We start from the raw sequence: 576,716 nt of genomic DNA, 5'->3' as shown, positions 1-576,716 counted from the left end.
AACACTTCTGAGAGGCAGGACTCAAATCCGGGTCTCTCTCTGTGACTCCCAGGATCATGTGGGTTGGCTTTGTGGCCACAGCCCCTGCAGAGGCAGACTCTAGCAGCCAGGCTGTGCCCCTCTTAAGCACACTGCCTCAGACAGGGTGTGTGTATGTTGAGGTGGGGGGGGGTGGAGCTGGCTTTTGAGGGACAGTGTGCCTTCAGGATGGCAGCTTTGAGATGGAGCCTGTCGGCTTGTGAGGCTGATAAAGCAAAGGCTGTGAAGGCAGCTACAGAAATGCCTCAGGCCCTTCTTCTAAGAAGAAAGGCTGTCCCTGTTGGTCTGGGCATAGCTCTCCTCCAGCTTAGCCCCAAATGGCCTCAGGCTGCTCATTCATTATCCTCACAGTGCCCTGCCCCAGTTGGTGGACCAGACAGCAGGAGAAGGAGGCTGACAGGGGGCAGCCGCTCAGACCCACCCTCCTCCTCCAAGGACAAAGAGCAGGGCTTCTTCCCTCCTCTGAAAGCTTCCCCCCCTCTGCAGGCTGAAGCCTGTGAAGGAAAGGCCGCCCAGCACCGGGCTTGGTGCTCAGTACCTGCAATTTGCACAGAGGGAGTTCAGCTATTTCAGAGCAGAGGCACTAGAAATACCTGAGTAGAGGGGAACACGATGCCTCCTCCCACACCACCCTCAGAATCCAGGGTGGCACGGGGTGAACTTGTCATCAAGGTGACATTGATATTTTAAAAAGATAGAAAAAGAAAAAAGAAAGAAAAAGAAAAAGGCACCGATCTTTCTAAATGCTGGACAAAGGAAGGCTGAGACCAAAGGACAAATCGACCTGCAAGAATCTAGCCTCTCCCTCGATCAGGACACATCTCCTTCCAGTCCAAGGCTCCCCAGGCTCCAACACACGTGCATTTCTGGGACTCTATCAAGGTGTAGCCTCTCCTCTGTCCTTCTGAGAAAGGGAAGGAGGCTGGAGTTCTGCATCTATCTCAAGTTTTCCAGAAACCCCAATGTTTGTCCCTTGAGCCACAATGGGTCACAAAGAAGTCACCTTCTCCAGGGCACTTCCTCTCTGCACAGCTGTGGTCAGCCATCCTGTATACTCCCCAGGGAGGAAGCTGTCTTCTCTGACTGAGATCCCAGTTGGGCAGTACTGAATAGCCTGACAGCTTGAGTTTGCCTGTCCTTCCCGGGGAAGAAGTCTTCTCAGGAGAAGAGCCACAACATGGCAACTCCTGGGACTAGGTCATTGGACAGACCACACCCTTCCCTTGGGAGCAAGCCTCCAAGGACCACTAAGGTTAGTGACAGGGCTTGCTTCACGAGTACTGTACATGTTCCTGTGGCGTGATTACTGGAGATGCAGTTCCTTCTCCAGACAAGCCATTTGGAATTAGCACTTTGATTTTCTTCCGCGTTAATGAAGACTCTGGGCAGATCACTAGGCCAGCCGTGGTGCAGGGTCATGACTTTACAGGATGAGGTCACTGCTGACCCTGTGGCTGTAGCCCAGACACACAGGACTTCTAATTATTTTTCCAATAAATTTCAGGAAGATGCTGCCCAGAGTCGGTTTGATAACGGCTGTCACAGTGAGTGTGTGTTTCCAGGAATCCCATGGGCACCGCAGTTCCTCAGTAAAGGAAGTATGCTGCCATTTTTTATTTCCTTTCTGAAATATTTCTGTTTGGGGCTCTTGAAAGAGGAGATGGAAGAAAATATTAGTTCCCAGATGGAAGAAACACATATCTTCAGGTTGTGATCCTGGTGCCTTGCGATGCCTGCGACCTATCCTTTTCTGAAGTACTGGGCTGGAATCTATCAGGCTACATTCACATTTACACACAGAGGCACTCAGATCTGAGTCCCTTACACACATGCACGGCAGCCTGCAGGCATATGAAAAACCTTGGCTGGAGCACCAGAAGTTCAGGTGCTGGTCCCTTGTGGTGTGTAAATGGCGATTCACGGTTGAGGTGAATTCTTTTCCTTAGGTCCTTATATATGGTTATGGAAATGCCACAGGGGGATGTGAGGTGCCAAACAGGGTTAGGGATGTGGCTCTTGCCAGCCCTCAGCTGGCTCCTTCCCTGCTGGCGTCCTGCCTCACCTCTATAAGGCATGCAGAGAATGATAGCAACTACACATGACATCATCTCAAACTAGAAAATCAGAGTCTCTAAATGGACATAAGGGTACTTTACAAGCACCAGGTCAAACGTGGGTACTAACATGTTGTAACAGCACACAAAGTTCACTTCGCCTCTAGAGGCAGAAGTCCTTCTGTATAAACATTCAGGGCCACATTAGTTAATAAGTGATTAGTGCAAACATTAACTGCCAGACAAGACACAGCAAGGAGGCTCTGCAGGACTGTGTCTCTGTATCAGAGCTACAGAAGTATCTGAGCCCAGTGTCCAGTTTGTGCCAACCTGACAACAGAGCTCCCATCTAAGGATCCAATTTCCAAGTCTTTCCTAGAAACTGTGTCAATGGTATGTGAAGGGGGACTCCCTGGTTCTGATCCAAAGTCTGTCTTTTCTATCCTCACTTTCATGTCTGCTATGGGGACATGGATGTGATAACCAGATTCCCAGAGCCATCCCAGAACTAAAAGAATCAAAATTCCCCTCTCATCTTGGGGATACCAACCCTGAGCTCCCATCTAACCGCAGACCCTTCTGAGCGCACACACATACGGGTATTATTAAGAGATGCACATTTTAGTAGCTTGGGGCAAAGTCTCAAGCCCATATGCATTGTGACTCCAGATGGAGCTCAGTTTGGTTGGCAACGATCAAAGAAGATAAGATATCTCAAAGCACTCAAAGGGCAGAGTCACTTCATTTTCCTGGAAATAGGTATTACCCATCCCAGGGCCCAGTGCAGCAGGACAGAGCAATTACCACTAGCAGGAAAGTCACTGTGCAACAAAGGGAGGTCTAAGCTAGTGGGGGAATTGGGGTACTCCAATAAGTTAGCAGGGGAGTCCCCACTCCAGAAACTTCTGGAACATGAGTGAAGGTTGAGTGAATAGGTTTAATTAAAGTCTTAGTACAATGATGGTAGTCAGGTGGCCCTCCACCCCGGAACACTGGCTATCCCAATAGGTGAACAGGAGAGGAGAGACACCCAAATGGGTCAGGGCAGGCATCACTGACATTCTCCTAAGTGAGGATTCTTCAGTCTTGTCTCTGTAACTTGGGCTTCCTAATTCTTTCCAAGGTCAGGGAAAGGGTAGGGCATGGATATGTCAATCACTGGAAGAATGGATGTCTGAGCTGAGTGACTTGCAGCTAGTGAGCATGACTTTAGTTTTTTTGTATGCAGGTACTTGTGTAGACTACTCCTGTTTCTGGGCCTCACTTCTTAATTCATATAATGGGGCTATTTTCCTTCTCTGGAACATATAACTTTTAGGATACAAGAGATAGAGGGAGAAGGAGAAGTTAAAAATTCCCTTGTGCTACGGGAACACAAGGTATTAGGTTTTACACTGGCATCTTACAGGAAGAGAAAAGTGATGTCCGACCTACAGGAGGGAGAAGCAGGTTCTTGTAGAGACCATCTTGGGGTCAGCAAAGGTCAGAGCCTTAAAGTGGAAGTGATTCAGTGTGGTGAGTTTATTCTACAGCTGGAGGGAGGGGTGGCATCAGAGGATTCATGGGTGTACTGGGTAGGTTTCAGTCAGCTTGACACAAGCTAGAGTCACTTGGTAAGAGGGATCATCAACAGAGGAATTGCCTCCACCAGACTGTCCTGTCAGTAAATCTGTGGAATATTTTCTTGATTGATATAAGAGGGTTCAGCTTACCATGGGCAGTGCCTCCCATGAGCAGGCAGGCAGCCCTGGAGAGACTAACAATGCTGATGAGGAAACAGTATTCTTCTGTGGTGCTGCTTCAGGCCCTTTCTCCAAGTTTTTGCCCCGACTTCCTTCTCTGATTTTCCCCAGGGATGGACGATACACTGTTCGATAAAGTCAATCCTTTTCTCCCCAGGTTGCTTCTGGTTGGAGTTTTATCACAGCAACAGGAAACAAAGCAGGACAAGAAGACTCTCCTTGCCTCTCTCTGCAGGCCCTCTTCTCCTAGGCCTGGATAGTGTGCTTGATAACTGCAGAAGTTAAGGTAGTCAGCTGTGGAGCATGCAGCAAGTGTGTGTGTGTGTGTGTGTGTGTGTGTGTGTGTGTGCAGGATCCACCCAAACCTGAATCTTAAATTTTTATGCCTCTTCATCCTCAAGTAGAAGGGGGGGGCTTCATGAGAACTCACCTACTACTTCTAAGGATAGGCTCTTTGTGCCCACATTTAAGAATTACTTTAATTGGTTAACATGTCCAGACTATGCTATTAAGTTGGTTAATGTGTACAGATCATCTTAATTTTCAAAGACCAGGGGCTAACGGGCAGACGTGGAGCACCCAAGCCTGCAGGAGAGGAATATAAGTCAACCGAATGCATGGCCTATTTTGATGTGGTAAAGGAAGATGCTGTGTAGGAAGGAGCCTCGAGGGACACATGGAGGTGAGCTAATCAGGTCAGCACGGCCGGGGGTGGCCCTGGACCAAATGCCCGCCAGTATGATAGAGGGCTCTGACCTAATTTGGGGAGGACCTAGATTGAGGGCAACTTAGGACAAGAGGTTGACTGAGATATCTGTGCTATGAACCGAAGCAGAGCCACCCGTGCAGTCTGGAGTGGTAGGTAGCCCAGAGAGAGGACAGCAGGTCTGGCACTGAGAGGACAGTTACAGCTGTCCATGGCTGGGACAGCCTCATTTAAAAGAAATTCATTAAGACAGGATTCCTAGACTATAATGCTCCTCATAGACTTCCAAATTGTATATTATTTATCTCTGGGTGTTTCCACCTATACTCAGCAACTGATTAGTGAACTCGCATATTTTACCCAATATGGCAAATAGAAGGAACTCTAGTCATGGCTTCAAAATGTTGTGGGCTCAATTTCCCCACTTGTCTGCCAGTATGTATTTTCATACCTGCTGCACAAAGACAGTAGCCCCACATACTTAGAGGACATATTCATAATTATTGTATATTTGTTAAAATAACTAGAGAAAAATAGATTTTAAAAAAGTACCAGTAAACTAAGGATGTACCTATGGACATAGAAAAAATTATTCTGGAGTTAAGATGGTGATAACCTGAAAGAGAGGAGAGAGAGAGAGAGAGAGAGAGAGAGAGAGAGAGAGAGAGAGAGAGAGAGAGAGAGAGAGAGAGAGAGAGAGAGAGAGAGTGAAAGAGAGAGGAAGCCCATTAGTAGTAGGATAGGTAAAGATGGAACTTTTTCAGGCATGGCTAAATTTCATCACTGCAGACACCAGATTCTGAAACACAATAGTCATTTGTTGAGTGAAGGAAATCAATCAGTAGTTACCTCATGTGGGTTGATCTATGGTGCGAGGCCATCCAAGGTATGACTCTGTAATTAGCTGAGTGACAGCATGTAGTAGTGGCCTCATAATTCTTCTCATAGAGGTTCTGTGTCTCTCGCCTCCCTAAAAAGTAGGCAGCCACTTTTGGAAGCTTTCAGGGATAATCACAGTTGAGAATCATGTGCAGATGTTGACAGCTTGTCTCACTAGCCACTCTTCCAAACGTAAGAGGTCGTCCACATACATGTTTTTCTGGTTAGCTTTAACTGTCAACTTGACACACAGCCTAGAGTCAGCTAAGAAGAGAGTCTCAAATGAGAAATTGCCCAGCCCAGATTGTTCTGAGGTCATGTTTGTGAGAGATTGTCTTGATTGTTAGCTGTAGGAGGAACTCCTCCCCAGCACCATTCCCTGGGACGATGGTTCTGGGCTGTTAAAGAAAGCTAGATGAGCATGAGTCCATAAACCACTCAGCAGTATCTATCCATAGTTTTTGCTTCAAGCTTTTGTTTGAGTGTCTGACCTAACTATCCTCAGTGATGGGCTGCGACCTGGATGTGCAAGCCAATACATTCTTCCTTCTCTAAGTTGTTTTTGGTCCACGTGTTTTATCACAGTAACAGAAAGAAAATTAGAATACATATGTTCCTTTCTATGATTATTTATATATCCATTTACTTATCCATGCATTCAACCATCTTGCCGATATTTACGGGATTCCTACATGTCTAAGCTACCTCTTGGTTGCTGGGAGATGTGAACATCTTGGCTTTCTGCAATCCCCAAGTTGCTAGACAGGAAATGTTAAAAAGCAACACACCTAGTCCTTGCCTAATGAAGAAGTAAATTTTCATGGCCTCTTTAATGATGGCAGTGACTTGGATCCCCAATAATTCAAACATTGTGAAGCCATAGTTTTACCTAGGTAGCATTAATTTTTGTAATTGTTGCTCCCTGCGTTCAGGCCGAGAGGTGTTTATAACACTGTCCTTGTTTGAGGACTTTTCACCAATTCTTAATTGCTGGCTGATGACTCTATCCTTCTTTCTCAGAGTACTTCCTTGGAGGCACCTTTAGTTATAAAGCTTGCATTTTATCATGTGGGTTAATAATCTTTCTTCATTTCATTTTGGCACATTCCAGAAAATCATTTTTTTCAGCCATTATGGATCAAAAACCGCTCGTGCTAATGTAAAATAAATGAGGAGAGTGGAGACAGAATGTGGTTGCAGGAGGCTCTCAATTTGTGGCATAATTGAGAGCATGGAGAAAATGTGTGCAGGTACCAGGATGACACACATTCCAGCCACGATTTGTATCTTAAATGCTCTGCAGCCCTGTGATCACAGGCGAAGCTCTGAGACTGCAGGGAGGGATGGTTTCGGTGATAAGGAAAATGGGAGCCAAGGGAGCACCAAGCTCAGCCTTCTTCTGCTAGCTTCTTGATACAGGGAAGGCCTGCTGAGACCCCAGGAAACAAGGAGAGTACAGTGGTCCTGACTGAGGACCTAATCTAGTGTCACAAAATGGGTTTTCTGGGAATGGACTTTGAGATGAAGGGAGTATTTCAGGGTAAAATCAGCAAGCCTTAAACAGTATGCCTTAATACCCCACTCAACAGAGAAGCAACTGTTATGGGAGAAGTGGTCTCATGGTTCTCTATAATGATGGCTGTCATTTTTGAATCCCAACAATACAAAAGTCAGGAGGCTGTAGTTCTATCTAGACAGCATTGATTAGCTGCCACTCAGAACTTCCAGGATAAAGGGTGTTTAGGAAGCTCTTCTCCATGAGGCATGAAATCAGAAAGAGAGTCAGGGAAACTGAGTTCAAGCGCTCCAGGATGAACCACAGCTCCATGGAGTTCCCAGAGTCCTCAGAATACTCTTTGTGGAATTGAGAAGGCTAGGTCTTAGAGTCTCTGCAGTGAGCAGTTACTCATGAGCATGGCCATCTTCTAGGGGTATGAGGTAGGTCATAGCATTGTTCTGAAGTCCAGGGAAATAGCTGGAGAAAGTCTCAGGATGACCTTTAGCTAAAGCACCGCCATGCTAGATGATGGTATTGAACCTTTATGGGCTGTGGGAGAAGAGAATGGGTATGATTCTACTAAAGTCCAATCCCAAAGCAAGTGAGAGGTAGAGAAAGTCCTCGCTTGGCCCCACGCCCATGTCCTGCTGGATTGCCCTCCTTGGTGCTGCTCCAAAGCTTCATGTCTTAAAAGAGATTTCTACTTTCCCTCCTGTCCTTCAGTTCATTAGCTAGTCCCTGACATGCCAGTGGGGTGTTTGGATGAGGAGGTATTCCCCATAGTCCTGGGTGCTCTTGAGGTAGGTTTAGGAGGTGTGGCTTTATTTAGGGATGGACTTGGAGAGTTCAAAGACTCCCTCCACATCCAGCTGGGGCTTTTTGCTTCTTGTCCGCTGTTTAAGATGTGAGCTCTCAGTTTGCTGCTCTAACCGCTTCCACACTGTGAAGGACTCTTATTCCCCTGGAACCACAAGCCCAAATAAACCCTTCTATACACCGCCTAGGTCATGATGTTTTCTCACAGCAATAGAAGATAACTATTACACTCACCAACTCTTCTTCCTAGGTCAAGATGCCGTTTTGTTTCTGTGGCTAAGATGGCCCACAGGTGCTAACCACAGCAGAGAGCTTCCTTCTAGTCTCCTGAAGACAGTACCAGTCACACTTGTTTTGGGGTTATCCATGACCCCTGTGACACAGCTGTGCTGTCACCATCTTTTTGGTGTCTCATCTTTTGCTGGGGATCCTTGGAGTAGTGTGTTTCTTGGGCTCAAACCTTGTTGCCAGCATGCAATATCTAGGTGACATCTCTTCTCTAGACCCAGACCCTATTCCGTGGCATTCAGCCTTGCTGTGCCCTTCAGGGTGTCTCAAGCACACCTTGATCCTTCGTCCAGACTCTCCAGTAACAGGGTGGTTCACCCTAAAAACACACTCTATTTGCTTGAGGACAAGGCAATGAGTGATCTACTATTCAGCATGAAAACTGGTGTCATCTGCTACCAATTAAAACCCTTTATAAAATAGCTACACTCACCGTATTTTTTTATTTTTTTATTTTTACAGTGCCTGATGTGGCCAGGTCCCTTTGCTCCTGCTGTCCCTTTTCAGACTAATCCTCTCATGGTGCCAAACTTGTATACACACTATCAATAGAATCAATACCACTTCCTCTCCTCCGGGCCCTGTCCACTAACCTTATCTCTTCTTGCTGGCCTATGTCACACCCTCTGGACATTGTCTCTTTCCACTGTGACCTGGCCATATTTCCCTGGCACACATTCTTAATCTCTGCAGGTTTCTCTAAATTCTAGTGCTTGCTGTACATGAAAAATCCCACTGGTTCATGAAATTATTTCATTAAACCCTGACATTCTGATTTCCCTGTGAGCTCTGTGGATGTAAAGACAGTTCAGACATAGCACTCAATAAATATTTTCGGATGGATAGGTGGGTGGGTGGATGAATATATAACTGGATTCACTGAGATCATAACACAGAATAAAAAACAGATTTATATTTTGGGAGTACAGATGTTCACTGTTGAAAACAGGCTTTCTGACATCCTGGGACATCCATCTATACACCCGTTATGTCCTGGAACTTGAGGCCATGAAATCAAGAAACAGGCCAAAGCCCCTAAGGGTGGTCTTGGCAGAGAAGAGAGCACATGACAGGACCCTGAACCCCCCAGGCAGAGGAATAGAGGCTTAGAGCTGAGATATGCCTGGCTGAGCTGTGTTCATCCTAAGCTCTTATAGTCCACAGGACCTGGGGAGGTGACTGTATCTTAGGCCATCAGGCTAAAATGCTCTGGGAGAAGGGGGGCAGGATCAGGTATGGGAGGAGATGGGGGTGATACCCAGAGGGCCAGGAATTTGAACAGAGGTGGTGTGTAGCTATGGGGGATGGAGAATCGGGGACAGCCACCAGCAAGTTCCAGATGCCAGGAAAGCAAGAGGCTCCCAGGACCCAACAGGGATGACATTAGCTGAAATGCCCAACAAAGGGGAGGGAGCACCTATCCAGACCATATCCAGAGGTTAGGCAAGGCCCCTGTTTGGGGGATGGGACAACCCACCCTTCTCAAAATTTTAACCCAGAATTGCTCCTTTCTAAAGGGAATACAGGGACAAAGTGTGGAGCAGATACTGAAGGAGAGGCCATCCAGAGCCTGCCCCATCTGGGGATCCATCTCATATACAGACACTGAACCCAGACACTATTGTGGATGCCAAGAAGTGCTAGCTGACAGAAGCCTGATATGGCTGTCTCCTGAGAGGCTCTGCCAGAACCTGACAAATACAGAGGTGGATGCTTACAGTCAACCATTGGACTGAGCCTCAGGACCCCGATGGAGGAGTTAGAGAAGGAACTGAAGGAGCTGAAGGGGTTTGCAACCCCATAGGAAGAACAATATTAACCAACCAGACCCGCCAGAGACTAAACAACCAACCAAAGAGTACACATGGAGGGACCCATGGCTCCAAACACATATATGGCAGAGGATGGCCTTGTCTGGCATCAGTGGGAGGAGAGGCCCTCGGTCCTGTGAAGGCTCAATGCCCCAGTGTAGGGGAAGGGGAATGCCAGGGTGGTGAGGTGGGAGTGGGTGAGTGGGAGAGCACCATTATGGAAGCAGGGAGGGTGGATTGTGTAGGGGGTCTCTGGAGGAGAAACCGGGAAAGGGGATAACATTCGAAATGTAAATAAATAAAATATCCAATAAAAAAAGATGTGTCCCTATAGTTGAAATAGTCAATTCTCCCTCAGTTCCAGGCCCCGTGTCGCTGGCCTTGGTCCTGCCTGCTCCTGTATCAGTGCTGTTGGTTCAGCTTTCTGGCTCTAAGAAGAATCCTGCCTCACCTCGGAAAGGAAAACAGAATTGAACAACCTGAGTACCCATCAGTCCTTAAGGACCAGTTAAACCATAGCAACTGCGCCCACCGCAGCCGCTTCTGCTTCCCGGGATGCATTGGGCTCTTAGTTTGTATTTCTCAGGGACTCCTATTGCTGCTTCTCTGCCTCCCTATGTAGCCCTGGTCCTGCGACTTGCAGGCCCTGGTTAGCACTGCTTCTTTGCCAGCTGGATTCGCCCGCCCTCCTTGCTCTGAAAATGTCTGCCGGGAAAGCGGGGCCACGGACATGCTCTCTGCTCCAGAAAGCTCCTGACTCAGCGTTTTCCCTCTGGTACTAGCCGAGCCCTCCGGGACAAGAAGGGCACGAGCGGGGCCAGCGCTGCGTGGTAGCCAGTGACCTGCAGAGCTGTTTGCCTCTGTTCCCTTTGGCCTGCAGACTGATGAACAGGGTACAGCCTGCACTCTGAGCCCTTAAAGAGGATGTTGAGCGGGCCTCGGGAACTAGTCACCCAATGGAGATCAAGCTGCCGTTCCCATGGTGATTCCACACTGAGCCCCGTGCCCTGGGAACTCACCTCCTCCCATTCACTGTAACCTCCATTAAGCAGAAACAAAAGATTAATACGGCAGAAGCCATTTAATGAACTCAGAGCTGGCAGCGGCTTGCAGCTTTTTTCCAGAGCAGATTCCTGGAACAGCAATGCAGAGGCTTCCCCGCCTCTTCCAGGACAGCGAGGGCATTCAGCTGTCTGATCTCTCTGGGCTGTCAGACAGCCATGCAGCAAATGGGCCCAGGCAATCTTGTGGGTGTGGGGAAGACCCCTTACCTCTTTGTCTTTGTTCAGGTCGTTCACTCACCTCACCAGAAAGGGAGGAGAACAGGGTCTCAGGTACGTGAAGAAAGGATGCAGGCTTCCTCGCCACAACTCGGGCCAGGGTGGGGGTGGGGTGCTGGTGGGGATGTAAGGAAGCCAGTGCTCTGAGGAGACTGGAGGCAGCAGTCAGAGTGTCTGGAGACCGAGTGTCTAGACTTGGTTTGTGGCAGATGCTTTGCAGCCCATCATATCAGAGGTCTGAGCTCACTGAGCTGGTGAGAGAGCTGAGGGGTCTCTGCACCCCCCCCCAGGCCAGATTTTATGCACACTGGAGGCTCAGCAGGTCAGGACATGCCTTGTCCGTTTTCCAGGTGCAGGCCACTCTGTCAGGGCCTCTGCTTGTGCATGTATCCCTGTCTTTTACCACACATCCTGATGGATGGCTGGTGGGACACAGATCCTGGGACCTAGGGAGGGTCTCTTGCTCTTCTAGGAGTTGATGTCAAACCTTAGGTCCATGGTTTGGACAGAAGCTTGAATTTTACAGGCCCTTGAGGACACAAGCAGAGAACCCTCTTTCCAGAACAAAGGGAGGTCTTCCGAAGGCTATTCTCAGTTGTGCATACCACCTGGGCGTTGGATAAGCATTCGTTATTACAAAGGTGAGATTAGACACAAGCAGCACAGCCATGAGAGTGGGAGTTCCCTAGCTCCAACATAAGGAGTTTCCAGAGGCAATTCCACAAAGATGGCCTCTCTTAGAATCCGGTTCCTAGCAACTGCCCTGACAGTGCAACCTGTGCTGCCTGCAGAATTCAGGGAGGATGTAAGCTCTCAGTTTCATTCATCCTCATCCGGGGTACCGTTTGGGGTGCAGGGCTCATTGGGGTCAGTATTCCAATGACCACCCTGTCCCTAATTTTGGCCTAGAAAGCCATCATGCCTTGCCAGCCCTTCCTTTCCTGCTCTTTAGAAACACTGGCTGACAGCAGGATGAGAAGGCTCGGCGCTGTTTTGTCAAACTAGTTCTTCTAGCACTGAAGACAGAAATTTCCAAAGTGATGTTCATCAACAATGGCAGAGCTAAGGGTGGAGGTCAGAGACAGAAATGAAGGTGAGGCTGGGAGGAGAGGTGTCTGGACTCCTATTATTATTTTTAGACTTGGTTTGTGGGAGCTGCAAGCCTCCCTGTGGCCCATTGTACCAGAGGTCTCTAAGGTCACTGAGCTGGTCAGACAGCTGGGGAGAAAGGCCAGCTAAACTGGGTGGTGTGGCTTTGAACCCACAGTCACTCTCAGAGCTGCTAGGTCAGCCTAGAGTTCTCCGTTTGCTCCTAGGGTGCAGTAGTAGGTGGGGAAGCTGCTGGGAATCTATCTCAGGGCCGCTTCACCCTGATTCCTAGATTCTCTGCCCAGAGGAACCAGCTCAGTGGTAGCGGTGGCTGGCTGTTTCTAGTTCAAACTCAACTCCTATTATTATTTTTAATAATAAGATATTTTTGCATGTTGTACATCTTAATTAGTAGTAAATATTCACAGATTGTATTTAATAGCAACATATCCCCACATGTGAGTTGAATATGGTAATTTGTAATTTGTTGAGTCAAGAATGTTGTGACTAAGAGAAAGTTGGTTTGGGTTCCGTTGCAGGTGGAGGGAGGGCTGCGGTTCCCAGCCACTACCACAGCATGAGGCAGGAGGAACCCAGGACCTCTTTAGGGAGTGTCACACAGGGAGGTGCTCTGCAGTCTGGAAGCCGCCCAAGAATGATGACTGAGAACATCCTCCTGGCAATGTACAGGGCTCTAAAATCAGGGCAGCACACACAAGCCAGTTCTTTTAAAACCCACTTCCTGTTCATGTGGAACGCTCAGCATCTCTCCATGGAAAATGCTCAGTTGTGGACCCTTTCTCCTCACTGTGCCATAGGGGGGCCCTGCAGCCCACCCAGGGTCTCCTCAGCCCACTTCGTTTACTCCTTTACGTCCTAGGCATGGTGACATTGCTTTGTCCATACTGACCGCTTAGCAGAACAGACACAGGGAGGTCTATACAGTGCAGAACACAAACCAAGAGTGCTGTTACATATTCCAGTATGCAGCTGACCCAGTGCTTATGATATCAGCAAGATTTGCCCCTGACCCCCCTGTGACCATGCCTGCCCCCACTCCAGGCTATGCTGAGCCCTCAATTTTGATAATGTGCTTTCTGTCCCTTCTGCCAAAATCATGTTGCTAGGATCTGAGAAGGGACAAGTTATGAGTCTTGAGAGTTGCAAGTGCTACCCATTAACCTGACTTTCAAAGTCTCTGGGAACAGGGCCAGTATGTGGTTTTCAAGCAAGGGGTGGGGGGTGATTTCTGGAAGACCAAGCATACCTTTCCAAAATGTATAGGATTTGGGGTCTGATTCCTCATTCTGAACCACAGACCCATGGTCTCCAATTGTATTACCGACCTGCTGAAAGACCTGCTAGTTTTCCCACAATGGGATTCATACATTAAAATTAATCAATAGAACAGATTAAGGCTGAAACTAAGCTGAGCATAAATTATTTTCTTGGCCGAGTGGGGCTTAGGGTGGAGCAGGAGTGCCGTCTGTGAGGTCATGATATCTAATCAGCTTCAGCATTAACCTCAGATCAGTCATGTCCAGGTCGTGGTAGCTTTCTACCCTCTGCACTTTGCCTACCTGTATGATGGGGCTGTTCTCTCCTAGTTGTTGTTAGATGTTGTACTTGATTTCTGGTAGGTATCCAGAATCAACTTTTATTGCTGCAGAGGTGTTTGATCCTCCTCTACATCCCAGAGATAAACTGAATGAATAATAACCCCCCACCATAGAGTACTCTCTAACTGTTCCCAGTAGGTAGAAATGAAATGTACACACGAGTGTGGCAGTGTCCCTTGATGGGTACAGAGCCCGTGGGTGAGTCAGATATAAATGGGATTGAGTGATGCCTCTCTTGTCACCCTGGAGAGGGAAGATAGCCTTTCTCCAGGAATTGGTTATTGTTTATCGTGAGGTTTCCCTGAGCTGGTGTGTGAAAACATTTATCAGAAAGCATGCTATATTTAGTGACATAGGGAGGTGCCACATGCTCAATTCATGGCTCTTCCGTGAGGCCACAGAAAGTGGGGAGGTGGTGTGGAGGGGGTCCTGTGTATTCTTCTCCAGAATTCCCATGCTAAGAGAAGAATGGCATTGCCTTCTGGGAATGATTTTGCATATGGGGATCCTGATGAGCCCATGTGAGTGTGTGTGTGTGTGTGTGTGATTTTATATGGGGATCCCAAAGAGCCCATGTGACTGCATTTGGAACAACAGCTAACACATTTTGTGTGTGTGTGTGTGATTTTGCAAGGGGATCCTACACTTGATCTTAGCCAAAAGGCTGAGAAGCGATTGCAAGGGGATCCTGATGAACCCATGTGACTGCATTTTGAAGATAGCTACCATGTGGGAGAGCATACCATCAGGGGCGGGTCACCAAGCTAACAGTGTATACACCCGAAGAGTCTCTGTTTTGTTTTCTCCCACTTCCTCCGACACGTAGCCAAATCTTCCAGTTTGTCACTCAAGCTCCTCTTGAAAGTTTACGTCACCGTTAGCAAGTCCTGTCTCCTGAAACACACACAGCTCACAAAGGCAGTCTTCCTGTAATGACCTGAATAGGCCCAAATCTCTGCTCCAGTGGAAGAATGATCTCCAGAAAACAGCACCCATTAGGACCACAGAGCTCACACCCTGGAAGGGGTGAATGACTATCCCTGCTGTGCTTCCTGAGCAAGCCAGGAAGAGGTCTGTGTCAGGATATACCACACAGGATCCATCTTCAACCTCCCTTCACATTGTCTCCTGCTGTGACAGATGGGACTGACAGCTGATCCCGTCACCCATGCCCAGCATGCATGACATCCCCTGGCCCTGGGCTGTGTCCTCCCTTACCTCCAATCCATTTTTTATGGGGCAACTTAGCAGCTTGTTCAGCCTTTACTCTGATTCTCTCCATCCTACTACTGCCAGATCTCAACACTGACCAGGTCAGGAGGCATCTCACAGCCAGGATCCAGGCAGCCAGGTGATCATTTGCAAAGACATATGTGTGCATGTTGTTTGTGTGTATATGTGCAGATACACACATGTGCTATGATGTTCATTTGTATGAGTGCACATGCATATAACATATATATACTCACATATACACAGCTATCCTTGTAACACCATCACCTCTGTGCACGTTTGACCTTCTTATTTTATTCTGCACTTGGCATTAAAATTGTTGAGCTTCAGGGACGGGGGAATGACTTGGTGATTAAAGGCATTTGCCATTAAGCTTGACAACTTGAGGTCAAACACTGGAGCCCATGTAGTAGACTGACTCAAAGAAAGCTGATTCTATCTTTCTTATGGTATGCACACACCAAATAAATAAACACTAATAAATAAAAGTGAATTTTTTTAAAAAAAATTTCATAATGCTATTTCCTTCTTAAATGCTACCCCTGAAGTCACTGTGGTCAATGCTTAGCTTGGCATGGCCTCTGACCCCCTTTGCTCCTGGTGGTCATGCAGACACAGAACTCATGTTGCATGTGTCCTTGTTTGTCCATTGTTTGACTGCAGAGGGCTTCAAAGACAGAGACTAGATCTGAGTCACTTTTCCCTCTGCAGCAATTTGCCATATCTGGGCCACAAGTAGACTCACATAATGAATAAAATAATGAATAAGTGAAGTTAATAAAATTACTGTATAAATAATATATAGGAAAAAGAACATTGCCGGTAAACCATTAACTTGTGCATGGGCATAATTAACCCAAAGAGGTAATTACTGTATGTTAACACAAGTGCAGTGCAAGTCAGAGAGTGATGAGGCTCAATGTCAGACTGGGCACAGGTTCCTGCCACACAGAAAAGGTACCAGAAATGTTTTCAGAATCAGTGGTGTTACTGATATGCAGTGAAACAACAAACCTTGGTTGACTGGGACTTATATGTGTGTCTGCGGACGCACAGCCAGTGAGATATGGAATGTAGAACAACTTTCCTTGGGTTCTATTCAAGAGATAGGGTACTGGTTCGCTTTAATCATGAACTTGATGCAAACTAGAATCACCTTGAAGAGTATCTATGAAGAGCATTCTAGATCAGGTTGACCTGTGGGCATGTCTTGGGGAGAGAATTTTTCTGTTCTATCAAAATAGAAGATCTGCCCACTGTGGTGGCACTCGTCCTAAACAGGAGATGCTGGACCATTTAAAAAGGGAGGAAGTGAACTGAATAGTGGGGATGTATGCCTTCCCATCCATGCTCCTGATTCTGAACGTAACGTGACTAGCAATTTTACGTTTCTGTTGCTTCTCCCATGATGGATTGTAACCCCAAATTAGGAGCTAAAATAAACCCCTTTTCTCCTATGTGGCCATCCCCCCTTTAAAGGATATATTTATGTGTATAATGTAAGTACACTAACACTATCTTCAGATACACCAGAAGGGGGCATTGAATTCCATTACAGATGGTTGTGAGACACCATCTGATTGCTGGTAATTGAACTCAGGACCTGTGGAAAAGCCATCAGTGCTCTTACCTGCTGAGTCATTTCTTCAGCCCCTAAGTTTCTTTTTTATTATAGCAAAGTAAAATTAGGATGGGTAGCCACCCAGAGGGATACAGCCAGTACTGGAGGTCCATGACTCGGTGGTCCTGGAGAGTAGGGGAGACCAATGGTACTCTACTCTGCTTCCTTCAGTGCCTGTGGACAGTACAGGCACCTGCAATGGATGGGGTTGTATTCTCTAGCAATAGACTTTTAAGTCCTAACCCCTGTACCTGGGAAAGAGACCCTATTTGACAGCTATATGCAGTTGCAGTAAATGTGAAGGAAGAATATTAGAGTGAGCTACAACTCTCAATTACTGGTGTCCTTGAAGAAACCACAAAGTCATAGAGAATCCATGAGTTATGGCAGTCAAAGGTGAAGTGGTGACCCAGCCATGAGGCCAGGTAAAAGTTTCAGGGCACTCTGTAAAAAATCAACTTGGCTGACATACTGACCTTGGACTCTGACCTCCACACCTGGGGAAGGGAAGGTTTTGTTATTGTAGTTCTAGGTTTCTTGACATCCTTGATCAGGTATGGAGCAGCAGTCATGTGTTCTTTAAGGACCGTATTTCAAATTCCCATCTTTCTCCAACAACCATGAACCTCAGAACTCAGGATGTCTCACATGGCCAGTTAGACCTGGAACAGGAGGTCTATTTTCTGCTGCTGTGTCAGTACCCAGACATTGTAATAAGAACGGGGGAATTCCACACATTGTCTTCACTAGTCTCTGTAAAGAGAAGAAGACTGAAGAAAAGCATGAACTTCCTGTAGAAAGGCTATGTTCCCAGACCCTAATCCTCTCCACTTGAATCTTACCATCTTCATTAGGGGGACTCACAAACCAGTCACTCCACAAGGCCTGGTGACGTTGTTCATTCTCCCTTCAAGCATATTCTCCTAAACTCATTGGCCATGTACATTTTGGGATTTACATTATTACATTGACTTAGCAAATATAGATTATTTACCAAGACCCTCAAACCTACATGTTGAGCTATGTATAGAAGAATACCATGATGTCCCTGTGAACTCTGCTCTTGGAAACTGCATAGTCAAATAGGCACAAATAAAGCAAATATGGAGGGAAATTTTAAACAAAAACCTCTAGAATTTTCTTTGGACCCTAATCTCATTTTTGAAGTACTCTTCCTACTTACAAAGGCTTATTTAGTTTGAAATACATTTTCTCTGTGGAAAAGAAATCCCTACTGCAAATTTCCATTGCTCACTGGAAGAAGAACTTCACCAAGTAGGTATCATTGTTGACTGAAGGATGTGGCTCAGACTGTTCTTTGGAGTTCCAGCAGTCACCATAGACTATTATATACATCAGTCAGATCCCATGCTACTAAGACTCCACATAGATTTACATCCATCTCAGCCTGCGTACAGTGACTCACACAGAGGAGCAGAGAATTTAAGTATCAAACAAACTGTTCAGAGCCTCCTTTGAGAGACTGACAAAGAAGCTCTTGTTCTTAAGAATCAAGACACCCCATAACCTCCTCTGCAACTACCAGACCTGATAGTCTACCGGTCACAGTCCTGCCAGTCCTAGACCTCTCCCCCGCCCCCACCCCCTGCATTGCTCAGAGCATAATCACCAGGTAAGATATTTTGATCAGCACTAGTTTCAAATTCTCCTTCACATGAATCAGAATTTCACCTAACTGTAGAACCCACACCAGGCATCGTATATTGTAATAGGTGAGCCGGGCTATCTAAATGACTCTAATGGTTTATAAATTGTCTGAGTTGAGATTACCTTGTAGGGGGATAGATGGTATTTTAGAAGACAAGTAGGATCCAGCACGCATAGCAAGAGTGAACACTAGAATTTTTCACCTGGAAGTATCAAATAGAATTAAATTCACTTTCCTAGAATTTACATGGAAGGAGGTAGAGCAATAAAGTAATCTAATCTCATTTAAGAAAAAATGAATGTTTTCCATGGGAATTCAGAAAGTCTTCTGTAACTGTAGGAAATGCCCTAGACAAACACACTGCTTGGGTAAGGCTGTGACATGCTACCTGTTCTACGTGCAGGGATGGATGTCTCTCCTGCAGAATGTCTGAAGAACACCTGAACACTTGTCCCGAGTGCTTTGCCCCTCTTGTGTTCTCACTCTTTCCCTTGCACTTTCTTCTCTTGTGATACCTGGTCACATCTTTCATATCCACTGTTTTCCTTTGGTCTCTAAGTATTATCAGTACAGAAACTGTGTCTCAGGGATGTGCTATGGCTGGCAATGCCATCAGTGATAGCATCTAGCATGATAGGAACATGTCTATACTGACTAATCGAGTGAAGAATACACGAGTGGACTGTAAGTTCTCTGAAACCATCAACAGAGAACCAGCAAGAGCAAACACTGTCTTCTGTTCTTTTTTCTACCTGCAGTAATCCCTATTCTGTATAAGTCACATTTTCTTTATCTGAGGTCACAGTATATGTGGAACAAAATGTCATTTTCTCCTTCTACCATTTTAATCCATTGTTACTATGTCCATGGTCATGTGACAGGAAGAATTGTCTGGACTTCCAGTTAAAACTAGGCATCCCTGCCCTTGTTTCAAGGTTTGTATATCCCTTTACATCCTCTGAAGAGCAAACCAATGTCTGGATAGGTTCTACACACTCAGTAATTGGTTCATAGAATTTACAGAGCAGACAGACTATTTTCTCTGGGTCTTACTCCAAACTGCTCTCTCTTCAGTCAGCTTTTCGCCAAGGATGAGACTCCCAAAAGTCAGCTCTACCCAGACATTTTCCTGTGGCACTCAGCTCAGGAGAGCAGTGACACTCCACAGGGCTGGGATTTGCTCGAATTTTAAAAGGTTTCTTTTAGTTCTAAGAGCAGTTGTTCTTATAGTCAGCCAAGCACCACCCAGAACAAAAGAATGGCATATGAGAACTGTGTCCAATGGTTCCTTAGAACTGACATAGGAAGATATCTACTTATGCTTCCATTGAGTAACAACTAAGAGAAAACTGTGCCCCAAAGAGTCATCTAGCAATGTTTTAATTCTTTTCCCAACTTGGAAAGATACTGTGTGAATCAGTGGATCCCATGGTTCTAGGGATTTCATTTCTCTTGGTACTTATGGTGAAGCTGGATCTGGGGGTTTCCTTGGTTAATAAAATATACATGAAACCCTTAGGAACCCCATCTGCATTCTCTGCCTTTGAGAGCCACCAAGCAAGTCATTCTGTCTGGGGAGTTCTAATCAGAAATACCTCAGGGTCTCTGAGCCTAATCAGATCAGAATCAGTACTTCCTCCTCAGCTGTCCTTCAGATGATAAGAATAACAATATCTAGAAGGTTGAGGAAAATACTGGATTTTTAAGTTTCAGAAAATTATGAAGGAGATTATATAGATAAAATACATAACACCAGACCCCAAATTGTCCATCATTACTCAACCACAATTCTTCATATGTGGACCCCAAGGACATTCTATTTCATATATTCAGTAATGACAGGGAATCATTCTTGGGGGTGATGAAAACATTTAGCATTGTTAAGTGTGAAGGATTAGAAGTCTTCCAGTCCTGGAAGAAGTTAGGAATGAGTGATGGTATCAGCCCCTTATATTGACTAATCAAAATCATGTATCAAAGCATCTTCAAGTACCCAGTTCAGTCTGCACAGATTTGTCCCATCCTGTGCGACTTCTCTACCAACTGAATAAGGTTCCAAACACTTAGGGCTCGTATTTCCCTCCAGGTCATAATTCAAGAAAAAAATAAGTCATGTGTGTGCTTCAAGTGATAATCAAATCAGTTACTGCATGCTATAGATCATTCTAGATTACAGCACTACTTTATTAGTTGTAAACTGTGCACATACCAAAAAATATTAAGCTGTACAGAGATAAATCAGACAAGACTCTCTCCTGCAAGAACTTGGTTTTTTTTTGATTAAGTCCGATTCTCTCTGCTGAATGCTCACTAGATTCAGAGCACTATGCTGGGTGGACCAATAAAGCCAATAACTTATAAACTAGTTAGAGAGCATGGAAGTGCATCAGTGTAGACATATTCAAGGCTTGGAGGAGTCAGGGTAGGGATAAGGGCCTGAGGTTTCATAAAAGAGAGCGAATACCCTGAACCTCATTCAGGGCCATCTGGGGCACAGGTAGGTGGTATACAGGAGAGAAGCCATGGAGAATCTCCAGGAAGCTACTTACAGCGTGATAGGGCTACTCAGAGAAGGCTGAGTGAAGTGCCAGGGGATAAGTCTGGGAATTCTTCAGTGGAGGAGTGTGTGAGTATGTGCATGTGTGTACGTGTTCATGTGTACATGCATGTATGTGAGCATGTGTGCTCACATGTGCATGTCCATCTGTGTGTGTGTGTGTATGTGTGTGTGTGTGTGTGTGTGTGTGAGTGTGTGTGTGAGAGAGACATACATAGTCATTATAAAACAGGAACATGTTATGCAGATTTGTCTCTCATGATTTTGAGGGCTGACATGCAATATAAAAAACTCAGGACAGGAAGACATTTCAGTTCAATTCCAGTACAGACTGGAAATTTGTGCCCTAGTCTGAAAGCTGCCAGACAGGAAGAATTCTCTTACTGAAGGGTCAGTTTTTATACTCTGTTCACTCCTAAAGCTGATTTGATATGCCCTCACTGTACTGAAGAGGGAAAATCATTTGAATGCACAGAGAGATTCAAATGTTAAACTCATGCAAAGACACATTGTGAAAGGGAAACACAAAATAATGTTTGAACAAATATCTGATCACCCCATGGCCCAATTTATCTGTCACATTGACACATGCGGTTGACTATAGCAGGGACTGAGTCAGGATAAGTCTCTAGTACTTGATCCCCTCTATGATAGGAGTTTTCAAAGGTTTTTTCTTTAAACAAGAGAACAATGTGTTCTTTGCATGTGAACAAGCTGATTTGGCTACTTGATGATTGAACGAGAAGACAAAACTGCACAATGGAGCAAGAAGAAGGCAGGAAGCCAGCAAGATGCCACAGTCTGGTAAGAAGCAGACACACACCTCTGGTACCTTATGAGAAACTTTTAGCTTACTAATGTCAAGAACTTTTATTTGGTGGAAACTGTCTGCAAGATTAAAAAGTCAAAATTACCTAGTTTTCAAAGAATTGTAACCTACAAAATGATGTAAAGAAAGATGAACCAGTTAAAAAACAATGTGTATGCATGTGTGTAGACACAACATATGTTTGTGCAGAAATACATGTAAATACATAATATGTATTCATATGAACATAGAGATGGGTGTACACAGACATGTGTGTGCATTGTAATAGTAAATTTTGGCTGGTCTTGTCACCTTTATTGAACTGGGGAGCGCTTCAGTTAGTTCAGTGCTCATCTAGACCCTTGAGAGATTTCCATGGAAGGTTATATAAACAGGGAAGACCGTGAATGGAGACAGCACATCTTGTAAGGGGAGAGAGCAGAAGGAGTAAAAGGAAAAAGGGGGCTGGTGACGTAACTTGGTAAATGAAAGCCCTGGATTCACAGGTCTGGTGACCTGAGTTTGATCTCTCTAAACCATACTAAAATAGGTGGAAAGAACTGACCTCACAAAGTTGCTTTCTGCACATGACTGCCATAGAGTATGTGTGCATGTGCACATGCCCACATATGCATGTGAATGCACAGATACACACACACACATACACACAGAGAGAGAAAGAGAGAGAGACAGAGAGAGAGAGACAAATACAGAGAGAGAGACAGAAAGAGACAGAGAGAAAGACAGAAAGACAGAGAGAGAGACAGAGAGAGAAGCAAAGTTTAAGAAGGGAGGTAAGGCTTTTGAAATACTGTATCTGTATTACATAAGGGGTAAGAAAACAAAAAGCTTTGACCACAGCAGCTAAGAATCAAAGTCAAGTGTCCTCTGAGACACCTTAGCAGATGTAGTTGTTTGTTGTTCTTTCACAGGAGCATTGGCAACTTTGGAAAATTGGACCTTTTACTATCTGGTCCCAAGTGTCCCTTGCCAGAGCACTCTTGACTTACAAGCAAAAGAGCAAATACTCCAAAACAATCATGAACGTTGACCCACACTGCCTTGGAGCTCTATGGACTAGCTGGGAATTGGGATATATACATATACACATACACATACACACACACACACACACACACACACACACACACACACACACACATATATATATATATATATGGTTGTATATTTATAATGTTTTTTTCATAGAGAGATACAGACACATTCCATCATATTTTAAGAAAATGTTCTCAAAGGTAGTAATAAATACCAATGTACCCATGTCAATATAGTCTTTGATGGGAAAATATGTGTGGTTTTCTACATTGATAGCTTTGACAATCAAGTTGATTCCTAACTGCAGAGTAAGCACACTAATGGCCAAGCCATCAAGGAAGGTGTCCTGAAGAGGTTCTATGTGCAGGACATGAATCCCACCCGAGGCGTCCCAGCACATCACCTGGACTCTCACTGTAGAGAAACCTGAGACTTGCCTATTCCAGTTCCTGTTTTGTGCTTGGAGCTTCATAGTAGCCACATGTACCTGGACGCTCCTCTATTCTAAGGTTCCTCATGGCCAGTCGGGAGAGCTTTGAGCAGCACAGCACCCTTGTTTGAGGTACATGCTGGCATGCTATACTCTCCCCTTTATGGCGTGGAATAGCAAATATCTCTTAAATAAGAAAAAAATTTTGACCAAAAGAAGCTGAAATATTTCTGTTTACCAAAAGATGCTATTACATGGAAGGGCAAAGGATTCATCAGTCCCCACCCATAACTGAGTTATGGGCTTTGATGGCTTCTAGGTGATAGTCAGTTTTCTTTAAGGGTGTGGCCTTTGATACTGCAGTGTTTCAGTGGATGGTCCCATACAGTATATGGACAGTAAAATTGGATTTAACAGATTATTAAAAACAAAACAAAAATACAAAAAGCATAGTAGTTATGAAGGTAGGATGAATTGGAAAGAAGTTAGTGGAGAAATAGGGGTGAATATGATCAAATACCTTATATAAAATTCTCCAAAAATTATTAAAACATTCTTTAAAAAGATAGAGATAGCTTAAGGGTACACCTGGGGGAAAAGACAGAGATGCTGTGACCAGAGAAGAGTTACACACAGAATAAGTGAAGGATTTCAATAACTTCACATTTTGAAACAGGAAAGCAATTTAAACAGATAGCTCACAAAACATGCTAAAATTGCCAGTGAATAGTTTACAAAATGCTCAACTTCCTTCATGCTCAGGAATGTGACGTTAGAATTTCAATGTGACACTACCATGAATGTTAGAAGAGCTAAAAGAAAACCACAAACTTCCAGTGTCAAGGAGGTGTAACGGCCAGCTTTCTCCTTTGCTTCCGGTGGAATAAACTGGACTAGCTCTGGGAAGCAGATGGGCAGGCAGCTAGATTAAACAGTGCTGTAGCATCGTTCCTAATGACTCAGATGTGGAAACTTACCAGAAGCCCAGTAGTGCTAGGAGTGTGACTCCAGGAGTTGAGATGGAGTCACATGCAGAGCCGTGAGGGTTGGGGATGATTCCACCAGAGCCTCTTGCTGTAATCTGATAGATCTTCTGAGCAAAGCCTGGCATGAGAGACTTCATCCTACCTGACCCTGTTATGTAAGTTCTAGAAATACAAAAGCAATATGTGTCAGTGTGAGTCAGAAGAATTACCCTTGAAGTAGGGCTACAGCCAAAGGAACTCAGGAGGTTAGACTGTTGGTGAACAACCCCCCATTGTACTGAATGTTATGCTCCCATGCTTTTATACTTTTACTCATGGATGCTATATGTGTTAGATAGGGTTTTACTGCTGTGAACAGACACCATGATCAGGGAAACTCTTATAAGAACAACATTTAACTGGGGCTGGCTTAGAAGTTCAGAGGTTCAGTCCATTATCATCAAGGCGGGAACGTGGCAACATCCAGGCAGGCATGATGCAGGAGAAGCTGAGATTCTACATTGTCATCTGAAGACTGCTAGCAGAATACTAGCAGTCCCAGGAATCGAGGATGAGGGTCTTAAAGTCTACACCCACAGTGACACACCTACTCCAACAAGATCACAACTCTTCTAACAGGGCCACACCTAATAAAAGTGCCACTCCCTGAACCCAGCATATACCAACCATCGCACTATATTTTACTGAGACACCTTCTAGCTTAAATTTCTTCATAGAGAGCCATGTACCTTAATGGATTTCATTCATGATATTCCAAATCTTTATTTTCTCCCTCTGATCTTTGTGGTTCGCTGGAGATTAGAATTCTTAAGGGTGCAAGTTGACCTTGTTCATATTAGTAGATTCAACTCAGCCATATTAATCTGATTCCTAGAAAGTCATCAATATAAGCTTCACACATTTACACAAACTTTTTTACACTCTGTCTTCAAGGTCTCAGTAGAATTTGGCACATCTGATGCTCTAATAAGAGGTGTTTCCATGTGAAATATTTTATCAATGTTATTTTTCTGAGCATGTGTGGAGGTGTGGTTATTGGAGTTCTTGTAGGCTTGTTGTATGAACACCTATGAAAGAAGTCCACTTGTGCCATTTCGCAGCGAGGTGGAATAAAATAAAGGTTGTTTCTAACTCTGTGACCCCGTCATGCCCATAGACAAAATTTCATTTTTCCATGTGGTGTCTTAGAGTTATTCTTGCTGTAATGAAACACCATGATCAAAGCAACCCAGGGAAGAAAGGGTTTATCCAGTTTATGCTCCACTTCACAATTCATCATCAAAGAAAATCAGGACAGAATTCAAGCAGGACAGGCACCCAGAGGCAGGAGCTGATGCAGAGGCCATGGAAGGGTATTGCTTACTGGCTTGCTCCCCCTGGCTTGCTCAGCCTGCTTTCTTATAGAGTCCAGGGTCACCTGCCCATGGGTGATACTGTGGGCTGGGGCCCCCATCAATCACTAATTTCTATAGCTAGATCTTGTGGAGGCATTTTCCTTTTCTTTCTTTTTCTTTTTTCTTTTTTTTCTTTTCTATATTCTTTGTTTACATTCCAAATGCTTTCCCCTTTCCTGGTTTCCCCCTCCCCATAAGTCCCATAAGCCCTCTTCCCTCTGCCTATTCCCCAATCAACCCCCTCCCACTTCTCTGTTCACTTCCCTACAATGCTGTATCAAGCCTTTCCAGGACCAGGGCCCTCTCCTTCCTTCTTCTTGGGAATCATTTGATATATGTGAGTTGTGTCTTGGGTATTCCGAGCTTCTGGGCTAATATCCACTCTTCAGTGACTGCATTCCATGTGTGTTCTTTTGTGATTGGGTTACCTCACTTAGGATGATATTTTCAAGTTCCAACTATTTGCCTAAGAATTTCATGAATTCGTTGTTTATAATTGCTGAGTAGTATTCCATTGTGTAAATATACCACATTTTCTGTATCCATTCCTCCATTGAGGGACATCTGGGTTCTTTCTAGCTTCTGGCTATTATAAATAAGGCTGCTATGAACATAGTGGAGCATGTGCCCTTATTGCATGCTGGGCAATCCTCTGGGTATATGCCCAGCATTTTCTTTATTGAGGATCCCTCCTCTCAGATGACTACATTGTGTCAAGTTGACGTAAAGCTAGCTAGCACACAGGGACAAAGATCACACATGCTATTTCTGTTTGTATCTGTCTTTGGCCTCACAAGTAGGGGCTTTCCTTAACTGAGAGCTCTGCTGATTGACAGCTGTTCCTTCAGTGAGGATTACTGGAATAGGACACAGAGCCTGGCCTTGTGTAGGCATCCCTGTCCCCAGGCAGTGGAGACTTCCTTATAGTCACAAGTGTGATGGGTGCCTGGATATATGCTACTAACTCTTTACACAACCATCTTCTCAATCTCTTCTCTTTTTTCCCCTCTTTTGAAATAAACTCTAAGATTTTTAAGAAAATGCAAATTCTTCTCACCAACAGTTTTAAAGAGTTCCATGGTCTTGGTTCATCATGACCTTGTTATCTGTGAATCTTTTTTTTTTTATTTTATTTTTTTTATTCGATATAATTTATTTACATTTCAAATGATTTCCCTTTTCTAGCCCCCCCACTCCCCGAAAGTCCCGTAAGCCCCCTTCTCTTCCCCTGTCCTCCCACCCACCCCTTCCCACTTCCCCGTTCTGGTTTTGCCGAATACTGTTTCACTGAGTCTCAGTACATACTCTCTTTTAATTCTAATCATGCATGAGAAGAATTAGGGCAAGCCTGTAGATGTTGTCTTTTTTCTTTCCTTCCTACAATACAATTTGATTGTGACACTATTTTAGCCACATCCTCTAAAAGCTTTGGTGTCTTAATGTTGTATACCTACTACCCCACGTGCACATATGAGAGTGCTCCTGAGTATGTACTGACCATGTACACACATATATACACTCATGCACAAGCATACACACATGCCCATGTATACACACATATACACATACACAAGCACACACACACAAGCACTGACATACCCATGTATGCACACATACACACACACATATACACATTTACTCAGCTTCCTCTACAAGTCATTTTACAAATGCCTCTATTTGTGTGACCTTTGCTGGTGCTTGCATTAGGCAGGGCGCCGGTCTGCCTTGCTGTTCTGTTCTCTGCACATGGGCTGTTCCTGATATAGCACACAGGCCTTAGTAAAGGGGCACAGCCTTGAGGCACAGCCACAGATAGCCTTCCGTGCTGGGAATTCACACTGCTCTAGTGCCAGCACTGTGATTATGTGAACTTGAGGCAGTACTTGGGTCTGAGAAATTGTCCTTGAGTGTATTCTACAATAAATTATTTAAGTGAGCTGAGGAAGAACTAATTGGTTAATAACCATAATTGGGATTAAAGAGTAATTTTGATTTTTAAAAGATGTTTAAAAGGATAAATATTCAGTTGTGTCATTTTGCTATTAAAAAGAAATAAGCTCCCTTAAGCGGCTCCACATAATGGAATGTATAGGTGGTTAAATACTGTCCTCCACATGGTGGTGACAGGCCATCTTCAGGGCCCCTGCTGGTGGCAGGCTACTGGAAGCAAGCTGCTGGCTTGCGCATCGCCTCAGGACTCCGACTATTATTATTTATGTTTTGTGCTGCTCAGTAAATGTACATTGTACAGAACAATAGATTAAATTGTACTGAACAAAGAGTGCGATTCTGGCCCCCGGGGGAGGACTTAAATTTTAGATACTTAGGTGACACAGTACAGGGCTTGCCTAGGGTAGAAGCATACGGGGCACCAGTGCCCAGCAAGCTGTGGGGGAGGGGAGGCTAAAGCTTTCCCAAGGAGAGCAGAATAGCAGGGTCAGGCCTGAGCAAAGTGGTGCATCACACAAAGAAACAGAATCCTGGGTTTATCGGGTGGGGGTGGGGAAACCAAACCAAATCAAGTTAAAAGGAGAAGATGCAAACGCTAAAGAGAGTTTGCTTTATGCATATCAGTCCACCTGGGCTGCTGCCTGTGTGCCCGAACCTGTGGAGTTGCCATGCGCAGTCTGTTCCACTCCCTTGCCTGTGGTTTAGGGAACCTTGAGTCAGTGACACATGCTCAGGTGTCTGTGCAACTGCTTAGCTTTACATCTTCTTAATTCCAAGACAGCACTTCCATTGTTGCCGTCAGTGCTGAAGGAGAGAGAACTCATGTGCTTCTCCACAGTAGAATCCCCCTATTGGATCACACAGGGAAGTCAAGGTGTGCTTTATGTTCAAAGGTTTCAGGTGTTTGGTTTGAACAGTTTAGAGGCCAGGCTTTCCAGGCCACAAGTTATGGGCCAATGAGCACATGACCAAGGACTGAAGGTATGAAACACTTCATTCATGGGTAGATTTCAAACTAGGTTGCATCGCAGAAATTCTGGGACTTGTCAATCACATGTGCACGTCTTGACCCACAGCTGCTGTTTGCCTGCTTACTGCTTTTTATAAACCAAGTTGTACTTCCCAAATGTTATTCTTCCAAGAAATTTCTAATCTGAAAGGAAGTCTGGATTGGCACGGAGAAAGCGGCTTTCTTGGCACCGTGACTAACTAGAAAGCAGTACCCTGGTGCTCAGAGGAAAGAGGGCTAAGTCTTGCTCACAGCTGATTGCAAAGATAGAGCTCCGCTGTCACTAAGAGCCGGGGATATGCCACCAACTCTCTTCATTCAGTCCCTCAGCATCGGATTCTCAATTGTCTCTGTCCCTCTCCTCAAGACATTTCATCTACTTAAAAAAATCATCAATTCTTAACTCCAAGAAAGCCCACCAAACTGAGTAACTGGACAGGTTGCTAAAAGGCTTTGGAGTATTTCCTGACTCCTGGACACAACTTCCAAGTTTCTGTCCTTCCACAGCAATGGTTCTTAGACTGTTTTCTTTCTCCAAGAGCTGAACAAATATAACATTAAGTAAGCTCTAAGGATCTCAGAGAAATAAGTTTTAATCCTTAATAAGCTTTATAGGAAGAAAACAATGTCTGAAGACAATATCACCAAGCTTAATTATTGGTAGACTTTTTTTCAACTACTAAAACATGTACAATACCAGAACATTAAAGATTACTGTGGGCTTTGGAGGTGATTCAATGGTGAAAATTATGTCTCATTGTAGAGGACCTGAGTTTGGTTCCCAGCACCCACACCGGGCTGCTCCCAGCCTCCTGTATACCCCAGCTCCAGGGAATGTAGCTCTCTGGCCTCCTAAGACACCTGCACTCACGTGAACACATATCACCCCAAGAAATTAAAATTGAAAATATGAAATTAAAAATAAAAATGAATAATAACCTATGTTATTGTATTATTCAGAGTTTTCTGGAAGACCAGAACCAAACTGACCTGATAAGATGAAAGCCTGCACACACACACACACACACACACACACACACATGCACACACACACATTTGCACATGCACACACACATCGATACACACGCACACATTCACATACATATGTTTCACACACACACATGCACATGCACACACATTCAAACATATACATACACATATACACATTCACATGCATACACATACATTCTCACACACACACACACACACACACACACAATTTACTAGGTGGTCCTTGTATTTGAGGCTGGGTACTTCAGCAATTGTAGTTCCACAGTATTGTTTCATGCTGGAGAAGCTAAGAATCCTGTAATTCTCAGCCCACATGCCAAGGTGTTCCAGTAGTTCCAATTTGGTCCCCTAAACCTGGAAGGCTCCTCTAGAGTTTGTGGTCTTCAATCAAGTTACAGAAAATGCTGATTCTTGTATCTGCAGCAAAGAAATCAGCAATAGAAGCAAAAGGACAGATTAACTTGGTGGCAATAGGGACATCCAAGGGTAAGCATGTGAATAATCTTCCTTCCGCCAGGCCTTTTTATCTGGGTGGTTACCAAGACTTTTAAAGGTGCAAGCCACGTCTGGGGTAGGTCTTCCCACAAAAATTAAGGCAATTAATGTAATTCCTTAATTGAGATTCCCTTCTTAGGTGAATCTAATTTGTGGCAAGTTGATGTACCAACAATCACAGCTATCATCTGGTCAGTGTGTGTGTGTGTGTGTGTGTGTGTGTGTGTGCACTCATGCATATGTTTATGGGAATGTGTATGTGCCTGTGTGTTTATATATTGAAGGCCAGAGGAGGGTGTCGACTGTCCTGTTCTAACTGTGGATGCCTCATTCCCTTGACAAAGGCTCTCATTGAACCTGGCTTGGTGTCCACCAAGCCCTAGTGATACTGTCTCTGTCCACACAGTGCTGGCGTTTCAGTCTTTTTTGGGTGCCAGGATCCCAGCTCATTTTTTTCCTGTTCTCACAGTAAGCACATTCATTGCTGATTCTATTTTTTCCTGTTTCCCCCTAGTCCTTATGTGAATACAGCTACTTTAAAAATAGAGATTTAATGCTTTTCATTACTTTCATATGTTTTGTAGTACTCTGTAGGTATTCTAATCTTATCAGTATATTTGAGTCTATTTCAATAGCCGAGGTAGGGTATTTGGTTTGAATGGCAGACTAGCTAGAGTCTGATGCGGGTGGGTTCACAGGGCAGGTGTCTGGGGAAGGCATAGAAGCATAAGTTTCCATACTGTTTTGGCTGATAGTTAAACTGTGGTATTGTGTAGAAGATTCCAGAGAAGCTGAGGAAATCCCCAGATAACCAGAGAATCTACAGAATTCTAAAATGTATCTATAGCCAGAGATGGCTTTTGAGCAGAGGTCTGGCTGGTTTGGGAAACAAGCACTCTGCCTCAAAGTCACAGACTGAGTGCACAAGTCCCCCAAAACCCAAATAAGCAGGGACATGTCTACAGAGAGACAGGAAGATTGTAAACTCTCCTCAGAGATAGTGTCTATAGACTAAGAAAGGAAACATTAGTTTGTGTACAAGCACATTAAATATCTACAAACAACTCATTCTATAAAGAACCAATGAAATCTAGACTTTCTACAACATATTATCAGTGATGTGCAATTGTAAACTAACTTCTCAGCAATGATTTGTAGTAGAATGCATGACAAACAGGGAAAAAAAGTCCTGGAGTAGACCTTGAGGTTTTAGTTAGTCGATAGCTTAAAAGCTGTTATGATACAAACTTTCAATCAGTTAATAAAATAGAGGATTTAGCAATGGAATGAAAATATACTATTAATGAACAAACTGACAGAAAATCTCAATAGTCATGAGAAAACCACAAAGAGAAGAGACAGCTGGAAATTCTGTAGTTAAAGAAACATAGTATCTGCGATAGCAAATCACTAAATATCCCAGTTAATGGCATGGATATAGAAGAAGAAAGAATTGACTTTTAAAAGAATAGATCTTTGACAATGATCTTAGAGTATAAGACAATAAAACAGAACAGATTAAGGAGGGAACTCTGGCAGGTTACCACGCATTTCAACATATCTGTAATCAGAGATCCAGAAAAAGAAAGAAAACACCAGAATAATCATGCCTGGTTTCACTTATAAATAATTTTAAATATGAAGCTCTAGAATAATGATTTCCAACCTGTGGGTTATGACCCCTGTGGGGAAGGTCACATATCAGATATCCCGCATATCAAATATTTACATTATATTTCATAACTGGTTAAAAATTACAGTGAGGAAGTAGCAATGAAATAACTTTATGTTTGGGGGCTTGCTACAGCAGGAGGAACTGTATGTATTTGAGGGTCACAGCTTTAGGAAGGTTGAGAGCTACTGTTCTAGAATGTCTCAGTAGGGTCTGTGTGACATGTAGACATATCAAATATTCAGTCACAGAAAAATATCTAAAGCAGTGAGACAAGGCCATCAGTCAGATACACAAAAGAGCAATGCAATATACAGTTGACTCTTCATTGTGAACAATGGAATCTATAGGAATTTGTTGAATTCAAATGTTAGAAGTATTGAAAGATATTTTCTATAGCTATTGAAGCTACCCTGTAAACATGAAGGTAGGATAAAGGATTTTTGATAAGCAAATGCTGATGGAATTTTTTTTCTGCTAGCAGAATTGCACTATAAAATATATCAAGAGATGCCATTCAGGTTAATATTTCATAAAAAAAAACCAAAAAAACATAGCCATGAAAGTGGTGAAGGATACAGCAAATGAAAAGCATGCAGTGGGTGCGAGAGACTGCATTTCTGTTACTGTAAAATAAAGCATCGCCTTACTATATGCTTAAGTCTGTGGTTAGCTTGACTTGATTAAAAGGCCTGTGGATGCTGAACGCAGAACTTCTAGCACATTCAAGGTGAGCCGTGCATATCAATACATTGGAAATTAAAAGAGTAAGAATAGGAAACAGAGACATTTTGATGTGGAGATGTCTGTCATTTGAGCCCTTGGTTTGTTTGCTTTAGGTTTGATACCAAGTCTTGCTTCAGAGCACAGGCTAGCCTAGAACTCATGATCCTCCTATCTCAGCCTCCCAGCTGATGCAACCGTTTTTAAGTCTATTGACTGTATGCAGTAGTAGTTTGGAGTTAAAACAGTATATGTATAACCTACACAGCAAAACACAAGGAAAAATAGCTAGCTGTTTAATGTAAAATTAAAATGATACAAGAAAATACTTAATAAGCACAAAATAAAACAGTCACTGAGTACAAGGAACAAGTTGGCATGAGATCAGCCCAAAGCAAAGAGCAGGTCAGAACTCTGCCTAGCTACGTGAGTGACAGCTGTTTTCACTAGTGGAGACTAACTTTAAACCAGTCACCAGTCTGGGCCCAGTGGGAAATATAGCTTCAGTTTGTTTGCAAATGCTCTGTGAACTAAGAGTGATTTATCTATTGTAAATATTGGAAGGGGAAGTTGAGCATGAAGACAGCGACGACGATGACGATGATGGTGACAATGGTGATGATGATGATGGTGGTGGTGGTGATGATGATGATGGAATAGAACAATAAAGAAAGGAGGTTCAGCTGGAGTTGTAGATGGCCTGTAAAACAGAAATATCTTCTAAGAGGTGTATAAAACATGTTTTCTGGTCCCTTTACTAGTAGAAATCAAAGGGTTTCAGACAATCTTAAAAGAGAAAATTACATTATATCAGACATTAGAATAAGTCATATGGACATTAAAAAAATAAACTATTAAATAATAATGGCTACAAATTTTTAAAGTTCTTTGAAAATTATAAATTTCAGGGGCTGGGCAAATAGCTAGTGAAGTGCTTGCTTTGTATGCGTAAGGGCCTAAATTCAATCTCCAGAACTGGGGATATATATATGTGTGTGTGAGTGTGTGTGTATGTGTGTGTATGTGTATGTGTGTGTATGTGTGTGTGTATGTATGTGTGTGTGTATGTGTGTATATATATATGTGTGTGTGTATGTATGTGTGTGTGTATGTATGTGTGTGTATGTGCGTGTGTATGTGTGTGTGTATGTATGTGTGTGTATGTGTGTATGTGTGTGTATGTATGTGTGTATGTGTGTGTATGTGTATGTGTGTGTATGTGTATTTGTGTGTGTATGTGTGTGTATGTGTGTGTGTCTGTGTGTGTGTCTGTGTCTGTGTGTGTATATGTGTGTGTGTGTGTGTATGTGTGTGTGTGTGTGTGTGTGTGTATGTGTGTGTGTGTGTGTGTGTGAGTGTGTGAATACCCTGCACTGGTAATCTTTCACTACAGAGGCAGAGACAGGCAGCTTTGTGGAGCTCACTGACCAGCTGTGCTATCCTAATTGATAAGTTCTAGGCTACTGAGAAATATTGTCTCTAAAAATCAGTGTGTGAAGCCTAAGGAACAGCTCCCAAGGCTGTTCTCCAGCCTACACACACACACACACACACACACACACACACACTTTTTAGGCCTAAATGGGGCAACTGGTGGGTTTTTCTCATGCAATAAGGAAACACCACATGAACACAGAAAAATCAAGAAACACTTTCCAGTATATTTTGGAGGCCAGTGTTACCTCGGTGACACAGGGGAAGATAAGCGCTGAGGGGACTGCAGACTGGTGTGCCTCCAAACCATGTCTGTGAATATCTTTATCAAACCACGTGCAAACCAGAGTGACATGCAGAAAAGACGTGTGACCATGAGGCTGAGCCTATGGCACAGCGCAGGACTCGGTTACTGTCTGGAGATCAGTGAAATGGGTGCTATATGTCAACAATGAAACATCAAGCTGTCTCCACAGATCCAGAGACAGTGCTCGATGAAAAGAGGCGCTGAGTCTCCTTTATATAATGTCTTTATTCATTCTTTGGGAGATCCATGTGGATACAATGTAATTTGCTCATATTCTCTCTACCTCCCCCCCTTAACTTCTCCAGGATCTATGCTCTGCCCCTCCACTCTCCTCTCAGCTTCATGTCCTCTTCAATTTGGCTTATAACCCACTGGGTCTGATTTGTGCTGCTCATTCATACATGGGACTGGAGCTGTCTCCTGGACCACAGCCAACCTCCAAGGCTCCACACCCTAAAGAAAACCGGTCCTTTCCCCTAGAAGCTACCAACTGTCCAGTCATGGCTGGGACTCATGACCCTCTTCCCCTCGATGCTAGAATGTTGTCTGGATGGATAATGTACAGGCCACAGGGCAGTTGTGAGGTCCGACCTCTGCCCGACCACACCAGAAGACACCATTTCTCTCTAGTCATCCCCGAGCTCTGGTTCTTACAGTCTTTCTGTCCCTCACTTGGAGCTTCGGAGGAGGAAGCGTGTGATATAGATATATCTCATTTAGGGATGAACAACCCCAGAGAGCATACTATCTGTACTTTGGCCAGTTCTGAGTTTTGGGGCTATCCACTGTCCACAATGGCGGTTCTCTGAAAAGGAGTGAGGGGTGTGCTAATAGCCTGTCAGTCAAGAGAAACAAATTTTTTTTCCGATGTATTCTTTATTTACATTTCAAATGATTTCCCTTTTTCTGGGTCCCCACTCCCTACAAGTCCCATAAGCCCTCTTCCCTCCCCCTGTTCCTCCATCAACTCTTTCCCACTTCCCTGTTCTGGAATTCCCCTATACTGTTGCATTGAGTCTTTCCAGAACCAGGGGCCACTCCTCCATTCTTTTTGGACATCATTTAATATGTGGATTATTTCTTTGGTATTCCAAGTTTCTAGGTTAATATCCACTTATCAGTGAGTGCATACCATGATTGATCTTTTGAGACTGGGTTACCTCACTTAGTATGATGTTCTCCAGCTCCATCCATGTGTCTAAAAATTTTATGAATTCATTGTTTCTAATGGCTGAATAGTACTCCATTGTGTATATATACCACATTTTTTGCATCCATTCCTCCGTTGAGGGACACCTGGGTTCTTTCCAGCTTCTAGCTACTACAAATAGGGCTGCTATGAACATAGTGGAGCATGTGCCCTTATTACATGCTAGGGAATCCTCTGGGTATATGCCCAGAAGTGGTATAGCAGGGTCCTCCAGAAGTGCCATGCCCAGAAGAGAAACAAATTAGAAAGCAGTTTGATACTGTGTCTATTCAGAAAAACTGAGGTATTGATGCTTGTTACACAGGAATTAGTCTCTTTCTCCAGACACAAGGGACCAGAAACCTACCCGGTACCTTGGAAACAGTGAAGAGCAGCAGCAGGTTGCCTGTTTACCAACAAGAACATGGTAAATTGTCATCATTGCCTTTGTGTGCCAGTTCATAATGTAAATATGACCTGGAAATCTAAAAAGCTAAAAATGAAAAGACTATTATAGGTGATATAAAAGAGTACAGAGAAAATCCAAAGCAAAACACAAAATATATATTGTGATATGTATGTGAATTTTCAAGTTTTCAGGACATTTCATGAATATACAAAAATCTATTTTATATTTGTATATTAATAGTAAACTATTTGTAACAGCATTAAAATTTCCTAATAAATAGTCCTACAAAATATCTAATAAAATATATACCCTGTATTATATTAAACAAAGGAACAGAAGAATGACAAAAAAAGATACATTGTGGAACAACAGTTGGAAGACTCATTGTTATACAATGAAAATATCCCCCATAAACTGATAAGTTTAAAGATACTCTCTATTTTTTGAAAAAATTAAAAATATGAAATTATTCTAAAGTGTATATGACAATGAAAAATAGGAATAACAATTACTTAAAAGTGACCATAGAGCTTGCACTATCTGAATCTAAGGCATCAATATTCTGTTTTGCATGGGCAGGTGTCACAGGAGGACAGATTCAAGTTCAACAGAAAATAAACAGGATCTAGAAATGAGTCAGACTTATGACTTCTGTTTAATTTTTAAAAAACAGACTGCTTGGTTATTTTTAAAGAAAATGATTATCTTTTTAATAAATGGTACTAAAATATCTGGATTTCAGAGAGAGAGGGGGGGAAGGGAGAGGGAGAGAGAGAGGGAGAGAGAGAGAGAGAGAGAGAGAGAGAGAACCCTGATCCTCTCCTTATACAGCTCACAGAAGTTGCTTTGAATGGATCAAAGGTCTTAACTTCATAGCTATAACTACTAATATTATAGCAGATAATGTGAGAACAAGTCTGTAGTGTGGTAGGCAAACCGTTTCTTAAATAAGACACACAAAGCTAAAGTCACCAAAGAAAAAACCTTGTCTGACTGGACTGTCTTTCAACGAACTCTACCAGGAAGTGAAAATGCAATCCGCTGCCTAAAAGAAATTATTTGCAGTCGAATATATGAATATTTTCCCCAATTCACACAATACAAATAAATTAAAATAAGAAACTTTCAAATTCCAAGATGGATGGGAGAGGGGCTCCTGAGGAGCCCTCCATATCTGAGGAGCTATGGCCTGTTGATGACCACTGAGGGAGGCAGAGTCACCCTCATCAAGGGAGATGGCTGCTGGGAGGTTACCCATGCCCTGCTGAATGGCCACACCCATGTGTGCATATGAGCACCACTGACTGGACTCATGGGTGTATGAAACAAGTTATAAAAATGGACATGTCTTCTTCTTTCCCCTTTTCCCCTCTCTACATGTACCGCTCTCTTTCTCTCCCTTTTCCCCTCTGTCTCCTTCCCCATGGACACTTCTCTGGCCTAGGGGCCAGTGATCTTGCTCACCTGAAAGCAGCTTCCCAATAAACATGCACATATACATACACATAAACATACACTTACACATACACATACACATACAATACACATACACATACTCATACATACACACATATATGTATATACAGAGAGAGAGACAGGGAGAAAGAGGGAGGACATGAAGTTTGGAGAGATATGGAGCAAGAGTATGTGGGGGCATTGGAGGGAATTAGTGGTGGATGGATGTGATAAATATAATATCGTATATATATAAGAAATGTTCAAAGAACAATAGTGTTATTAATAAGAAGTAGCTACAAAAGTGGAACATACACTTGAACCTCCTTTCAGAAGACAACAACACCAAAGCAACACAAAAGCCAAGTAGGCTAGGGACAGTGTACTCAGGTATCTGGTCAGGAAGTCAATTCCAGCTGTAAGCAAAGACTCGAAGAATCAGAATATGTGCATTTCTAGTGAGGAGGCAAAGATACAAGGATGGCTTCCCAGCAAAGAAGTCTACAGTACCTTCCATGTTCAGTACACACCTACCGAATGTCCACCCAGGAGTGAGGAAAGCATGCCTCAGAAAACCCAGAATGCCAGCATTCATATTGACTTCATAGCCGAGTATCCGTAAGTCAAGAATACATGAATAAAATGTAGCATACTCACTCAGCGACACTGCATTTAGTCCTGAAGAAGAGTTGGCTGTTGATTCACACAAGTATGTGAATGCATCTTAGGTCACCATTCTTCATCAGGCACAAAAGATTTTCCAACCTGTAATTCCACATCTGTGGAATTCTAGAAAACTCATACAAAAGCAGTGGAATGCCAGTAGTGGCCTTTCTGAGCCATAAGCAGGTGTGGAAACTGGCCCAGGGTGGGTAAAAGGGAACTCCGTGGTAGGTGGATGCATTGGGGAACTCTGATAGAGTGATGTCCCCATGATTGCATATATTTGCCAAATTGTATTAAACTGTTCACACACATGGGTGAATTTTACTTGATTTATACAATTTATGTGTCAAATTGGACAAAAAGAAATTTTACTATTGAAAGGACTTACACCCCCACCGTTGTAGAACAGACTTCCATTTTATTCGGGCTATATCTCCGGGGACAAACAGACCCATCCATCTGCCTCATGGTAGCTCATAGCAGGACCAGACTCAGGTCACTCCTATATCCAAGGCTCAGCGTCTCTGTCCCAACAGTTCCAACAAAACCCACAGAGCAGTAGAGAGCACCATGCAGGATGGAAGCAGGTTACAAGACAATTCCTGAGCAAGTCATTATGAGTAGTAGGAAAGAAGTCTCTAATTACACAGGGTGGGATCGCCAGCAAACCCCTACCTTCACCTGGGTAGTAAGATCTATTAGTCTTCTAGACCACAGGCCTGCTAGTCTGTGTGGATGTGAATATGGCGGAGGTGGAAGGTATTCTTAGCATAAACCCTGCCCAGATGAGATCTTCCTGTATGCACCTGCTGGCTACACTGTTAAGTGCATACTAAATGATTTTGATCTTGAATATTATAAACCTTTAATTTTTTTCTAGAATTTGCTGACTTTCACTTCAAACATTCAAACTGTAAAGCAAGCCAGGCTTGGTCACCTTTCCTGAGGATTCTCTCCAGATCTGGGAAACAGTGATCAATGATGAGAAACCTCAAACACACAGCCGTCAGGGGGAGGAGCACATGGGACTCAGTGTGTGCTCAGGTCAAGCAGGTGCACAAAGTGCACAAAGAAACCTAAGACAGCCTAACCCCGAGGAGGAAGTACCTTGAACCATACATACTAGGGTATTTGTGGATCACAGAGATGTTCATTGCTTATTCCAGGAATGAGAATGAATCTCCTGATGCTTTCAGACCATGATTATACCTTCTATTTGCTTCCATGGGCTTCCTCCTCCCCCAGCACCTCCCTTTCCCCTCCCACTCCCCCTCTCTCTCCACAATCCTGTTTCTTTTTGTGTGCATGTGTGTGCATGTGTGTGTGTGCATGTGTGTGTGTGTGTGTGTGTGTGTGTGTGTGTGTGTGTGTGTGTAAAAGCAGTGGGATCCTATGTAACTACTTGAGAAGACAAGCCTGGGCCCCTTCCTTGCTCCAACACCTACAGGGAATTCAAAACTCCAAGGCACTTCTGCAGGCAGTCAACAGACTTTCCACAGCTCTGCATTTAGACCAAGATCATAAACATTAGGATTCTTTTTCCTAAGGCCTAACAGAGGAGCAACCATAGATGATAATGAACAATTAATTCATTAATTACAAATAATAACAATGTGATCACATAAAATAAACACTTCATAAAAGTGTCCTTTTGACTCTTTGCCCCGAGTTTATGACTGGGAAGATAGGATCCCTTTGGGAAATAGTTCCTCTTGGACACAGAACCTGAGCTGAGTCTCAAAAGACAGAATTTACAAAGAGAGAATGAGCAGTGTGGAAGTTGGTCCTGATTGCCAACTTCATGGGACTGGCTCACCTAGGAATACACTGTGTGTGTCTATCAGGGTTTTACCTCAAGAGTACTAACGGGGAAAGGCTTTTTCTTAAAATTGGTAGCACCTTTCTGGCATATGGCCCAAATATAAAGAAGTCTAAGGAAATGCAATGTTGTCTGTCTGCCTTCACTTCTTCCTGAGTGTGTGTCTACTGCTGGTGCCAGCTTCTTTGATCTTCCAACATGGACTGAGTGACTATCCAGTACCAGTGACTATATAGACAGCTTTCTGAAGAGACATCGAGTTTAGCAGACTGAGCAGCTTACAGGGTTCTCGGCCTCTGGATTGCAGTTATTTGATATCATACAAGCGCCTATCATACAAGACAATCCAGTAAGCCCATTTATAATACTATCTATCTATCTATCTATCTATCTATCTATCTATCTATCTATCTATCTATATTCCATCTATAAGTCTGTCCTGTCTGCTCTGTTCTTCTAGAGAAACCAGCCTAGTGGCTGGCAGCTTTTGACCTATTAGTACCTGAATGAAGGTTCTGAGCCCATATTGAGTTCATACTGAGTGAGATATACTGGGATGGGTAAACTGAGTGGGACTGAAGAAGAAGGTATTCTCTGAAAATTGAGTGAAATGGGAGGACCCTCACTTAGACTTCACAAAACATCAAGGAAAAAACCTGAAGTTATCTTGAAAGCCATTGTAGAAGCCAGGCAAAGAAAACCGAGCCTCATGAAGATTAGTCTGATAACCATGATGGTAACATGTCAGCATGAGAGGTAGAAGTTGAGCAATGATTCAGACCCAACCAGGAATAAAGGGCAAATGCCTCAAGATTCATACCTAGAGAACCAGAGACAGATAGACATGAGTGGGTTGAGCTTGGGAGGTGGGCTGAAGTGGAGGGGCTGTCTTCCCCAAGCACACTGATGTGTGTGGTGCTATGCAGCTGGAAAATTTAGTGAAATATAGGACATGGGTGCTGAGAATTCCAGAAGACAATGAATTTTCTCAGGTGGCCAATATAGAATTATTCTTAGAGCCAAGAGGGGCTGGGGTTTCTGAGAAGAAACTACTCTGAAGGACTTCGAGTCACTGACAGCTACCTGTCTATACTAAGCAGAATAAACTTGTCCTTGATCCCAACCTTGCAGACAGGCTTTGCACACTCCACTTGTTTTCAACTCTGCCATCAGTAGCAGCTTGGAGTGCCTGCAAGCCACAGGAACCTTTGGGCTCTGGGTATAGCTTCTTGGTGCGCTTGCAAATCTGAAGGCTCGCCTCGGCTACCTACTTGCATTCTTTTCACTCCACATCTGCAACACACTTGATGTTACATCCTTTAAGTATCCTTGACCTGCCTGCTGGGAAGAGGCTAAGCCAGCGATTATGTGCACTAACTCTACCAAATAAATGAGGCCTAGCGCATGCTTGTAAGTCACTTGGTAAAGCCCACATGGGCAGCCGGCCATAATGGATTATGAAATGAAGGCACTAAATGCAAGGCAGATCAATACAGTGTGGGTGGAGGATGATGGAGGGAGGGCTGTACACAGGAAGGGTGTCTATTTGACCCTGGGCCTTGTGGGAAAAGAGAGCGCCGCAGCAAAGAACAGGAGGGGGGAAAGCCCACTTACCATTGCTCTTGACATCCATGTTGATGTCTCTGGTTTGGCTGTGCGCAGGCAGCACACCTGCCAGCCTGAAAGTCTGTGTGATACATAGGTGCTTAGTGGCTACTCTAAGTGCTTGGCAGAGGAGTCACATGACTCCTGTAGCTTGTAAGGAGATTGCTGCAAGCCCTTCTTGGTGCTTGTGCCATTTCTGGGAATCAACCCAGAAATGTTCCAGGTGTAGACATGCACGGCCAGTCTGATGAAAGATACCAGATCCTTCCTGTTCTCCACACCATTAGGAACCTTGGCTGTCTAAGCAGGCGGGACCTGGGCCTGAGGCTCCAGGAAACTCAAGGAACCAAGTAACTGGGAGGATACGTGTGTGCACTGGCACAGTAATTTGTGCAACGGAGTGAATGTTACATAGCCCCTTGTACTCTTGACTCGTCTATGTTTCCAGTTCAATTCAAACATGTAACCGAGGCTCTTGAGCCCCAGTCACTGGGCTCTTATTCCAAGATGGCGACTCTCTGGACAGGAAATCCATCTGTCTTTCTTGACTTCATTTCGGGTGCTCCACGTATAAGATGAAGGTAATTTGGGAGCTGCAGCTGCCAGCCTGTTGTTTGAACTCCTGGCCCATGTGACCCCTTCCGGAATGCACAGAAGATGGGCCCGTGCTTCAGCCAGCAGCACGGCTCTGTGCTGTGACATCTGGCTGGATTCCTGCTCAATTTAAAGCAGCTGCCGTCATTCCCCTGTTCTAACGACTTTCCTTATTACCTGACAATCTATCTGAACTATCGACTCATTTCCGACCTGCCAGTTCTCTCAAAAGTTATGGAAATGGTCTTCAAACTGCAGCTTCAGCATCTCCTCCTCCCACAGGCTGTCTGCACATCGATAGATCCTATCACTGACAGGCAGGGAGGCCAATCGAGCATTCTGTGTGCTCGCAGGTGCTGATGATGGAGGGGAATGCTGCTGTCACAGGCTGACCCCGGAGCACCCCAACCTCCAAGGCCAAGCCAAAGAGCATCTATCAGATGCTAGCTTTTGGCTTCTTTGCAGTGCTCCACCTTCCTTTCTGCAGTTGTAGACACCACTTGTTTTGGAAGAGGCTGCCCTGATGCTCTGCAGTTTCTTATAGTTCCTGTCCCCCGTTCAGGAGGAATTCGTCTGTGCTCTGTGCACAACCAGCTCAATCCAGGATGAACATAGTAACTTCCCAAGCCTAGACCTCTACAAAGGAGGTGCAGAGAGAGGGGGTAATATACCCTGTGATTTGGCAGGAGATCCAGCCCTCTCTGTCAATCATTCTTACTGGGCAAACCTAGAGGTCACTGACATTTCTACCTCTATGTCTGTGATAAAACATATTCAGCGTCCCACTCCTGTCTGTCTTCTGATTTAGAAGCAACTGTACCAAGGCAAGTAAGTGTGTTGAGAATTCTAAAAGGGGCTGGGAAGATGGCTCAGATGGAAAAGGTGTGCCTCACAAGGACCTAAGCTCAATCCTCAGCATCCACCTAAAAAGCTGGCAGTGGTGACATGTATTTGTAAGCCCAGTGCTGGAGAGGTGGAGGGACAGGCAGAGTTCTAGGGAATTAGAGAGTGCAAGTTCCCAGTGAGATACTCTGTCTCAAACAAACAGCACAGCTCCCGAGGAATGATGCACACTTGACCTCTAGCTCTCACCACCCACATGCACACATGTGTGCCCACGCCCACACGCCCTTTCATGCACACATACACAGAAATATCTAATATTACACTACATACCTATTGCCTGAATTACGGTGTACTTTGTGAAGGGTTTGCTCTTCACTGAGAAGTGCATCTACTTAATAACAAAAAAGCAAACCGAACACAAACAATTTTAGTAAGATTGAGTTTGGTTGATGTAGAAGAGAGACTAACGTTTATCTCCTAAATATGCATGTGTAGGGTGCATTTGTATATGTGTTTGTGTGTGCATATGCGTGTGGGTACACATTCATGTCCACATAAACAGAGGCCTGAGACTGACTCACCTGGGAGTCTTTCAAGGTCACTTTCCACTTTAGTCAGTGAGGCAGGGACTCTCAATGGAACCCTAACTTACCTGTTAGAGCTAGTCTGGCTAGCCTGCTTGCTCTTGGGATTCCTCTGTCTTTTTTTCTAATTACAGGCACCAGCTATGCCCACATGCCTTATACAGGCAATATATGGCAAGCCCTTCAACTGCTGAGCCATTTCTCCAGCCCGTGTTCACCTTTCCTTAGGTCTGGGTTGTGCTTAGGTCGCTACGCCATGTAAGGCAATGATAAGTAGTGGAAGAGACAATACAGACGGAGCAGTTTAGCATGGGTCGGTAGCCTCCAGCTCAAGACACAGTGGCTTTCCTTTGTGTTACATCATATTTTGTATTTCTCTGCTAGGCATTAATCATGTTCACTATGGTCATTTTTCTACAATACTACCTGCCATCCAGAATCTACAGGACTTGTGCATTTTAAAAAATATTGTGTGATGCAATGCATTAGAGTGGATTTTGTACATTATAAACAATTGCTGGAAAGAGGGGGAGAGAAATGTAGAAAGAAAGGAATCTAATGCAAATGAGGAAATTATGAACCAAGGAGCAAGTAATGAGATAGGAAATAGCTCAGGCTGAAAGAATGGCAATTAGCAGGGATACTGAGGAGAACTCAGTGTGGTCTATTCCCCGCTTTAAAAATTAATTTTTAACATTCATCTTGAAGTTGTATAAGGCTTAATATAAATGTTGCAAAATTATTACATGGTAGAAATTGTAAATTAAGCAAATCCACCCTCGATTTTAAGAATAATGGGCTTGAATTTTTTTAAACATGAGCCCAATTTAACAGACTTAAGTTAAGTTTTAATTATTTATTTCTGAAATTAAACACAAGGCTGTGACCAGATTATTATTATTTATCAGTAACTAGTAATTTTTTGCTATCACCTAACCAATAAAAATGTACAAAAGTTATTTGGGCTCATTTTTAAAACTAAAATATTGTCCCTTTTTTTTGATCAGAGAGATGGAAATAAACAATACCCACCACTTCATTATCCTGCCATCAGGATGCCCTCCAAGCTAACATGATCCACTCCTTCCCTGACCTAACAAGAAGGAGACATGGTTGCTCCTACTGTTTGGAAGGCAAGGCAGGGGATCCTCAGAGCAAGGCATCTAGGCAGACTACAGAAATCAGTGAACTCTAGGTTCAGAGAAAGGCTCTGCCTCAATAACTAGAGTGATACAGGAAGGCTCCAGACATCAACTTCTGGTCTCCACACTCTGCTCCCACACATGAAGACTAACATACATATGCAGAGAGACACGGACATACATACAAATACACACATATATGCACATGTATGTACAAATATGCAAAGATAAAAGAAGAAAAAACTATAACCACTTTGAGTTTTGCTAAGGCCATTTTCTTCAGTGCTTTCTCTGAGGGCCTTCTTAAATATTCCTGATAGCTTCTGCTTTTGCCACACAAACCAAATGTATGACGAACTCTTCCTTAGCTTCCAACCTGATTCCCTAATTTCATAGGGTACAAACTATCAGGAGGTAGTGGCAGAAAAAGATGTGAGACACACCCACTTCCACTCCCAACACCAGGGAGCAAATGTTGTAAAGGTGTGGAGTAACTGTGCTTTAATGCCCATCTTAGCTACTGTTCCCCTGCGGTGATAAAGACACTCTGATCAAGACAACTTATACAAGAAAGTATTTAATTGCCATACATTTTCAAGGGATTAGAGTCCATCATAGATAGAACAATGTTATGGTGCCTGAAACAACAAAGAGCTCCTATCTTGATCCATAAGTTGGAGGGAGAGGAGACACTAGGGATGGCACAAGTCTTTTGAGATCCCCCCAAAACCCACCCCAGTGACACATCTACTACAATAAAAGCCACACCTACGCATCTTTCCTAAATAGTTACACCAACTGGGCACCAAGTATTCAAACATATGAACCTTGGGAACCATTCTCATTCAAATTTCCACTGTTCCCTTTTTAGGATTCCCCAGAAGATCCCAGGAACTGTTCAGACAGTGCACTTTGCCCCACCTGTCTAACATGGAACGATACACAATGCTTATGCTGTGCTTGCTTTAAAGGAAAAGTAGCCATTAGCTGTGGGATCAAGAGAGGAGTGAAGAGGAGTTTGATGTCCTAAGCGTGATGAGAAGTGGGGCACAGAGAGCAGACACGGCCTGGCACAGTCAAGGCTTTATGTTCACGTGCAAGGGTCAAACCATTTGCCAGGTGTGTTGAGCTGTGTTCCACTCCCACCATCATAGAGGTCAGATGGCAGCCACATCACAGAGGCTTTGCGTGGGTCAGCATTTGCTGCGTGGAGCCATTGTGTTATGGAACTAGGGGGGAATCTCAGTGTGATTTGCACTGCACTTGCCCAGTCATCCAAGTTGCTGAACGCCATCTATGGCTTCGTTTGCTGATGTGTGGCTTTCAGATGGTTTCCTGACTGGACAGCTATTGTCACTTCCTGGTGGGTGTCTGATTCTCCATCTATTAGTGCACTCTCTATCAAGCTACATGAGTGATCCTTGGTCACCCTGAGATTCTGCTGCTTGCTCTGGAATGCTTCCATTGTTTCTTTTAGGATGAAGACTAGTCAGCATGTAGAACTAGTCACACCCATCTTCTAACCTGAGGAGGCACTGGTAACACCTAGTCATGTACAGTCTGCCAAGAGGGCCCTGCCTTTTGGTAGTTGTTACTTCCCTAGACCCAGGTTCCACATATTGGTCTCTTTATATGTTACCTCTGTCCTGACTTCTTTCGCATACTTTCTAGACCATTGGCTTTCAAACTTTTTAATGCTATTTCCCTTTAATACAGTTCCTCATGTTGTGGTGACCCCCAACCATAAAATTATTTTTGTTGCTACATCATAACTGTACTTTTGCTATTGTTATGAATCACAGTACAAATACCTGTGGTTTTTGATGGTCTTGGGCAACCCCAGTAAGTGGGCCATTTGACCTCCAAAGGGGTTGTGACCCACAGATTGGATCTGCTGCTTTAGACCTTGGCACATATCATTAACACACTCTTATGGAAGTCTTTCCTGGCAAACAATCCTGTTGTATTCACACATACCTTTCACATGCCAAACAAGTGGAGTTTTTTGACTCAGAGGCTCTACTCTCTTGTAGCTATTCTGTCTGCCGTGTGTGTGTGTGTGTGTGTGTGTGTGTGTGTGTGTGTGTGTGTGTGTGTGTGTTAGAGGGGGGGATGACTGCTCTTGCTGATCCTTATGTCAGTGGTTGCCAATGAGTAGAATGGACCTTCACTGTGCAATGAATCCTATATCAAAGAGAAATCTAGAACTACATTTTATTGATCTCAGAGATAGCAGAAATGCTTGTTAATGAACAGAGGGTACTGTGGAATTGTTGGGGGTGGGAAATGGAATTAGTGTAGAGAAAGCTGAAGCATCAGGGGCTGTACCAGAAGCTGGTAATGGGTCAACAGTCAGCAGACTTCAGACACTGAACCACCCATGTGCTTAAATATGTACTGCCACCACAGTTATCTTTCTGAACTTTTATTGAAACATATATGGTGCCAAGCTTGATGGGATTGGTGATACATGAATTCATGTTGGCCTAATATCAGTGTAAGTATTCTATTGTGTTTGTGTATAAGTGTGTTCATAAAACCAGGAAATAATCACATGAAGCAGGAAGAGTCCAGTTAAGGCAGAAAAATGGCCAGGATAAAAAGGAAATGCTGGGTCTTCCTGCTATGAGACATGCAGAAGCACTGACAAGGACTGGGATTTCCTTAATGAAATGAACCTGAACTCTGGCATGCATAAGATGCCAAAGCCAGCAGATCGCTGATGACAGCTCCATCCCTGTGGTTGGTGGACTCTGGGGAGCAGCAGGCCTTCTCTTACGTATATTTGCCTCATTCCCCACACCAGGCACAAACTTTACATAGAAACACATCCAACCCAATAGAAATGTTTAAATTTCCTCCTTATAGTATGGATCAAGGATCTCTGGTAGTTTCTTTCCCCCAAAGATGGAAATAAGAGAGTTATGAGTATTACTTTTTGATTAGTTTTCTGTGGGGAAAAAAATGCAAGATTTTATTTTAAAATTGCCACAGGCAAACTTCCCCCAAAAGAAAGCAGTTTGCCTGTAGTACAAAAGAATTGCAGCTTTATCCCACGTGGCCAGATCAACAGGGTCAATGAAAACAAGCCTGTTAGCTTCTGCTACTGGCTTTCCTTTAGTTAGGTCACCTCTTGACTCATTGTGGTCCTTTGACATAAATGGTATTTATTTCATATATGGGAGGCTGTCACATCTCTGCCACTTTCAACTCTAAAGATAATATTGGAGGAGCAGCGGACAACCTGTATCCATGAGCAGGATGGAAACATGGTAGAGCCTGAGCATGGGATGCATGGTGAGCCACACCCAGTGGGATGCCTGGTGAGCCATACCATACCATAGCAGGCCTGGGTTTTTCTCTTACAGAAGTCAGCCTGTATGGTGGCTGGGCTCCTGTGGTTCCAATCTTTAAATATACAGACGAAAGAAAATCTAAATGAAAACTAAAGATTCCAAGATTTGATTCATGTAACCCTCTTGTATAACCCAGAGCTAAGGACAGTTCCCTACACCTGACATAAGCCCTGATCCGCCCCATACTGCCATGCTTCTGCCTATCACATCATAGAACATATGTAATACTGCCTTAGGATTTTACTGCTGTGAACAGACACCATGACCAATGAAAGTCTTATAAAGGGCAACATTTAATTGGGGCTGACTTATAGGTTCAGAGGTTGGGTCCGTTATCACCAAGGCAGGAACATGGCAGCATCCAGGCAGACATGGTACAGGAGGAGCTGAGAGTTCAATATCTTCATCTGAAGGCTGCTAGCAGAATACTGACTTCCAGTCAGCTACGATGAGGGTCTTAAAGATCACACCTACAGTGACACACCTAATCCAACAAGGGTACACCTACTCCAACAGGACCATACCTTCTAATAGCGCTGCTCCCTAGGCTGAGCATAAATCAACTATCTTAGGTACCAACTATGTATCCCAGGATGGTTGAGACTTTGCATAGACTATTCTCTTTTCCAGTTGAGCAGGATGCAGGAATCCTTGTCACTGGCCTTGTGGTGTATCCTTACGAGGACTGCAGATTGGTGCTGTGGAGATGGAACAGAAGGCACCCATGGAGATGTCAAGATGTCAGTTAAACCAATTTCTATTTGTAAGTTCTTAACTGTGTGGTGTTGTAAATTCCCAACTGTGTGGTATGATAGGGAAAATTTTTGATGGATTTCATATCAAGTGTGACATATGTACTTGGTAAATGTGAAATCTTGGTGTTAGCTTCAACATTCTGATTCAAAACCTTCCCTTCAAAGCTCCTCCAGAACATCTGATACGGTGCTCAGTGATTAAAGGGATTGGCCATTAGTGAGTATAAGGAGGATGACCAAGACTCAATAGTCTTAGTTCTAAAGTCACTGAAGAGGTTTTCAGGCAAAAACAAAACAAAATAAAAAACAACAACAACAACAAAAAACCCACACATGGTTCCACTGCCTGTTGTGTAGGCATCTGGAATGGAAGGGGGAGGAACTTTCAACAGCAGACATATGTCAGCTTCAACTGAAAGGGAGATGCAGTTCACTGACTGGGACTGGGAAGGAAGTGCTGAGACTGGTGGGCCTGTGTAGAGTTGGTGGAAAGCAAGCCAGTGAGTGAAAACATACCTGGAGACTAGGAAAGGAGATGAAGGCTTGAATCTAAGAGCATTGCATCTCATTCCACAGAATATAGTGGTGCCTCTGCCTTGAACCTTTTCAGTGAGATGCCATGGGAGATGGGATGACTCATATTCTCTGTCATCTCTACTGTTGACTGCTTCAGTGGAAGGTTGCAGGCAACATAACCCATATGTTCTGTCTTCTTTGTTAACACTCCTTTAGTTGGTGTACCTGGGGCCTGGGCTCCCTCAGGAACTGTCCTCTGAAGGCATCATTTATATGCTTTCCACAGAACATATTACTAATCCTCCAGTCTTGTTTTGATGCTCTGGATGTCTGGCCTGAGGGCTCAACACCTCCTGTAAATCCTTAGGTATCTATTTGTTTTTGATGGTCTTCTTCATGTCATAGCCAATGTAGGCTAAAGGCTGACCATTCTTAAAAGGTAAGTTTCTCTTCCAATGTGGCAAGTAATTCAGGGTGGGTGTATATTATTATATCATCATCATTCCATGATGTCTGACATGTCCCTGAACACTGGACCTCAGAGTCAGCTGCAGATCTCTGGCCCATTTTCATGACTCAGTCAGTTTCTAAAGGGTCTTATTTGTATTTGGTGTGTGCTGCCTATTTAAATTTCATCTATCCAGAGAGGTCACACAGACAGGCAGAAAGTGAGCCATGGAAAGGTTAGGATAATTTTCTAAAGTAGTTAGAATATATCCTGGAGGTAGAGAGGAGCCAGTAAGCATTTAAAGGGAGAAATTCATAGGATGATATGTGTATGGTAATGCGATGTGGGGAGCAGAGATGAAGAGCCAAGGCTAATGTACAGAGATTGGTGGACACTTGTACATCTATCTGAGGGTTGCGGAGCCATGAATCAGGTAGTCATAGGTAAATTCAGGAGATAACAACTACTACCAATTACCTGGAAATACCATGAGGGGCAGAAATGGAAGCATTCTTCTAGGAAACTTATTATGGCAATGAAGGTGCTTCTCAGTTTCTGATGAGGTCATACTCTGAGAAAGCCAAGGCAAGTAAAACATCAACAGCATAAATAGGTATGATATACTTGAGGCACTAACCTTCCCAGAACTTTGTAGTGTCAGGTGTTCACACCCATGAACAGAGGACTGACTGGGAGCCCCAGTTTATTGCTGTTGTGAGCAACCACAGAGAGGGTGGTTGCTGCATTTCCCAGCCCAGAAAAACATTGAAGTTCAAATTTCATAGTGTGGTTTCTGATGAATATGTACGGTTTTTGTATCATCTTAACCCCCAAAAGTTATAGGTTGGAAAGGCATAAGTCAGGACTGTCTAGAACTGCAAGAATGATTGCAACTTAGCAAGCATAGCAAGCTTCAGGTGTTCAGAGTAGCCTTAGGATGATCTTGGACAAGATGGTAGAGTGTGCTGTCTATGGGTCTCAGTAGGTGCTGAGAGGAACCTCTGCTGAAGGAGCTGGGAACAGGACTAAAGAATCAAGATTCTAGGGAAGGGTGAATGGAGGTCCAGATCACACAAGGAGATTACTATCATTCCCTCCAGTGAAAAGGAACACAATCACGGGAGGATAAAGAAAGGCAGGAACTCTCAGGTTCTGGGTAAACCATAGCAGAGGGCAAAGGTGAGAATTAGTGTTCACCAGAGGAGGATGCAAGATTCGTGTTCAAACAAACCTTTGGGGCACAGGAATTTCTCTGGAGGGTGGAGAAACAACAAGTGAACTTGGAGAACTGTGTGACCCCCCAAACATGCAGTAAGAGCATGTGATAGGAGAAGGCAGGAGGAGGCAGAGCAGAAGCTTCCAGAAATAGCAGTCCTAAGGACCACTTTGCAGATGGTGGTAGAAGACTCTCTTTAGGTATCGTTTGTCAAAGGATGGGGGTGGGGCTTTCCTTAAACCCATAATATGTCTGTTCTTCATACAGCCACCATCAAAATCATGTCCTGTATGAAATTGTCAGCAAAGTCATTCCTACCCTTGACATACGATAAAGTCATTAAACCTTTGGAGAGCAATGTCTTTGTTACTTTTTTCTTTTGTGTTGTGTGCAAGAGTATCAGAGGATTAGAAAGCTGTGGTGTGATTTTGAAACATTGCCTCTAACTCTAATATTCTGGTATGTGAGGAAATTAATAGGGTCGTTTTGACATCCTGAATGTGCTATTTATTTTTAATTAATAACTTTATTTTTAGAGCAGTTTTAGATTTAAAGAAAAATTGAGTAGAAAGTGAAGTTGTCACTCCCCCCCCCCATTCCATTCCATAGTCCCACTATTATTAACATGAATTAGTGTGGTGCATTATTCCAGCTGAGAAACTAACACTGTAATATTATTAAGTCCATAGCTTGTATTAGAGTCTAATCTTTGTGTTTTAATGTCTATAGCTTTCGGCAAATATCTACTGCCCTAAAACCCTACCATGCCCCACCCACTCATCTCTCCTGATTCCATTTCTTGATAATCACTGAATTTTTTTTTTTTTACTGACCCCGGTTTTGTCTTTTACATTATGTTGTTGAGGGGCAACATACACACAGTCTGGAGTCCTTTCAGATAGATTTTTTTCCTCCTATCAATATACTCATACTGTTCCCCATTCATCTCCAAATTAGCTTTATCTGTCACCTGAGAAGGAAATCCCAATGGAGGAATCACCCAGATTAGATTGGCTTGTGGGCATGTCTGTGGAAGATTGTCTTGATTGTTAATTGATGTGGGCGGGGCCAGCCCACTGCGGGCAGCAGCATTGACTGGTGTAGGTAGTCTTGGGCTGTATAAAACAGATAGCTGAACACTGCTCTGTGAGATAACCAGTAACATTATTCCACAGTTTCTGCTTCAAATTCCTGCTTGAGTTTCTGCTCTGACTTCCTTTAATGATGGACTGTAGCTTGTAAGTTGAAATATACCCTTTGCTCCTTTAGTTGCTTTTGGTCAGAATGCTTCTCACAACAACAGAATACAATAATAATGGTGTCTGTTCCTTGACTTAATAGCTCATTTCTCTCTAGCGCCACTGTCAGCTTTAACCGTCATATCTTGATCCATTTACTCACAGAAGGGTATCCTAGATGCTGCCAAGCCTGGGCAACTGTAGCAAAGCCGATATAAACACACATACATATACTTTGCTGTGGATCTATGTTTTCAGTTCACATGGGGAATACCAGGAAAAATGGTTCCTTTTGGATCTTGGAGTGAGAATACATATTGTATGATGACAAAATAACAACTCTTCCAAAGTGGTTGTAGCATTGTGTGTTCCCACCAGCCTGAGTGAGAGTAGTGGCTGTTCCACGCTTGGGACAGAGTTCTGGATCCCAACCAGTCTTACAGGTGTTCTATAGCATCTCACTACTGCTCTGGTCTGAAATTATCCAACACGATGTCTATTTCTGCATGTTTTCACCATCTGTGCATATTCTCTAGTCAGGCATCTGTTTAGACATTGGGGATACTTTTTTATTAGATTGGTATGCATTCTGTCTGTTGACTTGTATGTGCTATTTGTATACTTTGGGTACTAGTATATTATCATATAGATTTTCGCTAAGATTCCCTCCCTAGGCAGGTTAGTTTTTGCTAACAAACAGAAGTCACCAGGGACAAGGAATCTTCAATTGAGGGATTGCCTCCATCATATTTGTCTGTGGAGTATTTTCTTGATTGCTAATTGATATAGGAAGGCCCAGCTAATCATGGGCAGTACTACCACCCTAGAGCAGGTGGGCCTTGTCCATATAAAAAAGGTAGCTGATCAAGCTAGAGGAAGCAAACCAGTAAGCAGTACCCTCCCAAGGACTCTGCATCAGCCTCTGGCTCCAGGTTACTGCTTTCAGATCCCACCCTGGCTTCCTTTGGTCATGGACTGTGACGTATAACCCAAATGAACACTTACCATCCCTAAGCTGCATGGTCAGTGTTTGATCACAGCAACAGAGTAGCATTCGAGGACATTCTCCAAGTGTAACTTATATTTCCGTGTTTCTCGTAAGATTTTTTTTTAGAGCAGAAGTTTTCATTTTAATGAAACTCAATTTATTTTTATATTTTCCATGGATCATACTTTTATGTCATCACTGCCTCTAAAAGAATTTCTTAAGTAGTTTGGTTTGAAAAGAGTCTTATTCAGGCCATTGTCTTCATTTGACAAGATTGAAAAGTCAATGCTTGTGGGTATAATTTTTGAAAATGACAAAGTTGACACTAGTTATGTATATATGCTCTTTTATTCTTTTGTTAAGGTTATATCACATTGTTTGTCTGATAATGTTGTTGATGATTTGGTTGACTACACTGTTTTATGGCTGATGATGTTGGTTGTTGATCATATTGATGCTGACTGTTGTGTTGGTGATGCACTGCTTTGTTATGATGATCTGAGATTGATTTCATTGCTTTGTTGATGACCAAGTTATTCATCCTATTGGTGGTTGTGGTTGATCATGCTCATGATATTGGTGGTGATGATGTTGGTGACATTAACATTGCTGGTGATGATGTAGGTTGTGCTAACATTTGTGTTGATGACACCGGAGATGAAGGCCTTATTGAGAGTAATGATGGTAGTGGTGACGTTAGGTGAATATGACATTGGTGTTAATGACATTTGCAGTGATGCAATTGATGAGGTTGTTGTTGGTGGCAATGATGATGATGTTGGATGCTGTCGATGGTCTGATTTTCTTTCTTGTTGCTGTGATAAAATACCTGAGAAAAGCAACTCAAGAGAGAAACTCTTAGTGGGAAAAAGGGCACTCAGGAGGTAGAGGCAGGCAGATCCCTGTATTTAAGTCTAGCCTGGTATACATAGAAAGTCCCATGAAATCCAGAACTATAAAAAGAAACCTGCAGCATGGGTGGTTGGAAGACACCCAGAGGCCCATCTATATGGCCTGCCCACTTTGGATGCTATTACTGTGTGTAAGTATATGGTGAAGAGATGAGAGAGAAAGGGACACAGAATGGTTTGAGTAGTATGAGTAGAGGCAGACTGGAGATGAGAGGGTGGTGAGGAACAGCCTGGAGTGAGTATCCCACACTTCCCTGAGGCCATAGCAAGATCTAGACCCATGCTACTAATGAAGACCCCTGGGTCTGTCACCCTACCAGAGGTCTGTTTTGATATCCTTGGCCCACGTTACCATCAAAGGTCATGCAGACATCCCTGGTCTGGGCTGCCACCTGGGACCAGGCTGACATTCAAGGGTTGTGTAGAGCTAGCCACTTGTTAGCTGCAGCACTCTGGTGTGTGGGTCCTGCACCTCACCTGGGTAACATAGTAGAGCTAACCCTGGTGTCAGGGCAATGGGTGAACTGAGCCCGAGGTGCTAGAGGTTGTTGACAATGCTCCATATGCTTAAGCTGACTTTGTTGATGATGGTGCTGATAATAGTAAGTTTGGTTGTCATTTTTATTGTGTTACATGGTGGTGATAGTCTTTTTGGTGGTGACGATGGTGGCATTGCTGCTGGTGATTTGGTTGATGCTCTCAATAGCAAGTGGATCTTTAAGCAGATATTCTATCCAGTACCTTAAATCCTATAAGCTAAAAGGAAATTATTTAAATTAAAATGTTGATTCACATGAGTTTTCTGCCTTACTTCAGTCCCTTCATTTGGGGGGCATTGTTAATGATAATATGTTACCAGTAAAGCCATTACAAAAACAAATTTTTTTCAGTTTTGTGTTTGAAGCTGAACTTCATTTGACTTTCTCTTGCCTATGATTTTAGTGTTGGATACTTGGACACTACTTGGTCTTGGCACATGTGAATTTGTATGACTCTTTTCTTGGAGCTGTGGGATTGACTCTCAACATCTTAGAGACTCAGAAAATATGAATTCTTCATTTGGTATTCCCTGAGAAGTCATATAAGAGTCTCTTATTCCATCACTCTCATCTCTTTCTCTTCATGTTTCCTCCCATGGGCCACTACTAAGAATCATGCTGCTTTCTGTCTTCTTGATTGTATTCCTCTGTTCACCACATACACTTGCTAAGAGGTCAAGGATGTTTCTACTCAATGCAATTACTGCACTGGTGAGAATCTACCACATCTGGTTGGCCTAAGGACCTGGGGATAAGCACTTCAAATTCCTTTACTAACTTAGAAATGCACTGATGGCACAGGTTGCTTGCAAATTTTATCTTGGAGATTTTAATACCACTAAGACTATTTAAGTATCCCGCTTGGTTATACTGTGAACTTTGAACCAGGGTATGCGTTTGTACTTTGTGTGTTTCATGTGAATGAAGGGAGGTCTCAGAAGGGCTTCTTTTGATTTGAGATTATCTCCTGATACCATGCAGCCTCTATTTAAGCTAGTGTGAATTTGGGAAGCAGATAGAAAGATCTATACCATTGTTTCCCAAAGTATGTCCATAACAATGACCAGTGTTTCTGTCACCAATAAAAGTTTAAAATTTCTTGAAATAATGTCTGTTGATGGATTTTCAACCTATCAGGTATGATAAAGGTTCTGCAATGCCCACAATAGAAAAACAAACACAGAAAAGAATAGTTCAACTTGTTTCACGCAAGCCTTTCACCAATTCATAGTTCTATATTCTTCTTTAAAAAATTCTTTAAATCTAATGCTCCAAAGATGTACTCTTAAGAAAATGTAGGATCTTACTATTTTATGAATTTGTTTGGAGAGGAAACAGAAGTTAGCATTAGTTCAGAGTTTCTCAGGTTCGTTTCAATGAAAGAAAACTATGTTAGTTATTTGACATTGGTAGGAAGACTTTATTATATCTTTATTGGTTATAACTCATGGTACACAGACTTTCTTTATTAATATATTAAGCAAAACAAGCACATTATTGCATAAGCTAAATTATTATTTCTTGTGATTTCTCCTTATTCCAAATACGATTTGAAGTCAATCTTAATTAGCCTCAGCATTAATCAGGACTCCTTCCCACACAGCAATCAGAATTCCTTTCCCTGTCAGCATAAAAAAGGCCTTTCACCAGGAGCAATCCTGTATCTTCAGAGAGGCCACTCAATTCCCCAGCCTTAAGTAACACCCTCCACCCCACTGCCCAACATTCTATGAACACTTGTCTTATTTTTAAATATAAGAACCTCCTCCTCTTTAGATATTTTACTTTTAGTTTTTAATGATGTATATATCTGTAGTCCTGTGCATGTAGGTAAAGACACTATAGAGTCCAGAAGAACATGTTGGATCCTTAGGAGCAGGGAATTAGAGGTGGTTGTGAGTCTCCTGACATAGATGCTGAGAACCGCATCAGAGAGATCAGCAAGCATCCTTCAACCACTGAACCATCTCTCAGTGGTTTTGCCCTTTTGTTTTCCTATTCATGATACAAGACACTTGTTCACTCTCTGAGCCCATTAGTAGTAAACTCATATGAAAAGTGAGGTCTCTTTGATGTATTCAGCCTGGGGAAAGGAGTCCAAAGAGTGACAGGTGCTGAGGAAAGACACTTGCTGTGGGCACAACATGACACCACAATGACATCAAGTCACCCCACAGTACATAAGAACATCCTCACACTGAGCAGTCTAAGGTGAGCATTCTGTGCACACCATCAGGACCACTAAGACCGGTGCTCTTGTTGCTGAGAAGTGTTTACAGGAAACACAAAATAACACATTAACAATCAACCTTGAAAAGTCTGGGTATATGTTATGTTTTGATGGTTTTTTTTTTTTTTGTCTTTGAATTCATCATCCATCACCCCGATAACCATAACCTACGTTATACATGCCAATGCCATCAGCACTGAATGGTTCATCTAGGGGATTTCAGGTCCCATGACAATGGACTATAGAATTAGTACCTGGTTCAAGTTGACTCATTGAAAACTACAAATAAATATCTCTAATCTAGGCTGCCTTTTTAAATGAAAGGTTTCATTTTTTTTCAAAAATTGTTTTGGTTTAGTCAGTTCAAAACACATCAATCAGACTGTTCAAATTGTGTCTCCTTTTAATCAGTCAGAGATGACAATGATCAGGAAGAAATCCCCTCTCATTTAAAATGGGAAACAGCTGACAAGGTATGGGAAGGCCCTTAAATTATGTCATTCTTTGAGATGGGTTTAGTGTGTGAGTACACCCATGTAAATGGGGTATGTAGGGGAAGTGTGTTTGCAGTGTATATGAGTGTATGTTTATAAGGTATCTTCATGGGATGGAAGGAGCTGAGGGTCCATGAGTGTCTATGAGTTGTCTGTATGGAGGAAAGTATATATATTGGGTATACATTACAGGGTAGTTGGAGTGTTTATTCAGTATGGTAGTTTGATTGAAAATAGCCCCATAGGCACATAGGTTTAAACACTTGCTCATTGGTTGTTAGAACTGTTAAGGAAGGATTAAGAACTGTGGCCTTATTAAAGAAAGGTTGTCACTAGGGCAGCCTTTGAGGTTTCAAAAGACTCACAAATTCTAAATCTCTCTCTCTCTCTCTCTCTCTCTCTCTCTCTCTTTCTCTCTCCCTGCCTCCAACTTTCTGATTAAGATTTAAGTTCTCCCTTGTTTCTTTTGCTTTGCCACCACGAACACTAACCCTTTGAAACCATAATCAATGCTTCTGAAAACAAAAGCAACTAAGGCGTGTGGTGTATGTATGGGGAATATGTTGGGAATATGGGGCAGGGAATATGCATGTGAGATGGGTACCTATGAGGGTGTGTATGTGGAGTATGTATAGATGTGTCAATGTGGTGTTCCCTTAGGGGTGTATATTAGAGTCTGACTTATGGTTAGAGTATATTCTTTACATTCTATTCCTCATGACTGAATCTACTTCCTCTTATCCAAAAGTTTACATCTGAGAAGACTACAGGAGTAGAAGATCAAAGAATGGAGTAAAGCCTGTTGCCATTCCAGTGACAGATTGTGAGACATCTTAGAAAATCAGAAGCTGGAAAATTTTGAAGGGTTTTGAACTCTTCACTTATAAGGCCTCGTTGGTCATGAATGATAAAGCCTTGAGTTGCACAGATATGTCCCTGTGAACCTTAATTCAAAGGTCAAGGCTAGAAAGGCTTTCTCTGGAATTTAGAGGATTTCTTCACCAAGTCCCCAAAGCCACAGAAAATAGTCACTCAAGAGTGCAGAGAGGGGCATCTGCAAAGCAACACAAGGGCACAGCAAGACCATGATTAGAGGTGGGGCCATGTGTGTATGGTTATTGCATCTCTTGCTTAAATTAGAATATCAGGAAGCTTTTGTTTTAAAGCTATTATAAGTGCTGTTTAAAAAATAACAATATTTCCAGTTAGAAATTAGAACTTTCTCCTTGAGTAATTAAGACTCTTTAATATTTTGACATTCTGCTCCTTTGGCAAAATTTTGGGTCAACTAAAGCACTCATACTCTGCTGGTAAGCATGTAGGCAACCCTGAAAAGCAGTTAATCCTTATGCAATCACATCATGAAGATGTATGTATGCACCATATCCCATCGCTTTACTTTTACATGCATGTCTAGATGAAATGCACTGAAAGACACCGGAAAGGTCATAGCTCTAGAATTTTAAACTCAGAACATTGAAGTGACCAGTCTTGATCTATGTGCTTCTTTTTCCATGGTATGATGCCTTATTATAGACCTCAGTGCAGTGGGGCCAATAGGTTATGAATTAGAATCAATAGAGTGTATGGCAAAGTGAGCCTTTGTTCTATATATGTTGACTAGCAACTGTGAGCATATCCTTATAGAGAAAAAGGAGGCTTAGTCAACTAGATAGCAATGCAGTGTCATTTTTGATCTCAGAAAATAATGGCTTATTGAGATGTAGAATCAATGTCTAGAAGAAAGTAGGCAGTCAGCAATGTGCATGGTTAGATTAGTTTTGGTTCACAGAGGCCTTTGCCCTTGGGTGTGGAAGAGTACACATTTATCACTACCTATCACACCATCTTCAGAAGCTTTTGTGGAGGATGGACAGTGATTTTTTTCCTACTTGATGGTGTTTCATGCTTTATTTATTTCTTTATTTATCTATCTATCTATTTATTTATTTATTTTCTATATTCTTTGTTTACAATCCATATGGTTTTCCTTTTCCTGGTTCCCCCCTCCCCGTAAGTCCCATAAGCCCTCTTCCTTCCTCCTGTTCCCCAATCAACCTCCTCCTACTTCTCTGTCCTTGTAATCCCCTATATTGATGCATCAAGTCGTTCCAGGACCAGGGCCCTCTCCTTCCTTCTTGGGAATCATTTGATATGTGAGTTATGTCTTGGGTATTCTGAGCTTCTGGGCTAATATCCACTTATCAGTGACTGCATTCCATGTGTGTTCTTTTGTGAATGAGTTATCTCACTTAGGATCATATTTTCCAGTTCCAACCATTTGTCTAGGAATCTCATAAATTCATTGTTTTTAATTGCTGAGTAGTATTCCATTCTGTAAATATACCACGTTTTCTGTATCCATTCCTCCACTGAGGGACATCTGGGTTCTTTCCAGCTTCTGGCTATTATAAATAAGGCTGCTATGAACATAGTGGAGCATGTGTCCTTATGCTCTAAGATCAAGAATTGACAAATGGGACCTCATACAATTGCAAAGTTTCTGTAAGGCAAAGGACACTGTCAAAAGGACAAAATAGCAACCAACAAATTGGGAAAAGATCTTCACCAACCCTACATCCGACAGAGGGCTAATATCCAATATATACAAAGAACTCAAGAAGTTAGACTCCAGAGAACCAAATAACCCTATTAAAAATGGGGTACAGAGCTAAACAAAGAATTTTCACCTGAAGAACTTCAAATGGCTGAGAAGCACCTTAAGAAACGTTCAGCATCATTAGTCATTAGGGAAATGCAAATCAAAACAACCCTGAGATTTCACCTCACACCAGTCAGAATGACTAAGATTAAAAACTTAAGACAGCAGGTGTTGGTGAGGATGTGGAGAAAGAAGAACCCTCCTCTAGTGCTGGTGGGATTTCAATTTGGTAAAACCATTATGGAAATCAGTCTGGCAGTTCCTCAGAAAACTGGGTATGACACTTCTGGAGGACCCTGTTATACCACTCCTGGGCATATACCCAGAGGATTCCCCGGCATGCAATAAGGGCACATGCTCCACTGTCATGCTTCTTTCTCAGTGGATATTAGACTGTATATTTGTCTTTGGTGTATATTAGACTGTAACACAATTGAGAAATACTTGCCCAGACTGGAGAATACCACCTATTCTGTACAGTCTGGGGGGGTCTAATCATAGCCACACTTCCCATTTTGATTGAGAGAATCTATTAATTAAGTATAAGGAAAATTAACTTTGAGCTCAAATAGCACATGACAGTTTGCCAATGCAATGTACATTACACCATGTCAGCCATTATACAAAGAAATATGAAAGGATTCTAGCTCTGAGAGAATCCTAAGCAGGAAATGGGACTGCAGAAGCTTCAGGGTGCCATGCACTCAAGACTTGAATTACCAGATTCTTCTAAAGATACAGTCAAGAGATGAGCAATGATGCTGTGGGCTGGAAGCTCTCATCTTGTGGGCTTCCCTGCCACTGTCCACTGACATGCCAAATAAGATATAAGACCTGAAGGTGAGTGTCATTGAGTATGGGCCAGGATCATTATCACCTCAGAAGGCTACACACACACAGTTTTGTGATGCGGTTGCATTCATTTCCTCTTGCTCCCACAGTGCACAGGCATTCATCTATGTGTCACATTGGGACTCTTCTTTCTCTTTCTCTGTCATCTACTATAAATATTAGTAGATGATGTGGGATCAAGGACACACACCCATACAACTTAATGTATCCGAAGCCCTACTTGCAGTCCATCATTTGGAGAAAGCCATGCCACCATATCAAGGCCATCCTGTTCATAAGGTATCTTAACTACGATAGGAAGCAGACCGTGTTCATTTGTGGTCATGAGACTCTATACACTGTCTTTGTTGCATGGCAGGAATTATCTTTCTAAAGGTGACAATTCTCTGAACTGCAGAAGAAATGGCCTCACATCAGACCTCTAGTGCTGCTGGCAATGCAGCCCACAGGATGAGAGCTTTCGTCCCACAGCTTCATTGCTAATTATTTGACTCTATCTTCAGGCAGACCTGGCAATTCAAGCCTTCAGTTCATTGCAGCCTGGAGCCTCTGCACTTTGATTTCTTGCTTAGGGTTATCTCAGAGCTAGAATTCTTCCAGACTTCCAGGGATAATATGCAATATGGTGTAATGTACATTGCATTGGCAAACCATCATATGCTATTGAACTTGAAGCTAATTTACCATATATGTATGTAACAGACTTTCTCAATCAGAATGGAAGGCGTGGCTATGGTTAGACCCTCCAGACTACAGAACAGGTGATATTGTCTAGTACAGGCAAGCACTTCCCAAACAGGATATTCTGCCAAGCGCTGTGCATAATAAGAAGCAGCAGACTCCCAATCTTGCAGAGCATATCTACTGTGTTCTGGAGTATGGATTGATGACAATTGTGTCTCTTGCTAGCCCTGTGAACATCAGCACAGGGAGTTGATAGATATGATGTCAACAACCTGGATCTATTCACATCATTTCCTGACAGAAGGTAGAAAACACAACATAGCTCAAGGAAAATTTAAATGTCTGCTACTACCCACCACCTTTGTAAACATTCTTTCTTACTGCTGTGGTTTAAATATCATTCTCCATCCAACACTGAAATGTCACGCTTTTGTGGCAGTTTCGAGAGGTAAGATATGAAAGAGGCAATTTGGTTATGAGTGCTCTGTCTTCATGGGTGGAATGGGAAACTTCATCTTTTCATGACATTCTGCTTGCTATCCAGTGACCTTTGCCGAATGCTGACCCCCCCCCCAAGTCATGAACTCAGAACTATGAGCAGATGCATTTCTGTTTATCATATATTTCCCTGCCTCAAGTGTTTTGTTATAGCAGGATGATGTAAAATGATACATCAATCTACTTCCTGATAGCTGACTCAGTGGCCTTTTTATTTTTTCTGAATTTTTATTTTATGTGTATGAGTTTTCCCGTGTCTTGTGCTGCATGTGCATGCAGTGTCTGTAGAAGCCAGAAGAGGGTATCAGATTCCCTGCAAATGGAGTTCTAGATAGTTTTGAGCTACCATATGGGTGCTGGGAATTAAGCCCAGATCCTCTACAAGAGTAGCCATTGCTTATAACCCCTGAGGGGTATAATGATGAGGTCACAGTTGGATTACTCTGTTCTATTGTTGCCTCTACAGATGCTCTTATTATTCTTTGGCCTTGAGAGTCTGAGAAACACAGTAGGATCACCCAACAGTTGTAGCAGCTGTTGGACTGCAGTGATGTTACTAACATCTTGGGATGAGACACTGTTTATTTATTATGGTGTTAAGATGTGGCAGGGTAGATTTTCAGGGTCTGCATATGCTCCTCTCTTCTAATACCACATACCAGCATGGAGGTAGGCATCGTGCTAGCTGCTCTGTGTCTTCCTACAGTGGAGGACATAAAACAATGATATTTTGGAGCATTTTCAGACATACTGGCTCACTTGTAGGCTGGCCATGGATTGAGTGTTTATGTGACACCTGATCTCTTCTGCTTTAAAACTCTTACCAGAAAAGAGAGAATTATTCAAAAATCCAAGTAGTGCTGAAACAACTCAGTAATGTTGGGTCATCCTCCCCCTTTTCTAATATAGATCGATGTAAGCAAGTGACTGACATGCTTACCTTTGAAAAATGTGGGGAATTACTGCCATATAGCCTTGCTTTGGTGTTTCTCGAATCTTCCTCTTGAGAACATGTCCTCTTCTTCGATCAATAGACCTTGAATCCAAAACTTAGCTCATTTCTGCCAGCTGTCTAAGGGGGACTATTGCTCTCAGCTTCCAGATCTTGCATGTTCAGTTTCTTCTTGTGATGTGTGCAGGTGAGAAGTGGCTTGATAGTCTTCTATCTATTTTATTCCCTGGAGGCCTATGTTCTATTCCCCATCTTCATAATACTGAAGGTCAGGCCTGTTGGCTGCCACTCCAACCTTCCTAGTCTTGATGATAATTGCATCCACCTGGGTTCTGATCTTGATGCTCTGACATCTGGCCTCTATTTTTGCAGAGCTCTGTCATCTGCACGGTTTTAGTGAGCCTAATTCTGTAATCACGCCGCCCATATTCAGTCTGGTCTGAAGAGAGCAACAATTCTGGAGAGCATTTGTGAGGCTAGTGCCCTGCTTCCACAGGTCCCTTATTTCTTGGTAAACAGTGACTGTGCCCGGCCTTCCTGGTAGCCCAAACCATTTATGCCATGGGTTCTCTGGCCTTGCAATAACACATCCATCCTTCTGTGTCCACTTCTGAGTCACTCAGTCTTTTCATTTACTATTGACATTCTACCTCATTTAGCACAAACTACTGATTTGTCCTTTTTTTTAAAGGGATGTTCTCATAATTGTATCTCATTTCAACTCCTGAGGCTTGGTCTTGTATCTCAAACTCTTTCCAAATTATTTAACTTGCCTCTGTGTAGATCTTAACCTGGCCCCCTTTATCAAGCATCCTTAGAATGCAGTCACTCACACTCTGCTCTGGCTCCCCCAGCATCAGTGCATTCTGGGTATTCACCAGGCTCCAGCCATGCAGGCTAGAGCATGCTCTACCTTATTTCTAATGGACCAGGGGATAGTATTAGAAAACTCAGACACACAGTGTTGTTGGGTAGGATTGTAGTCTGCATTTTAAGTAGGATTGAGTGCTCACTCTTAACAAGAAGGGTTGGAACAGTTTTTCAGCTCCAAACATTCTTAGGGACCATGAGAACTCAAGTGGCATAGACATCAACCCTATGACTTCCTCTCATGTATCAGGCTTTTACTTTCCTCTAACCTTAAAAGTGATGGAGCTTTTACACCCACCATCAATGCAGCAGCTCTGAAGCATCTCACCACTGGGGGCATTGTCTGTCGTGGTGATACTTTTTCCCTCGAGAACTTGTAAGATACATAGACATCTTTCAGAAGGCTTATACAGAAGTCTTTTTTCTGACCCAGAATCCAAAAATCATATTTGTGAACACAATGAAAGAGTATTTTCAAAACACCCCATGTAACTATCTGCTATAATCTTTTACAAGTAAGTAGGCACTTAGGATTGTTTCACATTAACACAGGTTGTACTTAAGAACACGCTTTCCAAGGAAGACATTTTTGTTACAATGAATGAATGAAGCACAAAGGGCCATAAAGAACAAACAAGCAAACCAAGACTGAATATTTTAAATTATAAGATCTCCATGTTAAGACAGTCACTCTGGGTAAACAGCTTAACATACCATTCACCTTGCATTGCTACCTTCTGTTGTGGTAAAAGCTGCTAAAATCCTGTGGTAGAGATGTATTAACTAACCCATCTCCACAAATAAGATATAGTCACCATCTGATCCAAGGGACCTAAATATCTACCTATAACTTAACTCATATCTCCTAATCTCCTCTCCACATCCCCCTGAAGGTTCCTTCTTGACCAATATGCATTCAACATTTACTGTTAGAGATCATATAAAGTGAATCATACAGAACATTTCTTTTTCTAACTGGATTATCTCACTTGGCCTAATGCCCTCCGCTTCATCCATGTCCTTCTTTCCACTGCCAAGTTATGTCCCCATGCATGCATACATATCATGTCTTCTCTACCCATTCCTTCACTGATGGTCACTTAAAGGATTTCTACATCTTTGTTACTGCACCAAATTCTGCCATGAATATAGGTATGCAGATTTTACTACAGGATACTTTGTTCCTGCTGTATAACCAGAAGAAACATATCCAATATCTCTAAGGGTGGTTTTTTTTTGGTTGTTGTTTTGTTTTGTTTTGTTTTGAGAATCTTCCACGCTGCTTTCCCTACCAGGTAAACCAACTTTTCACTCTCAAAATAGCCCTTCACCCATGCCTTTTATGTCTCTGACCTGAGACACAGGAGATCATACCCTATCATTATTGAACTTTACCTTTTTCTTTTTTTTTCTCTTTTTAGTGTTTTATATGTTTTGCTTCACTGTTTTTGTTTTGTTGTTTGTTTCTTAGATCAGATCTTGGTATTTAGCTCAGGCAGTACTTAAACTCATGACCTTCTTGCTTTAGCCTCCTGAGTGCTGGGCTCAAAGGTATGCAGTATTATGCCAAGATAATTAGTGATTCTGAGCTCACTTTCCTATATGTGTTGACCCATGTCCTCATTTGGGAAATGTCTGTTGAGGAACATGGACTGCTTTTAAATCATATTATTTATCAATGCTGTTGCTTTTGAGTCATGAAGTCCCTTTATGTTTTTAGTTGAGACAAAGGCATAGTTTGTAATCATTTAAGTGTTCACCTGCAAGTTGTCCCCTGTGCTGTAGAGAAGTCGCTTGTCTTTCTTCTACCCACTTGTATATTTCTGCTTTTGTTGCCTGAGCCTTTACATTAGAAGACAGCAACTTCTTGCCAAGGTCAGGGTTAATCTTTTCAGATATTGTACTAAAATCTTGCATCCATTGTGTATGTGTGTGTGTGTGTGTGTGTGCATGCGTTGTGAGATAGTGTCTACTCTCATCTTTTATAAATATTAAATGATTCAGAAGAAAAGACATACATTGAGAGTCTGAAAATACCCATGGAAAGAATGAGTAAATGTAATATGGACAGAGTGAAGGAACAGAATTGGTGTTGGCCAGTTTAAAAGTACTCTTCATCCCTGATAAGGAATAGGAAAACTGATTGGAATTTTCTTCTGCTAAATGGGAGATTGATAATTAATGGAAATAACAAGCCTGAGAATACAGTGTTTGTTAAACAATTGAAATTTAACTCAGAGACTAGAGAGTTGACTCAGAAGTTAAGAGCCATTGCGGATACAGTTCTGGCAAAGGACCTGAGTTCATTTCCAAGCACTGACATTAGGTGGTTCAAATCTCCCTGTACTTCCAGCTACAGAAACTCTGAGGCTGTTTTAGGGCCTCCACAGGCACTGTGAACACACACACACACACACACACACACACACACACACACACACTTTAATAAAAATATCTTATAAAGTTAAATATCTTACAAAATTAAAATCTCTGTTGGTATACAATAAAGCCAAGGAGAAAAGAAAGAAAATATGTGTTAAAGAAAAAAATAAAGAGTAATGATGAGCTACAGTATGTCCAGAGGACTACAAATATAAACATTTTGAAGTTTTATGGCAATTGAAGGGTCCAAGAAGTGAAATGTGAAAAATAAGAATTAATATATATTTCATAGGAGATTATCAAAAACAGAATAGAAACATTAAAAGTGACACAAAGTGTCAAAAATAAAAAAATAGGCAACATATTCATGAGTCATAAAAAAGCTTAAACTGAAAAAATTAACACTATAATCTCAGAAAATTTAAAGAAAAATACGTACATAAATGTGGGGGTACTAGAGAATGAGCTCGATGCTTTTTATTATAATGTTCTTGATGTTAAATACATTGGACAAACTAAAAATAAAATGTGTTCTGTCCAATTAACAAAGTTTATCTGACATTGATCCAATGGCTCCTTGGTGGTGGTGGTTTGACTAGAAATGGTACCCATAGACTCATGAATTTAAATACTTGGTCATTATAAAGTGGCACCACCTGAGAAGGATTAGGAGGCATGGCCTTGTTAGAGTAGGTGTGGTCTTGTTGGAAGAATGTGTCACTGAGTGTGTGCTTTGGTTTTCAAAGACTCAAGCCAGGACCAGTGAGTCTCTTTCTGCTGCCTGTAGATCTGGATATAGAACTCTCAGCTCCTCCTCTAACAGGACAGCAGCTTGTATGCATCCATGCTTACTACTATGCTGATAATGAACTAAACCTTTGAAACTATAAGTAAGCCAAAATTAGATGATTTCTTTTATAAGAGTTGCCGTGGTCATGGTATCTCTTCACAGCAGTAGAAACCCTAAGACATTGATCTAACTCATTAATAAAAGGACATGTATTCAATCTGTCTGTCTGTCTGTCTGTCTGTCTGTCTATCTATATACCTATCTATCTATCTATTTATGGCTTCAGAAATGAGGTGTTTACTGTTACTGTTTTATGATTTTGAGATAGGGTAGCCCTGGTTGGTGTATAACTTGATATGATGATCAAAATGGCCTGAAACACATGGAGATCTACCTGCTCCTGCCTCTCAACTGCTGGCATTAAAAGTGTGTGCCACCATTCACAGCTCAGAAATTACCTTTGTTAGGAGAAAGTCTGATGACTGCAGGGGCCATGGCTGGTTCTTGAGTGTGGGGACCATGACTGATATCATGAGACTATAAGAGACAATTTAAAGTGAAAGAGTAAGACAGACAGATAACTGCCACATACGGCACGGCAGGTTCCAGGCTTCCAGAGGTGTCTCCATTGGTATCCTGTCTAAACACTAAAGAAAACTCAGCTATATATCTTTACCATAAATAAATTTCAACAAGTGCCCTAGAAGTGTGTATGGTTCAGATCACACACTTGGACCAAAATTCAGTCAAGTTAAAAAAAAAAAACCCTCATCATTAAGAAGTGATTAACAAGTCTTCCAATATGTTTATATGTTTTACAATGTGCATGAATGTGCCCATAAATCAGAGAGGAAAGTACGGTGATGAGAAGACAATGCGGAGCCCCCCCCCCCCAGCTTCCTGCTTCCTGCTAAGCACTGTGTGCAGTGTGGGTGGGAACCTCTGAGTTCCACATTTCTGTGCCAGCTCCTGAGACAACCCTTTTCAAAGAGCCCGGGCACAGACAATATTCTGCCATTTAACTGCCCCTGAGGAATGTCTGTTTTCACCTTGCATAACTTCACTAATGCTCTCTCAGTCCCACTGGCTCAGTTGGTGTCCCCAGAAGGTCACCTCCCTCCTTCATTCTCCAACAGTAGCATTCTCTTGTGTCTCTGCCTACACAGACAACCCCAGTGCTTTTTAGGCCCTCTTGTTCTCTGGGAGCCTTTTTCTCTCCATCTGCAGATAGGGTTCCTCCTTAGTGACTCCAGGGGTCTTCTTCTCCACACTGAGTGCTTTGTTGCTGCCACTTACTCTGTTTTCCATGGTTTGTGATATAATCCACTGTCTGCTTCAGATACCCCAAACACAGTGTGGTTTGGACTTGTGGAAATCCACTGGAGAGTGCTGGCTGGATACATGAGCCATAAAGTAGCTATGACGATCAGTATTAATATCAACTTGATGGAATTAGAATCTAGAATTGCTCCGGAGAAGGAACTTGTGAGGAATGGTATTGATTATATTGATCGATGTGAAAAGGCTCATCTTGATGGTGGACAAGACCACACCCACTGCAGGTAATCCTAGACTATATAAAGTGAGCTGAGTGCTTTGGACATCTATCCTTTTATTTTCTATGTGATATAATGTGATCAGCTGCTTCGAGCTCCTGCTGTCTTAACCTCCCCACCATGATAAACTGTATATTGAATATAATAAACCCTTCTCCCCTTAAGCTGCCTTTGTCAGTATTTTATCACGGCTATAGGAATAAACTTAAAGCAGGGGTGGAGATGGATGAAAGGAGTCACAAGGAATGACTGAAGCAGACTGACTGTATCGTGATAGGTAGACAGAAGCCTGCAGGTCCCCTTCTGGGTTTGAACTATACATTTGCCTGATAAAGTGTTACAGAACACTCATCTGGCATGCCTGGCCCTGGGATGAGCTTCAGACCCTGAGATATAAGACCAGTGGACCCTCAAAGTTAGAGCAGCCATCAAGGTTATTCTAGAAGAAGCAGCGCTTTCCAGCCTTTGGTCATCACTGTCAATCATGGGCACTTGGAATGACATCATGAGACTGGGGAATAGCTTCTGTGTCCCAAGCTTGAAGTTGCATGAAAGTACCTATAGTCCTGAGTCTCTGTTGCTCTCTACCCAGCCAGCATGGGGACTTAAATGTCCAATTCCCAGAAAAATGTCTATTTTAGCCGGGTGTGTGGGTGGCACAAGCCTTTAATCCCAGCACTTGGGAGGCAGAGGCAGGCGGATTTCTGAGTTCGAGGCCAGCCTAGTCTACAAAGTGAGTTCCAGGACAGCCAGGGCTACACAGAGAAACCCTGTCTCAAAAGAACAAACAAACAAACAAAAAAAAAAAAACAACAAAGAAAAATGCCTATCTAACCCACCTAAAAATGTCAGGCATAGTGGTGTGTGCTTCCAGTTGGTTTTGGGGAGGCAGATAAGGACAAATCACAGGCTTTCTGGGGAGCAAGCTTAGCTTCTTTGGTGAGCTCAGGCCAGAAAGAGACCCCGACACATAAAACAAGGGAGATGACACCTGAGGAACGCCACTGTAGATTGATCTCTGTCCTCCACACATGTAACTGACATTGGATATGCATTCACACAAGCACGTGTACACACACAGGGACACACACATACACACATTCTCACACACCACATGCATATAAACACACAAAAAGCAATGACTGACACCATGAATACTTGTGTTTGAATCAGGGCTTACACCGGAGCTGGCTCTAATGTCTGGAAACCAATTAGCACGCTTCAAAATGACTATTTTACCCTCTGTTTGACAAGTTTTTTTCCCCCATTGGTTGAGGAAGGGAGGCCTTAAGCAAGGTGACCAGGAGAAAGACTAAAAATAAACGGAATCATATGGCACTCCTGAAGGAGTCTGCAGTAAGCAGGATGCAGCGACAGATGAAGGCACAGGCTGGTCTGCCGCTTTCGCAGACAGTAGCTTCCTTCGATGGCAGAGACAGAGACAACACTGTGGCTGGTAGGAGCACCTGGTGGGTGTGGCACTGGCAGTAGCAGAGAGCAGCACAGGCTCAGGGCTCTAGCTGTGCTCATGCAACTTCAAGCTTGGGACACTGGGGGCTGTGGTCTCTCTGCAGTCACACCTGGACCCATATGGTGCCAGGCTCCAAAGTGAAGGGTGAGCTGAGAGAAGGTGAGGGGATTAGCTCCTGTCGCCCGCCCTTGCTAGATGCTGTGTGGGGGAGGAATGCTGGGCAGTGCCTGCTGCTGCCGGCGCTCTCCTGTTCTTTGCACAATAGCACTTTCTGGTAATTATTTCCTTTCAATTCTCTGCACGATAATAGCCTGCAGGGACTTGAAATCTTTACACTTCGATGTTCATATCTAACACCATGGGATCTTGCTTCATTTCTCTTAGCAAGGCTACCTTGAGTGGCTGTTTTTCCCACTCTCCTACAGAGGTCCGTACTCCTGGCTTCGTTGAAAGGTGTTTTTTTAATTTTTATTTATTTATTTATTTATTTTTGGTACCATTACATTTTCTCTTTTCCAAGCTTATCTTTTATTAAATCAAAATAATAGTTCTCCATTTGTTTTTAGCAATGATGACCATTGTTTACCAGAAGGCATACATGCTACATAGCTCACATTGTGCTCAATCTCTTGAGTCACACTTCCGCAGTGAGCACCATCTAAGTCCCTCACATGCATGTGTTACAGGCTTCCCAGTAGTCCTTTTTAGTCTCCTCTCCACCCTTCTGAAGGCATGCTGTGAACATGGCTAAGGTATCATGAGCCCACTGGCCTGGAGGCCTGCATCCTATTCTGTAAGCCATTACAAATGGTGTGCTCCACATACAATAGAGGACTGCCGGGTCTGTGTTTATTCAGAGATGATGCACCTAACCCTCAAGAGCCTGGAGGCCCCAGGGAATTTAGAGGTCAGATGGGATATGTGTGGTGGCGGTAGGGGCATCCACGTGGAGACAGGATGTATGGGATGTGAAACAGCTGGAGGGTAGACAGGAGTTGGTAGAGTAGGGAATAAAACATGGAGTGTATAAAAATAATAAAAAAAAAAATGGTGTGCTCTCCAGAAATACTTGAGAGTTCATTTGCGCATGCAACAGCTGATGACAGAAAATTGGCAGTTTAGATTTGTAAGTGAGCTGAAGAATCATTTAAACAACGTATTTAAAGATAGCTACGGACTTAGGAATATGAAGGAAGGCAGACAGAGATTCCTGGTCTCCAAATCCAATTGTCATTGGTTTTAGGTTGAACCTATACTGTCTACCTGAGAGAGCACACATGGGAGTCCCCGGATCTGTACCTGGGACATGGACATTTAGAAATAGGATTGCTGCTGATTAAATAGATTGAGACGGAGGCTATTCTGGAAGGATGTTTCTAGCCTAATGTGACTGCTAGTTTTTATGAAGAGGAGTCACACCCACAGAAGAAGTGGTAGAAGTGGCCCTGGAGGCAGATAATAGTACAAAGCTGCAGCCTAGGGAGATCAAGGAGGTCATACACCTCTAGACACAGAATGATCAGACCTTTCCTCACAGACATCAGAGGAAGTATGACTGTTCCTATGTCAGACAACCTATGTTTCTTAAGCCACATGCATCCCAGGATAACTATGAAAGCATACCAACACATGCCTAGATGACAATGTCATATAGCATCATCAAAGGGGTTGATTCCCCCAGTCTAGACCTCAGGTTCTGATCATCCTCTGGAACTTTGGAGCAATTCCTGTTACAGTAAGTTGCCCATTTCTGGAACCTTTTTGCACCTGACCTAGGCTCTCCTAAGCCTCCCACACACCCAGTACAGATTTCAGTCTGTACTGAGTATAAGCAGTGACCTCCTCATTTCTGAAAAGGTGAGTGCAGCTATGTGCCTCTTTCTCTATAGCTCCCCTGGCTTTGTGGGAGTTCTTTCTTGATGCTTAGTCAGCCCCAGCACCTCTTGGTCTCTCTTACCTGAGATGGAAGGACCTGCCTTGCCTGTGGCTACCAAGCATTTCAATTTGACCCTTCATTCCCCCACTCCTCTGCCCCACTGTATATCAACTTATGGACATCTATCTGGGACTTTCGAAAGTTGTTTTCTTTCAATGAGTTACACAAGAACATCAGCTAGTGATGGCATTTTGTAGAGGAAGCTAATTTCAACTGTTTTTCATTTAACTAGATAATGTTGGTGTGCTAAATCACATCGGGCATGTTAAGAGCCACTGCTGGCCCTGAATGTGCCTGTCATCTTTTAGGTTTGCCTATAATGGGAGTTTAGTAGATACAAATTCTGAATCTCTATGGTTGCCTAATATCAATCAGCCTGTGCCTAGGAGGCTGGACCTGCTAAGTTATGTCACTGAAACCAAGGCCTAGTCAGCAGCCAAGCTTAAAGCAATGCATCTGTCACCATTGTGGCCGAATAGTGCCTAATAAGGCAGAAGCTACATGATGCGTGTAAGCTTGACTCAGGTAGTGAACAGTTCTTGAAGATGGGCTGACCTGCCTTTGACTTAGGTGCCTGTCACAGACAACATGCAAAAAAGGCCTGGAGACTAGGATGAGTTTCACAGGCATTGCTCTGAAAGATGAGATGTCTGGATTCTAGCCTTCAACCCCCAGGCCTTGAGTGTCACACTCCAGCAGAAGAAGTCTTCTCTTTTCATCAGACAGCAAATATATTTAAAAAAATGCATCTAGTTTTATGTTTACTGTTGATTTTAAGAGCAGACCCCTTGCATGTTAACCACATGGCCACATCCTGGTTTCATTGCTGAGTAGCACTAACTTTGGAAACTTGGGGCAGGAGGTGGGAGGGGGCGCAGGGGGCAATTACAGTACTTTACAGCTCATTTAAAGAAATATAAAGTAGTAGTTCGGGGAATTAAAAGCAATTTGATTTTCATTCAAAATGGCACCAACTATAATATTTTCTGTATTATTGTGGAAAATATAGCTGAAAAAGGCAACTCAAAAAGGAAACATTTATTTTGTCTCACAGTTTTAGGTGGTCTGGTCTGTCACCACAGAAGCCATGGAGCCGGAGTCTGAGGCAGCTGCTTGCACTGCATACACTCGGGGATTAAAGAACAGCAAAGGCTGGTGCTCAGTTGCTTCTGCCTTTTTATTCAGTGGTCAATACTAGCCCATGGAATGGTGCCATGGATGTGTGGGATGGTGCTTTTCCCCTCAGCTAACTCTGTCCAGAAACACCTTCACAGACACACCTGTATGTGTGTTTCATGGTGATATTAAATCTGGCCATGTTTACAATAAAGATTAACCATCAGGAAATGTTCTAGGAGGATATTCTGCTATCTGAAAATATTTCAACTTAGAAAAAAAATGTTTAAACTATAGACTGGTGCTGTTCTAGAGGCCGTGGGATGTGGGAGAATGGAGCCTGAAGTGAGGCAGCCTACAGTCTCATGCAATAGCCAACTTTATTCAGAGCCCCAAACTATGTATACTCTGAGGGTTAAGAAAGGTGACAGGAGCAAAGTTCCTGTAAGTTCAAGCTGTGATCACAAGGAATAGCCACTCGTGACAAAAGTATGTTTTCCCACAGAGGCGTGAAAATAGCAATAGCCAATTGCAATGAGTACTCTGAAATCTACTCACTGCTATCTGCTATACTCAGAAAGGGCACAGAAACTTATTCCAAGAACAGTTGCCAATTACCTGTTCTGAAGAAACCGAGGCTATATGGTTCTTGTTTTAATTTGGCAGAATTTTCTTTACCCCATTCTTGAACCTGGACTGTGTTCTGACAAAAGGAGGCCTTGCTAACAAACGGTTAAATAAAATAACACATATGTACTCTTTGGAGGAACCCAGGGCTCCGGCCTCTTATGTGGCCTTGTTGGATATCAGTGGGAGGGGCGGCCCTTGGGCCTGAGAGGGCTTGATGCCTCAGTGAAGGGGAATGTCAGGGCAGGAAGGTGAAGGTGGGAGTGGGTAGGTGGGTGGGGAGCACTCTCACAGAGGCAGGGGAAGGGGGATGGGATAGAGGTTTTCATAGGGGAGACCTGGAAAGGGGAAAACATTTGAAATATAAATAAATAAAATATCCAATAAAAAGAGAAAAAAAAGAAAAAAGAAGCCATATGTATTAACACACACACACACACACACACACACACACACGCGCGCGCGCGCGCGCGCGCGCGATTCCATATCATAGCAATACATTCTTTTGTGATAAAACAATAAATTTATAATTTTTTAAAAATCTTAAGGGTTGACCCTGAAGATTAAGTTAGATAAAGGACATTTTACCCTAGGCTGTTGATCTTTTTAAGCGTGTGACTTAATGAGTTTTTCCCCCTCTGATAAACATAAACCCAACCCTTTCCCTCCATCCTTGGCATCCTTACAATTCCTGATCTTATAATTCAAGATCCCTTTATCAGAGGACAAAGGTGAGGATTACTCTTCACTTGCTCCCTCATGCTCCAGAAATTGTCAAAGCACTTGGTCCAGGATGCTGAAACAAGGAAGCTCTCCTCCACTGCAGCCTATTTCTCTGGCTCTTCACTTCCGGAGACACTGGACAATGAAACCAGACAGAAGCAGGGAGCTGTCCGCACCCTCTAAACACACAGACGAGGATTTCCAGGTTTCTGAAGCAAAACTGTGGCATGAAAGAAACTGAACAAAACCCACATGTGGAGGAAGTTCCCTGGCGACAGTATGGAAGCCATCCTCCTAGGGACAAAGGAGACACTGCACTTGTGACTTGAGAATGGGATATGAGGAAAACTGAGAGTTTGGGGGAAGCTACAAATGTGGCCATCCCATTAGACCATCTTCAGAAAAATGTGAAGTGAATGCAGCAGTGGATGAAACCGAACAGTGATTTACTGTGTCATTGTCAAAATCCAACCATATCTTAGACCAGAGGTCAGAGAATAAAGCTAAAGAGCTGACAAGAAATATGTAATGAATTATATAATGATGTATAAGCAGTATCAAGTAGGAACCACCCCAGCACAACTGCTTAGTTATGGTGGCTTCGTCCTTTGTTCTAGAATTGGGAACTGTGGCGTTTTTGGCTTTTGTTCTTTTTCTCACAAGACTTCTTTTTCTTTGGATATTTTGGATCTTCTGTGGTCACAAGGCAATGTTAAGAGGATGCCTCTACTTCTGTGAAAAGTACAACTGAGATATTGATAATCTATCTCATCCAAATCTTTAAGATGCCCAGGGAAGCCTGGGTTTTAGGGCAGCAATAAGTCTTCATTTGCATAAATGTGGAATCTCTTTCAATTTATTTGGGGATACTTTAAGTTTTTTAGATTGTTACTGTATCCACTCATTGCATGTGGTTCTTTGTTACACACAGACGTGAGCACACACACACACACGTGTGTTTATTATGTGTTACTTCAACTCCTCTGCATGCCACCGCCCTCAGCATTCCTTCCTCTTCCCCACTCGTCTCCTTGTTCCATTACACAGTTCCCAGTCTACTTTCATGTCATAGATACATGATTTTATGTATCTATATAAAATCTAGGAAACACAAATGAGAGAAAATAGATCCTATTTTGTCTTTCTGAGACGGAGTTAATTTGCATAACATGATTATCTCCGGTTACATCCTACAAATGACACATTTCCATTCTTTATGCCTGAAAAAAAAAAAAACCCTTTCCTTGTGTATGTATCCCACATTTTTATTCCTTCTTGAGAGGACACCTGAATGGATTCTGTAGCTTAGCTGTTGTATACAGGGCTATGGTGGGAGCCTAGCTGTGGCCTAGCATTGCTTCTGGGTTTTTATGCTTCAATAACTGAGATTGCTTTTATAATGTTTTTTTCCATTTTTCAATGTGCTTATCCAAACAATATTTAAGATTTATTTTTACTTATATTTATGTATATGTGTGCCTGTGTAACTGTATGATGTATGTGCAGGTTCCTGAAGAAGCCTGAAGTGGGAGGGTCCCAGATCCCCTAGAACTGACTTATAGGTGCTTTATGACTTAGAGTATCATGTGGGCAGTAGGAGCTTACTTCCTATTTACCCTCTCCCTGGCTTTCCAAAGTCTGCTTTAATGAGTTGGGGTTTTTTTTTGTATTGTGCAACTTCGCTGAACTGAACCCATTCTTTACTTCTTAGGTTCTGAGATGATTATTCCCTTCTCCACCCAAGATTCTGTCCTTACAAAAGGCTCATTTAACTTCTCTAACTCGGACAGGGGTTAGTTTTGAGCTGCCCGCTCCCTCTGGCTGGGCCTTTCAGTGTTGTGTTCATTAGGAGTGGTAAAGGTAGCCTCCTTGCCTGAGTCTGAGGCTCATTGAGTGTGATGTAGCCATGAACTTTTCATCCGTGACCTTTATTAGGTGAGACAATTTCCTTCCATTCCTAGTTTTCTGAGCATTTTTACCATGAACATGCGCTTAATTGTGTCAAGTATTTTTTTCCTCATTGATTGGAATGATTGTGTGCTTTTACCCCTTCATTATATTAATATTCTTTTATTATATATTGAACCATGTGCATCCCAGCAATAAATCTGGTTTGATCCTGGCATATGATCCTTTCAAAATATATATTTTTAGAATTATGGTGTTTCTTCTTTTAAATACTATTCTATATGTTACGTTTGTTCTTGGAGCATTTGGTAAATACATATATTGAATTTTGATCATTTTCACTACTACTAAAACCTTTTCCAGTAAACTCTCTCTCTCTCTCTCTCTCTCTCTCTCTCTCTCTCTCTCTCTCTCTCTCTATCTCTATCTATCTATCTATCTTTCTCTCTCTCTCCTCTCTCCCTCTCTCTTTTGACCTACTAAATTTAATTAGTTTTGTTTTCATGAGCATGAGTTGGGGTTATTTACTGGAACATGAACAACTTATTAGTGTCTATGCCACTGGGAAAAACAGATCCCCTCTCCCAGGAGTCATTAATTCTTCATTGTCTATCAATGAGGAACAGCCCCTTCCCCAGGCATGGTGAAATACTGAGAAACCCAGCTCTTATGGGTTCATGGTTCTGTCACACCCAGGAAGTGCTCCTTCCAAAAGACTTACTTCTTTCTCCCCAACTATTGGCTCTTCCATTCTTTTGAGCCCCTTTTCCTCAATGTTTCTTCGGCCTGGGAGGGTGTGGTATTGATGCCCCATTTGTGGGTGAGCACTCACAGTGCTTATTCTCAACACTTCTACCACTTGGCTGTGAGTTTCTGCATATTATCTAAGTGAGAAGAACCAGGGCCCTATAGACAAATGCCACATGTTCTCCCTCTTATGCTGAATATAGCTTCTAATCCTTAAACTAGTGTGTTTATTTTGGACTCCCCATAAAGGTCAGGAAGCTAGAAAGGTGTTGTTTGAGAGACATTGAGAGGAGAGGCCTCAAGGAAAAAGGCAAAGGCAGAATGCATGTGATACAAAAGTAGAAAGGAAAATGTCATATGTATGAAGGTTAGTCAGGTATGGGACTAGGGTTTAGAAGAGAGAAGAGGGTGGAAGGAAGGGCTAACTAAACCTTAAGGATATATGTAAAAGCCTTGTAGAAACCTTTCATTTTATAAGTTTATTCATATTTAAGTTTCAGTGGAGGTACCCTTATGAGCAGATAATGCTCCTCACTGAAGCCTAAAGTTAGTAAACAAAAACTCTAGTACCTGTTGTGGGAAACCCTCCTATAAACCATTGGACAAGGATGCCCCAGAGGCCCCAACACATCACTGGCTACTGCCAATTCCATTGTTTTCCAACCAGCACTAGCTCATAGGCTCTATAGTTGAAGACAACATGCATGTGGGTTGCAGGACACTGGAATTAAGCCAAGTCTGGCGGGGATTTCTCCTCCAATGGCTAGCTTTCATAGCTAACACATTTTATCCCTACCACAGGCTCTCTGTAGTTTATGACAGAGTCTGCCATTTGGATTACTCTTTATTATGACATTTTGAGGAAATGAAGACTTACAGGATGTATTTTGAGTTCATTTTGGGGGAAATATACTATAAAGTCATTCTTACTCATTTATTAATTCACTTAAATATTTTTAGTATCTGTTATATCCTAGGCCTTAGATCATTCACGGAGAATCCCATGGTAAGAGCAATGTGATTAATCATTGGGAATATGCTACTAGCAAACCATTTACAAGTACTGTCCGAAGAGAGGGGTCCCCTTCCTTCCTCTTTATCATTGTATTCATCCATCAGTCTGGTGGCAATTACTTTTCTTAGTGATGGCTTGCGTAACTTTAGTATCACCACATTTAACTATTCAAGGGTGGGCTTTCTTGGCTCACCTCTCTGAACTTCTCAAAGTCCTCTGGGGGATGAAGACTCTAGATATCTTCCCCATCTTCTGATACCAACATCTCTAGGATAGCTTGTTTCCAACTATCTGGTTTGTAATATTCTCACTAGCTTTTCTTCTGTCCTCAAACATATATCTTAAATTAGGCAGCATTAAATCTAGATTCCATCTGTAGGGTTGTAGGTCCCATGTGCTCTGCCACAGGGCACAGCTGCTTGGGGAGGTGGGATACAAGGAGTTTGACTGTGCTCACCCCATGCTGGGTAGGTGTTGGGCCACAGAGAAGCCCCCTGGGACATGACTCAGGGGTGGGAAAGCACAGTTGAGGCATGGGACAGCCAGAGCTGGTTCGGGGGTCCACCGGCCTGAGACGAGGCTGGGGCCCTCTAGTTCTCAAGCTCCTAGACATCGGGACTGCAGAAGAGCTGGGAGCAGCAGAAGAGCTGAGAACAGAGTAGGGGTCGGCTGGCTGTATCTAGCCCGGGCTGGGGAGAAAATGGAGAGCTTCAGTTGCTCCCACAGCAGTTGTCCTTGGCTTGACAGCAGCAGGCTTGGTGGCGGTTGTGGCTGGGAGCACAGAGAGGCCTTCAATAGGAGATTAGACTTTGGCTCCATAGGCAAAAGCCTTCCTCATGGCTCCCCACTGCAGATCCTGATGAAAAAGCGCTGTCCATGGTTTTAAGGCATTTATTGTCATGGCAGAAAGTGGGTGTATAAAACCGTACCCCCCTTCTCAGGGTAGGCCTGTTTGCAGGGCAGAATACCTTTTTGCAGGGTGGGATGTCTGGGAAGGAAGCTTATTGGCTATGCCTTCCAGGCTTCTATATACCTCTTTAGCATGGAGATCTCTGTCTTGAACTTATGTGACCATAGGTCATGTCTCTTTTCCTATTGTCTTGGTCTGAAATGTCAGGGATGCCTCATCTACATGTGGAGGGAGGGGCTTGGGACATTGCCCCTGTGTGGCTGATGGTCACAAATCTATGGAGGGCTATAGCTAGTGACAGATGCTTCGTGCCCGGGAGCAGGTAAAGCTCCTACCACCCATTCGGGGTCTCTGGGGCTTCAAAGCCTTTAGCTCACCTAAGGACCAGGCTACCTCTCATGGTCCACTGTTCCACATACCCCGATGTATACTCTAAGACATTTGTGAGGGCTAATATCCATTGCCAGTTTGCATGGGTTTTAAATCACCTATGAGACTTGAGACATATGAGTGTCAGACGTGCTTGACATACAGGTGTATGACATAAGGGTGCCTCAGAGGATTAACTGAGAGGGAAAAGATATACAGCAAATAAGGGTGGCTTCATCTACAGATGGAGCTTAGATGGGATCAAAGCAAGGTGGGCTGTGGTATTCATTTCTCTCTGCTTCCTGAACACTGAATCACAAACCCCACGCTTCTACCCATGTGCTCTCTGCCATGATGGAGTCTTCCTTTTTTAAGCTTCTTTTTGTCAGATACTTGGTAACAGGGATGAAAATAGTAATGAGCATGGTGCTGTATCTGCTCCAGTAACTCTGTGGTGCTGTTTTTATGCTGATGGTTTTTAGATCCATTTGCCCACCCAGACATCTCCTCTAAAAGCAGCATTTACATGCACCCAACTGCTTACCTGACATTTCTATTCCCCACATGTATCTCAATTTAAACATGCTCAGAGCACTGTCCTAATGTTCTTTCACTGGCTTCTCCTTAGTATTACCCTCTACCAGGAGTTGAGGGAAGACTGCTGTATTCCACCTGCAAATGCCATTGGTTAGCAGGGTTTGTAGTGTTTCCGAGAGTCTTCACTGTCTTTCCATTTCAGACTGCCTTAATCTCTTGCCCATATGTCTACAGCAGGCTTTTCATAAGTGGAAAGCTTACAAAAATTGTGTGGTATGTCAACAGTTTTGATCTCATAACCCTAATACAAAGCCTTCTGTTTCTAGTACTGGAACATATGCCCAAGTATCTCTCCCTCAACTTTGTATCTGTCCCAGGTCCATGGAACAATTATCACAAATTATCTATCTAAAGTTTTTAAAGAAATATTTTAAGATGTATTTTTATTTTATGTGAATGAAAGTCCCACCCCTTGTATGTATATATGTGCACCATGGGTGTGCCTGTTTCCTGTGGAGACCAGAAAAATATCTTGGTTCCCCAGAATATGGAGGTACAGACAAGCTACCAAGTGGGTGTTGGGAACTATAGCTGGGTACTTTGAAAGAACAGTGAATGTTCCTAACTGCTAAGCTGTAGCTTCAGACCCCTATGCTTTGATTTTTAAGGCATAGTTTTAGCAACATAGAAAACACCCTAAATTACCTCTGTATATGGTTTACCATTAATATATTTTATAGATGGTTTATTAAACTATAACAATCTGTGAGAAGGGAGTTTTAAATCCTAAGTAATCACCATGGATATAAGGGTAGAGCTCAGTACAGCTGACAAATGTGTATCTAGCTAAGACCATGATGAGGTCAGCTGCCCAGGTCTTGCCCATCTTCTCCAAAGTAACCAACACCTGGACCACATAGCACTTAGATCGGCTTCCAATGCTGAATATGTTCCCTGTGCCTTGGTCATGTCACTGTGCATGCTGTATGTTTATCCATGTTATTCTATGCAGTTGAAACTCATGTACCTTGTTGCTGTGTGGGATTGCACTGTGGGCATGTGCCACCCTTGGATTAACCGTTCATTCTATTGTTCATTGGAGTTGACTAGAGGCCCCAGGAACTGTTAAGAAGGTCACTCTCTGAATACATTTGGTTCCTGCCATTTGGGAGCACACGTGCACATCACTCTTGGGTGTAACAAAGGCAAAGAATTCTGGAATGGGAATTTCTGGGAAATGAACATTTATTTCAAGTGAACACCGCTGGCATGCAGCCATTCCATCCAGCCTCTTGTGTTGGATGAATGCTGATTCCCCACCCCACCCCACCCCCAATTGTCCTCAGTGTATCTCCCTCCATCTCTTTATGTCTCTTGTTTCAGCCCATTTTGGGGAAGAATGTGCACATTGTGCATATGTGTGTCTGCATGTGTACATTATGTGATTTAATGGTCAGAAGTTTTATAGTAAGAATTGATCCTTTTTCTATTATGATAAGTACTTGTGGATTTGTCTGTTTTTTCTTCATATATTTTACTTCTTCTTGTACTTGTTTTACTATTTTGACGCTCATCCAGATATGGTCTCAGCCAGTTTAGACTGCTCTGACACATGGTGCTGCCTAATTACAGCCCCAGTTGAGAAAATGTCTCTATAATATTGGAAGCCTGTGCAGCAATTTCTTAATTAATGATTGATGTGAGAGTCCCCATCCCACTGTGAGTGGGGCTATCCTTGGTCTGAAAGTCCTGGGGTCTATAAATAAGTAGTCTAAGCAAGCCTGAAGGAGTAAGCCGATAAGTAACACTCCTCCATGGCCTCTGCATCGGCTCCTGTCTCCAAGTTCCTGCCCTGTTCCAGTTCCTGTCCTCACTTTCTTCAATGATGGGCTAAGGTATGAAAGTGTAAGACAAATAAATCCTTCCCTTCGCAACTTGCTGTTTGGTCATGGCATTTCATAACAGTAATAGAAACCCCAACTCAGACACTCACCATGAGAAATTTCACAAATTTGCTTCTGGAAATTTCTGGACTGCAAGTTGTGCAAGGCTCAGGTGTTGCTCTCCGTGTTCACTGAAGGTCTTCTAGGCCATCAGGGCTTGTCTGTACTCTTCACCCAGTGACACACAGCGGGGATCTCTCTGGGGCTTTGCAAAAGGGGTATTAATCCCATTCCAAGGGACCCATCCTCTTGACCCAGTCACTAACTATATGTCTCCACCTTTAATAGCATAACATCCAGGGCTAAGATTTTGATATACAAGCTTTACAGAGACATCAACACTTAGTTCTTGGTAGATATAGTCACATGCCATTTAATTCTCTCATTTAAAATATGCATCTAGGGGTCTGTGTAGGGTTTTGTAAAGCCTGACCTGTGTGACCATCGCAATTCACTTTAATTCCTTCCATTGACATCTCAGAAACTTAGTATTTGGTAGTCACTATACCTTTCCTTCAGTCCCACAGCCCTAGTCAACCACTGGCTTGTAGGCTTTTGTGACGGGTTCCTTTCATTTTGCCTAACATTTTCAAGGTAGATCTACACTCTAGGTTCTATCAGTATTTCATTTTCCCTTTATTACCAAATTATATTCTATTTGAAGTGGAATGGATATAGGTACAGTTCCTTTATTTATTAAACTGTGTCTGAACCTTTAGGTTGCTTTATTTCTTCTTATGGCTAAGACTATGATGGACACCCATGGGCAGCCTTCTGTGTGGAGCTGTTTACAGTTCTTTGAGGCAGGAGACGCTGATGGTACTTTGGAGGGTCCCTTGGCTATGCTGTGTTTAGGGGACAGGATGACTGAATTGCATCAGACTGCATGAGAGTTCACATCTTGGTACTTCACCAACTTCACATTTGGTACTTCTCATTTACAGTCATTTTGGTGGAGGTGACAACTTCATCTTACTCAGACATTTACATTTCTCCAGTGAGTGATCCATGGTACATTTGTCTTGTACTTTTTGATTGTTTGCACTTCTGCTCTGGAAAAATGCCCGCTTCAGCAGAGCTGTCTTTATTACTGTGCTCCTTATAAAATACATGATTTGCTAATATTTACATTCGGAGCATTGGTCATCTTTCATTTTTAAAATTCAATCTGCTAAAACACAAAGGGTTTTTAACATGAATGAAAAGTCCATTTTATTATTAATTTTATATTGTTGTTTGTATTTTTGATGTCACATCAAGCAAATTATTGCCTGCTTTAAAGTAAAAATGATATATAACCACATTCTGAAAAGAGTTTTATAGCTTTAACTCTTTTAATAAGGTCTTTGGCCTATTTTTACTTAATTTTTATATATGATTTGAGGTGGATATCCAATTATCTCAGGACAGCTCGTTGAGAAGACTATTTCTTCCCCATTTAATTGTTCTGGTGCTATGTCTGAAAATCAATCGACAATAAACATGTGGATTTATTTCTGGGCCCTCGGCTGTATCCATTGATCTGGGTGTCTGTCCTTAGGCCAGGGCTGAATGCCAGCATCTGCTGTCTTGATGACTGCAGCTCCATAGTTTGTTTGCAATTGATAGGTGTGAGTCCAGCAAGTCTGTACCTTTAAACAGTGTTTTGGTCCATTTGGATTTCATGTGAGTTCTTTCGGTCACGGTGTTTCATACAATAATAGAAACCCTAACTAAGACATGTACCATAAGAAGTGATTAATTTGGCAGAAATGGTAACTGGTATTCTGACAGATCCTGTATGAATCCACAGGGCAAGGTGGGAGATGGTGTCACCCTGGTAATGCATTATATGATCCCTATTTAAACAATACTATTAATTTACTGGGAGGTTGATGTCTTTCAACAATTTTTATAGTTTTCAGAATATAAGTTTTTGTTTTATTTCTAATTATTATATTTTTCAGTGCTATTTTAAAACAACTTGCTTGCTTAACTCAATATTTAGAAATTTCAGTGGCAGTGAGTTGGATGCTGATGCTGTTGACAGCATTTGGCTGTTGCCTTAGATTCTCATTCAGACCAGCTCATATCTACAATGAGAGGTAGTTCTATTTCTTCCTTTCCAAACTGGATGTTTCTTATTTCGGTTCTACATAATGACCCTGGTTAAACATCAAGTGAGATAGTAAGTCGAGCTGTCAAGAACTTCATGATAGGATCTAAAGCTATAAACCTCTTGTCAAATAGCAGGTATACCTTTGTTCACCAAAACACAGAATATATAGCACTTGAGTTAAATTCAGTGTATATTCCTGTTGAGTTATTTGTAGATATTTGTAGTTATTTGCTGATACCCTTTGCCAGGTGAACAACTTCCCCTCTGCTCATAGTTTTGAGGTCTTCATGTCAGGTGTAGTTTGTCAGGGTTCCCATCTATTTTGATATTCACGGCTCTTGTCCCTAATCTTATTAATTTGATAAATGGCACCACTAATGGCCTACATATTAAACAATATTCTGGAATAAACTCTATTTGGCCATTGAACCCATTTTTATATATGTTTTAATATTTAGCATACTTTTATTTTGTTTGTATTTATATTTGTACAGATGAAACTTGTTTTCATTTAATCCAGGAGGGATTCAATGAAATCTTCATTGGTGTTTCTATTTTGTGATCGTACACCATGACCATGAGCGACTTGGAGAGCAAAAGGTTTATTTTTCTTACTATATCAAGATCCATCATTATAGATAGTCATGGCAAGAAATTTTAAAAGGGCAGGAACCTGGAGGCAGAAACTTAAATAGAAAGCATGGAAGGTGCTGTGCATGGGCTTGTTTGTCATAGCTTGCTGTTTTCTTATAACACACAGGGCCACAAGCCCAGGGCTGGTCCCACCCACAATGGGCTGGGCTCTCCCACCTCAATCAACAATATGTCTCACAGGCTTTCTTATAGGCTAATCCTGCAGGGGCATTTTCTCAATTGAGGATCCCACATGACTTTTGCTAGTGTCAAGTTGGCATAAATGAACCAACACCAGAAGGTAGAGCACTAGACACCCAGGACACTTTCTGAACTCACAGAGCTGCAAAGCACATGAGAGTAAATCAGAAGTCCAGCACACTATGAATGCAGCTGACATATGTGGCTACAAAACCACAAATTCTGAGTGAGACCAAGTTTATTGACTGTGACCATGACCTCACAAGAGCCCACGACCTTCTCAGAAAGGGCATTTACTCAACAGAGTTAATCTCAAAAAATTGTGTCAGGTTATTTAGAGAAAGCTTCACGATACCAAAAATATTAATCAAGTGTCCTTCTTTGCTGCCCAAAGGCAATCATCTCACAAAGTAAGCAGAGAGCAAAACCTCCACACCTTAAAAATGTATAATTTTGGATTGTCATTATGACTCAGTACGGGGATGAAGAAAGTGTGTTGGGAATGGCTGTCGGGTTTTACTTCTCTGTTACGGGTGTTAGGCTAGCATTTCACCAGTGCCTGGGATATGACTCAAAGCTGCTGCCAACTGCCTTTACATAAAACTTTTCATTATAACTTTTATTTGGCTGTATTTTAGTTACTCCAGTTTCTTTTACTTTCCACTCCCCTTGGTGTCTGGAACAGTGTTGGGTATTTGTTAATGTCATTTGCTAAATACATGCAAAATTAGCTTATTATCATTTCCAAACACTATACAAATATGAAATGCCAATAATGATGGAAAGTGCATTAGACTTTTAGTGAATGCGTAACATTTAATGACTCATCATAGTTTTTTTTTTTTCAAGTCTCCATCTTTAATCATCCTTCTCTCCCAAGAAACAAAGGCAGACCAAGCCCCTCCCCTGAAGGCTGGAAACCAGTTCTTCTTGTTCTTCAGGAGGTGGGTGGTCAGGTTGCTGGCTGCTATTCTTTTTTTTTTTTTTTTTTTATTCGATATAATTTATTTACATTTCAAATGATTTCCCCTTTTCTAGCCCCCCCACTCCCCGAAAGTCCCGTAAGCCCCCTTCTCTTCCCCTGTCCTCCCATCCACCCCTTCCCACTTCCCCGTTCTGGTTTTGCTGAATACTGTTTCACTGAGTCTTTCCAGAACCAGGGGCCACTCCTCCTTTCTTCTTGTACCTCATTTGATATGTGGATTATGTTTTGGGTATTCCAGTTCTCTAGGTTAATATCCACTTATTAGTGAGTGCATACCATGATTCACCTTTTGAGACCGGGTTACCTCACTGAGTATGATATTCTCTAGCTCCATCCATTTGCCTAAGAATTTCATGAATTCATTGTTTCTAATGGCTGAATAGTACTCCATTGTGTAGATATACCACATTTTTTGCATCCACTCTTCTGTTGAGGGATACCTGGGTTCTTTCCAGCATCTGGCAATTATAAATAGGGCTGCTATGAACATAGTAGAACATGTATCCTTATTACATGGTGGGGAGTCTTCTGGGTATATGCCCAGGAGTGGTATAGCAGGATCTTCTGGAAGTGAGGTGCCCAGTTTTCGGAGGAACCGCCAGACTGATTTCCAGAGTGGTTGTACCAATTTGCAACCCCAGCAGCAGTGGAGGAGTGTTCCTCTTTCTCCACACCCTCTCCAACACCTGCTGTCTCCTGAATTTTTAATCTTAGCCATTCTGACTGGTGTAAGATGAAATCTTAGGGTTGTTTTGATTTGCATTTCCCTAATGACTAATGAAGTTGAGCATTTTTTAAGATGCTTCTCCGCCATCCGAAGTTCTTCAGGTGAGAATTCTTTGTTTAACTCTGTACCCCATTTTTTAATAGGGTTGTTTGGTTTTCTGGAGTCTAACTTCTTGAGTTCTTTATATATATTGGATATTAGCCCTCTATCTGATGTAGGATTGGTGAAGATCTTTTCCCAATTTGTTGGTTGCTGATTTGTCCTCTTGATGGTGTCCTTTGCCTTACAGAAACTTTGTAATTTTATGAGGTCCCATTTGTCAATTCTTGCTCTTAGAGCATATGCTATTGGTGTTCTGTTCAGAAACTTTCTCCCTGTACCGATGTCCTCAAGGGTCTTCCCCAGTTTCTTTTCTATTAGCTTCAGAGTGTCTGGCTTTATGTGGAGGTCCTTGATCCATTTGGATTTGAGCTTAGTACATGGAGACAAGGATGGATCAATTCGCATTCTTCTGCATGCTGACCTCCAGTTGAACCAGCACCATTTGTTGAAAAGGCTATCTTTTTTCCATTGGATGTTTTCAGCCTCTTTGTCGAGGATCAAGTGGCCATAGGTGTGTGGGTTCATTTCTGGATCTTCAATCCTGTTCCATTGATCCTCCTGTCTGTCACTGTACCAATACCATGCAGTTTTTAACACTATTGCTCTGTAGTATTGCTTGAGGTCAGGGATACTGATTCCCCCAGATTTTCTTTTGTTGCTGAGAATAGTTTTAGCTATCCTGGGTTTTTTGTTGTTCCAGATGAATTTGATAATTGCTCTTTCTAACTCTGTGAAGAATTGAGTTGGGATTTTGATGGGTATTGCATTGAATCTGTATAGTGCTTTAGGCAAAATGGCCATTTTAACTATATTGATTCTACCGATCCATGAGCATGGGAGGTTTTTCCATTTTTTGAGGTCTTCTTCCATTTCCTTCTTCAGAGACTTGAAGTTCTTGTCATACAAATCTTTCACATGTTTGGTAAGAGTCACCCCAAGATACTTTAGTTTTGTTTTATTTATTTATTTATTTATTTATTTATTTATTTATTTTTGCCAGTTCACTAATGGTCAGGTTTGTATGCAAATTAAAATACCCAGTTAGGTCCTTAATCATTTATTATGGACCACAGTGATGTTTAGACACGAGGCTAGCTTTGGAAATTCATACAAGATCTGTGAGTACAAGCCAAGCGGGAGAGTAACATGGGTATGGAGGGATGTTGATACATATAATCTGAACCCTGAACCTGACCAGGACACCTTTGAGATGGAGAAAGAATCAAGTAAGCAAGTGAGACAAGCTCCTCCCAGACAGTCACCTAGCTCAAGGACACACCCATAGTCAGTGCTGAATGTGGAACCAGGTGGAATGCTTCTTCTAGAACAGTGAGGAATGGTGGCTTCTTTCTGACTTACTGAAGCACAGTGGCAAAGGCTAGCATTTCTTTTGGAAAGTAAAAATGGGACTCCTTTTATGAATCCAGTTCTTTCATTTACTTTGTTTGGAGAAAACAGGTGAACAGAAACCTCAATTCAAAGCAACTACAAAGCAATCTTCACAGGTCAGAATTTCAGCAGGGTGATGGCTCCTTCAGCTTGGGGCTTCCAGTGTTCCCAACATACTCTGGAGAATCCAAACTTCTAAGGTTCTATTGGGGTTTCCTGAGTCTGGGAAGTGACCATGTGGTTTACCAGTCTCCATAGCTACAGAAAGCTATCATTAAAGACACTACAAATGGACAGTCTGGAGTTCTTAGGAAGATTAAGAGCCCATGATCCCAGGATCTTTTGGCTAAAAGAGGCTAGGTCTTCTTCAGAGATCTCTTTCCACATCTCAGTTCTGATAGGTCAAGACCGTACTAGATGCTCCATTACAGGCAAAAGGACTGTGGCCATCATCATAAGTGGCTTAAACTGATAAGACAGATACACACCTCATAACACTGGAGACATTACAGCCAGGAAGTAGACATGAAGATGGATGGAGAGTCAGCATAAGTACTGTAGCCTTCCCCTTAAAAGTACACAGTGCCATACAATAAAGATTATGTGCCCTCTGCAAATAAATACTAATATAATACATTGAATGTATTTCCTTGCTACATGGAAGTTTGGAATAGAGTTTTCTTGATCCTCAGAAACAAAGATAAGACTTAATAATAATGAAAGCATGTACCATAACAAACAGAATCATCTTAGGCACACCATCTGAAATCAACACTGATAGTCTCACACAGTGATGGAGTTCATCTGCACAGGACATAAGCTCCCAGAATCTAGAAGTTACCTTGGGGAGTACGATCACCGGGGTACTGTTAACTTTTTTTTTAAATGCTGTCATTTTTTAAAATGCTGTCATACATTTAAAATGCATGATGGGTAATATTCTTCAGTGGCTTCAGGAAGTGTACCCCAGGAACATCATGGAGACTCAGTGAGACTAGCCTCATTTACCATTCACTATTCACAAGTAGGAGAAGCTTACACAAGGAAGCCAGAAGTAGGGGTGCTATGAGTAACTCCACAAATGACCTGGATCTTCCCTAATGTCTGTCTCAATACAACCCAAAGAAGGCTGCCTCCAACTTCAAGGGAACTTGAAGAGCAGCATGATTTCCCTATAGGGTTGTCAGGGACAGCAACATTGACAAGTAAGAAGTTTAGATTTTCCCAGACCCTTTCACGGACTTAAACCTCTGCAGACCTACACAGTTCCTGGACTCCTTCTCAAAGCTGACAGATCTCTCATTTTTCTTTTCCAGACCTGCTGGCCCATGGTTAGGACATCTCATGCTGGCTATGCATGGTTTCAGGTTGTCCAAGGTTGCTTCATCATTGAGGGCTGGTCACCATCATCTGTAGCCTCCACCTGCTAGATGCCAGTAGCTGTCACCTTCCTGCACTGCCACTGAGCAGCAACATAACCAAGGATTCTATTGGACAATGTGATTTGACCTTTGATGAAGGAGCACAGCTATAGGTAGGTGTCGCTTGTCTTCTCTTGGTTTCTGGATCTTTCCTTTCCTATAAGTCACTCTATTTCTATTAAACAAACAAACAAACAAACAAAAAGCAGGAAAGCAAAAAACACACGTAGAAATAGCCAAAGAATAACAAACTAAAGCAAAATAAGTAATCAGGGTTCATCCTGCTTAGAAATTATCCATGAGGGTGTGCCCTCCAACCATGCCACATGAAGGATGAGTCAGGAATCCAGACAAGCATAGAGTTCGAGGAGAGAGTCCCTGATTCCCAGAGTGAGCTGTCAGAGAAAGAGCATGATGTGCACAGTAAGAATTAGAAATGAAGATGGGAAGCATTGAGAAAGAAACCCACAGAGCTGTGGCTTCTCCTTGTGAAGCTGTGCCAGCCGCCAGGGACAGTGGCATCTTTGAGGGAGACCTGTGGAAGGAGCAAAGGGAGGGGCTTACATGTTCAGTTCCAGGAGGAGTAGTGGGGAGAAATTCATCTGGTTAAAATTCATTGGACACTCTAAGAAAGGTATTTGTTAAATGTTGCCAAAGTATAACGAATGTGTGTGCTCATAACTCTGCTTCCAGGGTATGCTAATCATGAAAAGTATCATAGGAAAAATTGCTACTATTAATCTAATTTTGGAGAGAAAGAAGTGTGGGCTCACAGGAGCAGGATAGGTCTAGCCTTCTGAAGACTAACAGCTAATTTTGCTGGTAAACAACACAGTTCATTAGCATTTTTTTAAAAAAAGAAAATTAAGTCAAATAAATAAGAATTTGGGTCACCAAGTGGTTGATAATTAAAGAATGAGGTGTGTCACTTTCAATGACACTTTTTTTAATTTAATTTTTACTTGCTATTTAATGTGTGCACTGGTTTGTGAGGTACAGTATTATAAGTTAATGCCTGTCTGTACTCCACAATGGTTGAAAGAGGCAGCAGCATCACCACCTCCTAAAACGTTATTTCTACTAGACTCTTCAGACTCTGCGCTAGTTACTATTACACACACAGTGAATGGGTAGTCAGCTTAGTTCCTCAATTACAGCTTGGGATTGTCACAAAGAGAAAGCATTTCCTTCAGGGGAGATGGTCGTCTGCACAGTGCAGGGCATGTGGGCCTCAGGAAGAAGACAGGTCCTCAGTGAGCAATGCAGGCTGCTTGGATCTGGCTAGAAGTGTAAACCTTATACCTTGAACAATACTCACAAAAGCCTTGAGAGGTCTTACACACCCCTTCGCCCAGATCCCTGGATGTCTTTATCCCTGTTTTGGGGGACACTCTCTGCCATTAGCCATGCTACTGACTCCCAAAGGTTTCTTGTTGAAGTGTATTTCTTTACAACATATACTCCACTTTAGAGGAGAGTTTGCTAATACCTCTATAAGATCCATTTATAGAAAGTACAGGAATCATTTACATACCTTCTTGGAGGTAATGTATTCCTTCTTACTGCTCTATACCCTCACTTATTGTCTTGAATCAATCTGCTGGAATAGTTGCCAGCATAAACTGGTTATGATGAATCTGGGTTTTTTCTATATGTAGTCATTTATTTAGTTTTTAAAAAGCAATTGCCTAGGGTTTTTTTATATGAAAAATATAAACAATAGCAGAAATAACTTCAAATAATTCTGGTGTGATGGAATACACCTCTAATCCCAGTTTATGGGAAACTGAGGCAGGAGACTTGCAAATGTTGGGCCAGTCTGGGCTACAGAGTAAGGCTAGCCTGGACAACTTTGAACCCTATCTCAAAAAAATGAAATGAAATGAAATGAAATGAAATAAAATAAAATAAAATAAAATAAAATAAAATAATAGAATAAAAACCTTCACTGAGTTATTCAACAAATGATTTGATACATAAAACATTTATGATATTGCTGAGCATATAACAAGTTACCCACTAGTTATGAAAGCAACTGTCATTATTCTGGCATGTTTCTACATAATATAAAGCATTTTACATACCAGATACACTAGTACATAGATATTTCTTGACAAATTAAGTCTTCGTGTATATATTGATTTGATAAGAAGGAAACAGTTTTATGCCCCAAGTTCTATATGCTTCTGCTAACAAGGTTGTAACAAAGACTACTTAGATTCCTAAATACTGATTATTCTGTATGACCACTTCTTGGGACTGTGGAAAAAACATGCCACAAATTGTGTGATGACACTATTAATAGACACAAAGTCTAAATTTGCAGGTTAGGTGTCCAAGGTTAAGGTTTCCCTCTGACACCTGTGGGAGACTTCAGCCCCCTGGGTGTGTCTGGAGGCTGGCTGATTGTGGCACATCCTGGCATGGAGTATAGGATGGCAAGAGCTGCTGTTGCCACTCAGTATACACTTGGCAATGTGTATACTGTTTTCTGTTTTCTCCTCACTCTGTGAGGATGTGATTTACACTGGATGATGAGCTCATCTTAACATGACGGGTTCTTAAGGTGTAGCTGTTTCCTCTAATTAAATCGTTACCTCCTGGGGTGGGGAAAGTTCACAAGGACCCAGAAAGTAAGTAAAACTCAGGAAGCTCAGGAAGTCATAAGGTAAAAGATTCACGAAGATCCTCCCTGGATCTTATATAAACACAGTTTCTGGGGAAGGAAACTCTACCTAGCTGCACAGCCAGCAAGTCCTGGAGCTCTAGAGCAACTTTCACACGTGCTCCCATACTGGGGTGACCTTCATGTGACATAGCTACTTCTGACCCATCTGTGCTTGTGACTGATGCCCTACCTATGGTCCTGAAAGCAATCCCAGGATACTATAGATTCTTTAAGCTAGATTTGAATTGTTTTATTTAGATGAGCAGATGTTTGTTTGTCCATATCTCCTTTGAATAGTCCCATAACATATCTCCAAAGGCCATATTTAAGAGGGATCCCTTCAGCCATGCTGTCAGGGCTAAGGCCTTTTCGTGCTCTTTGAGAGGATGCAACTTGACTCATAGTTGTATAAACACTCTGTGTCCCACTTTCAGCAGAACCGTCCTACATCAGTCCTGGGAATTTCACTGGTCATTCTCCCAGGTGTCCATCTACTATGCTGCTCTTGTCATCACTTACCAAATGATATAGAAACAGTTGCCTCCTGTCCTGTCCTCTCTCTCTGCTCAGAACAGGTCCCCCTCCCACGTCCCCCCAATTTAACCTTCACACAGCTATCACATAGAAACCTAGCATTCACACTTTTTCTGAGCTAGGGTCACTGTCTCCTACATTTTTTCCATTCTCATTTTCCAACTAATTCTCATTTTTCTTTGCTGCATGTTCCCTGTTGTCTTTTTGGTTGGTTGTTTTTGAGGTAGTGTTTCATTATGCAGTCTTGGCTCGCCCAGCTCTCCCTATGTAGACCAGACTGACTTCCATTTCATAGGGAACTGCCTGTCTTTGCCTCTAGAAGGCTGGGTTAATGGTGTGTGCTACCATTGTATCTTTATGGAAGAAAGACATGTTGGCCAATGTTTGGGAATTTTTGAGTTGTTTTTAAAGTTTTTTTATTCTGTTTGCACAATCATTTGACAACTTGTCTAGGCACAGAATTCTACAGAAATAGTTTCCCTTCCAAATTTAAAGGCAGGCCCTTTGTTACTATGTAGCATAAAGGCCTTTGTTCTTCAGGTTTTGATCTCTCATAAGGAACTGACTTTTTTCATGTCCATCTCTGAGAAAGTTTAATAAATTCTCTTATGCTTTGCCCACCAGGAGACAGATCTGTAGAACACACTTAGTTTGACTTTTACTAATTCAATGTCTCCCCAGTCTTCTTGTCCCCATCCTTGGCATTCTTTTACATGTGACATCTTTTCTTGTTCTAAGTGCTTTAAGGAATTTATGTTTTCATTCTCCATGTTGTGTCATTTCTGCTTACTCCATAAGGAACAATTGTATTTGTTTCCACTGAACTCTCCTTTTGTGTTGGAAGCTGATTTTATAACCAAGAAAGACCTAACATATCTTCCAGTAATGAGTTATCAGGCTGACAGAGGCTTGGAAAGCATGGGTGGGACGGGACGGCTCCTTTGTACTGTTGTAGGTTGGTTCACCTAAGGCGCTCTCAGTCATTCATCTCAGGGCCCTGAATGCACTTGGACGAAGCTAGGGCCAGACAGTTGCAACAGAGAAGGATCCTCCAGTCTCCTGCTTTGTGCATATATCTGCATGGTACATTCCAGTGACTAAGCAGCTAATTATCAGAAGTGCCTTCACTGTCATAGTTAAAAGACCATCCTCCTTTTACTCTCTTGTTTTACTTCTTCACATAATAAACCTGTGTCCTGGTTAAGAGAAGCTAATGAACTGATGGGGATGTAAGGATGGTGATCAGGAGACGGTGATAAGGGAAGGGTCTATTCAGATGCTCAGACAACGGCTCAGCTGTTACAGACTGACACAGAGCATCCCACTTTCCTGTTCTCGTAGTGAGACCTGCAAGGTGACTTCAGGTGACTTCTATGGATACTTCAATGGACATCTCATTGATGTCACCCTATGCAGGTATTTTCTTTAAGGCTTTGGTGCCTACCTACCTACACCCACCCCACATCCTCCTCTCTTCTTCTACCACCCCTTCTGAGACCCTTCCACCCTACCCCTTCTCTACACACATATTATCTTCATCAGTTAAGTGTCTGTGAATTTAGAGAATTATTTTTTGTTTGTTTCTTTAAATTTCCCACTATATAGAAAGAAGAATGTTTATAGCCATGTGGTCATTCAGCCTCCATCAGTAAGAAGACAATGAGGGTTATTTTAAATTTTGCCTTTTTTTCTTTTTAGAAACTGGAGATGTGAACCCATGACAACCACATGTTCTTCCACTGAGCTGTACACCCCCTCCTACAGATAGTCATGGCTTACTTTCTTGTTTGTGGTATCTAACATAACTGGAGTATGTTCCCAACCAGAGGAAAGTCTCTGTGTTTTATTTTTGTTGTTTTTGTTTATTTTTATGTTTGTTTATTTGTTTGTTGCTTCAAGTAACTCTAAATTGACCAGCAGAACTATTAAAGTTTTCCTCTCCCCGTGACAGGTAAGACCTCTCTTAATCTTAAAAATGTGTATGTTGGCTTTAGCTCCATAGCTTCCTACTTATTCTTCTGAAATAGCATTGCTCTCAGTTTGGTTGTCAAAACTACAGCAATATGCCTGGTAAAACCACAAAATGAAAAAGTACAACCCCTAATATAAGAACTATGTTTTTTTTCCCTACTGCAATGAGCTTTGCTTCCCACAACCTACAGTGCATAGCTGAACAACTGAAAGACCCAGTATATATTACTGAGCCATCTTCCTCCATCTCCACATTATATAGTGAGCACTTTGCCACATTAATTTTTCCTTTACTATGTGATTTGTAATTGCTCGTGGGGATTTAATCTTACAGATATGCCATAATTCATTTCTTTAAATACTTTGCCAACATTGAGTATTATGTAAATTTTAACTTGTCTATTTCCCATGCAAAAACAATTCCTCCATCTAATTTGTGAGTCTTGGCTGGCTGTGAATTAACTTTCCCTTGCTCCCCGTTTACTGGTTGTATTATTGTTGCTATGATGATTTTTCTTCTAGGCTGTGGAGTCTTCTCAAATAATTGACCAGTAGATTCTGTGTCAGAGGTGTGCTGACTTGCATCTAGACTGGTGGGCCATGCCTGCCAGCACACACCAAGCTGCTTCCCACAGTGGTCCCTTGGGTGTTTAGAAAGCCTGACCCATATGTCCAGCCTTTTTCTGCCTCCACAGGATGATGCTCCTTTGGAATGCTTCTCCCTTGGCCAGCTCAGTGGACACCCAGGCTCATCTCCTAGGACATGGCCTTCTCAATGAGTTCCGCCCTGAGTGTCTGTGTTTTCCTTTCTCTTCCCACTCTTGATCCCCTTTGTTTCTCTGGCTAGCATGCTTTTTTAAAGGAAATGATAACTTTAGGTTATTTGATCACTCCTTTGTCACAGTCCTCATCTCTGAAGATCGAAGTCTTGGGCCGAGGGACAGTAACTTCATAGTATCGGAGACATCAAGATTGCTTGCTGGGTCTCTCAAATAAATGAAACACACTGCTCTTATTCTAAATTACATTTTATTTTGATTTTTAATCAGTCGGGCACAAACTGACTTCATATCAGGCTGTAGGCAGGGGATGAATCGATGCTTGCTGCCAAGGGTTCGCCAGCTGTGTTAGCAGATAAAAAAGGCAGAAGCCACCTTGGTGCATGTGCTGTGTTTGCTTCCTGGCTTTCAGGACACCAAGGGCTATGGGAGGGGCTCAGAGAAGGACACACACAGAGGGAGTACTCACAGGCACTCCTCATGTGGCCAGTCCAGGTGGAGTGGACTCCTTAATGAGATGGAGGCAGGGCAGGGATCCCACCCCTGACCACAGTAAGCATCCATGAGAAGTCTCCTCTTTTCTAGAAAAACTTGGGAAAAGTTTGGGCCCTACAAAGGTAATTAAACAGACAGAGATGGAAGAATGCCTTATAAGTATTGCCATCATGGATGTAGGAAGTACTGAGATCTAAGGACAGTTTTCAATGTAAAGGAAGTAATTTTTCACAGCAGTTCCCAGTGTGATCCTCTAGGCTTCAGAATCAGGGGGCAGAGAAACCAGTGTAGAAAGAGGGGAAAAATGTCCAGGATGTTTCTGGAGCTCTGAGTCCATAGATCACTTAACTCAATAGAGTTAAAAATTTAGCATGTTGCATAGAATATGCAAAACCCAGAGTTAATCTCCAGTACTGCAAGAGGCAATAAATAAACAAATAAATACATTTTAATATGACAATTGTAGAAAAATAGATGTTTTAGGTTTACAGTTTTAGATGACCGTTGAAGGTATGCATGAATAGAATTATCCAAGACAAACTGTGAGAATATAATGAAAATGAGAAGAAATTATGAAAATGACAGTTTCCGGGTGAGCGGACTGAGAAACGGGGGCCTCATGAGAAAGGGACTAACTAGAAAGGAAACTGATGGGGATGAGAGCATGGGGGGTTACCTGAAGGGAGGCAAGTTATCCAGAAACAATACTCTGGGAAATTGTGTGTGCGGAAGGAGGTGAAGAGAGACTGGAGACCTTATCAAGACTAAAGAAAGAAGCCAGGAAGCAGAGAGTCCTTTCCCACATGGACTTTACACAGCAAAAACATCCCACGGGGCAGGCAGGTAGTTCCCAGAGAAATGAGAAACCCTTCCTCACCAGGCTTCATATAAGGACTAGAATTTTCACCAGAAAAGGCAAGGTACACAAATATATGCAAATGTCCAGCAAAGGATTCCACACATTGCGTGTGACCTGCAGTCTTGTGGGCTTTTTCTTCAGCTCTCTGCCAGTTCCCACTCTTGGGAGTGCCTTTGTGCGTCTTAATACGCTGATTATATTTCTATTTGCAACCTTGTGTCCCTGATCTGATTCTTCGCCCTCTGACACTAGAACCTCTGTATTTCAATAGATACCCCTGCGATTCAGATCTGCACCTATTAAAGAAGGTGCGTGTCCTCTGACATGTCAAGTCAGTAGGTCACAGAGACCTTGGAAAGGCAATTTCTGTGGCATAGCAGAGAGAAAGCAGCCATCATGGGCCTCATTCCCTTTTAAGTTTCCTGACTTTTCTTCTTTTCTTCTTGTTTCACTGAGATGGTGTTTCCTATAGCTCAGCCTGGCTTGAACTTGTTATGTAGCTGAGGATGACATTTACCTGATCCTCCTCCACCTCCCAATGGCTACAATTACAGGTGTATTCCACCACACTACCTCAGGTATTAATGACTAAGAAAGGCCAGTACAGGGAGAAATCCGGAGCGGAGTTGAAGCTTCTTGTCCCATCTGTTGTTTTAATTTCAAGGCTTTTTCTTTCTTTCTTTTTTTTTTAAGTAGAGTCCTAGCTGACATGTATTTAGGTGTGTGCACATCCAGAGTGTTTTGTGGGTACACCTGTGAGAGTCAGAAGATAACCTCTAGTGTTGGCCTTTATTCAAGGAAGGTCTTTTGGTTGGTTTTGGCTGTCTACCTGACCCGGAGCTTCTGGGAATTATATTGTCTCCACCTCCCATCTCCTCATGGGAATGCTAGGACTAAAGATGCTTCAGTGCATGGAAGGCTCTTACACAGTTCCTGGGGATTCAAACTCAGGCCCTCTAGCTTGTGAGGCAATCATTTTAACCACCATCTTCCAAACCCTAATATACTGTTAAAGATCGGCATTTCAAGGCACCTCTATATTTTGATCACATTTACCTTTTCGTTTATTACCTTCTCTTGTCTCCTGATTCTCCCTTCCACTAGGACCCACCTGCTTTCCAAATCACCCCTCATCTATGCTGTAGGAGTGAGTGCACATACATGAATATATATTTAAATATAAATTCTATTGTAAAGGAAAGGACAGGTTCCGCAATGTGACATTTTGTGTCTAAGGCCACTGAGAAGAATGCTCAGCTCCATGCTGCCCTCTTGTCTGTCCAGTATTAGAATTATCATGGGTAGTTCTGTAGTAACTGAATGGCTAAAGATGGGGAGCTGCTGCTACTAAGTTCCTGGAGGTTCACATATAATCCCTCATTTAGTTACTCTCTATAGACAAACTGCCTGAAGAGATGGGCTTTGTCTGGTTCACTTGCACCAGGCTGACATCAGAGCCAAGGTGCAGGAACACTTTCCATGCAAGGAAAAGTGTGCAAATGGTGGGTCAGCATGGTTTCATGGCTGCTGCCACATGTGACCTAAATCCAGTTTCCGCAAGTTTCAAAGAAGGAGCCTCTCTGGAATTCTTGATGAGCTGGAGTGGTTCTCGGCAGCTCCTTCCTGACAGATCCTTTGATGGTGTTGGCTCTCTGAAAAGGCAGTACTGGATCAAGTCCTGCGGTGGCTCTGCTGAGGGAATAGGGTGCCTCCACCTCTTCCAGCTCAAGTTCAATTAGTCACCAGTGTGTGGCCAGGTCTCTGCCAATCTTCCTGCTGTTCCTCGTGCAGCCATGTTGGGTGCTGGTTCACTAGCACATACTGTCAGTGGACACCAGGACTGCCAGGGGAATCTTTATGAAACAGAACGTGGTCTGGGCCGTAAGAGTCAGGATAGAGACTGGGAAGCAAGGTGCCTGACAAGTATTTAACTAATGCTAGGCTTCTGTAGTGCTTAAGGACTATCAGCTCCTCTAGTCCTCCCAGAGGTCAAGTGCTCTCACATATGCTTATACAAGAGGAAAGCAGGACAGGGGCAGAGGAGCCATTCCATGGTGGGAGCTGAGTAGAGAGACTGAACGTGTCATACCAGGCAGCCTGGGCCACACCTGCAGAAGTGACACCAGTGCTCACGGTTACGTGCCATGTCTGGATTTGGCTAGCAGCACTGTTACCACATCACCATTTGGGCAGGTGATTCTTTGTATCTGACCTTCTGATAAAACCCAAGGCATTTCTATACTATAGAACTGATTAAAATTACCCCTCCCCTTCACACCCCGACCAGTTTAATCATAGAGGATGTCTCTTTAAGACTCGCCCACAGGACTGCACATTACTAATACTTCAGTGATGGATCTGGACCATTATTAAGAAAGTGGCAGTGTCTCTGCACTCAGAACAATACAGAAGGGCTGAGCTCTCAGAATTCACCGTGACAAAACATCCCATGTGCTCCTGTGCTCTGAGCTCTCCCCGCATGAATGGAATGTCAAAACCCCAGCTTTCAGCTTGAATATTAATTAGCATTTAAGACTCATTAAGCTGGTTTTAGTGATTTATTTCATTCTGTAATTAGATATTATAATTAGATTATATCTATCAGATTTTCAACTTTCCTTTAATAAGAAACTGTTCGATACATAGAGATATAAATTTATCAAATTATAACACCCCATTTGAACTAGATTGTAAATCTTGTTTTGAAATACTTGAATGATAGCCTAACGGTGGTTCTGCACTTCTCTGTGAGTGGGCATTTCCTAGGTGGTCAGTGTGCCCCAGTGGAATGTTAGAATCCTTGGTGTATGATGTAACTATCCCCTTCTATTAAATTTTGACCTTCGGAATGCAAAGAGATATATGATACTATATATATTGCTATGCCATCCTTTGTAGTATTTCTAAACCATACTTCCTTCCTTATGAAAACAGAATAGAGGGAAACAAGACAATCTGGAAGCTGTGCTAGGGAGTTCCATGAACCAAGGCTAAAAGCAGAAGATTAAAAAACAAACCAACAAAGAAACAGCACCCACAGTTTTATAGGACGTGTGAAGATAAGTCCTATAAAACTGTGATGAAAGGATAAGGCTCCATTGCAAGCTGAGAAAAGCTGGAGTTGGTAGCATGACTCACACGCACACACATATACTTGCACGTACACATATTCACATGCACACTTATGCATACACACAATTGTGTTTGCACACACTCACATGCACAAGCACAGTCTTCCCCTTTAGAAATGGAGACAGTGTAGCGCTGCTCTACTCTGGCTTTCCAGTGCACAGTGCAGCCATTGTTCCTATCCAGTGCTAATGTGGTGCCTGGTTAGCCTAGTGGTTGGTGTCTAGTTCATGCTTCCTTTGGGGAGGAGAGTATCTGCCTCTGGGATCCATGCTGGGGAAAAGGGCCCCAAGGTTCAGGAGTGGCTCTTTCAGCGCCAGGCCTATTTTCCTGTAAAGACATGGTTACAGTATTTCCTTAAACATAAATGTGGACATATGGTCTGAAGCATTTGTGAAAATGAGACAGAATATTTGATATAGGTCTGTCCCAGACAGTTCGGGACATATGGGAATTGTGAAGAGTGAATGAATTGTTTATTCCTCTTTTGGTGCCCAGAGGCAGCCATAGGAAAGCTCCAGTTCCAGATTCGGGCTGCGTGGAGCTGGCCAAGGTCCTGAAATCCTCCTCTTCCCTCCCCACCCCCAACCCCGTGTGTCTGGGTCTGTGTCTATCACTGTGTATATCTCTGTCTCTATCTCTGTCTCTTTGTCTCTCTGTCCCCTTCTCACTCCCTTCTCTCTCACACACAAATACACATTCACATCTGCATACATCCACAGATGCACAAATGCACACATAGGCTTACATGTGCATGTTTTCTCCCAGACCTTTTAAGGTAGGAAAGTTTCTTTTGAGTTTAATGGCAGTTACTATTTTTCTCTGTACTTTTGGAGACACTTTTCTGGGGATTTTGTATAATTAAAAATGTTTTTAGAGACTTTAGCAGGAATTCAGCAGATAAGTACCTGCTTCCCTTTTGGTTCTGGGAAAGCCAGAAGGGGGTGAACTCAGCCAGTGTGAAAAACTAAGAGAATTCCTGTTGCAGTTAGATTTAGGGGTATCAACGAGGAAACAAAGCTGGAAACAGTAAGAATGACAGCATCAGAAGGGCAAAGGAAGAAAGGATGAGTGTTGTCTTGTTATTAGGAAAAACTCTACCTGTGGAACAAAACCAAAAGTAAAGCTGGTGGAGGCTCATGGTGAGCAACTTGCTTACAGCGTGTCCCTGGCAAACACAGAAGATGGTAGGGATGGTGAAAGATGCCCCCCAAAATCAGATATTCAAAGGGAATGGTCCACCCCACCTCCAGAAGATCCCCTATCTTCTAGTCAGTAAGGTTCTAAAACCCACTGAAGCCAGTTATGCTAGCCCACCTGGAAAAGCTTCCTCTTAGGCCAGAAATGTTTTAAGCAGAGATTTACAGTCTAGGCCAGCATCAGCAGAGCCCTGAATGTTGTTCTGAGTCCCAGAGATTTATCTAGACAAATAAATGCAGATCTGAACTTCACTGGGTCCAGCTTCAGTTTCATTGCAACTTGATGTTTTGGAGCCATATGTTACTTGCTTGAGCCTAACGAAATACATTTGTCATTTTAACCCAGTTTCCTCTTTAATCTCTGGGCCATTCATTGGAAGATCTACACAGGAATGCTCTTCTAAAAGACCACAGCTTTGCCCTGTCTAGATGTAAATGAATGCATCTAGCCCATTTAGCCTCTCTGAACTTCATCTTTGCTACCTATTTGTTTTTATCCACTGGAAATATCTAGAGATGCATTATTCTTGGTGTGCCAGATGATGTAGTAGACATGAAATCTACCCTCAGATAGCATCCATTCATGTATAAAAGAAATCATCAAACACAATAAGCCTTTGGTTTATATTATCTGTTGAGGTAAGCACCAGACCTTTGTGAGACTCTGTAATATAGGCTGCACTTGACATTAGATGAGCACTTGAGATCTGATGCTGTTTCAAGTAGATCACATGAAACCTTCAATATGAAGAGAAGCCTTCAAACAGTGAGCACAGGAATCACATTCCAGACAGGGGCGCCAGGAGCCATTTTGAAGACTGGAAAAGACAGATACTCACAAGGTAGAACAAACTGGCAATGGCTGGGGTGCCTGAAGAAAAGTGGTCAGAGACATGGAACAATGTCGGTCTGCTGTAGGAGTTGTGCTCAAGTCTCACATTATTACTTATTAAAGTCTGGGAGTGTAGTTAGCTTTTGAGAGCCAGAACTGTCTCATGTAGCTGCCACTAGCTGTGTGTGCTTATTGCCACATTTGTGCCCCAACTTGAATGTTCAGGTGTCCTTAACTAATTTAAACATAAAAATTGAGCTCCATTCAGTTGTTAGAAAACTTATAGATATGTTTAGGCCATCTTAGGGGATATGACTAGCCTTTTTAAAGTATAAGATTAAAAATACAGAACATCTTATTTCTGATTTTAAAAGTTGGCATTCAGATTGTGGTGTGTTGCAAGTATAGTGGACATGTTGAATTTAAAATCTTATAGAAAGAGAACAGAAATATCACAGTGATAGTCTTATATAGATCAAATGTTGATATGGTGTTTTACATCTACTCTGTTAAATAAAACATACTATTAAATATAGCTACTAAAAATTTTTATACTAAGTACGAGGTTCTTTTTCGGCGAGGAATGGTAGTGGAGAACTATGTCCTCTCCCTGTACATGGGTAGGGTCCTAGTGTCCTGCTCATGAATGTGCATCTGAGGAGGAATTTGACCATGCATGGAAGTGAAGAGTGTAGAACAAAGAAGGCATCCAATACGTAGGGAGGCTACACAGTGATGGCTCTGTAGCAAGGCCCCACACCCTCTGTGCACACACTCTTCCCTTCACCCTCTATGGTTCTCTCCTAGGAGAGATGAACTTTCCCTCACAGTTTCCAATCTCTATTTTACCTCAAGCGTTGTTAACTCCTCCAGAGTTTATGTGTCTCTGACTAAGGGATTTCAGCCTCTTCTATTCCAGTTCCCTTTGTCCAACATCTATTGTGTACTTTAACCTAAAGAGATATGAGCCTGACTCAGTGTCCTGCCAGGGTTTGCCATACAGAGCCTTGCCATCTTCCCCTGTAGTGATCAAGCCTTGCTACCTGGCTTCCCAGCCTCCTCAAGCCCTCCGACTTCCAGATCTGGGGTCTCCTGTCATACAGGCTCCTGGCCTCCAGCAGTGTTTATGCTTGCAGGGTTGTTGCTGCCTGCACTGTTGCTGGAAGGTTTCCTCATACGATCTGGGTAACCCACTCACCCTGCAGGCCCTTCTCAGACAGTATCATGCCTGAGTTTTCTCTTCTCCTCCAGGTACAGTTTGCCTGTTAGATGTCTCATCTCCATCCATCGCTTCCTGCACTGACTTGAAACTCTCACATCTCCACTTAGAGTTCAGAGAGTAACAGAGTGCGATAAATTCTAGAAGACAGTCACAGCTCTAGTCTAAAATTCCTCTCTCCCCTCCCACTGCCCTCTTCCTCCCCCACCCTTCGCTCCCCCTCCTTCTGCGTACTCCTCCCCTCTGTCTCTCTCCGTTCTTTTCTCTTTTATATTCCCCCTTTTTTGTTTATTAACACTAATATGGAATCCAGGATAGCCTCAAACTTATATTACTTCTGCCCCAGCCTCTGGAGTATTAGGATTATGGATACGTACCACCATGCCTACTTCCTAGAGCAGTTTTCTAAAGGTCATTTTTTCCACTGTGGAGGACCTATTTGTCAAGAGAGTGTCCTCTAGAGAATCCATTCAGAAATGACAGTTCATCCAGCAGGTCTCAGCCAGAGTCACTCACCAGGATACAGATCAGATGGACTGTGATAGTTCCAGCTTTGCCTCACAGTTTCTCCATTTCCTACCCTAGGCCCTCAAAGTCCTTCAAACCCAGCCTAAACCTGAAGAGGGCAGCTCCAAGGTATGGGTGTACAATTTGGCTCCTGTATCAAGGCTCTACACCCTCTATGCAGACCCTCTTTCCTTCTCCCTCTGTTACTCTTCTAGGACCAATGAACTTTCTTTCACAGTCTCCAATAGCACTATATCCAGGCCACGGATAGGGCTGGATGGGCAGACTCACAGGTTGAGGCTGCAGCAGAAGAGAGGCATCATCAATCTCTGGGCATCACTCTTTTCCCAGATGCCTTCCAGCTGCCTGGTCCAGCTCTCTCTTTTGGGTTGTCTCTAACTCACACACTTATAGCTTCTTCATGCTTCTAGGAGGGACAATGTATCAGTCTTAGTGCTAGGAAAGTCTCTCTGACTCTGGCCTCATCTTTTCCTACTGTAATTATGACTTTCATGTACAGAGCTTTCTTGGGGTTAAGAAGTTGAATCAATTCATGTTTGGGGAAGGGGCTTTTACTAACTTATTTGAAATATGCTCACTCGGGGTTAGGGAAATGGCTCAGAGGATAAAACTGCTTTCCCTCCAAGCAAGAAGACTTGAGTTCAAACCTCTATACCCAGAGAATTCCCCAGCATGCAGTAAGGACACATGCTCTACTATATTCATAGCAGCCTTATTTATAATAGCCAGAAGCTGGAAAGAACCCAGATATCCCTCAATGGAGGAATGGATACAGAACATGGAGTATATATACACAATGGATTACTATTCAGCAATTAAAAACAATGAATTAATAATTTTTTTAGGTAAATGGTTGGAACTGGAAAATATCCTAAGCTAGGTAATATAATCACAAAAGAATACACATGGAATGCAATCATTGATAAGTGGATATTAATTAGCCCTGAAGCTCTGAATACTGAAGATACAATTAGCATATCAAATGATTCCCATGAAGAAGGAAGAAGAGGGCCCTAATCCTGGGAAGGCTTGATCCAGCATTGTAGGGGAGTACCAGGACAGAGAAAAGGGAGGGGGAAAGATAGGAGAATGGATGGAGAGAAAAGGACTTATGGGACATATGGGGAGGGGGAATGGGGAAAGCTTTTGGATTGTAAACAAAGAATATAGAAAATAAAAATATAAAAAAATAAAAGATATACTGTTAGGATTTTTATGATCACAACATATACACTTAAGAAAATACATGGGAGTCCTGAGGCCTCTGGCGGGAGCTCTCAGATCTCTGTGCTTCCGGATCCAGAACAGCCTGGGCGGCAACTCCACATCTCCAGGTCCCGCAAGAGGCAAGAGGGGCTTCTGGGAGGCCGGCTGGGAGGAGTCAGTGTGCTCTGCTGAATCCAGCAGGCCCCGGTGGGAGCCTTCAGGTGTCTGCTTCTGGATCTGAATGGCCTGGGCCTTAGCACTTGGTCTCCAGGCAGTGCAGGAGGCAAGCTGTACACCAGAGGCCACTTGGGAAGAGGCAGCTTGCACTGGTGAGTCCAGCATTGACAAGACCAACTAACACGAGTGAGAACTAGAAGGCAAAAGGCAAACGCAGGAACATCACTAACAGAAATCAAGGCAATATGGCAATATCTGAACCCAATTCTCCTCTACCAGCATGTCCTGGATACCCCATCACACCAGTAAAACAAGATTTGGATTTAAAATCACTGGTCATGATGCTGGTACAGGAACACATGAAGGACATACTTAAAGAAATTCAGGAGAAAATGGATCAAAAATTAGAAGCCCTTGCAAGGGAAACACAAAAATCATTGAAAGAAATTCAGGAGAATACAAAAGCCAATAAGGAGGAAACACAAAAAAAAAAAAAAAAAAAAAAAAAAAAAAAACACTTAAAGAAATACAGGAGAACTTTGGTCAACAGGCTGAGGTCATGAAAGAGGAAACACAAAAATCTCTTAAAGAATTACAGGAAAGCACAAATAAGCAAGTGAAGGAGCTAGGCAAAACCATCCAGGATCTAAAATCAGAAGTAGAAACAACTAAGAAAACTCAAAGGGAGACAACTTTGGAGATAGAAAGCCTTGGGAAGAAATCAGGGGACATAGATGCAAATATCAACAACAGATCTAAACAAAGAATTTTCACTTGAAGAAATCCGGATGGCCGAGAAGCACCTTAAGAAGTGCTCAACATCATTAGCCATTAGGGAAATGCAGATCAAAACAATCCTGAGATTTCACCTTACACCAGTCAGAATGGCTAAGGTCAAAAACTCAGGAGACAGCAGGTGTTGGCGAGGATGCGGAGAAAAAGGAACACTTCTCCACTGCTGGTGGGGCTGTAAGATGGTACAACCACTTTGGAAATCAGTCTGGAGGTTCCTCAGAAAACTGGACATGACACTTCCGGAGGACCCTGCTATACCTCTCCTGGGCATATACCCAAAGGATTCCCTGGCATGCAATAAAGACACATGCTCCATTATGTTCATAGCAGCCTTATTTATAATAGCCAGAAGCTGGAAAGAACCCAGATGCCCCTCAAAGGAGGAATGGATACAGAAAATGTGATATATTTACACAATGGAATACTACTCAGCAATTAGAAACAATGAATTCACAAAATTTTTAGGCAAATGGTTTGATCTGGAAAATATCTTCCTAAGCAAGGTAACCCAATCACAAAAGAATACACATGGAATGCAATCTCTGATAAGTGGATATTAATTAGCCCAGAAGCCCTGAATACCCAAGGCACAAATTGCATAACAAATGACTCCCATGAAGAAGTATGGAGAGGGTCCTGATCCTGGAAAGGATTGATCTAGCATTGGAGGGGAATATAAGGACAGAGAAAAAGGCGGGAGGTGATTGGAGAAGGGATGGAGAGAAGAAGGTTTATGGGACATATGGGGAGTAGGGATCATTTGGAATGTAAACAAAGAATATAGAAAATAAAAATATTAAAAAAGAAATGAAAATACATGGATGGTAGGTTTGAAAAGAAGAAATTGCATGCATTGTGAGCTTAGTTATGTCTGTGGAGACTAAATTTTATTTATTTGTTTACATAAAAGAGATGTACACAGAAAAAAAAACCTCTAGCACCCACATTAAAGACTGACTCAGAGACTGTCTGTAACCCCGGCACCCCTGTGGGGAGATAGGTGATGGAGACAAGAGAAGGTTTTGAGCTAGTAGTCTGCCACACCCGGCAGAGAACAATAAAAAAAATACACTCTGGCTCAAGCAAGGTAAACATGATGATGATGAACTGCACCCTTAAACTGTAAACTAAATCTGGCCCTTTCTCTACTAAGCTGCTTTTGTCAGGATATTTTTGTGGCAGCAATGAGACATGACATTTTAACTGAGGTAATGTTAAATGTCTAAATAAAGGTGGGTGCTGTTAATATCTTAGTCAAAGTAAGCCTCCCAATCACTGAGATAGATATGTCTTTACATTTCAGAATATTGGAAATTAATAATTTAATATGATAATAATTTATAGAATTATTGCATATGAGGCTAGAGAGATTTCTCGGGGTCAAGAGCATGCACTGCCCTCACAGAGGTCCAAAGTTTGCTTCCCAGTACCCAAGTTGTGCGGCTCACAGCCACCTGAAATTCCAGCTCTGTGGAATCTGACTCCTCTGGTTTTCATGGGTCCTGTGCTCAAGTGCTCATACTCACACATATCCACATGCATGTGCATGTGCACACATGCATGCACAATCTTCAAAATAGTAAAAGTAAAAAAATTTAAATGAATAATTGCATGCCTCAAAAGCAGTGGTTCTCAAGCTTCCTAATGCTCAGTCTCTCTGATGCAGTTTCTCATGTTGTGGTAACTCCCCCAACCACAAAATTATTTTCATTGCTACCTAACAATCATAATTTTACTACTGTTATGAGTTTTACTGTCAATGTTTTTGGAGATAGAGTTTTGCCAAAGGTGTTACAACCCACAGGCTGAGAACTGCTACTCTGGAGTTAGGGTTACTGTAAAGAATGTGGCTAACATTCCTTTTGTTGCTATGTTTTAAATATTTTTTCAGTTTAATTTATTTTTCCTGACTAAAATAGAATGTTAGTTCAGCAGCATTATAGTTTAATGTTTTAATTTATATTTTCTTTTGGGAAGATGACGTTGATACAGAGTCTCAGTGTACAGTCATGGCTGGCCTGCAACTTGCTATCCTCTGATCTTTCCCCCAAACTTATTTAAAAATACATAATGAAATAAATCTTTAGTCTTTCTATTTTTATTTACAAAGTCTTAGCAACTGTAAATAAATTACACTAGCTAGAATTCCTAATAAATGGTGATAGTAAGTAGAAAATGCGTCCAGTTTGTGATCTCAAGTATAACACTGTCTTTGATTTGCTGCTCAGTGTTCTGACAAATCCTAGAAGCTCTGCCAGTGGGATGGAGTCAAACCTAACAGAAGAAAGCAAGACAACCCATTTTTGGGCAAAATAACTACCTTAGGCTCTGTGTGACATTCAACCAGAACATAAAGCAAGAAAAAAAATGAGAAGAAAATCTGCAAAAGGCCAACAGATAAGTAATGGTGAGAATTCCACAGATGCAGAGCAGGAGTGGGCATCGTGACAATGTGGATGTGAACAGACACGTTTTATGTCTCCTGTGTTTCAATGATGGATGCTGTGCAAGGTCAAGTGGTAAATTTTAGCAGAGATGGAAATGAAGAAAAGAAAAACTAAATTAAAACTCGTAGGCACAAAAGAACACTAAAGAAATGCTGAGAATAAACTTACAGTAATAGAAGGGTTCCTTGCCCTTGTAGGTTCTTGGGTAGGGTCATCCAATTATTAGCAAGACATAGGAGGGTATGGACAATCAGAAGACCCTGGAGATACAATGCAGAGTTCACAGGTCAAAAGGCATGTGCCACAAGCAATAGACAAAGTAAGCAACAATCAAGAGACAAAGAAAATACTTAAGGAAAGAATGGTCGGAAATATTTAAAATTAACATGCTCCCTGACATACAGACCTGTAACTTAAGGGAGTACTCCCAAAGCAGTTCCCAAACATTGAGAAGAAAATTGATAGGGAATAACAAGCTGTTTTATAATCATGGTAGGGTAGCAGACCTTTCTTTATGATTAAACAGTATTTTTTTAAACTGTAGAGAATTAATGTTTATATATCCCCAAAGCTTGAAATGTGAATCCCTGATGTGCAAGTGTAAGAGACAGCCCTAGAGGGATAAAAAGGATGAGAGGAAACCATGAAGGTCCCAAAAAGCTGCACTCCTCTATGTGAGGCCACACAAGAAGACAGCCATTTGAAATCCTGGCTATGGGATTCTCATGTAAAAATTTATTATTATTATTAATTTGTCACTGTCTTATTACTTTTTTATTTTCTATATTCTTTGTTTACATTCCAAATGATTTTCCCTTTCCTGGTTCCCCCCCTCCCCATAAGTCCCATAAGCCCTCTTCCCTCTGCCTGTTCCCCAATCAACCCCCTCCCACTTCTCTGTTTTGGTACTCCCCTATAATGATGCATCAAGCCTTTCCAGGACCAGGGCCCTCTCCTTCCTTCTTCTTGGGAGTCATTTGATATGTGAGTTGTGTCTTGGGTATTCTGAGCTTCTGGGCTAATATCCACTTATCATTGACTGCATTCCATGTGTGTTCTTTTATGAATGAGTTACCCATTTGCCTAAGAATTTCATGAATTCATTGTTTTTAATTGTTGAGTAGTATTCCATTGTGTAAATATACCACATTTTCTGTATTCATTCCTCCATTGAGGGAGATCTGGGTTCTTTCCAGCTTCTGGCTATTATAAATAAGGCTGCTATGAACATAGTGGAACATCCATCCTTATTGCATGCTGGGGAATCCTCTGGATATATCCCCAAGAGTGGTATAGCAGGGTCCTCTGGAAGTATCATGCCCCGTTTTCTGAGGAACCGTCAGACTGATTTCCAGAGTGGTTGTACCAACTTGTATTCCCACCAGCAGTGGAGGAGTGTTCCTCTTTCTCCACATCCTCACTAACACCTGCTGTCTCCTGAGATTTTAATCTTAGCCAAATAACCCTATTAAAAAATGGTGTACGGACCCTAAGATTTCATCTTACACCAGTCAGAATGGCTAAGATTAAAAATTCAGGAGACAGCAGGTGTTGGAGAGGGTGTGGAGAAAGAGGAACACTCCTCCACTGCTGGTGGGGTTGCAAATTGGTACAACCACTCTGGAAAGCAGTCTGGCAGTTCCTCCGAAAACTGGGCACCTCACTTCCAGAAGATCCTGCTATACCACTCCTGGGCATATACCCAGAGGATTCCCCACCATATAATAAGGATACATGTTCTACTATGTTCATAGCAGCCCTATTTATAATTGCCAGATGCTGGAAAGAACCCAGGTATCCCTCAACAGAAGAGTGGATGCAAAAAATGTGGTATATCTACACAATGGAGTACTATTCAGCCATTAGAAACAATGAATTCATGAAATTCTTAGGCAAATGGATGGAGCTAGAGAACATCATACTAAGTGAGGTAACCCAGACTCAAAAGGTGAATCATGGTATGCACTCACTAATAAGTGGTTATTAACCTAGAGAACTGGAATACCCAAAACATAATCCACACATCAAATGAGGTACAAGAAGAAAGGAGGAGTGGCCCCTGGTTCTGGAAAGACTCAGTGAAACAGTATTCGGCAAAACCAGAACGGGGAAGTGGGAAGGGGTGGGTGGGAGGACAGGGGAAGAGAAGGGGGCTTACGGGACTTTCGGGGAGTGGGGGGGCTAGAAAAGGGGAAATCATTTGAAATGTAAATAAATTATATCGAATAAAAAAATTAAAAAAAATGGTGTACGGAGCTAAACAAAGAATTTTCACCTGAAGAACTTCAAATGGCTAAGAAGCACCTTAAGAAATGTTCAGTATCATTGGTCATTAGGGAAATGCAAATCAAAACAATCCTGAGATTTCACCTTATACTGGTTACTGTTGAAAATTAATGCAACAGCAGTTATTTCTTAAGCAGGTAGTTCTCCCAAAGAATCACACAGAGACCTTTTAATAGTTTAAAACTTATGCCTTAGCTAGGCAGACTCTCAACTAGCTTACCTACGTTAACCAAACCACCTAGCCCCATCCAGCTATAGCTAGCTATACCTTTCAGGTGTGTAGTCACTTCTGTTTCTTCTCTTCTTTTTCCCCAGAGTTCCTTTTCCCTTCTAGGAAGTCCTGCCTATCCCTCTCTACTGCCCAATCACAGGCTTTAGCTTTTTATTGACCAATTAACTTGGGGAACAAGGTTTGTACAACAAAAGGTAGTTTATCTGAGAATTTTCTTATCTTGGGACCAACAGGTCTAGGGGTACAGAGTTTATTATTTGAATATATAGCAGTATGAGCTCAACCCCAACATTCTTACGAGATCCCAGATATGCCTGCATAGATCATGGGTTTACCTTCTCCCTCCTGAGCTGTGAATAATAGATATTTATTGCTAAGACATACAATATGTGTTATTTTATTAAATAATCTGAGCTAATGTTAATAGGTATCCTAAAACATATCACCAATTATTGTAGAACACTCATGATTTTAGGCACTTATGAAATATTTATTAAAACACAATGTCTATGAAGTTATTAAGTAGGGCTCACAATATTTTATATGACTAGAATTCTATAGAATGCATCTAGTAACAATAGTAGAATTAATTGGGATATATTTCATTAGCAATAAAGTTCTCTTCCAGTTATTTTGGGGTGGATGGTATGCTGGTATTAATTCTGAGTATCCTGGAACAAAGAAAAGTACCAGAATTATCACTCCTGTTCAACTGTGACTTTAGGCCTGTTAGCCAACCTTCCCCTCCAGTCCATGTCCTTCCATCCTCTCTTTTGTCTGATTAACATGCTGAACTCAGAGAACATCAAGTTAAGTACAAACAACCCATGCCCAGAAAGTTGCACTTTGTTGCAGCTGGGCTGCAGAACCGAGGGCTTTTTGTCAACAATATCAGCTCAAGATGTCTCTGAGAAACCAGCTGGGGAGAGAGTTGCTCTTGTCAACTATGGATAAGACCAGTGACTCTTCCTACTTTGTGCTTGCTAGGTTTATAGAAATTTCCCACAGTAGTTCTTAACAATCACTTCTCCTAGTATATTTTTTGATATAAGCCTGATGTGCCAATGAAAACATGATTCTGAACAGCAAAGACACCAAGGAAGATCTGGGAGGGAAAGAAATGCATCTGATTGGATGGCGTTTACCTCACCCATCATAGAATCTCTAGGGGAGCTTGCCTGGATTATCTTCACCATTAATTCCCTGAACCTTTCCAAGGATGGCCTGTGAGAGTGATATTTTATTTATAAAATTATTAAATGAAGCTAGGACAGTTGGCCCAGGCCTGTAATCCCCAGCCATTTAGGAGACTAAGGCAGGTTTATTGTAAGTTCAAGGCTTGTCTGGCTATGGAAAGAGTTGGAGACGAGCCAGGTCAACTTAGTGAGACCCTGTTACAAAGTAATATCATGCAAAGAAGGCTGGGAGTGCATCTTGGTAGTGGAGTGCTTGCCTGGCATATCCCAGGCCTAAATAAGATAATTACAGGACAAATGGACTAAAAGCCTAGGATTCTAGGGAACTATTACATACTAAGGATCCACTTTTGTCTCCATGGGAGCTAAGTCCCCTCTTCTCTCCCCCATTGATTCTTCCTTCATTAATATTGTTGTATAAAGCACATTGTTAGATTCTGGCAGTTGAGTCCACAGAACTCTTTTTTGGTTGCAAAGCATCTGAAGAGTATAATAATGAATCTAGCTGAAACTGGTTCTTGTTGGGATTCTCCAGTTTTCTCCTCCATGATAGTGCTACACTTAGTTTTTGAGCAATCTACATATGGTTTACTGATGCACCAAATTCCATTGCCACCATCTTGATATTAAAGCCTCCCTTCCTCCACACCCTCCTCAGCTGACTTCTGAGTACCAGTCACCCTGTCTGCAGTGAGGTGATGTCTCATAGTCCTTTTGATTCATAGTTCCCTAGGTGATGAGGTATACTGAGCATTTGAATGTCTTCTGGTTTGTGTCTACTCAGATCTTTACTCGTTTTTAATAGATACTATTAATGTTTTGAGCTCTTCCTATTATCTGTATTTGAACCCCTTATTGCATTAGCTTACAATTATAGTTTGAAAATATGTTTTCTAAACCTGCAGGCTGTCTCCTGGATCTGTTGGTTGCTTCCTTTGCTGGATATCTTAGTCTAGCGTAGTTTCATTTGTATGTTTTTACTTTTGTGGTCTTTGCTGCCAGAGATCTACCAATCCCATTATTGGGTGTATATATGAAAAGAACATAAAATCATACATCAAAGAGATGCATTCACTGCTGTGTTTATTGTAACACTACTTATAACAGCCAACATATGGAGTCAACTAAAGTCCCCTTTAACAGACCAAAGTTTTATGGGGATGTGGTGGTCTATGTACTATGGAATATTACTCAGCCAGAACAAAGAATGAATACTGTCATTTGTAATGACATGAATGGAACTAGAAGTCATTAAGTTAAATGGAATAAGATACACACCCATACAAATAATCCATTTGAACTTATTTTAAGAGCCTAAAATGTCCAATTCAGAAGAACAGAGGGAAATAGTGGCCCCTAGAGGAAGGCAAGGACACTAAGGATGGAATAAAGGGGAGTCAGGCACAGGATGCCAAACCATGGAGAATGAACAGGAATCTTTTCATGCAACATAGAAGGATGGTAACTTGGTTACAATAATCCACGATAAATTTCAGAATAAGGAGAAAATAAAGGAACAAAAGTTTGCAACACTTATAAACTGTTACTATTTGAGGAGTTGGGAATGCTGATAACCCTTATTTGATCATAGTACATTATATACATGTATCAAATTTTCATATTCACCTCTGTAGAGGTGGAGGTGCTATGTACAGATAAATATACATCCCGTGTACTCTCCTTGAAATACATTCTGAAAAAAAAATTCATGAGAACTAGATTTGGGGAAGGGCACCTAGAATGAAAATCGTTAGCTCTCACAGTTTCACATCATCTAGCCTTAAAAAGCTAAGAATTCCTGATTTTATAAAAATTTGAGTCAACTTGCTTTTCTTCTGTAAAGAAGCAAAAGGTGATAGGTTTGCTTTATCTCACTCCAGGTGTAAACCACTGCCTGTGTATAGTGGAGAAGAACTCCACCATTTGGGGGGTTTGTCCTAGCCCTGGTCATCAGCACCCCAATTAGTCCAACAAATTTTTCTGTGTTCAGACCCAGGGATCAGGAAGATCCAGAGTCAAACCACTTGGAAGAAATGGGAACACAAGTCACAAAGCGTGATCCACTATCACCCAAACCCATGCCTGAACCTCTGCAGAAACTGAATGTTATAATATGTATTATTTGGTTCAAGGCAAGTTCTGTGGCTAAGCAAGGTTAATGATTAGCCATGATTGGATTATACAGAGAACCATTGGCTTCCCCTCTCTCTGAGAGGTCCATGGAGTTAGATGAGTTAGGGTGAATCTAGGTGATTGTGGACCACTCCCACTGTTTCTTGTACAGATTTCAATACTTCTAAAATAACTCAGAAAGTTCCAAGAAATCAAGGGTTAATGAGATAATTTCTAATTCTGCCAAAAATGGTTTATTGCCTTTTGAAAGGATGTAATAGTCTTGCTGGAGAGAATGTCAGATACCACGTGATACAAACCTCATTTTCTATAGACAGAAAAATGGAAGAATGAAGGCACTTGCTCCAGTTTATGCAGCTAATCAGAAGAGAGCTCAAATTAGACACCTGGCTTATGGCTCATAGAAGTGCACACATGCAGCCAGGGATCATGGGGAAGGAGCCCTGTAACACTGTATCATGTCACATAAGTCAGCTTGGAGGCTGTCAGCCTGATGTTTAGGAATATATTATTCTGTTGGGACAATGTAGTAAATGGCAAGTGTGTTCCAGAGTGTGCCACAAAAAGACAATTTAAAGTTAGCCTGAAACGTGGTTCATGCACAGAAAGGATGTGACAGCTTGTAAATTCCAGATTTTTGGATCTTGACAAAAGACAGGGAAAATGCCTTTCAAATTTCGACCATCCACCCCGGTGGCAGGCTGTTCTGAGCACTTTTATGCACCCAGGGTTCAGCTCTTTCCTCAGAAGCATCACATGTAGAGGGGTAGAAGATGGATGGAACTGGAGAACATCATACTAAGTGAGGTAACCCAGTCTCAAAAGATCAATCATGGTATGCACTCACTAATAAGTGGATATTAGCCTGGAAAACTGGAATACCCAAAACATAATCCACACATCAAATGAGGTACAAGAAGAATGGAGGTGTGGCCCCTGGTTCTAGAAAGACTCAGTGTAGCAGTATAAGACAAAACCAGAACAGGGAAGTGGGAAGGGGTGGGTGGGAGAACAGAGGGAGGGAAGGGGGCTTATGTGACTTTCGGGGAGTGGGGGTCTAGAAAAGGGGAAATCATTTGAAATGTAAATAAAAAATATATCGAATAAAATTTTAAAAATGAAAAAAAAAAAAAGAAAGAAAAAGAATGACCCATGGTGAACAATGCTGGGGGGAACTGCAAGAGAGGTTCCAGAAAAAAAAAAGGCAGAGGGTCTTTTATCTCAGGTGTGTTTTATTCTTTGGATTATTCTTGGGTGTGATTCCATGCCTCCTATGACAAAAATTTACATTCAATTTATAAGACAGGTTTATTCTTGTTGGAGAGTAGAACATAGCTGTAGAACCCAATCTGCTCACTATACCCTGAATTTGCATATGGTCTCTGCCTTGGTTTCATGCTTTCCAAGGTACAATCTATAGTACGTGCCTCACAGTGGTGTTTCAATTGCTCTGTCCTGAGAAAGTTCTTGGAAAGGGCTGCTCTGTTATCATTTGGTGTGTGCTTATTGGCACTTACTTACATGTTCTTCTGATAGTGTTTTTCTGAACTCAGACAACCTTCATTGGATCATGGCTTTCTTTGTTACTTTCTTTGTGCTTTTAAAATATACTGAAACTGAAGTTAGTTTGTTGACAGCCTTACACTGTAGTCTGCCCCCATTCTCTCAGGTCCTCAGATCCCAGATCCTGCAGACAAGAGATGCAGAGGTAGACCAAAAGGTCAACAGGACATGAATTCCCATGCCTGTAACTGTGCTGCAAAATGTCTTGATGGATGAACAGTAAGGAGACCAGTGACTGGGGCTGGATGAAGACTATAAGAATATTTGGTTTTCTGTAATGGTATGTGTCTGCTTCAAGGAGAATCTTCTTTGATGAGAGGTGAGATATATACTTATCTGTGAGTGTAAGTTTTAGAATGTACTTAGGTATTATTGTCTAGTAGACTGAGGGGAGTAGGTGGTAGATCCATGACCTCACTAACCTTAAACAGTAGGCTAGATTTTCAATACCAGGCATGAGTTTCTTCCTATTGAGTAGACCATAAGTTCAATTAGAGTGCTATTGGTTATTGCCCACATTTGAATGCCACTATTGTACTTTGTACATTTAGGGTTATATCGTCATGCTGGTCATTGCTGTAGTTTGGAGAGTCACAGCTAAATAGGGCTTCTATTGTTTCCCTCTATTCGAAGCCTGCAAAATACTTTCTAGTACCATATAGGGCAGACCACATGAAGGAAGCTTTCAAGTTAGATCAAAGCTTTTCAAGATCTAGCTCAAATAATCCAAGTCCTATGTTCTAAGTACGTGGTGTCTTCAGCATATATCAATACCTGAGAGGCATGTAAGGACAACAGCAATAGCTGACATCGTTTGGGGAGTCATCTTGACTACATTCTCAGCAGCAACCCAAGCAATGGTTTCTCACGCATGTGATGGGGGCGGGGGTTCTTAGGTACTTGTCTTACGATTTCTTTGCTGTGATTAAAATACCATAACCTAAAGTAACTTGGGGAGGAATGGGTTTATTTCAGCTTCCAATTTATATTCCATTACCAAGGGAACCAAGTCAGGAACTTAAGGCAGGAACCTGAAGGCAGAAACTAAAGCAGAGCCCTCAGAAAAACACCGTTCAGTAGCTCATTCCTCATGGCTTACATAGTCTGCCTTTTAAAAGACCCAGTTCATCTGTCCAGGGAAGATACAACCTACACTGGGCTATGTTTATCCCTTCCAATGGCTAATCAAGAAAGTGCCTCAGAGGTTTGCCCACAGACAGGTCTAGGGGGGGGGGGGGATTTTCTTTAATTGAGGTTCCATCTTCCCAAATAACTCTAGCTTGTGTCAAGTTGACCAGAAAACGATACCAAAACAAAACAAAGCAAAATTGCCCACAACAAAAACAAAACAAAACAAAAGCAATGACAACAATCCAAACAAACCATACCAAAACAAAACAAAAAATAAAACAAAACAAAACAAAAACCCACTATAACCGTCTTGTGGGGGACATTGTCAAATCAGGTGGCATTATTTATAATTTTATACATTTATATTTATAAATATATATCTTTAATCTTTAGCTTATAAGTATATATGTGTATATAAATACCAAATAATGAGTCCTTAAGGTTATTGGTGTTATTTGCCCCTCCTTCCCTGAGTGTATTAACCTCCCTTCCCTGTCTTCAATGAGAGCCCCTCCCTAATTTCACCCATTACATTATACACTGCTATTCCTTCCTCACTCCTACTTCTTCTCTACAGTCCCTTCACGCTTTCCAGGTTCTGAGGTTACACTAGGTTATATACTCCCATCTGAAGTTCTGAAGCTAGGGACTACTTGTGAGAGAGCACATGTGCCAATTGTCTTTCTGCATCTGGAAAGCCTTACTAACTATAGTCTTTTCTAGATCCATCCATTTACCTACACATTTCATGACTATTTCTCTTTAAAGCTGAATAGCGTTCTATAGTATATGTATGCCATGTTTTCATTTTCTATCTATCTGTTGAACTTTAGGTTGATTTCCATTTCTGGGCTCTTGTGATTAGGACAGCAATAAACATGACTGAGCAAGTGTCTGTACAGTAGAATGTTGAGTCCTTTGGGCACATGCCAAGGAATTCTATACTGGGTCATATGTTAAATGTACTTTTAACATGTTGAAGAGTTTACATACCTGTTTCCAGAGTGGCTATATCAATTTGCACCCCTGCCAAGTTGGTTTGGGTGGCTCTTTTCCCAAACCCTTGCCTGCGTGTGTTGTCAGGCCTTTGGCTGATTTTAATCATTCTGACTGAGGCCACATGAAATCTCAAAGTTATTTTAGCTTTTATTTTCCTAATTGCTAAGAATGGTGAACACTTTTTGAGCATATCTTAGCCATTTTTATTCTTCTATAGAGAACTGTTCAGATCCCTAGCTTATTTTTCAACTGAACAATTTATTTTCCTGGCTCTTTTCTTTTAAGTTCTTTGTATACTCTGAACATTAATTCTCTGTCAAATGTATAACATTCAGAAAACTTCACTGAACACAGTAGAGTTCAAAGGATAAATGTATCTACAACACAACTCTTGTACCTGTGCTTAGGGGAACGCCACAGAAGAGGGTGTGGAAAGATGATAAGAGCCAGAAGACCAAGGAATTGGCTGTGAGACCATTTCCTAAAAGGGGCTGCATTAACATAACTTGAACAATCACAATATGAAAAGTGATACTAATTCAAAAGGTGCAAAATCTCACAGGATCGTACTCTTAGGCAAAGAACTACAGGCAACTAGTGACTGTTGAAAGAGGGAATCATCCTCTCCTAGGACAAACCCCCTCACTGGTTAGCCAATATAAAGTGGTCAACCCTAAAATCATACATACATGAACAAGCAGGTTGCACTTATATATCCATGAATATGCATATACATACATATATACATACATACATACATACATACATACATACATACATACAGGTAAGTAATATATAATGATGATAAGGAAAATATGGTTCTTAATATTTGAGAAGCAGGGAAGGGTTGAAGGGAAGAAATGTAGGAGAGGCTGAAGGGAGAAAAAGGGGAAATATATTTATATTTTAATTAAAAAATATTTGGATGTACAATCGGAGAAGAAGAGAGGAACTGTGTCACATGGGGCTTTACAGAGCACTTGACATGAGCATCCCATGCCAGAAACATAAACACATTTGTATTTTTCCATAAAGCTAGATTTATATAATAAGTTCACAGATTTAACTGTTTCAATGATAGCAATTTGTCATAAAACCTCAACTAACTTGGGGACCTGGCTGAGAAGAAGACCGGTTTTGTGATTCCAATCTTAATCTCTAGTGTCATCATTCACATGACACAGCACACTGCAAATATGTCTACATTCATGCAGAATGACTACAAGTCACAGAGGCTGTGGCAGAGCTTAAGAGGTGTCAGAAGCAATCTGAGAAAGATTCTGTTTAGATAAGGTGAGGATGCGGCTTTGTAAGAGAGAGCTGCTGCTGGAGTTGGGGGTCTGAGGGTAAAGCTGTTTCATCTCTGAGATGAAAGGCCGAACCCGAGTATGAGAACCAGGTCTAGGTGAGCGAATGGGTCGTTGAGCGGGCAAAGCATAGGCTGCATCAATGGAGGGAGGGAGAAGGCTGAGCTAACCGAAGCTCCAGGGACAGTACGGGAGTCGGCTGCTTAGCCTTCCATGCAAGCAGCAGGTATCTGATGATGGCAGTGTGGGCCATATCATCACAATGGTAGACATCTACCATTTAATGGGATCCAAGGGAGAGAGTTCTGCCTTTTCCTTTATCTGTAGTGATCGTTATTTCTTAGGCTTAGTTTCTCTGGTATGGTTTTAATATGTCTTTAGGCCTCAATAGTCTCAATTCTCCTCAGTGAACTTACAAGGTGCTTCCCTTGCTACTGTCAGGAATAAGTCATTTATGTCTGTGCTGGAATGGGTGGTGCCTGACAGCAGGTGTGATTTCTGCATCCACCCAGGGGCTGCAGTCCTTACTCCTTCAAATTGGAGTCTCTAGAGGCAAGGCACACCCTAAAAGCCACTGTTTTTATAGTATGGAGTCACTTGGAGCGGGACACAGCATACTCTCAAAACCAATAATGAAGAATTTGCCCTTTTTTTTTTTAATGAAGTAAGACATTTCATGACTTTGAACTAACTGGAACATGATTTAACTGATAGAAAGAATTGTTTTACTGTTTTGATGTTGGCTGAATGTGCTTTTAGAATGGTCAGTGCAATGATGCCCTTTTGGGCTAGTGGTTCTGAATAAAAAGGAAAGGACCTAGTGCTCGAGGTATTCTGAAACTGCATCTACTGTGCTTTGTTCTCAGTAGAAAGAAAACATGAGCTTATCCCTCACAGAGGTAATAAGGGATCTAAAAATGGAAAATTTGGGTAGGAGACAGAAAACATATGTGGACCTGCTGTAAGAATGAGACACAGCAGGCATTCCATATTATAGTGACAAAAATTTCCCAGGGAGAAGGAACTTTCCAGGGCCAGCCAAGGGCCTCAATGAAAAAATCCCTCCATGTAAATGTCACTCAACTTGGCATTTACACTGGTTAGGGAGGTCCTAACTGAGAGAGGCCATTTCTACTAGACTATTACAGAAGTAAATGGAGCCCACAATGTAGACACCTGGACAGGAGCAGAAGGAAGGACTTCTCCCAGCTTTGAGGCAGCAACAATCCTGTGTCCAGGATGAATGGAGCAAAGGTTATATCTAAAAGAAATGTATTTCTGAGGTTGTATGTGAACACTGGGGGCGAGGCATGCAAGTGCACAGAAGAGACTGGGAAGGGTCTTAGGCAACAATGTAAGGATAGGATTCTTACTACAGGTGAAATAACAACTTACAAGCCATGATCTTTAACTGACTGAAGTATCTGACAGTGTCTCGGTAAGTTTTATGTCAGTCCAACACAAGCTAGAGTCATCTGGGAAGAGGGAACCTCGGTTTAGAAAAATGCCTTCATCAGATTGGCCTGTGGACAACCATTCACAGTATACATATGATTTGTGATTCATGTGGCGGGGTCAGCTCCTGCCTTCAGGTTCCTGGTCCCCTGACTTCTTCAGGGATAAAATATGATCAAACTGAAATAAGCCTTTTTCCCTCAAAGCTGCTTTAGTCCATAGTACTTTAATCACAGCAAACCTAATTAAGGTGGACAGCATTATGATTCCTTAGGTAGATTGGACTCTAGGAGATGGTAGACCGGGGTATGGCATAATCACTATAAGATTGCAACAATGTGGAGCAGCCTCAGGGACATGTGGACAAAGGCTACTTACATGTGTCCCATCTCCTCACTTCCTCCTAGCTGTTTGCATTTATATCTTTTAAATATATTTCCTTAATAAATAATTTAATGACAATTGAGATTAAAACAAAATTAGTACAGAAGTTTCTTATTCTTGGATAAAAAATGTTTTTGTTGGTTTGGTTTCTTTCAAGAATAATTAGATGTTAGATTTTCTTTACTGAGATGGATACATAGTTTTCTTACATTAGATATTTCATTTTATTTGTTCCTATTAATTATTATCATTTTAACTACACATATTTATAAGGCACAGTGTGATAATTAGATGCATAAATCCAATTCACAATGATTGCGTCCTAACTGTTGACTAAGCAGAACCCTCAGCTGGGAGTGAGACCTAGTTTATTCTTGAGCCAAGTGTGGGTACACGTGATCTGGGAACACAGAACATATGTGTTCATGACCCAAACAGGGAAGGCTTACACTAATCTTTCCTATTCACAAAACAATGGAATGTAACAAATTAATGTGTTTAATGGAGAGTTTGAAAGGAGCAACAGGAGGAGAGGTTAGAGCAAGGCAGGAAGCCTCCACCCCAGCCTCACATATCTGAGACAGAAATTTACATGGTGCTGGGGGCACCATGGGTGTTCCTGAAATCACCTTGATCCAAAGAACTGGGTGCTGTGGTTGAATACATTCAGGAATTTTGTAAGCCTGAATCTTAAACAATCATATCTAGGGTAGATTAGCAAATGCTAATAATCTGCTAACAATATATCCAGAATGTCTTTGCTTGGATTTTGGTGTGTTAGGGATGGCTACCAAGGGGAGTAGAGATACCTGAGACAATATGATTCTAGATCTGCAACATTCCAAATCTCTAATCATCAGTTTTAGTGGCTTAGAATCTAATGTGATTATGACTATTTTTCGTGGGAACTTCAATTCACATAAAATTTCCATCTCAAGAAATATTTTTAAAAGTTTTTAATTAATATGTAAATTTTATATTTTATGTATAATGCTATGGAAATGTTTAGACAAAACTGTATTTCTAGAAAATGTCTAACTTGATTCTTGGTTTTGAATCATTTAAATGTTCACATGTACAGAAGTTACCGAACGTTCTGCTAATACCTTTTTTTAAATTTCTCATCTATTTCCTTACCAAGATGGAATCTTTTCATCTATCCTTGCTGGGGAATTTTATTTTCCTTTGCTTTAATTACAACTGTGGTAAATCTCAGAAGATGTTTAAGGTCACCCTCCTTGTGTGTATCCTGGTATATTTGTTACAGTTGAGGCACAGCCACTTCCTGCAAGTCAGCTCTGGTCACTGTGGAAGCACACAACTCTGACCCAGGAGTTTTCTTGCAGGAGCCTGTTCAGCGACCCATTTCTGCAGTAGCTATTCCAGTTCTCTGCTTCCTCTATTTGCATCAGGTTTTCAAAAGTGCATTTTTCCAGGAATTTGGTGATTTTGTTGACGTCTTTGCTGGTGTGTCTGTTCATGGTAATTTTATCATTTATTCTCGCTAGATTGTGCTGTTGGGTTGGTGGGCTCCACTGTTAAGGCCACAGTCCACCATCCAGAGCTGGACATAAAATGGAGGACTCCCTTTTTCAGTGGAGATTTCAACTAACCTCAACTTTCAACTAACCTCCAACTAACCTCAATAGGAGAGTGTCTCTAAGCATAGATGCCTGGTTTATTTGGAAGATGACACTATACAAAGTTTCCTTTAAGCTCTGATCTTTCCTCCCACCTATATGATAATTAGGTGGTAGTATTATGATTTTATTAGCCTTTCCCACCCATATGATAATTAGATACTGTGTAATGCCCAATCAGCTCTTCTCACATATATGATAATTAGATGCTGTATTATAACTAATCAGCCCTTCTCACCTATATGATAATTAGGAGCTGGGTAATGACCAATCAGCCCTTCCTACTGTAACCCTAAGAATCCTTATATATCTTACCTCTGGAACAATAAAAGGAACTGTTTCTCTGAACTGACTCCCAGAAGTTTCTTCTGTCATGCCCTTGCAGACTGATAGCCAATGACACATGTGTGTGTGTGTGTATGTGTGTGTGTGTGAGAGAGAGAGAGAGAGAGAGGGAGAGGGAGAGAGAGAGAGAGAGAGAGAGAGAGAGAGAGAGAGAGAGAGAGAGAGAGAGAGAGAGAGAGACCCATGCTGGTACTGTTGTTGTATTACTAGTCACAGCCATGTTTGTACCTTAGCTCAACTTCCTTCATCATGCAAAAAGGTCTCAATTTATTTTTCATATTTTTAGTTTTGGAATTGAATCATCTACTACAGATTTTAAAATTCTGTTTGTAGTTGTTTTTAATGATCTCTTTTTCTTTCTATTATTTTACCCTCACCAGCTCATGAATCTTCAAGCTGCCCTCCTGGCACATGCTGACATTAAGGTTGTACTGACCTTCTAGGCTGTTATGCCTGGGGCTTGCATCCTGTGACAGCTGTCTGGGTTCAATGTGACCCCAGGGGTTATAGAGGCGGGCTGTCCCTGGGTCTTACTTTTTGAATGTTGCTTAATACTTATTCTTTGATAATACCTGTACAGTTTTTATGAGCACCTATTTTGTAATTTCTACATTTAGTGACTGTCATGTTGATCATGGTCATGAGCCTTAAACTTTCTAACAACTGGCCTGCCCACACCTTTGCCTCTTAAAAAGCTAGAATCTCCTTGGCATGTGGTATTATCCTAATAAGGGGCATGGATTATGGGCTTTTCTCTTTATTGATTTTGTTTGCGTGGTTTGGCTTTGAATCCATGATGTTACTGAATTTATTCTGAATGTAAATCCTAAGTGTTTGGACCAAGATGTTTTCTGAAACATGCCTGGTCCCAGGCAAAATTATGAATTTCTATGTCAGAATTTGTCTTCAAACTAGCCAGTGGGTCAGAGCTTTTCAGCTTTATTCAGGGTCTACTACTAAACCTAGGCAGATATAACTGAGTGTCCTGCATGGCATGAGGTGCAAAACAGGTGAAAGGAAGTTAGGGTCTTTGAACATCTTCTCTGGGGTTCAGTAGCTGTGTAATCTTGGATAGGTTACTTCATGCCTCTACAACTCTAAATGGTGTGGCCTCACAGAGATGTTCTCAGGTGGAGTAAGCTTCTACAGTCCAGTGGCAAAGTGCTTTACAACCCATCTGAGCTCCTCTGTTGTAAAACTATAGCCACATTTCTGCAAAATGGCTGACTTGGGCCAGGTACGCATTCTTGGAAGGTGAACTTTATTATATGGTTGTCAACCATGCCTATAGAAAATTACAAATATGTCAGGTGACAGCTATGAAATAAATCAAATGATATAATTTTGCTTTTCTTTGTATGAGTGATGGCACCTGAACACTTTAAGCAAAAGTTATTTAAATAAGTTGCAAACTACTTTGTATCTTGTACTGCCTAGAAGCATGGAAGTTTAGTTCTGGCCTTAAGGAGAATATCTTTGTTCCTGAGAATTCTACTATGGGATAAGAAGCCAAGCATGCCCTAGGATTGTTGAGACTCTGTACTCCCCATGACTGTGTGTGTGTGTGTGTGTGTGTGTGTGTGTGTGTGTGTTCTCTCTTGTCTGAGTTGGCTTTGCATTTGTGAGTGGCTCGATGCTTATGCACCAGGAGTTCTGCTGAACATGCTGTCCTACCCTGCCTAGGCGTGCCACCTGCTCTGTCTCTGCAGCCTGCAGGTCTACCGCGGTGCCCGCTCTTTTGTTGTTGTTGTGGGTTTTTTCCTTTTTCTTTTTCTCTTGCCCTTTGCATTTTCCAGATGGTGTGTCTCACACTTCTCTTAGTATTTTAGGCGGACCCTGCTTGCAGCACTGCTTGTCGGTGCTCTGTATTTTATAGTGGAGCTAAAAATAGTTTGAATCTGAGTGGAAGTCACGGTATTGGGACAAATCCAAGCCTCCAAACTCATGGTAGTTCGGTTGTCACTTTAAATTTTGATTTTTCTGTTTGTACATTACTTGGGCCTCTGTGAAATGAAAGTGTAAAGCCAAATCGGAGCACACGACTACAACGACGACAAAGACCAAGACGACCAAGACGATGACAACAACAAACCTCACTGCTCACTGGTGAGCCCCACGTGGTGGAGCCTAGAACTTGAAGGGTCCCTCTCTGCCTAGTCAGTGTGCACAGTGACTACTGCTTGAAACCATCCTTAAGGCTTTTCTTCTGATGTTCTCGAGTCTTCTGAAATCGCTAAATCCACTGACATTTCATTATTTTGATACAGAGGTCATCAATTTTAGTCTTTTCCTCCAACAATTTATCTAATTAAGTCCTCTCAAGACTTAGTTGTTGGGTTTTGGTGTGCTTTAGTTTGGGATATAGCAGAAGCAATCCAACCTTAGAAACTCTATTTTGTTTGTTCCAGGTGTTGTTTTCATCTTGGCCGGTTGGAGGTAGGATTGTATGACCCTCCAGAGCGATATGGTCATCAAATCACCTCCATGTTTTACTCTTTGAGTCACATTGTCTGGAGTGACTACTAAGCTTTCTTTGTTATAGTACCAGTAATTCTGGTGGATAATCATGAGTATTTACTTTAAATATACTTTATTTTTTTGTGAAGGGACCCATAAAATCACCCTAGGTTTGTTATTTGTATAGTTATTTTTAGCTAAAATAAATTTATTTAGTTAAATTTACATTTCATGATTATCTCCAGGCAATGAATTCACTTGCCTTATTTAAGGCAGCTTTAATTATTCTTTTTTGAATACCAGAGTACACAGGACCGATATTAACATGTGTGCATGTGTGTGCAAAAGTTTGTGGGTGGCAGAGTGGATCATATGTTTGTATGCATGTATATATGAATATGTATGTGTATATGTGTACATTTATGTATTCACATATTTATACAATAACTGCCTCTTCAGACAGTTTTTGCTACCAGTACTCAAATGCTGTCTGAAATATTAAATGGAAAAAAATCCATAAATAAGTAAATTATGCTCCATACAATGGGCTATTTGGAACAGTGAATTGAAGGGTTTTCTCTTGCCCCTGATGAAAATCTTGTCCAGTGTCTGCACTCTGCCTATGATGCCTGCACATTAGTGACCTGGCAGCTGTCTTGGTTGCCAATGGGTCTATGATAGTATTCCAGAATTTGTGTTCAAGTCATCTTTATTTTGGTTAATAACAGCTTCAAGGTAGAAGAGTGGTAATGCTAATGATGTTATTATAGTATGTGGTTAAAAATGCTCTATATTTTAATTATTCATTGATGCTAATCTCTTACTATGTCTAAATCAAAACTTAAAATCTGAGCTAGGGAGATTAAAAAGCATTTGCCACATAAGTATGAGGACCTGACTTTGAATTCCAAGTAAAAGACAGACATGCAGCAATAACATTCCAGAGCTGTGATGGGAGGTGGAGGAAGTCATAATTCCTGGAAGCGTTTGGCCCAGGCAACCTGCCGCAGGAAACAACGGAGAGACCCTGTCTTAAACAAGGTTCAAGGTAACAAAGACAATCAAGGTTTTCCTCTGACTTTAACACACGTACCCTATCATATATGTACCAGGTCTCTCTCTCTCTCTCTCTCTCTCTCTCTCTCTCTCTCTCTCTCTCTCTCTCTCTCTCTCATACACACACACACACACACACACACACACAGACACACACACAAATACCATATACACTACTAAAATAAAAATAATAAGTAAAGTCTGTGCTATATTTATCCATACAGGGAAATTGGTGTCTCTACGGTGTTAGGCACCAGGAACCCACTACCCAGAGATTTTGTTCATTACAGTGAAAAGCTGACTGGCACAGAGATGTCCATAAATGTCTGTATATATGCTTATGCATACATGTGTGCATATTTATGTATGTGCATGGATGATGTAATTTTATATATAGATAACCATTATGTTATGTTTAACTACATGTATATGTACATATAGGTATGCATATGAATATATTTATGTGTAGATTGATATAGGTATATATTGGTTTATTGATATGATATATATTTGCATGTGTTTATATGTTTGTGGGCACATATATGCATGATTTTATTGGTTTTGATTCTGCTAGGAAATATTCAAGTGTATACATTAATTTTCTTACTTGCACTCTGGCACACTGCAATGATAAGATCCTAAGTCTATAAATTTCCCCTTTACTTCAGAGATCCAATCTCCTGGTTAATTTGGTGCTTCATGTGAAGTTGTCTGCTCAGAGACACGCTGCTCTGACTCTGAGTTGCTGGACAGACACACCAGGCTTCTGCAGCTGGTCCCTCATCACCTGAAGTGGCCTTCCCAGCTGTTCCTCTCCAGGTGACTCTCAGTGGTAGGATGCGTTTTGGATCATCAGTACTCCCAGACATTCAAATAAATGAGATCAGAATGCAACTGTAGTATCTATATCTTCTCCAAGGTCTGAAATTGGTTCAGGACTTGACCTACGATTTAGGGATTGGGAACAAGGGTTTCAGTTTGCACTTTGAAGTTAAGTTTGGATGGAGTCTTCCTAAGCTGTGGTGGAGGTAGTGCTTGGGTATAAATAATGAGTTGTAAATATTTAGTTAAGGTCAAAGTCATTTTTAGAGCTATGATTAAATAGCAACCTTGCTTTGGCACCATTCCAAATGCAGTTAACTATAGTCTGAACTTGAAGGATGGTAAGGTAAATCTCTATCAAATAGTATTTCTCCCATGAGTCAGGGCTGTGAGTGATAGTTTTACCTTCTGAACGGGACAGTGATGGCCCTAAAATGGCTAGGATCCCATTAACTCCCCCAGCTTTAGACTTTCTTCTAGAAACAAACAAGCATGGCTGAGTTTCAGTCTGGTTGATTTTTTTTTTAACCAGGTGTAAAATGACCAAAGGTGTCCCCTATTAACCCTCTCCCAGCCTTCCTCACGGTGAGGCCCACTGGACCAGGGCTCACATCCAGAGCCCTGCAGTGTTCTTCAGCTAGTGAGGAATGCTTCCTAGGCTCTGTCTCCTCACAGTGCTGTTGGCACAGGTTGAGACTCGATCTAGGTATTCACACCCTAGAAGGTGGCTGCTGCATTCCCAGAACAGAATCTGCAGGGAAGGGATCCATCAAAGCAGAGTGCCAGGATTCTGTCCCAGCAGGGAGCTTGCAGCTGCAGATCCCCATACCCTGTCTCGGTACCTCGCCATTCATGGGTTCAAGCACCACCCTGGGGTTCTGGAATTAGACCTCACTTGTTAGGCTGTCCTTCCTCCCTCTATGCCTTCATATATGTGCATACAGAAGTTTGTTTAATGTTTCTTTAATGGACAACTTTAAAAGAATTAAGCGGGCGTGAATGGCAGCTCACACAGACCTTCATTGGCCTTGCAATGCAGGGTGCAGGAGATAGCAGGGGCCTCCCTTCCGAGGTCAGAGCAGTGCTCTGAAAGCCAGGTTGCTAAGAAGCACTGGCTGTGGGCTGCTCCCAAGTTGCATCGTTAAGAGGAAGAGGAGGCAGGTAGCAGTAACCCAGGTGACTATTTGATCTCTGTCATCTTCAACGCTCATTTCCATTTGTCTCTCACATGCTAACCGCTTGCCATCTGTGTTCTGTATTTCAGTCACTGCAGCCCAGCTCAGAGCAGAGTTTGCAGAGGAGCTGTGGTGCCACTGCACTTTCTCAGGGTCACACTGACTTCTGTGGATAAGACAGCAAGCCCTAAAGAGCTTTGACTGATTAGTTTGGAACCGATAACCTCAAGCCACCCTGGGAGAGCGTTGAAGGAGTGCTTTGCTGTTCTATACAGTTATTTGTCATGGGATTGACCAATATTTAGGAAATAGAAAAATAGCTTTTAGCCCACTTTGCATCAGTGATGGTCTGGAAGCTTCCCTTTTCTAAACAGTTTCAGGGTGGTAGTCAGTTTATCTGAAGCCCGTGCATACTTTTTTTTTTTAATTTAGTGAAAGTATTAAGTAAAAGAAGGAGCAGGGAGATGATGTAAATAGCACTGCTGGTCAGTCAGGACCATGGCAAACATCTAGAGTCATGTAAAACAAACAAACAAACAAACAAACAAACAAACAAAGAGAAAGAAAGACAGATGATCCCTGGCTGGAGGGCATTGAGGAAACAGGGCCTTGGTCCTATGTGACCAGGGAGGCAGTTCAGCCCACCAAGAGCTGGAAAGGGGCAGCAACTCCAGAGTCTCCGGGAATGAACACAGACCCTGGAGATACTAGGAAGACTAAATGGTGGTTAAAAGTTAAAAATGTGGAGAAAAGAGATGGAGGTCATTTCTGCAACATTTTAAATTAGGACTAGTGCGCATCTTGTATTTTCAGGCATTTCTACAAGTATAGTTCCTGAAAACATGCAGTCTTGCAGTTAATTTCCATTACAGTCTTAATTGTGAGCATTTATCATGCTCCAAATTTGCAAATGTTTTAATTCAGAAAAGTCACATTGTCTGGAATTATCTGTTTGTATTCATGTATTTCAAATTTTATATTTTGTCCTTCAACTAGAGATGATAAAATGACAGTGACTGATAGCTACAGATGGACCCAGATGATAAAAAAAATAAAACCTTCATATTAAAAATATTTTAAGGTAAGTATGAGCCTACCTTTCAAACTTATTAAAACAAGTGTTTTAATATTGTTTTTTTTTTCAAAACTAAATGCTTAGATTTACAGATCAGGTGGCTATAGAAGGTTTGAGCAAAACAGTGGCTATCCTTCCATCCATCCATCCCCTATCTATCCAGTTCATCATCCCATCCATCTATCCCTTCCATCCCATCCATCTATCCATCATTCATGAATCTATCCATCCTATCAATCAATCAATCATCCATCCATCCATCCATGCATCTATCCAACTATCCACTGATCCTATCATCATCCATTTATCCCATCCTGTGCATCCATGATCCATGCATCCATCCATCTATGCATTCATCCATGCACCCATCTATCTATCCATCCATCTATCCATCCACCCATCCATCCATCCATCTATCTATCCATCCACCCATCCATCCATCTATCCATCCACCCATCCATCCATCTATCCATCCACCCATCCATCCATCCATGCAAGCATCCATCTATCCAACATCCTTCCATCACTCATCCATCCATCTATCCATCCAACATATCCATCCCATCATCTATCATTTATCCATCATCCATCCACCCATGCTTCATCTATCCATCCATCCTATCCACTCATCCCATCCATCCATCCATCTCCAGTGCTCCTCTCTCAGCCATTATTCTAGTACATGCCTCTGTAGGGCTGAGTGGGCTAACACATGGCTGCTTCTGTGTGTACGAGTGTATCTATGCATGGATGTATATATATGTGTACACATATGTAATATGCATGTGGGTGCATGTGTGAACACGTATGTCTTTGTAGTGCTGAAAAAAGATCACACATTGCTATTTCTTTGAGTATATGCAGCAACAGAGAGTACAGGTATGCACATGCATATGTCTTTGTATGTTTACTTACATACAAAGTCAGAGGTCAATATTAGGTGTCTTCTTCAGTTACTCTCCTCATCTTTAAATTTAAAAAACGTTTTGATAAGGTTTCTCACTGAGCCTAGAGGTCATGATTGGGTAGGTTAACTAAGCAATGAGCTCCAGGGATCCATCTGTATTTATCTACCTAGAATTGGATTGCATATGCATGCCACACATGGCTGCTTATATTATTATTATTAAATTATTTATTTATTCCCTTTGCAACCTGATTGCAGCCCTCTCTCTTCTACGTTCACGCCCTTTCCTTCCATCCCTCCAATTCCTTTTCTCCTTAGAGAATGGGAAGCCCTTCATGGCTACCAACCCATTCTGGCACATCAATTCTCTGGAGTACTTAGCTCATCCTTTCCTACTGAGACTTGACAAGGCAATCCAGCTAGGTGGAGGGGATACAAAGGCAAGGATCAGAGTCAGAGACAGCCCACACTCCAATTGTTAGAGGGCCTACAAAAAGACCAAACTATACATTTCCTACAAATGTCTAGGGAGCCTAGTCCAACCCATTCTTTGATTGGTGATTTAGTCTCTATGAGCCCCCGTGGGCCCAGGTTAGTTGACACTGTAGGTCTTCTTGCCACACCTGGCTTTTTGTGTGGATGCTGGAGATCTAAATAGAGATCTTCATGTTTGTATAGCAAGAACTGAGGTTCTCCCAATTCTGATAGGTAAATGTGCCTCTTAATTCTGACTAACATTCATCTATTGACTTTCCAGTCTAGAAGTGGGGTATGAGATTCCTTATGCCTACTCCAAAAATACAAACACTTTCCCTGAAACTGCTATCTAGTTATATTCTAATTTTGAGAGGAAATTCCCAGCATTTGCTCTGTCATTATCAAGAGCCTTCTCTTAGGATCCACAGGATTATTGGTCCAGCACAGCACTTGTTCCTCTAGACTATCAAACTGATGCCTAGCTCACCTTACGCTAGGAAATCTCTGCAACCTCATGACTGCCCCATGTACCCCCTTTTGCCTGACCTGGCCAGCCCTACTGTCTGGAGCCTATTCTCTTATAGTTTCATAAAAAAGGAGAATATAAATAAAAGAAACATTAGAGCTGCTATAAACTGTTTATGACTAAATTCCAGCCCTGAAGGCACAGCTGTGGGTGGGGCTCTGGTCAAAGGAGCAGGCGAGGTCTGAAACTCAGTGACACTGTCAGCAAGGGCAGCAGCCACTCTGTTCTTCTCTCATCTTCCCTTACCTCATCCTTGTTCCTCTTCCAAAGGCCTCGGCTGTATTCTACAAAGAGAGACAGTACCATTGCCCTTACCAATCACCTTCTTTTAATTTTGAAAGAATAAAAACTTTACAACAGAATTTTTCAGACTCTAGCTGATCAGATTTATGTAGAGTACATATTTCCAGATATTATAGACAATCACTTGTCACATCAATGGAAATTGAAGTTTATGTGATGGAGAAATGGCTCTGCAGTTAAAATCACTTGTTACTTTTTCATAGGATACAGATGCATTTCCCATCACCTATATGGTAACTCATAATCATTTGTAACTCCAGTTCTAGGGGACTCATTGCCCTGTTCTGGCACTAGACAGGCATGGTCTACATGCATATATGCAGGCAAACACTGATACCTAAAATGAAAATATTAAAAAATATAAATCAGTTGATACAGGAAAGGATTGGATGAATAGACCACAGTGTGTAATAGTGCATCATCATGGACATATTTGCATACATATACAGGCATGTGCTACAAGCACTAACAGCACACACGCACATACACCCTGTTCTCACTCTCCTACTTTGTCATTTGTTCATCCAGATGTCAGATGCTAGACTGAATATTAACTTTCCTCCAAACTCCAAAAGCCTGTCATACAGCACACACACAGAATGCTGACCCTTGAACACTCTCCGGAGCAGGGTCCTGGCTGTCTGTGACTTCTCCCCATTCTCTCCTGTGCTGCCATTCCAGTATGGTTTTGCCTTGGCTCTATTTGGTCAGTCATTTGTGTCCTTAGCGAGACTCTTTAGTCTGTTCCCTGTATCCTTGAGCTGTGCGCACACTTTGCCTTTAGTTTTCAGTCGCTTCTTTACCCACTACATTATTCTCTGTCTCCCAGACATAGGACTTATTTGACCCTCCTATCTATCTTACTATTATCAGATCTGCCTTCCCTGTCTATACATTTTTTTTTGTTCTACTTTCTAGGAAAAATTTTGCAAGATTATATCTGAATCCTACTACTGGGATTTGATACATCAAATTTTAATATGCAAGGGATCTTTCTGGCTCTTTGAATCTCTTTCCTTTTCATATAAACTTACATTTCTATTTTAGGCATGTATTATCTTCTCTTATGTCCCGAGACTATCATTTTCAAAGTTTTTTTTTTTGTAACTTTTATTTTCCTCAAGTGTCTTAGTTTTCTTTTCTCCCATTGTGTGTCTTCTGTATGTTTTGTGCTGGGATATTTTCAGACATCTGGGAACCCTGGGCTCCCAAATGCTGACTGGATGCATCTCTCTCCATCCAAATTTTGATACTGTCATCTTTTATTCTGTTGTTGGCCTTTTCTCCTTAGGTTTGTGTCTTCATTTAATTTTTGCTATCCCTTTTTTGTGAGCTTTGAGAGTAACCAGCAGCCTGCTGGGCTGAGGAGGAGAGGACTGTATTTACTACTTGTTAAGTAATATATTTCTTATTTCTCCCTTTCCAAGGTCATTTGGACACTGCCTGCCAGTGAGATAGTCAGAGAGTATATTTTGGCATTTATTGAAATAAGAAATATGCATTCTTTCTTCCTAAACCCAATACAAATCCAGGAAGCTGTGCTGAGATTAATCCACAGAATTTATTTGTCCAGACTTCCTGATACATAAACAGGGAGACTGACTGAAAACTGTGGTGGCCTAGATCATTTAGGAAATGGATTTTCTGCTAGGGAGTCTACTCAGCCCTTGGCTTTGGAGCCACAAATAGTCCTATACCTGCTGTGGCCTCTGGAGGAAAGAGCTTTCCCCATCCTCATCATATTCTTCCTGAGTCACAATTTCAACCTTAGACCTACCTTCATTTCCGTGAGACAGCTCCTACCCTGAGACTAGACATCTTTGACTAGTGAATTTCTCAGATCCCACTGAGTAATAAAGACCATCAATGCCCAGAGAATCTCTGAAGTCCTTAGGTTAATTTCCCATTTACTATATACAGACCATGGAACAGTGAGCAAAATAATAAAAGGCTGACAAATATTAACTCCCAGAACAAGTCCAGAAGAAAGCATCTTAAGCAGTACTGAAGAACTAGCATCTCACATTCTAAGAATAAGAGAAGCACTGAAACTGAGACACAAAATGGCCCGTGTGGTAAAAAGCAAGATCCATTTGCCTACTGTGATCTCAAGTTTGGCTGAGCAGATGGCTTGATATGGAATACATCATTGCTTGGTGAAGCTCTGTCTGCTGGAGCAGTAACTCGGGACTATGGACCCCTCAGAGTGTAGATCTTGTTGTTGTTTTACAATTTCCTATGGAAGGATTCCAGACTCGCCATAAAGATAACCAGGTTTGGGTTTAGTAGGAAATATATGAGCCTGGAGCATTGTTAAGTTCTAAAATGAAATACTCCTCAAACAAAGAATGATGGGACATGCCAAATAATTGAGGTGACATCCTCTACTGCTGTCAGTGAGCAAAGCTGAGCAACACAGTAAATGCCAAAGAACTGCACAGACCCCAGAGTCCACGCTAACACACATGAACATATAAATAGGGGGGGGGGCAGACGAATGCTGCAGAAGAACATCACCTAGAATCTGGCTCCTGCCCCTGCCAGTGGTGTACTGAGATAACTTGGGGACATGTATTTTGTCAAAAACATGTGTCCACAAATCTTTTTCAGCTGTGACTGACCACTAAAGAGAACAGTACAGATGATAAAGTGTCTGTTTCCAATGTACCTAGCAGTGTGGATGACCACCTCACTCAACCCTTCCCTGACAGAGAGATTTGGCCCCTGGGACCAGCCCCACAGAGCATATCTGAAAGAAGAGTTCAGTCTTTAATCAGATGGCACCCCTTCATGGGAGAAGGTAATCATTGGGAGAGGAAGGCTGTGGACATTGGTTTAGAATATAGTACTGTAGAAGAAAGGATTAAAATGTGCCTACACTTTTCTCCCTCCCTCCCCCTCTCTCTCCCTCTCTTCCTCTTTGTGTATATGCACAATCATGTGTTTGCATGTAACTTCACACAAATACGTATTGGTTATCCCTTCTCTTTGTTTTTTTGAGTCAGTGTTAGAGAACTGTGTCCTCCAGATAGGACATAGCCACTGCCATCTGGAACTCAAAACTGTCCAGATATCAGGAGACACACTTACTAACATCTCCTCACAGAAACGGGCAGAAGGGTCATCAGGCCCTCACTTGCCCTTTACTTCCTCCTACTCAGACCCCCCAACTTCATTCAATCCTGCTCTAGCTTCCCACAGTCCAGGAAGACACCAGAATAAATAGTAGATGAAAGAACCATTGTTTCTGAATTCTTTCACCTGGCTTTGGGATGTCGTCCATATTTGAGTGGGACATTTGTAGACAGATCTTCTTTTAGAGTCACCCTTGCGTCTGTGAGTGACCCCCATCCTTCCCCACCCTCCATTAAGGAACTCTTCTATCACATTTCTGTGTGTAACCCTTGTCCCAATCTTGTAAGGAAATTGGCATACACTTCTGAGGAACTCCTCACCCATACTTCTCTGATGAAGCTTTCACGTAAACTCCCATGAGGAAGCCCTCACCCATGCTCCTAGGAGGAACTATCTTCCTGTCTCTACCTGCCTAGTGTTGGGGTACCGTCCGCAGCATCATTGCATCCAGTTGTTTTCCCTAAATCTCACAGAAGTCATATGTGTCCAGAGGTTGAACTTTCTTCAGTGGGCCTAGGAAGCAGAAAGCACACAGTGCATAGAAAAGGCAACTAAAAAACTCAAACATACTCTACATGTCTGGGAGAGAAGAAAGATAAAGGAGTGTTACACCAGCAGCCAGGCTCCAGGTGAGCCGGGAGGGAACACATAGGTGAGGGTAATTCAGCCACAGGCCGGGCAGGAGAGGCCCAGAGTTATAAAGACAGAGGACAGGTGGCAAAAGGCAAGTTTGCTTGCTTATGGCTCAGACGGAGGCATGAATAGACACCTGGACAGTGACTGAGCATTGAGAAGCACAATCCTGCTGCTAGGGTCAGATGAGCACCTATGCTCTCTGTAAGAGGAGATTAGCACCCCATTATAAAGCTACTGGGTTTGAAATACCTGGGAATTTCATTGCAGAGGAGAAACCACCTCAATAAGTACTAGGGTCTCAAAGATACTTAAGACTTGAGTGTAGTAGCTATGAATAAAAGACAAAAATATCTGTCTTAATGTTTATATTTATTATCCTAAAACTGATAGGAAGTTTTATTTAAGCTAAATATCCATCAATATGTTTCAGAAATTTTATCAAATATCATTAGAAGATGAAACATTGCTGAGATAATGAAAATGTATTTGTATCATTACACATTATAAAAGTTAAGAATAGAAAAAAGTTGTGGCTTCATTTTAATTAAATTCTAAAAGTCTTTAATTTCTTTATTTCTTCCTTGACCAAGTTATCAGTGAGTAGAGTGTTGTTCAGTTTCCATGTGTATGTGGGCTTTCTATTGTTTTTGTTGTTATTGAAGATCAGCCTTAATCTGTGATGATCTGATGGGATGCATGGGATTATTTCAATCTTCTTGTGTCTGTTTAGGTCTGTTTTGTGGCTGATTATATGGTCAGTTTTGGAAAAGGTACTGTGAGGTGCTAAAGAGGATATATTCTTATGTTTTAGGATAAAATGTTCTATAGGTATCTGTTAAATCCATTTGATTCATAACTTCTGTTAGTTTCACTGTTTCTCTGTTTAGTTTCTGTTTCTGTGATCTGTCCATTGATGAGAGTGGGGTGTTGAAATCTCCCACTATTATTGTGTGAGATGCAATTTGTGCCTTGAGCTTTAGCAAAGTTTGTTTTAAGAATATAGGTGCCTAATAACCAGAAGCTAGAAAGAACCGAGATGTCCTTCAACAGAGGAATGGATACAAAAATTGTGGTATATATACACAATGGAGTACTATTCAGCTATTAAAAACAATGAATTCTTGAAATTCTTAGAACAAGAAAGTGTCATCCTGAGTGAGGTAACCCAGTCACAAAAGAACACACATGGTATGCACTCACTGTTAAGTGGATGTTAGCCTAAAAGCTCAAAATAAACAAGTTACAATTCACAGACCACAGGAAGCCCAAGAAGAAGGACAACTAAAGTGGGGTGCTTAGGTTCCACTGAGAAAGGGAACAAAATGCTCACAGGAGCAATAGTGGAGACAAAGTGTGGAGCAGAGACTGAAGTAAAGGCCACCCAGAGACTGCTCTATCTGGGAATTCATCCTATAAACCATCACCAAACCCTGACACTATTATGGATGACAAGAAGTGCATACCGAAAGGAGCCTGTTATGGTTGTCTTTTGGAGGGGCCCTGCTAGAGCCTTACGCATACAGAGGCAGATGCTAGCAGCCATCCGTTGGACTGGGCGTGTGGTCCCCAATGGAGGAGTTGAAGGGCAGACTGGAGGACCTGAAGGGGTTTACAGCCCCATGGGAAGAACAATGATGTCGGCCACCCAGATACCCTGGCCTTCCAGGACTAAACCATAATTCAAGGGGTACACATGGTTCCATTTTTGGTTCCAGCCAAAAATGTGGCAGAGGAATGCCTTGTTGGGCATCAGTGGGAGGAGAGGTACTTGGTCCAGTGAAGGCTCAATAGATGCCCCAACCAAAGGAAATCAAGGTGGGGGAGGTGAGAGTGGGTTGGGTGGAGGGGCATATACTTGGAGGCGGGGTGGGAGGAGGGGTTGAGGGTTTTCAGGAAGGGGGTAAAGCTGGAAAGGTTTTAGCATTTGAAATGCAAATGAAGATTATATTCAATAATAAGAAAAAGAATGTGGGTGACTTGGATTTGGAGCATAGGTGTTCAGAATTGAGAGTTCTTGGTATATTTTCCCTTTGATGAGTATGAAGTGTCCTTCCTTATCTATTTTGATAACTTTAAGTTCTAAGTTGACTTTATTCAATATTAGAGATATTAGAATGGCTACTTAAGCTTGTTTCTTGGGAACATTTGCTTGGAAATTTTGTTTTCCAGCCTTTTACTTTGAGGTAGTGTCTGTCTTTGTCACTGAGGTGCATTTCTTGTATACAGCAAAATGTTGGGTCCTGTTTAAGTATCCAGTCTGTTAGTCTATGCCTTTTTATTGGGAAATTGAGCTTATTGATATTAAGAGATATTAAGAAAAAGTGATTGTTGCTTCCTAGTATTATTGTTGTTAAAGGTGAAGTTTTGTTTATGTGGCTATCATCTTATTGGTTTGTTAATAGAAGATTACTATCTTGCTTTTTCTAGGGTGTAGTTTCCTTGTGTTGGAGTTTTCCATTTATTATCCTTTGAAGGTCTGGATTTGTGGAAAGATATTGTGTAAATTTGCTTTTGTCATGGAATATTTTAGTTTCTCTATCTGTGGTAATTGAGAATTTTGCTGGGTATACTAGCCTGAGCTGTCATTCGCGATCTCTTAGGGTCTGTATGAGGTCTGCCAGGGTATTCTAGCTTTCATAGTCTCTGGTGAGAAGTCTGGTGTAATTCTGATAGGTCTACCTTTTTTATGTTACTTGACATTTTTCTCCGTACTGCTTTTAGTATTCTTTCTTTGTTTTGTGCATTTGGTGTTTTGATTATTATGTGAATGAAGGAATTTCTCTTCTAGCCCAATCTATTTGGAGTTCTGTAGGCTTCTTGTATAGCCATGGGTATCTCTTTAATTAGCTTAGGGAAATTTTCTTCTACTGGCCCTTTAAGTTGGGAGTCTTCTCTCTCTTCCATACCTATTATCCTTAGGTTTGGTCTTCTCAATGTGTCCCAGATTGTTTTGGGTCAGGAGCTTTTTGAATTTTGCATTTACTTTGTTGTGTCAATGTTTTCTATGGTATCTTCTGCATCTGAGAGTCTTATATCTCTTGTATTCTGTTGGTTATGCTTATATCTATGACTCCTGATCTCTTTCCTAGGTTTTCTGTCTTTGTTATTGTGATTTCTTCATTGTTTCAACTTCTATTTTTAGATACTGGATGGTTTTGTTCAGTCCCTTCACCTGTTTGGTTGTGTTTTCCTGTAATTCTTTAAGGGATTTTTGTGTTTCCTCTTTAAGGGCTTCTACCTGTTTACCTGTGTTCTCTTGTATTTACTTAAGGGAGTTATTTATGTTCTTCTTAAAGTCCTCTATTAGCATCATGATATGCGATTTTAAATCCAACTCTTGCTTTTCTGTTGTGTAAGGGCATCCAGGACTTGCTGTGGTGGGAGAACTGGTTTCTGGTATTGCCAAGTAGCCTTTGTTTCTGTTGGTAGGGTTCTTGTGCTTACCTTTCACCATCTGGTTATCTCTGGTATTAGTTGGTCTTGCTGTCTCTGGTGGGAGCTTGTCCCTCCTGTGGGCCTGTAAGCCTGTGTCAGCACTCTTGGCAGACCAGCTCTCTTCTGGTGGGATCTGTGTGTAGAGGGCTGTGGGGCAGCCCTCGCTCCAGGGTGCAGATGGCTACCGGAATGATCCTGTACACATGAACAGCTGTTCCACTGTTCATATGCCCTGGGCACTCCTAGCCATTCCCATCCAGACAGTTACTGGAGAGAAAGTGGAGATCTCACCTCTGACCCAAAAACTGAAAGTGCTCCTGGGAGCCCAGCTTTCCTGGCAGCCCATGCACAGAGGGCTATGGAACCACCCAGCTCCTGGTGCCTGCTACTACTCAGTTTTCATCAACATAGTAGACTCATTTGGGAGGAAGGAAGCTTAGTTGGGGAATTGCCTCCAACAGATTGGCCTGTAGGCAAGTCTGTGGGCATTTTCTTGGCTTGTGGTTGATTGTGGGAGGGAGCAATGTGGGCAGGTGTGTCCTGGGTTGTATAACAAAGCAAGATGAACAAGCCATTTGGAGCAAGCCAGTGAGATATGTGTTAAAGTGGTGGCCAGCATCCACTCAGAGCTTGGGGCTGCCTCATCGAGGTATGAGAAGCTACAGGACCCTGCTCAGGGGTGCAGAAGTACAGTCTGAGGTCTCGTGGACCCCCAGGCTCAGGGACAGCAGGTTCTCAGACTCTTGGGCATCCCAGATGCCACTGGATGCCATGAAAGAGCTGAGAATGAAGTGGGGGTCCATAGACTGGATAGAGCCTGGGATTCAGGGGTAAGGGCAGGGAGAGAGCTCCCTTAGGGACAAGAGATTCCTTGACTTGTTTGGAGGGCAACTTTGCTTGGTGGAATCCATAGTTGGGAGTGCAGAGAGGCCTCCTGCTGCAGATTAGATGCAGCTCTTTAGAGGAAGATCTGCTCCATTGCTCTAGCACAGCAGATCCCAATGAGAAGAGGCAGTCCACAGTTTTAAAGCATTTATTGTCATGGCAGAGAGTTGTGATGAGTGAAACTGTACCCCACTTTCTCAGGGAAGGCCTGAGGTTGAATACCTCTTGCAGGTGGGGGTGGGGGAGTGTCTGGGAAGGAGAGCTTAATTGGCTAAGCCTTTCAGGCCTTTAAGTACCTCATTAAAATGGAGATCTGTCTTGAAGCCTCATGACAGAGGCTACATGATCTGTAGTCATGCCCTCTACCTGTGGAGGGGCTTGGGGTATTGCCCTTACTGTGACTGATGGCCACAGAGTTACGGAGAGCTGAGGACTTGTATCAGGAACCTGGTGTCTAGGAATGTGGCAAATGCCTACCATTCCTTGCAGGATCACCTGCTGGCTCATGGGATTTTAAACTTAGCTCAACCAGAAACCAGGCTCCCTTTTATGGTCCTACAAGCTAAATTTCTCTGTGGTCTTTACTTCAGTTCTTGCCTCTAGATTCTTACTTTGCTTTTTCTGACTTGGCTTCTATTGATGACAGTCTGTACCCAGTAAGCCAAATAAACCCTTAACTCTCCAAGTTGCTTTTGCTCAGCATTTTATCATAGCAAAAGATACTAAGATGTGTATCTATCCGCCATTCTGTTCTCTAGTTTTAAATTATAATGCACCAAATACATTTGTGCTATCCTTATGCTTTCCCACATAGGATTATCTTCTGGAGTATGTTCCACCTGCTAGGTATAACTCTCTCTAAGAAACTAGAAGTTGGCTCTTCTTGTAGCTATTAATTGCCAAGAGGTCCTTAGCTAGTGGTGGGACTTCGTACTCATAAATTTACATATGGAGCTGACCTGTTTTGGCCAGAAAACACTGTGTCCTTAAGTCACTCACCGTTTCTGGCTCTTCAAATCTTCCCCATTCCTTCTTCCATTATGATCTGAGAGTTTTGGAAAGAGTGGGTGTGATATGGCTGTCCCATCCAGAGATGAGTATTCCACCGTTTTGTTTGTTCGTTTTATAGAATTCCTCTGTCTTCTTTCCTGATTAGTAAACAACCTCTCTACAGGCAATAATTAAACACATCCTAGTCAAAAGCAGGGGACATTAAAGTCTCAGCACCCTCTCATTTCTGAGCTGTTGCATTACCAACAGACCTCTAGGAATGTTTTAAAGGTTTATAATGTTTGAGTACAGAGAGATATATCAGATGTAGGCCACCAGATCACTCATGCTGCTAAGTATTCTGCATTTCTAATAACAGAATGAGCAATTAAGAGGATGTAAACATTCTCCTCTACTTCCTTAGGTGCTTGCTCCTTATGTTTTCCCAAGATTTAGAAAGGAAACATGGATGAATAATTTTACTCTGGGTAAAATTTACTATTTGCCAAATCATTCTAGTTTAAGTAGTTTATTGAAAAGTGTAAACCAGAAACTTGACCTCTAGTAAGAAAGCAGAAGAGGAAGGGGATCACAGGAACCCATCATGAACTGTGTCCAGAAACTTGCAAGCAGATAAGTCCTCTATAAAGACTTTACTAAGTCCATTTTTTTCCCCTTTGGAGTCACAGCCTAAGTTTAACAAGGTAAATTAAGATTAATTGAAATTGACATTGTGTCTAAAATCTGTTGTTTTTCAGATTTTTTTGGTTCCTTTTCTGAGTGCAATCTATCAGGTTCTGGTTTAATATGTTTTGGCCACAAATAAGATGAACCCTAGTTATCAATGCTTTGTTACTCTGAAATTTTTCTTTGCCTTTTTGAAAGTACCTTAGTTAGATTATTATTATTATTGCTTGCCAAAAGTATTCATTTACTCAGTCAACACTTTGAATAGGTTTTTCACCATCTTATGCTAGGTTGTATACATTGATGCTATCCAGACAAATGCAGTTGTTGCATTCTCTGTAAGCCAAGAAGCACATTCACATGACATCTCTGCTTAATCTGAGAAAAGTATCATGGGAAATTCAAAGAAGGCCCAAGGAATGTGGGAGAAGGCTGTTCCATGGGTTTGGAAGGGAATGGGTATATGTATATCCATCCAGGTATGAAGGTGTGGAAGTGATAGTGAAGGAGTGAGTCCTTGGTGTATTGCCCATGAAAGTTGAGTAATGCTGATAACAGTTCTCCAAGACATCTGGAGTAGATATTTTTATATCCAGCACAATTGACCCTACAGAGCTCAAGCGATAGTGAGAGCAGAGAGCTTGTCCAGAGTGAGAGAGACAGATGAGGACGACTACTGGATTTGCGCTGCAACTCTGTTGACAGGGCACAACTGAAAAGTAAGGGGAGGGAGAGAATAATGCTTGGTGGCTATCCTCTCTGATCATTGTATTATAGTCTGGGCAGGAAAAAAAAAATAAGCAGGAATAAATGAGACAAGTAATTGTAAAGAAAAGCTAAAGGTCTCACAACCACATTGAGCAGTAAAGAATTCAATACTATGTAGACTAAAAAGCCTTATAAAAAGAAAGTGCTGATGCAATATGCCCATCCACTCATGTGTTCCATCCAGTGTGAGAGTTTGATGCAGAGAAAGAAGACAGAAGTGTTATCTGAGATGAAACACCCACCCTACCATCATGAATGTGACTTGGAAATGTCAGGATAAGCTTGGAAGTTGTTCTGTGCCTTAGCTGTGCAGCTTGGAGTAGTTGGATGGATGATGGAGGCATCCCAGCAGTGCAGAGCATCACATCCAACAGCCCTCTAGACAGGCTCTTCCCAGCAGCAGTAGTGTGTCCCCAGAAGGCTGAGCAGAGAGGAGGTGGAGAGAAAGGGTCTGCAACTCTGGAAGCAAATAGAAAGCCAGTGGAAAGACTAAATATACAGTATGGACCCCTAGACCAGTCTGGAGAGGCCTCAAATGAACGTGGGTCAAACAACTTGAGCTTCCATTCTGGCATTAACAACTGCAATGACCAGTTCTGCCTAAACTCACTTATTAAGATGATTTCAAAAGTCTAACTAGTTACACTTCAGGCTAATAGCCTTCACAACAGTCAATAAAAGGGAAAACTGAAGGGCTTACAAACCTTTCTTACCAGGATGCAGGCATAAAGAAAATGCACTTCCCTCTTATAGACGCACTCCCTCTCCCATAGGAGAAATAAGTAGTAAATCTAGATTGTTTGCCTTTGGCATCCTCCGTTGAATACACATATCTTATTTCTGAGAACCAGGCATCACCAATGTGTGGCAGACATCACTGGTGGTAGCATAACCAGGAACAAGTGTATGAAGTTAGGGTGTGGTACAGAGAGACAGTTAATATGGGGAGGATAAAGTGACCACAAAGGAGTAAAGAGGTGTGTCAGCAGACTGCCACTTTCCATTCAGAGGTGACTGGTGGTTTGCTTGTGGTAACCCATTGACATCAGCTCTTCTTCTGTGTTATTTCCTGTCTTTGTGCTTTATTATCCATGTCTGTGTTTTATTTTATAACTTCAATAATCTCAAAAGACAAAGCCAGGAAAGACTTACATACTTGCATTTTCACATTTGGAAGAGATTCAGATTGAAATAAAGTGATATTGCTCATGCTGGCATGAGTTGTGTGTGTTCTAAACTATGGACATATTCACTGACATAGAAAAACAAAGGAAAGATATATTACACCAAGCATACAACAGAAATATATGCTGTTAACTTGTTGTCTCCTTGATTCACTTTTCTCTAATAAATTTAGCATCAGATGTAAGTCTTTCTTTTATTACACTGATGAGGTTTTATCAATTTGACATGTGGAAAGAGGCAAATTTAATTGAGGAATTGCCTCCATCATATAGACTTGTGAGCCTGTCTGTGGGGGCATTTTCTTAATTGTTGATTAATGTGAGAGGATACAGCTTATTGTGGGCGAGATCCTCCTTTGGCAGGTGGTCCTGTGTTGTATAGGAAAGCAAGCTGAGCAAGTCTTAGGGAGCAAGCCAGTAAGCAATGATCCTCCATGGTCTTTGCTCCAGCTCCTGCCTTTAAGTTCCTGTCCTTCTGTCCCTCGTTAATGTACTCTTACTTGGAAGTATAAAATGAAACAAGCCCTTTCTTCCCCAGGTTACTGCTGGTTAGTGTTTTATCACAGCAATAGAAACCATACTGAAACCATACTTCTTCCATCTTCTCATTCTCCTTCTTTACACTAGTCCTCCAAAGAGGAAACCGTTATCATTGCTTATAGGCACAAACAAACAGCACCCATTGGCCGTTCCCATGTCTGTGTGCCAAGTCTGCTCCACCGGTTAGAGCTGTCCCACGAAAAAGACACTGTTGCTCCATTGCCTAGCTGAATCAAAGAGTAAGGCATAGAAAATCTGTGGTCTCAGAACAGAATGAGAAACTATTAAGAGACAAGGTGACCCAGCAGAGTATGGAGGGGAAAAACCACCCATCCAGAAGTTGGCCTTCTTTCCTTCCTCATAATTTTAGGAGTTGTGGACTGTGTTAGATTCTCTCCACCTACACGTTGGTGACTTTTCTTTACTGCCAAGGCTGAATATTTGGTGCACAGTTTAAGAAATGTATACTGTCATGGTAAGGAAGACATGGTGGCAGGAGTAAGAGGTAATGGTCACACTGAACCCCCAGTCAGGAAACAAGCAGAAGGAGGACAAAAAAATCAAATCAGGCTATCACACCTCAAGGTTTGCCCTAGTAACCCACTTCATCCCACAAGGCTCTGCCTCCTAAATGTCTCACAACAGTGCCATCATCTGAGCCCCAAGTATTCCAGCACACAAGCCTGTGGGGAACATTTCATATTCAAGCTACAGCACATGGCTATATTCATCTGCCTTGAAATCTTACTAGTTGGAACTTCTACATAAATTTGACTTTAAACCCTGGTCCTGAAGGGACACATTCTTAGACTGTCTTACTTCCCTTGTGTTTTTAGGACTGTTAGGTAAATAATTAAATTCTCTAAACCCATGGCTGAAGTCAGTTACAGAATCCTGCTAAGGGGAATGTCATGGCTTTCTCCTGGCCTCTTTATATCAATTACAAAGACGAAAGAGCCTATAATATTACTATAGTTCTCTTAGTTCTATACATGGAAGAGAGAGATTGCTCCAATAGCATTTATCATTTGTTCAGATGACCTATGTTCTGTTCTCAGTGCCCATCAGACAGCTAGCAACTACCTGTAACTTCAGCTCCAGGAGTTCTGATGTCTCTGGCTCTATAGACACCTGTATATATATGGAACACACTAACATAGACACACACACACACACACAGACACACACACACACACACACACACATCTAAGATTCCTAAATTACTTGCACCATAGTTTTAATGCTGAGGTATATTTTTACCCTCTGAGTCTTCCCACCAGTCACCCCAGTGGCTTGTATAGGTACCCACTCCACTATGCATGTCCTCACTGAGAGCTCCTCAGAGCCCTCTTGATCTCTCTTATAGCATCTTTTGAAGGAATGTCAAACTGGGTGCAATCCCTACTAAGGGCCTACTCAGCATCCTCTACTAACTATAAGCAGGTCTTACCAAAGGACATCCCTGGGTACCGTGCCATATCCATGGAGCCTGCACACTCATTACAATTGTCCTTTTGGGACTCTATACTTCTGCTTTGCTTTAGAATCCCCAACTTTTCACTTCTTCCAGAACTCCAGGGATGCAAGGATGCCAGACAGAGCCTAGTGAGTGAGTTCTGTGAGATCTATGCTATTGAAGAACTATTTATTCTAGCTAGCCCAAATAAACGACACAAAACCCTGGTATTTCATTTATAAGCTTTAAGACTAGATTGGGCTGGTTCTGATAAGCTCACCTATATTCAAAGGATATGCCCCTTGTTCCTTGCTGTTTGAGTATCCTGGGTTGCTTTTGTGCCATTAGTCTATCTTCATGGTGAACTACTCCTGGCTACCTCCTCCCCTCTCCTTCTTTTCTCTTCTTCTCCCCTGTGATCTCTAGAGAGGCCCCTTCGCTTGAGTCTCATGTCCTGCCCTCCTCTCTCTACTGCCCAATCACAGGCTCTAGATTTTTATTAACAAATCGCTTTAAATTGGGGAGCAAGGTGTACACAACAAAGGCCCACTGGGTGAAATATGTTCATTTAAATGACAACCAAATCTTGGGGTTCAGAATTTAGCATTTGTATATATAGCAACAGACTAACCACCAACACTAAGGATTAATGTAACCATGTTTTAATGGAGTATGTGTGCTTGAGTAGTTTTCATTAACATGAGATAACTTTTCTTTTGAGACTCATCTTTTAAAGCCACATTGAAAATTTCTGTTTCTCTATTTTAAAGATTTATTTTTAAATTACAAGTACATGAGGAGTTCATGCGACTGCAGATTCCTTCAGAGGACAGAAGAAACTGTCAGCTGCTCTGGAATTGAAGGTAGGGTAGTTGTGAGACACCTGATTTGGGAACCAAAATCTGTACAACAATAATAAATGCTGTTTTTAATCACTGAACCATCTCTCCAGAAGTAGAAGGAGGAAGAGGAGGAGAAGGAAGAGGAAGAAGAAGAGGAAGAAAAGAAGAAGAAAAGAAGGAAAGAAGAAGTCATTAGCAAAGGTGGCAGCATACTGCTTTATTTACAAGGGTTAATTATTTTAGTGATTTGGGCTCTAAGAATTCCATTCCCTAAGAGAGAAGATTTTCTTGTATTAAAGAAATTATATAAATATACTAGAGAACCATAAGGCATGTCTTCAAGGAGCTGTGATTTTGACAGAAAGGCACCATATTTCTCCATGTAGCTCAGTGCTCCGTCCTCCGTGAGCAGGTTAAACTTTAGCAGATCTTTGTCTGTTTGTCATTTCTATGCCGTTCCTATCTCCTCTCTCCCTCCCTCCCTCTCTCTCGCTCTTTCTCTGTCTCTGTCTATCTCTCTCTAACTCTCCAATCTCTTTCTCTAATTTTGTCTGTGTATGTGAATGTGTGTGTGTGTGTGTGTGTGTGTATGTTTCACCTTTTTGGCTCTTTTTCTTTCCCTCTGACTGTCTTTCCCTGTATCATATGCCAAGCTACTTAAGTCTTGTCTTAAATTCACACAGAACTGATGTGATTGTGACCCTGTGTGGTGGTACTTTGAATAAAAATTGCCCCCATAGGCTAATATATTTGAGTTTTTAGTCATCGGGGAGTGGCACTACTTGAGAAGAGTTAGGCATGGACTCCTTGGAGTAGGTATGACCCTACTGGAGGAAGAGTGTCACTTTGAAACCTCAAAGCCCAAGTGAGGGCCAGTATCTTTCTCTTCCTGCTGCCTGTGGATCCTGATGTAGAACTCTGAGGTATTTGAATGACATGATGTTTATTGCCAGGCTTCTCACCATGATGATAAAACTGTGAGGCAGCCCCAATTAAATGTTTTCTTTGATAAGTGTGGCCTTGGCCACGGCATCTCTTCCGTGGCTGACTAAGACACATTGGTAGAATGGGACAAACTAAGCTTTGGTGTGTGTTAAGTTTGGGTCCTGAATGAATCGCTTGCATTATTACGCACCCGTGTCTTCTGACCTTGGCATTGCATAAGACAAATGTGGAGATTATTTGTGCTTTCCACTCCAGCCACAGCTCCTACTTATGAGTGTGTAGTGGAATCTATAACGCTTTTCAAATTCTGAGAAATCCTTCTTCCAGTTTCAGTTTGTGTCCAGACTTGAGTTCCAGTGGCCTGAAGGTGAAACTTTCATTCCCTTTTATCCATGCATCCTTAGATGTCTTCAAGAATCTGTGATTTTGACAGAAAGGCGCCATATTTCTCCATGTAGCTCAGTGCTCCGTCCTCCGTGAGCAGGTTAAACTTTAGCAGATCTTTGTCTGTGTTTGTCATTTCTATGCTGTTCCTATCTCCTCTCTCCCTCCCTCTCTCTCGCTCTCTTTCTCTCTCTGTCTGTCTCTCTCTTTCTCTAACTCTCCAGTCTCTTTCTCTGACTTTGTGTGTGTGTGTGTATGTGTGTGTATGTGTGTGTGTGTGTGTGAGAGAGAGAGAGAGAATGTATGTGTGAAAGTGTGTGTGTGTGTGTGTGTGTGTGCTTCACTTTTTTGGCTCTTTTTCTTTCCCTCTGTCTGTCTTTCCCTGTTTCTGTCTCTAGATCTCTGTCTCTCAATGCCCATGTCTCTCCATGCCTCTCTCCATGTTTGTATTTGTCTCTCTCAGCCTATGTTTATGCCTGTCTCTGATTTTGGGCCTGTCACTTTTCTAGCCTTTATTGGTGAGCAATTTCCCATAATTCCAACATCTGTTTGTGCTTTATTTCTATTTGGAAACTAAGTGCTTTTGGCTCTCATTTTAGAGTCTAATCCTATAAACTAAAGTGGATTGTTTAAGTTCTGAAAGTATCTAAAACAGATAGTAAGGACTCTGACCCACTTCTAAAGACATCTACAAAGCAGCACACTTTTCGGTCCCAAACATGAGACTCTTTTCTGGAGAGGTAAAAGGAAACGCAGCTCAGATCTTGACCACATGCATTCAGAGATCAGGCCAAGGAGGCATATCCAGGCTATGGATTAGACTGACTGTTGATCACAGAGTACTGCAGAGAACAGTCCCTGAGATTCTGTGAGAGATCCAGAAGCCAGTGTGTTGGACAACTGATGTCTATGCTAGCTAGACATGAGGAAAAATCAAGGAATAGTAACACACTAAAACTCTCAGCAGTTGGATCTCTCAAACATGGGTGACAACTGTGCCTCAAAGTCCTCAAGACAGAATTAAAACCATACCTTCTTTAAGGAGAAACACAGGAAGCCTGGACTAGAATAAGATCTCCAAGCTCCCAAATGCAGGCAATCTGAGACTTTTCCCCATCCTGTGTGGCTGAAGGACTCCAAATAGTCTCAATAGTCTCAATATGTGTACTGTAAGACTGAGTCTAGGCTGTGGGATCTGCAAAATTATGGAGGACTTCTCTGTAAGCTCATCCCGGACCTTGCAGTTATGTCCCAGTAACAGGAAAAGCTGGCAGATGCCTGTATTTAGGAGCTTGTACTCTCCATGTCCTTGCAGAAGTCTGCCTTTTGCCAGAGTGAGAGGAAAACGATATCCTCTGCATACATGAAGGACTCATCTGACATGAAACATGGAGGGAGGCACACAGGAGTTCATGGCATGTAAGGAAAGTCAGGCTTAGGATTTGGGCCTTTTGGTGAAGAATGTCTATTTATTATGGTTGGCTTTCTGATGATTTGCTTGAGTACACTTGAGAGGACACTCTTCAGGTTAACCACGAACCATATCACACTTCTGCCCAACATTGTCTTTTGCTTCAGCCAGATTCTCATCAACCAAGAAGCAAGAGGCTTACCTGCTACCTTATCACAAGGTGACATTTTATCTGTGATTTCTCCTAAAATACATCTTGCCTTTGATTTTTAGCCCAATAGTTCAACATTGTGGGTCCAAGAAAAGGGTTCTGACAATTCTTGAATATATTCTGTTTTATCTGTTAGAGTTTGAGAAAATACAGGAAAGACTTGAGGCACCATTGAGCACATGTCACCTTCTTGTCTTTTCATATGTCTCTACTGTATGACAGTAGACCACATGATAGCCTGGTTTCCCGGACATAAGTGAGCCTGTGCCTGACATCCACAAGGTTGAGGACCGTCCCTCTATAGCATGTCTTCCCTGGCACATACCTGAAGGTCCCTGTGGGACAAGATCATATTTTTTACTGATGTTCTTGCAAGATTATTCCTCAAAGCACTTTTATTTTAGATGCTCTGGTTAAAGATTGATCCATTTCTGTGATTGGATGGAGAACCTTGAGTCATTGACCAGTCAGAACCCTGTTCACAGATATTAAGTTTCTTGAGCTCCAAAAGTTGAGGATTATTTTCTTAATCCAGGCCAGAAGAAGTTCAATCTATCTGGACATCGTGGGCAATTCAGTTGATCTACCACCAAATGTCATGAGTAAATCCCATCTCCTTGGATTCCTCTATTAAGTGCAAATCTTAGTCCTGTCTGTCTATAGAAATTTGAACTGTATTCCCTCCTTCTCTGAAGCCCTATTTTTTGGCATTGGCAAAACCCCAGTGTATCACTTAATGAGTATGCATACTCATATATGCTGGCTGACTTGAGCAGTTTTATCAGGGTGGAAGACAAACTCAGGGCCTCATCAACTAAAAACAATACCCAAAACCATGTCATATTGCTATGTCTTCAGAAGAAGCACTGCTGCTGCCCTCAGTAAAAGTTCTGGCTATTTATGTCCCCTCTCCCAAACCCAACTGCTCTACACTGCCATGATTGCCACTGAAAGATCCTAGAGGACCATGCTTCTTATCATACCAACGGACAGAAGATTATGTGCTCACAACTCACTGGGTGTGATGTTGAAAAACTAAGTACCAGGCTTTTCATGTAAGAGGTATTCCTTACCTGCTGGTGGAGTTCAAATATCTATAGGTTCTTGATGTAGGAGGGAGGTCTAGTTCCCAGGAAATAATGAAGAAAGAATGTTCATTGCAGAGAAGGCAAGGAACCTGTTGACTCTGCCCTCTGTATTACATATATGTCTAACTTTCTAAATGGCTTCTGTGGTCTGTAATTGTTTTTTTTTTTTTAACATTCTCATTCCCTCATGATTTTCAGTATTAAAAGTCTTCTCGTTACAGCAGGTAATGTTCTCTGAACAGTGCAGAGAACTATGAAGTCACAGAAGGTAATGGTCTGGAATGAATCTTTCCCTCTTTAGTGGTGATGCCCATATACAAGCTGGAACTTCACTGAGGATTCTGCTGAAAAAACACCTGCTCTTCTTTGTTCCATAGACAGCTGGCTAAAGCACATCAATTCCTTTCTTAAAGAACTTTGATTTGTAGGAAAGTTACATTGATGGTGTAGAAGAAAAAAGAAGCATAAACACCTCAAGTAAAATAAAACAGATGACAATGGTCTATGAAGACTTTGAAGAGAACCTTAGACAATTTAGATATTTAAAATTAGGCTCCCAAGTGTGAATTCAAAGTATTTTCTTTTATAAATATATAAGTAATATTCTTAGAAGCATGGACTTGAAGGTAGGAAAGATGTTTTTTGTAGGTTATTTTAATTTGCCAATTATTATCACCTATAGTCTAAATTCTTTATGCTCCTTTAGATATCAAAATTATCTTTTATGGAATCTATGTGGGCATATTTTCTCTCTCAAACAGCTAACTATAAAATTGGGCCATGGGATTGGAACTTGAATACCTAGGTGTCTGATTCTCCAGACTCCATAGGCTGGGTTATCCCATGACAGAAAAATCTATACAAGAAGTTTTAGAAGGGAACAAAGATTCCATCAGGAACTAGAGTAGGAGCCATTTATGTGATGTTTTGATTAAGTACAAGGCTTCAGCCTATCCATGTCCCAAGTACCTGTGGGAAGTAAGATTGAGTGATCACAAACTAGTTTCTTTGGTGGGGGAAACATAGGACCAGAGAACATTCAGTCCAATACTGGGAAAGCAGCTGTCATGGTTAAAGCCATCAGTACTTCTTAGGAAGCTCGTGCATGTACTGGGTCAATAGGAAAACAGTCTGGGCTATAAGACTCCAGCCTTTGCAAGGTCTCTCCTCTGAAGGTTCAGATGCATATAAAGGAAGGACGCTTAAGTGAAAGGATATCCTGCTCCTCAGAAGCAACTGACCAGGAAAATATTTCCTGGAGCCAGCACAGATGCAGATAGAGCTGTGGTCCAAGGTAGTCAGGCCACATCTTGAGTTGGTGGATGAGCTTGAGAATGTCATAATACTGATTTTAAAGCCATGGAAGTTCAAGGTTGAGAGGACCATGGAGAGCAGCTGAGGCCAGGTACTGTGTAGTAGGGTTAGGGTCCCTGAAAGGAAGCTGTTGTTAGAAGTTGCACAAGTGAAGCCTTGGTTGTAGTGGAAACCTCAGGATGTTGGAGATGTCAGGACTGTGAGACATTCACCAGCGCGAGTGGAACCAGCACAAAAGAAGCTGTGTGTGCTGCAGGTGTAGGAGATGGAGAAGTGGGGCAAGATGATTCTATCAGAAGTCCAAGGTACTGCTCATAAAAGTGCAGGATTTGATGTTTGCCCTGCTGGGTTATGGTTTTGCCTTGTATGGTTGTTTCTTCCTATGGCCTGGTTCTTCCCATTTGAAATGGGGGTGTTTACTCTGTGCCATTATCTGTTAGAAATATGTAACTTCCATTTGATTGTATGGGAGCTCACAGTTTTGAGACATTTGACTGACTATTAAAACTGTTGATTGTGGGGACTTTCAGAGTTGGACTAAATTCATTTTATATTATAATATTATCTGGACACAAGTGGTGGATGATGATGGCTTAAAAATTATATGTTTGGGGTCAATTGGATAAGGGCTGATACTTTGATAGTATTGATTATCAACTTGACAAATCTAAAATCACATGGAACATGGCTCTCTGGAAATACCTGTGGGGATTGCTTGATTATGTTAGGAGATATAGGGAGGATGGTCCACTAAAGGTAGTACCACTCCCTAGGCAGAGGATCCTGGACTACATCAGAGTTCAGAGCATCAGCTAGCAGCACACGTTCATTGGTCTCTGCTTCTGACTGTGGATGTTTATATGATCAGTTGTTTCAACCTTTTGCTGCCTTGACTTCCCTATCATAGTGGACTGTAACTTGGAACTGTGAACTAAAATAAGCCCTATCTCCCTGAAGTAGGTCTCCATTTATCTTTCAAGTTAGCTCTTTTTACTTTATTCCTTTGCTTCTGACATACTCTGAAAGCATTCCAGTAGGGATTAATTCCTTATGATGAAAATGCAGCTTCCATCCCTATCATTTGCCCTATATTAATACAATAGTGCTTATATCAGATGTTCCTAACTTGGGAAGTTATTTCCTTTGGGGGTCCCATGGCAGAGGCTGTGCGGTGCCTCTTTTTGCACAGTGCATATCTGATGTGGTTATATCAGAAGTCCAAATTTTAGCCATTTATTTCCCACCTGTAGTAAGGCCATACTCTTTTTTTTTTTTTTTTTAACCTATGTTTGCCTTAGATATAGCAGTCCTTGATCAATGATGGCAACTGTATATTTTTTCTTGCTGTGACAAAATATCTTGCTGTGATAAAGGAAATGTAGAGAACTATTATGTATGTTTATACTGAAAGGGTACAGACTACTGTGGCAGGGACAACATGGTGGCACCAGTGTGAGGCACATGGTGGCTCTCATTGTGCTCATAGCTGAGAAGCTAAGACAAATGAATACTAACCTCCTTCCTGTTCATTCCAGTTTATTTAGCTCAAGGCTCTAGCCCCTAGAACCGTTACCCTTTTATTTTGTGTGGTTCTTCCTACCTCAGTTAACCCAACCTAAAAATTCCATCAAGATGTTCCCAGAGGTTTATCTCCAAAGTGATTTTAGATCCTGTCAACTTGACAATCAATTTTAATCATCGTAAATCTAACCCTTGTCAACTTGACACCCAGACATGTCACTTTTAAGCCACAACCTTCCACTTTTTGTCCCCATGCGTTCATAGCCATCTCTTCATGAAAAATGCATTCATTCCTTTTTCAGAAGTCCCCATAGACTTTAATAATTTTCAAAACTGCTCCAAAGTATAGTGCATGGTCTCTTCTGAGACTCAAGTTGTCCCTCAACTATGAGCTCCAGAATTATTTACAAACAAATCGCATACTTCCAACATATATAGGTTAAGAATAAATGTTCCCACTGCAAGAGAGAGCAACGATTATGTAGCAGAGAAAGATCACACCAAAACCTGATCAAAGCCAGCAGAGCAAGCACCAGGTCTTACCATTCCATGCCCATCATGGTACTTTGAAGGAACCATCAGAGTTCTGGGCAGCTACACTCTTCCAGTGCTCCCATGAGCAGCCTCTCATCTGAGCCAGACCCACTCTGCCTATAGCTTTCTTTGGTGAATGTACCATGGTCCTGGCATGGGGGCCTTGACAACATAAGTTTCTCAGTTCCATGTTTATACAAAGACTTTCTACTGCTTCTTTGCATGGATTCAGACTTGGTCAGTGTGTCTAGAACTGTGATCTAAATCTCTGTAATACTTACTCTTGCATCTTTTATGCCAAATTCTGCTGGTATCTCAAGATACAGCTTGAACCCCCTTGAACAGCAGTTGTAGCAGCTGCTGTGTGCTGACCCAGGGGAAGCATTTCCCTCGCTTTTATTATTAATATTTTTAAAATTTTTAATTAAAATATAATTATATAATTTCTTCCTTTCCATTTCTTGGCTCCAACCCTTCCTATACAACCCCTTACTCCCTTTCAAATTTGTGTATATATAACAGTAATAACTTAGGTATTTACTTTGGAGCAGAGAACCTTCAGCAGCATTCTCTCTCCTTCCAAATTAATGTATGTGCTCACAGCTTGGGCTCCCCCCTGATGAGATGCTATCTTCAGGTCACCTTTTTATTGTCCATTGCAGAAGCTTCCTCACAGGCAGGCCTAGAGGCTTTTCTCCTAGATGAATCTAGATCTTGTCAAGTTGACAGTCATTATTAACCACCACACCCATATAACCATGAACAAACATAAATGAGTCATGAACTTCCTGTAGCAAAACTCAGATAAACCAGCTTCTAGGTTTATATGGAAGCCTGTCCACTTCCTGAGCTCTCATCTTTGGGCAAACTGTGCATCTGTGGCAACATGAAGGACCCTATCTGTGCACAACATGTAGAGACCAGAGAGTTCAGAAGCCCAGAGAACAGAGAAGCTATCCTTTATAAACACCAAGAGACATACTTTATTGTTAATCAATACACTTACCCAACAGTTAGAAATATGACCCAAGGATTACTTATATCTTATATTTTAAAATATAAACAGTATCAGGGACTTATTTTCTTTGTCTTAAATTGGAGGACATACCTATTAGAAAGGACCATATATTCAAATTTATTTTCTCTTACAAATAAATAAGAACAAGTAAAAAGAGGTAAGCTTTATGTTTCCTAATGGAGGCAGGCTTTAATTCTTGAAGTGGACTTCTAAGAACAATATATATTGTATTCTAAGTAATTTAAGAAAAAAATGATTCTTTGATGTGAATAGTTTTATTGTATAGTTTAACTGTAAACTATGGGCACGTTTAAGTCCGGCGGCAGTGGTGGTGCATGCCTTTAATCCCAGCACTTGGGAGGCAGAGGCGGGTGGATTTCTGAGTTCGAGGCCAGCCTGGTCTACAGAGTGAGTTCCAGGACAGCCAGGGCTACACAGAGAAACCCTGTCTTGGACGGGGGAACCTATGGGCATGTTTGAATTTAAATGGTCTTATGACTGTCCCTCAGTCTTCATGCACCCTGAAAGGTTTTATTGTGCCTTACTGCAGAGTACTTGATTTTCTGTTTTAAAGATACCATTGCTTGTCTAGTGCACTCACACCACTATTGCCAAACACATGCTTGAGTAGACTGTGCTCTTGCTCCATGATTTCATACTTCCTCCCCCCACCCCTCTCACATCATGTGTGTGCTGGCCTCTCCAGCTCTGAAGATATGCAGGGATGGGTGGGAGGAACAGCAGTTTTTCAGGGGAACCTAACTAGAGAAAGGGGAGTTACTGTTGATCAGATGAGGTTGAAGACAGCAGTGTAGTCAAAGAAGAACCCTTCTGCAGGGTACTGCAGGGCACCCACCCTAAGGATAAGACATCAGTGCATCAGCCTGTCATATCAGGGAGAGACACCCAGAGCACTCGGTGATCAGTCCTATTGAGGCAGCATTATAATACGTCAGTCTCTTTCTGTCTCTGTCTCTCTCTCATGAGCATGTGCATGTGTGTGTGTGTGTGCACACACACACATGCTTACATACACATATACACACACACACGCTTACATACACATATACACACATACACACATATATACAATACAGCTATACACAAGTAGTGTCTTCTTTTTAACATACTTGTATCTGCACATATATGTGCATACATGTGAGAAAACATATATAGAAAAACCTGTGATTTAAAGTATGACCACTCCCTGTATGGGGATTTCTTTCCCAATCTAAGATAATATTGGGGATATATTTCAAGTAAAAAAATAAATTCACTGCTGAGAGTCAGTCAGGTGTACATCTGTGTCATATTGTCTGTGCTCTCTTGTCTAAGGCTCCCTTAGAAACACTGTGGTCTTGGGACAAATTTGAACCCTGAGGTGGTACCCTCCTCCACCAACCCATGTCACCTGGTTCTGTCAAGTTTCCTGGTATTTGTGTGTGTGTGTGTGTTTTGTAAAGGGATGCTTTGTCTTTCATAGAAAGGGTGACAAATTATCATTCTACTCAAATTTCAGTTCTAATGTCACCCTGGAGTGACCTCACAACATGTGGACGGTCTCCTGCCCATATGGATGCCCGTACGGGACTCTTGGGACCAGGGTTGAGGACATAGGAAAATTCGTGCTCCCACTTTTTTCTATTGACTGTAAATGATTCCTATTCTTTGCTTCAGAGAACATCCGATATGGTACCCAATCAGCTGAAAAAGCTGCACAGACGTCATTAGTTCTGGGGATAGGGAGGAGAAATGGAGGGAGGGAGAGAGGGAGGGAGGAAGGAAGGGAGGAGGGAGAGGAAACGAGAGAGAGAGAGAGAGAGAGAGAGAGAGAGAGAGAGAGAGAGAGAGAGGAGAGGGAGAGGGAGAGACAGAGACAGAGAGAGAGAGAGCACGAGCAAGAGCACACACGCATGTAGCTCACCCCTTGTGGAGTGGAGTCCCCACCAGGGCAGCTCTATTGATTTCTGAGTCACAGTGCAGCAGGAGCACCACCAGGCAGGAGGAGAACCACAGCTCAGAAGCAGGGATTACTGGAGAAGATAAAGAAAGAGCGGTGTTGGTGGCTCTCCCTCAGAATCATTTATCTGTTACCAAGAGAGCAGTTGAGAGAAGGACACTGAATGGTCCCTTAACTTAGAGTAGAATGGATAGGAAATACACATTATACATGAGTCAAAAAAATTCAAGCTGCTTTTGTTTTGTGTGTGAGGGTTTTTGTTGTTGTTTTTTTTTTTTGTACAGAGAGAGAGAGAGAGAATGAAATGATTTAATGTCCTAATGTCTTAAGGAAAAAAAAGCCTTAAATTTTTGAAATGGGTATTTTAAATTATGGTTTATTAAAAGTAATCTTCAAGATATACCTGAGAATATTTTTAAAAGAAGTGAGATTTATTCGCAATAAACTTTGCCCAGTTGCAACACTCAGTGGCTTCTATTTTCCACATTCAGCCTGTATGTTGCATGAGATCCAGAGAACAGAGACAGTCTGATAGAAAAGCTTCAAGCAGGAGCAGGCTCCACCTGGGCTGCTTCTAGCTTTGGGCTGTGAGCCAGAGACAAGCACGAAATGACCCCTCCCCCAGCTCTGTGGCTAAGGCTTGGGCTAGAAATCCCTGCTTCTGGTCTTGGATTTTAGACAACCTCCACATCACATCGGAGACTTAACCATCACTTTCCTCAGAAGAAAGGCAACTAAGTTCGGTTTTAAAATAACAGCGTTGTCAAGCGGGCTGTCTGCATGTGAGCAGTGGAAAATTAGAATCGAGCAATCCGTCCCCCCCACAACCCCCGTGGCACACACATGTGAGTACACGCGCGCACACGCGCGCGCGCGCACACACACACACACACACATACACACACACACATACACATACACACACATACACGACTAGCAGTCGGTTAAGGGAAAAGGGTGATACCTTTTTAAAAACCGAAAGGCAGTAAGCCATTATTAGCAAGAGCTATATTGAGCGTGCTTGTCAGACAGGCAACAAAGCCGAGCTCCAGTTCCGCCCAGACATGTGCCTTGCCATTTTCATTGTAATCAGCCTGCTCAGGATGGCTGCTGATTCATTTTGCAGGATGTCCCCCTGGGAGCCAAGGTGGAAGCCTCCGGCGGCGGCGGCGGCGGGTGCGAGCTGCTCTTGCATCTAGGCAGGATGCAGCAGGGCACACAGAGGGGAGAGTGAGGAGGAGGCTAGCTGGAGGGGAGCTCATCCACAGGCTCACTCCACAGTTCAATATGGCTAGTTAGCTGGTGCTTCGTGAAACCATTTCTGCTACTGCAGAAAATATAATGAAAGAAAGAGGAGAAAAGAAAAGAACTGTCAGATTGTAGGATTGTCATTTCATTATCTAGCAACTATCCCCCACCCCCCCCCCCCATCCCCATACACTTCCAACACACCCTGGACATTAAGTGGCTTGGAATACTGGTTATTCTCTCAGCATATACATGAATGCACACACACACACACACACACACACACACACAAGCATACATACATATACACATACATACCTGGTAACTAGCTGGGGTGGTATACCTGATTTAGCTGCAGACTTTGATTTGTAGGACTGACAACCTTATTATGCAGTGAGCTTATTATTGATATTATTCTGCTCTCGGTTGCCATGGCCACCTTGTGAGAGACATTCAATTTTCTCTCTTCCATCATCATTATCTATGAGGCCATCTGTTGTGGAAAATGAATTCAGCCTCATTTGCATGACTGATAAGCAATTTTTTTTTTATCTATTTAACAGAAGGTCATATGCCGGGGATTTGGAGCTCGTGAAAAAAAAAAACGTGGAAAAAAAAAAACTAGGAGAGGCTGAGTGGGGCTGCGTGCATTAGGGGTGGATGTGGAGAAAAAGCAGATCTCTTAGGCCCGCTAGCCTCTCCTGCCGCATGTGTTATTCCTGCCTGGGCGACATTTTTCCCCCTAAGCTACTGCACACAAAACAGAGCGAGAAAGCTTTTCCCTGCAGTCTTCTTGGAGGCCTCCTGGTTTCTCACCCGTTGTTGGTGGGTGTATTTCAATTTTTTGATTCCCTGGACTGTGGGTTATGAAATCAATGCTCGCTGAAGACAAAAGCAACCTTCCCTGCCTCTCGGTGCTATGCGCTCCTCCTCGGCCTCCCACTTGTGGGGGAAAGGGTTTTCTCTTTCTTTCTGTGTGTTTTGAGCCAGCACAGTTACCAAAATTGAACTTGCCGTCACTTGTGAGCGGTGTGGTCATGGTGTGAGGTACGTGATGCTCATTAGGTTAATTCTTTGGACTCAGGGGTCAGGATCTGTTTTTGCTGTAGCTCAAGGCTTCTGCTGCAATCCTATTGTTCCTTCCTTTTTAAAGTTATTTTTGTAGCTTGGCTGGTGGCTGAAAGGTTCCTGAGGTACAGGTCTTCAATCCTCAGAAGCTTGTCTTTAGAGCAAAAATGGGTAATAGATTGCATGCTTGAACAATGATTTTTGTTTATAAAAAGAAATAAAAAAAAATGAGAAAACCAAAAAACTTACTGCATGTCTGGAGGTCGCTGATTTGAACTGAAGTTAACTTCCTGAGAGTGGCTAACTTCACTTTACAAACAAGGAAGGATTTTAAGCAAGGGCTACAGGAACATTAGCTACTCCTGAGGCACTCTTGTATTGGTCTAATTATAGAAAGAAAGTTGGTTGATGTTCATAAAACTGATAAACTCAAATAAAGATTTCAAACAATAACCTCAATGTTTGAAGTTCCTAATAACAAACAGCACCTAAGTTTTAGCAGAATATGTTTTTTAAAAATCATCTCATAAACAAAAAGTTGATTCTTCATACTCTACTTTCCAGATAGATCTGAATAAATAATAAATAATATAAATATTCACCTGAGTGTGAAATATACAAAATATGCAGTAGAGTTTGAACAGAGCATTAATTTAATCATGATAAATTTCTTATACCATTAAAACTAAATATGCTATCGATCATTATGTTATTAATTTAATTAGGATATAGTGATTTGTATAACAACTCTTTTGTTCATATGTTTATACTTTTTACTAACACCACAGACAAAAGCACCCATAAAACTTTTACAAGCATTAGAGAGTCTTTCTAATTGTTGAACTTTATGTAAAAGAGATGTAGCTTTTAAAATGAGAAAGTAAGATATGTTTTACATGTACATAGACAGATGTTTACTTTTAAAATAGGAAGTATTTATTCAAAATTCCTTTTTAAAAAATATTATAAGATTAAGTCTTAACCTACCCCAGACTATGAATCTAAGTATTAATGGTGCATTTTAAATACAACTGGGCAGCATGCATTCCCCTCAAAGAACTTAATTGTTTCTCCTTTCTCAATTGATCCAAAGGATCATAGAGGATTGAATTGCCTCAGTGTAGTACACTAAGTCAATTGGTAGGAACTCTCCTTAAAGTTGTACTTCAATATTACATTTTATTTATTGTAATATTTGTTTATGCTAGACCACTACAGGGGTGTTTGTATGTTGATACACTTTTTAAAACTCTTGCTTTGACTCTCCTTCTCCTAATCAGCCATTTAAAATAAATTTTTAGCTTGAGTTTAGGGAAAATAAATTAACATTAAATATTGGTTACACAGTTCAAAGCCTCAAACTGTAAAATGTGGGCAGTCTGTGAAGACTTCTGAAATCATTTCCCTCAGAGGACTAGCAGCAGGGTGGTGGCTGGATCCACAGTGCACTCTGAAGGGCTGTGTGGCCGCCTTTTCATTTCTACCTTCAGCCTTCAGATTTGTGAATCAGATCTGTCAACTTCTGCAAATCCTCGGACAGAGAGCACAGTTGATTTCCCCCCTCCCCCCTCCCAAAGTTAATCACCCATCTTGGTTGGCTTCCTCCTTGCCTCCCTGACATTTGACTGCCGCTAATTCACTGATTAATCTCATTAATGTGATTATAGCAGGATTTGGAGCTAGCCGCCATTGTTCTGTAGACAGTGCTATTCAGGCTGAGCACTTTCCACCCCATTCAGTTTGCTGTGATTTTTCAAAGGCTGGTGGAGGGAGCCATTGTGATAGGGTTTCCTGGCCTCCTTTCAGCACCGGGAGCTGTCCGTGGCAGATAGCAATTGCTTTCAGCAGTGACATCCTTACAGGTTCACTGCCTATGTGAAACCGGCTCAGTTGCATTACCTTAATGACGGGTGCTCACTGAGGTAGAAGTCAGTCGGGTGGTGTTTATGGTCACAATTGGATGTTTTAAAGATGGTGGCAGCCCAGATCTGTAGCTGACGGTTTTTATTTTATAAAGACATTGCAGCTGCTATTGCATGCACAAGTTTATAAATATCAAACACATGAATCTGCCAAGATAACTCGTGTGCTTTGGGGCTCTAAAACTACAAACATTACTACTTTGAGAGTGGACGCTCTTTACCGCCACGTGTCCGGTCATTAATACAATATCAGTTTTGAAAAGATGAACCAGGGCAGAAAGAGTTACCCTAGGACAGAAAGTACAAATGTCAGGAACTGTTTTATGAAGTGAAACTGGCACCCAGAACTACTTGCCAATACCAGCTCCATGGGTCTGTATCTGAAGCTGAGGCCAGGGTTGAGGCCCAATAACTTGAGAATACTTATGACTAATACACAAAAATTCTTAAAGGAACAGAAGCCTACAGTTTTCCTTTGGACTATACAGTGGTAGGAGCTTGGTTTAAAAGCATGTAGTTATGGCTAGAGGGTCAGAGATCACAGATGTGGCAAACTTATTTTTTGTGCCATGTTTTCTACCCGGTTTAAATTAATTGTTAACTTTTTAAATTTTTTTCGTTTTTATTGTTACAAACTATCCCACTCTCTGATGATACCTGTTCATTTCCTTTATCAAAAATAAATGTAAATAAAAGTTATTTTGCAGTATTTTTCAAAGTTTTCTATTTGTTACCATTATACCTAGTTTTTTTTAAAAAAATAATAGATTTAAAATTTGAATATTCATTTGCATTGTTTGTTCTATGTAGAAATGCACCACACGTACCACTTTAAAAAGACAATTATATATGGGAAAATTATTTTTGCTAATAAGATAATATTTTAAATGTCATATTTGTCTAAACCAGACACCCCATGTCAGCCTGCAAGACAATCTAATTTGATGGGAGACCTGTTGTTTCAAAAATACATATGATCTTTTCTGACACAGTTTCCTTGCATTTCAGTGGCTAGATTTTAAATGACAAACAACTTGAAGTTTTAGTCACTCTTGTGCTATAAATACATACACATTATGGGACAAGAGAAAATCATGAGGTTGCTTGTCAGGGACTACTCTGCCCTGAACGTGAACACAACTGGCTGCCCATTTTCCTCAAGTGCCACGTTTTCTAATCAATAACTAGTTTTTCAAATGCATCTACTATTTGACAATAACGTCTGAAGAGTCCCTCAGCATCCTGTCCCGGACACAAGTGAGTGGCCGTGAAGGAACTGCAGGCTACTCTGATCTCAGGAAGATCACTCCAGAGCTGAGCTCACTGCAGTGTTCCTCCCTTTCCTATGTTTAAGAATCTCTTGTTTGTTTGTTTCTTTCTTTCTTTTTGAAATTTTGTAGCATCCCTTGACAAAAGTAATAGGAGGTGAACTTGAACAAAAACTTGCAAAACATTAACATGTTTCTCACTAAGTTTCATCTCCTCGGCATAAATACAGTGTCTCAACTGACATCCATCTGTAGGTATTCCAAACTAAAGACAGCTGATACCATAGACTTAAAGAATAAAGTATTGTATATGTGTTTTGTTCTGGTGTGTGTGTGTGTGTGTAGGGGTGATATCTAAATAACATATAAGGCTAATATTTTAAACAAACATTTTAAGTTGGCATATCCCATATATGAATATATTGCCTAAAACAGTCATAATTTGCACAAGTAGAAACAATGTCCATTGTGACTCAGTCTGAAGTATCTTTGTGCTCTTTTCCTTTCTCCTTCCCTCTCTCCCTGCCTCTCCTGGCCTCCTGGCCTCTCTAACTTTGCCCCTGTTTGTCTCTATGTCTCTCTCTCCTGTCTCTGTCTCCTTCATACCTGCATTGTTCTAGCATACACAATGACTTTTCTGTGAATGTTTTCACAATGAAAGTGGTCTTTTTGTTTTTTAAGCTTTGACTGCCTAATGAGCCCTCAGGGTATCTGCAGAAGTAATCAGAGATGGCAGGGAAAATATAATCCAGGTGTTAGAAAACCAGAGAGAATGCATAAGCACTTATTTATTATTTGAGAAAATACTGGCCAACATTGCTGTCTCTGGCTGCTGGGTAGGAAGGAAATGTTGTGGATGCTGCAGCTCTGGATGAAAGGAAAAGCCCCACGTGGGGATTACTGGGGGTCGGGGTAGAGAAGGGGAGGGAGGCATTCTGATGGCAGTGGACAGTGCATTGTCTATAGGAAGATGGAGGGACACTGGGTGTCCCCAGCAAACCTCCTTGTGGAGAGCTGTGGAGGTTTCCGTCAGGGCACTGGAGAGGGAGCAAGCAGTACCCTGTGTAGTAACCACGCGCCAGGCAGCTGCTCTTCAGAGGAATTACCTCTGAGAGCAAGAAGAGGGTGTTCCTGGGACCTTGGGACTGCTTTCAGTCTCCCTCAGAAACCAGTCCCCACTGTGCCTATGGAGGCCCCCAGTGGCTGAGCTGTGGGCTCTGCCTTGCACTTCTGTGCACAGGGCTGACAGTGCGGGTCCTGATGGGAGGGGTGGAGGGGATGCAAACACGGAGGGATCTGTGACCACACGTGCCTGGGGCTCTCCATGTCAGTTGAGGAGCTGCGTGAGTGAGACAGACTGCTGAGGAGGACTTGCTGATGGCCACCAGCTCATCTGCAGAGAGGTACCTCTTCCCTTTCCTTTTAAGATGACATGTGGTTGCTTATTTGCCTGGCTGGTGCTTCCACCTCCTCTGAGTGATTTCCGAGAGTCTCTTAAGTAGTTTCCACAGCCATTTCTCCACTTGCCTGGCCACTGTCCACTCTTGTTTGGTGACACACTGTGACAGGACAGCATGATTTGGGGTACAGAGGGCCACTGATGGATTCTCTTGGCTACGGCTGCCCCTCAGCCCCTCAGATGAACATGCCTGTGGGTAGCTGGTCTGCAGTCTCGCAGAGTTGCTCTCATCAGGAGTCTGGAGAGTCAAAGCTAGCTTCCAGGAGAGGGGAGGTACCTTTATGATTTAGTGTGCTCTACTAAGAGACTGGTGAGGGAAGGGGACAGCTACTACCACAGAAAAGCATTTGTTGCTTGCCCTAAGAGGCTATTTATAAAATCAGCACCTGGGGGAGGGCAACAAAACAAAAAAAAAAACCAACCAACCAAACAAACAAACAACCCCAAATGGTACAGAAAGTCATATAACTATGTTCTCTTTTGTGTTTTTGGCATCTTACTGGGTCTGTTCTTTTTTAAAATAACCCTTTTCTGTTCTCTCTTTTTCAAATGCTGGTATCATGAGCTGGTAATGCTAAAAGTTACTCAGAATAGTTCTGCCTCTTGTTTTAAAGGAAAATGATAAAAGGAGCTTGTGCGGGATGGGGATGGGATACTGTAGTGTGGCTGTCAAGCCAGGGAGATGGTGGGAACACTTCAGTTAACTCTCTGGTGCCCGGTTTCCAGTCTTAAGAACTGCCAGGCGAGGACCGGATACCTTTTTGTTCTGTTCTGATGAGTAGCTGTAATTTCAGTGAGAACACCAAGGTTCTGCTGACTTTGGTGAGGTTTCTTGGACCACTATATGCATTTACCATAACGTCAGCGATAGGGGAGATTTTCTGAGATACATCACCTAGCCGGTAGCAGCCAACAGTAAGCCTGCGTATTTACAGTTCTCATCTATTACATTAAATACAGCACTGCACATCACACACTCCGCTCTAGAGATTTAGAGGCCTGTGGGTACAGTGTAGGAAGCACACAGCACACATCCCAATCTTGCCTGACTGCTGAAAGCCTAGTAAACAGGAAGGCTAGAAATTACTGGTTTTAACTCACAGCTGTTAGGTTGAGAAACGTCTAGATCAGTGATGAAGTTAGGGCTTGAGGAAATGGCTGCGTTTTGTATTGCTTAAAGGACAGCAGCCAGCCCGAGCAGGGTAAGTCAGCAGGATGCTCCCGGTGTGCCTCTGCGGCAGCGATGTGGTCTCTAAGGAAACCTGTGCCTGATGCTCGCAGCCTGGGCAGTGCTGGCGGCCCAGGGCCGTCTGTCTGCTGCCTGCTGATGGAGGCTGCGCCGCATCCACCAGGCAGGGCTCTGCACGCATGCCCGTCTTCCCCGGCGTTTAGTGGTGTCAACTTATTAATTTCCATCTTCGACTTCAGGCCTGTTAGTTTCCTGTCTGAAAGCATTATTACTTTTGTCCATGTGGCAAAATAATTAGCATACAGATGAGAAGTGGCCCCGTGTCTGCGCGCCGATAGAGAGAAGATGTGCGGTTCGAAGTTGATTGGATGAATGGAGAACAAATGGTGGGCGTTCAAAAGCATTAGAAGAGTTTTGTAGTCGCGGAGCAGGCTGGAGAATTTTCTGGGTGAGTCCCTAAGATGGAAGGCAGGGGTGGCTGCCGTGGGAACAATTGCTTGTCAGAGACTGGCTTAGCTGAAGGTGCCGAGAGGGACTGCAGGCGCAGAAAATCCATTCTTCAGGTTTCTCTTTGAAATACCCTCCAGGTAAATGTGTCCTGTTGTTTCTTGAGGCCGTGGCTGCGCTTCCCAAAGTGGAGCAAAGTTCAACTCTTAAGGGCAGTAACAAAAGAATAGTCTTTTGCTGGTGCTCGGGTGGCCTCTTCATCCATCTTCCATGCATAAGTGTGAAGTGAAAATTAACTGTTTAGAGATTAGTGTTTTCAGAAATTTACAGCAGCCATTATTCAACGTGTTTAATTAATATTTTCTGGGACAGTGTATGGAGACCAGCAAAATTAGCAAATGTTGTTTAGATGAAAGCCAGACATAATTAGTTTTGACTAGTATGTATTTTTCTTAGCTGGAAGGAGATTTTAGCTCATTTAACCAGTTACTTATTGGGGACAGTGGAAACTGAACTGATGGGGTTTTTTTGTAGGTCTGTAGGATGCACAGAGGGCAAATGTTAAATGAGTACAATCGTTGATACTGAGTTCTTTTGAGGGAAAAAATGAGTTGTTTTTTTTTCAAATCAGTTTTCTGAGTTCATAAGTAATAACGAAGCTTCCTGCAGCCTTGAGTTTCTATTGCCAACAGTGGCATACATTTCTTATATAATTCTGGGACTAGCAGGCTGGAGCATGGGTGTTTCAAAATTCAGTTCAAGATGCTTCTGGGGAGAGTCACTGATGAACAGTCCTTTCCTGTCTTAAGGATTCCTACCCTCCTTAGAGGGAAAGGGCTGCGTCTTAACTGACCTAATTATTTAGTTTGTTTTTAAAGTTAAACTTCAATAAACACCACAGCCTCTTGACTGCATCTCTGTCGTTTCTTGGATGTTCTTGGGCATGCCATGCTTTCGTTTTGAATTTTTTTAAAGCCTTTTCAAAGTGTTGCAGTACTTTAGAAATGACAGTGAATATGTGACAGAAATATAACTTGTGTTTGTGTGTGTGTGTGGGGGGGGTGTTGTTGATGAGCCGGTGTGATTTGTTCTGTTTCAGAAAGGGTCCCTTTATAAAATTAAAAACAATAAATGCCTTCAGTGAATCCAAAGCCTCAGGTGTGACACTCTGGGAACAAGCTTGCCCCTGGTATATGTAGAACTTGCCTGATTATTTTCCTGCTTAAATTGCAAGTTTCTGAATATTCACATTAAGATGCATTTTTTTCCGTAATAGGGAAAAATCTCAATTATTCTATAAGTGCATACAAAATGTTGCTTCTATTGCATTTAAGAAATTAGCTAGTAAGCTAGAATGTGGGGGAAAAACAACTCAGGTTTTAAATGTCTAGCCTAAAGTAATGAATACCCAAGAGTTCTCTCTCTCTCTCTCTCTCTCTCTCTCTCTCTCTCTCTCTCTCTCTCTCTCTCTCTCTCTCTCTCTCTTTCCTCTGAACTCCTACCTAGAGGGAGGCTGTGCCGCACTCTTCTCTCCCATGCCAGTTCCATTATAGAGTTGGGTCTATCTTTGTGAGCAGAATAACTCTCTTGTTTTCTGATGGGCTATAACTTTCCTGGAACAGACATTACCCTTTCCTTTTACCTTCTGCTTGGCCATTTAGAAGAAGGGAAGCCCTTGAATGTCATTTACCCAGGAGGCTTCCTTTGTGCCTGGCTGCCTCTCACAGGTGAAGTCCATTTTTTTTTTTCAAAAGGGCCACAATTATGTCACAGGAGTTTCCACTTGAGGGAGTTACTTTTGCCGCTTGTAGTTCTGTCTGTTTTCAAGGCTCCTTGTAGTTAGTAAGAGCTTGATCCAAAGACAATGAACTATCTCTGAGCTGGAAGTATGTTCACATGAGCCAGCCTGAAAATGTGATTTCTAAGGGGACTTTTAATTTTTATTTTTTAACTTTTTCTCTGAGGTTGAATATCAACCTTAGAAGAGATTACAACCTTCCGTAGCTAAATCATGTAATTCATCCATGAGATTCCAAATGCCTTGGCTGTTCTGTGGGCAGTGGCCCCACTGGGAGATCTGCATCCTAGGAACTCTGCCCTGTGCCACGTGTGCTGCTTATGAATAGAAAAGAAAAATATCAACAGTTTTCTTCCAAAATGTCACTTGAACTTATTTCCTTTACAGTTCTGTGCTGCTGTGTGTTCTCACACAGTAAAGGGAATGTACTGAGCTCTCCCATGGTTTTTAAAGTGTAACACATGTGTATTTTTAAAGTTGCTGTGGTAAAGGTGTTGTGTATAGGCTGGAATACTTGAGTCATTGGGTTAATAGATGCACCATGTAAACCTGCCTTAGATGTATGTGTGTACTCATTAATATAGTTGTAAGAACTTTGTAACTCAATATTGTAAACTGACTGCTTCCTACTGAAATTCGATGGCTTATGCACCACACTCCCTCAAAGTGCCTTGAGAAAATCACCCCAATTGAGCATTTGCTTCAGATGTTTTCAGGTGCAGTGTCAAGCTTGGAACTTTAAATCAAACAACTCAGGAATGAATAATTTATGGGGGAGGGTGCTTCTTTTAGTCTGTCGACAAGGATTTTCACTGTAGGATTTCCAGCTCCAACATGGCCTTGAGAAGCACCTCAGCCATTGTCTAAACTGAACCTTAGTGTGTTCTAATCTGCACTCACAGAGGGTCTTCACAGAAGTTAGCATCCACGGTTCAGTTTCTGGGGCTCCTACCTCCCTGAATCGTATAGGTGGGGGACAGTTCTCAGAGACTGACTGTAAATTTGGTGCGGTAGCCTCTCCCTGGTCCTCTTATTCCCCTAGCCAGTGCCATCTGAGCAAAAGCTGAATGCACAGCACACTGTCGCCATGAAACAATGCTAGCCAGACTGGTGGTGGAAATAATCCAGTCTGCAGGGCACCCCATAGAGAGCCATCAAACCGAGTCTGCTCTGGAGCTGTCTATGAGAGTGTGAACATTCAGAAATCAATGCTGCATCTGCTGGTGGACCCTCTGGTTCCCTGAAACCCCCACCTGCCTAATGCATCTGGGCAAGAGCTTTCAGAAGCCAGCTTCCTTCAGGATAAATTTAATACGCCTTGAGGGCCAGGCACAAGCAAATTGATTCTATCTCTGCAGCAGGAACACTCATAAACATCTGTAAAGATACAGATTCCCAGTAACTCCAGGATGAGAGGATGCTATTTTGTGAAATATTCTAAGCCTCCTCCCTTCATACCTCATGCCAGCATGGCATTTTTTAATTAGGAAGTTGATTAAAAAGGGCACGGCAGACCAGGATGTATGGTCCTTTGGCTTTTGTCCAGCTGTTTGTTGATGGAATGGTGGAGGGCATTGCTCATCACCGTTTCAGGAAAGAGAGAGAATCGGAATTGTTACAGGGCAGAGGGGTGGTAAGAATGAAGGCAGTTGGTTGTGGCTTCCTCTGTGCAAAGCTTTCCTGCAGACAGACTCGCCAGCTTCCTCCATGACCCAGGTCACGTGCGCTTTGCAGATACCTGGGAACGCCGGGCAGCTCTGTGTATTACACTGAGGAATTCTGGGCTTCTGGCTTTCCAGTAGTCAATAGGAAAAGTCATAATCATTTGCATTTTCTGGATGGACGTCTCTTTTGGCCACATTTCCTGTAGACTGCCGTCACCAGTGATAGCTCTTCTGATCTCTATAATGCAGCACTCTTAACCTCAATAGGAACTGGTTTTGTTTTGGCTATTTTTTCCCCTTCTTTCAAAAGAAATCCTTTTCTTTATAGGATCTTTTTTAGAGCTTGAAGTGTATTATCACAGGAATAAAATTTTATGTCTACTTGTAGTATTCCCATGGCTAATGTGGTGTGAATAAGTACCCTGTTATGAATTTAACCCTGTCCACCCTTCTCATTGTTTGAGCACTTCCTGAGATCAAGTGTGCCTAGGAAAGTAGAAACAGATCAGCAGCTAGGACTGACACTGAGACCCCCCCCCCCCAAGCTAAGGGAGAGGCTCTGAGGGCTTTCATATGACCTCGGGGGAGCTGCTCAAGGCTCAAGACAGGGGACATGGGGAGATGTCTTCAGTCCAGTGGGACTGATCAGCTGATTGGCAGCGAGCCTGTCTTTTGTTCTCCTCCCCCTGAAACTCGGTGCAAGTTTGCTAATTATTTTTAGATTCTGTGTTTTAGGAAAGTTCAGCGATAGATCTCTAGTAGTCAGCAGCCATGGTGGGCCTCCCTCTCGATTTTAGCCTTTTCTGCTAGCAACAATGGCACTGTCAACGCTAACGATGAAGACTGGTTTCCTTAAAGTCAGTTTTTCCCTCCATCCTTTGCCACTGATGGAATATCTATGCAGTGTGCACATCTTGAATTCCTACTGTGTGCAGAGCCAAAAGAGGGAACCATCTTGCAGGTAGTCAGGACCTAAGTATTTATCTGTCTGTCTGCCCATCTGCTGACAAAAGGTAATGATAATGCCTGCAGGGCAACTTTTCCTTTAATAGACTTAGGAATAGATTTTTGCTTTTCTAACCTAAGCAGAGTGAACTGAATCTCTTGTTTCCTCTTTCTGGGTGATAAATACTCAGGCGATCTTCCTGAATATTAGCATAATTGCACAGCATTGTGTAACTGTTTCTGTATGAATTACATATGTTAGTATATGCCCTTCTCTTAAAAGCTAATAATAAAAGTTCAGATATTTTGGGGGACTCTGGATAGCTGGTCTTCTTTCCTCTGGGGTTCCTCATACTTGGGGGTATAGAGTCAAGCCTTTTCTCATTTGAGAATATGAGATAGTAAACATTGGTAAATGTCAGATGTCTTCTTCTCAGTTCCTGGACATTTCGAGGCTGTGAGTAGCAGGGATCAGCAACAACAGTTTTGAGTGGGGTGTGGTCAAGGCCTGTTCTGCTAACTGAAGCCAGCCTTCCAGCAGACAGATCTCTGAGCTATCTAGCATCTCTGTTAGATGTACAATATGAGCTGTCCTGACACTGTGTAGCCAGCCGAAGAGCCATTGGCTACAGAAGCCTTTGGCAGCAGAAGGAGGAGAATTCAAATGAGAAGCGGGTGAGGCTTTTAAATATTCTGAGAGGAGCTGCCACCTTGCCACCTAGCAAACTCCACTGGACAAACCTGTAGGTGCAGAATTAAAATCCTGCCATTCAGTTCTCTAACATACAAGTGTTGTTGGAGTTAGATTGTTATATTCTTTCAGAGTATGAAAGACAAGGGGTGTAGGGATTGGAAAGCCACATAGCTTTGCTTAAAGATGGAATCAATTGCTAAAACAAGAGGTATGGGTAGCTGACAGAAATCCTAACTACATGCTTCAGTAGATTCCAGACTCATTTCTGCTAGTCCTTTGTTTTACATGGGATGTCTGACTCTGAATTAAAATTCAAGAAATTCCCCCATTAAACTCTTCGGAGCCTCCCAGAGATGTGATTCTGTGATTCTGAGAGAAGTCATGGAGGCCTTGTTGCCCAAATATTCCTTGGCTAATTTGTTGTTACTGGGATATTGTTAGCTCCAAAACAACCCTTCTCCCTCAGAGACCCACGGTGCACGCCAAGCTGTGTCATGTCAGTCCCCCAGGGACGCGTTGGCACACCTGTTTACAAACGGGCTGGGCCACCTGTTCCTCCAGCTTCAGAGTTAATGATCAGAACAGGGTCTGATCACCAGGATCACGTGAGAGGTAGAGAGCCACTGTGAGACAGCAGGACGCCTCTAACACGTAATGTGAATAGATGCCTAGTCAGTTCTGCGTAAGTTAGAATATATACTCAACCTGTAAATCACAGCCGGAATGACAAACATCAGCAAGCCAGAGACTAGATGTGATGTGAAGTGTGTGTTAGACAGGGTTCAGCCAATGAAATCTCACCATTGCATAATTTGCATTTTTAAAATGAAGCAAATGCAGACAAAAGTTTCCTTTCATTGTAGAGATGTTGCTGACGTGGAAGATGCTTGGGCCATAAGCTCCAGAAAATGACAGTATCAATAGATATAATACCCCGAAAGGGAGCATGTTTTAGGGCCTTATCTCCAGACAAAGAACTATAGGCAGCCAATGTTTGCTTGGAGAGGAAAAATTAAGCCTTTCCCAGGGATGATCCTCCTTACTGGCTGTCCAGCAGACTAGTCATCCCTGAAACCATACACACACAAGTGACAAAAACTGACTCAGAAGGATGTATTTATTTATTTGTGATAATAGTAATGTATTAATTTATGTATGTAACAATAATAATCAAAGAAAAAAGAGGCTACGACTTTAAGATCAAGGGGCACATTGAGGGGCTGGAGGAAGGAAAGAGAAGGGAGAAGTGATATAATTACATTTTAATTAAAGTGAACTTTTTTAAAAAGGTCTCTAGTAAAACAAACAAACAATAATATCCTTACCAAATTCCAGAGCTCTGTCTATCTCCAGTGTGGGCTTATCTTTCACTTCCTCTTATAACTAGGGAACATGCAGCTGGGGCCACATACTGCCAGCACCTGCAAGGTTTTTTTGTTTGTTTGTTTTTTTTGTTTTGTTTTTTGTTTGTTTTTGTTTTTTGGCTTCTTCATATAGTCCTAGCTGCTTCTGCCCATTTATCAAAGGACAGGTAAGACCTAGAATGTATTTAAATATTTTTCCTTAGTGAATTCTTTGGTCCTTACGGAGAGTCAGAGCATCACCAGGGCCTGGCTTGGTTCGATCAGCTTGACTATGTGTGCATTGTAAGTTTCCAGCTAATTCTTTGGGACGTCCGAAATGACTCATTAATGTCTTGATTATTTTTCTATGAGCTTCTACCGAAAGGCATTTCCACCAAGGACCAAACAGGTCGCCATCCTTTCCGGTTTTATTTGGTTCCGTGTCCCTTTTCTTTTTAAAGTGAAATTTCCATTTGTAGCTCACCTTGGCATGACCTGGAGCCCATTTGGAAGGTGCTGTCTGGAAGGCAGTGTGTTGTAGTCTGACTTTCCACAAGACTTGGTGACTTTGAACACATAAGTTCAGCTGCCACCTATTTGCATACTGTTTCAGAGGAGAAAACGGAATCCACTACTTCTCAAATCTCCTTTTTATCCCCACTGCTTGAAAGGAGAGGAGAGGAGTGGGGTACTCTCACCAAATATCTTTTTTTTTTTTTTTGATTTGGTGTTTTCAGAGACAGGGTTTCTCTGTACAGTCCCTGGCTGTCCTGGAACTCACTCTGTAGACCAGGCTGGCCTCGAACTCAGAAATCTACCTGCCTCTTCCTCCCAAGTGCTGGGATTACAGGCGTGCACCACCACCACCTGGCTCACCAAATATCTTGATGGTGATGGCCCAACACAGCCTCATAGAGGTCATGGAAATGACATGCTATTCACAAAACCCAATGCCTTTTGGTAATGTAGAAAAATCACCCCACGCAACTCATGCCTGTGCCTAAGCATTAACTTTGTCTTACACTTCCTTTGTTAATTTTATCTATCTTATGCCTTTGACTTGAAATAAAGCCACACTTTTGACAAACGTTCTTTTATAACAACTGTAGGTGGACAGGCCCTCTGACAGAAATCATAGGCACACACTGGGATGGCTCTGAGGTCACCTCTTGGTTTCTCTCAGCTCCATGACTCCCTTGGGTCTTCTTTATCGTAAAACAGGCAAGTGAAGTTATTGGTTTGTACTTAAAGCGTCCTGCATCTTTGTGGCTTACCATTCTGTTCAGAGGCAGCATTAAGGGTATGCCCGGGTTCAAGGGGAACACATTTTTAGTAGCTAAAATCTATTACACAACCCATGGCCTCATTCTGGTAGCCTAGAGTAGAAGGTACAAAAAATTACAAGCAAGAACCTGTGGTTTCAAATAAACACCCCCACTTACCACTGCATCCAATGTCCTGTTCAGCCATAGCTCAAGTGGGCCAGGGATACAGAGTACCCCAGTGGAACAGAAGGTGTGGTGCTTGTGGTGGGGAAGGACATAGGATAAGGAAGTTAGACCCTGGAAGAAGTAGAAAGCCTTTACTTCACCCCAGGATTTGAGCCTTCTCAGTAGAGTCATGGAACCTTTCTAGGACACTGTTATTGGTAGCTTTTTAAATAAAATTGAAATAAAGAGAGGGGGACTGCACATGGCCAGATAAAGGCAAAAGGCCTTGGTATTTCCAGATAGAAATAAGTCACTGTATATTTTACAGTCCTTGAAGACAGGAGGTTGAATGTTTCTGTCAGAAAGAAGGGTTTGACATCAGAGGACCAGCTCCTATGTGGACTCTATTCAGTGAATGCATGCCCATAAATGTCACATGCCACGTGTATGTGTATGTTTATGTATCAATTTTAAATTGGGAGGCTTTTAAGAATACATGTCCAATTTAATAAAATCATCTAACCTTTCAAAAAGTCAAAAGATGTCACAGGAAACTTCCCTCTGCATATTGGGAAACAAATATCATGGTAGAAGGGATGAGAAAATATGCAAAAGGAGTGTGACCCAGTATGTATGGGGTGGGTGTGGTGTGGGGGGAGGGATGGTAGGAAAAGACTAACCACTCTCAGAAGTTACTCATCTATTGAGATCAAATAGCAAAGGTAAAATTTGCCATAAAAATGTGTGCAAGATAGGCATTTTCCACTTGTTTCAGTTCTGGTTTAAAATGGGACCAAGTAGGATCGAAAGTTGCGTACAGTTGCACGACAAGGACCCATATTTTCTGACTCCCGTTCCAGCCAGGTATATATCAAGGTAAGAAGCCGATGAAAGGGGACTCTTAGGAAAACAGCTGTGGGCAAAAAGAACCCATTCAGAATGTTGCTAGCAAATACATTACACTGAAGGCTTCTGGGGTCTTACATAAAGGCAGCAAGAATCTGCAGAATTACTGAATTCTATCAGATACGTAATCACACAACCATAGGCATACTTGATGCCTGCTTCCTCTCTAAAAGTCTCTTCTACCTAAACATATGACAACCTATATTTATTGTTTCTGCATTATTTTTTTTTATTAACTACATAGTCAACAAAATGAGTGAATCTTAATTTTGCAGTCCTCATTAGTAAACTTCCTATTGTTTCTTGTAAGTCAACTGGAAACATTTTTGAAGATTTATTTTCATTTTATATATAGTGTGTCTGCATGTGTGTATATGTACCACCGGCATACCTAGTACTTGCAAAGACCAGATCAGAACGTTAGATTATCTGGAGATGGAGAAGCAGATGGTGGTGAGCCTCCTTGTAGGTGCGAGGAGTTGATCCTGGATTCTGTCTGAGAGCAGCGAGTCCTCTTAACTGCTGAGCCATCTTTCCAAAAGCTAGGCCATCTCTCCAGCTCTTGAGCTGGAAATTTTAAAGAAAAAAATAATGGAAATGGGGAGAGGAGATAGCTTAGTCAGTAAAGTGCCGGAAAGACTGAGGATAGAAATCTGGATTCTCCAGCACTCATACAAAGCTGAGCATGGTGGATGTGTCTCAGACACAGAAGAATCCCTGGGGCTGACTGGTCAGCCCTTCTATTCAGTCAATGAGCCCCAGACCCAGTGAGAGACCCTGCCTCAAAAATTAAGGAGCAAAGCACTTAATTTAAGGAATACACTTATCATTCCTCTCAGGCCTTTATGTGCATGTACACTAATATGCACACACAGCAGCATGCACCCACACGCAATATGATTTACAAAATGAAGCAAATCATGGACGTAAGTTGTTTTCCTCTGCTCTGCCAATCTCTATGTGTATCTGTGACTTCTCTTCATAGAGGCATGTTAGAAAGATCTGTTTTTAACAATGCTAATAGCAGAGCAACAACAGAGTCCCGGCATCCCTTGCCAACTGAGGCATAGGTAGGTGAGCTGTTCAGGGCATATTTCAAAACAGTTCTCAGCTTAGAAAGACTTCCTGATTTCAAACTAAGATCAGCTTTACACGTGGCTTCCAGAATAATGACTCCGTGAGTAGCAGTATCCATGCATACTTGTTCAATATTTTCAGGGTCGGACCACAGCTGTGGAAGCAGCTCCACAGTATCTGATCATCAGGCATATCCTCGCCAAGTCTCCCATGGAAGCATCAGGCATGGCTTTCTTCCTTCCTCTTTATACGCTCACAACTTCCTAAAAATAATAGTTATTTGGCTAAGAATCTTGGTGTCGGACTATCATCCCAGTTACTCTACTAGGGAGACTGACAGCTCAGTATCACGAGTTCAAGACCAACTTGGCAACTTAGTAAAACCCTGCCTTAAAATAAAACCTAAGAAAGAAGATGGAGAGGTAGCTCAGTGGTGGAATATCTGCCGGTGTCTGTGTGAGACTCTGGACTTGGTCTCAGCACTTCACACAAAATTAAAGGTTCTTAGACCTGTTGACATAGCCTTCTCCAGAAGGTCTAAGTTATCTGCTTTCAGATCTTGCTTAATGTAACCAGGTATCCCCTGGACCAGGCACTGGGCCCTCTGCAGGGCCTCCTAAGTAAGCTGCCACTGTGCGTCAGCTCAGTGTGGTTCAGATGGACAAGATGGGGAGAGCTTGTAGGGTTCTTTGCCTAACTCGAGTTCTAATGTTTTGTTTTCCTATCAGATAAGTGCCTCTCCCAGAAAGTGATGTATCATGAGCATAGGGTGTATACATGTTGTGGGGAGGCAGACATGCTGAATGTACGTACGTACGTGCATAGGGTGTATACATGTTGTGGGGAGGCAGACATGCTGAATGTACGTACATACGTGCATAGGGTGTATACATGTTGTGGGGGGGCAGACATGCTGAATGTATGTACATACGTGCATAGGGTGTATACATGTTGTGGGGTGCATGCATGCTGAATGTACGTATGTATGTGCATAGGGTGTATACATGTTGTGGGGGGCAGGCATGCTGAATGTATGTATGTACGTGTATAGGGTGTATACATGTTGTGGGGGGGCAGACATGCTGAATGTATGTATGTACGTGCATAGGGTGTATACATGTTGTGGGGGGGCAGACATGCTGAATGTATGTATGTGCATAGGGTGTATACATGTTGTGGGGGGGCAGGCATGCTGAATGTATGTATGTGCATAGGGTGTATACATGTTGTGGGGGGGCAGGCATGCTGAATGTACGTATGTACATAGGGTGTATACATGTTGTGGGAGGGCAGGCATGCTGAATGTACATACGTACGTGCATAGGGTGTATACATGTTGTGGGGGCAGACATGCTGAATGTATGTACATACGTGCATAGGGTGTATACATGTTGTGGGGGGCAGGCATGCTGAATGTACATACGTACGTGCATAGGGTGTATACATGTTGTGGGGGGGCAGACATGCTGAATGTATGTACGTACGTGCATAGAGTGTATACATGTTGTGGGGGGCAGGCATGCTGAATGTACATACGTACGTGCATAGGGTGTATACATGTTGTGGGGGGCAGGCATGCTGAATGTATGTATGTGCATAGGGTGTATACATGTTGTGGGGTGCATGCATGCTGAATGTACGTATGTACGTGCATAGGGTGTATACATGTTGTGGGGGGGCAGGCATGCTGAATGTATGTATGTGCATAGGGTGTATACATGTTGTGGGGGGGCAGGCATGCTGAATGTATGTATGTGCATAGGGTGTATACATGTTGTGGGGTGCATGCATGCTGAATGTACGTATGTACGTGCATAGGGTGTATACATGTTGTGGGGGGGCAGACATGCTGAATGTATGTATGTGCATAGGGTGTATACATGTTGTGGGGGGCAGACATGCTGAATGTATGTATGTGCATAGGGTGTATACATGTTGTGGGGGGCAGGCATGCTGAATGTATGTATGTGCATAGGGTGTATACATGTTGTGGGGGGACAGGCATGCTGAATGTGTGCGCATTCTCTTCAGGTTCCAAGCTCATGGCCGCTCCCATTCCTCTCCCCTGTTCCTTGGATCCTAAGTCACCTCCAAGTTGAACTTGTTGAGATTCAGTCATTATTTGCAAATATCAGCCACTCACCATGTCTCCTCTGACTGACTCAGTACTGAGTACTGAGTACTGACCTCATGGCCTTTTCTGCAAAACCTGCTCTCTTTCCTGTCTTCTTCCTCTTCGCCATCTACTTCTGGCTAGAGCCTCTCCTTATTCCCAGGCATTAATGTCGCACTTTCTACCTATCTGCCCCACACCTATCACAGGTTAGACAGAGAAAGTATATCACACACACACACACACACACACACACACACACACCTGCAAGCAGCAAGAATTCTCAGTGATATTGTATATGCCACAGCCTCACAGGAGGATATGTGAGCGGGACCAGACCCAAGTGGAAGCAGGCTGTAGAGTAGCAAGGGGGCTCACGTGTCTCTGACCCCTTTGCTTCCCATTAGACTTTTTCTTTGGATGGGTTCCTTTCCAAACCAGGCTGCAGGCTCTTCTCCATTGGCCCCCACTTTAAGATTGCTCCCTTCCCCCAGCAGTACTGTTCTGTACAAGGATCCTGCAGCCTTGTATCTGACACTAAGGAGCTAAAAGGCGGGCCTTACTATGATAAGGAAACACATTTGGAATCTAACCTGCTTAAGGCATACCTATTGACAGCTGGAGCAGAGACGCACTCTTTCACTGATGGCCCAAGCTATTGCAGAACTGATTAAGACTGGGTGGAAGATTCAGACCTTTCTGATAACGTGTGGCTGCTTGCTAATCCTTCAGTATGGACATCTTCCCATCCAGCACAGGTTTAACAGGACTGCAAGGGTCATGTGTCAAAGAGGAAGCTTTCTGACTCCCTATTTGCTCTACTACCCTTTTCTCTGTCATATGCATGTCTCAAAGCCAGCTCTAGTCAAAGAGATGAGACACTGAGACCTGGCTTTGTCTCCCATCTTGCACAGTACCTGAAGGTTGGCTTATACAAATACAATGAGCATGCCCACTCCCCTTCTTTCTTCCCAACCCTGGGGCCTTACTTCAGAGGATATCATCTGGTGCTGTGCGTCCTAATAGAAAAGTGGGTCTAGGGCTCTCAGCTGAGACAACCATTGAAGACCAGCTTTACTGCACACCTCCCACCTTGCAACCCCTTTCCACACTAGCTAAGGAGAACTGGGGGATGCTTGTCAGATGAGGCAGAGCAGTGGCCTCATCCGGGACACAGCTGCCTCTGTGTATAGCTATATCAGCACAGTATTCGCAGACCGGGTACAGATGTGTGTGGCCAGCTCTCGGAGTACTGCTCTAGGGAAGTTGTCATGGGAGAGCTGCAGTGTGGCTGGTATAACCTACTCAGATTGGGCATCAGCTTCCCTTTCTGATGCCCTGCATGATCTTGTTATGCAAATCCCAAATTCTTCATTTGTCATAAGTAATCTTGAAATTAGATCTTTATCTCTGTTCGGATGCAAAGCCACAGGTGAGGCTGTGCTGTGCCAGAAGGGCAGAGAGACCAAACGTCAGCCCTTAAGCACGACCTAACAGGTACCCTGCACTGGGACAGAGGGAATAGTAAATGGCTGTGGTTTTTTATTCTGCTATATTGGTTTTTCTGGCTAGCTGTGAATTAGGGGCATTTCTGTTACAACCCCTTTGATCTAAATGATTGTGGTGAAATCATTGCTTAGACACGATCATCCTCAGGGGAAACACTGTGTGTAAGGAGAAAACCAGACAGTGCTGCCCTTTGGTCAAGGAGGTATGATAAAGGTAGGGAAAGGTTGCCAACAGGGTGTTCTAGTTTTCTCAGAGGAGATTTATCCAGGCAGGATAGTGATGGGGCAACATGTAGTTGATGTTTGCCACAATCCCATAGCTATAAAGATGTGGGAAGAACTCCGGCCAGGCAAAGTGAGGTGATCAGTCTCATAAGAAGGATGCTTCTCTGTGGATAATTTAGAGAATGTTTCTGGGTGGGAAGGCAGTTTCTGTACAGGGACACCCGAGAGCCACCTGGAGGACAGGTGGAGTAGGTCATCAGGGGTCAGAAGCCACCTTACAACAGTCTCTGGAGACGAGCCTATGACTTCACTCTCCTGATAACGGGAAATTACGGAAAGCTTTTGTGTGGCTGAGTGACAAGGCCAGAGCTTTTCTCTGGGATAATTAATCTGGCAGCCAGTCAGTGGCTACTTCCTGCCAATTGCATCTCTAAAATAGCTCTCCCAACTGCTGCCTCCCCTCCACCCCTTCCATGCTTTCTCTGGGACTGTCACTTATTCACTCGTGATACCCCATTGCACAACTTGCCAATCATCTGTAGTCTGTGGTGTGGGAGACTCCCAGAAAGGCTATGGTCCACACCTCATGGTTGTATTTCTCTCCTCTGTGTCCGACAGAGTACTGAGAGACTGACTACTCTGTCCACAGTCTGTGTGAGGACCACCTTTTCTGTTCCTTCTGCTAGTGGTGGATTCCTAATTATCCACATCCCATCACCCTTCGAAGGTTGCATTTCCACAAAGCCTTCCTGTTCCTTCCCAGTGATATCCATCCTCTTTCCCCTGAATGTCCCTTCACAAAGAAGATTGCCTTGTATTTATGGGTGTGTATATGACAGTGCTACCTTTCCAGAGACCATGACAGTTTACCAGTTCTGTGGGCATGGGTATCACAGTGGATTGTGACTTGGTTTGTGCTTCTGTGTTATACTTGTGAGAGATGCAGGGTGACATCACCTCAGTGTAGATGCTGGGCCTGAGGTGCTGCTGTAAATAGGCACCTTGTTGCCTCATGTTGGTTTAGTCACTTTTACAGTTTGTGCTAACACACCGTGACGGAGGAACTTTATAGGACAAAAGGTTCAATATGGACTTATAGTTCCAGAGGGCAAGTCTAGGACCATCATGGTAGGAAGCATGGCAGCAGGCTAGCAGGCATGGCTCTGGAGCTTAGATCTGCCCCACAAATACAAGGCAGAAGGAGCTAACCCTCCTCACACACCCTTCACCACCCCTCATTTCCCACCCTTGCCCCTCTACTTCCACTACCATGACACACCTCCTTCAACAAGGCCACACCTCCTAATCTGTCCAAATAGCTCTAACAACCAATCTAGTACCCAAACACTTGAACCTATGGGAGCCATTCTCATTCAAATCACGACAGTCATTCACAACCCTTGTGATGATTCAGAGTGAACTTACTTCTTCACTCCACAAAGAACTTCCTGTGCTAGTCTCTGCTCCACTGTGCATGCTGGTATTTAGAAATTGGCATTGTGTCACCACGGGGAAAGCCATTGTAAGTCTTTCCAATACTCAGACCCCTGTCACTGCCTGCTTTAAGTTCCTTTAGGTAAATTGTAAAGATGATGCTAATTTTTCATCGCTGTGACAAAATTCCTGAAGAATCAGTATAAACAAAGAAAGATTTATTTTGTCTCATGGCCTCACAGGTACATTCCTGTGGCTGGCTCCATTGCTTTAAGCTGTCTGGTACCAGCTCATGGTTGAGGTTTCAGGTCAGTTCATGGCTGGCTCCACTGCTTTTAGGTGTGTGGTGGAACAGAAACACTCGGTGGAAGGTGATGGTATTTCCAGCCTGCTCACCTCCTGCCAGCTAGCTAGCAAAATGACTGACAGGGACCAAACACAAGATACACCATTCAGAGATGTTCCCCCAGTGAGCTGCTTTCTTTGAACAGGCCTCATCTCATGAAAGTGCATTCATTTATGGATCTATGGATTGACCTATTGATGAGGTCAGCTTCCTCATCGTTCAACTACCTGTGGGGTCACCAGCAGGGATCAAGCCTTCTTCTCTACGTGACCCTTGGGGTCATTTATACCAGAGCCATAATAGCCTTGGATTTCCTGTATGTGATGTTCCTGTGTGGGAACACAGGAAGCCCTAACTTCTGAACATCTCTCTCTTATCTCCTGTGACAAAAGGACGTCCTGCCGAATTTGGACCCTTTGATACCACTTAGTCGATAAATACTTGTATGTCTGTTTTGGTAGAACAACACCCACAGAGGACCTTTGAGAAAATCATGACTAGTCTTTGGTTTTTGGTCAGGAGTGACAAAAATCAGAGAGGCAGCACACTCTCTTACCTTTTGGGCAGAGGCACAATTAATTTTAATTATGAAGAAGGCCATCTCTGTCTTTAGCACTTACTCTATCCAATCAAACAACAGGATGTGGAAAGCAAGGGCAGATGCAGAACCCAAGTGATTCAGACTCGGGATTAGACAGAAAAAGATGTCGCTGTCACTCAGGAAGCTGCAGGCCTTCCTGATCCAGGTCCAGACTCAGAGCCACACAGAGAAAGAAAGACTCAGGGTCACACAGAGAGAGAGAAAGAGGAAGAAAGAAAGAAAGAAAGAAAGAAAGAAAGAAAGAAAGAAAGAAAGAAAGAAAGAAAGAAAGAGAGAGAGAGAGAGAGAGAGAGAGAGAGAGAGAGAGAGAGAAAGAAAGGGGAAGAGAAGGGGACTTACAGGACTTTCGGGGAGTGGGGGGCTAGAAAAGGGGAAATCATTTGAAATGTAAATAAATTATATTGAATAAAAAAAAGAAAGAAAGAAAGAAAGAAAGAGAAGGAAGGAAGAGAAAGATAGGAAGGAAAGAAAAGAAAAGAAAAGAAAAGAAAAGAAAAGAAAAGAAAAGAAAAGATTCTAGTCTTTTGTTCCAGATTCAGTAATGTCACCTTCAGGAGTCTGAAAAGAATATCCTTGACCTTGAAGTTGAACGTGACGAATCTAGTGTCTGAAGTCAGCAGTCAGCTTGACATCTCAGGCCTGGATGTAGCTCAGTGCAGAGAGTTTGTGCAACAACGATAGGCTCTGGATTCCACCCCTGACCCGTGAATGGCATCCCCGCTCACCTTTCCTACCACAGAGAGTCTGTGAGCACAGCCTGAGTGACACACTTGCTTCTGAGGCATAAAGAATATCTCCTATTTTGTGATTTATTTTTTTTTAAACTAAAAGCTGCTTCAATAATTGCTATAGTGGGGCTGAGCTGGATTAAAGTTTTTCTGGAAAATAGATCTTTAGATATCTATATCTGGAAAATAGATCCTTCGTATCTGTGTATTTAAGCCAACAGTTGCTTTGAAGGATTCATTTCAGCCGTTGAATGTGAAAGAAGTAAGCAGCTTAGTGGGACAGTGAAGTACACGGAGTGGGAACTTCTTCAGCTGCTTGTCTCAGAGGCTTCCAGGGACTCCAGTACACAGTGTCCTTCCTGCCTTGTCTGGCTCTGCTAACAGGGGATGAATTTAGGTGGATGTGCAGAGTTTGGTGACAGAGATATACAACCATCACAGTTAATTTCACCTGATTTCCAAGGCAGGTCTAAACTCCAAACAAACAAACAAACAAACAAACAAAACAAAGAATAAACTTAAATAAACCACATGCCTGTCTAATATGTGTTTTCTCATCAGCAACATATAAAATCAAGCATGAGAGCACATATGTGTAAGCCTAGGACTCCAGAGACAGAGGCAGGAGAGTCAGAAGTTCAAGGTTATCATCAGCCACAGGCAGCCTAGATTACACTTGACCATGTTTTGAAAACACCAAACACCAATGTTTATATTATTTTTTTTTACTTCACTAAATGTAGCAAACACACTGTCATTTTCATATCTCGCAGAGTAGAACAATTCTCCATTTTTTTTCATTTTTAATCCATTCCCAGCATACTTCAGGTTACAATAACCACATCAACTCAATAGAGTTGATGAGCGTATGACATCCTCAGACACCAATCATTTCCTCCAAATGCCATACCTGTGGTTTCATACAAAGGCAATTGGAGGTGTTCAACAGTTCCCTACCCACTGCTTGTTTCTGTAAATAAAAGTTTTACTGGAACACTGTCATGCCATCTATTTGTGTGCTGTTATGACTGTTCAGGTCACAGGATTAGTGTACACAGGCTGTTTGGTCAGCAGTGATAGAGTTAGAGAGGCCACCCACTTCCTAGACCTTAGTTACCTCAAGTGAGCTGGGAAGAAGTGAAGATCTGGGGGCAGAGAGGATAGTAATGGAGGTTACACTGAAATCAAGGGAGAGGATGCTGTGTAGAAAGGATAATGAAACAACAATGTGTGTGAGATGGGGTCACAGGGATGCCCAACCCTCACAGCACAGCTAGCCTTGCGCTTCTCCTCAGAGTGTGAGCAACCTTAGGATTCCCTCCCTTCCATTCCCAGTGGTGCATCTCCTCAGTCTAGCACTCTAGTTTTCTTGTCCTCTGATTTTTCAGCCCCTGAACTTGACCACATTCTTCTGGGCCACTGTGTTCTGACAGGCATACTCACGTCCACAATATGGATTCTCTAGTCTTCACATCTACAGAGGAGCTGCCTTAAATTAGGCTGCTCTCAAACTTCAATAGTGCACATGGCTCATGCCCTTTTGTGTGATGGTAGCTCCTTATTCATAAGGCTGCTGGACCTGGTGTGGCACCTTAGTGTCCCATCTTGCATCTTCTTCTTTGTTCATAGCCTCTCAGTAACTCCAAGTCAAATATTTGTTCTAGAATAAAACACTCTTCAAGAACTTGGAGATGGACCCTTTGACTCTTGTTCTTTGTGTGCCTGTGGGCAAGCCATGCCACTGTAATACAACAGGTTAAATGATGATTACAACGGGCTCTTGATGAGCATTGGTTCCTGGAAGCGAATATGTTCTTTTGCACACTACTCTGGGATACAAGGTAGCAGCTACTATTTTTATTGTCAATAGCTTCTGTTAGTCTCACAGTCAAGACCTGTGTCTGTTTTCACAACAGCCATATTTGGCTTGTGGCTATTGCTAAGATTGTTGGTAGCCTCCTGATGAACTCTTATAGGCACGTGACTCTTCTCCAGAGGTTGTTACTTAGGATAGCTTGATGGGTGCCATCTTCGGTCTTATCCTCCTTCACCTGAGTACATTGCTTCAGCTGAGATAAGGTAGACTTAGGTACCAAGGTTATTATTCTTCCTAGCCTGCATCTGTCTAGGAGTTGTGATTCTCCTCAAGAAACAGAAACATCTAATTTTCAATATTTGAGGATATTGTTCCCTGTAAAGGGTAGCACTATACGGTGCTCTTGTGGGTTAAAGGAGAACAGGAAGTGGGCCCAGCGAGGATGTGATTGTGCCCAGTGGTAAGAAAGGACTTCTAGCTTAGGTGTGCAGAGCCATAGTGACGTCATCCTGAAATCAGCCTGAAGCCATGGTTGGTTGGATACCTGTGAATATCTGAATATGGAGAATGACCTCATCAAGGTGGCTGTAAGAGTGAGAGGTCACAGGACATGTTTCTGAGACACACAAGTTCCTCCAACTCTAGTAGCATCATCTGTGATCTTTTATTGTTTTTACCATGTACCTGGGACTGAGCCTGGTTACCCATGTAATAGTAGATATCAAAGAAATATGACTGGAAAATATCATCCTAAGTGAGGTAACCCAATCACAAAAGAATACACATGGAATGCAATCTCTGATAAGTGGATATTAATTAGCCCAGAAGCTCTGAATACCCAAGGCACAGTTAGCATAACAAATGACTCCCATGAAGAAGTAAGGAGAGGGTCCTGATCCTGGAAAGCCTTGATCTAGCATTGTAGGGGAGTACCAGGACAGAGAAAAAGGAGGGAGGTGATTGGAGAATGGGTAGAGAGAAGGCTTATGGGACATATGGGGAGGGGGGAACTGGGAAAGGGGAAATCATTTGGAATGTAAACAAAGAATATAGAAAAAAAGAAATATGAGTTGGATGGCCTACTAAATGAAAGGAAATAAAAGGATTTCATTCTGATGATGACTGAGGGACTTCACAAGCAGCCCTGGAACAGTTAACTGGCCCCTCAAGGACTTGGTTCACACATCAGATCATGCTTGAGGTTTACCATGTCTGTTTTCTAATTTTCAACCTTGATTTCAGCAAAGTTTTAGGTGAGACAAAGATCCTATTTCAGTTCTTTAAGAGTTCAAGCATCCAATCCAGTTCCTGCTTTCTGTCAGTCCTAGTCTAGTCATTTGAACACATAGAGCTGTCGATCTTTCCAGCATGGGAAGAACTCATTGTTCATTGTGAGCAGACACCAGCCACGAGCATGTGCATATATCAGCATATTTAGTGGCAGGCACAGTCGCTGCAATTTGACATCTCAGTTAAGTTTGTCTTGAAGTCTGGCAGCCCCTCCTCCTCCTCCTCATTTCTAAGGAAAGTGGTCCCACGCTTCCAAGCTCACTGCACACAGATACCCAGACTCACAGGGAAGAGCAGACAGCATCATTTCTGCACAGATTTTCTCTATTGGGCCAAAACATTCTGAATAGTTAGAAAACAGTTGCTGGATGATTGGCTAACTAATTCCTCTTTTATCCTAGCCTTTGGGTATCCAGTTTGATGACCTGTTTGCAGAATGACTTTCTACTTCATTGTGTCATCTCTGTTTCTGATTTGTGGGGAGAATGCTGTGGAGTCTATTTCTTTTCCACATGAGGATGCTCTGCAGTGCTAATGAAGCACATTCACACTGACACAGCAACCAAGGAGGGTAATATTATCCCGTGGTGGATGCATACTTTGGAGTAGAAAGGGAAACCCATGTACACCTATGCCTAATTCATAGGAGACCAAACCATGTCTTCTGTATTGTATCAACAGGATTGAACTTAGCACTGAACGCAGGTTCAAATGCTTTTGTCTGGTTAAATATGCATGAACTTGATATTTGGGATAGTCTTAGATCTTTATATTTCCTTATTCAACCTCCCAGTTAAGATAAACTTTTGGAATGGTTAGATTTATATAACCTTCAAATCTCGTTTTATTCTCCTTCAGAAGCCAAGTGCTGAGAGCAATGTGCAGCACCTGGCAAGGCTCAAGTGAGATGAAGGCTTGCTAATGAAGTGATGAAAAATTAATCTATCCACTCATATATGTAGCATGAGTATCCAGGAAACCAAGGGGGAGCTTCCAACATGTCTTCACCAAATGAATTGTCTTTACAGAGAGGAAAAAAGAAAGGAAGGAACAAAGGGAGGGAGGGAGGGAGGAAGGAAGGAAGGAAGCAGACACAAGTAGAGAAGCCAGTGGACAAAGGAAAGAGGGCAAATCAATAAGAAGAAAGGCAAGAAAGTGTGAATGGGGGCCAGAGCCAGGCATGACTTACAAATAGCATCTGATGAATGTGATACAGACCCAAGAGTTCCTCTCTGAAGAAAGAGAAGATTTACATGCTTAAGTCCCTGTGGGTGGGCTATGTATCCAAGAACAGACAAGAAGAAGGGCACAATCAACTCTGCTAGATCAGAGAACATATATTATAATCAATCCTGGTCCTGATGGTCCCTGATACCTGTGCCTGCTTTGTATGTAGGTCAAGGCAAATTTGAAGCCAGTGACCTGGAAGAGAGCTACTCCTTTCGTGCTGCCCAATATTGAGCAAAATTCTTTAAAACTTACCATAAAAATAATACTTTTCTTATGGTATATTGTTCATACTAGGATAATGTGGCTACACACACACACACATACACACACACACAAGAGAAAAGCAGGCTCCTCATTCATGAGAAATAAGGAGAAAGGTCTTGTAATGTATATCCTTAGTTGGACTTCTGCAGTCCAGTAGCTGTTCAAGAAACAACATGATTGGTCCACACTGTCATATGTCTTGTATACATGTACTCCTAAGTAGTTGTTATACAGAAGAGAAACATTTCCATAAAAGTATTTTGAATTTCTAATTTGTACAAATCTTGTTTTTTGTCTTCCCTGGTCTCACAGCATACTACCTGTCTCGGTGTCTCACTTCCTAATGGTAAACTGATTCCAGGCCAGGTTAAACAGTTTGGGAATCACCCCAAAGTCATTGCTATACCAAATAACATTAACATCCGTCCTTCTTTAAAGTGAATTTAAAGGATAGAGTATATCAGTTAGCTAGTAAAAAAAAAAATCTAGAGCCAAAACATAACTTAGGAATCTGACAATCAAAGATTGTAATGACATTGGGAAAGGTTGGGGAGTGGATATTCAAAAGAAAACAAAATTGCCTAAAAAGGAAAAATTCTATAGGCCTTGGGTTGTCATTTTTAAGGGATATGCTGGTCAGTTCTAAATACAGCTGAGGAAAACTAAATTATTAGCAAATTGAGATTTTGAACTTCCAGTGTCACTGATGACTGTAACTTTATCTGAAGGAAGCCCAGTAGTGTGTTGGTTACTGAGTAAGGGTAGGCAACTGGGAGTACAGAGGAGATAGAAGCTGTCCTGCGGCTGTGTGCTAGAATGTCAAACAGCAGACAGACCTCCCTCACCAAACAGTCCCAGTGCACCACATTGCTGAGTGCGCCATGACCCATGTCCCAGTCACTCACCAATCACCAATGGGGCCTCTTTTCCCAATAGCTTCAACTGAGCTCCAGCTGAGTTTGAGGCTGGCTCCTGCAGGGACCCACCCACAGGAACCATTTGTGAATCACTGAGCAGAGGCATGCTTTAGGGAAACCGTGGGAAGGTCTGCACCAAGCAGTGCCAGGACTTCCCACAGTCAGTGGCTGTTCTGTACCACTAAGATCTTGGTGCCTCTGTGTGAAAAACCAAAAATCAAAAAAAAAAAAAAAAACAAAAAACAAAAAAAACACATTACCCCTGAATGGGTCATGGCCTAGTAAACATAGGATCATGGATGATGGAGTGGGGTGGCTGCCCCTAACTGGTTAAGTTTGGTGCAGGTGCTAAGAAAGCTTCCCATGTCCTGTGAAAGTCTGTTTAGATTTGGGAAGCTGATGTGGGAAAGCTTCCTCTAATGGTTGTTTCCTCAAACATGGTCCCCTTCTTGTGCTCTCCCAGAATTAAGGCATGACAGATATAAGTTATTTATTTTTAAAAATACAGAATCTGATTCATTTCAAGTACTTACTTATGTGAAAATTTATAAAGTGCCATATCATCACTGCCTTTCCTTCCATGGCAGCTGGCAAAAGCAGTCCTTAAACAGAAGTATGCCCTGTTCTCAAAGGTTGTTCTAGTAAATGCGCGTATAGCCATTTAGGCTTTATGTATTGATTCCACATGGAGTTGTTGATTGCCTAGGTTTTCATTGTCCTTATACTCCAGTCTTTCTTCCAGAGAAGGGGGATCTTCAGCTGTGAGATTCAAAGTCTCTCATGGTTCCTTTAACTGCGTTGACTCAGCAGAAGGTTACTGAAAAGGTGTATTGTATCACTGTCTGGGAGATAGAGTGTCTCTGCTTTTGTTGTGACCCAAATTGTGACTTCACCTGTACTCTGTCCATAGGCATAGAGTTATGACATACACTTGGGAGCATGTTAAGGACAGCTGATGGGCCATTACTGCTCTGTGCTACCCTGTGGAGTTAGCCCAAACAACTCCAGTTCACTCCCCCCCCCCACCACATCCTCCTGTAGGGTGTTGTGGACGTTAGAACTGAGGTGGATAGGAGAAAGAATGAAAGCTGCACAAACTCAGGACCACTCAGGGGATGAGGGAGAACCTCTGAGCTGTTAGGCTTTCCCCACACTCAGGGATCCTTTATCCCTGCTTAGAAAGCTCCTAAAGACAACCACACTCCCTCCCTCCCTCCCTCCCTCCCTTCCTTCTTGGGAAGCCACTCATATGGTAGCAGGAAGGAGGAAGGGGGCGATAGTTCCTGAGATGCAAGACAACACATTTGTTCTTCCTTGAGCAATCCCTGGAACCTTCTGGAGCTGAGGCACTGGAGCATTCTGAGTGGTACACAGCTGCTGGCATGGTGGAGGGAAGGCCAGTGCTGAAGGTTAGGGATTTGAAAACCTGTCTGGAGAAAACTAGCTCCGATGCTTTGGTGGTTGTCAGAAGGCATGTACGAGGTTACCCTAGGTGAACTAGGGTACAGGGGCAGTGTTCCGAGTTCAGTTTAGCTTCCCACAGGGTACCTGGAAGTGTCTTACCTTACACCCTGCTGATGCTTGTCGTCTTGGGCATCTGTGTTATCCCATCATTGCTAGGGACATTGAGATATGGCTAAATCATGCCCATAACTGCAGCAGGCAGGAAAGCAGGACACTACATGTCCAAGATATTGACAGCAACAGCTGACTTGAGTATGCACTTCTGGGAAGCAAAGAAGCAGAGAAGCTTGGGATAAGGGTATAGTTTGTTTAGCAAAAGCTAAGATGGCATGACAGTAGCATCATTCCTGGTCACCTCCCAACACAAACACACACACACACACACACACACACACACACACGCACATGCCCACGCACACTCATTAAAGCCTGGATACCACAAGTGGCTGCAGCTGATCCTAAAGACTTAAGATTCATGAGTAGTGCATGTGATGGGGCGCCTAGGCTCCCTACTGTTAGCACCACCTCTGAGTATATTGAGTGGTGTATTTCTGCTCAATATAGTCCCCTAAAATGCCACTTGGCTTTTGATGTTCACTGGGTCTGGTACGAGGATACTCTGGCATTCCCAACCCGCCACTGAAGAGATGAAACTTCTAGAATGTTGCTGGCTGCTGAGTGCGGAGTTTCCTCAGCCCAAAGCAGCCACCAGCTGTGCTCTACCAAGAGGGAATTCCCAGTGCATCCACAGCACCCTTGGCAACAGCAATACAGGTGTCTCCTTATATCTGACACCCAGATATAATCAGTGATTCTATCACCCAAGCCTCCCAGTTTGTATCACCCTTTCCTGATGGAGCACATGGCATTAGCCAAACAGTGCTTCTAGAAAAAGGAAAATAATATACAAGCCATTGCCGACAACCATTCCAATATCAATCATAGACTTTCTTTTTTGCTTTAACATTTCTTGAACAAAAGGGGTGAACTCAAAATGAAAACAGCTGTTAACATAAACTTCATTCCTCCTTTTTTTTTTATTTTCTACATTCTTTGTTTACATTCCAAATGATTTCCCCTTTTCCGGTCCCCCCCCCCTCCCCATAAGTCCCATAAGCCCTCTTCCCTCTGCCCATTCCCTGATCAACCCCCTCCCACTTTTCTGTCCTGGTAATCCCCTACCTTGCTGCATCAAGCCTTTCCAGGACCAGGGCCCTCTCCTTCCTTCTTCTTAGGAATCATTTGCTATGTTAATTGTGTTTTGGGTATTCAGAACTTCTGGGCTAATATCCACTTATCAGTGACTGCATTCCATGTGTGTTCTTTTGTGATTGGATTACCTCACTTAGGATGATATTTTCCAGTTCCAACCATTTGCCTAAGAATTTCATGAATTCATTGTTTTTAATTGCTGAGTAGTATTCCCTTGTGTAAATATATCACATTTTCTGTATCCATTTTAAAATGAATACAAAACCCTCAGAGCTGGATCAATGAATGCAGGTTGCATTAACCTCCAATTTGTTGTGAGTGGTTCCACTCAGGATATCAGGTACCCTGGCTAAACAGAGAGTGGTGCCTCCAGACCCTGATCACCCTCAGTGCCTAGCGGCCCTGACTGTAGGTCTCCAAAGCTGGAGCAAACTTCTCTGCATTTTATGTCTCTTGTTGGGCTTTTACATACTTTTGATCAGTTCTTGTATCTTTTGGCTCAGAGTATTTGAGTTTCCACTCTTTGAGAATAAAATGGCTATGGGGACAGAATCTTTTCTTACTGCTCCTCTCTCTTCCTTATGGGTGGTGAGTTTCTCTCCCCCATGATATGCTACTGCTAAATAGGAAACACCAAGAGCTAATGATGGAAGATACCATCTGGCTTGGTGGTCTCATAGCATACAACTTACCAAGTGACAAAATGCACTCCCCCGGGGTGGGAGTGGGGCAGTGCTGGTACATGGCTGAGTGCCAACATCCAAGCACTCAGGAGGGAAAGGCAGGTGGAGCTCTGAGTTCAAGACTAGTCTGGTCTACAGAGCAAGTTCCAGGATAGCCAGGTCTATACAGAGAAACCCTATCTCAACACACCCCTCTCCCCTACAAAACATATTTCCCAGAGTGCCCTGGGCTTCAGGGTACACTGCCATTGTACCTGCAGGATGAACCAAAGCCTGCTGTGTAAAGCATGCTTTTCTCCTACCCAACACAGAAGTTAGCCCCGAGAGCACTGCTCCTGCCCAGCCCTATCTATGTCTCCTTCTTCCTGAGTTCTTTTGTGGCAACTTCAGAGACCTCAGATGCTGTCATGAATGAAGAAATGGTATGGCTTCATATGACCCAGAATTGGAAAGCCAAGCCAAGGAAGGGTATTGTTCCCACCATACCTACTAAGCTTTATTTAGTTGCTTCATAGTTTGCTTCTCTGTCTATAAGGTTAGCTTCTTCAGCATCGGGATATGATGATATAATATGGTATGATATGGTATGATGAGATAATGTCCTATAATGCCCAACAGAATGCTATACACATGCTAAGGTTCTCAACAAAGACTCAATGACTGTTTTATTTGCATGGTAAATGATGCCAAACAATGTCATCACACCTCTGCTCATATTTCCCTGTGATTTGGATGTTGCTGCCCTTACTGATAAGAACAGATATCATGATAAAATGTGAAGCATATTTAAACCAGTTTTGTTCTCATTTATAACACAGAGATAATCCTGTTTGGAAGGCTGTCTCCTTTTCTCCCCTCTCCTCTATCCCTGGTTTCCTATCTTGAGATGAGGTTTTCGAGGCTTCTTGCCCTCAGCTGAACCGAAGAAGGATGGGTATCAAGTTAGACTCTGGGATGAAGGTTTATTTTGCTCAAGTCAAAATTCATAGGCTCTAGCTTCTTGCCAACTGGCTTCCCCCATTCTTTCTAAATTGAAACCTGTCTAAAATATTCAACAAGGACAACCATGCTGGTACTGGATTTTGGTGCCTGAGTGTGTCTGAGAACATGATGGGGACTTATGTTATCCCTGGACATGCTTGGACAATAAAGTGCTTCAGAAGCAGAGTCACATGACCAAAATAGCAGCTGGTTGTTTTCAGCACTCATGGCCCCCTTACAAGCCTTTCCTGTCTCTATGAGAGTTCCGAGTTTCCTCGTTCCTCCTGGTCTGAGATGTGACACCAATTTTATATTTCACACTGGAAATGCAGATACCCAAAAGAATATAGCTGGGTTCCCTCCCTTCTCCATTTTTGCCACCCCTGTTTGTCTCACTGTTCTCATAAGGTCTGATTCCCAGCAGAGGGGTCAGCTCCTGAGGCTGACAGTTCTGTGCAGAAGTGACCTCAGCATGCTGGGATTCTTGGACCCACACCTTTAGAAGCTAAAGTTTCTTCTAATAACCTTGTCCTACATGCTCCCTTATGGGTTTATGCATGAAAGGAAATTGTCTGACATAATGTGAGCCAGGAGGAGGCATTTTGACCAGTCAGACACCTGTGGGCTGGCCTTCTTTCCTGCCCCCAGTCTAAGGGCAAGGGTACCCATGGACTCCCAAGGTGGGAGGTTAGTCTCAGGGCAGAGGCTGGCTTTGCCATATCTGAAGAAATACACCTTCTCAACATAGGTGTGCTTTGTCCCTGCATTCCCTTCGATCTGATCTTTGTCTAGGAAGCCTGAGTCATGTGAAGGTAGCAATGCTCATATCCAGCTCCCTTGGCCCTCCCATTTCTGCATCTTAGAATGACAGCACTCGTCATCGTGTAGAATCCGTGGGCATGGCGTCAGGAGCGAAAGCTCATTTCTCTGACAGCTGGGCTCCAGGGGCACTGCTCTGGAGTCTTTATCTCCCTGTCTTTCCTGAGAACTCTTGGTGGGCATCCCCTAAAAACACACGTGAGTGTTGTTTCGGCCCTCTGCCCTTATTCTCCCTCTGACCCCTTTGGATCATGAGAAGATGCAGTCGCTGTAGCAAGCGCCCACTGCATCTGATCTCAGATCTGGTTCTGGAGCTGCGCCACTGAGCAGAGCTTGTATCCTCTGCACATGCAGTGTCTGGGTGACTTCTCAGCTGTGAATCTGGCTTCTGTTTTTTGTTTTTGTTTTTGTTTTTGTTTTTTGTCTTACCCCAGGCAGCCTTTTCCTGAGAGCAGGCTATGCAAATGTTCTCATAGAGAACAAGATTTGGTGACAATAATGTATCCTGGCCTCCTCCTCTCTCTCTTACATCTACATTGGTCCCTCAAGTGCTTGGATTACAGGTGTGAGCTGCTGTATCAGGCTGGAAACAGAGTTTTCACTGGAAACAGATTGATACTGGAATGCAGGAGCACTTTATACTTGTATTATTAATGCAAGCATGTTCTTGGGGGACCTAATTACACACAATGCTTTATAAGACAGGGCCTTCAGCTCCAGCCCCCTCTCCGCCATCACCACTCCTTGTCACTCTGTAGGAACTTGCTGCAGGAGGTCAGCAGCAGCCTTCACTTGCCTGGACAGCACTGCCTCTGGCTCATCCTCAGCTCCCTACTTCCCACTCCACACCAGTAGGGGGAGGCAGAGAGTAAGGCAGCAGGGCAATCTGGCCCAGCTCAACAAGAATAAGGCTTCCAACTCCCCTGCACATTTCATTCACACAAAGGACCTGGGCTTACTGGGGTGCTGGGCATCAATCAGTCTTAGAATCAGAGCTTTACATATTTGGGGAGGTGATCCAGAAAAATCTAGACAGCTTCTTGTAGTGGCAATGAGAATGGTTTCAGATATCTGGGGTCCAGCCCCTTCTCCCCACCACCACCCATCCCCTGCCTCTAAGGGATCACAAAGTACATAGTATCAGGAGCAGTGCTGGGCAGCAGCCACCCACCTGGTTCTGCTGTTAACATGCATCCAGAACTTGCCCATAGAAGTACATACACATTCATTCAGCCATGTAGACCTCTCTGAGATCAAAGGAGGGTTTCCTCCCATCAATACCTTAGCAGATATACTGCCCTCTCTTGTGTGAGAAGGAAGTCAGTTGTGCAGGTGGAGCATGTGGACAGATATGAGCTCTGCTGTTTTAGTTGACAGGTCTTCTGCTTGGTGTTGGTGTGCACACTCGTGAGGGATTTGCCTTGAATGGGTCGCTTCATCAGTCTCTTTACCTCATATCTCCTTGTACTTCCTTGAAGTTACATCCTTAACTTACATCACACAAACAGATCAACACAATTGGTTTTCGCTGCTATCTACAAACACAGCCCCCATGTTTAGGGCTGGAGAGAAAGGCTGTACACTCCAATAAATAAAGAGAAATCACTGAAAGAAGAACTTTCCAAGTCTACTCTGTCCATGTGATCCCCAACAAAGGTGTGTTCCCTCCACCATTCAGTGTGATCTCAGGCACTCAGGTAGAGCTGTGGTTCATCTAAGAGCTGTCTAAGGCTTCAGATTGATCAGAAATACCTGATTTATCCCTATACACGAATGTTAGAGACTATCTTTTATACTTGTGTACCTAGCTTTGTGATGATGGTAAACTGTCTGGACCACTTGTAAGGTGGGTAACATGAACTCTGACTCCTGTAGGATGCTAAATCAAACTGGGGAATGTATTCTCTGGGAAACAAAGGACCTTTCAGCACCTCTGTTATCTGCCTTAGAGAAGGGTGGGATAGAGTTCATTTGGGGCCTGGTACAAGTAAGGAGCCCTGGGGTCTGAGGTTTTCTGATTCCATAAACTAATAATTGCATCTCCACCTGAAGAATTTCCCTTTTACATATCCTCAGAGAGCCATACAGCTACCCAAAATCAAATGCTGCAAAATGTTGTGCCTATACCCCACTCATCTGGAAAGGATGTGGGGTCACCCCACTTGCCCGCTTTCATTCTCTGGGGGGCACCAATGGGGCTGCCATGCAGAAAGGTGGCAGCTGGAGTCTGCAGGTGGAGCCACTTGGCAAGCCATTATGATATTGCCATTGGCAGCTGCTCTGTGTTCATGTATTGGCAGATATTTTATATTTACTTCTCAAAGTCCAAATTTTCCATAGATGTGTGTGAAATTGGCCCACTACTATAAAACTAGCCTCAAAGAAGTCAAAATCAGTAAATATGGCATTTAAAAATTTGCATGAGCCTCTACCCAGTCACCATATTTGAAATGTGGAGGAAGATAGTGTAATAGCAAGAAAAAAAAAACATGAAAACAAACAAGTTTGAAAAGAACAAGCTTCCAGGCTCAGATGCAGAGGAAGGACCTTGTACTCCACCCTGAGATGGGTGTACCATGCCTGCCTGCCAGGCCTCGCCTCGGGCCTTCTTTTAAGACTAAGAACCTTGGGTCATAGAAGACTACAGAAAAACAAATTAGTAAGCAAGACACTAGCTTACGTCAAAGGGTGGAAAGTCAGCAAAAGTGTAATTTTCTAATTTTTTATGTGATTTTTCTAATTTATCAGCTTTAAGGGGGATACACAGCACCCACTGCCTGACCTGACTGGAGAGGTTTGCATCACTGACAAAGGAGGACATCTTTAGTCCAGGCACCTATGTATGCCTCTGTGGGCATCTGAATCCAGTTTACTGTATGTAACATGAGCCTCTTTAATGAACTTCAGAGCAGCAAGGTGCAAAAATAAAGTATGCTCTAGGGTTCCATATGTGGTGTTACAGGCACTGGTAGATATTGACTGTGACAAAGGCAAGATGAAACTGTGCGTATTATAACAATCACTCAGCCTACTAAGCCGATGCAATGGCCTCAGATAATCTATTTGTGGTGAGGAATAAGGTCTTGGGCATTTTTTCTCTTCTATGTCCATTGCATCAGCATGGATATAGATGACCCAAACAACTAAATAATACTTTGCTCAATTCTTTCAAAAATTTCTCTGTTGAGAAGTGTAGTGGGTTATGAGGCATGGTAGTAGGACCATCAGAATTTAAATCTATTGTTTAAACTGATGAGTTAAATGATAGCAGCCAGGACCCCTGGGCCTCAGGGCCTCAGTTCCATAATCTGCAGTATTGGCTTGATGCACTGCAGTATTGACATGATGGTACCTTTACATTGCTGTGTGGACACAGGACCTGGCACCTGGACAGACGTGCACATAGTCTCTGTTTCTGATCTCTGACCACTGACTGGGCCTTCTGGTTGGGTAGAAGTATGCCATGCCAGTCAGAAAAAGAAATACTGTGGTGAGGAGGTTGAAGGTTATGAGGCATTGTTGATGGTTATGAGGAAGGGTAAATACTTTACCGACATACACCACCACCACGGTCTGCAGGAAACCAGGTTTCCCTGGCTGGCTAGGCTCGCAGTTGTGGTCTCTTTAGAAGGGATGGGATCTATTCAGGTTAGCACAACCACATCTATTTTAAAGGCAGTTTGAACTAAATACTATTCTCTCTCTCCCTCTCTCTCTCTCTCTCTCTCTCTCTCTCTCTCTCTCTCTCTCACACACACACACACACACACACACACATATACACACACAGGAAAACCAAAGCAATTCTGCACATTTATTTCTAAAGTTCACACGAGTGTGAGCTCATGTCACAAAGTCGTGTCACAAATGTGAGTGTTACCTCAAATGTGAGTGTTACCTTGTGCTTTTAAATTGTCCCATTCTCCATCTTAGGAAAATATTTGTGATTTTCAGCCCATATTTAATAAAGACTAATATTGATCCCTATTCATATGTGTTTCTTTCATTCATCATTACCATTACCATCTCACTACCACCATCACAGAAGCACCAAACTCTCTTACATACATGGCATATTCTCTCACACTCTGACACACACATTTTGCACTGGGATGCTCTAGTGCTCAGTCAAAGAGCATCAGACTTGACTTGGAATTTAGTCAGAGTTTCAACATCTAAAATGTCTTCATTTCTTCACAGTTACCTGAAATTTATTTTATTGTGTATCTATGTTGGGGGTGGGGCACTTGACATACACATGAAATAGCGCTGATGTGAATGAGGACAGAGGATAGTTAGTGGGAGTTCATTCCTTTTTCCCAACATATGAGTGAGTCCTGGAGATTAAACTCAAGTCAGGTCTTCAGACTTGGCAGCAAATGCCTTTAGCCCATTGAGTTATCTAAGCATAAAAAGAACATTTAAATGATATTTCTGGAAGAAGAAAGGAATAAATAAATGAACAACTGTATATGAAAAAAGGAGTGATTAGAAATTTATGAAGGTGATGTCCTCAGAAACAGCCCACAGGGAAAAAGCATGAGTTTGGAGTAGAATTCTAAGGTTTATAAAGAGGCAAGGAGTTGATTGGGAAAATGGATTAGTTACTTGCCTTGAAAACATGAAGATTGGAGTTTGATTCCCTAGAAGCCATATAAAAGATGTGCATGCTAGTAATCATGGCGCTCAGTAGGTAGAGACAAGATGATATGGGGCTCCTCTGACCAGCCAGCAAAGCCTACTTGGCAAATTCCTGCTTTAGTGAAAATTTTTGTCTCAAAAACTAAGGTGGACAAGTTCCAGAAGGACACTGGAACTCCAGAAGTCACAGCATTGCATTCATACACATATACATACAAATGCATGAGCACCCATGCATTTAAAAACATGCACATATACGTGCATACACATACACAGAAACAGAGTATGGGACATGGTAGATGTAAGGATTATGCACACAGTTAGAGCTACAGAAAAATTTAACATTTCTTTTTCCTCCCACAGAGTATCTAAAATTGCATTGAGCCTGGCTAATTGTTGGGAAAAAGTTAATTAATGTTCCACAGGAATTGTCCTTTCCTTGAGTAGCCTAGAGTTCCCTATGAGCATAGAGCACAAGGAAGAGTGGGAACTTCCTTCCCCTCCCAGGTTGCTTTGTCTTTGTTTTTTTCTATCCTGTTATTCTTCTCCTAAAGATAAGGCATTGCCTTAGATACACAAGCTGATCCTTGGGTCCTAGGTTAAACCTCTGCCTTCTGTACCAGGTAGAGTGTATGTCCTGACCAATCACCTCCTGACCTGTGTCTGTCACTGGGGCATGGAGCCTCTGACTCTTTTTCTCTTTGTTGGTAGCCTCACAAGGAAGCCAGAGACCCCAGGCCTGACATGGTTCTTTCATTTTACCAGAGAATGTGCCTTTATTTTAAAAAGCACCATGCCTTCAACAAATGGAGCTGGAGAGCTTGTCACTGAGACTATGACTTGGATGAACTGTGGTAGGCAGATGTAATATGGAGTCTGTGCTCACTCACTGAGATAGTCAAGTAGCCAGAAAGTCAGCCATACTCAGTGAATCTTGGACAAGATAACCACTAGATAACCATGTTCTCTTTCTTTCTCCTATACAGGGGTCCCACAGAGGCTGCAGCTGAGGTCCGGGTGTGTGCAATTTTCAGCGGGGCTTTGCCCTACTCAGGTTGACTACTGAAGAATCACAGAGTGTGGTACGTTGGCTATGATAAAACTTAATGGTTTTATTAAGAATCACTAAGTGTTAACTGAGAACCTACAGAACATGGGGTACAGCAACCACCACATTCAGATGAGGCCAGCTGATCAACGTCTTTCTCACCACTCTTTGTGCTTAATACTTAGATGCTTATGTCAATGTCGAGCAAACTAATACACTTATAGAAGTCACACATTTGACCCTTCCTTGTATATTTACAATCATAAAGGCATTGTTTGAAACCCACATGTTTCAGAAATAAGCCAAATCCAGGAGAGAATACTATTCAGGAAGTACATCTATGTTTTACATAGTATTTGGTTTTTATCCTTTTGATGCTTTATGTATAACAGGTCTTCTAACTTAGAGCTGCTTCTATTCTCATTCCTTTAATTGTACTTCAACTCAATTGTCTGTCCTGCCTACACAGACACCTGATCAATACCCTCTCCAGAAACCAGATTCACTGCATCCAGCCCTGCCCATAGCCTAGTTTGTTTCCACAGCCCCATTTCCACACAGTTACATCTTTGACAGGCATGTATCTGCCTTGAGCTATCTTGAGGTGGAAGCGTGTTGATTGCCTGGCCTGTAAGTCAGGAGGTGTGTGAGGTTCTTCTACTGTACTGTCTGCCCTAGGAAGACAACTGGGATCTCTGGGATTCTGCTTTCTTCTCTAAGCCTGAATGGCTGAATTGAAACTGAACAGCACTATTCTTATCAGTAAGACTAATTTGATTTTCATCAAAGCTGTGAAAAAGAAAGAAACCTTTTAATCTCTCAGGCTTGGAACTTTCTATTTACCACAATTATTTTTGTTCAAAAAAAAAATCATACTTCTTGAGAGAGTCAACATCTAGCTTTTGACCTTGGAATCTGGGACCAATGATCTCTCTGGGACTTGGTTTCCCCATCTGACAAATGAATGTGAAGACCACATGTTATATGGAGCCTGCAGGAGTTGATGTGTGTAACATGTTGGTGTTCACACTGCATGTTACTCTATAAACAAGCCACAGGTGAACTATATTTGGCTGCTATCTTGCCTCTTACAGAGGTGGGGACGATGTGTTCATTTTTTCCTCTTAGACTGGCTAATTTTACATTTTAAAGTCAAATGAACTGAACTAGTAAAGAAATTGCTAACATACATTATGTTGGATAGACTTCTAAATTTGTTACAAAACTTATTTTTTCTATTCAGCATTTAAAAAATAACTTACTGATAATAGGTTAGAGATGTTTGAATTAAGTGATCAGCCATAGCTCTGATTTTTTTTTCCTTGAGCATTAAATTTTCTTTAATTTTTATTTATAAGTTAATTTCTCCTTGCAAAAAATGTATAACTCCAGTTTTTATCACTATGCTGTGAACCCACTCATTCTTCACTCTTTCATACTCCCAGGAAGGCAGTGACATGACCATTCCTTAATATTAATTTTTTGACTTTTACGCACCATTTAAACTCAGCTATTCTGTAAATAGATCCAGAATTAGGAATTTACCAATTACAGTCCCCGAGAAATAAATGGACTGTTCACTGAGCAGCAAACTGAAGATTTGAGAAGCCACAAATACATGTAGGAGGGGCATCTCTTACTGATTTCCACTCCTGTCTTATTTAATGTTTTTTGTTTTGGTTTTTTTATTATTATTTTTTGCTTGTCGTCTGTTCAAATGTGAAGTCATTTTTATAGCCTGTAAAGCAGTCATCCTTTCTGTTACAGAAAACAAACAAACAACTGGCTTCCATGAGGTTTACTTTTGAGAACCACTTTGCTGAAATGATTATCAGGTGTGCAGCACAAATAGATGAGTAGAGATTAAGGATACTGACAAATTAGTCAGAATTTAGAGTATAACATAAAGACAAACACAATCAGTGAATGCCGTGGGCCTAGCTAAGCCTTGGGACTCTGGAGAGGCACGGTGATCTTGATGGATAGACCAGGGTGGGCTTCTTGGAAGAGTTGGGTTAAACATGCTTTGTCTCTTGAAATGGGAGAAAAAACAGACAGGAGAAGGGAAGGAAATCAGGGCTGCATATGAACTCTAAGCCATATATCTGTGTACAGAAAAGGAAAGGGACCAACACTCAATCTGTACTGAGTGACTTGGAGGTGAAATTCAGTCTCATCAAAGTTCTGGTTCTTGGGTCAGCAGCTAATGCTATACTTTGTTACAATACAGCAACGCTAGGGGTGTGAGGACCATGGCAATGTCAAGGTGACCAGGGAAAGGTAGACATTAACAGACAATGGTGTGTGTACCCTGACTTTATTATCTGCTAAGGCTCCCATTCTTGAATTTGTCAAATCATCTCTCTGTCATTGTAAAAAAGACTTTATTAATTAGTAGTTTCCATATCTGTAAAATTCAAATGCTGCCTTATCTACGTACTGTCAGCTGAGTGATTCAAATGGAAGAACAGGGACCCCTCATGTGGGCACCTGCAACCTGATCCTCACACAGACACAGTGGTACTATGTGGGAAGTACATTTAATCATGACAGATGTGCTGGGCAGGTGCTCTCAGGGGAGGTGGCGAGGAGCAAGTCACGTGTCCTGTATTCTCGGTGCCTTACAGACAATGGTTATAGACAGATGCTGATGAATGGTAACAGTCGTTGTTTTGACTCCTGCTAGGCTGCAGTTCCCCACTAACACATGTGCTAAATGTCTGTGGTGTGTTGGGTGCTGTGGTGTGTGAAGAGCAGCCACAGAGCTCTGAACAAGGAAGGAAACACAAACCAGTGGGTAAAGCACAACTCGAGACAGCAATGAATAGACAGGGAAGTCAGTGGGGGTGGGCAAGATCATTAAGCATGGCTGTGAAGGACAAGATTCTGGAAGGGCAGGCAGAGTTGGGTAGCTGAGAGCTTCCCTTGACTTGAGAGCAAGAAGAATTTAGCATGAAACTGAAAAGGGATGTGTTGATTATGTGAAGATTAGAGCCAAAGGATAGGCTGGTCTGCCGTCCTAAGGAACATATCTGTGTCAGATATGCTGAGATTTGTCTTACAGGCAGTGGGAAAATGTGTGAAACAGAAAGCCTCTGTAGAGAGGACAGAAACAAAGAGCAGGCACTGGAGAGGGGGAAGGACCTCACAGATAGAATCTGATGTTTGAATCATTTCAATACCATGTAGGTTAAATTAGCTAGGTCCCCACTACGACTTCTAGTTGACTTCCCCACTAGGGTTTTGCTGCTGTGAATAGACACCATGACCAAAGCAACTCTTATAAGGACAATATTTAGTTGGGGGCTGGCTTACAGCTTCAGAGATTCAGTCCATTATCATCAAGACGGGAACATGGCAGCATCCAGGCAGGCATGGTGCAGGATGAGTTGAGAGTTCTACATATTTCATCTGAAGGCTGCTAGCAGAATATTGGCTTCCACGCAGCTAGGATGAGAGTCTTAAAGTCCACACCCACAGTGACACACCTACTACAACAAAGCCACACCTATTCCAACAGGGCCATAACTTCTCATAGTGCCATTCCCTGGGTCAAGCATTTACAAACCATGACAACATCAAGGAAACCATTTCCCCTTTCCAGGCTTTGTGGTACTCACCTCAACCACATTCATGTAGCCCCTCACTGGGGTGCTGGGCCTTGTATTATCAGTAAGAGCAAGTACAGTGCTGAAGTCAGGGGTAAGACCCATCTCCAGCCCAGTTGTACCTTCTGCAATAACAAACACACTTGAATCTACATGATCACCTGCCTTTGAACCTCCTGCTCAATCACCATTCCAGCCAGAGACTCGAAGTCCACTTTGGTGATGCTCATGTGTTCTCACAGCCACATGTCCTGTGTGGAACACTCTCTCACTGTTCTTTTCCAGAACTAGAGTGCATCTATGGGATAGCACCACTGTCTCCACATGGTGCCTCAAGTGGTCATGTTCCTGGCCCTGTATATACTCAAGGAGCTTGCCAGGTGGTTCTTGGGAGGCCCTCTGGGGATTTCAGGGAGAGGCCCTTAGGCCTAGCCATGGTTGGTTTGTATTAGCTTCTGATGAGAACCTCCTTTGAGGCATTACTATTCATTTGTGTTTTCTATCTCTCAGTGGTATGCACAGAGTAATGTGGGAGCTTGCAAGAGAGGCCTTAACAAGATCTACACATCTGACAGACAAGTGTGGTAGCACCCTGAGAACGCCTACAGTCTGTGCACCTGTGGTGGGGGTGAATATATTGACTGTTTCTTTTAAAAATATGCTTTAATTACACAAGACCTCCTTTCTTAGACTATTCCCCCTAGTCACAGAAATTACTTTAGAAACAAAAAATTCAAGCCCAACTCTCCTGGAACAAAATCCATCCAGTTCTGAAAATAGAAGCCAGTGCTTTTCACACGGTAATTAAGGGTGGCCATTTCCCTGTCCTGAGGTTTTAGAAGAAAAATGAATTCATATTGTAAATAAACTCCAATGACATGTGAGGACTTAAAATTCAATAGACTACTCTCTATTCCTCACCCTCCCTCCCTTCTCTCTTTCCTTGGGCTTGCCTTTCTCTTTTTTTATTTACAGAGAAAAAGATCTATATTTGAGTCCCAGTTCTTTGTATTCATCCCATAATCAAGTGGTTAGTATTCTAGTGTGTCTTGATAGCATTTAAGGTTTTTTTTGTTGTTACATTAATTGTGTGTGTATGTGCGCGTGTGTGCACGCACACACACAAGCATGTGTGTGTACATGCATACCATGGTATGTCCATGGAGGTAGGAGGTTAGTGTTCAGGAGTCAGTTCTCTCCTTCCATCATGTGGGCCCCAGGATCTGCAAGTGCCTTCATCCCATGAGCTTATGCCAGCTTCATTTTTAAAAACTTTAATGAGAGGCAGATTTAAACCACCAGAATGACTTCTGATTTTCAACCATAGGAGTGGGTGGAAGGAAAGTTGTATTATATAATTCTCACCTCCTGGTGCACACAGAGCAGTGACACCATTGTCTTTTTCCAGGTCTGTTTTTCCTGCTTATAACCCAGATTCCCTCCCTCCCTCCTTGGTGATCTTTAAAACTTTGAGCAGGTTAGTCCTAGAGCTTGGCACTGCCTGCTCTGCAAGATCCCTACAGCCACTGCCCTGGGCAGACAAGTCTAGAGCATCCCTGCGTTGTTTTGAGCACTGGTGCTGGCATTCCCACCTCCTCTGAGAACATGCTCCAAGCCGTGTGTAGGTAAGGACTGATCTTTAGGGGACCACTCTCTAGAGAGTAGTAACATTGCAAACTTTATGATATATACACTTTAAAAACTGGAAAATTCTGACTCTGGATTCTGTAGGAGTGTGGGGGGCCTGGATGGGCCCATGGAGCTTACACCCAGGAAACTGTAACCAAAGGTTAGATTTGTCAATAATCACTTCCTGTTTTTAATCTTTATTTTTTTCTGACTATTGAACTCTTTCTTAATGAGTGAGCATTATCAGTCTTATTTATTGATTTGCTCAAAAATAATCCTTAACTCTAAGAATAGAATAGAAAACAAAACCCAGTACTAACCTCTAAGGAAAACACATTTTAGCAGGTGCATGTTTGAGAGGGCATATCAAGTATATTCATTAATTAATACATGTGATATGAAATAACAACTGCGAAGGATAAAGTAGGCCAGGGGGAGTGTGCTGTGGGGGTTGGGTGAGAGATATGCCTGGGAAAAGCCTACCTGATAGAGTCCAGAAAACAATAAAAACGTGAGCCTTGGAGGCCTGGGGATGACCAACTGTCCCAGACATCCCTTTCGGGATTTGAGAAGGCAATTCCAAGTGGGAAAATAAGTTAGGCAAAGGTCCTGAGGCAAGACTGTGTGTGTAATATTCCAGGAACAACAGTAGAGGATGGAAAGGAACTGCAGGAAAGAGATGAGAAATGCAGCAGGGCCAGCAGCCAGTACAGAGTGCCCAGTCCTCACCTGTGTGGATGCAGGTTCTAGAGGTAGGAGTAGAAAAAGGATGTTCCCCTTGTCTTAACTGAGATTCCAAGCTCCTGGAAGACCTAGAGTGTATGGAAGTCTATGAGTCAGGAGGCTCCCCTGGCTACAGGAAGGGAAGGAACAGATGCATGCTAAGAAGTGGAAGGAGATAGACAGAGCCAGAGCCACAGAGACAGTAAGAGTCTGGACAAGGGCTACAATGGATAGGGGTGGATGTGGTGGGAACATCGCAGATGACAGAGGCTCTGCTTGCTTGCTGTCCTGGTGATAAAAAGAAGAGGAGTAAAAAGAAAAGATGGATACAGCTTGCTGAGAGGTAAGGGAGTTGGAGGAGGAACAGCTATAGAAGGTGAGTTCAGTTTGAAGAAGGCAAGCAAGACCAGGTGAGTCTAGTGCACTTGACAAAGACATTGGGGACACCTGTGAATGTGCAACTTAGGATTTTGGAACACCCAAGTTCAATGCTGAGTTTTCAGAGATGATAGGGGTTCAAATGTCTCTCCAGTCTGGATCAGAGGAGGAGTCAGCAAGATGGCAGGGATGGATAGAGGATTGTCAGACAGGGGCCAGGTGTATAATCCTATTAAATATTGCAACAGGTAGCATCATCTATAGACAGAGTGCTCAGCCTGTCATGGTTGAACCTAGGACAAAACAGATACTGCCTACAAGGGTGACTACTGGGTCTACTATGGTCACAGACTAAATGAGAAAAGGGCTTACTTAGGTGGACTGGCCTCAAGGAATGGCATTGTTTTCCTTATGTGTCTCAGTCAGGGTTTCTATGGCTGTGATAAAACATCATGACCAAAAGAAACTTGAGGAGAAAAGGGTTTATTTTAAGCTTACAACTCTCAGGTCACACTCCCTCACTGGGAGAAGCCAGGGAAGCAACTCAAGGCAGGAACTTAAAATCAGGAACTGAAGCAGAAACTGTGGAGGAGTGTTGCCTACTGGTTTGCTTTCCTGGCCTTAATCAGCCTGCTTTCTTATGCTATCTAGGACTGCCTTCCCAGGGATGATACCACAGTAGGCTGGACCCTCCCACATCAATCATTAATCAATCACACCCCCAATAGGCTGTCTGTAGACTAATCTCACAAAGACATTTCTCAATTAAGATTCCTTCTTGCCAAATATGTCTGCTTGTAGAGGGTGACAATGATGCACGGGGGTCCTGGGGAGAAGGGAGCTCAGATCTGGTGGCCAAGATGGAAGGAGAAATGGGACTGAGGGGAAATGATGTGTCTATAATTGAGAGTGTAACAAGAATACAGCTTTTAGTAGTGATCTTGGCCATGTGGTTGTCAGAGGGAGAACAGGCACAGGGAAACTCAGATACAGTAGGCACAAGAACACTCAGATACAGGTGAACTGCAGACCCTTGTGTGTAGAAACCTGAACAAGTAGGCCAAGTGTCAGGGTGCCCACTGGTTTAGGGTGCAGGAGGGGCTCATACTTTCCTTGGAGAGGTGTCCTTGAGGGTTTTGTCTTGCCAAGCCCTGTTCTGTTACGGCTTCGCTCTGCTTCCTGTCTGCTGTGGTGAACTGAAAGTCCTTTTGTCATAGCAAGGGGAGAAGTAATTCACACCCGTTAACTTTGCAGAATTCACCTCACCTGCAATGTCCCCATGTGTCACAGAAGCCTCTTGCAATCTCGGAATTCCTCTGAAATTTGACATTGCACAACAATGGATAAAAGAACCATAGTTGCAGCCTGAATTGTATCCCCAAAAGTCTCCTGTGTAGAAGTTGTCATTCCACTGTAACAACAATGGAAGTGAGCCTGGGAATGAAGCCTTGACCTAGCAGGGCCTTCCCTGAAGGTGAGGGCACAAGGCAGATGCCACGTGCTAGGCAGGCATGGCCATCACCAAAATTCAGGTCACCTGGTGTCTGGCTCTTGGCCTTCCACACCCGAGAGCTGGGAGGGAGAAAATTTCCAGCCTCACACCCCAGCTTTGCCTTTTACTCTATGAGTTTCAGAAAACACAGACAGAACCAAAGGCCCCAGCAATGGGGCTCAGGGTGATTATATCACACACTTTCCTGGAACTCTCTAGAAAAAGACACAGCTTGGGAGCAGACTGAGACCTGAAGAATCTAGGGGCCAGCAGGATAATGGTACTTATCTACTGGCTACCTAAATCCAATCCTCAGGGTCCACTTAAAGGTGGAAAAAAGGAACCAACTCCAAAATGTTGTCTTTTGACCTCCACAGTGTACCATAGGTTGCATTCATCATTCTATATATCTAACTGTCTTCCCCCCTCTCTCTCACGCACACATACACACAAGAAATAAATTTAATAATATATTTGCAGCTAAGTAACATTTGAATAAAAGAATGACTTCCTGGTATTGGAAGAAGATGGAGCCTTTCAGCTCAGCTTGTCCCCATGGGGCACCACCACTCAGGTGTATGAACCTCCCTTCGTACATGCTGTCATTTCCTTTGAAGACTACACTGAGCAGATCGGAGAGCTCTGTGGAACCATGCTCAATGTACTCTGTCTTAGGGATTCTTTAAAATGCTAATATAAAAAACCCTGCATTCTGGGCACTGTGTCCTCTTGTGTCCTGGTGCAAACCATTGAAACAAAACTGAAACATGGAAAAGTCACCTGTGAGTGGCTCACTACACATCAAAACACTTCACAGGCATAAGGCACTGAGAGCACAGACCCACAGGCCTGCATGTCCATGCATGCCTTCAATTTGTAAAGGGAAGAGAAGTCAGCATACATGCATTCTCACACACATGCAGAGAGGAACCTGAGTGGCACAAGAAGCCTTTCCCAGCTGATGAGACCACAAGAGCTGTCTTGTGAACCAGAAAGGGGCTAAAGCAGCTATGAGGCCTATGCTACAGTCAAGAAATTAAGTATTCTGACATTCCCATGTTAACTCAGTGACCATGAAGGGTAAGACTCAAACAGACACAGGTGTTATTAACTCTGAAATAAGGGGAATGGTGACAGACACAACAAGAGCATTAGACTTACTCTTATGAACATCCTCAATCTCACTCTGGCCCAGAAATACGTGGTGTCAGAGCAAACCAAGGTAGGGACTCTAAGGAGCCCAGAGCCAAGATTCACTTCCTTTACGGAAGGAAAGCCAGAGTGTCTAGGGCCAGCCTACACTTTAATTATTAAGAGCTTTTGTGCAATCACTTATTGTCCTTCATGTCCTTCAGTGACTACACTTACATATTACCTGGCTAAGTTGAGTCTCAATTAAGAAGATTGTGATTTTCCTGTGTCTGCATGTCATCTCTTCAGTAAACTTCAAGTTTGACTTAGATCTGTGACTTTCTGGCACATCCATTTCTCCCTCTCCTCTCTCTTCATTCCTATGTCTGTCACGTGTCAAAGACTCAAAAAGAGATTGCAAAATGAATCGACAGTGTTGTGTGAGTGACTGTTCCAAGTTGCTATGATGATACTAGAAGCAGACATCATTTTTTGAGCTGTCTGCTCAAGATGCTCTAGCAAGTACCACAACCCAAGACTCTTTCAGTCTCATGGTTCTAGACACCAAATCCAAGAATAAGATACCCAAATTCTCATATCTGAAAGGAACCCTGTGCTGTTTTTCTGGTGCCCATCTTATGTGTTTACCAGGCAGATAGGGGGCTGACTGTCCCTCTCATCCTAAAAGGAAGATAATCTCACCCTGGGTGGGATTTATTATTATCTACCTACTTTTTAAGTATTATTGCACAGAGGCTGCAAAATGAGAATTTTGAAGGAGCAAACCTAACCTTCAGCTTCTGACATGTGTGAACATGTATGCACAGATACAGAGATTTCCAAGTACTTGGATATCTATGCTTACAGGGTATAGAGATATATGTATATACATGCATGAGTTATTACATTAAGAATTCTAAATGCCTTTGTAGATGAAAAAATCATGGTTTTGGCATAGTAAGGGATAATTCAGGCTAAGAGGCTCCACAAAGACTAACTTGATGGAAGGGGAGTCTGTAGGATTTTGCCTTTATGGTTAGAGCAAGGCCTTCCAGGCAGAAGATACTAAAAGGATGATTTATTCCCAGAGCAAAACAGAAACCACAGGCATTGCTCAATTTCCTGATATCTGGGGGAGAGAGAAGGGCAGGTTGGTGAATATGTGGCCGGGATGCTGAAGAACTATGCATGCTGACTCTGCTGAAAGGTAGTGAGTATGGCCAGGGTCAACAGGGGTCTCAAGGATCCTTCTCTCTGATTCAGCAGTGGCAAATGAGAGGCAAAGCAACTACAGATAATCTTCATAGACAGTTAGATGGGATTAGTATGTTCAGGTGGTATGGCTATAGACCCAGGGGGGATTAGATCCACAAGCATTTGCCAGTCTCCATTGTCTTGCTTATTTTCTCATCTGATAAAAGCTGATAAACCAGCCGGGCATGGTGGTGCACGCCTTTAATTCCAGCACTTGGGAGGCAGAGGCAGGCAGATTTCTCAGTTCAAGGCCAGCCTGGTCTACAAAGTGAGTTCCAGTACAGCCAGGGCTACACAGAGAAACCCTGTCTTGAAAAAACAAAAAAACAAAAAAACAAAAAAAAAAACCAAAAAACAACAACAACAAAAGCTGATAAACCTTGCCCTTGTTTGGAAGGGAGGAGGCTAGGAGAAACTACTACATTGTTGCTGAGTGACATCTAATTTGTTTTAACAAATATGTGGTATAAAATACCTTTAAAGAACTTCTAAAATGTGTGTGTGTGTGTGTGTGTGTGTGTGTGTGTGTGTGTGCTGCTTGTAAATGCATGGGGATGAAGGTATGTACCACATGGTACAGAGACCTGAGGACAACATTGGGTATTATTCTTAGGAACTCCATCCACTTAGGCCAGCCTGGCTAAGACAGAAAATCCCAGAGCTTCTCCTTTCTCTTCCTTCCCAGCTCTAGGAAGTAAGCATACTTGTGAACAGCAGTTTGAAAGAATTTCTGAGGGCCAAACTCAGGTCTCCATGCTTGCAAGGCAAGCACTTTACCAACTGAGTTTTCACCTCATCACCTTATACTAGATTTTTTTTTTTAAAAAAAAGTTTATTCTCTAGCAGCACATAATAATTTCCTTGTGGAGACAAGTCTATAGACTAGTGTCTCTGACCCTCTGTCCAGCTGTGTCATACCTACATGCTCGCCTGATAACACTCTTTCCACCCTCCCTCACATCCAAACACATCACGGAACAATAGCAGTGAAGAGAGACTCGGATGAGATGAACCAAGGCAGAAGTTGATCCAAATGTCATTACTCTCTGCCTTGAAAATGGCCGTTTGCTTTATCCCCCTTCCCTGCAGATTTATTGCACAATTATATTTTACTTAGGCTAATAATTAAACGAGTCTGAATTCCCTGAACATATAATGCTTGATTTGGGGCAAGGGTATTGTTAAGTCACGGTGAGGGGAAGCCAGCCAGGATGAACAACTCATGTGTCTTACCTCCAAAGCAGGAAAGAGCCACGGGAACAGATTGCTGCTGCCTATGGATCACACATGTTTCCCGGTAGATTTTTCCAAGCGAACTTGTTTAGCTTTATTTGCATTTGTCAGTTTGCTTACCATGAAGGCTCACGTACTTTTGCTCCTTGTTGCTTGGCATTAATGTTGGAAATGATTTTGGTTATGGCAGTGGCAAGTTCATAAGAAATTAATGAAAATTTTCATAAGGTGTATTTTATTTTAATGCTAAACATTTTGGTTTTAAAATAATACAATTTATATTTCAAGCAAAGGTGCTCCTAGCTCATCTTCCTGGTTCTTTTTTTTCCCTTATCTTTTTGATAAGACTTACATAAGCAATTGCCCAGTTAAGGTTCTTCAGGTTAACAATAATTATACCCATTTCTCTGATTTTTCCCCCCTCAATTTACTGTTTTCCTTTTTATTATCATTTATAAATTATACAAACTCATGTGTTTCATTATATTTGTAATGTGTGTATGACATATGTTGATCTTGAAACCCTCTTTTCCTATCCTGCTGCTCACTCCCTCTGTACCCCTGCCTCTGCCTCTCTGCTTTCCATCTACCTGCACATACAATCTCTATAGTTTCCTTCTACCCTTATTATTGCCACACTGTACATTCACATGTGTATGCATGTTTGCACACGCGCGCGCGTGCGCACACACACACACACACACATACACACACACACACACACACACACACACACACACAAATGCAACCTGACAACAAGTCCACTTAGTGTTCCTTATATGTATGTAATTTTAGAAATGACCATTTGGTGGTAGATAACAAACTCATCCTAGGGAAAACTAATTCTTCCTTTTTCAGAAGTTATTAGTTGCCTGTAATTTTCTATCTAGGGTTGGGACCTTGTGAGACTTCCTCCATCCCTCCATCCATGCTGGCATTAGAATTGTTCACATCTTGTTTAGATGGGCATACTGTGAAGATTTCATGGGTGCAGCCTCCCTGTCCTACATAGAAGATGTGGTCTCCTAGCAGACATTCTGGTTCTAGTCTTTTGTTACTACAGTCTTTCTACCCATTCTGTTGTGGTGTTCTCAGAATCTGTGGTATAGGGTTGTGTTATAGATGTGTAAATTGGAGCCAGGTACACCCAGCTCAGTTATGCTCTGATTCTGACCAGTTATGGCTTTCTGTGATGGTCTCTCTCTGCTGCAAAAAGGCATTTCTTTGGTGAAATATAAAGCTATATTTATCTGTAGGTATAGTGTATGTAGTTAGGTGGTTAAGAATTATACTGGTTTAAGAACTTGGCAGTAGTAGGTTTTTCTCTAAAACCCATGACTGTACAAACAATGGGTAGCTGGTACTGTAAGCATAGTCAGTAATTTTACTGACTCTTCATGAGACTGTATGGGGAGTGGATTTTGTACTTTAGATGCTTTTTTAGGCTTCTGTACATTCCAAGTCGACAATGATGAAGAACATTATTTTCTGTTGGGAACCAAGGAGATAAAATGTTTCCTCCCACAGTAGATGTGTGTCAATCAAATCTACATGGATATATTGGACGTTAAAATAATGACTTGGTATGTGTGTGTTAAACTTTGCATTCCTTTTTATGCTATTTCTACATTTAATAGTTTCCAACTGCAACATCCTCCCCAACAGAATTCATTCTTTATTAGCATTCAGTACAAGAGTTATTTGAAGTGGCGTTAAACCAGTGCTAGATTCATATACTTACACCATGTGGTGTTTAGGTGCTGTGCTTCTGTTCTTGGTCCTCTTCTCATTCCACATGCTTGATTTAAGGATGGAATCCTTTTACAACTTTAACTTTCATTCTTGCAGCCACTTGCACATTTCTCACTGTAGCTTTCCATGCCGGACATGCCTATCTAGCTGAGCGCTATCCCACCTTCTTCGTGGGAGATCCTACTTGCTGTGTTCACCCTGCTCTTCCCACTACCCAGCAGGCTCTGTCATTGCTACATCACTGTCCCTATGTCCTTTCTCAGCTGCCTATATTTGTGTAATCACAGCTCTTTTGCATGATGGGTTTATCCCTGGCACCTTGGTAATTCACCATTGTCCTTGCTTCTGGTGATAGATTCCATCCATGCTAATTCTATCAGTAGTCTAGCACATACTAAAATGGATTGTAGCCCAGTTCTGATTTTCATCTCTTTCAAGGCCTTGGAAACTTTCTTACCCACTATAGACATTAGTTTCCCCATTAGAAATGACAGACAGGCCAATAAGTCTCCTGAAGAGATGACTAGTGCTGTGAATGAGGAACACCTGCTAGATATTCTCTCAGCAAGAGCTGCTTAGCTACATCTGATAGGGTGTAGGGCAGTGTAGGGCATCTCCCATCTCAGACTCTTTCTTTCCAGACTCATTTTTCACAAAAGTGCATGACCAGGTGTGGTGGTTGATATTTGTTTCCAACTTCGCTAGATTTAGAGTTGCTGAAGGGAGGGTTTGCCCCCCCCTATCTCCCTCTCTCTCTCCCTCTCTCTCTCCCTCTCCCTCTCAATCTCCCTCTCCCTCTTCCTCCCTCTCCCCTCTCCCCTCTCTCCCTCTCCCTCTCCGTCTCCCTCTCCCTCTCAGTCTCCCTCTCCCTCTTCCTCCCTCTCCCCTCTCCCCTCTCTCCCTCTCCCTCTCTGTCTCCCTCTCCCTCTGTCTTACACACACACACACCTACACACACACACACACACACACACACACACACATTGGATACACCTTTTCTCTTGCCTAGCTCTGGTGTTGTATCATGGTTATTTGAGGACACTATTACTCATATACCACTGCTCTTGCCCATCTGTGACCCTTCCTTTCTTTCTCCAACCCCGACTTGTAACACATCTACTTCTGAGACATCTCATATTTGGCTGGGTCTCAGCCACTGGAAGTAAATATAGAAGCCTACTCAGTCTGCTGACCAGGGCTGCGAGCATCGTGTTTACAGATAAATCCCAGAAAAAGACCTTTAAGGATTGAAGTTAAATTGTATATGGTCCCACTGGCTTTGCTACTCCTGAGTATTTATGCAGGGAGCAGGTGTTTGGACAGAACAAGGTAGTGGCATCAGTTAGATCTGGATCCAAAGCCTTTCACCACGGTTTCTTTCTGAGCTCTGTTGGGTATTGAAACTTGAGTTTTATATATGTAGCTTGGATAAAGTATTTATTCCTTTCTCACAGACCATTATAAGGATTAGATGAAGCAAAAGTTGTAAGATTATTAGAATAGTTAGAATACTGAAGTACTCTAAAGGGTTCCTCAGCCCTGTTGGGGGCTGAAGTATATGCATACAGCTATTGGTAGCCCCAGCAAACCTACAACTAGAGTTCACCCTCCAGTCCCTCTAGGGATCTATGAGCCCACCACACTCAACTTAAGGTCTTCTACCCTTCAGTTTTCCCTGTCTAATTCAGGTTTCAGAACCCCACTATCCTGCACCTGCCTTCTCTTTTCCAACATCTTTGTGGATGGCTAAAGATACCCATTTTTTCCTTGGGTCTCAGAAAGCTTTTATGTTTCTATATGACTAAATTCAACATTGGCATAATTCTCTGGAATACATATCTTTATATCGAACATTTGGTATGGAGAACCCTGTTCTGAGTGCTTATAGCTACCCAGAGTTAGAATATCCAGTTCCTTCAACAGGGAGCTTGCTAGGCACTGAGACTCATACTCCCTGAGGTCACCACAACCTCAGTACATAACAAGGTGGCCTCACTGGAGGCCTTATTATTGCCTGGCTCCTCCTGTGTTCTTTGTGGACACAACCAGATGCCTCACCTAGAGATCAAGGGCTCTGCCCTACAATATGGTACACTGCTGTTCATCATTTTTTTTTCTGTGTGTGGAGCAAGTATATCATTTATATAATTTCATTTAGTTCTGATGAAGATGTTAGAAAGTAAACATCATTATTCTCAAATGCAAGGCAGAAAACAAAAACACCAAAACAAAAACACCAGTTTGTAGAAAGAACAGCGCTGTGTGCTCAGGTCTGGCTGTATCCAGATTTCAGAATTTTATTTGCATCATTTTTCTGGTCTTCTTCTGTTGCACTTATTCTGCCATCTTGCAGAAGTATTTTGTTTGTTTTGTTTTATGAGTTGCTACATTGGGACCTCCTCAACCTTGTTCCTCTTTGATTGCCCTTCCAGTCCTTGAGCAACCAAGATGTCACAGACAGTTGTCATGCCATGAGTCATGTCAGATCACAGCTTGCATAATGACCTTCCAGCGACATTCAAATCATGGTTCCCTTCACTACATCAACAAGCTGTCCACTCAACAGGCTAGGCACAGTGTTAATGCATATATAAATTGGTGGTCCATACCAGGGCTAATCACCAAGGCTTCAGGGTCTAAGGTCATATTTATGGAATCAGAACTGAACCTATTCCATTCCAGAATGAGCACATTATTGCTGGCTTCTGCTGAGTCACAGCTGGATTATGATAGTGTTAGCCATTGACCCAGCTTAGTACCTTTCATTCCAATATTAAATGATAGCACATAGCTCTAGTACACTAAGGTATCAAATTCAGGGTTTTGGGTTGGAATGTTTCTATGGATATCTTAGGGTACCAACTAGATATCAATAAATAAAAAGACATAGACCCAGGTATTTCAGAGCGCTTGTGAAAATGGTGCTCCAAGGAAACAGAGACATTGGGTCCCAGGAATTGTCATTCCCATGTTTCTACTATCATGTTCTGAGGTTCATAAGCACAGAACTAGCAAATAGGCAAATTCCATGACTTGCCCACATTCATTTCTGAATAAAAGTAGGCTTCGTTTTTAAATTCAAGGCCAGTTCTATCTGAGTTCAGGTTCTTGCCCTTCTTCATAGGGTCTTTGTCTATAAATTAACTCTGCTAAGACAATCTTTCAAGAGAAAAACGCCAATAGCAAGACTCACTTCATGGAATCTCTCAGTGATGAAATCTCATTGGGTACATGGAATGATGGCATCAGCCTCAACACAGAGAACATGTTCACATGTCCAACCCTCAATGACTCACCTCCTGGGTGTCAGCAGCAGCCAAGAGCTCTGAACTATCTACTGTGAGCAAGATAGCAGAAGTGATGCCCAATGCATCAAGTAAGGCAATGAGTAAAGTAGAACCCTGGCCTGTGGGCTGTGTTTCATGACTGGTGTCAGGGTGGATGGAGACAGCTATGCCTCAAAGCCTAGTACTGCCAGATAACTTTACTCCTAAACTTTGCCCCTGCTTGTGTGAAATGGGCTTCCTGTGTACTCCACTGATAGCCTTGTTTAGAGGGTCATCTGGTAACATACTTTCCACTGGATCTATTGGATGCATTGTCCTTTTCACTGGGATATTAAACAAAATTCAACTTCAAGGCCAGAGCTGAGAGTTAAGAGTGTTTCAATACCTGCATGCAAAAATAAATCTCAGCTTCTGCCCATTTCCACATGATTGTCAACTTGCAGTGCTCTTAAATTATGAAAAAGAACCACTAAAGAACACAGTGATATCCATACAAAAGGGAGTTTAGCTTGAAGAACTGGTGGTTGAGGGAGTCCAACTCTCTTTTAGATGACTTAGGTTCAGATCCCAGAGCCTACATCTGGCATTTTCTACTTGTAATTCCAATACTAGGGAATCCAACACTCCATATCTTCCATGTCAGTTCACCCAGGAACATATACGTATACAGAAAAAAAGTAAGTCATTTTTAAAGGAAGTTAAATTTGACCATATAGAAAAAAATAAATAAATGTACCTTCTTAAAGGACAATGATGAAAGTCATCTAAAAGTCAGTGAATTCTTCAGGCTTTTCTGTGTGTGTTTTTCATCCCTACTTTTGTGGAAGTTGTTTTATGTGTTTATTTTCTGCCACTCTCCCTCTACCCATCCATTAAAGAACTGGAATATTATTATTATTTTAACTACTTGGAATGCTTGTATCTTACTCTGGTAGAGCCTAGAGTTCTTTCTGGCGCAACTGAAATAAACACGAATTCTGCCCACACTCAAGGAAAATTCTGCTGCAAGCAAGTGTCTTCTTTACCTTCCATATTTATGAACCAACAGAATTAATATGTTAAAAATGGATGCATTACTGGAAGTGATCTGTAGAGTCAATGAAGAATTCTAATGACATTCTTTACATAGTCGTAAAAGGCAACCCTACACTTCATAAAAGAAATACCAAGGACCCAGAATAGCCAACAGAATCCTAAACCCAAAGGACAATGTTGGAGATATTCATACTGAGCCATTTGGCAAGGTCAACATGGAACTGCTGTAAAACCAGACCAATAGAATAGATGGATGGCCCCATAACAAACACAGCTACAGCCACCTGACTTTTGAAAATTATGTCAAAAACACACATTTGAAAATGTACAGCCTCTTCAACAATTGGTACTAGGAAAAGTAAGTATCTACATGTAAGAGGAAGGCATTAGATCTAGATCACTGGGTACAGTGATAACCAGCTAAATACATGAAAGACTTTAACAGAAGAGCCAGTATTTTGAAGCCACTACAGAAAAACATAGAGAAATTAATTGAGATACAGGAACAAATGAGGACGCTCTGAGAACTGACTTCAAAGCACAGGGTATAATCCCAAGAATTGATAAATGGGATTATGTGAACTTTAAAAGCTCTGCACAGCAAAGGAAATAATGTCACCAGAATGAAGAAATAAACTGCAGGGTGGAAGAAAACCTTTGCTAATTATAAGTTATATAGGAAAACGTATCAAGAACCTTAAAGATTAAACAGCACAGCACCCCTCCCCCAAATCTTCTAATCAATAAGTGGACTAATAATCAATATAGTTTTCAAAATAAGAAGCAATAATGGCCAAAAAATCTTTATAAATTGTTGAGCATCCTTAGCCATTGGAAAATTGAAATAAAAATACTTTGAGATTCCATCTCATCCTAGCCAGCATAACAAGAAGAAAACAAAGACAACAAATGCCCCAAAGGATTATAAGAAAGGGGACCTCTCGTTAATTGCTGGTAGGAATGTAAAGGAATCCAGGGAAATCAGAAAGGAGATTCCTCCAAACACTGAAAGTAGGATTATAATATGTCCCATCTACAGATAGATGCCCCAAAGCAGCTTTGCCACAGAAGTATTGGAACATCTATGTTTTTGCAGTACTATTCACAATAGTCAGGAAATGTTACATTGCAGATATTCATCAACCAACCTACCAAACAGCCAGACTCAGTGACAAAATATTTTCTCTCATATGTGGGTTTAAAATTTTAATGTGTATATATTTGTGTAGAGGTGAGTGTATAAGTGCATGTGTGTGTGCTTGAGTGTGCATGAGTGCAAGTGTTTGTGTGTGTGTGTGAGTATGTGTGTGTGTGTATTGTATAGGTTTTAAAAGTGCAAGGAAGGCCACGTGGAAGAAAAGATATCTTAAGAAATCAAATAGAGGAAGAGGAAAAAAAAGAAAGAGCGATTCAGTATATTCTAATAAAGCAAGTATGGGAGGAAGACAACTAGCAAGCAGTGAAGGGGACTTAGGGAGGGGGTTAGTAGAATAAAGGATGCATGGAAATGCCAAAATGGAACCCATTAATTTGTATGATACTTTACAGCACTAGTAAACTACTTTAAAAACATAAATAAAATATAAATATCCTTTAGGAAGAAGTCATTTGGTTTTGGTTGGTAGCTTCAACTTGGCAACAAAGATGGTCAGTTCAAGACTTGCTATGGCATCCATAATTGGGAGTGAAAAGCTTTGGAAAGTCTGAAATTTTTCTGGAAATTGAGAGATGAGGAAACATCAGCACCTTTCATACATTCATTCGTTCATCCATCCATCCATCCATTCATTCTTTTGTCTCAGAACTGATTTAGGGTTTCCTATAGAGAAGATACATTCTAGGTGTTATGACTCAGTGAAAACACAACCTACGCAGACTCCCAGCCTGGTGGAACTCTAGTTGAGGGAAGACCTAGTCCCATGAGCAGATGGTAGAATCCCCATTACTTTGTTTTGAGACAATCCCATTTTTTTCATGTTGTATTTTTACTCAAAACCACACAGTATGGATTCATGAAGTACTAAAGGTGTATCTTATTTCACTCATTTGTTTCCCTGTGGGTTTAAAAAAATTAATCTATATTCTTTTAAGGAAGGAAGATAGTCTCTGTTCTGACTGGTTCTAGAACATTACATAATATAGAATGAATGCACTGAGGTGGGTTTATTTTGTCTCCTCTCACCAGAAAGACAGATCCAACAAGTCACTTGTTAAATAGCGGTTGAAAAGATCATTATAAATTTACAAACTCTGGAAGTTTTACCATCTGAATGTCTTTCTCACTTCTGGTTGACTTCTGGCATGAACATGCAATGTATCCAATTCTACTATCCATCTAATTGGCCAAATCTTAAAACCCTCCTCAGCCAACTCCCCACTGATACAAGTTCTGAGGACTTGGATATAGAAGATAATTTTATTTCATACCTACTAGAGAGGGAGGACTAATGGGTAGCCCTCTCCCAGGGGGCTGGATAATTATCTTCTTAGTTCCACACCAATGATCCTGTTTCTATTTAACATTAGGAGATGATATAGTTATGTCCCTAATTCATAATAGGCTTTCTTCATTTCCTATTTGTCTAAAAGACTGTAACCAGATTTATGATGCAAATGAGCAAAAATATCAAAGGATGTATGTGTGCAAGTGCAGTGGAAATGCAGTCGTCTGCTCTGCTTTGATGTTTCTAAGAACAACAAAAGAAGTCCAAAGGAAGGAAAGGCTAGAGATTGTTTTAGAAACACACACCTATAAACCCATGTATACAGAGAGATAGAGACACATAGAAACATACAGAGACAGAGACACACAGACACAGGCAGAGAGACAGAGACACACAGACACAGGCAGAGAGAGACAGAGACACACAGACACAGGCAAAGAGAGACAGACACACACAGACACAGGCAAAGAGAGACAGAGACACAGAGAGACAGACAGACACACACCCACACATAGACAGAGAGGGAGAGGGGGAGAGGGAGAGGGAGGGACGGGGGGGGGGGAGGGGGGGAGAGAGAGAGAGAGAGAGAGAGAGAGAGAGAGAGAGAGAGAGAGAACATGCATACTGTTTGGATAAGGGTGGTAAATCCAGTCAAGGACAGGTTAAGGGACAGATGAAGCTATTAAGTGGTTGACATGGGTATGAGGTACTCAAGGTGTCTGAGCAGCCCACAGACAAGGACCCATGCAATAAAGTTAGCTGTGTGTGCTAAGCTGAAATTTCAGAAAAGAACATTTAAATCAAATAGCACAGAAGGGTTTCTAAGGGAAACATATTTGAAGCTTTTGTACAAGTTCATAAGAGCAACGTTGAAAAGTTGTCCCTGAGTTTATGAAAATGAAAGAACAAAGCAAAGAGACAATCATCATGGGAGTCAGACTCAGCTTGGAAGTATCTTCATGACAGACTCTCAAGACTCAACAGTGGTTCTATGTAAACAGGAAAACAAGGCCTTAGTATAAATAAGAGATGAAAGTGGAGGGAACCTGAGGGACACTTGTTTGGGAAAGTTTAAATAAATCCATCTGCTCAAACAGTAATAAAATTAATTCTGCTACACATTAGCTTCTGTGTGATAGAAAGGTGTGTAGGGTAGAATGGTAGACAGACCCTTCAAAGCATGTCATTTTATCAGAGAGGTTCGTCCAGAGTTCAAAGGGAAGCATGTGTCCTTGGTCACTTGAAATGGAAGCATGAATGACTCAAGCTAGTAAGATAGTGAGAAACCTTAACCATTGTTTCAAATTCTGGTTAGACACTCCAAGGATTGAACTGTCCTCATTGAGACGCAGAAGTAATGTGGGTGCTGAATATACCTTTACATTTATTTCTTGCTCTTCAGCAATGTTGCCTGTTTCAAAGATGGAGTAATGAAAGCCTAGATAGCAAAAAGAAAAAAATGACCAACCACAATCCCATTCTTTCTGATGCACTCACTCCCAAAGCTTTCCCATCCTGTGGATTTGGAAGCACAAAGGAAGGAAACCATATTGAGAAAAGCCAGAGGGCCAAGAACACCATCTTAATTGGGGAGAGTCACTCCTGCTTTGCAGCTAGGACTTGCCTCAGGAGAGCTCAATGGAAGATCATCTTACAGAATGATTATCCCAGGCATTTCCACACATCCCAACCAGAGTTGCTAATGTCTTTTTTTCTTATGGGAGACACTGATGGCTCAGGAAGTCCAAAAACATAGATGTGAGAATCAAGCCAATGATATCATCATAGGAATCAAGCCCATCCTTCAAAGACATCTATCCTTATCAATGAGCATAATTAACACTGCATTGGAAAGAGACAGCGCTAGCCACATTTGCTATTTGCCAAGTGGTCTCACTGATCCTAAAAATTTGGAGATTTCTTTCCCTTTGGTAATACACTTATATTGTCTATTCCTCAGATCTGTTCAGGAATAATTTACAAACAGGAATTGTCTACACTTAAGAGTATCCAGTGTTATGATTTCATACAGGTGTACACCATGAAATTATTGCCTTAGAAAATGACAAAGTATTAAATATGGTATTATTAACTTCTTCTCCATAATCTGGTCTCTAACTAGAATTCTGTGTCCTAAGTGACAATTCTCTACTTCTGATTCTTGACCCAGCACCTGTCAACCTCTGTCCTGCTTCCTGTTTCTGTAAGTTGGCTTTCCTAAGTTTCCAAATGAGAGACCCAGAAGTGGTTGTTTTTTGGTTGCTGGCTTGTTTCCTTTTATATATTGTCCTCAGGGTTTTCCTGCCACCTACTGTGGCATCATTCCTATGTATAAGCCAGTGACACGCCAGTGTGTGTGCCCCATCCCTCTCCACCTGCCCATTGTTGATGGATGCTTAGTTGTCACATGGTATCACATGGTGCATACAAGTTGAATGTGTGTCCTCCTCCTATTATTATTATTATTATTATTATTATTATTATTATTATAGGTTTTTCAGGACAGGGATTCTCTGTGTAGCCCTGGCTGTCCTGGACTTGCTTTGTAGACTAGGCTAGCCTCAAACTCAAAGAGATCAGCCTGCTTCTGTCTCCTGACTGCTGATAGTAAAGACATACATCACCATCCTAGGCTCAGAATCCCACTTTTTTTCACCTCTTCAATAGAACATTTTGGAATGAATCATCAGGTAAAAAGATTATATATTTTAAAGCATATTGGCCTTAAGTTAAATGTCTTCTGATTTTTGGCTCATATTTATAACCAGGTCTTACTGTTTTTCTGCTCTTCAATGATTTTCCTTATATTTTTTCATGAATGTAGTCAAAAATGAAGGTTAGCCTTGTGTTCTGGAGGTGATGCTCCTTGGATCCTAGCACAGATTGAACTAAGTGGGACAGCCACAGAGTTAGGGCAGGACAGAGACCCAGGGGTTCATCCTGACTTACTGAATCTGCTGTGACAGGGTAGTGTCCATAGGAAGATATGGAGTCTATTTTGAGGTATAATAATCAGGGATTTTTTAATAGTGGCCTTGAATATGAAAAATGATGTTTCTTATACATCCTTTTTTGTTACTTTGCTTATTTATTTATGTGGAGCTGGGCGTGTGTGTCATATGTGGAGGTCACAGGGCAACATGGTTCATTCTTTTTACCATATGGGTCCTGAGACTGGAACTCAGGTTCCCAGGCATGGCAGCAAGTGCTTAACCTGATGAATGATCTCATTGGTCCAAATGGTATTTTCTTCATGACATTTTATTATATTATTTATGTTTCTTTTTTAAAATTTATTTTATATGAGTACACTGTTGCTATCTTCAGACATAACAGAAGAGGGCATCCAATTCCATTACAGATGGTAGGGAGCCATCATGTGGTTTCTGGGAATTGAACTCAGGATCTCTGGAAGAGCAATCAGTGCTCCTAACCTCTGAGCCATCTCTCCAGCCCTTAGTATTGTTTCTTAAATCTCTAACTTGTTTCAATGATCACCAACTTTTGATCCATCTTTTGAGAATATATTTTTCAGTCTCCAGACATTTAGCCAGTTACTATTTCTTTCTCCTCTTTGGCATAATAGTATGTGCTGCATACACATCACTTACAGGCCACTGTTACCCTCTAGAGTGGTAGGAGTAGTAGATAGCTAAGGTTCTTTGGCTCCACCCAGAGAGTTGGGCATAGAAGCCACAGATGCTGCAAATACAAACACTAAGTTCGACAAGAACAGCCCTTGTGCAGTGGCTGCCTTTCACATGAAAAAAAAAATGCTATTGTTTAGAAAAGATGGAGGGCTGTGAATTTAGTTACAGTGATAATGGATAACCTACTTCCCTAATGCACTTTTTTTTCTCAGCAGGGTCCAGTCACCAGTCAGGAACAATGGAGGGGGCGCTATTTAGGAAGCAAATTATTGTCCCCACCTCAGGTTACAGAATGGGAAGGGGAGGGATATTTCAGAGGTATTTGCATGCACTTGCCCACTTACATATGTAAACAGATGTGAACATCTGCAGCGACTCTGTACCTCTACATGCCAGTCTTCCCTCAGCTGTCAGTGGTGACACAAAGATTGCTATGCTTTGCCTTTAGTTGCAGTTTTAGCTACCTGTCAGCAGCTCCTTCCCATAGTTGTTTTTTTTTTAACTAAACAACACACACACACACACACACACATAGACACACAGACTCATATACACCTTCACTTATTCACATGCACATGCATTCAAATATACACACAGAAATACAGATACACACACACACACACTCACATAGACACACAGACTCATATACACCTTCACTTATTCACATGCACATGCATTCAAATATACACACAGAAATACAGATACACACACACACACACACACATACACACACACACTGCTTTCAGTCTATTAAAGAATGCTGCTTATTATTCTGGATTGTTCCCCCATTTTCTATTGTGCAATCCTCTCAAAATTTTGGCTTCATTTTACCTGTGTCCATGGGAATGACTGACAACTGGGGTCAGACATCTTTATTTTTATTTTCAAGTTCAGACAGCCTGGTCCCCCCTGCAGCTCTTTAACTCACAGCTACAACCTGTGGCCTGAGTGTTTGGGGACAGATAGAACGATGACAAATAGCACTCCTATGGTGGAAACCCAGAAAGCTTGTTTTTGGAAACCCTGCTGTCTCTCCCAACCTTCTCTTTCTGAGCAGCCCTAGAGATGTACCACAAAGCAGATAATGCAGTCTGCACAGAGAAGGCCATGACTACACACCACAGGATAAGTGCCCATTTCTGTGACATAGCAAATGCACTGTGTGTCCTTGAACTTGCTTTCCAACAGTGACCCTATGGGTTTGTATAGTATTAAGGCACATGACACTGCAGGCCTCTGTATGTGCACAGGGTATAAATAGTTGGAAACTAGCACACTGATTCAGTCTGAGTTCTACAGGTCTTTCAGATCCCACTGAGTCATAATTTTAGAAAATAGGATTCTCCCTAAGATCTTTTGAAAATCCCAACCTCAAGTGGGAACTGGTTTAATTGTGACTCTTAAATTCATTTGGGTCCCAAGCAGACAGAATGCAGTCGTCCATACAGGTACCCTTCTCTGCCCCCTTTCAAAGGACTGAAGCTTCATGACAGACAGCAGGCTTATAAGGATGAGCCCTTGATTTCTTCACAATCACTACTGCTAGGATTTCAACTGGTTTCAAGTGTCTATAGGAAGTCAACCGAAGACACCTGAATCTCGGTGATTTAGTCAACACATTAGATTACTTGGGACACTTTCTTGATATCGCAACAATCACAACACATGAAACTTGTGTCAAAAGATCATTATGTTCCAAACCTTGGAATTAAAAAATATTATCACTTTATATGTTTCACAAAACCCTGTGATGAAGAAACCAAGGCACACAGAAGCCAAAGTGCTTCACAAGATCCCACAACTAGGACAATCTCAACTGCCTCACATCTCAGACAAGGTGGAAGAGTGCCTCCCATCCAGGAGAGCCCAAGGTTGCCCTGACATCACAGAGTTAACTTTAGAATTAGATTCAAGATATATATGAGGAGCAAGTGCTAGAAAGATGACTCAGTGGTTAAGAACGCATTGTCCTCTAGCAAAGGATCAGGTTCAGTTCCCAACACCTACCTCAAGTGGCTCACAACTCTCTGTAACTCCAGTTCTAGGGGATCCAGTACCCTCTTCTGGCCTCCATGGACACATGTATATATGTGGTGTATATGCAACTATTTAGTATCATGAATATAAACTAAAATTATATACTTAAAAGTATTTAAAAGATATATAATAGTCTTAATAGATATAATTACTGAACTACTAGTTTAATAAACTGATTTTTGGTATTTTCTTCTGAAGAAGAAACACAAGATTCCAAGGAACATAGAATTCTCAAGGATGTCAAAAACAAGTAGGTATACAGATTAAGACTGGCTCCCTTCAGGACTCACTGGACTCAGGAACAAGATTAAGCCTGTAACTCAAAAGCATCCTCTGCCATTCTGTGGCCCTCAGAATACCTCAGCCCAACAGCTGCTGTCTGTCTTACCCTCGTTTTCCAGATTGGATGGTCAGGTGTAATTTTGCACACAGCTGCTGGAGGAAAAGATGTTTTAACTTCTTGTCTCTCTCCTCAGAAGCATTGCAGAGGAACACTGCAGGAGGGTGAGTCTCAACTCCCCAGGTAACCTGGTTGGCTGGAGGAAAAAAAAATCAGAACTATGAGTTCTGTTTTCTGGAGAGCCTGGGCTGCTGTCCACAGCTAAGTCTCAGGAAATGCCCACTCAGTGTCTGTAGAGTCTTGCCAAATGAATTGTCTTTATAGGTTGTTCTGTGTTTCTGATGCCAATCTCCCTTTTGGCCATCCTGTTTCTGGTGAGCTGGCTCTGGGGATGGCTTCTTATTAGCAACTCCTCTCTCCCCCCTCCCTCTCCCTCTCCCTCTCCCTCTCTCTCCCTCTCTCTCTTCCTCTCCCCCTCTCCCTCTCTCTGTCTACCCCTCTCTCTCCCCCTCTCCCTCTCTCGCCCTCTTCCTCTCTCTCTCTCTCTCTCTCTCTCTCTCTCACACACACACACACATACACACACACACACACACATACACACACACACACATACACACACACACACACACACACACACACACGTGTTCCTGCTCTGCAGCAAGGCTGTGTTCCCCCAGCATCCACATTCTCACATAGGATAAGGGGAGTGGGATATGTTCTTTATACTGCACTGTGTTGTAAGAACAAAAAGGAGATTGAAGGGGAGAGATTTCTTTGGTCTCTAAATCACAGAGAAGGGAGATTTCTATTTATGCTTTCTTGTATTTCTCCTAACCAAGAATCTCTCAAAAGTTTATTATTATTTTTAAATGGTCACACAAACCAGAATATTGGTTAGTCTTTGGGAAGGACCTTTTCCAGCAGAGACAGACAGCATTTTTCAATTTCCAAATGGCAGGATGGTCAAACGGGAGATGGGCATTGGAAACAAACAAGCTACAAAGACAATGCATTTGGCAAGCCTGTATAGCCAAATTCTCTTGTGGGTAGGCTTGGACAAGTGCCTTCTGTCTCTGTCTCTTCCTGTTTCTCCCTCTCCCTTTCCCTCTCCCTCTCCCTTTCCTTTCCCTTCCCCACCTCTCTCTCTCATGTCTGAAGAAATGTATATACATATCAGTTGAATGAAAACCTTGACTGACACTTCACCTTCTACCTTGTTCGAGACAGAGTCTTTCTTGATTACTGCTGAATATACCAAGTAGACTAATTCACAAGCTTCTGGTGATTCTGTCTACCCTCTCTTCTGATAGGAGCATGGTGAATATGATGAATATGAGGAATTGATGAATATGATACTACATGCAGTGACCATTATCATAACATTTTTTGAATAGGTTGAACATTTTCTATGTCCACCCTGAGCATACCTCACCAAAGCAAAAGCATCCTCCAAGTGACCACTACTCGATTGTGTGGCTACCTGTTACAGAGCTTATATTTAACCACCTTTTAGGTGTATCTGAAATTCAACTGTTCAAAAAACTGGAGTCTGCTGGTTCATGAGTTGCCTTGCTCTTGTGTAAACCTTGATAGAGAGAAGCTGTGCTGGAGCGGCTGGCCATCTGTATGGATAGTTTCTGTGATGTGTATATTTTCTATACTACACATAATTTAACAGTCATCTTTGCTTGGTATGCTGCAGTATACCACGGGGTGTGCAGAAACCAACTCAGACTCCCCTGGGTCAATTGCATTGCCCCCCTGAATCCAAAACAAAACTTACAGAAAAAAAGTCCAATAAAGAATATGGTTTCTGTCCATTATACAATAAAGTCTCATACATTCCTATAAACTGATCTGAGGGATGGCCATGCCATCCCAGGCCTTTCCTGAAGGACCTTGTGCTTATTTGCCCTCAGGTAAGACAAACTAACTGTCTGAGGTTTCCTTTTTACTGTTAGTTAATACATGTAACTGGTTCCCAAGGAAAGTTGTGAGGTACATAGTAGTTGTCCACAACTAGATTTTTGAATTTTATTAAGTCTGTTAAAGTGTGTATTTAGGAGGTGTTTCTGAATCTATATTAAGAGATATGCCCTGCGAGGCCATGGTCTGATTTAAGCTTTACAAAGATACATTTGTATAGAAGATTATTTATTTCACAGAAGAATCATTCTGTTTGCAAAAGAACTCACTGAGAATATCTTTGAATAGTGAACTCTCTTAGGGCTTTTAAATAGGATTAGCCTTCCCCAAAAGCTTGGCTCTTAACATTCATGTTCAGGAAACTGGAATAGCATATAATTTTTGCTTAACACAATTTCAATTCCTCATCCTCAACTTGCCTGTCTTTTTCATTTTATCTTCCAACTTTGGAGGTCTCTCTGTGCTGCTTTTTTGCCAGGGTTTTCTTTCTGGGGCCTTCTTTTCCTCTGGTTGGTCCTGTTGGATTTGTTCTTTGCTCTGAGGCCTCCCTCAGTCACCTACCTTCCTACAGAGCCCAGAACCCTCTTCCCTCATTGCAAGAAATTAAGTAATAGCTGTGCAGATACCATGTTTTGGTCTAAGGGCTCCAATGAATCTTCTGTGATCTTATTCCATAGTACAGCATGATTTGAATACTTGTCCATGGCTTAGAAATTAGTTTGCCTCCTTAGTGACATATCCCCATGTTGCATTGTAACAAGGGTTACATCCTGAACCTCCCAAGACTGTCTGAAACCACAGAGGGCATCAAGTCCTACACACTGCCTTTTCCTATGCACACCAATCAGTGGACATAGAAAATATTTTTACTACAATGATAAAGAAAAAGTACAACGGTATGCTGCTGTGCATGTTCTATAAGGCTTAGAATGTCTGGAACTTTCCATTTAATGCGTGGTAGCCACATTCCTGGACAGAGAGGAAGTTTATCCTTCCAGTGTTTCTATCCAGAGTGTATAGGATATACATATGCTGTACTGGACACTATCATCATGAAGGCAAAGTCTAAATAAAACAGCAGTAAGGGCGATAAATACCCACACAGGACGTTGTCTTCTAGATTAATCATCAAGTTTCATGTGACATCAAGTGAAGATGTGTGGTTTCCTTTGATACCAACTCATGGGATGCTCTTGAGGCATCTTGCTATGAATCACTACTGAACTACTCCTGTCACGTTATTGATAAGACGTGGTCCATGTGGCCTGCTTATATTGCTTTCTTATACATCTGGGAGATAAGCAGTGGACTTACTTGGGTGGGGGATATGTGGTTGATATGGATTTACAAGGATATGAAGATAAATCTTATCTCTGCTCTTAGAGTCAGTCTTAGGAACATTTTGCTTATGTCAGACTACCTAACAATGAGCTCTAATCTGCTTACTAAGTGATAAGAGACCAGTGGGATGGGTAAGAGTGCTTGCTACCAAGTCTGATGATCTGAGTTCAATCTCAGGGATTAAAAGAGTGAAATGGGTTTCAAAAATTGTGCTCCAACCTTCACATGTATACTGTGGCATGCATACACAAGTACACACACACACACACACACACACACACACAGAAGTTAAAAATGAAGACAATTAGAGATCAGACTACAAATATTATTCTTCCTATCTTCCTGCTATTACCTCCTTCCTCCCTTCCTCTTCTTATCCACTCATCCACACACCCACCTGTTAGTCAGTATATACTATTTCACTATCTGCAGTGAAGAAAATGATCCAAATACATATATAGCAGTCCCTGGCTTCACACAGCAACATGATACAATGCAGGACAGTACTGAGGCTATTGTAGATGGCAGGGGTGGGCACTCCTCCTCTTCCCTTTTTGCATTACTTATGTGTCATTAAATAGCCCTATCTGATGAGAAGCTGATGTGTATTTAAAAGTCCATTGTAATGTAATACAGTTCTTTACCCCCTGGATATGGCAGAAATTGAGGAAAAGGTTGAAATGAGGTTTGTTGCTTGCTTTGGTTTGTAAGTCTCAGATATCACACAAAAACCCTTTGCATTACACCATCAACAATACCAAATGAAATAGGGTCCCTGCATTATCCTCGGCAATACTATGCCTTGTTTCCCCCTCTGTCTCTGGTCTTACATCTAGATGACTTGTCCCCCTTGTTTCCCCCTCTGTCTCTGGTCTTACATTTAGATGACTATCACATGCTAGGAATGCCATTCCTCACCTCACTCCATCACCTGCCAAGCATCAGGAGAAAATACACAGCTAGAAATTCAGATGCTGCCCTGGTTATGGTGCCTCAAGCTCATGGAAAGGGAGCAGACCCATATGCCCCTTACTCCTCTCTGGTTGGCACCTTCCCTTCCTGGGTATCATACATAATATAGCGAGTTGCTCATCTTTCAGCTACTTCCCTTGTAGAGGTTGCTTCTCACAATTTTGTGGTTTAGCTGTAGTTTGGGCTGCCAAACCAGCCCATAGGAAGAACAGAGTCAGTGATGAGAAGTGTCCCAGCACTGCATCCCCAGACACTTCCAAATGAACATGAGGCCACTGCCCACCTTGCCCATACAGGATGAAGGCATTCCTGTCTAGACCACTTTAATCTCATTTTCAGTGACTGCTGGCACTTCATAAAGTTCTTTTTTACTGTTTCTTTAAAATTTCTTTAGTGTTTCTTAACTTCATGACAAAAAACTTGAAACCATCTTTCTTGCTGCTGATATGCATTGCTGTAAGAATGGATAATATAAAGGAATATAATTCTGAAAACAAAATGTTTGCCAAGGAAGAAACAGTAGTGCCCTGTGAAAAGCTGCCTGCTTTCCCCTCTGAATGTATGCAGGCATATGCAGAAATTTGACAGGCTTCTTACTTGACATGTATTACATTAAGGTGTTTCTGAACGCCACAGTGAGAAGCTGGGGTAGCTGTACCCTGTGCCTTTCACTTCTCAGTACAGAATGAACTTGTCTGTATCAGGAATTAACTGGAGACTAACATCCAAGAAAGAACTCCTATTCACCATCCAATTTTGGTGACTAGTAACCAGGCTCAGTGGGGCAGGGCTGTGTGGCCACGATTACATGGCGCAGGTCTCACAATATCCAAGCTACCATGCTGCTTGCTGTAATTCCAGATCCCCCAAGACGAGATAAAGAGAAGGGCATAACGTGGTAAATATGGAATTAAAACTATATGAATATTGAATGTGGCTATGGAAATAAGCAAATAGTGAAAATATTTCATTTGCAACAAGGATGCATAGAACTGTTCATCATCACATCTAGTGAAATAAGCCAGACACAGAAAGATGAATAACCATGTCTTCTTTCATATGTGGAACCTATATTTTACACACATGCATACACACAAACCAGTGGCTACACATACACACAGATACACACAGAAATGTGCATGCACATGTGTAGGTCCACAGCATAATAGCACAAGGGGACTGTTTGAGACAAGGAAGGAGAACTATGGGGAAGGCGTACCTCTAAGAAGGTCTTAGAGGAGAAAGTAGCTAAAGAAACAACACACTCAGACAAAGATGCTTTAGGGAACCCCATCACTTTATACAGTCTGTACAGGCTAATAAATCAATTTTTACAAAGAATAGATGATAAGTGGACGAGGGATGCTCATTATATTGCCTGGGCTGCAGTGGATCTAGTGTAGGGATTGAGGTCAGGGCAGACACAAGTAATCAGTCAAAGGAAATCAAAACGCTAAGCTCTAAAATAGCAAACACCCAACTGGCCAGAGGACCCAAAAAGTAAGTCAATGTGGAAACAGTGACAATAAGGTCATAATTAAGGGCGGGGACCCCAAAAGAAGGGTGACACTAACCAGGATGGAAATATAAGTAGGGAGAAAGGAGAATTAGTACATTCTAACGAATGTGTTAACAGGCAGGCGGTAGTCTATGAAGAGGCAGAGGGATGAGGGAAATACAGAGAGGGTTGAGGCCTGGAGAAAGAGCAAGGCAGAGGGTCAGGGCTGCAGGTAGAAGGATCCAGAGCCTGAGGCCAGCAAGTCTGAGAGGCAAGCCTCAGAGAAAGGATGCAGCTGAGGGCCGAGCTGTCACTGCTCTGTCATATTAAGACCATGTCTCAAAGCCTGTGTGGTAGTTTGGACACCTAGTCACCAGCCTTGGGGATTGTTTCAGAAGGATGTGGAACCTTTATATAATAGAGCTTCTGTGGAAGAAGTCAGTCACTTCCTGTTTGCTCTCTGGGCTTCCTGTCTGCAGACATAGTGTGATCAGTCACCTCACACTTTTGTCATCATGTCTTTCTCACCACGATGAACAACATCGTTTCAAAAGGTCAAGAGAAAGGCTTCCTCCCTGAAGTTGCTTCTTAGAAGGTATTTACTCACAGCCATATTAAAAGTAAATAATAAAACTCCCTCTCCAAAATGGTTTAAATTGATTTCTCAAGACAGTGAGGGTTTTTGTTTTCTTGGCTTGGAATCATAGAACCTCTCAGAACCCAGCTAGGCCAATCTACAAGCCTGTTACATCTACTGCTTCCTGAAAAGGACCACAGTGAAATCACAGGCAGAGTCTTGAGGGGTGAGGTTCCAGGAACGTATGCCGGGAGGGGGCAACACACATTTTTCCACCAACCTCTTCGGCTCCTTTTCATCTGAAATGTCTCTCCTAGCATAATGACCAACCCAGCTACGTGTGGTGAACCTAAAAATGATCTCTCAAACACTCCAATGTCTGCCCTACTATAAACACATTGCCTGAGACACCTGTGTGAATCTTGAGATTCAGGCCACGGGGCTCTGCCTTTTAGTGTGTGGGTCTGCAGACCCTCAGCAGGGCCTCTTGCTTTTATGTCTTCAGAGCAGGAAAGCCAAGACAACTGTGAAATTACAAACCCATCCGACACTATTATTTTTAATTGAAATGGCCTAGGAAAAAGCCACACGTGTGAGTTATGTTCTCTTTACTTTCTACACACGCCGTTCCCATTTGCTGGGAAGAGAAAGACAAGTGTGCGTTAGGGAGATAGATGTGTCCCTGCATGTCACAATTGCAGCTTTTGGCCTGATATATATGGGCAAGTTGCCATTTAAAACTTACAGAAGATTTTCATAGCAAATTGAGTTCACATTTTATCACATAAAAGAAGCGCAGGCTTAGGAAGGAGCCTGGAGCCTGTGAGTCTGTGCTCTCTGCCCCTCCAGCTCTGACATAGCCTCGTGCAAAGGAAACACATGCACAAAAAAGTCTGCACAATGAGAATATTTCTCAGCAGTGACTGTCACTCCTCTTGTTCCAAGTTCTATTCTTTCTGTTAAAAAAATTGTCAGGTTTATATATATATGGCTGTTTCCAGCATGCATGTCTGAAGAAGCTGGAAGAAGGCATTAGATCACCTGGAACTGGAGTTGCAGGCAGTTGTGATCATGTGGATGGTGGGAATCAAACCCAATTCCTCTGGAAAAGCAGTCAAGGCTCTGATGAGACCACTGAGCCATCTCTCCAGATCCCCAACACTATTTGATTGGGCAAAAATGCTGTTGCATTGGTGTAGCAAATGGCTGTGAGTTCTAGGTCCTCTTTGCAGCCCACTGTGGGCTTCTATTCCACAGAGTGTCACTAAGAATGATCTGTTCTAGTCTGTGTCCCTGTCTCTTCTGTGCACCTGCTGTGACTGGTCCTGCTTTCCTTTTAAACACCCTCCACCCACCCACACACAAGGCAAGTTGGATTCTACGTGTTCATGTATGCCTACCTGAGGCAACCACTTTTCTCTTTCTACATGATGGATATAATAACAGTATATCCAGGCTCTGACGTCATCCCAGCTCACTCCAGGGCCATGGGTCATAGACCACCTTCAGGAGACACAACAAGCAACTCAGAGATGAAAGGAAGGGCCATGGAGCTGTTGAGACTCACCAGCTCATCAGCTGTATTTCCTCCATTGCAAGGCAGGTAAGGGGTCCCCATCTCCTGTAGTTCCATTGGTACTGTCCTCAGTGAGGGAGCTACCACTGTCTTGGGTCCCCTCTCTGTCTCCATCTTGTTTGGCCCTTAGGAGTGGCTGTTAGCAGGCAGCGGTTCCTACACTCAACTTCACCTTATCCAGCAACTTCTGTTTTTCCTTTGCTTTGATTTCCGCCATTTTTATCAGTGTACATTCATCATACAAATTAATGGATTGTACTATGACATTTTTCCTTCAAATAGATCACGTTGACGGTAATCACTCTCCATTATCTTCTATCCCATTTCCTGACAGACCCTTTTCTACTATTTCATAGGCTGCATTCTGTTTTCATGTGTGCACGCATGCACACATACAATCATATGCATGGATACACACATATGTGGAAAACTAGCTCCAGTATAAGACAATATGGTACGTCTCTGAGTGATTTGCTTGTTTGTATGTTTAGTGTGGGAGAGTCTTCATAAGATGAATGACCCTAGGTTCCATGTAGGAGTAAATGACATAATGTCCATCTTTTGCTGAATTAAAACCCACTGTGTATATATTGTACTTGGATTATCTACCATCCTGTTGATAGACACTAGGCTGGTAACATGGATTAGTTGACAGGAATAATGTGCCACCATGTTCGTACTGTGCCGACTTAAAATCCTTTGGGGGTACAGATAGACCACTGAGGGATTTTTTTCCACGATGCCTGCACAGGACAACCCTTCCACCATCAGTGTGAAGGTTCCCTCCCAAATCCCCACTGCCATTCCCTGCCCCCTGCCCCACAGTGTCAGCTCTCACCAGCACATGTTATTGTTTAGTAACTGGTAGCCATCTGACTGGAGTAAGAGGCAATTCAGTTATTGTTTTGATTCACACTTCCCTAATGTCTAAGTTGGAAGCCTTTTCGATTCTTTAACTTTGTTTTCAAATGTGTGGCCATTTATATTTTAATCTACTGAGAAGTAGGCAAGAACTTTCTAGAGAGAACTCCACCAGCTCAGGAAACACCTAGAGAACTAACAAATAGGTTTGAATTTAGTGAGAAAACTTATGCATGGAAATTTGTGTGTTAAAACAGCTGTACTTTATTGTCTGAATTGTTTAAAATGTGTTTATATCGACAAACAGTAGTTGTATGTGTATAGATGAGATGACCGGTAATAAAAGAAATTTTTAAAAATGTAGGACGATTAAATAAAGCTAGCTAATATCATCTTGAGTATTTAACTTTTTATGATGAAAATATTCAGTTTTAATCTCTCAGCAATATTGAAATGTGTAAAGCTCTTAGTGATATTCATTGTAGTATGCAATCGATCTAAGAGAAATCAATTTTCTTCCTCCCTTCTTCCTGAGGCCTTTTCCCATCTCCACGCCCCAGTCTCTGATAATTACTTCCTGCTTCCAGATTTGTTTTTAACTTTGCCTTGTCTGCGTCCATTTTCATTGCTGTAAGAAAAAGAACAGAGTCTGGATGCTTTCTAAAGAAAATGGGTTTGTCTATCTCACAGTGCTGTAAGTTAAAGTCTAAGAAGAGTGAGCCTATGTGTCAGCCTCTGATGAAGTCTTCATGGCAGATGAATTTCAGAAAGAGCCTGAGAGATGGAAAAAAATCCAAGTGCCATCAGACAGGAATCATGAGAGATCTTGTGGATCAGCCTTCTTTCTATAAAAAACTACTCTACTAGGAGCGAGCTATGATCCAAAGGATGGACATTAATTTTTTCTGAGGTTTATACTCCAAACAATGCAATCATTTCCTCCCATGTCCTACTTTAAGATAAAGTTGACCCAACACACACACCCTAGGGGATCTCACACCCACCTAATCCACACTCCAGCACAAGTAGATGCTGATGACTGTAGACATGGTTTATTCCACTTGGCACAGTGTTCTCCAACTCAATCTATTTCATCATTAAGACAGGGTGTCCCACTTGGTCAGGCTGAATAGCATCCTGCTGTGTACACTGTACTTTCTACATCCAGTCCATCCCTGATGTGTACATACAATGATTCTGTATGTTTGTGTGAGTGACCCAGAGTAGAAGATGGCAGCCTCCATGATGCTATGCAAAAGGCTTTTCCTGTTAGCCTGAGTTTCAAGTCAACCAAATAATGGAGAGGAGAGATGCCCAGGGGAAAGAACTGAACCTAGAGTTAGGATTAAATCAAGTCATAACCTGCACTAGTTGTTCATAGGACCCCGAGAAAGCCTAGCTCTGGAGAACAGAGTTTCTCTCCAAGGCTCCTGAGTATAAAATATTAGATGAAGAAAGAAATGACTTTACTAACTCACTCAAAAATGTTAACATGGTAAGGACAGACTCCAGGCTTGTGGTAGTGAATATCTATTGTCAACTTGATTGCATTGAGAAACACCTAGAACACTAGTAAAGCACCTTTAGGTTAGTCGAAGGACTTTGAAAGGGTTAAATAATAAATGCCTTGAATGTAGGGGCACAGTCACTTCAGTAGGGGCACCGGATAGTCCATGCTGAATCAGCATCATCTTCCCAGTTCCCAGCCACCATGAACTTCTCAGTTCCAACCCTCATAGCTCAAGGAGTAAAGTCAGGAAATGAGAGATGAAAAGCCCTTCATCTAAAGGAAAAGTATTTTCTAACCACCTACAATAGTCCCTAGACTATTGTAGTGAGTCCCTAAAACACAGTATTCAGAGAATACCAATAGTGGCCCTCCACTCTATCAGCCCAGAGCACCACTGGCCACACCCCTCTTTAGTCCTGACCACACCCATCCTCAGTCCTGACCACGCCCAACCTCATCCATAACTATGCCTCCTCAACCCTGATCATGTCCCTCATCGTCACTAACCATGCCCTCACCCAACGCTGATCACATCTTTCTGCATTAATGTTCACATCCTTCCTGACAACTACTAGCCTTGCATCTCTTTACCACTGATTGTGTCTCCCTCTACTGATCATGATTCTCCTCATGATGACCTCACCCATCCCCACAGCTTATCACATTCTTCCTGTTTCTCCTTCATAGTCATATCCTTAAGCAAAGAATCTGAAAGCCTGTCACATTGTCCAGGAAAAAACAACTGCCCATTAGTAAAGTGAAAAACTCAATGTGTTCTTCCCACATGGGTACACTGCCTGGCTCTGGATAGTCACGATAGGATAGGCCCATGTGGTATTCATCAGAGCCCTCAGCATATCTTTATTGCCTTTGCAGCTGCATGCACTTGGGTAAACTGAAGAGCAGGTGCTGCTCTGACTCCAAGCTCAGTGCTCCCACGGAGCACTAACATTGGGAAAGAGCACACAAGTGGTGGAAGCAGGAGGCGTCTGTGTTCAGGGCAGCTGCCTTGCTGCTTCTTGGTTCCCACTCTAACTCCAGGGGGACCAGATCACGAGTGGGGCTGCGCTCTACCCTTATAGTCCCCCATAAATACCTATCTCTTCCTTCTAGTTTTATAGCTGCTTCCTTCTCAACAGAATTTGTCTACATCCTAGTATCTCCCTTCTTCTTGCCAAACAGGTCCTAGCTGATGATCATCCCCCTCTTGTCCCCAGAAGATCCCAGGCTGAGGGCACTTCATCCACACACCCAGCAGATCCCAAGCTGTGGGCATTCTTCCTTTTCTCTTTCCCAAAGAGAACCCCGAGAAGCACTGGTTTTATTGAATGTTCAACACCATGTTCACCATCCGAAGAACATTTCCAAAACTGGAAAGTTTACGTAATCAGTTTTCAGTATTTCTGGCTCAGGCATAAGATGCATGTTACTCTGAGGACTGCTGTGACCAGGTGCTTGTTCTGATGACCTTTCAGAGTTAGAAAAATCAGAATCTGGAGAGCCAGACAAAGCAGACAGACTATGACTATGGCCAGAGCGGGTACCCTGAAAGTCAGTGGTACTGAGAACAGTTGCCACTTTCTGGGCAGAGTGGCACATACTTGTAACTATTCTGGACCTAGAAGACTGAGGCAGAAGAAAAATGAGTATGTATAAATCCAGTCTGGGCTATATGGGGAGAGCCTATATCAAAACAAAACAGGTGTCATTGTCTAATTTTGTGTGTATCATTTTCCCAACAAGCCTGGGATAGTTTGACTCACTCAGCCTTGTAAGTCTTGTAAATTAGCAAATGACAAGCAGACAGGCAGATAGATGAAAACGAAGCAAATGATTGGAAGACTACATAGATGACAGCGAAGATCTCATGTGCTCTCTTGTGGTGTGGCATTTTCTCTCATGCTTGAATATTTAGCTGTTGGATCTCTCTCTGTCTGACTCACTAGCTCTGAAGGAACCCAAACAGAAGGCAGAGGAAGTGAGAAAGCTGGGCTCTGGGGGGGAAGGCTGAGATGATGCAGCCTCGGTTCTCCTTGCTCTCTCTGTGTATCTGAGAGCCCTCTGCTATTTTCTGCCTCAGCCAGCATGGAGGTAACTTCTCCAATGCCCCTGGGTGGCTGCTTAGAACCCTGAGACATGTCTGTGCATAGAAAGTTTATTTTGTAATAATGTTCAGTGAAGCCTGACTCCCCTCTGGCCATACCTGTCATTTCTGTACACGGGAAGATCCCAGAAGTTTACCAGGATCCCTTCTTCTACACATCTTGACATTATGCAAATAGCTATGACTAAATAAAGGTCAGCCAGGGACAGTGGCTTCCATGGTGAAGTCCCCCAGCATGGTGATCAGCCTGCTGAGTGACAGCCACCAGCCACTTTAGGATGTCAGATTTGCTACCTGTGGAGTCCTTCCTCCAGCAGCTGCTGCTGGAAGGGGACTTTTCATGGCCTGCTGTTGGACAGGAGCTGACTGTTCCTATCATATGTAACATCTCAGGTATGCAGCTTACTGATGGCCATGGATACACAAAGAAATTTCTAGTATCCCTATCACCATTCAGTGAAACACATAAATAGGCCCTCAAAGAAGCGACTTTGCTTTACATAGTAGACTTATTCTTCTTGGTGCTGCCTCTCAGTACATCCTCCAGGAAGAGAGGTGTTAGGCAAATTTCTGCAGGCAAAATAACTTGGTATCTTTGAAGTTCCAACGGCAGGAAACATCCCTGCTGATAGGAGATGTGTCCATTTAGCACCTATCACAGACGGAGCCCTCTGGACTTCTGGATATCTTTACAGGCTCTATAACTGGTTCACCCATAACTGGAAGTTGACTGGCAGCTGATTTTCCAACTGAGTACTCACCCCTTATCACAGAAAAGGGTAGCCAAATGAAACACAAGGTTCCATCTACTGACAATTCAGGACAATGACAAGGACAGCATTGTAAAAGTGAAAGGGAAGAATGGTTTGCAGTCAGCACTGGTATGAAAATGAACAACAGTTAAACAGGAATGTGAAAATTCCCAAAGCATGGGCTTAAAACAAGTTTTTTTTCCTCCAGAGGAAGAATTTATACATTATACATTAGCAAATATGGTTTTATTGTATTTTTTATTTGTGTATATTAATTACATAAAGCCATAGACTTTCTTTATGATATATATGTGTGTATGTGTGTGTGTGTGTGTAAGTACCATATATATGGTCCTTTGATCCTGTATACCTCCTATACCTATACTTATTCCTACTGCCTCCTCTACTAGCCAGGTAAGGCTGCACATTGTGACAAGACGCTGTAGAATGGACACACAAGGGCTCAGATTACCCTTAGGCTGTATACTGTCAGAGCTGCCTGGGGTATTTTCCATCCTGTATGTGCATATGTGAGGTGCAGGAGCTTTAGATATTACAGGTACAGACACAAATAGATATAGATCCTCACTGAACACAGTGCCTTGCTTACAGTGTCCACATGTTTAACTGATATCCCCTGTATTGCTACTTCTCCTTTATCCACCAAAGAGAATTTAAGTCCCTACTAGTCAGACATTTGGGTTAGTATGACATTCTTGGTCCTACATCAGCAAGACTGGCCAAGGCAAGGAAAATACTCTTTGCCACATTGGAAGGAGCTCATCCTGTAAGAGCATCTTCAAAGTTCTGCACAGGCATATGAATACTGTTCACGTGATATATTCTAACAGCACATTAGAAACCAAGTTTTAAATGCAAGAGAAGGATAAGCACAGATGTGTCTATATGTTAGTCAGAGTCTGTATTTTCAAAGAAAGAAGGAAGCAGATCTAGAATAGTAAAGACATTATATAGAAAACCACATATAAAATATATAAATTATATATAAGATATAGGATATAGGATATACATGCAAATAACTCCTCCCATCCTTATTTAATAGCATGATTTTATTTGTATAAATATAAATTTTAAATATTTATGTATTTGCAGTCATATAAAGACCCTAGTTCAAAAACAGACACATCCGTACCTGTTCTTATGCACTCACAGGCATGTGGGTAAGGACCTCTGACAAACCTCTGGGTGTTCCATTAAGACTACTCCCTCAGAGGGATGGGAACAAATGTCTTCACAGGCAGAAGAAAGTCAGTACCACTGGCCCTGTCCTTTTTCACTGCCTCCAAGGGGTCACAGAGGACAAAAAAGTCAACCATAGCTGGAAAAGATGTCAGGGACCATTCCAGAACAGGACCTAATTTCACAGAGAAGTGGTGGAGAAGAGAGATGTAGTTGAGGGTCACTGAGAGGAGTTCTAGCAGGACCACAAAGTAGGTCAGGCTCACAGTAGTGGGTCGATGGGGCTGTTTGGAATGGAAGTCACATAAAGATATGGAAGATTCTACCATGGGCGCTGGGCAGAGCCTGTGGGAGTGTCCACTGAGGCAGAGTGGAGCTTGGCCTAGCATCTCAGGAGTACGAGAACAGACTGGGTGAGGGGGAAGTAGCATGGCTACTTTCCTTTAGGATGAACCTGTCCCCTTGAAGTGGATATGTTTGTGAGCTATATACAGTTAATTTACTTGTAATATATTCTCTGATATACTGAGAAGATACCATTTTTCTTTATTCATGATGATCAATGGAAATTAATATTCTAGATTTTCATAGGTGATTAACAAACATACCCTGGGTTAGCTACAAAATGTTCTTATAATTATTATGAAGAGCTTTGTTCATGTGTGTATGTTTATGTGTATGTGTGTGCATACATACATGTGTGTATGTGTGTGTGAGAGAGAATATGTAGGTATGCATGCATGTATGTATGTATGTATGTATGTATATGTGTAGACATGAAAATAGTAAGAGGCCATGAGAAAAGAAGACAAGGAGAAATGAAGAGGAGACAAGAGAGTTATGAGATTCATGTCACAAAAAAGAAGGCAAGACTGTGGGTGGGCAGCCAAAGGGAGAAGGGTAGCAGGAAACAGATAAGAACAAAGTATAATGATATAGATATGTGAGACACAAAGTCATTTCCTTTTTTCCTGACTTTGTCTTTTGCTTGCTTGCTTGCTTGTTTTTTAATGTTTTCAATTAATCTTTGAGAATTTTACACAATATATTTGATCATACCCCCAAACTCCCCTCAGATCCTCTCTCACCCCATAACCACCCAACTTTATGTTCTTTTTCTATCTTTAAATATTCCCTACACACACATACACACACACACACAAACACACACACACACACACACAGTCACACACATACATCTCAAACCATGGACTTCTTAAGCATGGGGCCTACCTGGAGTGTGGGTGATGGTGACCCTGGAGTGTGGGTGATGGTGACCCTGGAGTGTGGGTGATGGTGACCCTGGAGTGTGGGTGATGGTGACCCTGGAGTGTGGGTGATGGTGACCCTGGAGTGTGGTTGATGGTTACACTTCATTGAATACAACTCCTTTTCCCTCTCTCAACAGCTATCAGCTGTGGATAGTTTCTTGGCTAAGGGCAAGATTTCTGTGCCCACTTCTCCCTACTGAGGTTCTGTCTGGACTGAGGGTGTACAGATCCTGTGCATGCTGTCATAATCCCTGTGAATTTATATATGTATCTGCCCTGACTTTTCTGGAAAGCACTGTTTTCTTGAAGTCATCTATCACCTCTGGCTCCAGCAATTTTTCTGTCCCCTATTCCATGTGGATTTCTGAGCCTTGAAAAGAGGAATATGATATAGACATCCCATTTAGGATGGAGCAATTAATGATCTTACTTTCTATACATTGTTCAGTTGTGGGTCTCTATGTTAGTTACCATCTACTGCAAGAAGCTTATCTGATGGGTATAGCAATAGATCATTAGAGTTGTTTTACTGCTGTGTTCATTGAACAGAGTAATAGTAATAGATTTTCCCCTAGGGCTCATGAGCTTCCTATTCTCAGGCTCTTGGCCTCATTAACAGTGTCAGGTATTGGTTTGATCTCCTGAAACAGACTTTAAAAAATTCAAATTTTAAAAGTGGTTGGTTGTTTCCATAACTTTAATGTCACTATTGCACTGGTGGGCATATCTTGTCAGAGGCTCATTATTATAGCTCTTAGAGTTTGTAGTTGAGTGAGACTGATAACCGTCTTCCTCCTTCAGTAGCATTTATATAGCACATTCCAGCATTATCAATACTAGGCAGTAGGGGGTGGAGCTTTCAGTTGAGTATCAGCTCTGATTCTCCATGTTCTATAATGTAAAACTGTTTTCAGCAATAGAATCTTACCACCAGAGTATGGAAGGTAACAAATAGCATTGATAATAGCCTATAATGTTTGTACCCTTTGCTAAATACTCAAAAAGATGTAACTCAGTTCTGTAACTGGCTTTTATTTGGTACATTATGATGTCTAATTGGGGTAGTGTTCCCCATTATATGGTGACTCTATTTAAACTCCTTTATATATGTGTATCTATTTTAGGGGGCTTATATAATAGGAGGCTTCCATTTTCACATGACCGATCCTACTAGCCAATCTCCCATTTAACCGTCCAGATCTAATTTCATCTTTTCCATTTTGTAAAAGAAATCTACTTGCACAAAAAAGTGAGTAATAAACTTGAGGGGAAGTGTATGAGTTGTTGATTGGTATAGAGCTATGTTCAATCCTCTGTACTTCCAAAATGAAGTCTGTTGAAAACGACAACAACAACAATAGAACAATAAAAAATTTTCTGATCCTAGAGATTGAACAGAGCATTCTGGTCCCTGCTTTCAACCACTTTCTGCATTGTAACCTCTAGGGGAAGGATTCATGGATGTCCCTGTTACAGAGAAAGAAAGTAGATACTGTCATTTGCCCCACTTCTTGCTCAGCTGTGCCTTAGTATCCATGCTGTGGTTATGAGCTTGGGCTTCGGAGCCAACACCCATAACCACTCACTCTCATCCTGGGTGAGTATCTGGACCCTGCTGCCTCCCTATGTTGCCATATATAAAACACAGATGAGAAAATCCTATTTCCAAGGATGTAATGGGGTAAAGTAGGACTATATGTTTAAGTCCATTTCTGTAACACAGAGAACAGGGAGCACTGTAGAACACTAGCAACCAGATGGGTCCCCCACTTCAATGTCTGGCCCTCAACCTTTTTGTATGTTACACTGAATTTTTTTTCCTCCTTAGTTTCCTTGTGGCATTCTTTCATAAGAACTTAGTATTTGTAGTTAACATACACCAATCAAGCACCCATAGCAAACTTTGATTAGGGTCGATGAAATAAAATTAAAGAACAGTTGCTCGTTCATCAAGAGCAGGAGCTGGGAGGGAGTTGTGGCTTGTGTGCTGTAGTGATGGGCTCTGTGGGGGAGAGATTATTCTTATTTTAATATACTTACTTGAGTGATAAAAAGGGAAGCTTGAGTGACAAGGTCTTTCTCAAGATTATCAGACTAACCTTGACCAGCAATGAGGGAGGCAAGGCAAGAGCGGCTGTGGAGTAGGATGTGTGGGAAGAGCCTTGGGAACAACCATACCCCAATTCACAGTTGGGATTAGTGTGGGATTAGAAGCCTGTGAAAGGCAGTGCTACAGGTTTCTATCAATAAATAAATTAAGCTCTGTTCATGTAAATATAATACTACCTTACTAATGTAAGGCAAGGAAAGATAATGCAGAACTAGAATGGCTGACCTCAGGCCAGATTAGGACACCTGCCCTCTGTGCTCCTGAGGATTAGATGGCACCTATAGGGCCATCAGCAGTATTGTGCAAAGAATTCTGTATTTGGGCAAAAAGTGACACACCACTATAGAAGTCCTGCACCTACACACAGCAAGTTCTTTAGCATTGTAGAAGTTCTGAAGTTACATTGTACAGGAGGTTCTGCAGTTTGGTGGGAAGTTCTGTAGCTACATGGGCAGTCCTGATGCTACTTGAGAAGGCCTGTGCCTAAAAGGAAATTCTGCAATTACACATGAAGTTCTGAAATTACACAGGAAATTATGAAACTATATAAGAAGTTCTACAGCCATATAGAAAGTCATGCAGTATTGAGTCGAAAGTTCTAGAGCCACCTAGGCAATTCTACATTGTTGTACAGAAAGTCCAAAAGTTATCTAGGAGGTTCTACATTATTGTATAGAAAGTTGTGCAGTTTGTACGGGAAGCTCTTCAACATATAGGATGTCCTGTTCAGAGGATTCTAAATGATGTCTATGGCATTTTGCTATAACTCCCCCAAACCTTGACTCTAGACCTAAGCCTAACCATTCATGAAGGAGACAGGCTCATATTAGCTAACCTACATAGGAGACAGACATGGGCAGGGATTCAGGGATCTCTGCATCCTCAGGCTACACCATGCCTAACCTTGGGTATAGCATATCAAACAACTCTGCCAAGATCTAAAATTGGAGTTGTTAGGCTTGAGAGGCTTAAAGAAAGAAAGGTCTACCTGTGCTACATGGGCCAAAGTCAAGATCTTTTTGTTTTAAATGTATTGCTCTGGAAATAACAATGACCACAGCTATGAGGACCTGCTGTAGACAGTAAGACCTTAAGTAGGTGGGCACTGTCTATGACACTAGTGATCTGTGATCATTAATGCTGATTAAGAATGAGGGGAAAGGTCAGAACTGAGGAGAGAAAGGGCAGACATATGAATTACTGCTGCAATACTATACATAATCAATACTAGATCCATTCTTTTTTTTTCTTCTCCCTTGAATTCTTTTTTTTTAATTTTTTTATTCGATATAATTTATTTACATTTCAAATGATTTCCCCTTTTCTAGCCCCCCCCCACTCCCCGAAAGCCCCGTAAGCCCCCTTCTCTTCCCCTGTCCTCCCTCCCACCCCTTCCCAGTTCCCCGTTCTGGTTTTGCCCTATACTGTTTCACTGAGTCTTTCCAGAACCAGGGACCACTCCTCCTTTCTTCTTGTAACTCATTTGATGTGTGGATTATGTTTTGGGTATTCCAGCTTTCTAGGTTAATAACCACTTATTAGTGAGTGCATACCATGATTCACCTTTTGAGTCTGGGTTACCTCACTTAGTATGATGTTCTCTAGCTCCATCCATTTGCCTAAGAATTTCATGAATTCATTGTTTCTAATGGCTGAATAGTACTCCATTGTGTAGATATCCCACATTTTTTGCATCCACTCTTCTGTTGAGGGATACCTGGGTTCTTTCCAGCATCTGGCAATTATAAATAGGGCTGCTATGAACATAGTAGAGCATGTATCCTTATTACATGGTGGGGAATCCTCTGGGTATATGCCCAGGAGTGGTATAGCAGGATCTTCTGGAAGTGAGGTGCCCAGTTTTCAGAGGAACCTCCAGACTGATTTCCAGAGTGGTTGTACCAATTTGCAACCCCACCAGCAGTGGAGGAGTGTTCCTCTTTCTCCACACCCTCTCCAACACCTGCTGTCTCCTGAATTTTTAATCTTAGCCATTCTGACTGGTGTAAGATGAAATCTTAGGGTTGTTTTGATTTGCATTTCCCTAATGACTAATGAAGTTGAGCATTTTTTAAGATGCTTCTCCGCCATCCGAAGTTCTTCAGGTGAGAATTCTTTGTTTAACTCTGTACCCCATTTTTTAATAGGGTTGTTCGGACACACACACACACACACATACACTATAACATAATAACTATGGGTTAAAATCAAGGTCTGAACCTGTGGTCACTGAATTAGCCAGTAGATATGTGTATATGTGCACTTGATATAATACTTAGTAAACTAATACAGATCTAATTGTTCTTCATGGTCCATATTCACAAGCTCAGCACCAGGGACCAGAGATCATGTTTGTTTTGCACATCCCACATGCTCCTACATGGCCTGTTGTAGAATAAGTCCCTGGGTTATAAACATCAGTGCAGGACATCTCCCCAGAACAGTGACATAGGGGTCTAAGAAAGATTATTTGTATCAAAATCAGCATATCTGTTGTTTTTTTTAATAAAATGTAGATGCAGGTATAAATGCTTCTCTGTTTTCAATGCCATCTAGGTGTCTGATGAGGTGTCCCAATGGTAAACAACAACAAAAAGCAAACAACAAACAAATAAACAAAAGAAAAAGTGAAGCTTGAGCAGGGAACCTTCCCCTGGCCTTGCCAGCTTTCTATTATGACTACCATGAGGCCTCCATGCTTGCAGTATGCGCTCTTTAGCAGTGTTTTACACTTTATAACAAAAACCACAAAACAGCCAGAAATCACCAGTTCTGTACAAAGGTCTGATCATTGTCACATGTAGGGATGTGACAAAGCCATAATCCTTAAAGTTGAACTATGCATTTTCATTTATGAAAGACACATGCCTCAAAATTGGTGTTAATAAACGAGCAGAAGCAGAGTAGAGAAACAGCAGGTATTTTTTGAAAAAATACACTGATTATTGTTTCAATGTAAAATTAATTACTAATAATTAATGAGAAAAACTCAACTATTTGTTTTTAATTGATTATTTATTACATCCCAAATGTTGTCCCCTCCTCTCTGTCCCCCCTCCCAGAGTTCTTCATCTCCTCCCTTCTCTCCTTCACCTCAGAGGGGGTGCCCCCCTGAACCCCCTTCCCTGGATCATCAAGTCATTACAGTATTTGGCGCATCCTCTCCCACTGAGGCCAGACAAGGCACTTATACACTACATATGTGCCAGGGCCCTCCAAGCATGTGTTTGATCTTCAGTTGGTGGCTTAGTCTCTGGGAGTTCCCAGGGGTCCAGGTTAGTTGACACTGTTGGTCTTCCTATGGGGCTGCCACCCCCTTCAGCTTCCCCCTTCAATCCTTCCCCCAACTTACCTTAGCTGAAATGCCCAACAGTAGGAAGATGAAACCTGAAGAGACCACCTCCAGTAGTTAGATAGGGCCCTAGTGGAGGGATGAAGTCACCAACCCACCTTCAAAAATTTTGACCCAGAATTATTCCTGTTTAAAAGAAATGCAAGGGCAAAAATAGGACAGAGACTGAAGGAAAGGCTATCCAGTGACTGGCCCAACTTAGGATCCTCCCATGGGCAGGCACCAAAAACCCTGACACCATTGCTGATGGTATGTTATGCAGACAGGGGCCTAGCATGGCTGTCCTCTGAGAGAAAGACTCATCTTAAAAGGAATATTTTGAAAAAGGAACACCATTTTAAGACCTTCAAAAATGTTTTTTGATGAGTGGCATGTAAACTATTTAAAATTAGTATGGAAATTTAAAATTTTCAAAAGTTAAGTCAAAGCTTATGGTTTTGAGTCAATTTGTTACATATATATGAATGTTTAGATTGATTGATACACACATATGTATGTATATGTGTGTATCTACACACACACACACACACACACACACACACACACACACACCATATTGTCTGAGTAATCAGCCATGGTATCTCAGAAAGCTATTGTTAAATTTCAGTAAAACTGAGGCCAGCTTGTAGACAGATATGAAAAGCCAGCTTCCTGACTTACAGTACCCACTGTGGAGGCTTACTCCCATTTTAAATGAATGTGTCTTTGTGTGGTGTCTCTCCATCTGTGACAGGTCTCAAAATCAAGTGTCAATATAAATTGTTCTTAGAGATTGAAATTGCTCTTTCATAGAATCTTAGACACAATTTTTGAAAATAATGTCATATTTGAAGATAGTTCTCTCATTTTAGAAACTTTCTTCTTATACTTTGAAAGAGAAAAGATCTGATGTATTCGTAAACTTTTGGAAGGGATAAGATTGAGGCTCAGTTACTTGGTTTCTATTGGAGGGATTTGGGAGCCATAGCTGCTGTGGTGACACAGTGTTCCCTGTGTGTGGAGGGAGGAAGTGACAGGGCCTGAGGCCCGCTGCTTGCCTAGGCTGGGGCAGGCACTGTCCCTGCTTTCCAGTGACACAGACAAGAAATAGTCATACTTCATTGGAGGGGAGAGGTGATATGTGCGCTATGCTGTGTGCATGCATGCGTGCGTGCGTGTGTGTGTGTGTGTGTGTGTGTGTGTGTGTGTGTACATGTGTGTGACAGAGAGAGTGTGTGTATACATGTGCTTGCATGAATGCCTGTGTATAAGTGTTTGTGTGTGTGTGTGAGAGAGACAGAGTATGTGTGTGTGTGGTATGCATGTGCTTGCATGCATGCCTGTGTGTGTGTATGTGTATGTGTGTGACAGAGAGAGAGTGTATGCATATATGTGCTTGCATGCATGCCTGTGTGTATGTGTGTGTGTGTGTGTGTGACAGAGAGAGTGTGTGTATACATGTGCTTGCATGTATGCCTGTGTGTGTGTATGTGTGTATGTGTGTATGTGGGTCTGTGTGTGTTATGCTAGAATTTGTAATTGGGACTTCACACATACTAGAAAAGTGTTCTTTTACCACTTAGCTATATCTCCAGCCACAGAAACATTGATCAGGTCTGGGCTCACATTGAATCACTTGCAAAGCTTGGGTTCATCTTCTTTACAAAAAAAAATGTAAACTCTTCAAATTAATTGATTATATGATCATGCATTTAAAATAGGTCTCAAGATATCACATTGCATAGTGTCTGATGCCGTAGAATGAAAGGAGAGCCTGGCCTGCATCTATGGCGTAGCTCCATGAGCTCTTTACCCAGTACTAACAAAAATTTAAAAATGTATTAACCTACCTAGACTTAAGCAGCCAATTTAATACAATATTTCAAAGTGTTTCTCTCCTCATAAAAGACAGGGAAGGGTCAAACACCTTCTAATCCACAGCTTGAGTTGTGGCAAGAACAGACCCCATTCTATATGGGTTTATATATGTAATTTGGGTGCATAATAATATGCAATCTATAGTAAATGTGCTTTACAAGTGGCTCTGGATACTCAGTTCACTGAAAGTCACTGCTCCACTGGGAAATGCAAGGTCCGCTTGCTGTAAGCGTCTGGCCACCACATTTCATAGACCTTCTACAGCATCCCTGATGCTCTGTGTGTTTCTGCCCCATGACACCCTGCCTGCTGACTCACTGACAGGGCACACCCTACCAGCAGCTCTTCCCTCCAGTCACTGAAGGAGCATACCTAATACACCTGATCTCACTGTGACACACAGCATTGCCTCCTCCTTTTAGGAACACCAACCAGCTCTTCTTTTAAAATCTAAAGTACAAGAAGGATAATAACATGACTCTGTACCTGAAATAGACTACAAGAAGGACACTTGTCTGTAACACGGCTAGTAGACAAATCTGAACTGTGCACATATGTACCTCACAGGCGATTATGTTGGCCTTAGAGGGTGGACTGGAGAAAGGCCACATTGCAGGTGATCTAGAGTTTGCATTGGAGGGAATGTGAACTAAGATGTTTTCTTTCTTTCTTTTTGTTGTTGTTCTAATTGTTTTTGTGTGAATTGGATTTAGAGGATTGCGCACTCTTTACACATGGTGCTAGATCCAAATATAGAAAGATGCGCAGACCTAGCCTCACCCTTGAGGGAATTCCAATTGACGTCAGGGTATGGACTTCTCTGATCTAACTCCCTACAGAAACACTTACTTCAAATTTACAAAGCAACCTGAATGTTATGCAGTTGGCTTCTTTTGGGCTACATGTTGGCAGATGACTGAGATTTCATTAGGTAAACAGGAAGAACAAACTTCAAAATCCATGCTGTCCCTGAAAAGGGGGCTTAGCTGGGTGCCAAGAATTATTTTTCACTTGGTAGAAAGAGAAAAAAAAAAGCTTACCAAACAAGAAAATCAGCTATTATATGGTGAGTTCTTTTGTATTTCTTTTTATAGAAATTTTATCTATTAGCTTCCAATGAAAATTCATGGTTTCTGCTATGGTAATGACTAGGTACCATTAAATATGAAGTTTAGAAGGACAACTTAAAAATATTTTGTCATTATTGATAAATTTTAGTGTAAGGACTTCAGCCTAAAATACCTTGAAACACCCAACTACTAGGCTAGGGATCAATTCAGTGGTAGAGTACTTGCTTAACATAGGTTAAGGTTCAATTCCTACCTCCACATGAAATAAAAGTAGGCCAATTGATAATCACAAAATAGAATCGAAAGGACTTGGAAGGTTCTTAAATGATAGATTTAATAATGTTGAAGGCTGAAAAACTAAACTTGAAAGGAGTGGGGCAGCTTCACCTGGGTTTCTGGGAACTGTGGGAAGGGCAGGGTCTCTGATAACATGTGAGACCCATTGCAATGGTGTTATTGTAGCGGTTAAATCTAATCCAACACCCCTGTACTTCAAAGTCAGAAGTTTTTGAAATTTCAGTTCATTTTGTTCCTTTCTTAGCTGGTGTGATCACGGTCAGGTACTATGCAAACCACTTGACTTCAGGTTACTATTATAGATCAGGATCTTCTTGGTCTAACCTGCCACATTCAACTGTGGCCCCATGGTGATATGCTAGGTGATATTTCCTGTATCATCCAGGTCGAGCACCTCAGGTTTGCTAAATACAAGAATTGTCTAAATATGTACAAGGGCTACTTTACTTTCTCAAACATTTAGAGCATTTTAGAAACTTCCTCTTCAGATGATGTCTCATTATATAGTAGAAAGATGCAGCCTGGGAAGGCTTATTTCCACCATGCATAATTTATATGATATAGCCAGTGGAGCGTGTGGTCCATGCTGGAGTTCTTGACCAGGAAAACTTGCCAGCTACATGATAGAGGAATTTGTGGGTATGATAAAGTTAAGAATGCAGAGATGGGAATTATGTCTTAGATTGAAGGGGATACACAATGGAGAGATATTCTCAAAGAAGGAGATCTGTAGTCATAGAAACAAACTGAAGTGGGCTGTCATCCTGGCCAGGAGCCAAGGATGCTAGTGACCCCCACAGTGTGGAAAGGCAAGAGCAGAGTCTCTCTTTTAAATCTTCACAGGACAGCAGTCTTGCCAACACTTCCATTATTTTGGACTTTTGCCCTCCAGTGTTGGCAGATAATAAATGCATATTGGTTTTAGACACTAAACTAATTTGTTATAGGAACTTGATGGTCTTAAGAAGCCATGGACATACCAGATCAGTTTGTACCATGTATTTAAATTGGTGATAAAGATAGCTCATGAAATCTTTACAGCAATCAAATGCCACATAGATAGAAACACTCTGTAAACAGCTAAGTTCAACACAGAGGTCCTGGTTTTATCAAAATGAAGGCATACATCCAAGGAAATGATAGTACGATTCCTAGCTAGTCACGGCCTTCTCCCAACTCCAAAGCTCTATGTTTGAGTTGTGAGTAAAATTAGGACCACTCTGAAGCTTTTGTCAGTGTTTTGTTTCCCAAGGTCCCTCCCAATGGGCCTTGGTATGCTTCGCCCTCTCCAGAAGAAGCCAAGAAACTTGTGCGCATCTTCCCTTTCTATACACAAGGAAGGAAATGACATGCAAATGACTCTCTCTGCCAGCTAGTTCCTGGAAGAGAAGACAATGGGGTGTTTCAGAAAGACAAGGACCAGTGAGTCAGCAAACACTATAGATGTTATAAGTAAAGAAGGTCAAGGTATGAGCAGGCGCCTACCCTGCTCACTCACAGTATGTAACTACTGAACCAACAGCATTTGTTGTTCATCACACCAAAGCAAAGCACATCTTTCCCTGGATCCTAGGAGCTGCAGACAGGACAAGACAGCACTGCCCTGCAAGCCTCTTCAAGACTCTGCCATGGGCTCTACCATCTTCCTCTGGCTCTGTGAATGCATGCTGATAAAATCTCATAGGCCATCATTATTCCTGAGGCAGCCAGATTGTTTTAATTTTGGTATCTGCTTCTTCCATAACCTGATTGCAGTCAGTAGTCTGCCCTAACTGCAAGGAAGATTTCTGAGCCTTGCTTCACAGGTAGAGGGGGCAAGAGGAAGTCCTTGTCTCAGTCTTGAGATAGGCCCAGTCTTTCCTGAGACCTGTATCTTTAGAAATTGACATTTGCAAATATTTCCTATCAAAAAGCATATTTGCTTTCCCAAGGAGAGATGAGCAAGTTATGATAAAGCCAACCCACGCCACTTCATGAACAGGGACAGCGAGCAGGGACGACGTTGTCAAGATCTCCTTGTCCTGCTCCCCTCCCACTGCTTAACCTTTCTATCTACTTCTTCATCAGTAACCCAATTAAATAGGGTGTGATTCTATGAAGGCAAACTTACCCTTCTTTTTGAGCCAATCTTTCAGTCCTGTGGTGTACAGCATTTTATCTTGTATGTTTGTGAGACCTTTTCTAACTCTGTCTCTCATTGCAGGTATTTCCACTCATGCATAAGACTCTGATCTATGGCATCATTTACCACTTAGCGGTTGGAGCTATCATTTAAGTATTAAATAAACAGTGGCCTCAGTATTCTCAGCCATAAAAGGGCAGTTAATCCTAGATCAGTGATTCTTATGAATATCTATTACAATTGCCAGGTCAGCTCCAATGACCTATTACCCAGGCCTAAACAAATCTTTCAGCTCACAAGCTCTAGGGTGAGGGCCAGGCAGCAGTATTTCTATTAATTGTATGCATGATGTTTGGTTTGTTTACACTGTGTTATTTCGCTCATCTTCTGCTTACTGTCCACCCCTTTATACTCTTTAAATTTTAGGTGGGAGCCATGTGTATGTTTCTACAAGTACATTTGTATATATAGCAGTACATGTAGAGGCCAGAGGACAACCTCCACTGTCTTGTTTTGTTGAGACAGTCTTTCATTGGCCTGGAACTCACCAAGTAAACTAAGCTGGAGATGACTAGTTTCTCTGGGAAAACAATCACAGGCCACCAGGTTTAGCTTTATTTAAAAGGGGTTGGGTGTGTCGTTCTGGGAATCAAACTCAAATCCTCAGGCTTACAAGGGGAAGCTTCCATCAGCCCTCAGCTGTGGGTCTTGACTGTCAGCACTTAGTTGGCTGATAATCATTGTTGTCCATCACTCCTCTCTTCTATGACTTTTATCTTAAGTTTGATTGTTAGATTGTATGTTTCCATCTGGCTACACATTCTTTGACCCTGTTTATGTCATGCAAAGTTAATAGCCTACACTCTGGATCTATTAACACTTGACATTAAAAGTGGCTCAGCTGCTTCCCAGGATCAGCAGCTTTCCAAGACGTTGTGTTGCCTACAGCTCCTCTGGTCTGTGTGTGACTCTGAGGGATGGGATGCATCCAAGAGCACAGATGCTCATTCATTATACCTGGTTATCTTCCTCACAGACATGAAAGCTCGTGAGATGCTCCTATTATTTGTCAGATGATCACCTTCTTGTTCAATTGGGGCAATACTCTATTCCTTCACGCTTCTCTGAATTACACCTATAATTTTCCTTTTTAATAGAAAACCTTTGATGATTTTGCTAGATCAGATCTGTTGGTGCAAGTTCTTCATTATTCTTGCTTTGTGAGACACCTATCCTTTGCTTTCATTTTGGATGAACTATTTTTTAAGCAAACCTCTATAAATATTTTTAATATAAAATAACACTGTCTTCTGAATTCTGCAATCTTGCTGAGAAATTAAACCACAGTGATTCTGACATTTGAAAAAACTTTCTTCTTGGCATTTGGTTCCCATTCATCATCATCGTCGTGGCTATCCAATTGGGATTCTGGAATATTGAACTTGCAGATATATATCTTTTATCTCATTTAGAAATTTCTTAGCCTGGATCTTTCCATAGATTGTTTTGTTCCTATTGGTCTCTGGGGTCCTTGTGTGCATTTGCTTCATAGCTTATACTCTTTTATGTATTTTATATCATTATATCTGCCTATATTTTCATTCCACCTGTTTACTTGGGTATGTGGGATGGCATGAGTGTGGGTGTGCATTTGCCACAGGTGCATGTGGAAGTCATAGGACATCTGCAGGAGTCAGCTCTCTCTTCCCAGTGTGGGTCCTGGGGATTGAATCCACCTCCTCTGACTTGGTGTCAAATGATTTTACCTACTAAGCCATCTCAGTGGTACTATCTATATATCAATTATTGGGTTTTTATTCTGACCCATTTCCAATTTGCAAATTTTCCATTTGGTTCATAAGGCTATTGCTATTATTCCTATGGAACCACATTTCAAATTTTTGTGGTTTTCAGTTGTAATGTTTGTGTGTCTGTTTTATTTATTATTATTATTATTATTATTATATACATCTATGTAGCCCAGGCTGGCCTGAAGCATACTATGTAGCCCAAGCTGGCCTCAGTGTGTCATCTTTCTGCTTCTATTTTACAAGGACTAAAATTACATTTATGTGCCACCATATCTGGCCTCCACTTTATTTATTCCCTAGAATTTAACGTTTTGTTGGATCCATTAAGTATTTTCATGATAACTTAATTCCTTTCAGATATCCCCGTGTGATATTCTATTAGCTGTCATTTGAGAGGTGTCTCTCAAAGCTACCTGGTTGCATACCTGCCTTGTTTTACTTTGTTTGAATTGTGAACAGCTTGAAGGACACATTTTCACTTTGCTCTGAGGTTGGTGTTGTGTGACCTTATCCAGGCATATGTTTAGTTTTACATGTCTCTCGCATGTTAGGGTTAAGGATAGGGTGCCTCACTTCATATACCTCAATTCCTATTGTAATCAAATCAGTTACCATGAGAACCACATTGTTCCTGTTTCCTGTTGCCTTCCACTAGAGAACAGCCCTAGCTGAAATCTCACATTTCCCTCAGTTCCTTCCCAATGAGATCTGATTGGAGGCCCTCAGTCAGGTTCCTATGCATAACTCTCCATTTAGACACTCAAATCATACCAACAACTCTGTTTTCAAAATATTTCTCAAGCAGGAGCCTAGTCTGAAGTACCGAGCCATTACTCCAGCCTTCTCTCCGCCAGGACTCATGACTGTGCAAGCTATGGCTGCCTTCTGACGCCATCAGATAGGTGATATGGAATATGATCTTTCTCCTTATTCTTGTATGAGGGGTCGGCTCCAGCAAGATCATACACCATTGGTTGTCCAATCTGCCAGGGGTGGTTAGCTTATCCAGATCTAAAGACTGTTTACTAGAATAAAAACTCTTCCAGCACCAAATCTGTAGAATCACATGTGTTCAGGTCTGATGAGAAAGGATAGTCCTTGTGGCTATCTAGCTTTGGAATAGCTGCATAAGCACAGTTTCCCCAGTTGGACAGATAACTTCTTTTCCCTTCCTCCCCAGCACAGGCAAAGAGAATGCTTTCCACTGATGTCCTCAAAAGTTACCACTGCAGTCACAGTCCCGTTCTCCCAAAAAGTAGAAAATGGAAGCCTAGGGGAAAGATGGTTCCCAATCACCCAACCCTGTTGACAGTGCTTCAAAGGGAGATGTCCTCAAATCTCACTTTCCGGATGATAGAAATCTGGCATCAAAAAGCTTCTGGCATGTTCTAAAAGAAGACAATGAATAGTAACTACAAAATTTGAACCACTAGGTGAATAATCTTATCACTGCAGAGAACAATATTAATACATAAAGCAGCAGAATCACAACTATGATCATTTCACTGACTTAAAGAAAGCATAACTTTTACTAGACTCATTCCATATATAGAGGACATTAAGTATTTTAAGCCTTGACTAGGAAATACAACCTTGAACTCTTTTGTATCCTGAGAAATTCTGTAGTTCAAATATGAAGCAGAGGGAGAGTGGTCTGCCTCACACTTCTAAAACCACATCTACACATCCTAGGGGTCAAGGCATGCTGACCTACTATTGATCTATTCAACCTTGGAGCATTCCAAATCTGATAAAAAAAAATCACATAATTAAGTAATAAGCAGCAGAATCCTGGTGAGAAGTTATTTTTAATTCTTATTCTTCTGTTCTTTTTAGAATTAATCAGGTACAAGTAGCATATTAGGTATATACCCCAGGATTATACTCTGAATTGTGTGAGATATCCATCAGAGAAGACCACTCAGACAGGGGTTCAAACCTATGGAAAGTTTTTATTTGCTAACCAGTGACTATACTGTGTGTTCAGGACCCAAGTGCAATCCTGAATCCCAAGGGTGAGCTTTTAAGCACAAAACTACATCCCAGGTTGATACACCTCAGCTAGCAAGAACAGCTAGCTAGAAGCAGAACTACAAAAGACAACTATGTTTAGAGACTTCCATAGAACTACGATCTTGAGGGATTAAGTTGGGTCTTTGTTCTTGTTTTTGGCAGGTGTTACTGTCTATGTGCTGATTTCTAAGGCCTGAAGAGTACCTTCTATCATGGTGTCAGTTGTGCTAAGATCTGGGGCTTACTGGGGAACCTGCTACATTCCCTACTGGTTCTATGAGCATGAGTCAAATTGTGGACTCATCTAGAAGTAAGCGGTTATATTATCTCCTTAGCACCAGTAGTTTAACAGAAGACAGTTGAGTAGTCAAGGTCTGCTAGTGAGAGCTAGGATGAAAAGGATTAATGGCGCAGCCATGGCTGTAAGTAGAGTAGTTAACCAGAGGGACCAGAAGAAGAGAGCTTTGTTTCAGTTGTTAGATTCTTAACATCTCCTTTCTCTCTCTTGAAGGTTATTTCTGACCTTGCCAAGCTTTTTCTGATTATACCTGACTTATTGGTATAGAAGCAATCAGTTTTACCAGTGCCAGAGAGACCTCCTAGTCTCATAAAGAAGAGGTCCAATCCCTTTGATTCTGAAGAACAACCTCAGCTAAAGAATCTAACTTGGCTTCTGGATGGAAAGCAGAATTTACTAGATGGTCAATATGTCTATTGAGTGTTGAGTTCCTTTTTATCCCCCATAACTAGTGCTGAAATGCAAGCTCTAGTGGAGCCCATGATGCATTCCCCTACCAATAGGAGAATGAGAATGTGGATGGCTCATGGCACACAGGGAAGTCCAGAATCTAGATTTAAATGCCCTGCCATCTTCTCCATTATGATTGAATACCTGTGATAGAACATCCACAAGGATGCATAGAAATAGGGTCTCCTTCAATGTAAACAATTCAGAAGATGTATTCTTGGTTAAGTCATTAGTGCTAGTACATTCAACTGTCATTCCTAGAATTAGCCTGCCTTGTAAGGCTACATGAATCTGCTATCTAGGGGATATCTTGCTGACATTAAGCAGGTACTGTTCCCATGGAGGTACTCCAGGGCAAATATACGTTAGTCCCATTTACAGCCTATTAGTATTGGGATTAGAACTTATGTATCATGAGTTCTAATGTCACCATGACAATGGGGTTTGGGGGCCAGGCATAGCCAGCAGTCCTGATCTATGTCCGGTTGAGAATGGTTAAGTAACTGATACAAACTTTTTAGCATCCTGAACACTGAGGGGCTAGCTTCTGCTTTCTCCTAAACCTTTATCTTTGAGGTTACCAAAGGTTTTCTTGGGGAATTTGGAGTTTGGGGGGTTGCCATCCTCATAATATGGAGGTACCAAGATTGATCAGTTTAGTCAATAAGCCAGATGACCCTAAGTGTAGGTTTCATTTGGATAGTAAATTTGCTGCCTGGATCTGGACCATTTAGGTATAACCTGACTCTCCCGGTTCTACTGGTTTCCCAATCATGATTTTCATCTTCTTGCTAGGCTCCAACCTTTATGGATATAGGATTGCATTGCCAGTGCCCACAGGCAGGTAATAATGATTTCCTATCCTGGTCTATGAGAGGATTAGTGTAGCCCTAGGAGGACTCAGTATAGCAACCCCACTGAGCCCAATAGTATTCACCTGGCTTTTGGCAGCTTGGGGAGTGGGATTCATCAGCCAGGCAGGCATAGTATTGGATAGATCAGAGCTCCTTCTCTTTGCTGCTAGACTCATAGCCCCAGTAGTGAGCTCCTCCACAGAAATGAATGAATCTTCCTCCATTATTAACCTCTGGATGCAATATTCTACAGAAATCTACCTGGGAGGTGGCTTGGTTCTTGGTGGATAGGCTGACTATGAACTCTCCCTGGTTCGAGTCTTTCTTAATTCTCATACCCAAGGCCTTAGCTTATAGGGTTTGGGGTCTTTTCCATGGGAAACAAACAAACAAAAAAGACAAAATAGGACAGTCTGAGTCAATTTACCTTTAAAGGGTTGGAGAACCTGATGAAGACCCATCTATCATCTCTGTAGCCTTCAGCTGAATGTAGTGGTTCCACGGGGTGATACCAGTGACCTTCACTGCTGGAGGAGTGATGAGAACCACATGGTATGGGCCTTTTCCATGTTTGGTGGCAGGATCCTTTTTATTCATATTAGTAGTAGTTCCTCAAGGCTAGAACTTGTGGACTGACTAAAATACTGGCAAGGGCACAGCCTCTCAAACTGTCTGATGAATAGTCCTCTAGGTCTGTTGCAGGGCCTGTAAGGATTGAGGAGGGAATGGTCAGTCATTTCTGCCTTATAAACTTGTTGTTATTATTCTATCTGGCCCATAGAAAGGCAAAGTAAGAGGTTGGCACAATATTCACTGCTCCAATAGCCTGTTACACATCACAGAAGTGGGGATGTAGAGACCAGCATGTATCTGCACCTTGGGTAATGAAGCTAGAATTCCAGAATATTGGAGCTATGACTGACCTTGTATGGAGTTTGTGGGAGGCCACATCTGACACTTCCAACCCTAGAACCTGTGACCTCTTAAAATAATCAGACGTTTCTAGATTCATAATTAGCAATGCCATCTAGCTAAGGTGACACCTTCCACTCCAAAACAAAATGAGATTCTAACAGAGACCCCAACTTAAATCCTGAAGGGCCAGGGAGTAGAAACCACTAGAAGTTCTAGTTCTAACAAGCAGTCTTTGCCAGCATACCATTTTTGGCAGATGTGACTTGTTGTAGGCCCATTGTGTGGTCAATGAAACATACTTCCCTTATTTCAGGAAGTAACCTGCCTGGATTCCAGACTCTGGTCCCAGGAAGAGCTTTTCCTCACAGGAGAGCTGTGGGGGTGTCTGTCCTGACTTGTACTCTAGGGTATCAGGTCAGAGTCTGAACAGGCAGAAGAATTGCAAACAAAGCTTTTGAAGGGAAACTGAACATGTGAGAGCATCCACCCACTGTCAGTTCCAGCAGGTGCTCCCTGTACCATGGCGGCTCAGGATTCAGGCTCAGTGGGCTGTTCTAATGGTGAGGCTTTTTCTGGGGGTGGGGAGTGGGGGGCAAGGTAGCCAGCAGCAGTAGTGTGTGGCAAATACTGAACTACCACCTTTCAACAGTGAGGAAAAAAGCAGAGTGGCAAACAGTGGGCGTCTGTGAGGCTTGTCCCAAGTGTGACATGCTGTTCTCCTGCTCTTGTAGTGGTTTTTCTAAAATTCAGAGTGAGGAATTGACTTCAGGCAGTGTTATTAGACCACACCCCAAGGATAACTGTTTGAATCTGTTTCCCCACCCCTGAAACTTAGGCTATATGACAATTACATTCATATTTAGTTGAATAAGAGATAATTTAGGCCAGCCCTTTAATTCTAGAGATTTGACACTGATCTATCTTTCTGTGGGAAAGATAGGACAAAGTATAAATCCCAAATGTTCCCAGGGATACATACTGCTCGCTGTCCACCCTATAACACATAGGGCTTTTTAGTAAATACTATTGGAGGAAGCTAGATGGCTGCAGAAGTGCAGTCACCACGCTGTCCTAACATGAAATACCATCTCTCTCCTGGCTGCCTTCTGATGAACAGTGAGGGGTAGAAAGGGGACCTGACTCTGCATTTCACGTCTGAATATTCTGCCCCTGGTGTTCCCACCCCTGTGGACATGCAGCATTCCCCAAACCCCTGCTGTGCCCTTTGCAGCTGCAGCCTGCCTCTCTCTGCCCTGACCTCAGCCAAACTCTCATCCCTAGCATCCCTAGGGCTTCCCCTCCCCTAGGGGGTCTCCTGTCCTGGGAAATGGAGAGTCATACTGCAGATGCTGCACTTCCACACAGCCATGAGCAGTGCCGGCCTGTCCAGTAGCTGGTGCTTCATTTGCTGCTCTGTTTGCTTAGTTAGATTAAAAGCTGCCTGGCAGAAAGCTTCCCAACATTCATGCTGACGTTTTTCCTGAGCCTCAGTTCCTCATGCAAACCTGGTGGCATTTGCTTCACAATTTGGAGGCTGGCTTCACTGTGTCCTCTGCCCTGGACCATAGCCTGCCGGCAGAGGGAGATCCTACAGGCAGGCTCCTCAGAGTTCTGATGTCACCCTCCTGACAATGCGCCCATAGACCATCCTGGGAACTCCCTGTCTACTCCAGTTTCTGAAAGTGTCCATGGTGACGATGCTCACTGTTCAGGTACCACACAGAGTGCCCTTGGAACACTGACAGAGAAACCTGCCCTCCATGTGAGTATGGAAAAGGTAGCATGGAGTGTGTGCAGATAGGCCTGTTCTGAGCTAGGATAGCTCTTTTTTTTTTAGTTATATATTTTTATTTTCTATATTCTTTGTTTACATTCCAAATGATTTTCCCTTTCCCAGTTCCACCCTCCCCATATGTCCCATAAACCTTCTTCTCTCCATCCATTCTCCAATCACCTCTCTCCTTTTTCTCTGTCCTTATATTCCCCTACAATGCTAGATCAAGCCTTTCCAGGATCAGGACCCTCTCCTTACTTCTTCATGGGAGTCATTTGTTATGCTAATTGTGCCTTGGGTATTCAGAGCTTCTGGGCTAATTAATATCCACTTATCAGAGATTGCATTCCATATGTATTCTTTTGTGATTGGGTTGCCTCACTTAGGATGACATTTTCCAGATCCAACCATTTGCCTAAAAATTTTGTGAATTTATTATTTTTAGTTGCTGAGTAGTATTCCATTGTGTAAATATACCGCATTTTCTGTATCCAGCTCTTTCACCATCCATTCATTTCCCTATTTACTATCAGACAATGAGTACTTCCTGTGTGCAAGGTCCTGTGGAGATGCTACAGGAAATAAGGGAGACAGGTTCTGAATTTCAAAGAACTTTCACATGGTGAGAAAAATGGGGGTATTGACTAAAGAAATATTTGAAGATTAAAAATTAATACTATGAATAAAGAAAAACTCAGATACAGAGAAGACCATCAAATCTAAAAGCAGAGAGGAATGCTCTTTAGTTGTGGATGGGCTGTCACTGTTAAGGGCAGCAGCCTGTTAAGGGTCCTGAGGCACTCCCAGAAGGGTGCTTGTTCAGTGTGTGCTCATGTGTGTGCGCGCGCGCGCGTGTGTGTGTGTGTGTGTGTGTGTGTGTGTGTGTTTGTGTGTGTGTTTGTGTGTGTGCTCACTGTGTGCACTCAGTGTGTGCTTGTGTGTGTGTGTGTGTGTGTGTGTGTGCGAGAGCTACACACTGCCCTAGAGTTATGTTAGGAAGAGATTCAGATACCAGGTTTATCCATGGTCTTTGGTGACTTCGTTTATGATGGGTGATTTGAAAATTTAAATGGAGATATTATTAAGTATTATTTATTGGTTTATTTATTTATTAAAATAATTAAAAACCCATTTCATGCTAATAGAAGCAATATATATTTATGAAAAATAGCCATGTTTTCTACAATTATCAGGCAAAGACAGTGTTTCAGTGTTTCCCACTGCATTCTCCTGTTCTGCCCTGCAAGCATGGTTTTACCTGACACATCTGAAGACCATACCGTTGGGCGAGGGAAGACTTTGGCCACCGGCAAAGGTGCAAGGCCCTGAGCCACACTCCAAGAACTTCCCTAGGAAACTCTGTTCTTGCCTCAGGAGAGGGAAAGAACTGTCCAGCTTCTTCTGCAGTCTGAGAGGAGGAAGGTCACAGAACCTCCATGGGGCCAAGGGGAACTGTTGAAGCGCTAGGTAGAAGATTAGTGGCAGCTCTGTGCAAACTGGCTTTGCCAAGGTCATCGTTTTGCCTAGTGGAGCATACACAGAAAGCAGGAATGCTCTAGGAAACACAGCTTGCAAACTGCTTTCCAGAAGGCTCAGGGACAATAACCTGAGCTTTGGCTTGTGAGCAGTACCCTGCAGTCAGGTGTAAATGATACAGAGAGCTCAGGCATGGTGGAATCTGTCTGTAATCCTAGCACTTAGGAGGTGAGGTGGAGAAAATTATGACAGAGCAGCCAGGGTTTCCCAGGCACGGGGTTTTCATATGTTTACACATGGTAGGACATTGAAAACTTACACCATACACAGCACAACCCCTGCACCTGACCAGCCTGTAGGAAAGAAGGTAGCATCTTCTCTCAGTGTCACTGAATAATTTCATCCATAAATAAGTACCAGCCTCAGAGAACATTATCATCTGTGAGACAGATCCCCATTATGGAACCACAAAAGACCAGGAAAACACAGAACAGGGAGGGATTACAAAGAAGGCAGGCTTCCTCCGAGGTCTGGACTGCCCCCTGGTTGTCAGTATGGCATATGACTCTCAGTAGATCTGGTCCAGCATGCCAACTAGGGGTGATTTTCTAGGCCAGTTAAATAGGTAAAGCGATTATGTGACCTGGTGATGTCTGGTAATGTCCCAGTGGTATCTCAACACAGTAAACACTTCGTGAAACCCATCTGCCTGAGGGCAAATCTGTGCTGGAAAAAAAACAAGCCCACTCATCGACCATCGCTGAGGTGACAGTTTTGATCCCCACTCTACTGACAGTACCTTAAACTCTACCTCCAGAGCCACAACTGAGTTCATATCCAGAACTGTAAACAAGACAGTTGAGAACTTGGCGTCTATCATGAGTCTGTTAGTATATGAAGACTGAGTATTTGTAGGGCTTAGTTCAAACATGAATATAGGTGTTTTGATATATGAAGGAAGCATCCTTTCCTGATAAGTAACTCCTATCAGGAAACATTGTGTTTGTTGTTTGTAGTGCTGAGGTATGAACTCAGTCTTGTGCTTGCTTGACAAGCTCTCTGAGCTAATCCCAAGCCCTCTTTTTAAAAAACAGGCTATATTCAAAGATAGTTAGGGTCACATGTTAACATTATTGGATTAGTTCTCTAAAGGATATTTTAAACCCAAATTTAACATTTCAATGTGGAAATAACGAAATGTACTGTGTACACTATTTATTAATATAAACAAATTATAAATAATGAATTCATATGTATTTCTATATACATGAGGAAAAACCTGCAGGGTTTTTTTTTTTAAAGAATATTCTCAGGTTTCTTATGAAGAATCAGAAGTAGGATTGGGATGATAGGTCAGTGAGTATCTTGCAAGTAAAGTACTTGTCTTGCAAGTATGAGAACTTGAGTTCAATCTCCCAGTATCCACAAAAATACATACATACCTACATGCATGCATACATACGTACATAGGCCATATATGGAGGAACATGCTTATAATACCAGTTCTGGAGCGGCAGAGATGGGTGGATTCCACCCTGTCTAACCTGTTTCAGAAGTCCCAGGCCAATGAGAAACTTTTGCCTTGAAACAATAAGAATGGTGGCCAAGGAATAGCTACACAGTTCGATCTGTAGCCCTGAAAGAAATATGTACACATGCCATGGGCATCTGTACATACACACACTGAGACACAACAGAAACAGGCATGCACACATAGCAACCAAGCACACAGTCTGCATGTATAAATTGGGAGTATCTTTGGGGATGCTAGAACAGAAGGCCGGGTTCAAGATGAGCTGTCAATGCTGTGTGAAGCAGCTCTGGCCACAGTGAGTCTTTCTGCATTGAGTTTGATGATAAATGCAGCAAACAAGGATGTGGGACTTTGACGGTGTATTTTTAGCTAGCTCTAAGGTATACCACCCTCCCCTCTTTGCAGAATTATTTTTAATTCCCCAGAGCATGCTCCCTGCCACTCATTACCACGTTTGGGGCCTGCTCTTTTTCACTGGGGCTGCACTGCCTTCCTCTGGGTGCCACTCATCAATGCAGAACTGATTTGGAGTTGAACTGTATAATAATAAGCCTTTCAGCGCCAGCCCCACACTTGCCTTGTAATTAAGGCCTGATGGTTGTGTTGACGGCAAATGAAAGAAAATGGCTTTGTTCTCTCTTCCCTGGCTTGATTGCGGGTTCTCTCGCTCACCTGAATTCCACCCAGCCTGCATTGTGCCTGTGATTGCTGGAGGACCGTAATTGCAGTCCCAGCAGATGACATTTCCAGGAGGTACAGTCTGTGCAGCTCCAGGGGGAACTGATGGAGCTGTGCCTGGTGAAACTCGTCAAGGGTAGATCTAGGGAACGCCCATGTGGAACTTAAGTCAGAACCAAACAGCAGTGTTCTCCTCTGACTTAGCTTTACCCAGCGGTGCATGACTGCAGCCTGCCTCACCTGCTGCCTACAGTCCAAAAAGACAGACTGAGCACAGACACTGTCACAAAAGTTCAGTAAGAACATGTGAGCCACACCTTTGAAAGCCCTTTAGGGCTGAAGAGATGGCTTAACAGTTAAGAGTATTTGCTGCTCTTGCAGAGATCCTGGCTGGATTCTGTTCCCAGCACCCATGTGGCAGCTCACAATTACTCTAGTTCCTGAGGAATCTGATACCCTTCTCTGGGTAGCACTCATGCACACAAATAAAAATAAAACTGAGGCTGGGGCAGTGCCTCCATTTTGAAGTGTTTGCCATGGAACCTCAAGGACCCCAGCTCAGATCCCCAGTGCTCATGTAAAATGTCAGTATGGCAGCTCACACCTGTAACCCCAGCGCACAGGAAACAGGTCCAAGAGAATCCATGGGGCTCTTTGGCCAGTTAGCCTAGAGGTATCTGGTTCAATGGGAAACCTTGTCTCAAAAAAGATGGTGAGGTGTGAGTGAGGAAGATGCCAGATATGGATCTCTGGCCTACAAGTACACACACGCACACACACACACACACACACTACACACACACACACTACACACACATATACCCTACACACACACAACACACACACACACTACACACACACACACACACACACTACACATACACATACCCTACACACACACACAACACACACACACACACTACACACACACACTACACACACACACACTACACACACACACCCTACACACACACACACACACCACACACACACATACACACACACACACACACACACACACACACATGTATACATATACATAAATTCCTCTCGCAATGACTCAAGAAGGGGATCAGAAGCAGAAAACACACAGGCAAAACACACTCCTTTGAACTGTCATGGTACGCATTGCTTCCTCTGGAAAGGGCATCACTGGAATGGTTATGCAGCTGTGGTCATCAGTTCTCTTTAAAGACTAAACTCAATGCCAGAGAAGACATTTGTAGATATCCGTAGTGTATAACCTGCCAGCCTATTGAAGCCAGTCTGATGGCTAATCTTGGTTGTCAACCTGACCCAAGTGGTGCATGGGAATCAAGGAAAACCCAAGCAGCTGGGCACACCTTTGGGGAAGTTTTCTTGATTGATTGTCTCATCTGAGGTAGAACACCCATGCTAAATCCTGGTTCAGAAGACCCACCCTAAAATCTGGGCCACACCTTCTGCTAGAAGCCCACATCAAATAGTGTAAAAGAAAGCTTTTGCTTTTTGCTTACTTGCCCTCACTCTCATTGACAAGTTCATCTATTTCCCTGATGAATTATTCCTTCACTACTATTAAAACCTAATTCTTTAGAACTCTAACACATACCAAAGGCAAGCTAAGACATCCAGACTCATGGAGGAACCAACTACCTCTTCCTACCTTCACATTGAGAGACAGCTATTTTTTAACTTGCTCAACAACAGCTGTAAACCACTCTTAATAAATCCCCCTTTAATATATGTATATAGATAGATATAATATATGTATTTAATATGTATGTATGTATGAACATATGTATTCATCCTATCAGTTGTTACTCTAGAGAACTCTAATACAGCTAGTATAGGCATCTTTGGTATTTGAACTTGACAGGAGATGCCCATATCTAGAGTATATGTCCAAGAACACATGTCAAAAGGAATAGCCAAAAGTAGATCAGCTTCCATAGGACGCCACATGAGCCCTCCCACACTGCCAGAATCTGTCTCAGGATAGGCTTCTCCTTGCATAAATATCACATTTGCTCAGAGAAGCTCAATTCACACTCTTTCACTACTGCAGTGATCACTCACAGAGGAAAACAACCAAGCCTCCTTTCCTGGAGGCTGAGTCTGTTTATCTGACATTTCACTCAACTTCTGGACAGGATACACACTGGGAAGAATTATAGTGCAGAAGTAAGGGTTGGCCCATCCTGGGGCCTTGGGCATGTTCCTTACCCTCTTTCATTCTTAACATTTCTGCCATAAAAATAAAATTTAAACCATCTGTTATAGTGGATGCCTGTAATCCCATCACTTGGAAAGGAGGTGAGGGTAGAAGAATCAAGAATTTAATGTCATCCATGGCTATGTAGTAAGTTAGAGATTATCCTAGGATGACTCAAGGAAACAAAAACAAAAATGAAGGAAAGGACATTTAAGTTATGGCAGAGACCAATCAGTACTTTATTTTCGTATACATTTTCTCAAAATATCTGCATTTTTATTGAGTTATAAAATTTGCATGAAGTATAACAGTAAGTATGTGACAGTATAGGTCAGAACGTGCACAGGTCAGCATGACTTCAGGGATGCATGTGTCTTCACACCAAGCCCAGGGCATGGGGTACACATTCCTGGAGTATATACTCATGGAAGGGAAGTTGCTAGGAAACAGCATCTCAGGTTCTGTTCAGAGAACCTCTCTTAGAATGACCTGGAGGAGTGTATTTAGTCACTTCTCAACACTCATTCCTTCCATCTTTGTGTCCCCAAGACACTGAATAGCACGTCACTTGGACTCTAGCACCACTAGCAGTGAGGTTGGAGTCTATGGCAGACCTGCCTATAGGAGGCCTCAAGGGATTACCTTTCTGAAGCGCTTGGTGGCCCAAGGTTTCATAATGCTGTACATGCTTATAGGCTTGCCCAATAAACTTAGAGAGGTTGGCATATTTTGTGGGCTTATGTTTTGTTTATTTTTGTATTATATTTACCAACATTGACAGAACAATGAAGGAAATTGGTTTTTTAAGTGCTTGTTTCTTGCACCTCCCTCAAGAAGAGTTTCTAATTATTTTAACTAAACAGTCTAACAACCCAGGATGCCCACAGCTCTAATGGCCAGGGTTTGTAAGTTGGTTTGGTAGAAACAGCATCGCTGTAGGATGGCTTCGCATATTAAATGTCACATATCTTTTTAGCCAACGTTAATAAAGAGCAGAGTGAAGATCAGAACTTGTTATGAAATGGCTCGTGCTATTGACACTGATGTTAATTTATAATCTGGCAACATTTTAAAATTCAAATTTAAGAGCTTGTTTATCAGATCACTTCATAGCATGCTTGTAAATATAGAGTTTTTTTTTAGTTCTCTGATGCTTTGCAAAACTAGTGTGAAAAATGAACATGTTGTAAAGGCAGGAAATAACCCAGGGATCATTATTTTGTAGGCTAAAGGGGATTGCATGAGGCCTTGATGCACTAGAGGGCTAAAAACTTATGCTGACAAATTGGGATTCACTGGACATAACTGCAGATCCTGTCTGTCAGGGTCCAGCCTTTCTGGATGGATGTGCTCACAAACCTGGCTAGCAGAGGGGATGAATAATATAACCAAGCTCTGTGTTCACTAATGAGGAATGAGGTTTGTCATGAAGAGTAGGTTCAATCAACCTCACAGTTGGGTACCAGCCCAGAGAATGGGTTGTCTGCATATGGTGCAGTTTATCTGCATCATATCATATTGAGTAACACTGCTAGAATGCAAGCATGCACGCTTCCTTGGGGTTAGAACACTCGATGAATTCAACATGTAAAGAATGTTATATTCAGTCTGTTGCTATTTGCTGTTCATATTAGAAGGTAGAGGTGGGGACATGTGTATGTGCAAGGAACATTGTATGTGTGCCCTTGTGTATGTGGAGACCAGGAGTTAACCTGGGTGTTATTCTGCCTTGTATTTTGAGAGTCTCTTATTGACCTATTAATCTAGGATGTTCTGTGAGCTGCTAGGGTCACTCCATCTCCAGCCCCCAGAGGCCACAAGTACATGCTACCAGAGCCTGACATTTTCACATGGGTTCTAGGGATCAGGCTCTGGTCCTCATGCATATACAGCATCTTGTCCATTGAGCCCTCTCTGTAGATCCACTATTCACACTGTTCAAGGTTTTTTCCTTTCCTAAAGCATCAGCCTGGCCCTCCCTACCCTGCACCAAGCCTCTGCCTCCATAATGAAATGTGTGTTCCCTCAGGCTTACTGTCCAGTACACCAAGCTACTTATGGCTTCCTCTCTTAAGATATTTGCTGATGGTGTGACCCCTCAGAGTTCTATCTCCTGATTATTCGCAAACCTTTGCGGTTCCAGCGAGAATCTGTTCACCTCTGAGTGAGCATGGCATGAAGAATGGCTCTGTTATGGTGTTTCCAACTAAGACTATGATGGCCTCCCTCGGTCTCTCTTCAGTTAGAGTTGAGCCTAGAGGGGGCTAGGCGGTGCATTCTTTATCTTGTATCCTGTGATTCTCTCAGGCAGGTCAGTGTAGCTGACTTTCCTGCCTCTTTATTATGTTTCATTGAGAAGACAGTAGTTACCCAAATACAGCTCCTTCCGGGAACCAAAGGGAAACAGCCAAATGGAAATCAGAGTATGCCTCTTAGATTCCCTGTTTCCAACTTTCCCTGAATCCTCTAAGTGATCTCTCTGGTTTCCTTCCTTATGAAAAGAATTCAGGAGGGAGGGAGGGAGTGAAGAAGGGAGGAAGGGAGAGAATAAATCAACAACTGCCCCACAATAATATCCACCTTATGATGAACTTTATATTCTAGCACTGATTATACTTCAAGAACCATAAGAAGCTAAATTCTTTAAAGCTTTACTGAAAGGAGCAGCTTCTGGTGTTTGGTTTTAAGAGTTGATATATACTGGTTTAACATTCTGAAGATCTGCCCCTCCCCAAGTTCCTCAAAGCACATCCTACAGGTTGGGAAAACCACTTCTCTTTGACCAGGGTTCCCAGAGGATAAGTAAAGCTAAACCTGGGGACACAGTGATTTCTTACCCCCCGAACTTGCACACAATTCTGGAGCCAATGGTAGGGTGGAAACATGGGCGCGCTCTGAGAGGAGGCTTCCAGTCTGCACTAGCTCTGTAATCTCAAGCAGATCACCTTCCTGGAAAACAGCTTCTCTAAAAGAAAAAGCTAGTTGAAATTTCCTTGCCCTGTGCTCGGGGTTATTTTGAGGATCAGATAAAGGAATTAACATGGAAACCTCATCTTTGAAGTTCTTTATCCCAGGGGAAGGAATGAGCTGGAAGAGTAGGCACAGCTGGGCAGAGGACTCTCACTGTCCATGAACACCCTTCTGCAACTTGTTTGCAAGAACAGTGGCTGTAACTGTAGATAATCAGTAAGCTCTGCCTGGCCCAAGGCCCTGTCTCCACACAGCAGGATATGTCTACAGCAAAAGTCATACATGAACTCAGGTTCCCCTTATTTCTACTCGTGTGTAGTTTTTGTTCAAGTCACACTCTACAATCACAGCCCACAAAAGACAATAATTTATCTAGATTTTAGGAAATTTTGCCATTGCAAATGACTTGTCTGTCCAGTGACTCTTTGCAGGAATGTTGTAATCTGGTAAGCAACTAATGACACCATCCTGGATCTTGCTATATTTCAGAAACAACAGTTAAACATGCCCCTGTGCACACACCCACCCCACACCCATGCACACATCTATCTTTGTATATTTGAGGTGTTTCCTAACACATACACTCACAACTAGGATACCATAGTTGATCCTGACAGCCCTGGGTTCTATCTTTGTCTTTGGTTATAGCCCTTAGATATTTGTATTTTTCCAATTGATTAGTAAATATTTACACATGTATATGTGTCCTCAGTGCTATACTAGATGCCATAAAGAATTCAGAGTCTATTTTACAGCTTTCTAATTGACATTCATAACAAAATTCTTCTTCTCTGATTCCTGGTAATCCCTGTGTCCCAGAAGCTTAGCATCTTTGATAGTGACAGTAGAAAGAGGGCATGAGAGAGGAAGCAGTTGAAATCATTTTGCACACACAACTCAGAATGTATGAGAGACTTGCCAGAAGATGGCTGTCCTGCTGAACCTGGACACTAATCTTAAAAGAATCTGATTAAAGAAATGTTGGGATGTGATATGAAGGCTGATAACAACTTTTTGAAGTTTGGGGGTTGGGGGTGGGGAAGCCATACCTAAAGATCTATTCTACTCTCAAAGGAAGCCAAGAAGGCAGTGTAACCTACAAACCAGGTGTACAGCCAAGTTTTAGGAGACCTCATGACCAGAGTGAGCATGCCAAGCTCTGCTTCTGTCTTGCCTGTCTTCTGCATCATGGGTTTAGTTTCCTCCCCTGCATAATTGGCAAGACTCTATCCACAAAGCCACTTCAAATTTTAAATTGTCACATTGGTGCAAGAATTACAATGTGCTGATAGTATTGTAACCATGTATAGATGGCGGGTGTGTGACATGTCACGAGGAATGGCACGGAGATTTTTCTAAGAGTATGGAAGAATAAGAAGACAGTTAAGGGACAGGAATGGAGGTGACAAGAGCTCAGCTAAAGGGGACATCATGGTGGAACCAAAGGACTTCCATGAAAGAAAGGAAGGAAAACAATGTCAGTGTCTTATGGTTTGGGGTTTCTTTGGTCATTGCTTCTTCTGAAGCTCCAAATTCAGTAAGAGGAACAATCATTTTGTCTGTCAATTGTCAAAGGGCACTAGCAATCAGAAAGGTTAACAAATGCATGGGTCATTTCCATGGTCAAATGATGGCGCACAGTGGTCAGCAGCCTGTGTATAAAGATTTATCCCCTCTACACTTACACAACCAGACATTGTATGATGAGATGAACAAAACCCAGGATAGTCCTCTTTGGCTACTATTGCTTTAACTTCTCACATTCTGCATGAAGAGTTATTAGGTTCTTGAGTGTGCCCATTGCTAGCACAGTGTCTTGGAGATAAATTCTTACTCTCCGTGGACAATCTCCATGAGAACATAAACACCCAAATGTCCTCCCATTGCTGCAGCACCCAGAAAAGAAGATAGGGAAGTCCCCCAGAACTGATTATTCTTAGCTCTAATTATCTATGTTTTTAACTGCCTGTATCATTTTGTTTGATCTGGAATAATGCACCATAATGCTCTAGTAAAACCTCACTGTGATTTCCTTGGTGTGATATTTCCTGGTGTGTACATAACAACAGACCCTAGGAACAATTTTAAACTATACCTTGTGCCCATGAACGGTTTAAATGCCATGTAACTGTCATATCTTTAGAAGGTATGATAATTTTTAACCTAAGTTCATCTATCATTCTTTGCGGTAAAGGAAGTGTATATCTTTGAAACTAGTAATGGATATATGATATCATCACTTTAGTCTGTGACATAAATCTACATGGATTTGTTTTTATAATAAAGTTTTAAACAGAGAATCTACAGAGAAAGGTAGGCAGGCTCCCCCATTCCCACAGTATCACTCATCTCTCTTAGCATGACTTCTGTTGGCCGGTGGTTCTATAAGCAAACCTCATTGGCACTTTGTGCACTTGTTTTACTCATGGAAGCACTAGGAAGAGTGCTGGGCTTTGTTTGTGTCCTGTGTCCCAACAGTGTTAAGCTGTGTCCTGTGCCGCATCAGTCTTTTTGTCTTGCTTGTCACACACAAGGATCAATTCTAGATTCATGTTTTAGCTAGAATCATTGAATCAGTTCATTTCACCCAAGATTTCTGATTATATGCAATACTGTAATGACAATTTTTAATATGCATTTATGCACACGTGTGACTAAAACATATTTGGTAGACACCAGGAGCTAAAGTTGTTAAATCAGCATATGCATATTCAGAATTAGCACACATGCTGCCAAATTCCTGACAAGGGCGTTCCATGAAGATCCACTTCAGCCTGCTCCAGCGTTCACTTGCCTTGCTTCCTTCATAGCCCATCCTAGGCACTGTCAGAGTCCTGGTGGCTCTGGTCACACCACTGTGGGTTCAGGAGGCCTTTTATGCAGCAGTATTGAGATTACCACAAGATAGAGACTGTGAATACTTGTCTGAACTGAGGGACACATCTTAAGCTTATTACACATTGGAGCTTATACACAGGATGTCTTTATCTCTTGATACCTCCACATTGTAAACTCTGATTATTGGTCTCCTTCATGTTACCAGTTGGTACCAGGTCCCTCATTAAATCACGGTTTCATTATCAGCACCAATCCTACCCAGGCTCTAGGGAGATTCTTGTGATATGCTAAGTATAGTCAACTTGACACAATCTAGAATAGTCTTCAAAGAAAGCCCAGGTAAGGAATCGTGCAGATTAGGTTGTCCTATGGGCATGTTTGTGAGAGATTTTCCTAATTGGACTAACTGACTTAGAAAGACCTACCTAGAACGTGTCGAGCACCATTTCATGTACGGTCTCCAGTAGAGCTTATAGGACCTGGGAGAATAGAACTGATAAATGAGGCAGACTAAAGTCTCATGTAACAGCCAGCATTATGCAGAGCCCCAGACAGTTCATACTTGGAGGGTTAAGAGTGATCACACAACTGCTTATGAGTTCAAACTGTATATAATCTCAAGAACAAGCCACACGTAGCAAAACATGTTTTTTCCATAGAGGCATATAAAGGATAGTTTAAACATTTAATTGAATAGAAATAGCAAGCAATAATGAATGATCTGAAGTAAGCTTGCTCTCCGATACACGTGGGAGAAGCTTGCAAACGTGCTCCAAGGATAATTCTGTTTTGATGAAACTGAGGTTATAAGCTCTTTGTTATTTTTGTTTGTTATTTTGTTTTGTTTGTTGTTGTTTTTGGCTTTGTTTTGTGGGTTTTCTTTTTGGTTTTTTTGGTTTTTTTGGGTTTTTTTGGAATGTTCTTACCATCACTTGGAATTACCTTACACGACTGAAATCTTGGACCCTGGACCGTGTTCTAACAACTGACTAATCCTGGACTGAACAAAGACAAAGTGAAGTAAGGACAGACAAGCACACTGAGCTCTCTCTCCTCTCATCCATGGGTGTGACCCAGAGCCTCAAGCCCCCGCCCCTGTGAGTTCCTGGCTAGGATGCTCTCTAGCTTGGAAGTGTGAACTGAACTAAACCTTTCCTGCCCCTAAGGTGCTTTTGTCCAGTATTTTGTAAACAGTATCAAGAATGAAACTTAAGCAATATGATAGGAGAATCTGCACATGGTAAGGAGATTTGGACTCTCAGAACTGCCCAGATATATACCAACACACAAAATATTAGATTCTGTGATCAAATCTGTAATTGATTTAGACTCTAATCACAAACAAAAAGATGTAAGATGTGGAGCATTTAAACACAGAAAGAAAAGTTTTGCTATTGCTCTACCTTTTTTGATGTCCTGTTGTCTCTCTTTAAGATGTCGTCACATATTCTGTTATAATGTGCCTTCCCGGTTTATTATAGTCTTTATTTTCTGTAAAGGTTCCTTCCTTTCTCTTTTGAAAATCTGGAAGTGGACATACTTTGAATTTCATAGACGTAAGAAACTGAATTATCATCTCACAAGCTGTTCTGAAACAGAGGGTACGTAAGCACAGGAGTGGGGCTCCTAACATATGGCTAACTTGGCGTGAAGGGAAACCACAACCCTATTCCAGCAGGGAAGATGGTGAACCAGAGAGTTCCCATGCATTATTAGCATAGGTCCTTCATCGAGCCCCAGAATGTGGTCCTTCCATCAGTAGAAACACAGGGAGAGGAGGCAGAGATGTATATGCAAGTCATAGGGATGTTCATTCCCACAGGCAGCTGGGACTCACCGCTTCCTCGTCACCATCTGGACTCCAGACGTGACCACTAAACTATAAGGAAGTCCTGTTGGAAATTGCCTTTCAGGTCCAGATGGTGCTGAGACACCAGTCTAAGGAAAGCAAACCGTGTTCAGGACAGAGTCCTTAGGCTGTGTCTCACGAGGTCTCATTATTAACTCCACCTCAGCCCACCCTCTACTCTTCCCTCTGCTGCACGAGGACTCCAGGCAGTTGTCTGGATCTTACTGTTCAGCATTGCAATCCTGAGGAAGATATACTGTCAAAACACGTCCCTCGTGTTTAAGCCCAGGCTCATACAGAACTCTAAAAAGGGAAAATTTTATTTTTTTCTTATTAATTTATTCTTTCATAGATTACATCCTGACCATAGCCTTGCCTCCCTCCTCTCCTCCCAGCCCCTCTCCCCAGCTCCCTTCCCATCCACTCTCCTTCCAGTTATCCTCAGAAAAGGGAAGGCCTCCAGGGGATATCAACCAAACATAGCATATCAAGTTACAATAAGACTAGGCACCTCCCCATATCATGGCTGGATGAAGCAGCCCAGTGTGAGAACAAGGGTCCCAAAAGCAAGCAAACGAGTCAGAAACAGCCCCTTCTCCCTCCATCAGGAGTCCCACCAAACAACTAAGCTACATAACTGTAACACAAATGCAGAAGGCCTAGGTTAGGCCCATGCAGGCTCCCTAATTGTTGGTTCAGGCTCTGTGAGCCCAGGTATGTTGATTCTGTGGGCAGGTTTTGTGGTATCTTTGACCCCTCTGGCTCCTACAATCAATTGAAAAAAAAAAAACTATAATTTTTTTTTCCCACTGCAATGGAAGTGGAGCTGTGACTGTAGCTTATGCCCATTTCCTCACAGCTGAAGCCTCTTATACAAAAGGCATTTGTGTCCTGAGAAACCTCAGACAAGTCAGGCCTGCGGGTGCACAGAGTCAAGTGCTGGCCCCAGGGCACTGAGACCATATAGGAAACACCTCTCAGGCCTGAAACTGGGAGAGCCTTATCATTCCTGTCCTTAGCAGGGCCCCTTTAGAGACATGGTGAGGCAGAGAGCATTCTAGAGCAATTTCTAATGCCATCCACCAGTGCTCAGGACATCAAATGTGCCCAAGCCAACTAAACAGAAGAAACGCCTTGAGTCAGCCACACAGCTTCCTGCAGAGAAGCCATTAGTGCCAAGTACACCTCAAGACATTGGGAATTCTTTGAAAAAGTCCAAGGTGCTGTAGAGGTAGTTTTATGTCAACATGATATAAGCATCAGAGAGAAGAGAGCTTCCATTGAGAAAATGCCTGCGTAAGATCTAGCTATAGGTAAACATGTAGAGAATTTTCTTAATTTGTGATTTATGGAGAAAAGCCTAGCTCATTATGGGTTGTGCCCTTTCTGGACAGGTGGTCCAAGCCATGAGGAGAGAGCCTGTACGTAGCACCCCATCTTGGCCTCTGCATCAGCTCTGGCCTCCAGGTGCTTGAGTTTCTGTTCTGACTTCCTTTTATGGTGAACAGTGATATGAAAAGCTTAATAGATGCTTTCTTCCCCGAGTGGCTTTGGTCACGGTGTCTCACCATTGCAATAGTACTAAAGGATCCATTTTAAATTTATCCCAGCATTGTTGAGTGTTGGGAAGAGAAGGTGAGCACCAGTAGTTCTGTTGTTCAGAAGGCTTCCTACCACTGCTGACTCAGCCAGGCCCTGTGACCCCATCACATCTGTGCAAAGAACAGTGCTACCACTTAAAAATCAGGGACCTCGAATCTGCATGTTCATTGCTTCCCCGTAATCTGACCTTGAGAGTGGGTACCAGTTGCACAGAAGGTAAAAGAAGCCAGATTGTAGAGACACCCCTTCAACTAAAGAAGCCAGACTGTAGAGACACCCCTTCAACTGCTGAGAGCCGGCAGCATGAATAAGGAGTTTCTGCACTCTGAACCCTCTTTTCTTGCAAGACTAAGGCTCTGGATTCTGAGCTGCAGTGGTGAGCGTCCAAGGATGGAGAAGGTATTAATCTGGAAGAATGCCTAAGTGTCTGGCTCCTAGAAGGGAGGACTGACTGATAGCAGTTAGGACATTTACATGAGCAAATGTAATGTAGATAAAGGAGCAGCCATTGTTGAGGAAACAAAAGCATTGTGTGCATCTATAATGTATGTATGTGCATGTATGTATACATATACAGGTATGTATGGGACTATGTACGTAGGCAAATGTATTTGTGGTGCATGGTGAGTACATGCATATGTGGGAATGAATGTGCATGTGTGTACATGTTTGCATATGTGAGCATGCACATGCATATGTGTGTGAATTGTGCACATGTATGTCCATACTCAAGCATATATGTATTTGAGCATACATCTCTCCGTGTGTGTATGGGTATTGTAGTATATATATGTATATGTAAATATATGCAAACATATTATAAATATGTATGTATCTGTGTATACATAAGTATGTAGGTATGTATGTATATATATGAGATAGCATGTTCTTGATTGGGAGTGTGAAAGCATCTGTGCTTCTGTGCATGCATGAGAGTGTTAGGAACTGTAGATTAGAGAAATCCACACTCAGGTACTAAAACTTTAACATGTTTAAGAATGTCACAGGATCTGGCAGACTAATGGTTCTAGAGTTAGAAGTGGAATACCAGCACCATTTATTATTCCGGTTTTCAGCCTGATTTGGTTGGTGGGGAAGCGGAAGCTTTCTGAGCTCCCCGTGATATTTCCAGCTCTGTCCTTTGCCTGTTTGTTTACTGTGCTCTCATTAGGGAGAGCAGGAGAATTTGCTCTAGCAGTGCTTTGCAGACTGCGTATGCATATTATCTAGGAGATGGGTGTTGGCCTCTCAGTTCCCTGGCTGAGCACTCCGAATGCTGACTTATCTCCAGGTAGCCTGTGTGAAGTGGAGCGTAGTGTCTTTTAGAGGATTTACGGTAATGCTGCTGCGTGGGGCTGATGTAAACTGGAGAGCCCTGAGGGTCTCTTCATTCCCTGCCACACTTCACTGCCACCCATTAACACCTCGGTTGTTATTGCCATAGACTGGATTTAATGAGGCCTCTGAATTGGAGCTTAGCATCAGAAACAATGGCTTCAACAGCCAGGCACCCAGCTCAGTCCATCTGAGTCTCTAGCTTTCTCTTACTTTTTTACTTTGATGGTATCCTTTGAAATAATTTAGGTAGTTAAAAATCAGAACCACGACAATATTGCATAAAGTTAATAAAATATATTCTAAATTTCTACTCATGAAGATAATTTCTTTTGTTTGTTATGTTAAAGATGAAGAGGGGTGACATGTGGAAGTCTCCTGGACATTGTCAAACTTTATTTTGTATGAGCAAAAAAACCAGTTTCTAAGAAATTAACATATAAAATATTTCTCACCTACTGCATGGTTTCCTGAATTCATCAAAGTAGTGAGGAAGATAAAAATTATATAGACTGCCTGGAGTTGGTAAATCTAAGTGTCATTATTGTGTGCACTTAGTTTTAGTCTTAAACAGGGCATGCATTTAAAATTGGCAAATAACTCAGATTTCAAAGTGAATTAACAAAATTTTTGTTTATGTTTTTGTTTGGTTTGGTTTGGTTTTTGCTTTTTGGAGACAGAATTTCTGTGTATAGTCCAGGCTGGCCTGGAACTCACACTGTAGTCCAGGCTGGCCTCAAACTGAGAGGCCTCCCTGCCTCTGCCTACTGAGTTCTGAGATTAAAGGTGTGGGCCACCACCACCTGGCAACTAAATTGCTTTTTACATTTATTTATTTGTTTGTTTGTTTGTTTATGTATTTATTTGTGGGTGGCACACCACCTGGAAACTAAATTGTTTTTCATGTTTGTTTGTTTATGTGTTTATGTATGTGGTGGTGGCAGGGAGTGTTGCCACAGTGTACACAGAGAACAATTTGTGAAAGTCAGTTCTCTCCTGGGTATCTAACTGTGGTCATCAGGTGTCATGGTGAATGCCTTTTACACACTGAGCCATGAAATCAAGAATTCTGGACCACACCTTCTTAGCCTGGATACCTGTCTTTAAACACAGCTGACTGTGCCTGCCTTTGCCTCCTGTCACTAACTGTGTCCTTATTGTCCTGTCCCTTAGGAAAAGAACAGTAGGAGGAATTGGTGAGGACATCCAGCTAGCATCTCCAAGTCCTGTGGTGGGAGCCAGCAGTGCTGGTCCAAAGAGGACCCAGAGAGTGAACTCAGGTACCAAGTCCTTTCCTATTTGATGCTGTGGGCCACCCCTCAAAGTATGTGGGGGTAGGAATTACACCATCCATTTCCTGACACAGCCATTTCATACTTACAGAGCATTTGCAATTTAATTGGATGGTGTTGTCCTTGATACCAGTTACACATGGGTGACATAATGGAGACATACAGCACCCTGTAGGTGCTGTGACTCACTATTGGGCCACAATTGTAAGAGAATGGGACTGTTTTTCCTTTAAAATCATAATGTGTTCTGCAAACAAGTTCTACACTCAAAGTAGAAGAGGTTATATTTTGAATTTACAAATTCTGGTCTAGAGGGTCAGATCTGGTGAGATGGCCATGAAGAATACCGCTAGGGGATTGCTGCCAGGTGTCAGAACCAGAGAAATGGGTGACTATAATGTGACCCAGACCTCAGAACAGGCCAAACCTCAGTCTGTAGGTGTGTGCAGTGGCCTGGGTTCAAAGCCTCTGCCACTGTCCTCCTGAGTTTGTGAAGCTATCTTGGAGAAAGGGAAAGGCTGGTAAAACTGTCAGTTGTTTGGGATTCTCTGTGTGGGAAACTCTGGTCTGAATGTTCAGGTTCACAGTGCAGTAGTAATTTGTTTGTCTGCCAACTACCCCATTTGCCTGTCTGGTAATGGAACTCCATCCCACTCTGTGGAAATGAAAGGCTGCTATTGACTCCCATATGCCACAGCCTGGTGGGGCTGCTGTCTTTAAAGGCAATGTGAACTGCAGTAATAGGTCACGGTTGTTCCCATTATTTTCCCTTCTACACCCTACTCATTTCCCCTGAAGAAACCCAGTGTGCTCATTGGTTCAGCTTGGGAAAGGCATTAAGCTTAATTGTACATTTCCTTGCAGTTAAAAAAAAATACACAGACAACAACAGACCCTATTCAGGTTTAGTGTTAATTCATACTTTCAGTTACATTTCTGAACTTTAGGTTTCATGCATATAGGCTTCCGGTTTTGCCAGATCTCAATGAGTTTTAGTGATGAGACTGCTTAGTGGACGACTTTCTACCAAAGTAATATTTTAATGAGCCTGTATTGAATTGGTATTTTTTAACATTGAATAAATGTTTCCATTTGAATGAGGATTTTCAATGTAGTTTAGTTAAAAGTGCCCAATACAAACCTCATGGAAAGTAAACAAAGCATCAAAAATGAAGAGATAGCAACTAGTTTTGAAAAAGCAATCCATGTATGTGCTGATGAACTTGGCCTTCTATAGGATCTCAACTAGGGTATTCTTTTTATTCTGTGAGATACATCTATACATATCTATACATATCTAGATATGTATAGATATATTACATATATACATGTATACATATATGTATATGTGTTTGTATATATGTGTAAATGTATATATGTATGTGCATGTGCATATGTGTATTCATGTATATGTCTATGTATATGCATGTATATGTATTTATATGTATGTATATACATGTGTATGTGATACATGTGTGCATATGTGTATATGTTGGTTGAGCAAGTTGAATTTGCTCAAAGAAGGTAAAATGTCCTTGGGCTTCTTAAAGCCTCTAATCTCTCATTCCCTGTTCTCATGACTTTATGACTTCATGTGATTAGTTAAGCAAGTGTTAGCAGACTGTCCTGGGTGTGAGGACTCTTGGCTTCCAGATCCAGTCAGACAATAGTGATAGTCAAAGGCACAAATACATGTATTTCACATGGATGATGCCATTCAGTCCTCAGTACTTGTGAGCTTCATCTCATGCTAGCTTTGGTGGTAACTGAAGGTGAAGATTATGTGTGGAATTTCAGAAAGGGCAGAAGACACTGCCAGTTACACTGTGACTTTAGTAAGGCGATTTTGTTTATTTGGTTACCTTGGTATTTTGAGAAGAATCTCCCACTCCTGTAGTCTAGGCTGACCTCAGAAGTTATGATAATCCTCCCTCCAGTGCAGAAACAAAATGTCAGTGCTTATATGGCCACGAACTAGATCACAGTATGGGGACAGTTGTGCCATAGCTCAGGGTGGCATTTTGTGCTGCTTAGATGCCAGTGCTATGGCTCAGATCTTAAATACCTCCCAAAGGCTCATGTTTACTAGGAAGGTAGACCTTTAATCATCTGGGTCACTAGGAATGTGCAATATAAACAGGTCCATTGAGTACAAATGTGTGTTGAAGCATTCAGAGTTTATGTGTGTGTGCCATTTCCACTTCTGTGAAACTGTGTCTGAGGTGGCATTCACCTATAAGTGTGCATGTGTAATTCACATACTCTACTTGAACGGTAAGCATGTTACTACAGGTGTATGTCCTTACTGGGAGAGAAAAACCCAAGACCATCCTCTTTCTGTAGCATGTTCAGGCTGTGTGGTAAATAGACTTTCTCTTCCATGATATGCCACCAAATTATAGAGCCAAAACCAAGGGCCAGTCACAGACTGATACCTCCAGACTGTGAGCTAAAATAAACCTTTCTTTTTTATGGAGTTGACACATCAGCTATTTGCTCTAATGATGGAGAGTAAAGTAACAGAAGCAAAGAGTACACATTTTAGGAGTTATGTCTGCCTCTGAGGCCAGGAGTCATTACTACCCTCATGCCAAAACGAGCCACAGACAATACTAGATCAATCAGACAGGGCTGATACCAGAAAACTTTTTTTGCAAAATGACTACAGATGACAAGGATGGGACATCAAGAATGCTAGTAATCCTGTTGGTTTCTGAGATGGGAGCCCCAGGACAGTCTCCCTTACAGACTCCACAGTAAGACCTGTTGGGGGGCATGTCCATGACTAGCTTGCTCTTGTTAAAGGATGCAGTTCTGGGCCCAGCCTGAGCCAGTGGCTGCTGTAAATCCTACAGTCTGTTGTGATCAAGTGGGCCCCAGGAAGCCTACAAAATTCACAGAGGAGTTTCTAGTGTTTCCATGGCAACCACTCTGCCGACCACCTTGAGATCCCCCAGGTGCACGTCTCACTGCTGTGAAAAATGACTGACTAAAAGCAAAAGAGTGATTCATTTTTATCACAGTTCAGAGGAACACAGGCTAGACACAGAGGGAGAAGGCATGGAGGGGAAGTTATATTCTATCTGAAGTCAGGAAGCAAAGATCTAAGGTGTTCAGCTGGCTTTCTCTTTCTCCCTGTTCAAGTTGAAACCCTGGTATATTCTCCTTCCAGAGTTAAACTTCTCTGGAAACACCAGCACAGATAGGCCCCAGGGGTGTGTCTCCTAGGTGATGCCAAATCTTCTTACTTGACAGTAAGGATTAACCCTCACACAAAGTGAAGCTAGGCCCTGTGACCCTGACACCCAGGGAGGAAAATGGCTTACACAGACCACATACAGCATTGGAAAAGAGTACATGCCTAGAAAACTAACAACACCTGTGCAAGTGTTGCTGGGGCAGTGCTGGAGCTACTATGCAGGGCAGTATCCCATGACTTCCTTAAAAAGGTTAATTTCAAGAACCACTCAATATGATAGCATGGACTATTTTCAAAGGCTACTTTACTGAAGATAAGAATTTGAAGCACAGATTTTTAGTAGAATCCCAAATCAGCAGTTGGCTCCCCCATATGCAACATATATTGTATTATTTTATAACTCCACGCAGTGCTCGAGTGAGGGAACAACCTTCAGGGAACACTGATGTCACTCTACAGCAAGAAGAATGGGCTTCCAGACACAGGGAAGCATAGGTAGCTGCAGACGGAAGGTAGTGTATCCCAGGAGTTCAGAGCAGGGGACAAGTACTACTGCTTCTGCCTCATAAAATCTGAGTCTCAGATTTCCCCATCCACTAAAGGATAACCGTCATTTATTGTGAGCAATTGAGAAAGTCTAGAGAACATGAGGTTGATTCATGAAACGCAGAATATGGTGCACAGCCTTGGCCTTTGTGCTGTGTTTGAGATGAGGGTGGATGGAGGGGAACCAACCTCCTCCATCACCACCTGGAGTCAGTCACCACCTGGTGCCTAGAGTGCTTACGAGACTGTTAGGGAGGTGGATCTGGTCACCACAGCTTTCACAAAGAAGCAGCTTAAGGGAGGCCTGCTGGTGGAGTGAGAACCTCATACCAAACCTCACACTCTGTTTTGCTTCTGTTATCCCAGTATTCTCAGGCCAAGGAGACCTGTGCAGAGCTTGGAGCTTCTGCAGGGAAAGACAGGGATTCTCTGTGCTCCAGCTCTTAGGATGTGGCTTGCTCTGTATGGCACGTGGGTGGTTGATCTCGGCAATGAATGGATGACTTTACAGTGAGAGAGATGCTACTATGAATTCCTCACTAGGAGGAGCTGTCAGGATGACCACTGGCAAATATTACTCCTGTGAATAGCAGAATGCAGAGCCTCTTATTGTCTTTGTATTTGAGGTCTGTAGCTAGGGGTCAAAGGTCAAAGGAGCCATGTTTATTACTTCCAGTCTTCTCTGCAGTACCCTTCCCCTGCAGCCTCCTAGAAGCATCATCTCTTTCTAAGCTTGGCTTTGAGCACTTACACAGTAATCCACCGGCTACAAGTTCCCTATTTCTTCAGCCTCTTAACTGGTTGATTCTTGTAGCAGCACAGGAAGAGAAAGAAGTTGGCCTGTAACTAAATTAAATAGATGCTTCTCTTCTACAATAAAACATCTTTAGATAAATTATTCCAGGTCTCTCCTACACACAAATGTATGCTACGCATTCATTTGGTGTCTTCAATCTGCATACGAGATACTAGACAGGAAAATGGAACTAGAATTCTGCTGGAGAGCTATTGGTGCTGGACTGTTGAATTGGGGTGGGGGTGTCCTTTAATGTATATATTCAAAAGCTAAACACACTATGGAAAGAAAAGTGGAGCATTTGAAATGGCAGTTGCAGTGTGGAACCAAAGCAGGAAAGGTGCATGTCTGTGAAAACTTCTTGGAAGACTCCTCTGGCCAATTACTGAGCTTCCCATAATCTAGGCAAGTGCTGGGGAATCAGGGATGTGGGAGCTAAGCAAAGGCGTCACTGTGAGGTGTTCAGGTTGTAGTTGTATAACATGGAGTAGTTATAGATGATCTGCACACTGGGAGAGAGAGATGAGGGAGGGAGGCAGGGAGGAAGGGAGGGAGAGAGAGTGGGAGAGAGAGAGTGGAAGAGAAAGAGAGAGAGGAGGGGGAGGGTGGAGGAGAGAGAGAGAGAGAGAGAGAGAGAGAGAGAGAGAGAGAGAGAGAGAGAGAGCAAGCTACTGAATAGAATCCAGCAGAAGCCACAGAAGGTCTCAGCCAAGGACATATGATAAAGATGGAGGTGGGAGCTCGGGAGACCTAGGATACAGAAACGTTCAAAGCACCCACCACCCTGACAGTGGGAGGAGCTTACACATTCACCTCTCACATCAGTTTTGTGTTTGAAATAGCGGGAAGGTACCATGTCACAGGGAGGCTGTTCTCATTCCACACAGCAGTGCCTGATTCATGTAGCTCCATGGCTGCACACAGCCCAGGCCCTCTCATTACTATTCATGAAGAACCAAGACTCACTGGCTTTACCATAAAAGACTGAGGCAGAGCCACACTGATTTATATCCGTGCTGTGTGCTCAGCTTTTCCAATCAGAGTGCCTTCACTTCACAGCTGTGTCAAAAATGAAGTGGTGCTCCGTGAGCCACTGCAGGAGGATTTCAAGGACATTTTTGTCAAAGAAAAATGCAAGATGCAGAAGAGAAGCAAGGCTCTGGCTGCACACATGTGTACATTTGCTTATATTTGCATAAAGCATCTAGGGATGACAAGAAGCCAGTAGAAATGTTTGTGTGTGCTTCTGCAGATAATTCAGAATCCAGAGAGAAATTTCTCATTATTTTTCTTCATTCATTCATCACTTGCTTTTTTATGTTTGAAACATGCAAATGTCTTTCTTAGTCAAAACAAACTTTATAAGAAACGCAGAAGTATTTTCAAGTAAGTCCCTAGTGTGCCCCTTAGGCCTTCTGAGTTGATAGACATGAGCAGTTCAGTTTTACCTGTAGAGACCAGCAGAGCTCTGAATGAGGAGTTTGGACTTGAGCACTGGCTATGAAAATCAGGTCACAGTTGTTCCCTGGACATCAGGTCACAGGGATATCTTCAGAATCCCATTTGACACTGATTGTTGAGGCACAGACTCTACTTGATCTGAACAGTTAAAATCTGAGTTAGGAAATAAGGAAAATGAACCAAGGTATGACAGTGATTGCCCCAAAAGATAAGAAAGATAGATAAGTGTGGGAGGGGGAGGATAGAGGAAGAAAGAGGGAGAGGGATAAGAGGAAAAGAAAGGGAAGGTGAAAGAGTGGGAGGTGGATATGCAGGTGGAAAAGAGGGAGAGACGAGAGAGGGAGAAAGAAGGGGAGAGGAGGGGAGAAGGAAGGAAGGAAGAAGGATGGGTAACAGGGAGGAAGGGAGGGAAGGAGGGAAAGAGGGAGGGAGGGAGAAAGGGAGGGAGGAAAGGGGGAAGGGAGGGAGGGAGAGAGGGAGGGAGAGAGGGAAGGAGGGAGGGAGAGAGGAAAGGGAAAGTGGAGAATAAATAAAAGGACAGAAGACAGCATCTTGGCCAATAACCCATTTGTGTGCCTGCCTTCCCTGTAGCTCTTACATCTCACAAATGTTCCGATCCCTAAAACTCTAAATTACAACTTAATTTACAAAATCTTCATTAAGAGATTACATATTACACTATCCATTTACTTGATAATAGAATGATAATCTTAAGGGCAGAGTCTCAACTTATTTAAATGAAGTGGTTTTAAATATAACATTCATGAAATAGCTGTGGAATGGAAGAGTGGCAACAGTAATGGCAAAAATTCCTGAGAACACTAAAGGGGCAAGAGGCTTGTATCTTAGTTATAATTTCCTTATTAAATTAGCTATGAAGGATGGATGGACAAGTGGAGAGCAGTAAATATCCACTGTGAAGTGTATATATATATGCATATATGTATGTGTATATATATATATATATATATATATATATACATATGTGTATGTATAATTCAAAGCACCCACCATCCTGATATATGTATACATATTATATAGGAAAATATAGGTTTTTTTCCCTTAAAGGACAAATATTGAAGTATCTAGTGTAAGTTTTTATGATTTGGGCAGCCTACTTTCGAAAGACTCAAAAAATAGTTTGTGAGTATAAATGGATTTCATGCATGTGAGCATTGTTATGTGTGAGCATACATGATAAGTGTTGTATGTTCCTGGGGCATGTGATGTTTGCGTGCACAATTGCTGTGTATAGGCCATGCACCATGGAAGCATGCATGGATAGGTGTGCACATCTTTTGTCATGTATATGGGGTTGTGCACACGTGTGTTGTATGAAGTGCCACACACTATAGATGTGCATGTATGAGCGTATCTATGCTTTTGTATATACATGTATACATGTTGTATGATTCATGTACCCCATTCTAACAGTATCATAGTGTAGACCATAAGATCACTAGTTAACCTTTAAATGTGGATTTTTCATTTTAAGTGTATTTCTTCTTAAACATTCAAGTAAATATCATTGATGGAGAGGACATTTAAGTCTTCCTTTGTTACTACGTCAAGCTGAGTCTTTCTGTGGATAGAGTCTTGCAAACTCTGCTCCTAATTTCCCTGGAGAGATGCCTACCTTTCTCTAGAGACTCTTTGTGGAAACACCAACAAGCTGCCCTCCCCCTTGCCCCCACTCTTAAGCAGAGGACAAACAAGGAAAGCAACTTGCAGGATGGATAGACGTCTGCAGCCATGGCATCTGGCACTCATGATCAGCCGCAGATGAGCTGCCAGCACAAGCTTTTCCCCATCTACACTGCTGCTTTTACATACTGGTGTCTAGTAAGTGTGGATAACTGTTATTCAGTGTGATCCTGGTAGGAGGACTTGTAGACAGGGATGTGCTACCCACAAGCAAGGTTCATGAACTGTGCTCTACTCTAAAGTGGTGTATAACTAACTCTTCTTGATGGGATGCCTATGGGGCTATAGGGTAGTATAAGTCATATAGGGGGCTGGGGTGATGGTATAGAATGTTGGGTCCCTGTGAGATGGTGTAAAGTTTCTTGTTGTGGAGGCATAGAGATGGTTTGGGATATCCAGCTTTAGTCCTCTCTTCTTCAGATGTCAGATCCCAGGCCATACAGGAAACGTGGCTGCTGTAAATTTCTGTGTACTCAGGAAGAGGGTAGGGAGAGTAGGCCATTCGCAGAGCTGTGGCTCTGCTTTTTGTCCCATGGAAGATTGACAAGGGCATGACCATGCAAGTTCATCTGTGACATGAGTGTTCTAGCCCTGCTTCCCTTATGCTGATTCAACACTCTTGTTCCAAACAAATGACATTATGACAACCTGGTGGCCCAAAGACCTGACGCCAGGCAGGGCCTCAGAGCTTGCTGACCAAGCTTTGGCTCCCAATGTCACCTTCTGTTCTTGAGCCCTAGTCTGTGTGTTTGGAGCTTTGCCCGTGTGCTTGTGTCCTGAGAGAGTGAACCAGCTGAGATACCTGCTTCTTCTAGCCAGGTGTGGGCTGCTGACCCTAGACTTGCCCTTTCCAAGAGGTTCTGTTACCATGGACACAAGGACCACCAAAGGTGCTTTTTTTGTCTGTTGTAGAGTTGTCTTCCCAACCCAATGCCCATAGTATCACAATTATCAAGATGAGGGCCTGGGTATGAATGTTGAAAATCAATGACCCACAGAGTCTGATGTTTAGGGACGAAGACAGCTACCTGGAAGTCTTCCCATCTGAGGAGCCTGTGTGCCACCTCCATTCCATCTGGTTTCCAAGGACCCATTAAGCCAGCCCTGTGGCCATGGTTTTGTTCAGTTCCATCACCTGAGACTACAAATATGACTCATCCCCTGTTTCCATCTCCCTTCCTTAAATGTGTTTATATCTGTATAGTAAACCCCTACACAAACCTTCTAGCCCTTTGGCGATTTTTTTTTAACTCTTTACTGTTGATCATGGAAAGGCCCACGTACATCCCTGGTGGAGGACCCTGGTGGCCAGCCCTTTTCTGTCTCCTCCATGACATTTTCTCTTCCCCCTACCCCCCAATGCAGCTTACCTTGAAACATCCAAGTTGTTGTGTAACTTAACTAGAAATAATTCAGGACATTTCTTTACATCATTCTGTTCCACTTTTCAACCCTGACACTCTCCATAAATCAGGCTAAAAAATCAAGGAACAGCCATGCTGCAGCCTAAGTGGAAATATATCTGGAAATTTCCTCTTCTGAATAATTTAGTCCATTCCTCTGAAATTCAGTCTTACTCAAATTGTCAGGACATGGACAGAGAGGATACAAAACCTTAGCTAGGATACCTTCCCAGCAGCCTCTTTGCTCTCATTTGAAACCTGAGCAACATGATTACTGCCTGCCTTTATGTTCTGATCCACACTCCCATGGAATGGTTCCTATAAGCCTGACTACAGCATTCTAGGGCTCCCGTGATCTACAGTTCTAATCTTCCCACAGGCCAGGTCAGAACCCTAAAAATCACAGCCAGGTTTATAACAGCAATACTACCACAACTCAGTATATATTTTATTATTATTATTTTTCTCACTGCTGTGACCAAAACCTGACAGAAACATCTAAAGGAAGAAAGGTCTTATTTTGGCTCACGGTTTCAGATCCTTCAGTCTAGCTTGACGAGGAAGGCATATGATAGCGTGCCTGGAAGCAAAGAGCTTGGGACCAAATCATTCTTCTAGCTGGACCACCATCCCCAGGTTCCACAAACCTCCCCACACAGCACTGAGACATGCAAAAGGGCACTGCTTAAACCCATGAGCCTGTGGAGGACATTTCCCTCTGTTCCATGGTCACCTTCCCAACAGCCCTGTGGCTTCCATAAGAAGAACTTCTGGGTTCTCCACAGTCCTGCATGGGTGAATCCCAAGAGTCATCTGTAGATTGTTGTAGCCAACTTGCCAATTGCTTATACGTGATGTTAGTAATTTAGTTTGTGGACACTTGTGGTTACGGCCATGGCCCAGCTATGTGTGGACAGTATGGTTGGTCACCAAGAGTCAGGAGTATAAACCTTGTCACTGCATGTGTGAGGTGTAAAGTCATTGGAACTCATGAAGGTGGAAAAGCCAGTGGTGTCAGTGGGACAGGTTCTCTACAGTCGTGTGCTAGATCACGAGCCCTTACTATCTCTCTTGCTTCTCTCTGCAGATCAAGATGGGGAGAGGGGATTATAGGCTAGGTAACTGTTTGTACTATTACCTGAGCATGACCTGCATTCCTAGGAATCCTGGTTTGTGCTGAGGGAGGTCTACCTTTTCTTGACTATAGTTTGCCCATTGCTATCCTACATAGGGGCCAGCAGCCCTCTAGATGGCATTGGGCGGGACACTCCAGCCCCAGCTCACCTTCCTGCCTACCTGGTATGGCAACCATCTGATAAAAAATGGAGTCTTGGTATTTAATGTTGTCTTTGTCTCAAAGATCATATGGCAGTCCTGAGAACATGGTACACAGTAGTATACCCTAGAGGACAGGACATCCTCTAAATAGGGGTGTAGATGGTGTTATACCCAGGTGTCCTTCAGCAATGAACACAGGCCTTTCCAGGGTACAGAGACCCAGATCCACCTGCTTTTCTCCCCGACTAATGAAGGACATATTATCAATTATTATTCACCTGATTCTTCATGTCACTAGTAATGCCTGTGTGCTTAGCTTCAGGGAAAGAATTGTGCAAGTCTACATGTGTTTGTGCATGTTTGTGTGCCTGTGTGTACATGTATGCATGCATGTGCACATATACACACATGAGGGCCTGTGTGCAGGCAGTGGGCTGAGAGCAGAGTCATGCTGAATAGACCATGGGAGGCTAATATGACTTCCACTCAGAGCAGTGCACAGCCCTAGCTCAAGCCTCCTGCTTTTGGACATGAAGAACATAGAAGAAAGGCGTTATGAGGTTGTGCACATTTCCAATAGACCCCGGCAGGCCTTGTCAGGCACAGACTGGGGATGACAGCCTGGAACATGCAAATTACTGTCGAGGTGACTTTGTGCCAAACACGCTGTTTCACAGTTCCCCGTGAATCTGCCAAACCTTTCCTTGCAGACAGGAAACAATGGCAAGGAATCAGAAGGTTCTTTCTCTTTCAGTATGCCTGGCAAGGGTATACCGGAGGGCTTATCTCCATGATTGTACTCAGAAACCCATTGCCGGGGCCAGTGTGATCTGGGTGTATTGTGTATGGTGCTTATGGTTGTATGGTGGGAGGAAGGGTAAGAGAAAGATAAGCTCTGTCTCCTGTAGGAGGAGAGCTGGACCTTAGGAGATAGGCTGGAGTGAAGGGAGTCCAGGGTGATAGAAACTGGCTGTAGAGTTTTCACAGCTGCTTCTCCAGTTTGTGACGTTGGGGCTCTGGAGGGGCTTTGCTGAGGACCTACGATCTGTAGGAGGTTAGGGAGACAAACTAAACCTATTCGCTAGAAAGGCACTTGCTGCTGATTGTGAAACCTACAGACTAGCTGCAGGGATAACGATGTCAGCAGGAAAACATATTTCTATGGCAACCGATAGGTTCTCTTTTAAATTAAATGAGATAAAAAGCAGAGTGTCCGTGCCTTGCAATGAAGCAGGCAGCGATGTCAGGAGGGAAACGGCAGTATTCATAAAGCATGCACTTCTCCACTTTCATCCTGGTGTCCTTCCGCATGGGCTCATACATCATCCAGACTTCTTGTGGGCCACGGATGTCAACAGCAGAAGCACAGAGATAAGATAAACTGCTGCTCTCCATCCACACTGAGGTAAAGCAGCAAAGCTCACCTGTCGCTGAGGCTCCTCCCTCTCGCTGCCCCTACCCCGAACGGGCAGAAAAACTTTAAGGACACTAAGAGTGGTGTTACAAAATGGTTGCTTGGCCAGAGACATTTGATTTTAAGGGTGGCTTGCTGCTTCCTATGAAACTGACGAAGCCCCCTTGTGAACTAAGCCTGACATGCGGACCCACCTTTCCCCCTCTGAAACTGCTTACATCTGTGTCTTCCCATTTCAGGACACACTGTAAAGGCTCAGAACTCTCCTCACATTGTTAGGTGGAGGGCGTACTGACCTGCTTGCATTGTGTGCTGCTGTGGAAGGGCCTCAGATTCTGATAAGCGAATCATAGCCTCAGTTATGTAAATTGCCTGTCACATTCTAGTTTCCCCACAGAATATGTATTTTGCCAAGCTAATTGTAAGTTGATCAAAATGTTATTGTGCCCAAATGAGCTTAAATGAAATCTTGGGATTTCTCTCAAATTGTTGAAAGCAAAAGAAAAACAAAGCAACAACCAAAAACCAAAATGGTGTGTGTGTGTGTGTCTGTCTGTCTGTCTGTCCATCTTTCTATGTGTCTCAATGTGTATGTGTGTGTGTCTGTCTTTGTATGTCTGTGTGTATGCATATGTCTATGTCTATCTTTGTGTGTCCCTGTGTTTTTGTGTGTGTATCTGTCTGTCTTTATATCTGTATGAATGTGTGTTCCTATGTGTCTCTGTGTCTCTGTGTGTCTGTGTTTGTGTATGTGTGAATCTGTGTCTGTGTGCTACATGTATGTTCATATGTGGGCAGAAGTCAGAGGAAATCCTTAGTCTTCCTTTTGTTTGAGGCAGGATCTCTTGCTGGAACTTTGCCAAGTGGGCCATGTTAGCTAGCCTGTGAATTTCCAAGAATCAACCTGTCTGCACTTCTTGCCATCCCTGGGGTCACAGACATGAGTCATTGTGCCTAGGTCTTCAAGTGGGTTTTACAGATGTGAACTCAGGTCCTTACCAGCTGATCCATCTCAGCCCACAAAACAGTTTATTTGTTTATTTTGAAAAGCCTTGACTAAGTCCAATACTTTTTTTTTCTTCCGTTTTCTTTCTGAATGTTTCCTAAGACCTTCCCAGGACCTGGTTTCCTCAGCTGGGTTTTCTCCCATGCAGCTCCAGCCCAGGATCTTTACCTTCTGTAGACCTCAATCCTTCTTTGGGCTGGGGTACTGCTGCCTGTATGGCCCTAGTATCTGGGTGGGAAGTGCTACATCTCTCCACTCAGGTAACTAATGCAAGGAGAGACTTGAAAGCAGCAGTTTGTGTCCCATTTGTGATAAAGGAAAAGGCTTTGATGGCTCTCATGAATGGAGTACAATGAACATCTAATCTACATTAGGTTTTTAAATTTGATGTTTATTTTCTACACTTGCACGACGAAGAAAGAGCTCTCCTTTTCATTAATTAAATTTGTTCCTTAGTAATTTCAAACATGTACACAATACATTCAGTCACTCTCGCCTCCCACCTCTCCTTATTGTGTTCTGTGAAGTTATGACTGATGTCTTACTGACTCCTGCATACCCCTCTGCCTGCCTTGCAGAATAGGTTACCCTGTCACACCATCCAGCTCCTGAGGGAGGAGACAAGCTCTCAGCAGGAACTTCCAGATGGAGCTGAGAATGTGGGTGGCCCCTAAAATACAAACCCACTCCAGAAAGCCTGTCCCTGGGTCCTTGAGCCAAAACACAGTCATGTCCTCCGGCGACATCCCTGCTCAGCTATCCCAAGTTTGACGTTTTACATTAAATGGTTTCGTTGTGCACTTTAGAAACTGACTTTATTATAAAAAGAATCTCATTTGAAGTCTTAATAGTTTATTTATGGGTTACTTGTCTGCCTACCTGCCTATCCATGCATCCTGGACTGGATGCTGCTGGGTGATAAGGTTCTCCCCCTTTGGCCACTGGGAAGGCTCCTGCCTGCCTACGAGCAAAGTGAGGGTCATAGGTAAAAACATTTAACTGGGCTGCACAGACAAGGCTTTGAGCCACCCGGTACCTGAAACCAGCACTTCTGGGACTGAAAATCACTGCTCTCAGCTCTGTGGGGAAACATAACAGAGATAAATTGATGCAAATGGCTCTCCACCATTCTAGGATGCTCCCTGGCTGGCCCTGCACATGACAGGTATGAAGCTATCAACAGAGGATTACACTGTGCCAAGCACATCCTATTTAATGTTCAGTAGAGTTCAGAAATCTAATAGCACAGAGGAAAATTTGATGTTTTAGAATTCCCAGACCTGCTTCAAGCCCCGATTCCTAGTTTGGGTAATTTTGACTTTGTGCCTAACTCAGGGGGCTATCCTTGGGTTAAATGAGGTCCATAACCAGCAGCTGCACTATAGAGACTAAAACAGGAGAACCCTCTGGAAAGGAGAAGCACTTAGAGACAGCCATTTTTATGTCTTACACAGCCCACGTTTTGAACACAACTTCTGAAAGGATCTCTGTTCCACACTAAGAATTTTGAAGACAGGGAGGTTCTCCGATGGCCACTGAGCCAAACATATCATGTAGGGGCTTCTGTTGTCTTGTGAGTCCTGAAGTCTCTCCAGCAGGAATGCTGTCTTTCTCTGGCATTTGAGATGTCCAGTGCCTGGAGCCTTTGTAGCCTGCACACTGAGAAGCAAAGACATCTTCGTCTATACTTAAGCTGGGCTCATTCTCCAGGTCAACAATCAATGCCTCATTGACTTTGGGTGCCAACAAGGGCCATTTTTAATAGCTAAGATGGTACTGAGTTAATCAGCTTATCCACCAGAGGGATTTTGAACCTTGGGGCTGAAGAACAGAGGAGGTGTAAGGACTTCTTCCTTTGAGTCCAGCAGTCCTCCCAGGGCAAACCCTGAGCAAGGACAGGATTACAGTCTCACAGAAAATGCCTCTGAGTCTTCACTGGGAGCTTGGCACTGGTACCGGAAGCTACCTGCAGTTGGTGGTCCGAGGAGTGGAGGTTATTCTTCCTTCCTACCAGGGTGTGCATCTCTGTAGTCTCCTGTGCTTTCTCTCCATGGCTCTTTCCGTGATCATTCATCCTTAGGCCTGAACCCAGAAGAAAAGGGGTGGACGGCCATGCCAGATGCCATCTCCTTTCCACCCAAGCCCAGAAAAGGGCCGCCTTCTTCCTTTCTCACTTCCTAGCCCCAAATACCTACCTCACTCACTTTCCAATGCAACACAGAGGCGCTGCACTCAGGAGCTATCTTCTATGTTCCAACCCAATGGCAGCTTTCCATTGGTTTAGATCTGTGGGTCCCACCTTTGAGAGTAAAATCTCCTTTTCTCAGGAGTCACCTAAGGCCATCGAAAACATGGATATTTACAGTTCATAACAGTAGCAAAATTACAGTAATGAAGTAGCAATGAAAATAATTTTATGTTTGGGGCCACCACAGTAAGACCTGTAGTAAAGGACCATAACACCAGGAAGGATGAGAACCACTGGTCTGAATTCATCCCATTGCAGCTGACATTACTGACCCCTTTTAAAGAGCCTATGTAGTTCCTCCTTTATGTTTCTGCCCCTTTACAATTGTTCCTTCTTACCTGCATGTTGGTCCTTAGCTCCTTCCATTTGCATTTTCCCATCTCCTAGGAAGGACCATTTTCTTTTCTCTGCTTTTGCCCCTGAAGTCTGTAATACACTATTAGTTATTAGTTCCTGACGCTGAGTTCTCAAATTGCCCGTCACTATTTCTTTCTGAAGCAGTGTGTCTTGGAGTTGTTTACTACCTAAAGGGCTGGTGTTTTGTTTTCTCCTTCTTTCCTACTTTATAGAGACCTTTTAGGGTCTACTATTTGCAGAAGCCACATTCCATCTCATTGATTCACAGCTCTGGAGAAAAATTCACTTTTTAAACTATGGTACTCTGTACTGTGTTTAATAAATGGGGTGAAAGTTGGACAGGTTGGAAGTCCTTCCTTATAGGATTTTCTAAGTGGTTTCTACCAGCTCTCTGAGGAACGGGTGCTACCTTCTGTTCACTTCATGAAGGTTCTTACCACACATGCTCACCCCTAAACCTTGACCACCCTGCCTTGCATTTTCCAAAGTCTCGGCTTTCCTCTGCAACCCTCCCTCTTTCCCACTCCTTCTTGCATCACTCTCTCCATTCCTCCCCCCACAATCTCCCCTCTCCTCCATTCTTCATTCCCTTCATTCCCTTCCCTCCTTCACACCAGAAACCCAGCTATATGTCTGGACCCTTTGAAGACTCAGGAGACTAGGAGACAAAGTGTCAGAAAGATGATGTGGACTTCCAGGGTGTGAGGAGATGTCTTTCTTCATGCTGTTAGATCTGTGTTCAAAATGTATCAACAGCATCATGGTCTGTGGCATACTTTCTAAGATGAGTTTTAATTTTATCAAAATTGATGGCAATCTGGGCTGTCTTGTATCAACAGCATCATGGTCTGTAGTATACTTTCTAAGATGATTTTTAATTTTATCAAAATTGATGGCAATCTGGGCTGTCTTGGATGGGGGTGGATAACAGAGCCTCCAAGATATGCTTTACAAGGTCAGTATTGGCTTCCAAATTCCCTAATTTTCTATAGTATATGGAAAGCTAAAATATAAATTCATTTTTCTTCCTAAGAAAATGAAACTTTAGCAACAGCTGCATTTGCCAACAGTGAGGCATGTTCTCAGCACATATGAAGACAGTGGCAGTGCTGGAACCTTAGCTCCCCTTCTGTCCTCACAGGTCTTACCGTCCAGTGACCTATACTGCTGGCAAGAAGGAGCATGAGATGGCAAGTCAGACAGGAAAGTGAGGCGAGGTGAGAGCCTTGTCAGATCTTGGGATGTGACTCTGAACCCTTGGGACTTGTTGACTGATATGCAGATCTTGAGCAGCAGGAAGCAAGGAGGGGGGAACAGAGTAAATAAAAGGATGGAAAACATTGTGGCTAGCAGCATGTGAGCAATAAGTATTTTGCCTTCCCTGTAGCTCTCACATCTCACAAATGCTCTGATCCCTAAAGCTCCCTAGTTCACAACTTGACTTACAAAATCTTCATTAAGAGATTACATATTACTTTATTCACTTTCGTGATAATTGATAGATGATCTTATGGGTAAAGTCTCAACTTTTTTTTTTTAAATCCTGTATGACATTGATTGTTTATGTACCCATCTTGATTTGTTCTGAATGGCTAAAATCAGAATTCCAAAGTAATAGTCGATCAAGGTTGGTAGCAATAGCCTCAGGGGGTGTCCAGATAATTGGGGCTCAGCTCATAATTCTATTACGAATGACCAGATAGTCAGTCTAATGGCACATATTTGCCAGGGTCCTGTTTTTGTCCTCCCCAGCCCACTGTATAGACTTAAGGACAAGCAATACCAGCAGAGAGGACATCCTGTCTCCCTCATCCATCAGCAGACTGAGAGGAAGTAAACAGAGTGGTGAAGCCAGCTACTTCAACGGGAGGTAGACTTAGAGTTGAAATAAGTCTTATGCACGCAGGCTAATGGAGTATGGGCAGCTAATTCTCTTTCATCCGTGAGGCTCTCAGAGCTGGAACAAACTCTCACTGGACCCAGTAGCAGTGTCTCCTCAGCCATTCAGGCCTTAATAAGAAAACAACAAGCATCTGGGGACACCGTGGAAATGATGAGGGGACATAGTGAAGTGTTCAGGGTACCAAAGGCAAAGTTTACTTTCTAGAGACTCACACACTACAGTTCCTTATTAAAGGGTTTAAGGTGTGATCTAGTCAGCTTTCTATTGCTGTGATAAAGATCACAGCCAGAAGCAACTTAGGGGAGAAAGGGTTTATTCGGTTTACAGGTTGTAGACCATTATGAAGGAAAGTGGGGATAGGAATCGGAAGGCAGGAACTAAAGCAGAGACTGTGGAAGAGTGCTCCTTACAGGCTTACTCCTCACAGCTTGCTTAGCCTGCTTTTCTTACAGAACTCAGGACCATAAGTCTAGAGATATCACTACCTACCGTATACCAGACCCTAACCAGCGCACATATAGCTTAGAGAGATAGAGCTCAGTTGATAGTGTTTGCCTTGTAAGTGCAGGGATCTGAGTTTAGGTTACCAGACTGCCTAGAGCTGTAGAAGTGGCCACATGGAAAGAGATGGGTAGGTGTCTAGAAACTTACTGACCAGCTGGCCTGCTTGGCAAAGTTCTAGGCCAACATGAGACCCTGACCCATACAAAATATGAAAGGCACTGAGGACTGACCATCTAGGCCTTCCCTTGACCTCCACCAGAGTGCCATGCAAGCTTGTACCCACATGTGTACCAGGAACATGTATCCCACAATCATACCACTCACATATGGGAAAAGTAGCTTAGCATTATCTACTCCAGTGTTTTCAACCATATCTTTACCCAGAACTCTTTCCTATGTGACACCTAGAGGCACCTAGATTTCTACAGAATCTGGAAAAAGAATGAATGAGTTAGAGACCTTTGGGTTCTCTAAAGAATGAGTGCCACCCCAACTTCCACCTCTCGAAGATCTAGAGAGGCACCTGCTATGCTATTCCCCAGGATTTTCCTCCTGGGCTACGAGCTATCAACATTAGCTGTCACTTCACCTACCTCAGAAGTCCAGATACTATGCTCAGGTGCAGGTGAGATGGCACAGGAGGTCCCTGGAGAGCAGGACGTGACTGCTGTCTTCCCCAGTCAGAGGCCACTGCTCCCTGACTCTGGCAACTTCGTTGACTAACTCTCAAAGCCACAGGCTCAGCTGGAGTTAGAATCAAGGAAAATGAAAAGGCAACATGTATTAAAATTCAAATCCCGGTAAGCGGGAGACATGGCACCAGATGGACCCGTGTCTCAGAGTGACAGTGAGCTGCTGTCTAGTGCAGGGACTCCCAGGTGGACGGACTGTGTGCCATGGGCCCCAGCTGTCCTCGTCTGGGACACAGACACCCTGCCTTCCTGTGCCTTTGGCTGCCGTTTCAGCCATCACAAGCAGGTTGACAGCTTGTCGGCACTCTGACACCCTCTGAGAGCCTTGCTGCTCCGGGCCTGCAGGTGGGGAGGTAAAACCCCCTTGAAACCACTTCACAGGTCAGATGCTGGAGTTCCAATAGCAGACTATGTGACCAGCCTGACAAAGAGCTTTCTTAGGTTCTTATGAGACCTCACTCTCCCCCCATCTTTGTCTGTGTTTGTGTGTGAGAGGGGGTGTTTGAGTGTGTGTGAATGAGAATGTCTGAGTATTTGTGTGTGAATGTATGTGTGATTGTGTGTGTCAGAGACGGAGGTGGGTGTATGACAATAAGAATGTATGAGTATGTGTGTGTGAATGTGTGTGTGAGAGAGGGAGAGAGAGAGTTATATTTGGCTATGCATCTACATGTGTGTGCATGGATGTGGAAGAGGCTAGATTAACCTTGGCTATATTGTTCAGGTGCTATCTATCGTGCTGTTTGAAACAGGAGATCTCACTGCTTGGGACTCACTGGCTAAGGGTTGGGAAGCCCAGGAATCTGCCTGTTTCTAGCTCCTGAAAATCAGGGTTCCAAGTGCACACTACCACACCCAGCTTTTCTTCACATACTTCCTGGGGCTTGAACTCCGTTCTTTGTGTTTATATGGGAAGCACTTTAATAGCTGCATGATCCCCCTAACCCCCAGTGATATTATCCACCCTTCCACAATGGCAAGTCATGCTTGGGACAATGAGGTAGCTTCTGATAGAGATAGCACCCCACCCCACCCCTCACACACCTGTCCCTCTACTGCTCTTCACTTCCCAGAGCTAATTACCCTGAAAGCCATCTCCAGGGCCTAGGCTAGGGCTGCACTGTGTGAGGTGGTGACTCCGTGTATCATTTTTTCCCTCACGGTGGCCTCTCTCTGAATGCATCCCAGTCCCTCCAGGCTTTCTCAGATGCAGACTGGAGAGCATCGGGCTGAAAGGCCGCCTGATTGTGGCATTCATCATCGCTGCAAATTAGCTCTGCATTAGGCGGATTTGGTCATGGAATGCTGGTCTCAAAATGCCTCTGTCTGAGCAGGTTGCAAGGCACAGGGCCTTTTCAAGCCTGCCAGCCACTGGAGCTCAGCTGCAGCTCTGGGTGGCTTTGAATGCTAATCACTGCGGCAGCCTAGTTGTCACTGAGCCTTAGTACTGAAAAAAAAAAATGCCATCCGAAGCCATCATGAAGCCAGGAGATGATTTCAGATGAGAAGCAGCACACGCTCTGAAAGTCCTTTCCTTTTCGTCACACAGCACACTGACAAAGTGACTTAGATTCAGAGCTGGTGGAGGACGCTCAAGGTCACATCAGACACTAGAGTTTTTGTTGTAGAGATAGCAAGGGAAAGGCAATTCCTCAGTGATCACATGTGGAGCCGCTCCCCGATTAAATGGGGACATCAGCTCACTGAAGAGCCTGGGAACATTGCAGCAAGAGAATTAGGCACCAGCACAAAGCAACGAGAAGAAGAGAAGACTCCTCACTGTGCAGCCTCACTGCTAACCCCAGAATCTTTTTTTTTTTTTCATTTTTGAATCCCCAAAGTAGCTTCTCTGTGAGCAGGATTTCCTCTGTCTGCAGGAAACAACCTGAGTTCTTTCTTGTCTGTCTCCAGGTGTCTAGGAAGTAGAAGTAAATGCTAGGCAGAGGATGGTCTGCCTTATCCAGGCCTTGTGTCCCTGGTGGTGCTCTGCCCTGAGGCAGTGTTTGTGGCTCTTGCAGAGGACAGGTCTTCTTATGGTGCCACCTTCTTTACTGCATCCTTCAAAGGCAGAAAGCACATAGTCCTAAACCAAATAGACAATTTATAAAGCTTGCTTGGAAAAGCACACCCCCAAGTTGATTGCCTACAGCAGACTTTGGAGACTTTGTGACCCACACCGTTACCTGGCCAGGCCTTTAGAAGGTGGTACCAGGGAGTGGCCATTAAGATCTGAACATGGGCTTATCGATATCCCAGACAACAGCATACACAGGGTCAGTCCGTATCACCTTGGAGCCTCACTTTGAAAGGGCTTAAAAAGGGAGAGTATAGGGGGTTAGGTGAGTGTGGCAAGGCGGCGTGGGGGAAGGTGTCCAGGCGGGCCCTTGCCTGGGCACTTCTGCCCCTGAGGGACCACACACACACAGGCCTAGTATAGAATAGAGTTTATTCAGAGTAGGGGATGGGAGTTAGTGGTAGAGAGAGGCAGAGAGAGAGAGAGAGAGAGAGAGATGGAGAGGGAAAGGGAGAGGGAGGGAGGGAGAGAGAGAGAGAGAGAGAGAATAGAGAGAGAGAGTGGAGGCCGGCCATGACCATGTGGAGGGGGGAAGAGCCCAAGGGGCAGAGAGGTGAGAGAGTGTGGGAGAGCGGAGAGCAAAGAGAGAGAGGAGGAGCAAGTAGCCCCTCTTATAGTGGGCCAGATCTCTGGGGCGGGGCATACCTGGATATTGCCAGATAGGTGTGGGGTGGAGCTTAGACAAAACCCCAACACACTTCCCAAACACGGAGGACACAAGCCATTCAGATGTCATGTTTTGAAGTGATTATTGTCTAAAACCCTTGCAGTGCCACCCTCTGCCTGTCCGAGACCTCGTCAATGATTAATAGCTATGTTTGGTTTTATAAGTAGATAATTTATACATTTACCAAAATTTCACATTAAATATAACAGATTGTGTAATCATTTTTTAAATCTGCTTGAAACTGCCATATTATGTTAAACTCATCTGGGAGTGTGTGTGTGTGTGTTCATGTTTATCTGTGTGTGTTTTTTTGTTTTGATTTCTTCGCTAGTACAAAAATGAAGATTTCTTCCCTTGTTTCCTGTATCATCATTTCCTATCCTTTTCACTTTTAAGATGTGCTACACCCTTCCTCACTGCGATTCACATCCTGCCCATGAGGACCCTTCTTATCCCACCAGGGTGTCATGGTGAGGCAGGTTCAGAAACAACAGGAAGAAAGCTGTGAAGACTGAGTTGAGTTAATGACACATCTTTTATCTACTGTGCCCCCTCAGGCCTCCATCTCAAATAGGGAAGAGCTGCTTTGACAGCTAACCACCTCCATTTCAAATGTTCCCAAGACTTTCCAGGACCATTGTGGTCACTGGGACTGTAGTTTTATTTATGCATAATGATTTCTCTCCAAAGTGCACGTGCGCGCGCGCGCACACACACACACACACACACACACATACACATACACACACACACACACATGTACACACACACACACTCTGTGTGAATATACATCCATGGAGTGGCTCATATTCTGGTTTTCATAAGTGTGTGGATACTTAGGGAAGTATCTAGGCCTTGGGTTGTACTATCCAATACCTTGGAAGATTTCTTCCAGGCTCTGCGTGTATAAGCACATGTATATACACAGGCACACACATGGTGTAGAGACATGTACACATGTGTACTCACACTGTACACATACATACACTGCACACACAATACCCACACATCAGACACGGGAAGGCCACTAGTTCTTATGACCAATCATTTTCTATCCAATCTACTTTCTTATTTTTCCAAGGAAGGCTTATTGGGATAAGTACCTCATGAAGGATATCATTCATTCCAACATTCTGCTGGTTTGCACAACCAAAGAAATGAGGCATGGGTTAAAGTTATGAATGTGATCTTAAACCAGCTAGAGCAGCAAGATACTGACCAACCTCAGACAGCCCTGAACGAGTGAGTAACTTTGTGAAGTGCATTGGAAACTTCCTAGCCACTCTGGCCCTGGAGAAAGTTTCTCCACTAAAGGTAAGCATATGTGCACAGGCCATTTCCAACGTCTGAGCAGGTGGCATTCTAAAAGCTGGTGAGAAAGTCAGGTGTTTGAGGATCAAAATGAGTTTCCCTTCAGCAGCGGAACATAAGCTGTCTTCAGCCTCCCACGCCAGCCTGTGAAGTTATTTCCCACTTTATCCAGGATCGCACTATTAAAGGAGGGGTCAGGGTCTGAGCTTGCATTTTCTCAGCTTCCTACTCACTGTATAAACAGAACAGTTTATGCAGGAACAATGGATCAGTGGTAAATAAGTCAGTTCCTCAAAACGATGAAGTGGTGGGGGTACACGTTCTTGCTGGCCACAAAGATTGGCAAGTTTTCCTTGGCTATCAGATGAAAAAGGAAAATATGATGCCTACTGATTACAGCTTGTCTACACCTTGCCTTCCTTTGAGAGCGGCCTGCCACAGGAGTGGTAGGGGGTGACCCTCTGTGTAGGATTATGGCTGTTAGACACACAGCTGGGAGAGGAGAATTAGAATGGTTTTTGCTTCCTAACTGGTATTCTTGCCATTCTTACTCTCACAGTCTCTCCAGTAGCAAATGTGACTAGATCCTGCCGTCCAGTGCCCTACTCAGATGTCTCAACCCACCCTGGTGCTGTTCACACTTCCCCCTCATGTTTCCTCCATAGTCACACTCCATGTCCCAAGTGCATTTCTTCTGTTCCATGGCACCCTGGTGAGCCACAGGTACCAGGAGGAGTCAGCATCTCCCAGGGAAGCACACAGGTGTGAGCACAAAATGTCCCAGTCTGACAAGAGCATCTTAGGGAGAAACGTCAAGGGACAGAGGAGTCTAGAGGGAGTGTGAGGCAGGAGCCAGACCGCAGGGCTCAGAGACATGGGCAGACAGCTCTGCAAAGCATCAGCAGATGGAGAGGGGTTCAGTCTACCTGTTCGAGTAGAAATGGGTGGGTGATATTATGGATGTAGTTCACCACTCACTAGAGACAGTATTAGGTGGTTTACATGTGTATGTTGACATGTATGTACACAGGTAGGCAAGGACCTGGGCTTTGTTTCTGGCCCACAGTACTTTCCCAGGCCCTGACCAGCCCCACACCAGACTGTGCTGGTATTTCCCCAGAGTCATAAAAATATGACCACTATCTGAGCAAAATCCCTCTTTTTTTAGCATATCTGCAATATTAGCAATGTGCATAAGGTATGTGATAAATTAAGAACTAGGAAGAAGTTGTATTGAAAGAGAGTGGAAGAAAGAATCCCATAATGGTGCCTGTCACCTTCTCTACTGGAGGTCAGTACCTTGTGTCCAAGGACAGACTGTGATCCATTATAGCCTCAGCTAAAGTTCTAGATGTAGGCAAGACCCACATGCATTCCAAAATGGTAGGTCAATAGGTAGGAACTAGGCACAAGCAGAATGTGGTTGCTTGGTCCTAGCTCTCCAGAAGGCTGGAAGACTGCTTTAAGCATGATGCTAGCTTGAGTTGAAGTGAGTTCCAGGACATCTTGAGTTACAGGGTAAAACTCTTCCTCAATACGGGAAAGCAGGAAAGAGAAAGGCACAGTATCTTAAGCACAAAGAAACTATACCATATTAACTTTGATTCTGCAAGAAAAGTAAGCAAAAATATTACTTATATTAACTAGAAAAAAATCCATTAAACTTCTTAGCAGTATTTCAAAATCACAGATGGAGATGTAATTAAGTTTTTGTTTGTTTGTGCAACTGTCAGTTTTTAATTACCAGCATTCATTTACTTCCTTTGCCTAAAACTCTGCAGTGTTTCCTTGTGACACGAAGAAGAGATTTCTGGCCTCTTGTTTGCTCTGGACACCACGCTCTTGATATTTGGCTGAGAATCTTGCTCTTGGTTCTGTTATTCATCCTATTCAAGTGCATAGTCTGCCAGAGTGATACTGTTAGAAAACTTCAAATCCTCAATAAATGAATATTTGTAATTTTCCAAAATTATTATTGGTCCTGGAGATATTTTAAATAGATTTTAAGTGATCCATCTTTCCTCCTGATGTTAAGAATGTGATAGCCCTCTCCCTCTCCCTTTCCCTCTCCCTTTCTCTCTCCCTCTTCCTCTCCCTTTCCCTCTCCCTCTCCTCCCTCTCCCTTTCCCTCTCCTTCTTCTCCCCCTTCCTCTTCTCCCCCTCCCTTTCCCTCTCCTCCCCCTCCCCCAACTGGACAATTGCAGTGACAATAGCTAGCAGTAACAGAATAGTCTAGAATAACCCAGATTCAGAACCCTTAACTCCTAAAATGTGCCCTATGTAATGGGTGCTATATATGAAATTGGAAATGGAAATATACCCTCTATATTGATATTAGAAAGTAGGACAAGGTACCCAAGTATGTCATTGGAACCACAGTGCACAGCCAGACACTGAGGGTTAAAGTCAATGAAAATGTCTTGACAGGCAATCTCTGCATGGTCATCAACTGGAAGAATAGGCTGACCCTGCATGTTATCATTACACAGGATGTGCATTTTCATGCATGTTCACAGGTGCATGTTTTATGTAGAAAGAGGGAGGATGCCTTAACAACAGTGGTTGCTACCTCTCTGAGGTGAAATTCCATAATTTATACTGTCCCTCATCTTCCCACACTACTCAGTTCTGAAGTCTCACACAAACAGGCAGGCAGTCACAATGCAGCTGGTAGTATTAAAATTTGAACAGGTTCTTCTGAGATCTGAGATATTTTTAAAGAAACAAAAGTTCTGCATATTAAATCTTACTTAATTTTAGGAGATTATTAATGACAGCATAAGACTGTTTAGTTTGAGAACAGTCAAAAACACTGATCCACTGCTCTTCTTTAAACTAAGCTAAATAAATGATGATAGATGATAGATGATAGCTAGATGATAGCTAGATCATAGATAAAATAGACAGACACATAGACAAATAGACAGATGGCTGAAATAAATTTTTTAAAGGAACAAATGTCCACAAAAAATTGGTAAATATATTACTTGACAGGTTTTCCTGGAATTGGACTCCACGGTCTCCAAACAACAGAGTTCCTGATTGTGTATGTGTGGGATGGGTGTGTGTTGGGTGGGGTTGTGTGTACCCACCCACCCATATGAATGGAGAAGACGGAGAAGGCTAGCCCATGGTCTACTTAACCCCTCTCTGCATATCCCTTTAGCACAGAGTCTCTTAAAGCTTCTCTTCTTTCAGTGAGCTTTGCTGGTCAGCAAATGCCAGCAATCCTCCTCTAGTCCTGAGCTTACAGACGCACACTGCCATGTTAAGTTTTTATGTGGGTGATGGGTATTGGAATCCAAGGCCTCATGATACACACACTATAGACACTGGACTATCTTCCTAGCCCATAGTTCCCTTATTTGTAACTTGTATTCAATGTTCAGTTGTCTGACAGCATCCTGCTAAAACATCTTGCTTAAACTGAGAATATTTTACCTTTAGCTGTGATACTCTTGAAGACCTGCCAAAAACTTTCCCCTCTCTTAAGCTGTGAATTATAGCCTTCACACACACACATATATCAGATGAGATGATTAGTTGCTATTGAGGAGTAAGAACATTGGTCATTTCCACTATGAGTGACCCTTTTCTGGTTTTGTTTTTGAAGCATTTTGTCCTGAACTTTCCAGTTTGTACAGCATGCACTTTGACTGAGCCTGGATCCATGCTCTGAAATGCTACCCTTTCAAAATAGAACAAAAGGGGCTCAGTGTTTAAGAGAACAGAGAACCACATCAATAGGTCATCAACACCTATAACTCTAAAGAATACAACTCTGGACTCCGCAGGTACCTCACTCATGTGCAAATACCCAGACACTCACACTCTCACAGACACATTTTAAAATAATAATAATTATCTTTAAAATAGTATATATGCAAAAATGCCCATGGATATTATAGCACAATATCAGGTTAAAGATAGGAGTCATGAAAGGATTTAAAGATAATTATTTTCCTAGTTCTAATTTGTTGTGGATTTCATGGGTTTATTTGTAGACAAGTATGTAAAAAGTAGTTAGTACCGAAGGCATAAATTTTAATGTGACACTCCATGGCATTCTAGTCCAAATGCCTATTCTAACTGTATGGAAACACCTTGAGTTGTATAGACTTTGGGTCTGGTTAATTTTGGTGTACGGTGCTATTATTTATTTGCAAGGGTTTTTTGTAATAAAATTTGTAAGATTTAACATAATAGAACCCCAAAGCCAAAATAAATCAGCAAGCTGGGGGCATTCAAATATGTTTCTTTCCTGAGACTATAAGTGACTTTAATCATGAAAATGACTTTCTGTAGAGTGTCAGGCAAGGGCCTAGAGCCTTAGCAAATGCCCTGCATTGCGCTAATTCCTGAGCCCCAGAGAATAGCTCACTTCATTCTGCAAACTGATGCCATTAGCCAGCAGAATGGGAAGATGAGCGTCTCTTTCTGTGTTTTCTGCCCCACTTGTTCTTCAGCCACATTAGGAAGCCTCCCTCATGCAAGCAATTGTCTCTCTCAGGCCCTAGTCAGGCTACGCTTGTAGATCATCTCTTTTAGTCCTCTTGGCTTGTTAGGTTAGCATGCAGTCATACATGCCCAGCCTGTAGCCTACAGGATAGCTGCACAAGATAGCTGTGAATTCAGCCCCAGAAAAATCTTTAAACTTGCTTAATACATAAGACTGAAGGGTGTATGTGACTCTGTAGCTGATAGATAGCATCATGTCGTAATGTTATGTAAAATGGTTAGACAGACTTTGTAACGAAGAAAACATCCTAGGACTACGGCTGGGTCTACAGTTCTGAGTCTTGGACCCTGACTGCCATTGTATACTCTGGCAGTCTTCCCAGAGACCTTCAGCTCAAGAAAACCAACTGTTCTGCTCTGTCATGCCAACCTATACCCATCCAGCCAGATCCTATACCCATGCAGCTGGCCACTGTCCTCAACTGGCTCTGCACCCTCTTTGGTCCAGCAGCAAATGAAAAAAGCAACCCCCCCCCATGGGAACAAGAATGTGCCTGTGCTGACCCAGACGCCAGTGAGGAGACCCGTGAGTCCAACATTCCACCTTTGGTGTGGGTGGGGCAAGGTTGATTTTCTTTGGCTGCTGAGGAACATCTAGGCAGTAAAAAATTATATGGATTTGCTGAAATTGAGGGTTTCATAATCAAAAATGAATAGAGAGAGAGAACATATTGATTTTAAACCAACAAAGCAATTGGGTTATGCCAGGCCTCTCTGATTGACTTACTCCATGCTCTTGGGAAGGCTGGGAGGGGGTGAGAGCAATACTCTTCATCTCTCTGCAACTGCTGCTGAGTGCTGGGAATGAGTTTGCCTGTCAGGACAATTCTCAGCTCTGGCCTGAAGAATTGAGCCGTTTCCGGATATCAGACACAATCTTGTTGGTGAGAAGCAGAAGAATTTAAATTCCTCACTCTTTGGAGACACGGTAACCTCTTAAAACCACAAAGACAGACTGCCTAAGGTCCTTCCCCATGCTCTGAAATAAACACAGTACCATTTCTTCTCTGTCATCTCTTCAAATAGAACCGCAGGGTGGAGGGCCTTACAGAAGAAAGAAAAGCAGGAACCCAGGCAATATCGTGGATACGGTTCCTGGAGTTGTACAGCTCATGGAATGGAATGACAACGTTAATTTATTTACTGGACATCTTGCACCTGTCCTCTCCATGTCTTTCTCCACATTTTGGTGATTCCTGTCACCACCATTGCATGGTGATCAGGATTTTCCCAGAGAGCAGAATACCCAGTATGCTTCACTGCCCACCCTTCTAGTGACCCATCCACCATCTTCCCCTTTTCTCACTGTGTTGATTCTTCCATTCATTCCTATCTTTAGTTAACATATGTGGTCCATACTCAGTGATGGGAACAGGCAGGTTGTTCTTTCCCTGCAATGTCACTAAGACAACTTAATTATTTACAGAGGAAACTCAACACTTAGGAACTACAAGAAGAAGGGACATACATACAGTTCCTAATAAGGAGTTCCACTGTAGGTCAAAGTGTCTCAGCACTTACGTCTCAATCATAGATACGAAAAATTCAAGAGTTGGGGTCTGTTGGGGACCATTGGCTGGCTTTCATCCTTCTTGCTGTACTCATATGTGACAGAAAAGTGAAGACTTGTTTCTTACAGATGTTAATCTCATCAAAATGTCCATACTCATGATCACACCTAAGCCCAGTTTCCTCCCAAAGGCATCACCTCAAATGTCCCTGTAGGAGCTGAGTCTTTTACCATAGATTTTACAAGAACAAGACTTCCATGGCTTTGCAAAAAAACATGAACTTTTCAGTTAATGGGTTATTGGGAAGCATGGTCCATTCACTTTCTTTTCATTTTTAAACTGTCTTCTTTTGTTTAGTGGTTGATTGGCTTTAGTTTATGGTCTTGGGTTAAACCCAGAACCTTACCATGCTAGGAACATGCTCTCCTACAGTTCCTTATAAAAAATTCTTTTCTTTTGGCATAGGTTCTCATTGAGTTACCTAGCACTGGACTTTAATTCACCTATGGAGTGTTAGTTGGCTTTGAAATCTCAAACCTCCCAAGGCAGCATCCTCAGTAGCTGGGATTGCAGGCCTGTGCCCCGAGACCCAACCAAGCGTTTTTGTTTTGTTTGTTTTTTGGTTTTGTTTTGTTTTGTTATATACTGAGGACTTAGTGGGACCTGTACTTATTAGGCAAGCACTTACTACCAAGGGATGTCCCCAGCCCTGCATTTGTTCTCTAACCACAATGATCCATCTTCTCTGGGAAAGTGGACTCAAGACAGTCAAAGCCAGGGCAAGGTCCTCAGGTCTACTGCAGTGGGGACAGACTGGGAGGGTCTTAGGTGAGGTATAAACAGTGAGGAAGGACAGCTCACCTAGGATTGACACAGTAGAGAGAACGACCATCCTACTGATAGCAATGGAAGGGACAGTGACAAGATGTACTGAACTGGGAACACTAGAGGCTGGGGCATGTGGGAGGTTGATTTTGATTCTTTGAGACAGGGTTTCTCTGTGTAACCCTGGCTATCCTAGGACTCGCTCTGGAGTCCAACCTGAACTTGAACTCAGAAATCTACCTGCTTCTGCCTCCCAAGTGTTTAAAAATGTGTACCACCATGCCCAGCTTAAGGCTTGGGAATTTTTAAGAGAAGGTGAGGGGTATTTTTTAGCTATTTGGCAAGAAGGGTTAGAAAGGCTAAAGTCCATGAGGAGAGCAGGTTCAGTAACTAAAGAAGATAGAAATTTCATTTTAAATATTGAACTACAGATACTTACAAAATCATTTTTCTGCCTTTTCCTTGCTTTGTCCCAGGATAATTAACTAGTCTTATGTCTGTACAAATATGGCACCTACATGTGCTTTTGAGCACTGTGTAGAGCACAGAGTCACAGCCAGAGCTGGGAGACCACAGGCTAGACCTCGAATGGAGGCTTGTCTGATTGGGTCAGGTCTCCCCTCTAGGGTAGTGGTTCTCAGATTTCCCAATGCTGTGATTCCTTAATACAGTTCCTCATGCTGTAGGAACCCCCAGCCATTAAAATTATTTTGTTGCTATTTCATAACCACAATTTTGCTGCTGTTACTAATGCAATGTAAATAGTTTTGGAGGTAAAGGTTTACAAAAGAGGTTGCCACCCACAGATTGCGAACCTCTCTTCTAGGGACACCACGAAGCAGGACTCATACAAGGGAACCACCCAACCATTGACTATGGCTTGCAGAATCCCTGAAAACTTGATCTATATCTGTTTGGTTTTAAACTCGGGCTCACATGAAGATACAAACTGATAGACTTCTTGGGTTTTGTCAGGTTTTGTTTTTATTAATGCACACAATGATGGGTTTTACCATGGGACTTAAACATATAAATTTTGTTTTGATATCTTCCCCCTACTCTCTCCCCCACCTCAGCCCTCTCTTGCTGTTTCCTCCCCCATATTAATCTCCCCCTTAAGTTCTTGTGTGCATCTATCACTATCTTTTTCTCCCTCTCTGGAGACGTCTTTCTCCCCTTTCATGGTCTCCTTTCTAGTTTCACAACCTCAGCCCACACAAGTACACTGATGCTTTCACATCAGTTTATTAAGAAAAGACACTTTCACTGATGTCACATTTCTGTGTTCCTGAATTTACACTGGGCAGAGCTTCACTGGGAAGTGTGAAGATGCTTCCTTCCGACTCCCTTGTGTTTTAACTAACACACACACACACACACACACACAAAATGACTTAGACCTAGAAACAAAAGGGGTGAGAGGAGCAAGGATGACTTTATTGCCTTGATTGAGTTTGTTTTATTTTTCTTGCTAAATTCACTGTTTTATCAGATGCCTGGATCTACAGTTCTCTGTTTTACAAGTGGAGCTGTCTGCTCTGACAGGAGGTGTGGGGAGGTAGCACTGTCCAGGTGGCCTCCCGTAAGTCAGCACCTTCTTTCGTGGGGTTGAGATGTGCCTGACCTTTCCGAAGTGTGTTTGGAGATGTGCATCGTGCTGGTGGCATTAGCCCGCGGCTGTGAGCATGAGAAGCATTCCTTCTGTGTGCATCCTCTGCTTCAGAGGGTTTCCACAAGAACACATTAGGCAGAAGAGCATGTTTCCTCTTCATTCTCACATTTTCCAGCAATTATCAATTATCAGTCAATAAGAGGAAGGAAAGTTGCTGTGAAGAGGAGGGGCTGGATTTCCTTCAGATAGGAAGCACAGTGACTTCATTCAAGTCTGAATTAAAAGAACGCCTCAGAGTCTCCAGCAGGGGGCAGTGAACACTTGAAGTGCAGCAGGTGCCCTGAAAACCTGGACTCTAATCCACGTGGCTCTGCACTGGTAATCTTCACATAGATGGATTACTAAGAGACCTGGAGCTCTGACAAAAACAGAGGTTTTCTTGGAGCCCTCTGGCAAATAGGAGGCCCTGTGCCTACTGCAGGGGGCATGGTGTATAAAATAGCTCTCAGGGAAGGACTCCTGAATGACCATTATAGATCTCCTCCCTAAACAGTGAGTTAGAAAAGCCTTTAGTCAACGAAGCACAGTGACTTCCCATGCCATTGCTTTTGCAAATCCTTTCCGTAGCCTCAATATCAGCATGGCAGTTTGTCATGAAAATATTTTGTCTACTCCTCCTCACCCCTCCGTCACAGGATAAACTCAGATCTATTAGCCAAACTGCAAGCCTCTCTTTTAGTTCTCAGGACAATTTGCCATCCATATATCTACCAAAGGCTAATGGTGAGCATCTTACATCCCTCATCCATGAGTAAACTCTCCCACGGACCTTTCATCAGTAAAAGCCATCTTTCATAACAAAGCAATTTTACAGAGATGAGGCAATGTCTGCAGGGATTGTGACTATGCAGTCTGACCATTGTGCTCCTGTTGTGATGTGCTCTGTGCTCCCGGTGGCCTTTTCACAGAGTCCTCTAAGTAGCCTGTGTCATGGTGCTAATAGACTGGTCTCTGTGGGTCTTTATCCAGGGCTGCATGTAGACTGCAGGCTGTGTGGTGGTGGATCATCCTTTGCAGGTGTTAGTGGATTCATTTCTGTGGGGTTATAAAAGTTCATGTTGGTTAAGAAGGAAGAAAACCCAAATATCACTACTCCAGTCATGGGCTATATCAAAAAGTCCCTCAAAGCCATTGCAACACAAACCGGGTCTCTTAAAATGAAGCTTTACAGATATTTAGAGCCAATAATACATTTCCCCTCAAAATGCAGCTGTTCTTCACTCAGCCTATGTGTCCAACAATAGAGGAGTGGATAAAGAAAATGTGCTATATATGCACAATGGGAATTTTCAGATATAAAGAAAAAATGAAATTGTGTCATTTATTGAGTGAGAAATGGATGTAACCAGAGATAATCAGAGTAGGTAAATTAAGTTCATCTCAGAAACAAAAATGTCATGTTTTCTGTCATCCCTGGTTCCTAGATTTTATAGAGATGCATAAAATCGTCTGATGGCACATGAAAGTGGAAGGCAAACTTCCCAGTGAAACAAAGATGACTCAGGGAGAGGCATGAAAGGAAATGGTAGGGACTCAGAGAGATATGGGAAGTGTGTTTAACACGTATGCATTCACATGGAACATCCAGTGTGACACAGTAGCTTACACAATGTATACTATGAAATCTTAAATGTGTGTGTGTGTGTGTGTGTGTGTGTGTGTATAGACAAAGATGCCTGTATGTATACATCAACTGTTTCTGTCAGTGCTTCTGAGGCTGACATTTCTGATTGGAGTCATAAACATATTTATGAAAAGAGACCCATGTGTTTCTCTACCTGAGTTTCTCTTTGAAATTTCAAGAGCAGGATTAGAATGAACGAGGCAGGAGAGAGCTCCACATAGAGACCTTGTCTCGCTTGCTCCTCCGTCCAGAAGGCCAAGTTTGCTCCAATCTACCCATCGAAGTACCTGCATTGACACAAAACACTTTTAGGCTTCCAACAATGGGATTAAGCTACGAGGCTGTTCTGGAAACTTCCTTTCTCTATCACATATCATAGGTGCCTCTCTGGCCCACAATAGCATAATCTATCTTATTTTTTTAAAAAAGAGCCACAGTACATTACATAGTGTGTTTTAACTTTGATTTGTAGTGCGATTCCCTTGTTAGAATACCACAGATGTATTTCTGAAGATGGACACTCCAGAAGCAGTGCCATAGACAGCACTGTGATGCTGTGCCTGGACACCTGACCTTCATTTCCTCCCCAGGAGAGACTATGGGGTAGGAGGCTATGAGGCAGGGAGTGCTGCTCAGAGCGGTCATCAGTGACACAGGCATCTGAGCACCGAGGTCTTTTCTCACACAGTGATGCTCATTTTTTATGTAGCCAAATCTATCCAGTCTGTGGCTTCTTTCCTATGGCATTTGGATTCTTCCTTGTCCTCAGGAACAATCATGCCCACGGCTTCCCCAATGCACTTACAGCTTCTTCAAATATTGACTCTTTACTAGATAGGAAGTGTGTTTCGGTATATCTCATTCCATGGTGGTCTAATACTATTTTTTTCATTGTAGATACTTACATAGAATGGTTTCTTGAGAATACCACCTCTATGTATGCACGGTGCTACACCTGTGTTATATGATATTTTTCACATAGAATGGGCTATTTCTAAGTTTTTGTATTTCCAAATATTTTTTTCCTCCTTGCTTCTGCCAATCCCATACTGATTTTGTAATATTGGCTTTATACTAAGTCTTCTTACTTGTGCCCTAATATCAGCAAGGACAAGTCTCTGTCTAGCAATAACAGCCCATTTGTTGTGAACATTAAGGTGTAGTACCAGACACCCACATTCCCAGTTTACCTACAGAGACAGAGACAAACTATAGACAAGTGACCTTGTGCTTGAGGCTTCACCCCAATCCTCCATGCAAATGCTCCTTTCCTCTCGTGGATCATATGTATTCTATCTGTGTGTTCCTGGCTGTCTTCATAGTGAAGAAGGGTTTTGTGCCATTTCTATATCCATGTTTCAAAGAAAAAACAATGAACAATGAGTAATCCTGGTGTATTTCTTCAGCCTGGCCACCTTGTGGAGTTCCTTACCCCTTTAATATTCTCAGGAAGAGTTCCTTCTGTTTTCATGGTTTGAGATAATTTCATATGCAAACAAAGCACACTCTCTTTCAATATTCATGTGAATATGTTAGGTGATTAACTCCCAGTGTTAACTGGAGCCCCACAAATAAAAGTGAGATAAGGACATCTCTCTTCATCTTCCTGCTGCAGAGCCATTAATATTTCACATTTAATACAGCCCGTGCTACTGAATTAGGTGGATATTTGTATCCCCTCTTTGTTTAAAAGCATCATAGAATTGTCTGCTGTTCTTCTATCACCTATACATACTTTTCTTTAGTTTCTTGGTATAACTAATGTTATGGAGTTTACTTACACTAAACATATGGACATAACATAGTTGGGCTACATTAGCTCATACTATTGTAGCACCCAACAAGTTAGGTGCCAGGAACACCTATGTGAGCTAAGGGTTTAAAACAAAAGCTTTTATTGACATGTCAGAGTGAGTGGTGTGGAATCAGTTGGGATCTAGAAGCTGGGTAGTTTGCCTCACTCTTTACTTAAAAAAAATGATGTGATTGGGGTGGGGCGGAGTTCCGATGAAAAATAATTTCACATGGACTATTTCATTCTGTCACCACTGCAAATGTGTTAGGCAGTGCTGTTAATATATTCATGTTTGAGAGACTTGGATGGAATTAGTGGTTTGCTTAATTGCATGGAGCTAATCATTGACTCTATTGTCTCAAGTTTCGGCATACAAGGTTGGGCAACTGTGGGTTGCTCAGTGTGCATGAGGAAGTGCACCTGTGTGATGGACCTTCTGGCCCAAGACCTGAGAAAAAGGGAGTCTCTAAATTAGCCTTCACCTCATGCATTGCTTAGGGATCTAGTGGTTCATTAGAATTCACTTGGTAAATAACACAACTCAGATTCATAAAAGTTGTATTGACAGAAAGAATCTAGGCACAGCCAGGTGAGGTGACATGTACCTGTGACCCAGCACTTGGGAAGTAGAAGCAAGATTTCAGACTTCAAGGACAACTTTAGCTAAAAAAGAAAGTTCAAGATAAGACTGGGCCACAGGAGACTGAGTATCAAGTATCAAAATTATGTTGTATGATTCCAGTTCAAGGAAAAGACCAAACTAATGGTGTTAGGAGTCTGAATAGTGGCTCCTAGCAGCAGTTATATGGAGACATCTTGAGCCTGGGGAATAGTGTTCCATTTGGTGGGATGCTGTTAGAGTGAGCTGGTGATAGTGCATATGCACGGCAATTACAGAGTTCCAGAATATGCATTATGCCATCTTATGGCCTTGTTTATATGACATCTAGGCAAACTATTTCTAGATATTACATTTAAATGTATTTAATATAATTTCATTTAAATGGAGAGCATTGTCTTCAATAAGAAAGAGCTCTGTCCAGGACAGAGGAGGGCAAAATGTGGACTAGGTACTAGGAACTGAACCTGCTAGGCCAGCATTCTACCAATGAGCTTTCTCACCAACCCCTTTATTCTTACATTTTGCTTTGAGATAGGGCCTTGCTAAATTGTCAAGATTGGCTGTGAACTTACTTGTTTAGACTAGACAGGATTTGACCATGCATTCAATTTGTCTTGGGCTTCCAAGTAGCTGAGTTAATAGCCCTACACCACTGGGCTCAGAAAAAGAGATTTCCATGTGGTGTATCTGTTCATGTGCGTACATGCATGGGTAGCAAATCTCAATCTTAGACAGAGAATTTAGAGGTGAATGTACTGATTTAGGTTACTGACACATGGAAATTTATTTCTTTAGTGATATATAAACCCAGAAAGATGTGCTGAATACAGAAACCCTGGAGATTCTCACTATGAAAAAGTATTGCTTGTCTAAAATATGCAGAAACATCCTTGGTTGTATGTTATGAAGTCGGTGGTATGTCCTGACTGTACATCTGTGAAACTCAAAGGAATAAAATTCCAGTAGTCAATAAGCACTATTTAGCTATTCCATGCTCTAAGAATCCTCAGCACACATGCACTCTAGTGAGTCTAATGCCAGAGAAAGGGAAGCACAACAGATCAACAGCATCTGAGCACACAGCCCTGGGCTCAGATCAAGTTGGGAGCCCACTTCTTAGTCTTTCTTATTCCAATACTGTCTCTGTGCTGCTTCCTTGGGCTCACTTATCTCTGGCTAATCCTACGGCACCAAGGCTAGGAAAAGGGTGTCCTGACGTGCACAATATGATCATGGGCCATGCCTTCTTCAGGGTCAAGACCTCATAGCTTCTGAACAATGAGGAAGAAGACAACACTTGCAGTGAGGGGCTAGCAAGACTCCAGTAATAGTCATAGTCTCCCTAGGAGGACCAATAGGAAGACATCAACTCATGACAAACATTAAATGTGTTTTATAGAGGTTGGAAAGATGATGGCTCAGTAGGCAAAATGCTTGTTTTTTAGGGTGAGCCATAATCCCATGTGGTTATAATCTCTATCCAGAGACGAACATATAAGCAGGTATCTAGAGTTCACTGCACAACCACCCTTGACTACCTGAGGGTGTCCCTGATTTAAAAAGCACAAAGCAGACAGGATACATGTGAGCCTTTGATGAATACATTACAAAGGAGCATTATAGATAAAGAACATTTTTATTTATTGTCTGTCCATAAATCTTAAAATAATCTGCTGTCATACATTCTGTGAAATTAATGCAATGTAATCATTTGTCCAGTGGGTGATTTTCTTCTCTGATGAACAATAAGGTAGGCACCAGGGCTACACAGCAAGTAGGAAGCTGAGTCCAGGGGCAGTCTGCTCACCCCTAGGCCCTTAGTCTCCACTCACTACATGAGAAGCCCCCAAACCTGGCTTAGCCACTGTGGACAGGAAAAATCTATAGCAATAGACTTGGGAACAATAGACTTTGCTGATGCACATAAAGCAGTTACGCTTACTTCTGACTGCGGATTTGCGACGCTGAGACTAGAAAGCCTATGTCTCTTTATTCTCTTTGAAAAGCCAACGGAAATGCAATTGTACTCCTCTTTATGCTTGACGCTGTTTGCTTTGTTTAGGTTGTTTTATGCCATTAACCATGTCATCTGTTCTCCTTATTTTTATTTCCCATTTTGTCCTTTCATTATTTGCAACTCAAAAAATGCACTAAAAAAGCTATTTACAATATTCCTGATGACTTATTTCAAAGCCTGAAACATTTTACATTTCTAATTATTTCCCATCCCTTCTTTTGTGGGAAGCTTGGGTACTCAGCTAAAGTGACTTCCCACTCCGGTTTACTCGTTTGACCATTACTGGTTGAACATCTTCCAGGGTTTTGAGCACAGATCTTTGCACCAGAGCACCAGAGAGCCAAATGTTCATATTTCCTGCTCCATGGAGCTCATAGTTCAGTAGAGGATAGGAACAGACGTCATCATAGTTTTTAGAAAGTAGCACAAGAAATTATCACTGAAAGGGTAAGCTGGGATAGGAAGAAATTTCAAAGAGATACTCTTTGTGGTGGTTAATGACAGTTGCATAGAAACAGGGGACAGTCAGCTCTGGCACAACCATGCCTAACCAAGATAGCACTCATAGTGGTAAGGATTTGGGCAAATGGGATGGGTGGGGAATGGTAAAGTCATAGACTGTCTTTGGCTAGTGTGAAGACAGTAGGCAGGACAGTGAGAATAGACTTTTCTTTGTGTCTCTCCTGGTTTCAGCTTGATGGTCCAGTTAAGAAAACCTTAACTGATGTCAACAGTTTATCTCTTAAATTTTCATTTCTTTGGTAATCCAGCACAGGAGAGTGGACAAGTGCTGCTCACATCCATTCAGCAAAACAGCAGAAGTTTTAGGGAGCAGAGAGGCTAGGGTATCTGACTAAGACAGTACCTTCAGGTAACACGGAAGCACAGTAAGCTGTGTAGTGAGTCCAGAACCTTTCTCAAGAGCAGAGAGGAGGAACAAGTATGTGAAGTCTCACACATTGCAAAAATGGCTCAAGTCTTGGAAGTCAGTGTCAGTGGCCAGTCAGTATTCCTGATGTTCTTTTATTGTTTCTAAAGGATTGGAATATTTTACAAATGTGAGACCTTATGTACAAGTTACTCTATAAAATATAATGTGTCACATGAATGCCGTGGGTGCTCCAGCCATTCAGAAGATGGGTACTCTTTTTCTGGCCCTTAGCAAGATATCAGAGATATATCAGCATGCTGGAGTGACAACAGACTCTGGGTTCAGGGCATGTGTGGCCAGGTTCTGTGCTGGACTTTCTGCCAGTTGATGAACTATTCAAGGCCCATGGACCATGAATATGCTAGCATTATATAGATGAGAAAACTGAGGCAGGAAAAGGCCCAGCGGGAGAGCTCAGACTCAAGCCTTTACAGTATGTGGCTAGTGCCAATGGCAGACACAGCAAGAGATTTGTGCATGGCTGACTTTCGGTGATACAGTAATGGAGGTATCATGGGAAAATCCAGGTAGAGACATTGCAAGGTTGAAGGTAGCCACAACAGTTCAAAGCAGGACCACTAAAGAAGAGAAGGCAGACCTCAGTTTGTCCTAACTGGAAGAAGAGGGATCCTGGAGAGGTTCTCCATCTTATGTTAGGCTCCTCAGACATGGCTCAGTTTTAGTTACATGTCTAGGAGAGGATCCTGTATTTGAAGATGGGAGACATTGGGATAGCAAGTTGCCACCTTGTTTCAGAGCAGTAGATGGACAAAGACTTTGCCTAAGGTTTAGAATCCCTAAAGCTTAAAAAACATAAGTGCAGGCAATTTTATAAAAACCATAATCACGTCAGAAACTGTACTGATCAATAAATATTACACTTGGGGAGTTGCTAAAAGGGCTGTTTTTTAACTCAGTTACTTTAGATATTAAACAACTCTTAAAGTTTAGTTATAAAATATTAAAATTTCACAGGTAAGTCCGTCAGAGTTGATCAGAGGCTCTACCTTGACCTCCGTGGAGACAAAAACCCCACAGGTGGCTATGTCAGGCTACCTAGCTTGTTCATGACACATAGCAAACACCACCTGGAGGCTATGAGGTTAATACTCAGAATTGCTGACTTCAGGTTTAATTTCCTAGCTGTGTTCATGAAATTAAAACTCAAGTCGCATGGTAATCACTCAGCAAATGTATTTAGTATGAATACTTAGCGCCTGCTATCCCATATTTCCCTATTGTATCTAGGGGAGGGTGACACACATGTATATGTACATGAAAAATGCACATTTTTATCCATGGCAGGCAGTATCTAGCCTGGTGCAGTCTTTGAAATTCACAATTGATTTGTGTGAACAAGGGAAGCTAAAGTTTATCCGGGTCACTTGTTTTCCTCAGATGACTCTGGCTTTGTGAGGTAGAAGGCTCCACTCAGCCCACACCTGTTCCTTTATGCTGAACAGCCTGCTTTCAAACATGATAATTTAGGTTGCACATGCAGAAAGACCCTGCATTGGCTTTATAGCTATTTTTTTATGCCTAACACAGTATGAAGAAGAGATGAGAACAGGCTTGCTTTCTGAAAAAAAGTGGCAGCCTTCATATCTCAGAGCTTACAAGCAGATGGAGACCAGCATCACATGAACCACACAGGGAACTAGGAGGAGTGGGAGGAGCTTGGGTGGTCAGTGGGGATACCAGAGTGAGGAACACCCATTTCCAGGGTGGCAGGAGATGATAAAAGCCCTGTGGCTAGGTTACATTGCTCATAGGAAAGATATTTAGCCCATTTGATTATTGAGAAAGAATATGTTGCTTTTCTCACTGCCATGATAAAACATAAGAAAGGGTTTGGTGTACACAGTTTGAGGGGAAGTCCACTGTGATGGGGAGGTTTGGCTGCTACAGCGTGAAGCAAATGGTCACGGTGTGTCTGCAGTTAGGAAGCAGAGAGGGATGAATGGTGGTACCCAGCTCATTTCCTCCTTTTTATTCAGCCAGCACCCCCACTCAGAGATTGGTGTTGCCCACATGTAGGGTGCGTCTTCTCACCTCAGTTCACCTCTTCTAGACCCCGACCCAGACACATGCCTCAATTTGTCTTCCAGATGATTCTAGGTCTTCACAAATGGACAATAATTACTACAAAGTATCATGTCTTGCTCTGGGGAGAAATGGGAGCTATCTGTACCCAAACCTCTGGCCCAGGGGAATTTACAGCCCTCTGCCTCTCCTGAAGGGTCTGTAAAATGCCAGGCCATCTCTTAGCTTGCTCGTTATTTTCCTTAACTATAATATTAGATACTTAGTCAGCTAAGTTTCCTTTGTCTCTTGTACATACACATCTATGCACACAGAAACACTCACATTCGCAGACACATAAACACAGACACAGACACACACACAGACACACACACACACACACATACACACACACACACACACACACACACACACACACGATCACGAAATGGAGTACATTTTTGTCTTTATTACAGAAACCATATGTCCCTAGGATTGAAGCAAATACCACATTTGCACTTTGTAGCCAGTGTGTTCAAAAAGTAATGTTTTAACTTGGATGGCGAAGTAATGATTTACTGTTGCATTAAGCCTTGTTCATGCAAGAATGTGAACACACCTACATTACTTCTAAGACTAACACTAATTCTAACACTGTGAAAGTGAAATCAGTGTTGCTGTGCCTTGTGTCAATGCTAATTGGGATCCTGACTCTTGTCACTAACAAAGGGCAAATAAGTGATAAGCAGAGATGATACCCAAGCTGGCCTTGAGCCAAGGACATGACCTAAAGGTAGAACAGAACATTCCACTCCTATTACAGTATGGAGAAATGACAATTTATTTCTTGAAACACATTTTGGAATTCAAAGACTTAATCCAGGACTCCATGTCGAGATAAATTTTTAATATATTCATTATATAAAACCTGAATTTTTAGTTTCCTTTAATTGCTCAGTGGTAATGACTCCCAAACACAATGAGATATTTATGAGTTGCCACCCCACACAATGTTCTAATGTAGTGCTACTTATGAATGGCAAACACAGGATTCCAAGTGCCTCTTTATGTGAACCCAAAGTACCATGTAATTTTTAAAGCAATATATTATTACAATTAGTATTTGCTACCATCAAATTGCCCAGCAATTTGTCCCCACACCATTTCAATATGACCATGCCAATATCTGTTCCACATCACTGAAAAAGCACGCAGGGAATACCTCCTGTTGGTGCTTCAATTCTAAGTCAGCATCCAGTGCAACCAACTGCATTCTCCATGGGCAGCTCAGTAGCTCAGACTCACCCGCACAGTCTCTCTTCGGCATATGACAGTGCTCGCCTCCCCAGGGATGATGGCTGTAGTCAGGGAGGTGAGTGGGTATCCTGGCAGAGGCTCCCGCTTGTGTAAGTGCCTCGCTCAGCTTCAGTTCTCCTGACAGGGCTCGCTCTCTCCCCTTTTGCTTGTCAGAGACATTCAGTGCTATAAACTCCGTCAAGCTGTTATAGAGGAAGCTGGAGAGAAAGGCAGAGAGGTAGCTGACAGTAATTGTTAGATTTAATTTTTAACCCACTGTCAGAGAAATTCCTATTTCGTTTGAAAAAAATAAAACAAACCGAGCAAACCACTGAGGTGATTTAATATTGACTGGTAGTCAGTACCGAGGAGGTGGCTACAGCCACCACTTATAAGTTCTGATCAGCTTCTAAGCGTTATTAAGGGGCAGCATACTGTAAGGCTAGCCACTGTCCCCTTTATTAGTAGAGAGCATCTCTGTGATTGACTTCACAGCTTCCAGATAACTGAGCAGATTCTTTAGAAGTTCCTGGGACCACTGACTTTGGCATCTTTCCCAACGCTGCCTATATCCTTGTGATTCTCCTGATTCATGTGCCGAAGCAATCATTCTTCTCAGTGTTTACATACCTGTTAATATTTTGGTATGGTATCTTTACCATATATATTTCCCAGTTGATATGTTTCAGTATGTGTTTGGATTTAAACACTGTTTCCAGGTCAGTACCTAGAGATGGTTTGAAGTACATTGCTCACAGGACCCTGTCTGAACTCCTTGTTTTCTTCCCTTGCTCATTCATTTGTTTTATTCTTTAAAGACAGGGTTTCACTATGCATCTCTGGCTCTCCTGGACTCATTATGTAGACGAGGCTGACCTCAAACTGACAGATATCCTCCTGCCTCTGCCTCTGCCTCTCCAGTACTGGAATTAAAGGTGTGTGCTACTTACTACACCTGACAAGTTTCTTACTTTAATGTGGTCTCGAATTATTGCATGGGAAAAATTTTTGTGACTTCTATTGTTACTTTTCATACTACCTTGGAATCACTAATATGATGTATTCAGTTACATACAAATACATAATGAGTCCCTGACAACAAGCAACAGCTTGGCCCTGCTATGTACATGAGACTGTGCTTGTGCACATACCTGTATTTAACAGTCAAATGCATGCTGCACACATAAGCAAAAGAACTATAGGATGCAGAAAATATAAAAAGCATGTGTTTATTATTTTATTTTTATTACTTATTTATCCTCTTTGTGTGCACATGTGTGTGTGTGTGTGTGTGTGTGTGTGTGTGTGTACATCCTATAGTGCACTTGCTGGAGTCATTCCTTTCCACCCACCATGTAGATCCTGAGACTTGAACTAAGGTCATATAGGTGCAATTGTAATTGGCCCAAGCAAATCAAATGCTTTTCCTTGCTGATTCCTTCTGCTGGCTCTCCAGGTCATGCATGTAACTGTCATGGTTCTTTAACAACTTTGAGTATTGTCACCATTTCCTCCATATCATCACTTTCTTTGTTATCTCCTACCTTGTCTTCTATTCCTCATTACCTCCATTTATCCTGATGCTCTCTGCCTCTGGCCATAGTTTTCCTGCTCAGTACCCTCGGTGTAATCACCTAGGAATAGAATACTATGGAGACAGTGCAGACAGCATTGCGTAACACCCAGCAGTAATGTCACCCCGTTCCGAACTAGAGCCAGGGCTTGGACTCAGCCTGGCATCCTCGGAATATGGCTCTCGGAGTTCCACCACACTTTACTCTGAAGTTCACTGTCCATTTGAGCAAGGGCAGGAGTCTAGGGGTCCTGTGGCCCCGTGACCCAAATTCACTCCACAGCCTAACCTTTCTCTATTGTGACCAATTTTACCTGTTTTGTGTTTACTTGATTCTTCAGCATTGAATTTCATTCAAAAATATCCAATGCACTGTGTTGTTCTTAACTGTGTTTGTGGAGGATGGTTGCTGAATCTCTTCTGGAGTCACAGTAGATGTTAGGGAAGGTAGGAGAGTCAGGTAGCTATTGTGTGGGTTCAGGGGAGACCTCAGGGTCTACCTGAAAATCTGTGCAAAGACACAATAAAGAACTTACACACACGAGAGAGAGAGAGAGAGAGAGAGAGAGAGAGAGAGAGAGAGAGAGATGTTTTTGTCTTTATTACAGAAACCAAAATTTCTCTGGGATTGAAAGCAAATACCACATTTACACTTTGCTGCCATGGACGATGGCAGGAGTTTGACTTTCTGTGATCTCAAGGATTATAAGCCTGCTCACTCAAGCCTTGCTGAGGCTGAGTTCCCTAAGGGGTCAAGAGCAGAGGATGCAGGGGAAAGAGACAAGGAGTTTTGGCTTAAAGCTAGTGTGAGAAGTGAGCATGGTGCAAAAGTCCGGAGACAGCCTGTGCATCCAGAGGCTTCACGCACAGCCTTGCAAAGTTCGAGGGAACAGAAGCCCAACAGTTTCCACACAGCAGTGTAGGACTTAAACCCTTCTCCTGACAGCCCATCAGGACCTCTAATCTAGCTGTCAAGGCCTCAGTTTTCCCGTTCGCATGTGATCATTCTTATGCTAGCCTGCATGCATTCTTTGCATCCTTACAAGGCCGTGGGCTCTGTTCAGGAAAGGGTAGTGGGTCACTTATTCAGTGCCCTCCATTCAGCCTGTCACCCCAGCCTGGCACTTGGTAGGTCCTGGATATATATTCTGTAAATTAATGTCACTTGTATTTAAATATGTAAATTTAATATTTAAATAAATTTAACTACAAACTCACAACATTTAAACATTTGGCAAAGTTGTCATCTTTGTATTACCTCCTTGCACTCTGCTGCCTGCAGATGGCCTCACAGTAAAGTGAGCAGGTCTCCATGTCCCTGCCATAGGGATTTACCAACACTGGAGAATCTTCATCTCTGGAGGAAGTTTAGCCACAGAGATCCCTTGAATTCACTTACTGAAGACGAATATTTTAGCTTCTATGTGTTGTGTCTTAGGTACTAATAATTCAGCAAGGGATAGATGACAAATATCTTCCCATGGGGATTCACACTTGGTGGGTCACTTGGGCCCAGATTTCTTCTTGGATATGCTTTTCTGTCTTCTGAGGAGGTTTCAGGGTCTCCAGACAAAGCAGATGAGGAGGAACATGATGGGTAGAGGCAGAGATGGAGACCTTAAATAGGGATAATTGTATAGAGCTGCCTCTAGTTCTCCTTTATCAACATGAAGCCATAGTAGATCTCTATCGATCTGTTGCGCTCTTGGTTTTTATTTGGTTCCAAGCTTAGGAGGTGAGAGGTAATGTTACCACAACAGGGGCCATGACAACAGGTCCTGTCCCCAGAGCATCAGCATCCTAGGTTGTGACCATAGTAACCACAGAATCGGCAACAAGGCCAAGGTCTGAACACATACCAGTCACCCTTTCTTTGCTATTACCTCCCTACCAAGCTGATTGTCAGTGTATGTGTTTCATTGAAGGTGAAGCTTCATCTAAGCCATGTTCAGGGGTTTGCTGTGGGGCACCTAGTTCAGGGCTTCTATTTGGACCCATGGTCTCAATTATCATGGTGAAATCACATGCCACGACCAAAATGAGGTGATGTACAAGGAAACTCTTTTGTGGTCAGTAGTGCTCAACAGCAGGAAGCTGTTTCTGAAAGGGGGCTCCTCCCAGAAGATGCTCCTTTCATAGCAAGCACCTCAGTGTGATCCAGGGTTTCCAGGTAGCAGTGTGACATAAAACTTATGGATACAGAACTCAGATCTCATGGGGAATCTGCATTTTAACAGAGCTGCAACACATTCAGCTGTAGAAAGTGCCCAGGCTTGCTCTAACTCCCTAATATGATGTAACATGCAGAGTGAGCTCTTTGCAGGAAAACCAATAAACAAACAAAAAAAAAACCCCCACCAACAACAAAAAACCCATTTGCATTCTCTGTTTCTGTTAGTATTATCAGTTTGAGGTGAATGGTTGGGGAAGGTTTGAAAATGAGTTAGTGTGCGATATTTCCCTTTGGTAAACTGTGGGAAGCGACTTCGAACACCATTTGTTTTCTAGCTCCTCTGGATTGTTACTTCTCCATAAGGCAATTGTCATTCTTGCTTTATTTAGAGCTGTGACCCAGGGATCTTGTCCTAGTATTGGGCAGAGTGGTCTAGTGTCCTGGGGGAGGGAGAGTTTTGGCTGTGGAAAGGAACACTTCAGCACTAAGTTCTGAAGGCAGAGACAGTGTGGCTATCTTTCACTCCTGCCACTCAGAACACTGGTTCAGTTTTAGCCCTTGACGTGGGGAATTCACTAGGGGAGACTACAGTTCCCCTGCAGTTTCCTATATCTGTGTTCAGCATATGGCACGGCCCAGAGGGGACCCTGGCTGGTTGTTGTTTTTCTGTTATGTCTGCCACAATGAGATGGTTCCACCAACCTTCCAGCAACTGGGCCTCACTGAGTGGGCTTGGAGGTCCAGAGGGATCTCATCAGGCCTCTAGTTCTTGCTCCGTCTCCTTGTTATCTGTCCCTGTGGCAGTCCAATGTCGTCCATTTCTCCTGCACATCTCCATCATTCATTTCTTGGGCTGGCTTGCTGGATGTGCTTTGACAGTGACAGGCCTCCTTTCAAGGATACCACCAAACAAGCTCTGGTCAGTGTTCACATACAACCCAGAGCACACTTGTATGTGTATGCACACTTGTATGCAGAACTCTATCCTGGTGATTCATAAGTGAACATGACAAGTGACACGCTGCAGGAAGGTCACATCTACTCCAGCACCCAATGTGTGTGCATGCATGAACATGCACAATCAGGTGAGGACTTAAAAGCACCAACGCAATATTACTACAGGGCACTTTGAACATGAATGACCCTCTGTTCTGAACACTCTGAAATGAATTATCCAGAAATGACTGATAAGAAGACATTGTCCATGGGCGAGCCAACTTGTCTTATGGATTCACGGTAACAAAATGTTAGAGTGATTTCCCGGACAGTGGCAGACACTAAGTAATGCACAGGTCTCCTCTGTAGTGCTGATACCTCCATTTCCTACCGTCAGGAGGATGAGCTGCTCATGCCTCCCAGTTGAGTCTCTCCTGAAGGACAATCCATGGTTAACAGCAATGCCACCCTTGAGGTTACAACCCTCAAGTCAGGACACCTCACAGCCATGAACTGGGTGTGTGCAGCAGCTTGAGACATCATTGCATTCTCTAAGGGACGTTTTAAAGGTCTACCCCTGCCCCAAAGACTAGGTACTGCTAATGCTCTTCTTAATGGAAAATCTACCAATAATACTAGGCTGCCTTCGATGCTCTTAGACCTCACTTGTTTGTAGACCTCATCTGTTTGGCAAAAGATCGGGGACCTTGGAAACCCAAGAGCTTGAAATTCAGACTAGAAGAGGGACCTGGGAAGAGGACAGAAATTGATTAGAAAAGGAAAAAGGAAAGACAAAACAGAGGTAGGAGAGAGGGAGGCTCTGCCAGGGGTGAGCAGATGAGAACACAGTCCCCTGGGCTTTGGAACAATGGAGGTCTTTGGTAACTCTGGTAAATCCAATTGCCAATTAGTGACATAAAACAACAAACAAAAACAGACGCTAAATGGCTTGAAATTATGGTCAGGCAACTGTGGGTTTTATTTTGAAGAGGAGAAATAGCTAAAAACAAATAAGAGGTCAAAGAGAGATTTCTTTTGTGCTTCTTGTTGTTCCTACAGAAAAGGATTGGAGAGCATGTTTGCATGCCCTTGAGAGGAGACATTAAAATCTGCATCTCCTCTGGCCAGTAGCTTCCATTGACTGGAAACGGGCAGCCCAGGGTCCTGGTTTCTTGGAACCAGAGAAGAGACTTCCTATTGGTTTGGACTACTGATCTAGGCACCATTAGGGATATGTTTATGCAAATGATACCTGTCAGCATATCTCCATGGCTATAGCACTGTGAAGAATTGATTTAGAATCTCTTAGTTATGAATTTATTCTGAAAGAGATGTGTGTGTGTGTGTGTGTGTTTTGTGACTCTTCCTGCCTTAAATTATATTTCTACACATGGTTGATTTTGTTTTCCTATGAACAAGAAAAAGAGACAAGAGAGGCAAACCAAAACTGAAAAACAATTCTTTATTTACACGGCCATCGTATAATAAACTATTAATTAAAAATTAATCCAGACACCTGTTCTAGTTGGTACCTATATGTTTTGGGGCTTCAGTACTCTTAGAACATTTCATTATTGGCATTTGACTTAAAGTTACTTTATATTTTTCTCTGTTAGGTTTTTTTGGGGGGAGAGGTATGGTTTTTTTTTTGTTTTTTGTTTTTTATTTTTTAAAGAAAATATTAAAGAGAGGGTGTATTTCATATCTGTTCATTTTGTCTTTTGATCCTTAAAGATCACTTTGACTGCTCGACACATTGTTAGCTTGTCCTAGACCCTCCCTGTCACAGCGTGTCTGTCACTAAGAATCTCCCTGGTTTCCTGAGTTGTTGAGTCTGTAACATGGGAGGGGGAGGGGCCAGCCCTCTCAGGACAGGAACGCCAGCAAGTGCATAGTCTACATAGCCTTGTAACTCCTGAACAGGGCTCACTGCCTTCCTCTGCAGGGATGCTGCGAGGATGAACATAGGCTGATCCTCATACTTGTGATACCCCAGTGTCACTACTATGAATCTAAAGATGCTTTCACATGCTTGTAAAGTTATGGTATAGATCACAGTAGGGCCAGGAAGTTGTGGAGCACCTGGCCAAGAGCAAGAATGGAGTTGAGGCGTATCCAGACCCCAGAGACCTCATCGTGAGGTTGGCAGGAGTGGGACCACACTACCTCCCTTTCTGGGCTCTACCTTTGCTCTACCTGAGGAGGTCACATGGCCAACAGCCATGCTAAACTTGCTCATACTTGTCATACTCAGTACCAGGGCCCACTTCAAATATTCCCAACTCATCTCCAAAGGTTTAAATATTGTGGTTGCTGGGAAGTGCTTGCTGAAGGAAGCCCGATATGAGCCTTGAGAGGTTCTTCCAGGGCCTGATGAATATAGAGGCAGATGCTCACATCCAACATTGGACTGAGAGTGGGGTCCCTGATGGAGGAGTTGGAGAAGGGACTGAAGGGACTGAAGGGACTGAGGGGGTTTGCACCCCCATGGAGGGAGCAAGAGTGTCAACCAGTCAGACCCCAGAGCTCCCAGGCACTGGACCACTAACCATAGAGTACACAGGGAGGGACCCATGGCTCCAGCCGCCTATGTGGCAGAGGATGGCCTTGTTGGCATCAGTGGGAGGGGAGGCCCTTGGGCCTGAGGGGGTTCGATGCCCCAGTGTAGGGGAATGCCAGGGCAGGGTGGGAAGATGGGAGTAGGTGGGTGGGTAGGGGAGCATCCTCATAGAGACAGGGGGAGGGAGGATGGGCTATTTCTGAAGGGGGGACCTAGAAAGTGGAAAACATTTGAAATGTAAATAAAGAAAATATCCAATAAAAAAAAACAAGGAGGAAAAAAACCCCTTTGTCCCCCACAATTAAATAACCCTTCTCACTAAAGTTTGTTCTGGTAATGCTCACTGTGGCCTGAGGTCTCACTACCCGCAGGGTTCAGTTCTTGTCTCAGGTTTCCCTTTCAGGGTCCTGGCCGTGATCTCAGGTCATTGTGCTGTTATGGGTCGGGGAGAAGAGTGGGAACAGCAGCTCACCAAGCTGCAGTTTGGACAGCAGTGAAGGGGAAATGCAGGCTGGGCACTGATAGCAGATTGCTTTTGCACTGTCTCCTGGGCTCCTGTTTTTATCATGTTCCCGTGCCCTCCTCCACCCCCACCCCCCCAGCCCCCACCTCTACCATTGGTGGCAAGAATGATAGGCTGTAGAAAGCAAGAATGCCGTGTGATGTAGATGGAAACGTGACTGAAGTTCACAACCACATCCCAACTACAGTAATGTGTCCTGTGGGACGATTGGTATTGCTGCCAGAGCCTGAACCCAGCCTTGGACTCTGTTAAGGTGTTTACAGCTTGCTTGATTTGTTTCCTGAGCCTTGTACAGGATTCTCAGGATGGCCCTCCATGCATATCTCTTTATATAAGGCAGTTCTTGCAATAGCTGTGTAAGGTAGAAACTATCTCTCCCCTATGGACAATGTTCTCTGGGCTCTGGGTATTTCACTAACTTAATGAAAGCCACCAAGGATCAAAACACACAAAGGCATCCCTGTTCTGTCTACCCAGTGCCTTGCTATTGGCTACTACACTGAGTTGCCAGGACATCAGGTATAGGATAGCAGTGACTGTCATTAGCCATGGGATCCAGGGACAGACTTGGGGGGCACACAAAAAAATTTAGCTTTGGGCACCCTGAATTCAAAATGCCTCTGAAGTGTCTTGTGCATCCATCAAGTGCTTCTAGTTGGCGGTTTGCTTTTCAAGAGACTGAGTGGGCTGCCTGATGTGTGGGTGGAGCTGTTTAAATCATGCAGTTATGGACACAGCAGGCTTCAGCCTTGGAGATGAATTTGGTTGCAGTCAGGGCCCTATTTATAGAAGGCAGACTCAGCATATGGCCCAGTTTAAAGAGTTCAGCCAGTGACAATGAACACTCCTTGCACTTTCTCTAGAAGTTGAAAGGCATCCAGGACAGGAGGTCTATATCCTGTCCCTACTCTGGGCTATTTCCATTGTTTCAGAGTGGAAACCCCTGTCTCTGTGAGCCAGGCCACGTGGTCTACTCCCCAGGAAGGCTGGCTTCCTGTAAGCTGTTCAGATCTGATGCTTGTTAGAATTGGCTCCTGACTGGAATGCTTAACTTTGGTTTAACCCAGAATTTTTCTTCAGTATCATGGTGCGTTATCACCCCTTAGACATAAAGATGAATGGTACACTTTCCCTTGGTGTTTGCTGCATCGACTCTACCGTAATACATCCTGCTCCTCTTCTGCACAAACTCCTGTCAGCATGCACACAAGTTCTATTTTTTTACACTATGCTACCTCAGGTGTCAATTTGTTGGGGTGCTCAGACTTGGCAAGGGCCTCATGCTGTTCTCTTCCCTCAGCACCCCTTCATTTCACAAATGTGAAAAAGTCTAAAGGAGATTTACGAGAAAGGCTGTAACATGCCATGCCTTCTTATTTAAACATCTCTGAAAACTATCAGGAAAGTGCTGTCTATAATTACTATTAACCCAGTCAACTCGCGCGCGTGTGTGTGTGTGTGTGTGTGTGTGTTTTAGCATTTTGGCATATGAAAAAAATTTAAACCTAAAGTATTTTGACCTCAGAAAGAAAACAAACGCTGTGTGTCATAGATGTAGAGAGGAGAGAAAGCAGAGTATAAGCAAATTTTTGTTGTTCCTAGGGACAGGATAAGAGGACTGGACATTATATGTGCAGGCATTGGCTTCTCTCTAAGGCAGCAACATCTGTGCCCAGGGTGGAAAGAGAAAGCTCTTTGGGACACCTCTGGCCCTGATCTATAGTCCTGTACTATGCATCCTGTGTGGTCAATGCTCGCAGAGGCGCCGACTTCCAGGGCGGCTGCAGATCGTTCCTGTCCCAGGTCGAAATACTTACTCACCTCAGATGGCGCCACACAGGAGCCTTTTGCAAAGCCTACCCTGCTAAATTACATTTTCTGAAGATTGGATCATTCTTGTCTTAGGTATAAAATAAAATCATCAATAAATAAAAGTAGATGTCATTACAGAGCATGAGGAGATGAGAGCCTCATTTTCTAGTAATAAAAAGGGTTGCAGCTATGATCCTATCTATTATCTTGGATAATAACAGTAATGTCTCCCATTGAAGTGTTTATAATGGGCTGAGCGACCTGGGATCCCGCTCTGGGTGGGAAGACTTCTCCTTAAGGAGGATGACGGCTGTGGAAGGGACAAGAAGCCTCTCTCCATGGCAAAGGGCAGACTCAGCTCCCAGTGGGCTGCTGCCTCCTGCTTTAGAGCACCCCAAGTCTTCAGGGCTCCTGAGGGGGTGAAGTTGTGAGAAATGCCTCATGTTATGCAGAGCTTTTGTTGACACACTGAAGAGGGAAGTCCTACAAGCCAAACATTAGCCATGCAGTCTGCCCCAGCAAGGCAGCCTCTTTACCACTCTTCATATAATGGCCACTGTATCAGAGGTCCTTCCCTAGGACATTCCATCCACCACCACTGATGGACTCACCAGCTTGCTCAAAATCCAGCCTTCATGTTTCTCTCTTTAGTTTTATGTTGTTGTCAACGTATTTCACTTGTTTTTAAATTTTTACCAGGTGATTCCATCTTCAATATGGTAGTTGAGTTTGGTACTTTGGTAGTATTCAGAACAGAATCATTCCTAATTTCAAACTGAGACTTGATACACATGGGAAATGCTTCATTTTTCTTTGTTTTCCAGGTAGCACAGTTTAGTTGTTTTTTTCCCCATGCATTCTGAGCATATTAACCCTTTTCCCCAACTGCTTGGTACCCATTGTGAAGATGTAACATGTTCATAATGTAACTCGAACAGCAATGTTTGTTATATAATCAACAGTGTTATAACATGTTAGTGGCAGTCACGCACCCTTATAACAACAGTCACCCAGTGTTGACATCACCTGATACTGAAAATAGAGCAGTCATAACCCTGTTTTTTTTGTGTTGGGGGTCTGCTATTCTAGATCCTAGTATCAGGGAGCTGTGGAGGAACACTTTCCCATATCCATAGCTCTGTTCGCCTAACAGTAATGTGAAGGTGTCCCTCAGGTGGTTCCATTTCCTCATCTGAATCTGAGATGATAGCTTCCTTCCAGAACTCACTTGAGCCTCTGCTTGTGTTCCCTTGCTGGCCATCCCAGGAGCATTGGTGAAGAAGGAAGGGCCACATGATATTGAGCCAGAGAGGCAGAGCCTCAACACAGTACTGGTATCGTTGGGCAAGCCTGAAGGGTACACTTGGCAAAGTGAGGGCAATGCCGCATGCCCAGGGAATATTAGGGGCCTGTTCCAATGCTCCTTTCAACCTAAGACGGTAGTATTCAGTGCATCAGATGATACCTTTGTCCTCTTGCTAATGGTAGCCAAGTGGTTGCTCAGGAGTCATCCCCTCTCTGCCTTATGGCCATTCTGCCATTGCTATTTCTGCATGTCTAAATGCTGGGATGCAGAGAGGTAGCACTCCTCTGATGTATACTGTCACAGCGGCCCTGTTACCTAGCTCTGGGATAAGCACTGGGACCTAGCACATACAGCTGCCCTGGCAGAAGCAGAGCTGGCCTTGTTTTAAGTGACTGGATGTGATTAATTTTTCAAATGTGGGTCCTTGGAAAGGCCATTGTGAATATATTTGTTTTGTTGCTGGATTATTGTAGTGTTGGGTGATTTCTTTTCCACCCACACACAGAGATTTCTTTGAGAATTAAAGAGGAAGTAGGCAGGCTTTCTCTGGCACATGCAGACATGTGGAAGAATTTCTAAACCTCCTTTGGGGACCGGTGTCCATAGCAACAGAGACTGTTCTGCAGAGGAATTCTCAATTAGCACCAAACACAGGAACATTGCTTGCCAGATTTCCCAGCCACAGTGGTCACCATCACAGAGCGCAAGGTGTGCTGTGACACTGAGTGATAGGAATACATGACTGTTAAAATGCTTGCATCTATGATGCATGGGACTTTGAGACTATTGGACTACCTTCCACTGGAGGCTGGCTGTACATATTATAACTAGGTATCAGCTGTCATTGGAGCAGGATAAGGATGCGGGCCTGGCTCTGGGGTGACCTTGTAAAAAATGACTTCCAATCCAGAGTCAGTGATTTAGGGGTTAAATTAATTAGATCTCTATGAAGTCATTATATACTATAGAGATCTAATTAACTTCATCTATGTATCCCTGGGATGCATCAGCAGATGAAAAGGACACACAGACTGCCTCTTACATGATAAAAAGGGAGCTTGGGTATTCTTTTGTTACACAACCACAAAGGCTCTAGAAGGATCTACAAAGAAACCAGCAATGTATACATATTTAGAATGACTGAGAATTAGGCAGATGAGCAATTAGCAAAGAAAAAGACTTCATAATAAATCCCAGCACACTATCTAATCCTAAACCATTCGGACATCTAATCAATAAAAATTTAACCTCCAAAGAGAAAATAAAATATGCATTTCCTAGATGGCCTCCCAGTTCATGAGTAAACTATAAATCTTACTGTGCTAAGGTGTCATTCAAGCATTTATTGGGTACCGACTACATCCGTGGCTCTTTGCCAAAAATGTATACATTTCATTTAAGGGGAGGCCTTTCTACAGCAGGCACAAAAACAAGGAAATGCATTTGCATAGCAGTGAAAGTGCTCAGCTGAAGGGATTCGAGAAAGAAAATGACAGCCGCTCTGGGGGATAAGGAAGGCTTCTGAGATAATGTGAGCCAAGGAAGGGCATGCCAGCGGGGTGACGAGCCTGTGCTTAATTTGCTCAGCAATCAAGAACCACTGAAGTGTTGGGAATGGGAGAAACTAATCATAGATCCTGCCTTTCAAGAAGGTGGTGGCTGGCGATCCTTTCACAGGAGGCGCAGCAGTAATAGCTGCCACCCCGGGATTTACGGACCAGATTACACGAAGGGCTCTAAATGCATTGTCTCCGTTAATCTTTAAAACACCCCTATCAATGAGTAGATGGAAGGAAGGATGGACGAGTGGATGAATGGATGGATTTATTGCCTAGCGGAGCTCACAGCTATTGTAGTATTAAAATTTCATTCTGCATATGTTAAAAATGGGTCTTAGAGAGCTTAGACAGTCAGCATGTGGGCATGGAAAATACCACACATGAGAGGAGCGACTGATCCTTGACACTGGAGACAGCATGCCAGCCACTTGGTAATCACACACTGTGCACACGGGTAGTGCTCGCCAGTGGGTGAAAGAATAATTACTACAAATGTGTGCGTTCTAATAAGATGGAATTCAGTCGCTCTCAACACCTACCCAGAAACACGTATACATCGTATAAAATACCAAATGAATCTTACTGATACTTTCCTTAGATTGCAATGACTGTATGTTAAGTTCCTTTGAAGGTCCACAGATAAATCTCGCTGGAGGAATCCTAGCCCCTATCAGGTTTAGAAACCTACAGTATACTCACGGAGCAAGCGCTCTCTGATGTGAGTGTGGATGAATTCCGGATGCTGACTTCCACGAAGTCAGTGCCCTCTTACAATTCTCATTCCCTTGTTAGGCACCAAATATGGCAAACAAACAGATAAATTAGGTCAACCTTTAATGGATCATATGTCTGAGAAGAGGTGGGAGGTCATAGAGTATGTGGGCAACTCCTGGCATGAGGTTTCAACCTGAACCTCATTGAAGAGACTATTGTGTATAGATGGGCTTGGAGCGCAGCATAGTGGTGAGGAAAGATAGAGGGGAAATGGATGGATGTGAGGAGGGGATGAGGTAAGGGTGTGGTAAGAATGAGGTGGGGTGAGGTAAGGTAGGATGAAGTAGAGTGAGGTGAGGTGACATTGAGGTAAGAATGAGGTGAGGTAGGGTGATGTAGGGTGAGTAAGAATGAGGTGACTGTAGAGTCAGGTGGGGTGAGTGAAGAGAGGAGAGGTAAGGGTGAGGTAGGTGAACGAGGAGAAGTGAGGGTGAGGTGAGCGAGGTGAGGTGAGGTGAGGGTTGGGGTCATGTGAGGGTGAGAATGAGGTTAAAGATGAAGGAGAAGATGGGGGTGAGGATGAAGATGAGGATGAGGTGAGGGTGACAATGAAGGTGAGGGGGAGATGAGGGTTAAGATGAAGGTGAGTTAAGGGTGAGGTAACGTGAAGTAAGGTGAAGATGAGCGTGAGGATGTGGTAAGAGAGTGCTGAGACCGACCTGAAGATACAGGTAACCTGAGGTGACCATGGGGGTGGGGGGAAGGTGAGAAGAGGGGAGGGAGTGTGGGGGGAGGGGAGCTGTGAGCTGAGGTGTTAGTGGGGAAGGGATAGGGTGAGGTGAGGTGAGGAAGGAACAGCTCCCATTTCCCTGCCAGCTCCCAGTCCTCACATTCTATCTCCTGGAGCACTAAGCATGCATTTCTTCTCTTGGGAAGCCAAGGGTCTGGCCCTAGCTCACTAAGACACCCAGGTTTTTCACAGATGCATCTCGTCCCAGACTTTCTCAAACTCTAAACCTCCTCTCCTAGCACCGTGCGCCCTCAGTTCTGAACTGCTCAGAGAACAGCCATACTGCCTCCATTAGGTTATGGCCCATCCATCATTTAAGGGAAACAGAGTCACAGAGTCTGTGTGGGTGAGCAGGTGGCAGCTTAGTCACCTTGCATCAACAGCCAATGACAAACAGGATCTGAGACTGGCTGTGACTAAGTCCCTGCTCCATTTAGCAGGCAAGGTCTGCAAAGGTGCACGCAGGGAATTTTCTGTGAAAACCCTGTTTTTCTGGGTTTAGGGTTTAGGGAATGGTTTCCCAATGTTCGGTCTTCCAGACTCCCTTTTATGCTTTTCAAACTGAATAAAAACAAAGAGGTCAAAGAGGAGGCTGCACTTCCTCTGAAGGGCTAAATCTAGCTCTTTCATCTTGCTGAAAACCCCCAGATGGTCTGCTGAGAAGCAAGACTGAATCTGCCCCTGCAGGAAGGTCAACGTGGCAAAACCCCGCCTGCACCTGTGATTTAGTAACTTACCCCAGGGAGTGGCCACTGGAGCTACAGAAATCACCTCTCTGCCTTGACAGGTGTGAACAAAGGAGCTAGCCTTCCCACCTTCCTGGAAAGCTACTCGGTCTTGTCTGTGCAGTCTTGGCTTTGTTTCCAGGTCACCAGTGCTTTTATTGTTTGGCCTAGTGGTACTGTGAGGAGTTCTGGGCTGGGCTTGCTGTGGGAGCATACAGACCTCTCAGCTGTCAGCAGGCTGCCTGGCTCCCGGGAGGTCACTTCAGGCCTGGCCATCTAACTTTAGCAGCTGTTGGCATCTCCTGGTGTCCTGATAGGCATGGATTGAAGCAAAACCATTACAAATCCTGCTTCCTCTGTGGCTTGGCACGGCCACATGCCCCCATTGCAGCAGGCAAGAGGATAAATCATGGTTTTTGCAAAGGCTATCCATGCGTACATATGCTGAGAGTCAAAGGATCTTCCAGTTCTTCCCAGGGTGTCCTAGGATCCCAGCCTTTGCCCTCTGGGTAGCAGAAGCAATTTTCTTTTCTCCACATTTGTGACAACAATGTGTTTCCACACATCACTAGATAGTCCCTGAGAGAAAAACTACCTACTATCTAGAATGAAGTAAGACTGGAGGTTCAGAATAATCTACTGCAACCATTCCTTTGAACTCTGCCTAGGTTGTTTGTGTGGTCCTCAGAACCAACACCATGTAACCTAACTCCTGGGTTGCACAAGGGCATTTTTTTTTGTCCACATTATTTGAAAAGCATAAAATATTTGTAGTGGTAAAAAGATAAATTTGTCTCCTAAAGGCCACAAAAAATGAAGCCTGTAGGTACCTTTGTCCAATGTTTAGTTGTTGGCAGCCTGCCCAGGATCCTGCTCCCTCCCATCTCTGTGAGGGTAGACTTAGATCAGCCTGAGAGGGAGGCACAGATGGGAGGATTCACGGAACACTCTGCGGCTGCAGGCACATATCCTGCAGGGTGCAGAAGTCTCCTTGGGAGCCACATGCAAGTGTAACACGGGAATATGTTTAAATATAAGAGCTTCATACCCAGTTTCGTCTAGCCATATGTGAAGGACTGTGCACAAAGGAGCTATCCTGGTGCTCTGGGCTCAGCAACTCATAGTGACCCTCATCGTGAGCCCCATGCTGAGCTCAGAGCATCTCAAGATCAGTGGCCTTTCTCCAGAGAGCCTATCCCACAGGAGCAGCAAGGGGGACAGCATGGAAATGGGGAGAGGATGTGAAGAAACAGAAGCCCTGGCAGGAAGTGAGGCCTCTGAGTGCAGGGCACTGGAAGTGTCACCAGAAGGACCTCACTGGCTCCCTGCTGACTTCCATATCCAGGGAAGGGAAGAAAGAAAAGGAAGTGAGCCTGGGGCATGGTGGAGCATCCAAACACAGGCAAGCAGCCGCAAGCATGCAGTCCCTTTGGAAGACCTGTGCTCACCGCTCATCTCTCTAGCCTGAGGATGCAGATCCTGTATGTTCAGTGACAAGAGCTGGAACTCCCTCCTGAACCAGATTCCCTGACTCAGTGCTGCTGGGGAAGCCAGTCTTTGTATCTAGTGTCCCCAGCACTACTTCCTGTTTGTGGAACAACAGGGGAGCCTTGTGGGAAGCCTGTGAAAGCCTCCGTGGTATGTGATGTGGAGGGCACCTTCCCTTTTGCAGAAATTGCGTCTTGTGCGTCTGACAGACCAAACAGCCAGTTGTCTGTCAACTCATTACTCAGCGTGACTCCTAACACTTCATGGAAGGAGCAGATCTGCTTCTCTGGCATTTCATGGGGGAAAACTAGAAAGACACTTCCAGGTAAAACCCCACCTGTGTTTGTAGAGTAGCACAATGTTTTTTTTGGATTTTGATCAAGAAACAGCACAGATGCTCTGGCCACCCACCAGAAGCTCACATTCTGACTCCCATGTCATTTAAGTACAGGATACCGTGGCCTCCCTCACAGGGCTGCAGTGACCGCTGCACTAACAGGAAGAGGAGACACACTGTTATTAATGGTTTAGAATCTAATGCCACTTTGCTCCCGGCAGCTCAGCCCAATGCAGATCAGCCCTTTTAACTGTGGGTTGGTCCTGCTGCTACAACAGTACCTCTCCTTGCCTGTGATGAGGACATTTTTTTATATATCTAGTACCTGCTGCAAGGGGTGAGCCTGCTATCCTGCTCAAGACTTCTGCCCTGGGTCCATTCACCAGTCATTTATGCTTAGCCTGGAAACTCACTGGCAGCATCTTCTAAAGGATACTCTCCCAGACTTGGCCTACTATGTGCAATCGCTTTCTGAGGAACATTGTCTCATGACTTTGCAGTTGTCTTATGCCTCCTTCTGTGTAGCAGGGGCTGAAGTAAGCAAGCGTTCTGCACACACAGCCTGCAGGCCAGGGGCCTCTCTCATCCGTTCTCAGGCTGGGTATTCAGAGCAGATGGTGTTCACTCGCTGCTTACTCCAGGCTGACCACCCTGCTAGCTGCTTTTTGAATGTATTACCTCCTGCTTTATTTCCGTTTTGTAAGAGCCAGGGATCTCAGTTCCCCCCATGTTATAGAAGAAGGAATGAAAGCTCAGAGAGGTTGAGCGACTCTGCCATGGTCACAGAGCAGCCTGCTAGAGCATGGAGGTTCCCAGGTAAGAAGCCCCCAGAGAGTTTTAAACTGTTAAAAAACTATGGTAGACACATTGTGACTTTTGTGGTTTTCCTTTTCTCTTTTGGCCTGATTTGTTTGTAGTACCTGTGACAAGCCTGGTGGAGATGAGTATGTCTCCAGAATGAGGACCCCACTGGCCGTGAACACGGCACACTGTAGCCGGCCGCACCAAGCCCTGCACTGTGCTTGCTTTGCATATTGCTGTGCAGCTTTGAAAAGTCACCCTTGCCACAGTCACACACCAGCTTTCTGCTGTCAGTTTGCTAAAAGCTGTTGTAATACCCTTGGTCACCACAGGGTGCTTAGAAGTCTGTCTTGTCCCTCCCCTTGCAGTTCTAAGTTCAAAGCCTGGGCAGGGCAGCTTCACCTGACCTGTTCACCTTGACCCTTCATCGGGCATGGGGGAGTTTTTCCCAGAGAAACTAGGACAACCGTGGCCTCATGAACGCCTCTGCTGTTGGCACCAGACCTGCTGTTAGCTTCGCATGGTTTTCCTCAGCTTCTGTCTTTTGCCTTTCACTCGCTGTTCTCACTGAAAGTATGAATCTAAAATGTATGTTGTTGAAAGAAAAAAATGCAAAACATAATACAACTCGGTTTTGATTTCCAGTCTCAATACTTGTAAGGATGCAGATAGCTCACGCTCCACAGATGTGGCTGAGCGTTCTGCTGGCAATCTACCGTCTGTATTGTCCTATACCTGTCTCTCCCACGCTGTTGTGCTGACTGAACACATGCAGCTGCCAAGACCCCACACACAGCGTTCCCTGATCTTCGATCCGCTTCTTTATCAAGTCAGAGGAGTCTGTTTTTAAAGAATTATTAAGTTGATTTTTTTTTTTGGCAATTTCACACGTTTATAATGCATTCTAGTTGCTCACTCAATTTTCTCTTATAGCCTTCCATCTTTCTCTCCCCCTCATCTCTACCTGTCCCTTTCCTAAATCTATAACTTTTCATTTTGGTTCATGATCCATTTAGTTTATCTAGGGCCATTTAGTCAGGTAACTATTAGCTTAGCGCTCTCCACCGGAGCCCGGTGTGGTTACCATTACCAGTGAGTAGACAACTGAAAGCAATGGCTCCCCGTTCTCCGAACCTCTCCATAGTCATCAGTGAGGCTGGGGGCCCTCTGAGTCCCTCCACCATTCTTTCCTGACTGTTCGTGGGCCTGTTCTTAGGCAGACCTAGTGACATCATCTCTAGTAACTGAGAGTCCATGCTCACAATGTCTGTATAGTGCTTAGAAGGTGACATTTTGTGGCTTTTTTCTTCTGTCTTTTACATTCTTTCTACCACTTCTTCCTCAGGAATTCCTGAGCCTTGGAATGGATGGCATAATTATCTTGTTTAGGACTGTGTACTCAGTGGTTATTTATTACCAGGCTCTCCTATAACCAAAGGTTCCCTGCAATTCACCTAAAAGATGTCTTAAGTTTCTATTGCTGTGATACAGACCATGACCAAAAGCAACCTGAGGAAGAGAGGAAATGCTTTATTTAGCTTATGTCTCTGAAGTCACAATCTGTTGAGGGAAACCAAGGCAGGAAGGAATTCAAGCAGGCCAGGAACATGGATGTAGGAACTGAAGCAGAAGCCATGGAGGAAGACTGCTTACTGGCTTGCTCCCAATGCCTTACTCAGTGGCTTTCTTAAAAGAACAAGGAGTGGCAACACCTGCAGTGGGGTAGGGCTTCACACATCAATCATTAATGAAGAAAATGTCACACAGATTTGCCTATGTATGCCAAATTTGATGGAGACATTTTCACAATTGAGGTTCCCCCAACAATATTTCCAGCTTGCATTAAGTTGAATAAGAACTAAACAGTGCAGGGGGTGGACTGAGCACACAGCTCTGATTGAGGCTGAGAGAGTAGCAATTGTCGATGGAAACATATAATACATATTTAGAAGAAAACTCAACACTGTGTCCATTCAACTGAATGACAGAATCAAGATTCCCTCCTAGGACCTATGACCTCACCACCACAAGCTTTTGATGGAATTTACAGTAGTAGTATAGATTCCCTCCTGTGAAGCAGGCTTCAGATCCAATCATACAACAGTTGATTATACCCATAAGTCTTTTATCAGCAGTCAAGACCCCAAGCAATACAATTATGCTAGCATAATCCTCCAATTATTTTTAAAAGAAACCTACACAAGGGCCAACAAAACCAGTATAATTGTGCATTCTAATTTGCAGGTTAATATGACATCTACTTCTGTCTGGGACAAGCATGCCTATGTGGGAACATGGAAGTAGGGAAACGGGGAAACCGGGAAACCGGGAAACCACAACATGTTCTGAGGATGACACACTTAGTGAGACCATAAAGGACAGGGAGGTGGAGAAATGGCAAACATCTCACAGGTGGGGTTAACTCAATGTCTGGGGCATATGCCGAGCTCCAAGGGTGTTGTACTATCTGGGCTCCCAGAAATGTTACAAACAATCGGGCCACTTGGATCAGATCCAACACTGCCAATGTTTACTGATGTTGTTCTGAGCCTATGGGGACTCTATAATGAATATGACTGATTCTGCCAGAAATCTTGAGAAATGTAGACCCGAAGAAGATAACAACAAAGAGTCATAAGAGAGGTAAGCTTTAACAGGTAGGCTTAAAGAAGTAGAAAATAGTGTTATGAAATTCTAATTCTGAGAAGGAGATGGTCATGGATGTCATGGGGAAGGTCAGTCTTACTGCGAATGTGTGTTCCTGGGATGAAAGAACATCAGGCCATCTCGAGCTGTAAGCAAGCCAAGAGTGAACATGCATGGGAGGGACAGAAAGGCTGGTGCCACTTGGGAGTGATGGGCTGGACTCCCCTAGACGGTCAACCCACTAACAAAAGGGCTGAGGAGAGTAACTGGGTTGTAGCGGTTCTGTGAGACTTGTCCCATTGTCTTCGTCATAGTATGTAGGAGGGTAGGGGTGGAAGCATGCCAAGAGCTGCACTGCAGGAGTTTAAATCTGTGGACCCGAAAGAGAAACTTCAGTGTGTGAGCAGCATTGGGCAGGGGCCAGACTCATCAACAGATCTTCCCACCATAACAGCGGAGGGTGACCAATGTCCCAGCGTTGTGTGAAGAGCTGAGAGTGTCTATTGGCCAAGCAGGGTTGGCTATGTGGCTGCTGATAACCAGAGCCTGTTTCTCTAGCATTTGCAACTAGGTTTAATGTAGATTACTATATTATTTTTCTGATAGTTAAAAGACAGCTGTTTGTTGTTTGCTTGCCACATTCTAATCTTGATGTGCATGTGACTTCCTCCAATTATATGATATAAACACAGGAGAATGGGATTCTCGGACTTCCTTGGGAGCTGTCTGCCCCTTCTTTGTGGGTAAGAACTGAATAATGCCCTTATCAAGCACACAGAAGGGTGAGCAATCACTACTTAGCCTGCCTGTTGATAAAGCTCTCTACACCCTGCATCCTACTCTCCTGCCTCTGCTCCCAACACTGATGCTGATAAGTTTTTCTTACCCATCCTGTTCCCTTTCCCCTGCCTGATCCTTCCATTTCACTCTGAGAAGGTTGAGATTCTACATTCTGCTCTAGGCCATTCCTAAAGAGTATCTAGCCTTTAGAAAGGGTGCCTCTCATTGTCAGGTAAAATTTTGAGCCAGCTCAGCTTCGGTCATTCAACTACTTCACCCAAGGCCTCTGTGTTTGTGTATGTGGGGGTCCCACCCTGAGTCCCAATGTTGACAGTGATGGCAACAGGTTGTCAGAGCCCCTAACAAGTGTGATTGCCTGTACTGTGGGGCACCCTGCTGCTAAGATACGGAACTTCAGGAAGTGTGAATGGCTAGAACCTTCATCCTTCAACCAGTAGCTATACAGGGAAGAGCTAAGTAGGGGCTGGCACACACAGTGACAATTTGAGAAAAACAGCAGCATTTAGATAGGGCAGATATTGCTTCAAAGCAGAATTCCAACTGGCTTGGAGGCGTTGTGTGAAGACATATGAATGCACCTGCTGTGTTATCCCGGCGCAGCATTGGGCTTGTTTTAGGCATGCAAGCTCACAGCTCCTGGTATGATGCTGGACTCTCAGCTATCATGAGCAAACTTCCTACTGATGTACTTCTGCCCTTGTCAGGCTGCTGGTGTTAGGCAGTGAGGTTGCCTAGGGATATGCAGTACAGATTCCCTGCAGCATGTCAGATTGTCACTGGCTTTACTCCTAATCGTGAAGTAGGTCCTTTCCCTTCAGAGGAATTGGGTGAAGGTCTTATGTTTTCTAAAAGATTAGAACAAATCTGACCCTATCATGAGCTTGCACTTTGTGAAAAGCATTGCATTTATTACCTTTCCTTGTAGATGAGACAAATATCTGACAAAAGAAAGTTAAGAGTTTCATGGCTCATAGTTTGGGGGTACAGATGTCAAGCCATGGAAGCAGGAGCTGAGGACGTTTGTCACACTGTACCCTCAGTCAGGAAGCAGGGAGGAGTAAATACTTAAGCTTGTTTTTTCTCCTTTTTAGTCAGTCTGGGACCTCAGCCCCTGGGAAGAGGCTTACCTCACTTAACCCAATTCTAAGTAATTCTCACAGATAGGCCCAGGTGCTTGTCTTTTAGGTAATTCTAGATCCTTTCAAGTTGACAATTTTAACCATATCCATCATTAAACCACCTTGCTGTGTATTATTTGTGGAACTCTGTGCTCTCAGTGTACGGCTATTGATTTTTAAGTTGTGAGAAGCATTTTCTTAGAATGTTCCTATTAATATATTACCACATTTTATATAACATTTGGGACAAGATTCTTTTGTTTTCAAGTAAACAAAAATGAACTTTTGAGTGTAACAAGAAGCACAGTTAGGTGATGAAATGCTGTGGGTACTGACAGGATCCCTGATATGTGGCCTGGCATACGTGATAGTGGTCACTGTTGCTCAGAACCTTAATGTGGGCCCCTATAACACAGGATGAATGGGAGTATCTATCAAATGATTTGAAAACATAAACAAATGAACTGGACTGAACTCTTGGATTATTAGAATTCCCCGAGACATTACACAGACCTCAGCTCCGTCCTAGCATCACCTTTTACTGTGAAAGCTTGAGTCACTTGAACCTGGTGGGCAGGTTCTGGCTCTTCATTTATAGACTAGCCTAGTGTTGGAGGTAGACGATGGATTAAACTTCCTGATGACGCAGGCATGTTCTCTCTACACATCATTTGAAATAGGCAGTACTAGCAACGTATAACCTATTTTTCTGGCCATCACCCCAACTGTCCTTTGGATAGTCCAAGAAGAAAGAGGTCAAGGAACTTTTGAAAGCCTTTGGGACTAGACTTTGGATTTTTCCGAGTCTTCTCAAGAGGACTTTCTACAGGAAACGTCACCATTCCCCAAAATATGATCATAGCTAGGAAATAGTACCACCCACAGTGCAAATACCACTACCCCCTCCCCCGCAGGCATCTCCAGAGGCTCTGGCGATTATAGATGCTGTTGAGTTGCCATTTAGCACTAACCATCGCCTTGAGAAGTGATCAGCAAGAAGAACTGAACTGGCAAATCTCAGGAACTAGAACTAAGATGCAAGGGGAGGAAAAGGAGAGCACTTTTCACCTGCGCTTTACACAGTGGAAACACGTTTTTAAATCTTTCCTGAGAACTACCCTACATGTTTTGAAAGCCAGACACTCCGAGTATGAGAGCATAGTTCAGTGACTTTGAGAATATCCACAGGACTGTTCGGCTGTTGCTGAACAGGTATCCACATTAGAGTTTCTTCAACAACCCCAGAACTGCTAAGACTTTTGTTCTGTGGATTTGTCTGCTCTAGGCCTTTTATATAAGAGAAACCAATTGAGGGTTTCTTTGTATAACCAGATTTTCTTACTGGTCTTCCAAAATTTCCCCTGAACTATTCAGTAGACACTCATTCCTCCTAGTGGCTGAGTCTATTGGGCTGCATCTCTGTTCTTTACTAGTGCCGCATTCATTCAATTACTGTCTGTGTATCTGTTTGTTTACAGGCTTATAAACACCAAAGGCCAGTCTTTGCATTACCATGGGAGTTTTAGGACTGTCTTAATAGTTTCATGGATATACATTTTGACAGACTGATTAGAATCTTCAGATAAATCTAGGGTATAACTGTCTTAATATTAAGTCCTTTGATCAACCATGAACATAAGATATCTTTCCATTTAATGTATGTCTTTCATTCATTAAAGCAACATTTTATGTATGACAGTGGTGGTACAGGTCTTTAATCCCAGCACTTAGAGGGGTTTTGTGAGTTCATGGCCAGCCTAGTCTACAGAGCTAGTTCTAGGATAGCCAGAACACTAGCTACACACACACACACACACACACACACACACACACACAAAACCTGAAAAAAATTTTAACCCAATTTATAGTTTTATTGTAAATACTCAAACCTCTTTTCTTCAGTTTATTCTCATTTATCATTTCAAATTGGTAATTTGAACAAGATTTTACTCTACTTTTTAGTTTTGATATTTTTAGTTCTAATTTTCATAGTTTATTTCATGTACTGTATCAAAAATATCATTAAGTGAATGCCTTATAAACAACACAAATTATTCTTTAAACTTTGGGAGTATCAAGGCAGTGACCTATTTGGTGTCTATTGAGCAACTATTTTCTCATAGTGAATAATTGTCTTCCTCTTTGTCTTCACATGGAGTGAGGAATTATGGGAAATTTCTCAAGCTACTTGCAAGATTCCCCCTCATGGACCTACCTGAAGCCCACCCCTCATACCACGTGGCCTCACAGCTTGGAATTGTGACCTCATGCTTTGTGGAGGATTCATAAATTCCCACCGTAGAAGTTATGAATAGAAATACAATTTGTTTTATTATATTGTTCTTTTTATCCTCCAATTTTGCTGATTTAATTTTTGAGTTCTAGTCTTAAGAATTCTCTATATACAAATGTGACATCTGATAATAGAAATATTTTATTTGACTTCAATCAGATATACTTTATTTAGTTTGCATGTACAGTGGTTGAGTAGAGGTGAAGAGAGCAGGCACCCTTATTTGTGTGTGATTTGGGGGAAATATTTATTGTGTATGATTGACAGTTGTGTAAGCTCTTGGACTTTCATATACAATTTTTCTCATATTGAGAATCCTTTCCTCAGTTTTCAACCTTTTGTACTGAGATGCTCACGTATCTGTATGGCCCTCATGCTATTGCTGCAATGTACTACAGTAACTACATTTAAAATGGAGAACTCACCTTACATCCCTGAAATAAATCCCACTTGGAAATAGTGTATAATCATTTTTGTATATCATTGGATTTGGTAGTTAGTATTTGTTTGAATGTCCTTTAATATTCATAAGAGTTGTTTTAGTAGTGTAAGAGTTATTTTAATATTCATGAGGGTTTTCTTACTATTCATAAGGGTTATTTGCCTGTACTTTGTTCTTTTCTAATCCTGTCCCCATGTTTTAGTCTTGTGTAATACTGATCCATAGAATAAATTAAAGTATACTCCTTCTTTTCTAAAATTCTAGAAGAATTTGTGAAGGATTACTGTTACTTATTCAAATTTTAGGGAAAAAAATTTCACCGGGGGTGTGAGCAAGGCTCATGCCTTGCATACAGACCAGCTTCTGGGTATTCTGTTATTAGAAATTACTAAAATATGATTTAGGTATATTTGCTTTGGGTGAGTATTAAATATTACTCAAATTATCTTTTCCTTTTGGAGTAAGTTTTAGTAGCTTCTGATCCCTATCACTTTCTATTCCATCTCTGGCACCTATTTTGTTAACACACAGTGCCTCACATTATTCCCATACGGGCCTTTTTCTTTCAGTAAAATCTAGCACTGTCTTCTCTCGCTTTCTTCCCTGGTTGTTGGTGATTTTCTGCTTCTTGACTTATTCTCTTGAGAAGTCTAGCTAAAATGTTTTAATCATTTCCAGAAATGTGGGCTTGTTAATGCTCTCTACCCTGTCCTTTTGCTATTTGTGTTTCTCTTCTGAGCTGGAGCAGCCCCATGAGCACATGGTTTAAGTACTTGGTCCTCAGCTGCTGGAGCTATTGGCTGGCTGTGGAGACTTTGGGATGTAGTGCTGGTCTTGTGGGTGTAAGCCACCAGGGTTTGGGACTTTGAAGGTGGCACCCACCTCACTCCAGTTCGGACCCAGCTCTCTGCTTCCTGATGGAGGTTACATGAAGCCTGGCTTCATGCTTCCACTGTGAGGATGAAGGCTCTCTGCACTGCCTTCCCCACCATGATGGGCTGGGAAGCCCTGGGCAAAAGTAAATGCTCCCTCCTCAGGCTGTTTCCCCCAGGTTTTTGTCACTACTAAGAGAAAAGGTAAACTTTTTAAAGTTCCAAGGTGCTTTTCCCTTTCTTTTATGTTTGGTCCATTCCCCCCGCCCCCCTTCTCTCTCTCATTTTGTTACAGTCATCACTCTTAGATAATTGGATTTAGCCCTTAACTTGTTTCGTTTTGAGAGTGGAAGCAGTTGGCTTTCACAACACTCATTACAAATGTCCACCTAAGCCCCGCCCATCCGCGATGCCTTTACTTCCCCGCCAGGTTCATTTTCTTTTTGTTTAGTATCTAATTTGCCCTGTGATTTTTTTTTCTTGGCTTATTTAGGATAGCTTTACTTTGTTTTCATGCATGTACACAGTTTCTTTTCTTTCTTTCTCCCTGTTCCTGGTTTCTTTTTAATCTTTCCTCCATAACAAAGCATACACTGTGATTCTAACCCTGTGAAGCTCATGGAGATCAGATGTGTTGTCTATTCAGCAGATCCCTGATTGGCTCTTGTGGAGAATGTGAGTTTTGCCGTTACTCAGCAAGGCCTGTTGTCAGTTGTGCCTTGTTGTGTTGCAGTGTGGTTTATGGCTTCATAAGCCAGCTTCTCACTGTCTACTGGGAGGGGCAGGTGATGGCTCCCGCCATTGTTTCTGGGGCTTCTTACCCTTGTGTCTGGTTTTGCTTCACATATTCTGCTCGCTTCATGTTTGATAGCCTTTGTGAACGTTAGACATTCCTGACTCCATCACTTACAATTTCAAAATGTCTTTTTTTTCCCTCTATAATAAAATATTTCCTCTTTTATCTATTTCTTCATGGCTAGAGAAGACACTTGTGGTTGGCTGTCACTGCTTGCAAGGCATTCCCTCTCTAGGCTTTAGCCTTCAGATTATTTTCATCTTTCAACCCAATGTACAGTTTTAGATAACATTAGAAGGATCCTATTTGAAAACTTTTTTCAATCATTATTGATTGCACTATTTAATTTACTTAAATTTATTATAACTGTTGATAAGTTAATATTTAAACTTTAAATCTTATGTTTTTTCTTCTGTGCAGCTGTCTTTTTTAATAACTCCATTCCTTTTTGCTTTGTCTGTTGTCCTGATCCTTCCAGAATATCTTTTTAAGTATATTGTTAAATATACTTAAAAGGTTTATTAAAAATCACATAATACATGTTAATAACTTCAAAAGGTAGTAAAAATTTGCTTCTAAATACTAACATTCACTCTGCCTTCTTTGTAATGTTTCTGTCCAACAAATTAAGTCTTTGTACATGGGAACAATTTAAAATTATTTTAAATTTATATTTAGGATGGTTTTACTTGCCTGTATGCATGGGCATACATGAGTGCTTGGTGCCTGAGCATGGCAGAAGAGAGTATCTGATCTCCTTGAACTGAGTTAGGGATGGTTATGAACAGCCACATAGGTGCCAGCACTGGAAACCAGGTCCTCTGGAAAACAATCAGTGCTCTTAACCACTGAGATTGATCTAGTCCTATACTTTAAAATGTATTTATTTTTGCTGCTCCTTAAAAAATATAGCAGAATGAGATTATTACAAACAGCATATACTTCTACTGGTTTTCATAATATCTGTTCACTCATCTTACCCATGTGGTTTTATGTCTTTTCAACTAAGCACGAAGATCCCTATGTTGTTTCTCAGAGGGCAGGTTTTCTAGAAAGTCACCCTCTCTGTGTGTTTACATAGGGCAAGGTGTTTTGTTTTAGTCAGGGATCAAATCCAGGGCCCTGTCTATGCTATGTAACTGCTCTGCTACTCCTGGATGCTATATAACTGCTCTGCCATTCTTACATGGTAGGTAGTGGCTCTGCTACTGATCATCTTAAATGGTGGGTCTCAACTCCACATGAGGTCATATAGCTAGATGTAAGGGTAAAAAGTTTCAGAATGTATAAGGACCAATGGTTTAAAGATTCAAAGTTTAGTGAATGCATAATGGTTATGGTCATGCCAAAACTGGTCCATGTTTTGTCACATGCCTTCACTGCAGCCTTGCTTCTGAAGACACAACACACTCAATGTGGGCTCACTGGACTATGCACACCATCATGTCACACAATGCCAACAGATGCTGCCTAGAACACCTGGCTCAGATCTGAGATCCTCGTATGTGATAAGCAGTGGTGTATTCACTGCACATACTAAGTTTTTCTGATCTTACAGAAACAATGACTTAATTACAGAAAACAAAGACTTTTGATGTTTTTCTGTCATTTCTCAGCCTGTGAGTAGCAAATTAAGATAACATTGGATTATATTGTATTGGAATGGTAGTTTTCTTTTTTTTTTTTTTTTTACAGTTTTCTGACTTGTGTTTCATCAAAATCTGCTAAATGAATTTTGGCTTTGGATTAGGACAGAATTTCCAACACATTCTGAAATGGCCCTAAAATATGTCTACCATTTTCTACTACATATTCATGTGAAATGGTATTCTCAACATTAATTATAAATTCAAAATATCCATGAACTCTGGAAAATACTGAAGATGCCCCATCTTCTGTGGCATCAAATATTCAGTCAGGATTTAATTCTTTAGGTAAAAATAAATGAGTCCATACATCTCACTAGTATGCAAAATTGCTTTAATTTTTAATATATGGTAGCATTACATGTGTGCCAAAGAATCATTTTGTAATATATTTATTTAGGATTTATTATCAGTAGAGATTTGATTTCTATATCCATTATATACCTATATACCCCAAAACACATACAAATCTTTTGGGAGAAAAAGATACATGAGGATGAAAAATGTAAGAAGTACTAATCAAACCCCTAGCCCTCATCTTTAAGAAGAGTCGGCTAGATGGAGAACTTGAGGCTGACCCCAAAGACCTTGCCCAGGTGGCCTCCATAGAGTCACCTGTGAGCACATGATCTGCCCTCTAGTGAGCTGTTTCATCTGTTTTTTTATCTTCTACTATCAGGTTAGCCCTGATGTGTCTAGTACGGGACCCACTTGTATATACTCTGATTTTGCTTTGTTAATATTCTTTAACAAAAAACTCAAGAAAGTTAGCAGCTACAATTTTTTCTGACCCTATCTTTTCTCTCCCCTTCTTGATTCTCACTGAACACCTAATGACAGACCTAGTGAAGCTCTACAGACTCATTTGCAAGGCTCATTCCCTTTTCTTCTCTTCTTCCCTCCCTCTTTCCTTTCATTCCTTTCTTTTTCTTTCTTTCTGCTCCTCGGACTATGCAGTCTTCTCCTAAGCCCTACTAAGGAATGGTTCATTTCATGGTCACATCTTAACTCCAGAAACTATTGTTGGGCTTTTTATATGTCTATGCAATTTGTTTCTATAATGACCTCATTACTTGGTAAATTGTCATTTTTATCATTTCCTTAAACTTTTTTTAAACACAAACCTTAAACCTTCTTTGATTTGAGAACATTATATGCAACTTAAATGTATTGTTTACTATAAGAAATATTGAATATGAGCTTGTTCAATCAAATACTATACAATGTGTTTATGAGAAGGAATTTTTAATCTCCCCTACATTGTAAAGATTTTATGCAAATGTTTTTAACACACACACACACACACACCATGGTAAAATCTTTGTTTGTACAAAGGCCTTGTTACATTCTTAGATAACTGGGCAATAGGCAAAATGGGGCTGACACAGGCCAATAGGAAATACACAAGTTTATCAGCTACATTAGAATAAAAACTAAGTGTGTACTTCCTGTGTCTCTGTACCAACTCCTCCCCTTTGGTGAACAGACAACTCTTGGTCAAGAGTCAAGTCTTGCCTTGTTTAGACATTTCAATTAGAATGGTGGTCTTTTTCTTTGCCACCCAACTCATTCCCAACACTACTCAATCCTGACTGTGAGCCACCGTAGGAAGGTTTGTTGTTGGCTCTCCTTTGCTTCTTGGTCACCATCGCCATACTTTTCTTCTTTATCTCTGTTGACTTTCATTTTATGACCACTCTGGTACAAATTCTCCCCTCCCTGAGACTTGTTTTTCATTGGTTGTTTGTTGCAATGTTTTTGTTTGGTTTTTTTTGTTTATTTTCCTTGTTGCTACTTATTTTTATTGGCGATCCTATGAATACTGAGTTCTCCACAACTTTTGTAAGTTCCTGGAACTTATCAATTGTTCTGTTTTCAAAGTCAGACATCTATATCAGCACAAAGACTGGTGTTCTAAGACCCATGGAGATAGCTTCTTAAATATAGTGGGTGTCTTCAGCTCTTTGCCAGGGGCATCTATTTGAGAAGAGAGGGAGCCTCTTAACTTTCAGTCTTGATTAGTGAGCCCCAAGGTCATTCCATGGTTAATTTCTTCCCCCTTTGTCTTTCCTGAGCCAAGTCACAGCCTCTTAAATCCCTGGGCATAGCTTCCCTAAAATTCCCTAGGATTTCTGGACTTTCCCTTGAAGCTCCTGGGGAGACTTGTTTATCCTACAGAAATCACAGCCTTGGGCAGAGAGAAGTTGGCTGCATTCACTGCTGTTTTTGCAGCGCCCTGACTGTAGGTCCCCCAGTACTCTGTTTAGAGAACAGAGATTTGCCATGGGATGGAAAGTTCCCAGAAATGCTGAAGCAAGCCAAGCACATCACATCTCTCTGTTCCTTTCATCTGAGCAGCCTTGGCTACAGTTACTCTGCTGGTATGATGGGAGCCTGGAACACCAAAGTTAAAGCCCATGGTCCTTACTGTCTCACCAAACCTATCATCTAACCGTTTCTTTGGGTTGATAGTTCTCATTTCATTCTGTGACTTTGCAATCTCCACAGTTCTGATGTAGCTCCTTACCTCGTTGTTTTTATAGATGATTTTTATTGTCCTGCCATCTAAACTCATTGGTTATTTAGTTCTCCAGGTTTTTATGGCTTTGGGTTGTAATTCATGACATGGTACCTGCTGCCTTTGAAGCTCATGTGGTCACTAGTGTGATGATTCTATTCCATGAAACCTTAACCCTCCTACCTGCTGCATTCCTCCAATTTGAACCCTGTGGCTTGGTATATGATGTAACATGCAGTCTCTCCTGTTTTCCCCAATAGATATATTGAACTACAGTCACTCACCCTGTGCACAATACCTCAGTACTTGCTTCCCATTTCATGAGCTCCTCATACTTCTGCAGCCTCAGGTAAAGCATCTCACCCCAAGAAACAGGGTTCCTGGGTGGTGACGTTTGCTGGAACTATGTGCACAGGTTGAGTGTTCAATATGCATGCACCACACAGGCAGCATATTTGTGGTGTTTTACATTATCAAGAGGAGTTAGAACATCGTGGTATATTCAGTGGAGTGACTGGCACCACGCAAAAGGATGAAATACTGTGTTGCTTCAGAACCCAAATTGTAATGAATAATTATTGCAGGTTTGAACATGGAGTATTTGGGCATACCTTGGGGCATTCCAAACAACTTTAGCCACCTAGATTCATAGACACATAGTCCATTGAAGTGATTGGTACACACCTAAGAACTGCCAGCACATAGGGGTAAACAGGGCCTAAGAAACAATACCATTCCTTTTGGCAAATGATATCAATTGGGCTTTAAAACAACAGAACCTCAAAGGCTTCAAAGAAGTTATAAGAAAGAGAACCCATCAAAGATACATAAAAGGGGCTATAATCAAGGCCTCGCATGCGAGCCAACTCAATGCTGAGTGAAATACTGGGCCATTTCTACATCTACTCTACTTCTCAAGGGACGCTTGGCAAGTTTTGAGGAATGAATGTGACTTCCCAGCCCTGTACTGAAATCCACATATCCACCAACCAACCACAGGTGTCACCTGGAAGCCAGAGTGAAAAAATAAAATGTCCTACTTAATGGTCTGCCACTCCCCTCTGTTCTTGATAAGTGCTGCATTTGGAAATAAAATGTCCAGTTCCAACCATTTGCTTAAGAATTTCATGAAATATCATCCTAAGTGAGGTAACTCATTCACAAAAGAACACACGTGGAATGCAGTCACTGATAAGTGGATATTAGCCCAGAAGCTCTGAATACCCAAGACACGATTCACATATCAAATGATTCCCAAGAAGGAAGGAGAGGGTCCTGGTCCTGGAAAGGCTTGATGCAGCATTGTAGGGAATTACCAGGACAGAGAAGTGGGAGGGGGTTAATTGAGGAATGGACAGAGGGAAGAGGTCTTATGGGACTCATGGGGAGGGGGGAACTGGAAAAGGGAAAATCATATGGAATGTAAACAAAGAATATAGAAAAATTTAAAAAAAAGGAAGTAAAATGTCCTCACAGACTCACATATTTGGTGTTTGCACTGCTTGGGGGAGGCTGTGGACATTTTTAGATGTAGGGCCTGTCTGGGAAATACACCACTATGTAGGTAGGTTTGAAAAAGCTCACTCAACTAGAGCTCTCTACTTTCTGCCTCTGATGCCACATGAACAGTCATACCAAGTTGCTACATGCTAAGTCACTGCTCCCTGACTTGATGGACTGCACCCTCTCAAATAAATCTTTCTTCTTTTCAGTTGCTTCTATAAGGCATTTGGTCAAAATAACAAAAAAGTAGCTAGTGCAGTACACCTCAGATTTTATCCTAAGCACCTTGGTTGAGAGTCTCTTTGACTCATGCCTTCTTTTATTTTATACCATTTGTTTGTTTGTTTACTTTACATCCTGATCACAGCCCCATTTCCTTCTAGTCCTTCCTAATACAGTTCTCCCCCACCCCTCCCCTTCTCCTCTAAGAAAGGGTAGGCCCCCCACTGGGTACCAGCCCACCCTTGATCAAGTCACTGCAGGGCTAGAAACATCCTCTCCCACTGAGGCCAGACCAGGCAGCCCAGTTACACAAATAGGATCCACAGGTACGCAACAGAGTTAGGGACAAACCCTGCTCCAGTTATTGGGGGACCTGCATATCTCATGTCTTCTTACCTGTGGGTATATGCCTTCTTGAAGCTTGTTCCCCATCATCCCTCTTTAAGCCAAGAAAAAAAAAAAAAGAGAGAGAGAGAAACTGACAGCTTCAAGTCTATTCTCTAGGCCTTATACTCCAAAGCCATTATGAGGTCAAAGTTCAAGCCACCTCTTTTCTCTTTTAATTGTGGTTGATTCTACTTGGGTCTCAGGGTAAAGTCTACATTGTATTAATCACTCCCCAAACAGAGCTAGATTGCTCTATCTATCTATCTATCTATCTATCTATCTATCTATCTATCTATCTATCTATCTCCCTACCCCATGAGCCCATTGCCTTCTGACCTTCCCTAGAGTGCTGCCCTGCGGTTTAGGACAGTAATCAGTCACCAGTAGTACCTTCCTCCACATCTGTTCCCTAGTGCCAAGCTCATCAGGAAATATGCAAGTGTTGTGGCAATATGATGGACTCAGTGGATCAGTGAGGAGAAACTCCATTCACAGAGGTCTTTGTAGCAGTTCTATCAACTAGGGGCTCACATTACTGAATGCATTTGGGGGATATGGTCAGTATTGGATATTGATTCAATTATATTCATGCTGTATAACATGCTACCACTGAGCTACATTCCATAGCTGTATGTATTTTTAAAGTCACAGAACTAGATTTCAGCTATATGCATTTTACATTAACAGAACTATTTTTCTTTTCAGACCTTTAAGAAACACATATCAACTTTTACACAACTAGAGTTTGTAATGTTTGGACAGATGTTCATGTTTCTATTTCCATGGCATAAGTCAGAAAGCTCTCAGAATAATCTCTCTCATTTTTAATGTCTCCTTTTCTAACTGGTGTTTTTGTTAACACTGCTAGTAGCATTGTTGACCATCCCTACATTCCATCAAAATTGACTCATACCTCCTAATGCAAATTTTATCAATTTTATCTTTTGGCCTTCAAATAAATTCAGTAAGAGTACAGATCAGAGACAGTTATTGTGCCTGAGTATTTAAATGGATGCGGAGTTTTGTTAAATGGATGTGAGTTTTATAAGAACACCCAAATAGACATTTGGGAGATGAATCCTGTGTGTACTCTGTGCCTGTTCCTTCAACTTCATCTTCAAATAAGCATCATTACTTTGCTCTCTTTTATTAATTTATCTCCACATTAATAAATTAGTATAACTGATGTTTGGCTGTTTTATCATGTTTTAGGTTTGGGAGAGTTATGTCAGGATCCACCCAATACCTGATGCCCTCCCTGGCTAGTTTCATGTCAACTTGACACATGCTAGAATCAATTGGAAAGAAGGAGTCTGTGTTTCCTTAATTAGTGATTGATTCAGGAAGGTCCAGACAATTGTGGGTAGTACAATCTCTGGGCAGGTCCTGTGGTGGAAAAGAGAACATTTGAACAAGCCATGGGGAGCAAGCCAGTAAGCAGCTCTTTTCTATAGCCTCTGTCTCAGCTCTGTCTCCATATTCCTGCTTTCAAGTTCCTGCCTTGATTGTCTTGGATAACTGGGGATAAGCTAAGAGATCAAATAAACTCAATCCTCCCCCAAATTGTCTTTGGTAATGATGTTTTACCATAGCAATAAAAAATCCTAAGATCAAAATTGGCACCAGAGGTGGGGTAGTTCTGTGATAAAGCCAGCCATATGTTTTGGGGAGGATTTAGGTAACATTTGAACTTTTGACTAGAAAAGCCATTGAGAGTTCAGAGCTTAATGACCCTTTGTGGGAACTTAGAAGATAATTTGAAGAGCAATGCCGAGGATGAGAGCTTGGCTTATCAAATTCAGAGATAAAATTAGACACTCCTTTAAGTTATAATGGGGTTGTCTGATATTCTGAATTAAGAACCACTAAAGTAAAACCTTTGCTTTGATGAGACAATTGATATTGGTCATCTGGGGTTGGAGAATTAGCTGTGATTAAAAAGAGACAAATATCACTGAGGTGAAATCTTCAGAAAAGTATTTCCTCAGAGTCAGTGCACAGAAGCTGTGGTAGAGAGGAGGCCAAGGTTAGACCTCCTGGTAACAGTTTAACTTGGCAATGCATAAGTAACCAAGTGGTACAGGTTATGAAGGGATGAAGGAGTCAGGGAGTGCAGCTAAGGCTTGGCACTGTGCTCCAAGGCTGGAGTCCCTGAAGAGAGATCATGGTGACGGTGAAGCCTCAGTTGAAATAGAAGCCTCAGGATTTAAGGGGCCATTTTGAGAAGTTGATGCTTGGCACTGTGTGGCAGGTTCAAAATCCCTGAGTGGTGCCCATGAGAGGCTACTAGTGAGGGTGAAGTTGCTGTGGAGAGGTAGCACTTTGGGAATGCTAGTAGCATGACAGAATCACAAAGCATCAGGTATGTAGGTGGCCTGAGCCTTTGAGACAAGCTACACAGCAGAGCTTTAGAAGCCACTGGCATGGCCCTCTGAAGCCTGCAAGGGTCTGAGTGGGTCTCAGATGTAAAATAGTGAAGTGTTTACACTGTTGGATCTAGGTTTTGCATTGATTTTACTTGATCTTGTCTGCTTCCTGATTCTTCCTTCTTGAAGTAAGAAAATATTTAACTTGTTAATTTTCAGGCCCCCACAGTTCTGAGACCCTGGAACTTTAGAGAGATTGGATATTTTAGAGAGACTTTGAACTTTGCCTGAGAGTCTAGATGTTTTAAAAAAGACTAAACTTTTAAAGCCTTTACAATTTCAAAGTCTGAGGGGCTTTTTAAAGTTATACTATGTTCATATTCTGATATTAATATGAGATCTTGGGGGTGAACAAAAAAGAAAAGGTTATTGTTTAATAGTGTCATATCAGTGTATAATGCTGACAAGGAATTAATTGTCCTGGATATTTTTATGTCAACTTGACACAAGCTAGAGTCATTTGGGAACAAGGACTCTCAATTGAGAAAAATGACTTTATACTTTTGCCTATCAGCAACTCTGTAGGGCATTTTCTTAATTAGTGATTGATATAAGAAGGCCCAGCCAATTGTTAGTGGCAACATCCTTGGAAAGGTGCCCCTGTGATATAAAAGAAAGGCAGCTGAGCAAACCAATAAGCAGCACTCCCCATGGCCTCTGTATTAGCTCCTATCTCCAGATTCCTGTCCTGACATTCCTGACTGATGGAAAGTAAACTGTAAAATAAAATTAGCCCATTTATCCATAAGTTGCTTTAGGTCATCAAGTGTTTGAAATGTTGGACTTGTGTCCTGCAAAAGCACAGCCCAGAGTTCTTGCTCTATGGGGGAGGAGTGAAGCTGGAATTAAACCAGGACAATTGGTAGAAGGATAAGAGCCAGGTAAACTTGTAAATAATCCTGTCTTCAGTAGAAAGACAACGTTTCTGGGCTCAGGGTTTAAGAGCACTTGTTCTTGCACAATCACAGGCTGCTCCTAGTGACAAAGGACCACTGAATAGCTCCCCTTCCTGTTTGGGGAAGAATCCAAAAATATTAGAAGCAAGACGAGTCTAATAGTCCTTGACATGGAGTGTAAGAAAAGCTCCAAATTGAGCTTCAGAAGTCTAAGGTTTTGTTGGTGGTGCTTTTTTTCTTTTTGCCAATTCCTAATGTATTTAGGTGACAAGACAAAATATTCTAATATTTAAAAATAATTTGAAAACATTATCCTCCAATATCCTTTCCTTAGGAAACTATGGGGTTATTTCCCACAGAAAACTAAGTAAAACAGAAAAAGGCAGACTGGAAGGTAGCAGTCACAGACTGTACAACTCAGGGCAGGGATCCTGGTGTTGTCTAAACATGCCCCCAGTGTAGCACTGGCCAAGGATCAAGGAGCAGAAAGGACTCTTGAGGTGGCTTCCAGATGGATGTATACAGTGTGTCTGCTATACAAGGTGGTAGCTTAATTTGGAAAGTTCGTGGGTGAATTCACCCTAAGGACACAGGAAGGCAGGTGAATTACTGACTGTGGGAGGAAACAGATTCAGGTGAGGAGCATGGTCTATTGAAAGCATGATTCACCAACCAGCAGTGTCCTCTATTAGGACTCTGGAATGTTCCCTAGCATCTGCAATGTTGTCCAGTAGGGCTGTGCAAGGCATGGGTTGATAGGCACACTCAGAAGGCGCATGCTTGGCAATCACTCTCCATCCTCTACAGTAGAGTACTAACAGTAGGTAGTCCATCCTTAGACATCCATAGAGCTGCATTCATTTGTTCAGGAATTTGGATAGGAATGGCTAGCACACTTAAAAGTCTTTCACTATGGGACCTGAAAACAATGAGAATATATATTGTATTGTCTAAAATCAGTATGTTCTGTCATTCCTTGTAATGGGCTACCAGAAGTCATAGTTTGTGCTAGACTCTTTCAAGTTTTGGGACTCATAGGAGTGTGTCTTGGGTCCCAGGCAGGGTAAGTCCATCAGGTGAGCGGAAGGAAGAAAAAGAATACAGCTCATGCTTTCTCTCTTGGGTGAGAGTCTGTGGAGGGCTGCAGCCTCCCTCCAGGCTCACCCATCTGTGAGTAATCGTGTTTGGCAGCTGATCCATGCTGGCTCCTCAGGAGCAGAGCGCGCCAGCGGGAGCGATGAGTTCCTGGCTTGGGTTGTTGCAAGAGGTGGTTTCCTGACTGTTGCCATGTTAACAAAGGTGCTAAAATAGCTGTTTCAAAGACACTTAAAACTGAAGAGCCTAGATATGCCTCCCACTCACACAGCAATAACTTGGTCTTCTACTGGAGCTAGGGGCTTGCTTGTGGCTGTGACTTTCCATGGAGACCATGCCACAGTGCTCATGCAGCCACTCAATGGGCTGTCCCTCAGCCAGGGAACTCCATAGTCAGTCTGCAGGTCTCATGTTTCCTTATCACGCAACACATACCCTGATACTGTGTATGCCACAGATTTATAAACCACGCTGCCAAATGTACAAATAGCCAAGAGCCAATTTAACCCAGGATTATCTGCCCCATCTCTCTGACTTTCAGCCATATGCTCAGTGTGGCTGTTAACAGATATGGTATGTGTGCATGTGTGTGAGCACCCACGCTCATGCATATGCAGGTGCACATTCACTTGCCTGTGCATACATGTGGATGCCAGAGAACAACCTCAGAGACTATCCATGTTGGATTTTTTGTGGCAGGGTTTCTACAGACCTAGAAGTTCTGATTTTTCTAGTCTGGATATGAAGCAAACCTTAAAGATCATCCTGCCTCGGCCTCCCATACTCAGCTCTCCAACATTTTTTTTAACATGGATTTTTTTTTTTGAGGAGAGTCAATCATTGGTCCTCACCTGCATAGCAAGCACCTTACCCACTGATCCATCTCTAGAGTTCCTTTGGTTGTTCGTATACTAAAGAAAACAGTAGGATGAAATATACATTGCAGACCAACTGTTTGTTGTACATCAAGCTCAAAGACTGAGAAAAAAAACCAAATACATTATACATAACAAAGGACTGCAGTTGTCAGCCTGGAGTAGATGTCCCTCACTATACCATCCTTTGGGAAAAAAATTTAAAAAGGGAAAAAAAAAAGGACTATGTTAAGGAAGAAGGGAAGAAAGATAGGAAGAAGGAAATAAAGAAATCTCCCTTTCTTTAGCCCCTGAAGCAAACATTTTAGATGAGTTGCCTATTTTCAGTACAAGATATATTGCCAAGTTTGTAAACCTCAGTATAGAACAAGCCTAAAGAACAAAATATATAGTAATCAATACTTTTCTGTGTTGGGACAAAGAATGCTTATTGACTAAATAGCTGATTTCAAGTAAATTAAATAGCACATACTCCTGTTAAAAAGGAACAGTAATTCTTTCTTATTATACCATGACCATTAATAAAAACTACGGTTTGTCATATATAGTGTGGAGGAGTTTGTAGCAGTAAATAAGTCACCTCAAAAATCCAGTGTGTGGACCTACATTTCTCAAGGAATCTCCTCCACCCTCTCCCAGCAACCACTAATTGCTAACTGCCTATATATCAATGGACTCAATCCTTTACAGCTGCTGAGAGTTCAAGATGGCAGCAGCCACTGCATGCCTAGAGGACAGCTTTTTTCCATGGCATCCACTTTGATGCTTTTGCTCAGGATGAGAATCAGGGATGCCAGGGACAGAGTAGTACCCTCTCTCCTGAGCAAGAGTTTTGACTCAGGGTGGCAAAGTCTGATAAGTCCTGTTAAGATATTGTGAACCTACAGATCTCCTGAAGGAGAGAAAGATGACTGCAATCACAAGAGAGGGGGGCTGCCATCCTCCCGTGACTCCCAGCATCCTCCCTGAGATATCCGGCAGCACTCAGTATGGCCCCATTGCCCCTGAGCACATACAACTGTGATTTCATCATGAGTTCTCTGGCTTTGCTCCTTCTCTGTAGCAGCACTTTGACCCTCTCTTGGTCACCTTCATGTGCTAAAGGTCCCTTGGGCATTCATAAAGAGCAGTTAATACAAGTTCCCCACACTCTTGACCACTTGGCCTTAACTGTAAACTTTTCTAAAAAGAAAAGGAATGACCTACCCTCCTTACAGAGGACAGTGGGACCATATAGTAATAAGATATTTGAAATCATTTTTCAAAATGCAAAGTACTATTGTTAGTGTGACTAATCCCTAGTGTTAGAATAGAAGTTGTGTGTATGTGTACATGTGTGCATTTTAAGTATATAGGGGGTTGTACACATACACATGTGTGCATGTGGAAGCCAGAGGTCACCTCCAGTATCATTACCCAGGATGCTGTCCACTTTGTGTGTTGAGACAGCCTAGAACTCTGTGCTTTGTCTAGATTGAGTGAACTTCAAGTTGATGAAACCATCCTGTTTCTACTTTCTGAGCAGGAGCCATGATGTGCAGCATTATGATATAGAGTCTGGGGTCAGTCTTGGGTCTTTTCACTTGCAAAGCAAGTGTTTTACTGACTGTACTTTCTCCCCACCCTGGGGGGGGGGGGAAGCATTAACTCTTCCTAACAAACCATGACCGAGTGGGCTGAGTACCTACTGGGAGCCATGATACCCTGTTGTAATTAGCAGTAAGTTGGGCAGCAGGTTCTAACATGATACAGATAAAAGTGAAATGCAAAACCAGTCAAGGATTCTCAGATGAGAAGTTGATAAATTAGAATTCATCAAAAGTACAACTTTTCCTCAACAAAGATCCCTGATAACACACAGAAAGGAGAAGCAAAGGACTGGCACAATATGTGAAAATCTTGGCACTGAACCACTACTAAGTATGTAACACACAGCTTTTGAAAAGCTGTTTAAAAACCTTGGTAAGAAAATGGACAAAGGCAGGGACCTACATGTCACTTAAGAATCTATAAGGAAAGGGTGGGCTTAACTCAAGGAGGCACCACATACTATCAGAATGACTGATGAAATAAAGAGCCACCACCCCACACTTGGCAGAACCAGAAAGATGCAATGATGGTGTGTGACTTGTCGCAGCCTCGGTGGAAAATCTTTTAATAGTTCTTTTTAAAAAACCAGACTTATAGTACCTATGGAGCCCACTGTGGACCTGGAAAATTCAGAAACATATTCACCCACACACTTACATGCAGATGTTTGCAGCAGCTTTGTTTTGGAGAACCCCAGACAAGAAGTACCCAGATGTCCTTCAGAGGATGAAGGACTAACCATGGGACAACATGTCATGGGATGCTATTCAACCATGGAGAAGAACAAACTGTCAATGAACAAAGCAACCTGGGGAGTCTCCAGAGGAAAATTCTAATTAAGAAAAGCTACTTGTAAGGTCATGTAGTGTAAGACTCCATTTAAAACATTCTTGGCATAACAAAATACAGAAATATGAGTATCCTTCCAGTGGCTTGGGGCAGAGGTGACAGAAGCTGAGAGAAAAAGGCTTGCTATAAAAAGTAGCCCAGTGTCCTTGAGTGGCTGGTGTTCGACATGCTGACAATGCCAGGGGATGCTCCACCTACACATGACACAGTGCTATAAAATGTACACACAGGGCTAGCCAGTGCCTGTCATCTTTCCACCTCTGTAACAGAATCCTCAGAACCAATAACTTAAAAGGGAAAAGGGATTTTTGACTCCCAGATCTAAGATCACTTCAAGCCCAGGCAGAAGATTGCTTCAAGGCTTTGGTGGGTGTCAGATGAAATGGAGAAGAGCAGGAGGCAGAGCAAGCTCTGTCAAAAAGAGCCAGGCTATCTTAGCTTCCTTCACGGTCACCATGATCTAAGGATATTTCACCAGGACACAGCTTCCAAAGTCTATAGCATCTGCTAATAGGGACACACTGAATATCATACTTAACAACAACAACAACAACAGCAATAACAACAACAACACACACACACACTCTCTCACACACACAGTGGCAAAACAGCCAAACTATGGCACCAGTGACACACACATATACATATAGAACTTCATAGTCTAAGGAAAGGGAAGATGACCCAGTGCTACTCTGGTAGATGATACCCTGTAGTTTTGCAAGCTGCAAGGGATGCAGAGGAAAGGGCAAGAAATACCCTGTGGCATCTCTTCTAACTGCATCTGAATCTCTTCTGTGCCCAGATTCTCTTCTGGGAAACAAGGGAACAGAACAAGGGAAACAGTGGGGAGAGTCTGCTATGTTGCATGTTCTACTCCCTGCTAAACACTCCACTTAGTGCTCATCCTAGGATCCATCAGAAGTGAGCACATAGCATAAGGGGCAATCAGACACTCTTCACACACTCTCCTCACTAATACTAAGCAACTGGGCAAAGGGGGTTTTATATGATCCTGTCAACTTTCATGAGAATTTCTACACAGTGATATGTATTAATCAAAGCATGGTGTGTAGGTATGTATTCTAATACGCAGGGGTACACACACACACACACACACACACACTAAACATCAGAGCCCTGGGGGGGTAGCCTATAATCCATTTGTTACAGGATGCTGTTCTCTAAGCAAATGAGCCTCCATCTTCATCAGATCAGTTGTGCCAACTTGCAGGTTCACATCACCATGTCTTGTTGACTGCTGACATTTCTCATTAGAAGGAGGGGCTGGGGAAAGTCTTCAAGCCTTCACTTAATCTTCCAACCCCTCCTCCCAGTCATTTGTGTGCAACTCTGCCCTAATTCCATGTGGCCTTGCACCTCTGGAGGTGCTTTCTGGGGAAGCTCATCTGATGGGATAAAGCCATCTAAGAGGCAATGGGAAGTCATTATCAAAGGCAGGCAAAGTCTTTCCCCTGTAGCTGATTTGCAGGTCACCCACACTTTACTTTTTCTGTGAGTAAGCCCAATAAAACTCATTGGCCCTGGAGCAGGTTAGTTATTGCCAACTTTGTACAATTAGGGTCATCTGGGAAGGAAACCTTAATGGAGAAAAATGTTTTCATCAGATTAGCATACGCTGAGTCTGTGAGGCATTTCCTTGATTGTTAGTTGATGTCTCTGGGACCAGATCACTATGGGAGGTGCCACCCCGTGGCAGGTAGTCCTGGGTTGTATAAGAAAAAAGGTAGTGAGTCAGAGAGAGTAAGCCAGTACATCTCAGTCCTCCATGGCTTCTGCTTTAGATCTTGATGCCAGGTTCCTGTCTTGTCCTCCCCTTATAACAGACTGCAAAGTGTAAGATGACATAAACCCTGTCCTTCCACGCTGCTTTTGGTCATGGTGTTCATCAGCAATAGAAAGCAAACTGGGACAGTTCCCTAGGAAAAACTCTGGTGGAGTGGCATGCTGGCGTTCACTGGGCTCCTGAGGAAGAACTAAGTGTTGTTTATGCCTCCCCAAGGAAGGAATTCTCATGTCATTCTCAGTGGCTTTTCCTTCTACATCTCAGAACTAAGCACATAGAGATTTGGGTTGGAAAAAGGAAGGATTACAGAGAGGGCCTTTGTCCTGGCCCCCACACTAACCTCCTCTTCTTCCACGGCTCTCCTGTCTAGGAGGGTGTTCCTCCAAACCTGTGTGCTCGGAGACCATGAAAGGGTTGAGTTGTGGGCCACCTGAAAACGATGGGCAACAGTCTGGGATACTCTACCACAGCACCCACAAAGAGCTGGGAATCACTGCCGAGCCCCTCCTGGCAAATGAAGGGTCAGTTTGGGGCTCCAAATATGCTTTTCATTTTTATCCACAAAATTCTGTTTTACAGATACAATCACTTTAATGAAAACTCTTAAGTAATATAAGAATATTCCTTAAGACTACTGATTATTTAAGATTACTGTGTTTGTTTTATCTGTCAACCTGCCTCAACCTAGAGTCACCTGGGAAGACAATCTTAATGAAGAACTGTCTAGATTAGGGTGGACTGTGGGTTTGTTTGTGGAGTATTTCTTAATTGTTAATGGACAGAGGAAGACCCACCCTGAATGTGGCATCATGTCATGGGCTGGGCCCTGAACTGTGTAGGTGGGAACAGAACATCTAGCTGAGCATAAGCAACAGCCTGCTCACAGTGGGTGCTTCATTTTCAGTGCTGTTTATTGTGATGTGATGGGAGCAGTAGCCAGAGGGGCAGGGCTGTAACCTTGTAGCCTGGGCTGCAAGCAGAAACAAGTTCTGCCCCTTAGTTGCTTTGGTCAGAATATTTTATCACAGCATCAAAAATTAAACCAGAATACTTTTATTTATGTATTTATATATTTATTTACTCATTTGGCTTTCTTTCAAAGCAGCAGATAACAAACTCTTGCAAAATTTCTAGAGGATGTGACCACAGGCAGGTTTTACTATTCTCTGAAGTGAAGAAAATAAAATATAATCTATGCTTCTCCAATCAGCCTTATGATCTATCACACTATCTCAATGTTTTTTTTTAACAGATTAAAAATGACTCTTGTAGCTAGTTTTATTCATATATGATAGTTTATACTATCTTTACATTGCAATGTTAATTCAACTTGCTTCCTAAAGGGATTTTTCTATAAAGAATGACTGATCAGAAATCTGTTGTGATATGGGGGGGCAGTGTCGTCCCCTCACAGGATGCCTGTGTGCTTAGCCTGTTATATCTCCCTACTCATGTCAAATGCCGTGCCAGCAGCCCTGTGTCCTGCTAATCACATCCGTCTTGTAGGATTACTTTTTATTGTGACTATCAGCTCTTTATCCTGCTTCTCTATTCTTCTCTAGAGTGACCACATCTGGTAGAAGAGGGGAAGATGTAGTTACTGAGTCCAGTCCAGTGTTTGTGTCTCTCACAATTGTCAACTAAGGAAAGGCTCCAGCTGGCCCCACAGACATATGGATATTCCAGGAGCCACGTAAAGGTAATCACCTGCCAGCCTTTCTGTGCCTGGCATAGGAAAGATTTGTGCATTTGCCTTAAAAGTTGTTAATTTGAACAAGCGTAAATGCATGATTGTGAATGGAAGGGTTTTAATTTGCTAAAGAAAGCACACTTTAATCTCTATGGCCAAGCAGGGTGTGAAGTTGGAGGCATGCTTCCTGTTGCTAGACCAGGACCTGGAGTTCTCTCTGATCCAACTGTGGAGTTAAATGGAAGTGTCTTGCCCTTAACAGCACTGTCCACTCTTCGTAGATATGCAGTACCTCCTTGGTGCTGACTCCTAAGAAGTTGGATCTGTTTCCATTTTTAGTTCTGTTCAGGGCTTCCATGTTTAAGGAGAGGGTGTTTGTATTTAGGAGCTCACTGCATGGAAAGGGTGCACAGCCCATTTTTGATGGATCTTTCTGAATGCCATGAGAACCTTCAAGCTGTCCCCTTTATAGAATTCCAGGTTATCGCTGAGCCTCTGTCAGAAAAATCAACTATGATAAACTAGCACAGCATAGCATAAAGTTCGTCTTAGCTGTGTCTAGATACATAGCTTGGGGATCCTGAAAATACTCACATACTTGTATGACCTTCGGCATCTATTTCTGAGTTCTTCATATCTACAAATCTCAGTTTTGATATCCACCAAGCACTGGCTCTTCATTTCCTCCCAGCAGCCTCCATGCCTCCTCCTGTCCCTAGGATTTGGGGCTCTCAGAGCCTTTGTATGGGTAGGGCTATAAAGCATCTGTCCATCCATGTCTATCCATGTCCATCCTTTATTATGTGTTGTATGACAGAGTTCCTTTCCTCCTTAAGGCTGACTGACATTTTAGCCTATAGTCTTGTCACTGGACACACACATGCTTCTCTGCCTCACCTAGCAAGACTGACGCTGCCGTTAACTCAGAATGGACACGATCAGATTCAGGTCATTGCTTTAAAAAATCCTGGATGAGTCTCTGTAAGCAGAAGTGTGGGTCATGTGGATCATACGGTGGTTTTACATTTGTGAGGATTTTGGAGTTGGTATACCATTTTATACTTCCCTGAATACTGTATAGTTTTCAATTAATCTACACCCGTAGCCATCCTAATGAGTGTAAAATGGTGTATCACTGTAATTTTGATTAAAATTCCTATAAAGATTAATGGTGTTGAATATGTTTTCATGCACTTATTAGGAAATTGTATTATTTTAACCAAGTGCAGTGGTACATGCCTATAGAGAGCATGTTAGTTAGAGAGACTAAGTCAGGAGGATCAGTATGAGTTTCATGTTAGCTTGAGTTATATAGTGAATTTCAGGTAGGCCTTGCCTACAGAGTAAAGCCATATTTCAAAACTCAAGAAGGAGAAGAAGGAAGTAGAGGAGGAGAAACTTTTATATCCTTTTGTAGAGATATAAAATTTTCTTTAATTATGGAATTTTTTGCTGTTGCGTTGTAAAAACTCTTCCTATGTTATAAATATATACAAAATTTTATCAAAAAATAAATTTTCAAGCACTTTCATTTTACAAGTGGATTAACTCTATTGATACTGTCCATCAAAGTATCAAATCTCTATGATTTAAAAAATGATATAGTGCAACTTATTTTTAATTTGTTCCCTGTACTTTTTGGCTTCATATTTAAGACTCGTCAGGTTTGGTGTTGTGAAGGGACTCCTCTACGTTATCCTAAAGGCTTTTATACTTTTAGCATTTAGATTTCTGTCATGATCCATCACATGAAAGCTACTTTTATTACAGACTTAAGGTGAGGATCCAGCTTTATTCTTCTGCATGTGGGTTTCTAGTTTTCCAGGTGTCATTCATTGAAGACTATCCTTTCCCTCATATCTTGATACTTTGTCAAATATCATTTGATGTTGTGTGCAAGGTTTGGGATCAGTTGTTTGTCCTGAGTCTTTATCTGCTCCCTCCATCCCCTGGCAATATTATACTGTTTCAGGTATAGTAACATGGCAATAAGTTCATTGGGTACTCGGCGTCTTTTGGGATCCCATGTACATTTTAGAATAGTTCTTTGAAAAATGAGGTTTGGAGAAGGATCACATTGAGTATGTGAATTGCATGGCTAAGATTCTTAATTGAATATATACACCATTTTTACTCTTTCTAGTGATGAGTTTCATACACTGCAATTCCTACATATAACATGACTTTAATTCCTTTTCTCAATCCAAAAAATAATATTTACATTTTATTACCTACTTTTTCTGAGTCTGGCTTGGTAAGCAATAAACTCTTCAAATTCCGGCCTGAAGATGTTGTTTCATTCTTGAACAACTCTTTTTCATGCTAGTAACTGGATGGGTGCTAATGATGGAGGCGCCACAGAATCTCTACCACTGGATGAATAGTGTTCATTATAATGGAATAAAGACTCCCAAACATAGGTGTTTCCAGGTCATCAGACATTATTCATGACCATAGTCAACACTAACCATGAACAGCACCTTGGTAAGGGAATAATTGTATGCACCTGTCAGCTTTTACGTGCTGAAGTTATACAACCCTGCACATACTCACCCCTCTGTACAACTACCAATCTCATGGAAGGGAGGGACCTGCTATTCTCCCCCAGTGTAAAGAAGGCTCCATTAACTTAGAAAGGAGTCTAGGATAATCTTTGGGAGTATATGAACAGCCTGGGTATATATGAATCAGCCTGAATGGAAGAATGAAGGAGTTTGTTTCAGATCCAGTTTTACCAATTCCAAGTAGCCATTATATTTCAGACATTAATCAAAATCCATTTCCAGCTTAAGGAAACTTTCAAAAGCTGGGTATGCTGGTGCACATCTGCAATCCTAGGGCTTGGAAAGTGGAAGCAGGGGGATCAGTAGTTCAAGCCAACCTTAGCTATATAGTGACTTTCAGGCCAAACTGGGCTATATGAGATCTAATACACACACACACACACACACACACACACACACACACACACACACAAAAGGCCTATTCTGGGTTCAGGCAGCTTCTGTGAAGGTGCTGGAGTAAAAAAAAACCTGTGCTCATAGTCTCTTGTACCTGTTTTCATGGCTGCAACAGTGGCAGGAACTTTGTCTCTTAAGAGGTAAAAATAAGAGGAGAACACTGCCTCAAAGGGCTCCTGAGCAGTCCCTAGAAAGGGATGCAGAGAGTGTGGGACTCGACCGTTTCCTGGTCAGATCAGGAGCTCATTCACATCCTTCCACATCAGTAAGAGTGTCCCACATCTGCGTAGGATGACTTAGGACAGCAATGGAAGTGACAGAGCTTCAGTACATCCTTCTCAGACGGAGCACAAAACAGATCCACCTCTCCAAAAAAAGTGCGTACCCTCCCAATCCTAGAAATGACAGGTCAGTCCATATGCTCATCTGCTGGCCACTCCATCTACCCAGGATCCACACCCCTGGAGATTCCCCTGGTGCTTTTCTTTCAGCCCTACCTCAGTCAATAGAGGGATCAGCACTTCCTGTCAAGCGGCCATATTGTTTACACATCAATTCTACTACTTTCAAGGTCTCTCACTTCTCACTGGGCAATCCTCTGGCCCCCAGCCTTGTTTGTCCACGGCTGCTGACTTCATTAAGCATCTCTTCATAAGGACGTTGGGCCTATTCTTACAGGAGACATAAAAGTGCCGTGGAATGGCATGTAGACCAGGAGCATTTTCCCTGTCCTGTTTCCCACTTACCACTGATTGCTGAGCTATGAACACCTGTGATGTTCTGCAGCTGGTGCAGAAGCAATCCAATTCACTGCTCAGTTCCCAGGTAGAAAGCTCACTGGCCATCCCATTTCCATGCTAAAGATACAACTGAAAATAAAAATCAATATCTGTTTCTGGAGACACATGTGGACTGCATTCTGAAATGGTGACAATTTTAACAGGAATCACATGCCCAAGAAGGAGAAATTCTGACTTAGCTCCAGATTTATAAACCAGTGTTCCTTTCCACTGAGAAGAGAGTACTTCCAGTAAACTTTAACTTAGATCCATTCCTTCAAAGCCTTAGTTGGATATTAAGGGGTTATGCCAAAGTCCAATGAGATGACGTCCATCTAATTAGCTGCCAAAGGAGGTAACAATAGCTAACATGTACTAATGCCTACATGAGCCAACTTTGGTATTAAGTGAACTGTTTAAGTTACTTCATCCTCAAAATGACCTGCGAAATTATAGCTTCTCACCTACATGACTTACATTAGAGCAAAGTAGTATACAAAACGGCGTATAGTTGTATGGATTTAGAGATTACAGGTGAGGTGTCCTGTGTCATTTGTTCATGTGCATATGTAACGGATCGTTTGTATGCAGAAAGAGCTTGCAGAGCTGCCAAGATGCTGCTGAATCAGCTGTCTCACTGTCTGGGTCACCACTGTTAACAAGAGGTTCTTGTTTATTTTTGTTTATGGATTATAATGTATTTTCTTTGAAACAGGGCCTCACACTACGATTTGTCTGTCTTGGTATTTTCTATGTAGCCCAAACTGGCTTGGAACTCATGAGAGTCCTCCAGCCTCAGCCAGATAACAAGATTATGGGTGCACCTACTTCCCCACTCTCATACATTTTTTTCTTTGCCTAGAAAATAACCTAATAATTATAATTTTGAATCCTGCTTTCAGGATCCTAAGTCTTTTTCGACTGTTCATCATGATTCATTTGTAATGCTTTATTTGAATTCTTGTGACTTCATTACAATTATAAGTTATAAATACTACAAAGAGTTAAAAATGCATAAACTTATTTCAGCTTTGATTTCCCTGGAATTTATCTTAGAAAATCATAGAAACTTGCCTTCCTCATGCCTTGCAGTTTTGAGGTCATGGGCCACTAGCCCTCTGGAAAGTAGACCACCAGGTTGCCAGGTTGTCCTCCCTGGAGTGTGATAGAAATGACCCTCTGTGATATCCATTTCTTTCCCCTGAGCACAATGAAGCTGTACTGTGGGTGTTTGGATGGAATTAAAGTTGAGAAGGGGGCAAGGCTACTTGGGCCCATCCATGTTGGTGGTGGGTGGGAACTCAGAGAGCCACATACTGGAGGGATTTAAATAACTGGCGTGATTCAAGGCCGACGACCACAGAGAGGTCTTGCTGAGTGAACAGAAGTCAGTCACATAAGTGTCCTATGGAATGGAGCCTATGGCCAACTCCTCAGGAAACTTGTGTGAGCCTGGAAAAAAAAAAGATTCCCTAATAAAGAAAAACATGCATAAACAAAATTAGATGAGTGTGTGAGGAGGAATAAGTAACATAAAAACAAAGAGGAACGGGTGTGTCACTGCTCAAATCTGTGGTGGGAAGAAACCTGCCCTGCTGGGAAATTGCATCCTAGTAGTTAAGCTAAATACTGACTTGCTTACTGCTTTCATAGTCTCTCCCTAATAACAGTTTACACCCTCTCCTTGGATCTTAATTTTTTTTGACAGAAAGATTGGGTACCATCTTTCTATAGGGATCAGCTGTTAGTAGCAGTTCTAGAGAAGAATATCCTGCTGAAATAGCAAGTGCCATACTCTGTTTCAGGGTCTTTAGGCTAAGCCTCCTTATCTGTCGTCAATGGTTGCCTTCATATAAAGTCAGCCAAACTGACCCTTTTAAAGTTCTGTCCAAAACCAGGAACATGTGCCATGGCCTGGCCAGCCCACAGTGGCTAGGCCAGAAGCAAGACCCAAGCACCTGCTGCAGGCACCCCCACAATAAAGATGGAGTACATGGTGGAGAGACGGACAAGAAAGTGAAGCTGGGGTGTGGGGAGGTGGGGGTGGTTCACACACTGTGGAGAAATACGGAACTAAAATCCAGACGGCAGTGAGGAATAGGTGGATATGAGGAGGCCACGGCAAGGTCCTGGCCAGGGCTGCCACCAAGGGCCATGTCTGGGTCTGTGGTCCTGCTGTAGTGCTGTGGTCCTGTGGTGCTGTGTTGATGTCTGTTGCCCAAACTAACACCAAAAGCCAAGTGGATGTCCATGATCCTGGATGCCACACTCCTGTGGAGACCATGTGACTCTCTGAAAGCTATTCTGGCCGGAGGACACATGCTGATCTGAGTGGCCTGCACTGACACCTGAGGCCTTGGGGACATCTAGGCCCATGCTGCTACTGGGGGCCCTGTCTGTGGCAGCCAGAGACTATGTTGATGTCCTAGGAGCATGTTACCACCAAAGGCCATTCAGATGTCCCTGGTCTTTTCTTTTGGGAGGAGGTTGCAAAGGCAAAGGGTGGATATGAAGGGATGGGAAGATAAGTGGGATTGGGGTGCATGATGTGAAATTAATAAAAAAATCAATAAAAAGTTTTAAAAAATAGAAACATGTAACTTGGTTCAGTATTAGGATCACTGTACAACACATCTGCCAAAGTGTTTAAGGAAATATACTCTTTCTCTTTGCACCAATGAAGTCTATCTTGCAGCCAGATTGTCTAGAAGTTTCTAGAACCATCTTTATTGGGCACACAAGGGACTAGATGCATAGCTTAGTTCTTTTAGACAATACTCTAATGCACAGAATAAAAACTATGTCAGCCATATCCTATATGAAGCTTTCATAAATGCAGAGGTCCATGCAAAACACTTAGGTAGAAATGAAACTGCTTGCTGTTAATGAATATTAACCAAGAGTTAAGCCTGAAGGGGCCCTTGCTTTTTAAACACGGATAATGTAAGAATGACTGGATCTTCCCCTATCAGAAATACTATGAAATTAAAGTAAAAAAGGTTCAAGTCCTGGGTAAGACATGATTGTAATTCTGCTCATGTGAAAACAAAAACAGAAAAAAAACAAGCAAGGCTGGAATATCATAGCCATGGATAGATGTGGTAAGATACTGGACGAAGCATGGTGGCAGTAATCACAGCACATAGTAGGTAGAGGCAGAAAATTAGAATTTAAGGTCATCCTTAGCTACATAGCAAGTTAGAGGCTAGCCTATGCTACATAAGACCCGATTATCTCAAACAAACAAACAAACAAACAAACAAACAATTAAAAGATTAAATTTGGCAGGAAGATTAACTGGAAATGGGTAGAGGGTTTAGGAACCATTCTTGATTTCATGTTAGAAAAGATGCTCACAGTGCCCCAGCAGGATGTGATGCTCAGCTTTGATTACGGGTTTACCGACAACCATCAAGTAGGTCATGGTGCTGTAAGAGTGTGGCAGAGCAACTGGAAATAGTACTAAACTCCGGAAAAGCCTGCCCTGCATGGCCACTCCTCCTCCACTGCTGTATATGCAAAGCGTGTATGCTGGGGGCACAGGCCGGTTTTGATGCTTTCTGTGTGTGCTGCAGATACTCAGCTTCTGCCTCCGTATGATTGTCGTGATCATTGCATTTATACCCCTGAGGGCTATGGTAAGGGTTGGATGAATTTAAGTGGCACTTGTCACATGGTAAGCCTAGTAGAAGTGTGACTGTGTTTGTGACATTTATTGAAGTTTTGCTGGTAAGAGCAGGGTTTGGGGAAATAACACAAACATTCATCCATGGGAGACTGGCTAAGAAATTGTGCTGCATTTATCTCGGGAGACACTATGAGATTTTAATGAGCTCGATTATACAAACCTAACCAATCATCTCAAGATATGATGTTACAAAAAACACTACAGAACGCAGAAATTTGTATAGTGTCATTTTGTATTTTAAGAACACCTTTATTTGTGAGCGTTTGCAAGGGAAAACAGGGCTACAGGGCAAGGGAATGGGAAAGTTCCCTCCGAGGGGAGAGATTCTTTTGCATAGCCTAGCTTCGATGTTCACAGGCCATTGTAATACATATGCCTGTGTCCTTCCTTATAAGTAATGATCATGTCCATATTCACTGAATATTTGCAGAGAAACTCTGCAGACCAGCATAATAAATGCACCCCAAAGACACAAGCTGTAAGTGACTGTGGAGTAAGAGCCCCACTCAGGTAGAGGTGTGTTCCCTAGACAGGTGGCAGGGACACACTGCCAGAAGAGAATGCTGAGGCAGAGTTCAGTGTATAGTGATGCCCATACAAAGCACAGACAGCTGGCCCTCTGAGAGACCAGGGTTCCCACATAGAGCTACACAGTCCAAACACACGGGAAGGGCACAGCGACTGGATGCTCCACCAGAATGAGCCAAGGTGCCTGATGGGAATTATAGCACCGGGCTGGGAAGAGACAGTGGAGTCTTGGTACATGCAAGGTGCAGCCCTGTGAGAGTGGATAAACAAGATATTCCCAGACATCTTTAAAATGCTGCTCATGCGCTCCCAGAGCCTCATGAGGAAGCAGAGGTGAAATCGGTCCACAGCATAGGGTCTATTCCAACACGGTGTTTTGTGAGCTGGTGGGTGGTTTTGAGGATGATCTGTAAATTACTCAGTTCTTGTGCACATTTTCCATGTATCACTCTGTGGGAACCTGTCCCGGGCTCTCACCCAGCAGGCTACTGGGCCAGAGCATGCTGCCTCACTACCCTGGAGGGCAGGTTACACCCAGGCAATGCCACCCAGCCCGCTGAATGCCTGCTTTAGAGCCCACAGTCTCCACAGAGTGAGGGATGAGGCTCATCTCCCATAATTTCATGGCAGAGTCACACACCCAACTCTCATTAGTGCTAATGGCAGCTTCTTACATAAATTTTACAGGGAGGGAATGTGGGAGGCCAGCCACTTTCTTTTACTCCTCACAGGTTTTCTTACCACAGGCTTCACTCCTCTCGTCTGGAGCTGGCTTCTGTGTGTTATCAGGTACCTTGCTCTCGAACTGCCAACTCTCTTTACTACTTGCTGATGGACTGTAAGCAGCACCCTGGGCTCACGTGTTCAAACACCTCCTACTTGTGCCATCCGCCTGGCAAGCACAGATATCCAATTAGTGCAACGGATCCAACGAATCCCCATGTGTCGCTTGTACCTGCTGTGCATGTCACTCTGCTCAGTGATAATGGGGCCTGGTCCCAAAATAGAGGGAGAGAGAGAGGGCCAGGAAGACAGAGTCCTCAGTGAGAGCTGAAATATATTTAAAGTGACTACAGACTCCAGCCCTTCTCAAGAGAGAGCCAGCCTGTGAGTTCAAGAGGAAAAGGCTAGATGTCTCCATCACCTGGTCTCTATCCTCTCTGGGTACAAGAGGACAAGGCTTGCTATGCTCCTGTTGTCCAGTATCCATTCTTTCCCCAGAAAGATATAAATATGAAGCACTAATAAGAAAGAATCTGTCTCTGTTCTTCAAAACGATGATCTATGTCTTCCTCTCTGTGTTAAGTTCCTTCAGTGGTCAATTTGACCTAAACCTTTCATCAGCTGGCAAGAGGAACATCAACTGAAGAACTGACTCCATCCATATGGCCTGTTGCCTTCTGCCTGTTGTGATGTTTTCTTGATTGTTGACTGATGTGGAAGGGCCAAGTGCACTGTGGGTAGTGACACTCCGAGGAGGTGGGGCTGGTATATACAAGAAAGGTGTGAAGTGAACCTGGAAGCAAACCTAGAGTCAGTGGTCCTCTCAGTTGTCCGCTTCAGTTCTTGCCTCCAGATTCCAGCCTGGAGTTTCTGCCTCGGCTTCGTTGTCGGGTTTAACCTATAACTCAAATAAACTCTCTTCTTTCCAAGTTGATTTTGCTTTTTATGTTTATTGCAAAAAAATCAGAAAACTTTCCAACTAATCAAATACCCTCTTGGTATCCAACTATGGCCTCATCTCTGATGAAGATGACATGTAAATCAGCATTGGTTCCTGGCTGCTCCGATGATAGACTTTTACACACATATTTACAACTCTCACCTTCATCCTCCATACCACAAACATCACAGGGCACTGAATGACTTGGTACAGGCTTTTCTGTAGATTTTGTTGGCATGTGTGCGTGTGCATTGGAGGTGGCAGCGTGCAAAGCAGAAGGCACCCTTTGTGAGCCTTCTTCCAGGCTGGGACAGAGGCTAACCCGTGGTCTGAATACACCACCGGAGCCCGGCTCAGCCAATACTAAACAGAAAGCCGACTGTTTGAGGAAAAAAGAGGGCTAGGGTGGATAATCTTCCTCACTGAACATGGAAGAGAAGGGAACAGAAACTGTGGTGTGTGAGGCTTAGCATACCCAAAAAATGACAGACTATAAGCTAATGGTAGGGAGGTTTAAGAGACTACTTTACCAGAGTAAATGCTATCACACTGTGAGCCTGGACCATGCATGTTATCTCACATGACCCTCATGCACCTGGAATGATGGTAGTCATGATGACTGTACAGCAGGGGAAGTCTCAAAGATATAGGTTGGTACAAAGCTAGGCTAAGGGTGGAACTCGAGCTCTGAAGGCTCTGCTCTTAACTGCTACTCAGTATGACTCCCCAGGAGCCAGAGTGGTAAGAAAGTGAGGAAGGACTAGACAGAAGTGTTCTTCAGCAGTGGAGGGCCACCACTCACAGGCCCAGGGACCCTGCACTCCAACCCTGCAGAAGCTATTGCTGTTGCTGGTCTTTTTCTGATACAACAGCAGTCTTTCTCCTCTGAAGACAATGAGGAAAGGAAGAAGGCTGAAGTGTAGTTTAGGGAAAGCCAAGCAGGAGGGCAGCAAAGGGGATTCATGCAAGCATATGGCAACCAGAGGCACCAGAGTCTCATGTGAGTAGGGTATGGTCTTCTGGTATCTTCTAGCCTTAGCCTAATGAAGGTATAGCACAGTAGGAAATAAAACTGAGGGTTGAACTTCTTGGGAGAAAACTAGTAACAGCAAGCCAGGGAGTTCATAGGCTATTACAGTGATTCTACAATGACTCTACAACTGGTATGGACAAGACGAGGAACTGAGGGCCAGCAAGAAACACTGACGCTTGCATGGTTGCTCAAAGGCTTATTGAGGTCAAAGTGTGGAAGAAAGAAAAGAATTTAAGAGGGTAGAGCCCTGGTGGAACCTTGAGTCTGTGGTGACAAGTGTGGTATTGTTGTGGACAGGAAGAGGCAGAGGAGTCATGGGTTCCTGGCGTTGGAGGGGCCATTGGAATGGAGACAGGCATCCTGTGGACTTTTGCAGAGGGTGGTTTGGCAACAGTCACTGTAAACTAGGAGCTAAAATCCCCATGGAGGGTTTCAGGGACCACGTGGGGAATATGTGTGAGGTTAAGGTGAACACAGAGTTAGAGCTTCAGGGAGAACAGGCTGGAATCCAGGACCAAGCATTCCCTTCCAGCTTCTACTCAGGTGTCAGGCCTGCTCCAGGTTTATGGAGACAACATCAAAATGCTGAGACGTTGGATACAAGAAAAAGACTCCAGAGAGCGTTCCAGAGGTGAAAATTCAAGGAAGGAGGGAGAATCGCAAGCTAGGGTGAAGACAGGAGAAGGCAGACAGCTGACCTGAGAACACAGAGCCTGAGATGGCAGGAGCTAACACTGCAGGGGTGGCAGCTGGGAGCTGGGAATGGAGACGCAGGCCATCAGCCTGGAGCAATGGATGGAGGGAGGCCTAGAGTGCTGAGCCTGAGCCGGGCCCTGAGTCGAGTGCCCAAGCCCTCGCTCCGTTTGTGCCAAGACTCCCTAAGGAAAGAATGAACAATTTCAGGGGATATTTCTGTTATAATTCATCCTTCATCAAAGATAATGTATCAGAACAGGGTTTCTGGAAGAAAATCATGTAACTACATTTAAGATTTATGGCATAACCAGTTGAAGTACTGAAACAATACTCAAATGTGACCTAAATTAGGCAGGTTATCTTTCAGTTGGATACCATTTTCAGTGTTCTCCCAAAGTTTGGTACTGGGATGCAAGGTACTAGGATGCATGGCCTCAAAACCAAAACTCTACCAATGACACTGGCTTCATAACCGAGCTACAGGTGTTGAGGGGCTGCACAACACAATTTCTTCATGATGGCTGCAGTACCGAACACCTGAAGAAAGACCCTTTTACAGCCAGAGCCTTGAGTCCAAAGACCTGCATATACTGGATAAACAACCAGAAGCTAGCTACTGACATCTGAACTGCACATGGCTGACTTCAAACCATCTGCTGAGTCAGATGTATTATGGCAGGAGTATAATCCCAGAATTCACAATGCTGAGGCAGGAAATACTAATTAATTAAACTAATTAATATAAGAAGACTCTGTTAGGAAGAGAAAAATCTGCTTAAGCTATATAACAGAGGTATGTTGAAACCCCAACTATTTAGAAAACCTCTAAGGAAGCCAGGGTATATAAAGACGGAACAAATGGGTAGTACTGAGGCAATGAGGTAACCACTCACTCACTGCCCAGAGTTAGGTGGAGCTTTGACAGAGGGTCTTTCTGGTGTTCGTTGGTTTGATAAATAACAAGGGGTATCTTTTTACGTAGAATACTCAGTTCATATTCAGGTTCAAATCATGCTGTAATGCTTTGAGTCACATGCTGGGGCCATTCTAATGACTAGAGTCAATAAACCTGGCATTCCTCTCCCCCTGCAACTGAACCCAGTAGAGGAGAGAAAGGGGGCTTTAGGCTGGCTGCAAGTGACCCTGTGTGAAGCAGGTTCACAGTCTCCACCATCTTCCAATTGTAAATTTAGGCCATACAGTTTAGTCCCCACCTTTCTCTAAAGCCCCAACTAAATGAAAAAATACAGTGTAATTGGAAGACATGCAATAATTCACCAAAAGGTGATTTCTATTTGCCTACTATGTGAGACTGTGGCAGTATCAAACCTCAGGTCTTTTGAGATGTGTGTGTATGTGTGTGTGTGTGTGTGTGTGTGTGGTTCATAAGCCAACACAAGTTTCCAGAAAGGCCAGCCTAAAACATGTCACTGTTCTTTACTAAGACTTTTTGTTTCCTTTTGCTCTTCTTACTTTTCTGATTCTAAGCACACTGGTTACTATAACAGTGGGATTAGTAGGAGAAATTTTATAAATGTAATAGGAATCAGTTACTCGTTGACAGATTTTTAGCTTCCCATTGACATAATGATCGGTGAAGTAAAATAACCTGTCCCTGAGTACAAATACTTCCACTTTAGATGTTGAGGTAATTGGTAATTGACCCCAATAACCAGCCTGTAGCAAAGATTTGCAGCTCGCAATTTCACTGACTATAATGTATCATAATATTTTTTCTAAAATATTACATTTATAATTTTATCTAAAGGGAGGCCAAATGCTTTTTTCAAAGAAGCCATATTCTCAATTCTCCAGAAAATGTTGGATTCCCAACTTAAAAGAAATGTAGAGTTAAACATATACATGTAATTACCTTTCCTGTAATGGTATTCAGGTTCAGGTTTGCAAGTACACACTCCTATGTCAGATCAGCTGTTGGTCAGGAGGATGCCTGAGTTTGTCCAAGTTCTCATCTGCACCATTTAGGGTCATACACCAACTCCAAGGGAGAGGGATCCTTTTCAGATCATCCAGGGTGAAGACTGAGACTGATTTCCATCTTTGCCAGTCTTTGTCCCTTTCCATCCATCCAGGAAACACTGGGAAATGCCTGCTATAGATTTACTGTATGTGTTTATAATATGCACAAGAGGTACTGCATGCATGAAAACGTTATTACCTGCCAAGAACCCAGAATGCACACTCCTAATATCCAGTATTGAGGAGAGACCTCTTCCCCACCCCTGTTCCTATACACAGCCCAGTGTCAAATGTTAGGGATAGATCCACTGATTCATATGCACATAAACTAGTGTCCAGTGCTTAGGATAAACCCTTTGTTCCTAAACATACGAGGCTGACTAATCAGAATACCAGGGCAAGAGAAAATAACTTGAAGCAGTGGCCTCTGCCTATCATCGGTTGCGGCCAGTACACTGCAGGCAGGCTCCTCCACAGGAATGTAGCCACAGCTGTCCTCACTTGGAGCCAATACCTCCCTCACACCCACACATGCACATTCACAATGATACGGCCAACACACTGAAGGAAGATCCCTCCATGCAGAGATTACATTCCACAGGACTATGGCCACAACTGCCCTCACATATAACAAATATTCAGCCTTCGTGTTTCTTATGTCTGCCTCATCTGGATACCCACCGCTCTGGATAGCCAGGCATGAACCATTATCACCTGGTTCATACTAGTGATACCTATATGTATAGCATTCATCCTACTTGGAACAGCCCTCAATGTTCCTCTTCAATTGCTAGGACACTGGCTATGTTCTACTGTACAAGGTCTAAATGCATGATGAACGAACCAGATGCCTCAATACTCAGGTATTGATATATCTTTCTCCACCAAGTATCCCAGTCTTTGTTGGAACTTTCTGTCTTGTTTTAATGGGCATAGAATGTGTGACGTTCTCTAGATTCAAGATCATATCCATCCTTTATCATTTATCATATTCGTTATGAATGAGTCACATTTTCCCATTTTAATTCAACTTCAGATATTCCTTCAAATGACAAACTTTCAATCTTCTAACAGTAAAGAGATCAAGGTTCTGGGTAGTTGGCTAATTTATTGAGCTGAAGATATATCTGTAGGACACGACATAAGTGTATTCCTCAGCTTTCTTTTGGAAAGGGTTAGATGCTACAGTTGATGAGAGAAGGTACTGTAAAGCACAAAATAGTTCTTAATTATCATTAGCATCAGGGCAGGACAGACATGAACCTCTATGCATCAGCAGGATATACTGGCCATCTTCTAAGTGTTGTTGCTGTCTCAAGTCCTAGAAATAAACAGATAACAAGGTCATTAAACAGGAGCTGGGAGGCAAGAGAGGACAATATCAGTGGAGCAGTACATGCAGTGGTCCCACTAAACAACTGTGGTCCACGGTGTCCAGTCATGATTAGAGGAACATCTAATAGAAATGAAGTCTAGGATGTCAAGGAAGCCTCTGAGGAAAATGTTCCTGCACACAGTCCTGAAGCTAAGCAGGGTTTAGTCAACAGAAAAAAAAAATTGGAGAAGTATGCACTCACAGGCTGAGTGTGGGAGTAGGTGGGCAGTGTGAAGAGAGTCAGCAGGAGAATAAGTTAGAGAGGTAAAGTAGGACTCCATTATTACCAATCTCAATGTTCTGAAACATACAAGAATAATGCTAAGCAAACTAGCAATACACTCTCACTTAGGGTTGATGGTTCAGCATAGTGATTGAGACAGACTGCTGGCATGGATGACAACCGAGTATATAGTAATATGTTCTAGGGAACTAGTCAGATCAACAGAGTACTCTGGCAAAGCGTAGCAGGCAGGACAGATAGAAACAGGCCAATTGAGAGATGCCAAACAGTCCACAGTGACAGACTGATGCGCCACTGGGAGACTATGGAAGTAGGGTGTAGAGTGACAGATGCAAGGCCAAGAAGGATCTCTGATGGCCGGTGCCACTCACAAATGTAGGCAGAAAGATGAGATAAAAAGGCAGCTGAATAAGAACAGACTCTGGACAAAGATGTGAGCCCAGGCTACAGCATTCATCTTAGGTTTAAAGGTTATCTCCAAGCTCTAGCTTGGCTAAAGTGATAGGCAATGAACGAAGACATGCTTTCTTCTAGTTAATCTACGACAGTGCACATCTATGAGTATTCATGAGATACCAAGTAACTGAATACAACTTTCAGGGCACAGCAGAGAAACTGGACATACTTTTCAGAATATCAACTTAGCAAGAATCTAGACCAGAATTTAGGGCTCCTGAAACTGCCTGTTCTGTTTTGCCTGGCTAGTATCTGAAAGAACAAGTGTAGGTATTCATCAGAAGTGAGATGACACCCTTTCTGGGAGAACTCCCCAGCAGAAAACCTCCAGAGCACATGGCATGATCCCACAGGGCTGCAGGGACCAAGCACATGGTATCCCTGAACCATTTCTAGTGAGAAACAGCCAGCAACTGGCACTTACTTTCCCTGGAATGTCAGAGGATGGTTGCTGCTTCCTAGCACCTCTATTAGAAGGAAAACGCATAAGATGGGACTTAGAACTTACAGGCTTAGTCTTGGCATCACCCTCACATATTGAAAAATGAAGCTTTTTCCTCTCACTGACAAATAGCATGGTGCATAGTGTGTGGACCGTGGCTGGTCTCCCTTGAAGCCTCTCTGTTTGCCTGTAATGCAGATGGTGGCTTGCAAGGCGGCTGAAGGGCTCACTTGGAATCACCCCCATCTGCTTCATTGTATAATATGAATAAGTCACAAGACTTTTCTAATCCTCATCTTGCTATTTCAGATTGGAATTGGGGCTCTTAAGCCTGATTTGGCACTTGGTCTAGGGTATCTCCTATTTCGTGCATCAATTACTGCTGTGTAAAGTAGGGAAATATCTCAGTTGGTAAGGTGCTTGTCATGCACACATGAGGACCTGGGTCTGATTTCCATCATCTATGTAAAAATCCAGGCATGGTAGTACATGCTCATAATCCTGGTACTGGGGAGGTGGACACAGATCGATCTGGTGGCTCACTGGATCGTCAGCTTTTGACCAATCCACAAGCCACACAGTCAGTGAGAAACCCTGTCTCAAAAGCATGGTGGAGTAGGGGCTGGAAAGATGGCTCAGTAGTCAAGAGCCCTCACCTTTTTTGCAAAGGACCTATGGTTAGTTCCTAGCCCATATCAGGTGACTCACAACCATCTGTAACTTTAGGCAAAAAATCTAATACACTCTGGCCTCCACAGATACCTGTATGTACCTGATGCACATAAACTTACACTAGCACATATACACATAAGATAAATAAGGCTTTGCAACAAATATAGAGTAGAGCGCTCTGGGAGAACAAGCCATGAGACTGATCTCTGGCCTCCTATGTACATAAATACACATATGTATATTTATATACATACGCATTTACAAACTTAAAGATAAAAATACATGCATATACATATGTGCACATGTATGCACACATGAACATAGCACCCACATATATATACATATACATGCATTTATGCACATGAACACATGCAATGCACACATGTATACACACATATACACATTCACATAGATATATCCATGTACATGAACACATGCACACAAATACTCATGTGCACACACACACACACAGAGAGAAAGAGACAGAGAGAGAGAGAGAGAGAGAGAGAGAGAGAGAGATGGTAATAACATTTCTTCACTCCTTAAAATGTAGAATGCTAGAAAAACTTGTATTTCACATAATTTAGTACAGACTTCATGGATCTGATTTGATTAAGTGAAAAGCCAAGAGGCAGCAGACCTGGCTTAGTCATCTGGGTAAGAAGTCACAACAAAGGCATCCAGCAGGCCTTCATGCTGTGAAGGAAGCAACTATGAATCATACCTGTCTGATCTGCGTTGCATGGTTCTATTGTCTACATAATCCTTACAGGGGTTTTCCCAAACCAAACTGTGTCTCGAGACACTACTGAAGAAAAGCACATTAGTCATTTTTCCATTGTTTCTAAGGCTTCACATTCCATTCAAAAATAGAGCTAAAAATGCCTTAAACTTACTTCTATTTGTTTACCTGCTAGTTAAGAGGAGTGATTTCTCTTTAATATTTTGGTAAGATTTAGCACATAAAATAATAGCTGGTGCAAGTGAGTAGTCACAAGACATACTAATGAATGAAAAACAGCTTTAGAGGCAATGCACTCCTGGAACACACGGGGCTGTGCACCAGCCTGTTGTTTCAGTGTACTTAGAAGATCAGTCACTCCCGGCTCTGGGGAGATGACTCAGTGAGGAGCAGTGCCTGCTGCACAAGCATTAAGACTTGAGTTAGGCTCAACAACACCCATGTGAAAAGCCAGGCATGGCAGACCTACTTAGAACCCCAGCACCAAGAGCCAGAGCCAGACAGCCCTTGACAACTCCCTGGCCAGCCAGTCTAGCCACATGACAAACTCTAGGTTCAGCGAGAGATCCTGTCTCAATGGGCAGAGAGGGGGCAGGATACCTCATATCCCTTTCTGGCTTCTTTACACATAGGCCCGTGCATCTGCCCACACATGCAAACATAATTCCAATCTGAGATCATTCAAGTGGGAGGACAGCCTCTGTGGGACAGAGGTCATCAAGATGCAGACTCCATGTGTAGCCATGTAGGCCTTGCCATGATCATCACAAGGCTGAGTGTTCCTTTCTGAGGAAAACTGGTGAGCCCTGGCAGTCGTGTTCTTATTAAGTTGATGAGCTTTCAGTGGGAAGAGAGAAATGAATCGCTTGTTGCTACTGCTGGTGTTTAATCCAGACAGCACTCTTCCTGTGGAGCCCTTAGACCTGCCTCTCACAGATTTCCTCCTTTTGGAATCCTCTGAGGTTTGGGAGAGGCTCCCACTTCCCTGTGTTGTCATATATCACATCTTCTCTACTTCTGCCCCATCTTGGGCACAGTCTTCACATCTGTAATGCAGGTGGCAGTGATAAACGAATCCCTGAAGCAGCCCCACATTTCTCTGTGCACACAGGTCACATGCAGAAGAGTTCCAGCAGACCTTATCTGGCCTTTCGTGTGTGACACAGCAGAACTCTTGCAGTACACATACAAGTTTATAAAGCATTTCTGCAATAGACCCAAGTGAGGGCCATGACACAATTTTATTATTCTGATTAAACAAAACTTTAAACCTTCAATGCATCATGTGCATCACGACACAGAATAACACTCAATGCTTGTAAGTGAGCCATGACTGAGGACAGGTGTTGGTGGTACCACTTTACAGCACCCATGCTGCAAACCCCAGACTGGCTGTTTGGTTTTTCTGTCCCTTATTGAGCCTGAATGGCATCCTATGAGGCACATAATTGACTGTTGTAGATTTTTGTTTTGCTTCACGTGTCATGTTCTGAATATTGAATTTGAACATAATTGCAATGGGTCAGACTACCTTTTTAAAATTTTAACCAGTATGCAAGTTTGAGCGCTAGGTGATATGAATGTTATATGTAAATTTATACAAATTGGTATGCTAATGAGCCTGTGCCATGCAGTAGACTTTTGGTATGTGTGAGGGTTGTCGCCTTGTCACAGGGCAGTCCATGGGGGACCTCATGCATGATTGTGAGCTCAGTATGACTGAGGCATATCTTCTCTTATGATTATTATTCTCCAAATCTCCCACGCCATTCCTGGGGATGACAAAGATCTCACTGGCTGTCTTCCAACCATGTGTCTTTTCCATGTGAAAGTCAGTTTATAACTTTATGCTTACTAATTTAGAAGCCAGCTTCCATTCAACAAATACTGTTGGGTATTTTGTGCAAACGCCATGCTAGGCAAATACAAGGGAGCCTTTCCATTTGAAAGCAGAAATCTACTGAGCCTGAGAGCCATGCCATGAGTGGAGCATGCATCCCAGGCTAAAACTATGGTGGGTGACCGTCAGCATGAAGTCCTGTGGGACTATACTGCAGAGGTAGGTGCAGCGACTGCAGTCACAGCTCTCAGCTCATCCTGTTCTACTATGTCCCAGATTTGGGGAGATACAGCCAGTTGAGGGAACAAATAAAACTTAAATAGAATATTAGACCCATCTTACCTTTCTAAGACCCCCCAACTGCCAACTGTCCTATTTGTTGTGTTTCTATTTTCAATTTATAGTCAACTGTGCCCACACTGAAACAAATAACAGGCACTCACAGCAAGACCGCTAGGATGTGAGTGTAAGCAGAAAGACCTTTCTGAGCAAGACCCTGCATCTGATTAAGAAAGTAGAAGAGAGAGTCAGGCTAATGTTTCACTCTCAAGAACAGGTGACTGAGGAAATACATATGGCTGTCATAGACTTGGCTGGTGAGTTGACTGACAGGATATGGGAGCCCGTGAAGGAACCCACTCAACAGACTGGGTTTGAGGGTAGGGCCTGGGGTAGGGTAGGGTGTAAGGCCTCCAGGGCAGGGCAAAACATACTGGTGTTTGTTTTGAAGCAAGGGGCCTGGCCTAGAGGTAAAGTCTGTGGACTGAGCCTTAAAATAGAGGGTGGAAGCTGTGATAGAGGGCAAAGAAATTATGGAGGGAAAACTCCATGAGTTTCCTAATTAGAGAAAAAGTTAAATTAATGGATTAAGTGAAACTGCCAAGATTAAAAGTACAGCCTTAAGAGCAGACTCTTGGGACCATGTTGACCTGTGGGCAAGAGTAGAGAGAACAGCTTGGAGACTGTCAAGGGACATCACCTCAGTCAGAGTTGGAAGTGACTTTAAGAGCAGAGGAGCAACCCAGACAAGCAGACATCATGGAAGGCTGACTTTTGAGAAAATGTTGCTAAGCAGAGTAGTGGCAGAAGGTAGATAAAATATGATAATTTTTAGATTACAGTCATGATAAAAAATTCAGAATTATTTGAAATTGGCATTTGTTTTGAGGGAAGTATTTTAAAATACAAGTAAAATATCTTCTCAAAAGAGAATCCAAGCTTTCCAGATATATATAAAAAATGAGCTGACAAAATAATTCTGCCCTCAAGTTTTGTTTTAATCAAGGGGCTTTAAAATTCGTAAATTTAAAAAGGTTCCTTGTATCACAAGTAGGATACAACTTACCTTACTGTCTATTTCTCCTTAAGGATACCCTAACCTTTCAAATGTTTTGCAATGATGTTAGGGTTTAGGGTTGAAATGGGGAGTTAGCAGAGATGAAGTCCCCACTCTTGTCTCTAGATCATGCAACCCAAGCCCAAACCTTGAAAAGGGTGAAATCCACTTGGTGTAGGAATAGGATTTTCCCACAGCCTCCCAGCCTCATAATATCAAAGACTTCACTGATGGGGCTAGCCTGGGCCTAGCTTCAACCTCCAGAAATCAGGGTATGGTGGAAATGGTCTCCTTGAATAATACACCTGAAGTCAATGCTAGTAACTTTATCTAAACACTCTCTAGGGCCACTCTTCCTTGAGAAGCCCACACCCCTGCCTGTCTTTATTTTTCCTCAAGCTTCTTTCTTGCTCTTGCACTGGTGTCTCTTAGTAAATGGACTCTCTGAGAAGCCCACAACAAGCTCTGGCTGTGATTCTGAGCTCCCTCTCTCTCATCTCTAAAGACTATGTTTATACATTTATCTCCAATAAAACCTCAATTCTGCTTCATAATGAATAGCTTACGGGTACTAAGACCTCTCCTCTGTTAGAGGGGGGTCTCTGACAGTATGCTTAACTGGAGACAAAAGAAAAAGATGGTCCCACTCTGTGGACAGAACCAAGAACACAGACAAACCAGAGGAGGGTCTGCACACTGTGTCCAGGTTGCTGTTGGTTAGGTTTCTCTCTTTTCACCATAGTCCTGCACTAGACTCAGTGAACAACTAGCAGGTTAACTTCCATGCTCTTTTGAGGAGCCACAGCTCTTTGGGGCTATGAGTGATTCTACTACTACATTCTTCTGTTAGCTCTTTTCTGCCCCCATCTGTCGGGGAATGCAGATGGCCACACAGTTGCCATCAGTGCCTGCCAGCTTAATCATGGATGACCTTATACCTTCTCCCTTTGCCCTTCCCTCTGACACAGGAGGACTTATGGGTAGGCCTAAACAAATCAGTTCTAGCTACCTTAATTTTGGATGCTACTGGAGCAGTGTTAATTCTTCAGGCCAAGAAGAATGGCCTCTGAAGACATCCCATGAGAAGCCTTTGGTGGGAAATAGGAAGTTTCACACTAACCTCAACCTTCAGCAAGTGCACCACACCCTCAGGTTCATGGTCAGCATGTGGCCATGACCACTTGATCTGTATTTCCATTTAACAGAAAGCCCCACAAAAAGCCATCTTCAATGCTACCTGATGCCATTCTAAAAACAAACCTAGAACAAAGAGAGGGGGTTCACAAGCAGTGCAGCATCTCTGAGGCAGAGAACAGACAGTGAAACCAGTGCCTTCAGAGCAGCCCCTGTAGCAGACTCGATGGGCTCCAGTTGCAGGCAGTTTCATCCTCCTCTATCCATGGAGCTTGGAGGACCCATTCTAGAGACCTGGAGTGCTGACTCTATGTGAAGCACTGTCTGCTCCTGGCCTCATCCAGGCAGCTGATGGTAGTCAGCTGCCTTTGTCCTCCTCTGGCTTGGAAAAGCCTCTCCCTTTCCTCTACCTCCTCCCCATGTCATTCTTCCTGTGCATTTGTGTGGACAACCCTTTTATAAGAGTGCTGCCAAACTGGATTAGGAACTGCCTCACTGTCTGATGTCCTCATCTTAACTAATGAAATCTAAGTTTGCTTAGTCTATACTTCCATAAGAACACTGCTTGGGCAGACTAATTTATAAGGAATACAAATGTGCTTTCTTATCATTTTGGAAGCTGGGAAGTACAAATTCAGAAGTCCAGAAGGCTGGTTATCTGATAAGAGAAGACATATTGGAACCTCATGCTGCAGAAGATGAAGAGCAAACGTAATCTTGCTCTCATGACCAGTTATCTCCCTAGGTTCTCTACTGTGTATATTACCATCTCTATGCCTGGCTTCTATATTAGTTATCTTTTCATTTCTGTGACCAAATATCTGACAAGGAGAAGACAAAGGAAGACATGACTTATTTTGTCCCACAATTTGAGGATTAGAAAGGCATGATGGGACATGATGAGTGGGACAGCTGGTCACGTGACATCAGCAATTAGGAAACAAAGAGTAATAAGGCTACTTCAGAAATACCTGGGTGAGGACTTCAACATGTGGCTTTTGAGGGGCAGAGCTGAGCCTATCACAGTCAGGTTTAATGAAATGTGATGTTGGTAGCCTTTCTTCTGCAGTGCTAGGCCAGCATCTCTCAGAACCAACTTTTCTTTTCTAGATGGTGGAGAAAAATATCTAATTCTAAGACACAGCAGAAAACCCTGTTGCACAATCATACCTGCCTAGTCTCTGGGTCCTGTGAATAGCTCTCAGGCAGCAGAAATAATCCTAGGAAAAATGGCTTTGCTGGCTTTAGGTCACAAGACAGCAGGTGACGTTCTTCTGCCACACTTGACTCATTTGACCATATCAACTTACAGTATGGAACTTAGTGATTTTCAGAGGGTAAAATCAGGTCAAAGGATTGACATTCCACAGCAATATTACATGGCTTGTCTGGCCCCCAAAGTCTGGTGGGATGCCAGGTAGAAATGGGAAGATTGAAATCTCTTCCAATAGCTATTCTGACATCACTTAATGATTGAGTTTGTTTCCTTTTATTTAAAAACTTTAAATTTAGTGCCTTGACTTTAAATTGAGTTTGCCAAAGGAGACAGACTACTAGACAGACTACTCTGTAAACTAAAGAGCATTTACTCCTATGGAGAACATGCTGATCAACCTAATATATAACTGTTTGTGTGAAGCCATTTGGAGGATGTCCCCAGGTTCACTGACATACACATTCTTCTCTGTATGCAGAGAAGAGCTTCAAGTGTTCTCTGGCAGAGATTCTCTCCTATCTTGGAGGACATCCTGCCCATTTTTAGTAGATGCATGTCTATAGGGTTGCCAGGGCAAAGTCAGGGCATATTTAACCAACATTCTGAGGCTATTCTGTCTGCAGCTGACAAGGGTGCCAGTGTGCTCGTGTGATTTAAAGACATCTGCCTGATAAGCCTTATGAGCAAATGCTCCACCCTGCAGGGTTTGGCCCATTCTATGCCTGCTCATAAAAAAAATGCAGCTTATTTAAGTGTCCTCGCCCCACTCAAGCATGATGTCCTGGTCATAGCTGGAGTCCAGCATAGCTCCACGCACAGTAAATGAATGCAAGCACGAATCCTGCCGCCTTCCCACTCTAGGCATCTCGAGATCAGCAGGGTCTTGGTGAAGTAAATAAATGACCTGTTTCCTCAGGACTATGTCTCAGTCTACTCTGCTACTTACCATCTGTTTTCCAGAATGTTCCAGACTAGGCAGTGGGAGTCTACTTAAAAATAAGTTATATCACTCATTCTCCTGCTTAAAGTCCTATATTGGGCTCTTGTGCTGCTCAGAATAAGCCCCAGGCCTACCCTCGGGTGTGAGAATCCAGGTTGATGAGGCTTGCCTGTCCTCAGCCTCATCTAGGCCAGGTTCTTCATTCCTGAACTCTGAGAACTCCAAGCTCACCCACCACTCTACCTACTGACCCTATAAGTAGTACCTCTTCCTCTTGGACTGTAGATTTTCTGTTTCCTCAATTTAGAAGTTTCTTTGCTGGTTTCTCACTCAGCTTATCTGTATCTTCCTTCTAGGGTTACCCAAGTGTTACAATTTCCTTCCTTAGGAATGCTTGTCACCCAGGAGGCCCTGCCAGCCGAAGTATCCCATCCTGGAAGCTGTCCATCCAGCCTCTGCATTAACCCAGTTTTCTGACTACCAGAGTCTGAGCCAATATCTGTTACTTCAAGGCTTCCCTTTTTCTGAAGGGGCCATCCCAGGACAGTGGCTCTATACTCACTGGGTCTGTGCCTACTGGCGAGGTTCCTAGTTTATATCTACCCCAAATAAGCTTTGGCTAATTAAAGATGTGCATTTTTAATTCATATATTACACAAAGATTACGAGAAAACCCTATAGTATGTCTTTTACCATAAATAAGAAAAAGCTTCTTAGATACAGCAGCACAAAAATTTGAAATTATGGGAAAATAAAACTGTGATAAACAACGTAATTAGGTCAAAGTTCAAAATGTTGGTATAAGAAAATCTTATACACAGAAAGCTCACAGACTGCTGGCAGGTTGCAGGAAAGACCTAATGAACAATACAAAAAAATCTATAATGACACATAGCCACATAGAAAGGCAGGGACCCATTTAGGGAGGTCAGAGAATAAGACAGAAATGCTATCCACGCAGTGCGGCAGACACCAGTAATGTGAGCACACCATGAATGTGGCAGTGGAGTCTAGAACTCCAAAGGAGTGGCCAGAGGGATGGAAAACGTGGGCTTTCACTGCTTTTGGTGAGTGAATTACAACATGGGATGGGGATTATTCAGCATCTGTTAAATGTTGTCTCTCTATCCCTGTAACGTATAAGGCGATGTGTATAAGGAGATACACAGGAAGAATTTTTCTGAGAGAACTGAGGAGATGGCACAGTGGTTAAAGTGTAATGCAAGTGTGAGGAACCGAGTGTTTTTAAATCTCAGAATCCACATAAAAAGCCTCCATGCTAAGAGGGCAGAGACAGCCCAAGCTCTGAAGCTCACTGGCTGACTTAACTGAATGATGAGTTTCAGATTCAGTGAGAGACTTTGTCTCAAAACAAACAAACAAACAAACAAACATGCAAGCTGAGTGCAACTGAGGGGAGCCATCTGGCGCTGACCTCTCTATTCCATACACATATGCATGCATGTTCTCATGTACTACTGACCACATGCATATTCATACTTACAAAAAGTACATACATATGTACACACAGAGAATGAGAGAGAGAAAGGGAGGGGGAGAGCTTTATGAGAACACTGTATGCTCCGTGGGAAAATCCCATATTCTTTTAAACTTTTTAATCATTATAGTGTTTTGTGTGCATGGTTATTTTTCCTGCACCTATGTCCTATGCATACCCTGGAATCCAAGGGAGGGCATCGGATCCCTGAGACTGGAGTTATAGGTAATTGTGAGCAGTCACGTGAGTGCTGAGGATCAAACCTGGACCCTGGAGAAGAGCAGCTTAATTGCTGAGCCATTGCTCCAGCACCAAGGAAAGATCCTAAATTCATGCTAGTCACTTGACAGATTCATAAATTACATGCGGCTCTATTATTGGGTCACAGCTACTGACAGAATGGAGGTATAGCTAGTTACAGTATGGGGAGATTGTTCTACTAAGTGAGAATGAGTTAGCAGAAGTAGGTACATGGTCTACAATTCCTTCTAAAAACATACAAGTCATGGGGTCAGACTAAGGCTGTGCCTGCTTCTGAATAAATCCATGTCTGTACACACGTATACCCATGCAGAGTGGCTGCCAATAACAGCAGAAATTGTGGAGCAGAAAGAGGTAAGAGAGTCAGTAATCAGGGACTGTGCAGTGGCCTCTGGGTGTCTGACTTAACTTCAACCGTGTATTCATGGGTCAGCTATGCAGGCTTGAGTTAAGGTTAGCTGGGATACTGAATCTGTTCTTCTGGGCATGGTACTGTCTTGCCTATGGCTATGAACTCAGTTTTTACCCAAAGAAACGATGGTTCTCTCTGATGGACATAAGCACCTACCTCCTCTTGGACTTGAGTGGAATGATGTCCATCAAAACCAAACTTTGTTTGCTGTCTGACACCCTCCCCCTACTGTGGCTCATCCAGTGATTGTGAGGTGAGCAGAGTAGAAGACCTGAAGCATTCTATATCTGAGGAGTCTCCTATCTTAGGAACCAACTGGGACCAAAAGTAGGCAATACCAAGAATGGTCTTTTCTAGCATCAGTTAGATATCATTCACTGCAGGGAGCATGGACCAAAGAGTTCACAATAGTGTGAGAAATACTACCAAGGCCCATGTGACACAGACAGACTCTGGGAATCAGCATTTACACTTGGGCCTCATCCCACTTCCTAGGAGACTCTGTACATACACCAGCTTGGGCAGGCCTCCCCAGAACACCAAGACAGGTTTTCTGTCTGTTAGGTACAGCAGGAAGAGAGCTGGTTACTAGGGGCTGGTAGTGGGCTGGAAAATGAAGAGATGATGACAGGGACCAAGTTTCTCAAGATTGAAGGCAGAAATCAAGCAATCAGTTACCATGCATACTGACTATAGTTAAGAATAATATGCATGTTTAAAATTGCTTAAATAGGTTTCTAACATGTTTAACACACACACACACAAACACACACACACACAGATAGTGGGTTGTCAAGGTGTTAGGTATGTCTTAATTTGCTTGGTTCTATATTCTACATAGTTTTCATGGGTCAAAACACTACCTATGCCCCATGGATATACACAAGAACACTCTACTATTTAAAAAGAAATTTGTGAGAGCAAGGGAGATGGCTCAGTGGTTGAGAGTACTTGCTCTTACAAAAGACTAGACTTCAGTTCCCAGCACTGACATCAGGCAGCTCACAACAACCTGTAATTCTAACCCAACAGGCTCCTGGACACATATATGTTCATGTACACACATACACATATACACATGAAAACACACATGCACAAACACATGCACACACACATGTTCATATATGCATAAATAAATCTTTAAAACTTTATAAAAAGAAACAAGCTTGTTTAAGAAGCTAAACATTCCTTTCAGAATCCTGCTGCCCCACAAACTTTGAGGGCTGTGGCAGGTCTCTGTCATAGCTAATGCCAGAGAATGACTCGGGTCTAGTCCTCGTATGCTCTACAATTGTGGCTCTTCGCCTCTGTTTGCTTCTCCTCCTTGAGTATCAGCAGAGTAGTGAAAAGACCCACTATGTACAAGGCCCTTCTTATAATTCCAAGAAGTGATCAGCTATGTGTTCTGCCATAGGTTTAATTAGTATCTGAGGGGTAGATGACAAAGGGAAATATGAAAGCAAACCTCCTTGTTATCTCAAAAGTACTGAATCTCATGAGAGGCTGGCATGTGTAGAGTCTGTGTTATTAACCTTACTGGAGCTTGCCCTAACAGTTTTCACATGGAAAAGAAACTCTCATTTGTGCCTTTGTGTACATGAGGGAGATATGCATCAATCTACCTTTGATAATGGTACACAGAATACATACAAAGTAGCACACATCTGTTATAAGCTGGGTTAAAGTGTTCTTAGTGCTTTCTGTGGAAATGGCCACTTGCATTAATGTCTTAGCTGTACAAACCTTTAAAGAATGTATAAGTACACAGTCTCAGCACAGGAGAGAACAGAGATGCAGTGGCTCGCCAAGGCCCCCTGAACTGGCCTCTGTTACTCAACACCATCCCAACCATGGTAGGCTTTGCTCCACTGTATAAAATTCACCTCACAAAATGTCTATCTCAGCTCAGAGCATGTCACTTTGGTATGTCTGCATTGAGATATGGTCCTTCTCGCCTTCCTACTTGTTACTGTTACTCCTTACAAGTGCTGGACCAGATCAGGTAGCGTGTGAATAAACACGGTTTATCCGACCAGATGCCTAGGATGTGCTGAACTTATGTTGGTCATGGCTTTACCTGAGACTTTAGTGACATGATCTAACCTGCCTGCCCAGCTCCTGGCCCAGTGACCTGCCTGCCCCACCACACTTAGCCACTGACTGAAGAAAAAGAAAAGAAAATCTGTCATTAAGGACGTCATGGGCTCAGCAGACCCCTCAGTACTTCTGAATGAGGCCCCATTCTCAATTAGCCACAAGAAATACAATGTTCCAGAGTTAGCAAGAAAACATTGGACACATTTTATTTATTATGGAAGATCCAAAACTTGCAAAATGCATTCTACAGAACCAGTATCCAAAGTGTTAAAATTGTGGTGTGAGGTCGGCAGCTTATCTTGAATGTTAGCACATTTTAGCAGAGGACTTTTCAGCCTTAGAGATGTTCATTTCCAGGAGAGTGATATAAAGTCTTCTGTGTTTGCATTTTAACATAAAACTGAATTTCCTGAGAATATCCTGTGATACCAATGTTCTAAAGAACAATCATGAAAAAAATGCATGCAAGCACTTCTGGGAGTTCTGATTTGAGCTACTTAAATATAATATGCCCTTGAGAAGTCAGCCGAGATACCTACTCAGAATACAGACTGGCTTAGGGCTGTGTCCAAATCCCAGATCTGCATTCTAATAGCAGGTATTTCCTGCAGCTCCCTCCATTAACTGGGAACTTCTCAGCAACAGAGCTGAATCCACACTAGTAGCAGAAGGAAGTGCAGCCACATTCAAAGAGGAATGCCAAGATGCTATAGCTCTTTGCTTCCAGGTTGGCATGTAGTGAACTGTCTTGTATTTCTACACATGCTTCTGCCACTATGATCTGCCAAAGCACCCTGGCTCAAACATCCATGTCCTAAGTCCTCTGGAATGCTGACCTTTCCCTTGTAAGTTGTACAACACCTGGCAGCATGGTTCTTAACCCTTTGGAACTGGTATGCAGGAAGAATTTCAAACAATTGGAAATGTAAACTGAAAGGCACTAGGATGCCACAGGTACCTTAATAGGCTGTTGTGCTAGATGTTTGGTACCTGAGTGTACTGGCAGACATGGTGAGGACTGCACTCAGAAAAGTTCAGCTGAGAACAAGGATTATGCTGACAACCTGGCTCTAGTAGTCATGCAAGCTAGTCTTACAAATGTTTTTTACCTGTGTCCTAAAATCTTTGAAAAAGTTGATTGTAAAGGCAATGGAATAATTAATTTGGTGGAGAAATTTTTAAGAAAATACAACATTTAGATTATGGTGGGTTATTTCTAATTGCTTTTAGCCATATTTTTAGTGAGACTTGGGAGCTGAAAAAAAATATAACAGAAGGATTTGAAAAGCATTCAGTCTAGCCAGAGGAGGTGTTAAAAAAATTGGTGATGGAGGAGGTTTGATTATTAAGGTGGCTAGCACCGTTCAAGGTATTCTAACCCTTTGCTTTGAACAGTAGAAAAGATACTTCAGAGGCATCTCAGGAGTTGGCCAGCCTCCATCCTCCATCCATCACAGACTCAAGAGTACTACAAAAGACTGAGAAGAGAGACCTTCCAGGACCTTCTGCTCACAGAAGGCCATTTAGTGAAATGCTGTTTTGGTTATAGCCACTCTGACCCTACCATGCTGCTGGTGCAGGGAAGCCCAAATATTATCTGAGCTGGTGACAAACAGTGGCATCATCCATATGATGCTGACTTTGAAGACAAGGTCATGAAGGCTTCCTTCTACCAATATCACAAGGGGAGGCTTTGAGGGCCACACAATGTGCAGCAGGGTCAGAGACCCTTCAGGCAGAATGTCAGAAAGTAACTCATAAGGTCAATGCCCAAGCTACGATGAAGACCCCAGGATACTAGACATTATAGAAACATAAAACATCTGCCAAGAAAATTCACAGGTATTGCGTGGAGCTATCCCAAGACAGAAGTCATATGGACTTCAAATGGCGAAACCATGAGGAACAAACATATCCAAGCTTGCCACAGCTCATATCAAGATACTTTGTCCCACATTCTAGGCATGAAGCTACAATATCTTGTATTTGTCCTGCTGAGTTTCAATTTCACATTGTTCTTACACTTCCTCAACATGTTCCTGAATCTCTCTCTTTAGGTATTTGATTATTTTATACCATTGGATACTGTTAATATTTAATTCAAAATTTTTTACAGGAGCTCTCAGCTACAAGTTTGCCTTGAGTCTCGAAAGGGACTTGAAATTTAGACTTGTGAACAATGTTGGAACTGTTTTGATTGGGGGATTCTTGGAGATGGGATAAATGCATGTGACATTTTGAGATGCCCATGAGTGTTTTGGAGCCAGAGGAAAGAACTTATGGTTTGAATATGAAATGCCGCCCTGAGGCTTATGTCTTGAGCACTTGATTCCAAGTAACTAGAACTATTTTGGGAGGTTCTAAAAGCCTTGAGAGTTAAGGCCTACATAAAGGAAGTAGATCATGGGTATGTGTGTGTGTGTGTGTGTGTGTGTGTGTGTGTCTTTAAAGGTCACACTGAGTTCCAGTGTCTGTCTCTGTCATCTCTGTCTCTCCCTGTCTCTCTCTATACTCTCTCTTTTCCCTCCTCTTTCATTTCTTGTTGAACAGTCAATAGCTTCCTCCATCTGGGCATATTCCCATTATCATGTTCACAATACCATGATGTCAAGTCACTATGGGTTGAACCCTCTGAGATCATGAGCCAAAATAAAAATTTTTCTTACAGATGTGGCCAACATTTTGATACAAGCCCATAATCCAAGTATTCAGGAAGCAGAGTCAGGAAGATTGTGAACTCTAGGCCAACCTGGTCCTCAGTGTAAATTCTAGACTGAGGTTGAAGGTGAATGTGCTGACCAGGTTACATAGTAAACAAGATACCAGGAAGACAGAAAGCAGAGGAGAGCCAAGAAGGAATCATGTGGAAAGAGAGAGAATAAGAAAATGGAGCATAATGAGAAGAATGAGGTTAGCAGCAAAACAACTAATGGTATCCAAACTGGTTCTATAAAGATGGCTCTAATTTATGTCTTCAAACAAACTTGAGTCATAGTTGAACACAGCAATAAAGATTCCAGGTGTTCAAAGCATGAACATTAGGGAGGCATTTTATGCTAAAAATCATAAATTCCTCCCCCTGGCTCCCAAATATCTGTGGCCACCTCCAAATGCCAAGTGCATTTAGCCTATCTCCAAAAATTCCCCAACTTTTAACAGCTTCGACACTGTACATAAGCATTCAAAGCATTAAGACAAGGATCCTAGTTAATTGATTTGCTTTTATGGTCAGAATTTAATATCATCTAGAATATATATTCAAAATTTGGGCCTACATCAAAAATAATAGCATTGTTAACATCAGAACCTGAAGAAAGTATGGAAGAAAAAAACCAGTATATTCTAAAACCTGACCTCTGTATGGTAGATACTACCAACATTTGTCTCTACTTTCTACAAATATTAATTTATGTATTGTGAGTTTGATTTATATTCGTATTATAATTTTTATACCCTGTTAGTCTCTCCAAAGTTGTGTCATAAGTACTTAAAATTTGCTGTTGTAAGATTTTTCCATGAGGAGTCACAAAAAAAGCATCCATTTACCATAGAAAGAAAAGGTACTAACAGATTGAAAAAAAAATTACATCTGAGTCCAGGTTGTTGAACCAGTGAGGGGTCACTCACCACAATGTAGGTTACTCAAAGGCAGCTGTACCACTGAAAAGTCCCATACCAACACAGGTAAGATTCTTTTTTTTTCCAGTTTGAATTTTTAAATTTTTTTTATTTGATATATTTTTTATTTATATTTCAAATGATTTCCCCTTTTCTGGCCCCTGACTCCCCAAAAGTCACATATATTAGAGGGATACCCCTAAGCTAGTCTTCCACATCCTATATACTCCAGCATCCCAATATCACAGGAGTAATCCTAGAGTTGGATTTCATACAACTGAGGGTCAGAAGAAAGTGGCAACTAGGATCTCAGGTAAGGTCTTGAGATCCTCTAGGCTCTGTCTAATTAAGGAGGGACATAAACAAAAACATTCATTACCCTTTAAACATATCTATCACACACAAAGTGTATGATCACACTTATTTTATTGTGATGATTGTATAGATCCATACTCCTTAGCATTATGTGGGAATGGTCATGGCATGCCTGAAGCAAACAGCTTCATGGTCTCACTCACCAGAGTCTTAATTTACAAAGATATGAAAACTAGTAATTCTTGTGATCACTTCATTTGACATGCCCAGCAGTCTAGCAGGAGGGTTTTCTGGTATGAGAATTATCTTCTGTAGGCTCATATTTAAACACTTGGTCTGCAGTTGGTTGTTTTAGGGGATTACAGAACTTACAGGATGTAGAAGGGCTGGCTGTCATGGGACTCAGGCTTTAAGAGTTACAGCCTCACCCACCTTCTAGATCCCTGCCTTCTCCTCTGCTTTCTCTGTATGGCTGAAGGTGTGATGTCTCAGCTCCTGGCTCAGAGCACCTGCTGCAATACTCACCCTGCCATTATGGACTCTTCTTCTAAAACTGTGAGCCAAAATAATTATTTCTTCTCCAAGTTGCAAATAAGGCAAAAAATAAATACAAAATTAGTTTGGAAGGGAAAAAAGAGTACTAGAAAGCTTAATGTTACAGTGAAAGAGAAACAGAAGACTAGCACATTAAGGAGAGGCCTCCTGCTCTGAAATAAGTGAAAGGTGCCCTTAGGGAAAGACCCTGCCCAGCTAAACTTTCAACTTGTGAAAGGAGAAAGCCCAAAAGGTTATACGTATGGCCCTAGGAAGAAATTGCTTCAATATATAAAATCTATTGCTAATTTGGTCAACAAAGGCAAGGATTTGTCCCAAGGTGACAGCTAAACTTGGCAGTGTCAGTCACGTGGACTGGCTTTTGAGGTTGAAGGATGAATGTGTGAGGGGGTTAAAGAGATTCTTCTTCCACAGTTTCAAAGAGCTGCTGAAGCCAGGCAATGTGTGGCAATACTAGTCATAGTAAAAAGGCTCTGGGAAGCCATTGCATGAGAATGTATCAAGTTCTGTGTCACATGAATACTTAGATATTTGAGATGCTAGAGCCTTAAAACTTCTGCCATGGAGTGCTCAATACAGGAGTGAAACAAAGCTGTAGAAGAGCCCTCTAAACCCTTTTACACTAAATCCAGCCCCTTGACATGGATTTGATGTTTGCCCTGCAGGTTTTAGGCTTGTTTATGCCCAATATTTTCTAGCTATAGCCTCATTCCTTTCTTTTGTAATGGAATGTAGATTTATATTAGAAGTGTTTGATTTACTTCTTAATTTTACAAAGGGTCACAGTTAGGACAGTACCTTGAGTCTCAAATGTACTGTTAAAACATGGGAACCCTGAAGTTGGTCTAGATACATTTTGCCTCAAGAGATGACCATGAGTCTATGGGGATCAGAGGAATGCAGCAGTTTAAGAGGAATGTCCTTCAGAGGTTCAGATATTTGAATACCAGCCAGCTTCCAGTTGGTGGAACTGTTTGGGGAGGTTATGAAACTTTCAGGATATGCAGTCTTGCTGAAGAAAGTACATCATCACCAGTAGTGGGAATTGACACCCTAACTCTCATCCTATTTCCGTTCGCCACCCCCTCTCTCTGTGTTTGAAGATGTTATATCTCAGCTTCCTGTTTCAAGTGCTATGGCCATACATCCCCTATCATAATGGACTCTGCCACTCGGAACTGTATTCCCAAATAAATGCCTTCTTCTATAATTTGCTTGTGGTTAGGTGTTTTCATCACAGCAATGAGAAGTAACTAACGCAGCATTTCTTTCCCATATACCACAAAGGGGAGAGATCTGAGCCTGAGCAATCAGCACAAAGTAGGTCTCAAACCACATCTCAAAATAATATCATCAAGCAAAGTCAATGTCCTTGGCCCTAGTGCTGGGGCAGGTTTGGCATGTGGCATATAGCTTGCCCCAAATTTGGTGTTTGGTTGTATTCAATTTCCATCTCTGAAATTTCTTTGAAAAGCTGAGAAGTCAGATTGTTGCAATTAAGAATGTGATCTACTCCAGATGAGCTCAGAAGAGGCTCCAACTCCCAGAAGTCCACAAGTAAAGAACAGCCTAGGCTGTGTCTCCCTGTACCACAATAGCTGCATGAAACCCCATGATCCAAGCTACTTGCCCGTCTTTGAGGGGAGATAAAGACCTCTGACCTAATTTGTCTAAGGGGCTTCACCTACTTTATAATGTGTTTTCAATAAAGGCTTTTACAGCCTCACCCCATTTCCAGTTCCCTCCCTCCTTCCGTCCCTCCTTTTCTCCCTCCTTCCTTCCTTGCCTCTCTCCTTCCCTCCTCCTGTCCTTCCCTCTCTCCTTTCTTTGTGTGTTGGAAGATGAAATCTTTCAGGTTCCTGCTCAAGCCTCCTATGGCAATGCTTCAGCCATCATTAGCGACTCTGGCCCTGTGAGGCCAGATCCATTTGTAAAGTACTAGGACCTGCTGCCATCAGCTTCTCAATAGTCTTTTAGGCTAAAAAGCTATACTTGAAGATGTTAGGGAGTCTGGGCATCTTATATCCTAAGGCACTTGGTGCTTGCTCACTTATCTCCTATTTTTCATGCAACCTAAATAAATAGAGATAGGTGTGCATATTATATAATATATAATAATGCATGTATATATATATATATATATATATATATATATATATATAATTATTTCTATTTTATCTTCTTTTTTCCTCTTCTTCCTCCCCCTCCTTTTTCCTGTCCTCTAGTAGCCAATTTCTTTCAGGTTCTTGACTGTAAGAATTGTTTTTATCTTTCATTGTCAGCCAACTGTTCCATGCACGTTTTCCAGATTCCACAGCATCTGTTTCACAGACACTCGGCGACACAGAGCTGTGACAGGCTAGACACTGGTTCCTGTGCTTCTGGGAATCTTCTATCTACGGAACACTGTCTAAGCTGGCAGCCAGAGACCTGAGAACCTGAAGCACAGAGCCAAGTGCTGTGTAGTTTTACTCAGCGTGGGACAGGAGCCATCTCTGCCCCATCCCCGGGTCCTCTGTGTCAGCTTCTCACTATTCCATCCTTGTTCTTCTTTCTCATCTCTTACCATGTCCCTCAGAATCTCTCCTGAAGCACCATGTGTCTGTGCTGGTATCTCCTCTTTGTGAGACAAGGAGGATAGTGACCTACATAGGGCACAAACTACCTGACATGGGCCAAGTTCATACTACCAGCTGCCAAGTGGATCATGGGTAAATGGTCCTTACTAGGTTACAGCTGAAAAAAAAAAATGATGGTAAAGGCAACTTTCCAGCCTAAGTAGATGTTTCATTAAAAGAAATAGCTAGTGATGCATCTGACCATGCTGCCAACCCCATAGGTATTTGTGGAGCTCTCTGTTTGGCTAGTCTGACAGCAGAGCGCTCTGTGGCTGTGGAGGCCCAGTGCCTGGGCACTAGCTATGCTGGGCGCTAGTCTGTGATCTGGTACGATAATGTAACATCTGCTCAAGATGGAGGAATGGATGGAGCAGTTACTAATGTAGGACAAGTACAAACCTGGATCCCAGGACACAGAAATTGTCAGGTGTTATACATTAAGGATGTAATGGCTACTTGTGGCCATTCCAGAGGTATCTAGGTAGATCCTGTGCAAATCTCAGCAGAGACTAGTGGGTGTAGGTCTAGAGAAGGCATGACTGCCCAGGTCACCAGCTCCTGGAGTCCACCACCCTTTTGCTCTGCTTATAGCTTAAAAGCACAATGACAGCAGGTGATAACAGCCCTCTAGTGTGCATGCTTCCTGTGAGGATCAAATGTGATCACGGTATCAGTTAATCAGCATTCACCAGCTTGTCACTTGCCACTATGCCACACCTTTATGACAGAACACATGCATCAATGGGAATGGAATCCCCAAGGCTGCTGTTGGATCAGGACCAACAATACCCTAAAATATAGCTTTGGTTTTAAGATTGCCAACTCCATGGTATCTAATATTCTTCCATCCAGATTTCTTACTGACTTCTAATCTTCTAAATTCTGACTGCCTAAAGCCACACTGTCTACTGTCCTCAGCTGGGAATGACCTCCCCCATGCTCCCATCTCCTCCCCTTCGAGGGAAATTCCAAGCAGAGCTCTTTGTGTGCTAGGAGCTCCAGCCACTGCTGCTTCTCAGCCTGGCTGTCCAGCTCTAACTCCCTTAGCTTCCTTCTTTAGCCTTTGGTAGAGTCCTACCTCACTGGCTGTACTAGGACTCTGGATTGCAGGCTGTGCTACTGTCTACCGGACCCTTAGGCTATAAATCTGAGAAAGATGAGCACCTGTTCTGGGCCTGGAGGAGAGTCCTTCCAGTGTGACTGGCTGTTACCCCTAAGGTCTATTCACCCTTTCTGTGCCTTGATCAGTGGCTGACAGTTTTACAGAGTTTCTATAGCACCTAAACTTCTTCCAGAATGAGAGCGAGCCTTTTAGCAGTAGGATATATTATCATTTTTACTCAGAGCCCTGGCTTCTATGAGCTTTAATTAAACCTCTGTTGGGAAGGAAGCTGGAGATGGCCCCCTAAAAGGTAGCTCTAAAGGAGAAGGCTGATTATCAAAGTATTAGATCTGTACTCTGCTGCTAGGCTTGACTCTCCTGACTGCCAGGGGTAAAGCAGGATTCTTGCATATCCTACCCCAGAGCCAGACAAATGCAAAACATGATGCCCTTCATCAACTCCCTCTCAGAAAGGTTCATTTTCATTTACAAGGGGCAATGAGGCGCTATGAGCCTCTTAGCAGTGAGCAACCATTTACTAGGCGATTGGGTGTGGAGAGAGAGAGGTGGGCAGCTACAATCCTGACATACCAAAGGAATCTCACTGAGTCCAACAAATGCAGCCTTTGTGAGTCCTAAATGGCTTGCTATTGACACAGAAGTGTGGGACACAGACAAGCTATGGCTGCAGTGAACAAGAGCACCCCAGAAGGTCTCAGGGGTCTCCTTTCCTGACACAGCTCCCTGCCCTCCTCACCAGGGCACACACCTTTCTTTGAGAGTTTTTCCAAGCTTTTAAACACAAGATAGAAGTCAATGACAGGTAGGCAGCTTGCCCCCAGGGGAACACTCATTATAGAAGACATTAACTCCTTCCTTGTACAAACAAGATTATAGCTACCGGGGCCTGAGAAGGCACAGGTCAGGAGTACCTAAAGTGGCCAATGACTCCCTTCCATACAAGCTGAAGCTGGACCTAAGCAGTCTCTCCAGGGATACCAGCTGGCTGCACTACCCTGCAGTGCTGGGTAGAGGCAGACTGCAAGGTGCAAGGCAGTGCTCATAAGATAGCTATTGGATGTCTCTGCTTTTCTGAGAAGTAATGACTCAATGAACATTTGCCACTCACTCAAGGAAAGTCTAAAATACAAGGAAGGGATGGACACCAGATCTCAAGGGGCTTGACCCATGAAGCTGAATCAAGAATTGGGCTGGTCCACAGCTGCTCAGGGAGTGTGAGCACGTCCACTGCAACATCTTGAGTGCCCTTTAAAGGAGTTCAGAGATTTTTTTAAACCATAGTTTACATACCATAAATTTTACATACCTAACACCTGCTGTCCTCTCTCCAGTTTGGTGTTTGGTATACATCTCTAACCACTGTGACTACATGGTGCATTTGAGCATATTGTTTTCTAAGTTTGATAAAATACAATTGATCCAGTTTTTTATAACCACTCTTATTTTTCATGTCAAGATTCAAAATCATATTATTTACTTCTCTTGTTTTCTTTGTAAATAGCTTTACCTCTTATACTTTAAAAATATTTTATGTGTATGGTATATATCTAGGCACAATGTATATGCAGTGCCTCCAGAAGCCAGGAGAAGGTGTTGTGTAAGACTTGGGGAGCCTTAACTTACTGGAGACCTCCTAAGTAAACAATATGGAGATGGGAATCAATGCAAAAAGCAAGAGGAATTTTATTTACTCCAGCATGCTGGAGTCGCCCTGCACATGGGGCAAGAATGACCCCACGCCGCCCAAGCAGCCCCCAGTGGGCCTTATACAGTCCTCAGGGCAATCGTTATTAGGCACAATGTGATGGGCAGAACAGAGTTAGCTTTAAACTAACTGGTTATTAGGAAATGAGGGAGGTAGCCAACGGTCTCAGAATAACTCGACCTCCCTGAGGTCTGAGGAATGTAATTTAGCTTCTCCCTTCTGGGAGGGGCAAGTGCTCCATGACCTTTCCAAAGCTCCTGAGCTGACCCTTTCAGTTGGATCACCTGAGACTAGAGTCATAGATAGTTTTGAGTTGTCACATGGGTACAGGGAGTCGAATCTGGGTCCTGAGCAAGAGCAGGCAATGCTCTTTAATTGTTAAGCCATCTCTCCAGCCTTTATGCTTGGGTCCTTAAGCAAAATTGAGATTCATTTTATATATGGTATAAGATAGGGGTACAAATCCATTCTTTTGTGTTGTAATACCACCCAAATACTACTTTTTAAAAAGATGTTCTACTCATTTGAGTAGCCTCAGCACCTTGGTAGGAAAAGCTGTTAATAGAAAACACCCAGGAAAGGGTTTATTTTGGGATCCTCTGGTCTGCTTCCTTGGCTTGATGTCTCATTTGGTGACATTCCTTCTAGATTCTGCTTTTCTACACATTCTGAAGTAGAGTGTGTGAGTCCTACAACCTTGCTCTGTATTCTCTGCTGTGGATATAGTTTCAAATAGTAAATGCTATAAAATCATGAATGGTAGACCTTGACTGTGATCTTGTACCTTCTATGTTAAAACATCATTCATTACAAAGGGGGCTATGATCAGACAGTTGCAATGACAGGAGATCTAGCCTGCAATGACAAGATTCCACTAAGAGAAATAGATCAGCAGATAGCAAGGTAGGCAACACATCAGGAGAAAGAACTACTTAGAGTATCTCTTTTGTCCTGACACCCTGCCATACTGAGCAGCAGTATGCACCCTCACAGCAATCTCCTTTATATTCAGACATTAGACCCTCCTCTGGGTCCAGAAGGCAGATCCTCCTTTATACCCAGGCAATAGATTCTCCTATATACACACACAGTATGCTTCTTCTATACCCAGGCAGCAAGCCTTTCTCCACTCCCAGACAACAAACTCTCCCCTACACCCAGAGATGAGACCCTCCATATACACAAACACCAGGCCCACAACACAGCAGAACTCTCTCTACAGTCATACAGTAGGCCCTCCTCCACACCCAGCAGATCTGCATAACAACCAGAAAGTAAGCCGTCCTCTACACCCAACCAGTAAAACAAACAACATCTGTACCCTGTGAGAGTACTCTCTTAAATACCCAGATAGCAGACTCTCTTTTAAACCCTTCTCTGTCTTGGAAAAATAGTCCCTCTTATACACAAGCACTGAGAAAGCCTTCTTCCATATTCAGACAATAGGCTCTGCTCTACACCCTGACATCAGACCTCTTATATAGCAGATCTTTCACTAACCCAAGACAGCAGGCTCTCTTCTATACTCAGACACTGGACCCTCCCATAAGCTAAAAGAGCACACCTTCCTACACACTCACACAAGCTGTCTACTCTACCCAGGTATCAGGGCTTCTTCTGGACCCACACAGCAGCCCCTTCCCTGTTCAAGGAGAGCTGGCTGCACTCTGGATGTACATAATAGCCCCTCCTCTGCACATCACACACACTGAAGATCTCCACATTCACACAGTAAGGCTATCTCTGCATGCAGACAGCTGCAACGCCTCTATATCCAGATGGGAGATACTTCTCTACACCCAAGCAGCTTCCTTCCCTCTTAGGCAGCCAGCAGACCTTCTCCCACATCTAGACAATAGGGTCTCCTCTACACCCAGACTGCTTTCCCTCTGCTACACTCAGCAGAAAGCTATTCACAAAGCTTTTCAGTTATAGAGAACCTACTTTTGTAATTGTTTCCTTCAGCTCTCCTTAACTGTTGGGGCATCTTCTGCAGCAGAATGACTCTTTGACTATCCCCTGAGCTTAAATATCATCTCAGGAGTTATGTCTTATTCCTCTTCCCACCCACTGTACCCACCACATACCGCCTTCTGCTCAGAGAGACTCATCAAGAGTCTGAATTCTCATACTGTATTGATCTAGTCTTTATTCTGTGATTGAAATAAGCAAACCATGAGGACAGATTGATTTGCAACAGCTTTAAAAATCAACTTCAAAATATAACTCATTTGGCAGAGTATCTGCCTAGCCTGTATGAGACACTGGGTTTTGGTCTTCATTCACCTGAATTCCCAGCACTTGGAAAGCAGAGGCAGAGCATTAGGAATTCAAGGTCATCCTTGGTAAATAGCAGGTTTGAGAGCAGTGATTATATAATGCCAGGGTAGCCAAGCATGGTAGTTACATATATAATGCCAACGCTTAGGAGGAAATAACATGAGAATTGCTCCAAGTTCAAGGACAAGTTGAGCTACACAGCACATACTGAGCCAGCCTCTCTCTTAAAGAAACCAATAATAAAGATTAAAATGGCATGGAGACTATGTACAGTTAAGCAAACTGCCAAGCCATCACACAATATCATGCTGACTACCTAGATTGAGAAAGAACGTGAGTGGGAAGAAGTTGGAAAAGAGGGCAAGTTTGGTGACAGAGGCCAGTATACAGTTATGCAGGATATACTCTGCTGGCAGGCCCCAGTGTCACAGGTCAGTAATTCCCAGGTGACCAAAACTGAACTCAGTATGGGAGAGGGTTCCGGCAGATCCGACAGTGTACTAAGGCTGAACATTAATGCAAAAGGGGAGTCATACACAATTCCAGTAGACTAGACTGAGGATCAAGTCTTTAGGCTACTAGAAAGCTTAGGCTTCTGAGCAACCAGGAACCAGAGTGACCAGCAGGGAGTGCTGGAGCAAAGCCACACCCTGACCTTCTTAGACAGTCAGTGTCACACTGAGACTATCAATGGTGAGAGGAGAAAAGGCGCGTCCAATATGCAGGGCTTTGGACAATCACTATGGTCCTTATTCGGAAAAGATGCAGAGCTATCTCTTTAAAGAGAAAAGAAATCCAGGAAAGAGATAACTGGAAACAGAGCCTCAGATTTATCCAAAAGAGGGGTCTTCTGCTTAGGGAACCTTCAGCTACCTTGGGAGGGTGACCAAAACCAGACAAGTTCGTCCTTCAGAAAGGGTGTGATTCTGGCTGTGGCAGAACCTGCCCAGCCCCAGGGAACTAAGAACCCTGTATGGACAAGCATGGAAGCAAGAGCTTCCAAAAGCAAATAAACAGAAATAAATTAGGTGTGAGACTTCTTTTTCCTGAAACTTATTTCCCAGAGGGCATTCCTGCCTCTGAGTTACTATTTTTAAAAATGGACTAAGAACCAAGAAAGAGGAGAGGCTCTGATTTGGCCACACAAGACAGGACACCTAAGCCCTCTGTAGCTACAAGGGCTCTGTTCTTGCTGATCCTGGCCCTGGGAGACAGTAGGCTGCCTTCACCAGTGTGTTCTTCTGAGTCAGCTCAGCAGCCTGCAGGCAGGAACTCACTCTGTCTCAGTGTCATTGTCTAGTCTTCCATGCCTCTGAAGCATCATCTCACATAGCTTGTTAACAAAATAAAAACCCACAAATGAGTATGCTTTAGGTGACAAGTGTAACAAGCAGTAATCTCAGATCCAATTTCATTTCTGCCAAAAAATGAGCTAGACCCACAGTTGGTTGGCTTGTCACTCATTAATACATGATTTAATTGTTCAGTTTTAAACATAAGGAACAATCAGATTGTGTTTCTTAGTATTCTGACATTCAGTTGAATATTAGTTGTAGGATACTTGTTTTTTCAGAAGAATCTAAAAGGTAGTGTTACGTTGTAATTAAACTACCACCAGTGTATTAACTTGCTTCCTTCTCATCTCTCAGATGTTGCTTTCTCATTTACTCATTGTTCAGTTGTAACCTTAATGTTGGCCATAGATTTTCTACTGACTTAAGAATACTCTTGGAATTTCCCCATTCTCTTCTTTGATACTTCCTAATTTTTCTTTATGCCCCAATTTATCTTTCTGCATATTTTAAGAGTGACTATGCTGGCCTTAATCTCTATTATTTCTTTAAATTTGTCCATCATGTATGTAGCAATCTCTTATCTATTTCATTATACTGAGCTGCTAGGGTCCTGTGGAAGACCAAAGGTACTGTCCCAGTGAGCTCTCTCTTGCTCATCACGAGAAACATCCCTGCCAGTCCCAAAGGCAGGACTTTGGTAAGGAAGAGTTTTCTGCCCATTCATGTTGTCATACTTGCCTATGAACAGCAGAGAATCAGAGATCCTTACACACTAAAATATGTGGGGCATGGAGGTTCTACCATTCTTTGAATGCTCAGTAATAAGCTGAGTACATTTTGGGTATTATTCAAATTAGAAATTAAAAACTCCAGGAAGTTCATGCTTATGAAACAACATATATAGACCATGAAGTAATAAGTGAAGTTGAATAAAAACCTGACTCTGTCTGATCTAAATCATTTAATTATTCAAAATTTTACCGGTTGGTTGAGGCATATCATTATAACCTCAAAACTAGCTGTCTCCTCCTCTAGTCAGGGGGAATGGGGATTTTCTGATTTCCTTCTCCTTTCTTCTTTCTCCATCCCTGCCTCCCTGGTTCCTCCCTTTCTTCTCTCCATCATCTCCATCCCTCCTTCCTATTCTCCTTCAGCTCCTTCTTCCTTTCATCTTCCGCCTCCATTTTTTCCGCTGTCCTTCCTCCCTGCCCCATTTTTTCCTTCTCATAAAAATCAACAAATCCACACTAGTACCATGGGGCACAGGTATATCAAGCATGACACCTTGCCTTGGTACCTGCCAGGTTTAAAGGACTATGTCATGACATTGATGAAGGACACTTTGGAAATTTAAATGAAACTATTCTAGTAAAAGCAGAACACAGGGCATTCAGCTTTAAATTTAGAAGTCAAAGAGAAAAAGACCACACATGCTCTAATCTGTTTCTAATTTGTGTCTAGTGTGATTAGGTTCTTGGGGAGACATTTGAACATAGACATTCACTTGCTGTCTGTGTAGACAGCTACCCAGAGAATGAGGTTTACAAGAGAAGGCTCTACAACACAGACTCTAGTGCCCGACGTAATTGGAGGAATGCTGATTTCCAGGCCAAAAGCAGACATGTTGAGTCCTTCTTATTTATCTCAACCACTGAGTGTGCTGTTGCTCAAAGGAGAATTGCCAATGATGGTGAACTTATACTTTGGGGCAGGTGGACCATATGAAGCTGAGGAACTGAAATATCTATAGCTATAAGTTCCAAGATCTAAATGATTTCTTATCTATAGAAAAGAACTATCTATAAGTTCCAAGAATAACTCTAGGCATCTGCCCAGAGTCAGCTTGCCATCTTAAGGAGAGGAGCCTTTCTTTGTCACTTGATCTGTTAAGGTTTGAGATAATCTAGAGGTTACAGCCCCAGGGAACTGTACAGCAGTGGCTGAACTGCTGGAGATAGGTGCAGCAGTGAATACACTGGAATAATGAGGGGACATAGGCGATTATCTGAAGCTTTGCCTCCCTACTCTAGACCTCTGCCTTTCCTCTTCTGGGAGGGAGTATGTGAACAGGCTGACCATGTTGATGGGAGACTTGAGTTTCAGGTGCCACTGTCCTAGTGGGTGCCAGGCTGTTCTTTTGTTTTTGTTTTTTGTTTGTTTGTTTGTTTGATTCACAAAATTAGCATAAACTTTAGAGGCTACAAAGGACATCAAAATATTCCTTAATGTGTTCTAGCACTGGAGGTATGTGCCTCTAGCACACCACCTAACCCATTTGTTCTTTTGTTTATTTGTCCATTCATTTGTTCCTTCCTTCCTTCCTTCTTTAGGGGTTAGAAATGAAACGTGTATATAGGTCAGATGCCAACTTGAGGGAGTCAGTTCTATCCTTCCAGGCATTGAACTCTGATACCTTAGTAGCAAGTGTCAGCTAAGCCATCTCACTAGTCCAGGCTCAGATTAGCAACCCTCCAAATCCTTGAGGAAATCATAATTAAATGAGGCTTACAGGATGACTCCTAGTGTGGAACTCACCCTAAGGCTTCTGTGAAGGTAGATTCTATCCCAGATTTAAGAAGTAGATGCTTTTGAGGTTTCCTCAATGTGCCAGCCTAATAAGGAGCCAGGGAAGGTCCTCCCTCAGAGCTGGAAGACTGGCTTAAACGCAGGGAAATGTGGCTAGCCCAGGGCTATTCTGGTCCTTGGGAGAGCTGAAATGTAATCATGGAGGATACCCATTTATATCATCTCCTAATATGTTATGAGGCCCTTCGGTGCTTAATGATTTTTTAATTTTTATTTTTATTTTTATTTTTATTTTTTTTTTACAGATGGAGAAATGGAGGCACAGAGAAATTAAGTGACTTGGCCACAGGCACAAGCTGGGGAGGGCCAGGGAAAGCCTAGAGAGAGCTGGCTCTGGGCCTGTATCCTGCCCACGGAGTCACCCTGCCTCCGTCCTCAGGAGAGAAGGCTTCCTACAAGGTAAGAGCCATGCGTCCCCAGGATATGCAGCTCTTATCTCCACTCTGAGCAGGGACTGTGAGCGTACAGCACCGTGAGCAACACTCCCTGTTGCAGACAACATCAGTGATGATGTCCACAGGTGACCAGCCTGGGCACCTGATCCTCTCTCCTGGCAGCTCCAGCTTTCCATCCTCCTAACGTGAGCTCCTCAAGTGCCTCCCAGGAACTCTGGGTTTCCGATGTCTCCATCTTGTCATCCCTACCACAGCTCTGCTTTCCCCTGGGAAACCCTCACTCTGGTCTATTCCCTCATGTCTGACCCTTCCTCCTCTAAGATGGAGAGCGCCACAGCCCTGAAACTTAGACGGGAATGGGGGATACTCCCAGTACCCCCCTGCTCTCTCACACCCAGCACACCTCAGGGCCTTGGGACACCTGGGTGATTTTTACCTTCTGGACATTGATAGGAACCTAACCCTGACATCATGATTGTAAAGGTGTGTCAGGCAGGGAGGGAAAAGGGCATAGATGAGGTGTGCACTTGTTTCCCTGGCTGGAAATTCTGTTCTGCAATCCTACACGAGGCAATTCCACAGTGTCTCTCTGGCACATGCCATCAGTCCACCCCACAGAATCTTATTGTTGCAGTGAATGTCCATTGCTTTTCCTTATATAAGTTTCGCTAGAACTTTATTTCCTCTCGTCTTCTGTTGAGGCTTCTTTGTGCTATTTTCCTGGGAAATCTTCTGCTGGTGCATTTACATCAGCTCCATCCTTGAAAGCTCCCTGCAGTGAGGTGTCCTCAGATGGAGGGGTGCTCTTGTCATGGAAAGGGCACACCTGTCACAGAAAATTGTTCCAACGGGGACAGCTTAGTGACAATTAGGTTCCATTAACTGATGGCAACCCCACAGTGCGGGTGCCATCCCTGGGACCCACAGAGCTCACAGCGCCTCAATGTATGCTGAGGAGTTTACAGTGTGCAAAGCCCTTCTGAGTCCTTCCTAATCTTCTGCGAGCATTCACAGCCACCTGTCCCTCACTTTCTTCAAGCTTATGGTAAAGTGTGGCTCTCACTCAGAACATGGTACAATGTTAAAACTGAGGCATAAAGGACACCAGGGCACAGGGCGGGGAGGCTCCTTAACTGCAGTACGCATGCTCTAAGCTGTACCTTCTCTCCACTCCCATATCTGCTCATTTTATAATCTGAAGCAGTTTATTTCAGCCAACATTCTGACAGGTCTTTTGTTTCTTCCCCTTAAATACTCATATATGTCACAGGTCACAGGTCCTATAACTCATAGGTACAGCTTCTACTGTTTCCTATATTCTTTTAGGATTTTTCTCTCCCCTAATAGCTACATGAATAAAGTTGGGTGTGGGTTCTAAGAAAATTGTAAACTAAAGTTATGCTAGTATAATTTCACATATATAAATGAAAGGTTTGGGCAGTAGTTTTCTATGTCAAAACATGTGTGAACTTTGAATTATAATATTCTTGCCCTGATGATTAAAATTACTTAGGGGGAATCCAAGGTACAAAATGGCGAGATGGCCAGCTACCACCTCCAAGGACCCAGACTCACCATGTCAGTATGGAGCTAAATATTTGCAGCTTTGAAATTTTGTTTTTAAAGGAAGACAAATAAACAAAGATCAGACAGCCCAAAGGCCAGCGTGCTGATTGGTGACTCACCTTTGGTAGTTAAAGGAAGTGTAGCAAGCAGCATTAGGACTCTTGTCTTGCTGAAGGAAAGAGAAAGACAAGGCCACTAGGTAGAGTCTTTCTAGAAATGGGTGCAATCATAATTGACTAAAAAGTACATAGATTTTTTTCACATATTTTAAGATAAATTGACATTATCTTTTGAGAAAACTCTTTAACATTTATGTAAAGGTATGCATATTTATTGTGTCTTACTTTCTGTGGGAGAAGAAATCCAATCTAATTTGAAGTCCCAGAGAGACACTGTGGCAAAAGAAAACAACACATCTCCCTATCAGTAGAAGGAGTTAGGGGCAAGACAGATGCCTCTGAGCACCAAGGACAGACATGAAAACAGCAAATCTATACACAGGAGAAGCCCTTCTGTTTCAGCATGAATGGGTCTGTGGGTTAGGACAAGTTAAATACAGCAAGTTGTCTAGACACCCATACACAAACCGCGAGCATGCAAAGGAAAGGCTGGGTCATGTCCCGCATGTTCTGGACGCCCAGGCCAGTGTCATCCAGGGGAAGAACATTCTCAGGGTAAGGTGGGGCAGCTCTGATTTCCCATCATAATGCTAGTCAGGTCTTCATACCTTTTCAGTAAGGAGAAGAGATACACAGAATGGGATGTTTCTGGTCTGAAGATAAGAATGATCTAGTGGGAATATTTGGATGACCTCATGAGGCAGTACCGTGTTGAAAAACTTGTTTAAAGTGAGTTTTGAGAAAAGTATTCTAAGATGGATTAGAATGAGTGACGAACACTGAGAAAAAAAGCTTAGACACGGGAGGCATGGGTGTAGAAGAGCATGCTCTGAGCCTTTACTTTACAAGAGCCTGCATGTGGAATCCGTGCCACAGTGTCCAGGCTAACAGCATCCTGGGTTAAGACCTGGTAGGGATGCAATTCTATGAAAATCACAAAAGTCCTATGTTTTGGTTTAGGTCTGGCTTCTCCAAGGTTCTCTAAAGGCTCTGAGAGTCTGCCAGCTACTGCTTGTGAGAATAGTAATCCTCAGGGCTGAAGGAGACTTAGGTTTCCCCAGAAAACATGGTTGCTGGTTCTGTGAACCAGCTCAGACAACACCAGGAGCAAGAAATTTGAATTCCATTGTGGGTGAATAGATACCATCAGGGACAAAGACAGAGCAAAAGATGAGGTAGTAGGCTCAGTAGGACAGTGCACTATCCTGTAGGGATGACACCACTCAGCTCTGGCTAGTGGCGGCTAAGAGAAAGTCAGGAATTATCTCCTAGTACACTCTTTACTCGGGGTTTAGTCAGAATCCTCCCAGACATGAACATTGGCCCCCGAATGTACACAGCTGCTGCACCTCAGAGCAAGGTGGATGTGTTACATATTTCCATTCTACTAATGACAGGAGGAAGAAGAAAACAGTCAGAAAGACAGACAGACAGACAGACAGATAGAGGGTTTGTTTATACTTCTGTCTTATCTATCTAATATTTTATTTCTATCTGATGAGATTAAAGATTAGACAAGTTGAGTGATGTCATACTGGTGCTGTGAATCAGAAGCCTATTTCTCTCCTAATTTTCTGTAACCTCTTGAATCTGTCTCTTATTTTACGTGAATATCAGATCTAGATCCCAATAGCCAGCATGCTTCACCACATTAAGCTGTCTAACAAAGGTATGATCATACTTCAGACAGCCACTTTCAATTGTTTTAGCACTCTGTTTCTGCACTTTGCAGGAGTGACCAAAGCATATGATTTCTTTCTTGTTGACCTTCGCAGATGGGTTTTATGATCCATATTTCTGTGAGCCAGAGCAGAGTTTGGGTACATGTTCTGTTGTGGAGCTATGGGCATGGTATGTCTGTTACCTAGGAGACAGTGACTTGCAGAACAGGTGCTCGTGGGGCACACCAACCCACACAGTAGCATCCTCACACCTCTTCTCTCCAGAGTGTTTGCTTCTTCCTCATCCTGTCTTTCATACAACTTGGCCTCTGGCCCTTCTCTAATCTGCCCTTCCAGTGAGGCTAACCAGTAGTGAAAGAGAGCTGAAGACAGTGTCAGCTGACCAGCAAAGATGGTAACTGCTTCCTGAATAACTGCAGGATGATAAGGCAGGGTTAAGAAACAGCTCAGGTTCTGGGGTCTAACTCTAAGACACCTACATCCCACTTATAATTCAGGACCTCCTCTGGTCCTACCCTATAAGGAGCACTATGGAGGGGAGACAAAGTCCACATGTGGAGATACAGAAAGCTTGGTTTACACAATCCCAAAATACAGCTTCCTCCTAGCCCACAGTTATAACCTGCAGGTTGTCAGTACAGAAACCAGCCTCGATAAACTCCCATGGATTCCACAGACTGCATGAGAATACAATACATTTAAAATATCACTTCTTTACTGAGGCCCAACTTGCGTCTTTTATTGGAAGAGCTAAGATCTAAGTAATAAGATAAATCCTGATTCCAAATGTAAAGTTATGTGCTATAAAATACGTCACATGCTCTTTCTTTAATACTTCATTCCTATAGCCTTTGTTGGCACAAAACCACTTTCTTAAACTCAAGCCTTAAGTATAAAACCACTTAAAGATCTTTAGAAAAATCTACCATTAGTTTAAAAATAAACTTAAAGGGGGAAAGGATGGATACTAGAATAGAGCTCTCAGTGTAGATTTCCTAATGCACACTGCTGAAAGGGGCACTGGAGACCCAGGCAATGAGCGGGGTAAGCACATCCAGTCACAGGGAGGGCACAGCTGGGCTATGGGATCACAGAGCCAGTCTGGGTGCAGCTACGGGAGCTCCTGCTGCTTAAGCTAAAAGCCCCCAAGTTGTGAATAGTCCAGACTCTGGTTGCCACTGATGGTGCCCAGTCAAGGGGCCACCAGAGGAAAACCAGTCACCTTTCCAGGATGACAGACAGGGGGTGCCAGGCTTAGAACCTGAAAAGAGTACATGAGGAGGCTGCAGGAGTCCCTGGCATGTGACCACACACTCTTAGGTGTGACATTAGGAAAATGCCATTGCCGGGTCTGTGCACGATGCCGAATCTGAGCCATACTGCTGGCGCCTGCTGAATATCTGTAAGGGCAGAATGCAAACAAACTGGAAATATTTTACCATGCGATTTCCTTAGCCAAAAGGAAAGAATGAGACACTCACCATTTATTTAGTGTTTGCTGTATGTAGGATGCTGGGTTAGACATTGAAAAAATATATTTATCGCTTAATCATTATTGCAACAAATGTTTCATAGAAGTTAAAGCACATTCTAGAACCTCTGTCATCCCAACAGGGTTAGTGATGGATAAACTAGCAGGACCAGAGGAGAAGAGAGAAAAGTAAAACCAACCTGTGATGACGGGGCTCACGGAGTGGGGTTGGTCACAGACCACACAAGGCCTTTCTGCATAGCTGGAGTACTGTGGTTACATGATAAGCAATTTGTGGGAAAGAGCTGTCCATTTCCAGAGGCAGAACTGACCGGCACATGTAAAACAAGTAAAAATACAGAAAGGGCTGTGTATGGCAGCACATGCATTTAATCCAGCATATAGAAGCAGCCTGGTCTATATAGTGAGTTGCAGCCCAGCCAAGGTTACAGCACATGACTTTGTCAATATTAATAGTAATAACAACAATAACAACAGCAACAACAACATAGAAAGGATTATACATTTAAATATAGAAAATAAAGGAATGCTTATGTGGCTACCTGAGACATTAGATGAGGAAGCCAGTGCTCCCATCCCATGCCTATGGGCAAAAGCGGGGACTGTCATACTTTGGGTTAGAAATTCTTTCCGGGATGTCACCCAGGAGCATCCTGGTTATAAGTAAATGGTGAGTAAAATGCATGTTTACTCACCAGACTGTAAATAAATGTGCCAGACAAAGTGGTAGCTGTCCCTTCTGAAATCAGGAACAGACCCTGTGGATGGACCCTTAATGAATCCTACAGTATGACCTGGATGTCTTCCCATGCCCTATATCCTTTCTCTGGAATATCTTCTTCATATCCTGTTTTCACTGGGAACGTGATTAACTTCAAACATCAGTTCCTCTTCCCTTCACTACAGGTTTTACTATCTCCAGATGAGAGTATTTCTCAGCTCAATTTACCCTCACACTTATAATGCAATTTTAAATTCTTTAAAGGACAGGATTTTAAAGGCTCCTTCCCCTAAGTCCCCTTCCCCTAGACAGTTTCACCGGATCTTACAAGACAGTTGTTTGCACCTCACCACAGGCTTTATTCACTTGTCTCGGGGGTCCAGAACAGCTTTGCTAAAATTTTGCTGTATTTTGAAATCTCATGTTAAATAGAAATTTTAGAGCTTCTGTGTGTCTTTCCCTTTGGGTGCTATTTAAACTACATCCTTCAGGTCATTGATGCCAAGGCAATAACTAGACAGAGGCCATGGTAGTATGGGGCCCAAAAGATGCCCATGAAACTCCTGTACCATCTGCAGTCCCCTCAACAGTCCTTAGGTACCTTTATTGCATCCGTCACCTCCCCCTAGACAGTGATGCTCTAGAACTAAGGGATCAGTTCACAAGATTAGTTGGGGCAGCATCCCAGCCTGGCCTGCCTAGATAATCATGTAAGTCCTCTTAATCTATTCTTTTCAACCATCTTCTGTGAGTGCAGCTAGGTCAGTCTTTCTTCCATAATGTTTCTATGACTTAACCACTCAAGCTACCATGGCCTCTGGCTAGTTGTGCCCACATGGCCTCTCCTAGCCTCACAGTGTTCCCTCAATTGCCATTCTTCCTTTGATCCATGAGATGTTGCTTTAAATATGCTGCCTATCCTTTGTTACCTCTCGACCTGCTGTTTCTTAGAAACCGTCTCGTCTATTCTCCTACACACCCATCTATCCCTCCATAAACAACCCTTCAAACACCCTGGTGCAGGGATGAGTTACAGGCTCTGCCATGCATGGATGTGAGGCCCAGGTCCCACAGCATTCCATGAACATGGACTTTCCATGAGCTGTCCTTCCTTTCTGAAGCTATCCTTCACTTACTAAATTGGGTGTGGCATTGTATCTGAAGCAGCCAAGTCTCACTAATAGATATTAAATTCACTGAATGAGCTTATGTTTCTTATTGTGTGATGTATTCTGCTGCCACCACATTATATCCATAGAGAGTAAGTATAGATACGTCAAGCTGCAGAAAAGCAGGTATACACATAAGCTATGCTGCTCACAAGGCCATGTGCATCTGTCGGGAACTTTACTCTAACATGTCTTTGTAACTCTTTCCATGAACTAAGTGCATTTGATTGGACACCACATGGAATATGTCATAAGGTCCCCATCTTATTCCCAGGAATTTAGCCTATCCATACTGGGGATGGCAATGAAATCACAGATGGAGCTGGCAGATGATCTCCTAGTAATCTGAGAGGTGCTTTTACTGTTTGTCTTTGATCAGCACCTCTGTCTTACTGAGTAGAATCCATTAATCCAGCCATCTATAAGAAAAATAAAAATACTTTTACCTTCTTCTAAACATAATGGGTATCTTCTTCTTTGTTCTTGGTATAAAATACAATGCAGACACCCAAAAGTGTCCTAATCAAGTCCTCAAGAGGATAGCCAGATCCCCAGAGATCCATCCAAAACTATGACTGGAGAGTGCAGAAGCCTAGTGGTTACAAGATCCAGGTTCCCTTGTCACCCCCAAATGAACACACTTAAGGCTGTTCTGCCCTTGCTTACCATGCTGCACTATGGAGGCTTTCCTTTATAGAGCTACCCAGGATTAAAGGCCTATGACTACAGTGCAGTGACAGTCAGAAGTGGCACACACAACAGTATGAATTCACTGGACAAAGGCACTGACCACCTAAAAATTTATTCCCAGATGGACGTGGACACTGAGGAGAAGCGCCATCGCACACGGTCCAAAGGGGTTCGAGGTAAGTCTGCATTCCCCCATGTTCCTGTAGCTGGCTAGGTAGCCCTCATCCTGCAGAACTGCTATAGCAGTTCACTCAGACCCCTCTCCCAATACCACCAAACTTTTGGTAATTTTCCATGGAAGAAGAGTACCTGTGACACACAATAAATTTTTTATCTGTTTTCCATCTTTCTGCAGTTCCTGTGGAGCCAGCCATACAAGAGCTGTTCAGGTCAGTGCTTTGTGGGTGGAAGGCATCCCGAGCAGCAGTTTAGAAAATTCGCCTCTGAATGGGTACACTGTATTTAAAAATTCATGGGCAGCTTGTTCACGGCCTGCTATAGTGATGAAACTAGTTTCCCAAAACTGCTGATAAAAGACATCCTCCTTTGGTCGTCTCTGTCTGTCTGTCTGTCGGTCTGTCTGTCTGTGTCTCTGTCTGTCTCTTTCTCTCTTCTCTCTTCTCTTCTCTCTCTCTCTCTCTCTCTCTCTCTCTCTCTCCCTCCCTCCCTCCCTCCCTCCCTCCCTCTCTCTCTCTCTCTCTCTCTCTCTTGGAGGCTCATCACCATCTGCCCATGGAATCCCATTCAGCTATATAATGAGCTCTTTCCTGTTGCAGCTGTCCCACTCCAGGCTGCGACGGCAGCGGTCACGTCAGTGGCAAATATGCACGACACAGAAGGTAATGCCTGCCTTTTTCACAATGTGCTGTCTAAGATGGCTTGTTTAGAGACCCAATGCAAATGAAGACGTGGGTAGGTGTTCGGGGATATAATGCATGCCATCCTTGTCTTTTCTCTCACTTCTCCATGTCCTTCCATCCCCTATACAGTTCTCAAAGCATAAGCCACTCTATGCCGCAATGTTAACAATATACAAATTGACACAAATTATGATGACTCTCACATTGTCACCCATGAGTCCATGCTCAGCATACAGAGGGCCTGGGGCTTCCCACGATCCATGAGGATCTCTTACCCTTGTCTTCTCAGTCCTCCATGAGTTGAGAATGGTGAACCTCTGAAGTTAAATTACCACAGGATATGCTGCGCTTTCTGTAGTGACTTTGGTCCCTACATCTAGGAGATCTTCTGCTGGGGTGCACAGACTGAAATGATACCCAGACAACTGTAGTGATTGATCACACAGGGGGTGAAAGTTAGGACAGATCACACCATTGTCCTGGGAACAGAGGGTCCTGCTACTCCCACAAATACTGGGTGTGGAGGACTTCATATTCCTAATGGCAAGGGTGATGAAGAACATGTGGGAGAAAGGCAGCTACAGATGTAACATAGCATGAGTACCTGTGCACAGCCGTCACACTCATGTTTGCGTCACATCTGCTCTGACAGAAAGCACAGGTGGGTCCTGCTGTATGAGAGCCCCAGATGTAGTCAGTGAGGAGTGTGTGCTACTTGTAATGATATTGTTCTCACTTATTTTTGACAAGTCGAGTTGTAAAGAGTAAGGTCATCCTTTTCTACAAACTTTCCATGGCCAGACTGACATCATCAGAGATGAGTGCTCTGGGGACACTCAGGATGCCTTCTCTTTTGTCCTCATTCTCTGTTTCCTCTCTAATAAACATTCATTTGTGGGTGAAATCAAGCCATTATTTTGACTGTCACTTTGTAAAAATCAGAGGAAAATGTATGCATCTTCCCCGGCTCTCCATCCTGGCACAGAAGGGCACATGGATTGCTTAATGAGCAACATCATGAGATAGGCCTCCCCATGACATACAAAAGGATACACAGGACACTTTTCTCTAAGAATGTTTTGTTTTCAATTCCTAAGTTTAATGTGTTATATCACTATTCATACAGTATAAAATTATAAGTTGCTGAATCAGGTAATAAGATGGATAACTAAGATATAAACATTGCTTTGTGGAGAAGGACACATGTAAGGTCTTAGTATAGGTACTTAATGGTGTGCCCAACAGAAAAAATAGTTTGCAAACTGTGGGTAGTATCGATTTTCTCTCTAATCATCTCCTTACTGGTGATATTTGGTGTTTATCACACTGTTATGAAAATAAATTATTAAATTTGGTTACAAAATTTTTACCTGGGATTGTGCTAGATTTCATTTCATGGCCAGAGATTTGTAAAGAAGAGATGAAAGAAAGAAAGAAAAATAGAAAGAAAGGAAGGAAGGAAAGAAGGAAGGAAGGAGAAAGAAAGAAAGAAAGAAAGAAAGAAAGAAAGAAAGAAAGAAAGAAAGAAAGAAAGAAAGAAAGAGAAAGAAAGAAAGAAAAGGAAGGAAGGAAGGAAGGAAGGAAGGAAGAAAGAAAGAAAGAAAGAAAGAAAGAAAGAAAGAAAGAAAGAAAGAAAGAAAGAAAGAAAGAAAGAAAGAAAGGAAGAAAGAAAAAGAAAGAAAGAAAGAAAGAAAGAAGAAAAGAGGAAGTTAGGAAGAAAGGAGGTAAGGAGAGAAATCTTAAAGATTATTTTGGTTTGTTAATCTTAAAGGATGATTGCAAACAGTCTTTGGTTTTTATTCTGAAAACAAATAATTGCTGTGCATCTCGGTTCTGCTGTGCCATCTCAAGGCATGTCCACAGGGAGCACGATCAAGTCAGAGTGGCTTGCTCTCTCTTCCCCTACCATCTCTATCCCACGTTCAGACTCTTCACGAGGTGATTTCCTGGAAGGTGTAGGTGGACATGGCTATGAGAGATGGGTGTTCCCAGCTTCCATGGGCTATTTCTCTGCTTATACGTGGGTTCTAAGGGAGACCAGAAGGCAGTTTGGGCCTCATATTCCATTTCAAAGTTGATCCTGGCATGAACCAGGTGAACTGTGAGGAAAGACACAGAACTGTGTCAGGTAGAAAAGTTCCCCATAAGCCCGATCACATAGAAATGGTGGTGCTATTTTATCCTGACTCACTCCCTCCTGTTTGAAGAGAAATGCTCACCAGAGGTACACAAGTCATGTGGTGGGGGTGAAAACAAATGGCTCTGAGTCTGGAGACCTGGATTCTGGCTTCCTCTGTAGCACAGATGCCTCAGGACAGGGATGTAGGTGGCTGTGGCCTCCAGGGTCCTCAGGCCATGTGAGAACTGATAAGCAAAGCTGAGCAATGATACATGTTAACATCTTAGGGCTGCTGGTATGTCAACTTTAGAAGATTTTGGTTGTGTCTAGCTTTGAATTTTCTGGTTTTAAATAACCACTGTCTGCAGTATTTCCTTCTCCTGAGACGTGTTCTTTCTCATTCCAACTGCACACTGTCCACCAGGACAGTTTCGGTGCTAGCTCCTGGTGCTCATGTCTGATAGGACTTAGACACAGCACTTGTCAGGGGTAGAGAGACATGGGAGCCACAGCCTGGTTGGGTGGAATTCCCTGCCCTTTCAATCCTTTTAGCAGTGTACTTCTTGTCAAATACATTCTCTTGAAGGCTGTAATTTCAACTCACTTCTACATAACCTTAGTTCACTGGGTTATTTTAATATGTTGATGTCTCTTGGACATCCACAAAATGATTTGAGGCAGGTGTGGGCAGTTCAGACTTTAAAATAAATAAATAAATATCTAGGGGAAATAATTATGCATGGTAAAATGTTGCCTATTATATAGTCCTTTATTTTAATTAAGGAAATTCCTAAGAAAATCAATCCTTTCTCACTCATTTAGTTTCCTGTCCCTGTGTTTTTTAAGCACATTAGGGTGAGGCTCTGTGCACTGGTCAGTCTCCTTGTAGGTGCTGTCTGTTAAAGCAGATGGGAAGGATGGCTATCCTGGGGTGGTGGAGACAAGGGTGTGGATTTCAGAGAAATGAGTAATAGAGAGGAACCAACTGCTAGGTAAAACCTGGGAAAGGAGACAGGAAGTGGGGAAAGTAATCCATAATTTAATATTTAGAAGTAAATATTAAGATCAGAGTAAGATTATAATATGCATTTAAGGGATATTTTACATCACTTCCTATATTGTATCTTAACAAAAAGATAAACTATTGTAGGTTTTTGTTTCTGTTGTAGCTCACAGCAATCCATGGTCTCTGGTAGACCTGTGTCCAACTGCACAATTAAGTGGTAAATTAAAAGCTAAGCTAGTACAACATATAAAGGAAAGAGAAGCATAGTTTGTCAGAAATGCAAGATATACTATGGTTCACACAGTACTAAACTCAAGGTGAGTCTCCTGGCAGCCAGGGCAAAATGAGAAAGCTGAATGAAAGACTCCCAGGTGTCTAACAGAAGCCTTGCACTGGTTCCTCTGAGTGATATCTTCTTGGCACTAAATACAAGTGCTATCTGAATATTGGATTGCTGACAACAGGGATCCAAGCCCAGATGACATTTTAGTGCCCCTGTCAGGTAATTTGGGCTTGGCTTCTCAGAACACTAACACAGAGCACACAGTGACCTTCAGAACTGTCACTAGGCTGTGCACCCAAATCTTTCTTTGTCCTATATGTGTTTTCATGTCACTAACTGTGAATATGACAAAGCCATGCATGCAAGGACCTGACAAAGTATGCTTTGAGGGCTGGAAGCAGTTCTTATATTCCAAACCTCTGGCCCATTCTGCACACAGTGAAGATAACCTCCTTTTGTCACCTACGCTGCCACACTGTGTGTAGTTCCCTATATGCCGCTACCCTGGCTCCTGTAAGACTATAAGACTCTTCCTACTTTGTGCCAAGAGAAAGCCAATCTGAAATGTATGGTGCAACTGGAGTTTTACCTCTTAAACATGTATAGAAACCCTCAGTCCTTCTGGGTTCCTGAAGTCTTAGGTCCCAGAGCCTGGGTACCACTGTACCTTCTACTCAACATGCCCAAGCTAGTTTGTATGACTTGCAGGTATTTAAAGTGCCAAAGGGCAGGTCTTCCTAGCATGTCAGCAGGTATGTTTTGATGATCAGGAAGTAGGGGAAATGGGACATTTGTAATTCACCAGTATGAGTTCAACAAATTGCTACATGGCTTTCTCCTGACCTCACCAAGCAGGTGAGGGCCCAAGGTTTAGCAACTCAGCAAGTGGCTCACTGTGAGCAGCTCTGCAAACATAGAAGGCCCTGCATAGGCTTAAGAAGACTCTAGCACTGGACAGGTGGGGGGGGGAGGAACCTGTTTCTGGACATTGCTAGTGTCCTCCCACAAACTGAAAGATGGTTCTTTGTGGCTGGATGGCAAATGAGTGAAAGAAACCCCTGCCAGCCTTGGCTGTGTGAGTGCGGCCCAAATGTCTCATGGGGAAGCTCTGTCATTCATCTGGAGTGTTTATTAACCATCCCTGAGATATGAGCTATGAAGCCAAATGTCCAAAACTTCCCATAGAAATCTAGTTTCATTCTTAAAAATCCCTGTTACTTTATTTTTATTAACACTGTTTTGATTTTTCCCAATAAAAGTTTGAAATAATATTAACTACAGGCTTATTTAAATACTATATAAGAACTAGAATTTTAACTTTACCCACAAAAATGTTAGTGTATACTCTTGAAAATGAATTAGATTTGCTTGTGTGTAAATGACTTCTATAAAAGCTTCCCACATCCCCAGGGGTGGAGAATAAGGGGCTCACAGTTTGGACATATTTGCTACCTGTGAGTCTCATGAGCCTTCTGGATTGATTTGAAAGTTAGCCACTTTCATTTACACAGAACTCTTTCCTGAGATGTTGTTTAAACGAGTTATTAGTGAGGCATGGGCTCTTGCTTAACTAATAAGTTAAGCATAGCTTAGGGTTGTAGTCTCTGAGCACTTCACACGCACTCTGAAGTTAGGAGATGAGAACAGCTATATTTCAGCCCTCACCAATTTAGCAAATGCTAAGCTAAATCTTTCAGTTCACATTTTTAAATTTACAAGCTTCAAATAGCAGCTTTTCTTTCTTTATTAGGAAATTACTGGATCCTCTCTAGCTTGTTGTGCATGCTCCTTGTTCAAATTCTCTTCCATTTCACGCACCTTTCCACCCACCAGCGTGATTGCCAGGGCAGCCGGTGGGTGAATAATTGCCTGTCTACACAGGAGCTTGCTTGGGAGCTAAAGTGGAGGGCTGGCTTCCTGATGTATGCACGCCTCATTTGGATTCTGCCAACAGCCTCGGGGTGATATTATTCATGCCTTGACAGAGAGCACTCACTAAAAGCTTTGGAACCCAGCCAGGTACTGGCTGAGAGATAGGGGAGCATTGCAGCTTGCAACTGAGAGGAGCATCCATAATCCAAAAAAAAGGGGGGTGGGGGAGAAAGAAAGAAAAGGGAGAAGGAACAGAGAGAGCCCCTATGCCATCCTCTTTGCTTTTCCTGGCTTCATATAGATAGAAATTTCATTTGCATTGAAATAAAACACCCTAAAAATAATTGCATTTTTCCCAACCACGCTTGAAAGTTTAACACAATTTTCCACGTTTAATTGCAAAGCTGATTTTAATTAGTAAGGCCCCGCATGTGAAAAATGAAGATCCACTTGGGTGCATGGATACATTGCAGCGTCTGCCGGATGTTCTAATTAACGACGGGGCTGCCTTGCAGCAGGGCGCGCCATGGGATGTTTATACGGGATTCAGAGCACACAGCCACCTAGCCAGCCTATCTGTGTTTACTCCCCTCCGTTCTTTATGAGGCATCATTGTGCCTGCCGTCACCTCATCCATAAGCTTTATGGCATGCCTGTCCTTTTTACTGTTTGTCACCAATTGTGTAAATCACGAGTTAGAGCATACATATTTTAACATTAATTTGAGAGCAGACCACAGCAGTGCAAAGAGAAAAAAAAATGTCGAGACCTAGGGATTTATTTGGGTGAAGTACCTGTCCCTGATCCCTACCACTCTGGGGCCATACTAGGAGTTGTATGTGTGCAGATACATTTGGGCACCATCATTTTGGACTGTGGTAGCAGTTAACCTTTATTATTACAGTAAATCTTTTATTTTAAAATGTCTCTTGGCCATTTTCCTAAGAAAATAGTCAGCCTGCTGCTGTCTGCCACACATCTGGCCCCTGCCTCCTCTGTGACTTGGTGAATTTGATACACAAAACAAACATAATATGTTTATATGTATTCTTGATGTTTGGCAAATGGAATATATATATTCTAATAATTCTACATTGAAAGAGAAGGGCGATAAATATTTTAAGATAAGGAAGTCATGTCTTGGCTCTAAGGGCTTTGATCTGAATAGGTCAAATCTGGATTTAGCAATTACCTCATTATGACATCTTGCTTGATGACTAGACATATATGAACGTAACCACTTTGGAACATGAGCAGAATGTACACCAGAAATGGATATATAGTGTGGCTGTTGCTGCTGCTGGCACTGACTTAACAAAAGGTCCATAGTTCACTCTTAAACTCATCTGTGTAGCAATTATAGGAAACAGCAGTTGCTTCTTATATCTCAATATACCTAGAGATGACATCTGTGGAAGTAGTGGCTTGCTTATAGGCAGGTGTCAGAGGTGCTGGCCCAGCTGTGAAGTAAGGAACAGTATCCTTCAGATCCTCTGTGTTGTGACTGTAGCCAGTTCTCACCTGAGAGGTGGCATCTGCTAATTTTTATGATTGGCACTGTGACTCTGAGGGCTGGGTTAGGGGCTGCATTCAGAAGATGCTGCTAGGAAAATCTTCTCAGGGGTATGTGTCCCTATGTATTAGAGAGATAGGGAGACAGAGATGAGGTGTAGGGAGGTGGAAGAATTCAGGCTTCCAGTCAGGCTGATTTAAGATGACTTGGATGCCTGCTCCATGACTGGTAGATTCAGCACTTTCAATGAGTATCTAGTGCATTTCGTGTTGCTATTACAAAATGCCCTAGGCTGGACTCGATGACAAAAAATGGTTTTGTTGATTGACCTTGTATGTGGGAGCCTGAAATGGAGACCTTACTCTATTAGATGGGAAAGGAGAGGCTGGATGGAACTCAGCAGCTCAGGAACTAGTCCAAGCTCTCCAACCCCAAGGCCAAAGGGCCATGTCCCAAGTGGTTGTATCCCCCTGATGATTCCTTTCCTACAAGGCCCATCATCTTAATGGCATCAACGAAACCCCCACCACAGTGCACCCAAGTGGAGGAACAGCCATTATACACACTGGAGACGTTCACAGAACCTAGTATGAGTAGTGCTACACTCTTGTTCTTTACACCCATGTATCTGTAATGCAACTGCCATCATTTATATTCACACAGAGGATCTGGAGGACTAATTGGAGGCACCACCTAGACTCTTAACTCTCAAAGACCTGTTGTGTATTCTTTGTGCTCTCCCCTGCCTTACCATATGTCCAAAATTTCATATCAAGTTATGGTCAGAAAACAAACTTCGGACAGGAAAGATGGCTCAGCCATTAAGGAATAGCCTCACAACCAGAAATATATAAGAAAACAAACTTCAAACTTAGAAAGAAAAAAACCAACCTTGAAGGAAGCAACCCTTTCTGACTGGCTCTGCCTTCATCCAGTGAGACTTCAGTATTCCATGCAGCTTTAGATGTTGCCAGGTGCACACATTAGCTTATGAGATCCATCATCAACCCACCTGATGTCACAGATGCAAAGGTGAACCCACCCAGGGGCCAGTACTCCTGCCTCCAGCTCTCTTTCCAATCTCCTGCAACCACCCCATGGATACTGCAGAAAGAAGGCTGCAGCTGCTGCAGATGCTGGAGCATTTCTGGGACACTGGCAGCTGTCTTTTTATCTCTGGGGATCCACCAAGATCTTCTGGAGCCATTTCTCATGGGCAGAGTCCCCATAATCACCTAACCCAGCCCTGAAGCTGTGTGTGTTTGTGTGTGTGTGTGTGTGTGTGTGTGTGTGTGTGTGTGTGTGTGTGTGTGATTTTCCTTGCAGTCAGAACCTCAGCATAACCTAGAAACTGAAAAGGCAACCTTTGGGCCCTATCAAGAGCTGCTGTATCTGAAACTATGGAAGGAAGACTCAGCCATCTGAGCTTCAGTGTTCCAGGGACTTTGGTGTTCTGAGTTTGACAATGACATCAAAAGACCATAGTTGACCAAATAGTTTCTGTAGAAAAGGAAATGGAGATATAGAAAAGAGAAGGCAGCTAAAAAGCTTATAAGCTTCTCAGTGTGGGCCAACTCAAACCAAAGCTCCCAAGTAGGATGCCCTGCCAGAGGCGCACCCAGGTCACCTCACCATCTACCCAATCCTGATCTCATCTGAGATTTAACAGGGAACGAAGATGCAAGTCCTAACTCCCTGATATGAAGTCTATATACAAGAAGAACTCACACTTCAACTATGAATTGGAACCCTGCACAGATCGGGTGAACACCCAAACTCTGATATACACAGAATGTACAGCACACCCAGTGTCCTCAGTCTGTCCCAGCATCCCTACCCAGTATCCACCCCAAGAAAGACACCTATACTAGTGACCAGGATGGTGACTTTGACTGCCAGTGACTGAGATTTCACTTTGATTTATACCACAGATGCATTATGTAGCTGAGCCCTGGAAGTCAACAAAATGTGACTTCTCCCTGGGGGAGGAGAGGGCAACAATTTTCAGGGAGGCTCAGGACATGGAACAAGCACTTTCCCAGGGTAGGTAAGCCACTCCCTGCTACCTCAGGTCCTACTGGGACAACCTCATACACTGAGACCTAAAAGGCATTCTGGACACACCTACCAGTTTTATACAGCTACTTCCACTGCTTCATAGAGCCCAGCGGATAACAAAGGGAAGGCATCAGAATGGAAGATAATCAGGATGCATGCTGGAAACCATGAAAACCCTTCAGGATTCTCTTCTTCCCCACTGAGAAAGGACCTGTGTTGTCTCTGGAGCTTCAGCTGCTCTGAATGCATTGGGATAAGCCATTCTCCCTCCTGTGGAGAGCTCACAGTGTAATTTCAGGCTCTGCAACTCTGCTCTTGACTTTCAGTGGTCATTCTGCAGGGTTGTACATAGCCGCTAAGGCTATATGGGATAACACAGAAGGATGCTGCCTGTACCAAAGGACTCATTTCCTGAGACTCCAGGGAGGATGGAGCAGGGATACACAATCCTCTTAGATGCAATTCTCCCCATTAATAATTCATCTTGCTGCACTCTTGCCTACTTTTTATCATCCCAGCCTATCAGGTAGCTTGTTGTGCTCTGAATGAGTCCTTAGCTCCCAGCTAGCATGACAAAGTTAGCAGGAGAATCTGAGTATCACATTCTCCCTTAGAAATGCAGAGGGGTCCTGTGCCCACCAATCTCATCAAAGAAAAGAATTGGGAAATGAGGTACAATTGGGCCATACAGCAATGTGGGAGGGTCTTTCCCACATAGGAGCTAGCCTATGGCTCTGCCTCTTAAATATGACCAGGACACACCCTCCCCAAGGTTTCCATGACCACCATAATTCTAGAGCAGAAACTAGCATGGTACTGAGGGACAGTGAGCTCGTAAGTGACCACAAGAACCACATCTCTCACTTGTCCTCTCCTCTTCATCTTGGCAGAGGACAGTCAGGATGGGGACAGTGGGGACAGAAGGGCTGGGAGGAGTCAGCAAGACTGATCGACCAGAGGTACTATCCTAATCAAGCATGTAGTAGAACACAGTCCGCTCACCAAGATGTAGTCAATTTGCTCCTCCTTTTCCTTCAGGAAGGCTGAGTTCTTAGAATCACCTGGAATAACGGTCCCAGGAATAGGGGCAATGGCCTCATGAGACGTACAGCAAGCCCACATCCCTGGGCTGTGTCCCTTCCTGGTACTGCGACTCAATCCTTTTAGCTGCAGTCTTCCTTCCTCTGTTTCTTTCTACCCAATCTGAAGATGGCCTTTCTTTCCTCCAGCCCCATGAAATTCTCAATCTTCCCCTATCTACTTACTCCAAAGGTTACTAGGAGGTTAGGAAAACAAGGACATTACCGATAATGAGTAAGGAAGGAACCCAATGACAAACTTCTTGCACTAACAAGAAGAATCAACTTTCCAACTTGATTCTAACAAGCTTGAAAAGGTGGGGCTGGGGAATCCAGCCCAGAGTCTTCTACTGCCACCCCACCCTGGAAGTGAGTCTGTCCATCAGCTATGGTTGGGCATCTTCAGCCTTAGTCCTGGGACTACACAGGACTCTCCAGACACCAAAACCCACCACCACCCTGAGCCACGGAGCACTGGGAAAAGAAAAGACGAGGGTACTTTCCTCTTGAATATTTGAGATTCTGGGCAGCTGGAGAAGAGTAGAATGTGTAGTGCCCTTTGTGGAGCCCCAGGGTAAAAGTGCCCACCGTGAGCCCCAGGAGAATGCAGCTAGGAGAATCTAGAGAAAAACTGAGACTTGCTCAAACTTGAATTTCAAATAAGGACTGAGTATGCTTCCTAAATAAGTCCTGGCACTCAGTTTCTATCACCTGACCTTCCCAGGGGTGAGAACACACCTAAATATTCTTGTTTGTAGCTTTTAATATATCACTACTCTTCTTTTATAGGTTAGCTTTATGTTATGGCTATAACACTGTAGTTCAGTTTTATTTTTTTAAACTTTTACTTAATATGAGCCTTTCCTCTTATCATCCTGAGACTGCTGAAATTCATGAGATTTTCTTGTTGAAAATAACTGATAGAGTAGTATTTTTGTTGATACCTTCAGGACTTTGGTTTCTCCTGGTGGTAGATTAGCTTCTAAGGCTGGGTAAAGGATATGGGGACTTAGTGTTAAGACTGTAGACTGTGTCTGTGTATATACCACATTTCTAGCATGGAAGAGCAGGAAACCCTTATTGTTCCCTGGAGAGAGGATACAGTGTAATCATGTCTAAAATACTTCTTGCTTATCCAGAAAACTGCCCATTTATAAGATTGATCACTTTACTTACAATATATCTGTGCAAGAGTATTCTGGGAGACAGAAGGGTTAGCGTGTGAAGCAATACCAGTGGTCCCCAGGGTACTTACTCTCGGGTGGGCTAGGTATGACTCTCCATAGCTGAGTCAAAGAACAGGTTACAGGGGAATAGGCAAGCATGAATTCCAGAACTCACCATTTACCTGTTCAGCCTTGAGCTCTAGGCCCAAAATTTGGGGAAGAAACTGAGGGATCACCCCACAGCCACCTTTAAGCAAAGCTACCTCAAATCATCAGCCTGTCCTCTCAGCATTTTGCACTGATTGTGGTTGGATTGAAGCAATCCCAGATGAGGCCCTCAGCTACTGGGTCAGCCATCCAGAATATTCTCTTCATCCCTCCACCAAGCCCAGTACAAAGAAGAATTAGACTTTGGCCATTGGGTGGAACATGGCCAAATATGTGGACAGGGGCCTGGAGGTTTTCACCAAGGGCACCTGGAAATCATGCCGAGGATGGTGAACAGAGCCTGTCATATATGGTGGCCTCTCATTATATCAGATTCCTTCAGGTTAACTTCAGAATAAAGGTGAAATTTTGTCTCTAGATGGTAAAATGAAGCAACCAGCTTTTTGCAGACTCACATTGAGGGGGAAAAGACCCCAGAGCAGGGGCTGCCCTCACCCTATCTCTTCTTGATACCCTCTGAAGGACTGGACAGCCCCTTCTTTTTCAACCCCCTCCCCTCATATTCTCTGCAGGCTGAGTAGCCCCTTCTATCTGGAGGAGACTTTCTCTTATCACACCAATATTTGGAATAAAGTCAGAGTCTTTCCAAATCCTGGAAGTCTGTCCTTCTGTAGGTCATAGTCTGGAGCCTGCCTCCCTGTATAAAATGCTTCCAGGTACAGAAAGTTCAAATTAGTTTAATTTTCTGGAAAATGAGCCCACTCTGTTGTTCCTACCCAGTTAGTTAAGCTGTTTCTGCTGACCTTCTCAGCATAGGCAACTTGGGGACAGGTAGTGGGCTCAGGGCAGGCAGGTTCCCTTGCATCTGTCAGAGCTCCTCCAGAGATGAACCCTGTTTCTGACACTTCAGAGATGAGAGAGAGAGAGAGAGAGAGAGAGAGAGAGAGAGAGAGAGAGAGAGGGGGGGGAGGGAGAGGGAGAGAGGGAGGGAGAGGGAGAGGAGGAAGGAGAAGAGGAGGGAGAGGGAGAGGGGAGGAGGAGGGGGAGGGAGGGAGGGAGGGAGGGAGGGAGAGAGATTGAGAGAGAGAAGAGAGAGAGAGAGAGAGAGAGAGAGAGAGAGAGATTGTCACTAAATGAACAGGGACTGTAAACACCAAACACACTAAGGGCCAATCTTTATGTCTGAAATCCTGAAAACCATTAGCATTTCATGTCATTAATGAGGACAATGGGATTGTATTTTTATCTCACCTAAATACATAAAAATAAATGCAGGAAGTTAAGGATTTTTAATTAGAAAATGGCATTCTTAAAATTTTTCTAGGGAAGGGACCGAATCAAGGAAATAAAGTAATCCTTGCAATTTATGGTACTTTGAAACAATTAAAAATTAAAAGCATTTTTTGCCATTACTCAAGTTCTGATTATTGAAGTCAAGTTTGAAAAAGGTATTGGGGATTCGGTATCCAAGAGGCAGTTCTTCCTACCTTCCAGGCACATCCGAAGACTTAGTCCCACTCTGATGTTAGTCAGCATTCAGCTGGTCCATGCCATGCAAACTCTCCACAGCCACTACTGAACTTTAGTTCCTCTGGGGACAAACCCAAGTAACAGACCTGACACAAAGTGGGACAAGTATAGACTGCAGGGGACCAAGAAGATGCGAGCAGCTGGCAGTGCTGTGCTCCCAAGCAATGTCTCTGACTAGTTTGGAAACTTATCTAGATTTTTATCTCAGAAATTATTGCATCTGGTCAGGAGCCACATAAGGCAGGTTTGAAGTGCTCACCAACTTCTGTGAACATGTAGAAGATGCTATGGACCTACATTCTAAAATAATATCGTGCCACACTACTTTCAGAAGGCTGACTGCATAGGTGGCCCTATTCCAGGAAATATCATTAAAGGTCAAAGAGATAGCTGCTTGCCCTCAAAGATCATATGATACTTCAACCATAACATATACAGAGACAGGAGCACACACATCCAGGGGGGCAGGCGGTATTTCTGAGTTCTGTCATGGCCCTGAATACCACAGAGACAGAAGCTGGCTTAACTATGAAGGACCCTGGCTCTGTTCTATTTCATGCCCCTTAAAAATGCACTCTGCCAAAAAAAAATATAGATTTTAATGTAAGAAAGCATCTTAACAGCAATAGTCCAATTTTCTAACGTGTTAGAAGCAGGAAGACTTTTTAACCACAGTATTGTCTTTTTCCATCTGCAATGTTTGATAAGACACATTAGCCACCTTTCCAGAGTGTCTTCACATATAGAATAACACCCAGTTCCTCCTAGCTAAGTACAGGCTACGTCATTCACGTGACTTATGAATCTTTGGCTACCTGGAGGATCATCACAGCTCTCCTCATCACAACACAATACAATACTGTGTTGTCTCAGACTCTGATGAGGTGCCTACTTCAAGGTCAACTTTAAAGGTGTCAACTTTAAAGGTGCCAACTTTTAAAATTTCTTCCCAGGGAGACTGTGCAAACTTGAGAAGACAGGTGAATTCTGTGTGTTTTTGTCTGGCCTGATGCTAGCCTCTCACTCAATGTGTCTGGGAACCTTTGCAGCCTCGGAAATGAAAGGGAGGCAGATAGGGGGATGATAAACAGATGTTAGAGCATGTTCCACAGGTGAAAAGATTGGATTAGGTTATTATATAATAACCTGCTATGGCTTTCCCATCTCCACCCTGGTAATCATGGCCGGTACCATGTTCACCAAGGATTACCCAAAGCAGGGGCTCAGTTTCTTCCTGAGGGACTTCATCTTCTGCCAAAACTTCCACAGATGTGATGGTTTGAGCTGCAAGGGGTCTGTGAGGAAGAGGAGGCAGTATACATACATGTTCTGTGTAGCATGAGGAAGGAGGAAACATGGCAGGATATTGGAAAGAAGTTGAATCAGTTAGAAAGAGCCACACAGGGCTTGAGATGGACGGAAGGAACCACGATGAATCAGAATGCCTGAAACCTCCGATGTCCCTTCACTTAACCCAGCAACTGATGCTTATTAGACATCCAAGTTTCCAAGCACCTATGGGGGTCATAGAAAACAATCATGTCACAGTGTTTTAGTCTGTGTTCTAATGTTATGAAGAGACACCATGACCAAGGCAACTCTCATAGGAAAAAGATTGAGGGCTTACTTACAGTTATCAAGGTTTTTGGTCCCATTATCTACAAGGCAGGAAGCATAGCAGCCCACAGGCAGAAATGGAGAAGTAGCTGAGAGCTCCCTCCTGATCCACTGGCTGAGAGACAGCCTCCAGACTTGACATGGGCTTTTGGGTCCTCAAGCATAGTCCCAATGACTCACTCTTCAACAGACCCACACCTCCTAATTCTTTTAAATAGTGCCATTCCCTTTTGACCACACATTCAAACCTATGACCCTACAGGGGCCATCACAACCTGTTCTCTCCAAGGGAGTGAAGAGCAGAACCTAAATAGCTTAGAGAAAAAAAATCACACAGTATAAGCACTAGCCCTTCCCTGTCTGAAGTTCTACTCTGTAGAATAAAATGGTCCCGAGATACTGCCCTGCATAGAGGAGTCAGCCTCAGGCTGGGTGATGGCAGTATTGGAATGAGCCCACTGCCCAGGAAGAAGGCAGGGAGAGCTCAGAGGATGCTGCGGGGAAGGAGAGCACTGAGGGTGTGGCTGCTAGAAGAGTACAGCACCGAGGGCCTCAAGGTTAAAACAAATCACTGCTGAGGTCCAGGCCTTAGGACGGCAGGGCTTATAATTCATTATAAGCATGGAAAGGTGCTCAGATCTCTACCTGCCAGGCAATCAAAAGAAGCTATGAACCCGACAGGGTAAGGGAAAGTAAAGGGAAGAGCAGGAGGGAAGGGATGGAGGCAGGAGAAGGAAACAAGCAGCAAGAGATTTACAGGAGGATAAGGGGAGGAACTGGGACAAGAACCAATGATGACTGACTAGAAGAACCAGGTGTTTCAGAGACCATCTGGCAACCTGTCTCTGAATCCCAGGAGGCTGAGGAGAATGAAAGCAGCTTCTGACAGAGGTGTTAGCATTTGGTGTTAGTAGAGGCAGTGGCAGGGCAATAGAGAGAGGAGGGGAACTCAGAAGTTCTAGGGAAACAGCATGGGCACAGGGACTCACTAGGAGTTACCAGGAAGAGGGGCAAGACCATGCAGGTTTGCGCTAAACAGAGAACTCTAGCCCATGTACACAAAAGTCTTACTATCTCCCCGTTGTCACTCAGACAGGGGTTCATCCAATCACCAGGAAGGAGTGCAGCTAGTTGAGAACCTAGATGATTATTCCTGTCCAATCCAGAGTCTCTGTTTGGCATGACAGTCATTTTAGGAGAAACAAATTTAAAGTGGGCTATGCATCTTCACCCTAGGGTGCCCATGAAGGAAGCATGAAAGCCAATGTATGGCCAGCCAGTCAGTACACAGGGAGGACATGGCATTCCCAGTGAAGCTAAGCCTCCCTTCCACGAGGTCTTTCTGCTTCTGAGCCCAGCAGAGGCCAGAGCTCCGGTGAGTTTCTACCTAGATTTATCTTCAGAGCGAGACATACAGAGAGCAGGGAGGGCAGCCTTTGGCCCTCTGAGGATTCTCCCTTTACTGGGCCAACTTAACTCTGGATTGCATCTTCAGAACTGCGTCCAGGGCCTGCCAAAGCTCACACTGGGTGATCATCACTGATGGTACAATGCTGTCCACGTCACTACAGCCTCTGTCTTTTCATTCCAGGCTCTGATTTTGATGTTTTGTTTGTTTGGATTTTCCTATTGATTGCACAATGCCACATGATTTTGATGTCATCATTCATTGTCATAGCACCTATCAAACCCTGAGAAGCAAGCATGCCTAAAGGGTCCAAAATCTGGATTCTGTATTCTGTATACTTACTTATCTTTCCCTAGTGCCTGGTATCCCTCCATATCCTTACATCTATAAGACTCACCTATCTGTAAGAGAATGTAATGAGTCAACAGAAGCTGTTACAGGAGACACCATGGACTTCAAGAATGAAAGGCCCTCAGCCATCAAATGAGGCATGGTTCTTCCCCCTCTCTGTCTGTCTCTCTCTCTCTCTCTCTCTCTCTCTCCTCTCTCTCCTTCTCACACACACACTGCCCTCACACTTCTGTGCCTTCACACCCACACTGTCCTTACATATGCTAACTTTTCATGCATCCATCTCACAAGCCCTGCCCTCACATGAAGGGTAGATTTTAGCTCCTTGGTTTCTTATAAATGTGTTCCAGGGTCAAGACATAACTGGCATAGTTAGGCCTATAGCTCCATCTTCTAGAAGTCATGGAAGAAGCACTGGTTAAACCCAAGAAGCTCCTGTGACCATGGGGACACTGCCACTTTGAGTATAATAGCATATAGAGTAGACAAGTCCTTTGCCAAGGACACAGCCACACTGTCCAGCATAAATCCAAAGACACATCTTTCCACTCAGCTAAAGAAGGCCCAGAGCTGTACTATCATGTGTGTGCTCAGCACACCCTGCACCTTTCAGGTCAAGCATATCAGTTTCAACTTGAGCATATTTGTGTAGTGAGACCAGATGGAAATGATACTATATGCTGATCTGGCTGAGTGAGTGGGCTGTGTTCCCAGCAATTGTCTATCCAGACATGTTCCTTTTTTTTTTCTTTTTCTTTTCTTTTTTTTTTCAATTGTATTATTTATTTATTTATTTATTTTCATTCGATGTATTCTTTATTTACATTTCAAATTATTTCCCCTTTTCTGGGTCCCTACTGCCCACAAGTCCCATAAGCCCTCTTCCCTCCCCCTGTTCCTCCATCTACTCCTTCCCACTTCCCTGTTCTGGTATTCCCCTATACTGTTGCACTGAGTCTTTCCAGAACTAGGGGCCATTCCTCTGTTCTTTTTGGACATCATTTAATATGTGGATTATTTCTTGGGTATTCCAATTTTCTAGGTTAATATCCACTTATCATTGAGTGCATACCATGATTGATCTTTTGAGACTGGGTTACCTCACTTAGTATGATGTTCTCCAGCTCCATCCATTTGTCTAAGAATTTCATGAATTCATTGTTTCTAATGGCTGAATAGTACTCCATTGTGTAAATATACCACATTTTTTGTATCCATTCCTCTGTTGAGGGACACCTGGGTTCTTTCCAGCTTCTGGCTACTACAAATAGGACTGCTATGAACATAGTGGAGCATGTGTCCTTATTACATGCTGGGGAATCCTCTGGGTATATGCCCAGGAGTGCAGACATGTTCCTTTGAGCTGATGTAACCAGAGTGTCTAACAGTGAGAACTAGAAATGCAGAGTGTGGCTAGGCCCTAAGAGACACCTTTTCCCTCTGTAATGTACATGTCAGTTTTCATTTTGGCCAGGTAAAAAAGATAATTTTTGAGGCAGAGTTTGATTTGATGCGATAAGTCTGACCTTAGGTGTGCCACTACATTTTATAGGTTAAATGTGGGTAAAATGTTTTTTTAAAGTTCCTTCCTTATACAAGTTATGGTTTAACAGGATAGTAGGTCATAATGAAATGAACACATTTTGAAGACTCCTTAGCCACCTGAGCTCTTTGGTTAAAATAGAATCTCACTTAAAGCATACCCCTATTAGTCTAAAAGCATTCACTGACCAGATTAATCTGCCAATCTTACTGCTGAGGAGTGGCTTGGCTGTTGGAATAGCTTCCATATCCTCAGCATTCTAACCTTACAAATGTCAAGGATGATCACTACTTTTTATGGACAAAAAAAAGAAGTTGTATACATTTTACTGAAAGGTAGAAGCTGGCAGGACCAAGCATGAAAGCTGGTGGGCCAGTGCCAAGCATTCTGCAGTCAAACAACAGAAATAGAAGTTTTTAATGCACTCTCCCCTCTTGTCATGATGGGAACCCAGAATAATTGATATATGGCAGCATCCATAATGCCTATAAAAACCTTACATTGATACAATAAGCCAGCACCAGCACACGTGAAAGAGTCTAGGTAGTTTACATGAAATATCTTCCATGCAGAATATGAGATAAATACTCTTGAATCCTAGTCTGATCAGGACTGACTTGCTAGAGAATCAGGAACTTGAGATGGGCCTTACTGATGGGCAGGAAAGGAAACCCCAGCAATAGGACTCATGGATGAACAGAGAACTCTAGAATGGGAAGGATGAAGAAAGGATGGCTATGATAGTGGGATCTGACTGGACCAGATAGCAACATGAAAGTGAAGTTATAGACAAGTTAACACAGTAGCCCTTGCCCTAGTTCAAGGTAGGGAAAGTACACTGAAAGAATTTACTGCTTCACACATCTCATGTGAACAATTGCTGGGAATCTGGCTTCTAAAAGCAGAGGGTGCCAGGGGAGAATAACAGGGAAAAGAAAACCAACCACATTATAGTAAGAAAGCTATAGAAGTGATGGAAAGTCTTGTCTGATCCAATAGTCTTTGCTCCTGCTATAGGCTGAATCTTCTTTGGCATAAAAAGCACAGAAAGCAGTCAAGGGTGCCTATTATAGGGAGCCTCTGAAGTCTGAGAGTGCATAGGAGCCAGAGTCTCCTGAAAGGGGGTGGAAATGGTTAGAAAGCATGGATGACCCTCCATTTGTGTAAGACGCTTCTGTGCTCCATATGGCCAGTAAACCAGTGTAGTTCATGTGAGTGGTCAGCCTGAGACCCACCTTCCAATGAGTCCAACAGGATTCACCAAGGCATTGCATGGAAAATCTAGAGCAGGCAAGAGGGCAGACAGACCACAGCTGTGGAATCTGGGCATTGCATTTGTCAAGACTGGACTTGCCAATGGGAGTTTGAAAAAACAGTCTCTGAAGAGTCAACCAACATTCCAAAAGGAAAAAGTGAAGCCTTCATCATCTGGCTGCTGGGCAGAGCAGCCTCTCACATCTGCATCTGATGTCACAGTCAACAGTTTCACTGTGAATGGGACTGGACAGACAAGAGGCCAGCCATGAGAACAACTTGATGAAACCAGAGTTAGGTATGAAGCAGATTTTTAAAAGATGGTAATAGTCTTAAAATGAAAATATAGTTTATTTAGAAAATAATTAACTTCAAGAAATCATAAAAATAAAAGTGTAACAAATTAAAGCTCAAAAAGATTGAAAACAAGCTTAAAAAATTGCTCACTGGAATGATGAAATTATGAAAAAAAATAGAAGAGCCAAGCAAAGGAGGTGAGAGAGCTAGTGCAGGAAATATGGCCTTCAAATAGTGGTTTTACTAGAACAGAGCAGTGGGCAGGGAAGAAGGTCACCCCAGCCTCCCAGAACTCTGAAGACTCACATGATAGAAGTACACACATTGTCCAACAAAACCCCCTGAGGAACCTCAGCGTTCACCCAGGGCTGAGGACAAGATCTGAAATTGTGTCACATTCTAACTTCACTGACAGCTGCACAGCATCACAGGACACAAGAATGCAGAGAAGAAATGAAGTTTTGAGGAAAATGTCTTTGCTATTAGAATCACCCCAACAATTCTGTGCAAGGGTACTAGCCCTCCATGCATCCATCCTGCTTCAGAGCCTGAGATGACTTCCAGTGAGGACAGCTGGAAGTCAGAATGCAGAGCCGGCCCAGTGAGGAGAAGAAGAGTCCTCAGGAAGACACACAAAACCATGACTGCAGGAATGTTGACCTTGTGTGTGTCAGCAGAGCAGAAACTTATACACGGGAGTCTAACACCTAACAGAGTTGAAGAATCAAGACACACACAGAAAAACTAAAACATTCACAAATGCAGAGATAATATGCTGGAAAGAAATCACAATCAGTACAATAGCCAGTACTGCTGCCTGGGCAGACCTAGGTTTTGTGGTGGTCATGGGAATATCTATGGACTGGCAATGCACCTGTTCATCTGTGGAGGTTCGTGTGGAGCTCTTATCTCTCAAAGGAGCCCATTAGGCAATGCTTAAACTGAAAGCCAGGGAGCATGACATGAGCCCTTACTCAGAGACTGTTGAAGAAGCAAAGAAGACATGTGGAGGATTACTGGTTTTCAAGCTGTCTCTTTAAATGTGCAAATAAACACCACTGTAAAAAGCAACCGTTAGAGTGTAAATAGGATGGCCTGGAGAAAAGCTAGTGCAGAAATCTGACAAGCCTGAGAAAAGTTGTGACTCAAGAAAATGTACTTGACTTCAAATAGAACTTTAGCAATTGGAGGAAACACTTGCATATGAATGCTAGTAAACCAAATACCTGCCAGTGCTGGTTTAGAAAATGGCTCTGGTTCTGAACTGGGATCCTGCAGTGACCACCAGAGTTGCCTCTACTTGTTTTCTTGAAATGAAAGCAATCAGAGTATATGAAAGAAAGTCAATGGTTACAGTTATTTTAAACTTTATTTAAGTGTTTGAATTACTGTTCAAGGCAGCATATGTCTAATAGTGGACTGTATCATATAAATACATTTTTAAAGATTAAAAAAGTATCTGACTTCTAGAAGTTGATATTCTATAAATCTGAAAGTAAAAATCAAGTATGCATCTTTGAACATTTTCTTAAATATTTCCAGTGCCTAGAATATTTATGATTTATGACAAGTTTAAACTAAAAGTGGCTATGAAGCTTTCAAATAAACTAAACATCTGTTAACCATCCTCTACAGAAGGTGGTGAAGAAAATTACAAAAATATACTAGTATGTAGTTACAGCTGAATTAGTTTTACTTGTGTGTGGTTAAGTATATTGTGAAGCAGTTTGAAATTCTCTTTAATTGAATAATGCAGTTGATTAAATTATTTTGGAAAGTATCTTTAAATGTTTTTTGTACTCTACAAAGAGTCTTGATACCAACCTAGAATTCTCAGCACGAGTAGCTCCTTCAGGAGCCAATGCTGGGCATCTCCTGACTGAGTCAAGGAGCTAGGCCACCGGTGTTGAGTCCTTTAGCAGTCCCCAATGACCCCACGTCCTGGTCCATCCCTCATTCACAGGGCTCTTGATGCTTTTTAGGGTCTCGGGCATGCTATGGCCAGCCTTCCATCAGGGATACAAGAGGGACAGGGCTCCTAGGCAACAAGCTCAGCCCTCTTAGCCCTGGTGCTTGGCTTTCCTCTCCATGGATGCTTAGGAGCTGTGTGCATTGTGCCCGTAGGAGTCTGTATATTTGCATGTCTGTGTCTTCCTCTCAGTTACTGGGACATCTCAGAAAGCCCTGGCAGTCCTTGTTGTCCCTATGCCTCCACTGAAACCCTTGCAGCACTGTCCTTATATCAACAACCACAGTGCTGTGTGTGCTGGCAGGAGGGTGGTAGGCAGTAGGTCTGGCTAGAGATGCTGTTGGGATGAGCAGCAGTGTGTGGTGACAAATAGTTTCACAGTATTGTTTTCCTGAGAAAAATGGCACAAGGGCCTTGGACAGAATCCCATCCACCAATGTCTACCCCAAACCTCATTTCCAGCCCCACCTTACTGAGGCCACCTGCCAGCTGAAAATGAGGGAACACTTTAGTGCACTAGCCTTAGTTGCCTCTTCTCCTTCTAACCACCAATAAGCTAGTAGATATCAGATTTTCCTCCTGGGTCCTCCCCATCAATTGGCACCAGCCACTACCAGCCAAGGAACTAGGATAGAAGGCCAGGGGTTGTTCTGGCCATTGCGCCTTCTTCTGATCACTTGAGCATGGTACTTGTTCATCCCATGCCCAAACTAGGAGAACTATGACTCATACCACTCCTGCATGTTTTTACACCCCCTAGGTCCCATTATATTATCTGCCAGTTCATTCCCCACACATGGCCATGTTTATCACGTTTTACTTTCCTGGGGCCTTTCGTGATCCTACCAACTTATCCTGACCAAGAATGACGAGACAGCTAGCACCATCCCCATCTGTCTATCTTCTTACTCATGATGCAGATCACAGTCCCTCTGCCTCTGTCCTTCTCTATGTCTATTACTGCCTCTGGTTCTCTCTCTCTCTCTCTCTCTCTCTCTCTCTCTCTCTCTCTCTCCCTCTCTGTCTGTCTGTCTCTCTCTGTCTCTCTGTCTCTTTCTGTCTCTCACTCTACCTTTTCCTGTCTTTGTCTTTCCCCCCTCTCTGTGTCTGTCTCTGCATTTCCCTGTCTCTGTCCTTGCCTCTCTCTACCTATCTCTTCATATGTCTTTCTCTGTATCTACAGCTCTCTCTCTCTCTCTCTCTCTCTCTCTCTCTCTCTCTCTCTCTCTCTCTCTCTCTCTCTCTCTCTCTCCTCTCTCCTTCCTTCCCCATAGTGTATCCCTGTGTATCCTTCCCTCCCCCAGGGACCTATCTCTGCTGTCTCATGACATTAGGATCATGTGCACTGCTCAGGAAGATGCTTCCTGAATAAATAAGCACACAAAGTCCCTCAATCCTCATGCAGCAGATGCTTCCTGAACGCCTACTTATTATATAAAAGGTTTTATAAAGTGCCATTGTTAATGGCCCTTATAATAATACAGAAAGAAATCAGGGCAAAATTAGCAGATGTTAGAAGTCATAAATCCTGACGTGGACAGAAAGGAGTTATAGACCCTGCCCAGAGGAGTGGTCCCAGGCAAGGTGGTCAAAACATCCATCCCTTCAAGAGGGAATCAAGAGCCCTGCCTCACAAAGTCATTGTGAGGGTTTAAAGGAGATAAATGTCTATAACTTCTGCTACTTGGGAGTCAAAGAAGTAGAGAGTTCAAGGACAGCCTTAACCTATTGTGAAAACTGTGTCTCAAAAAAGAGAAAGAAAAGGAAAGGAAAAATAAAAAGGACAGAAGAAAGAGAAAAAGGAAAGGTAAAAAATGAATTGGAAATGTAGCTCAGTACTATACCAACATGTGTGAGGCCCTGAGTTCTACCCAGAGGACCGTAAAGAAAACAGTGTTCATATATGCCGTGAGTGTCTCATCACTGACATTCTGGACTGAGCTGCAGAAAACACCATCATCTATGAGTAAATGTCCTGCCAGTGACAGTATAGGCAGAGCTGCAGCTGGAACTCGGGACTTCAGGACTGTGTTAAGTATTACACAATGAAAATGTTAAAGGCCACACAGGAAATGGTTACCTGTGGCCATAAAGAACCATTAGAAAGCTCTGAGCTAGCTTAGTAGCCACTGGACACCTACTAAACACCGCTCCTAGAGAGTTCATGATGTGCCTATCTCCCATCCTTTCTTATCAGTGACTTTAGCAGAAACAACGAACAAAGGAGAGGTTGCTAAACTCATTTTCAGTTATTCTGATTCTGTTCGTGTTTAGTACCTATATAGGGAAAGCACAAGTTAAAAAAATAATAATTCTAAGAACCCAGGATCCAGCCTTTGAGACTCTGATGTTTTACCATTCAAGCCCATGGAGGGCATAACCACAGCAAGTAACTCAATTCCAGAAGAGCCCACCACAGAATACACAGAACTATTCAAACAACCTAAAGACAAAGGCTTATAAGTGTTGCAAAGTTAAGACACTCCTGGGGACCCAGAGACTGAGCTGGAGGTGAGTGGGGTAACCATTCTTGGTCCCCACTGGTGGCTTCATGTTGCTATAAAGAGGTTAAGACAATGAAACCAGACACCCCATTTCTGATCAAGCACCATTTCCTATCTCTATCTACTTTCAATGTTCTGTTCTATGTCTGGACAGAGATATTACAGACAGTTTGACTGCAGTTTGAGGCGAGTCTAGATCCTGGCTCTCTGAGGTGAGGCCACAACTACGATTGTCTCTGGTGCCCATATTAAGAACCTGTTAATAGAAATACTGTGGAAAAATTATAAAACTGTTTCCATCAATGCAATGCTATGAACTACAGTGATGTCAGCAGGAGACTTATTTGCTAATTCCTTCATATTTCTACTGTGTATAAAATATAAATGCAGTTGAATTACAGTGTTCATGCTGTATTTTATATGAACTGATGGGGCTGGAGGAGAGGAAGAGCAAGCACTAAAACTGAATTTGATTTCCAAGCCACATTTAATCCTCAGGTGTGTGATGCTTGAACACTAGGAAGAAGCTTCAGTACACACCAGAGACCAAGTCACAAGACCACTCTGTCCCTCAGGGGTGGGCATTTGCCCTGCAGGATACTCTTTCCTGTGCTCTTCAGGACTAGCAGGTCCTTCTAAGTTTGGCTTCAAGAATCTTATGCTGCCTTCCAAATTCCAGGCCTCTCCACCATGGTCCAGCCTCAGCCTCACCCTCATCCTCATGGTAGCCATCATTTCTTCACTTGCTTCTTACACACTGAGCAATCCAGAAAAACTGTGGCACTCTCAAATGAGTGTCCAGGAGCACATTTTGTGTGAGGATGAGACTGTCTTGACCACATGATAACTACTACCCCTGAATACTTAAAATGTGGCTAGTAACGCAGAAATTGGACTTTGAATTATGTTTAACTCAATACTGGTGTGTGATGAGGCTACTGTATTGCTATCAGTAGAATACAGGTTCTCCTGTCGCCTCACTGGAGAATAGAAGTAGTATGTGATCTGTAACCCCACTTGGACATTCTACACTCTCATCCTTCACCAGTGAGGACATAGGGGATTGTCCTCTTAGTGTTCACTGGGCACCTACCACCAGACAGTTTTCACTGGATACTCAAGGAAGGCCTGCACCTTGTAAGGCTATGCCATATGATTCAAAAAGATTAAAGAATGAGTGGCTGAACTGTTTTCTAAATAATAATTGCCCCTGGATACTCTTTGCATGTAGAACATGAGGAGAGAAGCCAAAGATATTAACTGTAGCCCTCACCTGGATGGCTTTATGGCTGCTTCAAGCACTGCGCCACTAATTCTACTTGGTTTTTTCAATTTGAGGACATCCCAGAACTGTGATTTTGTTGTCATTCAGAAAGACCTGAATGATGGACAGACACCCGGCTGTGCCAGGACCCAGCACTCTAGGTGCATGTGTGAGGATGAAGCTGCTTCCTCCTTCTGCCAGGCTGCCACCCATAAGCAGATGCCATAAGCAGAGAACATGAGTTTGGCAGGATCCATACCCCAAATGCAGGCCCAGAGTTTCTCCAGGCTTCTGTTGACCTCAAAAGGGTCCTAAGTCAGTCTCTAAAATATGTTGAAATGTCTCTGGTCTCGGCTTCTCTTGTTCCTTTAAAAGTGGACACCAAGAGCCAGCAGTCAATGAGAAACGTCTGAGAATGTCTCAGTGTGCATAAACGACATAGAGAAACACCAGAGTGACAAACAAAATGAACTGACAGGAAATGTGTCTTATGCCAGTTAATTTGACTGTTAACCACACTGAACCCATATTTTCCAAAATACAGTTGAAGACAGTTTACACTTAATATATGTACCAATAAGGAGAGAGGTCATCCTTGTTCGTCTTAATGACCTCATATATTAGGACTGTGAAGGTCTCGTGTCCCCTAATAATCTAGACGGGTGAATGCACGCCCTGCCATAGAGCCCAGTGTGTTAAACACAATGCCTACGAGGTGCTCATTCCTCAGCACTCAGACCCATGCAAGAGGGTCCTATTACTAGTTTCAAGTTATGCTCTGTTCCTTTCATCTCAAAAGAAAGAATTCAGCCAAGAAATGTGGATAGCTTAAAAAAAACTATTTTATTTTATTTTATTAAGAAAAGAAGCAGAAGAAGTACCCTCCATACAGCTTGGAAGGGGCAGATGACAGAGCCTGGATTTGTTACCTTTGCAAGAGACTTTTAGAAATATTTGTGATGATCCCATTTATGGATGACTGATGACCCTCTCCCCTTTCAAGGGATAGTGAAGCAGACAGATCTCTCTTTTAGGCTTTTTCTTCCTATGATCCTTTTATAAAACCCACACATATGTTAAAACTACTATGTTTTTAAAAAGCTCTAGGTCTTTTGAGGCATTAGACTCTTCATTGGTGTTCATATAATGCAACTGGGAAAGTCTTCAGTATCATAGTTTCTGATATATCAGGCAGAAACTGATAGTTCTTCAAGGTTGCTTAACCATAAGGGGACTTCTGATCATTAGGAGACACAGCTGTCAAGATAAAACCACATGTTGAGAGTAGCAGGTCATTACATTATCACTCTGCAGCAAACACTGTCACAGAATGAGGACCTAGTCTGGGCCAGACACTAAACGCAACTCTTCATGGTTACTGTTGGCATTTCATGATTACGGTACCAGTGTGAGAAGAACACAGGTTTTTCAGTTTCAGATGGTAATTCTTAGGTACAAAGTTGAATATCTGCCCAAAATTACTCACCTGATAAGCCCTGCCCACAGGCAAGCTCTATTCATAATGATCCAGCATTGCAGACACTCTCCTACAGCCTGACTCCAGCACCCACCCTCACCTCTTTTCAAGGGGGGGGGGTGATACCTGTTATTACCATGGGGTCTCAGAGTGCAAAGGAGGCTTCCTCAAGCTATGGTGTGCAGTATCTCTGGAGTCAGCCATCAGGTTACCCTCCTCAGGGCCTAGCCCCTTGCACTACCCAGATGTCACACAGGCGTCCCTTTACTGGCCATCTCCAACGTCACTCGTCTCGGCTCATCATGCTGGCAGCTTGCCATGGCCTTTCCGACACACGAGTATGACAGCATCAGTAACTGCCTGCAGAACTGCAGACAGTCTCACAGTCACCCACTGAGTGGTTCTCCCCCTGCCTGAGACATCACACAAACCCCATTATTTCCCTCTCTTGCCTCTAATACTCTCAGCTCTCCTGGGCTTGTATCTCAGTTTTCTGAACTATACTCTGCTTTTTCTTCCATTCATATTGTTTGCAGAGGATTTTGATATGTATTTGGGGGTCTTCTTCTCTGCCAGATGGCACTTTACTACCCTTCAGTGTTCTTCCCAGCATAACATCTTGCTGGCATTTGATCATCTGCCAGGATAGTGAGGACTAGAAATGATACTACTGGCATGTCAAAGTGTGACTAAACCTCACAGGCCTGGAGCAAGGACCTGTCCATTTGCATCAACATTTGTTGAGTAGCACAGGATTCATAGGATGGCACTGGCTGGCCAAGATCTGTGATCATGTCATCATTCCTAGGTTCCGAACTTGAGGCAACCCAAGTCTGAAGGAATCTCTTATTGTGCTGGCCAGTTGAAAGGGGAGGTCACATGGCACTCTAGGCGCATGCATTATTTCTCATAGCATGTTGGACACCTATCTGCTCCTTATTCCTTGAAGCACATACAGGATTTATGATGATTTTTAAAAAGGAAAAACTAAACAGGTAACATAGTTTGGACAAAATAATCCTTCCTCAGGGAAACGCTGTAAACAGCTTGGATAGAGGGTCAGGCCCAAATTCATTTTAATGTAATGGCAACTGCCACTAATCACAGCCATTCTCTGGAATCTGGAAGACTATAGATGGAACTGACATTCTCCAGGATGGACAGAGGCCAGGTTTTACATTTACTAACTATCTAGTGCTATTTAGTAGACGGAATCTGGACACTGAAGTGCCTGAGATGCAAATGGAGGAAGGGTTTCATGGCCCTCCTCCTGACCTAGGGTCTCCATGCCACCTGGAATCACAGTAACCATGAGCTAGAGGACTCCGGTTACATCTAATGGCAATTAGACAAACACAAGCTGTATTTCATTGTCACACCATTTTCATTAGCAGAACTCTGTGTGAGAGAACAGCAGTACCCTGGCCCTCTGCATTTGCATGGTGACATTCATACTCAATCCCAAATATATGCAAGGCATCCCATTGCTCTGATAATTCAGGCAGTAACATAAATATTTTTCTCTGTCCTTTTCTTTTATTTTTTTCATCAGTGTATATGGTTGTCCCTTGGCTAAAAAAAGAAAGACGCAAGATAAACAACCCCAGGAACCTGCTCCCAAGCGAAAACCATTTGCAGTAAAAGCAGATAGTTCCTCAGTAGACGAATGCTATGAGAGTGACGCTACTGAAGACATGGATGATAAGGAGGAAGACGATGATGAGGAGTTCTCTGAAGACAATGATGAGCAAGTGGATGATGACGATGAAGATGAGGTGGATAGGGAAGATGAGGAGGAGATCGAAGAGGAAGATGATGAAGATGATGATGATGAAGAAGATGGTGATGATGTAGAAGAGGAAGAAGAGGATGATGATGAAGAGGAGGAAGAAGAGGAAGAGGAAGAAGAAAATGGTAATCTTTAAATACTCACAAAGCTTAGGCCATGCTTTGGGGTCAGTTTTTTTTTGCATGAATTTTCTAGTGTTAATATCCTTGGCTTCCTAACAATTCCAGGATTAGGTTTGCTCAACACCAAATGGATAAACTGCTTATGTGAACTTAAGAGTTTATCTCAAATAATTACCTTAAGTTATCTTCTGGACTTTAGATTTTTATCAAATTGTTATTTAGATTTGTTGTCATGGCAATTTGCTGAACTATTTATGGGAAAATGTAGAAGAAAACTCGTCTAGCATGTCTGATGTTTCCGTTGTTCTGTCCACCAGGTGCTATGACTGAAGCAAGCATGGCTGTTGGCACAGCATTAGCTTCCAAGCCTCTAAATATGAACTGGAGGGACAGAGTCTGTCTGCTGACTGTCACAGCCATACTTTGGTGACTGTTATATGGCATGGATAAAAAGAGATGTTACTTAAAGGAAATGGTTGGAAGATTGGCTGTTTCTATATTTGAGAACCAGGTTTCTGGTCTGAGATAGTATATTGTGAGTTGTACAAGCAAAGTACAAACCTTCTGTGCTTACAGGACATGGGTGGCTTCCATAATGCACACAAGAGTATTCATTTATGGATCCACTTTTCTGTTAGCACAAAACTCAAAATTATGATTTTTCAACCCTATCCCAAAGATCACTTCTTTTCTGGAATGAAGTTATGGTTTTCTTCTGATCATAGATAAAGCTTTTGTTGGCTTAGGGTTTGCTTCATAGAAATGCCCCAAAATGACAGCAATAAGAGAATACTTTTTTCTCACCCTGGTCCCTTGGACTTAAATCTTTTCAAGAATATAAATTCCAAAGCAGCTAACTTCCAGATACAAATCAGTTATCTCATCCTTTAGAGAGACCACGCCAAATGATCGTGAAGTGAGCCAGATGTCAATACTGCTATGTGAGGGCATAGATGAGTGTGCCTTGTTGTTAGGAATCATGAACTTTATTGGGCAGTCCCACATTGTTACAGAGCCTTAAAGTTATTACTGATAACAATTTGCTACTCACATTTGCCCTTAGTTCTTTCATATGAACACTGTGAGTAGAAGCTAAGCATGTTACATCATAACTTGTGCCAATAATTACTGCAAATGCTACCCAGTGTGCTATAGACAAAGGTGCTGATGTCACTAATGATCTGCTGAGAAGTTATTGCAGCCCTATGTAATGAAATGTGTGGAATGAGAGAGAGGAGACCAGTTAAGCAAATATTTAGGGACACAGTGTCAGCTGTGTGCAATTCTAAACGATATCTTTAGTTGTCAGTGCTGATGAGTGATTTGTATCTTGGCTGTGTGGCATCATTGCAATCATATAAAATACTCTCTTGCATATTCTCATCATGTTTGGGAAGCAGGAGATATTAATGTTCAGGGTTATGAACATTTGGTATGCACAAAGAGTCTTGTCTAAATTTAGAATCTGCTCCACATTCTAAACTTAAATATTTCAGTTTTGTTTATTTGGGGTCATAATTTAGATAATACACCTTTTGAATATACAAAATGACATGTTTTGAAAGGTACTCAGAAGTCTTATTGAGATACACAACAATGTGACTGCACAGGCTTGAGTTGTTCTGATTTTAGCACCTAGATCCTAGTTGCATAATGAGCTCAATAGCAAATCAGAACCAAGAAATTTTAGCTGTACTGACTCAAGCAACTGGGCGAAGGACAGAATAACCAAACAAGCAATTTCATCATAACCCCATGGGTCCAGATTTCTAAATATCAAGCATACCTGGCCTGGAACTTATACCCAGGCACCTAGTCCGTGGTCAGAGCACCATGTGTAGAAGCAGAAGCCCCTCAGAAAGGAGCAGCGCAATCCTAGATATGCAGTTAGCCACTGAGGAGCAGAACTCAACCACTGCTCCTCAGATAAGTGATCACCTGTCAGGTGACTTAAAAGACCCAATGAATTACTGAGGAGGAGCTCTGCTACAAGACTAATCTGTGCTACCCCCAGTGAGGCACGGATGCCCTTGCCCATGTCCTTCATAGAAAGTGAGGCCCTGTGCTCCTCTCAAGCACTCACTCCTGTGCTTCCCAGGCCCAGTAGCTGCTTTTGGGGAGATTCATTCCCCATGATCCTGATTGTTATGGGTGTTTTGGAGGGGACACCAAAAGCTTGTTTGATTTCTCAAATCTTTGACCATCAATGAACTTCCCTATAAGCCTCCTGAAGAACTGGTCAGAAGCTTCTGCAGTGGAGAGAAGTCTCCATTGAAGAGCCTGTAAGCTTGTGTTCCAAGACTGCTTAACTAGCATCATGCAGTGATGTCCCAGTGCTTTACCCTCTAGTTTATTTCATAACCTTCCAGGACTGGCGATCTCCATCAGGGGAATGTCAGAGCTTTGTTGACAGAACAGCTATTCTTCGTGATCAGACTGTGAGTTGTGCTTACAATGTTATAAAAGAAGCTTTGAGAGGCAGAAATCCGTCAGGCTCCTATTTTCACATCCTCACTATGCACACCCTTTTTCCTTTTTTCTTTTTTGTTTTATTTTGTTGTGTTTTACCATAATGTAGAAATCAGTGTCCAAACTCTAGCAGTAAATACAGACTTATCCCAGAGTAGCGTGCCAGGAGTATACAAAGTACAGAGATGCAAGGTTCCTGTAGTATGCAGAAGCTGCCACACTTTTTAGTGAGTCACTGTCCTAAGATACATGTCTCTATGTTCCTTGTGGGTAGTATCTCCAAATCTCAGGTTAAGCCTGCATCAGATTCCTCTAAGGCTGGCTGTGTCTCATTCTTGCCATACAGGCAGAACCTCAAATGAAAAACAAGGAAGACAGGGAGCCTCATGAGAAGAACTTAGGCAGCCCATGTGTAAACCACAATTTGGACAAATACCATAGCAGAGCAGATGATGTTCAGTGTGAGGAAGCTGGGGCAGTGACTTGAGCACAGGGAGAAAACTTGAACTGGCACCTGCCTGAGGACCCGGCATGAAGGAAGCCTCAGGTCATCTGTGCTGATAGGGTGCCACTATCATACTGTGTCCACCCAGGAACCATTTTCCCTTGACTATAACTTGAAATGTGGGGATCTTTTGTTTCAGATAAAACACACTTATACAATTCATCAGATTATTATGAAAGGAGCCCACTAATTGTAGAATAAACATTTATAACATGAGAATTATTCCATTTCAAGGATCTTTAAGAATTGGAGTTTACACAAGTCAAATGGCCCTGACACTGAGTTTCTTATGAGTACATGTATTTACAAATATTATATTTTTTTAGAAATTGGACAAATCACAGGCTGGTCTCTTACATAGTCTTATTTTCAGAATATATAGTAGAAAATGCACAGTACCTATCCAATTCTGTTTATTAAATAGCAGTTATCTATCCTAAAAGTGAGTCACCACTCTATATTCCTAATAGTCTTTATTAGCAGATTTGGCACATGCTATGATTAAGGTCTTATAGAATCCCTATAATGAGAAATACAAACTCACGGCATAGATAATGCATATAAGGTATAGTTTCTTTTCATACTCCATCCACCAAGAACAGTTGCCCTTTAAAGTATTGTGTGTGTGTGTGTGTGTATGTGTATACACACACATATTTATGCTTGTCCTTTTGAGCCCACAGGAGGGTGAATTCTCGAGGAAGAACTAGACAGTGCATAGTCTAGACTGAGCAAGACAAAATGACTATCCTCCTTATCTCACACTGTTTCTTTAAATGCTCTGCTGCTATTGATAAAATGTCGGGGTCCCAATGTGACTTCTGCCTCTGGCATCTCAGGACAACCCTGAACACTGAGCACTGCAAGCCTGTCCCAAAGCCATCTGGTGAATCAATGCAGGTGCCACTCCCATTAGGGTGCCTGGCCTTTCAGATTCCACATCAGTTAGCAGCCATGGGTGTGGCATTCTTGCAAAGTCATTTGGAGGAGTGGATTGTTGTGAATGTCAATATTAAGAGCTTTCTCTGAGATGCTGGACATTTGCTCAAGGCCAGACAGAATGAAAACCCATAGCTGGAGGCAGAGTGAGAGGGGCTGCCTTTGTTAGAGCAATGCAATCTCCACTGCTGTGCCTGGAGTAACTGGGGAACTGGTGGTGCAGACCTGCAGACCCTGTTCTCACAGTCTGCACTATGAAGCCATGAGGTCTACTTTATGAGACCATCTTTAGTGATCTCACTCTTCAGTAACTCAATCTCAAAGACCACACTGTGTGAATCCCTCCCCACAGAAGCATCTTTCTAACTGTAAGATTTTCTGGGGTGTGTTTTTTTTTTTTCAAACAGAGTGATGGATAAGGCCCCAGCGGCCCTCAGGTCCTGATCTTGTGTGAGGCAGAGGCTGCTATGGTCGTGAGGGAAGAGGATAAAGGTGCTGAGCGGTCTGCACTGAGGCCTCACAACTCCCCAGTCTCCCCTCAGGGTGCTGCTCTCCATATTGATTAGCCAATTATCCTTCTGTATCTTTCCCAGGGACAGGTCCCTGATGAGGGAAGCAAGCTGAAATGCAGACAGACTGTGAAAATCAGAATTAGCCAGCCAGTGTTCTACTGTAGTCAGCAGAAAAAGCAATGAGTTCTGAGACCAGCACAGCACAGAGATGATGTGTTTAGTATGCAAGCCTTCACCTGAGGAAGGCTGTGGTCACAGTTGGGAGGAAGAATATGGTGGATTTCATCTTCTTAAAATTAACCTTCCCAATATACGCAAAAGCCTTTTGTGGGGATATTGGAAATGTGTGCTGAGGTAGATTGTGCTGTGGCTTGAGAATAGGAAAGCCTTTAGCCTCTAGTAGGATCTTTCTAAGTCAGTCCATAACAACAACAACTACAAAATCCTGCTCCATAGCATCTAGTTTTTGCTTAAATATAAAATACATTTTATTAAATTTCATGACTGTTTGAGTATTATAAAAGAAATCATAAAACATGATGAAAATATAATGTCCCATACCCTTAAGATGCAATCGCATTCATAAAGTGCTGGAGGCTAGCCTTCTCTACAGTAATGAAATCAGGATGTCACATGGCTGGTTGTACAGTCCACTGCAGAAACTCAGCAGTGTATTTGGTGTGTCTCGTTCATTTCCCTTTTAACCCACATGCTCTGTAGTCACAGTGACGTATGGTAGCAGGGGGCTCTGGCCTCTGTCTGTGCCACTCAGATTGAGAAGGTCATCCAGCCTCTTAGGGCTCTTGTAAAATAAGATCCACCCCCTCCTTCTATGTCTTTCTCTGCGGCCTAAAGCAGGCACAAAACACAAAATATCTTCCCAAGTCTGCACTGAAGTTTGCAACTGTAACATTGCAGCCATAATCAAAAGTGACCATATAACAATCTCTCCTGCATTCACTCAGTTTTGCAACACTCTAGACCTATGGCTGTGCCCACCTGGAACACTGGCCTAGTCACACCTGCCCCGCCCTGGGGAAAATCAGTGCTCAAGACCATCCCCTTAGCTCTGAAAAGGAAAGGGGTGCCTGAGTGTCAGGCAGTGAGGAACAGTGCTCTCTGCTAAGGCTGCACCAGGACAAGGTCTCAAGATGTCTGCCCACAGTCTTAAACATGGAGCATGCCTCCTGCATAGGGTTTACTTTTCTTTTTTGCTTCAATAAAGACTGAGTGAAGTAAGCAGAAACACACACAGGCCTGGAAGAATGCAGAACTGAACATTGTACACCGAAGTGGTAGCTTTGAGAATTCACGTTGAAGCCAAGAACACATTTGGATGCTGAGGATTAGTAAAGCATATTATAGAGAAAACATCCCAAATCTATCTCTGTAGGCTTCCTTAGAAGTGAGTCAGAGTCTCTCAGGGATGAGGAAGGGAAGACACAGGGTCCCCTCCCAACCCACCACATTGACGTAAGAAACCCACTCATCTAAGCTCTGCTCTGGAGATGGAAGGGCCAGGATTGTTACACCTACCGCTTCAGCAGGCTGTGCAGCCATGCTGACACCTGTTCTGTGGACAAGTAGTCCTCGAGGATGGCCAGTGACCTGTAGAAGAGAAGGACAAACAGACAGAAGAGAGGAACAGGATCAGACAATGAGTGACACTGCTGAGAGACAATCAGGCAGAGTCAGGAGGACAGAAACAGCAGAGGGAGAGAGAGACAGACACTGAGAGTGGGACAGGAGAAACTGCCCAATGTCATTGTCATCTCAGAGAGCTCAGGTGGGAGGATGTGACTATCCTATCATTTTTAAATTTTCAAATCTAGATAATCCAGCGTCCAAGTGTCATTAAGAAGCCCATCAGAACCTTATAAATGAAATTTAATTCACATTCCATTAATTTAGTTCCCTAATGAATGAAAACGTTAAGAAACTGAGTTCAGTTTTTACGTTAAAAGTGGCTTGGTTCCTGGTAAAAATTATTTCTCTTTCAATCTCCCTCATTTCATTGTATAGGAAATTTTGCTTTATTTACAAAATAGATAACTAATAGGTGGCTACAGTTGGTAGGAAGCTTGGTAGGAAGCTTGCCTATGTCTTTTTATTCAGCCATTGACTACTACTACACAACATGGAGAGGATGGTACAAGTCTGTCCAGCACTCAAGAGGTAGAAACAACAGGTAAAGCCAACCTATAGGTTGCTGTTTCCTATAGGAAGCCTTGTTCCTCTATGCTGGTCTACAGTCCTAGAATCAGTGTGCCTGAGAGTAAAGCAAGGATGCTGAGGGATGAATCTTTCAGTGTCAGTGTCCCTGCATGGCTAGTGCCTGCCTTCCTCCCATGGTGCATAGTCCCTGCAGAAGAAACTTGTCAGCCAGGGAGAAGTCAGGGGAAGCAGCCATTAGCAAGATTCAGACCCCGACCACTATAATAACTCATAATACAGGATGCATAACCAGCCTTATAACCCCTAATTAAAGGACCAGAAAGTCTCCTTGGATGATTTCCCTCATCTATATGTCAGAGAATGGCATGCGGACTGCATAAAAGTATCAGAAATCATTATAGGGGTCCTAGGAGACTGCCACCTCTTAGAGCAAAACTAGACAGTGGGATTATCTGGAAGTTGCTAACAACCACTGGTCTCAGGACTCATGAGACACTGTCACCTTCCCAGAGTTCAGAATAAGGCTTCTGGTACTGGTATCTTTACCTGGTGTGGCAAGTCCTGGCCATGTTCCCATCCTCTGTGCCTAGTTCTTCACATACTACACTGGCCATAGGACCTTGGGTTTTCTGAATTCTAGCCTCTGTAGAAGTTTCCTTCCTCATGATAAAAGCCCCCCCCCCAGCTTCTTGTCTTCCCTATATTCCCAGCCAGAATGCTGAGACTATGAAGGGTATACTCGTTTTCTATCTGTTCAACTTCTATGACTACAAACAGGTCATTTTTTGTTTCATTGTTGAGTTCTAAATGTGATATATATATATATATATATATATATATATATATATATATATATATATGCATACACACATACATACATATGTGTGTGTGTGTATTAATGCAAGTCATCACACCCAGCTTGTGTGTGTGCGTGTGCGCGTGCGTGTGTGTGTGTGTGTGTGTGTGTGTGTGTGTGTGTGTTAATGCAAGTCATCCCACCCAGCTTGTACAAAATGTGAAAACCAGAGCATTTGTCTTCAGTCTGGTGAGAAGGCTGGTCTGGTGCCCTTTCCAATGACTCCACCTTTTTCTGTTTAATTAGGAGTCAGAAATGGCAGCATTTAGTTGGGGTTAATGGATTGCTGCTAGAACTCTACAGATATCTCTTCATCCATTATTCTGTCTGTACCTCAGTGTGCTGGGTCAGACTTTCTGTGAAAGGTATGTTCCAATGATCAACTTAGCTGCTGCACCTTAGTACCTCGGGAAGTTTAGAGAATATCTAAATTCTTACTTCCTTTCAGAAGAATATAAACTTTAAGACAATGTCAGGAACCAGGATCATTTCTGAGCAGGTGACTCAGTGGAAGAGGAGGGTGTCAGAAATATGCCGTTATGAGCTAGTTTGTGTTCTCTCAGCCCTGATTTGGTAGGCAATGCAAGACCGTGTCAGACCTTGTTCAGGAGTGACAGAGGCATTGGCCATGCCACAAGCTAGATTGATTTACAAGGTTAGATTGACAGCAAAGTGCACACAGGCATGGAGCAGACAAAATCAAATACTGAGTTTGCTTGTCTTCAGACAAGGAGCTCAAGTTTTCAATGTGCAGACATGGGTAGGATGAAGAATGAAGTCAGAACAACATAGCTTTCAGAAAAGAGGCTGGAAATCCACTTGGAGCAATTGTGTGTGACACATCAAAACCACTTCCCAGGATTCAGCAGCAACAAAGCAAAAGGCTCACTGGAAGGAGCTGCTGTGGAGCAGGAAATGGACAGATCTATGGAAACTGGAACTGCACTTGTATTCAGTTCAGCATCCCTCTGCCTGTCCCAGTGCTGCCCTCTCCAGATACCTCCTGCTTGTCCAGTGTCCTCTTCTCCTTCAGGTGGGGATAAAGGGACTCCTCAGATGAAAGAAGGTAGTCCTTGGATCCAGGGATCAGCCTGTATCCTAAGAACCTTAGTCTTGAGAAACAAAAGCTTCAAACGTAGGACCCAGGACCTTTCTATTGGTGCCTAGGTGAGTGCCAACAGAAGGTAGCATCTTCCCCTTTGGTGACAGTTTCAGATACAGGATGGATTGTTGGTGACCTCTTAAACCCTCAGAAGGAGTCCAAATAGAGCATCTAAACTTTCAACCTCTAATTTCATCTACCCACACAGTTAATTTATGAGGATGAATTACTACTAAAATGTCCTACTTAGATTTGTTTTTAAAAGTCCCATCTAAGCCTATAAACTTCACTGACCATAGAAAGTGAGATGCAAATATCAATCATTCACTTTCAAAACATTCAAGCAAAAATGAATTTTATTGCTATTTGAAAACAAAACTCCAGTGTTTCTTTCCTCTCTATGGTTCACTGCCTCAGGTGTCTCCTAGCCCACAGCACTGGCCCCTCTTCTTCTTGGGACCTATTAAGCACATGTTCCCCTCATAAGGATGCTGTTCAGATAAGGCTTTGGGAGTGAGGAGAAAGGCTTGGGTTTGACACAATCCTGTTCTGAAATCCTCAGGATAGCTACAAGTGCTGAAAAGTAACAGATGTATCCATAATAAAAAAATCTGAAGATGGTATCAAAAAAGCAGGTAGAAGCTAGAGGCACTTTGCCATTGAAGGCATGCTGATAGCAAGGAGGGTGCCTGCCTTTCTCCAAATGTGATATGAGAACACCCCCAGGTTCTAGCAGTAAGAAGAATTCTAATAGCTTGAAGTGAGCCCTTAAGATCTCAGAAAACGCTGCATGAGCTGTGAATATAAAGCAATAGTAACAAAGCAAACAGCAACACTTAAGTAAGATGTAATTAGGAAACAGGACACATGTGACTATGGTGGCTACAGTTAGCACCATCTGGCTATGATGTGTCCACGCCCCTCTGTCCCACTCTCACCTTCCTTGTTGATCTAAAAAGCCTTTTATATGTAAAAAGTGTCTGGGGTTGTTGTCTAGCTCAGCTGAATACCTGTTGATCCACTTGGAGCAGGGCACTAAGACCCTGGGGGTAAAAGAAGGTCTATATCCAGAAGTGGTTCAGCCCCAGTACAGGAACGCCAAGAGGGTGGGTTCTGTCTCCACACTCAGTGTCTGGAGGCTCTGAAAGCAGAAGCCTTTGTACTGAAACAGCAGTGGGCTAGAGGTCAGCTTCTCTCCTTGCAGAGATGGCACACATGCTACACAATGTGTCTGTGCTGGTAGAAGGAAGGTGAGAGGGGATCTAGCCTAGTGTGAAGGAGTGGAGGGTGTGTGACACAAGCTCCTGTGGGCAGTCAAGATCTGCCCTCTCTTAGCCTCTTTAAGTGAAATTCACCTTTCACCTGCTTTCCTGTCTCACTTGGTTAGGCCAGGACTGTCTTGAATATCCACCCAGAGTACATGCCTTATCTAATTTTCTAATCTTCTGTGATGGTTACTCTTTATTTTCATTTTGGAATTTCCTAGGAGAATGACTCTGGGTCTATTTTGAGAGAATTTCTAGAGATGTTTTAAGAAGGAGGGACGACCTACCCCAAATGGGGAGCAGGAATACCTCTCATAGGGTAGAGTGCTGGAATAAATTAATAAAAGAAAAAACAGCTAGGTGAGTGCCAACAGTCTCCATTCCTTGCTGTTTGAGTTGTGAAGGGTCCTCCCTGCATGCTTTCACCACCATGGACTCTACCAACCTTCTCTTGCATAAGAGACTGCATCATCTTAATTATGAGCCAAAATAAATCCTTCTCTCTTTAACTTGATTCTGTCAAGTATCTGGTCACAACGATGAGAAAATTGATATACCTTCTCAAACCCTAAAGGACCTAAATTGCATTAGTCAAGACACTGGTCAGTGGCAGGCCAGCTGAGCTAGTAACCCCAGCACAAGTCTCAAAAGGTGGCAATTGAAATATGTCCTCAATTCATGGCAGCACAGTGAGGAGTATCAAAGGGAGAGAAAGTCAGAAGACAGATGCTGAGAATAACAGTAGTCACCCGACAGGGTGTACAGCAGAGCTCTGCCTCATCTGATGAGAAAGATCTAGGTGTCTAGCCGCTTGTCTGCATCAAGCTCACTGTGTTCCTCTTCCAAGAAGAGTCTGCAGTCTGGTTGCTATGGAAACAGGCAATGCAGAAGACTGGTAAAGCAAACATGCACAGCATCCCAGTATGGTCTTTCAGTTCTGTCACTTGAACACATGTGATCTGGGGCTTTCTATTGGTGCCTTTCAGGCGTAGTAGCCACTAGAGAACCTTTCTTGGGGTCTCTACAAAGATTAGGAAGGACAAATAGACTTCTACCACCATAAGACTGGGCTTTGTGTTCTGAATTCTGTTCTGATGCGCGCGCGCGCGCGCGCGCGCGCGCGCACACACACACACACACACACACACCCTGCTCTTCACTGTCTATGAGATTTGGTATGTGTAATATGTATGTATGTGACTTGATCAGTACTAAATATTTTAAAAGTTCTATCTCTGACATGCTTTGTAGAGACAAACTCCACTACAAAGCCAGTGCGTGGAGTTCCAGCCATTCTAGGAAAATCTTCCAACTAAGTGAGTCTGTCTGTTCTCTGTGTAGTATAAAAAGATTTCTAGCAGTCAAGCTCAGAGGAGGTGAGTTGTGGCAAAAGCCCTTACGGGAAGAAAAATCACTTGTGTAATACAGTTAACAATGCGGCTGGTGGCTGACTGGGGATCACACAGGCAGATCTGGGCTCAGCCACAAAAACACCTCTATCTCTAGCTCATTTTCATCCTTTGGAAGAAGGTCAACCTAAGCTTCTCTGATTTTCATTCCCATATGAAAATTCTGATTTGCCTGGGAACACCTGGGCCTGGATGGGTTGAGAGGTGGCCCCCCCCGTCTCAGCTTGGCCCTGAGACTCTGTAAGATGACTAATCTCAAACAGTACAACAGAGGGAACACAGCATTCTCTCTTCTCTGCACACTGTGGTATCCATGTTCCTACTTTTTACTGAGAGCAAAAACATGTGCATTTATTTTCTGGAAAATGCTTTGTTCATCACAAATGCATCCCCTGACTTTGAGAGAACATTAATCACTAGAGAGAAACAAGTAATATTGACTCCTGAAAGTTTTGTGAGTTAGAATATTTCTACCTCATTTCTAGTCCCTGACTGGTACAGAAAATTCTAGACTGTTTGCCAAAATCCATAGTTATGATGGAGTCTTTTCAATGTTAGCCTCAGCAGAAAGACAACAAGCTGGTAAATTATTTGAATATGGAAAACCAGACATGGGATTCTAAATACTTACCATGCATGACATTCTAGGCCAGGCTGAGACAGAACACTTGTTTAGAATTGGTTTGCTAATGACTTGGAGCCTGTTTCCCTCTGTTAGTACCCATAATTAAGAGTTAACTTTAGGGGATGCGTCAAAAGAGTTAAATACTGGTAACTTGAGGAATTCTATTAAACTGTAAGGATTTTGGCCCTAAATGTCTTTTTCTCAGCCATTTTCACATTTGCTGCTGTCATTCATGAGGCCTCAGATGACACTGAGTATTAGTAACTTGAAGAAAGGCCAAATCGTGCAGCACGCTCGGTCTTCAGATGCATTCCCTATCGCCTGTTTCCAGATTCTCTCCTTGAATAGGCTAGTTTTTCCAGGCATCTGCTCTGGGAGAGAAAGTATCAGAAAACAACTACCACCCATGCCAGGCATTTGAAATACATGTAGTCTGTGCCTCACTCTGGGGTTGCAGGAATTTGTGAGCAGGGGGCAGGCAGATAATTATCCCTGCTTTACAGATGAGTTCATTATGACTCTGAAAGGTCACTGTCCTCACACATTCACTAAGCAGCAAGAGTGATGAAGCCAGTTGCATAACTTCCAATTTCATATCTGCCTCCCAAGAGCACCAGAGCATTGCAGTGTTCTCCCAGTGTACTGTCCTGTGGGAAGCAGGCCTGCTACACATGTTGGAGAAAGCCTGGCCCTTTCCTGGTCCTCAGACAGAGAAGGGACCAACCCTGTCTCACAGTTCCTCAGCTTCATGGGTCAGCATGGCTGGGAGACTGTGTAGGGCAGCTCATCCATTTTTCTTTTCATCTTCTAGGGGAAGGTGACACAGAACAGCAGTAAGGGCTGAGATGAACTCCTTAGCCAAGCCATGTAGAAAGCAGGGCAGGCAAACCCCTGAGGATGATCCTGAAACAAGCAAATGGAGAGTCGACAGCATTACACCTACCATCTGCTAGTAAAGGCTCATGAGGGCCTTGTCATTTTCCAGAGCAGAATTCATTTTTGACCTTAGAGATGTAACAGGGATTAGATAGGATCCCCCCCCCCCCCCCCCGATTATTACAGTCGATGACTTCCTCCTTGTGTGTCCATGTTGGTATATATGTGTGTGCAGGTATACATGTACTGTGCATGTACACATGGCAGCCAGAGCACAACATAAGGGTCTTTCTCAATAACTTTTCACCTTACTTTTAAAGACAGGGCCTCTCACTGAACTGATCTCAGTAATTAGGCTAGGCTGGCTGGCAACAGGCCCGGGGCCCTCCCGTCTCCATTTCCTCAGTGCTGGGATTACAGGCATGTGCCACCACACTTGGATTCCATGTGGGTACAGGGGATCAAATTCAGATCCTTACGCTTTCATGGACCACTTTACCAACTGAACTTCCACATGGGGGAAAAAGAGAACCTTGCTAAACTGTCCTCAGACCTTCACATATATACCTACACAGAATCAAAGACACACAAATAAAATATAATGTTTAAGGTTTTTAATTTTTCAACTTATGGCACATACTCTCCACTTCCAAATCATGGTTTAAAAATTCATCTCATGGTTGATATTGTACAGATAATAGTGACAATTACCCAAGACATCACAGTTGCTATGTATGGAGAGAACAGCTTTGCAGTTCCCCAGGGTGATCTAGTTATAAACATAACAAAGTGTATAAATCAAAAGAATAGAAAAATCACATTTCCAAAAACTCATGAGATCAAGAAGTCCTTAACTCCTAAAAGCCGAGCTGCCAGCCAACAGCAAGGTGGGCATCTGCAACAGCAAGGTGTAATTATGTTTGCTAACTCTGTTTTCTTTTCTTTTTTGCTGTTCTTTGATGACAGTTTTACCCTTATAATAAGGAAAATGGTGCAGGCAGAGTATGGTGAAATGAATAGGTTTGTGTCCAGAGAGACACAGAATCTGGTTCACACAGCAAGTGATGCCCTCTAACTAACACATGCTGCTGTTTGGAGAGTGGGTCAGATCCTAAATATCTGTTGACTCCAGGTGGGATGCTATTTTCAGTTATTGCTATATTGAGCTCCAAATCTCTTTTTGCTAACATGAACCTTTTCTGCATAAAATCCATAAGGAAAGCACCAGAGGTTCAGTATCTCAGCTTTAGTCAGCTGGTGTTTGCAACTAGTCGATATGCCTCATTCCTCCAAATCATTATCAAACTCTGAAAGTTCTCTGGCATTTGAATCATGGAAACAAAGGACAGATGTGAAATGGCATCCATTAACCATCCAACCAAAGGGGAATGTGTTTCAAAACTCATTTATTATTATCTATGTTTCGCAATGCAGATGACAGCAATTGTGTAGAGTTGTGAATAGAGATTCAAATCCCAACTGCTCTCTGAGTGAAAGCCAAATGGGTTTCTGATGAAATTGAGGGTTTACGTCATGCTTAACATGGACTTTGAAAAGCACTCTAAGTATTTTGAGGTTGAGTACATTTTATTCAAGTTTCTTCTAGCTAAGATGGGTGAATGTATTATTACCACAGGTCGAATTAAATGAGAGACTGTGAGTGCCAGAGTTAACCAGCCCCTTCTGACCCAGGGACATGTGGCCACTGTGCATGTCCAACTTGTCCAGACAGAAGAAAGGCAGCCTTTGAGCTCTTTCTTTCCTATGTTACTGTGGAACTCCTGTCACTTCACTGTGGGCCTCCATCCATTGACTGGAAGCTATCACATTCAAACCTCTCAATCCAGTGTTTATATGATACTGTGTTTAGTCTCCCTGTGTGACTTCAGAAATCTAGGGTTATCTTCTATGTTGCCTAAATATGATTGGAAGTAAGTCACTTAAAGGGGGTTACAGAGAACCTCTAGAATGAGGGAAAAAAGGAAAGTTCAAAAACTTTTAGAGAGCTTGGTGATGGGATGTCTGTAATTGGTACACCAACTGCTGATTGTAAATAAAGCCAATGTAGGTGGTAAATTAGGATATTAAAAATAAATATGTCTATTTTACATTATGTTTATCATATTTAGTAGCTAACTTTAAGATTTACTAAAGGAGTTCAGCTTCTTTAGTTTAGCTCTCCATAGATATCTTAAGTGGCTTCCTGTTCTTTAACATGATTCATTTTCTTCATGTCTACATTTTCTACCCAGCAGCAGATGTTTTCTAAGGTTCTCTTCTAGGCCAAGCAGGGTTTGACTTTCTGTGAGCTTACTGTCCATACTACAGAAATAAACTTCATGGTCTAGCCTTTTCCTTTTTGTCTTCTCTATTTTTTTTTTCAGAAGACCATCAAATGAGTTGTACTCGAATAATGCAGGACACAGACAAGGATGATAACAACAATGATGAGTATGATAACTATGATGAACTGGTAGCTAAGTCGCTATTAAATCTTGGCAAAATTGCTGAGGACGCAGCATACCGAGCTAGGACTGAGTCAGAAATGAACAGCAATACCTCCAATAGTCTGGAGGATGATAGTGACAAAAATGAAAACCTCGGTCGGAAAAGTGAACTGAGTCTAGACTTAGACAGTGATGTTGTTAGAGAAACAGTGGACTCCCTTAAGCTGTTGGCACAAGGACATGGTGTTGTTCTATCAGAGAACATCAGTGACAGAAGTTATGCTGAGGGGATGTCACAGCAGGACAGTAGAAACATGAACTATGTGATGCTAGGGAAGCCCATGAACAATGGGCTCGTGGAGAAGATGGTGGAGGAGAGTGATGAGGAAGTATGTCTAAGCAGTCTAGAGTGCCTGAGGAACCAGTGCTTTGACCTGGCCAGGAAACTCAGCGAGACCAATCCGCAGGACAGGAGTCAACCACCCAACATGAGTGTACGCCAACATGTCCGGCAAGAGGACGACTTTCCTGGGAGGACGCCAGACAGGAGCTACTCGGATATGATGAACCTTATGCGGCTGGAGGAACAGCTAAGCCCCAGGTCTAGAACGTTCTCCAGCTGTGCCAAGGAGGATGGGTGTCATGAGAGGGATGATGACACCACATCAGTGAACTCAGACAGGTCTGAGGAAGTGTTTGACATGACCAAGGGCAATCTGACTCTGCTAGAGAAAGCCATTGCCTTGGAGACAGAGAGAGCCAAGGCCATGAGGGAGAAGATGGCCATGGATGCTGGGAGAAGGGATAACCTGAGATCCTATGAGGACCAATCTCCAAGACAGCTGGCTGGGGAAGACAGAAAATCCAAATCCAGTGACAGCCATGTCAAAAAGCCATACTATGGTAAAGGTAATATTTCTACCTAACGTAAGTTGCTTCAGGCAAATGTGAGCTAAGTGAAAGATGTTGATGATAGTCTGTTAGACTGTAAATCTCTATAAATCTAACATCCAGTGCACATTTTAAGAGCTTGTTCTAGAACTCTATTATGTGATAATTTGTCTATAGAACAAATAAAATATTTGTCTGAGAGATACATAAAACTACTAAATGTCCTGTCATTAGAGCAGATACAGGAGATGACAGTGGAAACAACATTCACGTAGAAGTCAGGGCTTGTGCATAGGTATACTTGTGATAGAGACCATTAAGGGCCAAGCAATGCTGTTACAAAGGAACCCTGATCTATGCTAGATGGTGGCAAGGGTTTAGGTAACAATCAGTCAATCAGCGACGAGACACTTTCTTCATAAATTGCATTAAGTAGATGGCTTCATGATTTATAAAATTATCACCTTGTGACAGTTATTGATGAAACTGCCCCCACAGAAAATACCCAAAAGGAATTGAACAGCAACAAGATGACCGATGGTGTGAGATAAGGACAGTGACTGCACATTAATTATCCATGAAAGTTAGCTAAGGAAACCACTTGCCATGCAAGACACGGAGAGGACACAGCTGAAACCAATAGCAATTTCTCTAGAATATTCATTCCCCTTACTAGCTCCATTGCATTATGAAAACAATTGTGACTCTTTTTTTCAAATACTGTGTATTATTTTTAAAAATCTCAAAACTATTCAATAGTTTAGCTGAATTTTATTTTATGAAATATGTGAGCACATATTTGCACTATCTATATATTTGGTTAATGAACCAAATGGAACAATAGTCTGTACCCATCTGCAACTGGGACAAACCTTGATTCAGCTGCACATAGCAAGCATGTCAGTGTGGTTAAGTCCTCAAAAGACTCAGAACTAAGAAAGAGACTATCTCAAAAATGAAATTGGTAGTTCCTTAAATCTTTTCTGTATTATTACCAAAAATGTTCCATTTTCTGATTTTCATTTTATGATGTTCATTAGGATTACTCAGTTTCCTTACTATGGATCTGATCAAGAGATTCAGGAATTTAGTTTGAAAATCAGTTGCTGAACAAAGTTAGAATAATCAGAAAAGCTACATCTTCCCCATCACGGCCCAGGTGTGTACTCCCTCTCAAGGCGTGCTCACAGTTCCACGGCCTGCTAGGCATTGCTATCACCAAGGCCAAGCTGGCAGGAGCCTGAGCCAGAGCTCTGAGGGTAACTAATTGACTAGTGCCTGGATGTGGTCTCTCCACTCACTACAGAAGCAAGCACATTCCACCAGAGGAGTGCACACATGGATGGCATGGAGCTGTGGGACCCCCTAGAAACACTCTGACACACGGCACTAGCATTGGAATAGGTCATGATGCACTGATCAGTTAGAGTTTTTAGTTGGATGTTTGAGGATGAAAAAATTCAGACACTTTTAGAAAGAAATCCTTGCGTTCCTGTATGGGTGCTGGTGTTTATATTCTGAGGCCCGTGTTTTAGAATTCTAGGCAGTAGTTCCCAGGACAGAGCTCTGACACTGAGAAGGAAAGGGAGTAACCATGCTGGTGGAGGCAAATAAGAGACCAAGGATACTTTTTGCTCTGTTGTTATTTTTCTTTACTTTTATACAAAAACATGGAATTTGCTCTGACTGCTTCCCATCCATGAGAAAGGTCCATTTTTATCATGAGGAGGGGAAGATTAGGAGCCTGAATTTTCTCATGAGATAGAAGGTGCTATTCACCACCTGTCTAGTTTCCCAGGTTTGCTTTGACCAAAGTTATTGGTGTTTTCCATCAAGTTTCTAAGTTTCCTTGTCTCTACTTATAGTTACATTCAGAGCCAAAAAGAGGAAGCCAAGTAAACACACATGCACATCCACACACATACAAACAGACACACTTCAATAAACAAACCACAAAAGGGGCAAAGAGATTAAAGCCATCTTAAAAAATAACTAAATTTATGGGACCATATCTCACCAACACGCCTGACGCTGCCCATCAACATGCTGTATTGTGGCTTCTCTGTTTCCTCTTGAAAGACAACATGTTTATCTATTCTCATTCCACACATCTTAACTGAAAATACTTCACTAAAGCACTAATGTATAACATTCCAAAGTATTAAGTTAATATGAAAGGAACTCTTTTGCCTTCCACGCAACTCCCTGCACCTCCCTCCAGGGAGGAAGGGAAATGAGCTGATTTCAGCACACTTTTTTTTTTCTGTTAAGTTATTGCAAAGTTTCTGGTCCTTTTGTTTGCTTTGTGGTTTCCTGCTTGTTTGAACACTGAATTGAGATTGCAAAAGACAAGGAATTGAGGGAGAGGGGTGGTGGAGGCAACGGCAATGCGACCCAAGCAGAAGCAGACTATGTTCCTAGTCTCTAGAACCTTAGAGAGTTTTCAGACTTTTTTTTTTTTTAAATATAAGAGTCACTTAATTTCAAAACTGTTTCAACATCTGTGAAATCATGTTATTTGTAAGAAATAACTGGGTCCTATAAAGCAGTTACTTTATAATTAAATAATTAATAATAGTAATAATGGTTGTAAGTTGTGTTTCTTAATCCTGTACAAGTCATTTGTATCTAGTTAAAAGTTTCTTAAATTTAGTACTTTATATTATCGATGCTGTCCTTTGAAACTGTAACTGTGTGCTTACTATTTTCTAATGACATGGATTTACTTTTATCAGTATAATGAAATTACTCAAAGGGCAACAAAATGCTAGGCTTTTCTTTGTATCTATAAGGTTTTAAAAACTGAAATGCCAGGACTTACTCTTGGGTTTGTTGGCAGAGGCCATGAGGCAAGGGTAGAGGCAGGACAGCAGCTGGTAATGCCAAGGAAATGTTTTGTTCCACACCAGTGCTGGCTGTGGAGATTATAGCATGTGACAGGAACATTCTACATATGACGTGTTAGCAGAAAAGGCAAGGGGGGTGTCCTTCACAATAACATAACAACATTTGTAAGATCCCAGGAGTCTTTTGTCTACTCACATTCTCATAAGTGACACAAGTCTCTAAGAGTGCAAAAATTCCAAAATCAGGCCAGGTATAGTAGTTCATGCTTATAATCCCAGCACTTAGGAGACTGAGGCACATGTATTATCATAGCCAACCTGAGTTATATAGTTGAGATCCAGGCCTACTTGGATTACAGGGTGGCATTCAGTCTCAAAAGACTGAGGTTGAAGCAATTTCCTCTTATATAGAAATAATTCTTAACAAAAGGTAAAGTATGTATTTTCTACCAAGTACAATTGGCCTAATTAATGAGATATTCATAGAAAAGAACTAAACTCCTAACGAAAACTTAACTCTAGTATTTACTGGACCAACAAATAGTGACTACTATTGGTGATCTAAGCAACTGGTTTTCAAATGCTTTTTCCAAAACAGTGTGTCACAATCTACAATTTATTATTCAGGCTGAGCTGAGCTGACCTCAGAAATACTTTCTAGAACTGTTGTAATGCATGAGGGTGAACTGTGGGTGATCTGGGTATAGAAAAACTCTATTAGGATATCGTTACATCTCTGGCATCCAGCATTCAATTCTGGACCAAACGTCTGCTCTGACTGGCTCTTGGCTGGCGCTGCAGAGAAGCTGGCAGCGCTCTAGATCAGCCCGACCTCCTACTTTGTGTATGCATGCACAGCATTACACGAGCCTTCCTCTGGTTCCAAGTACAGACGAAGAAATCAAAACAAATGGTTGCTCCAGCGGCTTCTGAAGCATTTTTTGATTGCCCATCACCCTGCCAGGTGGGATCGCCACCCTTTCTGTCATTTGCTTACAGTGCCTTCTGAGAGTTCAGTTGATTTTCCAAAAACGGGCTGAATTGCTATGCTAAGAAACAGTGTGGCTTAACCACAAAGAGAAAAATCTGCAGGAAAATTCTGTAGTTTACAGCATAATAAGACCAGAGCACTACAAAGAGGGAATGGGGTGAAGGGTTTTGAGCAGCACCTTGCTCTGGTTGAATTGTATGGGGAAATTGGCGAATGAAAACAATATGGAGTTTTGTTCTCTAAGAAGGTCACTGTCTCATCACTATTTACATTGATTTCTTTGAGCAACACAGCTTATCATGTAACACACGGGAAACTAATTAATCAAGAGTTAAGGGTAGAGATAGGTACTTTTATTTTCCTTTTGGATAAAAATCAAAATCCTTTATCATTCCTGCTTACACTGTGTAAGGTTGAAAAATATCACCCACACCCAAAAAGATATGAAGCAAAAGCCTGATGTCCCAGCCTGTCCCTGACACCTGCCTAATTTCTTTGTTTAGCAAAGGTCTCTTCAAGTTGCTGGATCACCGCATGAGTCTGCAGTTGGTAAACGTTCATTTTCTTGACACCTGTTGTCGCTTTTAGATCCCTCAAGAACAGAAAAGAGAGAGAGCAAGTGTCCAACCCCCGGGTGTGACGGAACCGGCCACGTAACTGGGCTTTACCCGCATCACCGCAGTCTGTCTGGATGCCCGCACAAAGATAGGGTCCCTCCAGAAAGTAAGTCGTGTCTCGCCGCTCCCCGGGGCGTGCAAGCACTCTGGCTCTGTCGATCATCCCCTCCCCAACCTCATCTTCATGGCACCCCAGTGCAGCTGTCACTGACCAGACTCTTCCTCAGCCTGGAGAGCACCTCAGGAAGCTTCCCCTATCTCCTGGATATTCTGGGCACCAGCTCTGAAGAGTGGCTCACCCTGAAGCTGACTTCCCGGAGTAGGCTCCCAGGCTCACGTGGGCTCTGGTCCTAGCCTCAGGTTTATTTACTCTGTTATCCCCAAGAGGTCATTTCTCTATTTGGTCTCACATATTACAGAACTACACTAGCCAGCCTCTAAAACAACCTATCCACACTGGTCTTCTAGAAATCCCAGGAAAAGGAGGCCTTGGGGTTCCTGGCCAAATTTCTGAATTACTGCGAACTGCCCAAACCGCATTCAGAACAGTTTTGTTACAGCCACTGCAATCTGTTGCATATCACACATGCATCTGCACACTAAAGATGTTAAATGAACAGGGTTGGATCTGGTGGGGTTTCCTTTTACATCTTTCTACATCTTTCTAGTAGACAGGTTCTGAAGCTATAAAATCAATCTGTAGAAAGTGTTTCCTTTAGATTTAAAATGATATATATCCTTTTCTTTTTTTACCTTTTTCTTAGCAAGGAATATGCCAACTGTATAAAATCAATGAGAATCAATTGTCCGAGGCATGCATGCCCGCACGTGCATACACACACACACACATACACACACACACACACACATACACACACACACACACACACAGGTTCAGGAGTGAGTGAGATGATGGATGCCTCAGATGCACCTATAGCATGTAGTGTCCTCCTTTAGCTTCCTGTGGGGGAGGAGGTTCATGGTGTGGCTAGATAGCCAGCTGAATCAAAGGCATTTTGAGAAACATTCTGTTACCATGGGCACCCTTGAAATCCTTGAGGCACAAACCTGTCAAAGGTCAGGCAGCTCTTGGAGTAGGGCAACATTAGACATAGGGAAAGCTACATATTCTCTGGTGAAATATGTTCTTTTGCTATTGTGGCTCCAGGTTCTCAATGTCGACTAAAATGCATGTTTCCTGTAACTGTCTTGAGAACGATTATGAAAAGTTGTGAAAATAAACAAATCCAGGTGTGTTTATAATCCCGTGTGTTACATGACAGGGAGACGCATGGTTGATGACAGCGGCTTCCACATGTGAGCACTGTGGTGGGTGCTTGGCTGGCAAACGCAAGCACTGACCCATTCAATGCCATAAACTCCCCAGGGAGCACTGCCCTGTTTACCAGATGAAGAACATGGCGATCTGACTCCATCTTCTTTCTCTTTCAAGGGAAGCACACTGGCTGGCAATAGGTGGCTCAGTACCTTAAAGTTCATCTGAGCAGGAGTTGAACGGGTCTGAACTCAGCTGTAAATCCATGCCAATTACCAAAGCCATCATCAATCTGAACCCTGGACCTGGTGTCACCATTTCAGTTCTAACCTGCTTCTCGGCATCAGGCACTCTGCAAGTTCTCAGTACAAAATAAGGCACCAAGGCTGAGAGCTAATGCTTTAGGAGGGTTTCTTTATGGGATTCTTTTTCCAGGGCATAGGTTTTTGCCTTCAAGATCAATCCTTCTCAATGGATAAGAATTCTCCTTGACTCTCTATTTTCACAGGAAGTATCTAGATGTGGTTCAAGTATGTGTTTTGCCCTATTGAACTAGAAACTGACTAGGCCTGCCCTGACTGGTCACAAGCAGGCCCATCTTAGCAGTAAGTGTAGCTCAAGTATGACCTGGTCTTAAAAACTCACTGTCTGAAGAAAAGCATTTCAAAGGCAGGCATGGGTACATTCCTATAATCCTAGAACTTGGGAAGTAGAAGCAGGAGTGTTGAGTTTGACTCTAGCCTGGTCTATATGAGATCCTGTCTCATGAAGGGTATACCCTACATGGAGGTACAGAGGAACTCTAACTACTTTCTCATGAGTAGTTCTTTATAAGACTGTAAAATGTAAAGGTAAATAGTAAGTAGAGTACTCCGTAGTAGCCTTATTTGTTTTTCTGGTCTGACTTCCCGTCCATTTCCACCCAGATGAATTTAGTGAAGGGCTCTGCCCTGTAACACACTGACTAAAGGACAAAAGGGCAGTTCTGTGCATAAGGAGACCCCAGCGGAGCCAGAGTTTCTGTTACCACCCCATAATACAGACTTAAAGTGTGCTGTATAGCGTGGGAGGATACCAAGAAGTGTCTAGTGGGTGGCACCCTGGGTGGCACTTTTTGAACCCCAGTAAAACGGGAGTGAGTTGCCAGGGAAAAGCATGAAGTGGGAGTGAAAGAAAGGAGCCCAAACATAGGCTTGTGTGGAAAGGTGAGGTAAAGAAGGAGCTATAGGGGCAGCAACCAGGTAAAATAACATTCCTCAAAAGCCCAGGAATGAAGGCCATGGCTGAGGTTCAGAAGGAACCTAGGAGGAATGGTTAGAGGTCACTGGGCTTCCTGTTTGAAAGTCTTCTATAGATGCTTCAGAGAAAGACTGGGTAAAGTAGTGAGGGGTGGCGCCACAAACTGATGAAGGGGAAATGGTTTGAGACAGTTCACAGAGGCAGCCTGCAGACTGAGAAGCAGATGCCACTACAGGTGTGAACTGAGCATACGGAAGTTTCTGTGTCTCTACTTAGCAGGACACAGACACTTGAACTCTACCACACAGTTAAGCCTGAAAGGTGTTTGCTCTCTCCAGGGAAGATTTAATAATAGAAATATTTAGCATAAAAAGAAAAAAAGGCATGTGTTGAGGTAAAGAGGAGTATGTGTCATTCTCACAGAGCAATAGGCTAGTAAGATTGCAGATTTCAAGGAGAAGGGCATATCTTCCTTTGCGCGAGGGATTCCTCTGAAAGGGGATCTCCGAGGCTCCCTCCAGGCCCTCACAGGAAATGAGCTGAATGCTGGCATTTCCACCTCAATTCATATTTACTGAACTTTAGCCAGATCTAAAGAAGAGGCAGGAGCTATGAACGCTTAAGAACAAAACAACAATGGACTGTTTTTAAGGAATTCACCAATAGTAAAGACACTAAACATGGACGGGCATAAGAGCAAGGGCATGAAAACTACACAGGGCTCAGCAAGACAATGACTGCTCCACGGGAGAAGAGCCATGGGCAATAGTGACAGGTGTGGGCAGACATGGCTGAGCAGAGCTCCCAGGGCCACTCGACCGAAGGCAGGCTTTGCAGGCAGTTAGGACTGGGCTTCGCAGACATCTGGCTCAGACAGACAGAGCATGTGGCGAGCGGGCTCTTTTGGAGTCAGTTGTCTTGACTTCTCCAGCACTCCTAACTCCACAAGCCTCAGCAGACAGAGGGTGGGGCAATAAGGCCCAGCCTCCCTGGATGCCAGCAGGCAGTGCCTCGTGCCCTGGGGACCAGCTCTCTCTTCTTATTTGTTAATTTCATGTGGTTAAAAAAAAAAAAAAAGCAGAGATCTAGTTATTCCTGTTCATTCTACTGAAAGCACAAAAGATATTGATTTCCTAAATAAATGTGATTTATTTAAAAAACAAGGCTTAAAGTTTGGCTCACTCGCATCAGACTTTCACAATCCCATGTGTTTCCAAAGCACAGGCATGATTTTTAAACGCCCAGGCTATGTGCTGTTACATGGCTGTTCAGCATCCAGTGCTTATCTATGGGATACACTAGGGTGGCCCTTGCTTCAGTCCCACGGGGGACTATTCCGTTATGGCGCTCTCTGACCCCCGTGGCTCCCTGCCAGTGCACCCTGCTTTGCATGCCTGAGTACAGTCATACAAACTTCTTTCTCTTCCCACATATATTTCCTGGTCATGCACATCACAGACGTTTGTAGTTTGTCATAAACTTATCTAGCCTGTTGAAACAATTACATATTGTATTATTATTATTTCTCTTTTAATGCTGGGCTATTTTTTTTTTTTTTGCCTCTCCTTTGTCAAGTTCTTGCCATGCATGAAAATGTTCTCAAGTGTCCCACTCCAGGCTGCACAGGCCGAGGGCATGTGAATAGCAACAGGAACTCGCACAGAAGGTAAGCCACTCTCTGCCGGGGTCTATGCTAGAAGAGGCCATTCACAGCCCTGCCCCGTGGTAGCTCTTTACCACTGTGTATCCCGTCCTTTCCACCAAAGGAGACTGGCAGACGTCACACGGTGCTCCTAAAGAGTTGGTCACAGCATGCACAGGAATGTCAAAGGCTCAGCTGCCCATTTTTTTGAAGATTTAATTTCTTCAGTTATGTTGTCTCCTCTAGTGTAATAGAGCACTGTTTCCTCACAAAGTCACCTACTTGGTACAGCGTCTAAGATGGAACCCACAGCCACTTAAATGAAAGTGACCAGAAGGACTCCAGGAACCTTCCCTCACAGGAGAGGCAGGGTTGTGAACTAGAACACAGCAGGGCTAATACAGATGACTAACTTGGCTGCTCTTGAATTTGATGAATCCCCTGGCCATCAGTATCAACATCATTAAAATATGAGCAGATGTCCAAACGCATCTGGTAGGGGTACACCAGTGAGGACGCTGCTCCAGGTCAATGGTTTTAACTGGACTACTGCTGAAAATATACATCATCAGAATTGTACTCTTGATGGTGTTCCAGCTTTCTCTCCCATCCTCTTCAGACATTGTAAGAGTCACTAAGTTCCTCTGAAAATCCAGGTGATACCAGATCACTTCTTTTGCAGTAGCAAAATGTAACTCTGTTAAGATTTGTCTTGCCCTGGCTTAGGTTTATTCTTAAATGGGAGAAGGAAGCTGTAAAATCTCTCTTAATTTTTGTCTCACTGGTTAGTTACAACAAGCAGCTCAGCTACTGGTGTTAAGTTTATAATAAAACAGACCACAGTGTTATGCCCTGCAGTGCCTCTCTGGTACAGAGTCTGCAGGAGCTGGCAGCGATGCAGGAGATCCCAGCTGAGTGCTGTGCAGAGCCTGCAGTGTCAGTTCCTTTTTCTGCCATCAGAACATGCATGCACATGGATGGACACCCACACAGATCTAGAACACAGAGGCAAGCATGCAGATACTATGTCTCCCTTTGGAAGCAGGTTCGAACAAAAGAGGCCTCACTGTTCCCTCTGCCATACTGACCCAGCTGAACTAGATAAGAATCACATTTGACTGAAGTCCTGGAGGCGGTCCTGCTGTACCTCTCTTTCTTTCCCCCTCCTTTGGTGAGCTAAAGTCAGAATTCCTGAAGCCTTGTCAATAGATACCTCTGGCATCAGCTCAGAGTGCCACCTTCTGGTATAGCCAACTAACTGTCACTATTGAATCTGTCAAAAAAAAAAAAAAAAAAAAAAATGCCTTCCCTAGCTGCCATTGCCCGGTCTGCATAAATGGTCAGTACTCCAGAATTTCCGCCTGAATTTTTGTTTGTTTGTTTTTGTTGTTTTTTGAGACAGGGTTTCTCTGTGTAGCCCTGGCTGTCCTGGAACTCACTTTGTAGACCAGGCCAACCTCGAACTCAAAAATCTGGCCACCTCTGCCTCCCAAGTGCTCTGCCCGAAATTTTAACCAGCTTGTTTTGCGTTTGCTTCCTGGAATTTGGTATGCTCGTTGGACAGGTTTGGTGCTGTCATAAGAGCTATTTGCCAGAGCCTAGGAAATATACAGTACCAGGCAGCCTGGGAAATTCTGCTAGCTCCATCTACCTCAGGGTCATCTTAGATGGATGAAGGACAGAACATGGTAGGTGTTATCAGCATGTGGCAAGCCATTTGAGACCCCTCAATTAAATCTATCTTCTGTCATTGTAGCCTCTCTGGATGCCCTATTGCTGCTGCAGAAAAACTGGCAAAGGCTCAAGAGAAACACCAGAGCTGTGACGTGTCCAAATCCAACCAGGCCTCAGACCGAGTCCTCAGGTACTCAACAGAAGTGTGTTATCAATGCTTCTCCCTCAGAATCTATCCTGACCTGGAGCAGAGAGAATGCTTGAGACCCTCCATGGAGTAGATGTGCTCTTGGCAGAGGGAAGACATGCCAGATTAGAAACTGAGGCCTGTACCCTCTATCGTGAAAGATTATGTAGAAGCCTGGTGGTCAGTGTAACTCCCAGGTCTCCAGTGGCTCAGTGTGGCTTCAGCAGTGAGAGAATTGGATGTAGTTATGTGATTTGTAGTCCTGACAATTCATAAGTCTATGAATGCTAAATAAAATAGAAAAGTTTTAGAAATTAGTAAAGTTAGCAGCCCAAGATAATTTTTTGAAGTAAAGTACAGCACCTGCTTATGGGTGGCACTGGTCTTTTTGAAAATTCAAGACTAATGAATGCCACATTCCCTGTGCTTGGAAGTTTTCTGTATGAAGAGCCATCAAAGCTGTCATCACCCCTTATCCTCACACACCCTGAGGCGTGGGTGGAAGTAGGTGGAATCACTGCCATTTGACAGGCAGGACACAGCACAAGGGTTCATGACTACCTGAATTAGTACTGCAGGTTAATGTGGAAAAGTCCCGAGGGGCAAGACTGAACCCCGTTTTCCAAAATCGGAAAGGTGATTATTGGTAGACGAAGACATCTACATTCCTCACAGACTCCACGCACATCTCATGAAACCTGTGACAGTCCGTGTACTTCTGCTTTCTTACTCAATCTCATGACAATGTCTCCCCATACAAACGCTATCACCCTAGTGTTCTCATTTGAATATACCCAATTACATGGATGTCCTATCAGAGCCATAACTCTGTGCTAGCTCAGAGGCATACAGGCTGTCTCTAAAGAATAATGATCAATAGTTTCCCATAGATACAGCATTTGGCCTCTACTAAAGGTATTTCTTTGGGATAAGTTACTTGGAGAAAATCACCATGCAAGAGATAGGAACACCTAGGTCCTTATTGATTATTTCATAGGTTTTTTTTTTTTTGCAATAGAATTAAATGCCCTTTCTCCTTTGATAAAAAGTTAAAATGTTTCTAGAAAATTTAAAATATTTAAACAAAAATAAGAAACTAAATATAACTATAATCCCTCTATTCCAAGTAATCCCTCTCTGACTTTTGAGAGTCTCTGCATTATGATGAGAACTTAGGTGAACCTCTTGTCTGCCTCTCAGTTTCCTAGTTACTGTCACAATCACAATCACTTTACAGATAGGACTGAATACTAAAAAAACTGTCCAACTTCTTTCCCACCTCTCAGTCCACTAATCTTTGGAGGATCCCTGCAAACTCCCAAGGCTGTTTAAGGAAGCAGAGTCCTTAGCCAAAGGGAAATTATGAAAAAAAAAAGTTCAACAATGTAATGTTCTTATTCTAATACCACATCACAAAAACTGCCTTTAAAATGTAAGCAACTAAAAGAAATGGCAAATGCCATGTGAAATCAGGGGCAAATTATACCACTTTTCTGAGTATGAAAAAACGTATACCAACATTTTAACAGTTTTAAGTCTGAAAGAATTCTAGGTTATCATCTCTTTCAGCAGTTTTTATATTTTCTAAACATGTTTCCAATGAACTGGTGCGACTGTAGCAATCAGACAAGCACATACAGGCCGAGCCTCAGGGAATTACCCCTGTCCCACAGAGAACGCCCTTAGCACTCTGGCCTTGCACGAACCCTCCCAGCAGTGGCCGCACGAGCTCACCCAACAGCTGCCATTATCCACACCAGAAGTCCAGGAAGTGATTCCCAGCGAAGTGCGCGCGGAGTATTATAGCTGAGGCCATGTTTCGGGTCCATGAGTCCTGCCTCCAGCTGGCTGAGGACAGGCCATGTTTCCGGCAGGGACAGGCCATGTTTCCGGCGGGAACAGGCAGTGTTTCCGGCTGAGGACAGGTAGTACATCCGGCGAGGAACAGGCAGTGTATCGAGCAGAGGTACGGGCTGTGTTTCCTAGCTGGGTGCGGCAGCAGTGTTTCAGGATGACGACGAACCGGCAGTATTTCCCAGTGAGGTACGGGCAGGATTTCCAGGTTTGAGTCCACCGAGCAAGAAAAAGGTTGTCGTCCGTGATTGGCCTTTGTAAATAATGTGAGCAAACACTAACACATGGCCCACCATATTTTTATTGTTTTGTTTTGTTTTTTCCCCTGCCATAACACCCATTTTTTCTTGAGGCCTTATTTTAAAAAAAAAAGACATAAATTGGAAATAGAATGATCAACAACCCCCCCTGAAATTAAGGACGCTTTTAAAAAATCAAAAATGGTGATGATATGGGGATGCCTGCCTGCAAGAACTTTCAGCAATATTTTACCTTAAAAAAAGTTTAAGACTTGAGAGTGAAATGTGCAAACACCTCATTGGTGAAAGAGTATAAGGGGACCAATGTTCAACTTCTTTTGTGTTTTAGTGATTTCCACTTATAAAATAAACACAGGACTGAACATCAGTGAAGGACTAAGAATCAAAACCTCCATTTAAATATTTTATTCCAAAGTCTAAGATAAAGGACTACTAGATAAAGAACATTGAAGGAACATGAATATTTATTTGATCTTAGGTTAGGTTTTCTTATAATTCTTTTTTAATGCCCAACTGGATTAATCCAGATCCAATTTTGTCTCATTCTGTGTCCCTATGTGTGTCTATTTCTTCTTATTTTTAAGAGTGCATGTCATTTGTGTGATTCCTCTACTCTTTGTAAACCCCACAAATGCAATGCCTATATATCAGATTTTTCCTCAACTACCTGTGTCATATTTTACCACCATTCTTCCTGAAAGAGAGAGAAAATGATAACATACATTTTAAGTATTCTATTACTTCTTTTTATATCTAGTATTGACTTTTAGTCAGATAATTTATTTGGGATATATAATTAAATCAGCCTGTCTTTTTTTCTTTTTTTTTTTTTGTGGGGAACTAGGACTAAAGTCTAATGTATGAAAGGTCTTGAATCCTTGGTAGATAAAAGAAATCATATGTACTATGACAAACATGAATCATGTTGCATGGGCAGCAATGAGAAAGCAGGCTGATGTTGGTTGTCTGTTTATTTTCAGGCCAATGTGCTTTGTCAAACAGCTTGAGATTCCTCAGTATGGCTACAGAAACAATGTTCCCACAACCACACCGCGCTCCAACCTGGCCAAGGAGCTTGAGAAATATTCCAAGACTTCGTTTGAGTACAACAGTTACGACAACCATACTTATGGCAAAAGAGCCATAGCTCCCAAGGTGCAAACCAGGGACATATCCCCCAAAGGATATGACGATGGTAGGAGGTGCACACTCTTATACATGGGAGACACGTTGCCATTGATGATGTTGTTGTTATGTGTATCCATGTCCTGCAGATCACCCAGTGGGTGTCAGAGTGACACTACACATGGCAGAGTCCTGTGTTGCATGCCCCAGGCCCAGGAGGGGAAGGTCGAGACACCTGTGGGCAAGAGGGGCACTGTTTCTGCAATGACTCCAAGGCATTGGCCCCTGGATGGTTACAGGGTATAGCAAACAAGACCCTGGGCCCTCAGTCTTTTGGGGGTATGGCTGAGCTGGTACCTTTGTCTAATGAGCCTCTTAAAAGGCAAATACCCAAGACAAGTTTCACTAGAAGGAACAGGTTAAACTATTTTGAGAAGTTCCACATTGCCAATGTTCTTCAAGGGTACATATTAGAAGCTTTTGAGGGCCTTGTTCAAGGTCTGTGCACACGCTGCACCCTAGACTAATTAAGGTGGATCCCTGGAGATCCTCTGTGTACTAGTAATTTGTCTTAGAAGCTACCCAGGACTTTTGATTCAGCCAGCCCCTTGAGCAAACCAGGCCTGAGTTCCTTCTTTATCTGGATATCAGGAAGTCTCTATCTGGATATCAGGAAATCTCTATCTGGATAGCAGGAAGTCCAGCCTCAGTGTGGGACATTTGATACTGAGCCTTGGGATCCCTGCCTTCTTAGAACTAATGTACTTACAAGTCATCTGATGATGTCAGAGTCTGGTTTGATACTTTCCTGTACATGGAAGAAGAGGGGATTTTAAAGAGTTAGTGCCCCTCTCTGTAAAAGATACTTAAAGTCATACACCATATGCATGCAAAGTATTTAAAAGAAATGTCTGGGAATTTAAAAACCGTTGTAACAATCCAACATAAGATGCTGTATATATTTTAACTACACTTTTCTTATAGAGACAATAAGTAATTTGTTTTGTGAATGAAATTTAATATTTCATTGACATTTCTTATATTGATTGTCTATGTGTATCATTGGGTCTTTGATGTTCAGATAAATAGATAGACATAGAACAAAAGATATACTACAGGTATCATGGAACTAAGTTTATTGGGTTTCTCTTTGGTAATAATTGCTTGCTAGTTTCAAGTCTCAAAATTTGATCACTCAGTTGCAAATGAAGGAAACAAAGGAAATTATCTTCACACAGATGTAAACTCAGTTGATAGACTTTTCAATCCATTGACAGTGCATGGTGATTCAGTTAATCTCTTCATTAGATGTCCTTTGTCACATTCCTATTCCAAGACTGTAGTCCAGGACACTGTATTCTGACAAGCAACTCGACGAGGCTTTCTCTTTTGACCTTACTGACTTTATCCTGGGCACATATGGAGAGTCATGGCCATATCTTAGAGCCACACACCTTTTCCTGGACTGTAAGTGGATCTGTCTGGGCTACCTCAGCTTTGTACTTCATGAGCTACAGGGTCCTGGACCAAAGGATCTTCTAGTGTACTCCCTTGAGAGTAGAGGGGGACTGAGAGTTCCTGCTCAAGGCTACTGGAGAGAGCAATGGTGGTCAGGTGGTTTGTGGGTGCTCTTTTTCCACCATAAAGGCAGGAGTGAGCATATTTATTGGTTCTGATTCTCCCATTCACAGACAGATAGCTGTCTTGAAAGCTTGGACTATGAGCCTGGGATAAGTCATACTTTGCATTGGTTCACCAGAAAAGACAAGTCTATTGAACATACTCAATTAAACTACAGTATTAGATTTCTAGGATATCAAGAAAAAAAGAAATAGCAGCCTTCCACTACAACTTTCTGAGAAGCAAATAAAAGTTCTAGTTCTCTCCTGTTGCAGACGGTTACTTCTAAAAAGGGCCCACCTTGGACAAAAGTACTGAATCATAAGGTTGTATAGGAAACCCCGTGCCTGGGTACCAAAAGGTAGATTACAATGTAGTTGACTATGGCATAGTCACCCCCCTGTTTGCCCCAGACTTCTTTCAAGCTCAAAAAGAATGTACCTCCTGCTCTTATAGAAATAAGAGAATCTGGCCTGACAGAATTTATAGTTCTTAAGGACTGGGAACACTGACTAGAAGTGTATAGGTATATAGCTAAGCAGTAGGGCCTAGATATCAGCTCTCCTGCAGTCTTCTGTCAACCATCTGCTTCTACCAGACACCTCACCAGTGGTTGCTGTATGCCAGTCTTTAGGCTGCTTGGTCTGTCCTTGGCAGAAAGGTTCAGAGGTAAGATGAAACATAGAAGTGTGTGACATGCATGTGTGCATAGGGAAACATGGCTCATTCTGTATGAAGAACTGGATGAGTCCCACCAAATGGCAAATTGTATACTTTGTTCCAGGGTTGGAGCAGGCATGATGTTCAGGGATGCCCATGGATTTGGTGATCTAGGGAGACCAGAAAGAAAAGCAAGGTTCAACCGTAGGGGCTGAGAGAACAGCCTCCTCATATTGTCTGTCACAGTGAATCTGGACACCTCACATAGGAAGATGATGAGATGGGAAGGGAGGAAAAGGGACAGCTCAGTCCATGAGTGTAAAGTTATCATCTCCTTCCCCTATGTCATGGGCAGCTAAGAATAGCTCTTAGGTCTTTAAATGCTGACAAGAAAAATCAAAGGAAGGGTGTCTCATGACATAGGAAATATATGAAATTTTAAATTCCATTGCTGTGATTAGGAGCTTTTGGTCACTCCATCTTGCTTGTGGTCAAGACAGATGTCTAGGTCAGTAGCACAACCGAGGACTTAAAATGATGCCTGTATGGCCCTGCAAGCCTCCAGTGCTTTCCACCAGGTCATTTGCAGGACAAATTGCTAGTGTCGGTGCTGCATCTCTGGGCACAGCTCATCACTTAGGTTTGCTGCTGCCTTCTGTCATTTTACGACAGCTAACCATGTCCTTTGCAAATACACTACCTGCCTTCAGTGCAGCTCTGTGTCCAAACTCTGGTCTGTGCACTCATGAGTACACCAATATGTTAGCTCTCAGTGGACAAAGTGCCTGGTCCTCAGAGTCTCCAGACCTTGTCATGGAGGGTGGGCCAGGAAGGCAGTGGCCGTGCAGAGGGATTCTGACAGGGGATAATCAGGCCCTCTGAAGACCTGGTCCCCCAACATATGCAGACAAACTCTGTTCTCCATGGAGAATTCTGAATCCTCATCTCTGCCAGCTTATAATGCACAACAAAGAAGTTAAGGGCTAAGTGAATTAGCTCCTCTTCTGAAAGCAACCACCTTGGTGAACAGTGTCCCCTATAGTCCTATATATCCGGTTCTCATGGATATTGCTGATTGTATGGTCATTTGTCTATTCCTTGAAGGAAAATGAAAAAGAAACAGACATACTTAAAGGAATGTGAGACTTTCCAGAAGCAGAGTAGGCTGCGAAGGAGGTTTTAGCTGCAGGGTTTGTGTTGGTTTTGCCACTAGGTTTTCAGTCTTTGAAGGCAGCATGTTTATTTAGCCTTCATGGAGGATCTGTGATGACGTTCTGTCTTCTTCAGCCAGGGACGGAATGCAGTCTGAAAGTAGTAATCAATGTGGCTGCCTGGCTATCAAGCCCTGGTGGCCTCTGGGAGAGAAGACGTCATTCTCTTCCCATCATCTGCTGGTTCCTAGGATACGTAGTTTCATCTGAAATAGACCATTCTGCCAAGGAAACAGAAAGTATAATTGACCACTGTAATTCTGATCAGACATGGGGGAAGACAGTAACAGGGCATCCCAGGCAAATGCCCTCACTGTGCAGGACTTTTGGCCTCAGCCCCAGGAATGAACACCATGCTGTGGTGGCCTTAGTGACTCGGACACACAGTTCTGTGGATGTCTGGTGTTAGCAGAGTGAAAGACATCGTTTACTTGAACTAATTGACCTACAGTCAGTGTTAATTGTATTTCACATGGAACAAAAACTACTATGTAGACTCAGTAAAGGAAGGAATATAGATGTGAATATGACCCTAGCTATATGAGTGATGGCCAGCTACATGTAGAAGCTGCTAGCCTTTTGCACTGCCCACTTGTCAGAATGCAGGTATCATCTCCTTGTTGTAAAGGACTGGAAAAGTGCATGCTGCACTGTATTTACACTTACAACTTCAAGATAATGGAACGTGATCAGAGTGAGATAAGAGAAATGCAGTCATTTTAAACATTTATTTTAGTAAATAGTTGCCAACAGATGTAGTGTTTCTGAGCAGATGAAATGCTAGGGCAAAATCAGACATATTCTCCCTGGTCTGCAGCCCAGGTGCTTCTCTGTATCTGCTGCCTACCCTGAACAGCCCCAGTGTCTGTGTCTCTGTGGTGGGTATATAGCAGCATGCATGGGGAGGTAGAAAGCTAGGGTACTTGGTCTAAGAAGCAATTGTCATGAGACAGGATGCTGCAGGACATAGCTAAAATCCCAGAGACACCTGCCAGCTGTCCTCTAATTCTGTGCCCACATACCTAAGTAGGGACACTCCACAGCACTGAGTGGGAATATCATCCTCCTGCTCGGATACAGCCCTACATAGTGAGACCCTGTCTCAAAAAAAACAAAAACAGCAACAACAAAAAACAAATAAAACATAAGTAATTTTTTTCCTGGAGCACTAGCTTGCCATCCTCATTTAAAAAGAAAAAAAAAAAATAAACCTTGTTAAAATGAGGAGGCAAATGCTGATAACACCAGCATTTTGACTTGGTAGGTAATTGCAGAAGGCTCTTCAGTTCTAGACTAGCCTATACTATATGGTGAGCTTTATCTCAGAGACAACCTCATCTGTGATATTGAGCTTTTCTACTGATCTCATGCTCTTATTATCAAAAAAGAAAAGAAAAACAACAACAACAAACATGTAATGATGCAGAGTCATTAACTTGAGACCACATCCACAACATTTCTAATTATTGTAGGTATGGCCCAATGTTACCCTCTAGGCCCATGTGCAGGCCTCTGCCTGGTCCCCTGTATTGTCCTCAGTCACTCAGGGGCTCACACATGCAGTTCTATAACCATGCTAATGGAATTTACAAAAGAGAGAATCGAGCAAGCGGGTGGCCACTGAGCCCTCCTCCTACCCAGTACAGAAGTTGCCCCTGTGCTGCTCAGGCTGATCATGATCAGTCAACTAACACTGTAGAATTAACCCTGTGTCCAAGTGGCTTCTTGTCCTACATGAGCTGTGTTGAAACTGTCATTCTGTAGAAGGACATCTGGATGAAACAGTTGCTTGTGCACTTTGTTTCCGAGTGTAATGGCTGAAATTTGAATGAGGTGATCACTATTGCTCCAGGATCTGATCATCATGGCCTTATATGGAGTAACCTGAGTTTTATTAAAACTTTTTCCCAATACCCTATCTACCCCGAGTCTTAAGCAGGCAACATTTAATCCAAACTCACATTACCAGTGAGGGTCATTTCACTCTTTAGTGTTTGGAAATAATTTTATAGTATGGATTGCAAAACCTTTGTTAGTCGTGTGAGGTTTATGGTTCCTTTTGTGTATTTCTTCCTCTTTGGGGGACAACTGCCAAAATCATGCTATGTACAGAACAGGGAAAGACCCTCAGGTCATAATCCAGGAGCAGTGGTCAACCATAGGCCCCTCCCCTCAGTGCCTCTCTGCTCTCCTAACAGTTCTCTTTAGATAATTCCTCATTCTGAGGGGGCTGGGCAGAGTGTCTCTGTGGAATATCTGGTCTTAGCGAAAATAAATATTCTGTGAGCTCAACTAGCTGTGCGTGTTAGTGTAAGGGACCCATCCTAATAAATCAACCATGAAGGAGAGGCAGTGAAGCGGCTCTGGAATTAACCCTTACTCCCAAATACTTGCTGGTTGTATATGAGGGTGCTAGCATGAATGAATGCTAATCAAGGTATCTGCAAGGAAAGACAGCCTGCAGGCAAATGAAGAGCTGACCCAGGTACCCTCTAGTGTCCCATGTTCACCAGGGACAAGTCTCTGTCCTCGGCACAAGCCAAGCTCTTCCTTCCCTCTAACTCCAGAAGCCTGTCTAAGAATTACAGGACAGTGGTGTTTGGTTCACAATAGCTGGTATGCATGCCCTGCCAGAAACTTACTTTACAAAGCCCGTAGATCTAATAGCCTCAGTGGTGGTTCTTGGAGATCCTGAGAATCTGGGTCACCAACACAGGTGACACTGAATCCAAATTGGTATCCACAGCCACATGTGGCTAGAAAGAGTGGTCAACCTCTCGATGTTGCTGTAGCCAAGTCCTGTCCTACCCAAGTGGGTAGATGCTGCAGCATACATGAATAGCTTGTCAAAACAAGGGTGATCCTCTCCCAAGGTCATCCTAATTATCTGTTCTTTCAAGAAGGCACAGTGTAGAAAGGGGCAGAATCTGGGCTCTTCATGAATAACCCCCATTTCTGTGTGTATTAAGACGGGTGGGTCAGAACCAATTGTGTATCCAGCATCCTGGGTGCAGGGCCTAACCACACTGTCCTCTGTCTCTGCAGCCAAGCGGTACTGCAAGAATGCCAGCCCCAGCAGCAGCACCACCAGCAGCTATGCACCCAGCAGCAGCAGCAACCTCAGCTGTGGTGGTGGCAGCAGCGCCAGCAGCACATGTAGCAAGAGCAGTTTTGACTACACACACGACATGGAGGCGGCACACATGGCAGCCACAGCCATCCTCAACCTGTCCACGCGTTGCCGTGAAATGCCACAGAACCTATCTACCAAGCCACAGGACCTGTGTACTGCCCGGGTATGCCCAGCACCGAAGCCACGACCCATGGAAACTGGCTATGAGTTTGTTCACTGCCAGCCCTACAGCCCTGTGCCTCAGAACACAGGGCAACTGCCTTGGTCCCCTCCAACCCTAACTTGTGTCTGGGACATTAACACAGCCAACACCCATGACCTTTATGGTATCTGAGCTGAATAATACACAAAACCAAAAAGAGATACAGCTTGACATTTAAACAAGACAGTTTGTGTATCATTGTTAGATAAATGTGAGGCTATTTCTTCACCACATGCCTACTAGGTCACACAGGTCAGGGAAGCAAAGAAGTGACATCTGATTGCACTCTTGATAGTCTGTGGTCTCAGCCAAAACTGTGAGACAGCAACATTCAGGGAAGGTGTTTATTGTTTAATTTTTCATCTGTTAAAAGAAATTGTATTATTATTTTTTATTTTGAGATTATAAAACACACCTAGACCCATTTCCCTTTTTGAGCTATCACTTGTATATCTGTATGAATGTGGAGAGAAGCAGATATACCATAGTTCATGTATGGAGGTCAGATGATTTCCAGCAGAGGTTCTCTCCTTCTACCATATGGGTACTCTGACCACTGTCATGCTGCTGGCACCAAAGCCGAAGAGGAAGCCCTTAGGATGGGCAGAGAAGCGAGTGAGCTGTCTTTCCAGGGTTGTGGGCAAGAAGCAGTGTGTCAGGAAGTGTAGCCTGTGCACTGACCACCTGCCCTCAGTGTATCTGGAGGTTCTGGGTGCTGGCAGTAGTTGTCATAAATCATTGTGATGTATGTGATTGGAGGAAGACCAGTCACCTTATTCTTTGATTCCTTTGATGGTTTTACTCCACAGTAGTGGGATAGTGTCAGGGGACATGCACTCTTCATCGCCATCTGGGCTACTGAAAGCTAGTGCAGAAGCCATTCCTCTGCAGGGATAAAGGTAGAAATCTCTACCAGGGTTGTCTGGTTTTTCATTTTTTAAGAGTAATACTAAGATTATGATAATGGCTCCAATAGGGCGTGGTCTAAATTAGTATCAAAGCTTGGAGTTCTGTCACAGCAGCACTGAAAAATATATGAAGTGTGCAGCTCCAAGGGAGGACCCTTGTCCTGTGTGCCTTCCACCTTCCCACCAAAGGGACAGGTGGCTAGACATCAGAGGCCACAGGGTCACTCAAGTTAGAGGTCACATTTTTCTTTGAGAATCTGAACTCTCCTGAGAAAATGGAGTTTTAATTTGATGTTGCTTGTTCACTGCCATTGACATGCCTTCACCCCTGTCAGCACACAGACTGCTGAGCTCAGCCTATTTCAAGGCTTGCGTGTGTGTGTGTGTGTGTGTGTGTGTGTGTGTGTGTGTGTGTATGTGTGTGTGTGTGTGTGTGATGTCTTACTGTTTATTTTTAATCCATTTGACACAGTAGCAGATATGGAAATAACCAGGTCAGCTCAGTTCAGAATCCCCATAATAGGCCCTTGGGAACTGTACTACATACCACCTGTTCTGAAATGGAAATCTCTTGGCCCTGGATTTCATGTCAGAAGGAAAATTCTAGCACTTTCTCCATTCTTTCTTTAACATTAAAGTCTTTTTCTTTTCTCCCATTCTGGAATTATTGTCATCAATGGATTGCCAGGAAGACAGTTAAACTGCTGTATGATGGAAGTACAGAGGTGGATATGTGGACAGTGTATGGATGGGGGAAGACCAATGAGGACATGGCTGAAGTGATGATGGAGAGGGAGGGAGGGAGGGAGGGTGGGTGGATAGATGGATGGCAAATGGATGGATATATAGATAAATGATGGATGGATGGATGAGTGAATCTGCCAAGCAATTTCTCAGGTAGGCCTGTAGTAGTGGGCATGCCTGGGAGTTGATGACGGGGCAATAGCGGGTAATGAACTCAGCCTTAGCTGATGCTCATCCTTAGTCAGGGAAGGATGGGAAGGCAGTCAGGCCCTCTGGGTTAGACATTTTTCTTTCACCAGAACCCAGACATGGAAGTGGATGAGAATGGCACCCTGGACCTGAGCATGAACAAGCAGAGGCCTCGAGACAGCTGCTGCCCAGTGCTGACGCCCCTGGAGCCCATGTCCCCCCAGCAGCAGGCAGTGATGAGCAGCCGATGCTTCCAGCTGAGTGAGGGTGATTGCTGGGACTTGCCTGTAGACTACACCAAAATGAAGCCTCGGAGGGTGGATGAGGATGACCCCAAAGAGATTACCGTAAGTAATCTTAACATAAGACTTGCCTGGTTTTGATACCTGTTCCCTTTTTTTCCCTTTGATACGTGTTCTCCTTGCCCTGACCTGATTTTTTATGAGCCCTAGAGGGACCTTGAGGAAGAAGAGTCATTTGCACACTCTTGAGGAGAAAATGTATTTTCTCTCTAAATTTGACCTTTAGCTGATAAGGACTTAGAGAACATTTTTGGTTGATTCAGGGGAGATATATAACTGATATTGATTTGAGAGAAACAGACTATGGACTGTTTCAAACTTTATTTTCTAATAAATATGCATCATTACAAATTGTTTCTCCAGGAAATTAAAGAAAGGATCTTATTATTTTATTTTCAAACAAAACAATATTGCATTTTTATGATACAGTATAGGCAGGAGGATTGCTGGCACATGTCTGTAACCCCAACACCCAAGCAGTATAGGCAGGGAGGGTCAAGAGTTCTAGGCCAACTTGAGCTATATAGTGAGACCCAATTGCATTTAAAATAAGTACTTATTAAATGTGTTCTATGAATAAGCTCAAGCACTTAGTCTATACTTCTTGCATAATGTATCTTAGTGCAGGCATCCGATTCCTTAGTTATGGCAGTATTTTGTAAATGCCTGTGTTAAAGTATATATCTTAGTTTGGATTTTCAAATTAGTTTACTACTGTAATATAATACCACTTGAACTAAAAGATATTTTCTTTCTTGGTGTACTTCTGCATATGGGTGTTAATGTATGGGTGTACCCACATGCAAACATCAGAGAAGGCAGTCCACTGTCTTCCTGTGGCACTCTCTGCCTTATGTCTTTAGATAGCAAGGTCTCTCACAGAACAAGAAGCTCACTATCTAATGAGGCTGACTTGCCAGTGGTCTCTTGTACTTCCTTTTCCTTTCCCAATACTGAAGCAAACAGCACCCACTCCATACCCAACTTTTTATATAGGTTCTGGGGATTCAAACTGTGGTCCTTGTGTTTGCAGGGCAAGTATTCTTACCCATCCAGGCATATCCCCAGCCCTAAGAACTTTTCTGTACTGGAGATCATTTTTGGTGCTTACCACTAAAAGTTCTCAAGTCTTTATACATTGTAGAAAAGGAATAAAATTATGAGTGGAATGCGGAACACATATCAAACCAACAGTGCCTTAGAGTAGAAAAGGGACTGTTGCTGACACGTCTGACATTGAACCTTTTTGGTTTCTGTGCTGTATAGTTCTGGCTGACTTCAATGTATGGTGATCCCTGCCTTATCCCTCCCACCCCCAGTGCTAGAGATAGAGGTATGCACTGCTTCACTCAGCCTAGGTGCATTCTGCCTTGGTTCCTCTTCCATTGCTGTCATAAAACAACATGGCCAAGACAACTTAAATTGTAAGGGTTTAATTGGGTGTATAGTTTCAGAGCATTAGAGTCCACGATGGCAGAAAGGAGGCATGGCAGCATCAACAGCTAAGAGCTCACATCTCAAACCCCAGAGCCCACCTCCACTAAAAAACCTTCTACAACGACAAGGCCACACCACGAACTGCTGCCCAGGTATCTAAACATATGGTCCTGTGGGGGCCATTCTGACTTAAACCATTACAAGCTCTTATCCTCAATCTTCAAATGGAATTAAATACTTAGGCATTATATAAATGAGATCAAATTTGAGTGTCAAGCTAAATGTAAGGGTTCTTTGTCCCACAGTTAAACCATGACCATTAAGAAAGAAGAAATAGTTTCTGAATTTATTTTAATTAAAATCAAGCTTCCCTCCAGTAACAAAAGCCTCTTCACAATAGCCCATTCAGAAATAAACTTGCCTTTTAGCTTGTAGCATGGAATTAGGAAATATATATAGTGAACATTGTCCTCTCTAGGAAAATCTAGGTTACTTCTGCATGGAATCACCAAAAATAGGTACTTTACTTTGAAAAACTAATTTAAATTACAACTTAGCATAGTTGGTCTTCCATTGCCCTAATGTAGAAAAGTGCATATACATGGAACACTAACCACTGATTGGCCAGAAATTCACTCTAAAATGTTCTCAGGCAGAGTTCTCTTTAAGAACGGTTTCTCTTCCAATAGTCATACACATGAATACTGTCCAGGAAAGTCCTGGATTCTAGATTTAAAAAAAAAAAAAAAAAAAAAAAAAAGACCAGGTAGAGAAGTTTCTCTGGTTTCTAGAATATCCACTGCTCCTGAGCAAGATCCTTGAAAGTTTGAGCAGCCCATGGGCAGATCATCTTGTGTCTTCCAAGGGGCCTCATCAGAATACAGATACATTTGGGTTTTAAATATGAGTTGCAAAAGAACAGACAGGGCAGCCCGGCAGCCAGGGACCTTCAGCTGGTGAGTTTGGTTGCTGTATGTGGTTCTGAAGCTGTGTTCTGTCTACAGCCAGAAGACTTGGACCCATTCCAGGAGGTTCTGGAAGAAAGAAGGTATCCAGGGGAGGTGACCATCCCAAGCCCCAAACCCAAGTACCCTCAGTGCAAGGAAAGCAAAAAGGACTTAATAACGTAAGCATAGCATAAGGCGGCATGCTGGTTCTTCGTAAGTCTCCCTTCCCTTCTCCGGCTTACTTTTAAAGAACAGACCTGCATATGCCTTGCCGTTTGAGCATGCACATTCGCAGTCCAGGAATTCTCCAGCCGCAGTTGAGCAGAGCCAAAGGCTGCCTTGCACCTGCTTGAGGCTCCATTTCATTTAACCCTACGCATTGTGCAGCTTTCTCCACAGTGCTTAACTCCCCTTGCAGACATTGCAGCTAAACTGGAAACAATGAAACTTTTAAAAAAGTTTTTTTAAAAAAATATATATATACATATATATATGTATATATATATATATATATATATATATATATATATATACATATATATATGTATATATATATATATATAACTCAAAAGGTGAATCATGGTATGCACTCACTAATAAGTGGTTATTAACCTAGAAAACTGGAATACCCAAAACATAATCCACACATCAAATGAGATACAAGAAGAAAGCAGGAGTGGTCCCTGGTTCTGGAAAGACTCAGTGAAACAGTATTTGGCAAAACCAGAACGGGGAACTGGGAAGGGGTGGGAGGGAGGACAGGGGAAGAGAAGGGGGCTTACGGGACTTTCGGGGAGTGGGGGGGGGCTAGAAAAGGGGAAATCATTTGAAATGTAAATAAATTATATCAAATAAAAAAAAAAGACAAAAAAAAAAAATAAATAAATAAATATATATATACATATATATATGTATGTATATATATATATATATATATATATATACATACATATATATATATGTGTGTGTATATATACTTACTATTCTAGCTGTCTTTGTTTTTGTTTGGTGGCAGATATACAGCTCCAGGGTGTGATAGGAGTGGTCATGAGACTGGTAATTACGCCTCACATAGGTGTGACTTCATTTTTCTCATGGTGGATTCTGCCTTTTCAGTTTATTGTTTTCAGCTTACCTCAACAATGCTGTCAGAGTACAAATGTTGGACTGTGTGTCAACCCTCTGAGTGCTGTATGCTGCCCTTCAGTAGCATGCTGATTCACTTCTTACACAAGGATTGTTAACCTTAGGCCACCTAAATTCACAAAAATTCTTCTCAAAAAATTTAAACCAAAGACAAGGTATATTTTGTCTGATTTTTTTTCTTAAAATTATTAACAGAAATGCTTTCTTAAACATGCCCTTGATGGCATTTAAAGTCAATAATACAAACCTTCAGTACACAGCACTTGGCCCATTGCTCCTCTGCATTGAACTTTTAATTTCGGACTTTGTGTTGTGTTGTCTGGGTGCTGCTGCTGCCTAGGGGTCCACTCACTGTGTTTCCCGGCCTGTCTTACAGTCTGTCTGGCTGCCCCCTGGCGGACAAAAGCATCCGAAGTATGCTGGCCACCAGTTCCCAAGAGCTCAAGTAAGCATTTGGTTCACTACTTCTCTTTTAACAGTCTCTTTGCTGTTAGCTACAGAAATCAAGTGTCCTGATTGAAAGTGGTCTGGGAAGGGGTCCCAGTGACATCTGTGCCTAGTGGAGTTGGATGCTCTCTAGTTCTTTCATACCACGCCCTTTCTATCTGGAATTGTTTTTTCTTCAGATATGCATGTACTCCCAAGGAAAAATGTTTCTGTGTTACTTAAATGCTCAGAAAATTATTGTCTAACATTTTTAAAAATGGACGCCAGAGATAAAAATCTACTTGGTAATAGTCAGTTCTTAAACTTGTATTCTTCATTCTAAACACTGCCTAGGCCAGTGACAGTTCACCTCAGGAAACTGTGTGGTGTTGTCACTGAAACACACACACACACACACACACACACACACTAATAGCTCCCTCCGCTCTCTCTTGTAACTTTTAAACATAAATCTGGCATAAGTATGAGTCCAATGCCAGCACCAGCAGACCAAGACTGTTCTCCTTTATAATCGAGTGTACAGCACTCATTTCCAAGCAAGCTATGAAAGGAGTCAGTGAAATTATGAAAAGAACATTGAAACCTTACCCTCTCCATTTAGTGTGGACTTTGAGGTGTCTGTAAAGACAAAAGGCCAAGCTTGACGGCACAGCGTGATGACAGCATTTGCCCTTTAAGTGACAACCCTTGCTTCCCTGACCTTCCCTACCATTCTGTCCTGTGCATGGCTACAAAGATGCTGCCCTACCCCCAACCCTCCTGTTCCCCCAGCCCCATGACCATAGTCTAGGGGTGACCTGAGCATAGCCTTCTGTTTGACACCCATGTCATTTTTTTCAGGCTCCCTGTCCAGGGCCCTAGTGCCATAGACCACCTGCTCATGTTCAGTGACTTCCTGAACTAGCCCTCCTGTCGCACGCAGGACTCTGGCCTTGCCGTTGTCTTCCTGAACTAGCCTTCCTGCCAATCGCAGGACTCTTGCCTTGCCGTTGTCTTCACAAACTGTGAGCAGCTCGAGGGCTTCCTCTTGCCTTACAGTCTAGCAGCATGTAAATCAGTGCCTGATGGACAAATAGCTTTAGCAGCTCAAAGCAACACTCTTAGGAGCAACAATCCAGCACACTTTGCTCAGGCGTCTTTTTGCTGTGGCTTCAACTCACATTTCCCTCATGATCAAAATGTAAACAACTGCACTTGGACCTTGGCCAGCACATCAGGATGGGGCAGCATTCCTTTGAATCCCTTGATGAGGAATTCTTTGCAAAAGCCTGGTATTTCTCCAGTTGCAACAGGCCACCTGTACACAAGAAACTAGATTTTATGTGACTTGCACATTGCTTCTGACTGCTTAGTGTTTTGAGACCTGGGACCAGAACATTTTTCTGATGGCATAGTTCACATTGTCTTACATCTTTTAGTGTTGGGTTTGATGTTTTCAGGCAGTCCTGCCGTTTCTCCAAGCCACAGTTCTCCTTGTCTCATTTCGTCTTGGGAGATAGCTGGTCTTCTCGTCAGCATCCTCAGAGGAAGTTGTTGCCCTCGCATCCTCCAGACAGCGTAGTCTTGGCCAGTGCCCTCCTCTTTTGCTTCCTGACAGAAGGTTGTACCATCCGAAAACAGACAGTTGTGCCTGGTTTGGGCTCATCTAAGTTATACACATTTTCTGTTTGTCTTTGCAAATAAGTCCTTTGTTTGCTTGACCCCTGCTGGGAAATCTTTGCTTAATTCCTGCTGGGAAATCTAAACTTGACTAATTTTCTAAAATGATTTGTTTCTGTTCATGGAACTTCAAAACTAAAGATTTGGTGACTTCTTTAAAGAGACTAAAACTTAAACAGCCACTTTTTACTTGACAATATGTTCTCTACACACAAAATAAATAAACAAATAAATAAATACACCATCATGATATGATAGCCTTTTCTCTCAGCTTTTTCACTGATGGTTCTCAGTCCATCACTTCCTTGTAGAAATCAGGAAGGTTTGCTGTGAGCTTTCCCAAACAGAGCAGTAAAAACCATCCTTGAAAGATACCACAGCTTAGAATAATTCATGATGTGCCTATTGCAGTTGTGTTGACTCATTGGTCAGTTGTACAGTAGCATCTCACCTGAATGAGAAACTGAGTCAAGTCCCAGATTATTTATTATTCATACAACACTCTCTGCTACCAATAACTATGTTAGGAAGTGGATCCCAGTGACCTCAACTATCAAATGAAATTCCCTAGAAATTTTCCTCTTATCATTTACAGCACTGAACATTTATAGATGAGCATATTATAGCAAATAGCATATTAGAAGCAAATTCTTAGCCATGGACAAAATGAAAGTTGTCCAATGACCCACTGACCAAAAACTATCAGATTCCATAGGTCTGCTCAGTCATCTAGAACAGCCACTGTAGGGTGGTTTTAAGAAGAAATCAATAATTTGTGCCTAATTATGTACACTATGTAAACTAAATATGCATTAAAATGTTCCATGAATCTTACCAGCACTATGGAGTAGCTCCTGGGCCCCTGGTGTCTGTTGTGCACATCACATGTGCTGGGGGGGGGGGAACCTGAGGGCCAGAGGTCAGAGCACCATTCATCCACGTACATCCCCACCTACCCTTGATAGGACACTGAGGCTACAAGAGGAAAAGGGTGGACTAATGAGAAATAAGGTGACCTTTGAGGAGGAGCTCTGCTAATGTAAAATCCAGTTCTAAAGGATATTTCTCCTCTTTAAATGCCATTGTGTAAAATTCTCCAAAGGCAGCTATAGCCATGGTGGCCACCTTGAAGAGTCATAGCCTCCTGACTGCGGAACCTTTCCTACATAAGAGTCATATTCAGTGGCAGACACTGGCAGATGCTGGCCTGGGTTGGGTTTTAGTCATCTCAGTAACCAATCTAAACCAAGAAAATCAGCTTCAGACGGGAGTTATGAGCTCTTACGGTAGCCCCGACTGGACAGGCTTCCATTTACACTTCAGCCAGATCCTTCTGTCTTTTTATATGTATCATTAACTTAGTGCTGCTATGAGTATATTCACTAGGAAAGCAACTTTGAACTAAGGTTAGCCTTTGCTTATTTGGCTGGGGACTCATCATTATAGGGTAGATCCCAATTCTTGCTTGAATTTGGCATCCATGCTTACAGATTGTAATCTCTATAAGTATAAACCCTAGATTCTTGGGATTTACAGCACATACAGGAATCTTGGCCAAATGCAACCCTTAAAACTCAGGTTATATTTGTTTTAAAATAGCCTATAATTCAAAGAATTAATTAAATAAAACTGAGCCAAAATATTAAAGCTCACTATTTTTTTGAGCATTTTTGGCTTACATGTAAGCCCTAGGCAGGGGCAGGAGATGATTCATGTGGTCTCTCAGTGTATCTCTTGCCTAGGGCACACTGTGTAAGGGAATGGGAAACTCACCCATTTTTTTAGACCTCCAGAAGATCATCCTCACTTGTAGAGGTAAATGGTAAATATCCAAAACTTTGAGAATTACACCTGTCCTCCCTATGTGTCTGCTAATAACAGACAAATATGTTTCCTTAGCAGAAAGGTATGCTGACCTCTGCGTAAAGTGGGCCTCTTTTATGACCACAAGTTCCACTGAAGGGAATGGTAGGGGAAAGTGTTCATATGTCCTGCCCTGTCCTATTGGGAAAATTGATCTGTTCATCAGCTGACTTGGCCTTGAGTACCTGGGACACATCCTCACATTCTACCTGATGTAGAATACAGTTGTTCTTCTGCCTGTCACTCAGTACACAGTCTATTGAGACTTAGGCCCTGCTGGCCCTGAGAATTAGCTACTGCTCCCATTCTCTGTCCCTAAGTTTCAGGACAAACTCTACCTTGTCACAGTGAAACATGTCTTGTGTGTCAGGCTTTGACAGTGGATAGTGCTTTTCAGTTTGTCACCTTTGTGAGAAAAGGCTTTAAGCATGCTTGGGCCTATTGTACAACTCTAGGAACCAGCTAGGGTAAGTAGACTGTTTTGGTCAAGGGACACACACACACACACACACAACTAAACCTTGAACAGAGATCAACGCTATGTAAACCTCAGAGCTGTCCAGACACAGTTTAGTTTTGCTATGTGTTTGTGCCTTACCACATCCAGTGCAGATTATAGTAAACTTCAGAATAAAACATCAGATTCATATAATATAAAGAAAACAGGCACTGTGACCAAGACCTATTCTTTTCATGAAAAACCTGCTACAACATGAAATTCAGACCAAGAACCCTCTAGCCTAGCAGTAGGTAATCTATATTTGCCTCAGTTTTTTTTTTTAACATCTGTAGGTTGGACTAGCACTGGGACAGCTCAGAATGTATTTAGTGGATGCCAGTATAACTAACAGTGCCTAGATTCAGCAGTCTCTGAGTCTTTAGAAAACATCTACCAGCTGGAACCAGAGAGGGAAAATGGTCAAAGTAATTGATGTTTCTAAAATGACAATATCCCTATGGAAGAATATGTAGCTGGCTAGAAATTGCAGTAAATATGTAGTCCATGGTGATGAGGTAGACATTGTCCTAGCACTGAAGAGGAGATAACTGTCAGATCTACAAGTAGTATCCTAGAATGGTAGAGCCCAGAGACTGAACTCTAGGAGAATGATGGTGGAAGCTGTCTGCTATAGTTCAAGTCATATCTACAGAGATCACTTGGAGAGGTCAGGAAGATGGCTCAGGCTTGGGAAAGCCAAAGAGGCTAGATCTAGTAGCTCCTCCAGCTTTCGTCTCCCCACAGAAAGGAAAGGGAGCATGCACTGCAAAAATATCTCCTACCTTCAAGCACTCCTACTACTACCACCACATGTCCAGATCATATATGTAGCCATCCTAAGTCAGAATGTGGGCCAGTATTGAAATAATGACTTCTCATAGGAAACCAACAACAGCTGTCCTTGACAGGAAGGTGGTTTTCAAGCTAGGCTGGAAGTTGAGCTGTTTCTGTGCTCATGGAAGATGCCTTGGAACTATCTGGAGGGGCAGCAGGGTTAGCCAGACTAAGAAGGCCCTCCTTCAAACCCTGGTCTCCATCTTACACCTAAAATGATAGCCTTACATTTTTCACTAATATCTTATCATCCTTTTAAAAAAATTTATTTTTATGTGTATGGATGTTTTGGATCTGTTTTGTTCATATACTGTTTGTATACCTGGTGCCAGAGAAATCTAGAAGAGGGTGTCAGATCTCCTGGAACTAGAATTATAGACCACCATGAGCAGTGAAGTGGGTGCTAGGAATTGAACCCAGGTCCAAGGATGAACAGCCAGTGCTCTTAACTGCTGAGCCCTCAGTCTCCACCACCATCTATTAAAAACAAAAAGAAAAAAGAAAAAAATTAACACACACAGGACCTCTCCAAGCCTTACACATCTATGAAAAAAAATCAAGCAAAAATTAAGCCATTCCTGGCTTTCTCAGTGGGGACCTACCTTTCCAGGCTGGCCAGGGAATCACTTGAAATATCAGCAAGTTCATGAAAGAGAGGCTGGCTTCAGCAGACACTGCACCCTGCTGACCTTTAATTGGCTACATTTCCTGGATACCCACTGTGAATATCTTTGCACTGCAGCAATTCACCTGCTAAGCCTGGACATAGAGAGGGAAGTGTTGGGTCTGTCCTCCACAGGCAACAGAGCTTCTTCTCTGTCCTTCACTTGGTACTTGTTAGGGTTTGTAATGACAAACTTGGGGAGTACCTTAAATTACGAGTGAGACTTTGAGGCACACTTTACTCCACACATAGAAATTAGAAAGTGTTTAATTCAGATATCAAAAACTATGGAATGATATCACAATGATAATACATTAATTTCAAACTAAGGAAAAAGTAGCATTAGTTGTTTCTTATTTGAAAAGGGTAGTAGTATTATATAGTTTATTTGATGCATATTAGCCAAATGACAATATCCTATTCCTTTTAATTTTGAGTATATTTTAGAAGTATTTCAATTACATTTGGATTTTTATTGTTACATGTATATCCTGTAGATTTATACACACATGCATGCAATGCACATACACATGCACACACTTTGTGATTATTGGGCTAGGCATTTTCCTTTCATGACATACAGTTAACTGAATGTTCTTCATAATTCATTGTTTGTTAGATTTAGTGTTATTGACAGGAATTTTGGAGAATATTTTTCCTGACATATTCAGGAGACACCAGGTTTCTCTCCAGTTTTTCTGGATTGGAAATTTTTGACAGACAGGACAGAGACTGCTTGCAGGCATGAGAGGACAGGGGAGCAAGGACTCATGGCAGCACCACTGGGTTTAACTTGTCTGCACGTCTGATATGCTAAACCCTTTATTCTTACCCATGGCCTGTGCCCTCCCAGGATAACAGTCTGAGGATACTCACATACCATGTGTTCCAGTCCTCTGCTGCATTTTTACAGATCTTTCTTCTAACTACTGGATATCATCTGACTCCATCCCAAATTACATAAGTCCCTTGAATTCATAAATTATTTTGTACTTATAACTGAGATATGTAAACATCCTGTTCCCTATAAAAAGAAATGATGAATATCCTAATCTTACAAAGTGATTTGATATGCTAGTCCTACCTGGTATTTTGAGAGGAAAAGTTCAGTGGAAAAACCTTCTGATTAGGTGGACATAAAATTTTATAGAACTTTCTGGAATGGCAGAAGGTTCATTGTACACCATCACACACAGTAGACACAAGCCACCTAACTTAGGCTGCTGTGCCTGAAGACTGAGTACTTAGCTGTATTTAATTTTTAGAGGATTTCACTCTGTTTGTAGGGTACTTGCCTAGCATATATGAAGGTATGGGTTCATTCCTCAGTGCTGCATAAATAAAGGACGGTGGTAAGCAAAAGGATCTGGAGTTCGTGGTCATCATCAGCTACATAGCACACATCTATTAATATAAATACTCACATAGATCAAGTAAAATTCATGTCATCATTGCTTGTTACCTTGTCCTTATTCATTTTACATTCTAGTTAAAATGTAGGAGCATCTTATTCCTGCAGCTGACTAACTTATTCGTTGTTTGCCATCTTAGTCGATACTGCTAGTGAATGATAAACTGAATAAGGAGTTGTTGTTTGTTTGTTTGTTTGTTTTTGTATGTTGCTCCAGACAGATTGAAATGAGTATGACATGAGTATCATAGTCTTACTGTTCTCAGGGGATTTCTTGTATTCCACATTAGAAAAATAAATGGAAATGTTACTGCTTAGGACCTATATGAGAGAAATTCACAACTCAGTGTGAAGCTCAATTCTTTTATTTTTGGTTTTGTTATCGAACTTTATTGTGTTCAGACAGGTACAAAATTCTGACCTAAGCTAAGGAGTTGTAGTAAGAGGCTTCAGGTGCCCTCTAGTGAGAAAAAGTCTAATGTAATTAGTAAATGTGTTGAGGAATGTTGAGGCTTTGCTAGAAGCTAGTCTTCCACCCAAATCTTGAATATCTCCTTTGGAGTTTGCTTCAGCTAGTAATATGTCTTCCTGTAGGAACAGCTCTGCATGAAAAGGGCAATGATGCCCATGGCCCATTTTTAATTTCTGTTTAAGTTATGGTATATTTATAGATTTTAGAATACAAATATGCATAGTTTGTTTAATCTAGCTTTCTATTTTTATTTTAGTGTTTGTGTGTGTGTGTGCGTGCGTGCGTGTGTGTGTGTGTGTGTGTGTGTGTGTGTATTTATGCGCGTGCATGCATGTAAAGCATATATGAAGAGGTCAGAAGTATGAGCTGGTTCTCTCCTACTGTGAGTTCCAGGAATCAAACAGCAAGTACATCATAATGATTAAAGTAAGTCTTCAGCTCTAAAGTAACTTTCAGTATCATAGCCAGTAGGGAGAAGTAGCCTGTGCAGAGGTTTAGTTAGGCATGTTCATCTGGGCATCCTAGCCCACCGTAATCCCAGCACCATTACAGCATAAATGGCTCCTTCTCATTTCATCTTCAGCCATCCTTCATGTTGTCCTACTGTGGTCAAGTATGGGTGATGCTTTACTATTCATTTGATTAGGATTAAAAATTATAGAAAGTGTATATGAAAGACTATGGGGACTTTTGAAGTTGGACTAAATGCAGTTTGCATTATGGTGTGGCCATGAGTCTATGGGGGTGAGGGGAGTAGAATGTGGTGATTTGAATGAGAATGAACCACAACCTCATATATGGTCCCCAGTTGTAGAACTATTTGGGAGGAATTGGGAGGAGTGGCCTTACTGGACGAGGTGCATCACTGAAGGCAGGCTTTTAGGTTTTGTTCTTGTTGTTCTTGTTCTTGTTGCTGTTGTTCTTGTTGTTTTTGAGGCAGGGCTTCTCTGTGTAGTCCTAGCTATTCTGGAACTTACTCTGTAGACAAGGCTAGCCTCCAATTCAGAAAGCCGCCTGCCTCTGCCTCCCAAGTGCTGGGATTAAAGGCATGGGCCACCACCGCCTGGCAGGCTTTTAGTTTTTAAAGACCTATACCATCTACAATTTCTTACTCCCATCCCTCCTTCCATCCCCCTCCCTCCTTTCTTCTCCCCTCCCCCTCTCTCTTCCACCTTCCCCCTTTCCTCCTCCCCTCCTCCCTCCCCCTCTCTCCCCTCCCCTATCCTCTCCTCGTGCTTGAGAAGCAAGATGTAAGCTCTAAGCTACTGCTGTAGTATAGCACCTGTCTGCTTGCTGCCATGCTTCCCAACATGATGGCCATGAACTCTAACCCTCTGGAACCATAAACTCCAACTAAACAACATAAACTCTTTTATAAGTTGCATTGGTCATGTTGTTTGGCCACAACAATTGAAAATTAGCTAAAACGATGTATAAAACTACTAAATACTGATATGTGAGGGAGAAAATGCACTGTTCGATAAGCAAGGAAGTTTTAAATGAATCTTGAATGTAAAACTAATACAAATTTAAAATGATAAAGCAAGAAAATGAAAATACTAATAATCAAATGTTGGTGTTTTGATGAGTCACAATCTTGCTGTGTGCTTTTCTACTTAAAGATCTATGCCATCTACAATTCCAATCTCTCACCTTTGTGGTTATATAAGGTAGGAAGGACCACATAACCAAAGCTTTCATTCTAAGAAGGCAGTGTGAGAAACATAAACACTGATGCCTAGCGTTGCTTTTGCAGGTGACACTGGTAAGGGCTCCTGCCTCATCTGGATGCTGGTACATGATGCTCTTCTTTGTGACTGAGACTTTTGGGGGGTAGATCCTAACCATGAGTATGCTATAGGATATGACATAATGTCCTAGTTAGCTTTTCCTTTTGCTGTACTAAACTGACCAACAGCACCTAGGGGATAAAATGGTTTATTTTAGCTTACAGGTCTTTGAGGGAAGCAAGAAGCTCAAGTAGGATCCCAGAGGCAGGAACTGAATCAGAGGACACAGAGAAATGCTCGTTACTGACTTGCTTTCCCTTGGCTTTCTCAGCTACCTTTTTTTATACAACCCAGGCCTTCCTCCCCAGAGATGCTAATTATCAAGAAAATGATCTCACAAATATGCCCACTGGCCAGTATGATGGAAGCAAGTTGAGATTCTCTCTTCCCAGGTGTCTAGATTTAAGTCAGGTTGACAAAAACCTATGACCAGATCCACAGGTAGTCGTTTATTTCATAGATGTACTGGTGTTCTCATCTGGGCTGCAGAAATGACAGCAGAAATATGACTTGTATCTTGGGATTCATAAGTCATAACTGTTTTTAGGAGACTCACTGTCATAGAGCATAATCCAAGGCCCTCCCTCTCTGGTTTCAGACATCTGGGAGACCACAGGTGGATTCAGCCTTCATACTTAGAGCATACCAACAAAGCCAGTGCAGAGGGTCAGGAAAAAGTTCTAGAACATAACAGCAGTTGGATCCACTAAAAGATAGTCAGTCTTTTTAGGAAAGCTTTCAGGGAAAAGATGCCACTGCCTGATGTGGCTTTCCTTATTCCTCTTGTGGTTGGAAAGGAGGATCTTCATGGTCATAGGATGTAGGCAGTGGAATAGGGGACAGCCAATGGGAGCAAACATCCTCCAGGAACAAGGGCCCTGGAGACAAGAGGTATTGATGGAATACCAGCCTCCCCTCAGCACAGATGTGGGTCAATCTGTGTTCCAAAAATCAAAATTGGACCTTTGGCACTCTTAAGACACCAAAACCATTGGGGATTGTGTGTGATTGAACCCTATATTTCCTTAAACTCATACAGGACAAGCGAGTATCCAATATTGAGGAGTCATGAGACAGAACAGGAGATCAACATTATACTGAGTCTGCTCTGTGGATTCTTTCTCAGACTAAAATTTTACCATCAAAACCATAGGACAGAGGGAGTAAACGGGAACATTTTTGTGAAGATTGACTCATGGAATAATAGATCAAATACTGGCAGTCTGAGCTTTAGTTGGGACTAATGTCCATCTAGAGTTAAGTCTCACTGCTTGATTGATGCATGTAGGGTAAAGGAAAGAGGGAAAGTAAAGGTGATTCCCCCAAACAGAAAGGCAGGTGCAGCCGGGCAGTGGTGGCACACACCTCTAATTCCAGCACTTGGAGGCAGAGGCAGGCAGATTTCTTAGTTCAAGGCCAGCCTGGTCTACAGAGTGAGTTCCAGGACAGCCAGGACTACACAGAGAAACCCTGTCTCAAAAAAACCAAAAGAAAGAAAGAAAGAAAGAAAGAAAGAAAGAGAGAGAGAGAGAGAGAGAGAGAGAGAGAGAGAGAGAGAGAGAGAGAGAGAGAGAGAGAGAGAGAGAAAGGAGGGAGGGAGGAAGGGAGGTACAGAGGGAGGGGGAGGAAAGAAAAGAAAGAAAAAAGAAAGGCAGGTGCATATATTCAGATTGTTTTACTTTTAGGTATGAAGTAGTTTAAGGAACTCCCAGTACCCCTTAGTTACTCAATTAACCATTTAAATTGTATGCGACCATAAGAAGTGGTATGATCTGTTTTGTGCCCTTGCCGTGCAGACATATATCCTTGAAATGGTTTTACAATATGTAATCCTTTAAAATGGATTGCAGATTATAGTAATCTAACCTGTCAACAAGAGCACAACAGATTGATTTCTACCATCAGCTGCCTCTCTCATCATCTTGCACTCATTCTCCTGAGAGTTCTGGCTTCTTCCAGGAGACAGCATTTACCCTCTTGTTCTGTAGACATCTGTGGCCCATGACATATACAAGGAAGTAGGGTCTTTACATGTGGTCATCTTTCCCCCATGTTCAACCTATCATTAGAAATCCAAGGACTAATAAGTTAATAAGCCAAATGAAACTATTCTTATTGTAGAACTCAATTTTTTGAGTCTCCAGATAATTTGAAGAACTGTTGAGAGCAATAATGGATGGGTCAGTGTATAGACCAGCCAGTCTCTGGGACTGTACCCATTTCTCAATGATAAAACTTGGAATGCTTATCAGGGAGGCTCACCAAGATCTTGTTGCCTGGGTGGAAAAGGACCGGAGATTATGGGCATCATGATGGCATTGCCTTCTGAGACAAAGAATAGAGCAGTGGCCATGGTGGCAATCAAGTAGAACCCAGATGCAGTGTAACAAAGAGATGACAAAAGGCTAGCAAACAGAAAATAATGTCGCATCATATTCTGCTGCCGCATAAACCTCTAAGCTCTGAACTAGGACCAGCAACTACTGAGTAAAGAGCGGAGGATACACAGACATTCTCGACTCCTAGACCAAACACTGGAATGGAAGCTGTGTCCTAGTCCATCAAGAAAACCTACTTGCCCTTCAGCGTTGTGCCCAGGTCTTCATCTACAGTGCGTTACTATGCAGACAAGGTAGCCAATGTCACCTGAAGTCAGCAGAGTGATATCCCTACCAAAATGAAATCAGTCTTTAAAATGTGAAGAAGCAATGCAGCATGACTCATCTTCCTCTGTGAGTAGCTGACCTAAACGGCTCTGCAGAGCAGGAAGCTGAGACTTCCTGGAATCAGCCACTGGGACCTTTTTGCAGTGAAACTTGCTCAGGTGTGCTCATCAAGTCTCAAGAACTGGGTTATTTGTGGGGAGCAGTGTAATGAAATTCCAAGTATTTTGGACGTTCCCTCTACCTTGGGGTGAGTTGAATAGCCTCTTGGCTTTCCCTCTGTCCTCTCTCCACATCCTGCATCTTGGTTGAGAGTTCCTGAGTGCTTGCTTATCTTCCTACAGGATTATCCGATAGACCCCTGCATCATACCATCATTTGCATGATACTTACTAGGTTGAAAATGGCAGTCAGGTCAGATATTTTCTGCTTAAAACTCATCAGACCAAATAGCTTTGAGTATATACTACATCCCAGAACCTGTCACCCAACACTGAAAAGTTTATCTGTTGGGTATCTGGCTCTGTTGTTTTAGATTAAACACGCATAATTTTTAGTTTAGGTTCACATGTGTGAGTCAATGGTTCTGATAACTCAGTAGAGTATAGAATTCCTGACTTGAGGATTCCTGGCCTGCTGCCCAAGTGCTCTACACTCAGAACCCACACAGTGCTAAACCATACTGGACACAGAGTGGCATTTAGTGGATGGTCAAATTGCCACTTCTTCTTTTTTTTTTTAATACATCTACAAAACTTTATTTCCAAACAATGTCTTAATCACACTCACTTTAGGTTAGGACATACACACATATTTATTTGATGGCGCTTACCCACAATGGTCCATATAGCCAGATAACAGAGAGTCAGGCCATTATGAAAAATCCCAACTCAGGGGTTGAGGACATAGCTAAGTCGGTAGAGCGCTTGCCTAGTATACAGAACACACTGGCTTTACATCGCATAAACGCATGTCTGGTGGTACATGTTTGTAATTCCTGCATTCTAGAGATGGGAGCAGAATGATCAGAAGCTCAAGCTCTTCTTCGGCTACAGAGCGAATTCAAGGCCAGCCTTGAACCTGCCCCACAATCTAAAACAAAGTTAAAAAATAAAATGTTTATGATGTGATCAGTAAAAGAAAAATAAACAATGACAATGAACACCAATAAGACTTTTAAGCTAGTAACCCAGTCCTGCCGTATTAAGCTTTCAGCTCAATATTTTGATGTAGCAAAAGTATTTTTTTTAATTTTTTTTATTTATTGAAAAGGGAAGTAAAGGGAAGTAAAAACACTTTATGATAGAATTAAAGATTTATTTACTCTGGCCTTCCTCAAGGGAATTCTTTTCACAAATGATGGTGTTATGTTTACAGTTGAGTTGTGGTTCTGCTGAATCTCACTGTCACAACGATGCCACTGTGGCTGATTTCTGTCTTTGGGTGGCCTTGGGGGAACTGTGCCATCTCCCTAGGGAATGTCTCGTTTTCTTCCTTCTATTCATTACCAGAGCTGTTGCCACAGAAACTGCTGCAGTGCCACATGGGCATCCAAGAGACTAGCTGCTGAGATTGAGTAGAGACAATTTCTACTACTGTTTTTTTTTCCTCTGAGTGTTTTAGTCCAGATATTTAAATTGCATTATCAAGATCTCAAAGGCCTAGAGGTATATCTGAATGTAGGTGATATGAGAGAAGTTGCACATTTACCCCCCCAACACACATACACACACACACACACACACACACAGCATCTGTGGTCTAAGTTCCTCAACTGAAGGCCACAGTGGGGCAGGAAGCAAAGCCAAGGTTGGCGCACACCAAAATGCAGACTTTGGAGGTCAAACCTTGGCTTGGTCATCTCTGCCCTGTAATCCTCGAGCTTCTCCCTTCCTCATTTCCATCTGCAAAGTGTTAGCAATCCTGGCAGACTGCCTTAGATCAGATGGAGCATCTAAGATTGTCATAAAGACCAACCCAGTGATGTCTGCACAGGGCTTGGAAGGGCATCTGATGCCTACATAACTGCACATTAGCTCACTAAGTTCAGGCTGCCACACACACGCAGAACCAGCCCAGAGTGACTGACTAGCAGGTCAGAGAGGCCCTGAGACCATTCAGAGGGAGAAGACAGGTGTGATATCAGGGGGAAATGATAATTAATAGACCAAGATGATTAACACACTAAATGTTAACCCATCTCCAACAAGGATTGAAATAAAACTTTCTACATTTGAAACTTCAACAACCAAGATCAAAATATTTCAAAGATAAAAGAATTCCATTTCCTAATATGCCTTTTTCTCACTCTTGTCTAATATGGTACAATTTTAAAACTCTTATATCAGACTTGCAAATCAGGTTTAAAATCATCAAATAAAAATGCCCATCAGCCCGTCAAATTCACTTCAGATCTAATACTCATTTACCACCACCCCACCCCAAATTCAGAAACGTTCCCCAACTGGCATATTTTGATCATCTTTAGTCGCTGTCATATCTTTATTTCTTTACCTACTTTGAATTCTTGCTTCATTTCTCTTCCTTTTTTGGATAGAGAACATAATAGAAACTGAGGCACTTTTTGTTCCCCCGTGAATCAGACCCCCTTTTCCCAGTGTTAGAGTCATTGTGAAACTGTGTCTTTGGTTTCCACCTTCCGTAGATTCTAAACCATTCTGGCCTGGCTTCAGGGTTATTGTATTAGATAACAATACAGATTAACTTCTCAGCCTACCTTTAGCACCTTCCAAAGCCTGGCCATTTGCTGCCTTGGTTGGTTGTCAGTAATGCACGGGACAGGATACCACACAAAGCCTACTTTCATTCTTCTTGTGTTTCTCAGCTGTACTCTCACTGCAGTGTCTGTGTCAGTCTCAGACACAGAGCTCTTGGGAGAAGATGGCCTAGGCATCTTGCTTGCTGTTCTTCTTTTTATTAAGTGTTCCTTGCCACTTCATGTGTACATCTAGCTCAACCAGTAGTTACTTACATGCACCAAACCTGATGCAGGCAGGTGACTGAGAAACTGGCCTTCTAGGCACTATAGCTCAGCAGCTCAGCTGTCCCAGATACTCACCATTTTCTAATAAATAACAAGGGACCTAGAGATCTCCAACTCAGACTCTATGCTCCTGGCTACATGGGCCTTAGCAAGTTAATGATGCTTTCCAGATTTCAGTTTTCTTATCTAGAAAAACCAGTAATAAGATCTGCCCCCAGCTTCACAAGGCTTTTGTAGGGCCAAACAGATAGATACACATGTGTCTGTTCCTCTGCAGAGGCTGGAGATTGTATTATGATCATCAGCAGTAGGGAGCCATGGCCTGGGAGCCACAGTCAACTCAGTCCAGCCAGGCTAGAGTAACTCAACTGGTGGCCCGCCCAGAACCTTCTCTGTTGCTCCAAGGGTACTGAGGATGTTGCCTGAGCAAAATGAAAGTTTTGGTTTGAACATTTAAATTACCTGATTTTCTTTCTCTCCTCCTCCTCCTCCACTGCCTCCTTCTTCATAAATCTTAAACAGGTTTATTTATTTTAGTTTGAGACAATATTTTTCTGTGTAACCTTGGCTGTCCTGGAACTCGTTCTATATACCAAGCTGGCCTTGAATTCAAAGAGATGCCCTGCCTCTGCCTCCAAATGCTAGGATTAAAGGTCTGTGTCACTGCTCAGCTCATCCCGCTTTCTGCTTGTACAAATTGTGGCCTTTCTTAGACCTTTGTTACATACATGGGAAATGTGCTAACACAGTGAAGAAACAAGAAAGCTATTGCCTTTGGGTAGGCAGACAAGTTCCTGGCTCCAGGTGGCTCTTGTGGGCCAGTCAGATGCCTAGCTCCTTTTCTGTGGATACCGGATACACAGTTGGTTTTTAGTTTGTCCCTTTGGCATCCTATGGCCTGTGGAGAGTGGTAAGGCAGGAAAGCTGGCAAAGGAAGTAGGAAAAGAGTGAATGCTCCCACACTGTGTACACTATTTCACAAGCAGCAAACTGTCACAGAAAGGTGACTTCTCTAAGGCCATAACTTTCCAAGGCAAGCATTGCGCTCAAATAAATTTGCTAATGCTGCCTTCCACAAAGATGTGATGTTAATCATATCCAGAGGGAGAAGTATTGCTGGACTCCTTTTTGATCTCCAATAGTCAGCGCTGATCTGTATGAACACATACACCCCTCTAGAGCAAAACAGTTTAGATTCTACAGTTGGCCTGGCGCAGTATGGTCTTACTCCCAGGACAGACGTCATGCTATGCAGCTCAGATCTTATTTCCTACCAGATGGACAAGAGACAAAGGACAGGCTGGCTGAATAGGAGCTTTGTATCTGCATTCCCTCCATCCCTTTACAGTGAACTTGTAGAATCGGGAAAGACATTATATACATATGTGCACACATGTGTGTGTGTGTGTGTGTGTGTGTGTGTGTGTGTGTGTATGCATATAGTCAAAGCCACACATACCTCATGATGCATGCGCCTATTTGCACACATGAACACACATGTATGTACATGTACATGTTTAATTGTATACACATGTAGTGTGAATGCACACACTATATGCATATATATACTATATCATATGATGTATATACATACCACAAACATAAACACATACATCATGAATATATGACTCATAAATAGGTACACACACTCTCATACATACAGAACCAACACATGAGGACAAGCCTAGAGTGGTTCATGGGCTGATGAGAGGATAAGACCTGGTATCTCACGAGACCCTCCTCCCAGTGCACTTTCCAGAAGGCTGTTCACTGGTTCCCTCGACCATTTTTTAAAGTGACCATGGGGCAGTCCTTTAGCACCCAAAAGCATAGAACTCTGGTATACATGCTTTAAAGAAGATACAGTGTTATATGAAAAGAAAAGTGTACCAAATGATTTTGACCTACACTTGACACGGGTATGTCCTCTGATCTCTGAAACAAGGTAATTGAGACAATACCCTGGTGGCCTGTGCCACAGTCTGTCCTATCTTACAGGGTGACCTCTTTGTCTAGAGGCCCCAGAATCTAGGAATCTATGGAAGTCTGTAAAGGCAAGGCTGGGGTTCACACCTGAACTTAAATGAACCCAAGCCTAGTTTTGTGCTAGTGACTGCCCTGCCTACAAGGCAGCCTCCCTGTCTAGAGGCTGCAGAGCCCAGGATTCTGTTAACAGGTTCTGTGTTTGTACATTTTCCCCATTCTATATGCTTCTTATAACATGCAGTGAGCTAAGCCCACTTCATTGGCCCGTCTCCACCCTCCCTGGGGCACGAGGCCACCTACCCCTAGAGCACCTCCCCGTCTCTTAAATGCTGGCTGCTCAGCACCTAGGAACCTGATCTCGCTTTTAAAAGAAATCGCAAAAACCTTGCACAATGTAAAATCAGTCTGCACCACAGGGATGACTGAGAAAACTGGGAGCCTGGCAACCAGGTTGCCATAGCAACTCACTCCCTCTTCCTGCTTCCCTTTGCAGCCTCAGGGCAGGCCTAGCCTGGCACAGTGTGCACAGAACAAACAGGATGTAGAACGCCCCCACTGCAGCAGGAGGTTTCTGAGCCTTCTCTCAGGCTGGCTGCATCTGCCAGCATCCTGAGCAGAAAGGAGGCCTTGAGGCCTGCTCCATACAGGCACTGACCATGTTACCACTACAACCTTATCTTCTAAGAGGATTCCCAGGCATGCAGGATGCCCCCCCCTCCCTGATTCCCTCTCTCCCTCCCTCCCTCCCTCCCTCCCTCCCTCCCTCCTTCCTTCTCCTCCTCCCTGTCTCCCTTCCTTCCTTGTCATACCTATTCTTCCCTTATAGCTTACATAAGACAAATCATTGTGAAAATGTGACTCTCTTCCTAAGAGATATCATTTTGATATTAGCAGATGACACTTCTGTTAATATTCATACTGGGGCAGGCACATCTTGAAATGATTATCTTAAGAGTAGCCAAAGCCATTAAAGGGTCAGTAAATAAAGACACTGTTAATATTGGTGCTTGGCATGTCAGCCAGCCCACAACATGTTCTTTTATTCAGAACAGTTGAGAGTCTCATATTCATGGAATATGATGAATTCAGTGAAGGCTGTGTACAGCAAGTGCCTGCGCCTATATGTTTACATTAATGGGGATATCTATATTTAATCACCAATTTTTATTGCACACAGATCCTGCAGTGTGCTGAAAAGCCTAGTGCCACCCAAGTCCTGCCCTCCCCTAGTTCGCACCTCCCCCTACTCCTACTCCAAGCCTCTGAACTCCGCTGCCTTTGCCACATGCCCCTCCTGGCCTGATCTCCTGATCCTCTTCCTGACAGAGTTCACATCCGCTCCCCAGACATGCTGCTTTACCCTTGAGGACAGAGTGCTTGTTAAGACTGGACTGTTGGCAATTCAGAGTAGCCTGGCAGATGTTTGAGCCAAACTCCCAACAGTGGAACTCCTGATAGGAAGGGGAAGTATAAGAATAGAAAGTGTAAACCCCAAGCCACGATAGAGTGCCTCTAAGGTCCCGTCGTGTGTCATCTGATCCCTGAAAGTCCTCCTGCCATTTCCCATGCCTCCCTAACACTAGACCCAGGGTCTGGAGAGTCTCCTTGCAACTCAGCAGACTGTAGTTCAGGCTACCCTCTTCCCCTGTGTGGCTCTTCTGCTGAAGTAGGGCCCCCCTCTTTGCCTACCCCTTCATCGTTGTCATTATCATCTACAATGAGGAGAGCCTAGGCATAGATGCATATGTCGATACCACTTCCAACTTGTCCTGGCAACACTCCCATTGTCCTGGCTCTCCTCCTAAACCTGTATTAAATAAATATTCTTAGGCATATATCTATATTCCAATATGTATTCTTTTACCTGGATTTGTTCCTCTTCTCCCTGGGTTCCTCCCTTTCTTTTTTTTTTTTTTTTTTTTTTTTTTTTTTTTTTTTTTTTTGTATGATTGGTAATCTCTGCTTTATTTCTTTTTTTTTTGTTTGTTTGTTTTTTTTGTTTTGTTTTGTTTTGTTTTTATTATTCGATATAATTTATTTACATTTCAAATGATTTCCCCTTTTCTAGCCCCCCCCACTCCCCGAAAGTCCCGCAAGCCCCCTTCTCTTCCCCTGTCCTCCCACCCACCCCTTCCCACTTCCCCGTTCTGGTTTTGCTGAATACTGTTTCACTGAGTCTTTCCAGAACCAGGGGCCACTCCTCCTTTCTTCTTGTACCTCATTTGATGTGTGGATTATGTTTTGGGTAATCCAGTTTTCTAGGTTAATATCCACTTATTAGTGAGTGCATACCATGATTTATCTTTTGAGTCTGGGTTACCTCACTTAGTATGATATTCTCTAGCTCCATCCATTTGCCTAAGAATTTCATGAATTCATTGTTTCTAATGGCTGAATAGTACTCCATTGTGTAGATATACCACATTTTTTGCATCCACTCTTCTGTTGAGGGATACCTGGGTTCTTTCCAGCATCTGGCAATTACAAATAGGGCTGCTATGAACATAGTAGAACATGTATCCTTATTACATGGTGGGGAGTCTTCTGGGTATATGCCCAGGAGTGGTATAGCAGGATCTTCTGGAAGTAAGGTGCCCAGTTTTCGGAGGAACCGCCAGACTGATTTCCAGAGTGGTTGTACCAATTTGCAACCCCACCAGCAGTGGAGGAGTGTTCCTCTTTCTCCACACCCTCTCCAACACCTGCTGTCTCCTGAATTTTTAATCTTAGCCATTCTGACTGGTGTAAGATGAAATCTTAGGGTTGTTTTGATTTGCATTTCCCTAATGACTAATGAAGTTGAGCATTTTTTAAGATGCTTCTCCGCCATCCGAAGTTCTTCAGGTGAGAATTCTTTGTTTAACTCTGTACCCCATTTTTTAATAGGGTTGTTTGGTTTTCTGGAGTCTAACTTCTTGAGTTCTTTATATATATTGGATATTAGCCCTCTATCTGATGTAGGATTGGTGAAGATCTTTTCCCAATTTGTTGGTTGCCGATTTGTCCTCTTGATGGTGTCCTTTGCCTTACAGAAACTTTGTAATTTTATGAGGTCCCATTTGTCAATTCTTGCTCTTAGAGCATACGCTATTGGTGTTCTGTTCAGAAACTTTCTCCCTGTACCGATGTCCTCAATGGTCTTCCCCAGTTTTTTTTCTATTAGCTTCAGAGTGTCTGGCTTTATGTGGAGGTCCTTGATCCATTTGGATTTGAGCTTAGTACAAGGAGACAAGGATGGATCAATTCGCATTCTTCTGCATGCTGACCTCCAGTTGAACCAGCACCATTTGTTGAAAAGGCTATCTTTTTTCCATTGGATGTTTTCAGCCTCTTTGTCGAGGATCAAGTGGCCATAGGTGTGTGGGTTCATTTCTGGATCTTCAATCCTGTTCCATTGATCCTCCTGCCTGTCACTGTACCAATACCATGCAGTTTTTAACACTATTGCTCTGTAGTATTGCTTGAGGTCAGGGATACTGATTCCCCCAGATTTTCTTTTGTTGCTGAGAATAGTTTTAGCTATCCTGGGTTTTTTGTTGTTCCAGATGAATTTGATAATTGCTCTTTCTAACTCTGTGAAGAATTGAGTTGGGATTTTGATGGGTATTGCATTGAATCTGTATAGTGCTTTAGGCAAAATGGCCATTTTAACTATATTGATTCTGCCGATCCATGAGCATGGGAGGTTTTCCCATTTTTTGAGGTCTTCTTCCATTTCCTTCTTCAGAATCTTGAAGTTCTTGTCATACAGATCTTTCACATGTTTGGTAAGAGTCACCCCAAGATACTTTATACTGTTTGTGGCTATTGTGAAGGGGGTCATTTCCCTAATTTCTTTCTCAGCCTGCTTATCCTTTGAGTATAGGAAGGCCACTGATTTGCTTGAGTTGACTTTATAACCTGCCACTTTGCTGAAGTTGTTTATCAGCTGTAGGAGCTCTCTAGTGGAGTTCTTTGGGTCACTTAGGTAGACGATCATGTCATCTGCAAATAATGATAGTTTGACTTCTTCCTTTCCAATTTGTATCCCTTTGACCTCCTTATGTTGTCGAATTGCCCGAGCTAGTACCTCAAGTACAATATTGAAAAGATAAGGAGAAAGGGGGCAGCCTTGTCTGGTCCCTGATTTCAGTGGGATTGCTTCAAGTTTCTCTCCATTTAGTTTGATGCTGGCTACCGGTTTGCTGTATATTGCTTTTACTATGTTTAGGTATGGGCCTTGAATTCCTGTTCTCTCCAAGACTTTAAGCATGAAGGGATGCTGAATTTTGTCAAATGCTTTTTCAGCATCCAATGAAATGACCATGTGGTTTTGTTCTTTGAGTTTGTTTATGTAGTGGATTGTATTGATGGATTTCCGTATATTGAACCAACCCTGCATTCCCGGGATAAAGCCTACTTGATCATGGTGGATGATCGTTTTAATGTGTTCTTGGATTCGGTTGGCAAGAATTTTATTGAGTATTTTTGCATCGATGTTCATAAGGGAAATTGGTCTGAAGTTCTCTTTCTTTGTTGGATCTTTGTGTGGCTTTGGTATCAGCGTAATTGTGGCTTCGTAGAAGGAATTGGGTAGTGTTCCTTCTGTTTCTATTTTGTGGAATAGTTTGAAGAGTATTGGTGTTAACTCTTCTTTGAAGGTCTGGTAGAATTCTGCACTGAAGCCATCTGGTCCTGTGCTTTTTTTGGTTGGAAGACTTTCTATGACTCCTTCTATTTCTTTAGGCATTATGGGACTGTTTAGATGGTCTAGTTGGTCCTGATTTAATTTTGGTATTTGGTATCTGTCAAGGAAATTGTCCATTTCCTCCAGATTCTCCAGTTGTGTTGAGTATAGGCTCTTGTAGTAGGATCTGATGATTTTTTGGATTTCCTCAGTTTCCGTTGTTATATCTCCCTTTTCATTTCTAAGTTTGTTAATTTGGATACTTTCTCTGTGCCCTTTGGTCATTCTGGCTAAGGGTTTATCTATCTTGTTGATTTTCTCAAAGAACCAGCTCCTCGTATTGTTGATTTTTTGTATGGTTCTCTTTGTTTCTACTTGATTGATTTCGGCCCTGAGTTTGATGATTTCCTGCCTTCTACTCCTCCTGGGCGAAATAGCTTCTTTTTGTTCCAGGGCTTTCAGGTGTGTCATTAAGCTGGTAATGTATGCTCTCTCCATTTTCTTTTTGGAGGCACTCAGCGCTATGAGTTTTCCTCTTAGCACTGCTTTCATTGTGTCCCATAGATTTGGGTATGTTGTGTTTTCATTTTCATTGTGTTCTAAAAAGTCTTTAATTTCTTTCTTTATTTCTTCCTTGACCAAGGTATCATTGAGTAGAGTATTGTTCAGTTTCCACGTGTATGTGGGCTTTCTGTTGTTTCTGTTGCTATTGAAGACCACTTTTACTCCATAGTGATCAGATAGGAGGCATGGGATTAGTTCGATCTTCTTATATTTGTTGAGGTCTGTCTTGTGACCAATTATATGGTCGATTTTGGAGAAGGTACCATGAGGTGCTGAGAAAAAGGTATATTCTTTTGTTTTAGGATAGAATGTTCTATATATATCTGTTAAATCTAATTGGTCCAAAGCTTCAATTAGTTTCATTGTGTCCCTGTTTAGTTTCTGTTTTCCTGATCGGTCCATTGAGGAAAGTGCAGTGTTGAAGTCACCCACAATTATTGTGTTAGGTGCAATGTGTGCTTTTAGTTTTAATAAAGTTTCTTTTACAAAAGAGGGTGCCCTTGCATTTGGGGCATAGATGTTCAGGATTGACAGTTCTTCTTTTTGTATTTTTCCTTTGACCAGCAAGAAGTGTCCCTCAGGGTCTCTTTTGATGACTTTGGGTTGAAAGTCAATTTTATCTGATATTAAAATGGCTACTCCAGCTTGTTTCCTGGGACCATTTGCTTGTAAAATTGTCTTCCAGCCTTTTACTCTAAGGTAGTGTTTGTCTTTGACCCTGAGGTGTGTTTCCTGTAAGCAGCAAAATGTAGGGTCCTGTTTACGTATCCATTCAGTTAGTCTGTGTCTTTTTATTGGGGCATTAAGTCCATTGATGTTAAGAGATATTAAGGAATAGTGATTGTTACTTCCTATCATTTTTGACGTTATTTTTTAAATTTGAATGCTTAACTTCTTTTGGGTTTGATGAAAGGTTACTATCTTGCTTTTTCCAGGGTGAAGTTTCCCTCCTTGTATTGGTGTTGTCCTCCTATTATCCTTTTTAGGGCCGGGTTTGTGGATAGATATTGGGTAAACTTGGTTTTGTCATGAAATATCTTAGTTTCTCCATCTATGGTGATTGAGAGTTTTGCTGGATATAGTAGTTTTGGTTGGCATTTGTGTTCTCTTAGAGTCTGCATGAGATCTGCCCAGGACCTTCTAGCCTTCATAGTCTCAGGTGAAAAGTCTGCTGTGATTCTGATAGGTCTTCCTTTATATGTTACTTGGCCTTTTTCTCTTACTGCCTTTAGTATTCTTTCTTTGTTTAGAACATTTGGTGTTTTGATTATTATGTGACGGGAAGTATTTCTGTTCTGGTCCAGTCTGTTTGGAGTTCTGTAGGCTTCTTGTATATTCATGGGCATCTCTCTCTTTAGGTTAGGGAAGTTTTCTTCCATAATTTTATTGAAGATATTTGCTGGCCCTTTAAGTTGTAAATCTTCACTCTCCTCTATGCCTATAATCCTTAGGTTTGGTCTTCTCATTGTGTCCTGGATTTCCTGGATATTTTGGGTTACAAGCTTTTTGCATTTTGCATTTTCTTTAACTGTTGAGTCCATGGTTTCTATGGAATCTTCAGCATCTGAGATTCTTTCTTCTATCTCTTGTATTCTGTTGTTGATATTTGTATCTCTGTCCCCTGATTTCTTCCCAAGGCTTTCTATCTCCAAAGTTGTCTCCCTTTGAGTTTTCTTAGTTGTTTCTACTTCTGATTTTAGATCCTGGATGGTTTTGCTTAGCTCCTTCACTTGCATGTTTGTGTTTTCCTGTAATTCTTTAAGAGATTTTTGTGTTTTCTCTTTCATGAGCTCAGCCTGTTGACCAAAGTTCTCCTGTATTTCTTTAAGAGATTTTTGTGTTTCGTCTTTCATGACCTCAGCCTGTTGAGCAAAGTTCTCCTGTATTTCTTTAAGTGTTTTTTGCATTTCCTCCTTGTTGGCTTTTGTATTCTCCTGGATTTCTTTCAATGATTTTTGTGTTTCCCTTGCAAGGGCTTCTAACTTTTGATCCATTGTCTCCTGAATTTCTTTATGTATGACCTTCATGTGTTCCTGTACCAGCATCATGACCAGTGATTTTAAATCCAAATCTTGTTTTACTGGTGTGATGGGGTATCCAGGACATGTTGGTAGAGGAGAATTGGGTTCAGATGTTGCCATATTGCCTTGATTTCTGTTAGTGACGTTCCTGCGTTTGCCTTTTGCCATCTAGATCTCACTGGTGTTAGTTTATCTTGTCAGTGCTGGACTCACCAGTGCAAGCTGCCCCTTCCCAGTTGGCCTCTGGTGCACAGCTTACCTCCTGCACTGCTTGTAGACAGTGTGCTGCTGCCCAGGCTGTTCAGATCCCAAAGCAGGCACCGGAAGGCTCCCGCTGGGGCCCGCTGGATTCACTGGAGCACACTGACTTCTCCCAGCTGGCCGCCCGGAAGCCCAGCTAGCCACTTGCAGGACTTGGAGATGTAATGCTGCCGCCCAGACTGATCTGGATCCGGAAGCGGAGAGAGTAGAGCTAAGGGCTTCTGCCTGAGGCCTTGCCCCAGATTGTGTCTGTGGAGCAGATGGAGCCCGTGTGCACTCCCAGGGAGTGCCGACGGTGTATGCTACTGTGACCTCCCCTGTGCTCCGCTCACTCCGGTGGGCAGCCGATCTGCCAACCGGGCTGTCGCACACAAGGTTAGCCTGGCCGCCCAGTCCCTGAGTCCAGGCAAAAGCCTGGGAGGCCAAGGTCTGAGCAAAGTTCCCCTACGGCTTTGACTGTTAATTGGGTTTGCCAGGTGACTAGGATGGCGGGCGTGCGCGCCCGCGCTCCCTGAAAGCGCTGGGAGAGTCTGCTTTGCTAACAATCACCTGGGCGGGTTGACTCACAGATGGCCCACCAAGCCGCCCAGTTCTTGGGGTCAGTCCTGTGCCTTTTGGGGCCTGGACCCCCGCTTTGTTAGCCTTAGGCTATGCCTGTTACAGGTCTGCCCGCCTGAGCTCTCTGTCGCCCTGCAGGCAAAATGGCGGCGGCGTGCTCGCAGGCCTGGGCAAAAAACTTCCTGGTTGGGTTGGCACCCCGATGGCCCCCCGACCTGCCCAGGGCCTGGGTGCAGGCCAACGCCCGTCGGGCTCAGACCACCGCGGTGTTGGCCTCGGATTATGTTTGTGTACCTCAGTCTGTCCGATTCCTGGAGTACGGAACCAAGATGGATGCTCCTCTCCTGACTGGTGGGAGGCCGAGTTCTGAAGTGGCCTCCGTGCAGGAAAGGCACCGCACAACTGCAGCTGCTTGCTGTCCGGCTGGTCAGCGAAGGTCAGTGGTCGTGGGCGCAGGCCCTAACTGGTCCCTGTGACGCCTTGGTTCCACTGCTGATGGCCCTTCAGCTGGAGCAGCCACTGCTGCCGCTGCTGCCGCCGCCGCCGCCGCCCTTAAATCTCCGGTTCCTCCCTTTCTACATAATTTTTTTCCAGATATTTGATCTTGTGCTTCTTATATTTGCCAGCAGTCCATGTTCCCTATCTGTACCCCTCTTTCTTCTCCACTTGCTCCTTTCCCATGCACGTACACACATGCATGATGCGTGATACCTGGACTCTCAAACTAAACAGGTGGGCATTCCTCATCTTGGAAAAATGCCTGCATGCTTCTTTGCATCCTCCCTGAGAGAAGGCAGAAGCTCTGAGTCAGGAAAAAGAAGAACAGGGATCTGGTAGGGCATGGACAGCTTGCCTCAAGCATAGTGGCATGGTCTGAGTGTCTGCTTGTCTGGATGGTTATCTAGACCATCACAAGCTCATTCCCATTCCCATTCAGAGGCCAAAGATATCTTTCTGCCCAGGGAGCGCTAGCTGAGTTCTAAGCAATCGTCAAAGGTCACTAGCTACAAGAAATTCAGGGATCTCAAAAAACTATCTGATCTTAAAAAGTAAAAATCAAAGCACACCCCTGAGTTCTGTGTCCCTAACTATAATCCTGTATGCTGGTATGCATGTAAAGATGGATTTAAAGCTAGGGGAAAAAAATCCACTGTGAGAATGGGGTACTCCAACACTAAGTAGGCTTGTCTGGGTGTGTCTGTTTCCACAGTGCTGTGAGCTCCCCAAGGTCAATGAGCCTGAAAGACTAGGTAGGGTTTCTGTGGGAGGCCAGGCCCCGGACTGGACAGGCATGTCTTACATCCTAGCATCCACATGGCACATTGTGAGCCGATTCCACTGTCCTCAAAACAGAAGCTGAGCTATGTTGGTTGAGCCCTCCCAGGACAACCCCTGACCTAGATACTGAGAGCCATTCTGGGACTCAGTGAAGCAGCCTCACTGCTCAGTGAGCTGGCTTCCTGGAAAAATGGCCCTCAGCCCACCTCTCCTGTAAAGGTGGTTTCAAGGACAGCACACTGGGCACACAGAGCAAAGGTCTCCAGCAGATATACAGTGATGGCTCTACTGGAAAGAAAGCCAAGGGTGAAGCAGGATGTGGCCTAGTTATGGAGGAGACAGCTGTGCCATGACCTGAATTCCCTGCAGTCCAGTAGACAGTAGGAAGAACATTCTGTCAGGTTATATCCTAAGGCCACACATCGCCTGCACTTTTGGTTAGGCCTGCAAGTCAGAAAACAAGAGCTTAGTGGCCTCCCTGGAATTGATGAGTCCTGGTAAGGAGGGGTCTCACTATACTTCCTACCTCCCTTTGGTCCAGAGACCCTGAGTGCCAGTGTGGCAAGGGGAATGAATGGAACCAGGTAGGAAATGTCACTACTTAGCCTTGTCCTAGGGAGCTACACCATAGAAAGTAGAGGACAGATGGACACAGCTTCTCACATGGGTGTGCATCTGGAAGCCAGAGAGGGATACCACAGATGGTGGAGAGAGAAAGGCTTTATCCTAAATCAGTGGTTCTCAACCTTCCTAATGCTGCAATTCTTTAATAGAGATCCTCATGCTGTGGTAACACCCAATCATAGCATTATTTTGTTGTTAGTTCATGACTGTAATTTTGCTACTGTTAGGAATTGTAATATAAACAGCTGATTTGCAGGATGTCTGATATATGACCCCTTTCTCTGCAAAAGGGTTGTGACACACTGGTTGAGAACTACTACTACCCTAGAAGTCATTGGAGATCAATTACTAGAAGAGAAGACCAAAGGGGCAGAGTCACTAACTCCCCTCATAGTGGCTGTTCCTCCAGATGCCTGTAAAAGGATTCTATACACATCTATCCTCAGTCATCAGAACCCTTGGGCTTTCTAAAGCATGTCACAGATAGACCTGAGGATTTGCCTTGGTCAGCTGTCTGCAGCTCAGCCCAGAAGTTCTCTGAGGTCACTAGCAGGTGTCACTTCAAACCTGTGGGGATCTCACAGTCCTTTGAAGTTGCCAGTCTGCCCTCTCGTGGCTCCAGGAGAGAGGATGCCCTGTGGGTTAGTCAGCCAATGTTGGAATACTCTTCTGAGGGGCTTAGCCTTTATGAGCAGGTGGTAAGAGGTCTGCCGTCTCCTGTGGGATTTGCTTTTCTGACATATCTGTGACAGTACCTGTGTTCCCCTTGAGTCCTCTTTTCTCTGAACTGACTCCTAGTACTTCCCATTCAGGCAGCATATCTGAGTTCTTACACATTTCTGGTCCTTTTGGAATATGGTCTACCTCTTGCTCTCCCTGGGAGGGTACAAGAGGGGCAGGTATTCCAAGTTGTCATGGAAGAAGGCGTCAGGCACAGATGTGGTCTCAGAGCCCTGGGTTTCAGCATGCCCTCCTTCAGGCTCTTTGAGCTATGACTTGCTTCCCAGCATCTTCGTGGATGCTCATCTCTTCCTCATGCAGCCTATCCTCTCAGTCTTCTCTTCAGACAAACCATAAATGAGAAAAACTCTATATCCTCTGGCAGGCCCCACAGTGGACAAAACTTTCTAGAGTGTCCCTAGGAAGAGGATACCTGTCCTTCCAAGCCCAGATCCCCTAAGTTAGCAGTCTTTGGTCAAGGCACCTCTAGGGCTTAGGATCTTTGAGAATGATCCTTGATCTTATCTCCAGGAGGTAGAGTAGGGGCTGAGCTCTAGAGTGAGCAGAGTGGTCATGGGCCTCTGCCTGCTGGGCATACCCGAGAGAGCTCCCAGTCATGGGGAGACCATGCAGCAGCATCAGTGCTGTCTGTCCTTAGCACTCAGCACTGCCTCCTCCTCCTCCTCCTCCTCCTCCTCCTCCTCCTCCTCCTCCTCCTCCTCCTCCTCCTTCACTCCCACTACACTCACTCACCCTTAATCTTGTCTTTTCTCTGCCATTGAACACCCATTGGTGGAACATGAATCACTCAGTCCGGGTTTAGGCCATGGCTTCTGTGGTAGTTGCACTGACTGCTGACTCTAGCTTTCTGGACTAGTGAGTTTCTAGTTCCTAAAACTCAAAGGGAAGGCACAGAAATTGAGCAGAGCTTGGTGTTAGACATCACCAATGGCTCTTGATCACGTACGTATCCATATGAACTCACTTTCTGTTAGCCACAATCTCTCTCACTCTCCACATTCCATAGGCCCTGAGAGGTCTGTAGGAACCAGAGCATGAAAAGTGCAGGCAGCAGAGCACACGAGCACGTGCAGGAGGGACTGCACACATGAAGCAGTGATGGGTGGAGACATTAGAAAATCGCTTATGACCCAGCATGGGGAATACAGCTGTAATCGAAGAACATGGAAGACTAAAGCAGAAAGATCACAAGTTCAAGGCCAGCCTAGGATACACAAGAAAGATCTTGTCTCAAAAAGAAAAATCAAAAGAAGCAACAAAAAGATTATAATCAAAGAAAATGCCAGGAAGGGCAAGGGTAGAAGAGAACTTTCCGTAAAACCTGTCTCACTGCTGTAGAATCCTTCCTGTAAAATAAGGAATTTGATTAATTTATTTCTAAACTTCTATGTAAAACCAAGTCTTCAGAAATGCTTATTGATTTGAGCAAACAAATTGTCTCAAGACCAGGGAGAAATGTTGGTTGTTTTGGGAGAAGGGTAGATATTTTTCATGCTCAGGTACTAAAAGATAGAAACTAAACAGAAAAATGAGATTTAAATGAAGACAAAAAGAGGGGGGAAAGCAGATAGGCAGGGTCTGGGCAGAAGACATCAGTTGTCCCTGAGTGCAGGACAGCATGAACTGGCTAACTCCCTGGGTGTTATGTGAAGTCAGCAGAGGGCCTTTGGAAATAAAGGATCCTGGCTGGCTGTGGTGATGCCTCACTCTTCCTAGCACTCAGAGACTGAACCAGGAGGCTCTGGGGTTTGAGGCTAGTCCTAGAAACATAGAAGAGCCTGGGTAAAAGTTCCAAGCACAAGTGTAGAAAATATGGCAAACAAAAAGTAGGATTAAATATCAGAAGTGACTGTCTAGTTCCAAAAAAAACCAAGTGCACCACACTACCTGACTGGAAAGCCTGCCTGTCTTAAAGGCTGGGGTCAGAAGCCTTCAGAAACCGACCTGATTCTAAACGACTCAACCTCTTTCTGCCTATAGCTGAAAAGAAGCATTGAGCCATCTGTGGTGAGAGAAGTGGAGCTTACCTCCAGTGCCCCGTGCACCCCGATGGCTTGAGCAGTGGCTGGCCATGCAGCATCCCTTGCTCATCTGCCCCAAAGTCCGGGTGGGAACTAATGGGGCGGCTCTCTCCCTCACTCTGAGCCTTGGTATTCTTGGGAAACCTGTCTGGTACATTCTCCACCATGACTTTATGTGTGAACAAATGCACGCTGTTGGTAGTGGTTGGCGTGAAAGAGCTCCGTGGATGAGTTAGACTGTCTGTCGATCTGGCTGGTATGGGGCCCAGTTCTCCATGGATCGAGCGTGGGTGTTAGCATGAGGAACTCTGGGCATGGGCTCCGTGCCTCCTTCCCTGTCTCTTTTAAATCACTCCCACTGAAAGACATCGTGAATATTTAACAAATCTGCTTAAAGATTATTGGATGCATTCACTGGTGTCTTTTGATTCCTTTGTGAGAACACTTTTGGACTATGCAATTATGTGTGGAGTAGAGTAGATGTGGTTATGTTTACATACCTCCACCCTGCACCTGGGGCCAGAGAAGCCCAACAAAAGCCTTCATAACACTCTTTAACAGTAGCACTGACTTAGGAATCAGTGCAGTCAACTGAAGGTGAGTATTCCTCTGTCCAGCCCTACCTTTCAGCACTGGATGAAATGCCCCTGCATGTCAGATGTGGAGCCCCGGCACCCACCATGAGCTGAGTGGTGTGATATGTTCTTGCTCACCATAGATGGTGAGACGTTAGGAATGGTGGTTTCTGTTGCCTTGAGCCCGCTGCACTAGTCACCTTTTGTATTTTTTTTTTTTTTTTGCATGGGTTCTGACTGCGGCTGCCCCGCCTCTTGTTTAGCTGGTCCCCTGCTGCTGGACGTGCATGTGCTCTGGCAGCAGTTTCCCATGGACACATCCTGTTAAGTGAATGGGACGTCAGGATGTGCTAGGTACGTTCTGCCGCCCTGACAGGAGCCCACTGCTGATGTTCCTGGGATATCCTCCAGCCGTGCAGTAGGTCACAGTGTTGGCAACCAGGGGTCTGAGTTAGACGTCTCCCCACAGGCTCGAAGGGCAGCATGATCCACACACATGACTTTTGAGTTAAGACCTATAGCTGCATGATTGAGACACAAAAAGCTGCATGCAGCATGCCAGTCCAGCTGCCATGCAGCCTGGGGGCCGCCCCTGGGCCACGCCTGAGCTCCAGTGTCCCACAGAAATGAATCAGACATGGCCAGGTGCTGGTCAATTCTGAGATGAGTCCCCTATCCCTAACACCAGGGGCACTGTGGGACCAACAGAGTTGAGTCCATGGCTAAAGGTTGCATCTACTCAGTGCATGTTAGAGATAACCCCATGCTGATAGCAAGCTTGTGATTTCCTCATCAGCATTAGACCAACTTTGAGAAGTTCCTATTCCCAATGGGTTGTATCATAAGCCTGAGATCTAAATACACTTTAGAGAATGTCTCATTCATTCTATCTAGGACACTTACTCCCACACTGCTTAGCTCTGGCTAGGCCAGTGATGAACAGCATACACTATGGTGGGCCACAGGACTACCATGGAACTTGAGTATATTTTTAACATACTTTACACTTTGTCATGTTTAGAATAGTGGTACAATGAATGGCCTTTAGCACTCTAAGGTACCATACAGACTTATAGTACTGGAGCAGGAAGTTAGAACATGCATATGCCATAGAACTTGGCAGGTAGCAGGCTACACCACCTAGGTCTGTCTCTGATGTTGGTGTAATGACATACTGCCACTGATGCATCTCAAAACATGCTCCCAGGGTTAGGTGACCACCATATTGGGCATCACAGAACTATTGAGCTTCTCAAACCATCAAATGGGTATCCATTTCCCTCCTGGAGCTTTAGGGCTCCCTGAATCTGTCAACCAGGAGTCACTGTGTTCATGCTTTACAGTGTCTTTCACATGATGATATATCTGTACCAGAGGCCTAACCATCTTCAACACTTTAGCTAAACATTGTGTGAAGGGTATTTAAACAAGTACTTCCTATTTACTGGTTTGCTTTTGAGTGTAATTACAAAAGAAAGGGCTTAGAACCAAAAAAAAAAAAAAAAAAAAAAAAAAAAAGAAGCATTGTGTTTTTATGTGTTATGTATATCAGTAAATCTAACCCAGTGACCACTAATATTCTGGAATGTACAGGTTTCCTCAATGTACATGCATCCCAAGTGTAGTACTATGGAAAACCTTCATCTGCCTCTGTAGTTTCAGAATAGAGTGGGAGCTTCTCTGCACAGATTCAGGGAGATGCTGCTCCAGTCCTAGGACCTGCATTTGTTGCCAGTGCTATGTGATTTCATCTTCTCTAAGTAACAAGCTAGTCCCTACCCACCCTCCCCAGGAAACCTTGCAAAAGGCAAAGCAGGGCAGGGCATAGCAGAGAGGGACAGGGTAGAACAGGACTTCTGAGAGAGAAATGGACTCCTGGAGGAGGAAGGGGCTCCACCTAAGGAGGAAACATTAAGAGGTGACCTGCCCAGCCCTGGGGCCAGATCCCCTGAGCTATGTTACATCTGAACAGCATTCCAAGTCTGCACAACTCAGTGGAATTACAAATAAAGAGAAAGTTACCTCATACCTTACAAATTGAAAAACAACTTAAAGATTTTGTCTTCCCTTGAAGTTAAGGTAATGTGTTTAAGAAATGTCAAATGGGGGCTGGAGAGATGGCTCAGCGGGTAGGAGCACTGACTGCTCTTCCAAAGGTCATGGGTTCAAATCCCAGCATCCACATGGTGGCTCACAACCATCCATAAAGAGATATGTCGCCCTCTTCTGGCATCTGAGGATAGCTACAGTGTACTTACATATAATAAATAAATATTTAAAAAAAAAAAAAAAAAAAAAAAGAAATGTCAAATGCCCTGTATATTCCTGATAAATCACCTGCTTTCTTTCTCTTTGTGGGGAAAAAGAAAGTAAGGTTGTAACCTAAGAGAAACCATGTGACATTGTGACATTCGTCCATTTAAAAAATGTCTTTATTGTTCTTTCTCTACATTCCTTTCTTGTTTTCCTTTTATGTGACAGAAAAAGATGAAAAGAAATATACCTTTAGAGCCACATTTGTTTAGAAAGGAAAGCATTCTTAACTGGAATTTCTGTGTAACTGGGTAAAAGCATGTGGCCAGAATCATTGTACTTTATAGGCCCAGAGACAGGGCCTACTTTTACACTTGTGTTTCTTTTAAAATTGAAGGTACTAAGGAAAGTGTTTTGTTTTGTTTTGTTTTTTCCTCCAATATTTGTGTTTTACTAAAACAGAACTGCTACGAAGCAGGAACAAAAGAAATAGTGGAAAGGAAATCTCCTGAAGTTCTTCAAACCATCCAAGTCCATCTGTCCCACGTTGGATGCTAGCAGTCTAAGCATTCCCCCTTCTCTGCAGTTTGGCACCTCTGGGCCAGTTCACCCTGAGGTATCAGTTGAGGGACAGCAGCCAAGGGACAGTGGGTCCAGGCAGGGATCCACAAGGATGGCAGTATTAGGCTCCATTGTTTAAAAGTTTCTAAACAAGTAGTTGCCTCTCTCATGAGAACTCATGGATCACTTGCAGAGACTTTCCTGCAGTGATTTGTGAGCCCACCGAATATTGAAGTGTTCTTTCTCATCCAGCAGGGGTGTTAGGTCATGTACCAGTCACACACTGTCCATACTGTACTGGAACACTGCACTTGGAGTGTCATGACATCTGTCTGACACTGTGTGTGACTCCTTTTCATGTACATGGAGCAAGCTGACCCTCAGGTTAACATGTTATGCCCAACCAGAATATGTGGGCTTAGGTGATCCCTGCAATAGAGATGTGGGGTGATAGTTGAGTTGGAGAGTTGCTAACTTATATCACATGCGTGACCTCGGCATGGAATGGGGTCCCCTTTTAGCCCACAGTGATCAGCAAATGTGTTATACTGTGCATACTCACATGACCAGAGGGTGTATCTCTCATAATGTCATGTACTCCATTAACCAAAAGGCATCTATCATGGCATCACATACCTAACCAGAGGGCACACCTATCATGATGGCATGCTCACTAGAGGGGATACCTATCATGATGTCACATCCTCATTTAAACACCTATCATAATGCTACATATTTGCTTCACAAGGGGACACACTTATCATGTCATGCTCACATGTTACCAGAGATGTTATGACATCATACTTTATATTCCTTAACATAATTCTAAATGTTGATTTAACCCTCATAATATGTCTTTTTAAAGAGTGTGAGGATGATGTAGAGAAAGGATTTTCAAGACACTTATGAATAATTAACTAGGAAGACAGTGGCAGTCAGTAACTGTTCCCATTCTCCAGGTTATGATTCTATAAAGAGGGTACCACATGGGGCTGTGTAATGGGGCATGAGTTCCATTGAGGACAAATTCATATTACAATTGAGGTGTGCTGGATACTGACCCATCTTTTTCTAATACAGAGTTCTCTGACTTTAAGATTAGATATTTCAATACACTGCTATCCACTCTTTTTCTATGTTAGAGGACATATCTGATACTCTCTAGGTAGGTGTGGCCAATGGCTGTTCTTAAAGAGGTCCTGTGTTTACTTGGTGATAAATAGGTAGAAAAACAGAAAGCAGCGTGACCAGGGGTTTCAGACTCTAGTAAGCAGCAGATGGCTTCCCCTGCAGAAAAGGGTCAGGCCCTGGGATCAGAATGAAGGGTCTGTGAGAACTTCTGGATTTCCCCTGAATCTGCATAACTCTCCAATTAAGCATTATTTAAGAATTTTTAAAATTATTTTTCTGTCACTGTTCTTCAAGACCAATGTTCACAGCCAGAAAGCAATATGTACCACCAAAAATTATTTTCTCTTAATATCACAAAAACAAAACCAAGTTATAGCAAGAAGACCAGGGTATTTTGTCTCACAGTCTACGAAGCAGCAAGTATGAAATGAGATTACTTATTCCTTATTTCCTTCCTGGGTTTTTTTTTTTTTTTTTTGTACTCATATTCCCATTGTAATGAGAAAGAATATATCTATAAAGTGAAACGCTTTGTTTAACAAACTTTACATCCTTAACTATAAAAGCTTAAACTTACCCCTTCCCCCCCCCCCCCCCGCCGCTGCCACACACACACACACACACACACACACACACACACACACACACACACCATACTGTCGTCCATGGCAGCTATTAGGAAAGCCAGAAGGGCCATCGAGCAGTGTCCTTTAAAACCTCCCTTGGCCTACCAGAAGCACTTCAGTGTTGACAGCCAAGCTATTGCCTTCCCTCTAGGGAGCTGAGGGCCGTTTCCATGGAAACCCAGCCCATCTCTTCTGTGGTTTCAAAAACCCAAGCTGTGCACACAGGCTGCTTCTGATTGTCCCACGTGGGTCTCCCTTCCTGGGAAGATGGGCTCCTAGAGGGATGGTTACCAGCGTGACAGGGAAAAGTGGATTCCACACACCTCCCCCAGGCCCCGAGCAGAGAGGCCTGAGAGGCAGGTCCCTTTTTTTTTTAGAGAAATCTTCATCTCCTCACTTGAGGCTGCAGAAAATTGTGGGTTTGAATATTGAAATTTCTTAAGGCTGGGAAAATTTGTATGTAAATCTATGAGTTTAAGAAAGCCTTAAAGTCTTGAATAGTCAGATAGGAATGAATGCCCAGAGCTACTGCAGGGGAGGAAGAGCAGGTGAGGCAGCCTGAGCTCCCGCTCTCAGCCCAAAGGCGCCACCTGCAGGTAGAGAGTGGCAGGCCGCAAAACTTCAGCAGTTATGAGCTCAAACAGTGCAGGGGGAGGGGAGCAGGGCAGTGGACAGGCCTTCTCTGCTCCTCTCGCCCCATAGCTACCCTCCTGGCTGTGAGCAGGCCCACAACCTCATGGCTAACAGGTGATCTCACCTGACCAGGTTCTGGAAAGAAAACCTGCAAAACAATGAAAACCCTGAAAGTGAGAAAATTCTTTGTTTTTATTTTTTTCTTTTGTGGTAGAAAGAGTGCATCTTGAACTTCTTTCTTACTAGGTAGGTGGTGAACTATATCTTTGTAAAGGACAGCCTAACACACAGTACTTGCTACCAGGGTCTTGTGGGTAAAGGTAGGAGGAGCTGATTATCATTGTTCTTTCTTGGTTGTAAGACCTCACCTTCAGTTTGAGCTTACTCTTGTTAAATGAGTAAATTCTAAATTAACTTTCACTAGGTCTTAAATTAGGAAGGGCTTTAAAATCTCCCTACAGTGGAAACTAAGGCTGAGTGTAGGGTGGGCAGGAAATACCTCCAAACAGAACTGTTATTGCTTTCAGTATCTCTCAGGATGATTTCTCTCGGGTGAGTGAGTGCCTCAGCATTGGGAAAGTCAACCACTGAACAAGCCCACTGAATTACTTCTCAGAAAATATTCTCTTAGCTGTTGAATGACAGACCTATCACCACATGGGAAGTGAGGGTTAACACAGCTACTCTGTTCAAACCCAAGTCCCCTATCAGGGATCGAGCTGCTATTGACAAGTAGGATTCATTCAAACATCCTCAGCCTTACTTTGTAGCCACCGCCTATTTCAGAGATCCATGTCCTCCTGCATGGACCCAAGCACTCCACAGATACCTCCACTGCCCTGCCATTCACTTGGCTTTGCTCCTCCCCTAATCCAGGCCATAAATTAAACTCTGTCCTTCCCTGTGGTATGGAAGACACTGACTTCTGTGCCTTGAGATCTAGATGCACATTCTCTTTCATGGGGCCAGAGGGAAATTAGAAAATTTCTAAACCCTGAAAGTTGTTTATGCATCCAAGTGTGGCAGTCTGCCATTCGCACATTTGAAACTTGTCCAGTTCCTGTGTGCCCACCTGCTCCTTGGCACTGTGTCATCCAGTCTGGAGAAAGCACATCTGTGAGTGACTAGTCGGCCAGCCACAGAGTACCAGGCCTCAGCTTTCTGCACAGGTAGCTGCCAGTCTCACCTCTATACCTAGCTAACATGCTGGCCCATCCTCAGCGTTGCTAAGCAACGTTCCTGAGCCTGAACAGAGGGAAACTAAGACCTTTGAGAGCATCTGCTGACTGTCCTCATGTGTAGCTTTGTTCTTGACCTGGGTTCAGGCTTTCCCTGGGTCTGTACAAGTGCACAGAACATGGTCTTCTCTTCAATAACAGATGGTATTTTGTTCACTGGATCACTAAATCTGTTAGTTAATGGAAAGGGCATTTCTTTCCTTTGACTTCTACCCTTAGTTTTATCTTCATGGTGGTACGAAAGCAATGCAGTTGTTTTGAGAAGTATGTTTTTGCATTGCTATCTGCTTGTTCTTGGGATAGTGTGCTGCAAAAGTTGTACAGACAACAGGGAGATAGTTACATGGTAGAAGTGCTTGCTTTGCAAGCATTAAGACCTTAATGTCACCCTCTGAACCCACTGTACAAGTAAAATAAAAAATTTCCAGGCAAACCTGTTGGCACCTGCTCATATTTCCAGAACTAGGAGATAGAGCAGGTGTATCCCTTGGGCATCTAGCCAACCTAATCTACTTGGTATGTTCCAGGACAGTCAGGAGCTCTGTCAGATAGATGATAGATAGATGATAGAAAGAAAAAAGAAAGAAAGAAAGAAAGAAAGAAAGAAAGAAAGAAAGAAAGAAAGAAAGAAAGAGAAAAGGAAAGAAGGAAGGAAGAAAGCAAGGAAGAAAGGAAAGAAGGAAGAAAGAAAGAAAGAAAGAAAGAAAGAAAGAAAGAAAGAAAGAAAGAAAGAAAGAAAGAAAGAAAGAAAGAAAGAAAAGGAAGGAAGGAAGAAAGAAAAGGAAGGAAGGAAGAAAGAAAAGGAAGGAAGGAAGGAAGAAAAAGAAAGATGCAGCAGCTGAGGAATATTGATGCTATCACTGGCTTCCACATGTACATACCCTAGCACACACACACACACATACACACACACACACACATTATTATTATTATTATTATTAATTATTATTATTATTATTATTATTATTATTATTATTATTTAGAGAAAAACAATTGTAAAAACCCACCAGTAATGCAAGCTGGCAGTAAGATGCCAGAGGAATTTGTTTCTGTGGCATTAACAGACTTGGTAGAGATGCCTGTGGCTAATATGAGATCCCTGTTGGCATGCAGATGTACCTCCTACATTCTACCCCAGAGTGGAATCGTAATAGGCTTAAGGTAAAGCAGACTGTAGAAGGGTCCATGACTAGGGAACTGTGGGTCTGCCTTGCCTCCAACCCCCAGCACAGGTTCTAGTTGCTATATCACCTGGGCTCTAGGATCCCCCATCTAGACAGCATTGTGAGGACATGGCCGGAATCCCTGTGTAGAGCTGGCTCAGACTATCTCATGCCCGTAGCCATGAAGCGTATCTTTCCACGTTTGTATCTTGTCCTGTGTAGAATGGGACGGCAAGCACTATGGTAACTGGCCTTGGCTAAGTTCAAAGAACAGTAAGGGTACAGAAAGGCCATTTAGGGGTCCACAAACCTAGTGACAGAGGACAAGAGGTGCTTGAGAAACTGAAAAGAATTAAGGTCATAAAAATTCTTGGACATTTGGACATGTCCTTGTACTGGGAAGGAAGGAAGTAGAAATGGATTTCTATGTGGTAATGATCGTGAGTGAGCTAGAGAGCTCCCAGATCAATTTAGTCTCTTTTAGTAGCAAGGGTACACCACAACAAAGAGCTTGCCTTTTGGATAAAGTCAATTACCCAGGGGGGTTGATTTCCTTCAAGTAAATTACCCCATTTGCATTTGTACTTGTAGGTGCCCCACCCCTGGCTGTGACGGTTCTGGACACATCACTGGCAATTACGCTTCTCATCGAAGGTATGTAGACTCATCAGAACCATCCTCTCTCCCCAGAGTAGCAGCGCCTTCCTGGCGGGAGCGCTGCACTCTCGGATGAGGTACAGGCTGGCTATATACCATATATATATATATATATCTCCTCAGCTAAGGAAACTGACTTGGGGCCTGCTTGAATGGTTATCTCTCCTGGGTCTGTATACCACCCTAGAGCAGCAAGAGGCCACCAAAACATTTCCAGGTCTCCATTCTAGAAGAACAAAGGAAAAAGACTAATCTCTAAATATGTTATATCTGAGAATACCCCATGTAGGCAAATATTCTCAGAAACACACATGCTGTTAGTCCCCTTAACATTAGGATTTGAAGCAAAAGGCTGTGCAGTTACTATACTCAGGATTGACTACCACAGAGAGGCTTATTTTTAAATTTCAGTATCTCACAATGAGAACAGAGAGGCTACAATATGACACAGGACTCCAACCATGTGAGCTAACAGAAGGCCCCCACCACCTGTCATCCCCCCAGAACAGTGAAAGTGCACACTGTAGACAGGTACTATGTGGAGAGTGGAAAGAAAATCTTGGTGATTCCATCACAGGATAAGAATAGGTGGGATACATTGTTAAGATGGCAAGGCCAACTTTCCTCAAGGAGCCTGGTGACAGTTTCAGGAGTCCTACATCAGAGCCTCAAAACTAAACACCTGTAAGGACAAGTGTGGATCTGCGGGCCAGAGCAGGCCATCAGTAGATGCAAACCATTATCAGAACTAACGGTTCCTTAATGTTAGTTACTGCTGAGGGCAGACAGAGTATATTATGACCATGAGGCAGGGAGGTATAAGATGACCATGAGGCAGGCAGGTATAAGATGACTGTGAGGCAGGCAGGTATAAGATGACTGTGAGGCAGGCAGGTATAAGATGACCATGAGGCAGGCAGGTATAAGGTGACTGTGAGGCAGGCAGGTATAAGATGACTGTGAGGCAGGGAGGTATAAGATGACTGTGAGGCAAGCAGGTATAAGGTGACTGTGAGGCAGGCAGGTATAAGATGACTGTGAGGCAGGCAGGTATAAGATGACTGTGAGGCAGGCAGGTATGAGATGACTGTGAGGCAGGCAGGTATGAGATGACTGTGAGGCAGGCAGGTATAAGATGACTGTGAGGCAGGCAGGTATGAGATGACTGTGAGGCAGGCAGGTATAAGGTGACTGTGAGGCAGGCAGGTATAAGATGACTGTGAGGCAGGCAGGTATAAGGTGACTGTGAGGCAGGCAGGTATAAGATGACTGTGAGGCAGGCAGGTATAAGGTGACTGTGAGGCAGGCAGGTATAAGATGACTGTGAGGCAGGCAGGTATAATATGACTGTGAGGCAGGCAGGTATAAGATGACTGTGAGGCAGGCAGGTATAAGGTGACTGTGAGGCAGGCAGGTATAAGATGACTGTGAGGCAGGCAGGTATAAGGTGACTGTGAGGCAGGCAGGTATAAGATGACTGTGAGGCAGGCAGGTATAAGATGACTGTGAGGCAGGCAGGTATAAGATGACTGTGAGGCAGGCAGGTATAAGATGACTGTGAGGCAGGCAGGTATGAGATGACTGTGAGGCAGGCAGGTATAAGATGACTGTGAGGCAAGCACTGGAACTTTTACTAAGCTGGTGTGGCAGGGTTCTTGCTCATACTTCATTCTGTGAGGACAGAGGTGGAACCCACAGTGGGACTCCTCAGGCATTTGTCACCGAGGATGATCGCTACCACATTCTGAGAACTTGGGAGTTTTGCAGGGCCATCCCTGTCTGTAAAAACAGAATATGCACATGCTTCCAAGGTACAAAGAAGGCCATGATCTCCACAGGCTTTCCCAGGTGCAGTGATGCTGACATTTGTGATCTCCATCCTTGAGTGCCAATCAAATGCCTCCAGCTTTAGTCCACCAGGTCAGGAGAGGTTTCTACCTTTCATTTGCACTGGCAGGTGTGCAAGACAGAGTGAGAGCTTTCCAAAAGCTTTTCCAGAGTAGATGGTTGCTTTATATTAAAAAGAATCTTAAAAACACTCAAGTTAAATGTATAAAGTCAGGTATATTTTATTCTAGTCTTTATATTAATTTACTTGGAAGTAAATGCCTGTAAAATATTCATCTTTTTATAAATCTATACAGCTGAAGATGGAAGTTTCCTGGTCATCCCACATCCAATATCTTGTTTATTACTTTAAAAACATGCTCATTTGGCTTTTGATTTAGAATGTTAGGTGTCAGTAAGATTCAAATGTATCATTAAAATGATACATTTTAGAGCCACATATGATGGTTCGCATCTGTAACTAGCACTTGGAAGCAGAGGCAGGAGGATCACCAAGAATTCAAGGCCAGGATAGGCTACATAGAGAGATTTTGCCTCAAAATAATGTGGAATTAGTGTGTGAGTATGTATGTATGTATGTACCTATGTATGTATATGATATTTGTGATATATGTGGTGTGTATGATATGTGTATATGTATGTATGTGTATTGTGTAGTTTTGTACACATGTACAGTATGTTTGCATGTGTATGTATGGGTATATGGTATGATTGTGTGCATATGTGTAGTATGTATGTATGTGTTCAGGCTGTATATGTTTGTTGTATGTCTTTGTACTCATATGTGGTTGTGTTCATATGTGTTTGTATGTATGAGTTTGTATGTCAGGCTTATATTTAAGCTATGGTCTGTGCTGAACTAAACTCAAGCTTTATCAACAGAGTTGCAAAGCAAATTTGGTTTTGAGGAGAAAACTTTGGGCAAATATTGCCTAGTAACAATTTTAGCAAACGAAGTAGAGTGTAAAGAAGTGTTCTGTAGTAACAAGTTCCTTTACATAGAAGTTGAAATAGAGTGAAGCATATTAAGCAAAACCACTGTATTCAGTTCACAGTTCTTACGTAAATTCTCCACTAAACAAAGACTGAAGTCATGGCTCAATAATGAAAGGTCAGTAAGTTGAATAAAGACAGAAGCCAAGGGCTAGATGATCATTAGGAATAATTAGGAGTATTCCTTCGCTTTTATGTTCCTGAATCCAGGAACACAGCCATGAGATACTTGTACAGAAACCATAGTGCCTAGGCAGGGATTCACGGGATTCCCCAGATATCCACAGTTCAACTCAGTTTTGAGTTCAGAGCATCTTCATGCCACAGTAAGAAGTGAGGACTCAGAGCAAGGACTCTATGCAGGCCAGAGTTAGAGCCCATGGATACCATAGGTTTGTCCTTCCTGGCCTTAGAATAGGTACACACATCACCCTGTCTGGGTTACAGGATAGCCCTGTTCTATGACTTAAGACACTAGAGGAGTACACAGACCTCTTTCTATTATAAATGACCTGGAGGCTTGTCTTAGTCAGTGTTCTATCACTGTGACGAGACAGCATAACCACAGCAACTTCTATAAAAGAAAGCATTTAATTGGGGTTTGTTTACTTTCTGAGGCTCAGTGATTATTTTGGCATGGAGCTTGATGGTACACAGGCAGACATGATGCTAGAGAAGTCGCTGGGCATTCTACATTTGTATCCACAGGCAACAGAAAGAAAGAAACTGGGCCTGCCTCAGGCCCTTGAAACCTCAAAACCCACCCACCACACAGTGACACACTACTTCCAACAAGGCCATGCCTACTCCAACATGGCCAAACCTCCTAATCCTTCCCAAGCAGTGCCACTCCCTGATGATGGGGGGCACCATTCTTACTCAAACTACCACAAGACCACATGCTTCCTTCAGCTGCTTTCTACACACCGAAGACAGCAGACTCATTCTTTACTGGGTCTGAGGAAACTGAGGCTCAGGAGATGAGCTAGAAGAGCTGGAACTCAAGTTTCACATTTCCATGGACCTGTGAGCCCAGAACTATACTGGAAGATCATGGGGTTGGAGGCAACCCAGAGGGAAAGGGTACACCCAGAGATGTGCTAGACAAGATGCAGTTTAGAACTTACTTAGCTTATATTTGAACAGTCATAGTGTCATATCTGAACACCTTTGGACTTATCTTAACAAATCTTTGTGAGCCGTGATGTTTTCTGAAACTTTCATCCGTTACTCTTCCTCCAACTGTCCTCTGATGGGCCTGTGAAGCTTTCACAATCTGCAGTCATCAGCCAAGTTTGTCTTGGAATTCTTGATCATTTCCTCAGCTTCTCAAGAATCTTTTGTGTTCTTTTCTCATCCTTCATGGGAGCCTTCTTCATCTGCAGGGTGTTTGTTTTGTTTTGTTTCTTTGTTTCTTTGTTTGCTTGTTAATGCAGTAGTGCAGTGGCTTCTGAATGCTCCTACCACACAGGCTCACAGGGACTTCCCTTGTTCTCTGATTGAGCCCTCTATTTTCCTTTCTGGCAGGATCATACAATAGCAAGACACACCTAAGACCCCTCTGCTCCTACTTTTTGTCCCACAGGGGATTCTGTGCCTCCCATGCAAGTACTTGTATATCTTAAGGTACAACTGCTAACCTCCCAAAACACAGTGTTACACTGTGTAAGCTTAGTGTGCACTAAGCTTCACACAAACATGGTCTCAATGCCTGAGACTTTAGTGGAAATGAGGAATTGAGGCTGGAGTGCAAATTTGCCATTCTGTCAGTTCAGTGTCTTCTCAAGCCCTTTCCTCTTGTTCTTCTATGAGGTGAAAGACCCAAGGCTGCATCCAGAAGACTTGTGATACCTTCTACAGTTTTATTGTGCTCTGAAAAGTCCAGACAGCGATCCCAAAGGTCTCAATGCCTGTGGGTGTGTCTTCCCTGCTATTAGGAAAAGCATCACCCTAAGCAAAGATAGGGATAAGGCAGCAGGCTTGCTGGTATCTGGAAGCACAAAGAGAAAGTCTTCCTCACATGTCACAGAACCCAAAGGTTGTAACCTTCACTAGGGAGCTGTGGAAACCACGTCACGGAACTGCTGACAGAAGCTCCTCATGTGCTTTAGGGAAGCCCTTCCCTCTCCCGAGGGAGGCTAGCAGAGCAACATTCTGGCCTGGAGGTGACATTTTTCATCCAGACACCTCCCACGTACTAGGGGCTAGCCTCTAGCCCTCTCACTTTATCTGAGCTGGCTAAGGCCCACCCTACCCTGTCCCTCTACCCTAAGAAATCAAGTGTTACAACAGTATTTCTAATTCTTTTTTGTTTGTTTGTTAATTTTTTTAAAGATGTATTTATTTTATTATATGTAGGTACACTACAGTTGTCTTCAGACACACCAGAAGAGGGTGTCAGATCCCATTACAGATGGTTGTGAGCCACCATGTAGTTGCTGGGAGTTGAACTCAGGACCTTTGGAAGAGCAGTCAGTGCTCCTAACCGCTGAGCCATCTCACCAGCCCCGGTATTTCTAATTCTGGGGGAAAAAAAAACAAAACAAAACAAAACAAAAAAACCCTACAACAATTCAGTAAGAGACCAGAATTGAGGACCATGCAGCACTTCACTCTACAAAGCAGCAGCCACCAGATGAGAACAACAGAGGAAAGCGGGAACCCCAACTGAGACTTATATCCCTCGTCAGGCAGAAGACAGAGCAGTAGGCATCAATTCAGAGGCTTCTGGTTCTTTCTTTGGCATGGATTTGAACAGGGAAGTTCGTTGTCATGCCAGACAAAACTGGCCTGCTTAAGAAGTTGGCTGTCACCTGTCTGGCCCTTGTTTGCTTAGAGATGTGAACATCAGTGTGACATGTTGACATCTTCTACCAGAACCTTCTGTGGTTTTCATATATTTCAAATATATATAGTTTCAATTAAAAATATAAATATCTAATGAGTCTCTGAGCCAAGAGTAGTGAATTTTGGGAAACATAGTCTCTGGAAATACTTAGTAATTAATAGCCTGATTCCAAATGTCAACTCAAGATCCCAGAAATTTAGAATTCCACAGATATTTATTGAGCATGTACTGTATTCTGGAGATCAAGAAACAGTGATAACTAAGAAAGTTCTATCCTAAACTATGAGGAAAGAGATAGAGAGATGCACAAACCTTGGTGGGGCCTTGGGCAGCTCCAGGCAGAAGAGGGATTTGGATATGGGGATTGGTTTTCAGGATGAGATAGGTCCTACATCCTCCAAGCCAGGAATGGTGGTACACTGGTCATCTCCCCAACATGAGCCTTTTGAACATATATAAAAATATATTGAGCAGAGAGAAAACTCATATAGTAAGGAAAGTGGCAGTGGCCAAAACTGAGTGGCCACATCATGGACTGAGTGGTGAAACTGCCAGATAGGATGGGCATTGGTTCTGCTCACTGCTGCCTTTGAGAGTCTTACAGTAAGATGGCTAAGCAAGGCAGACTTGAGAGGGAGACACAAAGCCTTCGCTCACCAGGCAGGAGAAGTCTGCCTTCGTTGATGGAGTTAGTGGAAAGAAAATGTTTAGATGTGCTATTTAGAGAGGACAGATGGGCCCAGAGGTTGGTGTTTGCTTTCCTGCAAGGAGTAGTACATAGAGCCTTAGACTTCCTTCAAGGTATCTGTCACTCACCTAGAAAGAGAAGGCAACTGGTTCCTTGTGGTTGCCAGTTTTGATCCTAAGAAAAGACTGCAGATATTGAGGAATCTCTGTACCCTCCCTGGCCTTCTGTTCTCCTGTCCTTCCTATGGGGGCTCCTCTGACATTTGGTTCCAGGAACCATGATCAGAGACATGGCCAAGTACTACTAGTAACAAGATCCTTTAGCAGTACGCCTGATGCCATTCCCAGGCTAGTAAAGTCACCATGAGGATCTCTTGAGTCTATGAAGAATAGTGGATTAATGTCCATGCTTTACAGCAAAACTAGAGAGCATTAAGTCTGGTGTTACAGCTCAGTCAATAGTCTGTTTGCGTAGCATACACAGATCTCTGACTTCAGTTCTCAGCAACACATAAAATGAGGTGAGATGGTGCACGCTGCCTGAAATCTCAGGATCACAGTACTGACAAGGTGGAGAGTAGGAGTGGTAGATTCAAGATCATCACAGGCTACAAAGTAAATTGATGCCAGCCTGAGATTGTGTGTGTGTGTGTGTGTGTGTGTCAAACAAAAGAAAAGCCAAAATGAAAAGAGTACCAAGTCACTGGAAGTCCTTGACTTGGAGGACTTGGAGACTTTAGGGCTCATCTGTGGTAGAGGGGCCTCTGGTGGAGGGACAGGTGAGCAAGAGAAAGTCCAGGGCCTCGTAGATGTGATTTCCATGCAGAGGCCAAGTCTGTGAGAAGGATGGCAGACTACGTATACATGAGGCTGAAAAGAAGGTGAAGGTCCAGAGAAGAAAACCGTCATGTGCAACTAAGCTAGAGGTGACAGGAATGAGTTGGGACAGTTGAGGCAGACTCACAAGCTATGCATGGTCCAAAGCCCACACCGTGTGTCCCAGCATGAGGTGTTTGGATGTAGGGAGAGATCCTCAGAGTGATCCTAGCATGTGAACATGCCTTAAGAAAATGTCCAAAGCCTCTGTGTTCAAAACCTGAATGTAAACAAACATGTTCAGACTCCAGCATCCTTCTGCAGATACAACCAGAAGTCCATACTTGAGTGAGGCGGAAGTGCCTTCCAGCACACACCTGTGCTGCAGGCTCTTCCTGCATCAAGAAGGGCCTGACTGCCCTTGTGTCACCTCACCCTCTGCCCCTTCCTCTCTTCCTCCCTTCCTTCCTTCCTCCCCACCACTCCACCTTCGTCCACAGAATCATCACTGTCCCCATCTTTCAAGCTGGCCATTTCCTATGTCCACAGCACCTAGTCCACCCAAGGCTCTTAACCTCCTCGAGAGGGAACCAACAAAGATTACAAAGACATTGAGAGGACATGGGGCTGTGTCCAGAATGACCCTCCCACTACATTTTTAATCCACCCACAAATCCCAGGCTGTGAAGGGACCGCGATCACTGGTGAGGAGTGTTACCCAAGTATCTGTGTCTGAAACCTGTCTCTCCTTCAGCCTTTCTGGGTGCCCACGAGCAAAGAAGAGTGGTATCCGGATAGCACAGAGCAAAGAGGACAAGGAAGACCAGGAGCCAATCAGGTACAGGGGGGCAGCAAGGTACACACCCACTGAACAACCCTGAGAAAAGAAAAGGAGCCAGCAGGTCCTAGACGGCATCTGCTGAGGTTTAACTAAATAACTAGCCAGATGAACCTAAACCAAAGAGCATCTTCTAACTAGCCTCGAAGTGACAGGTGTCCAGCCACAAGTGATGTTTCAGTGACCCAAATCTCAGGAAACACTACCATCCCAGAACATAGGTATTCTGGGGATTGCAAACATAACACCAAAAGCTAAATCCCTGCCAGCATGCAGCTTGTTAAGACCAGCAGAAATACCTTTCCTCCCCTGAGGCATGCTTGGGAGGGAGCTACTGCCTTGCGCCTTCTCTGCAGCCCAAAGGGCTGGTGGCTCTGCTTGCATTTCATTCTCATCTTCTGTTCCTCTGCTTCCCCTCCCTCCCAAGTGTGCCAAACATCACACAATCAACCTGGTGGGTCTGTATTAAATTTCAAAACAAGTGCTTTTAGAGATAAGTTTTACCCCAAATAAAATCAATGAAGGCATAGGTCATTAAGATAAACTACAATGTTTCACAAGAAACAAAAGCATGGATTCTGTGGCATCTAAATTTTGCTATTCCAAAAGAAATGTGGGTTAGCAACAGAACTTAGTTGTGTGTGAGGCTTAGTTCTAGCATGTGTGAGGCTCAAAACTCAACACTGCATAGGTGGCAATGGGTGATGAGACCTGTAAGATGAAGACAGGAGAGTCATCCTCAGCTATATGGCTAGTTTTTCAAGCTAGCCTGGGCTAAAAGAGACCCTGTCGAAAGGAAGAAATGAAGGAAGGAAGAAAGGAAGGGAGGGAGGGAGGGAGGGAGGGAGGGTCAGAGGGATAAAGGAACAAAGGAGGGGTGGGGGAGAAGGAGGGCGGGAGGAGCAGGGGAGGAGGAGAGAGGGAGGAAGGAGGAGAGAAGGAAAGGGAGGGGTAGAGGAAAGAAAAGAGAGAGGGAGGGAGAAAGACGACAGGGAGGGAGGAAGGAGAAAATGCCAGCAGACACACAGCCCCGGCCTCAGTGGTTAGGAGGTCAGCCCTGGCCCTCTCTGAGGCACACTGGGACACTTCATTGGCTGAGTCTGGGCTCCTCCCATATAAGCAATCAGCAGTACAGTCCCAGATGAGGACCTAAAGCTCCTCGGCCCCGTGCACCTTCCACTCTAGAGCCACACATGCTGCTCCTGAGGTATGCCGTCTCATCTAACTGACAGGACCCTTTATGTCCCCCAAGAGCACAACCACATAGGTACTCCCTAACGCCGAGAGACTGCTGCTTGATGACACTGCCTTTTGGTTAGCATGTAATAACTGAAATCCTGCACTGATCCATTGGCCTTGCATTTCACCACCAGAAATTGCCTAAAATTGGCATTTTCTGCAGACACCTGTATCTCACCAGAGCACCTTGTGTGAGAGCCATATCTTCTAGGTCTCAGGACATAGTCCCAGGTCTATCCCTGGTGTCCATTCTAAAAGAGCGAAATGCCACATGCCACCACTAGGTGGTATCTTCCTAGGTTTTTTGTTGTTCTGATCCTCCTGCCACCTAAGATCACTGGCATGTGCCTCCACATATGGCTCTTCCTGTGTCTTTCTTGTCTTCTTTTCTCTTGTCCAGGAGAGCACTGATAGTTCGGGTTTGGTTTGGTTTGTTTTTCCTTCATGTGAGGTAACTGTTGCAGAGTCTCTGATGCTCAAGATGAAAACAACAGTCAAGTTTTGCCTCCTGTCTGTTGTTCAGGTGTCCGGTACCTGGCTGTGACGGCCAGGGACACATCACTGGGAAGTATGCATCCCACCGCAGCGCCTCGGGGTGCCCCTTGGCGGCCAAGAGGCAGAAAGATGGGTACCTTAACGGCTCCCAGTTCTCTTGGAAGTCGGTCAAGACGGAGGGCATGTCCTGCCCTACACCCGGATGTGATGGGTCAGGACACGTCAGTGGCAGCTTCCTCACACACCGCAGGTAAGTCCCCCTGCACTTAGACACCATACTTTTCAGCTACACTGGCTGACTCTGGAGGTAACAGGTTTTTCCTTCTCCCTCAATATCCATGATAAGAAAGCAAGACCAAAAATCCACCAAACTAACAAAATGTAGAGATCGGGGGAAAGATGTACAAAATTGCAAATTTATCTCAAAAGCCCAAGCCACTTCAACTGTGTCTACCTACTAGGACCATGGTTTGTCTTCCTTCCTTCCTTCCTTCCTTCCTTCCTTCCTTTCTTTCTTTCTTTCTTTCTTTCTTTCTTTCTTTCTTTCTTTCTTTCTTTCTTTCTTTCTTTCAAATCAGGATTCACAGTAAAAAGCAGACTTTATCTTACATGAACCCCAGGAACACACACATAGATATCTGTAGACCGAAATATGTCTTGCTTATAATCCCAAAGTAGCCCACTCCTGGCAAAAGAGGCTGGTGCTTGTCACCAGCAGATATCAGGACAGTAACAGTGGCATTGTAGTAGGTCCCGGTCAGGTCCCCAGAGATTCTGTCAACCCCATCCATTTTTATTTGTTTAATTTAAATAGAAACATGGTTCAATTGTTGTGAAAGAGGCCTGTTCTGTGATGTGTCCTGGGTTCCTTGGGAAAGCAACGAGTCTCAGTGGTAGCCAGACTTACAGGAAAACCAGCAGGAGCCATTAACCTTGGTGTCTGAGTGTCAGGGACCCACACAGCACAGTGTCAATGCCTGCCCTTTGGGGAGGAGTCACACTGGTTCCCTTGTTGGTGCTCTGTAATGAATCTTGCATGCAAGTATGCACACACACACACACACATACACACACACACACACATACACACACACACACACACACCTGATTCTGTATAAAACTACCTCAAATAATAAGCAGACATTGATATGCGGGCCAAAGAAATAATGTTTCTTTCAAGAGTATGTGACATAGAGCCTGGACATTTTGAAGTATTTTTTGTTATTGAGCAAGTTCCTGAACTGGAGAGATGATTTAGTGGATAAAAACACTTGCTGTGCAGGCATAAAGACGTACTTTGAATCACAACACCCATGCAACAAGTAAGGCCTGTGCCTGGGTATGTGTGTGTATGCATGTGCATGCCTGCATATGTGTGGGTGTGATGTATGTGTGTGTGTGCATGCGTATGCATATGTGAGAGTGGTAACTAGCAATGAGGGGATCACTGGTGCCAGTTCATTGTCAGCCTAACCTACCCTGAGCTCCAGGTCCAGAGAGAGAGACCCTGCCCCAAAGTAACAAGTGCAGAGTAAAGGAGTGGGACATCCAGGGTCCTCTGGCTTCTGTGTATATTCCCAGGTATGCACGCCTTTCGTATTCATATACCACATGTACACACATAGGCAGAGAGAGAGAGAGAAAAGTTAAAAAAAAAAAAAAAAGATAGCTTGCTCAGGTAGAAAAGCTCAATGTCCTAAATACTTTGCAAAAAATTAAAGGTCTTTCCCATACTATACTTAGCCAACTACCTTCCAGGGCTCCAAGGCTAGTGGTTTTGCTTTCTCTCAGAATTGCTCTTATACAAAAATAAATAAATAAATACACATACATACACACACACACAGGTCTGGGCAGCTAGTTTTACTGCTCATACAAACAGGATCTTGTGTAGACACAAGAAGACCCCTCTGTTCATAGCATGCCTGGGGCTCCAGCAGATATCAGGACAATAACCCTGGTTGTACCCAGCTGCCTTCCCTCTCCGGGTCTAGCCTCTCCCACCAGCTACCACAACCCACCACCCTTAGATTCAAATACTGCATAGAAGGCTGAGGACACTTCCTTCCCTCTTCAAACATCTATCTGTATGTGTGTGTGTGTGTATGTGCGTGTTTGTGTGTGTGTGTGTGTATCTTGGGGTGTGTCAGCAACACTGCAGGATCCAGCCTCCAGTAGTGGTATGTTGTTGTAGATATTTATTTTATTAGTTCTTAATATGACCCAGCTGTCCCCCTCCCAATAGTGACAACTGAGTCCTATAGATTTATTTAATCAGCTTTAGCACAATTACTGGGCAATTATCACTAATCAATTTTCCTTTATGCTAGACTGCTAATTCCCGGCTGTGCTCCCCAAGTTGTTTGCTGTTTGAGTGCTGGGTGACTGTTTTGCTCCATATACACATCCTCAATATCCACTTTTCTTGGACACCTGTTCATGGTCCTTCCTCTGTCGTTCTTCTCCTCCTCCCCTTCTCTCTCCATCCTGGTAACCAAAACCCCATCTACCTCTGTTTTCTCCAGTAATTGTCTGTAGCTAGTTTCATTTAACCAGTCAGAGAAGATTGGCAAGCAAAGTTTATACAACATCATTTGGTATACATGAGAATGTGCTTGTTGGATAGCAGCCAGATCTTGGGGGGCAGGAGAGTGGCAGAATTTAGCATTTGAATACATAGCAGTATCAGACCCACCCCCAGCAGTCATATGTTTATGAATTTTGGACAGTGCCAAAATGCCCTCCACAAAGTTCCTCATCCCATAACTTCAGCTAATAGTAACATTTTTAAAAAGTTAAAATGCCCTATATGAGTCATAGCATGTATGTAGCATGGCAAAGACAAAATTCCACACCTGGACTGAAGCCAAGCATCCTTGGTTACATTCAGACAGGCCTAAGAAGCGGTGGGATATTCTATCCGGCCCTGCCCCCCAGAGGAGCTTCCCTCTTAGATCTATCCATTTTACTTTTAGTAGCAAGCCTGAGGTGTAGGTGGGTGTGTGGGGTTAAACCCATCTCTAAGGCTGCAATTCACTTCACCCAGTAAAATCTAGACAGTGCCTGCTGGTCACAGAGGGCTCTCAAGGCTCCTGAGGGAAGGAGGAGCAGTGGGCTCAGGCACTGTGGAGATGAGAAGCGTCCAGGGAAACAGCCTACCCACTTCCCCCGGAGACAGAGACGGGAGGCACAGCCAGTGTCTGCTTTGGGCCAACTCCAGCTCACTCACCACCTCTTCTAACTCCCCCTCCAAGGTGCATATCCTTTGGGAGCTCCATGGGGCTCAGCATCTTCTTGCCCTTCCTCACAGCCTGATATTGACGGAGACGGAGCTGTGGTGTGGAGAAAAGTACAGCATGGTCATGCAGACACGCTCACTTTCACCGTGAAAGCTCACTTCCACAGGGTCTTGTCCTCAGGGGTCCATCTGTAGTCAGAACATCTGACTGTTACAGCTACATGACACTGGCAGGACCAAGAGGTCCATCTGTGTCCTGAGATCCAGTTTAGGCTGCTGGTCACATCATTCCCAGGGCCTCTGAATGGTGGTAAATTTGTGATGGTCATTGTCAAAGCTGCTACCAGGAACCTCTCAGTTCTTTCTAAAAATGATGGCTGTTCATATAGACAAAGGGGAACCCCCCCAAAGGAAGTTAGGAGGTAATACTATAATGGCAGTATTATCAAACATGATGAAGAAAATCATAGCTTTATAGAGGAGGATGTGCAGATAATACGAGCAGAAAAATGATTTTCACTAGTCCTGACAACCTTAGACCCCAGTCCTAGCAGGAGAACCAGCCAGACCACGGTGCATACAGTATATACATAAAGTAAGTCCCACCAACCCAGTGTTCAAAAGCTTACCAGGGCATGGCAGTAAGATACGGACTCAAGGACTTACCTCAGAGCCACCCATGAAGGTCCCGGACTCAGGGCAGATTGAGTGGGACAAATGCGGCAGAGCACAATTGAGCTTGAAGTGGGGAGCCTGAGTGAGCACTCCGCCCCACCAAGGAATGTCAGCCTGCAGCTCCCCCTTTCTCTGTCTCTGTCTCTCTCTCCCCACCCTCCCTCCCTTCCCCCCCCCTTTCTCTCTCTCTCTCTCTCTCTCCCCCTGGAACAGTGGGTGGCGCTCACTTCACACAGGGACTAAGTGGAGAAGTGGAGACCCTTCAACAGAAGAGCTAAAGGAGTTCAGGTGTGGCCTACAAAGCTGGGTCTCAAGGTGTGCAACAGGGTAGCCCAGGCTCCAAAGAGGAAGGTCTCATCCCCAGGGGTGTGTAAGCCAGGATGAAAGCAGAAGATGGAAGAGGTCACATAGGAAGAACAAAATACATTAAGGGCTTAGATGAAGCCTAGTTTTTAGTTCCATAGAAGGCCTAGAGGAATAGCCAAGGGTTAGGAGGCCGGAGGAGGACTGAGGGAATGCTGAGGAAGAGGCTAGGGGGCCCAGCCCCAGCAGGACTAGGAAGACAGGGAGCATAGGATACTGAAATTAACTAAGTTTTAAGGTTGGGCATATTGAGGAACACTGGTAATTGTAACAAAATGTTAAAAGGACAAAAACCGTTCTCTATGCTATGGAGTCAAAGCCTGAAATTGAAATTGAGCCATTGCCTTGGGGGCTGCTGGTGAGAGCCATTTCCTGGATTGCATTGTCTTCACTGGGTAGAGAGAGAATCTTAAATCCTTTTTATAACACTAATCTGATCAGGTCAGGGCCCACCACTCCCCTCATTTAGCCTTAATGGCCTCATTAAAGAGTCTGTAAAAAAGCCCTGTGGAGTAGGTTCACGGATGTGGACTTTGTGAGTGGGCAGGCAGGGATATAATTCAGTCAGTGCCTCTTTCACTACATAAACTGGGTGTGGTGGTACACTCCTTTAATCCAAGCCCTCAGGGGTAAGAGAGATCAGAAGTTCAGAAGTTCAAGGTTATCCTCAGTTGTATATCAAGTTAAAACCAGCCTACGATACAAGAGACCCTGTCTCAAAAACAAAAATCAACCCAAAGTGATACAAACTAAGATAGAGAGATGGATCAGCCCTGGAAGTGCATACTGCTCTATAGAGAACTGAGTTCAGTTCCCAGCAACCACATCGGGTGACTTACCACTGCCAGTAACTCCAGCTCTAGGGGACTCCATACCCTCTTCTGGAGTCTGTAAAGACCTGAAATCTACAGACAGTGCAATCCAGGAAATGATTCTTACCAGCAGCCCCCAAAGCAATGGCTCAATTTCAATTTCAGTACACGTGCACACACACACACACACATACAAACACACTTAAAACTAAAACTAAATCTTAGTTAAAAATATGAACTTTGTGGCACACAAACTGAGACTATTAGGGAAGCTATGGTAGCTTCATCTTAAATGTGTTCTCTTGAGATTTTTCTGTCACTTGAGAGTAGAAATGTATACCAGACAGCTGGAAAGAGGGTAAAAGAGAGAGAAATCCTTAGTGAGAGGAATCCCTGGTCACACCAAGTCTGTGGTTTATAAGGAGCAGACATAGCATGGAAGAATGGTTCTCAGGACAGCTCTAGAAAACAGCTCGTGGCTATGGGCTGCTGAGGTCAAGGGCCAAGATACAAAGGTCACACCGGTCTTGAGACTGGCAGGGCCACCAAAAGAGACTAGCATTGCAGAGGCCACATGGCTGATCGAGCCTCAAGGTGGAGTATTAAATGATAGTTAAACTCTCAGACTGGAAGAGTTTCAACATGGGTACTCCTGTTACTCTATGTAGGGCTAAGGGTCAAATCAAGACCCGGAGAGGTTTGGTCATTAACAGGGTCAAGGTAGGACAATGGACATTTTGTAAATCCAGGTCAAAGGGAGGGGAGAAAGTGAAAGGGTGAGGGACATTTGTGGGGGGGAGAGAGAGAGAGAGAGAGAGAGAGAGAGGGAGGGAGAGGGAGAGAGATACTGAGGACTTGATACAGAGATCAAGTGAGGCACAGTCTTGGTCGAGATCAAGAAGCCAAAAATGAGGAGGGAGGAGCCATGTGAACATCTATAGGAGCAGCCAAGGTAGAGGAACAGTGGTGGGGCATGGGGATGTTCAGATGTTCAGATGTTCTGAAATTTTTCCAGGAAGGAGATGAAGGACTTCAAGGTGAACACACAGTTCCAGTTCAATTCCTTGTGTCTGGGTGTATGGTGGGTCACTGCTATCTCCTTCACTTCATCGGTATCACTTGGTACAGAACTTTCATACATCAAGGGATATCTGAGGGAAGGGCTCAGGTTTTTAAGACAGAACACTGTGTTCCTTCTCACCGTGCACAGCTGAGGACCTGAGATGTATAGTAGCCAAGAGAGCTTCACATGATATGTGCAAGAGAATGGGAGGGAGGAGACAAATGCAGGAGGGACTTCTGCCAGTCTGCACTGGCTGGAAAGCCTCTGTCCTCTGGGAAAACTCCACCAGATCTGGGCAGGAGCAGGAACAGCCAGGGACAGCATACAGCAGCCTATCCCTGCAGGGGAAGGATGCAGAAATAGAAATAGAGGAGGGGTAGGTAGGTGTCTTAGTCAGGGGTTCTCTGCCTGCACAAACATCATGACCAAGAAGCAAATTGGGGAGGAAAGGATTTATTCAGCTTCCACCTTCCACATTGCTGTTCATCACCAGAGGAAGTCAGGACTGGAACTCAAGCAGGTCAGGAAGCAGGAGCTGATACAGAGGCCATGGAGGGATGTTTCTTACTGGCTTGCTTCCCCTGGCTTGCTCAGCTTGCTCTCTTATAAAACGCAGGACTACCAGCCCAGGGATGGCACCACCCACAATGGGCCCTCTCCACTTGATCACTAATTGAGAAAATGCCTTACAGCTGGATCTCATGGAGGCTCCTTTCTCTGTGATAACAACAGCCCGTGGCAAGTTGACACACAAAACCAGCCAGTACATTAGGCTTCATAACATCTGGAACCTACTTTCCATGTGTGAAAAGGCAGTTTCTCCCTCCCAGGAGTCAACTACTGCAGGTTGTCTGCCTTCATCCCAGGATTCAACTGACTCCAAGTTGCCTCTGTTCTGAGTGTGTGTACATTTTTTCCAGTCATTCTTCCCAAAGCACTGCAGTATAATACCAGTTTTCTCAGCAGTTACATTCTTTTGTTTTTTAGGATTTGTCTTTATTTTTTTATTATGTATGTGTCTTGGGGGGAGGGACTCTGCATATATGATTGCAGATGTCCATGGGGTCCAGACATCAGATTTTTTGGAACTGGAGTTACAGGTGGCTATTAGCATCACAGTATAGGTACTGAGGACTGAACTCAGGTTGTCTGCAGAGTAGAATGAATGCCTAACTACTAAGCCATCTTTGCAGCCCCTCATGCACTCTCTGAAACAGTTGCATTGTCCTGAGGAATATAAATGATCTAGAGGAGATTTAAGGTGGAAGGGCATAGCTCTATAGAAAGCTTGTCATATGCTTAAAGCCCAAGGTTCAGTTCTCAGTACCATAGGAAAAGAAGTAGGAAGGAGGTTGAGATATCATATGTGAATGCTACAGACTTTCATAAAAGGAAACTGAGTATTTGTGAGTGTCAATGTCTGATTGGAGCTTTGAATATAGTCTCCTCAAATATTAAAGGATAAGTGTCTGCAAAATAAGTGTCCTTACTTACTGTCGCCTCAATCTAATTCCACAGAGAAACTCAGTCTCCACAAATAAGTTTAGATTCACACCCTAAAACCAAGTATTTTGTAAGACTGATGTTTTCTTTGGAGCAATTGCTAAGCCCTCCCTGGCCGTGGGCTGGACAGTAAGTCCTCTACAGTCTTTCTAGAGTGTTTATTTGGCTTGCCCAGAACTGTGGCAAAGCAGGCTCCCACTGAGATGTTTACTTCTCCCTCCAAATGGCAGACTAGAAGGCAACAGAAGAGCCGGTTTCAGGTGTCTTCAGTGTTTCCAAGAGTTGCTGCATCCATGTCAGAGAGGGTTGTGTTGGGATTGGTTTTGGTTGTGTGACATTTGTGGTGTTGTGCTGCTTATAGCAGTGGTTGTGGTTCTCATTACAATGTCAGTGGTCATGGTTGTTGTGGATGTTGCAGTGTGGGGATTATTCTGGCTTTGGTGGTGGCAGATGTAGAAGTTGTGGTTTTGCCTCATTGTGGTTATTATAAGGCCTGGGACTGCAGTTGTTGTGGGATCTGCGGTTTGGGTTATGGAGTGCTGTGGAGATGCTGGTTGTGTGTTTGTGATGGTGTGGGCTCTGGGGATGGCTATTGAGTGGTGGTGGTGGGTGTGATGGTTATTGCAAGGGTGGTGGTAGCTGTGACACAGTAGCGGTAGTGCTGCTGTTAGTTCCTGAAAAGATCACCATTGCTGCCATACCTACCATCATTTCAAAATCATCATTATTCCCACAACCACCACAGCCATACTACCTGATACCTACCTTCTATGTCCATGCCTGAGCAGTCTCTGCAACAAGGGAACTCTCATTTTATTGGTCTTCCCAAACTGGAGCAGAAGTAGCTTGTATGTTTAGACAGGAAGAAGAAACTGAGAGCATGGGAACATTTTGCAACAAATCTGATGTGTCACCAGATGGGACTGCACTGATTTTCAAAGGTGACCCTATGGAACAGTGTACAGTGGGAAGTTTCCCTCTGTGGCTAGAGTGGAAATATCAGAAACCCCTAAGGGCTCTGTCACCCCCAAGCTTTGTCCTTGTAGGTCCTTCTCTTCTTGTATTGTTGTCTGATATGGGTAAAGTTGTATTAAGGGCGACCTGACTTGATCTCATCTTTAGAGACCCTATTTCCAAATAATGCTCACCACTTGGAATATCAGGTCCCTCTGTTTGGAGATCTAGCAATCTAAATAAAAGCCTTGTCTGAACCTGAACAGGAAAACGGAGAGACAAAGGGAACTGCTCTTGCTGTCTGTGAGAGTCATGGTTGGGGCAGCCTGGGAGAACCCTGACAAAGACTTGGCCAGAGACAAGCTCTTGCTCTGCAAGTACAGACACTTGGAGCTGCTCTCGGGGCCTCTGGGTCTTGTTGCTGTGTTTTCTGATACTTTGAACATCCCTTTGTGGTCAGCCACCACCCTGCCTCGGACGAAGAGACTCTTTGAGGTCAATGAACCCACTGGACCCATGCAGGGACACAAGTGTACAGGTAGTGCCCAGCTAAGTATACGAGTCACACCCCCTTAAAAGGGACCAGCTCTGTCAGTCAAGAGAGGAGATAAATAAGCTCTTGGACCAGTGTATGAACTTACAGGTACACATTGCCCAGCAGAGAGCTTTATGTATCACCCCTCTTGAGAATCCTGGTGAAACTCCAAAGATTGATAGACACTTGTCCTCACTGAATCTCATGATACCACTAACCTGACCGATTTTCATGGTGAACCTGCAAAACACAGTGCAGTGCAAAGAAAGAGAACACGTCCCACCCACTGACTCTGGCACACGTGAAGGAGAACACGTCCCACCCACTCACTCTGGCACACATGAGGGAGAGAGAAGCTCAGGCTCTGCTTCCTGTTGAGAGCTGAGCTGGGAATGGGGAAGCAGGAAATGAAGGAGAAGGAACACAGGGCACATGCTGACACTCTACCACACCACATGCCTCCTGCAGGCGGGCAAAGCGAGAGCAGAGAACCTTGGAACAAGTGCTCTGCAGGCTGCAAACAGCCAAATCTCTACAGAAAGCAGGCCCAAGACTTACTACGGAGAGGCCCTACCTCCTTCCTGGCCTCAGATTCCAGCTGACCACTCCTATGAATCTGGAGTCTGCCAAGTCCAGTTCTCTGGAAAGGGAGCCTGGCTCCCCACTAGAGCCAGCAGCCAGGCAAGAAGTGCTGAGGTCATGGGCACCTATGAGAGGGGACCAGAGCCAAGAACCACAGCCAGCTAAGGGCAATGCTGCAGTTCCTGACAGAAACTGAAGCAAACCAACCCAGAAAGGAGAGGGAAATAGAAAACAAACAACAAACACACAAACCCCAGAAATACCATGGAGACAAAAGAAATCTGTTCCAGCTTATCATTTGTCATCAGGCAGGAAAGATGGAAAGGGTATTAAAGTGTATTGCATTTATAACCCAAGGGGACAGAGGATAGATTTATCTTTAAAACCTGAGTACAAAGGAAGGATTACGTGTTAAGTTAAGATGCCAAGTTGAAGACATAAATTGTAAAGAGATAACAAAATGGCATAACTATATTTCAGAAGAATGAATGGTTCCATTGCGTTAGTAACAAACTACTAAAGAGTTCCTGGGGGGAGGGACTAAACAAGAAATAGAACTGAGAGAGTGAAAGAAAGAATATTACCAATGAAATAATGCAAGGAGAATTCACAGGGTGGAGATCCCGAGTGTGTCAGGGGAAAGGCCTTGCTGAGAGACCAGGAAGTTAGGAAAATTCCCAATCATGCTTTCTCTGAGAAATGGCTGTAGTAGGAGATATGGATGGGACTATGGCAAGAAACAGGTTCCTCCGCTGTGGTGGGACGCTTGGTACATCTGTCCAGGCTACTGACCCTGTGGCTTCAGCAAAGTTCTCTCCCTGGGAACCTGTCTTTTCTCAAAGTCTCTAGTGACCTTGTCCCTTACCTCTGCTGAAATCAACTGAGGTGGATATTGGTCACTCTAGATAGCCTCACAACATATAATGTTAGATTAAACAATAAACAGCTGGAAATTGCAGCTTTTCCACACAGGCACATAGAACTGACTATCACAAACAGAAATCCAGGAAGAGGGGAGGGGAAGGGAAAAGAGGGGAGGGGAGGGGAGGGAACTCAGAGAGAGCCTGGGAAATTAGAAACAGTGGAATGTGCCTCGCAAGCCTCTGGGCAGCATGCTCTCCTGTACCCCATCCCTGTTGTCTCCCCAGACCCCAACCTGCTCCCCTATAGCAGCAGCCACTGCTCTCTTCTCTATGATAGATGCAGCAATACAAGCTGTCCTAAATCCAGTGCCCTCCTCAGTTAAGTCAGGTCCCAGCCATCGGCCTCTGCCTGTCTCTACAGCGACATCTGTCACTTTACCACTGGCCATACCCAAACTCAAGACTATCGAGTTCCACCTCACCCATACACCTGCCCTTACTCAGCAACTAAACACTCAAAGGGAAATAGATGCTATCTCTGCTTGGACAAAGGTGTTAGATCCCAAGTTAGGGAGACAGTGGTCAGTGCAGTCTGGACTCCAGATCTTCTAGGAACCCTGTCAAAATCATCTGTCACTCAGGGAAAGTGCAGACAACTACAGAGGACAGAGGACTCAAGCTGGTGCTTGGCACCTGCTCTAGCACAGCATCTGGGAGGGGCCTGTCAACCACTTCTGCTGCTATCTGTAGGGGGCCTCCTTTTGTCTGGAGAATACTGCTCCCCTCAGAACTGCTACAGGGTCTGCTACTGTCAAAAGAATAGATGGGGCTATGAAATTCAACGACCATGCAGGGGCTTCTTTTTTCTTAAGACTGGGCCTCTCTGTAGCCCAGGCTGATCTTGAATTGGATGGAGATCTGCCTGCTTCATGTGTGACTATAACCAACTCATAGCAAGGTTTTGGACACTATCATAGTGTGTCTGTTATCGCTGATGCTCAATAACTCCACCCGTGGCCTCTCAGGTGAGCACCACTCTCTTTAGTGTCCCCAAGTTTTGGGAGGAGTAGTATTTGTTTATGAGTCTGAGGAGGCTGGCAGGGTTTCCATAGACTGAAAAGACTAAGTCACTTAGGGAGCAAGAACTTGCGTCTGGGTGGTTGGTCACACAGAAAATTCCAAGTATATAGCATACAAAATGGTAAAGGCTCTTGGAAGAGAAATGTCTCACACAGACAATGGATGCTGGCCCCCATCTCTGGAAGCCTCTAGAAGTCTGAATCTAGGAGAAGCTGGTCTTGCTGAGCAGACCCCCAATAGACTCTTATTGCATATTCCCTGGGCTTTCTTCCAGATCACACGTTTGCTCCTCATGATCATGTCCTGCCCACTTTGATCACACACACCCTTGGAGTTTAGCTCTCTATATGCAGCTGAAGGTTCTCCGGAAACTAATGTCCTGATAAAGACTGGGGACCTTCCCTCCTCCTTGTGCAGCCACTGAAATCCTTGCTGTATCCTTAAATGAGGTCTAGTTCCAGATGTCTGGGACCCCAGGCAAGGAGGCATGGGGGAAATGGGCATTGACTATGGGTTCCCCAGAATTTCTCAATACTGAAACTACACATCGAAGCTCAGAATCTGCCTGTCTTTATTAGAAAGAGCTTCCACAACAGACCGAGCTCCTTTGTTCAGAACTTACCTCTGTGGCAGGGAGGCTGGCTATGTGTTCCTTCCCTAAAGCTGATGGGTGTGTATCCCTTCAGTATAGAAGGGTCAGTCTGACTCACTGCCAGGCAAAGAGGAGACTGCGCGAGTAACCAGCAGATGGCAGTGTGTCTGCAAGGAATCAGACACTAGCCAGAGGTCTGGGCTAGGAAGCACAGGGCTCAATTCCAAGTTTGACCATAAGGAGATGCACTCACAGCTTTGAAATGGCAGGAACTGAGTGAGATATTGAGCAGGATGCAGCGTTCTTTGGATCTGCTGTTTCCTGACACAGTTTCCCGAACTCATCCCCAGGCCTCAGCTCCTGACCTAACACTGTTACTTACCTTTCCCGTCAGGTAGGTTTAGTCACTAAAGACAGACAAGCGACAGAAACTTGTCATGTCTAGGACTTCTGTTCAATGTGAGATGGCAGGTTTTATTTGCCCTTTATTTTTCCCTTACAAATGTAAGAAGGAAGATTTTTGAAATTCTGGGCAGTGAATACCTGAGAGCTAGACTGAAGCTGTGTGGCCCAGAATGCATCTGTCTTTCTCCTGAGAACTGAAAAGAAAGAAGCACTGCCTTGAGTTAGGAAGTCTGGAGCTCTACCTCAGGGGTCCCTGAACCAGCTGCTGACAGAGAGCGGAACCACTGAGAGCGCTTAATATCAGCTGTAGTGACTCAGTGTAGGTCAGACCTGGGAACTCACTAGAAAGGAGTTCTATAATCCTCATTGTAGAGAAAACAGAGAAACTAGAGACATTCTCATGAGTGGAACCCAGATCAGGTCCCATGAAAGTGTAATCTTGAGGAGGAAATGTCATCTGGTGTCATTTTCCCCCATCATTGACTACGTGCAATTTTACCAAAGTCTGCAAATGCATTCCTAAATGGTGTGGTGTGCTCTTGGTCCAGAAAGAGCCTGGGATGCACAGGTAGGCTGTCTGGGGATGTGATCCCTGAGCTGCAGATAGTCTTGAGTTGAGAGAAGTAACCTGAGCTGGGTGGAAACTGTGCCAGTGGCTTCCTGAAGCACATGCTTCCATTTAATGGTAGAAAAAAGTTGGGTGGTCAATACACAGTGCTGGAGCAGAAATATAAGACCTGAGAGTATCATGGGTAAATGTAGAAATGCAGAAAGGAGACACCAGTGTGCAGACCTTAAGCTGACAGTGTGGATATTTAGGAACCATTGGTCTTGAGCTGAAGAAGTGATCTGGGGTCCCAGGACCATTGCCCAGGATATATGTGGTTTGTTGGATTCAGCCCAAGTAAATGCCCTGCAGCTCCGTTAAGGGATGGGCCCCACGGATGGTGACTGTGAAAGATAACATGTAGCTTAAGATTCTTCCTGAGGCAGCAGCCTGGGTACAAAGTAAGGAAGGGAGGCAGGCCTCTGGAACCCAGTACTCCACATTCTGAAGCTCTCTGTCCAACTTCCCGACCTCTGAAAATTTGCTGCGAGAATGGCCAGAGGCTTTCCTGGGAAAAGAGTAATCCCCACACAACCTCCCATAATTTGGGGATGCACACTCTGTGGGGCTGGGCCAGGCCCAAGGCTGGAGCAAAATGCTGTTCTGGGAAGCACAGTCCTGGGAATGTGTGCAGGAGGTTCAGATATCTCCCCATGCCCACAATCATGCCCAACTTGCCCTGGAAATGGTGATGGGTCTAGGTATACCCTCTTGGGAGAATGTCAGCTCTAGGCACCTGACTAGCACAGACAACTGAAGCAATATGCAGAAGTTACTAAAGTCATTATACCCAATCCTAATCTGACCTTAATGCTCCTTTCACTAGTAAACTAGTCCAGATCTACACAACGCACGCCCCTTGGCGGATCCTAGCTGACAGCTGGATCCTACAGACCATACTGTGGCAGAGGACTCTTGTCCCTGGGATGTTATGCATATTACATTGACACACCCCAAGCATTACATGTATGTTGTGGCCAAAGCTCTAAACAACACCCTACCCCAGCAAATCTGGTCTTGTCTGAGCTCAGCATTATTATATACAGAAATGATGCTGATGATATAAATTTAAGCAAGAAGCTACTACAGAGGCTGGATGTAGGAGACTTCTGTTATTTCAGAGTGAGGTCCTTCTAATTGTACAAAGAAAATCTGACCATAAAGCAGTTGTGGCATCCCATGACAGTAGCCTCGCCATCTCAATGTTTGTACAAGTACACTTGCTTGCACAGATCACCTCGCATTGCATTTATCAAAGCATACAAAGGGGCTGTGGGAATAGGACTCTGTCTGTTCCATGTGAAGCAACAGCAGGTAAGGCTTGCGAAGGTGGGTTTTCAGGAGCAAAACATGCCAAAAACAGTTTCCTGCCCTCGGGTCTCCTGTAGCTGCAGGCAGGCTCCCAAGAGGGAAAACTCTGGGCAATGGACTTAGTCTGGGTTTATTTCCAGGGAGAGAGAAGTGTGCTTTGTTTCCCAAGAGGCCTCATATAGTCACAGCTGGCCTGGAATTCTTTGTAACTGAGACTTTTCTTGAATTCCTAATTCTTCTGCATCTACCTCCCCAAGGGCTAGTGTCATAGGCATGTGCCAATGTACCCATGCCCACATGGGAAGGTTTAACTCCAGGGGGGTCAGGGCTTTGAAGGTATAAACTTGCTCACACCCGGGTAAATTGGGGGTACAGAGAAAAGAGAATGCTAACATTTAGCTTATTTCCTTTTTTTAAAACCCTTTTTAATTAGTCTAGAATCCTGATATATAAAATGGCATTGCCCACATTTGGAATGGCTCTTCCCTCCTCAGTAAAAACTCTTGGGGAATAACCTCAAAGACACAACGAGAAGTGTGACTTCTAGGCAGTTCCAAAGCTAGCAGTGGAGATGATGCAGAAGTACATTACATTTCATCAGGGGCCATCTGAAAACCTGGCTGAGTAGCAGGTCTGCTTTCAGAGATATTGGTGACGTTATTGTAGTTGACTTTATACCTGCCTCCGTCTCAAACAGTTGGTGGGAGGATGAGGTGAAGGGGATCATGCTGACTAATCTGGGAAGATCGTTCTTACTCTACCCCGTTTCACTGTGTTAGAAATCGGGTTGAACTTAGTTGCTGCGTAAATTTGATGCCATTTTCAAGAAGCAAGCTTTTACGGAATATAATCACTCCATAAAAGGTGCAATAGCTCTGTGAGTTACACCATGAAGAGCATGTACTCCCTTGTCTTATACACCTTCTCTGGAGACCCTATTCCAGAGGCCACACTAAGTACACACCCATGATCAGCCCATGAGCATGCTTATATACCTATATACCATGTTGCCCTTGTATGTATGTGCTGGCACACAGCACCACAGACCTGTATTTTCCAACCTCCCTGTAATACCAGTTGAACTGATAAACACTCTGAGATACCTCACCTGCCTCTGCAGGGCTTGAGTTCTCTTGAAGCCCATGACTCACAGCCATCTCTTATCAACAGCTTGTCAGGATGTCCAAGAGCCACATCAGCAATGAAGAAAGCAAAGCTGTCTGGAGAACAGATGTTGACTATCAAGCAGCGAGCCAGCAACGGTAACTACACCCTGGAGTTCTCAGCACTCCTGCTGGTCAGAGAGAGCAGCAATGGTAGCAACATCCTGGGTCATTCCTGCTGGTTAGAGAGGTGGTTTGTCACTGTATGCCAGCTCTGTATCAGTGACTTAGCCCACTGTTGTGAGACCACAGAAGCAGAGCTCATTAGGCCCTAACCACATCCCATGTCCCATGTCCCAGGATCTCCAACACTGGGTCAACTTGCTCACCAACAACCATGGCACTCTTTCTTCCTCTCTCTTTGGGCCCCCATTCCTAAGTCTATAACCTAGGAGCAGCTTTAGAGCACTGAGGACAAAAGGCAAGGATAGCACCTCCTTCCTGTCTTCTCTGTCTCAGCATGTTCAGTAATGGAGTGTCTTGAATTGATCTTCAAAGTTTGTCCAGTTCAGGGCTGGAGAGGTGGCTCAGCACTTGAAAGCCCTGACTGCTCCTCCAGAGGTCCTGAGTTCAACTCCTAGCAACAACATGGTGGCTCACAACCATCTATACTGGGACCTGATACCCTCTTCTGGCATTCAGGTGTACATGCAGATAGAGTGTTCGTATATATAAAATAAATAAATTAATCTTTAAAAAAAGAAGAAGATGAAGAAGAGGGTTTTGTCTAAGGGATGGAGAGATGGCTTGGTGGTTAAGAGTACCAACTACTCTTCCAGAGGTCCTGAATTCAATTCCCAGGACCCACATGGTGACGCACCACCATCTCAGATGGGATCTGATGCTCTTTCCTGGTATGTCTAAAGACAGCTGCAGTGTACTCATATACATACAGTAAATAAATCTTTTTAAAAAGAAGTTTGTCCAGTTCAAGAGTCCCTTTTGCTGGTGACTGGTTACTATGTGTATGCAAAGTTTACCAAGGAAAATCAGAGGTCCTGGGAGGATTTTGTAAGTAACAGCTAAACCATACTAGCCCACAGGTCCTAGACATACTCTAGTCTAGTCATAGTCAGGTCAGAGGAGAGAATGAAGACACTCCAAGGACAAACATGCATGTGCTAGAGGAGGGACAACTCGCACTGGACAGTCTATCCAGAGAGAGTGGGCAGCCAGCTCTATTCTCATGACCCTTAGATCCCATATGCATACTTCAGCCAGTAGCTAAAATTCATTTGCAAGCATAGAGTCAATGCTATGACACCATTGGAGTTGTCTATAGCCAAGGGCAGAGAGAAGCAGGCTAAGTGTTAATGGTGGTCCCAGCCAAGATGAAGGGATGATCTGCCCTATTGTCTTAGGTCTCAAACTGTAAATGAATTTCTTCTCGGAGTATAGCTACATGCTTTCTTTGTGCATCTGCTAGTGATTTTCTTATGGGAACAGGTTCCCAGGCATAGAAGTGAAGCATTGTGTAGTGTCTCTGAGAGCATGAAACCGTGATGTCACTTGCAGAAGACAGGATTGTATGGGGATGCCTCCTTCAGGGAGCATTAAGGTGCTTCAGGATGTGGGTTTGGTTTTGGCCAATGGACAAAGGAGTCTTTGTTCAAGAACATATATAAGAGGGCTGGGGAGACAGCTCAATGGATCCAGTCACTGCTCTTAGCATGAGGACCTGTACTTGGGTCCCCTGGACTGACTGGAAAAAAGCCAGTGTTGGCAGCATGATCCTGGAATACTAGAGCTGTGGGTTTAATTAAGAAGCAGCACATAGAACATATCAGTTATTGAGGAGCTGACCAAAATCAGCTGTCAGAGGCTGGCAGCACCTCCTATATCTCCCCAATGCCCATGGCTCAGCACTCAGCCAAGCTGATTCCAGTAATCAGTTAGCAGAATCTATGAAGTGACATGGGCATCCCTACCAAGAAGTTCTGCCTATACACTCAGCCTGCAAAACCCAGAGTCACACTGAACTAGAAAGATAGATTCCCAGGTATCCTTTGCATAACACATCCTAAACCAGAGCTCTGGGTGCACTTCACACATAGAGGCCATGGCTGGGAGATCCTCACCTCAGACTGGTACCTCCACAATGGCATGTAAGGTCAGGTCCCAGACCTTAAGTTATAACTGGTTAGTGACCTTCTCCTTTAACCCCAGCTGAAGGCCAATCACAGTACGCAGCTACATGCACTCTAGTCATGCTCTTTCTATCTGTCATATTATTTAATATCCTAAAGGTAGTACAGTGCTGACAGGAGCCTTTTCTCTGCCAGGGACAGAGAGAGATAGTAACATGTGGCCCATCAGTCTCCAGAGTTATACCCATATATGTGATGCCAGCTTAGAAACTTGAGGTACTGTGACCCAGTGTCTAAGGGATATGGAGATCAACTAGAATCTCTGCTTCCCAGAAGACCTTGGGCCCATCTGCATGCTCTCTTCTTGGAGCCTTAAACAGTCATCATAAAGAGCTTGCTTTGAGACACCTGCAGGTGATCCCCATCACCATCTCGCCCACTAAGCCAAGTTTCTTGACATTGAACTCACAGCAGGCAGTAGGCATTGACAAGGTATTTAGCATTGCATCTTTCTGACCAGTTTTGGGGCCAAGGCAAGTGCCTCTTGGTACCCACTGTATACTCATTAGTGCAGGAGCTAGCCATGAGACAAAGATCAGTTCAAAGGAGGAAGAATGACGACACTCCAGGGACAAACACACATGTCCCAGAGGAGGCACAATTCAGGAGGTAGCCATGAGACAAAGGTCAGTTCAGTAGAGGAGAGAATGAAGACACTCCAAGGACAAACATGCATGTCCTAGAGGAAGGACAACTCACATTGGACAGTCTATCCAGAGAGAGTGGGCAGCCATCTCTCAGCCTCAATCATCCATCCGTCAATCAGTAGCCTGGATTTATTACTCTCTATATTATGGCAAAACAGTTTTGCTTTGTTTTGTTTTCTATCCACTAAAAGCAACTCCTAAGGCCCAACCACCACAGACCTGTCTCTTTCTCTTCTCTGTTAGAACTTTCAGTCCAATACTACCTCTCTTCAGCCGGGCTTCATAGTGTTCTCGGGTATTTCTGGGCCTGTATGCAAAGCTGAAAAACAGATTCTGCAAGGCTTGGCCTGCTGCATTCTTTCCCATTGACCTGCAGAAGAATCCCTCAGTGCTACCCACAAGCCCAGCACTGTCATATTTGAGGATAATGGCCTTTGTACTTCATTTGTCCTCAACCATGTAAAACCAAATAACCCCAAACAAGAGAATCCTCGTCACATTGTTATTGATGACACAAAGTTGTCAGCAGCAGAACACAGCAGAGCAGATGTTGAAAATACCCTTTGTAAGCACAGGTAGTTAGCCACGTACCTGGGTTTACCAGGGCTGGCCTTGGGAGCCACCTAGGCTCTTGAATATTGACAGTTGCTGGCCTGGACTGCTCAGCGCAAGATAGTTGGGTTCACATTCTTCCCAGATTCTGAACAAGTCTGAAGTCAGATTCTGTTAGGACTCATTATGGAATCCTGATGTGCCTGCTCATCATGACAAAACAAGAAATGAGCATGGGAGGGTGCTAAGTACAAGAAGTGGGAAGGAGTATAACTTGGCGAGTCAAGGGTCAGCAAAGCAACTTCTGCACAGAGGACCAAATCCTGAGGTTCAGGGCATTCAGCCTAGAGCGCTGACCTGTCAGTACCAGGGCTCTTTCTACAAGATCTTCATTTTTTTTCTAGGTGCCTTGATTATAAGGCATGCAGGGCTGGGGAGATGAAGACATACAAGCTATGACTCTTTATAGATTCAATGATACATTTCCCAAGAAAATTCAACTCCAAAGTGGAAAAACAGTAGAAAACACAGTATTTCTGCTGCAATGTTTTCTGGCACTGTGGTCCTAACATAATGCTTTTGCCATTACAGGTATAGAAAATGATGAAGAAATCAAGCAGTTAGATGAAGAGATCAAGGAGCTTAATGAGTCCAATTCCCAGATGGAGGCTGACATGATCAAACTCAGAACTCAGGTAACAGTTTGTGAAGCCGCAATTCTAGCTCCAGTGCGGACCCCTGCTTCTTGTTCCTCTGTGGTGGCTGCTCCTGCTGTTATGGAGGGTGTCCCTATGTACCTAAGCTGGTGCAGAACCCCTGAGAGCTGCCTGGATCTGCTTTCAGAGCATGGGGCTCACAGGCCTGTGGCAGCAGGCCTGGCTCCAGTTCTGCCTCCAGTGTGAAGCTTCTCATTCCAGTTCTCAAATCTCATACCAACATTAAACTGGAGTTCTGATCCTATGACGGTGCCTCAATTCAATTAGCAATTCAGCCTCAATTCTGGGTCTATTGTGGAGCCTCTATTCTAGTTTTAATAAGAAGCCTCTTCTCTGTTCCAGTTGTAATTAACACTGTTACTTAGAGAGAGACTGGAATCGGCTCCTAGGAGAAGTGTGGTTTCCTTGTTTTCCATCTTTCCCCATTTGTTCCCCCAGTGGGTGACTTTGCCTTTTGCAGAGTCATTGCATGGCAATATTTGTTATAGCACAGAGGCCGTGGGTTGTCCACCTCCCTATGTGTGCTCCTGTGTTCAACCAGATCATTGTGAACAGTCATTCCCATAGGATCAACTGTTCTATGAAGGATGGAAGATGTGGGTTTTCTCTCAAGGTGCTTAGGCCCTTGTGTTATTCGATCATTTTGCATCCATCTACAGTGGGAGCGGCAGCCCTAAGATTTCTGAGAAGCATTGCCTATTGCTTATGGCTCCAAGCATGTGGGCCTATGGGAAGCTGAACCCGAATTTCTTTGTGAGTTCTCAGGGCTTTGTGGCCAGCTGGGAAGGAGAGGGAGCACTCAGATGAGTGTCAACTAACAGAGGAGCCCTGAGTGACAATCACTATGGCACTCAGTGTGCCGAGTGTCACCATGGATACACTTGATACGCATGCCATTCCATGTCCATTCAGCTCCTGGGTGAAGCACCCAAGGCCGCTTCATATTCTTAGGCGACACATTAACAGAGGACTTGAAGCAAATCAGAGACAGGTTAAGGCTGAAGTCATTTCTGTCATGATCACACAGGAACCAGGGATAGAGAAAGTCACAGCCAGTGCCCAGGGCTATGGCTTTACCCAGGTGATGGAGTTGTGCTCAGGAAGAGCCCAGATTTAACTCTGGCAAAGAACTGGACAGTGAAGCCTATAAACTAAAGGGAGAGGTCCATGTGGACATTTCTGTGTCTCAGATACTTGCTAACTAAAACTTACTTCCCCTGCCATTGTGAGGGTGGGCTGCCACCCACATTAGTCTGTTTCTGTGGCTGATGCATGCAGTGCTATAGAAGAGCAAGGTGTGAAGAAAGCAGGGCCATTGTCACTCATGGTTCTGGAGATACAAGGCGGGACCCACACCTTGGATAGCATTACTGATAGAATCCCCAGATGGTATGTCCTGTCACATAGTGAAGAATACAGAGTGTGTGTGTGTGTGTGTGTGTGTGTGTGTGTGTCTTTTGCTCCTAACATCCAACTGTGGGGTTCACCTTGATACTGCTGACCTTTTCTAATTCTGATCACCTACACAGGCTCCATTGCTAATATCAATATTTGGATCAAGTTTTCACCCTTATCACACTTCACATCACAGTAGGTATTAAATATCAACATGCAAAGTCCAGGGACACTCAAATCCCATCCAAACCATAGTACCTTCTCTAATCAGAGACCACTGGTGTTAAATAGCCAATGTGTTCAGTTCACTGTCCACTGTAAGAATTCAATTTGAGGAACAAATTGTCATGTTACCACATAACTGAGCAGCTGAGCCCACCGTTTGGTAATATACTTGATCAGTGTTTCTTCTGGTCAAGTTGGTACAACTAAAATGGCTTTTATGAGCCTGACTATCTTAAATGTTCCTGTAGTTTGCAGCTCTATACAGAAAGGATTCTTAGTAGGACTTTGGACCTATACAAACTTGGGCCAAAGGTCCTGACTGCTCAGATAACTTTCTGGGCTAGCAAATTGACCAAAGACAATATACACTTCACTCCAATTCAGTTGTAATCAGTGCAGCAAAGGTATTGGGGGGGGGGGAGAAAGAGGGGGAGATCATGAGTGATCAGAAGGAAACGTTCTAGTACAGAAAATATAGGAGCAGAAGGAAGGGGTTCAGATTATATCCTGTAAAGACCTTCTTCCCTGTGGTCACCAGTTGGGCTGAGCAGCTTTGCTGAGGAGAGAGAAAAGAAAGAGATGCTAGAACATGAAAGAGAATCATAGTCTCAGAGCAGACTGCTAATGAGAAATTTTCTAATGAGAAAAAAGCCTTTCTTGGCTAACTTGGCGGGTGTCAGCCCTGCAGCTGGTCTTCAGCGGCTGTGTTTCTGTGCTGCTCATCACATTGTGGTTTATGCTCCCTGTGAGCCAAAACTCTCTGTGTGACTCGGTCTCAGTCTAGACCCTAAACACCTCTCTTGATCCCACTTCAGTCTCGTGTGGTGGTAAATGCAGAGGACCACATGGCTACGGAGCTTCCCCAAGTCTGGCTCCCTCAGTGGCCTCATACTGGGTCTATGTCCCTGTCCTGTGTGTCTTCTGCATGTGTCTGTGATGTAAGCCACACTGGTTTTGAGTCTCAGCAGCCAGGAATCATAGAACAAATGAGCTGGCGTCTGGACCCCACAGCCTTTGTCATAACAGTTATTTTCCAGGTGAAAGTGGCACAAGACTCGTGAAGCTCTATGCGGTACTGTGCATGAGTTAAACAATGTGAGTGCATCGCGGGATGATGTCATCCTTTTGGGTTACAGTAGCCATTGAAAGGAAAACAAAGAGAGGCTCACATGTCTCTCAAAACTGGGAGACATGAACTGTCTTTGATCTCCAGTAACTACTGATAGAGGCCATCCTAGAAAACGTTTAGGCCTGGAGGCAGATGGAGCCAGGCAGGCAGAGAGACAAGAGACTTGCTTAGGAGGAGTAAAATATGTGGCATGTGCTTATCCTTTGAAGACCTTCATCTTGATTTATCCTCATACCCTTCAATCATGATCACAGAGGATCTGCGAGCCCCTAGAGTTCAGAGCCATGCTACCTGGGTAAAGTGCCAGTGTTCTTCCCCAAGGAACAAAACAGGCACATTCCGACCCAGCGCTCTGCTGCAGCCTGGCTCTGGAGGTGGTACAGGCTCTCCGCAGAACGGGTGGAGGTAGAGCTGCCCTCTGTATTCTCTCCTTGTAGCCTATGCCTCAGAGAATGGCCACACTGTGTTCAATGGTTTTGACACCTTCGGTGGAATTAAGTACCTAGAAAAACAGACATCTTGATGCCACTGTATGTAGAGGCTCTTGCTGACCTAAAGAACTATAAAAATAAGGAAAACAACTAGGGAAGGCCGGGCTCCCCTAGATTGAGTGGACTTCCAGGTTCACAGTACCTTATCATAGGCCTCAGGCCTGCAGATCTGAGTTCACAGAAGAAACTAAATTCAGGCACCACTTGGAAATTGCAAAGTCAGATAGTCAAGAAGAAGGAAGCCAGGCTGTGAGACCTAGGAGGTTCCACAATTCTATGTCTGTATATCCAGAAACCCTCTAAATGTCCCACTCACTATTCTGAGTGCTCTTGGTACCCTTCTAAGGTGGCCCAGGACCACCTGAGTGGCCTGGGGCTGGATGGGTTACTCCACACCTGGAGACTGAAATTTCTAGACCACACTTGCCACTTGAGCTCCCTTTCTGATTGGGACTTGCACTAGACATTCTACAAGCTCCTTAGTTTCCTCAACTGCTTAGTGGCATTGACATATGGGATTTTTTGTCTTGAAAACAGGGTAGCTCAAATCTCTATAGGTTCTTCTTGGAGGGTGGATGCTCTACACAGCTCCTGGAAATGATGGGGCAACTTTGGCTGGAAAGATCCTTTAACCCTACCTTTAGACACATAAGTGGGAAATGCAGGTTAGAGGGGAAATGTATCTGAAATAGCCCATGAATGCTGGAAGCCACTATCTGTTTAAGAGGAGAGGAGTAGAGAGGAGAGATGGGGAGCTGGCATGGGCTTCTGAAACCTCACAGCTTAACCCCCAGTGATACAGTTCATCCAACAAGGCGGCCACACTTCCTAATGTTTCTCAAGCAGTCCCACTCCCTGGTGACTTCAGATATGTGAGCATATGGGAGCCATTCTTATTCAAACCACCACAGGTGGAAACTAATTTGACAGAAAAAAAAATGCTAGAATGTTGACCGAGATGTCCAGGGGAGGAAACCATATGACATCAAGAGATCCCCGCCTCCCCCCAAAGACGAAAAGAAACATGTTCATTCAGCGGAGAAGTCCCACTAACATTACTGCCCTGCTCAGTATCTCTTCCTAGGCCCTGACTGTAGATGAGAGGTGAGAGCCTGGAACCTAAACCAAGTGCACTTAAAGGATATCAAGAAAAGATATTTAAAAGAGAGTAGAGAGTAAGGGAAAGAGGGCTAGAAATACTCCAGAGAAAGGAACTCAGTATAGGGGCACATGGCAAGTCTCCAGTTCTCCCAGACTTCTTACAACAGTGTTCTTACCCTGTGGGTCAAGACTCTTTTGGAAATTAAATGACCCTTTCACAGGGTTGCCTAAGACCATCAGAAAGCACATGTGTTTACATGACTCATAACACTAGCAAAATTACCATTATAAAGTAGCCACAGGAATAATTTTATTGGGATCACCACACATGAGGAACTGTATTATAGGATCACAGCATTAGGGAAGTAGAGAACCACCAAACCAAGAGACCAGCCGGACGTCTTCCTGCATACATTTACTAGTTCCCTACAGGGACACAGAGCAGACAATAACACCACACAGAAATTAACATAATTAATTCTAAAGAACTAAGATGAGTCCCCACAGGACCCAGGGACAGATGGGGCAGATGAGAGGATCCAGACCTGAGAGCATTCAGTGAAGGGAAAGCAAGCGGACAGTCAGGACGCCTCCATGGTCGCTGTAGCTAGCACCATGTGTTCAGGTCCCCAAGGTGCAGCCTCCGCTTGAGAAGAAAGCTTCTGTCCTTGTCCCCTCAGCTGGTGTGCACGCCCCCAACAGCCAGCCTCATGTTACATGTCACCCAAATGTGTGATTTCAGATCACCACGATGGAGAGCAACCTGAAGACGATTGAGGAGGAGAACAAAGTCATTGAGCAGCAGAATGAGTCGCTCCTGCACGAGTTGGCCAACCTGAGCCAGTCCCTGATCCACAGCCTCGCCAACATCCAGCTGCCTCACATGGTAAGTGACTAGGCGTGGGTGAGCGCTCGGAGCCTCCGCAGTCCACCTCACTGAGTAGATGTCTGTGTCATTGTCTGTGGTCCTTCAGCTTTTGGTTGTTTTTGGTCACCACCCTGACACCATACCGTTAACCACTAGAAACATTGGTGGGGCTGATGGCATAACATTAAGTGTGCTCTGAGTAGGCCTGTTAAAGTATTATAGAAACAGTGGCTCTATGCTATGATACTGTTTTATGCTTTTGTGAATATACTATTCAGAAAATAAAAGTTGTATATGAACTACTATTTAATATTTCGTAGGATCCAATCAATGAACAAAATTTTGATGCTTACGTGACTACTTTGACGGAAATGTATACAAATCAAGATCGTTATCAGAGTCCAGAAAATAAAGCCCTACTGGAAAATATAAAGCAGGCTGTGAGAGGAATTCAGGTCTGAACAGCTGCCCTAGTGGTGACTCATGCTTAAAGAGGATGCCTCTTGTTTCTTGCTGCTGTAACTTACCAGAAAGTGTTATATATTTATTTCTGTCGGAACAGTGTTATGCTACAAGACTTCATAATGGTTTTGTGTGCTCTCGAGAGAGTACCTGCAGACTAGTTTTGGATACATTCACATTTTGTACGTTTTCATATAAGCTGACATAGTGTGATTTGCCATGTAATGTTTATAGCTGCTGCTGTCTGCACATTTGGGGGTCTCTATATTTCTGAAGAGGTAAGCTGATGAAAATAAATAGAGTGTAAATTCTTTTTAATGCTTTAGTGATTAAATGTTTTAGTATTTTGAACTGAAATGGACAAAAAAAAGAAAAAGGAAAAAAAAAGCAGGTTTGAATGATCCCTTTGTGGCCTCCTGGCCACTTTTAGACATTATCATTTTGCCTCAGGTTGGAGGACTTTGTGGAATTTAAGAAATACATTTTGTGTGTATATTGTTTCATAGCAAGAATTGGTTGCAAAAAAAATGCTTTATTTTTGAACAATGCTTGGAAATATTATGTGACTTTTTTGTTTGTTTGTTTTAGGAGGATGGTGTATGGTGGGGGCAATAAATGAGGTTTTTTGCATTCCAAGGAAATGGCATATGGATTAACTATAAGAAATGAAATAAGTAATTTATTGTAAGACAACATCAAGCCATGGAAACTTGGCAGAAGATTCAAAGCAGCTTAAACAGCACTTTTAATTAACTCCTAAACATTACATGGTGGGACTGTGGAGACTCCGTTAAGACAGGAGCTTGTCAGAGGTGGACAACACGAAGATTTCCTTTGCGTTTTCAGTAACCTTTGGAGCACACTTCTCTTATTTCTCCTAGAGCCCTGTGCCCCTCTGAACTGTTACCACAATCTAGCTTACCTAGCAGACCTTGATTGTTTTTGGTTTTTTTTCAGTTTGAGCAAACAGGTAATTTAAGCATTTATCTTCCCCTTTCACTTTCAAAAAGCATCATCATTGGTTATTCTTGTTTCACATCTGAGGATGAAGGCTAACGGCTGTGCTTGCCCTGGTTACTGGATGGGATTCTCTGCTGGGCGGGCGGGAAAGCAGCTCCATCCTTCCCTTCCCTCCCTGCCCCAACTCTGACTTTGAATAAGCCTTGGTCCTATCCAGAACACACTGGACACCAAGGCCAAGGACGTTCACGTTCCGCCCTCGCTGGGTCCAGCTGACTCTAGCGTCTGCACAGCCTTGTGTGACTCGTGGTGACCTAACCTGAGAAAGAGTGCAATCAGATGTTAAAGTAACTAAATAGACTGCGGCACTTTTTTGCTTTAAACTAGATCATCTTAGATTTGTCGATACCTTCGAAATTTGGTGGTTTCATCCCAAATGACTGCACTATATGTATGCATACGGCCACTTTTGATTGCTGCGCCCCTTCTGAGTAGTCTTTGACAATGTGTTGTGTTCCCCCGATGTTGACTTGATTTCCTTTTAGTAGCATCTCTCTCTTCCATGTCTTGATGTTATGCAGGAAGTACAAAAGTACTTTAAAATTTTGTTATGAAATTAAAAAAAAAAGGATGGGTTTTGTAAAAATAATAAAAAAAAATATTTTTAGCAGAACAGGACTTACAGGGTCATTGTCCCCACAACGTGCCAGTCGGCTCTTTGCACTCGCCTTGTCCTATATATCCGCACGGAGGTGTGCAATCCTGTGTCAGCCGCCTCGTGACACTGAAGTGGATGAGTTGTAGAGGAGGCCCTCGAGGCTGACCCAACACGGTTACTAAGGGAGACTACAGGGACCTCACGACAAACATTCTGATACAATACTCAACCTCGGTATATATATATATATGTATATGTATAAATATAAGAATATCCCAGCGGCACTTTATACTGTTCACTGTACAAAAGCTTACAGTTTTCCACGAGGACTTTAATAACTAGCTGGGGAAAAGCTTATGTAATTACTTGGGGCTCTGCAGGACCTTCTCTGTCCAGCGCCCCCTTTCTCTTGTGCGATTAGCTGTAGCTGCCATGCTCAGAATTGCCTTTTGAGAGCTGAAGCAAGGTGCTTACTGTCACCTGATGCCATACACATGGTCCCAGGCCCACACCCGGGGAGGGCGGGGCCTCTGTTCATAGCGGCACATGCATTTCCCCACCGCGTCTTGTCTGCAGCTTCTTGGCCAATGTAGTAATGCTTTTAGTAGAGTAATAGGTAGTATCAGTTTGGATTCTTATTGTTATCACCTATGTACAATGGAGAGGGGTTCTAAGCACAAATCCGCTGCTCATGTAACGTTGGTAATAATATCAAATCAAAAGTTATCTGTGACTATATATAGGGATCACACAGTGTCACATGTTAGAATGCTGACTTTCCACATGGGGTTATTGTGAGTCATCAGAGCATATTTATTATAACTTATTGTTCATATTCATTTCTAAGTTAATTTAAGTAATCATTTATTAAGACAGAATTTTGTATAAACTATTTATTGTGCTCTCTGTGGAACTGAAGTTTGATTTATTTTTGTACTACACGGCATGGGTTTGTTGACACTTTAATTTTGCTATAAATGTGTGGAATCACAAGTTGCTGTGATACTTCATTTTTAAATTGTGAACTTTGTACAAACTTTGTCATGCTGATGTGAACACATCTTACTCTGAATAAAAAGGTGTTGCCACGTTTGTAGCACGAAGGATCTCTAATGGGTCTGAGTCTTCACTGGGGGGCCATCCGGGCTCCTGGAGCCCAGGCCGCCCCGCCCCCAGTCTCCTGCTTTTGGAGCAGCATGGTGGGGTTGGGCTGGAACTTGGGGTATGTGTGGATATACACCCCCAGGCATCGTGCTTGCTGTGCCTCCCATGGGACAATTTTGCCTCCTTTACTGTGACTCCTGCCCCTCCCTCACCCCTGCCCCAGCTGAGAACCAGCCTGAGCACCTGAGGTCGCTTAGGTGCAGATGTCTCGCAACAGCTTGGCATCCTTCTGCAACTCTCACACTTTGAACAGCACTGCTTCTGGGGAATGGAGGCCCACATCCTGAAGGGGCTTTCCCAGGTTCTCCTTACCTGGAATGCAATCTGGGATCACATAGGAGATCAGGTCCCTGCTCTGCCCATTGTGCTTCCCCATCACTACAGTTCTATGTGTCTGCCAGGACACAGAGGCTTCAAGGGGCCAGCATGGTTACTTCACAAAGTGTCCCACGTTGGCTGTGTGATTGCAACCTCTGGCTGATTCATTTTAAAAGAATGTTTTGTTCTTATACATAGCAGAGCACATGACATCACCTGGCTGTCATTGGTTATCAAACTCTGGGACTCACAAAAGATGGGTGCTGCTTTCAGGCCATTAGCCAGGAGCCAAGCAACCAAGTCAACTATGAGATGTAACTGGCCCTTCAAATGTGACAGACACACCATCCTATTCCATTAATAAAAATCACAGTTTAAAATTCCACAATAGCCTCTTATAGTGTGCACAATTCCCTAATACATAGAACCCAAGGAAGCAGCGCTTATAATCTTGGCTAAACTGGAAACTCATTCCCAGTGGTGACTTCTGCTTCTGCTAACCACTGTGGGTCAAGTGAGCTCCTCAGGCCCTGTTCCAGCAGATTGCTTCTTGGAGAGCTGGCAACTGCAAGACAGTGCCTGGAGCTGATGCTCAGATCTTCCGTTGCCAGCAGGTGAGCAGTGAACCTTTCCCCAGGTTCCTTCATGTCTGCCTCAGACCTGCCTGTAGAGTTCTATTAACTCCTGCCTTTTGAAACAAATAAAGCTAATGAAAAGGCGGCTGTCAGCGTCTTAGGTCAGCCAACCTTGGAGCAACTCTAGAAGCAAGGTCATTATTTAAAAGTATTCAAATAAAGTTCAGAATATTAGAAAATAATAAACCCACTGGTCCCCAATGTTTATTCTGAAAATATAAATAGATTTTTAAATAATCCTAAAATCCTATGATGGAGAAATGAGTGGACAGAGCTCAGAAATGCACTTTGCAGAATATCACAGAAGTGATATGGCACTAACCAGGTGAGGTAATCGGGTGAGTGACCAAAACTCAGAGGGGCAGCATCAGGGTGGGCTGGGTACACAACAGGTAACAAAGAGGCAAAGCAGAGCATTGGCGTGGGTCCAGCAAGAACAGAGCAGGAGAATAAGGCAGAAAAAGAGTCCCAGGCCACTGCACTAAGAAAATCAGGAAGAGGGGCCCCTGAAGGCCATTGCTCCCAGCGCAGAGCCCCCCCTCCCCAGTTGGACAGCAAAGAGTGGTCTCCCTTACTTGTATCCCAGAGCCTTCAGTCTGAGACTTCCCAATCTTCCCAGACTTCCCAGTCTCAAGTCTCAAGGAGAAGGGTTTAGGCATGTATTTCTTGTGTGTGTGTGTGTGTGTGTGTGTATGTGTCTCAATGCAAGAAATATTTATATATTGGGGGATCTCTCTTTTTGTGTAGCCCTGGCTGCCATAGAACTCATTCTGTAGGCCAACCTGGCCTCAAACCTCAGAGATCTGCCTGCCTTGGGCTCCCAGGTGCTGGGATTAAAGGCATATGCCAGTTGGGCAGTGGTGGCACACGCCTTTAATCCTAGCACTTGGGAGGCAGAGGCAGGTAGATTTCAGAGTTCAAGACCAGCCTGGTCTACAGAGTTCCAGGACAGCCAGGGCTATACAGAGAAACTCTTTCTCAAAAAAAAAAAAAAAAAAAAGAAAGAAAGAAAGAAAAGAAAAGAAAAAACAAAGGCATATGCCATCATTGCCTAGCTTTAAATTTTGATTCTTTTTAATAACAGCAATACCTAAGCACAAGAGCGGGGGATGATGAGGGGAAAAGCCACACTCTGTGGCCACAGCAGATGTCTAGAGTGCCAAAGGACATCTTTATAGTGTCCCTCCCTCCACGGGTGTTAAAACAGCTTCTCAAGCACAACAGAGACAGGGGCAGGGAGGACATCAGTTGACAGCAGATGATGGACCATGCAATAGGCACTGACAACGCAGGGTCCTGCTGTGTGCCTAGCCAAGTCTCCTTGGCTGGCCTCATCACTGGGAGGGGCAGCATCCTTTCCCAGCCCTTCCTCAGCACAGCCAGGACTGGGCCTCTCTTCCATTCACTACGACTGCCCTGATATTCTGGCAGCAGGACACATCTGCCTCCTCCCAGTTGATGTCCAGACAGACAGACAGACAGACAGACTCTGTAGAGCTTGAACTCAGTAAGATCATAACCAACATGCAATTTAACTATGTGCCAAGGAAAAATTCAAGCATTCCATTTTGTCTTTCTATTTCAATTGTGTGTACATAACAACGCGCACGCTCACACACACACACACACACACACATACACACACACACACACACAAAACCATCCTTACTCCAAAGCTCCAAAGGTCCTCTTCCTTCTCTTCTCCACACCACATGGGATCTGTCTTCCACTCCATTCTGTAGTATTCCTATCATTTATGTTGCCTCAAGTCACTTTTCTTCATCGAGGCAAGGTAAGAAAACAAAGAAAATGTGAGTCTCAACAAAATCTGTGTGTCACATGGGGAGGCTCAGTGATGGAGGATATCTAGTAATTGAAGGAAAACAGAGGGAGGAAATGGAGCATGGAATTACCAGTCACCTCCCGGGATGTAAGAATCGACATGGGCTCGGGTAAGTCACAGCTGTCTTCCCTTTGTCCTGCTATGGGGTCTGTGTTGGTTGAAAGGAGGGATGTGCCCCCTAGGATATTGTATTTGGACACATGTCCCAGGAAGTGGAGCTGTTTGGGGAGGCTGTGAAACCTTCGGCAGGTGGATCCTTGCCAGAGGAAGTGTGTCACTGGGGACAGACTTTGGGAGTTCAGAGCCTCACTCCATTTCTAGATTGTTGTTTCTTCTTCAGATTTTCAGTTAAAGATGTGATCTCTCAGTGTCTTGCTTTTGCTGCCTGCTGCTGTGCTGTGCTTCCCCGGACCATGATGGACTCTGCCTCTGGAACCTGTAAGTCCAAAGAAGTTCTTTCTTTCATGCAGTGCTTCTGCTCATGGTGTTCTAGCACAGCAACAGATAAGTCATTAATGTAGGGCCTGGGTTTGTTCTAACCTCACATTGCTAAAGTGTGTCATGTCAGCAGAAATCTCGAGAAGTAAGGCTAAGTGGGTCCCACAGCCAGGGGATACCAGGCTTAGTGACTGTTCATTTTCATGATGTTTCAGAATAAGTATTTTTCACTTCTAGTCATGTATGAGATAGAGCCAATAGATGCTAAAATAAATGTTTTCATCTAATATTTGGAGGCACAAAATCACATCTAAGACCAGGTGGGGAGTGGGCTGGGAAAAGGTCTTCCTAAACTCCCCAGTCACCAACAGAAGCTGGGTCTTTCCACAGTCTTATTAACGTAGGGTCCTCTGGACCCCACAGTGACAGCCACTCCAAAAGTCAGGTTTGCAGAGACCTATCTGACAGTGGCCTGCTTCTTAGAAAGCATCCCAGGAGAGGATCCTGGCCAGGGGACCATCTCTCTTCCTACATCTCCCACAGCAGAGCAGAGTTCTACCCATACCCCCATCCCCTGGAGAGCAGAGTGCCGCCACCTTCCTTTCTCCTCTACTCAAATAGCCCCCGACAGACACAGCCCACAATACTGAAACCTAAGTAAACACACACTGAGGGCCCTCATTCGAGGAAAGGATAAGAAGGCCAGCCTTGCTCCAAGTCCACCTTAACATTGAGACTAGCCGGCAGTGACCTGGAGAGCGCCGGCTTCCTGAAGGACAGATTCAAAGCAACTGCTCAGATTTGGGCTTCCTGGCAGCAGGCAAAGGAGACTCTGCTTTACCAGCTCCCAACCCTGTCCTGGGCCTATGCCACTCTCACAGTTAGAAACTTCTGTAGAACAGGAAGGAAATTTCCCCAAGAGATTTCGGAAGCTCCGGACTGGGAATTAGTAGAGACCTGGGATGGGAGCAATGATGTGTGTTTGGAAGCACTGGACCCTGGGTTTGGCTACGATCACTGCTTCAGAAGGGCTCCAACAGGTGAACAGCAGGGGTGTCTTCAGGAAGGGAAGGTTCCAGAAGAGCTGGATGGCAGCGGCTAGCCTTAGGAGGCAAGGAATGGCCCTGGGTTTCATCCCCAACACCATATAAATGGCATGCGCTGCATGCCTGTAATCCCAGGACTCAGGACATAGCGGTAGGAAGATAAGATGTTAAAGGTCATGTTTAGGTCCATAGTGTGCTCAAGGCCACTATGAGCTACAGATGGGGTGGGAAGGGTGGGAAATGGAAAGAGAAAAAGGGAAAAGAGGAAAATGGAAGAGAAGAGAAAAAAGAAGGGAAGGGAAGGGGAGGGGGGAGAAAAGGGGGGGAAGATTAGTTGGGACCTTAAAGTCCACACACAGTGTAACTTCAGAACTTACCAAAACTGTCCATGCAGCTACTGCTAAGACTCCTGAGAAGCTCACAGTAAGCTTACTCTCTTCAGAAGCCTACAGCCATGCTTGGGTGTGTCTCATCTTCTACCTCAGCACCACTCATTCCGGCAATGCTTGTGCCTAAATATAGGTTAAAATCTCTTCCTAATAAATTCCAATTCCACATCGACTCTTCCTAAAAAGAAAAACCAAAAGCAAGCAAGCAAAACCACATAAAAATAAAAAAGAAAGACAATTCTGGCTTTCCTCGAGTGTAGCGAAGCTCCTGGGCTCCCTGCTCCAGGGGGCGGTGTGGAGCTGGGTCTAGCTCGCAGGCTCACTGCCTCTGCTAAGGAGGCTTCGGAGCTCATAACTGACAGCTGCATAGTAAAGTGCTGGAGGGGACAGGTGGGGACCGAAGCAGGAAGGCAGACAGTGAAGTCAGGAGTGACTTCAGGCGTAGAGAGTCTGGTCTGACTTTGGAAAAGGAGAGACAGTAAGTGACCTTTCACATCTACCCCCAACCCACTGACTCATTCTCCAGAGAGGAATTTACCATTGTGTGTCTCTGAGAAATACTCTTCAGAGGATGCAGAGGTGGGAGCCCTGAGCCAGAGATCACGGGCAGCTAGTGAGAGTGGAGTCCTGGCTGGCGAACTGGTGGCCGTTAGAAACAGAAGGGTAGACACATTGCTTGTGGAGAGCAGAGATCTGCAGTTAGTGGAAAGGGGTACATAGATCTGCGCTCAGGGCACACAACCAAGCCAGCTCACTGCAGTGCAACTAGAAAAAGATGCAGGGAAACACCTCAGTTCTGGCAGAGGCTTGGGTGGCTAGAGCCCAGAAGTAGGTGACATCAGTCCTATGAAGGCAGTTGGGGATAGAAGTTAGAGGTGGCGTAGGGCTGGCTGCTGGTGAAGGGAAAGGAAGAAACTTGATTGTGTGTGTGTGTCTGTGTGTGTGTAGAGAGAGAGAGATGGGGGGGAGAGTAGGGAGAGAGAGGCAGAGAGGCAGACAGAAATTGTAATCTGAAATAATTCCAGATCTGGGTATCTGGACATTGCCCAACTCCATGATGCTAAGAAAGTAGTGTCCCTGGCAGCCTGAAGGCAAACACTAAGCTTCTAGCCTTACCAGCCTGTGTCCATGGTGAGAAATGATGTTTCTGAACTTCAGTGTGTAGGATAAGAAGGAGCTGTGCTGTGTGGCACCTACCCAATGGTGGGACAACTCTGGAAGGTACAAGCATGCTGTGTCAGGACCCTGGGACAAGCAAGCACACACCATTTGACTATAAAGCTCCTCCATTGCTTGTTAACCAACAGCTTGGCCCCACTGGTCCCCAGCCTCCCTCCATCATTGGCTGATACCAAGGGATGGAAGGTAGGGTCATGAGCCCGTTATATTTAAAGAAATGAAACCAGGGCAGAAGAAAAACACTCTACTAACTGAGCTATATCCCTAGCCCATGTTTTGTTTGTGTTTTAATAAAAAGTCCAAGGTTTGGGTCCATTTTGCTAAAAGAAATTTTTGAACATTTTTTTTCTCTTGTTTGTTTGTGACAGGGTTTCTTTATGTAGTCCTGACTGTCCTGGAGCTCACTATATAGACTAGAATGGCCTTTAACTCACAGAGATCCATCTTCTATCTCCCGGTTGCTCAGATTAAAGGTGTGGGCCAGTGCACCTGGCTTCACTGTACTATTTAAAGAGTCTGATTCAGACAGGACCAGAGGCTAGAATGTCTGACATTCGTTGTGAATGCCTGAAGAGCCAAAATGGATAGAGAAGAATTCAGGGAGACTTCTGTTGCCTCTATGAACACTGTCTGAATCTTCTATAATAAAATGAATTACTCCTCTAATTTAAAATTTCTACATGAGGCTCATGGGACTCTCCAAGGTACTGTGGTACAGAACATAAATCCACATCTAGAGGGTCTGAAGGGAATGCCATCAGTTCCTCACCTCCCTTTCTGGATCAAGGGTATCTGTTCCATGGCAGGGCATGCGATCTCTGGGAAACACTGGCACAGCAGGGACTGATCATCCATGGGAAATGTGACTTCAGAGGCCTGTATTGTATAACCAGGATAGACAAGCAGGGCATGTAAAGTAAACCACACATCCCAGCCCACAGATTGCTGGGGGAACTGGAAGCGGATAGGAAGCTCATGAAGAAATCCAGGGAGCACAGCTCTCCACACAGTTAAGTAGATTATCCTTGTACCATTTTCCAAGGCACTATTTCAAACAATGCAGCCAACATTCTGTCAAAGTAAAATCTCACCACCTCAGAGGTCCAAAGTCTAAAGGATCAAAATGGAGACCATGACAAGGTGACATAGCTCACACAGGGACCTTTGTACTGAAGACCTTGGTTGGGGCCCGCCCTTTATCTCCTAAAATGTGAGAGTTAGAACCCGGCACAGGCATTGTGTATTCACTGTGTAGGTTCTAGCTCTGATCCCACTCACCAAAGATCCTGCTAGAGAGGAAGCCCAGAGCCATGACATAACATATAGCCTGGTTGGAATTCACCAACAGGAAGCAGATGGCTCAGTGCCCGTCTCAGTGTTTGAGTCTCTCCTGTACATGACCATTGTCTTGTAGTGTGTCTCAGGCAGAATCTATATGGAAAGTATTTTGAAGTAAGGAAATTCAAGTCATCCAAAAATAGTGGGCACTTCTACTGGCTAAGGTTAGCAGCATGACCCATAAGCCAGGAGTTCAGAAATGCCAACTCAACATTGTTTTGTACACATAAGAGATAAATAGAGGCTTGGAAGGTAACTCAGCTGGTAGAGCGCTTTTCTGGCACGCATGAAGCCTGGGATTAGGTTCCTAGCACTGTGTGAACGAGCATGGTAGTGCAGAACTGTGATTCTGAGCACCCAGGGAATGGAGACAGGAGGATGAGAAGTCAAGACCTCCTTAGCTACACTGTGAGTCTGATGTCAGTGTGGCCTAGAGACCTGTCAAGGAATACAGAAAGGAAAGGGGAAGGGGGGGAAAGAGAGAGGGAAGAAAGGTAGGAGGGTGGGAGGGAGGGGGAGGGAGGAAGCAGAGGGAGATAATAATTTACCCAAAGGGAATATGTCCCATGCATTATTATCGGTGCAGAGAGCTGGGTGTCTGGAAACCTGCAGACTGATCTGGGGCTCACTCTTACTGCTCCTCACTCTATTTCCAAACAGGGATGCCCTCCAGGTGGTCCTCAGTTTCCTATCTATCAGCCTCAAGGTGCACTCTTACAGTTTCACAAATGAAATGATTCTTAAATTCTGAGTAGTCAGTTTGTTCAAAGCTAGGAAGCTGGCCTCATCAGACCTGGCTCTGGTGGCAGCTTGTTTGGGTTCTGAGCCCAGATAGAGAGAAAAGAGACCTCATTCTTAGAGACCCATCACAGCAAGATAACGTTTGGCAGTTGTGGGGCAGGAAGCTTGGGATCTGCTTCTACCAAGCAGAGGTTTGGAGCCCAGTACTCAAAACTCCTAAGTTGCTGTGTGATGTGGGACCCTCAAGAGCACTTTCTGAATTTGTGTTAATATACAAAGAAGGGTTTTAGAATTTTCTTGTAAAATAATTGCATGAGCTTTTTAGCTGGGAGATATGCAGCTAACTGAAGTCCCCATTTCTCAGGTGGTGTGTGCTTGGCATTCCTTGGTTGTTTGGTAAGAGCTGGGAGGTAAAAGTGCCAGGTAGCTTGAGATGTTGACAAAAGCTCCTGACAAGTTAGAAAACACGCCAGCAGGGGCCACCTTGGCACTTTCAAGTCAACAAGGGCTTTGCTGGGAGTGGTGGCTGCCCACTCTCTTCCTAGAGTACCTACCCAGTCAGCAGATGGCAGGTCCACTTTAGGCAGGACCTGAGTAAGATTGTCACTCCGTGACTACCTGAGTGCTTGGGTAGAGCGTCGGCCTCTCTGGAAATGGATCCCTGGGCACTCTGCCGCGTCTTCTCACTGGAGTTACAGCAACACTCTTAGCAGCTCAGCAATCTGCTCAAGGCTCTTTTGCATTTTGTGAAAATCATTAATCTAGAGAGAGGTGGGCTTTTCTGTGTTTCTCAGAGCCTCAGTTTACCTTGTGGATTTGTCTGTGGTTATGTAGCAGGAGACAGCCTCTCCCCGTCTCCCCCACCAAAAAAAAAAAAAAAAAAAAAAAAAAAAAAAACCAAAAAGTGTTAGCAGCCTGAGGACTTCTCTTTTAAAGACTTTTCTACTCAGGTACAAAGCTGCATCTATGCTAAATGTTCTACAAGGCCAGATGACTGGACTTCATCATTGTGGATTTAAGAGTTGTAGAGAGAAGGAAGTTATCTTAGATTATTTTTAGCCCCTGGAAAGCCATTTTTCACCCACCCCTGTATCTGACCCGATATCGGAGAGCTGTAAAGTGTATTCCTAGCAAGCTACTAGTTTACACCAATCCAAAAGTTAAGAATGCCATCAGAGAACAGCTAAAGCCTGCAGCAGGGTCTCCCTGGCTTAGCTGTAATCCTCCTACCTGTGGTCCCCACTAATGGATTTGGTGAATGTTTTGATTGATAAAGTTCTTTGTTCTGTAACTGATAACCATCTCAATGTAAAATCTGGGGATGCAGCTCCGTCTGCAGAGCATTCAACTTAGCATTAAATGAGCCACAAAAGGTCTCAGGAACCCAGCTTGGCCTCTTTGAAGGCTGCATTTAGCTCCAGTTCTGGCCCATTTTCAGGTGTGGAAGTGTTTCTCTCTCTTAATAAACTATTTCCTTTTCTGTTAGTATACGTGTCTCTATCTAAATCATTATTCAGAGACATAAAATCTGGAAATATCAGTGGATTCCCTCCAAACTCAGATCTGACCTTTAATACCATTTTGGGGCTCTCAAGTCATATCTTGACAGGTTGCTAAGAATTTGTTTTTTTGTTGTTGTTGTTGCTTGATAAAGTGAAATTATCTTGTGGCTCTGTAGGTCTCTTGGATACAATTACAATCTGATAAGATAAAATCATCAGCCTTAGGCTGCCCAACAGGATTAAAGACATATCTTTTACTATAAATGGAATTTCTGGTGAGATTCCTAGCTACAAAAGGAAATAAATACCTTATATACTTAACCCTTAAGAATTGTCCACAGCTGTTTTAACATTATTATTTTACATAGCTTTGTATAAACAAGTATTGTTGTCCCTATGTAAACAACCTTCACAGCAAATGTTACCAGTTGTGTTGGAATTATTGAGTTTCAGCTAGACTACAGAATGCAAGGTCCCTCTCTCTCCCTATGTCCCCATACTTTCCCCCTTTCTATCCTTCTTCAGTTCCATTGTATTCCATTTATATTGTCTAAGTAACCATCTTGTCTATAGTACATGGTGCTTATCTATACAAAACATTTCTTTTTACAATGTAAAGTCAAGATTGGAACAATCCTTGTTGCTAATTTACTTTAGATTTCTAAGGCCCTAATAAGCATCATTTCGAAATGATGATGAATTCACAGAAAGTTGCAAACTCAGTGCTGAGGCCCCTGGGTTTTTCCCAATGTTTGTGCATGCATGGATGATGCTTTTCAAAGCCACAGCCTCCAGTGAGGCATGTGTTAACCCTAACACTGGTGGCCATCTGCATTCTTCTTACTGTGACTGCAAAGGAGCCTGAGCCAGCACATGGGCAGGGCCCACCTACAAGTAGGTCGTCACCTTGGACTTTTGTTTCTTTGGAAAAGCAGACCCTGCTGTTCTGTCTAGGCTGGCCTTGAACTCTTGGTCTCAAGCAATCTTTCTGCTTTAGCCTCCTAGGTATCCGGAAAGATAAGACATACACTAAGACCAGCAGCCAGCTATGGCTGCTTGTCTTTTGAGCTGTGTTGGTTCTCACGCACTGATACCTTGCCATCAGAGCTCGCCAATAGCGTACTTCCCAGGGACTTTGTGCTGCCTGAAGTCTCTTCCCTTTTGGTTCCAATTTCTGCCCTGCCTTGCCCATTCTGTATTTGGGACTGTTCTGACATGGTGAATTGCCAAATCTCATAATCAACTGTCTGCCACCCAGACCCAATGCCACCCAGCACCCTCCTTCCAACCCCTGGTTTCTCGGAGCCAGGAGTGGGCAGTAGCAGAACATCCATTTGATGGGTATGGTCCTCTTGGACTCCTTCATAGGTAAGTTTGGCCAAGATGAGGTTAAATATGAGCCCTGGAATAGGGTTATGGAATGGAGGACTTGAATGCTTCCTGCTTCTGCTGACAATGGGAACCCTGTGGAGTTACCTTAGCTAGATTCCCAGCTGTACCTCACTTCCTGTTGGGCCTCAAGTGCAGTATGAATACCTCACTGTCCTTACCAAGGAGAAAGTGTGTCCATTCAGATACAAGATCTTAAGAATGGGGTAGAAGATAGATTTACCCTGGGGGAGTCACCGGAGAGAACCAATCTTCCTTCTGGCTCAGGACGATGGGAAGGAACATTTCTGATGTTTGATTTACTTTGTCTATGGTTCCCAGGAGGCTGAGAGCTAAGCTCCCACCCTCTCTGCCTCAGGCACCTAAGGTCACCCCTGTTCTCCTGGTATGCTGTATGTGTGTACAGTGGCTAACTTTGCCTGGGAGTCAGGGCAGCAGGTGGGGCTGACTTACTAAGGATTCTCAGGCATTCCTACACCAAGATCCAGCCTACACCTGAAGGCACCCAGGGGGAATGTGTTCAGGGCTCACTGCCTTACTCCACATAGCCCACAGGATGAACTAGACCTCAAATCTGTCCACCTAATCCTCACTGATTGTGGGTAGCAGCCATCTTTGCTTTACAGATTGAGAAACTGAAGTCTAGAGAAAGGAAGAAGGTTGGGGGTGGGGGGGGAGGGGAGGGAGTCACAGCATTGGAAGCTGTGACAATGAGGCTGCCTCTCTGTGAGTCCAAGTTCAGTTTGGTGGAGTAAGAAAAAGAATCATGATACCATACTGAGGCTGGAAACTGAGATGTGGTCTGTATCTCACAGGGAGGTAAGGTGCAAGACTAGAGCAGCACAGTAGGTACCTGGGGTGGAGCTGGGTGCTAAAGTGGAAGGTGATAATCTAAAGAGGGATGCATGCCCCTCCCTTTGGCTGTAAGACTGTTGGAACAGTGATCCCCAGGAGATGGAATTTCCCCAGGAATCTCATGCTGAGTGAGAGAAAGGCTGAGGCCACGTTGCCTACCAGCAGGGGAGCAGTAGGATGCTTGTCTCCATGTAAGAGATCTCACACAATTCTGACAACCTTGCAAGAAAAACCAGAGCTAAGACAGTGATGGATCGGTGAGGGGTGGGAGCACACACATCTTGGCTAGTATCACTTAGTTATACATTACTTCTGGCCTTCTGTCTAAGCCTAAACCCCCCATCAGGACCCTGAAGGTGGGCTTGTGGAATGGACAGAGGTTAACATGGACTACTTACTTTTTTTTCCTCTTCATCTATTTAGTTGACTTATTGAGGACCCATGGCTGAGCCTATCCTGTTGGGGTTTCAGAGCGCAGGCTCTCTGATGACATTTGACTCAGAGGTTGTCATGAGTCAACCTGTACAGTTGAAAGAGCACAAGATAAACGGATGTCATGGACCAGGAAGCTGGGAGGGGAGCAGGCAGTGGGAGAGCCACTGTTCACATTATCTCAATGCCTTTGCTTGGTGGGGGTGTTAGAACATCACCAAGCATTTCAGTCTTTTTGCCTGAGAATCTGCACCAGAAAGAAATGTTTGCTGTAGAATAAGAAACAGGTTGCCGGGCAGATGGAAGGACTTGGAATATGTTTATAAAAGGGAAATGGGAACTCACCCTGGTCAGAAAACTCACCCAAAGATCAGTTTGGAGATATTAGTCTCCCAAGAGCCTCTAGTGGTCACATGAAGGAGATGATGATCAAAAATGTGTGAAGGGGTCCAGTGTAAGAACGTCACTGGGAAAACACAACCTTTCATTCCTTAGTTGTGGTCCTGGCTCTGAGTCCCCACCATGCTTCATTGTGCAGAGCTGAAAAGTTGACCACTATTTCCTCTGAATCATCCTCCAAGACCCAGAAACAATGGGGCAGGGGTGGGGTGGGGGTGGGGCAGGGCAGGGCAGGGAATGGATGGCTAAATGGACAGGAGGTGAGTGGGGTGGGTGGGTCAGTGAGGAAGGGAAGAAAGAACTGAGGAGGCGAATTGAGTGGGTGGGTGGATAGGTAGGTGGAAAAATGAATTGAGTGGTAAGTGGGTGGAGAGCAGGGCGATGCTGAAAGAGCAGAAAGAAGGCTAGACACCACTCCATAGATAGGTAGATGGATGATAAACAGGTAGATGGATAGTAGGCAGGTAGATGTGTGATAGACAGGTAGATGGATGGTAGATAGATGGATGATAGACAGGTAGACATGATAGACAGGTAGACATGATAGACAGGTAGATAGAGGGTAGACAGGTAGACAGATGATAGGTGGATGGAGAACAGACAGATAGATGGAGGATAGGCAGGTAGATGGAGGGTAGACAGGTAGATGGATGGGTGCAACTGTTTTAAGAAAATGGTTAGTGTGGCCTCTAGGGAAATGTGAGAAGCTGGAAACTGAGGCAGGAGTGATTGCTCAGCAGAATTTCTGTCTTATATTTTTTTTGTCTCTGTGTATAATGTATGTTTGTGGGTTTTGTACCCATGTATGCATGTGGCGGCTAGAGGTCGACTGGTTAGACTAGGTGGACAGCACATTGCATGGAGACACCTGTCTCCCTCCACTCCAACCAAAGTCCACAGGCTAGGGTTATAGACCTCTGCCACTATACCAGGCCAAACATGGACGTCTGAGGGCCAAACTTAGGTCCTACTGCTTGCACAAGAGGGACTTTCCTGACTCAATCATCTCCCCAGGCTTTTGTAGCAGAATTTCCTCTCTGGGAAAATTCAGGTTTTACTCCCAAGACCTCAGGTTATTTAGTAAGACCAAACATATTTGTGAGATTCGTCTCCCTTATCCAAGCCCACCGGTCAACTTTAATCACATCTACAAAGTACCTGCAGGGGAACATCTATTCTAAAAAAGTCACAAGATGCTTTTATCTTGCCAAACGGATACCTAAAACCAAATGTCACAGATGGCTTTGGAAACAGCGGCCATCCTGCACAGCAAAGCTGTACTTTGTGACATCTGGAAATGGGGCTCTTGCTGTGGGCGCCAGAGACTGGGAGTGTTTCGGATGTCAGGAGTGGGACGCTGGAAACATGGACCAGTAAGTCTGGTAAGAACTTACACAGGAGGTGAGGACTACCTGCACAGATGATAATTTCCAGATTGGCCAGCTATGGAAAATCACAGCGAGGGGGACTACACAAGGGTTAAGGGGAAAAGTGCAGATCTTAAAGGAGAAAGATAGTGATAATTTTTTGGTTTCTGGTATCATACTAAGATTTTTTTAACAAAAAATGGTGAGGCATGTGAGTGGTGGCCTCGGGCTTGACTGTCCCATCTTATCCTGTGCTCTTCTCCTCTGCAATACATACCTGGAAATTCTGCCCTTATGGAAATTTAGATCTGATTCTGCAGGAGCTCGAGGTGGTGAAGGTCTGCCCGGGTGGGCAGCCTCACAGGAGGTGTGGTTGAGCCATTCTTACTCTCAAGGGAGTGCAGCCTGGAAAGTGATAGCATGCTGGCGGTTTAGCAGGAAGGTCTTAATCCTGATCTCTCTCTGGAATACAGGCTGCAGATGGTTGGAGGTATGCCAGCTGTCGAACAAGCCCAGTGATTAGGAACTGGAGCCTCCTCCAACAGCCTCCAGTTCCTCCAGGGTACAGCCTGCCAGCAGTGCATCCGAAGCCTCCTGACAGTGCCTGAGTGTGACCCCATCCCTGAGCAGTACCCTGAAGCTAGACCCTCAGAAACACCCCACTCCCCAACCCCCCAGTCAGAGCAGAAACAGTATTTGCAGGTCAAGATACAGCTGGTGTGCTGTTTTGTTTTTTTTTTTTTTTCAACAAAGTAACAAA

At 43.1% G+C, this 576,716-nt stretch overlaps 1 protein-coding gene and 1 long non-coding RNA gene across 2 annotated transcripts; one reads left to right on the top strand and one right to left on the bottom strand.

Moving 5' to 3' along the window:
- The first annotated feature begins 164,590 nt into the window (after positions 1 to 164,590).
- Myt1l (myelin transcription factor 1 like) lies at positions 164,591 to 559,576 on the top strand. Its single transcript, XM_052186010.1, has 25 exons — positions 164,591 to 165,133; positions 198,248 to 198,343; positions 276,466 to 276,572; positions 361,619 to 361,755; positions 406,079 to 406,232; positions 413,789 to 413,843; positions 414,023 to 414,056; positions 414,444 to 414,506; positions 442,558 to 442,919; positions 458,034 to 458,999; positions 463,413 to 463,547; positions 467,532 to 467,622; positions 469,355 to 469,462; positions 472,554 to 472,768; positions 479,235 to 479,485; positions 481,476 to 481,712; positions 484,109 to 484,230; positions 485,574 to 485,642; positions 523,995 to 524,057; positions 532,007 to 532,090; positions 533,853 to 534,074; positions 549,578 to 549,669; positions 553,508 to 553,611; positions 558,716 to 558,859; positions 559,162 to 559,576. The coding sequence occupies exons 6-25, from the start codon at positions 413,789 to 413,791 to the stop codon at positions 559,300 to 559,302; spliced, it is 3,558 nt and encodes a 1,185-aa protein (XP_052041970.1). The 5' UTR covers positions 164,591 to 165,133; positions 198,248 to 198,343; positions 276,466 to 276,572; positions 361,619 to 361,755; positions 406,079 to 406,232; the 3' UTR covers positions 559,303 to 559,576.
- Positions 376,172 to 471,325, bottom strand: LOC127687414 (uncharacterized). The gene is made up of 3 exons (XR_007978379.1): positions 471,194 to 471,325; positions 411,267 to 411,393; positions 376,172 to 376,394 (listed from the first exon to the last, which is right to left on the bottom strand). It is a non-coding gene; the product is annotated as an uncharacterized LOC127687414 (long non-coding RNA).
- Positions 559,577 to 576,716: the final 17,140 nt, after the last annotated feature.

This window comes from Apodemus sylvaticus, chromosome 6, assembly GCF_947179515.1.
Source record: "Apodemus sylvaticus chromosome 6, mApoSyl1.1, whole genome shotgun sequence".
In the NCBI taxonomy this organism is placed as follows: Eukaryota; Metazoa; Chordata; class Mammalia; order Rodentia; family Muridae; genus Apodemus; species Apodemus sylvaticus.
The sequence above is the reverse complement of the archived record's forward strand: the minus strand, read 5'-3'. Positions and strand labels throughout refer to the sequence as shown.

Excerpts from the sequence above, each read along its gene's own strand:
- Myt1l (XM_052186010.1), top strand. The coding sequence starts at position 413,789 with ATGGACGTGGACACTGAGGAGAAGCGCCATCGCACACGGTCCAAAGGG. Across the intron at positions 469,463-472,553 it reads GCCTCAGACCGAGTCCTCAG|GCCAATGTGCTTTGTCAAAC; the intron begins GTACTCAACAGA and ends GTTTATTTTCAG. Across the intron at positions 484,231-485,573 it reads AGCAAAAAGGACTTAATAAC|TCTGTCTGGCTGCCCCCTGG; the intron begins GTAAGCATAGCA and ends CCTGTCTTACAG.